Source organism: Myotis daubentonii, chromosome 2 (assembly GCF_963259705.1).
Source record: "Myotis daubentonii chromosome 2, mMyoDau2.1, whole genome shotgun sequence".
Classification (NCBI taxonomy): domain Eukaryota; kingdom Metazoa; phylum Chordata; class Mammalia; order Chiroptera; family Vespertilionidae; genus Myotis; species Myotis daubentonii.
This window is the reverse complement of record NC_081841.1, coordinates 36,787,960-37,255,795: the sequence shown is the minus strand read 5'-3', so window position 1 is coordinate 37,255,795 and position 467,836 is coordinate 36,787,960. Positions and strand designations below refer to the sequence as shown.

Sequence of the window (467,836 nt, the reverse complement as noted above, 5' to 3'; positions counted from 1 at the left end):
AATTAGAAATCACACCCCTAGATTCCTTTATAACCAGGAAGGAGTCATGTGACTGGATCTAGCCAGTCAGGAGTATTCACTTGATGCAAGAATTCAAAAAGAGAGCAACATGAGAGGTGACTGTGCTCAAAGGAAGAAATCTTCTGACAAGTATAGAAGAAGCAACTGGTTCTTCAGTAACAACAGGATCTGAGTTAGGAGTCACCATCTTTCATTGAAACTAAGAAATTATCAACTAAAATGCACCATTATTTCACATACCTCCAAAATAATTTTTAATGCTGCTAATGAAGTTATGATGCATCGTGTTCTTATAACTTAGAATTTTTATTTTATCCTTATTGAAAAACTTGTTAGACATATATACATATGTGTGTTTTTTTCACAAAACATATTGTTAAGTTATTCACATTCACAGCCTGACTTTTCTGAATGACTTCCAAACTCAGAATCAGCCATGTCCATGTTTGGGCACATAATACCATTCTTTGTGCCATCAGGACTGTTAGTGATGCAGCTTTTCTGAAAGAGAACTCCACTATTGTCTCTAGGAATTTCTTCTAAGCCACTAGAGCCAAATCTATGGGTGTTGATGCATGTGAACAGGCAAAGACAACTGATTCATGACTGCCACTTGGCCAAGAGCAAGTGTTAGAGAGGTATATATGTTAGAAAAAAATGCCTTAAAAATGAAATGTGTTATATCTCTCCCAGGGTATGGTTCACTCTCCATTGCTTATTTATCTTATAGTCCATCCAATGGAAAATTGGCAAGTGGTAACTAAAAGACCATAAAATGGAGCAAATACCTCAACCCCTAGCCACCTGTCCTACAGTTTTTACCAGCCTAACACATAAGACTATGACGCATATTCAAAGTACTTTACTGAGGGGTTATAATAAGCAGTCTTAGAAGGGAGAAGCAAAAGATGTAATTTTAGCTTCTTTGGACTTTCACTGTTTCACACTAGGGAAGGCACTTTAAAATAAAATAAATGGATGAACAAAATAGATCTAGAGACAAAGAGGCATGGAACAGACTGTTGAATCTCAGAAGGAAGGCTGGGGAGGGTGGGTGAGTGGGAAGAGATCAACCAAAGAACTTGTATGCATATATGAGTAACCCATGGACACAGACAATAGAGTGATGAAGGCCTAGGTTTTGGGGTGGGAGTGGGCTAGAAGAGGCCAATGGCAGGAGGGGGGGAGAGGGCATATGTAATACTTTCAAAAATAAAGATTTTTTTAAAGACTTTATTGAATAGAATTAGATCACATGTCTATACCTACTCAATCACTGGCAAAGGGATAAGATCTCCATGATTGGTTTGGATCATCCAGGACCCACCTTCAGGGATGAGGGTCAGGGGTGGGACCTGCCTACCCTCACAGAATGTGGTCACACAGAGAAGGGTAGTTGCCTGAACAAAATCTGGATCCTATTTGGAAGGAGAACGAATGTTTGAAAAATGACATTAAGTAACCAACAGTATCTACTAAATAAGTGATTTCTAAAATATGAATTTTTCTTGGAGAGGGTACACTCTAATCATTACTGATGAAAGGATACTCATATCTGCCCTCCTCTTTTGGAATAAGCATTATTGTGCTACAGCAATGGGCTCTTTTCTGCTCCATAAGAAGCCTGATGCCATCAAAGGATGGCATGGTCGAGGCTGTTGGATGTCCTTTCCTTCTTATTGAAGAAATAACATGGCATATGATTTTTATACAGTTCTAATCCCCTCCTCCCCACCTCCAACACACACAGGGAATAGATAGTGTCTTTTTCATATTTATATGTCCTATGGACATAACTTCACAGAATCAATTCAGCAAATAAATAATGACTTGAATTGTTAATCTCACAAATTCTTTCCAGGCCTAACAGAAACCTTTATGACAGAGTTCAGACTCCAAGTTAAGTGTGGTCCATATCCAACCTGTGTGCATCAGCAAAGTTCCTCTGACTTTAGGCTACTTTCCTCTCTGGGACCCCAATCACACATATCACCCAGAAGCAGGAACTTTCAAGCAGAAATTTCAATGCTCTTTAAGGTACAGGCTTAGGTGAGGAAAAATTACAGTCCCTAATTCAGACAAGCAGTATGTGGAGAAATTCAGACTTTGATCGGAACTTATCAATCCATGTCCTTCTAGCTCTTCCCATCAGATGGATCCTTACTGAAAATGAGTGGGCTGAAAACCCCCTTAGGGGGGAATATGAAAATTTCAGCATGTCCAGACACATGTAACACAAATAGTTTAAATGAAATTCTCTGTGTAAATTGAAACTTTCCCCCTTTTCTCTTTAGTACCCTGTTCTCTTCTTTAATCTCCCCAGTTTAAAAGTTTAGGTTTCCCCCTTTTCTTATGGCAGTGTATTTGCTGAATATACTGCTGCGTGCCCTTTGGTGGGTCTTTCTTAATTTTCAATTCTTATCTCTCTATTCTGATGTCAGCCTCAAAGTTTGTTGTTATGTCTGAAAAATTCTTAGACACCATGATTACCCAAAGGGTCAAACTGACTCTCCCTAAAAAAAAGAACATTGCTGATTCATAGGATGCCATGGAGATTGTAATAGCCACAGCTAACATAGCTATCCAGACAAAGATACTTAGGTCATAGCAGCTAGTGAAAATGACCAACCCCTGTTACTAATTCCTTCTTTAAAAGATATTCAGTATGGAATTCATGCTGAGAATCAAGAGGATAGTATTTCCTGAACTGATTTACAGAATTCTAATATTTATCAGAAAAAGAAAGCAAAATATTGAGAGAGTAGAAAGCCGAACAAAAATTCTCAATCTTAAGATCATTTTCATTGTCTAATTGTCCCAACGTGCTATCACATGCTCTCTGAATGCCCAAGGAGGGAATAATTTAGGTTGAGAGCTATGTACTTCTATATAGAATAATGTCAAATGTAATATATGCATTTAATGAAATATCTCAATAAGGCTTTGCAGCTTATAAAGTAACTTCACCTGTATTATTTCATTTGATCCCATGACAGTCCCGTGAAGTATGTGCTAATGCTATCCCCATTTCACAACTAAACAAACTCTGCCTCTGAGAAGCTCTGTACCTTTTTAAAGTTTATAAAATTAGCTGGAAAAAGGAAGAGTCTGGACTGAAATCTAGGTTGTGACTCATTCTTTCCACTATGCACATTGCCACTATATATTCATGACAAAGTATGCATAAGTATAGTCTTCACTACCTAAACAAATGTAGCAAATATTGGAAGCCAACAGATTGCAATTCAGGCATTACATCCTTTATATGGAGCCTAGGGCGTTACCTTCTCTTTGCTTTAATTTAACAATGGTGCTTCTTTGTGGAGCATTTCTGAGAACCTAGTGAATGAGTAATATTCCCAAAGAGACTTGGAAAGTACAATGTGCTGAAGGCTAGCTGAATGACACCAGGGAATGGTCTCCTGTTGAAACTGTTAAAGCACTCAACTTTCCCCTGATTTTCACTATTTATATATTCACTAATGCTCTAATTATTTGAACTTCACCTTTTAAATCAAGAGCATGACACACTGTTAAACACAGGGTGGTCTGATGTCCCTTTAAAAAGCAACTTTTAAGGTCATGCTGCTCCATGATCTCCAGTTTATAACATGAAAGTAGTTTCCACTACCCTTGGCCCTCTGCCAAAAATGTTGCCAACTTTTATTCTTCCAGAAGCTTCTATTAGAGCTTGAGATAGGCCCCATTCAAACACTCTTCCTGCCAAGAACTCTAGGCCAAGATCTATGATGACTAAACAAGACAGCAACTATGACTTTCAAGTCCTATCCAATGATGTGTTTTTAATAGGCAATATAATGTTGCTTGCATTTTAAGTTTTAACCTATTGGGCTCTGCAATAGCCTTTCTTGAAAGAAATGAAAAAGAACTCAATAGATTTCATGCAGTCACGGGTGTCTTGAACTGCAATAAAAGGTAATATATAGGATTATAAGAGAAGGGATTTTTAGATCAGATTTATTTTTGGTTTTTAATATATCTCTGCATTCTTTTGAATTAACATTGCAAATATATTAAGCTCATAACTCCATGGTGAAGTAGAAGACTATTGCTCAGAGCTATTGTAAGGAAAATGTAACACTTAAACCACAGCTACAACAGGTCATTTGAGGGGAAAATGTGGTTTCAAAAAAATAACTGAAAAATGCATTCATAGGCATTATTATACAATTGAATGTGGCAGTCAGGGAAAGGGGTGGGGAACTGACTCAGGTATGATATTATTCTGCCCAACTCATCTGCCATGACAATAAAATGTACTTATTGGAAAAAAAGAGAAATTCAACATACACAAAGCTTTGATTAACAATTTGGCTATAATGGAACCACCTAAAGCATAATAGCCAGCCTTTCCCATTAGCAGGAATTCTTACTGGGGTGTGGTAAAATAACATTCTCTACTTTGGCTGCATGATCTGATAATAGGGCCTATTCAAGTTGTGTTATAGATTGGGAGGTAAAATGAAAGCACACAGGAATGAAAATAGGACCTGCCTTTGATAATAAAAATAATTCATTTCTGGGCAAGTCTAACTTATTATTACATATGATATTTTAAAAGATTATCATGTTTAAACTGACATTATTTCCATTTATCAGTAATCCTTTAGTGTATTGATATAACAGAATAATAAGTGTGTGGCAATCATGAAGAAAATTGCCAACTCGGGGTAGGAATCTGTCTTATCAAAGAAATATGCATATGTGTACATGTACTAGGATGTATATTAAGAGAGAGTGTTTGTACCTTTTAATCTTCCTTAGTTCTTTCATTCTTCAAGATATTTATCTTTCTACCACGTGCCAAGCACTGCTCTAGGTTCTGGAGGTACAACAAAAAAAGACAAAAATCTTGGCCTTTACAGAATTTGCATTCATTCCAGGGGGTGGAGACAGACTAAAATGACATTAGTAAAGTATTTAGTATGTCAAAATTCACTAATTTATAAAAAATGTTAGTCAAATATTTAGTAAACTAGAATTAAGCCACAGTTTTGTTTTGTTTTGGGTTTTTGTTGTTGTTGTTGTTAATCGTCTCCTGAGGATATTTTTTTCATTGATTTTTTTTTTTTAGAGAGAAAGTGGAAGGGAGGGAGGAAAAGAGAAACATCAATGTGAGAGAGACACATCAATTGGTTGGCTCCCTCACATGCCCTGACAGGGCCGGGGATTGAACCTGCAATCCAGGTACACACCCTTGACCAGGAATCAAACCTACAACCCTTCAGTGCACTAGCCCAATGCTCTAACCACTGAGCATGCTGGCCAGAACTTCAGACATGGTTTTGAAGAGAGTGTACATTCTAGCTCATCAGTGTAACCCCAGCACCTAGCAGTTATCTAGCCTAGTACTCATTCAAGAAATATCTGTTGAATAACTGAATGAAAAAAATAAACAGACTGTTCTTTGGAAATAGCTCTGATACTATACCTCAACTGCACACCAGATTTTTTTTTTTCCTGCTCACTTCAAAGAATATTTGAAGTAGCTTACAACAAAAAAGTTAAAAAATGTAACCCAAGCAATAAAGGAAGAAATACAATCATAGTGTATGTCCTTTAAAAAAAAATGCAGGGCTTAGACAAAGTGAGTGATCAATTGCTTAAATGAAAGTATAATCGATAACAATTTCCCTAAATATTTTTAACATGACTTGTTCAGAAGTATGCTGTATCCGTTAACAAAAGCTGAGATGGAGCCCTAGTCAGTCTGGCTAAGTGGATAGAGCATCGGCCTGTGGACCAAAGGGTCTCAGGTTCAATTCTGGTCAAGGGCACATAGCAAGGTTGCAGGTTGCAGGCTCCAGCCCGGCCCAAGCCCTGATCAGGACCCATGCAAGAGGCAACCAATCAATGGGTTTCTCTCACATCAATGTTTCTCTGTCTTTTCCTTTCTTCCATTCTCTCTAAAAATCAATGGAAAAATATCTACAGATGAGGATTAAAATAATTAAAAAGCTGAGATGGATAGGTTCAACTGTACTTCTGAGAGAAAGGGGAAAATACTGTCCTGATGTGGTACTTTTATGGGCATTAGAGCATAATCCAGTGCCTGTGGCTTCCTGTAAAGTTCCAAGAATAGAACTTGGCATAGTGTGGAATCTCAATAAATATTGACATAAGATTATCAGATGAAGTTGATTCTTGGACTATTTCTGTAGTGTGGTAATAAGATCATGCAATCAGCAGAAAAGAGGATGCTCTTCCTTTTATTTTGCTCTGTAGAGTTAGAGCACTCCATGGTTTGTTTTCCAGTGAGGATACTCAGCATTTCAATAATCCTTGATCAAGGAATGATTCTTCTCAACCTCTATAACTAAGTGCATAGCTTTCAGGAACCCACATGGATGGTGAGAGAAGACAGCTGTTATCTAGCCAGTCATGTCAGCCAAATCAACCCTAACATATCAATGGGTGTGAAATGTGGCAGCCAGAGCCTGCAACATACTAGATTGGCAACGTAGTGTCAGACAAAACTGAATTCATATCCCACTTCTAGTTGTGATTTACCGTAGCTGTAAAAAGGAGCGCAATCTGTTGTCAATTAAATAATACTATTCAAAGTCATCACAGTCCTCGATATAGGAGCTCAAGGATATTTGTAATTATTGTTTTGAATGTGGATAGCATCTGGGATATTTTGGAGGCTTGATTTCTGGCATATCAACAGAAAGTAATTTTAGGAATATCATATGGTAAGGTGAAAAAAAATAGTTTTCATGAAACTTTAGAGTATAAACTGGATAGGAATCTAGATAAAACAGGCATTTCAAAAGGGGACAGGTGTTGCATACACAGAGGAGGACAACTGGGAAATTTTAGATGGTAAAAAAAATATATTAGATAAGATGGTTTATAAACTAGAGTTGAACTCTAGAATCCACCCAGGTCCAGATCATCAGGAAGTCGGACTCTATGACATCTTTTTCCTTAAATGTGAGAAGTATGAGAAGTTTAAGAGATTGTTTTCAATCAGCAGCCAGTATAGCTCATCCCCTTCTTCAAAAAAAAAAAAGTTCTGAAAGTTAACATGTTAGAAAGAAAAATAAAAAATACCTTCCTATGTCTTATGGGCAACAGGCAGTATGATGGGGTGGGCATGGAGCTTCTTATTGACGAAGCCCTTCCTTTAATTCCTTCTTTCTTCCATTCTTTCTTCCTTTCTTTCCATCTTCCTTTCCTTTTTCTGTCTTCTATTTTTCTCTCCTACTTCATTTTATAAGCGTCTAGATGAAGTGATTTCCTCATTGTTATTTGCCACTGGATTCTGAAAAAGTCAAGTGATGAAAGATGCTGTTCAGGTTTCAGTTTGCTTGGATTTTTGGATTGGACCTGATGTATTTTTCATTATCCCTTTCCAAATCCCCTAACGTAGAAAAGTACAGCATGCAGATGAAAAATACATGGGTCATCAAGACAAGTTCTCCCATCGGAGAACAGGAAACTAAACCTGTGATGGCTGTGAATGAACTCTCTGAGAACCAAATGAAATCCACAGAAATAGAAACCAGATGTAAGCAATCATGAATTCAGGGCACTGCTCTGCCTCCAGCTTATTTTTAGCAGAAATGTTATTAAAGTCTTTCTGGTACCATAATTAATTTTCAAGAATTGCCATGAGCCTCATAGTGTAAAGTGGGACAAGAAAAATTTGCATATGTGCTTAGTGGAAAATAACAATTTTTTTAAGTAGTTTGATATGTGTTTGGTGGTGAGGGGAGGGTGTTCTATGGTTTTTACTTTCCCTAGTTTGACCCAGGAATAATGAATTTCTCACCAGGATGTAATCCATCTTTAGATAGTGGTGGCTGTTTATATATTTAGGACATGTCAACCTCCTCAAGGCTGGGAAGTATCATAGCCTAATATAATATTTGGATTCCAAGTTCTGGGTGTGCAACAAGAGGACCAACAGTCTTCTTAGCTAAAATCAACCCAAAGTATTAGAATTTGGACATGAACTTGGCCTGCATATGCCAGAGGGAATACAAGTACCTTCTTTCAGGCTCTGAATGAAATCATTAATTATGTCAGCAGTTCCAGTGATAGACCTGGAGACACTTTGCTCTACTTAGCAAACAAGCTACCTTCTCAACTGTTTAGAGGTCTGGGGAAGATCTTTAAGATCTGTACTCACTGTACTTACACAGCCGTTTCCCTGCAAATCCTCAGACTCGCCTTGATCCTGTGTCTCTCTGGTTTTACCACACCAGGGTTGGAAGGAGATGAGGGAAGTGTGTGGTTATGATGCCTAGACTGTGTATTATAGACCTAAAAGTACATCCTGGTGCACCTCTACAATGAAACTCTTTTAAAAGGAGGGTTTTTTGAAGCCATATCAAACACACTTAGGTTGCTGCTCCATTTAAGGCCATCAGAGTTCTTTTAAAGAACAATTTAACTGCTACAGACATGTACAATTTTTGCCTATTAAAAACAGCTTTACAAAGAATGTGACTTGTGTTTATAGGACAAAAAAAATTTTTTTCCACAAAAAGTGGCTTCCTTTTTTTTAACCATTAAAAGTATCTTGGCAGATCTGTGTATAATTAACGGCTTAGTAGGGTGAGAAGTAAAAGAGCAAAGTGTAACAAAATTCAGCTAAGGTCAATTTATATTTTCTCCATATAAATACTCCCACAGAATGATTGATCTCAATATATTATGATGCATCAAGAGTACACATTTCCCCTTTGTCCCCCTGTTTTTGTAATGAAACACAAATAAAATGAAGGGAGAAATATCTTCAGGAGAACATATAGTACCATATAGCAAGCATTAAGGACAGAACAAATTTTGAGGCTAAATGAGACACATATGCCACTCAAGTCCACCACAATTTTTAACATGCTTTATTTTTCTGGTCAATATGGAAGAGTAGGTAAACACTGTGCTTGCCTCCTCCTAAGACCACATAAAAATTACAACTAAATTAAAGAACAATCAACCCAGAGAACCATCTGAAGACTAACTAAATGATAATCCTACAATATAAAGAGGAAGCCATGTCGAGATCAATAGGAAGGGCAGAGCTGTAAAACAGATTGTCCCACACACACTTGTGGGGGTTGAGAATCAGGATGGATTTCTCAGTTGCAGAGGTACCCCTGAGATGTGAGGGGTCCCAACCCCATACTGGGCTCCCCAGGCCAGAGCTCCAGTGCCAGGAAGAGGCGTCCCCATCATAGCTGGCTGTGAGAATCAGTGGGAATACTCTCCCAGTGAAGAGGGCTGCTGGAAACCCAGATGTCCTCTTAAAGAGTCCGAACACAGACTTGATTGATCACAAGCACTCACCCTAAGCTTCAGTGGAAAAAAAAAATAGCAGCTCAAAAGGCATCAGAGACATATGGGTAGATACTGAGTTATGTGACTGCCAAGGAAGTACTAGAGGGACAGCTGCCATTGCCCCTGTATTGAGCCCTCCCCCTGCATAGCCTGTAGGCACAGCCAGATGCCAAATATGAATCTGCAACAATTTGGTAAACACTGCTGGCCTCCTTGAGATCCTGTAATTCCCAACATGTGTACCAACCTTGGCTCTTTCAGCAGCTGCACCTCACATGCAACTGGCCTATGCCAGTGCTGCAAACTTTCTTAAAAACTCTACAATGCCTGAAGGCTCAGGCAAGAAGTGGCTGGACTCACAGTGCCCCATGACTCTCCCCATGACTCTTGCTCAGTAGCCCCAAGCCCAATGCTGGTGACAGCCAGCTTCAGGCCCAAGCTAGACCTCTTCCGTGTGCCTGTATGCCAAGCACAGGCAGCTATCAACCACAGATACTTTGTAACCCCTACCGAGCGGCCCCAGGTCCAGGCAATGGCTGACGTTGGCCTGCAAGAGCCCCTTCTAAGAGGCCCCCAGGCCAACACACCAAGTAGTAGGCTTCAGACCAAAATAAAGCAACACTTGATTAGCTGCACAAATGGCCTATTGAAAGAGTGATCTCAGCAGGCACGAGAGAGCCCCACTGGGGCAAATCCCACTCCCTGGGGCTATGGCTAGTCCTCACAGCCAGTCAGCCTGAGGGTCAACCCTACCCAGAAAAGTGCCAACAGCAATCAAGATTCAACTACAACATAAAGGCACACACAACCTACAGAAGCGACACTCCTGAAGCACCTGATTCAAGTGACCAAGGAGACTACCTTAATGGGCTACATAGGACACCTATGACATAAGGCCCCCCTGCCAAGATCAGGAGATGTAGCAGATCTACCTAACACATAGAAACAAACAGAGAGACAACCAAAATGAGGAGAGAAGAAACATGTCCCAACTGAAAGAGCAGAAGAAAACTCTCTAAGACAAGAACTAAACAAAATAGAGGTAAACAATCTACCAGATGCAAGGTTGGAAACACTGGTTATAAGGATACTCAATGAACACTTAGAGGAAGACTATATCAACTCAGTGAGAAAGTCAACAAAGATAGTAAACATAAAAAATCAGATAGGAATCATAAAAAAGACCCAGAAGAATACAATACCTGAAATGAAGAATCCTATATCATAAAAGGCTAATATGCAAGTCAACCGAATGGCACACCGACCACCAGGGCTCAACACAGAAGCTGGGCTCACAGCTGATGCATGCAGTGGTGGTGGCAGGAGCCTCTCCCACCTCTGCAGCAGCACTAAGGATGTCCAACTGACTGCTTAGGCCATCAGTCAGACATCCCCCGAGGTCTCCTGGACTGCAAGAGGGTGCAGGCTGGGCTGAGGGACCAGCCCCCCCCACCCCCACCCAGTGCACAAACCTTGTGCACCAGGCCTCTAGTACACTATAAGGAATCGACAGTAAATTAGATGAAGCAGAGGATCAAATCAGCAATTTGGAAGACAAGGTAGCAGAAAATACCCTATCAGAATAACAAAAAGAAAAAATTAAATGAAGACAGTTTAAGGTACCTCTGGGACAACGTCAAGCATACCAACTTTAGCATCATAGGCGTACCACTATAAAAAGAGAGAGAGCAAGGGAAAACCTCCATAACCTGGCAAAGAATATAGACATACAAGTATAAGAAGCACAGATAATCCCAAAGAAGATGATCCAAAAGAAGCTCACACCAAGACACATCCTAAATAAAATGCCAAAGGTTATAGACAAAGAGAGAACTTAAAAGCAGCAAAAGAGGGACATGGAAAGTATTATGCCAAGCAAAATAAGCCAGTCAGAGAAAGACAAGTATCACATGATCTCACTCATATGTGAAATCTAATGAACAAAATAGATCCAGAGACATAGAAACATGGAACAGACTGATGAATCTCAGAGGGAAGGAAGGGGTAGGTGGGTGGGTGGGTGGGTGGGAAGAGATTAACCAAAGAACTTCTATGCATAACCTATGGACACAGACAATAATGTGGTGAAGGCTTGGATGGGGCAGGGGGTGGGGGTGAAGGGAGTTAATATGGGGGTAGAAGAGGACATCTGTAATAAAGATACATTTTTTTAAAATCATCAAGAGAAAAGCAGTTAGTTATCTCCAAGTGAGCTCTCATAAGACTGTGAACTGATTTCTTAACAGAAACTTTGCAAGCCAGAAGAGACTGGCACAAAATATTCACAATGATAAAAAGCCAGGACCTACAACCACGACTATTCTATATAGGAAGGCTGTAATTTAGAATCAAAGAAGAGATAAAGAGCTTGCCAGGAAAGAAAAACCTGAAGGAGTTCATCACAACCAAACCAGTATTACAAGAAATGTTAAAGGAACTTTTTTGAGAAGAAGAAAAAAAAAGCACCACACATAAATATGAATAATAAAATGGCAGTAACTATATACCTATCATGTAAGTGGATAAAATACCCCAATAAAAAGACATAGAGTTGCTGAATAGATAAGAAAACAAGACCCACACCCAGCCAGTGTGGCTCAGAGGTTGAATGTTTACCCATAAACCAAGAGGGAGGTTCGATTCCCCGTCAGAGTTACATACCCAGGTAGAAATCTTCAAAAGCAGCAGAACATACGTTGTTTTCAAATGCACATGAAACATTTTCCAGGATAGACCATATGTTATGCCACAATAGAGGTCTCAATAAATTTAAGAAGATTGAAATTATACCAAGCATCTTCTTGAATCACAATGCTATGAAACTATAAATCAATTACAAGAAAAAACACACACAAATATATGGACACTAAATATCATGCAACTAAACAATCAATGGGTTAACAATGAAGTCAAGGAAGAAATCAAAAGATGCTTTGAAACAAATAAAAATAAAAACACAAGAACCCAAAATTTTGGGGACACAGCAAAAGCAGTCCTAAGAGGGAAATTTATCACACTACAGTCCTACCTCAAGAAACAAAGAAAAGCTCAAATCAACAATCTATCCTTACACTTAAATGAACTAAGAAAAGAACAATAAGCAAAGTCCAAAGTTTAAAAAAAAAAATAGGAAGGAAATACTAAAGATCAGAACAGAAATAAATAAAATAGAGTAAAAAGAAAATGCAAAAGATCAATAAAACCAAAAGCTGGTTCTTTGAAAAGATAAACAAAATTAATAAACCTTTCTCCAGAGTCACCAAGAAAAAAAGAGAGAGGGCCCAAATAAGTAATACCAGATATGAATGAGAAGTGTCAACTGACACCACAGAAATACAAAGAATTATAAGAAAATACTACTAACAATTTATGCCAACAAATTGGACAATCTGGAAGAAATGGATAAATCCCCAGAAATAATCTTCCAAGCCTAAATTAAGAAGAAACAGAAAATCTACAACAAGGCTGGGAGAGGAAGCTCCCTAAATTATATAACATCAAATCAGTGATTTAAAAAACTGCCAACAAGCAAAAGCCCTGGGTCAGATGGCTTTACAGTTGAATTTTTTACAAACATTCCAAGAAATAACACCTATTCTTCTCAAACTATTCCAAAAGATTCAAGGAGAGGGAAGGATTCCCAAGCTCATTTTACAAGGCCAGTATTATCCTGATTTCAAAACCAAACAAAGACATTACAGAGAAAAAGTAAATTATAGGTCAATGGTTTTGATGAACATAGATGCAAAATTGTTCAATGAAATATTACCAAATCAAATTCATCAATACCTTAAAAATATCATACGCCATGATCAGTGAGATTATTTCTGAGATGCAAGATTGGTTCAACACCCACAAACCAATTAGCATAAGACAACACATAAAGAAAATATAAAATATTGAATGTCAACTGTAATTAAAAAATAAAGAGAGAAGAAAAAATATATACTTTATGAAACTTTTCCAGATCAAAGAGCTTTACATAAGGATTTTTGAAAACAGATCTAAAATGATTAAAAATATGCTTTCATTTCCTAAAAGTCAGGAGGCAGGTACAAATAACTGCAATTCAGTTTGATTCTACATATATATTCAGAAGATCTACTCTGGGCTCACAGTAGTGTTGAGCACATTGGGAATTTAATAAGCAGAATACAAACAAGGGACAGATGGATTTTTTGTTCATAAATAATTATACCAATTGAATGCTTACCTCTTGAAAAGCAGAAAAATAGTCTAGTAAGGATTAATACCATCCCTAATCAATGTATTGAATTTAATTAATAAAATAATGAAATATTTAAAATCTAATACAGTGGGGCCTTGACTTACAAGTGTCCCAACTAATGAGTTTTTTTGAGATACGAGCCGTCTCTCCGCCAATTTTTTGCTTTGAGTTGCAAGCTCAAAAAAATTCGGGTTATGAGCCAGCTTCAGATACCCCGCCGCTAGTTGGCGCAGCAAACGTCACAGTGATATGACATACGAATAATTTGAGTTATGAGCTCCGTCACGGAACGAATTAAACTCGTAAGTCAAGGCCCCACTGTAAATACACTGTTGGGGGAAACTATTTTTAAAATAAGTGATAGAAAATTAGATTAACTTTGAAGGCAAATTTTTCACTTCATAATCACCAGGGATTGTGGAAAATGCTAAGCTACCAAGCGGGGGGGAGGGGGGGTGGATGGGGAGGGGGGGGGCTTTCTAAATTATATAAGCAGGTAAAAGAATAAAGTCTGTTTCTATCATTTTATTTTTATTCTTTCATAGAAAGGGGAGTAAAGAATTCATACAACAAAACTAAACAACTAAGTTACAAAATATATAAAAACAATAATGAAACATTATTATGCGGGCTTACTTCATACTTTTCAGGGAATTGGGTACACATTCAAGCTTCATTTTATTAATTGTATATAAATAGAGGGAAAGTAAAATGTTTTATATCAATTTTATTGACTTGGGAAAATATTTAAAAGACTATGTAGAAATACTCCATTTTTCCCTATTAATTATTTTTATTTTATAGGCCCAGAAATTGAGAGTGAGAAAAGCTATGAAAAATTATTGAATCATAACACTTTCTATTTTACATCAGGCATTCTCAAAGTTGTCTGTAAGCATGTGTGCTCATGAGCACACACACTTTCTTAAGTACAACACCACTATAAAAAGAAAGGGTGAAAGCATCAAGCACTGATGGATCCCAATTTGATGTCTTCTGCAGAAGTACATAAAAGTTTCTGTTATATACTGGATGCTAATTATATATGCTCCCATAAATAAAGGCACAAACACAAATAAGAGTTGTGTTTACAATGCTTTGTAGCTTGTGTAGTATTTAAGGGAATTCGTTACATGGAGATGAGATCTTTAATAGAGATAAGTAGGTGGAAAATAAAAGACAAAAAGGTAAAATGTGATGATAATTTAAACAGCAACACATTCTTTGCCTTAAACATATAAAAGAGCTTAATTAAATTCATGAAGATTTCTTCATAACGGTATGTCACAGAACTAGAGATTGGACCTATCATGTCACAATATTACATGGCAATTTCTTTGTTTCCTCCTTTACTAAGAGTGGCAATCAGACACTGCTCGGAGCTCTGGTAAATAATGAAGACGTTGCCCTTACGAGCAATAATATTCGTCGAAGATCCCCAACAACTCCTAGGGAAGGAACTGACCAAAATCTCTGAGTCCCTGACAGTCTCCCAGCAGCAGAGTCCCGCTCAATAAGAGTGGGTGCGTGGACATTACCATAGAGATGCCATGGGTCACCATGGGTTCGCTATGATAATTTGCTTTTAACAAATATGAGAAGCATGACAAGATCAACTTGCTTCTCCCTCTTTACAGGATAGAACCTTAGACAGGGAAGGGAGGCAGGCTAGTGGATTGACAGATGTTTCTTTTTTTCCCCCCTTTATTGATTAAGATATTACAAATGTGTCCTTATCCCCTCAATGTCTTCTCATCCTCCCAATCCTGCCCTCACCCTCACCCCCTGTTGTCCACATCTATCGCTTATGCTTATATGCATGGCTGATCTCTCCCCCTCACCCCCACTCTCCCCTACCTTCCCTCTGAGTTTTGAGCATCTGATCTATGCTTCTCAGTCTCTACATCTCTTTTTGATGTTTCTTAATGCATGCGAGATGTGGCTTGACGGGGGAAATAAACACCTTCAGGAAGGACCTAATAGGGAACCCACCATTTGGGCTCAGGAGGTTTTTTTCCCACCTATCTTGAGAATTCTGTCTCTGCAAGAGCGCATCCCGGAGTTGGGCAAACGAACACATCCAGACTGGGCAGAGCGCACACCCGCGGCGGGCGCTGCAGGCTTGGGCTGCAGGGTGTGGCGGCCCCCAGCGTGGAGGTGGGGGGGTGCGCCTTGCCAGGCCGGCGGGAGCACGCACGTCAAGGAGTCTTAACCACCATGGACAGCTCACTAGCTTCCCCCAGCCAACTCCGGCGGTTCGCAAACGCCAAGGAGCCACCAGCGAGGTGGATTCGTGTGCCCTGGAGAAGCGCCATGTGTTCCGCAGTCCATACCTCCCGAGATCGCCAGCTGCAGCCACCGAGCAGCTCTAGAGAGAGCGGTCTTCAGAAATTAATAGGCGTCTCCTTTAAAGTGCCACCGGATTCTCAGAATCAGACGTAGAGAGTTTGTAGCGAGAAATGTGTTTCCTGCTCCTTAATTTCCTTTGCTCGCCCGCGCTGCCCCTCACCCTGCCTTGGCTTCGCCGATCCTGTTAAATGAAATAAAACAGACGGGGCTTCCGCAACACAGTGCTGAGCTGCACGGGCTGCGCGGGAGGCGGGCTGGGGGAGAGGAGCCGCGGGGCTCAGGGAGGAGAGACCATCCTGGCACACAAACCCGCCCCCTTGCTCCCCCCGCCCGCAGGGACCTGGACCGGACCACAACCCGGACTGGGCTGCGGGTGGTGCATCTGCCCCACACTTCTCTCCCCCAGCCCCCACTGGGACTTGATCATCAGTCTGCCAGGGGCTTATGTCACACTGGAGTCACCGATTGACCAAGAGAAAAAAGGGAGGGGGAGAGCCCCCCTGGAGGAAGTCCGCTGGGGCCCTCGGACCCTGTCTCGGGACACACTCACTGTTCCCCGGGCTTCCTTTGCTTGCAGCCTGAGCGGGCCCTCCCGAGACTCTGACTCCACCGGATGCGAAACCACGCACTCAACCTGGGGGGAGGGAATGCAGCGCTAGGTCGACCACGCGGGACAGAGCGGATTCTGGGCGGCAATCGGGGCTCCAGATTCCTAGGGACAGCAGTCTGAGGGGCATAGCCACACCCGCCAAAGGGCCCCCAGGTGCCAAGCCCCAGTCTTGGTTGGGGATCGTATCCCCAAGGGCGAGCCAAGCCTGTAGTGGGAGGTGGAGGGCTAAGATGACCCTGTCGCCCTCAGGCCTCACCAAAAGCCATAGGAGACACTCTCCCCCGCTTCCTGCGACCGCGGGAGGGAGCATGCGGTGGTTTTCACGTTTTCTTTCCCGCGGCCTTATTTCTGACACAAATCCCAGGTTGGACAGGCAGGGCCCGAAGACACCATCATCAGGAGCTCAAAGTGAAATAGGCACAACGCCCTCTCTACAGTGTTTGGATGCCTTTCTGCGTGAGAGGATGGGCATCCCAATCTGCCTTGGAGACAGACTGGATGTGAACTGGCTGCTTCTGCCCGGGGTGAATGGTGTTAGGAAGGTAACAGTTCCCGGGTCCTAGCAACTCTGGGGGCAGTGCCTTCCAGACAGCCAGGGCTCAGATTGTAGGAAAGGCGATCCCCTTCACAGGGAGCTGGGCCTCAGCCAGGAGGGTAGTGTGGCACCGCCAGGGTCAGTTCTAGGCTGACGAGTTGTCCTCTGAGCCAGGTGGGACTTGAAACTCTCTCCCTGTGGTCTCGAACAAGTACAGAGCTGCCTACTCCAGGAAGCCAAGAGCTCGGCCCAGCCAAGGGCATCGGGCAGGCATCAGTCCAGGAAATCAGGACTCATGTGCTACACATCTATTTTCTCTCTCTCTCTCTCTCTCTCTCTCTCTCTCTCTCTCTCTCACACACACACACACACACACACACACACACACACACACACACACACTGGCCAGAAGAGAAGACTATTCTTCAAACGTTTTGATGCTCCTACTCATGGGGTTAGGAGGTGCACAAGTGCTGGGCCTTGGAGAAGTGGTCCCTGGAGACCCCCATTCCCTAAAGACCTTCTCATCTCACGTTGGCTTAGGTCCCTTGGGGAGAACTGCCTCGCTGCCTGGCTTTCTGGTCCTGTTACAGGAAAGCTGAACATTGCCCAGGAAGTAGGGAAGGTTGAGGCTGGTGTGAGACCCACTTTCCCAATGAGACTGATGCATGTCTAGTGCTTCTCTGGAGGCAGTTTCTCCAGATGTCAGCAGGAAGTGCTGCTCCCGGAAAAGGGAGACCCTGTTTTAGTCTTATCCTCATCTAACGACAGAGATTTAACAATGAAACACACCCTTTCCTACCCCTACTTGGGATTTAAAGGTATGACATCTCCTTTTTTTGCTCAACCGTGGTGTCCACCAGCAACAGCCTCCCCTCAAGTCTCAGTCCAGGCAAGTAAGTGATTAGGAACTTATTGTAATGGAATCAAAAGATAACTTTACTTGAGCTAATTATACAAACTTCTCTATGTACACCAAGAAAAAAGTTTGGAGTAGAGAAAGGATGAATTTAGTTGTTTGGTTTCAGAGGATTTAAGACAGATAGCCTGGAGCTACAGATTGGCAAATGTTATATCTGGATTCTTATTGGTAAGAAGATAAGGAAATTTCTGAGCCCAGGTGCACTGTTTTAAGAGCTATAGATACTTTTCTGATTTGCATGTTTGTTTCCTTGTTGTTTGGACTGAGGAAGAAAAAAGGAAGAAAGATGAAAAGCTAACCATAAATGCTTTTTTTTTCTAAATTGCAAGAGGAGATATCCCTGGAGATATACATCAACCAGTTATTTAAACATGAAGTGTAAAAGTGCACTTAAATTTTTAGAAAAAATCTTTCTTAAAATCGGACTCGTCTTACATGTAAGTGCAGTTCTCACAATGTTAAACTGTCTTCACATGGAATACTTCAGATGAAAGACAGGCCTTCATACCCTCCTATTTGCTAAAGTGCATTTATGTGATAGCAAGGCCTGAGCAAACATTCAGCGTCTATTGGCACTTGTTCTATTTCTAAGGGGAGAGAGAGAGGAGAGAGGGCAGGAGAGAGAGAGAGAGCGCGCGCTTCCTGTGTGAAGTCATCTCATTTGCATTCACATGTCCTCAGCATTATCATAGAGGTTACTCAGTAATATTGGAAACTAAATTATGATGTCAGAAAAGACCCTTTCCAAGAAAGCCAGATAGGGTGCTGCTACTAGTATATAATGAGGAGAGTTTCTGCTGAAAGTAATTAACAGGGCACCTTAGAAGAGGTACCTGCTTTCTAGCTTTCTCATCATCGCCTTTGGTCAGAACAGAGGAGACTTCTTAAGAAAGTTTTTAATTATTTAAGATTTAATGTTACTTTTTAAAGAACAAACAAAAATTATTTCTGGAAGAGACTGCTGAGAAGATTCTCCCTTCTTTGGCCAGAAGAACAGAGGAGACTGTAAATCAAGGGAAAGGTGAGGTATTAAATTATGAGGAAACTTTGGTATTTGAGTATATCAAGATTATTTCTTTCTCCTGTGTCTATATTTTCTTGTTTTGTGGGGGAGAGAAAATTCTAAAAATATTTGAGAGATGTTTTGCCATCAACACCAAAAACTTGAATGGGGGGGAAAGAAAGGAGAGAGAGAAGGTCAATTTTGTTTAATTAGTTTTAAAAAGCAACATAAATCAAAGCAGTCTATTGATGTCAGTCTTTATAATGCCCTGAGAGTATAATGAATTTACTTACAGCATAAGTGATTTAATATTTTCAATCTTTGTTTTAACCTTTATTGGGGGAGGGTTGGCTTTCGAAAGCCTGGCTAGTTTGAAACTTGGCTAAGTACCTTTGTGTTGTGTTGTGTTTTTTTCTTTCTCTTTTATTGTGGAAGCAAATATTATCACTTTAATGTTAAACAACTTGCAAGTATTAAATGGCTCATTTGTGATTTACTTTTTTACAGATTTCCCCCTTCAGATCTAAGGATTACATTAAGGCTCCTGTGTCTTTCTGGATAGAATTTAATATAAATCAGAAAGTGTTAGAGGTTCAAAGGTTGACATTTTTTAGTCCTGTTACTTTGTCTTTTCATGCCATGCAAACAGGTCTAACGTTTAGAAATTCTTAAGCTTTCAAGGGAAATTGTGGAAATTCCCAGCGATTTTTTTTAAGTGGGAGGAAGCCAAGTTTTGTGGTGTGTGTGTGTGTGTGTGTGTGTGTGTGTGTGTGTGTGTGTGTGTGTGTTTTAAGTATGAAGTTTAAAGTAATCAAATGAGAGAGCAGCTTCTGAGAAAGAGTCCTCCCCTGCTCCCCAACCCAAACTAAGCAGCAAACGTGAACTGCTGGCTTGCAGTTAGGTAGGGGGAAAGGGCCCGAGGTGAGCGAGGGTGGGTGAGAGGGCGCTATTTCGCCCACCCGTGGCGCATCTGTGGAGCACCAGCCTCAAAGCCAGGCTTGATCAAGGTCAGGCTGCCTTGAGGATCTGAAATCTCAGTCACACTTGCCTTCTGGAGAGTAAGGAAACCTCCCAGTAGGGTTGTCTATCTAGAAGACAAACATGCCCTGAAAACCACCCGCGTTCACTTCTGGAAGATAGAGGCACCCTTGGGAGGGCGTTCGCGACCGCTGCAGTCCTTCCTAGACGGTACTATCCGGTCACTCAGAGCCGCCTGCGTCCCCGCCCCATCGCTTTGGGAAGAGCCCCCTGCTTTCCCTTCGCTTCTCCGAGGCAGCGCGACTGACCACGCCAGCCTCGCCGCATCCGCGGGCTGAAGGGGCCCGGATAGAGTCGCCTTAGAATATGTAACCGGAGACCCGGGGGCATTGGGGGTGACAGAGTCGCTTCTCCAAAACAGCGTGGTTAAGACGCCTGCTTGGTGGGCGAGAGAGCTGTGCGCGCTCCAGGACTGTAGGTTCTCCTCCGGCATTGAAAGGGGGTGTCCCGTGCGCGCGGGTTTCCTTGGACGGGCTCCAGGTGTCCTCAGCTGTTCTGAGCAGCAAAACATGCCATCTCGACCTGAAGCCTGAAACCGTTTTTTCCCTTTCTAAGCGAAGGATCCCCCCTCCCCAGACGACTCTTCCCACTCCACTTGTCCCAGGAAGGGCCAGGAAGTAGGGCTCCCATCGAGCTCCCCGAGCTTTCAAGGGGGGGTTGGGGCTCTTTAAAGCCACAGGCCCACGGCCCGCGACATCCCCGAGGACGATCCCGGGCGCCCGCGCTCTCCGCCCCGGCTGCTTGGCCTCCTCCTCGTCTGTCCGCCCCCGGCGGTCCCGGCAGCCGCGCGTCCAGCCCGCCCCGGGGCTGCGGCGGCGGCGCGCCGAGGTCAGTGGCAGCCCGGGCCCGTCCGCACACCCTCGGGGACCTTGGAGGGTAGAGCCACCGGGCAGTCAGGGGCCGGCGGGACTCCGAGGGGCTGAGCGAATCCGCCCCCGCGCCCGCCCGACTCCGAGACGGCGCGGCGGGGCTGGCGCTCCAGGGTGGGGCTCGGCGGAGCTCGGGGCAGCGTCGGGGGCGGCGGGCGGGAGGCGGGCAGCTCCTCCGCTTGCAGAGCGTTCCCAGCGCCGGGCTCCCCTCCGCTCGCTCCGGCCAGCGGGGCCGCTCCGGCCGCCCGCCCGCCGCCGCCCCCGCCCCCGCCCCCGCGCCCTCGCTCGCCCCGCGCGCGTTCCTCGGGCGCCACCTCTTTGCGACTCGCTCACTGCTCCGCAGGTTGGCCTCCGAGCGAGCGAGCGTGTGAACCTTCCTCCGCTCGGCTCGCCACTCGCCTCCAACCTGCGTCTCTCGGCCAGCGCGCGTCCCCGCCCGGAGAGCGGCCGCCGCCGCCCCTTTGCGCCGCGCTGAGCCCGCCCTCGCTGCCACCTGGCCCTCCTGATCGACGACACACGCACTTGAAACTTGTTCTCAGGGTGTGTGGAATCAACTTTCCGGAAGCAACCAGCCCACCAGAGGAGGCAGACAGACAGCTATGCGTATATATGTGGGTCTCCCTGCAAGTGGCTCTGGAACCAGACGGCCCAGTGCGCGGAGCAGCTGACTGCGGAGGAGGAAACTTGCTTCTCTGGTTAGGAGGGGCTCGCCCTGCTCCTCGAGCCCAGCAGAAGCGCCGGCCAGATTAATTAGCCATTGCTATGGGAGACGTGTAAACACGCTCGCTGCTCATCATTGATGCATATATAAAACGATTTCATTTTGGTTATTATTTCGGAGGAAGCGCTTCTGATTTTTTTTTTTTCCTTTTTGGTCCCTTTTTGCCTGTGTGGTTTGGCAAAAGCACAGTTGGAGTAGCTGGTTCCTAAATAAGTAAGTGTTGAGAAGCTTCAGAGAAAGTTGCTTTGCTTTTCTTTTTCTTTCTTTCTTTTTTTTTTCTTTGCAACTTGGGAGATGCCCTTGATGTTGAAGAGGCTATTTGAGATCCGGCTGAAAGGGGGAGCGGGGTAGTTCGGGAGATGGAGATTCGGGACTGACCCTTCGGGCCCTTTTCGCTCCGTCGCAGGTCCTGCCAGCGAGAGGAAACGATGCTGCGGAGGCTGGTACAGCAGTGGAGCGTCGTCGCGGTGTTCCTGCTGAGCTACTCGGTGCCCTCCTGCGGGCGCTCGGTGGAGGAGCGCGGCCGCCGGCTGTAAGTGCCCCGTCCTCCCCAGGGCGCCAGGAGAGGGCTGGGGAGGCCAGGGGGGGAGGCCGCCAGGCTGGGGCGCTGCCCGGGCTCACGGCGGTCAGGGATGCTCCTCGCCCGCCCGAGTCAGCTAGCGAGCGGGGAGGACCGGCTACCTGCTGGGGGCTGATCCCGGGTCCTCCACCCCAGCGGGAGCCTGGGGAACCTCCAGGAAAGACAGGCAAGAGACACATTTGATGTGAGTTTCCATAAGAGGGAGCGTTCTGGATTTTTTTTTTTTTAACAGAATCTCCTCTAAGCAAAGATTCTCTGCCTCTAGTGACAGAAAAAAGTTGCTTTCGGGGTTTGAAACCCTGAGGCATCCAAGAGGAAGATGAGGGATCCAGGGGAGCGCATATGTCTGTGTGCACGTCAGTACATACTGAATGTGGGTGGCAATTGGTGCGTGAAAAGCAAAAACCTTGCATCCACTTTTATAATGAATGACATAATTTTAAGCATATAAAATGGGACCACATTACATAATGAAGGCATATTATATAAGAAAGTAGTAACAACTTTGCAATGGCGCAATTCCAGCTTTAGGACTGATACAGTTCAGCAACGCTGGCGTGCTTGGTTCCATATGAGTATTAGGTTCGGAGACTTTTTTTCTGGGAATTATTGCTAACAGTTCTTTAATCTGGAGCCACAGGTCTATGGGTGTGCACTGGACACTGAAAACTTGTATTCTGGCCTTCTCATTTGGTGATCCCTTTAAGGATAACTTTGACTTTAAAATAATCATCCATCCGAGTACACCAGATAAATATCACTCTGTTGTCTGACTGCAAAGATGGGAGAGTGGTAGAGTAATACTATCTTCATCATCTATTGGACCTAGCTATTCACTAACGTGTGTAACACTGTCTTTGGGTATCTTTAAACTGCAGACTCAGTGTTCAGGATGAGAAAACCATAAAGTCTGAGAACTGAGAAGAGTTTGCCTCTGGAGAAGGAATTAAGGGGAACTTTTACACTAACAGTAAAAATAGAAGCATCTGATATTTACAATCAAGTTCCTGGTGCTTCCTTGTGAATTCCCAAAGGGGTACAAACAGGCAACAGTTGTATACAGCCCCTTGATCTATTATTATGAGGGCAGAAAATCCTTAAATGAAATTACTGTAGACATGTCTGAACCTTGGCACCAAAATGAAAATCTATTATGAATTTCCTAAGGCAAATTGTGTAGAACATTGTACTGCAGATAAAGCTGCATTGTATTCTTCAAATCGACGTTTTGTAGATGTATTTCTGAAAATTATCTTCAGGATTTTTGCTCATTTTGAGACTTTTATTAAATCCTGTTATTTAAAATCCATATATAAATATAGACGAAGAATGAATTTTTTTGGAAGAGTGAATTTTTTAAAAGCACACTTAAATACTGTATTTATTTGGCGAAGAAATACTGTCTTGGAATCCAGCCAATTTTTCTTTACAGTTGCTTAAGAAATACCTGTTTTCTTTTTTGAGAAACAGTAAATGGACCATGATTAAATCCACAGTTATGGCATTAAAATAGTGCTAACTGTCCTAAAGGCTATTTTTAACTCTTTTTGTTGTTGTTGCACCTTGCAAAATACACATTTTAAAAAACCATTTAGCAGCCAAAGACTCTGTTATAGTTTTGTTTGTGGGTGAAATATAATATTGTAGTCAAACACTCACACTCAACAGATGGTTGTAAAACTACCACAGAACATTCTTATAATTAATGGCTAATAGATCATCACATTACAGCCATGTGTGTTTTTTTTTTCATCTGAAATCAGTAGATGAAGACGCTTCATCAAATTATTATAGCCAAATGGAGTTTAAAAAACAAGTCATTATTTTTGCATTGCTGCCAAGTAACAATAAAACAAAACATTAGTCCTCTATTATGCTAAATAAGCCTAGTTTCTTGAAAGAAATTTTAACAATGGATCAAACCATGTTACTTCCTAGTTACTTTTCACACCAAGTATTAGGGAAATTGCTTTAGATGGTTTTCTAACTAGGGGCTAACTTTTAAAGGAGAGGAAACTACTACTACACCAATAACACTGTCTGTTGGGCCATGCAAAAGAGGCAATACAGGTTTGTGAAACCTTTGGAACTGTGAATCCAAAAGACTTTAATTAATGAAGCTAGAGCTTGAGTAGATTGGAGGTTGAAAGTCAGACCTATAGGTGTTACTGTCCAGATGAATATGGCTTGCAACAGGTGGCAACCTTTGTGTTTAAGTTAGAGGTGGAACCCCAACAGATTCAGAAATCTAAAACATCATTGGCTGTTCTGCTGGGGAACCAGAATGGGTCTCTTCCACTTAATGAAAAGCATAACTTTGGACTGAGTCATTTGGGTTGGAAGGGACTTCTGGTGAGTCATCTTAACTCTAACACCCTAACCCTGAGTCTTCCTTGTACCACAGAACTTTTCTTCTCAAACTCAGACTCCTTCTTCAGGAGCCTAGCATCGGTACAAACTGCTGCTTCCTCTGCTGGGAGAGGAATTCCCATCACTCTGTTTACTCCCCGAGTTCCTTGATAGTTCTTTAGAAATTCAATCTTCCCTGAAAACTCCCTTGAGGGTGATTTTTCTTTAAAACAGCTATATTTTGACTGAATTTAGAGTTATCTATGTTAAGCAGTTCCCCCACATTTTTACAATTTTTTTTTTACAATAAGCAAAGGAGACCATGAATATAATAACATACTTGTTTTTCCATGTTGGAGCTTAGGTATGTAATAAGTTCCGTGTGAACCACTGTGCTATGTAATGTTTACAGGCAGATAGAGTAGCAGACTAGTATTGAGGCCATATTTACAACTTCAACATTTCAGGATCATCTAAATTGAATTCCTCCTGAATTTGAATGCACTACTCATTAACTATGTGTATCTGGTTCGTACAGACTAGTCCTTTATCCTTGTGTCAGTTTCTGTCTTATTTCGAAAAGAAATAGAACATTCTATGGACCTTATTCCTTATTAAGGAATAAAGATACTATTATAATTCTGATCCTCTAATGCAGTTGCCCAGTTAGACATTCATTCTTCACACTTGTTTAAATACAGAAGTCTTTGAACCACTAAGTAAATTCTGTAACAACATTTCAGATTTAGCATTGAAGAAAAGCTGCATTTTTCTAATATATTAGCAATTACCCCTAACCTGCAGAGAGAACTTTTATACCTCACAAGAGATATTCTGTTTTAAACGGGACAGTCGTGCCATATTGTAGGCTTTTTCTGAGAGAGAAGGACAGAATGATCCCTCCTTTTCCCATGAGAACCATCCTGGGAAAGTGCAGGACTTGAATTAGGAGGGCACTGTGACTCACAGTTGACAGGCTGGCCAAGATGACAGGCATATATGCCAGTCACAGGGGGCATGAGCAATGTGGCTTGATTAGATCAGGCCAACCATTAAAAGTTTTGGCTTCAGGTTAAGCTAGAATGGGTTGTATTATACATTTGGAGAGCAATACAGATGGGGTGGATATCTGCCAGGAATCGAGAAAGAAATAAAATGACTAAATACTATAAAGGAACGTTGGTTAAGAACTTTTTAATGTGACATTTTGCTAAAAGATGCTTATTAAACTGCAATACTTATGAAATATACAATTATATCAGTCCTATTCTTTAAGAAATATTAGAGGATATGAATGTATTATACCAAAGCCTCAAATTTATAGGTTATTAAAAGTTTCCAGAATACTAACTATTGCCACAAAGTCAGTGAATTTTAATCTAGTCACATGTGGCACCTTCAAAAAGGAAGAGAGACTCCTTCATGCCTCATTTAAACCGGGCTCCTGTTAAATTCCTTTCCATTAAGTCATGTCTTTTTTTTGAACAAGCTTCATGGCTTAAAGTCAGTCCACGCACTGAAATACTAAAAGGAAGTTGGCATTCTAGCTAGAAGGTCCAGAGAAATAATGAATGTTTTTTCATGGTTTACCCTTCTTTGATTCACAGTATAACTAGACAATCTCTCATTCCCTCAGTGAAAATTCAAACTCTAGGTCTCCCAGTTCTTTATTTTGGTGATGAAAATTAATGTTTTGGGGCAATAAGCTTGGTCTTCAAGGAAATGATAGATTGCTGTCCACTTGCCCATTGTCATGGTTCCCACCACAGGTTTTTCACTCTCTGCCTTTTCTTTCATGTTTTCTCAAAAAAACATCAGCATCAGTAGGAGAAAGGGTTGAGGAAGGTAAAAAGCAATTGGTTGTGAATCAAAAGAACTCATTGGTGGGACCCTGGCTCTGCCTGGTTTCATTGTGTGGGCAAAGGTGGGGCATTTTTCTCTCTCTACACCTCACCTTCCCCATCTGTAAAAAGGAGGATAGTGCTATTTGTTATTGTCATATTTCTTTGAGGAGATAAAGAAGCTTGTACTAGTGAAAGCAATAAGGGACCCAGATGCCACTGTGTCAGGAGAGTAAGGGTACATAGGATGTAGCCCTGTGAAGTACCCTCAGAGACCTTTGAAAATGAACCACTTTGGCCAGAGGTTTATGTCAATGGCAGACATAGGCCCAGTTGACGTTGGCATAATATGACTGACTAATATATGTCATCCTTAAATATGTTTAATACCATATACACAGACTAAGAGAAGAATTCATGGGTGGATGGTTAAGCAAGAGCCAGGGTGTCACCTAAAAGAATTGATGATAGCAAATTAGGTTATTCTTTTTCCACTATATTTTTATGAGATTGTTGTTTAAATAGATTACATCATATATGTTTGAGGAGATACTTTCAAGACAAAGAACAAGTAGAAAAAGTGAATTTCTTAACTAAGTACTAAGGATAACACCCTCTGAAATCCCTATTTTTTTAAAAAAAGATGCACAGAAGAAATAAAATGATCTCACTTAACTTAAACACACAAAGAAGTCCATTTTAAAGAGACCACCCAGTACTTTCCAGAAAATTATGCGTGCTTTCTCTGACAGTTGGCCTTCACATATAGGTTCTTGGTAGCCTGTAGTCTAATATGTTAAAGTTCAGTCTGGTAGGCAGTTTCCTAGACAGGCTTCACTGCTCACTTTATCCTTCAGTCTTTGTTTGCTTTTGCTCTTACAGCTCACTGTTCTTTGAGATTCAGTATGATTATTTTCTTAATGGGGGAGCAGTGTGTGTGTGTGTGCGCGCGTGTGGGTACACACACACACACACACACACACACACACACACCTGGGGCAAGTACTCAGGTAAAATCAGCCTCCTTTCTATTTCCCAGGCTAGGACTTCTGGATTTATTTCCCCACCACGACTCTGGAAAATGTAAACAGCAGTTCAGTGGTTTCTGTCCATTTCTGAGAATAACTGAATCATATTTAAATAGAGAAGGAAGCACAGAAATCACTGCATCTGACCCCTTCCTTTTAAATAGATGGAACCAGGAGGCCCAAGAATGTTTGTGTTCTCACCCAGGTCACAGACCTGGTAAGCGGCAGAGCGGGTACTCTGAGCCACAGCTGTTACCTGCCCTTCCACCCTGGCCCCTTCCCTGCTGCGGGGCTTGCTCCTCTTGCAGCCGGTGTCCTGTATGGGAGCAACTGGAAAACTAAAGGGCATTCCTCCTGTCTAAGTGGTTTCTACCAACAACTAACATTTCATTGTTTCCTTTCTCTCCTGCTATTTTTTTTTTCCTTAAAGCAAAAGAGCCGTGTCTGAACATCAGCTCCTCCATGACAAGGGAAAGTCCATCCAAGACTTACGGCGACGATTCTTCCTTCACAACCTGATCGCAGAAATCCACACAGCTGAAATCAGAACTACCTCGGAGGTTTCCCCCAACTCCAAGCCCGCCCCCAACACGAAGAACCACCCCGTCCGCTTTGGGTCTGACGATGAGGGCAGGTACCTAACTCAGGAAACCAACAAGGTGGAGACGTACAAAGAGCAGCCACTGAAGACACCCGGCAAGAAAAAGAAAGGCAAGCCTGGCAAACGCAAGGAGCAGGAAAAGAAGAAGCGGCGGACTCGATCGGCCTGGCTACATGCTGGCGTGGCTGGGAGTGGGCTAGAAGGGGACAGCCTGTCTGACATCTCCGGGACATCGCTGGAGCTCGCTTTCCGGTAACTGGCTTCCTGGCCCAGAGCCTCTCCTTTGCGCTCTCAGCGGGGGGCGGGGGGGGGCGGGGGGGGAGGGGGCGTGCAGCTTCCCTCTGCCTTGGCCTGGACAAACCTTCCTGCCCTCCTCCAGCCCCCTGCCCCCATCAATCACTCCACAATTTAAACCTTGCAAAACCAAGATGACTCAGAATATTGTCTGACTTCAAGCACTGTCCTCCTGCCCCCATAGCATGGGGCTTTCTAACCCATTTCATCTCACTCTCCAACACCAATATTTTAGTACTCCACTAAATAACTTCATTTCTTATTCAAGCTTCCAAAGCTAAGGCTTACCTTCATTATTTGCTCAAGACATGTATTTTCCCCTCCTCTCACACTTTAACAAACTTTCTTGATCGTTTTTCATTTCTTACTTTTTTTTTTCTCTTCAGGGGAGGACATAAAAGGCTTTGATATGCTCTACAAAAACTATAGATCAGTATCTTACCATAAATAATCCTGAGACATTCACATTTTATTTAATTAAGTTTATGTAATTAAATTTTATATTAAACATACACTTTACATTTATTTAACTTTAACTCTGGTTTCTACCAGTTTATAAGAAAAAAAAAATCATGATTTCTGGAAATTTTTAAGTATTGGCTTGGGAAGGATATGTTCTTCTCATGTATCTATTTGTCCACTGGCAAATTGAGAAAGTTTTCTAGGATATTGCAATAAGAATAATAAAACTTCACGGCTATGTGGCTGGTTTGTCCTTAGCTCATAGTTGGAGGTAGTAATGACATTCACAGACTTTGGAGCCAAATACCTTAGCTTTAAATTTGGGGTCTAAACTTTAAAGTTCAAAACCTTGGACAAGTTAGTTAGTCTTTCTAAGACTCACTCTCCTCTTCTCTGAAATGAAGATAATAATTGTACCAACCTCTTTGGGTTGGATAAAGATGAGATGAGATTGCATGGGTTAAATGCCTGTCGTGGAGTAAGCAATAAGTTGCAACTTGTTGTTTTGGCCCTTTTAGGCATGGCTCTGATTGTTCACTCTACCTATCTGTTTTAGCGTGTGTTTCTGTGAGGCAAAAAAAAAGGGCAAATAGTAATTGCATTTTATAACCTAGAAAACCAAGGCACTCCCGGGTGCAAGGACCTGCGCAGTCCTGGGAACTGGGATAGGTGGTCCTCAGGACTGGATTTATTTCCCCGTTTCCTGGCACTTAGGCCAGTGCTATTAGTGCTGCCCCTTGATCTATGCATTTCCACTGATAGCAGCTGTTTTGTTTTTTTACTTTCCAGTACAGCACTTCTATGGGGTTTGAAAGAAAGAGGAAAACAACACACAAATGCATCCTATGCAGCTAATGATCTCATTATTTAAGGGGTCCCCTGTTCCTTCTCCAGTTCTTTCCTCTCACTAGAGATAGGACCACAGAGTGATGTTTCAAAGGGGAGTTTGAACCTATTTACTATCACGTCTCTCTTTGAGTTAAGTGAATAAAACCCAGAATTAAATAGCGTATAAAAGGATAACTATATTGGATTAGTAGTACAGCTTCAGTAATCAGTGGGCAGTGGCACTAGTGAAATCATTAGCGCAGTGAATGGCCTGTGCTGCCAGTGTCTCATGGATCTGTGAGGGGTAACAGGCCTTATACATGTTGGCTCCATGCAGGTATTCAGTGTACTTTAAGATATGATCCTAACTGTACTTATTTATAACTAATGCAAGGCCTCTATTGCCAGAACCTATTTTTATCCATCCTCTCTCTCTCTCTCTCTCTCTCTCTCTCTCTCTCTCTCTCTCTCTCTCTCTCTCTCAAACAGAAGTATACATACTTTTTATGGATTTTATACGTTTACAATTTGCAATGCTCTTAAGTATCCAGAGAATTAATGAAAATCAGCACTCGTCAATTCTTATTCCAAAGTTATCCTTATGTTAAAGTAGAGCTAGTAAAACTTAGGCAGTGGCCTAATTAAATCCAGACTTAGGACGGAAAGAAATAGAATGTTTCTGCTTCTCCTTTCTACTCCCTGGTTGTGAGGAACGTTCATGGAAAGCACTGTTTGTTTGGCAGCCAGATGTTGGCACTCTCCCAATACAACCCAACAGAGGTGCAGGGAAGAGTGGAGAGATTTAGCAGTGTATTGATGAGAACATCTGGGGCCATGTAAATTTTGTAGTACAAATAGAATCTTTTCAGACTAACTACTTTAAAGTTTTATAAGCAACTAAACGTTTATTATCCTCTCTTTAGTCTTTGCATCATTATATGATTATCTGAGAGGTCTGAAATGGCAAGCGATGAGCTTTACTATAATAACTATCTTAGTTCTTAGTAGAAATTGCTGAGCAAAAACTGTCTGGCTTCTCTTCATGGACCACTCTGTGGGAAATACATAACTTTAAACTTGGGAAATTTTGATGTTGCAAATAAGATGTCCAGATTCAGTAGGACTCATTTCATTGAGAACATATGTTTTGCCTTGGTATATATTGATTTAGAAATAATATAAAAGTTTTCAGTATTCAAAAGAGCTAGGACTCTGAAGCATCACCCATGTATAATAAACATACACATATATTTCTAGGTCATGTTTTATGTTTTTCTTGGCTATTCTAATACATGTCTTTATGAAAGGGAAATCAAAAGGAAGGATAACAAGCAAACTGACGGGGCAGTGTAAAATATATTAAATGATCTTTCCTTTGGTCCGTTAATTTGCTCCTTTTTTTCTTTTCTAAGAAAATAATTGTTCAAAATGCGATTCATTCCATCCTTGCTTGTACTATTTTATACTTTTAAATCAATTGATTCTTATCATCTAATTTAAAATAGGCTTTCCAAATTTTCAATGCAAGATCCATTCAAAAAACCAGCAAAATAATAAACAAATAATTCTATTTTAATTTTGGCTTCAAAAATTAAAATCCAATGACAGTTTCATTCATTAGTGTTTAAGGACAGTTAAGAAAATGATAGATGTCATCAAATCATTAACCAAACATAGTCTGTTTAATTATGCATCCTTCAACATATACCCTAGTCACGAACTTTTGATTACCTTCACAACAGCCCATTATCTTAGCAAGGGATTGGCCAAATGCAAACCTGGAAAAATAAGACACCAGTGGATCACCTACACCAGGTATCACTGCGGAATAAACTTCTAAGCATATGGATTGCACAACCTAGCCTTATTTCCAGATTCCCAAGAGTGTGCCTTCCCTTCCCAAACTTGCCAATTGTTAGCCTTGGAAAATCCCACAGGGTCTCCTTTTTCTGACAGAGAATACTTAGAAATGCAAGCCTTTCTGCATTGTATTGACCATTTGGATGGATTAATGACTGTGGTAGAGGATTTAGAGAGTCAGATGGAACCCCAGTCACCTCTTGTAAGAGATATTTACAAAGGGTCCTTAGATCTATTTCTATGTGATTCTATGTTCCTTAATTTATACCATTTATTTTATGTCTCTTCATTTGTAAGAATAATTAACCTATTTTCTCTTCTTCTTTCCCTTCCTTCTCTTTTCAGGAGGCATTGAAATTTTTGCAAAGACCTTCAGAAGACATATTACAGCATTCTGTAATAGTGAACATATGGAAAGTATTAGAAATATTTATTGTCTGTAAATACTGTAAATGCATTGGAATAAAACTGTCTCCCTCATTGCTCTATGAAACTGCACATTGGTCATTGTGAATATTTTTTCCAAGGCTAATCCAATTATTATTATCACATTTACCATAATTTATTTTGTCAACTGATGTATTTATTTTGTAAATGTATCTTGGTGCTGCTGAATTTCTATATTTTTTGTAACATAATGCACTTTAGATATACATATCAAGTATGTTGATAAATGACACAATAAAGTGTCTCTATTTTGTGGTTGATTTTCATGAATTCCTAAATATAATTATCCAACCTGATTTTCCTCTGTGCATGTAAAAATAGCAGTATTTTAAATTTGTAAAGAATGTCTAATAAAATATAATCTAAATTACATCACGACTCAGAAGGTGAATTATGTCCTGCAAGATTTATAATAGAAGGAACACACTGTAATTTTTACACTGTGTTTGCTATGGCCTTAAGTTTAATATATTTATATTGGTACATAGTCCAACATTTTCACATTAGCTTTAAGTTTAAAATCACTTAAAATGTAGTTCATCCAAAATTTAAGTTCAATTCAATAGAATAGCTCAACTACCTAGACGTCATTTCATGAAATACGTCCAATTTGAAGTGAAGACAGGAGAGAGAAGAGAAAGAGAGAGGGGGGGGGGGGTCAGGAGAAAAGATTAATGACACATAATCCAGAGAGTCAGCCAGAGCTGGAAAAAACGGGGCGGGAGGAGAGACACAGATCAGGAACCTTAAGGACAGGGGTAATTTTAACCAATGTAAAGTTTGATTTATGAGAGCTTGTTCCTATTGGTAACAATTACAAGCGTAAGAGAGCTATTTGAGCATTCTACCTATTAATGTTTCTAACCAGAAAAAGGAGAGAGATTTATGTTTGGGAGATACGTGACAACTCAAAGGGCCTTCGCTGTGAAGACTGCTTTCCTGTTCTACCACGGTTGCAAACCACATGGGCGGAACATCACATGCAATCCCTTTTCCATTTTGAGTATCATCCTGCTTGTTCCTACCTCTATGTTCAATTGAAAACACAAACATCTTTCCTTGTACAGAATATTTTTTTCTGTAACTGTCTACAGCAGGGGTGGAGAACTTCTGGTCCGCAGGCCGTAGAAGGCCCGCAAAATCATTTGGTCTGATCCTGCCAAGGCATTAAGGGTGAGTCAATTCAATGTTTGACCAAATAAGGCAGACTAATTTTTAAGTTGATAAGTTTGTGTGGCCTGCAAATGATGTTGTAAATATCCAAATGGCCCTTGGCAAAAAAAAAGTTTCCCCACCCCTGCTTAGGACACATCAGAAAAACAGAACAAAAAGCCTAGGAATCAAGCAAGCACATATTCAGGAAGCATTCTGTTTATGCCGAATATCCTGGTAGATATTTATAAGATGTTTGGGAGGCACGAGAAGTCAAATACTATAACTGCCCTCAATACTCCCTCATTCCAGTGAGCAGCTTACAGATTCATATACATGAAACAACTAAACACTGTAGTCAGAAACTATTGAAATGATACAAAAATCTATGAATATTTTAAAAAGGAAAAAAGTAATGGGGAGATTAGTCTGAGCTGGATGTGAGAAGGATAATGTTTTGGGAAGGAGTATTCTAGCATTGAACTTATATTTTTATTTGAGTCCCATCGCCTTCAAAACAGGACCCATCTTACTATTTCTTGGTAAGAATTTTGAACCTATGTTAGCAAGAAATACGAGAATTTGTGCTTAGCTTCACTTATGAATTTGTTGGAGATGGTTTCTACACCTAAGGAATACTCAGAAGTTTAAGGCCAATACATCAAACCCATATAAAGCAACTAGTCTGGAGTGTCTTAAAAGCAGATATAACCACATTTTACCAAACCCCACCTGAAATTCTAAATCTTAAGATTGCACCAAATCCTTATAAGTTCATCACATGAAAAATATGTTTTTTTAAACTCTAGTTTAGTAATTACTTAGACATTAAATCAAGGAAGCATCAGATTCAAGTCATCTTCTACGGTTTTTTCTTCACAAATAGCCCATGCCTGAAAAGAAAAGGGGGAAGAGGGAATGTAGGGACTTATAGTTACCAATTCTCACCAAAGCATTACAATGCAATTATTACCTTTAATCACACCCTAGGTCTCTAGCACTAAAATCATAGGATGAGGGATGGAGTGAAAAGATGAAGCAAAAAAAATTTTGAAACAAAAATTGTCATTTTTTTTATAGCCTTGTTCTTTTCTATGAAAGAAAAACTGAAATACATGATTTAAGATAGTGAGTGTTTAAACGTAAATAAACTCCTAACAAATTACAGTCTAAGTGAATTTGGTTCATCCCTTACTTAAGTAATGTTTATGAAACATAAAGGCAAGTTGGGCTAAGTATTATGGAATTAAGAAAATAAGATGTAACCTACTAACTTTCTATTACCTTCTTCAGATTGAATTCAGACAGAAATTTGGTATTTCATTAGGTACCAAATATATATTTAAGGACACTGTGGAGTCTAACTCCCAAAACAAGTGGTGATACTTAAATGTGAAAACCCCATGCCTTTCTTCTGTATGTTCCCAGCCTTTGATGTAAAACAGGTGCAATCTAAAGCACTATGCCTATACTGCAGTTAACATATTCAGAGCTACATGAAGATATGAACCAAGATCAGTGTTGACATTACTGGTGCTGAAAATATTGAAAGTCAATATTGCCACCTCCCTTCCTTGTTACAAAAATTAGTTTGGAATGCAGGCAGCAACAGAGAAATGTGGAGAAACTGAAGCTTTTCTTGGCAGAAAGCATAAACGTATACCTTGATGGTTAAGAACTCAGTTTTAATTTTCCATTAACTATTCTGAGTACCAGTTGAGCAAAGCAGCTATTAAACTTTCTGTATCTGCTATACAAGTACCAAGAGAATCAGTCTTTATCAAATCAAAAAGCTCTTCCTGATACACTATATATTGAACCCCAAAGAGAATGAAGTCAAGTATTACTTCAATTTTACCTTACAGTCAATTCATTAAATAATAAAATATGGTTAAATAGATTGTATGTGCTTAAACATAGTCAATGAGTTTTGTAAGAAATTCTGAAACACATTATCACAAGGTATTAACTTTAGAATAATCTAAAGTTTAATTGAGTATCTTACAGTTTAACTGATATTTTTCCCTATGGCCACAAAGTCCATGGAAAAATAGAACCAGCTGTTGATAGAAACAATATGTTGAATCTCAGAGGGTTTATCTCCTATAAACAGAGTGTACTTTATTTTTTAACATGGTATACTTTTTAAAAAGATTTTTATTGGGGTTTTTTTTAGAGAGAAAAGAAGGGAGAGAGAGAAATATCGATTATGCCCCCTGCACGCCTCCTATTGGGATTGGAGCCTGAAACCTGAGTATGTGCTCTGACCAGGAATTTAACTGGCAACCTTTTGGTGTATGGGATGATGCCCAACCCACTGAACCACATTGGCCAGGACTAACAGGATATACTTTTATTGAGAGTTCTAAGTGTTCCCAGGATGTTCCCAAGATAGTGATCATCCTCAATTAAGGGTCAAAAACATTCAAAGCACTTCCCTTTATTTAACAACCCAGAAGGTGTTAAGAACAAGACTCTTATCAAAGATTCCATTATACAGTTCGCAAAACACTGCCATGTGGTAAGTTACTCCTAAGGACTGTCTATGGAACATTTCAGATAGCTACTAAGATTCCAAAGTCTAAAGGTATTACTTCAATTAATTACATTACCGTGTGTCCTGGGGTTAACTCCTTAAGAATAGTACTATTCCTTTTACGTTGCCAGTGTTATTTCCCTAATTGTTTTGTGAGCTTCTTAAGAGCAGGAACATATTGTCTTATTTAGTATGTACCATCCAGCACTAGATAACAGCATTAGCACATAGCAGGTGCTCACTAAATACTGTTGAACAGAATTTAAAGGCTCTCTCTGCTTCTGATGAATCCACCGAAAAGCAGAGTTGAACAAAAAGTCTGCCATGGGTGTTGAGTATTTCAGACTCCCATGCCAGGCCATTCTCTTCGTCCAGTCACAAGAAGCTTGGAGAATGAGCGCTCCAAGTTATCTAAACAGCTCACCAGAGTGCCCTTTGTGTTTCAGCCCCTGGTTTAATGGGCACGTTTCCAGCCCTATAAGTACAAGAAGCAAGGGTTTGTGCTGAGTATACAGCAGCCTCCCAGAGGAAGGGAGGAGAATTTAAAATATCAGGTTTTCCTCCTCTGAATACACCGCACAGAAGTTACCCACAGGGCCCAGTTGTGCAGAAGAGGTACGCTGCTATTTTGTCAGAAGATCAATATACACAGTTCCCAACCGGAGTTCCCCAACATCGGGATGAGAACATTCACACCTCTCTGTGACTTCCTGATATTCTCATATTTACAAGTGCAACGCACGAGGGGGTGTCTTCAAACTTCTTTTTAATTAAATTTCAAAACACCTCCTAGGGAATTTCTTTACATTTTCCTCCAAACTGGAAGACGTTTACAAATTGGAATAAATACAAAATGTGTCACCCTTGAAAAATGGATTTGTTTTCATGGTGACTCCTAGTCCTTGCCAAATGTGCATTGCTCTGGGGTCTGAAAAGCAAAATCGTGCATCCATCTCCCATTTGAACAAGGCAACTGACGGTCCGAGCTCACTGGGTTGTCATTGAAAAACTGCTGGGAAGTGGCTCTGTTGAGTTTCATGTTCTACAAAATAAATGCAAAACAATAACAAACCATGCCACATTGGGCTTCGTCATTCTATATTCACATTACTCTTACATTCAACGTGAGTTTTAGCAGAACCCTTGAGTCACTGTAGAATACAAACAATAGATTGAAGAGGAGCGCCATGGCTCTCTGTAGGTGAAAGAAACTAGAGAGAGCAGGCGTGTTTTCTCAAGGAGAAATTTTCCTCTTCTGATGACACAGTGAGGGATTCTTAACTGTCCTCTTCCTCGAGAATTGGAAATATTCTTTCTGAACAACATTTTATAACATTATAGCAACTAATATTCAGGAAGAATAAATGAACATAACACCAAGCCAACATAGTATAATAGTGTTAGTACTTATTCTTTCCTATCAGTTTATTAGACACATATTGGTGCTAACCTAATTTGCACCCTATCTCATTTAATTCTTGCAAGCATCCATGAGGTTGATAGGATTTGTCTCCATTTTGTAGATGATACGGTTTTGCCTTAGGCAGATTAGGCAACCTGCCCAAGATCCCACAACTGGTCACCCAGCAGAGAGAGGACCCAAAGTAAGCCTCGTCGGCCCCCTAAGTCTGTACTCTGTGGGCCACAGCAGCAATTTTTGAAGTAAAGTTTGGTTCAGAATAAACGTCTTTGAAACAAAACTAGTTTGCCTTGCGTTCAGTGAGTTCGGTGAAATCGTAGGTCTGAGACAATCCTATTTTACTCCACTCTCTACTCTCCCGTGACATCATTTTACCAGCCTCTGTTCTTCAAGGCATCTTCTAAGGCTGAGTTCAGCCTTCTATTCCACAGAGCTCATAAAGTGTTCTCTCTCTCTGACACACACACACACACACACACACACACACACACACGGCCAAGACTCCCAGGTGTTTGCACAGTGCCATGAATGAGCAGCTGTTGCTTTAAAAGAGGGTGGCAGAGGGGGGTGAGGGAGTGCTGGCTGGCAGGCGGGTGTGTAAACGTATACAGAGAGCCACTTTCTGTAAGAAGGCTAAAACATATTTAAAATGGGACCACCTCAGAGATGAAATCTTTTCCCTCCTGTTACCTCTCAACCTGCTCCAAAACTCCAATATTCAGTTTTTCCAAGTCTCCCTCTCCCTCCCCCCGCTCCCTGGAGAATGCTGATTTTCTGTGTGAACACTTGGCCCACAGCAGAGCAGTTTCACTCCTTCATTTAGCAGTCAGAAATAATTTCAGCAGTTAATTATTTCCCCAGCTCACAGATGTGTGTGCCCACTCTGCGGGCGCCTCTACACGCTGCCCACACAGGCGCGAACAATGAGTGTGCCATCGTCGTTTCTTTTCCACGGTTTTTGCATCTCTGGTTGCTTTTTGGTTGCTTTTTATTTATTTTTAAAGAAAGAAAAGGTTTCCCTTGAGATCCACTTGATTTGGGGAAGAAGAGTGCCCTTCATCACAGGAGGGTGCTGTGGGGAGAATGAGCCAGGACTGATGTCAGTTGCAGCTTCTTTCCATTTAGAAATCAGCCGGGGCGGTGGGGGGGGGGGGGGGTAGGTAAAGAGAACAAACACACCAGCTCCTGAGGCCCCGGAGGTGCTGGCCTAACTTGGTGACCAAATCACCCGCTACGGAGGCCTCTTGAGTTCTGCACCCATGTCCCTTGGAGAGCCTGAAACTCCTGGCTTTTCCAGTCAATTATACATTCTTCCATGTTTATAGCTCCCGATTTCATCAGGAAGAGTCCCGTCCTGCTCAGCGCTGTCCTTCCTTTGACACTAAATATATATATAACTAAATATATATTTTATTGCCCAAAGGAACACATAAGTCTTAGGGTAATGGCTGTACACACTTTACTGACTCACCAAATAAGGGAATAAAAAGATATTTTTACCTTTTACTATGCTAGACCATTAGACCATGTCCCTCCAATTGGCCATAGTTCTCATCACAGTTCTCTTTGTCCCACATTTTCCAGGAATCACATAGATTCATATGTTCAAGCCATGAAGGCTGCCCTGTGGAACTAAAGGCAGATCAAGCTCTCTCCTCTCTCCTGGATAACTATTGTGCTGGTTGTCTGACTGTCCTGATGTCACCTTCTCCTATAGCAGTGGTTCTCAACCTTCCTAATGCCGTGACCCTTTAATACAGTTATTAAAATTATTTTCATTGCTGCTTCATTACTGTAATTTTGCTACTGTTATGATTTGTAAATATCTGATATGCGGGATGTATTTTCATTGTTACAAATTGAACATAATTTAAGCATAGTGATTAATCACAAAAACAATATGTAATTATATATGCATTTTCTGATGGTCTTAGGCGACCCCTGTGAAAGGGTCGTTCGGCCCCCCAAAGGGGTCGCGACCCACAGGTTGAGAACCGCTGTCCTATAGGTTCACATTCAAGAGTCAATTAGCTTCCAAGTAAACAGACTGTGTTAATCTGATTGTATTGGTGGGCCTGCAGTTAGTATACTACTCGGTCTTTCTGGGTCCCAGGCTCAATCTACAGTAGCTTACTTTATCTTTTCTTATTCCCTATATGTTTTAGTCATTATTTCCTATTGAGTTTGTTTTTCTTTGAGGGTTAGCCTAGCAGCAGCCTATTGGCTTGTAAATACGTGTCTTGTTAATTGGAAGTGGCTGGGTCCTTCGTAGGAGTTGAAAGTTGCATTTCCTTCTATTCAACATAGACTGCAGCTTAATGCAAATCCCAGGTAGTTTCTATCCTCTTTTACTGTAGTTATAAATGGCAGCAAAAATAATAATCCCTCCTGCTTGTGTAGTGTTACTGTAGCCAACTACAACAGAAATAATTTCTATGTGGAACCAAATTCAGCCTTGGGTAATCGATAATAAAAATTCAAACTTCTAATGTTTTAAGTACATGCAATATACTTTGTAGTAATAAAATTACAAGGCTTTTCTGCTAGCTGAGAGCTAAGAAACAGCGCTAGGTTACCAAGGATGCTTTTCTATTGTCCTAGAGAAAATCCACAGAGCAGGTGCCCCATTCAGCATTCATTCCACACACTTAATAAACATTTCTCATGTGTTAAGCCCAGAGGACACAGAGACAACTAAGGCATAGTCTATATTTCAAGGAATCAATAGGTTACCTACCGCAATTGAACTTAGGTAAGCTTTCTGCTGGTACCACCTGGAATTAGAAGGAGAAATATTTCTCCTTCAAATACTGCATCCCTTGTTTAGTGAACACATGTTGTTTGTCTGCCCAGTGGAGGGAAAATATTTGTGCTTCCCGTTGAAAACTGCAACTAGATTTTGAGGCAACTCCTCTGGGTTATCAGATTCTGATTCTGTGGGAGTTTGTAATTCTGTGAATTGTAGGCAACTGATAGCAATGCAAAAATAATTCTTACCTATAATTTTGTCCTGTCTGGTAGAGGTTCAATCAACTTCTCTCTCACTCTTTGGAAAAAAATAATGTTGCCTCCATTTGCACATTTATTTCGATATCCCTGATGAGTTTCTTTTTTTAATATATTATAACATTTGTCTGGTTCCCTTCCTGACTAGTGAGTGGAATAAACCTTTAATGTGTTCATTTATATATCTGTACCAGAGTTATAATTTTTTTAAAAATTATCTAGTAACACCAGTATCTTCCACTGGAGGGAGTTACCCTTTCTCCATTCCATGTGTTTTGGGGGGACCGGAGGGTTAATACAACCTTCTAATGACCCAAATTTACTCAAATAGCAAAATCCATTATCCCTGAACATAGTAATTGGTTTAGAAATGGGCACATGAACAAGATGGTCAATCAGATTTCTCCCTGGACTTTTCTGCTAAGCAGCATGGGAATGATATTCTTGCTTCCTTTGCAATCTTGAGTTGTAAGAAAAATGTCTATGCTTTTCCTATGTTTATCATCTCCCCCAGCTGCATGAAGAAAACTATGCAGTCCAGGAGGTAAAGAAGCCAACTTATGGATTCTTACCATTTGCAACAGCATGGATGGAATTGGAGAGCATTATGCTAAGCAACATAAGCCAGTCAGAGAAAGATGAATATCACAGGATCTCACTCATTTGTGGAATATAATGAACAACATAAACTGATGAACAAAAATAGAACCAGAGTCATAGAAGCATTGAACAGATTGTATAACCTATGCGGGAAGGTGGGGGGTGTGGGGATAAGAGATCAATCAAAGGACTTGTATGCATGCCTATGAGCATAACCAATGGACGCAGACAAGTGGGGGTGAGGGCATGTGCTGGGAGCTGGGGGAACTGGGGAGAGGTCAATGGGGGTTAAAGGAGACTTATGTAATACTTTAAACAATAAAGAATTAAAATTAAAATAAATAAATAAATATATATATATATATATTTTTTTTTTTTAAGAAAAGAAGCCAACTACAAAGAACAACAGAGATAAGAGAAGAAAAAAAGATAACCTTGACATCATGCTTTTGGCCTAGATTAACCCATTCCTAAAGTTTTTAGTTATATGAGGGAAAGCAGAAGTAGATGGAAGTAGAAGAAGGAGCAATCTCCTATTTCTTAAACTAGTTTGATTAGGTTTTATCACTGAACAACAAGCCCGACTTTGAGAATCTAATTGATGAGAGAGAGAGTGGGGGAGGGGGGTTGATTTAGTATGTGGAATGGGCTCACATGATTATGGAGGCTAAGTCTAAGATCTACAGTCATCAATCTGCAGATCCAAGAGATATGATTGTACAGGTCCAACTGAGACCAAAGGCCTGAGAACCAGGAGAGCTAATGGTGTAAGTTCCAGTAAAAGTCTGAAAGCAGGAAAAGACCAATATCCAAGCTCCAAGGCAGTCAGGCAGAGGGAAAAAACTCTTTCTTACTCAGACTTTTATTCTATTCAGGCCTTTAACAGATTGAGCGAGGCCCACCCACATTGAGGAGGGCAATCAGCTTTACTCAATCTACCAATTCAAATGTTCATCTCATCCAGAAACACCCTCCCAGACACATTCAGAATAACCTTTAATCAATATAGGGGCACCCTGTATCTCAGTCAAGTTGACACTTCAAATTAACCATCACAGTGCCCTGCTCACATGCTCCTGTAGCCCAACACTGAATGGAATAAAGACCAAGAAAAATGAGCCAACAATGGGGTGCCTCTGTTCAAATCAATAAGTATTTCAAATATCTATAGAGAGGAGAAGCCATAAGCTATGTGGGGGAAGAGTAGAGGGGAAAAAACTACTGAGGTGGCCAGCGATTAGCTTCTCTTTTGTTGCCTATGAACAGTTCCACTGTAGCATCAGATTTGGATTCTCGGTTCAACAAAAGAAAAACTCTGAAGATAACCATCCTCAGCCTACTTACAATGCAATTTACTGATCCATTATTATTGTTAATGCATACCCCTTGGAGTGCTCACCTATGCCACTCTAAGATGCTTATCAAAGCAGTCCTTCAGCCTGGCTGGTGTTGCTCAGTGATTGGTTGAGCATCAAACCAGGAGACAAGAGGTCACAGGTTCAATTCCCAGTCAGGGCACATGCCTGGGTTGTGGGCTCTATCCCCAGTAAAGGGCATGCAGGAGGCAGCAGATCCATGGTCCTCTCTCATCAATGTTTCTATCTCTCTATCTCTCTCCCTTCCTCTCTCTCTAAAATCAATAAAAAATAGTCCTTCAATCACAATCATACTCCCCCAAGTTTTGGAAACACAACTTGCTCCATTCTGTACACATTCGGTGAGGTTTTAACGTAGGGAAAATACAGACACCCAGAGCTAGATATTCTTTTTATGCTGCACTTTAATTGCCCACCTTCCTCTCTATATCCTGAGATAGACTGTCACCTCCATGAGAACTATATCTCTTGTTCCACCACTAACACATGGCACAGCCTGCTCAGTGTGACATGTTCTGTAAGAATTTGTTGAATGAATATAAATGTGTTACCTCTAGATTTTACGTTCCCTAAAGACAAAGATTTTATTTACCTCATCTCTTTTACTGTAGACTTGTCAGAGCTGTGCCTGACACATAAAAGTGTGTATGAATGTGTGTGTGTGTGGTATTATTATTCTTATATTATTTCATTTGACTTTCCCACAGTAAGTTTTTGGCAAACCACCCTCCTTATTAGTAATTACCTTATTACTTGAGTTCTATAAGCTAAATTACCCACCCCTACTGGCATAACCATATATTCACTTATCAATGAACAAATATAGTTTACTAGTTTTTGAATAGATTTTATAATAAAGGGACATAAATTGTGCTTATTGGGCTACAGTTTCTAAAGTCATTATTTTTCTCTTTTCATTTCCCTTGGTCATCATTTTGACCATATCCTCTAATGAACTGTAGCTTTATGTTGATTTCCTATTACACTTTGAGTCAAACACAAATTTCCGAGTATTTCTTTCAAAGGCTTCTCCCAGCTTGACCTGCCTTCTCTGTTTTCATCTCCTATGCTAACCTCGCCTTCACCTTCCGGACCAACTAAATTTATTGTCATGTGGTTCCTTCCACTAGTTCTTCCTCTCTTGGCTGTGAGCCTTCACTCATTTCTTCCCATTTCTATGGAACAACAACCAAACCACAAGTTTCTCCTCTTTAAATCACAGCTCAAGGACCAACAGCTCCAAGAGCATTTTTCCCTCCCATCTTCCAATCCATCAGATCATCACTGACCCCAGCTTCTACCACAACATAACCTTGAAGTGACTGAATGTATAAAGATGGGGTGGCTTTAGTCCAACTTTTGGCTTACGTCAATACAAGTGGCCTAATCTCAGTATTAATCAGTGTTAAATTCGTAAAGAACCAAAAGTAATGTTCAATAGTCATTAAATCAACATTGTAAAATTTAGCATTTGGGGGTGAGGACAATTAGGTATACTTTGAGTTTAATGAATGTATACCATGCCTTGTTCCACGAGGGATTTGAGAGAGATTATAATAACACATGGCATATAATGACAATTAAATATAACAAAATATCAAAATCAGGGGAAATGTGGATAGAATAAAATACCAAGATTATGGAGAAAACTGAAATGTGAATAACCAGGCCATAGAGTCCTCCCTGGTTATTAAAGTTGAGCTGCCCATTTAGCTCTGATCTTGGCACTGAGATTGTTAACCATTAAGCCCTACTTTTTGCTCAGTATTTTAAATGAATCCATCTTCTTTGAGTAATGTGAAAAGGACCAGGCTACTAGTGCTTTTTGGAGTTGATGCTGTAGTATAACATAGATTAGTGTTTTCAAAAATGTTTTTCATGAAACATAGTCCCAAAGCCATGGCATAAAAAGAGGGCCCAGTGTTCAGTTTGGGAGGCTTTGAACAATCCTGCAGAAAACAATTCTTATTTTATTAAAACTCAGTACTTCCCAAACTAATTTGAACCTGATTTCCCAACATTTTCCCACATAACATCCACAGAAGCAGCTTCTAAGTGGCTCACTTGGAAGAAGCTGATATGGGACAATAACAGAGAAATCAGGAACCAAACATCTTAAGATGCTTCAACTGTATTTGTGACATTTTAGTTCTTAAGCTGGGTGGTGGGTATACAGGTATTAATCATATAATTCTGTATACTTTTTAATATGCTTGATATGTTTCCAAACTACACAAAAAAAATCTCCCTCATAGAACAGTAGGTTCCAGCAGCTTCCCCAAATCAGTGAGCTGAGTGAAAGTGGTGCTAACTTGAACTGTAGGACGGCCTCTACTGCATATCCTGATTGTTATTTGGAACAAAATAATATTAACAGTAATAATAACAGCAGCAGGTACTTACTGAGTACTTACTGGGTGCCACCCATTCTTTTCAGGGCTCTCCTCCTATTTATTCATTTAATCCTTATAACAACCTCTGCATCAGGACTATTATTATATACACTAGAGGCCCTGTGCATGAAATCCATGCGCTCACCGGGGTCCCTCAGCCTGGCCTGTGCCTCTCGCAGTTTGGGAGCCCTCAGGGGATGTCCGACTGACAGCTTAGGCCCGCTCCCCATGGGAAGTGGCCCTACGCCGGCAGTCGGACATCATTAGCACTGCTGCGGAAGCGGGAGAGGCTCCAGCTGCCACTGCTACTATGCTCGCCAGCCATGAGCCCAGCTTCTGGCTGAGGGGCACTCCCCCTGTGGGAGCGCACTGACCACCAGAGGGCAGCTCCTGCATTGAGAGTCTTCCGCATCATAGTGACTGGTCATTCTGCTGTTTGGTCAATTTGCATATTAGCCTTTTACTATATAGGATTTTACACATGTGGAAGCTGAAGCATAAAAAGGTTAAGTAACTTGCTGCAGGAAAGGGGCAGAACTAGGATGCCAGTCACAGCATTCTGACTCCTGAATCTGCATATCTTAACCATGTCCTGTGCTCCATAAACCCTATTTTATACAGGGCAATCAATAAAGACCTATCTGACTTGGAGATATTTGAGCAAAGGCCTTAAGGAAGTAAGGGAGAGAGGTGTATGGGTGTCTGAAGAAATAGCATTCCAAGCAGAGGGAACATCCGGTAGTGCCCATGAGGCAGGTGTGCTTGGCAAGTTTGCAGAACTTTATAACATTTATGACCTCACATAATCAAAGCCCTGTTGATCATTCCAGACTCCATATTACATTCATCTATCATTTTTAGTTCCTTCAACATTCGTTTTATCTGCTCACCTCCAGAATTCTTCTCCAGAATTGCCACTTCTCCCCTACTCCCTATGGCCCAACTTTTATCAGGCTAAACTTGTTGGGTCTTGTTTTATGTTGCATCTTCCATCACATCTTCCCCACAACTAGACTGTTTCTCACATATCCCATACCTCTGTGTTTCTTCTTGCAGTAGTTAATATTATTGCTAAGAATTGAACTGGCATGTCACGTAAATCACAAAATAACCTAAATAAAACAGGTTTTGCTATTTTATGGATGAGGAATCTGAGGTTTAGAAAAATAAAAGCAATTTTCCCACAATTACATGGTAAGTACCAGGGTCCAGAAAATGCCAAAACCCTTGATCTCAGCATTCTGCTATATTGCCTATCTAGCACCTATTACACTGTGCCATAGTTTCAAGTTCTTATAGTGATCACCTACTGAGCTCCTTCAGGCAAGGACTACAAGATGTTCTTTAGTGTGTAGAATGGCTTCTGCTACAGAATGAGCTAAATAAACATGTGTCAACTAAATGAGTGAAACACAGCAGCTCTTTCCCAGCAGTGCCCCCCTGACTTCGGGAGCATCGAGTCTAGGTCAGAACACTTGCATTGGCTCTCATGTTTAGCAGAGGCACCACCCAAATCCCCATCCTTTGGCCGACCCACACCAGCTATATTTCAGATTTCGCATTTCTGCCCACTCCATCTCCCCTGCTTGGATGCCTTAACCACCTGACCCGTTTCTCAGGGTCGCACAGAGACACTGTCTTTGCTGCCCATCCAGCCTATTCTGACAAGTCTGACCCTGGGTCAGAGTCTGACTCGGTCCATAGAGTCCTTGACTCTCCAACAATCCAGAAGTTCACCAACATACCACCTTCCAGAACCTTCCAGAGATGACTTCCTCACTCTACTCCTGACTCTGAACTATTCTTCCTGCAATCCTCTGCTTTTTGTACTTAATTTGTACCATATGTATTTGTACTTCTGGTACATCACATCATAAAAGATTCTTCAGCGGTTCTGTTTCCAAGTTCAACAACATGGTGGGCAACAAGCTTTAAGAAACCATACGTGATATTTGCAAGGCTTGTTTGTTGAAAGGATTTTAAAATTTTAACCAAAAAATGCTTACTTCAAGAGCTATTAAAGCTTTCTTTAACAATCACTGATGTGCAAGAAGTGGTTTAAAACATTTTGGAGTAGGAATAAACTTTATGTGATATTTGAATTAAACATATCTTTTTAATTTAGACTTTGTAGAAAGTCTTACTCTGGGTCAAGATCATTTTCTTATTTCAATTCTGAACACTGTAGAGGAGCGATATCTAAGGAAGAACAGACTGATGCCCATAGGTAATCATAATTTCTTCAAAATAACAGCTAAATAAAAGTTTTAGGAGGTAAATGCCAATCATTTAATACACACACATCTATATACACAAACACAAGATTTAAAAAAATCACACCACTGACTTGGTGGACCTATTTCATTAGCATAGATTCTCTTCATTTGTAATAATGTTAGCTATGATTATTTGAGCATTTCTTATGTATCAGGCATTATAATTCCTTGTATACAATATTTCTTTTAATATTTTAAAAGCCCTACAATCTTGTGGGTGTTTTATTCCATTTTGTTAGACTCATTGTTCCAAGAACATGGGCCTAGAAAGGTAATGGGTATAACTGGAAGCAAGCAATATGAGTCCAAAGCCCCCCTCTGTTTTTTGTAAAATATAGATTCATTCATAAATTGAGACATAATTTGGGAACTTAAGAAGCAGAAAATTTTTGCTACATAGTTTTTACAATTAATAGACAGAAAAGAAAGAATTTGGAAAAAAACCACAGATGTAGAAGGTAAGATTTTAAAATATCTAACATTGACTTGATGTGTGTGTTCTATTTTTTCTTCTGAAGAAAGGTTAACAATTTCCATTACTTGTGAAATAGTTTTAAATTATGGCATAAAATCTTTATGTTATGCCATATTTATTTAAAATTTATTAATTAGCAAGCACCACAGATTTTCTTACATTAAAGTATTATATTTTTTAACTCTCAAAATATGCCATTTTGATCCCTGATGATCACCTGGTCATTTACTCTGACAATTTTCCTTATTGCAAAATAACAAATTGGCAACGAAAATATTAAATTTGCCAACTTAAAAAACGTAGCCATGACATCTGTGTCTAAAGTTCATCACTCTTTTATAAAACTTCAAGTGTCTTTTCATCACTATTAAATACTAAAATGTATAAAAACCCAAAACAGAAGAATTTCTTATTGTGAATTATGCCATGTTTATCTAAAATTTCCAGAGTTACAAAAGTTCCCCCCTCAAAAAAAAAAAAAAGTTTCCCCCCAAAAATAACATAAAAGAAAGCTGGAAGAGATTTAAAGAGGTCACAAGGTTCACCCTCCAACCACTGGCAACCAAGACTCATGATGAAGAGGCATATTTTAAGGTTATTTACTAAAATAATTTTAACCATATTCCTAGATTGTGCTATGATTATCTGACATGAAACAAAATAGTGGCGTATCTTAAATTCTGCTGACAGCCTGGGAGTTACCACTAGGTGGCAGCACAGGAGACATCAGCCCAAGAACTGACTTGAATTGGCATGACTTGGAGGGGTAAGCCAGGCCAGAGAAAGGTATAGAAGGGACTTACCAATAAACAAGCTTCTCCTGTTTTAAATTTCAAATTGTGTAACTTCTCTGGCCACTCCATTTATGGGTTAGAAAATACAAGAACAGAAATTTCCTCTTAATGGAGGAAAAAGTCACCTGTAAGCTTATTCCCTTTAGGTTTTTTCCTTCATATGCATGTTTTGGCATGGTTGTAATGAACATACAACTTCTTATTCATCTAGTCCATTTCCCATATTGTAATCAGACCAATATTGTCAAAATGTAAATGAAATCCTTCTATTTCCCTGTTTTTAAAATTTCAATGGCTTCTCCTTGCTCCTTCCAAATGGCCCTGGATGATACATCAGGCCTTTACCTCTCCAAAGTCATGCCCCTCAGACCGCACAACCCAGCCCAGCAAAAAGTACTCCATTCATAGTTATTGAGCTTTTCAATGGTTTTATTCGTATAGCATAAACTTTAGTATCTTAACCATTTTAACGGTACAGTTCAGTAGTGTTAAATATGTTCACACGGTTATGCAACAGATTTCCATAACTTTTTCATCTTATAAAACTGGAATTCTAAACCTTTTAAACAACTCCCTATTTCTCTCTTTCACAAGCCCTGGCAACCACCATTTTACTTTCTGTTTCCATGCATTTGACTACTTTAGATAGCTCATATAAGTAGAATCATTCATTACCTGGCTTTTCGTGATTGATTTATTTCACTTAAAATAATGTGAATTATTCCATGTTTATCTAAAATTTCAAAGTTCATCCGTGTTGTACCATGTGATAGGATTGTATTCCTTTTTAAATCTGAGTAATATTCATATATGTGTATAAATATTTTTATATCTTATCAAGCAAAGCTTTTCTACAATATATTTACCTTGTTAGTCATATTTCTGCAATATGTTCTCTGCTAATCAATTTTCCTTTTTATCAGTTTTTTTTCTATTTATATACTATACTTTTTAATTTTTACATCACATTTACTTTTAATGTGGTCATTTTATGTTGATTATTTTATTGTTTCTAAGCATAAAAATTTATTTTATCTTCATATGTAAATACCTGGTAAATATTTATTTCTACCTTTTTTTTCTATGACTCAATTTTCATATTTAAATCTTTAATCCCTCTGAAATTTATTTTGAAGCACAGTATAGATATAAATGTATTGCTTTTTCAAAATTGTAATTTAGTTAGTCCCAATACTTTTATTGGATATTTCTCTTCCTCGCTGTTCTGAAGTGCCTCAGTAATATGTATATTAAAATCACTTATATGCACTAACTTTTTAATAACAAGCCTATTGAGACGTACTTCATACTGGAGTGTACAGTTCAGTGGTTTTCTTATATTCACAGTGGCGCAGTCATCACCACAACCTAACTCCAGAGCCTTTTCATCACCCCGAAGAGAATCCACTCTCCTGTCAGCAGTCACTTCAATCCTCCCCTTCCCCAGCCTCCAGCAACTACTAATCTACTTTATATCTATAAATTTGGCTATTCTGAACATTTCATATAAATGAGGTTATACGATATGTGGCCTTTTGATGACTGATTTATTTTAATTATTTTCAAGGTTCATCCTTAGTTGTCAGATATATTAATACTTCATTACATTTTATGACTGAATAATACTCCAATGTATGGATGTACCACATTTTGTTTATCCACTTATTAGTTGATGGATATTTGGTTTGTTCCCATTTTGGATGCTTATGAAGAACACAACTATGAACATTTGGGTACAAGTCTATGTTTAAGTTTTCAAAGAACTGCCAAACTGTATGCCAAGGCAACTGCATCATTTCACATTCCTACCAGTAATATATGAGAGTTCCAATTTCTCCACATGTCCATCAACACATATTATTGTCTTTTTTATTGTCACTATGCGTGTGTGTAAAGTATTCCCTTGTGGCTTTGATTTGTATTTCCATAATGATTTGTGCCATTGAACATCTTTTCATGTACTTATTGACCACTTGTATATCCTCCTTGGAGAAATGTCTGTGTAAATCCTCTAATAATTTTGTAACTGCTTTGTCTTTTTGTATTTGAGTTATAAGATTTATTTACATACTCTGGGTACAAGTCCTTATCAAATATATGATTTGCCAATATTTTCTCCCAATCTGTGGATTTTCTTTTCACCTTCTTCATGATGTCTTTTGAAGTACAAAAGTTTTGTTTTGTTTTTTAATGAAGACCAATTTACCTATTTTTTCCTTAATTGCTTGGCTTTGGGCATCATTTCTAAAAGAACTACTGCCTAATTCAAGGTGACAAAGATTATGCCTATGTTTTCTTCTAAGAATTCTGTAATTTTAGTTCTTACATTTCGGTTTAAGTTCCATTTCGAGTTAATGTTTATATATGGTATGAGGTATAGATCCAACTTCATTCTTTTGCATGTTGATATCCAGTTGTCCCAGCACCATTGGCTAAAGAGACTATTTCCACATTGAAATATCTTTGACTAATTTCTGTGCCAATTCTTTGTTCCAACAGTCACCATGCTCTTGAAGGTCCACAGTGTCTTAATTATGTTTGCTTTAAGGTCTGTTTTAAGACATAGAAGGGCTAGTCTTCCCTTATTAAGCACTTTTATCACCTCCACCCCCTCCCCATACCACACACACACTCAGAATATTCCTTTTAATTCTCAACAAATTATCATTCTAGATTAGTAGTTTATAAACTTACTTTTGCAGAGAGTAAATTCAGTGTGTAAGGTTCATTGCTTGTGATTTTCTTCCTCCTTGAATTGCTATTGGTAATAAGTTCTTATTTTTATTTTTCTCAAACTATTGAGGTAATACTGTTCAATTATAGAACAGTATTACCTCCATTTAAAGAGTAAATAAAAATTTAAAAGTAGAAATATAGCATAAGGAAGTTAAATTCTGTGACTTGACCTAGTTCACCCAACTAGATAAACAGGGACAAAGACATTTGAATATCTCAATTATTATGAAGTTGATTTTTTAGTATCTTTCCATTTAAATCTTAATGGTTTCAATCTAGCAATCTGGGTTTTCAAGAAAAATGTCAATAAATCTAACCATATTTTCTTCTCCCTACTGTTTATTTTTGTATATAATCCCAATAGATTTACAATTTGATGCTCTTTGCCTTCTCAATTTAGGGGGGAAAAACAACTTGCTATTGGTTTGGTCCAATTATTGTTTTAGTTTTAATGTAGAAGAAATATTCTGAAGGAATGGACAGTATGATAACTCAAGGTGGTGGGAGAGAGATGTTTAGGAAAAGCAATATTTTTATTGCTCTCCTAATAAAGTCTACATTTAGTAAAGCTCAACAAAATCTTTAGGGGTATGGGAATCTACCAAAGATAGAATGAGAAAACATTGCATTGGGCATATATTTAACCCTCTTTAAAAAAAAAAAAAAGTGAATACACTGTTTTAGAGAATAATGTTGCATCTTTTCCCAACTCTAGGTCTATATAAGACAAAAGAGGTATGGGACAAATTTATGTCATTTGCTGAAGACTGGGCAATACAACCTGTTGCCTTTTACATATACAGCTCTCTCTGCTATCCCCCACTCCCCATAAACTACCTACACAGACAGTCTAGGTTAGCATTTATAATAAAATATTAGGCACATGTAGAAAATTTAAAATTTTCTGGTAGTCACATTTCAAAACAGTAAAAAGAAACAGACAAAATTAATTTGAATATATATCATTTAACCCAATATATCTAACAGATTATTTCAACACATAACCATTATAAAAATTATTAGATTTTTAAATTATTTTTTTTTCATAGTAAATCTTTAAAATCTAGTGTGCAGCTCACACTAACCACTCATCTCAATTTGAACTAGCTATGTGTCCAGGGCTCCATAGCCACGCGGGGCTTGTGGCTTCTGTACTGGAGGGCATAGCATAGTTAAAAGGCCACCGGAACTTCTCCAAGCCAGAGAGCCACCCAGAGGAGGGGAGGCATGGGAGGGAAAGGAGAAAAGATGAAACCTTATGAAAAAAGAAAATTAGAGGAAGAGGAGGAGAAATGAATGAGAAAATTTAAAAAATGATAAAGGAAAGGAGAGGAAGTGGGTGAACATTTTCTGAATGCTCGCAGTGTGCCAGCTGTCGTGTACCATGGAAAGGCTAGAAGCTACTTGGCAATAATGTTTAGCATCCTCAGTGTGGGGAGGTAGGAAAGTCACATTTGAAGTAAACTGTTATTACTGGTGATGACTCAGTATGTTAGAAAAGTCCCTTCAACACCCCGTCATGGGAAGATGTTGTACTGGTTCACATGCTCGTAGTATGGATACTCATCGCCGCTGGTGCGGAAAGTAAACCACAGAGAGGGCTGCGTTTGAGAGAAACTGTTTCCCACACTGCTTCTTCCCTTTCCAACACACACAGGCACAATACCAGACAGCCCCTCAGAGGAGTCCCAGGCTAATCAAACACGCAATGGGATGGGAACACAAAAGGGACATGAAGAAGAAAGAAAAGAGAACTGTATTCGTGATTTGGGGGAGTTAAGAGGATCACTACCCTGAATTTGTAGATAAGGAACAGATAGAAATTGGGCACACAACACTATATAGGATTTTCATATAGACCTTGCATTTTAAGCAGCATGCAATGGTGCGGCCTTTCCCGTGTCTGAGCAGGGCGAAGGACCAAGCTCCTGCTGTAGATTTGGGTCTAAGGAACCTTATCTATACTTGGGAGCGGACAGAGATGACCTTCAACTGCAAGGCACAGAGTAAATGTAAGTGAAATGTTTTCTCTAAGTGACAATGGCCCAGAGAGCAAGAGAAAACCCAGAGCATCAACACCAAGGTGGAGAGCAAGACAAGAATGTAAAACAGAGGTCAGGTTAACAAAGGCAAAGAGGCAGGCAAGAAGGAGCAGGCCGGTCTGATGGACCTGGGGGCAGCTATATACTTGTAGAGAGACCTCTGGCTGAGCCTGTGAGGGGAATGAGCTCATAAAGGGTATAATACCATGTCTCAACTCCAGTTTAGTGGGGAATATGTACATTACTAGGAAAATATTAAGTACTAGTATTTTATAAATAGATTTTATATATTCACCAAAAGCAAAAACACAGTAGTAATCCCAATACATCTGCCAGACATATCCTTTAAATGCCCCACATATGAGTTGCAGTGAAGTGAGCAGACCAAAATTTTCCATCCTAACTTAATTCAGGCCTTGCATCTGGGTAGGGTCTATACGCAGGATTAGCGCATTAGAAACCCATGTTGTTTTTGCTTGTTCTCTCAACTGTAGCCATGATTTTTACACCCCTATCCAACTTTGAAACATGAAGGCCCTTTCCTTTCTCAGACCACCCCAATCCCAATGGAACAAGCTGAAGCACTCCAACCCCATGGAACCACTGCTTAAGAAAACACTCCAGACACTTCATAAGTATTGAGAATTTCCTCGGAGGCACTTTATTGCTTTCTTTCAGAGTTATTCACATTTGCTCTTTTCGCTTTTGCAAATTCACCTCTTTGTTTTCTACTTCACTTAATCAAGTTCAAAATTCTTTTCATGTAAGTCTTCAGGGGGGCAAAAAGGAGCCCTGTCACTTTGGTTCCCATAGACCAGTGACGGCCTGTAATCATCCTACAATGCAGTTCTTGGCAAGGGCAAAGCCTCTAGAAACCAGCCCTCTGATACAGTGCAAGTTCTCTGCCTTGCCTGAAAACTGCTCTGAGTATGTCTGAGAAATGTTATCATCATTTGAACCTGTACTAGGCTTGGTAGAGAAGACTAAGAGAAAAGAGAGGTCCTCTTTCGAGCCATCTTGAAAACATGTTTCCAAATATAGAACAGTAAGAAAAAATATTAATGTTCTCTGAGTTATTCCATTTTACCTTTTTAGGTTTTTGTTCTTAATTAAATGTGACGGTTTGGTTTCGTTAACTCTCTGATGGGATGGAAGGACTGGAAGTAGGGAGTGGCGTGAAAGGAAGAAAGGAAAGAAAGTGAGGTTCCAGGTAAGAGCCTGAAGAGAAAATGTAAAGCAAGGCAGAATGGCTGAGTGATTAAGACATGGGATTAAATCATGATTTTGAATTCTGGCATTGACATACTCCAACTCAGTAAGTTGGACAAGCTACTCAATTCTTTACGCTTGTTCCCTTAATTGTAAAACGGGAATAATACTCAAATCTACCTCATGGGGCTGTTGGAGCAACTAATTAAAATAATTCTGTAAAGCAATGAACAAATGTCTGGCACATAGTGGATATCACAATTAGTAGCAGTAATGCAGATGGGATTGAACAGAATGAAATAAAATCCATGCTATACGTCATTTCATTCATTCCATTCCTACAACTTTCCATGCTGATTTTCTCTCTTTGGTGTCTGTGAGAGTAGAAACAGGATGGGTAGAAAGGTGCTTTCAGAGAGCAAACCTATGAGTCATGTGACAATTACCATGGGGTCACACAACTTCCAGAAATAGAAAGTGGCAAAAGAAAAGCATGATTGTAAGAACATTTCTCTTAAACAATCACTTAGCTAAGATCTTCAATTGTCATTCTCCTTTCTGTAAAAATAAATTACAGGCCTGTTTTCCACCTGACAAATCTCCACCCTTCACACTATCATTTCTCCCATCCTCTATCTCAGTGATGGCGAACCTTTTGAGCTCGGCATGTCAGCATTTTGAAAAACCCTAACTTAACTCTGGTTCCGTGTCACATATAGAAATTTTTTGATATTTGCAACCATAGTAAAACAAAGATGGATATTTTTGATATTTATTTTATATATTTAAATGCCATTTAACAAAGAAAAATCAACCAAAAAAATGAGTTCGCGTGTCACCTCTGACACGTGTGTCATAGGTTCGCCATCACTGCTCTTTCTTGTCCCTCTCAACAGCTGAGACCAATTGGGGACGAGGGTGGCTGTTCTAGCAGTAAACTTCCACTGACCCTGACCTTGGCTAGCCCTACCTCATGGCAAACTATCTGAACAAAGCAGAATAGGAAAAGATGGGGTGCAGAAAGGCTAAAAGGGAATCTTAATCTTTTTCTAGAAACCCTGCAATAACTTTCAAGCAAGAGCAAATTCTAAGTACATTTTACTCAGATAGTCACAATAGCAGCAGTGACTTTTTCATCTTTGAAGAAGGTAACATATTGACCCAGCTAAGAAAATCAGTCTGCATCACCCCACTCCATGAGTCTCAGAGCAGTGAACCTATCCTTGTGCTAATGTTCTGTTCAAACCAACCGAAGCAGTCCATTTCTTCTGTTTGGGACACCCGCAAATGTTCCCACTCTTCTCAAGGTGCTCTTTTTCTGGCAACACCAGTTCTGTGTTGGAAAACCTACGTGAATACAGATAAGCTGGATTCAGCTAATTGGCTGGGAGGTGGTATGCCAACCCTCCACTAATGCTGCTCAATTAAACTTTTAATTCACACATCTACACTCATATATATGTAGTATGTGATCCACAGGTGAGGGTAACATAACTATCTTTACAGAATAAGTAAAATATGTTTTGTATATTATAATACATACTGAATATGTATTATAAACTTATATACTTCAATATATTTAGGGTATACCTAGAGTATTCTACTTCAAAAGAATATAAGCTTCACGAGACAGCAGTTTGTCCATTTTTTCCTAGTAGGTACTTAATAAATCTTGTTAAATGAAAGAATCGATATATAATGAAGCATTTCATTTGATCCTCCAGGCAACCCTATCTATGACTTAGGAATGAAAAGTAATATTACTGTCAGCATGTTGTAGTTGAAAGATTCCAAATAGCTTGGCCAAGTCCCCCAGCTGGGGAGCGGCAGAGTAGGATGGGAGCCTAGGTTGAATGACATTTCATCCATGCTTTGCAGTGAATAAACCTAACCTATTTATGTGAGAAAACAAAAATTGCTTGTTACCTTCTTCACCAAGTAATGTCTCTGGGCTAAATTCATTTCACCATCTATACTTTATTTTCTTGGATCAGGTTTATCTGGAGCTTCGGGCTGAGAGAATTACTGTCCAGTTCCTTTTTTTCTTCTTTTTTTAAAATACATTTTTTATTGATTTCAGAGAGAAAGGGAGAGGGAGGGAGAGATAATCATTGATTGGCTGCCTCCTGCACACCAGCTAATGGGGATGGAGCCTGCAACCAAGCATGTACCTGTGGAGAGCGGCTACAGTGTTTGGACAGGTTCAAGCCTCAGACTGACTTGTGGCAAAGCCACATACAAGTCCCAGCCTGGGGGTCAAAGCCCTCCCAGCGCAATTATAGCCAAAAGGCTATGGTTGTAAGCTTGACCTTATAGTCTGACCCTGCAGTCCTAGGTAGCTAAGGGATGTGGGCTGCGGGAGGTGCAGCAAGTGCTGCCTAAACAAAGCTCAATAGAGTTCAGAGCACGGCAACAAAAGAAAAGCAGCAAACTTGAAACTCGCAAGAACATTGTAAACATCTTGCCCTTGTTTTGCTTTGTGTGATCTGACTATAAAATAAAGACTTGGCTTACAGGCTGTGTCACTGTTTCCTCATCCAGGCACAGTGATCCCCCTGGCCCCAACTGTATTCTTTTGTCTGTTTTCTTTAATCCTTCACCGCCCCTCATCATGTTCACCACTGGCCATGCTGGATGCGATTCATGTACCCTAACTGGGAATTGAACTGTGACCTCCTGGTTCATAGGTCGATGCTCGACCACTGAGCCACACCAGCCGGGTATTACTGCCCAGTTCTCTATGCAGTTTTCATTGTTCTCCCCTCTGAGCTATCCAGAGCCCTCAGGATCCCCTCCACTTTTCCTTTCATCCTTCTACTCTCTCATTCTCCCCCACCTCCTGTTTCCTGATTTTGTTTCTCTATCTTCCCTTCTCCTCCATTGACTCAAGCAGTGACTCAACAGAAGTAGGAAACACACTCTCTTGGTGGGAAAGAACCCATTGGAATCCAGTCTCCTACTTCAAGTTCTTGAGATGTCTTCCTAATAAGCAACAGCGAAAGGTAAAAGCTCCATTTACAGGGTAGGAGGGATTGTTTAGTTAACACACCAGATCTCTATACTGGTACCCGCACACAAGCAAACACCTTCCCCCACACCTCCACACACACACAACCTCCTAAATCTGTAAAAAAAACCACAACCCACTTGATTTTGGAGAGATACGTTTGGTTTTTGAGTGAATCATTAGCCTCCTAATTCTTCTTTCCACTGGACATTAATTTTAAAAAGCCCATGGGGCCCGGCCAGTCTGGCTCAATGGTTGAGCATGGACCTATGAACCAGGAGGTCACTGTTCGATTCCTGGTCAGGTCATATGCCCAGGTTGCGGGCTTGATCCCCAGTAGGAGGCATGCAGGAAGCAGCCAATCAATGATTCTTTCTCATCATTGATGTTTCTATAATTCTCTCACTCTCCCTTCCTCTCTGAAATCAATAAAAGTATTTTTTAAAAACTTTTTTAAAAATACATATATCCACACACCCACTCATGAGATAAAAAGATGATGGACAAGAATTGAGATTTTTCTTTAAAAGATTTCTTATTTTTAGGGCAGTAGGATCAATGTCTATGAAAACCATGGTGTTCATGGGTATGAATGCCCACTTAGTATTTAGCAAGCTCAGTTCCCTGCTTCCAGGCCCTCCTGGCCAAATTTATTGCCCATGGCTGAAGAAAGGATTTTTTCCCCCCATGAAACTTGTTTTGGCTTGAAGCAAAGTTCAAATAATATTTACCAAGATTATTAAAAAACTCTAAAACTTTTTTCTTCTTCAGCATTCAGGGATGGAATGTCAGAAAGTGTTGACATTAATTTTTAAATTAATATTTTTGGAAGAATATTCTTTAATAAAAGATCAAATGATTACCACGATGCTGGACTGCTGCTGATTGGGAACAATGCTTGTCAACAGCAAAGTTCAGAACTTAACACAAGCTCTCCAGTGCATTTGCACACTGGAAACACAAATTACCTTCTTAAAAGAATGTTTTTCATTTTCATTCTAGCTCATCTTCAGCTGTAAGGCTGAAATGCTAACTTCAAAAACATTTTGCTGCCAGCAGGGGAAAGAGAATTTCTTAACTGAACTGTAGAGTCTACATAAATTCTTCATTACCATATGCTAAAGAACTCTAAGTGCCTACTGGGTATTTCAAAAAAGCTACTAAATAAGAGATTGCTTGCATTTCTCAGTCTTACTTTGTTTTAACATGCAGCTAAAGTAGATGGCAATAAAGAGGAGAATGAGCAATAAAGAGTTAAATATTTATGAATTTATTTTATAGAATGATACCAATAACAGATGATTGTGAGGTTTTTTAATGTGTTTTACTCTAAATAAAATTTATCTCCAAAGAAGAAAAGAGGAGGAGGAGGAGGAGGAGGAGGAGGAGGAGGAGGAGGAGGAGGAGGAGGGAGAGGAAGAAGAAGAAGAAGAAGAAGAAGAAGAAGAAGAAGAAGAAGAAGAAGAAGAAGAAGAAGAAGGAGGAGGAGGAGGAGGAGGAGGAGGAGGAGGAGGAGGAGGAGGAGGAGGAGGAGGAGGAGGAGGAACAAGGAGGAGAAGGAGAAGAACAAGGAGGAGGAAAAGGAGAACAAGGAGGAGGAAAAGGAGGAGAAGAGGGGGGAGGAGGAGGAGGAGGAGGAGGATGATGATGAGGAGGAGGAGGAGGAGGAGGAGAAGGGGAAGGAGAAGAACAAGGAGGAGGAGGAGGAGAAGGAGGAGGAGAAGGGGGAAAAGAAGGGGGATGGAATGAGCTCCATTTTAACAGACATGGTTTACAAATGAAGCTCTACTACTCAGCTGTGTGACCTCAAGTAGGGAATCTATATATATAAAAGCCTAATATGCTAAGTGTCTGACCAATAGGTCGACCATTTGGTCAACTGCTCAACCAGTCGCTCTGATGCTCACTGATCACCAGGGGGCAGATGCTTTGACCAGTAGGTTAGCTTGCTGTTGGGGTCCAGCCGATCGTGGCTGGCCAAGTTGGGCCGGACACACCCTGGAGCCCTCCTGCGGTCCCTCCCCAGTTGGCCATCCTCCATCAGCCCAATCAGAACTGGGCGAGATGGCCCCGATCAATCCCAATCGCCATCCAGGACAAGAGACCTCACCCATGCACAAATCTGTGCACTGGGCCTCTAGTCTATATAATAAAAGCCTAAGCGACCGTTAAGGCAGAACGACCAGTTGCTATTATGTGCACTGACCACCAGAGGGCAGATTCTCAATGCAGGAGCTGTCCCCTGGTGGTCAGTGTGCTCCCATAGGGGGAGCGCCGCTCAGCCAGAAGCTGGGCTATGGCTGGCAAGTGCAGCAGTGGTGGCGGGAACCTCACCTGCCTCTGCAGCAGCGCTAAGGAGCAGCGAGCTGAACAGTGAGAAGCAACGAGCAGTCAGGCGGTAAGTAGTGAGGGGTCCCGGACTGCAAGGGGGCGCAGGCCAGGCTGAGGGAACCCCTCCCTACCCCCAGTGCATGACTTTTGTGCACCAGACCTCTAGTATAGTCAATACTCTACACTAATAAAAGACAAACATGCAAATTGATTGTACCTTCGTTATGCCTTAAGCCACGCCCACCAGCCAATCAGAGTGACTATATGCAAATTAACCCAACCAAGATGGCAGCTGGCAGCCAAGGAGCTGGAGCAAGCAGGAGGCTTGGTTGCCCCAATTATGGAGGAAGCCAAGCTTCCTGCCTGCTGCGGCAGCTCTGAGCTCTACTCAAAGCAACAAAGTTTCAATTATAGAAGATAAATAAACCCCAGATACCAGCTTTCAGCTGGCCGTGGCCACGGAGCTGGAGCGAGCAGGAGGCATGGGTTGCCCCTGGTGATGGAGGAAGCCAAGCTTCCCTCCCGCCCGCCCTGGCTGGCTCTAAGCTCCTCTCAAGGCTACAGAGTTTCAATTATAGAAGGTAAATAAATCCCAGAATTAAAAAAAAAAAAACGAAAAAAAGGAGAGGCTGGGAGCTTCCATCACTGGAGGGGCTTAGCAGCCTGAAAACGGCCCTCAGCCCCTCACCCAGACTGGCCACGCACCCCAGTGGGGACCCCCCAACCTAAAGGGGGTGTGGCCAGCCTGAAAACAGCCATCAGCCCCTCACTCAGCCTGGCCAAACCTCCATGAGGTGAGGGTCCCCACTGGGGGAGGCTTGACCAGCCTGCAAACAGCCATCAGCCCCTCACCCAAGATGGCCAGGCACCCCAGCGGGACCCCCACCCATATCCGGGACACCCTTCAGGGCAAACCAGCTGGCCCCCACCCATGCACCAGGCCTCTATCCCATATAATAAAAGGGTAATATTCAAATTGACCCTAACAGCAGAACGACTGGGAATGACTGGTCACTATGACACACACTGACCACCAGGGGGCACACGCTCAATGCAGGAGCTGCCCTCTGGTGGTCAGGGCACTCTCATATGGGAGGAGCTCTGCTCAGCCACAAGTCAGGCTGATGGCTGCCAGTACAGCGGTGGTGGTGGGAGCCCCTTCTGCCTCCTCAGCAGCACTAAAGATGTCCGACTACAGTTTAGGCCTGCTCCCTGCTGGCAAGTGGACATCCCCTGAGGGCTGCCAGGCTGCCAGAGGGATGTCTGACTGCCAGCTTGGGCCCGATACCCCAGGGAGCGGGCCTAAGCCAGCAGGTGGACATCCTCTGAGGGGTCCCAGGCTGCAAGAGGGCATAGGCCGGGCTGAGGGACCCCCCCGACCCAAGTGCATAAATTTTTGTGCACCAGGCCTCTAGTATAGTCCATAATATTGTAATAACTATGTAGGATATCAGATGGGTACCAGTTGTATCAGTGTTCACTTCATAAGTCATATAAATGTTTACTCACTATGTTGTACACCTGAAACCAATATAATACTGTATGACAACTGTAATTGAAGAATTTTTTAAAATTTCAATGAACTTTTATTGGTTTCACTTTCCACACCTGAAAAATCAATTTACCAAGAATTTCTTCTTCTTAGAGTACTTGTGTTAGCTCTCCCAATTCCCATGGTTTTGTTTTTTTGTTTTTTACTTTAGTTTTCTCCATGAAAATTATCTTTTAAAATACTGTTATTTATTTATTTAGTTTGCTTAATTATATGAACATGCCTCTCCATTAGAATATAAGCCCCAGGTGGACAGTGACTTTGATTACTCACTGCGGTATCCTATCCAGCACATGATAAATACTCAATAACTATTTATTGAATGTTGAGTAAATAAAGTTCCCAATCTAGGGCTAGGGTGAAAGACCCTCTTCCTCTGACATAGCAATGAGCCTACTGCTGTCATTGTGAGGGGCATAAAAGGAAATTAGGAGACTTTCCAAAAGTTCTTGTTTGTCTTCCATGCTCCTCACTCTGCTTTCCTTAACAGTCCTATCTCTGGATCTATAGACACATCCTAGACCTAAGATTCTGAATCAGGATTGACCCATCCTGGGACTAGACATGGCCTCATATGACCTGAGTATCCCTCCCTTTACATATTATTTATTTATTTATTTATTTGAGAGGAAGGGAGAAGAAGAGAGAGATAGAAACATCAATTATGGGAGAGAATCATTGATCAGCTGCCTCCTGCATGCCCCCTACTGGGGATTGAGCCCAAAACCCTGGGCATGTGCCTTGACTGGGAATCAAACCAGTGCCCTCTTATTTCATGGACTGAACCACACTGGTTGGGCTCCCTTTACTTTTGGGGTTGATTTTTGTCTAAAAGATGGCATTCTCAGTTCCTTAAAATAAAATGGGGGTTTTCTTTGCCATTCTTAAAGCTCAGGCTCATGTCCAGGTATAGAGATACATTTGCCTGAATTGCACAAATCAGGGACACTGATTCTCTAAAATGACCAAGATCACAGAGCTTAACCCCCAGTAAGGAGACCAGTTAACTCCTGTTTTTACTGGAACACAGCTGAGGTGACTGAGCATGGAAGCAATGCAAACCATCAGAGGAGATATGGATCTCAAAATATTCATTAGTTTTAAAACCATAGTCAAAATCCTCTCTTCATTGCTAAGATTAACCATATTTTAAAAGACTCTAACATCATCTTGTGGTGGACAAAACCATGAACCCTAACTTCCCTCCCTCCTTTCAAGATGAAAAACTCAAGTTTTGCAGGTGGCCAGATCTAGGATGGGATCCTGACCCTATGTATAGACATCTGTACAACCTTGAGAAAATTGCAATTTCCTTGTGTAAAATGGGATAGTGATACCTATCCCCTAGGATTATTATTATTATTCAACAAATTTAATGCTTGTAATGCATCTAGTACAGTTCCCAGTACACAGGGAAAAATTCCATAAATGTTCATTTGTTTCTCCTTTTCTTACTTACCTGGCCTTACAGATCTGTCTTATGAATTATTTGAACCTGAGTTATTTATTTAACTTCCCTAAGTCTTAGAATCCTCAGTTCTAAAGTGGGTATAATTCTTACCTTGTAGATTACAGTAAATGAGAAAGCATTGCTATGCTAGCTACAGTGTCTAATATTTCATAAGTGCTCAGTACATAGCAGCTACTATTATTATCTACCATTGTTTAGCATCTGATTTGTACCACAACCACAGGACTTGTCTTCTAAACACTTTAAATGCATTACCTTGTTAATTTAATCTTCAAAGCAACCCTCACTGTGAAAAATAGGTATTCCTATTTTTATATGAGAGATGAGAAACTAAGACCCAAAAAGTTAAGTAACTTGCTCAGAATTACACAGATAGTGAGTGTCATGGCTGGTATTTAAACTCATGTCTTCTTGACTTCAAAGTCTGTGTTTCCCCTGTGATTATGACACAGTGAATCCCAAATTCTTATTTATAATAATATATTTATCACCATCAGTATCATCTATTCTCTTCATGCATCCTTAGCAAGATCAGACCTACCCTGTCTAACACATCTGTCCCCAGTATCCAACCATGACACCAAATTGGTCTGTGCCCTAATGGCTCACAGGGACTAGAATACCAAGTTTTAGTGTGTGGGGGGTCTAGATAGCAGGCTACAGGCTACCTTGTGACTGTTTGCTTTTTGGGTTTTCATCTTCATTGTGAATGCTCTTACTGTATAGCTTTGGACTATGTAATAGCAGGACATGCAGAAGCCTAACAGTCATCTTCATCTAAATGCCTACACAATAGTTGCAAATTCAGATACCAGCAAAAATATGCAGCTGGTAGGAGTAACATATGTAAAGTTATAGCAACTCCACTCAGAGAGCAAAGTGCCAGGTAAAGGGAAAAGAAAGCTCAACAACAGAGTGAAAATATCCAGGGTTGGCCGGGAGAGTTGGGTTAATGCTGGTAGGGAGCAACACAGGCCTGGCAGACAGCAGGGACTCAATACATATTCACTGGGCAAATGAAGGAATAAACTATATTCATTACATTAATTGATGGGCAGTAATTCTTAAAATCACACATATAGAACTGAGGCCCTCTGTGTGATGGTCAGATCCTGGGTGTGCCCTATCCTGTCCCTCCCCCATTCTGACTTTACCAGCCTTTCCCCCTGAGATAACCATTATGACCCCACACGTGAAAAGACCTCAGAGATCATGCCTCCTCATTTTTGCCTTCCTAGTCTATCTGTCCCAGAATTTCTAGGACAAAAATTGAGTTCAAAGTGACTAGGGTACCATGAGACATGCCACAAAAGAAACAAAAATAGGGCCACCTCTGTTAGGAGACAGAATTCTTAAAATGAATGACTGTCTTAAAAATTCCTAACAAGTCACCACAATGCATACAACTTTCATCCTTCAGTGCTGCCCAAGACTTACAAAGAGGGAAAGGGCAAGGTTGCCTTCTCAGGGAGAGGCTGAATGCCAGAACCTGTAGCTAATGCTGGCCACTGAGCCTCATTGGCCTCCTCACCATGCTCCCAGCTGCAGGCCTGGCCCACCCTTCCAGATACTGCATTTTCCCCTGGCAAGAGGCATATCTGAGATTTCTTGGCAGAGGTAGCTGCCTTGGTTTCAAGACATCCCTGCTGTTGGTTCCTGCTGTCTTGTTCCTAACTCGCTCTGCCCCCCATTTAGCCTTCACCTCATGAACCCAGAGTTTCCTGGATTCTGCCTAACCCCTGGCTCCAAGTTCTATCATGTTTGCCAGATTCAAGGCACTCCCAAGTCCAGCCAACTGCTGTGTCTGGCCCTGAGCTTTCCTCCCAAGCTTCCCCTGGCTGTTCTGGTCTTGAGTCTCAATCTCTGGCCCATTGCCTCTCAATCCTTTTTTAACTCTGGTTGAATACCCACTTTCCCAGCAATGGAGACCTTGCATACACCCCATAGTGACTTTTTAAAGAAACGTAGTGCAAAGAGATCTAGTATGATGACCCTCCTCATTATATCCAGATTGGGATTAATTTAGAGGTGGTGTTAAGAGTTTCCTTTGTGATTAAAAAGTGGGGGGGGGATTTAGGAGAAATATTTTGAGACTTTGAGCTCTTTATAGGAAAGGCCTCCAATCATTCCCCTATTTCTTCCCTATTAAGGAACTTATGCAAATCAACCAGGCATAAACATTTAGGACTACATTCATTAGCACCATCTTTCAGACTTCCCAATTTTCTTACCACCACTCTCCACAAAAACCATCAATAAGTTTAACATTTTAAATAATTCTCCAGTTCTATTGTTACATAGTCATTAATTCCTTTATTTAACATACATTCTCTATATCTAAAATATACAATTTATGGCATAAAATAATTTGTTTAAAAAAGTTTTCATTGATCAATAACAGAAATGTTATTGAACCAAGGCTCAGTTAAGGCTGAGGGATCCTGATGTTGAGGTACAGGGACCCTCCCAGCGGGGGCAGACAGGCACTCCACCTAACAAAGTGAAAAGTGCACAGTATATCTGATTTCACAAGACAAGAGACAGCTTAGTTATTGTGGTGCAATGACCTGGCGCACCTAAAAAGTGGCACTATTGCAAGGAACACTGGGGTGAATGGAGAAGGCTACTTGCAGCAGGATATCATTGTCCGGGTTTTCTACTACCCATATCCTGATCAGCTTCCTCAAAAGCTGAGGGGATCAGTATCTCAGTGCATCTGTAATCCATTGAGGGCACATCAGAGGGCTATGACACATGATCGGTAAGTTCTGACTTACAATAATGACTGTTCATTCACTCAACTATTTTTGAGTTCCTACATATATTCTGAGTGATTGTGCTAGTGACTGTTCTAGGAACTGGGATACACCAGTAAACCAAAAGGAAAAAGACCCCTGTCTCCATGAGCTTCGATTCTAATGGAGAAAAACATAATAAACATGTATTAAGCACAATGAATAAGTGGGTGCTATAGCTGTGAGGAACGATACGTTTTATGGAATAAAGAAGCAGAGTGAATAGATTAGGAGTGAGGGCAGGACAGTTTACGGAGTTGAATAGGACATTCAGGGTGGGCCTTACTGAGAAAGTGAGCAAAGACTCGAAGACAGTGAGGATATTACCCAAAGGGATGCCCTAAGCAAAAGCATTCCAGGTAGTGGGAACAGCTAGAGCAAAGACCCGTAGTGGGTTCTGGAAACAGCAGGGAGGCCAGCCTGGCTGGAGACAAGAAAATGAGGGGAGAGACATAGGATCCAGGTCGGGGAGGCAATAAAAGTCCTCTGCTTTTGCGTGTGTGTGTGTGTGTGTGTGTATTTGTGTGTGTGTGTGAAATATCTTTCCCAGTCTACAGCTTATCTTCCCAATTAGTTTATGTATCTTTGTTTTACAGAAATTTGAAATTTAATATAGTCAAATTCATCAAGTTTTCCATTTTGGTGTGCAGTTTTTTGTGTCCTTTTTAAATAAAGTCTTCTGAACAGAATGCTATATTTTTTCAAAAGCATTGAAGATTTGACTTTTCCCATTAAAATATCAAGTAATCCTGAAATTGAGATTTCAATACGGTAATAAGCAAAGGTCTTATGTTATTTCTTTCCACGAGGATAATCAATAGTTTCAGCATCCTGTATTGATTACTTCATATCTGCCTCCATTAATTTTTAATGCTACTCTCTCACTTGTCTCTAGTTTTTTTCTTTCTTTTTTTTCATTAATCTCTAGTTTTAGATCAAAGGTATTCTTGGTCTTTCCCAGAGGATCACCAGAAGGCAGAGCATTACCTGCCCTTGCAGGGCTGTGTATCAGTTAGGACACTAAAAGAAACAATGAAATGAGTGATTGTTTTTATACTAACGGGGCAATAAATAAAGCATCACAGCACGAAGGTCTTAAACACTGGGATGCTCTGAGCTAACTAAATTCATAGAGTAAAGATGCTTTATGGTGGGCATTGCCTGGCTCAAGACATCAACAAGGTGGCTGATAGCCTTTCCCAACTCTGAATGTTGATCTGTCCCTTTATACCCATATCCCCGTGACTGACTTCCTCTGGTCATTGGGAGGCTCAGTCCACTGACTAAAGAAGGCTCTGACAGGACAGCAGCAGGTGAACAGCTACTCTACACTTGAGAGTAAACAGGAAGTAAGACTGAGGCATCCCAACACACTGGGATGGAATTCCACCCAGCAAACCATTATTTCCAAGCATCTGCTCCCCTTGTCTCACCTCCTCATTCTTAAATAGAATGACATATACTGCTGAGACTATGACTGAAAGTCAACATTCAATTTCGCAAAAGGTGAAGATGAACTTCTACCTCGCATATTCTTTTTTCGCTCACACCAGTGTCCTGTCCCAAGACCCTGCTTAGCGGCAGCCCCTCAACGTTCATGGTTCTCTCAGCCTCAGGAGAGTGGAGGAGTAAAAGAGCCACAGGAGATTTTTGTCCCCAATGTGAAGCCAAGCAGTAGGGTCATGCAATCTGGTCAGGTTTCCCTCGCTCAATTCAGAAAAGCCAAAAGGCTCCCGGCAGAAGAGTGATTACAAGAACGCAACATTCATTTCTGCTCTAGGCCCCGTGTTTGCCCGTCAGCAGCGTCTGGGAAGGAAGCACGATGCTTACAGCATTTATATTTTCCATGCTGTGGTGAAGTTGGAACCTTCACCCAGCTCAAGACAGAATAAATTTACTCCAGCACAAATCTCTTGATCATTTCTCCTTCAAATGTGGGAAAACAGCACTGAGAATGTGGGAAGTGTAGAGCACATCATAAATCCAGGGACACAGGAACTCAGAAAGCTGCAGGAGGCACATAAAGGAAGCACTGTGCTTTAATATTATTTTCTGTTTAAAATCGACATGTGTGGTTTCGGACAAAGGCCTTTTAGTGTGGAGGAGAGAAGGTTCAGTGTTTCTCCTTTTGAAAAGCAGAGGAGTGTCTGGGAGAGACAGTGAAGGGATGTGCTCTGGGGTATAATCTGAAGGAAACTAAAAATAAAACAACCCGTACTTTCGAATAACTGCCTTTAGGAAATAAAACCATGTAGCTAGCTTCCCAGGATATGAGTATGTCTTCACACACCAGCGATTTCTGTCTCGCTGTGTTACATTTGAATGGGAACAGGTGTTTATTGATAAAATCCCCATGTTGTGTCCACATGGGAAGGATCATTAACCATCACTTAAAATGTCTCTGTTCCAGAACAGAGAACCCAGAAATCGACCCAAGCCATTATGCTCAATAAATATTTGACAAAGAAGGCAAGAGCATACAATGGAGTCAAGACAGTCTCTTCAATAAATGATGCTGAGAAATTTGGTCAGATATATGCAAAAAAAATGAAACTAGAACACCAACTTACACCACAGACAAAAACAAGCTCAAAATGGTGAAAGGACTTAAATGTAAGATAGGACACCATAAAAATCCTACAAGACTCCATAGCAGCAAAGTAGCAGACATATGTCGTAGCAATATCTTTACCGACACAGCTCCTAGGGCAATGGAGACTAAGGAAAAAATAAACAAATGGGACTACATCAAAATAAAAAGCTTCTGCACAGCAAGAGAAACCATCAACAAAACAACAAGAAAGCCCACTGCATGTGAGAACATATTTGCCAATGCTATTTCAGATAAGAGTTTAATCCCCAAAATTTAAAGAGAACTCATACAACTTAACAAAAGGAAGATAAACAATCCAATCAGAAAATGGGTAAAGGACCTAAGTTGACACTTTTCGAAAGAGGACACACAGAAGGCCGAGAGACATATGAAAACATGCTCAGTCACTAATCATCTGAGAGATGCAAATCAAAACAGCAATGAGGTACCATCTCACACCTGTCAGAATGGCTATCATCAACAAATCAACAAATGACAAGTGCTGGCGAGGATGTGGAGAAAAAGGAACCCTCATGCACTGCTGGTGGTAATGCAGACTGGTGCAGCCACTGTGGAAAACAGTATGGAGATTCCTCAAAAACTTAAAAATGGAACTCCCATTTGACCCAGTAATCCCACTTCTAGAACTATATCCCAAGAAACCAGAAACACCAATCAGAAAGGATATATGCACCCCTATGTTCATAGCAGCATGATTTAATAGTACAATAGCTAAGATTTGGAAACAACCTAAGTTCCCATCAGCAGATGAGTGGATTAAAAAACTGTGGTACATCTACACAATGGAATCATATGCCACTATAAAAAAGAAGGAACCTTTACCATTTGCAATAACATGGATGGAACTGGAGAGCATTATGCTAAGTGAAATAAGCCAGTTGGAGAAAGATAAATATCACATGATCTCACTCATATGTGGGATATAATGATCAACATAATTTGATGGACAAAAATAGATCCAGAGACAAATGGCAGGGGAGGTGGGGGGTTAGAGAGCAACCAAAGGACTTGTATGCATGCATATTAGCATAACCAATGGACACAGACACTGGGGCAGTGGGTGCTTGCCCGAGGTGGGAATGCCTGGGTGGAAGTGGGGGGGTGTCAATCAGGGGGGAAAGGAGACATATGTAAAACTTTAGACAATAAAAAAAAATGTCTCTGTTCCTGTTGTTCCACTTTCCAACATAGAGACTATCAGAGCTCCCTCCCCCACCCCCACCCCCATTTTCTTTAAATATTTTGTCATACAGATATTTGGAGGTAGATAGCATGCTGGATAAGAGTATGAACTGACCCATACTACCTGGATTTGAAACCTTCCTCTGCTGTGTATAGTCTTAGGTAAGTTACTTAACTTCTCTGGGCCTCAGCTTCCTCCTCTGTAAAATGGGGTTGATCGTAGTACCTACTTCTTTGGGTTGTTGTTGGGCTTGAATTAGTCAATATATGAAAAGCACTTATACTGATTCATAGGATTACATATCATGTTTGCTATTCTTAATCAATCTTCTTGGCAGCCTGAACTTGAACACCAACTCTAGTATCTTGGCTATCTGTGTTTCAAAAAACATGGGGGTGAGGGTGACACTATTCTTAAAAGACTTCAGCAAAATGATTTATTAAAAAAAATTGAATCTACTTGTCCTCATGTGAATTTATTTCTCAAATCTGGTGGCCACTTGGGCCACTCAGCACCCAGTGCCTCTTCTTTTGCCCACTCAGCACCCAGTGCCTCTTCTTTTGATCCTAGCACCATGATCTGGTTTTGGAGAATGTCCCTCTGCTTCTGAATACCTACTGCATGGGCTTCCATCAAGGAGCTAGACACGCCCTTCCAGCCACTCTCCCAATTCTTGCCAGTGGGAGGGTGGGCATGTGACCCATTCTTGGCTCACTATATTGTCTTTCTTTGGCATTTGTATCTTGAGCAGAGTGAACCAAGGATTAGGATAAATGGCTCACTGCCTGCTCAGGCTGCAGTGCCTTAAGGAGCCTGGCTTTGGTTCCTGCTGCCGAGACCCCAGAGTTGCCCTTATTCTTGCTCTTTTCATGACTCCTTTATTTTTATTTCCCTTTGAGCTACTCCAGATCTTTTCAATAAGTTCCTTTCTCCCTATTTTGTATGTGTGTCTCTTTTTTCTCACAACTGAAGACTCTAATTGAGGCATCTCTTGTTCCCTTCCTTAGATTGCTGTGTTCTCTAAGGACCTGCGCTCACATAATTCTACTGTAGGCACACCAGACTGTCCCTGCTGCTGTTGTGGATTTGGAGCTATAAGTTCGCAAACAAGTTACAAGGAAATAAATACTCCTCTTCCTTTTGGTCAGGTGCAAATTTTTAAAAGCTGACGGATATTAAGATCCCATGGAGGTCAAAGAAAGACACTTTCGAGAGGCAATGAACTACCCTACTCTCTAGAAGAGTTGGGGGAAACGGTAACACAAAAATCAGCCAGAAGAAGGGAGAAAAGAAAAGGTAAGAAGGATGGGTAAGAAGAGGAGGGTGAAGTGTAAAAATGGGACAATGGGTCAATTATTTAAATACAAATATCACTGAGCATTGTTATTTATATCTCAGTGTTCCCATGAGTCCAGCAGCAGCCAAGAAGCTGTGATAGGAAGCAGGTGAGAAAAGCATTTCTGACAGTGAGGAGAGGTATGGGATAAAGGAGAAAGAAAGTGGATTCAAGACAAATCTTTTGACTTCACACCCACTTCGGGCAGCCTTGTAGATGAGTGAAGCATGATGGGGAAAAGCACAAGGTGACAAGAGACAGTGGTCAAGGAAGGAAGGTGAAAGAGCGGAGAACTGAAGTAGGAAAAGAAGCATCACAATGGTATGAGCACCACCAAGAACCAAACACGCCTGCTCCCACAGTGCCTCTGGCCCATTTCTGGGCGAGGAGCCTCTTGTGGTAGGATGGAGCCTCTCATATTTGTGCCACAAAGAGAACAAACCTCCCCATTAATGAACGACCCAGGTATTCATAATAATGGCAGTGAAAAATTAGCAATGCTTAGCTCAGTAGAGATTTCTAGAGCATTAGCATTAATATTCTGCTTTCCTCTACTTAGCACTGCCTCAACCTTAATATCTCAGAAAACCCAGGAGACCGCTGGATTTTCTCCTGGCCTACCAATAGGTTCTCTCCACTTACCTTGGCATAACATCTGAGACAAGGGCCCAAAGTGAAGGTTAGAAGAAAAGTAGTCATGCAAAGAGCAAGAAATACAGTAAGATAAATTAGAGGATGCAGGACCCACATCCCATTTTGGTGGGAATCTGGTCCAAACAGAGAGGGCCAAATTAGGCCCCAGGGAGACCCAAGCTGCCAGGGAACAGATGTTCTTTTATCCTTTTAGTGTAAAGACAAGTGCCCCACACAGAATGGCATGAAATATGAGCAATGTGGTGTATTTCCAGATTATTAGTGATGCACATGGTATCCACAAATTCACCTTATCATGCCATTGAAGCAGTTTTGTGTACAATAAGCTTAAGGATTGTTTTCCTCATGCTTTTTAGTGCCTTACACACAGAGAGAGAGAGAGAGAGAGAGAGAGAGAGAGAGAGAGAGAGAGAGAGAGGGGGGCTTCCTCCTGAATCATAATAATAGAATAGAGCTCAAGGTAACATTATCGGCAGCTAGTATGAGTCACTTTTCCTCCTAACAATGAGTACAGGAACTAAAACAGAAATGAGATTGAGCACAGTCTGGAAATATGCTATATGTAAGAATTTTCACTTTAAAAAAATAACATTTGAATGTTAATGCTCTTCTATTTTTAACCTGGCTTTATTTATCATGGGCTCTTAAGCTGGATGTACAAATAATTTCATTACAAGAACAGAAATTACCATTGGTTCATGGCACACATGAAAGCCATTTTTTTCCCTTTGATGAGGAAAAATAATTACCATGTGCTGAAAGGGAGGGGGATCACACAGCTACATTCTACAACTAGAAAGTCAGAGGGCTACGCTCCCCTGCTTGCCTTTAGCCTTCACACGAGGCTTCTCAGAAGGATGCATTTGTTCTATTCTTACGATGCCAACAATACTCTTTTCTGGAAATCTGATATTTAATAACATTTTACTTCCTTGGGCATTTCAGACCTTCACTGTCCTTCATTTGAACCTAAATTCATCCCTGTCTTATTATGTTTTCTTATTATCAGTTCTGTGAAATCAAAACATAATATGATCTCCATCTAATTATTAACATTTTATATAGAAAGGAATTATATTAAGATGAGCATTAATCCTGTTCATAGAAATGTCATAGTTAGCCAAACCGGTTTAGAGCATCGGCCTGTGAACTAAAGGGTCCCGGGTTTGATTCTGGTCAAGGGCATGTACCTTGGTTGCGGGCACATCCCCAGTAGGAGGTGTGCAGGAGGCAGCTGGTCGATGTTTCTCTCTCATCGATGTTTCTAACTTTCTATTCCTCTCCCTTCCTCTCTGTAAAAAATCAATAAAATATATTTTTTTTAAAATAAAGAAAAAAAAGAAATGTCATAGTTATGCCCATATTAACAGACATATTTGTATTATAAATGACTTTTTTAATCTTCATGCAAAGATATGTTTATTGATTTTAGAGAGAGTGAAGAAGGGAGGAAGGGAGGGGGAGAAACATGGATGTGAGAGAGAAACATTGATCAATTGCTTTCTGTATGCTCCCCAACTGGGGACTGAACCTACAACCTAGGTATGCACCCTGACCGGACATTGAACTGGCAACCTTTTTGGTATATGGAACAAAGCTCCAACCAACTGAGTCGACCGACCAGAGCTATACTAGTAAATGATAACATTTTTTATTTTTAAAATTGGTATTTAGAGAGAGAGGAAGGGAGGAGAGAGGGGGAGAGAGAGAGAGATAGAAACATGGATGTTAGAGCATAACATGGATGGGCTGCTTCCTGCATGACCCATACCAGAGATTGAGCCCCAACCAGGCATGTGCCCTGACTGCGAATTGAACCAGCAACCTTTCAGTGCATGGGACAACGGCCAACCAACTGAGCCACACTGGCCAGGGCTAAAAATGACTGTTTAATTATATCATCACTTTTCTACATTTTGTAATTTTGGAAAAAGTCGAAATACACAAAAGTAGAGAGATTAGTATAATGAAGCTCATATATCCATCACCCAACTTCAATGATTATCAATTCATGTTTCATTTATACCCCCACATTCCCTCTCCCCCAATAATTTGAAATAAATTCTACCTGTGATATCATTTCATCAGTAAATATTTCAGCCTCTATTTCTAAAAGATAAGGATCCATCTTTTTAACACAACCATAATTAAATTATCACACATAAAGGCAAATTAAAAGTAATTTTCTAATTTTATCAAACCTCTTGCCCTGGATACTGTGCTGCGCTGCCCAGCTCTCCCTTCAGGATTGAAGGACTTATTGTGTTAGCTGCCCGTTCTCAGCTCTTTAGCCTTTTCCCTCAAGGTTACACACCTTTCCCTGGAGCAACCACATTCAGTGCTTGGTGAATGCAGGGTTAAAGGCCCACATCCCTCACCCCAGATTGGGAGTACTATGGGAGCTCTCCCAGTTCCAGTGCTCCCTGTAGGCTTGGCAGAGGACGCACAGTAACTACTTCTAAGTCTAGCTCCTACTGTCCAATCCCGCTGCTTCCCTTCCCCCACAGGTGTTGCTCTCAGGGGCACTTTCCAGTAAATTTTCTGCACGCTTGTCTCAGAGTCTACTTTCCAGAGAATCAGACCTGCAGTAGCTTTCAAATTTCTGTTTGTCTCATAAAAGCATGAAAGGTACAAATGAACAACCAGACAATGAGAGTAACTGGGGGCGTGGAGGGTCAGTGCTTGTGCAGAGCTTCCATCCTCCCAGCTCAGAAGCTCTGTGGGCTCCTTCTTTCAGTTTTTATTTAGGTTTCATTACATGGGCATGATCGACTAAATCATTGACCATTGATGAATGAACTTAATCTCCAGCCACTTTCCTCACCCGGGAGGTTGGAAGGAGGGGAGGCTGAAAGAAAATTGCTCACTCAGGAAATTGCAAAGGTTTTGGGAGCTCTGTGCCAGGAACTGGGGACAAAGACCAAATGTAATATTTTTAATATACCATAGCTTCCTTCCTTTCTTTCTGATAAGTTCTTTTCTTTTTTTTTCTTTGTACATTACAGGCTTGATTTAGATATTTAGATATTTCTCCAAGGGACCAAGTTTCCTTTTCGTGGTTAACAGTATTTAGGAGAGGTTAGCAGTGGAGTTAGACCTTGCTTCTTGAGTTTGGCTAAGAAAGAACTCAGAGCCAAGAACTCTAACGCAAGAAGTTCATTTAAAAAGTCACAGAGGTGAGCCTGCTGGGCAGCATGGACTCAGGAAACAGCCCATGAGGCAAAGGGCCTTTGGAGCTTAGGAGAAAGAAAGCAAAGAAAATGCACCTGAGGGAAGGAGAGGGGGGAAAGCATGCTCTAGCAGTGGTTCTAAACCTTCTGGCCCTTTAAATACAGTTCCTCATGTTGTGACCCAACCATAAAATTATTTTCGTTGCTACTTCATAACTGTAATGTTGCTACTGTTATGAATCATAATGTAAATATCTGATATGCAGGATGGTCTTAGGCGACCCCTGTGAAAGGATCATTTGACTGCCAAAGGGGTCGCGACCCATAGGTTGAGAACCGCTGCTAGAGAAAAAGAGAGAAAACACTGGGTACCTCTTCTTAAGGGTTTTTATCTGTTTTCTAAAGGCAGGGGGTTTAGGGAAGGCCTCAGGGCAGGGCCTCAATGGAATATTCATCAGCTTTTTCAGGTGTGTCCTTTCGGGGTCTTGGTCTCTACTGATTGCTGGGGACTGTGCTTGGAGTCATTCGTCTTTGCATCTGGTCCTGATGCCAGCCATGGCATCACTTTGTCTGGTTTTGCTATTTTTCTGGGCTTGGAACTGAAACACAACTAAGGCCTAGATGTTATCACAGTTTTATCTTTTCACAGTTTTATGTTTTTTTTTAATCCTCATCCAAGGATATGTTTAACCAAAACTCTGTCTTTGTGGCAAATAGACCCAAGGCTTTGTTCCTAAGATTATTTGACGCAGGTCAAACCTCACTGCCTTAAAGGATTAATGCTGAAGGCAGTGGTCATGCAAGGGCTTGTATGGGAGTCATATGAGGCTATGCTTTGGGCCCCTTGTTCCTACTCTAAGGAGGTCTGAACCACATGACCAGCAATATGAAAGTCAGGGGGGTTAAACCACATGATTAGCGACATGCTAGGCGAGGAAAGGTCACCTGGGGTCAGGTCCTACCCTATAATCGTTATTTCCTCTAGGGTTTCCGATTGCTAGACACCCAGGACTTTCTGCTCTGGTGACATTTTGTACCTGGACTAATTTTCCTGCTCTGCTCATGCCTAACTTCCTACTCTATCAAATCCACAATCTGGGCACTAAGAGTATTCAGGCCTTTAAGTAGACAAAACTAGGAAAGTTTTCAAGATAAAATTCCTCATGAATTCAATAAATACCTCTAATTCAAAACCAGGAGTATTTTTATTTATCCTCTTATATCTCCAAAGCTTAGAATCCTGGAGTTTAATTTAGAATGTCATAGAATTATCCATTTGCTTTTTCTCAGGTGAACAATATGACTTTTGAAAACTATTTATAAAAAGGTTTTTGTTCTCCCTTCTGCTAAGGATATATCCCACTAGGGATGTATTTATCCAATTATTGGGTTGAAACTCACTTAATATACAGTGGGGCCTTGACTTACGAGTTTAATTCGTTCCATGATGGAGCTCGTAACTCAAATTACTCGTATGTCAAATCATAAAGTGAACGAGTGATACACATGATGGACTGATGTGGCGTTCACTGTGACGTCCGCTGCACCAACTAGCGGTGGGGTATCTGAAGCTGGCTCGTAACCCGAATTTTAGCTCGCAACTCAAAGCAAAAAATTGGCCGAGAGACGGCTCGTATCTCGAAAAACTCATTAGTCGGGACACTCGTAAGTCAAGGCCCCACTGTAGTTCCTTTCGGCCAACAACGGAATACACAGTAAGGCTGATTTTGTTTCATTTACTCTTTACTGTTTAGAGACTGTTAAGTTTTAATTTTGTTTTATAATTATGCAAAATATTTTCAATTTTATTTTTTTAATCCTTATACAAGGATATGGTTTTTTAATTGGTTTTAGAGAGAGAAGAAGGAAGACAGAGACAAAGAGAAAGAGAGAGAGAGAAAACATTAAAGTGAGAGAGAAACATCATTCTTCCCATATGTGCCCCAACTGGGGATCAAACTTGCAAGATTTTTGGTATACAGGATGGCACCCCAAGCACCCGAGCCACCTGTCTGGGCTATTTTTAAAGTCAAATAAACAAGGATATATCACTATATCCACTAATTCTCTCCCACTTCTTATAATAAATAAAAAATAATTCATTAATCCTCTCAATGTTTGGTAATGTATGTCTGTGCATACCCATTGTTTTTATTAAAAATTTTACTCATCCTAATTATAAGAATTTCTAAGTTACAGAATTTTATATTCATGTACTGCTGTGTCACCAGAAGGAAGAAAGAGAGAAAGACAATGGTGTTTATGGGACCCTCATCATGTACCAGGCACATTCTTAGTATATTTAATCCTCCCTATAACTCTCAAAGAGAGGTATTATAGTCTCTATTTCATAAATGAAGAAACTGAGGTACAGAGAGGGTTGTCCACTGTTACTTGCCCAGCTAACTGGAGATAGAACTGATATTGGAACTCAAATATTTCTCACTCCAAAGATGTGGCCTGTCACATACACTCTTTCTCACTAATATTCCCCACCTAGATTTCTCCCTTAAAGGCTAAAGAATATGCTTTAGCACTCATTCTCTCTCCTCTTCCATTCAGAGTGTCCTATGAGTTAGTACATGTCATAGTGTATTTCATTCCTCCATTCTCATGGTTTATAGTTTCACATATTTCAAATTTTTCTGTTTATAAATAAAAAAGAGATGTAATACCAAAAAGATTTGAAAATCCCTGTTGGCATGTGGCAGGAGTAACATACACTTAAAAAGGAACTTTCAGACTCAGGATGGGGCAGAAATTATGTTGTTTAAAAATTCTATTTTTAATTTCAATCTTTGAAATCAATATTTCACAAGATTTTATATTTTTCAAGTTACTAATAACACCATGATAACTGCATGAGCAATTTCATTTTAATGTAAAAGAAAAAATTAACCAGGATCCCTCCTTGGAGGAATTCTTGGCAGGAGCAGGAAGGAGAGGGTGTGCAGTGGATATGGGCAGCCCTGCATATGAATTAGATTTGACCTATGTTAGAGGAATACTGCCAAAAATGTTTCCAAATCTATCGATTCTATGTGTTTGTCTTTAGAGGAGCTGTTAACAGGCATTTTTAGATACATAAAGTTTTCCAGAACTGAGGAACAGGGCCCGTGTTAAACATCTCCTCACTGTATAGTAATAGAGACTTGGAGTTTACAGATGGTGCCTCTGGGAGCGGGGATGAGACCCCTGGGGACCACAAAGCAAATAAGGGGGTTGGGGGTATGATCCTGATTAAGGAAGTGTGCATGACTGCGGTGGAGGCAATGAGGCCTAAGGAGAAGCCATCCCACAATTGCTTTGCTGTGATCCCCCTCTTTGTTCCCCAATTGTCAGCAGCTTTTCTGGGCTGTGCTTTAGGGAATGACAGGGAAGGGGTTGGAGGCAAAGCTGTATCTGCAGAGAAAAGCAGTCACAAAGGCAAATCTATGGGCAGGGGTTGAGTGTTCACACAGTGCAGGGGGTGAGGAGCCACCCAATCCCTAAGAGGTGAAAACCTATGCCCCATTCCCCAACCCCCTACCTCAGGCAGCCTCAGGAACCTTAGAAAAGGCACTGGTTTTCCCACAGAACATTGGACGTGCTATTATAGGAAAGGAGCTCCAGCTAAGCCAGAGGGTAGGGACATTATGATTCTAATGAAAATAGGAGGCCTGTAAAAATGACTGCATCATGGTTTTTTTTTTAAAAAATCGAGGATTAAAGCTATAATGTGATTTATACACCATAAAAAGATCCATGTGATTGGTATGAAAATAAAACATAGGGGATGAGCCCTGACTGAAGCTACTATGCAGGACCTCCCATGCTAAATTAAGGCAGTGAGGAGTCATTGAGTGAACTTAAAGTATATAATGGGACCACATTAGCATTTGAAAAACTCACTCTGGCTGCTGTGTGAAGAATGAAATGGAAGGATGAAAGGGTTGAGTAAAACTCATTAGGAGGCTAATACAGTGGTCCAGGGAAGAGATGATTGGACCTTGGACTAAGGTGATGATGGTAAAAATGGAGAAGAGTGAGCCCAGTTAGGAGGTAGTCAGGAGGTAAAACTGACAGGACTTACCAACGGACAGGGTATAACAAGTGGTCATCCAGGGATGCTGTACAAACCCCCAAGAGCGGATCAATCAGTTGTGCATTCCGCTTTCTCTACTCTTTGGCATTGATGTGCCCTGGGGAAATATGCAGAACCATGTGACCATGCACCTATGCAAACAGATGGTCTCTCACCTCTGTAAAGCCTCTGACACCACCTGTTGAATTTTGCACTGTCTTGATTTCTATTTCCTCCAGTGGCCAAACCAAATACTGCCACTCTGCTTAATCCTCCCTGCACCAAAACTTCCTCTCCCCAGGTAACTTTGTCTCCTGACTTACGAAGAAAATTGAAGTCATCGACCATGAACTACCCCACTTACCCTGACCATCATCACACTCATGTACAATTACATCTGCATCTTTCTTAACTCTCTCTTCCTTCTCAGAGAACAATGGGTCCTTTCTCCAGTTCAAAGATAATTCTTCACCTGGGAGGCCAGTGAACAGAGAGTTAAGAGTCAGAATGCCAAGTGAACCTTCACTCTGCCTCATGGATTATGGAACCTAGGGTTAGTTTCTTAGCATCTGTAACCTGGGTTTTCTCATCTGTAAAATGGAAACAGTAATATTACAGAGGGTTGCTGTGGTAATTTAATAAATACTCTATTGTTTTCCATACAATAAATGCTTAATAAGCATTGGCTATTATTAGCTATATCTCCTTCAGGACTATGTTCTGTTAGTAATCCTTCCTCTTTTTTGTATTACCAACCTCTCCCATTTGAAATAAGACACACAATGGTATATTAGAAAGAACATGGGCACTGGGATCATTATTTTGGGGGTCAGTTAGCCCAGGTTCAAATCCTAGGTCCATCATCTCTTCATTGAGTGACATCTGGGTAACATTTTCTTCCCATTGAAAAAGTAAATTAATATATCCACCTTCCTTGGCTGCTGTTTATATGATGTATAGCTTCTAACACAATTCTTGTTACATCAAAGTGTGACTAGCATTAGGAAGGCAATGAATCTTTATCTTCATTAAATGGTGATTTTAGCAGAGGTGGTAGTAGTAGTGGTAACAGTAGTTTTGTTGTTTCCCTTCTCTTATTCTCTCCTAGAAAAAGTCCTTCCTTTACCCTTAGCATCCTTAGAACTACCCCATCTGTCCTTTTATTCCTACCCAGGCCCAAGAATAAAAGCATATTACCTTTCTCTTTAACTCTCAGATCCTATTCACTCCTCTACCACAAAACTACAGTGAAGCTGCTCTTGCCAAGGGGGAAGCTCTTCTAATCTTGTATCCACTGGACATATTGCAGTTCTTACTCCGCTGCACTCAGCCCCATAGATGCCTCCTTCTTACAACAGTTTCTCCCTTGACTCTTTCCCTGTCTCCTCTGACTCCTCTTGCTCCACACTTTTTCTAACTGTTGGTATTGCCCAACATTTATCCCCAGCCACTTTTCTTAGTCTACCAACTATCCCTGGGCAACGCTTCCAATTCTCGTATGCTGATGATATCCAAATATTACCCATAAATCTAGCTCTGATCTCTCCCCAGAGCTCTATCTACTGAAAACATTTCACTATGTCACCTTTTCCTTCCCCAAATCCAAGACACACACACACACACACGTCACAAAATCCTCCTTGATCCTTCCTATATATTATCTGTCTCTGCCTTGGTGAGTGGAACAAATTGCTGTCATTTTATCAGCAAATATCTATTGAGTGCTACCAAGTCCTTGCACTCATCTAGCCAATAATCAAAGCTAGAAATTTTAGGCATCCCAAATCCTCTCTTCTCTCACTCCCCAGATGCAACTAACTGTTCACCAGGTCCTGTGCATTCTCTCCCAGGAACATATGTCTCTGACAACTGACCCCTTTTGTCTCCACCTCCCACAGCTACAGAATTAGTTCAAAGTCTCATTGGATTGCAACCACTTCCTAGGTTGTGTCCTAGTCATCAGTCTCTCCACTCTCGTCCATGTTCCATATGACCACCAGAGTTAGCCTGACGGTGCAATTTAATCACATTATTTCCTTATAGCAAAACCTCCATGGACTCTCAGTTGCTTATCAGAATCCATGGTATGTAATGCTTCAAGAAGTAACTTGAAGTTGGAATCCTTTCTTGTTTTGTTTTACTCCTCTATTCTAGATACGCTGCTCCTCATCATTTTTTAGAATATGCTATGCGTGGTCAATATTCCACACTACTCACATTTTAAAATTTAGCTGCAGATCACCTTCTCTGATCAACTTTCACTGAGTCTTGAGGTAAACAATTCCTTCTTCTCCTCCATTGTCACAGAACTTTTTTCATACTCATGTTCCAGCACTTAACAGGATTCATTACAGTTGTTTATTAGATGTTAGTCTCTCATACTACCCCACGAGGTCCTTGTATACTGAGGCCTTGTTTACGTATCTTTGTACTTTCAATGCCTAGCATAGCCACTGGCATATTGTAGATGGTCAATACACATTTGGTGAATAGATGAACCAATGAGTTAAGTAACCGCAGGTAGAGAGAACAGCATGTCCAAGGCATAGAAAAGGCATGTTGTACTTTGGAAAGTCCATCAGCTCTGTATGACTTGTGCCTAATGACACTTGAGAAAGAATATAAGAAAAAAGTTTAGAAAAGTAGGTGGAGGCCAAATTATGAAAGAACTTGTGTATCAGGCTAAGCTTGAACTTTATCCCATAGGTGTCTGAGAGCCTGTGATGGATCTGCCTCCAATTTTTAGTTTGAAATATGTACAATACGGTTTTTAAGAAGTTATAGTTTGAAATGTTGACTTTATGATTTTTATCCATTAGATTGTGGCAGCTGAAACAGAAACCACTTTAATTTAAGTAGAAGAGAATTTATGCTACAGTGTCAGGTAGTTCACAAAGTCATTGGAAGGGTTGAGGATCCAGGGAAACTCCCAGGTCCAGAATCACAAGACCTCTGCTGTAGTGAGGAATGCTGCCACTGACTATTCAAATAGTCACAAAGTCAGAAAATTTCTACCATGAGCTACCGTGATCTGAATCAACAACAGGGCATTCTTTGCTCAACTCAATTCTAAATTCAAGTATCACACAATTTTATCTGTTTGATGGAACCTAATTAGATTTGAAACCTTAGCTGCAAGAGAATCTGAAAAATGTAACGTATAGCTTGCCCAACCTCTCTAATACTAGAATAAGGTTATAATGGGCGATGAGTAAGACCATCCATGGTCTTTATATTCCTATAGATATATTTTCCTTTGGGGTCAATGAGAGCCCATCACGCACCATATTATAGAAGGTGTGCTAGTAATCTGTTGTCACAAGAATGCCAGGTCACAAACAGCCCCAAATATCTCTGTGGCCGGTAACAAAAGACATCTCTTTTGCTCTTCATAGGTCTGCCAGTCATCTGGGTAGCTCTGATTCAGGTTGTGGTTGTATTCTGGTCTGTTCCATACATCTTCATTTTGAGCTTCAGACTTAAAAGGCAATGGTACAAGGAGCATGCTCTTCCTGTAACAGATCCCAGGAATGTGAGAGGGAAAGCCAAACCTCATAAGGAAAATAAGAAGCTCCCTATCATAAAAGCAGCAAAATATCTAGGAGATTCATTCCCGAATATTAGAGCAATAAAACAGTGCCTCCCACATAGAAGTAAGTGGAGAACTAGGAATGAAACATAAACGGCCTTCAGAATCGGACCAGCCCATCTGAGTCTGGAATGTGACAACGAAGACGAGACACAGACTGGGTCAGAGCCAGAGACTTTTGTGAGAAGAGAAGCTAGGAGAGAATCCAAAACATGCTCCTTGGATAATGCCATGCTTCTTGTATCACCCATGTTTACTTCCCTGTTGTTCTCCCCATTCTTTTAGATAATTAGCAGGTATTGAGCACCCAGCATTTATGAGGCAGTGGGCTGAGTGCCTAGGAATCCACGATAAGGGAGACAGGTGTGGTCCCTCAAGTGTCCCTAGAGTCTGAGACAGGCAAGCTGTGAGGCAATTACAGTCCTGGGGTAAGTGCCAAGGTATGGGGAAGTACAAGTTTATAGGAAGGATACCCCACCCAGACTGGAGGGCTGCGTAGGAATTAACCAGAAAAGGGGAAGAGCGTTCCAGCTGCGGGAAAGTATGTGTGAAAGCAAGGAGCACTAGGAGAGAAGAAGGCAGGATGCTTGAGACACCGCTGAAGTTCCTTGTAGCTGGAGAGAGAACATGAGTGTAAGGCCTGACATGAGGTAAGAACATGAGGTAAGCCAGGGCGAGCTCACCAAAGGCCCAGTAAGGGTTAAAGTTTTTCTTTCCTCCATAGCACTTAAAAAGGTGTTGTTGCAAGAGGAGATTTTGTCTGGTGTGGCTCAGAGCTTTGGTGAATGGACTCGGGGTTCTCTCTCTTTCTGGTGTCTTAGAGCCAATGTTCTCAGAGGGAGTGGGAAGTGAAATGTGTCCTTTCTCTCCTTCCCAGTAGGAGGTGCATCAAAATTGCATGATGGGTTTTTACACACAGCATAGGAGTTTTATTGCACACTTTCTCTCTCTCTCTCTCTCTCTCTCTCTCTCTCTCTCTCTCTCTCTCTCTCTCTCTCTCTTTCTCTTCTCCCCTGGTACAGAGCATGCCACTTCCCTCAGGAGTGTCTCAGTAGAGAAGCAGGTGGAGAAATACTGCAATGGGGGCTCTGTGCACTATCACAATTAGGGGAGCAACCGAAGAACTCAAGATATGTGTATGTGCATGCCAACACGTGGGTGTTCAGGCAGAGTTGGATACACAGCCAGATTTGTACTTTAGAGAAATATTTCAGTTCCTTGGGATAGGAAAAGGTAGGTTGGACAGCCAGGATGCCTGTGTAGTAATTAACCCAAGTGAAAGATGATGAGACCTGTATTAAGGTAATGCTGTAGAGATGAAAGAGGAGATGACATTGAATCTCAGAGTAGGAGAAAAGGGAGGAACTCAGGAAGATCCTAAGGCACTGGCTTGGGTCGGGGGGAACCCGGTGCCATGTTCTCCCTGACTTCTTTTTGATGAATACTGCTGGCCCACCTCTTTGAGCTCATGGGTCCCCACTCCTCCTGGAACACTCAAGCCAAAACATGTCACCAAGTGCTGAATGGCCCTTTCATCCCAATATTTAATAGAGAAAATATTTTTAATTTTTTTCAAAATAGTTCTGAAAGCTTGCCCACATAAATCTATATGGTAATATATACCTGCATGCCCTGGGCTAAATCACCTTATCAATGACTTTGAGGCAAGATAGAGCTCTTCAGCCACATGTGTAGAGAGTTAAATAACCATCTAACACCATGGAAGAGGGATCTACTGTACAATTTAGTACCTAGGGTAGGTCAGTCAAATTATTACTGGCTCTAATTATCACCCCCATAGCTGCTAAATTCTTTACCTGCAGCGGAGTAGAACTCCAGAGGTGAGAAATTCTTTCCTTCCTTTGAAAACGCCAAGGAAAAAACCCAAAGGAGTAACTTCCAATATGAACCTTAGAAATCAAACCTACACTGTACATGAAGACAGGGCAGGCAAAGGGAAAAGCACCAGGGAACGTGGAAAATAACTTACTGGAAAGCCAAAGGTCTAATGTTGATTTTATTTAGAAATTACCTCCTACTGTGACTTGGGTGTGTAAACTTGGGGACTGGAGCACTCCGAAGCACCAAAAAGTAAAAGCAAGGGGGGAAAGGAGAGTAAAAAGAAGTCGAAGATAGCTAGTCCTGTAGTATTTTCTCACCCATTCATGCTCAATTACAGCATGAAGAGGGAAAGCTAAGTTACCAATCAGGCACATGGAGAAATGTATGGATAGAAGTGAAGAGATGTTACAGGGAGAAAATCAGATCCTGGAGAAGAGCTCTTAACCAGAGAGAGAAAGCAGCTTTGATGATTACCATTATCTTTTCAAAAATTTTTAAAACTTTTATTTACAGTTGACATTCAACATTATATTAGTTTCATATCTACTGCTTAGTGGTGAGACATTTATATAACTTACGAAGTGATCCTCCCAATAAATCTAGTGCCCACCTGGTACCACACAAAGTTATTACAACTGGCAATTTGTGCATCTTAATCCTTCCCCTTTTTCATCTGGCAACCATCAACATTTTCTCTGTATCTATAAGTTAGTTTATCATTATCTTTTAAAGAAGAACGATTAAGGTGAACTCTGTAAAGGGAGGAAGAGCTTTTCCCACATTTTCTGTGAATGACCCATCTTACCAAACACTTCTCCTACCAAACTCATTGCCTAAAATTTCCATTGGCATCAATGTCATAGTAGATACCAGCATTTTAACAAAGTTAAGAAAATATGCAGGGTCTACAGATTCCCCAGCTAACCAGAGAGCATTCATTTTCAATGAACATCACCCATAGTCTTATTGGTACAATCAGTTTTTAGTGTCAGAATTCTGATTTCTTTATCCTTTTGCTTCCTATGTCCACATATGCCTGCAGGACAGTTCAAACTGGTGAGCCCAGCCAGTGTTGCTCAGTGGTTGAGTGTCAACCTATGAACCAGGAGGTCATGGTTTGATTCCTGGTCAGGGCACAGGCCTGGGTTGTGGGCTCGATCCCCAGGATAGAGTGTGCAGGAGGCAGCAGATCAATGATTCCTTTTCATCACTGATGTTTCCATCTCTCTTTCCTCCCCCTTCCTCTCTGAAATCAATTTAAAAATAATAAAAAATAAATAAAAAAGATAACTGGTGAATCAAAAAATATGAAAGAGGTTGAAAACCAATTATCTGAGCTCCCACACTCAGACTCCTGAAATATGATGAAGAGATTTCCTGGGAGGCTTCAGCCTTAGAACTGAAGCACAGAAAAGGAGTAAAAGATAAGGAGAAAAAGAAGAAGAAAAAGAGAAAAAACCTTGAATTCACATTCACAAAAGTAAAAATTAGAGGTACAAGTGGTTACAGGAGCCCAAGTCTCTATGAAGATGGAAGGATTTTTTAACTCTGTGAATCCTATATAATAAAAGGGTAATATGCAAGTCGACCAAATGGCAGAACAACCAGTACGCTATGATGTGCACTGAGCATCAAGGGGCAGACACTCGACACAGGAGCTGCCCCCTGGTGGTCAGTGCCAGAAGCCAGAAGCCAGGCTCATGGCTGGCAAACACAGCGGCGGTGGGGAGCCTTTCCCACCTTTGCAGCAGTGCTAAGGATGTCCAACTGCGAGAGGGCACAGGCCAGGCTGAGGAACCCCTAAGAGTGCATGAATTTTGTGCATCAGGCCTCTAGAGTTCTAATAAGAGCTAAACCTTCACCAACTTGTGGCAAATGACCTTTGTTTTCTTTCCTAGTGTTTATTTCTGCAAGGAGATGATTTTGTACAAATATAAGATCACTAGAGGCCCAGTGCACGAAATTTGTGCACTTGGGGGGGGGGTACCCTCAGCATGGCCTGTGCCCTCTCACAGTCCAGGAGCCCGGGGGGGGGGGGGAGGTCTGAGCCATCAGTCGGACATCCTTAGCATTGCCATGGAGACAGGAGAGGCTCCCACCACTGCCAATGTGCTTGCCAGCTGTGAGCCCGGCTTCTGGCTGAGCAGCGCTCCCCCTGTGGGAGCACACTGACCACCAGGGGGCAGCCCTGCGTTGAGTGTCTGCCCCCTGGTGGTCAGTGTACATCATAGTGACTGGTCATTCCACCATTTGGTCATTTGCATATTAGCCTTTTATTATATAGGATATATTATACGTGTATAATGTATAAATAATCTTATGACATTATATATGTATAATGTATATATAATCTTATGACCATTTACAACATCGATCTAGAAATCATATAGAGAATAGTATTGGAGAAGATCAAAGTATAGAAATTGACACCCTAGAGAATTCTCTATTGGGGAAGGTGACAATATCATATGCTTTGGTAGCAGATTGTCCTTGGCTGCTATGCCCAATAGCAAAACAGACACAAAACAGAATCCCCATGTTGATTATCAAAGTCACCTGAGTCTGAAATGCAACTCAATATGTGCCAATTTAATATCTGGATTTATGTTTAGGGTTATAACTAGGTCATTTCTTCTTCTAATTTGCTGATTTTAATGGGGGAAAGGCCTGTTTAGCCAATGATGTAATTAAATGTATCATAATGATGTAAGGTGTCTTCTATAATTGTGTCCCCAGGGCTTAAAAAGCAGAAATTATAGTAATAACAAAAGTAACTGTATGTGCTTGATTTCATATCTCAAGAATGACTAGAATGCAACAAATTTTCTGATGCTGAGATATAATATGGAACATGGGTGATGGGCAGCCTGCTCTGGCTGCATGTGGGTAACAGTGATGGACAGCTGAAACACACAGAATGATATGCAAAACAGAACTAGGACAGTCTTAACATGGACTTGCAATTTAGGGCTGGATTCTGCCTTTTATTCACTACGAGAGGCCTGATGCACAAAATTCGTGCAAGAATAGGCCTTCCTTCCCCTGGCTGCCAGCACCGGCTTCCCTCCTCTGGCACCCGGGACCCAGGCTTCCCTCACAGCCCCAGCTTCATCCGAAAGGTTGTCTGGAAGGATGTCCAGTCTAATTAGCATATTATGCTTTTATTATTATAGATTTAGACCTGGAGAAATTACCTAACCTGTGCAAGATTCAGTTTCTTTATCAAAATTAAGGTAATAGCATTTACCTTATTTGCATCTTGGAAACAATCAAATCAAATATGTAAAAGTCGTACTTCCTGGGCCATGGTATATGCTCAGTATTATTATTATTACTATGTCATTAGTTATCATCATTCTCATCATCCTCATCATCAGATTCTCTCCAGATTCTGGTAGAAAAGAGGGACCATTTGAGGGGAGTCCAATAAAGGTACTTTCTACAAAGACAGTAGGTCAGGGTGTAGGAAAAGCGTGCACTACCTCTGGGCTAGTAGTGGCTGCACTTGTTACCCCAAATCTCTAAGCCAGATGCATTCCACATAGGGAAGTCTGTGTGGAGGGGGCTGAAAACAAGAGTTGGGATGCCTCCCAAGGAGGAAGCTGGGGAAAAAATGCCTCAGCCTCACTTTCCTCCCTCCCTCCAGTGTCCTGTGGTTGCATTTCAGTGGCCAATACAACAGGAAGGCCAGAGAAGGAAAAAGTCCTTCCATGTCATCCATTCAGTTCAGCCTCCCAAGGCTCAGGCATGGAGAAAGAAAGGAGAAGGTGCTCAAGAAATATTTTTAATGGTGTTGGGAAAATTGGACAGATATATGCAATAAAATGAAACTAGACCACCAACTTACACCATACACAAAAATAAACTCAAAATGGATAAAGGACTTAAATGTACAACAGGAAACCATAAAAATTCTAGAAGAATCCAAAGGCAACAAAATCTCAGACATATGCCGAAGCAATTTCTTCACTGATACAGCTCCTAGGGCACTTGAAACCAAAGAAAAAATGAACAAATGGGACTACATCAAAATAAAAAGCTTCTGCACAGCAAAAGAAACCATCAACAAAACAACGAGAAAACCCACTGTGTGGGAAAACATATTTGCCAATGTCATATCTAATAAGGGCCTAATCTCCAAAATTTATAGGGAACTCATACAACTTAACAAAAGATAAACAATCCAATCAAAAAATGGGCAAAGGACCTAAATAGACACCTTTCAAAAGAGGACATTCAGAAAGCCAAGAGACATATGAAAACATGCTCAAAGCCACTAATCATCGGAGAGATGCAAATCAAAACAACAATGAGGTACCATCTCACACCTGTCAGACTGGCTGTCATCAACAAATCAACAAACGACAAGTGCTGGAGAGGATGTGGAGAAAAAGGAACACTTGTGCACTGCTGGTGGGAATGCAGACTGGTGCAGCCACTATGGAAGACAGTATGGAGTTTCCTCAAAAAACTGAAAATGGAACTCCCATTTGACCCTGTGATCCCACTTCTAGGAATATATCCCAAGAAACCAGAAACACCAATCAGAAAGGATATATGCACCCCTATGTTCATAGCAGCACAATTCACCATAGCTAAAATCTGGAAACAGCCTAAGTGCCCATCAGTAGATGAATTGATTAGAAAACAGTGGTACATCTACATGATGGAATACTATGCTGCTCTAAAAAGGAAGGAACTCTTACCATTTGCAACGGCATGGATGGAACTGGAGAGCATTATGCTAAGTGAAATAAGCCAGTCAATGAAGGAAAAATACCACATGATCTCACTCATTCATGGATAATAGAGACCATTATAAACTTTTGAACAATAATAGATACTGAGGCAGAGCTGCCTCAAACAGATTGTCAAACTGCACCGGGAAGGCCGGGGAGGGTTGGGGGGCAGGAGGTAGGGGGGTAAGAGATCAACTAAAGGACTTGTATGCATGCATATAAGCATAACCAATGGACATAAGACACTGGGGGATAGGGGAGGCTAGGGGACTGTCTAGGGCGGGGGGGGGGGGGAATGGACACATATGTAATACCCTTTGTAATACTTTAAGCAATAAAAAAAAGAAATATTTTTAAATGGTTAAATAAATTAGCCTATGGATCAGATCCTGGTTCCTTTAATACATATCCTATCTCTTCCAGAATATGTATGACATGCAAATCACCCTGTAGTTTAAAGCTAAGTTTAAACTTTAGTCTGATATAATTTAAGTAAGGCCCATCCCAGAGGGTCCCCTGAGTCTACAAGTAGGAAGCTAGGTATTTTGGTTCAGAGCTATATAAAGAGGCAGATGAAGAATCCTCAGCACACACACACACACACACACACACACACAGCTGACAATGTTCACAAAGCCTGGGCTGTGTTTTTCAGCCTCTCAAGCCATAACATGCATGAAGGGTCATCATGGCTACAACATGTGAGCAAGCAACTGCAAGTTCAAGCCCACTCAGCTCACATTTTCTTTTGCCAGAGCATAAAGGGGGAAGTCGCTGCTGACTCCAGAGTCAATGTTGACAGCTGATTTCACACGAAAAACAACACCCATAAAAGGCTATACCTTGCTCTGGGGACCAATGGATTAAAAACATCATCCAAGAAACAAGTGGTGCTGCTTGTACTACTTGGCAGAGTGAGGGACTTGAACCAGTTAAAAACAAATAAAGCCTTATGCTTGCTTTGAGATGTATTTGAATTCCACATGTGCATTAATTCATGATTTTAAACATTTTTGAAGCTGTAATATAAAGTAAAACTTTGGAATAGAGGGAAAGGGTGGAGATGAAAATGAAGTGACACAGCTGATCTTAAAAATGGACCATGTCCTGGGAACATTTTAGCACAAACCCCTACAACTCATGGAGGGACAACTGTTCCTGTCACCCTAAACACTTCCTCACATCACTAGAGCCATCTGAAAAATCTCTAACTCTGGGAAGGATTCTCTAAATTTTCAGGGGGGGGGGAGGGGAAACTGAAAAAAGATTAATATATATATATATATATATATATATATATATATATATATATATATCCTATCTAATAAAAGAGAAACATGGTAATTAGCATACATCCGCTACCCTTCCCATTGGCTAATCAGGGCAAATTAACTCCCAGCCAAGATGGCGGCTGGCAGCGAGGCAGCTTGAAGCTAACATGAGGATTGCTTGCTTCAGTGACAGAAGAAACCAAAGTTCCCTGCCTGCCTTGCCGGCCTCTGAGCCTGCAGTTTGAAACATTGTTACAAATATAGAAGCTAAACAAAACCCCAGAAACCTGCTTTCAGCCCGCCGGGATCTCAGAGATGGAGTTGATACAGTGTTTCGATTATAGAACCCAAACAAACCAGATACCTGCTTTCAGCAACAGAGGCCTCAGAGCTGGAGCCAGAGCTAAAGCTGGCACGGAATAAAAAACAAAAAAGAAAAAAAGGAGCAGTTGGGAGCTTCAGTCACCTGCCAGCCTGAAAACAGCCCTCAGCCCCTCACCCAGACTGGCCAGGCACCCCAGTGGGGACCCCCACCCTGAAGGGTGTGTGACCAACTGCAAACAGCCATCATCCCCTCACCCAGGCTGGCCAGGCACCCCAGTGGGGACCCCACCCTGATCCAGTGCCGGGAGCCGGTCCATCCTTGCTATTTCAAGGGCCTGGCATATATGGAATACTGTTCTTAATATGTTTGCTCACCTTCTTGGCGCTGTTTTTTAACCAAGGTCACCTCTCCGAGAAAGGTTGTTTCCCCAGGTAGGGATTTTCCCCTGAAGTTAGGGAGGGAATAAAACCTTTTAACTAAGTGCCAGGCAGGTAGTTAATCAATTTAACTACAAACAATCATGCTTAAGCTACATAATCTTTACTCCCTGGAATGGAGATAAGAAACGCCCTAACCTTTGTAATAGAGATTGACAGGATTAAAATGAACTGGTATAAATACAGATGTAACAAGACAGCAAGAAACAGAACTTATAAGACAGAACTTAGAACACAGGGCTTGGAAGACAGGACCAAGAGAGACAGAGGCTAGGCACAGAACCTACACAGAAGGTTCTCTAGGGACAGAAGAACTTCGCTGGCGAGAGCATGCCGGAGGATCCTGGACAGGGACTGGCCTCGGAGCCTGGAGGCGGAGCCTGGCGAGAGAGCATGGCAGGGGATCCTGGACTGAACCTGACTACAGAAATTGGCAAGAGAACCTGACTAGAACCTGGTGACTGAACCTGGCTGGAGAACCTGGACAGAACCTGGCTGGAGATCCTAAGCAGAACCTCTCTGGAGATCTAGACCAGAACTTGGCTGGAGATCCTGGCTAGGCTGCTGATCAACTGAACGCTGTCTCCGTGTCATTCCTTCTTCGCCGACTCCGTCTACGCCTTTGGGAACCCCTGGACCTGCTGGGGTTGGACCCCGGCATATGGCGCCCGAACAGGGACCCCTAGGTAAGCGCCCCGCACTCGGGACGGATAGGACTCCACCGTAGGAAGAGGGTGGATAGTCTTCGCCGACTCCGTCCACACCTTTGGGAACCCCTGGAACAGGATTCCCCTAGGTAAGCCCCCCCCCCATTGAGAACCCCACACTTGGGACGGATAGGACTCCACCGTAGGAAGAGGGTGGATAGTCTTCGCCGACTCCATCCACACCTTTGGGAATCCCTGGAACAGGATTCCCTTAGGTAAGCGCCCCCCCCTTGAAAACCCCCACACTCGGGACGGATAGGACTCCACCAGGGTGCTACAGACCCCCCTATAGAGGATAAATAGGGTAAGAAGGTGGATAGTACAGAACTTAGATTGAGAAGATGTGCCATACTGAGTCCAAAGAAAGAAGACTCTGTATTGATTCTTAGTTTGAGAAGATGTGCCATACTGAGTCCAAAGAAAGAAGACTCTGTATTGACCTTTAGATTAAGAAGATGTGCCATACTGAGTCTAAAGAAAAAAGACTCCGTATTGATCTTTTAACACATATGCTTGCTAGCAGAGGAGTTAAGGTTACTCCCAGTCAGACGGAACATTTTATACAAGAAATACGTCCATGCTTTTCTGAGGAAGGAAAGGTGCCGGAAAGGTAAATGTAGAGGCATGGGAGAAGGTAGGCCCAAGGAGCCTTATCCTTAACCCCACTGCAGCCTTTCTACCCTGGGAAAGTGCAGGATTGGCAAGCTCTCCCTGGGATGATAGATCAGGACTCAGGTAATAGCGGAAAGCGCCAATCCTACTCTTAAAATGGATACAAGAGAGCATTTCAGGTTTTTCTTTTTAATGCCTGCTTTTAAAAAATGAAAAAGGGGGAATTTGCCGGGAGCCGGTCCATCCTTGCTGTTTCAAGGGACCTGGCATATATAGCATATGGTTCTTAATATGTTTGCTCACCTTCTTGGCGCTGTGTTTTAACCAAGGTCACCTCTCCGAGAAAGGTTGAATCCCCAGGTAGGGATTTTCCCCTGAAGTTAGGGAGGGGATGAAACTCCTTAACTAAGTGCCAGGCGGGTAATTAATCAATTTAACTACAAACAATCATGCTTAAGCTACATAATCTTTACTCCCTGGAATGGAGATAAGAAACGCCCTAACCTTTGTAATAGAGATTGATAGGATTGAATCAACTGGTATAAATACAGATGTAACAAGACAGCAAGACACAGAACTCAGAAGACAGGACCAAGAGAGACAGAGCCTAGGCACAGAACCTACACAGAAAGTTCTCTAGAGACAGAAGAACTTCGCTGGAGAGAACATGGCAAAAGATCCTGGACTGAACCTGACTGCAGAGGTTGGCAAGAGAGCCTGACTAGAACCTGGTGACCGAACCTGGCTGGAGATCTCAGACAGAACCTGGCTGGAGAACCTAGCGAGGGAACATGGCTACAGAACCTGGCTGGAGATCCTAAGCAGAACCTCTCTGGAGATCTAGAACAGAACTTGGCTGGAGATCCTGGCTAGGCTGCTGATCAACTGAACGCTGTCTCCGTGTCCTTCCTTCTTCGCTGACTCCGTCCACACCTTTGGGGACCCCTGGACCTGCTGGGGCTGGACTCCGGCAATCCAGGACACTCTTCAGGGCAAACCAGCAAGACCCCACCTATGCACCAGGCCTCTATCCTATATAGTAAAAGGGTAATATGCCTCCCAGCACCGGGATCAGCGAAGCCGCGAGGCCTCCCGGAACTGGGATCAGTGTGACAGGGGGCAGCGCCCAAACGCCCTGATCATCCTGCGCAGCTCTGTGTGTGACAGGGGGCGGGGCCACAACCTCCCTATCCTCCCTGCTCTGTTCGTGACAGGGGAAGGCACCCCAACCCCCTGGTCACCCTGCGGCTCTGTGTGTGACAGGGTGCAGCGCCCCAACCCTCTGATCGGCCCTGCTCTGTGTGTGACAGGGTGCAGCGCCCCAACCCGCCCCCCCCTGCACGGGCCCTGCCCTGAGTGTGAGAGTGACGGCGCCCCAACCCCCTGATCGGCCCTGCTCTGTGGGTGATAGAGGGCGGCGCCCCAACCCCCTGATCCGCCCTGCTCTGTGTATGACAGGGGGCGGTGCCCCAACTCCCCTATCGGCCCTACTCTGTGACAGGGGGGAGCTCCTCAACCCCCTGATGGGCCCTGCTCTGTGCATGACAGGGGGCGGTGCCCCAACTCCCCAATCAGCCCTGCTCTGAGCCCGACGAGGGGCTGCACCTAGGGATTGGGCCTGCCCTCTGCCACCCGGGAGCAGGCCTATGCCAGCAGGACGTTATCTCCCGAGGGGTCCCAGACTGCAAGAGGGCACAGGCCGGGTTGAGGGACCCCCCTGCCCCCGAGTGCACAAATTTTTGTGCACCGGGCCTCTAGTATATATATAAAAGCTAAGCAACTGGAACGACCAGAATGACCAGCCAACCAGCCCAATCGGGGTCAAGGCTGGCCACCCAACATCCTGCAGCCCTTCCCCCTGGCCGGCCAAATTCTAATCAACCTCAATCAGGGCAGGCCGGCCAGACCCCACCTGTGCACAAATTCACGCACCGGACCTCTAGTCTATAAGTAAAATACCATAATCTACATTAATATGACCTCCTCAAGCAAACAACTATCTCAAAAGGAATCATATCTTTGCATTTCCCCAAGCTCTATAAAAAATGCTCACCATTGTGCTGTTTACAGCACAACGTCTATTCGATTTAGTTTTTAAAGGCTCTCTCTTGCTCTGATATTTCTGACTCATTTCCAGCACTGTTGCCCAGCCCTCATGGGAACACACACCCTTTGAGAGGAGAAGGAAGATGAACACTTCTGCTATTTGCCTTCTTAGCCTCCCTTTACTGGTCCCCTTCACATTCATCTAAAGTACTTCCTTAGAACACTCGGAAAGAAAAAAGTAAAGATTTCACACTAATATTTCAATAAGTACCAAACTTATTTTTAAAATAAACTTTTGATTTTTGAATAGTTTTAGATTTACTGAAATGTTGCAAAGATGGTGCAGGGCATTCCCTTAGGCCCTATGCTCAGTTTCCCTGCTGTTAAGATCTTATATATCAGGGGTCCTCAAACTTTTTAAACAGGGGGCCAGTTCACTGTCCCTCAGACCATTGGAGGGCCGGACTATAGTTTAAAAAAAAACTATGAACAAATTCCTATGCACACTGCACATATCTTATTTTGAAGTGAAAAAAACAAAACGGGAACAAATACAATATTTGTATTTCCATGTGGCCCGCGGGCCTTAGTTTGAGGACCCCTGTATATGATGCGTTTGTTACAACTAATGAACCAATGTTGATATATTACTATCAACTGAAGTCTATGCTTTATTTGGATTTTAAGACTTTTGCTTTTCTTTTTGTAAAAATGTTTGTTAAAAGTATTACATAGGTCCTCCTTCCCCCCCAATTAACCAAGACTTATTTTTAAAAAGAACTTTTTCTATTGGAAATAGGGTATAATAACTCTAGTGGGGAAAAATAAATACTCATTGTGATATGTATGCATTTTACTACTAAGTCAGAGCAAATCAGGGACAGGGGACCAGCAGACAGAACACCTGTCTGAAGAAATGAGTTTACAGGGAAATGTGTTTTTGCCTCAACTCTCCCTTAGGAAAACCATTTAATCTTTCTTTGAATCTAAGTTTTAGTTCTTAGAAAATGAACAAATTGAACTAGATGGTCTCTGAAACTGCTCCCAGCTTGGAAGTCTATGATTCTGGCACACCTAGAAACATTTTCATACCAAAGGGTCAGAATTTAGGGATGGAAGATTGTAATCTGGCTTTATTACCAGCTTTTAAACTAGCTTTTGAATTTCTCAATTTCCAAGTTTGCCCAGAAGCTCATAATATCAACAGGTACATTAAGAAGCATCATGTACATAAACATCTTCTCTTAAAGAATGTGGCTATAATTTATAAAGTTTACAGTATCACCGATAGCACAGAACAGTAGGGACTCTCATTCAGTATTGACTCCAACACTGTCCCTTTCCCTTAAGTCTTCTCTCTTGAAAATATTTTTATGTCATTTCATAACTACCCCAGAAAACAGTCTAATTTTCTTTTTCTTTAACATAAAAAATAGACTGTAAATTTCAATGAACAGGTTAGTTTAAATTATTGAGCACTGATAAAATACTGCTAAAACATTACCCAAGAATTTTACTTACAATATGAAAGTCAACCTTTTAATGCCTGACTGTGGACAAAATATCAAGGTCTCGTTGATTCCAAAGTGAGAACTGTTATAAAGATAAGGTGTATTGAGCATGCACACAATTTTGAAAATTAAAATAAAACATCAGATTAAATCATTTCCTAAACTAGAAAATTCAACGGCAAAAGAGGAAAAATAACGTTTTCACTAATTTGAAGAAAAAGGAAAGATAAATTCTGTTTTCATAAGAAATTGAATGAACGTGGGGGTTATATAGGAAGAACACAATTTCATTGTCAAAATAAAAAGTACTGGTTTGTGACAGTTGAAAGGAAAATATCCAGCTCTTTCAAGGCCTCTTTTATGTCTGTAAGGGAAAGCATGTATTTGTGACTATGTAAGTGGCTTTCGCTGGCCATGGAAATACAAATTCTTTTTCTTTGAGTGTGCTCTTGAAGCATCCCCCTCCTCAAAAAGAAATCATATGCATATACTGTATAACTTTTGCTCATGAATACACGTAAACACATACCTCACTTCACTGCATAGCCTGGCAAGTGTCCAGCCGAGGACGGTGCTCTTGTTTTCATTATTTCTTCCCACTTTTCATATTCATCCTTTAATGTGTAATACAAACACTAACAAAGATTGGGCTGAATAACGTTCAGCCTTCATGGTATGCCTGCTTACCTCTCTTTACTACTGTGTATCTTCAGTTTCATCTACTAGATTTCCACAGAAAGCTTGTAGAGGAAGAACAAAGATTCACACCAATATCTCAATATAGCACCAAAACTCACTTTTTAAAAGTTCTTGTTCTGGACACAAGGCATAACATTGAAACAAATATGAAATATCTTATTTAGCTGTAATTATTATTATTTAACTTGTACCAGAGAAGCTGCAGGTAAACAATTGCAAAGTAAGAAGTTCTATGTTGAATTTAATTTACTAGGAGTTTGAAATACCGTGCACGAAGTAATATCCAGGGTGCAGGTGGAGATAAACAAATCTGGGAAAGTGCATAAATTGGTACAAATAGAAAGAACAGGGGGAAAAAAGACCATAAAAATAAATTAGAACCTAAAAACAAAATACTAATAGTATTTCACTTATCAGAAAAAAAGATGGCCAAACCATAAATGAGAGGTGTGGAAAGCTAAAATAAATAAATAAATAAATAAATAAATAAATAAATAAATAAATAAATAAATAAACAAACAAACAAACAAACAAACAAACAAATAAATAATAAAGAAAAGAAATAAAGAAGCCACCAGGACAAACTGATACCCTGAGGCACCTACAAAAGATATAAACAATGCCCACCTTCTTTCCAGTGTGATTTTTCTGGCCACTCCACCACCCTTCTTGCTGTCATTTAGGGAGAAACCTCTGGAGAAACAATTTTATTTATACCACAAAATTCTAAAAAAAAAAAAAAAAAAAAAAATCAAGAACACCATCACCTGTTTCCCATCTGGAATTGGCCTGAAGGTTAATGATGGAAAGGAAGGAGCAGCAAGGAGGACTGAGCGAAAATTCTTTGAAAACGTTACGTTCTCTTCCACTCTGATCTACTGGATGACTGTCCCATCCCCTTCTCAGAATAAGTCTTGAGCTTTAGTCTCTGCAGAATTTCTCAACTAGGGATCACAGTTGAACAGTGAGGCTACCGTACCTACTAAAAATAGAGAACTAAATAAACTTAATTGAATGCCCAATTCTGAGACTGCTGGCTCCCACCCCAGACCCCACGTGGCTTCCAAAAGGATTTCAGTAGTCCCCTACTTTCCAGGCAGAAGATTAAAAGATTCCTCTCTAACTAGCACAAGATACTGACATGTAGAGTTTCTCAACAAAACCCAAATTACCCTACAACGAAACTCTGAGTCAATAAGCCCCATCTATATGCTCAGAGGTCCCAAACAGATTTTAATCCCCTATTCTAAGTCATGAGTAGAAAACCAACTATTATGAAATATCTGATTTCTAACACTGAAGATAAATAGGAAAAAAAATAGCAACTTGAAAATAAGAAACTAAAGGTTTTTTTATCTTTTAAAAAATCTATCATTATTATCCTCAAGGAGATAAAATATTTTGCATCAAATTTGAAATGTGCCTAGTGTGACCAAGAAATTGAATTTTAAATTTTAATTAATTTAACTTTAAGCAGCCACACACAGATAGTAGCTACTATATTGAACAGTACAGGTTCAACAGCATATATTCCTAACTGAACAGTGGTTATGTCTAGTAAGGTGCGAGGCTGTGTGCCTGTTACTGGCAGACTTTTCTCTTTGCTACATGTATCTTTAATTTTACAATAAGGATGTACTTGTATAATTACTGGCATAATTTTTAAAGCCAATTAAAATACATTAAGAAAAGAAAAATACCTTGTGTCTATAATGAATGAACAGGATAATATTTTTTTAATATTAAAAGGAAAGCAAAATAACTACAGAAAATTTTACAGGTGAGGAGGACATAAGCTTACAGATTGAATACTCATCCAAAGCCCAGAAGAGTGAGTGAAATAGATCTATACCAGGTACATCATAGTAAAATTTCTGAACACTAAGGACAAAGAAGTTTCTAAAAAATTAGAGATTTTTTTTAAAGGACCACCTACAAGGTATCAGCAATCAAAATGGCTTTGAATTCTTAACAACACAGATAACAGAATACATTAGAGCAGTGGTTCTCAACCTTGGCTGCACATTAGAATCACCTGGGAATCTTTTTAAAATCCTGATTTCTGGGCCTCATCCTCCAGAAATTCTGTTTCTTTGTTACTAATGTTGTGGCCCCACCCCATAACAAAGAAACAGAATTTCCAGAGGATGAGGCCCAGAAATCAGGATTTTAAAAAGATTCCCAGGTGATTCTAATGTGCAGCCAAGGCTGAGAACCACTGCATTAGAGGAAGGAAAATTATGGAAAAGCCCAACTTTTATACCCAGCCAAACTATCAATCAAGTAGAAGTGTGAAATGAAATATATTTTTTAGATACAAAAACTCAAAGCTTTTACTTTCTCATAAACTTTCTAAGGGAGGTGTTACAAATTGTGTTCTAATAAAATTAACCAAAAGAGATAAATATGTGGGGCACGGAAATCAGAAGACCCAATATTGGAAAGGCAAGAGGAATCTCTGGAATGGTGATAAAGGTAAATCCCAGAATGAATAATGAATATTGTGTACCAGCGATAGCAAATGATCAGGACACTTCAGAGCAGGTGAAAAATATACGATCAAGAAAGGGCACACAAATATAGCTACTGTTTCTACCAGATAAAAAAAAAAGTAGAGTGCATGGTGATGGCACTCAGAATAACAACCTTACAACTGAGACTAATTGATAAAACAATAAATCTCATCTTTTCCTTTAAACAAATATCTTGGTAAATGCCTTATGGTCTCCATAGACTATAATGTAGAAGCAAGAACAGATCTGCCTAAGTAAGAATTCTACTATATAGATATAGATGATATAGATATAGATATAGACATAGACATAGACATAGACATAGACATAGACATAGACATAGACATAGACATAGACATAGACATAGATATAGATATAGATATAGATATAGATACAGGTATAGATATAGATATATATTTGTAAATGCCTAGTATGTCTCTGGGATGACATGAAAAAAGCTGTCTGTCTCTAACAATGGCTACCTCCAAAAGGAGAACTAGGTGGATGAAGGAAAGAAATACAAGAGGGAGTTACTTTCCACTATTTACTCTTTTGTTTTCTGTGCCATGAGCATGTCTTAACTTTTTTTAATGTTATAATAAAATTATGTTACATATGTGCATATACTTCAAACCAAGAGCCAGAATCATCCTATCTAATAATAGACAAACATGGTAATTAACCATACCTCCGCTACGCTTCCCATCGGCTAATCGGCAGGATATGCAAATTAACTTCCAACAAAGATGGTGGCCGGCAGCCACACAGCTGAAGCGAACATGAGGCTTGCTTGCTCCAGTGATGGAGGAAGCCAAGGTTCCCCGCCTGCTGCGGCCCAGTTCTGAGCTCCGGATGCAACAATGTTTCAATTATAGAAGCTAAACAACCCCAGATACCTGCTTTCAGCCAGCAGCGGGCTCAGAGCTTAGAGTGCCAGTGATGGCAACAGAGTTTCAATTATAGAAACTAAACAAACCCAAATACCAGCTTTCAGCCAGCCACAGCCTCAGAGCTGGAGCCGGCTCTCAGCTCCAGTGACAGCTATAGAAGGTAAATAAATCCCAGAATTTAAAAAAAAAAAAAGAAAAAAAAAAGAGGCTGGGAGCTTCAGTCGCCCGTCAGCCTGAAAACGGCCCTCAGCCCCTCACCCAGGCTGGCCAGGCACCCAAGCGGGACCCCCACCCTGATCTGGGACACCCTTCAGAGCAAACCAGCCGGGCCCCACCCATGCACCAGGCCTCTATCCTATATAGTAAAAGGGTAATATGCAAACTGACCCTAACAACAGAAAGACTGGGAATGACTGGTCACTAAGACACACACTGACCACCAGGGGGCAGACACTCAATGCAGGAGCTGCCCTCTGGTGGTCAGTGTGCTCCCACATGGGGGAGCTCTGCTCAGCCACAAGCCAGGCTGATGGCTGCCAGTACAGCAGTGGTGGTGGGAGCCTCTCTTGCATCCTCAGCAGTGCTAAGAATGTCTGACTGCAGCTTAGGTCTGCTCCCCGCTGGCAAGTGGACATCCCCCAAGGGCTACCAGGCTGCCAGAGGGATGTCTGATTGCCATCTTAGGCCCAATCCCCTGGGGAGCAGGCCTAAGCCAGCAAGTGATCACCCCCAAGGGGTCCCAGACTGCAAAAGGGCACAGGCCAGGCTGAGGGACCCTCTACCCCTGAGTGCACAAATTTTTGTGCACCAGGCCTCTAGTGCTCAAATAAGTATTTACATTAAGTAAAAACTTTGCCTAATATCAAATTATTATTTAGTGTTGTTCACTAAGTATCAATATAATTTTTAAAATAAGAGAAATAGCCCTGGCCAGGTGGCTCAGTCAGTTGGAGCATTGTCCTATACACCAACAAGTTGTTGGTTCAATTCCTGGTCAGGGTACATACCTAGGTTGAGGGTTCAATCCCCAGTTGGGTGAGAATGGGTGACAACTGATCAATGTTTCTCTCTCTCTCTCTCTCTCTCTCTCTCTCTCTCTCTCTCTCTCTCACCTTTCCTCTCTCTCTAAAATCAATAAAAACATATCCTTGGGTGAGGATCAAAATAAATAAATAAATAAATGGAATAAATTATCATTCTTTGCAGGTGACATAACTCCAAATTTAGAAAAACTAAAAGAAGAACCCAAAAGTTAGAAATTATGAGATAATTTAGTAAGAGTAATATGCTAACTCTAAAATTAATATGCAATAATTCATAACTTTATTAACAAATGCATTTTATTATGTCTACTTATTATACAGAAGCAATTAATATAGTCTCCTTAAAAAGTGTTAAAACAAATAAGAATGTACAGGTAAAAAGTTAATGTCCTCCTCCCTACTCCCCCAATCTTATAACCTAGATTCTAGTATAACCTCCTTTTAATAGACATGGATTTACCTATAAATAATAAAACAGAAATGCATTAGATGCAAACATGGCTAAATCAGTTTTTAACCCTGAGTAAAATAAAGTCCTTTCTAAGCATATTATAAATTTCAGAAGCCATAAAAAGTGATTAATTTTATTACCTAAAAATTAAAATGTTCTGTATAAAAATGCTATAAATGCAACCAAAATTTAAATAACTGAGAAAAATATTTGTGACCTTCATGATAAAGATTAATTTTCTTTCTTTATAAACTAGAGGCCTGGTGCACGAAATTCATGCACTAGCGGGGGGGGGGGTGGTGTCCCTCAGCCCAACCTGCACCCTCTCCAATCTGGGACCCCTTGAGGGATGTCCAACTGCCGGTTTAGGCCCGATCCCATTGGGCAGTCGGACATCCCTCTCACAATCCGGGACTGGTGGCTCCCAACCACTCGCCTGCCTGCCTGATTGCCCCTAACCGCTTCTGCCTGCCAGCCTGACCAACCCTAACCACTTCCCTGCCAGCCTGATCGATGCCTAACTGCTCCCCTGCCTGCCCAATTGCCCCCAACTGCCCTCCCCTGCAGGCCTGGCCACCCCCAACTGCCCTCCCCTGCTGGCCTGATCGCCCACAACTGCCCTCCCCTGCTGGCCATCTTGTGGTGGCCATCTTTGACAACATGGGGGCGGCCATCTTGTGCGAAGGCGTGACGGTCAATTTGTATATTGCCTCTTTATTATATAAGATGGCCCTTACAAAAAATTTTTTAAAGAAAAACAACCTAATATAAAAATAGGCAAAGAAAAGGCTAAATAATTCACAGAAGAAATAAAAGGACCGACAAACACAACAAAAAAATCACAACCATAATTATAATTATAGGGTACAATCAAAATAATGAAATACTAATTTTCATCCAACAATTAGCAAAGATTAAATATTTGATGATACCTAATGCTGGCATCAGTTTAAAAAAAACTGACATTCTCATACACTATTGGCTGAGTAAAAATTGATGCAATGTTTTGGAGGGTGGTTTGGCAATATATATAAAAGTTTTATATGCCTATATCCTATAAGTCAGCAATCCTACTTCTGGGAATTTACCCAAAAACAGTTGTCACATATCTATCTTGCAAAGATGTTCATAGAAAAACCTTAAGAACAAAAACTCAACATAAATGTTACCAGTTAAATACAGTACGTTATAGCCATACAATTAAATATTTTATGCCCTTTAAATTTTAAAGTGTATCTATATATATGTCCAAGTTATATTTTAGTTGAATAAAATAATGCATACAATATTATCCCTAATGAGTGAAAAAAACTACACATACACACACACACACACACACAGTTAGCTATCAGGGCTGGCACAGGAAGAGACAGAGGTGAAAGGCTATTTGCTCTATTTTGTGTTGAGATGCTACACTGCCTTGTTATATGTTCCTCTTTGCTCAGTTGCCAGGAAATTTAAAACTAAGCTTAATGCACAAAATAGAGAGACTGTTCCTTCCTTCCTCTTAACTTTTTATTCTTTACCACCTTTTTAATTGCTTGACTTTTATTCCTCTGCTAGTGGCCCAGTGTATGAAATTTGTGCACAGGGAAGGGTGTCCCTCAGCCCGGCCTGCACCCTCTCCAATCTGGGATCCCCCCTCGCAATCTGGGATCACTGGCTCCTAACCACTCACCTGCCGGCCTGCCTGATCACCCCTAACCACTCTGCCTGTCAGCCTGCTCGCCCCCAACTGCCCCCCTGCTGTCCTGCTTGCCATCAACTGCCCACCCCCTGCCAGCCTGATTGCTCCTCCCACCAGCCTGATCATCCCCAACCTCCCCCCCTGCCAGCCTGCTTCCCCCAACTGCCCCCCCTCTGCCAGCCTGCTCGCCTCTACCCATCTCCACCTCGGCCCCACCACCATGGCTTTGTCCGGAAGGACATCTGGTCTCCCGGAAGGTCTCCCGGTCTCATTAGCATCACTAGTACCTTTTCATTGCATTATCCATCAGGAGGTGTTGTGTGCCAAATCGGGATTCTCAGAATTGAATGATTTAATGTCAGTTGTAACAAAAATTGTGAATTTTATAGCTTCTCAACCCCTTCACAAGCGAGAATTTTCTGCACTTTTACAGGAAGTTGATTCAACCTACAGTGGACTACTGATGTTCAATAATGTGAGATGGCTGAGTCGAGGTAAAGTACTTGAGCGATTTGTGGAGTGCTTTGAAGAAAATATGGTATTTATTGAGAAGAAGGATCTGGCAAACTTTCCTCAGATCAATGATCATAAGTGGGTCAGCAATTTGATGTTTTTTACAGATCTTTCTGTTCATTTGAATGAACTGAACTTAAAATTACAAGGTTTTGGCAAAAGTATTGATGTTATGTTTGGATACATCAAATCTTTTGAAAGTAAACTTAAAATTTTCAAGTGAGATATTGAAACTAAAACATAAGTATTTTCCTCAGATAAAAAAGTATTTCGAGAAGGCCAGTACAACGAGTGTAATGGAGTCCATACTTATGTACCAGAATATAGTAAACTCATTATTTGAACAGTTCAGCGAAAGATTCTACCAATTTAGAAGCCTAGAACAGACCATTAAAATAATTTAAGTATCCGGATGTAGTTGTTTACAGTACTTTGGAATTAAAGGATTTCCAATGGATGCAAATTGATGATTTAGAGATGCAACTTGCAGATTTTCAAGGTAGCATTTGGACTCATGTGCTTGTCGACTTAAGGTTGAAACTTGAAAATCTGGAATGAAATCGTTTGAATAATGAAGAAGAGTGCAACTACGAACAAGAAATTTTGAGTGCTTGGAACAGAGAACCTGACACTTTTAGCGACATAATAAATCTAGCGATTTCTTTGCTAACAATTTGTCATCAACATATTTTTGTGAGACTTTGTTCTCAGCATTAAATAATATTAAAACAAACAAAAGAAACCGGCTAACAGATGAAGTTAGTGGCACTTGCTTGGTCTTGAAGTGCACCAAGTATGAACCTGCAATCGAAGAACTAGCAGACAAACTTCAGCACCAAAAAGTCACTAATTTCTAGTTTTCGTACGATTTGATTATCATTGTTTTTATTATTTTTTCCTAAATGTACATTGTTTTTCTGTTTTTGTTCATTTTATACATATTTTTGGTTGACTTTTCTTTGTTAAATGGCATTTAAATATATAAAATAAATATCAAAAATATAAATCTTTTTTTTACTATGGTTGCAAATATCAAAAAAAATTATGAATGTTTCTATATGTGACACGGCACCAGAGTTAAGTTAGGGTTTTTCAAAATTTTGACATGCCAAGCTCAAAAGGTTCACCATCACTGGGATAGAGCATGGCCTGCAGACTGAAGGGTCCCAGGTTTGATTCCAGTCAAGGGCATGTACCTTGGTTGCAGGCACATCCCCAGTAGGGGGTGTGCAGGAGGCAGCTGATTGATGTTTCTCTCTCATCAATGTTTCTAACTCTCTATCCCTCTCCCTTCCTCTCTGTAAAAAAATCACTAAAATATATATTTTTAAATGGACAAAGGACTTGAATAGACATGTATCCAAAGGAGATATATAAATGACAAATTAGCTATGACCTGAATGTATTCATGATTCATTCACAAATACTTACTGAGCAACTACTTTCAGTCAATCACTCTTGCATGGAAATTGCACTTCCTGCGAGAATAACGAAGAGCCCGATCTGCCCTGCGGACTACAGATTTCACTCCCTGTCCACATCAGGAAACGGTAAAAGAGAGTCCAGAATCTAAGGCAAAGCCGTTTCTCATGGGAAACCCCTGGAAGTAGAAGCAAGCTTCAAACAATTCTTCTGGGAACACTAGTTGCCTAGATTTTAAGATCCAATAAATAAAACTGTTCTTTAACTTACTATAAGCTTTCCTTCCCCTAAGAACAGAGTCAGTTTATTGTTTACTTGAAAGTTCCCCTTTTTCCACGACAAACCAGCTGGCATTGCCAACCAGTGTTTCTTATGCATTCATGTGCATTCTAGGCATCCAGGATTCTTCGCCATTTACAACGGGGTGTGGGGCAGGACCTGTTCTGCTTTTCTAACAAGCTCCAAAGGGAGGCCATGCTGCTGGTCCCTGGACCACACTGGAACAGCGAGGTCATGGGTAACAACCGCTAACTAATAATATGCATCCCCTCCCACCCTCCAGTCACAGCTCCACACAGGCCTGCTCTTCGGCGCTGGTTAAAATTGATGTTATCCTGCCCAACACTAAATACAAAATTTAACAGATTTTGTCAAAGTAAAAATGTATCCAGAAAGAAAAAAAAGGAAAAAGGAAAAAGAAAAAAAGAACCTTTTTAAGTTTAGATGAAACCCTATTTCTAATTACAGGGCTTTCATCAAGAAAGCCTAGGGGCAGGATTAGTTTTAAGTTCATCAACTGTTTTCACTCAAGAAAAATTAAGGGTTGCCTGAGTGTGACAGGTACTTAATTGCACCAAAACAGAAAGAAGAAAGATTTTTTTTCCCCCAGCCCCTTATAATTAAATCCGCATATACTCTTCAGCTTGTGAAAGGTCACATGAGGAAGCTGAATTTTTAAATGTTGGAGTTTTTTCTTTTTTCTTTTTTTTTCCCCCAACTTAATTAAGAAAATGAATCAAACTGTTTTGTTTGGAAACACACATAGCAGTCCCACAAGGAGAGAATCAGTGCATGGGTGCAAAAGGGGACTTCTTCATACCTCACATCATCTGTCATAGTGAAAACTCTGCATAATGGGCCATTTTCCCCCCAACTTGTTAAATGAGCAAAAATTATTAAATCTTAATAGACTGATCTAACCTTGTCAAGAGCCACAGTAGGCAGCACAAGGCCTTCCCAGAAAGAGATGGCTCTTTCCTGGAAGGTTACTTAGCAGTTTCCAAAAAAAAAACCAAAGTGATACATTCCAAGATAACAGTAATGCTTCTAGGAATCAAAAACTATCTGGGGTACATACAGTTTTAGCTGCTTTTTCTGATGATAACTTCTTAAATCTTTACATCAAGAACTGCGATGAGAAAAACTGCATTCACAAGTTTGCTCCCACAAGCTGCAAAAAGACGATTAACTATTGTACGTGGTTTTTCCATTCTGAGAGGTGAACCAGAAATGCAGAGGCTAATTCTCTATCATTAAGTTGTACTTTTTCTTCCACTTTTTCATAATATTTTGGTCAAGCTGTCATCAGAAGCACCGTCCAATCCGACATAGGTTTAAACTCAAGCCTGTAGATGTAGCCGAGATCAAGGTATCAAGATTCCGCAAGTGGCATTAATCCAGCCTCACATTTTCCCCTAAAACAAATCTAGCTCCAGAGAAGCCCACAAGATATGTAGCAAATTCCTATGTGACCACAGGATCTTCTCACTAACTCTCCTTGTTAATCCTTGAATACTCTCCGGATGGCCAACCGGCAGAGATAGCACTCTGTCCTGGCCCAGCTGGCAAATAGACGACTTATAATTGTGATAGTCTCTTATTTCTTTCTGTGACTCTAATTGAAGTGGTACTTTTATTGAAGTCTGTCATTTCTTTCTGACCAGCCATGCAAATAATTATATTGTCCAGGATATTAAAGGAAACAGGCCAACCCAAAAGAAAATCAGGCAGAGGCTTGAAGGAATCTGACCAGGATTCTAAACACAGTAACCTCTGCCTCGTCCCTGGCTGCCTCTCTCTCAGGTCTCTGTGAGCATCTGCCTTCCAGGTTTATAATAACCCAAGAGAGAAGCGGAAGAGGCAGGATAAGGGATATAGTGAAAAGAGGATGGAAAAACATTGTCTGATTGAATGGACTATGGCGTGTGACCCTGCTTGGCCCTTGAGGGGATGAAAAATTCCCCATGCAAAATCCCCTTACTACCTCTTCTTCCCACTGGCTCCCTGTAGTCCCAGGAACCAGGTCATGGCACCAGAGCATCACCAAAGGATAATTTTCTAGCATACTTTTGCGTAGGGACACCCTAAGAGCCACTTTCTTCTGGAAGGAAACTTGGCAGCTGACAGACTCTTCTCCAATATCATGTAGCTGACCAGTAGCTACCTAAGAGCCTCAGGGTAGAACGTAGCTGGAGGATCCCACTTCTTATATATGCACAGTCACTAATTATTTCTGAAAAACAGTCGTTGCACCCTAGCCATTTTGGCTCAGTGGATAGAGCATCGGCCTACAGACTGAAGGGTCCTGAGTTTGATTCCAGTCAAGGGCACATACCCAGGTTGCGGACTAGATCTCCAGTAGGAGGCGTGCAGGAGGCAGCCAGTCAATGATTCTCTCTCACCATTGATGCTTCTATCTCTCTCTCCCTCTCCCTTCCTCTCTGAAATCAATAACAATATATTAATTAATAAACAGTTATTGCTTTCTTAATTTGCTCATGAAAACCAGAAAGTACAGCCTCAAGCTCCACGTCCTCAACCTTTACTTCTCAACTTGCCATCCTCCTTCCTGTACAGATAGAAACTCTCAGAAATATTTTCTACCTCTTAGAAGTCCATGTTTTTCAAATGGCAACTAGGATCTAGCTGTACCCACCCTCGCTCTTCCAGTCTAATAGAAGTTCTGATTCAAGAAAGGATCCCTTCCTAGTCGAGCATTAAAAATTCCTTCGTTGCATTCATTATACTAATAAAAGCAATTAACAGTTTTCTTATTTGCAAAGTAGAGCCTAAAAGACAGAAAGCACCCTTTCTAGTACCAAGAAGGATTTTTCCATTTAAAGGTTCTTCTTGAATAGTTTTACGAGGCATTAAACCCAGACCTTCCAGAGCCATGGGCCTCTCCACTCCTCTGTCCAGAGCTCTGCGTCAGTCACTGCGGTCCTTCTGCTGGCACGGGAGACAGACCTCGGCTTTCTCCCAAGCCTGTCAACACTGCTCCCAATGACTGCCAGAGAAACCATATGGTCTCTCCACACCCTCCCCTGGGGCCAAGCTTATTACCTCCCAACCTACCCACAGCCGTGCAGAGCAGGAAAGAAGAGCAAGCGTAAGGCCTGAGCTTAGGCTGTTCCTATATTTCTGCTACTGAGTCACCATCAAGGGAGGTGAGGGGGAGGAGGAGAGAAAGGAAGGAGAGAGAAAAAGAGATATGTAGGTGGAGAGACACAGAGAGAAGTTGTATTGAAGAACACTTGGCAAAAAAACATACAGACTGCTATGAATGAGATTTAACTCATTTGAATTCAGTTACTGTATTAGATCAATTTAATTCCACACTTCGTTTTCAGAAATGCCCAGGAAATATCTTCTAATTCTAATAGTATTTCCCTCAAGATAATTTCCATACTTAGGTGTTAAACAGGCTTTTAAGAGTATTGTGCCTTCTTGGTGGTGATGGTGCCGGGGGAGGGAAGGGGGTAATTAACCAAAGACCTTGTATGCATATATGCATAACCCATGGACACAGACAATAGGGTAGTAAAGGCCTGGCATTGGTGGGTGGGGGGGAAGCGGGAGCGAGCTGTAGGGGGTCAAAGGGGGACATATGTAATACTTTCAACAATAAATAATTATTTTAAAAAGTAAAACTCAGCCCGAACCTGTTTGGCTCAGTGGATAGAGTGTCAGCCTGTGGACTGAGAGATCCCAGGTTTGATTCCGGTCAGGGGCATGTACCTTGGTTGTGGGCACATCCCCAGTGGGGGGTGTGGAGGAGGCAGCAAGTTGATGTTTCTCTCTCATCAATATTTCTGACTCTCTATCCCTCTCCCTTCCTCTCTGTAAAAAAAAAATCAATAAAATATATTTTAAAAACTCAGGGGTTAAATAAAAGAGTATTGTACCTTCTTTATCAATATCTTCATCTCAGAGGAAAAAGACTGAACACAATCTGGAAGTATTTTTAAAAGGTGTTATTTAAAGGTGGTGTGGTAAGGTAACTTTCTAAGTTAAAGAGAAAAAAATGTTATCTAACCAAATGTTGCCATAGTTTTTTAAATTATTATGACTTTCCTATTTCAAAAAAAAAGAATTATGTACAATTGTTTTTAACCAAATCATTTCTGATCTACACATGACATTCAGCTCAGATTCAGAAAGTAGGTTTTCCCAGGAGCCAAATCCCAGCTGAAAAACTATATTGAATATCCATCTCCCCATCTAAGTCTCTTCTATTTTTATTAGAATGCAAACATAGAAAAAAATTCCTTGGCTATCAAAATTTAATTTTGAAAAGAGATATTCACATGTGTACTAAAAGACAAAATCGGAGCTTCAAAATTATTTTGATGAGAGAATAATCACATGAAAGTCCGGATTTGATCTGGACTAATATTTCCACCCCCTACTCCTCATCATCCATCCCACTCAGCACCTCATACACTGAGAAGTCCAATTTTTAAAAAAATGCCGTGTTGAAGGGACTTTTCTAACATGCCAAGAGACCACAGGATCTATCTGGTTGGCTTGTCTGTTCCCCATACTTGCCTGGCTTCATTCTGAAAAGATGCCAGAAATAGCATTCCTACAGGATTTCCAGTGCAGAAACCACAAGAATGCTCTTTCTCATGGTATGGCAACTGTGCAACAATATGGCGTCATCCGGAAAATTACAGTCTTGGAGACAAATATTTTTCCCCTCTCCAATGATTTAAAATAGACAGGGTGTCGCCCAAAAATTATGCTTTCCTTTCTCCAAGATGGAAGACTCTTCTTGGAAAGCCCCCCTCGGGGTAACGACCTTTGCAGCTAGAACCCCTGAAAGACCAACCTTGACACACAGAACTCCTTAGACAGTCCTTCACGGATTTTGGAAACTAATCAAAGCATCTCCACTGAAAATGATGTCATTTTAGAGTAAAATATTAAATAAGAAATTTTTTTGACCAGACATGATAGGAATTTATACTTATCATGAACTTTCCATAGAGCTCAAGTTTGTATATTATGAGACGTATCCACATTATTATGGCTGTTATTTTTTTTTATAACACTTATTTTGGATACACTCTGAACACATGCAAAAATAGTAATTCTCAAAGAACTGGTAATTTTATTAAGAGACATAATATACGGGGCATTTTTAAAAATACATATTTTATTGATTTTTTTACAGAGAGGAAGGGAGAGGGAAAGAGTCAGAAACATCAATGAGAGAGAAGCATCAATCAGCTGCCTCTTGCACACCTCCTATTGTGGATGTGCCCGCAACCCAGGTACATGCCCTTGACCGGAATCGAACCTGGGATCTTTCAGTTCGCAGGCCAACGTTCTATCCACTGAGCCAAACCGGTTAGGGCTACAGGGCATTTTTAAAGATTAAGAACATAAGGAAAAAAATTCCAGAAGTGTACTGGTGAATTCCATAAAGGCATGTCTGCTTGATTCATAGCTGTATTCCCTGTCCGTAGGTTGGACTCATCGTAGATACTCAATAAACATGAAAGAAGAAAGAGGAGACAGTGGAACAGAAGGATGGGCAAAGAAAGAATGAAGGGTACAAGGTGGCTGAGCTCAACATAGCGGCAAATGAAGCTTATTAGAAAAATATCTCAGTCATTTGCCTTCCCATTTGTCCTTCTCACTGAAACGGGAGTTTTCATGGTGATGGGAAATAAGGCTGCGGGCACTCAGGACACCCACCATTCATCCAGGCTCCCACTCTAGGGGCATTTTTGTTTCTGTTTCTTCCTATGTATTATTTGCAATTGCCTCATGACTATATATGATATCCTTGCTCTCGACTTCCAGAGTCCTCTCTGATTTGGGGTTGTATTTATAGGGGTAAGACAAAGTTGTTAATGTTTAAAAGGTCATAAATAAGGAAAAAATAACCAAAATTGGGGGGGGGGGTCTGTTTTGTTTTTGAAGAGAAATTTTTACTTCGAAAAGAGTAAGATTTCATGAGAAAAGGTTTATTTCTAATTTTTAGCCTCTTAGCTACCAATTGCTTCCTGTATTCCTCAGAACCCTCTAATCTCAAACCCTAATGGCTGAGGATTCACTGAGCTCCCACAAGCAAAGATACAGAAGCCAAACTAATTGGAACAAGTGCAACACTAGCTTACCCACAGAAGAGACAAGTGATCATAGAGATAAGGCATTGGAGCCCAGGCCCTCTGCAACGTCACACACACACACACACACACACACACGCACACACACGCACACACACGCACACACACACTCCACAAAAGCCACTTGGGCTTCAGATGGCTCCTTGTGTGGGAACTGCCTCCTTGCCTTCAGAGTCAATATCCCCTCTTGGCAGTTTTCCAGAAGGCCCATCTGAAACCTCTGGGGATGACAAGATGAACAGCTCCAGAATGGCACCATCTCAAGCTTTTACCTTGACATCAACAAGGGGAAAAGGGAAGTTGTTTCATGACTGAGAACCGAAAAAAAAAAAATCAAGTAACCTAAAACATATTTTCTGGCAAAATATACCTTCTGCAAAGCAGTCAAAGGATGATAACAGGGTGTGGAGAGATGGAATCAGCAGTTAAGTGGATATCCGTCTGTCACTTAGCCTTCATTACATAGCATTAGCGACCAGCGTTTGGCCAGCTCCCCACTCTGTCTTCCCACATCACCCCACTGGCAAGATGCTTCCCCCAGGCCCATGGCCTCTGGCCACACCACTTTGGCCTGTGGTTCCATCACATCTTACAAACTGTAAAGGGGCTGGACAGTACTTGGATGAGATCAGGGGTCAATTTGGACTGGATTCAGGCCTGGTTCAACAAGGTTTTGCAAAACTTTTCCCTCCACTCCTTCTCCTCTTATTTCTTTACCTTCCTGGTCTTTGTATTTGGAGCAGCCTTTTTCTTCCCACAGATCCAGATAGCTTCTCTTTTCCTAAATTCTTCTCACCCTTCCCATATCCCAAAGTTGTCCTTCCTCTGTCTTCTCAATGTTTCCTCTCTTGCTGTACTTATATTTCTTTAAAACCAACATGAATTGGCTGCAAGCAAAATAAACAGATGCATCTAACAAAATCATAAATCACCAAGTCGGACAGTGGGATCCTTCCCAACACAGGAAACCATCTCTCAGTTGGTTTCAGAGAAGGAGATAGAGAAACAGAGCTTCAATTTCACTTAAATGTCCTGTTCCCCGAACTAGACCTCTGGGATTAAATAGGAAGTATGCTAGACAGAGCACATATTGAGACCGAGCATATATACAGCGAATCAAAAACCTCTTACCTCTATGTACCTTACTTGATAAGTACGGAAAATACAACTCAGACTTCCTGAAATTATGAAGAAATATTAAAAACGACCTCCATGTGCTTGGGTCCATAAAAATAGTCACACATTAGCGCTCACCAAAGCCATTGTTCAGCCAAAGTGCAACTTTCCTCATAAAGACGAAGCTGCCACACACAAACATATACACACACAGATAGACACACAGACACACCATTCCAGTTCCACAATACCAGCCGCAGAAAGCGGCACTCTCATCCACCCAGCTTGCAAGCCACACCCAACTGATCATCAACTTCTACTGACTATGCCAACTAAATAGTTCTCATTTCTTTTTATTATTATTATCTTAAGTTTTATATATGTCTCCTTTTCCCCTAGTTGACCCACCCCCTAACATTCCCACCCCAGGCAAGCCCCCACAGCCCCAGTGTCTGTGTCCATTGGTTATGGTAATATGCATGCATACAAGTCCTTTGGTTGCTCTCTAACCCCCCACCTCCCTTGCCATTTGTCTCTGGATCTATTTTTGTTCATCAAATTATGTTGATCATTATATCCCACATATGAGTGCTCATTTCTATGGTCTTTCCCCACTGCCACCTTTGGCTAGTCTAGGTGTCAAATTCTTTCTGTAAAGGGTCAGATAGCAAATATTTGAGGCTTTATGGGTCAAACAGTCCTATCACGACTACTCCACTCCACTATTGTAGTGCAAAAGCAACCACGCAACTACGTAAGTAAATGAACTAAATGAACGGGTGCGGGTAGATCCAACCCACAGGCTACAGCTAGCTTGCTGATGACTGGTGTAGGCTACCAGCATCATTCATCTCAATTACTGCAACAATACATGTAACTGGTCTCCTATCAGGATTAGCATCTCTCTAACCCATTCTCTACCCTGCAGTCAAAGATCTTTCACGAACATAAACATGAGTAAGTCACTCCGCTGTTAGAAACGCTTCAATAGCTTCCTATTTTCCTTAAGCTAAAATGAGAATCTGTAACAGCCCATTCAGGCACTCCTGGATAAGGCCCTTACTTCACACTCTATGGTCCAGTCCTATTGAATGCGTGTATTTGGTTGTGTTTCTCATACACACATCAAGCTATTGCTTGCTTCTGAGCCTTCAAGCAGGTGGAACACTCTGTTTCCTATATCCCACTCTCCTCTTAAAAGCTATTTCCTCATAGACGTTCTCTGCCCACCATACTAGACCAGACAGCACTCCTCCTAAATGTCTTCATGGCACCTTGTCCTTTCATCATTTCTCACCATTAGACCTTGTTTAATTGTCTATTTGCTGCTAGACCATAAGCTCTGGGGGGCAGAAAGTACATCTGTTTCTTCAGCAATTAGTATAGTACCTGGCATCGGATGCATGCAAAATAATGTTTGATAATGAATGAATGAGAACCCAAAGTAGCATAGTAAATGATCCAACTGTTCAGTAATATTATACATAGGCCAGTGGTCGGCAAACTCATTAGTCAACAGAGCCAAATATCAACAGTACAACGATTGAAATTTCTTTTGAGAGCCAAATTTTTTAAACTTAAACTATATAGGTAGGTACATTGTTATTAACTTAATTAGGGTACTCCTAAGGCTTAGGAAGAGCCACACTCAAGGGGCCAAAAAGCCGCATGTGGCTCGTGAGCCACAGTTTGGCGACCACGGAATAGGTGATTACTTATAAGAACAGTAAATAGTATTTTTACAAAGTTAATACCCCCTGGTAATGATGAATAATTTACTCTTTAAAGAGATTACTATATAACCCAATGAATAGGTAAAATATTCATAGTAGTTTATTAAAATTATTAATCACTTTAATGTATGTATATCTTTACTAACATTTCTATATATAACACTCTTGCTGATTACTGTCCCCATATGTGAACAACAAGACATGGAGACATTAATTATACCCTCACTAGATCAATGGTGTTACTATCATTGAATCCTTGCTATTTGCGCAGGCAAAATAATGCCACTCCAAGCCTTTTTAACAATCACAGGCATAAGAGTTGCAAAACTCTTCAGGGTACTAGAAGCCACTTGTGAAAGTAAAATTTGATAAGAAAGGAAAAGTGGCCCTGGCTGGTTTGGCTCGGTGGATAGAACGTCGGCCTGCAGACTGAAGGGTCCCAGGTTCGATTCCGGCCAAGGGCACATGCCTGGGTTGCAGGCTCGATCCCCGGTGGGGGGTGTGCAGGAGGCAGCCGAATGATGATTCTCACTCATCATTGATGTTTCTATCTCTCTCTCCCTTTTCTTCTTCTCTGAAATCAATAAAGAAATATATTTTTTAAAAAAAAAAGAAAGGAAAAGTGATCTCTTAGTTGTTCTTGGCTCTCTAGAGCTGAGCATTCTCAGCTTGATGTGCATTTTTAAATACACTCCTAAATGACTCCAATATGAATCCCCAGTTGAAAATCAGTTCTGAACAGTGACTTCTCAAGGACAGAAGCTGTGACCTGTTCTGTTCATTGTTTTATCCTCATAACTTGGCCCAGAGTCTGACCCATAGTAGGTTCTCCATGGATATTTATTGAACTAAACATAACAATTATCATCTTGGGTGACGATAATTAGTGAAAACTTTTAAGTTCATACACATTTGTGTTATTTGGAGTTTTTTTTTAATGAGCATGTATATTTCTTTTCTAACCAGAAATTAATAAAAAGTTCTTAATTTACATGTAAATTAACTTACATAGAATAAATCTAGGTAAACATGCATTAGTAAGGCACAGACTTAGATTCATATGGAAAGTACTTCGAATTATCGTAAGATAATTCAAAATTAATAAACTATATCAGAAAGAATAAAACACTATAAATATAAAAACTTCTAATAAATGCAACCATGAAACAACACATTTCTGGGCCCCACCTGCAAGGCATCCTTGCTCACTGTACGTTAGATCAAGTGGCAGTTAAGTCTATGCCTCATGTGTTCAGTATCTTGAGTACCATTCCCACTTAGTAACTTAGAGGAAAACTCTATAAAAATAAAATAAAAGTTGAAGTCTTTCCCCTCCAGGGCCAATACTGAATAGCTTACATTCAGACTGCTTATACTGCTACTCCTTTCAAGTAACCCAGAGTTATGCCTTACACCTATGCACACTGATAGAAGACTAGAAATTACTCCTACAAAATCACTTGCACACTATGAGATGTTTTTATCCCAGTGGGATGAGCCACCTTCTAACTGTATTCTCTTTCATTTTCCTTGTTCTTTTGATCCTGGTTACTGTTTTCATCTTTCCATAATTCTAAGTTAATTGATTTTCCAATCTGTTTTTCCTAGAAACAAATTTAAGATGTGTTCACACCAAGTCGGGGCATTTAATGGCTCTCTCCGGGGCCACACCCAAAACCACTACCACTTCATAAAAAGTTGCTGCCATTACCTTCTCACCATTCAGGCTGTTTCTCAACTTTGCCACTCATTCTTTGTTTTGGACTTTCACTCCAGCCTGATCTCACTGGTTTTCATCTCATTATCATGTGCAGATTTTTCACTGGCCTCCCAGCCCGTTGAAATGAACAACTCACTTGGAAAGTTGGCCTCGGCTTTGTCTTCTGCCTAAAATGCTGCATCTTGGATTAACCCCCCTAACTCCACACATGCAACCTATGGTCAAAAAAAATGTGCTTGGCTCAGGCCGGAATCCCAGGTAGGAACCCATTCTGGATCACAGGAACAAGGCATCAGGCTCGATTCCCTCTTGTCTAGGAGAAATGAGATCATTTGGAAAAAGTAATCTTCGAAATGTGACTATGTTATTTCATCTGGGTTCAAATTTTTCCTCCTAAGCCATATTTTGTCACTGAATGACTGACCACTGTCCCTCAGAAACATTCTGGACTCTAATTGATAAAAGAGTTTAAATTAGAAAAAAAGATTAATGAACACAAAACAACAGAGAGAATTCAATGCTCCCTAAACCCACTTGAGGCCCACTTTGGGGGTTAGACTTTGATGGTTAGGCCTGTGTGTTTGATCTCTTAGGAAAGATTGGAAGACTTTGAGAAATAATGTGTTCTTTTTCCTTGGGAAGACCCATGCACCTTTGAATCATTTCATGATCCAGTCAGTACTTATTGTCTATTATGTGTGTAGTATAGCCCCAGATTTCTCCATTTTCACCTCTGATAGATACAATATATTAAGACAATGAGCCAGGCTAGGCCAAAACTATATTCCTCATGGATGTAATCTATGAGCTGGTCGGGAAACAGGAGAGACACAAAGATAAAACTTCAACGTGCCCTAGGATAATAAGAACCTGTGAGACGAGCTCTGAGGGTAGCAACCCAGCTCCTCATGAGATGTCATGGTCTAAATTGCCTTTGCCAGTTCCTCAGCCTCAACCCTCCCCATCTGTCCTAGTTGGAGGTGGTCTTGGATTCTGCTCCACAGGAGCCATAGGGCAAATAAAATAGAGATAGTTAACAGCACTTGAATGCTCAACACACAACCCCCTATTAAGACACAGAAGTTTAAAATCGGGGGCCTTCCAGCTGGGCTGAGTACAGCTGTTGTACCCTGAGTCCATGCCATCTCTTTGAAACAAAAAACAAAGCAGCAGTAATAAAAATAAAATGTGTACTTAAAAAAAAAAATGTTGGTCCCTTCCCACTCATGTTTATGTATAAACCAAACACCAGCAAAACAAACTGGTGGTTAAACTGGCATTTTAGTTATGAGCCATTGCATTAACCAAACAAGCTATGGGGCACCCACAGGCATCTCTTATTTTTAAGGTGCTGGATGGCAGGAGGGTCCAGGTAGGTGTTCAGGGATCCTGCCACCTCCACCCTCCCCACAGAAATTAATATTAACAAAAATCATACAAGAGTTTAGAATCTTTAGGAGGAGAAACTCCCCCTAAGCTCAGACATCAAAACTGTTTGGGAGAGAAACAGAAACTCTAAAGCATGACTTTATGGCTGGATTGATGCTATTTTAAATGACGGCTTCCCACGCTGGTCACTTCACCCAGCAAATTCTCATTTCCCCAAACCAAGCCTTTTTGCTTACAGGAGCTACGAATGGGTCCATGCCTCTGTGAAAACCTGTTCTTTCTGAGTCGGCATTTGTTTTTGCAGGCCACTGCATGAGGGGATTTCCTAACTGACTTAGGAAAATGTAGCTCAAGTTGATGAAACCATGTTCTGCTTATTATTAGGCCCAGAGAGCTGGAGAGAAAGTGTGACAACCTTCGGCTGTCCACAGCTGGCCCTTGAAAAACAGCTTCTTGGGATGAAATACAACAGTGGCAGCAGCGCCCGGCCAGAGGCATTCTGGGAAGGCACCTGCGTGGAGGCAGAAAGGAAGAGGGACAAAAGGATGAGTTCTTGGAGGAAGTGAATCTGTGGTTTAGACTGGCGCAACCAGTCCCATTTGGGTTAAGAAGTCAATGGAAAAATGATCCTTCCTCAGTTACTTTTATTTTGTTTTTGTTAAAATTTTCTTTTGGAAAAATTAAACATCTGGACCTCTTTATGGAAATAGCTGTTATGGTCATCGGAAAAAAAAAAAGATATATTTTTTCATAGAGTTTGAATCAATTTGGTCAGGGAAGGCCTGGGGGTGTAGAAAGCCCCAACTTAGGGTGGCTGCTTCGCCAGCCTTTGAACACTTTGCAAATAAGCTTTCTCAGACTCGTAGACACAGAAATCAGATGGATGGTGGCCAGAGGGAAGGGGGTTGGGTTAAAAAGGTGAAGGGGTTAAGAAGTACAAATTGGTAGTCACAAAATAGTCACAGGGATGTAAAGAACAGCAGAGGGAACACAGTCAATAATCCTGTATAATAAAAGCCTAATATGCTAAGTGTCCGACCGTTCATTTGACTGTTCGACCAGTCACTCTGATGCACAGTGACCACCAGGGGCCAGATGCTTCAACTGGTAGGTTAGCTGGCTGCTGGGGGCCAGCTGATCGGGACTGGGCAAGATGGGCCAGACACGCCCCGAAGCCCTCCCGAGGTCCCTCCCCGGCCCTGATCGTGCACCGGTGGGGTCCCTCAGCCTGGTCTGCACCCTCTTGTAATCTGGGACCCCTCAGGGGAAGTTGGAGAGCTGTTTTTGGCCCAATCCCCGCAGGCCAGGCTGAGGGACCCCACTGGTGCACGAATTCGTGCAGGGAGCCTCTAGTATTGTACTAACTATGTACCATGTCAAGTGGCTACTTGAAATATCTGGGGGGAAACTTTGTAAACTATATGATTGTGTGACCACAATGCTGTACCCCAGAAACTAACACAAAATAATATTGAATGTGAACTGTCATTTGAAAAGAAAGAGAAAAGAAGCTTTCTGCTGAGTACATTCTGCAACATTGGAGCACAAAACATTTGTTCCACAGTCTTAGCAGGCAGCCTCTATCAGTGGTCTCTAACGGGACTATACCCAAGAAAGAGAGGGCACTCCTCCCTTAGGGAGGGAAATCCCTTTTGGGTTTTAAGTTGTGTGTCTGTGTTGCTAAGTTGCTGGCATAAAAACATTTCCCCCAAAGTTGATGTTTCATATTTGGGAAGGGGAAAGGAAATGATGTATTTGTGCTATTTTTCAATCAATCTTTCTTTGCTGGAGCACATTTTTTTCAAGGAAGACATATGTCAGAAGAATTTCCTATCTTCTCACCACCATTATTTTGCCCGGCCAGCTTGGCTCAGTGGTTGAGCGCTGACCTATGAATCAGGAGGTCATGGTTCTATACCAGTCAGGGCACATGCTCAGGTTGCTAGCTTCATCCCCAGTAGGGGGTGTGCAGGAGGCAGCCAATCAGTGATTCTCTCTCATCATTGATGTTTCTATCTCCCTCTCCATTCCTCTCTGAAATCAATTAAAATATATTTTTTTAAAAAAAGAAAAGAGGTTGTGGAAGGGAGTGGCTTTTCTACGATCCACAAGTACTATGCTCTTTCTTCCTGAGAGCATGGTTTAAAGAAAAGGAGTTGCCTTTTTAAAACCCTCCTAGTTGGAAGCGCAATGTTTTCTTTAACTCTGGATTCTGATCAAATCAGAGGTCCCCACCCTGCAGACCGATTTTGGAGCCCATTTTAAGAACTGAAGTCTTCACTCTTCAACCCCGAGGTAGAGAGGGTCTCACAAGTAAGCTCCACAAAGACAGGAAGCGTTCGCATTCTCCTCTCTCTGCATCTCCTGAGTGCCCAGCACACAGCAAATACTCCCTAACGCTTAACCTAAACACACACGTTAAACACACACGTCTGGGTAATCAAAGGCACAAAACTTCATACATGGAATCTCATCATTTCATTTTTGTTATTTAACCTTGTCTCTGAAACAGAAATGGTGGGAGTACATGAACCCATGTTTTTCCTCTTGAAAGTTTCCCATTGATTAGTTTGAGATCATATAGATTGCCAAATGGCCTAATATTATCTTTAACCAAAAGCTCTTATTTGCTTGTGATTCTGCTACTTAATTTCATTTCTTCAGATTTTCAGTGTGTAAATGTGTCCTATTAAAATGCAAATGTAGCCCAGCCTGCATGTCTCAGTGGCTGAGCATCGACCCATGAACCAGGAGGTCATGGTTGGATTCTCGGTCAGGGCACATGCCCAGATTGCAGGCTTGATCCCCAGTGAGGGGCATGCAGGATGCAGCCAATCAATGATTCTCTCTCATCATTGATGTTTCTGTCCTTCTCCCTCTCCTTTCCTCTCTGAAATCAATAAAAATAAAAAATATATTAAAAATGCAAATATTCCTGGGGAAAATAACCCCATATTCATAATATCAATAATCATTCCTTAAGCTGAGATAGATTGAAAAACGGTTAAGCGCCAGTCACTACGGGAAGGATTGAGGTTGGGGTGAAAAGAGAAATGGGGCAGTACAAACGGGCCAGGTGTCAGAGTACAAGGGAGCAGAGAAGGCCACTTGAAGGGGAAACAGAATGGTTTCTAAAGCCCAGTTTCATATAATTTACACTTTTCCTAATTGACAGCTGTGCTAAAGCCAGTCCTGCTCTTGCCCACAGGGGATTCATATGAAACACTTTGAACTCCTTGGAAAGAAAGATTTTAGTAAATACAAAATAGGATTATCATTACACCTGTTTCCAAGAATAGATGAGGGACTTTTTATCCAGGTGTCTATTATGTATTTGTGTCTTCTGGGTCAAGAAGTTTCATTTATAATTCCATGTCTGTTTTGAAAGATTATAGCCAGGTAGCATTGAGGGAATATGGCATAGGATAAGACAGAAAGTATAGCAGCAGATGAAAAAGGATAGAAGCAGGTTATACATTTCAAACGATTCGCCTTCAGAAGGCCAGAACAGACAGTTTGCCTTAGCTTGGATCCTGAAACAGGGATTTGAATGCAAGTAGTTTTTCTGGGAGGTGGTCCCAAGAAGGACGAGGGGATAATGGGAGAGGACAGGGAAGTGCCCACAGTCAGTAGCGTGTAATCAAGCAGTTTACCACTGTGGGCCACCGAGGGTCAGCCCTGCTGGGTAACTCTGGATCAGAGGGTGGAATATGCTCAAGTCATTCCAGATGAGGAGTGAGGAATCTGGGGTATTTATCTCCCAATGCTCACCCTTCATGGCTAAGTGCTGCTCGCAGAGACAATGAACACCCTGCCCTCTGGCCTGCCTCACTGAGGACTGGGCCAGAGCCACAGTTGCTCGCAGGTGGCGTGTACTGGGAAGGTAAGTGCTGGTAGAGGTGGTGGGGCAGGAGGGCATCCAGAGGCAACTACAGCCCACAAAAGTCATGATAAGGCCCTGTGGACACTTACAGCATCATACACAAAGCCATAAGCAATCAGTGTGCCATATCAATTTAGGATCTTCAAATTCAGAAAGAAGTTGGTGGTGGGAGGGGGGGGTGTGTGTTCTACTTGAGAAGCTCCTCTCCTTAACTTGGCTTCAACTGACACTGCAGCAATGACTCCCAAATCTGCTTCTGCAGTCTGTAATTCTCTGTGGAATCCTGGTTCCATGACTCTAGCTGCTTAATGGCATCTCCACTTGGAGAAGAAGAGCACCTCAAACTCCCCCTGGTCCTTCAAACCAAAATTGTCAGTGTTGGAACTCTGCCTGATGTTACTATCTCTTTACTTCTAGTCCATACTTCCCAATGGAGTTCTTATCATACTGTGCTGTAGTAATGTATATGTTCATCTTGCCCACCATGCTGGCACTAACGGACAGGTACCATGTCTCAATTCGGTGTCCCCAGAAGCTACACAGTCGGCTTCCAACAAATAAAATATTAAAAAGGTAAATTAACTTAAGGGCTTTCCTATTATTTTTCTAGAAAGAACTGCCCAGGGAAATGAGGAATAAAGGATAGAGGGTGTGGACAGTAATAGAGAGAAGCAAGTCTGCTTGATGGGAAGAGCAGGGAGAAGGAGGAGAAAGGGGGATGGGCTGTGTGCACATGTGTCTGTGTGTAAATATAACTGGGTATGTTACAGAGGCAGAGATAAATGAATTGAAGGTAAGAAACAGCAAAGAGCAAATGAGCACTGCTCCCAAATCCCAAGTAACCTTCAAAAAAAATGTCCCCAAACCTAATAGAAATTATTATATAGGTAATTCATAACAGCCCAAAGCATTGATATACTTTGGGGAACTATTAATGCCCAAATATCCTCAAATTATTTTTCCTAAAGCAATGGTTTCATCATGTCACCTCCCACTCAGAAACTTTCAATGGTTCCCCAATGGCAGAGGTTAATATCCATATTCCTCAGAGTGTTCTTCAAGGCCCTACCTAATCAGTACTCCAAAGAGTCAGCTCTCCAGAAATGTCTTCTTGTTCCTATCTCTGTGATTTTTCTTAAGCTGTTGTCCTTTCCCTGTTTTAAAAAGACCTTCCTTGTCTCTTCAACTATGTAGATTCTAATCATCTTTGAAGACCCCAATTAAGACTTTTCTGCCCTAACCCTTTGGCTCAGTGGATAGAACGTTGGCCCGCTGACTGAAGGGTCCCAGGTTTGATTCCGGTCAAGGGCATGTACCTCGGTTGCAGGCTCGATCCCTGACCCTGGTTGGGGAAAATGCAGGAGGCAACCAATCAATGTATTTCTCTCATCATTGATGTTTTTATCTCTCTCTCCCCCTCTCCCTTCCTCTCAGAAATTAAATTAAAAAAATTAAAAAAGAAAAAGAGGAGAATGGAGGCTGGGTGAGCAACTAAGAATGTCTGCAAATCACCCTCCCACCCCAGAGTGTGATGGATTATTCTGAACACTTAAGTATGAGTTCCCCCTGGATTATAAACCCTAAGATAGACATTATTTCTATGCATAAGTATTCTATGTCTTAAAACACATTCTTGATGTTTCATAAAATGTTTACTAATCTCAAAAATCAGAATTTCGTATAAAACATCCACTCTTCATTTTTAACCAACCGGACTTGGAGTAATAAACTGAGACTCTCAGGTCGCTGCCCAGGCCTAGAGTGCTCCTGTCTTTAATGTGAGTAATGCCCCTGGCGTTGGCATACTGCTTTACAACTTTATATTATCAAATCTGATTCTCTCACAAAATCATACTGATAAAGAAACTGATGCAGAGCTATGGATGGATATGCCTAGCAACCCATGACTAATAACTACTGGGCCCAAAGCTAGAGTCCAGATCTTCTCCTAGGAGAGGGGAAGTAGAAGGAAATGGAGTTTGGAGGCCACCTGACCTGGGTTCGAATCCCACTTTTGCACTTACGCTGTGTAACCCCCGGAAGTGATTCACCTCACCCAACCTCGGTTTTCTCCTTCATAAAAGGGAATAACACAGGGGTCTCCCACACAGTGATGGAATAAAGACAGAGAAAGTATGTGAAAAGTGCCTGGTGCTCAGTGGGCTCTGATTAATAGATTTTTCCCTCCAACCTTTTGTCTCTTTCCAAAGTGACCTGCAGCCCACAGAAGGGTCAGGTAGGGTGGTCACTTGGAGAGGCATTCACTTAGCCTGGTAGCTGCAAAAGCAAGACCCCTGGCCTCTCCATCTGTCCCTTCCGGGCCCCCCCTCCAACAGCACTGAAATCAGAGGGAACTCTCGGTTTGGGCTTCCTGGATGGTTTACTAGGGCCGTAGGAGGACTTTAAGATGATTCTCATAAAAGCTGTTTTCCTTGTGATTAAGTTGTATTTGCCTGTTAACTGTGTGGTAAACAAACCCTCAGCTCCCACCTCATGGCTCTCGCGGAGCCGCGTGTTAATTGGGACTTGGAGGGTAGCGGGTTGGCAAGGCTACTGGGGACAGGAAGCCAAGAAGCCCAATTTGGTTATCAGTTCTGTTGACATGAGCTGAGCCATATGTGGTTGTGTGGCATGTCCAGCAGGTCTAGCAAGGGTTTTCCCAGTATGAAAGGCCTGCTGTTCCAAACGCTTGGCCTGGAGTCAAAGAAGGGCTTCCGATCAGGATTCTCACTGCTTCAGCCCCATCGGCTCCACTAGCTCCGTCTCCCGCTCGGTCGGGGGAAGGGCACACCAAACGTGCCTGGTCCTATACTTGGTTCAGAGCTGAGTGAAGGAAAGGCAAGGAATGAAATGAGCTGCACCTGGAGGTAACCTACCCTTCTTACCACCCCACCACAACCCCAACCCAGGCAGAAAAAATAGCCCTTTTCCTGCAAGAGGCATACGCAGCCCTGAAATCCTCCCTCTCTTTGCCACTTATCAGGACTGAACTCAGACACACTGGATCCCTAAAAGAAGGCTGCCAGGGGATACAATGGGTGGGAGAGGCTTGCTGGGAATTCTTCCCAGCCAGTGGATACATGACTTAAGAAGAAATTGGGGTAGTTTCCAATGTAACTTGCTACCCCTCCCCCAGGGACAATCACTGTCAAAAATGATTTATCTTAAACATTTTGTAGCATTTTGTAATTATTTTAGCCAATGGTGTATGTGCATGCCTCTGTGTGCGTGTGTGTGTGTGTGTGTGTGTGTGTGTGTGTGTGTGTGTGTGTGAGAGAGAGAGAGAGAGAGAGAGAGAGAGAGAGAGAGAGAGAAGTGTGTGTGTTTAATCATTTGCGGTTAAGTCTGCATTCACAAGAGCCTTTGAGTTCAGTTGAGTCCGACCGCCAAACCCACACCCAAATATTTTGTAGATAACAGAAGAGCCATTGCCGGGTTATGTTTGTATGTACACAGACAAGCTCTGTGGTAGTGTGGTGAGGACCCTGAAGTGGGACTTGGGATGTGAGGACTTTGCAATAAGAGCTACAGCAAGTCATTCAGCTGCATCTCAGAGAACCAATGTTTTTAGAAACTTCCACGAAAACATTTATTCTGCTTCTTAGTAAATGAATACAATTAAGCACCTAATGGGTGCTGTTATTGAGTGAAATGCTGTTAAACAGGGTTAACGTTTATTATTAGGTTTAGGGTTGTTCTTATACTCCACCTTAAATGCTTATGCTTATAAGATTAAAAGCAATTATGCCAATATATTAACTCTGGTTAATTCTGGTGGGTAGGGAGGAGCATAAGTGGGAGTTGTTTTTCTCCTTGTACTTCTCAATAGTTTAGACATTTCTACAAATAAGTAAATAAATTTAAGTGCTTACTATATGAATGAATGAATGAATGAATGAATGAATGAATGAATTTACTTGAAAATAGGCCTAGCTCCTGTTTTCAAAATGCTTCAATTCCTAAAGAGATAGGGTAAATAACAATATCCCCAAGTATCTGTTTCTATGGGCTTTTTGTACTTGTTTGCCTTCTACTTACTTTTCTTTTTAAGGCTATTTGAAGAATGAGAAAGAAAAAAAAGAGGCCACGTACACATTTGGCATAGCAGAGAGTGGGGGAAAGAGGTTGGAAAGTGGTAGAGAAGAGAGGAAAACCTGATGATAATTATTTAGTTTTAATAAGTGGCTTCATTTGAGGAACTTGGGAAGTTGCAGATGGGCAACAGAGGCTGCTTGCTGGTCATATTCAAGGGTAAGAAGGGATATACCACATAAGACAACATTCACTAGAATGTAAGCTCCATGAGGCCAGGGACACTATTTGTCCCCTGCTGAATCTCCTGAGCCTAGATAGTGTTTGGTGCATGAAGCATGCTCAACAAATAATATTTAAATTACAGGAGAATCTGCCCAGCCGGTGCAGCTCAGTTGTTGAGCATCAACCTATGAACCAGGAGGTCACGGTTTGATTCCTGGTCAGGGCACATGCCCGAGTTGTGAGCTCGATCCCCAGTGGGGGCATGCAGGAGGCAGCTGATCAATGATTCTCTCTCATCATTCATGTTTCTATCTCTCTCTTTCCTTCTCCCTGCCTCTCTGAGATCAATAAAAATATATTTAAAAATAAACACCAAAGCCCTACATACAAGCCAAAGAGACTTGCATACTCTCCTTCTTGCTTTTATTTTGGTTTAAAAGTGGTTCTAGGGCTATCCTGGCTATTGCCCAGAGACTGGGGAGATGGCTGGTTCATTGCAAATTGGTTCTCCTCTCAACCTACACTTTACAATTGGTTTCAAGTTAAATCTTTATCTTAATGAACTTGACAGATTATTTCAATCTGAACAAGCTAGATAGAGAAACATGTAAGGATTTATAACCTCTTTAGTCCGTAGAATGTGGTCAGTTATAAGTAAATGTAAAACTATACAAGGCTAAGCTATCAGAAATACGATTGAAATATTTAAGATATGGGCACCCCGTCACCTGGTTTCCTAGGCCCTGGGACTCAGGAGAACATTCTGCAGTGGCCCTCTGGTGCGTTTTTTCTTACTTAAAAGGTCTTGCCTGAGCAGTTCGAGTTTGTGGGGCCCTTATACAATGGACATGAGGCCCACTGTTATGCCTTTAATAAGTCCCCAGGACCTCGCTTTGAAGTGATGACTCAGAATATTTTGTCAGGCCAACTAGGCCATAAAAATATTAAGTGTGGTTTTAAGCAGTAAAGGTTTTTATTATCCTTCTCACTTCCTGTCATGAAGCATTGCATTAAATCGTACTTAAAAGGGATTAATGACCTGCCTGCTAGGTTTCACAAGAAATTTATTATTATAAATAGTCTAGAAACATTGATATTAACACTAGGGTTAGTAAAAACGTTGGAGGTACTCAAAAGATAATCACTGAACTGAATCAGGGGATTTTAACATAAAAGCATGATAATGTCGGGGTGAAAATTCACTTGCATTTGTTTTTATCCAGAAGTTGACAGACTTCATCCTGTCGTCATGGAATTGTTAAGGCTACCGTCAGAAAAGGACCGGCATGACTCAGTGGTTGAGCGTCAATCTATGAACTAGGAGATTGGGGCTCAATTCTCAAGTCAGGGCATATTCTGGGTTTCGGGTTGGATCCCCAGTGTGGGGCGTGCAGGAGGCAGCCAATCAATGATTTTCTCTCACCACTGATGTTTCTCTTTCTCTGTTCCTCTCTGAAATCAAGAAAGAAAGAAAGGAAGGAAGGAAGGAAGGAAGGAAGGAAGGAAGGAAGGAAGGAAGGAAGGAAGGAAGGAAGGAAGGAAGGAAGGAAGGAAGGAAGGAAGGGAAAAATTCCTTGCGTAGAACTTTTGATAGCTCAGCAACGCAAGGTATTTTGTTCCAGCTGGTTGTAACTCAAGGTAATTAGGTCACTTTTAGGTCACTTAGCTGACAAAATTGACAAACCCCTTTCCCATGCCACTGTCTGTTTTTTTAACTTTCTTTCATTTATATTAAATATATTGGTGTGGCATTGGTTAATAAGATTATATAGGTTTCAAGTGTACAATTCTATGATACATCATCTGTATATTGCATAGTGTGCCCACCACCTAAAATCAAATCTTTTAAAACTGCAGCAAGGGAAAAAAATCATTTCCTATCTTCGTTATAATTGTGTAAGACTTAAAATTTGCCTACCGAGTAATCTTGCCAACCATCAATCTACTTTTGTTCTTTGTTAAATTCTTTCTACTACTCTGAGGCCACATTACCTTAAGCAATGTCTGTCTTCTTAGAAGTAGGGCTTAGGACACCACTGCTACATCTAGTGGGAACAACAAATTGAAGTCATTGTAGTAGCACTTCCTCTTTTCCTCCTTAGATTCAATGCTTGAATCTCATATTCCCTTGCTGGTTCAGCTTCTTCTTCTGGAAAATGAGGATGATAATATGGATTGTTTAAGCTACAATAAATGACATTTGCAAAAATTGGCTAACAGCCAAGTCTTCTGAAAACAGCTAAACTAGTCAGCATGTATTGCAATTCTCAGACCCTAATTTTGGCAGCAATTTCATTGAGAAATTTCTATTTGTATGGCAACTTCTGGTTGGCTGAAACACGTTCATTTGATTGGCGAGATTTAGAAAAAAGAGCTAGTACCTACATGTCCTTTGTTAAATCCATATTATATTATTACACCCTGCAGAAAAAAATATGTAATAGTACTTCCAGAAGTGGGCAATGTTCCTGAGGTTAACTCTGGTAATAAATTTTCCAAACATCAAAAAATTCACACTAACTCCAGATTATTTATTCAAAAGAACTCTTATGCTGAAGTCTGAGAACTGATGACTTTGGGAAAACATTGGATTTGTAAAGATTTCCCTTATAAATATTACTGTAATTTTCCTTTTCTCAAGAAATCTGAAACTATTCTATCTGTTTGACATGACTCTTCTCTGGGGCCTAAAATTTCTGGGAAATGTCTTTGTGCTATGCCAGAGTCTTGGTTTAATTATGCTGACAATTCGAAAACTTTTCAGACTGGTTTGCCCCTCGAGACTGAAATATTGATGTTATTTTAGATGGGTGCTTGGCTATGGAGATTACCATTTGATCTGCAAGGAGGACTTAGGAAAACACCCTCGGTCGCTCTTCCCTCTCTCAAACGCTTGAGTCATACTGACTCGTGAAGTTACGGGTCATAAATTGCTCTGTTGACTGACCTGAAAATTTGAGACGTATGACCCTGAGTCCTCAGAGGAACCTGGAGCAAAAAACTAAACTTTCTCCCAACTGAAAACTACAATGATTGTAGTGGGGACTCTTCCTAGAAAGAAACTGTTGAAACTTGAGTGAAAAATAAATCAATCAATCACTTTCTCCCTCGAAAGATGTCTTAATTCCACTCCAAGGACTTCTAACCCAAAACATCCTATGGAAACCATTTCAAGAGTCCTATTTAAGAAAATTCAGATGAGGTTTTGGTGGCAAGTGCACTGTCTGTCCTAAGTGTACAGCCTGTACCAGCCAAGGCATATTGTAATAAAATTGCCAGTAGCATTGGCACATCCCAAGGAGAATTTTGCCTGAAAGATCTCAAAAAAGCAAAGGCAGATTCCATTAACCTTTCCAATCCTATAAAATTATCGCCTGGGTAAACATCTATTTATTTATTTGCTTTGTTTTGCCTGCCAACATCCCTTCCCTTTTCTTTTGGCTAAGAATGCTCAAGAAATGGGCATGTGATTTCAGTTTGGACAATCAGATACTCTCTTCTTGGAATGTGGCTCTTGAGTGAAGAGCCAAGAGAAGAGGGATGGTGGGGTACAGTCCTCTCAAAACAGCCCAGTGGAAAGACAGCCCATAATTCCTGATGCTTAGAGCTTCCCTAATCTCTAACCTTTCTGAGACCTGGCTGTTCAGCTTGTCCTTGGATTTTGTGAACTTAAGTTAACCAACTTGGTCTGTTGTTTGCTACCAAAGAGCCTTAACCAAAATATCTTCTGAATATAAAGGAATTCTATGAATTCCTGTGGGTGAAAGACCACTTGGACCAGAAAATAAAAACAAAGGCTTCTATAAAAATCTATAAAGGCATCCAGTTCCAAATTGGAAGAACAAAGATAGCCCTAATCCCTCTCAAAAAACCATCTCAAAACAAGCAAAATAGGAAACAAACAATTCTAATGATGTTTGATGAAACTAAAATCATCCATCGTTCTGAATCAAAACAGCAATGAACAGAAGAACTGTAAATCACTTATTTGAGAGAAGGAAGGCTCAAACACCATACCTGAAATGGTGAGGTGGGAGGGTTATAGGGGATATGTGGCTTTGAGCAGCACCCTAAATAATTCCAGAATTCAAGGCAGCTGGTAGAGATAAGGCCAAGGCATTGACAAGAAAAGATCTGGCAGTGCCCTCAGCGGATCTCCCAAGGACACCTCTTCTTTCAGCCTCTGACCACCCTCCAACCTCTTTTCTAGTCACCACTTTCAGCCATCCTCAGCCTCTAAGACCTGTTTGAAAGTCTATGTATAGGGAACACTTTAGGGCCAAGAATGTCAAATTCGCGGCCTGCAGGCCGCATGAGGCCCAGCCAATATAACCGTATGTAAGAAACGTTTTAATAAAAATTTCGTAACTTAATTTTTACAATATACATAATTATTAATAATAAACTACAACATTCGCTAATGACTGATTACTATAATCGTGTTGCATTCATTTCACTTACGTGCCTTTGCACCATTTCTCTCCACTAATACTAGCAGTGAATATTTTTGCAGCTGATGGCCACATCATTAGTCTTGTGCTGACTTGTTTGGTGTGCACAACAAGAAATATTTCACTTTCAGAAAATAAGAAAGATGGGTTTAGCCTAGCCGGTTTGGCTCAGTGGATAGAGTGTTGACCTGCAGACTCAAGGGTCCCAGGTTCAATTCCGGTCAAGGGCACATGCCCAGGTTGTGGGCTCAATCCCCCGTGGGGAGCATGCAGGAGGTAGCCAATCAATGATTCTCTCTCATGATTGATGTTTCTATCTCTCTCTCCCTCTTCCTTCCTCCCTGAAATTAATAAAAATATATTTTAGAAAATAGGTTTATTTGCATTACACTTATTAATTTGCACAGTTATCCAGTATCTGGTAAGTTAATGTTCAAGAAAAAATATTAATTTTTATTAAAATGTTCTATTATTTTATGTTAATGATAAACTCATTTATTTCAGCCCTTTGTATTCAGCACGTCTCCATTGAAATAAACCTACGTTTCTCTGAAAATCGAAGCTTTTGGTTTTTTTGCAGCCCACATAAACTTAAACCTTGTTCATTTGGCCCATGTTAGCCTTTCAGTTTGACATGCTTGCTTTAGGCCTTGGGTCCTGCTCCCACCCTAAACAGTCAGGTAACTCCCCCTCTCCAACTGCTACATAAAGACAAAGAATTTCTCTCTAGCAATATTTCCTCTGGAGAAAGTGAATCAGAGAGACGAAGCACAGAGAGAGTGGTAGGAGTGATGTTCTGCATAGCAAACGAGTGATGTGTTCAGGTCCTTCCCTTCCCTGAAAGTGGGTGAGATGAATAGAAGAAAGTATCCGACAATTCTAACTCTGCAGGAAAATGTATTGATAAACTTTTTATGAAAGTGTTGGACAGTATGGGAACATCATATGTTCTTAGAAAACTAAAGAGATGAAGAAATTAAGTCATTGTAATAATATTACCTCCAAGTAGAAAAAAGTTGTACAAAAAGAAAAATAATCATAGCATACAAATATTAACATAGTCATAACAACAGAAAGACTGAATATTTGTTTGAGCAGAAATTGAGAACTGTAGTGGAGGAAGTCAGTAAATATAACATATAAAATTGATAAATCAAAAGACCAAAAAGGTTAATGCCAAAAAATACATATAAAAGAATTCAATATTAATGCTTCTAGGGATTAGGATGGGGTAGAGATGAAAACAAGCAACTACTGTGTTCCGTAATAAGCCATTACTTGTCGATAATCCTCTCTCTATATAAAGAGGTGATATGCAAATTATCGGACAGGAGGAGGTTGCCTGCGCAGGTGAGGCCCAGAGCCGAGACGGAGACAGGGGGGCCTGCCTGAGCTGGCATGGTGGCTCAGGCGGCCCCAGAGCAGACACACGCAGGGGGGCCGGGGGACGCTGCGAGTCAGGCATGGGTCCCGCCCCGCAGCGCAGGTCCGGCCTGACTCCCACAGCAGCTGGCACTGTGCAAGTCAGGCGCGGTCCGGCCCCCCATGGGACGCCTCCTCGCACAGCGGGAGGCAGGGTGCCTCCTCGCGTGATTTCAGTCGCATGCTGGGCCTCTAGTATATAATAAAGAGCTAATATGCAAATGGTCATCACAACCTCACGCCGTCACACTGTAACAGCTCAGACACTCAACACTGGGGAGAGAGGAATGGGGACCAGCAGGGTTGCGGCCTGGGAGACGGACAAGCCGCACACCCCACGGTTCCCACGGTCCCAGGCATCAGCGGCTGCGTCTATGGCGTAGGAGAGGGACAAGCCGCCCACCTCGCAGTCCCGGGCACCAGTAGCTTCTTCTGCACCTGCAGCCCAAGAGAGGGACAAGCTGCCCGCCCCACAATCCTAGGCACCAACGGCTGTGCCTGCTCCTGGGAGAGAGACAAGCCACCCACCCCGCAGTCCCAGGTGCCAGTGCCTGCCCCATGGTCCCAGGTGCCTGCGGCTGCAGCCCAGGCAAAGCCACCCGCCCACGGTCCCCTGCTGCTGTGGCTGGCCCAGGCAAAGCCAGCCCAAGTCCTGAGTTCCTGCAGCCAGCCAGAGGGAGGGAAGCCCGGGTCCTGGGTGCCTGTGAATGGCTGGAGGAGAGAATCCTGGGTCCCAGGTGTGGGGCGAGGCAGAGGCAGTTAGGGGTGATCAGGCCAGCAGGGGAGCAGTTAGGGGTGATCAGGCCGGTATGGGAGCAGTTAGGGGCAATCAGGCAGGCAGACAGAGGTGGTTAGGGGCGATCAGGTAGGCAGGCAGAGGGGTTGGGGCGATCAGGCAGGCAGGCAGGTGAGCAGTTAGGAGCCAGCAGTCCTGGATTGTGAGAGGCAGTCGGACATCCCCTGAGGGGTCCCAGATTGCAGAGGGTGCAGGTCAGAGTGAGGGCCCCCCCTCCCCGGTGCACAAATTTCATGTACCAGGCCTCAAGTCCTATATAATAAAAGCCTAATATGCTGTGTCCGGTCATCCAGTCAGCCGTTCAACCAATCAAAGTGTAATATGCTAATGATAAGCTAAGGCCACTCAATTGCTCACTATGATGAGTATTGACCACCAGAGGGCAGACAGTCGACTGGTCAACCAGTTGCTATGACTAACCACCAGGGGGCAGACAGTTGACCGGTCCACCAGTCGCTATGACGTGAACTGACCAAAAGAGGGCAAATGTTCCGACCAGTAAGTTAGCTTGCTGCTGGGGTCCGGCTAATCAGGACTGAGTGAGATGGGTCAGACATGCCCTGGAGCCCTCCCATGGTCCCTCCCTGGCTGGTCAACCTCCTACATCCCTCCCCAGCCCTGATCTTGCACTGTTGGGGTCCCTCAGCCTAGCCTGTGCCCTCTTGCAACCTGGGACCCCTCAGGGGATGTCTGAGAGCCAGTATCAGCCCGACAGTGGAACGACCAGTCGCTATGATGCGCACTGACCACCAGGGGGCAGATGCTCAACACAGGAGCTGCCCCCTGGTGGTCAGTGCGCTCCCACAAGGGGAGTACCGCTCAGCCAGAAGCCGGGCTCACAGCTGGAAAGCACAGTGGCAGTGGCGGGAGCCTCTCCCTCCTCCACAGCAGCACTAAGGATGTCCAACTGATGACTTAGGGAGTGGGCCTAAGCTGGCAGTTGGACATCCCCCAAGGGCTCCTGGACTGCGAGAGGGCACAGGCCAGGCTGAGGGACCCTCCCCCTGGAGTGCACTAATTTCATGCACCAGACCTCTAGTCTATATATATAAAAGCCCAGCAACCAGAATGGTGGAACAACCAAAACAGCCAGAATGACCAATGGCTATGACATGCACTGTGGCAGCTAACCAGCCTGATCCGGGGCCCGATTTGCCCCCCTGCCCCCCAGCTGGCTCCACCCCTGATTAGCCCCCAACACCCCCAATCAGGGGCGGGGCTGACTGGTCAATGGCCCCTCCCCCCCACTAGCCTGACCCGATGGGCCCCCATTGGGGCGGGCCAGCTGGACCCCACCCATGCACTGGGCCTCTAGTACTATAATAAAAACTTAAATTAACTTTTTCAATCCATTAGAATGAGTTAAAAGATTAATAGTCTCATAAGCACTAATCAATTTATATTAAACAGCAGCTGCAAACTGTTAAATTATACCAATAATTACATAAACGTTACTGATGGTATCATAGACTTATCCCACTGCAGTTTTCACGCCGGTAATATGACAATAAAAATGCTTTGAATATATTGTACTGAGAGCTTTCTTTTTAAACTTTAAATATAAATTACTTGGGTAGTAAATGAAGCATGGAATAATTTCAGAATACAAAAACCTTTTAAAAGGTAAAATATGAGCATATTTCTGAGTAGCAACTGACATTAGTTGCAATATGGAACAAAATGACAATGCCATAATTGTACTCATTTCACTTAACACTCGGCATTTTTTGATTGAAATGCTCTCATATAAGATGACAGTGAAACCAAAGATATAATACATTTGAATACATTTACAAACTAAAATCTCCAGTGAAAATTGACTTACATAAATGCAAACAGTAACTATACATTACCATTCTAAAATAAAGCACTCATAAATAATATTAATAAAAATAACTGACGTTCAAAAACAAAGTTATTAACATGAAAGTGAAACTATATAAGAAATAGTAAAAAATTAATAAGGAATAATATTTAATATTTTTAAATGCTATCTTCTAAAAAAAAAGTAAAGTGTGTCATCTTTAAATAACACAAATTTTCATGCAAATTTTTCCAACTGCTGAAGAAGCTTTTTCATCATCCAATAGTCTGAAGACTAGTGAGGAGATAATTATGAACCAATTTCAAACATTTTCCTTTGGTTCTTACATATTCAAATAATACCATTTCTTGTTTCATAATTTCAATATGTTCCTGAACTTTTTTATTTTTTTACAAAAGCTGTATTTTACTGATAGCAATCCATAGTTTTTGTTTCAAAGAATGCATTTATGGCTTGTTTCATCTATGTTAGAGTGCAATACTATTGCGTTCATATTTTACTGGTTTGAAAAAACTTTGAACAAAAATAAAAAATATTCTTGCAATAGCAGGTTACAATACAGTCACTTACAGTATCTTACACAGAGCAGATCTGTCTAGACTTGTAGACTGTATCAGATTGTCTTATTTCAATTGAAAAATTGAGTCATTGCTCTTGATCTTGAAATATAATTGATTCAGATTTCAGATATTTTAATACTACCAAGTAAAATGTGATGATTTAGTACTTTAAAACAGTACAGTATACCAGACTACTGAAGCACTGAAAACTGATAATGCTATCCCTAGTAGACAGAAAAAGTGTTCTATACCCTGGTCTTCAGTTTCTTTTTTAAAATTGAAGCATTGCCCCAGCCGGATTGGCTCAGTGGATAGAGCATCGGCCTGTGGACTGAAGGGATCCAGGTTCACTTCCGGTCAAAGGCACTTGCCCAGGTTGTGGGCTCAATCCCCAGTGGGGGACGTACAGGAGGCAGCCAATCAATGATTCTCTCTCATCATTTATGTTTCTATCTCTCTCCCTCTCTCTTCCTCTCTGAAATCAATAAAAATATATATTTTAAAAAGTGAAAAAAATTGAAGTGTTCACCTTTATCCGTAACTAATTTAAAATATCAGTTTGCATCAGATACAAACATCCTATATAATAAAAGCCTAATATGCAAATTGACCAAACAATGGAATGACCCATCGTTATGACAGGTACTGACCACCAGGGGGCAGGAGCTGCCCCCAGGCCGCAGGTCCCGACCAGTGGCAGCAGGAGGTGGGGCCGGTGAGTGGGTGGCACCAAGGCGGGTACCAGCAGGTGGCCCCCGATCACCCCACTGGTTGCCCCACAGATCAGCCCTGATCTCCAGCCAGGCCTAGGAACCCTACCCATGCACAAATTTTGTGCACTGGGCTTCTAGTCTAATATAATCGGAAATACTCAGAATAAATATGCATTCTGGAGAATTAAATATGTGGTTATTACCTGATCATAATTACTTAGGGAAAGCAGTAATTCAAAATTCTTATAACCAGAGTGGGAGTATAGAGATGTGGTATTTGTTGCCAGTGATCATTCAATATTAATTTGTCAGCATATCACTAAAAGAGAGCCAGTAAATATATCTGGAAATTACCAAGTATATGTTGAGATAGAAAGAGATTAGCTTAAAAACTAGCGATGGTTTCTAGTCTTTCCTCTTGAAGTCTCTTTAAACTTTCTATTCCTCAATCTCTTCCATGCGAAATAGTGGAAGGACTTGTCAGTCTATTCTCCATATTTCTGTCACATGGTGAAATAAGCAGATGAAGATCTTTGTGTAGGCTCGTATATGAGTGAGCCAAGTGGAAAATTCCCTAGTGGATTTTAGGGGCTGCTGTAAAGGTCTGCCCTTCGAATGACCTATGTTAATCAAATACCACAAGAATCAAAGTAGTTAGACATTCACTTCTGGAGTTAAGCACTGTTCTTTGTACTAAAAACTCTTTCTACCTTTGAAGCCCCTGGGGAGGAAGGCACATTCAATCCCTATTATTCAATCACATGTTCCAGGCTATGGCAGGACAGAGAAAGAGCACAGAACTGTACTCAATGTGAGAAACAAGGCAGAAAGGAGGAATGAAGCAACCAAAGACCATCTCTCCTGGCCCCCAGGGTTTTTCCTGGGCCTGACTTTAACTTGCTTAATTCATTGCTGCTCTCTACACTAACCCTATTTGTACTAGGCTAATCGAGTCAACTGCCCACTCCCAACTTTCAACCAATAAAACCTGCAGTTAATGAGGTTTCTTCACAAAGCACAACAGGAAATAGAAACCACTTTGAGCACTGACAACACCGAGTAGAAAGGACTGCAGAATGAATGAATGCACAGAGGGATGCATTAACTGACACACTACACACTTGAAGCTTGGGAGGTTAAAACCACTGCTTATGGATGTGCCTAGTCTGTCGTGGTGCTTCCCCTTTTATACGTTTAGGCTTTGGCACGCAACAGCTGCACTTCTCCTTGAGAAGGTATGGAAAGTGGGAAATATTTTCTTTTAACCCTCTCCAGAATAAACACCCAGTTCAGCCTAATTAGCTACACCACTACATAGAATTCACTTCTGTGGACTGGCCTTAAAGACAAAAAGGAGCCTCACGTACTGGTATCGGTTTTCATAAGGTCAAAAGAGACACAAAAAATTACAAATATAATTAATTTTTGGAAAGGGGATTTTGCACAACAGACAAATTCATCTGTGGTATATTCTATGCAACACTGAGCATAAATTTCTCTTGGGATCCTCCAATTTGTTGCACATTATACATACACCGTCATGTAATTTGAGTGTGATTTGCTTAAACACAATTCATTGAGATAAATTTGGTCTCTGCATATTTCATTATTTTCAATACTACAAGTAAGCTTCAGAGCATTGTACTAGAATCTTCCTAAGGAATATGTGAATAAGAGGGGTAGGAGGGAGACCATGGCAAGGTGAAGTCTCAGAAAAGGCTTTTAACCCAAGGAGTTGGTCAGAAAGTTCTCAGAAGTGCAGACCTCCTGGTGATGTGGCGTAATCTTGTTTACAGCTGGTCAAATTCAGAGTCAAAGAATTTTCCTTATTTCAGTTCTCTGGGAGAAAAAAAGAAGTCCAAACACCACTAGTAGGCAAGTGTTGTTTGGTGAGTAGTGCAATTCTGTCACCATATGCCAAGAGAGTTTCTCTAGACCCCAAAGGGGTGTTGCGGGGACCAGATGCCCTTTCAGAATGAACATCAGAGTGACAGGAGAAGACCTAGAGTCCCACATGTCAGACGAGGGGCATATATCCTTATCTTACATTACAAATAAGCTCCTTGTCAGCAGACCCAGCAGCATGTATAAATCACACAACTGAGCCTCACCTAATGATGAAAAACCAGTTTCCACCAATTCTGATTTTCTCTTGTCTTTGTGTTGTTGTCGTTAATCGGGCTTATTACTTTAAGAATAATCAAAACAAGGCCGCCCGGTGCGGCTCAGTGGCTCCTAGGAACAAGGAGGTCATGGTTCAATTCCTGGTCAGGGCACATGCCAGTAGGGGGTGTGCGTGTGGCAGCCAATCGATCATTCTCTCTCATCATGGATGTTTCTATCTCTCCTCTTCCTTCCTCTCTGAAATCAATAACAATAAAAAGAAGAATCAGAACCAAAGGAAAACTATGTGGTCATGAGACATTTAAACTCCTTGCTCCTAGTTCTCAATCCAGAGGAGGGGGGGGGAGGGGGGAGGGCTTTCTGACAGCTTTCAAGGCTGTGCCCCAAATGTTACATTTCATCCATCTCACGCCTTCCAGACCCGAGCTCTGAATTTACACACCAGGCAGAGAAGCGTTTCTTCGCCTGGGGATTCTCAGGATGCCAGGCCCGGCCAAATGGGAGCAGCTTTCCTTCTAGACCACAGTCCTGTGGCCCACCGTGGAGGCTGAAATAAAGCTACTGTACTCAGCCTCCCAACCTCACCCAGTGCCCACTAATAACATCTGCTTTATAGCTGTCGTTCCTGCAACCTGCTCTCCCCTTGGCTCTCTCGCCCTCTCGGAGAGGATGTGCTCTACTAGGCGGCAGGTCTGGTGGAAAGTTGACAGTCTCCACGCCAAGAGCAAGCCCAGCCAGCACTGGATAAATGACTTGAAGTGCTTTCTCAGGGGACCCTTTCCAGGCACAGGAGCCCTTCTTAACCAGATTGGGCCTGTGCTGGCAGACAGCCTTGTTCAGGAGCACATTAAAAATCAAAATGCAGACACCGTTTGGAAAGCATAGAAAGCTTGACTCTAACATCTTATGTATTAAAACATTGTTACATAAAAATGACCGCAAAGCTCCAAATTCATACTTTCCTACCTTGTGAGACCAGTTGCCACCAGGAATAAACCGGTGAAAGTGTGAGGCCGACTACAGACCCTCCAGAGGCCTGGGGATACGGCCGGAGGCACATGCCAAGTCTTGGGGGCAAGATCAATGCCCTGGCCCTTGAGGGCAGCCCAGTCTGAAGCGAAGTGGGTGAGCTGGTGCCCTCACCTCACCACACGAGTCTGGGGGCAAACACACAAGCCAAGCCAGGTGGAACCGATAGTCTCTTCCGTGGCCCCCTTTCATCTACCTCATAAAGCCCCAGACAAATTGGCACAGCTCACAGTTTTTAATGAAGCGCGGGCTCCTGGCTGGAGCCAAAGGGGCATTACAGACTCAGAATGAGGTTCTTTCATACCCGCTGCGATGGTGATAGAGGAGGCCAGCCTTCTGGAATAGCTTTCGGCTGAGGAGCTCAATGCTGGTCATGTAACTCACTTCATTTTTGCCTTGTCAAATCTCAGTGACATCGGGGATGGATCATTTCCTTCTTTGTTGTGAAGATCTGAAGCGGGGCCTTGAATAGCCGAGGTAACCAGCTAGGGCTGCCAATCTCCTGGGTACTAAGTAAACGTGAGGACAAGCGCAGAAAGCTTACAACAGGCCAAGCACTGCTAAGCTTTACAGGCACTGCCTCATTCCATCATGGCAATACCCCTGTGGGAAACCTACCATTTGCTGTTGTGTAAATGCTGATTCGAATGCTTCTCAACCATGTGTTCCTTAGTTTCATGATTTATAAAATGAGGCCATCTCTAGACTCAGGGCCTCTGCACTGGAAAATACAGAACAATAGAATACAACTTAAATAGGAGATAAGACTGTTATATGAAAGACTAGAATTGTGCTTGACCTGTTGTAAGCTTTCTGTAAATGTCCTCACATTTACTTAGAAGTGTGTGAGTTGATATTTCCATCCAGACTTCAAAATTACAAATTGTTTGTAAATTCTATTTGCCTTTTTTTTCCTTCAGAGCGAGTGTAATTGTGTGTGTGAAGCGGGGAGGGGTGGAGATGCACACGGGAGTTGATTATTCTTATGTTTCAGTCATGGTTCTTTCACCTACTTGCTATATGACCTTGAGCAAGAAACGACCCTGAGTCTTCATTTCCCAATATGGAATTGAGAATAAACATGTTCACTTGGAATAACTATTATAAAGATTTTGTTGCTTGGAAGTGGAGCATCATAACAAAAACCTAAAATTGGGAATAGCTTTGGAACTGAGCAGTGGGTGGAAACTGGAAACGCTGTAAAGATTCTGAAGAGTGTTAGTGAAGAAGTAGTGTCTTGAATACGCTGTTCATATAAGTTTTGGACTTTACAGAAACTCTGTGAGGTCTGAAAAAGGAAGTTGAAGAAAATCTTATGGGAAACTATGTGAAAAGAGATTTTTGTTATGTAGCGGCGAAAGTTCAGCAACACTGTCACCTGCAGCTATAGGGGAAGTAGAAAATGTGCCCATGAACTGGGTGACTTCGCTGGTAATATTACCAGCCCGAATGTTCAAGCAGTACCTGGTTTTTTCCTTGCTGCTTATAGAGATAAGACTGTTATATGAAAGAGTGTGGAATTGTACACAGCAGGAAACCATTGAAAACAATGGTTTTAGATAGTCTAGGCCAGTGGTCGGCAAACTCATTAGTCAACAGAGCCAAATATCAACAGTACAAACGATTGAAATTTCTTTTGAGAGCCAAATTTTTTAAACTTAAACTATATAGGTAGGTACATTGTTATTAACTTAATTAGGGTACTCCTAAGGCTTAGGAAGAGCCACACTCAAGGGGCCAAAGAGCTGCATGTGGCTCGCAAGCCGCAGTTTGCCAACCATGGGTCTAGGCTCTTGCGGGTGGCAAACAATAATTAATTCTAGAAAGGGCTAGTAAGCCAAGATCAAATACAGGACATTCACTTCCAAGAAAACATTGTACCTCAGAGTACTATTCCTTTAGACTAAGAGCCCCCTAAAGATCGTAAGACTTTGACTTAGATTTGTTCAAACAGGATTTTTAAGATGCTTAGGGGCATTGTCCCTCAGAAGAAGCTTAGAGAAGAGCTTCTCTCAAAGAGATTTATGGGTTTTTATCTCATAGAATAAACTCCAACAGAATTCACAAAAGGCCCATAAAAGCTTTTTAAAGAATGACTTCAACTAGTCAGGAACATTGTAATAACTACATAAGGTGCCAGGTGGGCACTGGAAATATTGAGGGGAACGCTTTATAAAGTATATGATTATCTAACCACTATGCTGACACCTGAAACTAATACAAAATAATATGGAATGTAAACTGTAATTGAAAAATAACATTTAAAAAGAAAAGTATAATCACACAAGAAAAAAAAAAAAAAGAATGATTTCAGCTTTGACTGAAAGTCACAGACAAGGGGAAAAAATGAAAAGAGGCCATTGGACCCCCAGAACTCTACTGACAAGAAGCAGGCTGAGAAAAATACTCAGCTGCAAACATATGCTAATTTCCATGAAAGAGGAAGGATGAATCAGAGGACACAAGAGTCTAAAAGGCACAGCCCAGAGTGATGCAGAATAACTCCTCATCAGGGGGATGACTGAGTCCTAGTCAAGGAACTTCCTGGTGTGCCTTCCACTTTCCCCATTTTTTAAATAAATCATTTAATGGATTTCAGAGAGGTAAGGAGAGAGAGATAGAAACATCAATGATGAGAGAGGATCATTGATCAACTGCCTCCTGCATGCCCCACACTGGGGATCAAGCCTGCAACCCAGGCATGTGCTCTGACCAGGAATCAAACCATGACCTCCTGGTTCCTAGGCTGATGTTCAACCACTGAGCCAAGCTGGCCGGGCCACTTTCCCCATTTTTTAGCAGAAATATCTATGATGACTGTCCTCTGTCTATCTGAACATTGCATGTTGAGTTTGGGGGCAGGTCTGTAGCGAGAGAAGAACGGTACCCAAAGAACTATACATACGGAGGAAACTACACCTGCTGAGCCTCATCTGAACCCAGACCTGACTGAGGTGACAATATTCTTCACTTTGAGCCAGTACTATATTGGGATGAGACTTCAGGGGACCTTGAGAAGGGGTGAATGTATTTTGCATGTGGAAAGGATGTGAATCATTAGGACCCATCCTCCAAGAGGGCTCCCCATGATTCACACCCATGGGTAGTCTGCCCTGTACCAGAATTGGTCTGTGTGGCCAATTGAATATGGTAGAAGAGGTGATATATCACTTCTGAGATTAGGTTTAAAAGGATACTGTGGCCTCTGCCTCATTCTCTCTCTCAGATCGCTCACTCTGGGAAAAGCCAACTGCCAAGCTATGAACAGCCCTATGGTGAGGCCCATATACTAAAAAAAATGGAGCCTCCAGCCAACAGCCCCGGGAATGAGCTTGGTCGTGAATTCTTTGACCCAGTCAAGCTTTCTGACACCTGCAGCCCAAGCTGGCGCATGACCGAAACGTCACCAGAGATTCTGAGACAAAATTACTCAGCTAAGTTGTTCCTCCATCCCTGAATCTCAAAAAGTGTGTGAGCAATAATTGTTGTTTTAAGCTTCTAAATCTTGAATAATTTGTTACACAGCAATAGAGAACAAATACAGAGAAATTTCTTTAAAGACCTGCATTAATGCCATTAAAAACAACACATCTCTGTGTGGTTAAAGATGAATTTTAATACAAGACATGATATAATAATTAAGGCTCATTTGCTACATGTCACTCTACGTATGTAAAAGACATGAACATACAGCATGCTTTCTAGAGTCAGGGTGTTGTCTCTAGAACAAGGAAGACAGACCTATATCCTATTAGTCTTCAGGGAGGGAAAAATGTGTTGCTTTTAACAGTGTGCTGAGGACAGCTTCCAAATAAATTCCTACTGGTGTGCATGTGGTGCCGGAACAGCTCTATAATTGGAAAAGAAGAAATGCTGGTGTTTATTATGTTGCATACTCCCCCCACCTGGGGGTAAAGAGGAGACTGGATTTTAATCCACTTGAAAGAGCCCAAGAAGACACAGGAGTGAGGGAAAGCAGGGGGTGGGCATTCTAATAACGCAGGATCCCCAACCTCAGCAAAGGGTTTTGGAAACCAGTGAGACAGACAGTCAGGGTGGAGCCTGGGAGAGAGAGACAGGGGCCTGGAAGAACCTAAAAAGAGTCCGTTCTGTGAACCAAAGTTTCCATCCTATTGAGGATAACTGAGGCATCTCCCCAGCGCCTGCCTACGACCAAACAAGCTGGAACCGGCTGGAACTAAATAAAGCAACAGGAAAGGGAGGACGTTCTTGTCAGCAATCCCCAGTTTCAGCGGGATGTTTTGACGACAGGGTGAGTAGCACTCATCACGGAGAACTGACAAGAACTAATCTGCTTCACAGTCAAAACACACCTCCTCGGGTTCTCTTACTCCAGGAAACTCCGTCCCCTGCCTCGGTCTGACCACATGAGAACCTGGGGTCGTGGGACCAAGTTTGCTTTTGATCCCATCCAGGGAGCACTCAAATGTCTTTCTTTTTCATGAGTGCCAGGGAGAGGAGCCAGACAGAAACTAAAGCTCTCTGTTTATGACTGGACAGGTACACCACAGACAGCGGGGAGACGGTCCCACCCTCGCCTCCCACACGCCCAGACTGCCCAAACCCCACCTGAAAGGGCCAGTTTCTAGCAGGGGGTTCCATTTTTTTGCTGGTTGAGCCTGGTAATATTTGTTTAGGAACAACAGTTGAATAGAGGCCCCTCAGAAACCTCACATTTCCATACTGACTGGGGGATTTTTGTTTATTACAAATGAGGTTAAGAAACCATTCTGTAGACTTGCTAGGTGAACGTAAGCAGGCTACAAAAAAGCATGCTAGCATCATCGTGCGAATGACCATTCATTAGCATTGACAAGGCCTCAGGACCTGTGCTGGGCACAGAAGGTCAGCATAGATGAGGGTCTGTGAGATGGACAAGCTTGTAGAGCCCATTTTACAGGTAAGAGACGGGCACAAAAAGATAACTGATCCATTGACAATTGCCTCTGGGGAGAAGGAAAAAGGTGAGGCAGAAGGCATATTGTACTCTTCTATACTATTAGAGGTTATTTTATTATTTGGCGCATTTATTTGTTTGTTTTGTTTTTATGAATCCTCACCTAAGGATATGTTTCCATTGATTTTGGGAGAGAGTAGAAGGGAGAGGGAGAGAGAAAGAGAAACACTGATGTGAGAGAAACATCGATTGGTTGCCTCTTGCCCATGCCCCAAACAGGGCCGTTAATAGAGCCTGCAATCAAGGTATGTGCCCTTGACCAGAATCAAACCCAGGACCTTTCAGTCTTTGAGCTGATGCTCTATCCACTGAGTCAAACGGGCTAGGGCTATTTGGTGCATTTTAAGTGCTTTAGGAAAAAAACGAAAGCATTTGCTTAAACTCACAGAGCTAATTAAGTGACCTAGCCAAATTCCAGAGCTGTTTTCTCAGGCAGCTGGGCACATAGGCTCTCATCCCTCCTGTTGGAAAAAGAAATCTATAGACATTGACCACACATGCATAGCAGTGACCTCTGGGAGGAAGTCCTCGGAGAGAGTGACCACATAAGCTATCGTCCAAAACAAGCACTTGAGAATGAAAGGAGGTGCTAATTGGATGGGGACTGTCCTGGGTGCACCGGGATGTATGGCCTAATTGTGGGTGACTTTTCATTATGCTATACATAGACCACATGCTCTGCCTGAGCATGTAGCGTTTTAGTAAGTAGAGGGTCAGTGCACAAAAAAAGACACTTTTAGTTATAATTCTTGTGGATATACATTCTTTTCATACAACCCATAAATTAAAATTCACATAATTCAAATTATTCACCACCACAATCCTATCATGCTAACAGCCGTAAATGTGGCAATTATTATTATTGAAATGCTAATGTTCAGTCCAGTGGCATGGCTCGGTGGTCGAGCGTCGACCTATGAACCAGGAGGTCACAGTTCGATTCCCTGGTAGGGGCACATGCCCGGGGTGCTGGCTCGATCCCCAGTGTGAGGCATGCAGGAGGCGGTCCCTCAGTAATTCTCTTTCATCATTGATGTTTCTATCTTTCTCTCTCCCTCTCCCAAATCAATAAAAATGTATATATTTTAAAAAGAAATGCCAATGTTCAGTAAAGGTGCTTGGAAACCACTAAGTCACCCGTCACCAGCAGCAGGGCAGTGACCCTGGGACTGTGGCTTTCACTGAACAGGTGGCAAACCCCGAGGTTCGGGGGCACCTCCCAGGGGTTCCCCTGAAAGTTAGTCACCTTCTGCTCCACCACTGCCAGCTTCCTCCGCTCCTCCAGGCTGAAACATGATTTCCAGTTCTCTGCGGCTACTCATCACTCCCTCCCAAAACACAGAACCCCGCTCTGGAGGACATACGTGTTACCTTGGCCACACGACGCACCCAAACACCACTGGCATGTCGGCAAGACTATCAGTAAATAAGGTAACTTAACTCAAAACAGAGCATGAGCGTTTCTCAGAAGGGGCAGCCTCGTCTGGACCAGTTCAGATGACTAAGGAACCTCAGGAAGCGGAACCATGAATCAGAAGGCAACCTCCTTTCCTCTGACTCAATGTTAGTTCATGAGCCCAGGTGGTGCTGGGGGGATGCTGTGTCCCCGGAGGTGCTCGACTCCTCCCAAACACAAAAACTAAGGACAAAGGTATGACCTGCACTACGGCTCCCTTACCAGGCTCTGTGATCACTCTGTACTAATTGCTTTACAGGAATTACTTTATCTCCTAATAGTACATGTTCCAGATTATTGTCCCATTTTAAAGGTGAAGACACTGAGGCCCAGAGGGCTCGCCAAGGCCCCCAAATAAGTTTGTCCATTACCAGCACTGTTTCAATAATATTACACTGCCTCACAGTAAGAAGCAGTAAGCAAGAATTTAAATTGTAAAAAATATCCTGTGAGCCACCCTCCTACTTACAACTTTTACTATGATTTTTTCACTTCAATTTGATAAGTTGTATCACCGTAGTAATATGTCTTTTTAAATTTTTTAATATGCCTCCATTTATTTATTATTTTTCTTTTTCTTTTTTTAATCCTTACCTGAGGACACGTTCATTGATTTTAGACATAGAAAGTGAGGGAGGGCAGGAGGGAGGAAGAAAAACATCTATCGTTTGACCAGGAATTTGAACCTGCAACCTGGGTATGTGCCTTGACCAGGAATTGAACCCTTGACCTTTTGGTGTATGGATGACACTCCAACCAACTGGGCCACACCAGCCAGGGCTTGTAATATAGCTTTTAAATACCTATTTCATTTCTTCCATTCTATTCACAAACACAATGTTGACTACAGTTATGATCATTAAGTACTATCTATTTTTCTCCCATATACTAGTACAGAGAGGTCTAACCTATGTTAGTGAATTCCTAAGGAAGGAATAAGCAGCAAACTTTCCCAGGAGGTGTGTTAACTCCGGCCTCAAAGGCGGTGGGTCAGCAGCTCATGTTTCTGTGGGTCCTCTGAACCCCATAACAATGATAGAGCCACAGTGGACCACACGTGACCCCTGCGGTTACAAAGGCTGGGATTTGTCAGGTTAACCCCTCAGGCAGCTTGAAGCCTGTCAACATAAGCACAATGCTTGCAATTCACATTTTTATCACTAGGTGGACGGTACAGCTTTGTATATTAACGATTTTGCTGAATAACTGATAAACTTTCCCCAGGAACTGATAAACATTTAAGTTTATAAAGTGAGTTATACCAGCTTTAATTAAAGACTCTGAGCTCCGCTGAAACACAGGCTTTTATATTTTATAGTGGGTGAGAGAATAATAAAACCATGTGGTATAAATATCTCATATGTAATAACAAATCCCACTTAATTATGCTGTTTTGTTTTTTTCAAAAAACCTCTTAAATAAGCATAAGAACTAACTAATCTGATTTGTAACAAAGAGAAATTGCTATAATTTTAAATGGCTATAATTTGATGCCTTTCTCACTAAAACTCAATGACTGCAGATTATTGCTGAATCTCATTTGGTTTTACTTTTTTCTGTTTTTAAGAGGGAAAATTTCCCTCCATTTATATGTGTCTATGCAGTATGGAGTTTCCTTAAAAAACTGAAAATGGAACTCCCATTTGACCCTGTGATCCCACTTCTAGGAATATATCCCAAGAAACCAGAAACACCAATCAGAAAGGATATATGCACCCCTATGTTCATAGCAGCACAATTCACCATAGCTAAGATCTGGAAACAGCCTAAGTGCCCATCAGTAGATGAATGGATTAGAAAACTGTGGTACATCTACACGATGGAATACTATGCTGCTGTAAAAAGGAAGGAACTCTTACCATTTGCAACGTCATGGATGGAACTGGAGAGCATTATGCTAAGTGAAATAAGCCAGTCAATAAAGGAAAAATACCACATGATCTCACTCATTCATGGACAATAGAGACCATTATAAACTTTTGAACAATAATAGATACAGAGGCAGAGCTGCCTCAAACAGATTGTCAAACTGCAGCGGGAAGGCCGGGGAGGGTTGGGGGGCAGGAGGTAGGGGGGTAAGAGATCAACTAAAGGACTTGTATGCATGCATATAAGCATAACCAATGGACATAAGACACTGGGTGATAGGGGAGGCTAGGGGACTGTCTAGGGCGGGGGGATAAAATGGATACATATGTAATACCCTTTGTAATACGTTAAGCAATAAAAAAAATAAATAAATAAATAAATAAAATATATCTGTGTCTATGAAGTTTCGGTTATCAGGAGAGTCTCAGACTGCAAAGGCGACTGCGGTTGGAAGCTATTGCGGCCTCTCATGCTGTAGTTTTGAAGAAGTGTGCAAAATCTCAACAAGATCTTCCTTCCCGGGCCCTCCTCAGACTCACATGGCTTATCAGGCGGCAAAATGCTTCCTTAAGGAAGACACGGTGGTTCTTTGATTTGTTCCTATTCCCATGACTGTCCTTTACCAACCATAACAATGTCTTTCTCTAAAAGACTCCTTTCCATTTCTGTTCCTAGACCTTTGTATCTGAAAACCAGCAGAAAATAATAATAATAATAATAATAATAATCGCTTACATTGTGCTTAAACTATGCCAGTCACATACTAAGCATTTTATATATTTCAATTCACTTTAAGCTGTGGCACATCAAATATTAAAGATTATCAATAAAAATTCCTAAGTAACTTCATACTTCCTTTTCAAAGGTTTTTGCAAAGTATCTATTGACTGGTACCATTTTAAAATGGAGATAGTTTATATATTCATACATATACATTCATATACACAGATACATAACCACATATCACACCTCTTCTCACCTCTTTCTTTTAAAAAAAAATATTTTAATTGATTTCAGAGAGAAAGGGAGCGGGAGAGAGATATAGAAACATTAATGATGAGAGAGCATCATTGATTTGTTGCCTCCTGCCCGCCCTCTACTGGGGATTGAGCCTGCAACCCCAGCATGTCCCCTGACCAGGAATCGAGCTGTGACCTCCTGATTCACAGGTCGACGCTCAACCATTGATCCACGCTGGCTGGGCCTCCCTGTTCGTTGTATCTTACTTTCCCAGGTGGGTTGTGGCTCTCTGAAAGGTCATCTTCCTTTTAGCCACACCTGTCACACTTCTCCACTCTGCCTACTCAAGAGCATGGTTCTCAGACCAGGAGCATCTGCGTTATCTAGGAACTTGTTATAAAAGCAGAACTTTGGGCTCCATCTCAACCCACTGAATCAAAACCTGCACTTTAATAAGATGCCCGTGTGAACTGTTTGTGCATTATTGTGTGAGAAGTGCTGTCCTTCACACAGCATCTGATTAGGAAGATGATCACGTGACTATGAAGTCAGGCATTCTGAATGACTATGGAGGCAAAACCTAAAGAAGCTGGTGACATGGGAGTATCAGGTTAGCAATCTAAAACGGGGCATTCATGAAATGTTGTGACACTAGGAGGAACCACACTTCTTCATAGTGAGGAGTAGGTAGTAAAGGCGGGGCCATTGTTTTTGTTTTTGTTTGTTTTTTTTGGTCTTGGGGGCAAAGTAAATCTCCTTGTCCCAATGCAAAGGAAAGCATAACACTGATATCAGGACACAATAGGTAGTTCCTCAAATAGTGATGTTAGGGACAACATATTACACATCAGCCATGCACCTCTGTTCAAAGATGCCTTTTCAAAGTGATTCAATTCTCTCCCCTTCTTCAGATGAATTCAGAACTAAATGAGACAGGAACTATGCATACATGGTCATGTGTCATGAACAGCATTTGTTCCTGTGAACGCCCCCAGGGCTTTCATTTGAAACCGTGGAAGGTGAGGGTGGGAATTGCAGTTATGTGAGCATCTGAGCTCTGGCTCATCGGCAACCTCAGCAAAATTCTTTAATATTTGAGATAGTTCATTAAAACTGAGGAGTACTAAAATGCATTCTTTAGATGCCAAAAAGCAATGAGTGTTTTCAGTCGCTGTGGAAGTATGTGTTTGTGAAATTAAGACTTGGAGAACGGGGTGATGTGCAAGAGGTTGCAGCTGCTGCCACCCTCTCTCCAGAGCGGCTGCTCAGTTGGGGCTGATGGGTCTGAACTGTAGGAGATGGGAGAGAGTTCACTGGCCATGAGGGAGGGAGAGGGGAGGAGAGGGAAGGGATTGTGCAGCTATTTCCAGCCCCTCTTCTACACTATGGATGGCAACCTGGGGGGCTCCAATACCTTGTTTGAGATAACATTTTTCTGGAATCCCTGTGTGATAACTGTCTGAAATTATTAAACATATATAAGAAAGTTAATGATAAGAATTAGAGTTAGTATGTTTCCTAATGTTCTCAAATCTTGTTAAGGGAAGGAGAAAAGTTAGGATGAGGGACATCTTTAATAAATGCCTTTGCTGCCTTCTTGACTCTGCATATGGGTCAAGGTGGGGTGACATGGATTTTAAACAATAGGCTAGTGTTGTTATTATAATTTTTTAAAAGAATATTTTTTAAACTCAAGTCCACAAGATCTCTCAAAGGCTTTTAAAGTTGTGTGTGTGTGTGTGTGTTTTAATATATTTTTATTGATTTCAGAGAGGAAAGGAGAGGGAGAGAGAGATAGAAACATCAATGATGAGAGAGAATCACTGATTGGCTGCCTCCTACATGCCCTACACTGGGGATAGAGCCCACAACCCAGGCATGTGCCTGGACCAGGAATGGAACTATGACCTCCTGGTTCATAGGTCGATGCTCAACCACTCAGCCATCCCAGCCAGGCCAAAGGCTCTTAAGTTTTGAAGGAGCAACCTACCCTCCAAGTATGACCTTTTGTCTACTCCTCTTGCCCAGGCTGATTCCCAGATCCATCAGCCTCAAAGTTCCCCAGAAATGGGATGGGTCTACACATTAGGGGGAGGTGCAATCTTTTTTCCACCTTTTTACCACCAAAACCACTGACCACTGAGTAGGACCAGATTCTCAACAGAGACTGTACTGCCTCCTAGAGGGCATTTTGGAAACTGGCAAGATATTTTGCTGGTTTTATTTTCTACACATCACTCAGTAGTTCCCTTAAAAAAAAAAAAATCAGAGGGAGACAGTATAATTCCATTCTTTTTAAATAATTTTTTAATTTATTGATTTTAGAGAGCGGGGAGAGGAAGGGAGAGAGACAGACAGACATCTGTTAGTTGTTCCACTTATCTTTGCTTTCATGGGTTGCTCCTTCTATGTGCTCTGACCAGAGATAGAACCCATAACCTTGGCGTATCAGGATGACACTCTAACCAACAGAACTACCAAGGCCAGCACTCAGTCATTCTGATGTTATATTCTGAAATAAACTGAACAGTCTTACTTAATAAATTGTCCAGCATTCCATGAAACTTCAGTGTGGAACGAAGACACTCATGGTGAAAAATTCTGTTTATAATTTTCCTGCCTAGAATCTAGATCCATTTTACATGTAGGCATTAGGCATTTTTTGAATAGTAATTCAGTAGTACACTGAATTTTCCAGGAACACGACTACTGTGTAAATAAAGAGAAGCTTGTCCTTTTTTTCACTCTAATTTTGCCAAAAATTGCTTACTACTGTGGAAATCCACATCACTAATGGCAAGGCCACCCAGGTATTTGAGTCACTGGTCCAACACACCTTTATCAGCCTGCATTTGTAGCTGTCACATGCACAGTGATTCCATGTGGGTACAGTATCTGACTACTTCATGGTCTCTTTTGGTATAATTGTAACCAAACATTTACATATTGATGAATATATTGTGTAATTATAAATTATTTGCCTTGTATTTCTCTTACCATCAGGGCATCATATTGATTTTTAATGAAGTGTATAAGGAGGCCATCCTAATAATAGACAAACATGGTAATTGACTGTACCTTCACTACACCTCCCATTGGCTAATCAGCACAATATGCAAATTAACCACCAACAAAGATGGCAGCTAATTTGCATACTGCAGGCAGGGCAGGACAGCGCAAGCCACCAGTGCAAGCTGCCATCCAGGTCCTGTGTGCGACCCCAGAAGCTGCCTGCCTGCCACCCATGATCGGATCCAATCCGGGGCCACAGGCCAGCCCCAGAAGCCCCAGAAGCCACCTGATATGGCAGTAACTCTATCAGTAAGCACTCTGAAAGTCAGTGGCATAAATGTACCAATTAAAAGACAGATTATGAGGGTGAATCAAAAACAAAACCCACTTTAAATATAAAGACACATATAGATTAAAAGTAAATGAATTAAGCTGCAGCCTATTTTGTTCAGTGGATAGAGCATTAGCCTGTGGACTGAAGGGTCCCAGGTTCGATTCCAGTCAAGGTCATGTACCTCAGTTGCTGGCTTGATCCCCAATCCCTATCAGAGCATGTGCAGAAGGCAACCAATCAATGTGTCTCTCCCTTTCCCTTCACTCTCTCTAAAATTCAATGGAAAAATCCTTGGGTGAAGATTAACAAAAACAAAGTAAATGGATTAAGTAACATTAAAGAGATTATAAGAAAAATATATTCCAAATTTTGTTAGTTGTATAATGGTTATGTTTAAATTATTAACACCTAAAAAATTGGGTGAAGAACATATAATATGCTGTAGTATTTTATAGTTTTTTTTTACATGTATGAGATTATTTCAAATTAAAATATTAAAAATTAATAAAATATTAATTGATATGTATCTGCATTACATGAAAAATCTAATTGCTTCTAGCATAATTTATTAAATTGTGCTAAAATTTACAAGGGTTCAATTAAAAAATATCTTAATTCTAAATGATATAATAGAAAACATATAATAGTGCAGTTATAAGCACTTAGCTGAAAATAAAAATTTAAAGAAGTGAATTTAAAGAAGGGATTAGCCAAAGAAAACTTATGCACAACCCATGGACACAGACAACAGTATGGTGATGGCCAGAGAGAAGTGGGGGGCAAGAGCTGGGTAGAGGGGGCAAAAGGGAGAAAATAGGGACATCCTATATAATAATCATAAAAGGCTAATATGCACATTGACTGAACAGCAGAATGACCGGCTGCTATGATGTGCACTGGGCACCAGGGGGCAGATGCTCAATGCAGGAGCTGCCCCCTGGTGGTCAGTGCACTTCCATATGGGGAGTGCCACTCAGCCAGAAGCTGGCTCATGGCTGGCCAGCACAGTGGTGGTGGCAGGAGCCTCTCCCACCTCCGAGGCAGCACTAAGAATATCCAACTAACAGTTTAGACCCAATCTCTTGGGGGCCTAAGCCTTTAGTTGGACATCCCCTGAGAGCTCCCTGGCTGCCAGAAGGATGTCTGACTGCAAGCTTAGGCCTGATCCCCCGGGGAGTGGGCCTAAGTCGACAGGTGGACATCCCCCAAGGGGTCCTAGACTGCGAATGGGCGCAGGCCAGGCTGAGGGGTCCCCCCCTCCACGAGTGCACAAATTTTTGTGCGCCAGGCCTCTAGTATTATTTATAAACTGCTTCTCAAAGTAGCAAAGGTAACATTCAAAATACAAAAAAAAATAGTGTGGAGCCTAATAATGTTGAGACCACTTGTATAGGCAATTTCTCTGGAACCTAAGATCCAAAAGAAGAGCAAAAGTCCAAGCAAATGTCCAGCAGAAATATTAGAGTTAGAACATGCTTCTGTTCTGTAGAGATCTCTCTTGATTTCTCAGGATCTCCTGCAAGAGCACTCTTCCCCTGCTTGCCCCTTGAATGTGGGTGTCCCTGATGTTCTCTCCGTTGCCCCAGTCTCTCACTCTGATCATCACCTTTGGAAAAATGTATCCAGTTTCACTCATCATCTCTGTATAGTGGATTCCAAATATGCACACTAGGTCTATCATATCTGAGCATTGAATATTGGTTTCAATTTCTTTCTTTTTTTTTCTTTGTTGGATGAGCCACATCCATGTTGTTTGTACTACAAATTCATGTAGCAAATCACATTAATAAACTTTTCCTCAAAATTAAGTCTCCTACTGGTGTTCCCACTATTAGCTGACATCATCCTCATCCTCCAAGTTACCCAGTTACTACCTTAGATAACAAACTTCAGGATCATCTTTAACAACATTGCAACCCCACACCACCCCAAACAATCACCAAGGTCTATCAGTTCTACCCAAATATCTCTCTGAAATTTTTCTCAGTGGTATGCTAGTAAAATGGCTCCCCACCCCCCTACCCCCAAAACAATATTTTTTAAGCCCTAATTTGTAGTATTTGCTGATTTCTGTGGTGTAAATATTCCCACTATGGCCAATTTAAAGCTACCAAAGGTTTAACATCTGGCTCATAAAGTCCCTTAAAAGTTTAACAATATGCTCTTGAGAACCAGCACTCCTTTCTATTTCTACTACTACCGCCCTGATTCAGCCATTTGTTATTTATTTTCTGAAGCATTTGAAGCTTATAAATTAGTTGACCTACCCCTTGCTCCCGTTACATCTGTGCATAAAATACTTTTATATTTCTTTGTTGCATATAAAATAAATGTCAAGAACCATCACCTTGTGTGCAAAACCTTCCACTGTATGGCTCTAGTCTATCTTTTTCATCTTCTCTGCACTATATCCCCACCCACAACTACCTCCTAAACACTCAACATGTATACACACACAGCTCTAACACTCCAGCCCCATAGCAATACTCAGCATTCTCTGAAAAAAATTCAGTCCAGTTCATCAAACTTTTTACTGAATAACCACTATGTACCAAGTACTCCGCTAGGCAAATAGGACATGGTCCCTGCCTTCCAGGAGCATGGAGTTCCATGTACTTCAATTCTCTTGTGGTTATTTACACTGTCACTTTAGTCAGAAACTCCCATCTCTGTCTAGATTCCTTCAATAAGCATTTACTGAGTACCTACTATGTGCCAGACTGTGCTATATTCTGGAAATGCAAAAAGTGAAAGAGACCCAGTGCCTATCCTCTACGTCAGAGAATAGTGGGTGATGCGCAGGTGTCATGGAGGGACATCAACTGTCTCACCCTGTTGGGTTCAAAAAAGCCTCTGCTGAGGAGACAATGATAGAACTGTGGATGAATACAGAAAATGGGGCTCAAGAAAGAGCAAAAGACACAGTGCTGAGGGCACAGTATGCCACGTTTCCTAGTTCTATCAGACTCTACCTTGCTCAAGTAAGGCAGAATTGAACATGAGGATACAGATGTCTTTCATGGAACCCAATGGAAAATTGAACCACCAGGCCTCCAGAGGGCTGGATCTTAGCTCCATGACCTCAACCACAGAAGTCCACAAACCTTTTCTTCAAAGCTCTGGAATTATGTGACTCGACTCTCAAGAGCCTGTTCTTATGTCTCTCCGTTTAAATGCAAAAGAGAATCTGATTGGTCAGTTCCTTGTGGTTGTAAGACTGACATCCTCACTTCCTTGCTGACTGTCAGTGGGGGCCACTCTCAGCGCCAGAGGCTACCTGTCTTCATAGCCACAAGACCCCTTCAATCTTGACGCCAGCAATGGCACATTGAATCCTTCTCACACTTCTAACCTCTAATGTCCTCCATCTCTGACCTCTAGGCCTGGGTTAAAGGGCTTTGGTGATTCGGTCAGGCCTACCCAATCTCCCTATCATCAAGTCGATTGATTTGGGACACAGCATAATCACAGGAGTGTTATCTCATCCTACTTCCAAGTTTCACCCAAACACAAGGGGAAGAGATGACATTGGGGATATCTTAGAGCTCAGTCTACCACCGACCCCTACCTTTCTAACTTAACAGATGGATCCCCAAATGAAGACCACATCACTCAGCCTCCCCTATAGCTAGGTATAGCCATGTATCTAAATAGTAGCCAAAGAAATGCTGTATAGCAGCTTCGAGGAAACTTCTTTAAAATACTGCCCGTGCCCAATGTATGTCCCCTTGTTTTGTTATTCATTCTTGCCACCTGGGATGTTCAATTTAATGGCTGGAACATCTGCAGCAATTTGGGACATGAGTGACCACAAGAATAGAAGCCATATACACGGTGGAGCAGTAAAATAGAAAGAGCCTGGGTCCTAACGTTGTAGAGAACTATCCCCAGGGGCGTGCTGTGAAATGCTAAACAAAGGTTTTCTGGGGGGCAAAACCCTGATTTGTAGCATTTTCCCATTTCTGTGATATAATTCCCCACCATGGTCAATTCTGAGTTAGCAATGTGACATCCTTGGGCAGGGATGGTAACAATCAGTGCTCACAACCATGGACAGGCTGGCCCAGCACCCCACTCTGTACCAAACCTGGGCTGCCTGTCCCAGGCTTCTGTTTCATCAGAGAAACATTCACTTGTATCTGATTTAAGGCACTGTTATTTTAGGGTTTCTGTTGCATGCTGACAAACCTAATCCTATGGTAATATTTTCCAGATTTTTCTCTCAACATTCAATTTTCTTGACTTGGATTTTTCTAGGATGTGTCCAGATCTAAGCAGGACGGTGGGTGTAGGGTACCAGGTTTTGCTTTCTGTAGGGGTCACAGCAGCTGCCATTTCATTCAGCCTCCTCACAGTAAGATCACCCCACTCCCTGGCCAGCAGTGCTTGACTAACTCTGCAAGCTCAGAGGAAATAGAAGGGTGACTGTGCCAACGAAACAACAATCACCACCTTTTACCGAGACCCAGGGGCTGCCGCCATCATGGGAAATATTTGGAAGCAACGCAACATTAAAACCCCACTTTATGCCTGGGCCGGTGTGGGTCAGTGGTTGAGCGTCATGGGTTCAATTCCCGGTCAACGGCACGTACCTGGGTTCTGGGTTCGCTCCACACCCCCTGGTTGGGGCTCATGCGGGAGACAACCAGTCTATGTGTTTCTCTCACATCAATGTTTCTTTCTCTTTCTCTCGCTCTCCCTCCTTCCCTCCCTTCCACTCCCACTGAAAAAGCAATGGAAAAAATATCCTCACGTGAGAATTAACAACAAAAACCCACTTTATAAAGCTGCCTCTGAAGGTTGGTGACATTCAAGACTCACAATAGACCAGGAGACTTCAGAGCAAATAGACATTCCCACCATGGGAACACACCACTCACCTCTCTGAAAACGGAGCAGGGAACACACGCAGCCCAGGCCCTTTTCTGTAGGTTTTGGTGGCACAGAATCACTCTGCGTGAGTCTGCACAGGGGCTGGCCACGTTCCACCCGCTTAGCCCAGAGGCCATAGCCAGCCAGGAAATGGCACCCCCGCTCCATACCAGGAATCTGCACCAGGAACACTGGCTCCTCTGTCACAAACCAGCTTGTTGTGCCTACCTGAGTCTGGAACCCACCGATGGCACCAACGATCCCAGGAGACACAGGACGGCCGCAATGCTGCTTCCGCTCTCTTCATTCCAGCCTCGCTCCCAACAGAACGCGGATGGGACGTCCTCTGCGTCTCTCAGTATGAGCTGGTTTTGAGGAACAGCCTGGACTACATGGGATCCACCTGGACTCCTCATCTAATCCCCTCCTGCAGGTGTGTCAGGTGCTAGACCCGGTCAAGTCATTACATAATGAACTGGATTCCCCCAGGGGCACCTTCTGCAAGTACGTTACAGTCATCACCTAGGAATCGTGGTCACAAGGAATGAGCACAGCCAGCCAGCATGCAACACCTACCACATGTGAGATCCTGTGGGAAGTGTTTGCCTTTTCCCAGGTAATCTTCCTAAGAAACCGATCAGGTGGCCATTATTATTGCCAGCACTTCACAAATGAGGAAACTGAGAGCTGTGGGGTCAACGCCAGGTCACTAGCTGGTGAGAGTGAAATTGGTATTTGCATCCAGGCTGACGCTGGACTTCTGGGAAAGGGGCCCCTGGATGCACCCTGCTCCCAGGTGGGCATGCCTGGGCTGGGCAAGCACAGCAGGCGCAGTGCCATGGTGCTTTTAGAGGCCCAGAAAAATGGTTTCAATCTCTACAAATCAGAAGAAAAACATGAATACATAATAATGAATCCAACCTGAGTTACATTTGTCTTTTTACCAACATAATCATAAAATGTAATTTTTAGTATTTTTTTATTAAAAAAGGGGCTCATGGTCCTAGCCAGTTTGGCTCAGTGGATAGAGGTTCAGCCTGCGGACTGGAGGGTCCCGGGTTTGATTCTGGTCAAGGGCACATGCCGGGGTTGCAGGCTTGATCCCCAGTAGGGGACGTGCAGGAGGCAGCCAATCAATGATTCTCCCTCATCATTGATGTTTCTATCTCTCCCTCTCCCATCCTCTCTGAAGTCAATAAAAATATATTTTTTTAAAAAGGGGGGACTCATGAAGGCAAAAATACAAAGGATCCATGGAAGTTATCATGTGGCCCAGATTAAAGTGATAGACGTAGATGGCATGGCTGTGGGCAACAACCAGCGGGGGGAAGGTCAGAACGCTCTCTCACAACTAGGCACCTTGGGTAGAGAAAGTGTGTTCCAAGTCCGTGCCTCTGAAAGATTATGGGTCGCCAGGAGTTTGGGAGATGGGATATTCAGTGATATTCAGTGATGATAGTGATAAACAGTGTGAATGGATAACCCCCCATCTGTCCTGTCCCCCCTTAAAGGCCATTCAGACAAGAGAAATGAGTAAACGCCCCATCTGTTCTGTCCCCCCTTAAAGGCCATTCAGACAAGAGAAATGAGTAAATCCCCCATCTGTTCTGTCTCCCCTTGAAGGCCATTCAGACAAGAGAAATGAGTAAATCAGCCGCCTTTGCTGATATCTAACACGGTAAAGCACTGACATTGGATCTGTTTTTTTTTTTTTCCTAAAATACAAATGGGATGGGCATCTGGCGACTTCCCCTTTCCCAGGGGCGCCTCCACAGGACAGGGGTTTGCAGAGACTCTGGACTCAGACGTGTCAGATGGTTCTGAGAAGGGGAGCAGCACGGCCTTGACTCCGCTGCTTAACTCCTGGCCTTGCTCCAGAGAATCAACTTCCCACGTGGGCGGACCTTCCATCAGGGCGCCCTGCTCTGTGCTAGGGGCAGGCACAGGACTCCAGCTGGACAGTTAGGATGCTCACTCCTTAACTTTTCACTTTTTAAAAATATATTTGTATTGATTCAGAAAGGAAGGGGGAAGGAGAGAGGGACAGAAACATCAATGATGAAAGAGAATCATTGACCGGCTGCCTCCTGCATGCCTCCCATTGGGAATGAGGCTCAACCACAGAGCAGCACCAGCCGGGCTGAATTTTCATTTTGAGCCAATGACATGAGGCCTACAGTCCATTAGAGTTCATTTATCCCATCGGTGGAGCCCTGAAGAGACTGGTCTTGAATCCCACTCACCAGAGCTGCCACCGATCCTGTTTTTGATTTCCTTTGAAATATTGAGCTAAACCATATATTTTAACTAGTTTTTCCTTCTTTTTTTTTTTTCTTCTAGTTAGTTAGAGTCAGTGTCTGGTGCTTATACAGAATTCTTGCTGATGGGTACCTTCCAGGTGTCCAAGGGTGGCAGAGATCAACCTTGTAGGACACTGAGCAGTGACTGCAGTAAATTCAAAAACATCAATTATTGGCATGTGAGCCTGCTAACTCATGCACTCCACTAAGAAAAATAATTTGCTGTTGTTTAAAAATAGAAATCAAAGCATGATCAACAGAGTAGGACTAATCTATCCTGCCCTTTTAGACTATAATTATTAAAAGACTAGAGGCCCAGTGCACAGAATTCCTACACAGGTAGGGGCCCTAGCGGCTGCCGCTGCCTCCCTTCCCCCAGCCACCTGCCGCTGCTGCCGCTGGCCAGGGCCGCCCTTTCCCCTGGTGCAGTGGTTCTCAACCTTCTGGCCCTTTAAATACAGTTCCTCATGTTGTGACCCAACCATAAAATTATTTTCGTTGCTACTTCATAACTGTAATGTTGCTACTGTTATGAGTCATAATGTAAATATCTGATATGCAGGATGGTCTTAGGCGACCTCTGTGAAAGGGTCATTCGACCGCCAAAGGGGTCGCGACCCACAGGTTGAGAACCGCTGCGTGGCTGTCTGCTGCCAGCTGGGGCCTCCCTTTCCACAGTGGGCTGGCCAGCCCCGCCCCCTGATCAAACTCCCAGTTGAACTCCCGGTCAAGGGGACAATTTGCATATTAGGCTTTTATTCAGAATAAGGAGGTGGAGGTCCTCCTCCCACATCCCTCTTTGGTGATGTTGAACAGCTCTCACAGTCTGTGCTCTGCACCTGCCCTTCCTGCCCCACGGTTACCACCTCTCTACCCATCACGAGTCTTCGGCCGGGCCTTCCCTGGGTGGCAGGTGGCTACCCCTGCATGGCCTGTCTCATGCTTCACCTGTTTCCTCCTGGCTTTGGCTCAGCCCAGAGGACACAGCTGGTATAAGTACCTAACAGACAACAAAAGCTGATTGAGAACTACTTTATTGAAGAGATTTTCTCCTAGAGTTCTAAACACAAAATGAATGCTGTTGGGGCAAGTGCTCTCATAGGCATCATTGCATTTAAATGAACCATATGATAATGTTTACACGGGAAGCCACACTTGAAATTGAAGACTCAATACAACCTTTATAACAAAGTATCAGTCATAACAAAACATAGCTATTCATTCTACAGATTATCATTTTCCCCAACATGACCACCGGATATGAAAACATTGTATAGACATCTAAGGAGCCCCCTAATTTTTTTTATAGAAAAATGACACAATAACACAAATTACATTTTCCATTTCTTTACTAGAAACAAACTATGACATCCATTTTGAGAAAGCACCAGTCAATCCTACCACAGTAATGACTGCACACTTTTGCTCCTCAGAACTGACAATCCTTTACAATTCATCTGTCTCCTGTAGGAATGAATGAAAATGGTTTATCAAGTGCCTGTGTCAGTGGGTGTGTATTTTATATCATGCTCCAAAGTGAACACAAGAAAATGAAAAACACACACTCTTATGTGAATGAAACATACAGATGGAAAATACCCTTAGATAGTTAGCACAAAGGCAAAATCAACTGACTTTTAGTCAGCACTAGTGTCTTAAGGATAGTTTCTTTATTAATACTTGTTATGGAAGTGTTTTAAAGGCATAGGTATAAATGCACATGCAAATAGCTTGCCTCTCTCTATATACCCACTTCCCTAGCTTTGCTCCTCCATTTCAAGGGCTCAAGCTGCTGAGCTCTTAGCTACGTGGGCTGTGGTGCCTAGTAAGCATCCCATTTAATAAAAGGGTTTTATGCAAATCAACCAAACAGCAGAATGACCAGTCACTATGATGCGCACTGACCACCAGGGGGCAGACACTCAATGCAGGAGCTGCCCCCTGGTGGTTAGTGCACTCCCACACTGGGCTGACGGCTGGTCAGTGCAGTGGCAGTGGCAGGAGCCTCTCCCACCTCTGCAGCAGTGCTAAGGATGTCCGACTGACCACTCAGGCCCGCTCCCCACAGGAGCGGGCCTAAGCCGTCAATCAGACATCCCCTGAGGGCTCCCAGACTGCTAAAGGGTGCAGGCCGAGCTGAGGGACTCCCCTCCTTGAGTGCACTGGCCCTCTAGCTTTTAAATAAAGATCACATAACTTTTTCCCCAAAAATAAAGGAAGTACAGAAAAGACTATGGAACGTAGTGAGGAAAAAAAGCATACCATCAAAAACAAAAGCGTGATGATCAAACTTACAGAAAAGCTGTTTCATGACTGTTAGTAACTCACTAATGGACAGATTGGACCAGGACTGAAGAGGCAGCCAAGCCAGAGGCCCTGTGTGTCTGACACAAGTGGGCGTCTTTGAGGGGCACTCTAGCATTATGATTACGGTGGCCATTTTCACAAGGTGGTAGGCTCTTCAAGGTCAGAGATGGTGGCACATTGAAATCTGTACCCCCGGTTCTTAGCATTGTCTTGCACATGACAGACACACTGTACACATTTCTGGGAACTGGGCTCAATTGCCTCCTTGCTTTCAAAGCCATTTTGGGAACTATCTACTCACCTCATTCAGTGAGTCCTCTAAGGCGGGGACGACAAGTAGACTTCATCTCCCTGACGGACGGCATGGATGCCTAGACGTGTTGATGACATGGATTCTACAGCCCAGTCCTGGCACAGAGGGAAGGAGTGCCGCTCGCTCGGAAAGCCACCTTGAAAGAAGGAGGGCACAGATGTGCCCCATCCCCAGCTGGAAGGCATGCCACGCTCACCCGTTACCGTTCTGTGGCTATGCTGCCTCTCGAATGCTCTGCTTTAAGCCACTACTCACTGCACGCTGGCTGACCAGGAAGGCCAAGGCCTTTCCCCTCCAACTACCTGTGCTGCCAAGAAGCAGAGTCACGCTTTTGCCTGGAACCTTGAAAGCACGGCATCCAGTGCTCAGTGAGAGTGTTTACTGAAAGAGAACAAGCATTTTCTTGATCGTTTGCTTGAGATTTGTCTCTCTCAGCATGACTTTAATTGATATCTAAGGCATTTGGAATTACTTGAGATTTGGATTCCAAAATAAATGGCAGAGTTTAACTCTCTTTGGTATTCAGGCGTCATCTTAATCTGCTTGTTAACTCCTAGTATCCATCACCTTCTAAGCACTTCATGGTTATGACTTAACTAATACTGTTGAAATAATCAACTCTTACCCATTCATCCGAAAAACTTTCAAAGAACACGAAAGGGAGAAGCCTCTAAAACTACAAATGTTGAAAAGACAGCCAGAAAGAATGACAGAAAGAACCAGTAATGCCCCTCTGCCAAGCCACGCTCAGGGCTCACTCTCTGCCATTCAGACCATTCTCAGTGAACGAGGGTGCTTCTGGCAGGGTTGCCACCATGGGGATCCCCCCAGGACCCCCCTCCCATAATGGGAGGTGAGCACCCCACAAAAAGCATCTCAGAAAAGAAAACACCTTTAGAGAAAGAAAGAAAACAGAGGGATCATATCAAAAAGCAAAATCCTGGAGGTGAGGGGAGATTTTCAAAGCAACTTCACTTTTCACATAGGTAGTCTTCACTGGAACATGGCACCAACATGGGAACAGAGCTAAATTAAAATGACCCTCAAAATGTCAACACAGCTCATTGTGCACCGCAGGAAGGATGTCCCAAGTCCACTGGTCGGTTCCTATTGGACATTCCACCTTGCCCCACACTGCTGGCAGCCCAGAGCAACAAAACCTTTTTAAAAGTCTGCATATCTCAGAGTTATAATATCCCAGCCTATACATGTGTACACACACACACACACACACACACACAGATATATGCACATGTACACACACAGCAAACCTGATTTATAAAAAGAGCTTTGTGGATCAGGGTATGCCTTCACTTGGGCCAAGAATCTAGTTGTTGGCATTAGGAAAATGGACCCAAAGAATGTAATCAGGAAAAGAACTGGTTGGCAGGATTAACATTGCATTTTATATAATATTTATAAGCTAGTATCCAATTGCTTGTCCAGAACTAATTCAACTGGCCAGAATCTTCTAAATATATAATGTCAAGCCTTAAAAAGTTAAGCTCTGTAGCAACAGAAGTTAACACTATCTAAAATAAATTATATTTTTAAATACATGTAATGAAATTATAGGTCACTAGAAATTCAATTCTATAATGAATATAAAGTAATATGAACCTATTGTTAAAGTACCATTCCCAGGAACATTTCAGCGCAAAGTCTTAAAAAAAAGGGCTAAGTATTTGAGAATAAATGGATAGGACTTAGAAACCCTGAACTAGATTTCTGAGTACTGATAGGATTAGTTGGTGACAAGATCCAAAGGTCTGTCTCCATGGCCACAATAAAGGCTTACCTCATTTTACCTAGCTGTGTTCCTGAAAAGTTGTGCAAATGAAGTTTTTATAGCCAGACCCTCCTTTTAAATATGCCAGGAGGCCACGATTGTAGATACCCTGGAGTGAGCCCTGAAACACATGAACTTTGAAGCAGTAGCGCCTCTAGACCCCGTCTACACAGTGCACGCCCCTGGAGGCACGTGGGAAGCGTCTGCCCTGATGAGCGTGCCATAACCCTGTCTGCTTTGCTGCGGGGCCTCCTGAAGTGAGGCGCACTGTAGCTGGAATGTTAGGATGGAATCCAGCGCACAGCTGACCTGATTCCATTACAAAACATCAGAGAAGTTCAGAAAGTGTTTTTCAATCAAAACAAAATTTCTGTAAATATGTGTGTTTTGTAAGAAATGCTGATCTATGATGGGCAGAAGCTTTTATCCACTGTTAACTGACTTACTGAAAACACGCAAGTGCTTGAACTGGGCTCCGTTGGATTTAACAATCAAGTAGAGCTCCTTACCTAACTTCAGAAACAGCACCAGATGCCACTCCACTTCCATCAGAGCCTCGTCCCCTCTCCAGCGCAAGCCGCTCACAGCTTTCCTCACCCTACCCCACCAAAGCAAAGTGTGAATTAAAAGGCAAAAATTAAGTTAGAAAGAAGCTTGGTCTAAATATAAGGTTATTTTTTCAGTCTTAAAAAAAAAAAAGAACTAATTCAAATACATTCAATAAAAGTAACTCTTAAAAGGTGATTATTTTTCTTATTTGGTGTTTCCTTTTCTTCCCCTCTGAATTTAAGACTCCACTTTAAAATACATATGAATGCATCCTTCTAAACAATATATTCTCTATTAAACAATCAGCAATGCAACTTCTCTGGCCACATCTATCTGCTACCTGCCACATAAATGAAATAAGTAGTTATATCTGCCTATTTACTCAGCATTTGTAATTGCAAAAAAAGACTGGAAAAATCGCTGAGGAAGTTTTTATGCAAGTTTTGGGGAGGACTGGATGCTTGCAAGGCTTCACTGTAGGGTTCCATCATTGTATGTTTCCTAGAAGGTAGTGTGCAAATGATACCTGAACACAGTATATGTGGTTATAACTGGGGGAAAGGTGGAGACAATAGTGTTAATACAAATGTTTGTCAAGTAAATTAATAACCAAAAAAAAAACACTTTCACTTAAAGTATTAGAATATTTCAAGTGACCGAAATAAAACAGATTTTAAAATCATCTCTACCATTCGCGCCAATTACTGACTTTGGCCCTTTACTAAGCAGACACAATGAATCTTCTTTTCAATGATCAGCTTTCGTCATTGGCCCAAGGTTATCATAGCTAGATGAAAACATGATCATGGATTTGCTCCCATAATTTAAAAACCAATAATTAAAAAAATAATAATGTTGGTCTCTTTTCTCCACAAGTTTTCAAGTAATTAGTTCAAGTAAGCTTATTTACAGCTGTTGTATATGTGACCTATGAAGTCAGCCTCCTTGGAAATGGGGCCCTACATTTTATTTTTGTCTTGAACCAGGCTTCTTGTAAATACTAAGTCGATTCAGTCATGTTTCCGTTTTATTGGGCAGATAGAGAGAGGAAACCAGCAAGTTATGTCCAAAGGCCGGAAAACGCCTAAATGCTTCCCAACTATCTGCGAAGATGTTGTACTTGAGGAAAACTCGATGCTCCAAGCTAGTCGACAGGGTCACGTCTCTGCTCATGATGTAGATGCCGTCGTTATGCAGCGCGCAAGTCAAGTTAAGGCCCGACTTGGACGTGTTCTCCTTGAGGTAGAGCCACTGCCGGGTGACAGTGTTGTAGGACTGCACGGTGAGCATGTCCTCACTCTGGCTGTTCCTCCGGTTGGGCCCCAGTTCGTGGAGACACCCCCCCACAATGTAGATGGTCTCCTCCACCGACACCATCTGCTGCTTGCGAATGTGGACGTCACATGTTTCAAAGAGGGTCCAGATGTCGGAGGAGGGGCAGTACTGCAGAATGTTCATGTTCCGGTCTGGAACGAGAAAAGAAGACAAATAATGACATGGCCACGAGTAACACCACCAACTGCCTACCAGTGGTCAGCAAATCGCGGCTCGCGAGCCACACGCGGCTCTTTGGCCCCTTGAGTGTGGCTCTTCCACAAAATACCAACTTCTGCGCATGGGCCACTAAGTTTCAATTGCACTGTACGTGCACACCCGCACGTGGTATTTTGTGGAAGAGCCACACTCAAGGGGCCAAAGAGCTGCATGTGGCTCGCGAGCCACAGTTTGCCCACCACGGGTAGGCTGTATATAACCGCCTACCTCTCCCTGATAACCTGGTACACAGAGGCGCAGCTATTTCAGACAAGTAGAGGCTGGGAACACAGTTTTGCAAATGTCTCGGAGGAGATCCGTTTAGAACCATCCCCACTCACTTCGCATTCACACATGTCCCCTCCCTGGGACGCTCTCAAAATCAGTAAGACCAGTGAGGTGAGCAGTGTGACCTGGGCACGTCCCCTCCTCCCTTGCACCCATTGTTTGTTTGTTTTTAAAGAGACTTTTTTTAATGTCTGTCTTCTAGTTCTTTGACAGCATCTTGTTGGTTTTTTTAAACATATATATTTTTATTGATTTCAGAGAGGAAGGGAGAGGGAGAGATAGAAACATCATTGATGAAAGAGAATCATTGATCGACTGCCTCCTGTACACCCCCTACTGGAGATCGAGCCTGCAACCCAGGCATGTGCCGTGACCTCCTGGTTCAAAGGTCAATCCACTGAACCAAGGCAGCCAGGCCCTTAGATCTTTAAGAACCACCAAGCCAATCAATGTAAAGAAAATCAGAGCCTCAGAAACTTCATCAATACCTATAGGCTACTGACTACTTAATACAGGCAGGCTGAGCCCCCAGGGATCTATTCTTGACAACGGATTCTACAAAACCAGACAAGTGAGCAGGATTCTTATGGGCTGTCAAAAGGAAAGGACAGAAAAAGGCAGGGGAAATGCAAGTCTCACCTCTGGCTGTCAAGCCATAGAATCACTGGCAATTCTACTTCCCAATTGTTAACACCAGAGACACACTGACAAAGGCCCTTCCCTCTCCCTGGCCCATTTCACAGGAGACAGTCATTGTGTGGATAAAAACAGATTGTAGAGGGGAGACTGCTTGCTCTGACATTACTTTGAATGAAGGGGAAGAATTGCCTGCTCTCCTTTTAAAAATGCTTGTGAAATTTAAAATATTTAGTTTTGCCCTGCCAGAGTGGCTCAGATGGTTGAGCATCATCCCATGCATCGAAAAGTTGCTGGCTGGATTCCGAGTCAGGACACAAACCTGGGCTGTGGATTTGATCCTCAGTTGGGGAGCCTACGGAAGGCAACCGATCAATGTTTCGCTCTCACACTGATCTCTCTCTCTTCCTTCCCTTCTCTAAACATGTCCTCAACTGAGGATTAAAATAATAACTATATATATGGTTTCATTTTTCTTTTTTCCCCCCTTTTCTCCTCTAGGAAAGAATAAATAGACTATTTTAGCCTCACGGGGGGCGGAGGGGGGAGAAGTGATGAGTTATCAGAAAGAATGAACTTTCTATGTGTTGTGTTTTATTTTATTTTATTATTTTTTAAATATATTTTTATTGATTTCAGAGAGGAAGGGAGAGGTAGAGAGAGATAGAAACATCAATAATGAGAAAATCATTGTCTGCCTCTTGCACGCCCCTACTGGGGATCAAGCCTGCAACCCGGGCATGTGCCCTTGCCTGGAATTGAACCTGGGAACCTTCAGTCCACAGGCCGACACTCAATCCACTGAGCCAAGCCAGCCAGGGCTGTATGTTGTGTTTTAAAGAAACAACAGTCTATCAGTGTAAGACAGCTCAGCTGGGGAACTGACTGCACGCACAAGTGTACAGCTTTCCCACGGCTGCAGAAGTGGGAGCAGTGGGAGCAGCACTTCTACCTGAGCTGGAAGGACTCGCCACAGAGGGCAACGATTAAAGAGCTCCACCACGATGTCTGGTGCCAAGACAAGTGCCTCCAAAGGGGGCACAGAGGGAACAGAGAGGAGACCAACCCTGTGTGTGCACACGCGCAGACCTGCAGGAATACCAGAACTGCTATAGCTTTAGGGAACTGTCCTCCTGTTTCCCACCCCACCAATACCTCCCTATATTTCTTTTTATTGCAGCTATTGTGACAAAGCTCATTCTAGGAGACGGCCCTGGGGAGTTTGATTGCTAATCTATCAGAAAGTGCTCCTTAGTAACCTGGCTTCCCATGGCATGAATAAAGGACTTATTCTGGTGAAGCGTCAGTGTATTTCTCAGTTCCAGGTCAGAAGGTCTTCCCAGGTCTCCTGTAAATGTTTTCTCTCCTCACCCAACAAAGGCTCAGACCATGAGGAGGTGGCTTGAGTTGAAGAAGTGATCTTTTCTCTTTTACATGTAGGGTTGATTCTGACGTTAAACAAATTACCCTTCTTCCCTTTAGTAGCTACTATTACTTTCGAATGAATTTTCTTTTAAGTCTTCAGTGCCTGCCCAAGAATTATAATAGTCAAATAACTATCAAAAAAATCATGAACTATAACTTTCTGAATTTTAAAAGTCTCACCTAATGAAGTCAACAGGCTGAGAACCCAATTTGAAGTCCTGAGGGTTTTTCTTTTCTTTTTTTTTTTTTTTTTCACAACAATTATGGTTTGTTTTATGTACAAAGAACTATTAGGAAATGCTGGGAAGAGACTAACCAGTGGAGAGGGCAGCTTCAGCGTACAAGGAACTGCCCTGCCCTCTCATCTCAGAAAACTCGTTTTCAACGCTTACACAAACATCCCTCCATCCACCTCACCTAACCAGCCCATCATGGGCATTTGGCTTGCGGAACCTGGGACAGCAATCACAGTGGGTGGCCCGAGTGAAAAAGGTACATTAGCCGTGGCTTTTGAAACTAGAAAACACACAAGCAGGGGTTTTCCAGGTCAAATCTAAAGAACACTGGCTCAGCCAGGGTCACGGAAAATCTGGGCCATCCACCAGCAGGGCACTCCGGGGCAGTGCGGCCTGCCAGGATTCACAGCTCCCGCTCGGGAGGGAGGCCCAGAGATCTGCGTGCGTAGGTCAGCCCAGAGGGCGCACGCTGTGTTACAACGGCCAGAGGGGAATCATAATTTCTTAGAAATGTTCACGAGTGAGTAGCTGTACTTACTGTCTTCAGAGAAAAGACACGAACACAGGGGTACATGTGCACACACAGGAATTCTCTGGAGGCTGTGGTTTGCGTAAGCATATAAAGTTGGCCACTCAACCTGAACACCAATGTTGAAGATAAAAGAATTGAGCCCTAGCCGGTTTGGCTCAGTGGATACAGCACTGGCCCATAGACTGAAGGGTCTCAGGTTCAATTCCGGTCAAGGGCACGTACCTCAGTTGTAGGCTGATCCTTAGCTCTGGTCAGGGAGCGCATGGGGAGGCAACCAATCGATATGTCTCTCTCACATCGATACTGCTCTCTCTCTGTCTCTCCCTCTCCCTTCCACTCTCTCAAAAAATCAAAAGGAAAATATCCTTGGGTGAGGATTAACAAAATAAAAAGAGAAAAGAATTGAGTGCTCTTATACGCCCCCCCTCCCCCCCCCCCCCCGCAATTATTTGTAAAGGAAAAGCTGGTAATTATCTTCAGTGGAGAATCACTAGGGAGGGACACTGGGAGTAGCTCCATGGGTGATGGAAGCCTGAGTGGAGGGGGAAGCTCACTGTTCCCCCTACACTGCTCCTTGTCACTGCCTCTCCTTAAATGCCTAGACAAACACACCACCGGTAGTGAGCTTAATGGTGGCCCCCAAAAAGGTATGTCCACCTCCTAACCCCCAGAACCTTGGAATGGGACCTTGTTTGGAGAATGGGTCTTTGCAGATCATCCTGGATTACTCAGGTGGGCCCTGAATCCAGCGAGAAGCGTGTTCTTGAAGGAGACCGAAGAAAAGACACGGACACACAGAGGAGAAGATGCATGAAGACAAAGGCAGAGATGAGCACTATGCAGCCACTAGCCAAGGTACACTTGAAGCCACCAGAGCTGCAAGTAGCAAGAAAGGATTTTCGCCCTGGCCGGTTGCTCAGTTGGTTGGAGCACCATCCCATGTACCACCAAAAAGTCACTGGTTGGATTCCTGATCAGAGCATATACCCAGGTTGTGAGTTCGACCCCTGGTTGGGGTGCATATGGGAGGCAACCAGTCGATGTTTCTCTCTCACATCCTCTCACATGTTTCTCACATGTTTCACTCCCTCTTTCTTTCTCTCTAAAATCAATCAAAACATATTAAAAAGAAAGAAATGATTCTCCTCTAGAGCCTTCTGAGGGAGCGAGACCCTACCGACACCTTGATTTAAGACTTCTGGTCTCCAGAACTATGTGAGAACACACGTTTCCGCAGTTTTAGGCTACCATGTTCACGGTCAGTGGTTAAATCAGCCACAGGAAACTAACACAGCACCCACCACCCTCCCCACCAGAGCATCTGTTTAGAGTTCGCTCTAAGAAGAATTAATAATAATAAAAAAAGTGAATCAGATGCTCATAAAACACCTTACAGTCAACTTCTTCCTCTAACATAAATCCCCCAAACAGGACACATTTGGTTATGGTGAAAAGAATGTTTGTCACCTGTGCTGTATCAGCACGTGGATTTTTGTCTTATACAATGTTACATGTGGTCGCATACAGCTCAGTGGGCCACCAGCATCACTTCCCCAGGCCTGTCCTGCCCATGTTACACCACAGAGAAGTGACAGGTTATCTCATTATGTCAAACAGAGTGGTCACTGGGACTTCAAGGTGGCCCAAAGTCCTAGGAGTCCAGTTATTCCTTTTCTGAAATTCTGGACATTCTACAGTCAGATAGAGCAAATGAAGAAATAAATTTCCTTGGCCAGCCAGGAGATGACTTGGAAACAGCAGCTTTATCGGTGAGGTGAGAGATCAAAGGAAGGGCACCTCTTTCTGGTGGCCCGCCATTGCCTTTCTTCCCACAGCCAAGCTGTGTTCTGCCAATAACCTGTGAGGGGCTCCTACTATAAAGAGCCGTATAAAACCTGCTGGAGAAACTTTTATCTCCAAATTATCCTATATAATAAAAGCTTAATATGCTAAGTGTCCGGTCATCCAGTTGGCCGTTCAACCAATCAAAGCATAATAAGTTAATGATATGCTAAGGCCACTCAACTGCTCACTATGATGTGCACTAACCACCAGGGGACAGACACTCCCACCGGTAGGTAGCTTGCTGCTGGGGTCTGGCCAATCGGGACAGGGCGAGAGGGCCGGACATGCCCTGGAGCCCTCCTGTGGTCCCTCCCCAGCTGGCCAATCTCCCGTGTCCCTCCCCGGCCCTGATCATGCACCGGTGGGGTCCCTCGGCCTGGCCTGCGCCCTCTCACAATCTGGGCGGAGGGATTCCTTCCCCCACAAGTGCACTAATTTCGTGAACCAGGCCTCTAGTTAACTATAAAAGGCCCACCAAAAATGTGAAAAAATATATGCACAGTTTAATAAATAGCAGAACCACCTCCCACCTACCGGTCAGAAAAGAATCTTCTCATATCATGTTCTCTTGCTCCTCCTATGGTGTGTAAGCAACAGCTGAGAGCTGCGTTTCAGAATCTACAGCTCATCATGTTTGTGCTCAAAACGGGAGCAAATGAAAACAAAACTCTGCAAGGATGTCTGGCACTGAATCCCATAGTGCTGGATGTGGGGGATTCATGTGTGTTGGGGAAAAGGATGGGAATGACCCAGCCAAGTCTTAAGATGACAAACTATAAGGCTAGCTTTCCAGAGCAGAAACACATATTTTCTTCACAGTTCTCCCTACCCTATTCAAAGGCATCAAAGGCCCCTCCTGTCCAAACCACCCTGTCACATAGGACTCGCTTCCTTCCAGATGTGTAAATACACAGTACGTAATGCACAAAATCACACTTGTGTACACTGGAGTGTTTCCTCTGGCAGCTTCTGCCCTTCCCAGGCTGCCTGCAAAGCTGACATATAAGAGGACCACTTACTTGGCCCCTTCACTTACCTTTGGTCGTATATCCTCCAATGACATAAATTTTCCCCTTACACTCACACGCAGAGAACTCAGCCAGAGGATTGGGTAAGGGTGCCACAAAATTCCATGCATCCTGCTCAGGATTGTAACACTCAACATTAGAAACGACCTGCCCACCAATGGCATAGAGTTTTGAATTAACGGCCACAAGTTTGAAGTTAGACCTGAAAGACAGAACACAGGGGTTCACAAAGTCAGTTCTCTTGATCATGAAGAAATAAGACAATGGCAGGAGCTGCCAAAGAAGAGTGTGGAACCTGTTGGACAGAAGAAGAAAATTCGCTCTCCATGTTGGGTGACATTCGGCCTGGGGACCGAGGAATGGCCAAAGCACATCTCAAATTTCACTCTTGTCCCCAAAAGTCCACAAGAATGGTGCATTCTCCAATCTTTAGCAACTGAAGATAAGCAGTTAATATAACAAGAACTGATCTTGCTTAGCCTTACACCAGAACTAAAGTTACTCTGTTTACTAAACTCAATACCTTCTTTTCAGGAGCAAGACCAAGGGTTAAGGGAGAAAAGCACCCACTCCACTCCCTTGTCTCTCTCTACTCAAAATGTTTACCTCATTCTTCCTACTCTGTGGGTAGGCTCTATCCAAGGTAATCACCAGCACTGCTTCCTTACACAGACAGGCATATGCAAAGTGTGGTTGCTAAAGGGTGATTCAGAGACCCCACTACCGAGAGCACCCCAAAGGAGATTGCTGTTCCTCCCTCCTCCATAAGAGGGCATCTTATATGGTGCTTCAAAACAGGTAAGGTGGGCAGGTAAGCACTGAACTGATTAAAACTATTTTGGTCCAGCATTCTTAGGGAACTTATACATGTTAACTCAACAAATACTTATATCAACAAGTGCTCACCTATCATAGCGTTAAATGATTTTTAAAAAGAGAAATACACTGATTTCAAGCCCCATATGCAGTAATAGAATTAAATGCTGCTCATAGGATTCAGCACACGGGGAAGGAGAAACATTTCGAAGTGCTGGGCCAGTCACAATAGTATGAGCAGCAGCATGATGCAACAGAAAGACCTGGGCCAGAAATCAGAACACTGGGTTTGAGTCCCAGCTCTGCTGATAACCAGCTACCTGACCTGGGCCCAACCCTTCACTTCCTCATCTCTAGCACAGGGGTAATAACCAGCACAGGGTGGTCAAAACAATTAGAGCAAACAATTGGTCAGAAAATGCTACACAGAGATAAGCTACTAGCATTATAGTTTCTCCATTTTCTATATCTATATCTATATATATAAAAGCCTAATATGCAAAGTGTCCCCTTGGGAGTTCGACTGACCGGGAGTTTGATCGCTTGCTATGATGTGCGCTGACCACCAGGGGGCAGCGCAAAATGAAGGTAGGCCCCGGCTGGCAGCTGGCAGCTGCTAGGGACCCTACCCATGCATGAATTTCGCGCACTGGGCCTCTAGTATGAAATAAAGAGGCTAGACCAGGTGAATTTAGAGGCCACGTCTAACGCCAAAACAATGATTTCTTCAAAAGTAACAATATCCAAAGAAAGAATGGGGATAGAGGCTACATAGGAGTGAAGTGTGTAAGAGAGTAGATGAAGCAGTGCAGTGGACCAGTGGACCATGCCTGACCTAAAGGCGTTTGATAAACACTGATGCATTAGAATTCAGGACATATGTGAGTGATAGCCACCTATTAGAAAACTAAGAATTTTTTAAGTGCTTGAAATGTTTATACCTAAGTTTTAGTTTAGTTTTCTTTTTCAAATCAGAGAGTGAATAGAGTCCTCTTCATCAAGAAGCCCATATTGTCTATTAAACCCAGCCAGCCATTCCATTTTTCATGCCAACAGACCTCACAGTGGCGGCAACTACTGGGGGGTCCCTGATTCATGTTGCTTACTTTTCCTGCTGCCAATGGTCCTTAAAATCTGACCATGATGCCCTCCCTATGCGTGCAAATTTGGGGAACCAAGGGAAATAAAGCTTGTAAATAAGCACTAAATTTTACCAGCCCACAATTTGTTTTTGCTCCCCGTAGGTACACAGATAGTAAATTTTGTCAGATCAAAACAGTTCTTAGTATTCAACCAGTAGCATCATTTGTCCTGAGCAAACATGCAAGGGGCTTCTTTTTGAGGCTGAATGAATAGGCAGTTAAAAGTAAATGCTATCTCTCCAGACCCCAACATGCTTGAATTCACTCGAAGGAGAACATTTTTCTACACTGAATTTGTATCCAGATGAAACTGCCACCCCAAAACAGACATCTTAACGAAGAGGCCTACTGCTAAGGGGTCTGAGCCCAGGCTTGTACAGGGAAATCTCGGCTCCACTGCTCAACAGCTATGTGACCATGGACACGTCACTGAGCCTCCGTTTCCCACCTGTGAAGTGGGGATAAGAAGAGCACAATATTGCACGTGGTAAGGGTTGAAAAGGGTCACACCTGCAGAAACAGGTCACTTAGAGGAAATGCGTTTCTACTTGTCTTACGCCTGAGTTTCTACACTTCAGGAGGGTCAGTTTCTCATTTGTCAACTACAACTGTTATTGGCCGTGATGCACTCTGGGATTCTGTACAAAGTGCTCTCTCATTCATAAATTCTTGTCATTTACCGCCTCATTTCCAATTTTCTGAAAATAATTCTTCCACTCTTCATTTCCTGAATGGTAAAGGTATGAATTCAAGCTATAAATTATTTTTAAAATTAAGACCGCTGCAGTGTTTTTCTTAATATTGATCCCTGACAATACATTCAGGAGGCAACAAGAAGAATTTGTAAAACCAGAAAATTTGTTGGAGCTACATACTTGACTTACTTATAGTAAACAGAAAGGAAAGTAAGAAAAATTCAATGATTTAATTTCTACTTCACTTAGAAGAAATACAATGCTCTTTAAATCCTTAAAAGCTAGCCCTGGCTAGTGTGGCTCAGTGGATTGAGCACTGTCCCATGCACTGAGAGGTAGCTGGGTCGATTCCAGTCAGGACATATGCCTGGGAGGTGGACTCGATCCCCAGTAGGGGGCATGCAGGAGGCAGTCGATCAATGTTCTCTCTGATCAATGTTTCTATCTCCCTCTTCTTTCCACTCTCTCTAAAATCAAAAAAACACGCAACATATTCTTTTTAAAAAAATCCTTAAAAGCTAAGTTACATAAAATCATGATAAACACCAGTGCACAAATATCAATGATTGATAGCTGTATACAACTGTAGGGAGATAGAGTTGCATAGAGTTCTGGCCCTGTGACTACATGCAAGTTAATTAAACTCAGTTAGCCTCAGTTTCCCCTTTGGGGGAATGGGGCCAATAATAATACCTACCTCACAGAGATGCTGTGGGCATGAAATAAAAATTGACACCTAAAATAGTGACCACAGTAAGCAGTGACCACAAGATGCTGCCCAGAGTACGAGCTCAATTCATTGCTATGAATTGCACAGAAAAGTCTGTTACTGTTACAGTGAAAATTAGAGTGAAATGCCAAGGTCCTTTCTCAACCATTCAGAAGAGGATTGTATAGTCCAGTGATGGAGAACCTATGACACGCATGTCAGAGGTGACACGCAAACTCATTTTTTTGGTTGATTTTTCTTTGTTAAATGGCATTTAAATATATAAAATAAATATGAAAAATAAAAATCTTTGTTTTACTATGGTTGCAAATATCAAAAAATTTCTATATGTGACACGGCACCAGAGTTAAGTTAGGGTTTTTCAAAATGCTGACACACCGAGCTCAATAGGTTCACCATCATTGGATAGTCTGAGGACCCTTCAGGTCCTTCTGCCTCCTCTCTCCCCTTCTGCTGCCTACTTTCTGCCACTTCCTTATGTATTAACCTCCCCCGGGGACCAGGAAAAACAGAGGGGAGAGGTTAGGAAACAGAATCAGTCATGGTTCCTACCTACTACCATCTCTGAGAAACTTCAGTGCACAAAGCAATTTAAACTATTGGCCAAAATTATATTGGCGGCAGCGGGGGGCGGGGTGGGGGGAGAGGGTGAATAGACAAGTAGTTTGCTTGCTTTCCCACTATTCTCAGGTTCCACTGAACATTAACCAGAGTACAAAATCTCTTGATGGCTCCAGGACTCTAGAAATGCTCTAAAATACTAAACTTCGGCGCAGAGGTCAGGGGACAGCTAAGGCCGACAACGCTGATGCCACCTCTGCCAGGAGACTGTTCAGTCTCTCTCCCAGCCTTGCTGTGGTCACACGCAGAACAGGAGGACACACCCAACTCCAACTTTACAGCAAAAGTGCAGGGCAACGGAAGGGACTAGAGCAGGGGTGGGCAAATTTTTTGACTCGAGGGCCACAATGGGTTCTTAAACTGGACCGGAGGGCCGGAACTAAAGCATGGATAGAGTGTTTGTGTGAACTAATATAAATTCAAAGTAAACATCATTACATAAAAGGGTACGGTCATTTTTTTTTTTTTTTTTTTTTTTTTTTTTTAGTTTTATTCATTTCAAACGGGCCGGATCTGGCCCGCGGGCCGTAGTTTGCCCACGGCTGGACTAAAGGCAACTTTAGAAATAGAGAAATTAATGAACTGACGGTGGCCACAATGGCCGGCTTCTGCAAGTTATCGCTAATTTAAGTGAGGAGGGAAAGCAAGCAGTTTTGTGAGCACACAAGCTTTTACACTCAAAGAGCTATGTCCCAACAACGCCCAAGATCAAATCCACATTCGGACCACGGGCAGGGTTGCACGCCTGGACTTCAAAGCATCCTCTCTAAGAGTGATGGGGACTCGCTGCCATTTTCAAGCGTGTGGGCATAGCCCTAACCGTTTATTTTTGTATCTGCTGCTGGCCATTCGGCACTATGTTCTCCAGGGTGCAAAGGGCTTTATAAAGTCTAAGCCGAGGGTTCCTGGCTGTCCTTAATTACGAACCTGGGATTGTGGCACTGTTCAGGGCCTGGGGAAGCAGGCTGCTCTGCATCTGACCCTTGGTCAAAGTAAAACGGTACAGATCCGTCCCACAAGCAGTGAATCGGAGCGAATGGAAATTCTGGGTAAAACCCGCCATTCTTACTCGGGGTTCTAAGTTCCCTGCAGTGTTTCTGAAACTTGTGTTGGATGCATTAGCCAGAAACAAGTGGGTTTCATTTATACTTGTCTCATCAATTATAAATTCCTGCAGCCAAGAACTATGTCCTCCTTGTTGTTTATCCAATGATGACAAGAAAAATACTGGATATAAAGGCTGTGGTGAAGCTGAAGCACACATGATAAACTTCTGAGAAGCAGCACAGTTCCATAAAATATCTATGCTCCATTTCTTGGAAGAAAATACTTTCTTAAAAGGAAAATTTTTAAATCTGAATGAAGATGATCACTGCCAATCTATAAGCCGTAACTTGTAAGCTATCTAAATAGCTATACATATTCAATAGTACTTCCAATAGTACGTATTCAAATGGTACTTCCATTTTTGTTACTATTCCTAGTAGACACTTTGAGCAATCTACTTAACTTCCGGTGCCTCAGTTTCTGCTTCTGTACAGTGGGAACCTGCCTTATATAGCCCTTGTGAAGAATAAGTGAGATTATACATGTAAAGTAGTAGGAACAGTAACTAGCACAAACTAAGTGCTCAATTAAGTGTTACATAGTTTTTCAGCTATTCTAAATAACTATAGTGACTGTTATAAGATTAAACTGTTTACTAAAATGTTACATTTTAAATGACTATAAAATTATACATTGGTTTTTATTACAGTAGCATAAAAATCTATGCCACAATTCAACAAACCATGCATTGCACACATCTATTATTTTTTGGACACCAACTTTACAGTAGGAATACATAAGCGTTGAATAAGTAACTGGACTCAATTGGAAGGGAGAGAGACAAACATAAACAAAAAAATTCAATTCAAAGTGGGATTGTGCTAGAAGAACACAGAGTTTGAACCCAATTGAGGATTCAGGAAGGGACTCCTGGTTGATAGTATGTCAGATCTGAGTCAAAGCTGTGGGAGATAAAGAAGGGTACACACTCCAATGTGGCATCAATACCCAACTAGAAAATATAACTTAAAAAGTATCTTTGTAAGAAAAATAGAGCAGCTACAAAGATAATAAAAGAAACTTTTCATGAAGAACCAAAAGATCTAAATAATTCCTGGATAAAGAAACCATTTTTCAAGCTGTAAAAATATTATAAAGCTGTGAATCCTCCTCCAAATTAATCTAATGCTACATAATCCTAATCAAAATCCCAACAGGACTTGACAAGCTGACTCTAAAGCTTATCTGAAGAAGATATGCAAAAAATAGCCAAGAGAATTAAAACAAAACAGAACAAAGGGGGCTTTGTTTTACTAGACAAAAAATAAGATAAGGGGTAGGTGGACAAAAGTAGGTTCACAGCTATTTGTATGGAAAAAGATATGCTGGTTATGATTATTACAATAGCTTTCTTAAGGCAAAAGAATGTCACTCACAACTGTAAACCTACTTTTGCCCACCTCATAGATTACCAAACTATTATAATTTAAAAAAATGTGTTATTGATGCAGGAATAGCCAATCTGGCAATTTAAAAACAAGAAAATGAGCATATAATAACTGGTTTTGCAAATCATAGTGAGAAGGATTAAGGCCTCTGGGACATTTCAAAAACTTGTTATAACCCCACACTATCTACACTAATAAAAGAGAAACATGGTAATTGGCGTACAACCGCTACCCTTCCCATTGGCTAATCAGGGCGATATGCAAATTAACTGTCAGCCAAAATGGTGGCCGGCAGCCAGGCAGCTTGAAACTAACATGAGGCTTGCTTGCTTCAGTGACGGAGGACTCCAACGTTCCCTGCCTGCCGCTGCAGGCCTCTGAGCCTGCAGTTTCAAACATTGTAACAAATACAGACTAAACAAAACTCCAGAAACCAGCTTTCAGCTAGCCGGGATCTCAGAGATGGAGTTGATACAGAGTTTCGAGAACCGAAAAAAACCAGATACCTGCTTTCAGGAGCAGAGGCCTAAGAGCTGGAGCCTAAGAGCTAAAGCTGGCCCAGAATTTAAAAAAAAGAAAAGAAAAAAAGGAGCAGTTGGGAGCTTCAGTCCCAGCCTGAAAACAGCCCTCAGCCCCTCACCCAGACTGGCCAGGCACCCCAGTGGGGACCCCCACCCTGAAGGGTGTGTGACCAGCTGCAAACAGCCATCATTCCCTCATCCAGGCTGGCCAGGCACCCCAGTGGGGACCCCCACCCTGAAGGGTGTGTGACCAGCTGCAAACAGCCATCATTCCCTCATCCAGGCTGGCCAGGCACCCCAGTGGGGACCCCCATCCTGATCTAGGACACCCTTCAGGGCAAACCAGCCATCCCCCACCCGTGCACCAGGCCTCTATTCTATATAGTAAAAGGGTAATATGCCTCCCAGCACTGGGATCAGTGGAGCCGCGAGGCCTCCCAGCACCGGGATCAGCGTGACAGGGGGCAGCGCTCAAACCTCCCTGATCGCCCTGCAGCTCTGTGTGTGACAGGGGGCGGGGCCACAACCTCCCTATCCGCCCTGCTCTGTTCGTGACAGGGGAAGGCGCCCCAACCCCCTGATCGGCCCTGCTCTGTGGGTGATAGAGGGTGGTGCCCCCCCCACACACACACAGGCCCTGCTCTGTATGTGATGGGGTAGAGCCATAACCTCCCCATCGGCCCTGCCCTGAGTGTGACAGTGGCGGCGCCCCAACCCCCTGATCAGCCCTGCTCTGTGGGTGATAGAGGGCGGCGCCCCAACCCCCTGATCCACCCTGCTCTGTGTGTGACGGGGGGAGCTCCTCAACCCCCTGATGGGCCCTGCTCTGTGCGTGACAGGGGGGAGCTCCCCAACCCCCTAATGGGCCCTGCTCTGTGCGTGACAGGGGGCAGCGCCCCAACACCCTGATTGGCCCTGCTCTGTGCGTGACAGGGGGTGGCACCACAACCTCCCCATCGACCCTGCCTTGAGTGTGACAGGGAGCGGTGCCCCAACCCCCATTGGCCCTACCCTGAGCGTGACTGAGGGTGGCATCGCAACCTCCCAATCCGCCCTGCTCTGTGCATGACAGGGGGCGGCGCCCCAACTTCCCAATTGGCCCTGCTCTGAGCCCAACCAGGGGCTGCACGTAGGAATTGGGCCTGCCCTCTGCCACCCAGGAGCAGGCCTAAGCCAGCAGGTCGTTATCTCCCGAGGGGTCCCAGACTGCAAGAGGGCACAGGCTGGGCTGAGGGACCCCCCACCCCCCGAGTGCACAAATTTTTGTGCACCGGGCCTCTAGTACCTTAAATAAAAATAAATCCCAAAGAGATTCAGATCTAAGTGTAAAAAGGCAAAATTAAAAAATAGGTCATGAGGTAGAATAGATCATGAATATTTTATATATTTTTAGTTTGTAGAATCCTTTCCTGTGTAAGATAGAAAGTTCAAAGAATTCTTAACAAATTTGACTGCAAAACATTTTAAATATCTTCATAAGAATATACTATAGCCCTGGCTGGTTTGGCTCAGTGGATAGAGTGTCGTCCTGTGGACTGAAGGGTCCGAGGTTCAATTCCAGTCAAGGGCACATCCCCGAGTTGTGGGCTTGATCCCCAGTAGGGGTTGTGCAGGAGGCAGCCCATCAATGATTCTCTCCCATCATTGATGTTTCTATCTCTCTCTCTCCTTCTCCTTTCCTCTCTGAAATTAATAAAAATGTATTTAAAAAAAAAAAAGAAAGAAAGAATATGCTATAAACTTTAAGTCCAAAACTAGAGCCTGCACTTTTTGGGTCTTCAGTTTTTCTTGTTTTTGTTGATTTATTTGTTTTTTAAATGGAGTAAGCTGCCAACATTTAAAAAAAATAAGGATATCTACATGTCTGGCACACCATTTCTTTCTTCCATTTGGCAATACCAGAGCCAGCTGTGGCTGAGAGGTGGAGCCCTCTTGTGGTGGGGCAGTAGCTCTCTGGTTCATCATAACTCCCACCTCTACTCATTGACTTTACATCCATGGTAACTTCAGGCATTTGTGAGACTAATATCTACATATGTAAATATAACAAAATAAATATGAAAAAGATAAGCCAATTTTTAAAAAAATTAGCAAAGGCCACTTACAAAAGTATACAAATGGCTGATAATCATATGAAAAGAATAATCTCTCAATCAGAGACATACAAAACATTTATCCAGGGTTTCCAGGAATTTGCCATATAGAACTAACTCACATATGCCTAGATGTTCAACATAGCATCTACACTAAAAGACAAACATGCAAATTGACCGTACCTTCGTTATGCCTCAAGCCACGCCCACCAGCCAATCAGAGCAACTATATGCAAATTAGCCTTACTAAGATGGCTGCTGGCAACCACGGAGCTGGAGCGAGCAGGTGACTTGGGTTGCCCCTGGCGATGGAGGAAGCCAAGCTTCCCTCCCGCCCTGGCTGGCTCTGAGCTCCTCTCAAGGCTACAAAGTTTTAATTACAGAAGGTAAATAAATCCCAGCAAAAAAAAAAAGAAAAAGAAAAAAGGAGAGGCTGGGAGCTTCCGTCACCGGGGGGGGCTTGGCCGCCTGTAAACAGCCCTCAGCCCCTCACCCAGACTGGCCAGGCACCCCAGTGGGGACCCCCCACCATAAAGGGGGTGTGGCCAGCCTGCAAACATCCATCAGCCCCTCACCCCGGCTGGCCAGGCACCCCAGTGGGGACCCCCAGCTTGAAGGGGGTGTGACCAGCCTGCAAACACCATCAGCCCCTCAACCAGGCTGGCCAGGCACCCCAATGGGGACCCCCAGCTTGAAGGGGGTGTGACCAGTCTGCAAACACCCATCAGCCCCTCACCCAGGCTGGCCAGGTACCCCAACGGGAACCCCACCCTGATCCAGGACACCCTTCAGGGCAAACTAGCTGGCCCCCACCCATGCACCAGGCCTCTATCCTATATAATAAAAGGGTAATATGCAAATTGACCCTAAAAGCAGAACGACTGGGAATGACTGGTCACTATGACACACACTGACCACCAGGGGGCACACGCTCAATGCAGGAGCTGCCCTCTGGTGGTCAGTGCGCTCCCACAGGGGGAGCTCTGCTCAGCCATAAGCCAGGCTGATGGCTGCCAGCACAGCGGTGGTGGCGGGAGCCTCTCAGCAGCATTAAGGATGTCTGACTGCAGCTTAGGTCTGCTCCCTGCTGGTAAGTGGACATCCCCTGAGGGCTGCCGGGCTGCCAGAGGGAGGTCTGACTGCCAGCTCAGGCCCGTCCCCTCAGGGAGCGGGCCTAAGCCAGCAGGTGGACATCCTCCGAGGGGTCCCAGACTGCAAGAGGGAATAGGCTGGGCTGAGGGACCCCCCACCCGAGTGCACAAATGTTTGTGCACCGGGCCTCTAGTTGTTTATAATGGCAAATGGCAGTCATCTAAATGTTCATGAATAAGGGAGAAGTTAATTACATTATGGTACATACACGGGCTGAAATACTACATAGCCATTAACAAGGCTGGGGTGGATCTGTTTGTTGATATAGAAAAAACTGTCAGCTACAATAATGTCAAGTGGAAATATCAATTGCTATAATAATCAGCATAACTTAATCAATTTGAGTAAAAATATACATGTATGTTATATATACACACCCCATGTACATCATTTTCCCCTATTAAGCACTATCAACATATTTATATGAATATACATTTATAATTCATAAGTATCTAAACTAATAAAAGAGAAAAATGGTAATTGGCGTACGACGATACCCTTTTCATTGGCTAATCAGGGCTATATGCAAATTAACTGCCAACTATGATTGACAGTTAACTGCCAACAAGATGGCAGTTAATTTGCATATGTAGGCACAATGCAGGGAGGCGAAAGGGAAAGCAGGAAGAAGCCCCCTGACACTGACAGTGATCAGAAACCCAGGGGGGAGCTAAGAGCTGGGGGGCAGGGCAAAGGCGGCCCTGGGGCCATGATCAGAGAATCAGGCGCCTTTGCCGCCCTGGCCAGTGATAGCAGGAAGTAGGGGTGGAGCCAGCGATGGGAGCTGGGCACGGTCGAAGCTGGCAGTCCCGGGGGCTAGGGGTCCCTTGCCTGGGCCTAAAGCGGAGCCCACGGTCGCGGGGCCGCTGCAGCTGTGGGTCCCCGCTGCCCGAGCCGGAGGCCTCAGCCAGAGGCGTTAGGCCTGCTCAGGGGCGGAGCCTGCAACCGCGGGGAGCTGAGGGTCCCCTGCCCAGGCCTGACACCTCTGTCAGAGGTGTCAGGCCTGGGCAAGGGGCCGATCCTGCGATTGGAGGGTGATGGGGGTCAACGCCTGAGGGCTCCCAGTATGTGAGAGGGGGCAGGCTGGGCTGAGGGACACCCCCCCACACACCCAGTGCACGAATTTCGTGCACCGGGCCCCTAGTTAATATATATTTAAATATATGTCTATAGATAGACTTTTTTACTCTATAATAATTTTCATGTCATTTGCAATTTTCTAAGCATGAATTCAGGCATTACTCGAATACTTTTATTTTTTTTCAAAGAGGACGGAAAGGATATTCCTTGGGGTGGGCATGGGGGGAGAGGTACAGAAGACTACCAAAGATTTGTCAAGAAAGAAAAGAGCCGAAACCGGTTTGGCTCAGTGGATAGAGCATCGGCTTGCGGACTGAAGGGTCCCAGGTTCGATTCCGGTCAAGGGCATGTACCTGGGTTGCGGGCATATCCCCAGTAGGAGATGTGCAGGAGGCAGCTGATCGATGTTTCTCTCTCATCGATGTTTCTAACTCTCTCTCTCTCTCCCTTCCTCTCTGTAAAAAATCAATAAAATATATTTTAGAAAGAAAAGAATTATGAGGTTTAGTGAGAGAGTTGTGGAACTATGGGAGGCGTGCTGAGCACCAGTTGATACAGCAGAAGACACGTGTGTAGAGGTGACAGACAACCTGCTGGGTCTTACACCCCTAATCTGAGCATCACTCATAACCACTGAATGTTTCTTTGTTGCTTTAAGTAAAGCTCCTAGAATTTGTTTAAAAATAATATTCTTGTCCAACTGGAGTGGCTCAATGGTTGAGCGCTGACCTATGAACCAGGAGGTGGCAGTTCAATTCCTGGTCAGAGCACATGCCCAGGTTGCTGGCTCTATACCCAGTGGGGGGAGTGCAGGAGATAGCCAATCAATGATTCGCCCTCATCATTGATGTTTCTCTCTCTCTCTTCCTCTCCCTTCCTCTCTGAAACCAATAAAAATGTATTTTAAAAAATAATAGTAATAATATTCCTGACATCAAATTTTAAATATGATGTCATCTTAGCTAAAAAGGGGCTGGAAGAAAATATGCTAACCTGTAGATGGCTACTGCCTCTAGGAAGGAGGGAGTGGCAGTGATAACCTTTCTGCTTCTTTATTCTTTTCCTTTTTCCAATTTTCTAGAATAATTACATATTATTTTTAATCATTAGAAAAAGGAACACTTACACTATAGTTAGAAATAAAGCTAGTGTTCCCCCTGGCCTGGGGTGCCCCTCAAGTGAAGTAAACATGTGTAATGGCTTCCCCATTCCTGTTAAGACTTTCTTTAACAAGTGGTGAGTCCCCTGACTCCTTGTTCCATATTTTAGGGCAGGAAGCATGGGGTGCTGGAGATGGATACAGGTGGACCAGAAGAAAGGGTATTCTTGTATTCTTGTCCTTTCTTGGGTTACATTGATTCTTCTCCGACTTCTGAATGGCTCTGGCTCATCTTGGGCTCTACCATCTCTATTTCCTACCACCTCTTCCTGTATCTGCTTTGCTCCTGTTTTCCTATTCCTTTCCTGACTCCTTTCTCTACCCCCCCCTTTCTCTCCCTTTGTTTAAGTCACCCAAGTTCATATTGGGAGGGTTTTGCAGGATGGGAAGGGAGAAGGTTGAGGTGGGTGGAAATATTCTAATACGGTAGATGACCACTTCCAGACTCAAGCTTTGGGTCAATAATGATGACAATCTGGGGAGGAAGTGAGATGCAAAAGAGAGAATAGAAAAATAAGAAAGACAGCCCTATACAGGTAATATTAACACAATCCCAAATATCATCTCCTGTGGCGCTCCAGTGTGGGAGGCTCGAAAGTCATTAACAACATCAACAATCCCCCAAAGTCAGGGATACAGGTTACTGCCCAATGTGTCATCATTATCAGGATCGGAGCCTAAAAAAATAAAATAAAATAAAGGTAAAAATAAAAGCAAAATTAAAGAACAGTTTTAAGCATCTTAGGAAACCACCACATGTTTTCTCCCACTGGGATAAAGGCCAAGAACGCAGCTGGCCTACAGGCACAATACCTGCAAGGAAACCACTCAGCTTGCAGACTTCCTTGGGGCCTTTTCTTCCTTTAAAGTCCTTAGTGCATTGGGAGCTTGGCCAGCTTCAAGGCCAACCACAGTCCTGGAGGTGCCATTCCCACCTCCGCACAGCCTCCGGCGACTGCCCGGCAAACAGGAGGGCAATGAAGGAGGAGGCAGCAGAATTCTGCTGCGTGCTTACCTCTTCTGGTTCATGGAGGCCACCTGGAGCCACTCGTTGGTGCTGGGGTTGTAGGAATGCGCAGCGGAGATCTCCTGGCTGGTGATCCTGTACCCGCCCACGATGAAGAGGTAGTTGTCCAGGATGGCAGACCCGTACCCCCGGACGTTCACCAGGTCGGGAGGAAGGTTGTTGGCCAGCGGGAACCAACGTTCCGTCATCTCCTCATACCTGAGCATGGACGGAGGCTCCCCCTGGTAGGGGTGAGGGGCCAAGGGTCCCCCCAAGAAGTCCCCCAGGGCCACGAGGACCGGAGTCCCCGTCATCCGGGCCTCCCTCAGCCTCTGCTTCAGGCTGCCATCGCCAGGGGCTGGCGCAGGAGAGCCCAGGAGGTGGAACTGGGGCTGGCACAGCACCTCGTGGAAGTGGACGACCATGAAGCGCAGGCAGGCCTCCTGCAGGTCGGGCAGCCCGTACACCTGCGCCAGGCGGTACAGCTCCAGGCAGTTGGTGAGCCGCACCTGGGACAGCAGCAGCTGCAGCAGGGACGTGACCTGCAGGAAGGAGGCCGCCTCCACCAGCTCGGACAGCAGGCTCGCCTCGTCCAGGTCCTCCTCCTCGGCCGCCGCGCCCCCGCCCTGATCGCCCCGCGGGCCCAGGAGCCAGCCCTCGCGGGCGCCGCCGGCGTTGATGAAGTCCAGCACCAGGCGCAGGCCCGGGGCGCTCAGGCCGCGCAGCTGCTGCACCTCGGGGCCGCCCGCCTCGGCGCGCAGGGCCTCGCGCATGCCGGAGCGGTAGAGGGCGCGGAAGTAGTCGCTCTGCTCGATCAGCTTCCTCTTGCTCACCGGGTAGCAGCGGTCCTCCAGGCGGATCTGCACCATCTCCTCGGCCGACATGGCGGGGGCCGCGGGGGCCGCGGCGGGGCCCGCCAGCTCTGCGCGCTCGCCTCTCCGCCCCGCTCGCCGGGTTCCGGCTGGGCGCGCCGGGGGCTGGCGCCGGAGGAGGAGGAGGAGGAGGAGGAGGCCGGCAGATCTGGGTGGCGGCGGCACCGCTGAGGCAGCCCCTCCTCCCGGGCCCGGCCGCTGGGCTCCGTCGCGCTGCCCCCGAGCGGCGACCCTGTCCTCCCGGGCGCGTTCAACGCCAAACAAGGGCCGGCGGGCGCGCGCCGGGCGTGGGGAGGCGGCGGTCCCCGCGCGGGCCGTCCCGGGCCGCGTCAGCCGGGAGCGGACCCAGCCCCGGCCCGCGCTGCCTCCTCCCACGCCGCGCTCCGCACTTCCGCCCGCAGGACCCCTGCGGCCCGCAGACCCGCGGGCGGGCCCCGGCTTCCCGGGAGGGCTGGCGGCTGCGGGCCTCCGACCGGGCGGCGCGGGGGGCGGGCAGCGCGGCCCCGCAGCCTCCCCCGCGCGCCAGGCGCGGCGGCTCTGCAGCCTGCGGGGTCTGCCGCGGTGCTCGCCCGCCCGGGGACTGGAAGCGAGACGCAGCCAGTCTGCTTTCTCTTCCAGACGCTGCTGTACGAGGGGGCAAGACAAAAAGCCAGGGAGACCGGCGTGGGAGGAAAGGAGTGAGGAAAGTCTGGGGTCCGGGGAGTCAACGAAACATCGCCTCTGGGATCGCCCCTCTGGCCCAGCCCCGCTTGGTGTCCCGGGGGCTGAGGCTCACTGGCCGCCTCGGGTCGCGTAGGTGGCACCTACAGCTGCGTCTCGGACTTGTCATTGTGCAGGAGCCATCTTGCAGAGTCCAGCCAGTTGGCAGCAGGTCCTGCGGGGCTCAGAGCATGGGGTGCAGCCGGTATAAAGGCCTGGGAAGCAGAAGAGCTTGTATTTGCTGCTGCGGCCCGTTATCCGACTTATGCTATTAAAAGAAAGAAGTACAACTCAACTCAAGTTAGATCTCGTGCCCTCTTTTAAAATACTTTCTAACATATAAGAAAGTCGTTGCTTTCCCTGTTCCGGCTTGTTGGACTAGCCATTAGGAAATGTTATCTTTGGGCGGAAAGCCGGGCCACTTTTGCTCATATTGGCCTAGAGAGGCGACTTTTCTTGCCCCCCCCCTCCCCCTCCCCCCTTATCCTTCCTTCCCCTCCCTCTCACACTGAGGACTAACTGCTTCAGGAAGGACCACTTCTTCCTTGACTTCCCTCACATTGCAAATACTAGAAAGCTCACCCCACATAACACGAAGGACCTTGCGTTGCCATGAGACATGAATTAATCCTGGGGAGGGACAGGATTGGGAGGGAGAAGGGGGTGGTTCACTCTTATCTTACAAAACAGCCCTGAAAACTTTCCCACACCAGGATTTGAGAACCAACCATGCTAGTCCTTAACTTGGGGAGAATATGTGTTTTGTTTTGTTTAGTATGTGTTTGGACATTGGTTTTATTATTACAAGCTTCAGCTTTCTTCCTGAATGACAAGTTGTTAAATAACACCTTCTTAACAAGTACGGTTCCCCTGTTTTGAACAGAAGATACTCCAATGCTGATTAACACTTTAACTTGGGATGGCGGAAGTTCAAAACCAGAGAAGACAGTCCTATCTGTAAAACAAGAAATTCTTTCAACACATTGTTTGGTTCCATTTGTGCTTCTCTCAATGCAACTTAGCTGCTTCACAGTAAGGTGATGTCACCCATTATTTTCTTTAAAATCCACCATGAATAAGGAACTAAAATTTTAAAGACATAGAAAAAAAAATCAAGTAGATTCTGGCCTCCCTGGAAAAAGCGAAGGAAATAAAGTTGGAGTTATGACTTGCCTCTTAGATTCCAGGAAAAAAATTTCTAGCTTTTCACCTTACTCCACCTGGCCTTTATCATCAAACGTCATTCTCACCTGGACCTTTTACCTTGTCCTCAATGCGGGTGCAGTTGAGACATTCTAAGGTTCTTGGGGGGTGAGTAACCATGACTTTAGCAACCTCTTTGATTGATAAAGTTCCATGTCCAGGACCAGGCATTTAGCTGGGGAACTTGGGCCTGGGAGGCACCCCGTGCATCGAAGAGACTTGGACCTGCGGTGTATTTGTGCCTCCATCAGCGACAATGCCAGGTTCAGTGGTCAGCCAAGAAGAACAGGCTCTTAGTCTCTCCTCAGCCCTTTAGAATCTTTCACCAATGGCGCTTTTGTTTCCCAACCGTCATAGATACGCCTCAGACTGGTATTTTCTTGCCTTTTAAAAACAGGCCAAAAAAAAAAAAAATCACGCTCAAAGAATGATGTGCTTTAGAAAAGCAAATCTCCCATGGTAATATTATCAGAGCAAGATCAACTCGGACAGGGAATCTGGGGTGTTAGTTTGACAACACTGGGCACTGATCCTGTAAGCTTCTTGGTCCCGACAGGATAACATCATTTAGTACTGGAAGCATCTTAAAAGATTGAGTCTTGTAAATAGCACACAGTAAGCTTTCTGTTAAACTAGAAGAGCAATATAAAGTCTTTGATTTACAAAGGATGTAAAATATTATGTCTAAGCTCATGAAAATATTGCTTATATATACCTGAAGGCATAATTTTATAGATCTGTTATTGACTGATCACTGAATAACAAAGACAGGCCTTTGTGGTAGCTATGATTCACTTCAAGCATTTTACATCACAATCTTTTTTACAGAGGCTAAAATAATGGTCAAACACAGAGTTAGGCTAGTTCTTTAAGAATTTGTGGAAAATATACCTTTTGACCTAGAATGGGGGAAAATGTAAGTACAAGATGTTTATCTTAATTTTGCTTTAACAATAAAAAAATTGGGAAACAATGTATAATAATTGCTGTTACCATTTACTGAATGTTATCATTATACATAATAGTGCCAGGCACTGTTGGGCTTTACCCAGACTGCAGTACTATTTTTATACTCTTTCAGAGCTGAGGAAGGTGCGGTGCAGAGCAAATTTTCACACATACAGAGAATGAAATATCAGAGCGATTACTACTTTCGATGTAGACATCTTCCTTTAGAGCAGTGGTTCTCAACCTTCCTAATGCCGTGACCCTTTAATTCAGTTCCTCATGTTGTGGTGACCCCCAACCATAAAATTATTTTTGTTGCTACTTCATAACTGTAAGTTTGCTACTGTTATGACTTGTAATGTAAATATCTGTTATGCAGGATGTATTTTCATTGTTACAAATTAAACATAATTAAAGCATAGTGATTAATCACAAAAACAATATGTAAGTATATATGTGGTTTCCGATGGTCTTAGGCGACCCCTGTGAAAGGGTCGTTCAACCCCCAAAGGGGTCGCGACCCACAGGTTGAGAACCACTGCTTTAGAGACACTGAAAAATATAAATTTATTTATTTATTTATTTTTAATATATTTTTATTGCTTTTTTACAGAGAGGAAGGGAGAGAGAGAGAGTTAGAAACATCGATGAGAGAGAAACATCGATCAGCTGCCTCCTGCACATCTCCTACTGGGGACATGCCCGCAACCCAGGTACATGCCCTTGACCGGAATCGAACCTGGGACCTTTCAGTCCGCAGGCCGACACTCTATCCACTGAGCCAAACCGGTTTCGGCGAAATTTATAATGGATTAAAATACAAACAAATTCTAGCACTGGCCGGGTGGCTCAGTGGCCATACACCAAAAGGTTGTGGGTTCGAATCCCAGTCAGGGCAGATATCTAGGTTGCAGGTTCAATCCCAGGTTGGGTGAATACAGGAGTCAACCAATAGCTGTTTCTTTCTCACGTCAATGTTTCTCTCTCTCTCTCCTTCTTTAAAAATCAGTAAAAACATAACCCGCGGGGAGATTTAAAAAAAAAAAAAAAAGACTCAGGTTCTAAACCACTATGAATCCATTCACGCAAAATTGTGTACATGCATCTGTTTTTTAGAGATGCCTAGAAGGATTTTCCAAAATGTTAAGATTATAAGATCTTGAATAGTTTTTATTTCTTTTTATATTTTTCTATATGGTCTGGTTCTTTTAAATGAATGTATAGCAATTTAATAAAAGCAAAACACTTTTTAAAAAACGTATGACATTTATATTTCTCAGACCCGATTTCTTTAAAATTTGCATCATTTTTTTCAAGTGATGAAATGAAAATGTTCAGTAAATACACAATTAGCATCTTTAAAATAAGGATGAAATATTGACTGTTTTTCAAACATCTTTTGAATTTAGTAAACCTGTGCTATTACTTCACTACCACTTAAAAATTATCTTTATTTTTCAGTCCCTCCAATATTCCTAGAAAACTTTTTTATCCTCACTCGAGAATATTTTTCCATTGATTTTTAGAGAGAGTGGAAGAGAGAGGGAAAGACAGAGAGAAATATCGATGTGACAGAAACATATCGATTGGTTGCCTCCAGCACTTGCTCTGAACAGGGCCCTGGCCAGGGAGGAGACTGCAACTGAAATATATGCCCTTGACCAGAATCGAACCCAGGACCCTTGGGTCCACAGGCCGGCGTTCTATCCACTAAGCCAAACCAGCTAGGGCTAGGACAACTTTTTTATTTGTTTTAACAAGCAAAGTCAAATTTTCCTTTCTTAAAGCATATGGAGCAATTTAAAGTAGCACAGTTCTTAAAATGGCTCTATATAAACTAGGTTGAACATCTACACAGAGACAAAACTTCCATTGATTTCAATCACCTATATCAGTGCTTTTCAAACATCTTAGGAAAGCATCTGGGGCATTTATTTATAAAAATAAGAATTCTGCTTCCCACACCAGAGCTACAGAACCAGGCTCCTGGGAAAGATGAGTAGCTTTTAAGGCAGGAATCTAATTTTTGAACTTCTCTCAAGAGTACCACTTGGAAATAAGTACAATATATCACCGCATGGCAATAGTGCAAAGATCCTGGGTATTTCAAAGCTCTTTAGCAATGTTTTATTCAGAGTTGTAGTTGCTTTCTGGTTTCTGCAATTTCATCTCACATGGGCACGGTTGAGACTAGATGTGGCTGGGCCCCATCTCTGTGCCCGTTGTGTAATCCTCCCTGTGCCCTGTGGTCCATGTTCCAGCTCTCCTTTTCAAAGTACTTGGCTTTAAGAAGTTACTCATTCCAAGGCTCAATATTTATGCAATCGCCAAAAAAATGTTTACAAAATTTTGAAGCATGCCTTTACATTGGAATTTGTAGATTTAATTTTTTTAAATTTATCTTTATTGTTGAAAGTATTACAGATGTCCTCTCCCCACCCCGCCCTCACTGTCCCCCTCCAAAATGCAACTTTGACCTTCACTTGAACATCATTCGATAGCAAAAGGATTGAACAATTGTGGATTGTTCCATTATCCCTGCAGGGAACATGAGAACGTCAAGGAATTAGATCACACAAAAGAAACTACATTTGATGTGATGAAAGATGTGGAGGTTACGAGGTTAGAAAGTAGTCTTTCTGGTTTATGCTCCCAGGGCATGAACTAACCAGAATAGCGATGCAATCTCATAGAAAAACAGGGGTAATTTTTTGTTCATCTGCTCCTTGCTTTGCCATTAGGGAGCTTGTCTCCCCTCTCCCCATGGAACAGATTGAATAGTCAGATTGTTTGCAGGTGAGCACCTGAAACTTGCTTTCTATGAGTTCATTAGAATAAAATACATATCATTTTCAGTGTATTTTTTGTGGCTTATGCAAGGTTAGGAGTTAACACATAATGTAATTATTGCCTGGAAGAAAGTAAACGTTTTTTGTTGCTCTTAATCCTCACCCAAGGATATTTTTCTATTGGTTTTTAGAGAGAGTGAAAGGGAGGGGGAGAGACAGAGAGAAACATGGACGTAAAAAAGACGCATCAATTGGTTCCCTCCCATATGAGCCCCAACCAGGGCTGGGGATCGAGCATGCAACCTAAGTATGTGCCCTTGACCGGAATGGAAGCTGGGACCCTCTGTCCGCAGGCCAATGCTCTAGCCCAGGGATGGCGAACCTATGACATGCATGTCAGAGGTGACACGTGAACTCATTTTTTTGGTTGATTTTTCTTTGTTAAATGGCATTTAAATATATAAAATAAATATCAAAAATATAAGTCTTTGTTTTACTATGGTTGCAAATATCAAAAATTTTCTATATGTGACACGGCACCAGAGTTAAGTTAGGGTTTTTCAAAACGCTGACACACCGAGCTCAAAAGGTTCACCATCACTGCTCTAGCCAGTAAGCCAAACCAGGTAGGGCAAATGTTTTGTTTTTAAAGTTATTCAGTCTTTTGAATATTTTCCTCTTTATTATTGATTATTAATATTTATGTTTCTAAAACTCAAAAGATGTGATAGTTAGGCTATTATTAGGAAAGAGGTGGTGAAATGAAAGTTCAAAGAATGTTAATTTCTGTCAAGTCAGTGAATGAGTCATTGTGCAAAAAGTAGGGAAGAAATATAGATCCCAGGATAGGAAAAGTTTACTTGAATGAAAAAAAGAGTAGTACTTTATGCCCGAAGCTGATTACCACTGGTGCTCTGTGTAAAATGGAACCCAAAAAAAGCAAGTTTTATGCTTTGAACTAATGTCATCTTGAATATCCTGGGACATAAAACACACAGTCTTCATGAAAGTAAGAGGCTAGTTTCACTGCCTTTAATATATGTTCAATGTTTAGCATTGCCATGGAAGTAATTTTATTAATATTTAGAAATTTAAAAACACTTTACCATTTTCCTAATGCACATTTCTTTGCAACTCCTCTGCTTCAGTCAGAGATACTGTGTCTTTATGAATCGGCTTCACCAAGAAGGTTACTTTATATCTTCCAAACGTGAATATCAGAAAGCAGATCAGACAAATCCCAACTCCCAACTTGAACGTCTTCACAATTTTCATTGCGAATTACACCTTTGATTTTTGATTGGACAACATACACCTTAATGGGTGCTGTATTCCATCTACATTATGGGGCTGTTCTTCTTGCAGAATCTTTGTAGTCTTCTTTTAAGAAAGCTTTTGTCTGGCTTTGGCAAAAAACAAATACCTCGCCCTGAGAAGTGACCAGGATCCATATTCAATGTTTTCAAAATCACAGCAAAATTAAAAACTTTAATTTTATTTTCTGTTTTCATTTACTTTCAAGGTTTCTTTCTTTTTCTTTTTCTTTCTTTCTTTCTTTCTTTTTTTTTTTTTTAAGTGAAAACAAAAATTTTATACCAGGGGAAAAAGAGATTGGCGGGGGGGGGGGGGGGGGGGGGGAGTCTGTAGTCACACAAGTTCCTTACAAAATGATGTCTTGTTTCTGGTGAAATGGATCCCTCCTTTATCTGACGTCAAATGACTAAACTATTGTTGCCCTCAGAAAGACACTTGGCTAGGATTTCCACTTGCCTTTCTATTTACTTAGTAAAAGGTGTTTGTGGTGATTCACTTTCAGAGAAAGAAGAAAGGAGAGGAGAGGACCCACATCTTTAAGAGGCTAAAGGACAAAGTATTGAAATGGCCTGAAAAGTGTTCAGAATTTAACACCAGCAAATCAAATGTTCACCTGGGATTCAACTGGGAAGAAACGAAAGAAAAATCAATATGCAGTCAAAGAACAGCCTCGTTTTTCTAGAACGTGACCCTCCAGGAGAGTTCCAAGGAAGCTGTTCCTTAGCAACAGCCCCGAAGCCCAGAAACTGCCCTGAACCCTGATGGTCAGCTCCAGCTTCTGCCTGGACGTCAGACTTCTTGCCGAATCTCCTTACCAGGGAAATGCATGTGGCGGTGGTGGCAGCAGACGTGATCTTGCTCCTAAGCATGGGGTGGACTTCAGACGCCCTCTGCTCACCCACCGTTTTTTACAGGGATTGCTGGATCCGTCGCTTCCCGGGTCTTCTGGTCGACCTGGAGGAGTCTCAGAAGATGGGAGCTCAGTTCTTGAGGTATTATTCTGAAAGCACTGGCCAGAAATGCAGTAGGAGCTGCTGTCTGAGGAAGGATGGTAAGTGTCAATGATATGCCTGAGCAAAACTAAGAGGAAACTTCCAAAATGAAGACCTAAGTAAGGAGTCCTGGGCAGAGGGTCCAGTAAACAGTTGAAAACAACTAGGAAAGATGCCCTGAGATGAGGGAGAGGAGGGGGGATGGAGAGACATTGAGACTGACTTTGCCGTTTGGGACAGTGTAGGCTTGATCTGCAAACCTAGCCATGACCCCAAATGCTATGGAATCTACAGGAAACAGAGAATCCTCTTTCCTTCACTAAAGTGCGAAATGAAACTATTTCTCCAAGTGTCAACTAACAACATTCCTATAGCCCAAAACAGCATATTTAATTTTACAAATAATTTCCTTTTCAAAGTTCTTTTGGTGATATTGATATCAGTTCAAAACTTTTAAATGTGTTTGCTTGTGTTGACCAAATGTGGGATGTATTAAACAGGAATTTAGGTTGGATTCATATTTTGAAACAAATAGGGAGATATATGTCAAATAGAAAAACAAAAAGATAAGGAAGAAAGGAGAGATTAATTTTCAAAATATCCTAACAGATATGTTTAGTCTGCAATCCAGAATCAGGATTTAATGTCATCCATAGAACATCCACAAAAGCCTGTACTTAGGAAAATATTTCATTGTTACAGAATTTTAACTTGCAATTGTCTAAAGACTTCTTTCATTGATTTTTCATTCTTCCAAGATGTTAAAGCTACTTAAAAAGAAGCAACAAAGCTACACACCACTTTAAATTATTTCTCTTGGTTGTTCCACACTTTCTTTCCGTGGTTGGATTCTGACTTGTTAATTGCCGATGCCTCCTATCCAATATGCATGTAAGATTTTTGGAATGCAAATTAGAGTTACTTGGAGAATCTAAACTAACTGTCAAAAAAATTGAAGAAAAAAAAAAACTGTCAAAAGACCACAGTGTGCGATGCTGTCACAGGCTAAGTCCTCAGAAGTTAATCAGGCACAGAGGAGAGCAATTACTTTATTAAAGGGAAATCTTTTGAAAAGGTAGCCAATCCAGTTTTCAAAAAAAAAATACAGGTATCCCCTCATATGCCATTGGCTTTTTTTTTTTAAATATATTTTTACTTATTTCAGAGAGGAAGGGAGAGATAGAAACATCAATGATGAGAGAGAAGAACTGATTGGCTGCTTCCTGCCTCCTGCACACCCCTATTGGGGATCAAGCCCACAACCCAGGCATGTGCCCTTGACCAGAATCAAACCTGGGGCCCTTCAGTCTGCAGGCCAACGCTCTGTCCACTGAACCAAATTTGCTAGGGCCCAGATTTTCACCTTAGAGATTCTTCTCATTCCCGACACCTTCACTGACAGGCTGTGAGGGAGGGTATACCTTCTCTGCATTTTCTCATGGCATCAATTTACCTCTGAACACGAGGGAAGCCGTGGCCTCTGGACTTTGAGGACAGTACAAGCATCCAGTCGAGTTCCAGGAAGCATCCTGTGGCTTCCAAGTTGTGACTGTCTTTCTCCAGAAGAAAGGGCACAAACACACCTCTCAGTTTCCAGCTCGAAGCCAGATCTTAAAAATGCCACAATCCTGCAATAGCGAACCTGCTCAGAAGGGACCCCAAATGTACACAGAGATGTAAAAACTGTTCCCTACAGCACCAACTTTCTTATCAGAAATTTAATGTCGAAAATTGAGTATTTTTTATTCCTTTCCTTTAGACCAGTGGTTCTCAACCTTCCTAATGCCGTGACCCTTTAGTACAGTTCCTCATGTTGTGGTGACCCCCAACCATAAAATTATTTTCGTTGCTACTTCATAACTGTAATTTTGCTACTGTTATGAATCATAATGTAAATATCTGATATGCAGGATGTATTTTCATTGTTACAAATTGAACATAATTGAAGCATAGTAATTATATATGTGTTTTCCGATGGTCTTAGGCGACCCCTGTGAAAGGGTCGTTCGACCCCCAAAGGGGTCGCGACCCACAGGTTGAGAACCGCTGCTTTAGACTTTACAGGACAGCCTCAGGGAATGTGTTTGTAATCTGTAATGTATTAGCAATGTATTAATGACATTTTAAAAATATATTTTTATTGACTTCAGAGAGGAAGAGAGAGGTAGAGATACAAACATCAATGATGAGAGAGAATCATTGATCGGCTGCCTTCTGCATTTTCCCTACTGGGGATAGAGCCTACAACCCCAGGCATGTGCCCTTGACTGGAATTGAACCCAGGATCCTTCAGTCCACAGGTTGACACTCTATCCATAGAGTCAAACCAGCTAGGGCTGTATTACTGACTTTTGTCCTATTCTTTCTCCTACTGGAAAAGTACACAGTGCAGAAACATGGATGTCCCAGAAGTAATGGGGGACAGGCACTTCCCACAGATCACCTTACACAGGAGTACAGGTTCAGCAACAGCAATTCCACAGCAGCTTTCGGCATCGCTGAGGTCTGGTAATCTTACACCATGGCTCTGTAATCTTATTTTATTAGAGGAGTTGATACCTTTTGGCCAATGGATATTCCCCATCAAGTGGTTCCCACTCCAGGGCAGCAGGGAAATATATGTTGCACGTTAGGGAGGACAGACTGAAGATCTGCATTCAACAAATATGACTTTAGCCCTAACCAGTTTGGCTCAGTGGATAGAGCGTCAGCCTGCGGACTCAAGGGTCCCAGGTTCAATTCCGGTCAAGGGCATGTACCTTGGTTGCGGGCACATCCCCAGTAGAGGGTGTGCAGGAGGCAGCTGAGCGATGTTTCTCTCTCATCGATGTTTCTAACTCTCTATCCCTCTCCCTTCCTCTCTGTAAAAAATCAATAAAATATATTAAAAAACAAAACAAAAAACAAATATGACTTTAGGTTTTCCAGCAATAACACCATATATTTTAAGGAGTAATCTTACTTAGAAAAAGGGAGATAAGATGAGCAAATAATGTACTTCTAAGAGATGCTTCTAATTCCAGACACTTTCACTGAGGGGGCGGGGGGAGTGGGCAGGGAGAGGCAGTACCTTCTCACCATTTTCTCATGGCATCAATCTACTTCTGAACATGAGGGAAATTGCTAAAATCCAAATGCTGACATGCTTCTCTCTCTACTCCTGGGGGACACTGATTGTGCTGTTCATTGGATGTGCTTTTGCACCATAGGGCCAGAGCACACCTGCAGTCAGGGTCAAGGCCAGCTGCCTTCCCACCATCTGGCCCCACCCAGTAATGTAGTCATTGCTATTTTTGCCCTTCCTGTTATTCCCTCTTCTGATTCAGTAGTTGTCACTGCATTTTCCCACTTCTTTCTCTGGTGAACTCCAGTACTTTAGCATTCCGAGAGGGCTACTGCGCCTAGAAATCTGAATATATATACATATCCTCAGAAGTTTTTGTAGCCAATTGAATTTTTCATGGGATTGGGAAATGATTCTAGGTCAGTGATGGCGAACCTATGACACACTGTGTCACCTCTGACACGCGAACTCATTTTTTTGGTTGATTTTTCTTTGTTAAATGGCATTTAAATATATAAAATAAATATAAAAATATAAGTTTTTGTTTTACTATGGTTGCCAATATCAAAAAATTTCTCTATGTGACACAGCACCAGAGTTAAGTTCGGGTTTTTCAAAATGCTGACACACCGAGCTCAAAAGGTTCGCCATCACTGTTCTAGGTGATCCCATATGGGAGGGAATATATGAAAGAGGACTTAGAAGAAATCAGTAGGTGTAATCCGATGTTCTTGAAAGAAATATGTTCTCAGAGCTCATCAAAGGGGCAGAAGTCAGGACCACTGCAGAGGTACTTTGCCTGTTCCCTTCCAGTTGCCTGTAACTTGGCTGTCTTCTACCACGATCCCATGCACGACAATGTCAACTGCCTCCATATCCACTGCCCAACGCTGGAAAGCTGCATATTGGAGCCTGGAACCAGTGCCATTTTATATAACGTAACGGACGGTAATGGTCTCTATTCTGTTTGTATTTTGAGGAATGTTGTTAATATCCTAATAGAGGCACATGACCTAGAAACTAGCTGGCAATAGCCACGAAGGAATCCCTAAATCATTATTTTTCAGTGAACTCTGGGCACTCAGGCAGACAGGTTTTTAGCATCCTGGATAGAAAACTAAAAGGAAATTCCTTTTAGTTTGACATGTTCAGCAATGACAAGTTCAGCAATGACAAGTTCAGCAATGACAAGTTCAGCAATGATGAGTTTATCCCAGGTGATAACAAATCAAGTGATTGAACAAGAGGTTAAGCATCATGTTTCATGATCACATGAGCCCTCATCAGGAGCCAAAGTAGACAGGCATTTCTACTGCTGTGGCTGAGGACACCACTAAGAAATAAAAGAAAGCTAAACGGTAGTTCTGGGGCCTGTAGACACTGCATGCACAGACTCTACCAAGGTGGATGTCAGGGGCAACGACTGCACCAAGGCTTACATATCCTATATAATAAAAAGGTAATATGCAAATTGACCATCACACCCTCGCACAAGATGGCCGGCAGGGGAGGGCAGTTGTGGGCGAACAGGCCAGCAGGGGAGGTTAATTGCGGGGCGGGGGGGGGGGGGAGGGGACAAGGCCGGCAGGGGAGGGCAGTTGGGGGCAACCAAGCCGGCAGGGGAGCAGTTAGGCATCGATCAGGCTGGCAAAGGAGTGGTTAGGGTAGGGGTGGGCAAACTTTTTGACTCGAGGGCCACAATGGGTTCTTAAACTGGACTGGAGGGCCAGAACAAAAGCATGGATGGAGTGTTTGTGTGAACTAATATAAATTCAGAGTAAACATCATTACATAAAAGGGTACGGTCTTTTTTTTTTTTTTTTTAGTTTTATTCATTTCAAACGGGCCGGATCCGGCCCGCGGGCCGTAGTTTGCCCACGGCTGGGTTAGGGGGTGATCAGGCTGGCAGGCAAAAACGGTTAGGGGCAATCAGGCAGGCAGGCAGGCATGCGAGCGGTTGGGAGCCAGCAGTCCTGGATTGTGAAAGGGATGTCCGACTGCTGGCAGTTGGACATCTCCCAAGGGGTGCCAGCTTGGAGAGGTGCAGGCTGGGCTGAGGGACAGCCACACGCACCCCCCCCCCCAGTGCATGAATTTCATGCACTGGACCTCTAGTATTAACATATCATTGGTCCTAAGACAACCATTGTATTTTATTTTAGAAAAAAAATTTCAAGTGTTCTTTTCCCATGTGTATAATCATCTCAGGTGCAAGTTAATAAACATAAAAAAGAATAGGTTTTTATCATCAAAATACGAAGGAGGTAATTTATCAATGTGCAGGCTGTGCTCAACATTGCAGAAGACTGCAGCATGTATCTGCCTTCAATCTCCTTAAAAATCTAGTTGTATATGATCAGGTTGACAAATGTCACCCCATTAAATTTAATTTTTAAAAATCTAGTTGATGTGACAAGTCTTACAAGTACAAAGGCTCAAAAGAAGGGGAGAGTAAAGCAAGCTAGATAATTCAGAGGCTTCAAGGAAGAGCCAGGACAAGGAGTTCTGTGGGGCGGGGGGGTAAGGGGGAAGTAAGAACACTGGTGGGGCTACAACAGGGCATGTTTGGGGCTGCACTGACAATACGGGGGAGGTAGGGTAGGCCAGGTAACAGAAGGGCTGTGGGCGGAGTAGAGTAAAAGGTACCTAATAATAAAATGCCATCGTTCAAGGTGTGTCTGGTGCTCTGAGCTTAGGAAAACTCTATGCAGGATGCAGGTTAGACAACACAGTCAGGAAGGCAGTGGATCCAGACAAGGTCATGGGAGGTGCAAGGATGAGGAGGGATGGCGACCAGCGTATTGGGAAGGAATTGGATGGCATTACTTTTTCAATATAGGAAGAGAGGAATCAAAATCACTTGGCTGGCAGATTCCACCATGAGTGATGATAGAATGTCAATGCTACTGTGTCAGACAGAGGCAGACAAAATGATGCTGGCTTTGGGGACGTGCAGTGATGACAGGACATGTCTGCCTCCAGTAGAACACAGGAGAAATGAGATCAGAACTCAGGAGAGAGGAAGAAACTGGCATGTGGGTTCCAGTGCTACCATTGTAGTCGTGACAGTTGATGAGAATACTCTCTTTGGAGTGGGTATGAGATGAAGAGAAAATACAGTGGAAGACCAAGAACTAAAGGTTGTGAAAATTCCACAACCAGTTGGGACCAAGAAAAGAACCAGCAAAAGGAAGGGGGGTGGGGGTGGGGGGGTGGGAATGAGAGGCAGGCACTCTCCTGAGAGTCATGGAAGAAGTTTTTTTAAAAGCGTGGCCAGCAATATCAAGGACAGGAGGGAAGCCAAAGCAATGAGACACAGGTGATCCAGACACGAGAAACTACAGTGGGGCTTTGACTTACGAGTTTAATTTGTTCCGAGACTGAGTTCGTTAACTCAAATTAATCTGTCAACTCAATGCAAAAATCCACGGAGAGACAGCTGGTATCTCAAAAAACTCATTAGTCGGGACACTCGCAAGTCAAGGCCCCACTGTACTGATAACCTCAGAAGCATAATTTTGCCAGAATAGTTAAGGTGGCAAAAACTAAAGTGAGAAATGAAGGAAATGGATGTACGAATGTTTGGGGAAGGGAAGGGAGAGGGAGGAAGAGAGAGAGAAGAGGGGCACAGGGAGGGAGATTGCTATCAGGGACTATTGGAAAGCTACTCAGAGTTTTTTCTTCCCATTTAAAGTCAAAGTGATATTTACACTGGTCTGAAGTCAGAAGAAAAGGAGTTAGTTTACAAGGTAAGAGAAAACAGTGACGACAAAATCAGGACTCTCAGGCACTGGAAAGGGATGAACTTTAGGGTTTTGCTCATTTGAATACAGTTACACTGCTCAGGGCCTAGTTTTTTAAAATATGTTTTTATTGATTTCAGAGAGAGGGAGAGTTAGAAACATCAACGATAAGAGAGAATCATTGATGGGCTGCCTCCTGCACGCCCCCTATTGGGGATAGAGCTCCCAAATGGGCATGTGCCCTGAATGGGAGTTGAACCGTGACCTCCTGGTTCATGGATCGATACTCAACCACTGAGCCATGTTGGCCAGGCTCAGGACCTACTTTGTTTATTTAAAAGTGCTATATCTCTCAAATGGTTACTGTTTTTGTAGTTCTTGCACTAACACTCACTATTGTTGCCCCAAAGCACTGGCAGACAGGAAGTACTCTCCATGATATAGCTTATCTGTTCATAAAAGGAAATGTCCTGGGAAGTTAAGATAAATTCAAACACGGCCAGTATGTTTCTAAGCCATTCAGAAGTAAGCAGTTATCTTAGTTCAATAACTCATACCAGCAAAACCTGAGACTTCTCCAAACTATATTTTATGGTCCTTTCTTTAAAAAAAAAAGTTTTTATTGATTTTTAGAGAGAGAGGAGGGAGAGGGATAAATAGAAACATAGATGCGAGAGGAACATCATTGATCAGCTGCCTCCTGTACACACCCCTGCTGTGATCGAGCCAGCAACCAGGCATGCGCCCTCACAGGGAATCAAACTGGTCACCTCTTGCTTCCTGGGTTGAAGCTCAACCACTGAGTCACACCAGCCAGGAATAAGGTCCTTTCTTTTAAAATAGAAATAACATGAATGATGCCTTATTTATCTTTCAGGTATAGATCCAGATTTGCTGGTTTTTGGACAATCACCTCCCACATATCTAAATACCCGTTCTTCATCTGATAGATGGGACAGACTAAGAAATCTAAAAACTATGAATTTAGATAAACAACAAACCACCATGATAAACCAAATGCTAACATCAATAGAGGCTCCATCATCAACCACACATCAAGAGTTGGTTAACGCAACCCATACCAGGTATTCCGAGGAATTAGCCACAGATTCTTGGGCAAGATTAATTTCCCTGAATGGTTCCATTGCCACAAAAAAAAATAAGGTGTCACCCAGTGCTGATTTCATCAACAATCCAGATAACAAGACTATTTCTCCTTTCTTTGTGCCCATAGACACAAAACTTTCTCATATGCCCATTCCATCCCGACTCAACAGCAGCAAGCAGTTACTGAACAAAACCAAAGGGTACAACAGCAGAAACCACACATCTGAGAACGAAGACAAAACACCAGATGGGACATCTGTGACTTCAAAGACGTGGTTGATTCCTGTGGCCCTTTGTACCTCTGTCCTCTTTCTTTGCTGCTGTATAGTCATCCTGGCATCTGGATGCTGTCGAAAGAAGCAGGGCCAGTATAAACCAGGACAGAGAAAGTCAGGATCCAGGCAAAGGAAAAAAATGTAACATTCTGAAGGAGAACTCTTAATAGTAAAAGTTGTAAGAGATTGTAAGATTTCAAGAGTATCATTTTTAGTTTTGTGTAAGACAAGGGCAGTTTGTTTCAAAAATAATTGCATGGGATGCCCACCACCACCAATGTCTAAAAAAACACACTAATGCTTGATAAACAGAACTTTTTTTATTATTTACTTTTTTTGAATAGTGTATTCTTTGTCAATTTTCTAAAATTCTGACTTCTGCAGTTATTTAGCATCATGTGAGAGATATGGTTCTAAATGCTATACATTTATTAACTCCCTGAATCCTAATAATTCTGAGTCAGATAAACTAATATTAACCATTATACTTCTACTAGAGGCCCTGTGCACAAAAAATCGTGCACTTGGGGGGGTGCCTGCACCCTCTCACACAGGGAGCTCTTGGGGGATGTCCTACTGACGGCTTAGGCCTGCTCTCTGCTGGCAGTCGGACATCCTTAGTGCTGCCACGGAGGCATGAGAGGCTCCTGCCACCACCGCTGTGCCATGAGCCCAGCTTCTGGCTGAGTGGCGCTCCTCCTGTGGGAGTGCACTGACCACTGGGCGTAGCGCCTGCATTGAGCATCTTCCCCCTGGTTGTCAGTGCGCGTCATAGCGATCGGTCATTCTGCCGTTCGGTCAGTTTGCATACTAGCCTTTTATTATATAGGATTATCCCATTACACAGATGAGGGAACTGAGGAGAAAAGAGACTAAGTATCTTGCCTAAAGTCACACACCTAGTAAATAGTGAAGCCGGGACTTAACAGAAAATCTGTTTCCAAAAAAGTTCATGCTTGAAATCACTGTTAGACTAAAAGCCTCCATTTTCCTAATAATCATGGGATACAAGGAGAAAAAATACTGTAATATCTTATTTGTCTATCATCAAGGTCAAATTATTGTTACAGGTTAATAAAATCTTACAGTGGCTTAAGCAAATGCTTCCTGATTTTTATATAGTTTTCTATGTTCCATGCTTCTCAATCCTAATCCATCTTCATTTTCTAAAGATAACATGCCTTTCAATACTTATGGCATGGAGATCTTTTGAGTTTTATGTTAACTTCTGTTGAATAAAGCTTGGGAATTCTAGTTTACATCCCTTACTTGTATAGTTTACTCATATGTAAAGCTTAGCACTAGGTATTTCAGCTCTGTCCACTTCTTACACCAGATTTATCCTTTAACTCTTAATAAATGTAGATAGAAAGTTGTAATTCAAGTCTCTAATGATCTGAAACTACAGGCCCTTAATCTCATCCCTGAAACTGTTTTTAACATGAGAATAGATATTGACAGCCATAACCACAAAGAATATAGAAGAGAAAAATCTTATAAGATTAATAAAATAGTACTGTTCCCTCATATTAATCATAAATAAGTCTGAATTAAAAAATTTAATCAGTTTGCCTTAACTCACTATTTATAATACTAGAGGCCCAATGCATGAAAGTCGTGTAGGGGCTCGGTCCTTGAAGTCCTGGCCAGCCCTCGCAGCCCTGCACAGTCTCGGCCGGCCCTCGCAGCCCTGGCTTAGTCTGGAAGGTTGTCTGGACGGTCGTTCTGCTATTTGGACTAATTAGAATATTAGCTCTTTATTATATAGGACCATAAATTTGTTCAATTTCCTTCTTAATACATTAGGGGGGAAAAGGCCTTGCTATTTAGGGGATTATCGAGATTTAAATTATCCTAAATTTATATTTAAATAAGTAATTCAGGAAGCTGTCTTTAAAAATTATTTCTATATACATTTTTTGAAGATTGCTTTCCTTTCAAATGTATACAAATTATTTAAGCTTCCCCACAAAGTAGGGCTGCTAGAAAATAAGGTTTTTTTCTTCCTTGGGGTTTCTAAGAATTTTACTCATTCCTTAAAAATTGATAGTTTTAGAGAAATAACCACAACTTGGGGAAAATATATTTTACCTTTGTAAGAAAACAAACTCACACTCTTCTTCTTCAGCCCCTAACTTTAACCATCAGATAGACGGAGTAAACTTAGACTGGAGAAGCAACCAGGCCAGAGGCAGCCAAGAAGCATCAAACACAGCCAGGCCTGGAAGCCACGTCCTAATGAAAGTCAAAGGGACCAAAGAGCGCTCCTAAATAGAACTTAAACCATTAAGAAACAAAGATGTCAGGGCCCTGTCAACAACTACTGTGAAGGTTGTTACACCCATCTGGGAAATAACCACAATACTGAAATCTCTCCAACATTGTAGGTAGTCAGTTTTGGTATGGGTTTAGGTCTGTAATTGTCCATTATTATGAAATACTGACCAATATTGGAAAGAATATACGCCAAGAAAGAAATAAAGCACCCTATCATTAAGAAGACAAGTTTTATTTTTTTGCCTACATGTTTAAGCAACTTCTTAAGAGTTTGAACTCAGAAATGATTGCAGATTAACACCAGCAGCATCCCCTAGAATTCTTCCTCATTATAAGGATGAATACGGTAATGTTCACTGTATATATTGGGCCACTTAATAGTTTAAAGGACAAGGATCTAATTGACAAACAGTGCTGTTTAATTATGGCTAAAATTACAATGATGGCAGCTGTTATCTTTGGAGGCGGTTTTGTATTAATCTTACAGCTCTAAGAGTTTGCGATCCTAGGGTCAAGCCTCAATCCGAGAGCCTTCAGGTCAGTTAGCTAAACTGCAAAGGTTAAAGGTCACAGTCCTGTACAAGACCATCCTCACTTCTGACACCAACTCTAAATTCCGGGTAGGGCAGGAGTTCCCAAACCATCCTCAGATTCAATAACTTACTAGAATTCACAGAACTCAATGAGAGCTGTCATACTCACAGTTGTGGTTTATTATAGGGAAAGTATACAGATTAAAATCAACCAAGGGAGAAGCTCATAGGATGAAGTCCAGAAAGATTCAAAACTCACAGCTTCCCCAGAGATCAACCAAAGCCATTATGCTCAATTAATATTTGACAAGAGGCAAAAGCATACAATGGAATCAAGGACAGTTTCTTCAATAAATGGTGCTGGGAAAATTGGACAGATACATGCAAAAAAATGAAACTAGAACACCAACTTACACCATATACAAAAATAAATTCAAAATGGATAAAGAACTTAAAGACAGGAAACCATAAAAATCTTAGAAGACTCCATAGGCAGCAAAATAGCAGACATATGTCATAGCAATATCTTTACTGATACAGCTCCTAGGACAATGGAAACTAAGGAGAAAATAAACAAATGGGGCTACATCAAAATAAAAAGCTTCTGCACAGCAAAAGAAACCATCAACAAAACAACAAGAAAGCCCACTGCATGGGAGAACATGTTTGCCAATGTTATCTCCAATAAGAGTTTAATCTCCAAAATTTACAGGGAACTCATACAACAAAAGGAAGATAAACAATCCAATCAAAAAATGGGCGAAGGACCTAAGTAGACACTTCTCGAAAGAGGACATACAGAAGGCCAAGAGAAATATGAAGACATGATCAAAGTCACTAATCATCCGAGAGATGCAAATCAAAACAACAATGAGGTACCATCTCACACCTGTCAGGATGGCTATCATCAACAAATCAACAAATCAACAAACTTGACAATTGCTGGTGAGGATGCAGAGAAAACGGAACCCTCTTGCACTGCTGGTGGGAATGCAGACTGGTGTAGTCATTGTGGAGAACAGCATGGTATTTCCTCAAAAAATTAAAAATGGAACTTATATTTGACCCAGTAATCCCACTTCTAGGAATGTATCCCAAGAAAACAGAAACACCAATCAGAAAGGATATATGCACCCCTATGTTCATAGCAGCACAATTTACCATAGCTAAGATCTGGAAACAGCCTAAGTGCCCATCAGCAGATGAGTGGATTAGAAAACTGTGGTACAGCTACACAATGGAATACTACTCTGCTGTAAAAAAGGAGTTCTTACCATTTGCAACAGCATGGATGGAACTAGAGCATGGGTGGGCAACCCCTGGCATGCGTGCCAAACATGGCACGCCAGTAACTTTTGCTGGCACGCGAAACCCTCTCTTATAATCTTCCATTTACAATTTTTTCTTAATATCAACTTTTTTATTTTTCAGATAAATTCAGTGTAGGTGCATCTTAGATAAATAATTTTACATAACAAGTTATCTTAAAGACCACAGACATGGATTGACGAGAGAGGGGAAGAGCAATTTCCTTGCCTCTGCCTTAACTCTCCCTGCCTTCCTAGATCCGACCAGTGTTTTGGTTTCATCCACATATGCTTGTGAATCTTTGTTCTCAGTGATGAATTTTGTTAAGTCTCTTAATAGGAGTAGCCTGACGGATGAAAGTAGTAGCTCGTGCATATCTCTGAAGGTCATGAATTATAAACCTGAGGTAAAATCTCTGTCATCAGTGATGCAGCAGCAAAAGTCCCACTGATAATATCAAACGGAGTCATAAAGTTTTCTGACTATCACAAGTAGGCGTAACATGTTCTCAAAAAATTAGGGTTGGCACGCAGAAGAATTTTGAGCCAGAGATTTTGCTGGTTTTGGCACACACTCATAAAAAGGTTGCCCACCCCTGAACTAGAGAGTATTATGCTAAGTGAAATAAGCCAGTCAGAGAAAGGTAACTATCACATGATTTCACTCATTTGTGGGATATAGTGAATAACATAAACTGATGAACAAAAACAGAACCAGAGACATAGAAGCATCGAACAGACTGTCCAACCTATGAGGGAAAGTGGGGGGTGAGGGGGTAAGAGATCAACCAAAGGACTTGTATGCATGCATATAAGCAAAACCAATGGACACAGACAGTGGGGGGGGGGGGGGAAGGTCTTGTGCTTGGGGGAGGAGGTGGCAGGGAGACTCATGTCATACTTTAAACAATAAAGAATTTAAAAACAAAAAACAAAAAGAACTCACAGCTTCTGGTGTCCTCTACCCCTAGAGGCAGGATGGATTCCTCACCGTTCCAGGGTCTGACATGCCCAGAGTATTGCCAAGTAGGAAAGCTTGCCTGAGCCTCATGTTTAAAGTTTTTATTGAGGCTCCATTACAGAGGTATGACTGACTGATTACCAGTGGTTGATCTTAGTTGCCAGGTGCACTGCTTTACCAGATGACTCAAAAACCCCACCCAAAATAACATGGTTGGTTTTTCTGACATGCCTAAGACTATCAGGTGTGGCCAGCCCCACCCTAAAATTCATGAGGTATGGCATAGATTACCTCCCAGAAGCTACAGGGAGAAGCCAGACCTTTGGGAAAGGTCAAACTCTCTATTACACACTAGAGGCCCAATGCATGAAATTTGTGCAAGAGCAGGCCTTCCTTCCCCTGGCTGCCAGCACCGGCTTCCCTCTAGCACCCAGGACCTGGGCTTGCTTCCCTCTGGCCGAGAGCAGGCAGCCCCAGCTTCATCTGGAACAGCCGTGGGCAAACTACGGCCCGCGGGCCGGATCCGGCCCGTTTGAAATGAATAAAACTAAGAAAAAAAAAAAAAAAAAGACCGTACCCTTTTATGTAATGATGTTTACTTTGAATTTATATTAGTTCACACAAACACTCCATCCATGCTTTTGTTCTGGCCCTCTGGTCCAGTTTAAGAACCCATTGTGGCCCTCGAGTCAAAAAGTTTGCCCACCCCTGATCTGGAAGGATGTGTGTTCTAATTTGCATATTATGCTTTTATTATTATAGATCATTTCTGCCCCTGCTGACACCTGCACTGTACTATTACTATAGGACTGATGATCCTAATCCACCACCTCTTCACATGTTCCTTCCAAATGTTTCCTTCTTCAGTCCTGTTTCTGCAGCTGAGTTTTCCTAACTCTGAGTCTCTAAAAATGTAACATTTCAATGCACTCATGTATGCTTGAAACCTGATCTAAAAATTCAGTTTTATCTACTTTGCTTTTCATTATTTTCATCCAATGAAATACAACATACCTCTCTCCTTTTTGCACTCAAAGCCATATTGTTGTCCTTTCTAACCTACCAACTCTTGGGCTTGCTAATACCAAATCATACCTTCATTTTATATACATCTTTTGGGCAACTGTTTTGAAATTCCTTTTGGCTTTCATTTATGTCCTCTAATTCTGTCCTCTAAAACAAGTCTTAGGTAAAGAAACTCAATAATGCCTTTATTTTTATTTTAAGTTAATCACTTGTGGACAACTTTGGAAGTGTTAAGAAATGACCTCCAGATATACTTAAAAATCCTGAGGTGACAGCTAAATGGAATGGAATGCTTCTTAGGGCATTGCTCAAGTGAGCAAGGCTCTGCAGGAAGGCCCAGACCCTCCCTGTGTGGTGAGCATTGCTTGGTCCTGGCTTCCTGGGGGAAGGAGAGTGGGGGGAGATGGGTGCTCTGTCATTTATTCCACTTACACTCCTTATGCCTCATCTCTTTCCCGAGCTGTGGAAGCTCTCCTGGGGAATCAAGCAATGAATACCAGTTAATCTCCATTTTCAGGTTGGGTTTGGAGAAATGAGGCCCAGGAAATAGAAAGTAAGATACTAAAGAGAAATGAATCAATATAAAGTGACACCAAAATAGAGGGATGGAACCAATTTTTTAGGTTAGAAAATACTCCCAAAGACCTGATTCTAATCAGAACTGACATCTGCAAAAATGCATTGGGTGGACAGCAGTTATGTAAACAAAACACTGACTGCGTGGGGCCTGGTTCTAGACCTCACTTCTGAAATCACAATTACAATTCAGAAGCATCCAATAAATGCTACTGTGTAGGGAAACAATGTAGCAGGTGACAAAATAAATATATTATCTGCATTTAAATTCTAAAGTTGTTATAATAGAAGTAAAATCAAAACATGTTAGAACCAGAAGAAATCAGAGATCTAATAAGTCTAATTGCCCCAGAGTATAGTAAGAAAATTTGTGAATATTAATTGTCTTTTGTGCATTAGTATGAAAGGAATAATTTTAACTCGAAAGTAAAACAATATTTTTTAACATTTTCAACTTTATATCAAATTAGATAATTACATCATATAGGTCATAAAATAAACCAAGCATATTTTTCTACATAATTCATGTCAAATTTAATAGTCTCTTCACTGAGTCTTTGTACTGAGAAAGAGTATTTTCACTGTCCCCTTCGTTCTTAAGACTAACAACGCACTTTTTGTAATCTTCAATCTCTTTAGTGCCAAGGAGCTCTTCTTTAGTTACTTCCAGGTTTTTCTCTGCAGCTTTAATTTGGAGAAGTGTTTCCAGGATATTTTTTTCTGAGGAGCTATTTGTCCATATATACTCTTCCATGTCTGCTTCAGTCTTATTTTTCTCCCAGTCCTCAGTTTTCTGAAAGGAAAGAATGAGTTCTGAATTCTGAGAAATATTATCCAAAGAAAAGACTGGGGTTTTTAGGGGAATAGAAGTTGGCAAAACGTGAATACTCTGTATGTACACTTTGATTTCCCCCTTTATCCAGCACTGCTCTCCACCTGCACCAACAGCTTCAGGACTGCACACGGCTATGTGAACACTCCGTTTCCATTCACTAGTTCTAATTCCACTTATAACGCAATACTGTTTTCCAAAAGATACAGAAAACTCCTTTTTTTGCAGCTTTCTAGTCCCTAAATGCTAACACATCAACAGTTTACATTTCTGTGGTTAAAAATAATGAGAGTGGAGACTGTATTTATCTTTGTAACATGCCTGTGGGGATGACAGGAAAGACCAATTATTATAATAAAATTAAAAATATGAAGTATGTGTGTAATACACAATTTTCAGTCATAATGACTTCATATATTCTGGAATTTTGTTTTGGTATTATCTTCCTTTTCTGTTCCTAATGGAAATAATTTTTGTTACCACTTGTTTTTTTTTCTTACAAAAATTATTACCATGCTATTGAGGGAACACTGGTAGGTTTCATGGTCATACAATTCAGCTTATGACTTAAATGAAGATGTAACATTCTGTGAAAAAGCAAGCAATGCAGCTAGTAAGTAATATGCTCTGCTTCAAAGAAGTGCTGAATACCAACCTCATTCTTTCCAAATTAAAAGGGTAAGATTCTGAGTGATAGGCCATTATAAAATCATCTACTGTTCTTACAACTTTAAGAAGTTATAACATTTTGAAGTATTAGAAGAGAGGTAGATTTATTTATGAAAACTCCTCTTAAAAGAGACCCCCGCCTGAGCAGACAGATCTCCAAGGGTCCTCAGAGCTACATGAGCAGCAAGATGAGGTAAACAGTTCCACCATGCCTTCCGCCCATCCCCACCCCCATAGAAAGAGAAATGCACTGGAGATCTGTCCTTCAGAGGGTAAGAGGGAAGCCCCACCAAACACAAACAGGCCACTGGGGATGTCAATGATCCAGGAAACCCCACTGAACCCTAGGAGAGCGGCTCCCAACCACAGACACCCCCCAAAAGAAATCCTCCATTTATACCTCAAACTGAGTACCCTCTTTCCTCCAAGAGAAACTAATAGGATGGAGAATGTCTCCTCTGATCAACAAATTCCTTAGCCAATACAGGGTATCTGTACTCACAGCTCCCTATACTGTCTGCCCACCTCTCTGCACGGAATCTATGGCTGAAGAAGATGCCTCAACTTATGTTCTAGAAATATCTGGTTAGAATCAACTCTATGCTGCCTTCTTATCTGGTAATGAGCTTTAGGCTTGCCTGAGGGGAACGGAAATAATGTAAAATTTTTCTTAGTGTGCCCTGCCCACACAACACTGTGGCAAATAATTTCTAATAGCAAATTTTGATTTTGTGCATTAAAAAAAAAAAAACCTGAAAAAATTATCCTACCCACCTAAATTTAACTGTAATATTTGAGGAAGAAATAAATGTCAGCCCCTTTTTAAAATGCTCTAAATGGTTTTATCTACCCTTAGAAATACTTTAAATGTTTCAAGACAATGTCATGGTTTCTTCATAATTGTAATTTACAAGTGAAGCATATTTCATTTAAGAAGTCAACAAATACATTTTATAAAGCATTAAGTAAAATAGTTACTCTATCTCATTCTTGACTGCTAGAAGATAAGTCGTTCAGAGACTTTTATTTCTAATCAAGTAATTAATAAGTTGGCATTAACAGATTAATAGATTAATAAGTTAAAAAAGACTACTTAATGGTTTAAAAAATGTTTCACCTAGATTTATCAAGACTTTCTTAACTGCTCTGAAACAGATGCTTAAACAGGGGGTAACCAAAGTAATAATAATTTCCAACATTTTATTTATCTTCTCCTGACATTTGGTATATACAATTCTACACTGGTTTGCCAAGGTGTGTTAGAGATGTGATGTGCCATAATATTGATTCCCTTAGACCTCAGGTGGCTATGTGAGCCTGGAGCAGTCTTCATTTATCTCAAAAATTATACTACGGTGATAATCAGCAAAATTCAAATGATGGAAAACGTACGGCAAAAAACAAACAAACAAGACTTCTTAAACAAATTTTAAGAAAACAGCTCAACAGACAAGACTCCCTTTTGGTTTGTGACTGCTAAGGGACACCTGTTCAAAAAAACATTTACTGAGAACCTACTATATGCTGGGCAGAGCTAGGAGAAGCTCAATGTCGCTAGGCACCCTAGCTAAAAACTAATTCATACCCATACATTTTATGTAAAAGGTACATTTATGTGCTTGTTCATATTGGGCCTCTGCTGGAATTACCCTCCAAATGAAATTAAGAACAGAGCTGGCTAAAACAAAAACCTCATTATTCAAATGTGATAATGCTGAGACTGGTACAAAATTAATTTAATTTATAAGCTAATAATTTATGAGGCTCTTTAACTCTACTAAATACAATTCTGTTTTTGTGATTAAAAACTCTATTCTAGGAAATTTCAAACAAATACAAAAGTAAAGACAACAGACTGTGAACCTCATGCACCTATCATCCAGTTTCAACAATCAACTCATAGCCAATCTTGTTTTAGATCAGTGGTTCTCAACCTGTGGGTCGCGACCCCTTTGGAGGGTCAAACAACTCTTTCGCAGGGGTCGCCTAAGACCATTGGAAAACACATATATAATTACATATTGTTTTTGTGATTAATCACTATGCTTTAATTATGTTCAATTTGTAACAATGAAATTGGGGGGCACCACAAACATGAGGAACTGTATTAAAGGGTCGCGGCATTAGGAAGGTTGAGAACCACTGTTTTAGATGCTTCTCTCTATAAAAGCATATAGAAAAGCACTGTTCCCTTATCATGCTTTCACTAAATTATTTTGAAGGAAGTCTCAGACTCTGTCATTTTATCCATAATATAGTAGTATTTTTCTTTAAAAAAAGGACTATTTAAAAAATCATAACCACAAAAACATTATTGTGGTATTTTGACTCACAAGAGCCTAACCTAGGTCAGCACATTCATTCATTCGATTCATTCACTCTATCAATTAGCACTTCCTAGATGCAGATTATTTGCCCGACGGCTGTTGCCCTGGTATCATCTTGCCCATCTGGCCACAGTTCCTGGACAATGCCTGACTGAAAGCAGAGCCCCCCGCTTGGAGTTTGAATCCAAAGAGAGAATTAAATTTAGCTTAGTTTTGTTTTTAGTTTTGTTCCTTTGCTCCCTTTTTCCTCACCTCAGCCTTCCCCCTCCCGGGGTGACTAGTCCTATAAGATTCTGAAATAGTGAAGGTCACTCTTTCTGACATATAGACTGGAGGAGGAGAGGCAATCAGTCTTCAGACAAAAAAAAAAAAAAAAAAAAAAAAAAAAAAAAAAAGAGGCAGCTGCCTGTAGAGCAAGAGCCCTCAGAATAAAAACAGCCCTTGCATAGTCTTCTTTCTGTTCATGCCCATTCCTGAGATTTTGTGGGATCCTTGCAATTGTATCTTTTCTGCTTAAGCCAGCTTGAGTGAGTTTCCATGGCTCTCAACAGGGGGTCTCAACTAACACGGTGCTCAGGAGAGAGGTCTGACAATAAGAGTTTGGACTTGGCAGTGTATACAAGATAGAGTGCATCACCTGGGAGAGGTAGAGACTGGGAAAAGGAGGAAAAGGACAAAACGTGGGAAACAATGAATGTAACTGATTTAGACTAAAACATAGCAGACAGCCCCAACATGGCTCAATGGTTAAAGCATCGGCTTCCACATGGAAAGGTCTCGGATTTGATTCCTGGTCAAGCGCACGTACCTTGGTTGCAGGTTTGATTCCCGATCCCAGTTAGGGTGAGTGTGGGAGGCAACCAATCGATGTGTCTCCCTCACATTGATGTTTCTTTCTCTCTAACTCCCTCCCCTCTCCCTTCTATCCACTCAATGGAAAATCCAAGAGAGAAACAGAGATGTGAGAGAGACACATTGCGCAGGGATTGGGTCTGCAACTGAGATTTGTACCCTTGACCAGAATCCAAGCCGGGACCCTTCGGTTAGAGGGCCCACACTCTATCCACTGAGACAAACTGGCTAGAGCTCTCCTTTTACTTTTAACGGATAATTTCACTGGATACTGTTAAAATACAAAATTCAACCAAGTAAAAAATAAATAAAATAAAATCAATGGGAAAAAATATCCTAGGGTGAGGATTAGCAAAAAAAACAAGAAAAAACATAGCAGACATTTCTAGAAACATGACACATTCAGTTAAAAATATTAAAGTTAAAATGGCTCAGTTTTAGTTCTAAATAAGCGTTATCTCCAAAATGTCATATTTAATAATAATTTTGAAATAAGATTTTTACATTTATGTGACTTTAAATAGCCTTTCTGGAAGTTTCCTTAAAAAAAACAAAGAAACACATTTTTCTTTAACTTCAATGTCTTTAAGCAAAAGTTCATTGTTATAGTAAGGGCCTCTAATAACAGGGGTTAATGCTAAAGGAATAATTATCCAGAACTGATTTCAGATATAGTATCAGCAGGCTGCAGTTCCATATACAGCTTCCACAGAAAAGATGAAAATTACTGAAAAGGAAAGAAATAACCTGTAATTCTACCACCTCAGGATAACCAATCAGTACTGGTGACACATCGTGCATGTCCTAAATCTGTTTTAAAAACACTGCTATGATTAAACTTTATTTATGATGTATAACTTATAATTCAGTCAAAAATTTTAGCTTCTAAAATAACACCCAAGATTCAAAGTGGGCAGTTGTTTAAGAGTTTCTTTTTTTTAAGTGTAGTTGGAATGTATTAATTTTAAAGTGTAAACAATAGCATAGTCAAATACTGGGGGACAATAAAAATACCATTGTAAGCTCTAGCTGATCACTTAGGCAAAGAATTTGATGCCTATTTTAATACTCCAATCACTGAATATAACTTCACCATTTAATTTATAAGGGTGGATATTATACACATACATGCATATACATATAGTGTATGGTCTCTCTTTTCTTCCCTCTACGGTGAGAGAACCTGCTCTGACTAGAGTCACCCTAGGAAGCACCTTGCATTCCACAGATCCTATTCTCTTTTCCACAGCCAGCTCGATTCTTACACTTTAATTCACTCGGTAAATATTGATTGCACAACTACTGCGCCGGACACTGCGCTGGCCTGGAACTGCCAGTCTAGGAGGAGACTTGGAGTTGAGTAGAGGCCAGTTAGATAAAGATTGTGATTCTAGTGGAGGAAAAAGCCGATAAAGGCCTAGAGGACAGAAGGGCTCAGTACATTCAGGGCACTGAATTCAGGCCCGAAAAGGAAAGTGGCATGGGATGAATCTGAATAGCTATTAGAGTACTTGCTATTCTAAGCACCTTCCATATATTAACTCCTTGGACTTTCCCAGCAATCCTATGAGGTAATACTGTTATGCCATCTGTTTTACAGAGCAGGAAACTGAAGCCCAGGGCAACTAAACAATGTGCCCAAATCACAATGCTTGTTAGTGGCAGAACAACATGTTCCAGGGAACACAGAGACATGGTAAAAAGAATATAAAAAGAACAAAAGAATAATTTAATTTGAACCTATTTATTTCTTCCCCTTGCAAGCATAAATTCAATACAAAGAACAACATATAATAATAGCTAATTCATGCCCTGGTCAGTGTATTCTAACAGAAAGCAAAGAAATATCTGTTCCACTAAAAACACACATTTGTCATCTTCTAACATCTTATTTACAATTCCTTTTGCCTAGGACATGAATCTCAGTAATATTCCACTTCTCATGATTACAAGAAAGACATTGTGCTATATAAGGGAAAACTGTTTGACCATTAAAAATTCCCTAAGTTATTTGAAAATAATAAAAAAAATAGATAAATATGCATAATGAATAAAAAGTTATTGCCAATTCTTTCAGTTACCACAGCTAAATTTTTATTTAATATGTCAAGAAGTTCAATTCAATCCAAATCAGTTTTTTAAAATTTTACTGATTGTTGATATGCCGAACAGTACTAGATGCTAGAAATAGAAAGATGAATAAAATGTACAGTCCTTCATCTCACACCTGTCAGAATGGCTATCATCAACAAATCAACAAACGATAAGTGCTGGAGAGGATGCGGAGAAAAGGGAACACTCATGCACTGCTGGTGGGAATACAGACTGGTGCAGCCACTATGGAAGACAGTATGGAGTTTCCTCAAAAAGTTAAAAATGGAACTCCCATTTGACCCAGTGATCCCACTTCTAGGAATATATCCCAAGAAACCAGAAACACCAATCAGAAAGGATATATGCATCCCTATGTTCATAGCAGCACAATTTACCATAGCGAAGATCTGGAAACAGCCTAAGTGCCCATCAGCAGATGAATGGATTAGAAAACTATGGTACATCTACACAATGGAATACTATGCTGCAGTAAAAAGGAAGGAATTCTTACCATTTGCAACAGCATGGATGGAACTGGAGAGCATTATGCTAAGTAAAATAAGCCAGTCAATGAAAGAAAAATACCACATGATCTCACCCATTTATGGATAATAAGGACCATTATAAAATGATGAACAAAAATAGATACAGAGGCAGAGCAGCCTCGAACAGACTGTCAAACTACAGCCGGAAGGCTGGGGAGGGTTGGAGGGCGGAGCGGGGTAAGAGATCAACCGAAGGACTTTTATGCATGCATATAAGCATAACCAATGGACATAAGACTCTGGGGGGTAGGGGAGGCTCGGGGATTGTCAAGGGATGGGGGGGAAGGAGACATATGTAATACTCTTTATAATACTTTAAGCAATAAAAAATAAATGTACAGTCCTTGTCCTCAATGATGTCAGAGTCTGATGGAGTTAGGCAGCCATGCACACAGACAATTACCATAAAAGTAACTGAATGAGGAAGGAGTGGAAAAAGATGGACAGGAAACATATGAGAGGTAACATCTGAGATGTATTAAAGGATTCATATGAATTTGTAAGGCTGATATTTTGAAAAAAATGAAAGATTATAAGCAAAGAGAACAGCATATGCAATGTTATGAAAGAACACATTATGCTCGTTATGGCTGAGGTATAAGATATATAACCCACATTTCCTGAGTAGCTGATAATGAGGTAGCAATGACTGTGAACAGACAGACAAAGGAGTTTACATTTAGTCCTAGGTAAAGGGGAATCACTGAAGGACATTATAAAGAAATATGACACAACAGACTTGTTTTTTAGAACAATTACTTTAACAGCAACATGGAAGATGGATAAGACAGGAAAATCAATAAGACTATTGCAGTTTTTGGGGTAAAAGATGAAGACCTATACCTGGGTAGTAGCAGTAGAGATGAAGAGGAGAAAATAGTTTAACAGATATTTAAAGGCTAACACTGAGAAGACCTAGTGACTAGATATCAAGGGAGAAGATAAGGGAAGAAAAGAGTATAATAATGCTCACATTCATGACTTCAGCCACGGGGTGGGAAAGAATACAAACTTTCCTAAAAGTCTTTAAGTACATGGTAGGCTCTTAAACATGAGAAGTAAAAGGAAATCTTGCCTGAAGGCAAAGAGACATGGGAAGCATCACCCTCACTGTATCATTTTCCCATTCAGGAATCTAGAACAGTTGCCATAGCCTACTACCACATCGAGTCAAAAATATATTTTCTGTCATATGTCTGTCTCCATTTTCTAGACCTCTCATTCATATTTCCATCTGCACCCTCAGCTCTAATACTAGATACATGTTTAAAAAAATTATCTTACAAGAGATATACCAACCTTCTAATCAGTTTCTTTATTAGCAACACTCAAAAGCTAGGGAACTTATTCACAGTCAGAGCTCAGCATCAGAATCACCCGTGGAGTGTAAAATGAAACAAGCCTGAGCCTCCCTGCTAGAGATTTTGATTCTATAGGGGCCAAGCATCTGTAGTTTTAAAAAGCTTCCTTCATGCCCGCAGACCTAAGACTAATTAGCCGATTTTGGTTCAATTCCAGTCAAGGGTACATGCCCAGGTTGCAGGCTCAATCTCCAGTAGGAGGCGTGCAGGAGGCAGCCAATCAATGATTTTCTCTCATCACTGCTGTTTCTATCTTCTCCATCTTCCTTCCTCTCTGAACTCAATAAAAATATATATTTAAAAAAACCCACACAACTGAGTATTTGTCACACAGACTGTTTTGAAAGGTCAGAACATCACCTAATTTACAGACAAAATGATTAAACATTCACACAATCACTTACCCAAGACTCATGGTATAAAACTGTTAGCAGATACATTGCATAATCATAATTCTGTCTCTTTAAAGGACACCTTCAAGAGAGAGAGAGGGAGGAAGTAAAAATTCTAAAAATTCAATACACAGAATTATTTGCAAAATATATAAATACTAAATATAAAAGAATAACGTGCATTCAGATATTCCTTATCTGCTTTATAAAAATTGTTCTTAGAATAAGAATAATCTGTGTAATTCACTACTTCCACCTCCACACTGCTGTCCTCTCATATGTGCATCAGGCCACTTCCCACCACCAAGCAGGATATAAGACCTAAGTGGTAATGACACTTCCAAATGCTCTGAAACTGACAAGAAGGGGGAGAGGATACCTGCCCAACTGCTTTCTCTAAATGCATGACTTTCATATTTTGACATAATTTATAAACAACCAAAGTATAATTCTAGAAATAAAGTAGCCATTTAGTAAAACAATAATAATCTTTAACTCAAGTGACTTAATTTATACATTTATATAAATTTAATGCTGCTTTTATGAATGCTATGCTAGTATTAAATTCTGCTTATTTACAGAAGTACCTTGATAAATTAAATTTCTAGTTAATTTAATAATTTTAATTGTGAACTATGAGATTTCTATATACTTTGACTCTGTAAACACCTGTTTAAGCATTAATTGCTAGCAAATTATACTTGTCTTCTTCTAACCTCTTCTCTGAGTTTTATATACACAGATATATTAAAATCAAGGTTAAAAATCACAACAACAAATAATTTAACTCATCAGGCAAGCCTCTCCATGTATATAAAGATCCCACAGTAACAGTAGGCCAGTGTGAGGACATTAAAAATATAAACTAGACAACTTCCCTTGACCTAACAAAGCTAATATAAGTTGATATAAAAGACTATCCTTATTTTCAATGTAATTTCTTTAAAAAGGACGGCTAGGGCATGGGAGGACAATAAAGCAACACATGGCCGATAGGCTGAACTTTTCTTTCTTTTACCTATCTGTTTTGATGGTAAGCACATCTGTGGTCTTGCAGTATCGTTCTCCTACAAGTTTAATAAGTTTCTTCTTTGCATGATCATCTAAATTCAAACTGGAAAGTTTAACCTTAAAAATAAAAGAAAAAGTTTATTTGAAAAAGATTACTTCATATACTTTCTTTAATGAAAAAGCAGTATTAATATTAAATTAACATTAAAATGAGCAAAAGGAATCCTTTTCAAACTCCTTTCTATATAGAGTTAGTAACAGCATGCATTATGAAGCCTGATCTTACTCATGGAAGAAAAGGGGGAAGCAAACTGTTTGGTGATCTTTGAAAGTTCTGGGCATTCGTACCTTTCCTAAAAGAATCAATGGCATGTTTCTTAAATAAATAAAATTAGGCAGCTTATGAGTAGCATTAACTAATAGAATTAAACTGAATTACTAATATTAAAGTTGGAATATAGGAATAAATTGATAAAACATAAGGAATTTCTATCATACAATTGTGAGACCCATATCATTCCAACTAGCTTAGGGGCATTTATTTTAAAGGCTACAGATTTCATGGAGGGAGCAAAGGATCAAAACATTTGAAATAACATAGCTCAATATTTCTCAAAATAACAAATCTAGCCCCACAGGCTCCTAAGAATTATTTCTTTAAAAAGACTATCTATTGAATGCATTCAGGAAATGCTGAGTTAAATTGGATTCTCTACAATAGGATTTCTTAGGAGGTAATATGCTAATAAACATTGTGAAATTTCAAGATGCAGGGTTGTTATGTAATGATTCCCACATTTATTTGACCTCAGATTCTACTTTTTAAGGGACAGTTCATGGAATTAATCTTCCTTAAAACATATTTTGGGAAATGATGGACTAAATGAAAACACTCAATTGCAGAGAATTATGGCATGGCTGAAGGTATTATCTAGAGATGAACAGGCTTGACATAGGAAAATAAGTTAGACACTAGAATACAGTTAACCCTTTGAGTGCCAACCAATATCCGAGGAACTACGCTAAAATTGCCAAGGCATTTTTGCTGATTTTACAGCAGTTTAGGAAAAAAATTATGAATCACAAGTAAATGAAGTTACATATTCAAAAACTTAAGGAAACCTTTACTACACTGACATATTTAGCAATATCATCATCACTAATAAAAGCAGACTTAGAACTGGACGCCATTTCAAAGCTTTGATAGCGCTCCCGGCACTTTTGGCGAAAGACAGGAGGAGCGCAATCGCACTTCCCGGCACTATAGGGGTTAAGTAGGGTAAACCACAGATTATTTTTCCATGGAGAACACTAAGAGTAAGGAAGAGTCATAACTGTATGAAGAAGAAAAAAGGCTAAATAATAAATAAGATTTTGAAATGCCATCTATTTCTTTTCTCTAACTTCTATAACGCTGTACTTCCCTCAGGACACCATAGCAGAAGAGCTTATTTATTTCCCATTTTTCCCACTAGCCTGCAAACTCTTCAGGGTGAGAATGATGTCTGTCTTGTTCCTGGCAACGGCTTGCCACTTAAAAAGCATGCAACACACATTTGCTGAATGGATACATAAGTGAAAACAGGAGAGGGTATACTGTTTTTTTAAGCACTGTGAATTTTTATTTGAACTAGAGAAAACAAAAAACAAATAAATAAATGCAAATGCAGTCTTAAAAGAGCACTGATTATTAAATATCAATCCAATAGAATGGTTATATGTTGAAGACAATGTGAACTTCCGTAGTCTCCTGGAAAGAATATGTATCAACAACCAGGTTATCAGCTTGATTGGTAAAATATGCAATTTTATGCTGGTTATTAAAAATATGGAAAATTATTTATAAGAAAACCATGAAATGGACCTACATTATGATCATAATTATGAAAATATATGCACATATGTATAGATACAGTAGAAAGAAATGAATGGTTTTTACATTAGGATAGTGAGAATGTAGACATTTTTCCCTTTTAAAACTCCCTTCAATGAAATCATATTTAATAATAAATTTTAAAATGTAGCATTTACAAAATTTAAGAGTTCTAGCTTTTCATATGAGAAGTAGTCAAAAAAAAATGGCAGCAATGTTGATCATTATTGTAACAACTGCTTTAAAACCTGTCTACATTAACATTTTAATATTCAAAAATTATATAGAGTTTATGCTAGAAACTCATGAACATTTCAGGCACAGCTGTGTGGTGCACTCACGCCACCTGCTAGCACTCAAAGGCACTGCAAAACTGGAGTCTAACCTGGATAATGATCTGATTTTGAAGTTGAGTGGCATCTGTCATTATTCTTTTTTCCAAAATTCAAAAGAATCTATAGGCCTTTCTTTTTTCAAGGTGCTATATTTTAAAGAATCAATATTGTACTATTAACATTATAACCAAAATAATGTTGACATTTAATATAGGAGGTTGTGGTTATTATATATGTATGTTTTTTCAAATGCTCATATTTAAAAGAGCTATATTAATTGAGCAATGTCTAAGTGTGTGAAATAGTTTCTCTATAAGAATAGTGCAGCTAGTTAAAGAACTCTGGTATTTCACAAAAGACAAGAATTGTGTTTGACTTCTAGATTTGCTACTTATTGGCTAACTCACTTTAAACAATTCATCTGATTTTCCTGTTTCCTCATGTATAAAACAGAAAGGATCCAGAATTTTTGTTAGGAATAAACCAGATTAAATAAAGCATTTTTAAAAATATATATTTTTATTGATTTCAGAGGGGAAGGGAGAGGGAGAGAGAGACATCAATGATGAGAGAGAATCATTGATCAGCTGCCTCCTGCACGCCTCTACTGGGGATCGAGCCCACATTTTTTCAACATTCTATCCACTGAGCCAAACCAGCTAGGGCAAAGAAAGCACTTTTAAAGTAAAGTCCTATACAAATATTAAGATAGTTAATTTGGAACTACTTTTAGAATATCAAGAAATATGTACCATCTTTCTCTGAATTTAAAAATTTGAGTATCTCTAAATATTATTTTATAATATTTGATTACCTTCACAATGTTGCTTAAGTCATGCCTTGAACTCCATGACACCATTAAGGACACCACACTGAGCCCCAGCAGTCAGTGGGTACAGTGCAGTAAGTCCAGAACGGCAGACATGAGTCAGGAGGAAAGGACATAAGGGAGCATGATATGATATAAGTGATATCTGGTGGCATACTTCAAATAAAGCAGTGAAGTTATTGTTTTATGAAATAAAATAAGCAAACTTAAAACTAAAAGGGAATTTAGATGTCTATTCTAGTACTGAAGACTAAGGCCCATAGGAAGTAAGGTGAAACTTAGTTTCCTGACTCTTAGTTCAGAGATTCTCCTTTTATCATCTAATACAGAGCTCAACAGCTGTTTATTGTTGTTGGTGTTATCATTATTATTAAGAGAAGTAACGTTTACGAAGTTCTTAAAAATGTATCAGGTATCATCACTCTATAGGCACTTTATATTACCCTGTCAGTCGAAGGAACAATGTCAGCAGAGTAGAATTTTAAGTTTTCTCTTTTCCTTTTGCTTATTAGACTTTCTAAAATTTATACAGTAAATACATATTGTCTTCTGTAATTATAAAATATTTTCAATTTCTCTAAATGCATAAATATATTGCTATGACATTTACATTACTCTGTGGAATAAAAAAAGGCTGAAAAGCTTCATAAATTCTTTTCATAAAGATGCCATGACCCTGATACCAAAACCTAGCAAAAAAAAAGGGAAAATTAGAAATCAATCACAGCTGTATCACTAAAAAAATTAGTCTATTTGTTAGCATATAATGTAAAAATGGTTGCAGAGATTTTTAACAAATTTTTGCTATACTTAGATGCTCTGATTTAAAATACAGAATGAATGAATAAATAAATGGAAAATAGACAAATTTCCCATATAGAAGAATTCCAAATAATTTATGTGATATTTTTCCCTCAAGGTGGAATATCACTCTCAATTCCTTAAGTGTGGGCTGTGAAAAGTGACTTCCTTTGAAAGAGTACAGTATGGAAAGGAAAAAAAATAGTAATTTTACAGTGGAGAAAACTGGCAAATACGATCTCAGCCAAGTGATCTAGGCTAAGACATGGTAGGAGCCTACACCCTTGTTATCATGTGATGAGAATAGCATTTTTTTCTGCGGTTTTCTTCCCTAAAACACATACAAGTCTAACTATGAGAAAAAGACTTAACAAATCTAAATGGAAGTCATTCCAGAAAACTAGTACTTTTCAAAACTGTCCATGTTATTAAAAACAAGAAAATTTTGAGAAATCATTATAGCCAACACAATAACTAAATGTAATGTGGTACCCCAGATAGGATTATTAACAGAAAAAGAACATTAGGATAAAAGTAAAGAAATGAAAATAAAGTATGGAATTAAAGAATAATGTGTCAAAATTGACTAATTAGTTGTAATGAATATACCATAGTAATGTAAGATGTTAACAACAGGAGAAATTTGGTGTGAAATATAGGGGAACTCTGTACTATCCTAGAAACTTTTCTGTAAGTCTAAAGCTATTCTAAAATTAAAAATTTAATTAAAAAAAGTACATCTGTAACTGCCCCATTCGTACTAAGTTAAAAAGATGTGTTGTGAATATCAAGACTCCTTTAACGAAGGAAACTAATGGTGGTTTCAAGGACTAACTTAAAAGTTACTAGAGCAGAGACTTGCAACTGCAATGGCATATGGCATTCCCTTGGTGAATGAGAGCAGGGAGTTGATGTTTCTCCAAAGCCATATAAGATAAGCACAAATGATCCTAAATGTTCCAATGTAAATGGGACTCTAAAAAAGGACACAGGAACCAACTTAAAAGAGTTACCAGAGGCCAAAGTTAGGATATACCCTGAACATCAAAAAGAGTAATGGTTTTACTTGATCAAAACTTACTGAATATATCCACCTAAGGATTACCTGTTCAAGAGAAAAGCAAAAAACAGATAACTTCACAATTGAAAGATCAGGTTGTCAGCCTCTTAGCCAAGAGATCAGTTTTAGCATATTAAGAATGAGGCAACCAAACATTGTGCCCTCTCATGTACTACAATATAAAATACATGGCAACATCTACCAAGTGTCCCCATCAAAATATCTTACTGTACTCAAATCAGTTCTTTACAGCTAACTTCCACTTATCCTACATAATAAAAGGGTAATATGCAAATTGACCCTAACAGCAGAAAGACTGGGAATGACTGGTCACTATGACACCCAGTGACCACCAGGGGGCAGACGCTCAATGCAGAAGCTGCCCCCTGGTGGTCAGTGCGCTCTCACAGGGGGAGCTCTGCTCAGCCACAAGCCAGGCTGATGGCTGCCAGTACAGTGGTGGTAGTGGGAGCCTCTCCCGCCTCCTCAGCAGCGCTAAGGATGTCCGACTGCAGCTTACGTCTGCCCCCCGCTGGCAAGTGGACATCCCCTGAGGGCTCCTGGCCTGCCAGAGGGATGTCTGACTGCCAGCTTAGGCCCAATCCCCCCGGGGAGCGGGCCTAAGCCAGCAGGTGGTCATCCCCCAAGGGGTCCCAGACTGTGAGAGGGCACAGGCCCGGCTTACGGACCCCCTGAGTGCACAAATTTTTGTACACCGGGCCTCTAGTATGAAATATAAGAGACTGAGAAATAAGGTGAATGACATTAGGACACATTCAGACAAACTGAGGTAGGAAATGCTACAGGATAAAATACCTATCTTTTTAACAAGTCTATGCCATGGGGGAATGAGGAGTAAAAAGAGTAGTAGGGAGGTCCTTTGCTGTTGGAGATTTAAAAAGACATATGAAACATTACAAGCAAATGCATTAGTCTTTGACTGGATTCTGATTTAAACAAAAGCTATTTAAAAAACATTTTGGTGAGACTATTTGGGAAATTTGAGTGTGGAGTCGATATTTTAAATAATATTAAGTAATTACTCAAACTTTTGTTAGTTGTACTAATTAATTACATTGGAACTATGTAAGAAAATATTTTTAATATATAGATATAACACTTAAGTATTTTAGCGTAGTAGTAATTTTAAAGAAACACTTAAACCAAAACCACAAAAACATACACATATATTTCAGTACATGAAGCACTCGATATTTTAAATTTGTCAAAAGGTGCCATGTGTGTTTATTATACTAACTCTATGTCTCCAAAAATAAAAATTTTATATAATAAAAGGTTAAAAAGAGAACTTGGCAAAATAGAGAAGTGAAAAGTTAAAAAAATAAACTATGGCCGAAACCGGTTTGGCTCAGAGGATAGAGCGTCGGCCTGCGGACTGAGGGGTCCCGGGTTCGATTCCGGTCAAGGGCATGTACCTGGGTTGCGGGCACATCCCCAGTGGGAAGTGTGCAGGAGGCAGCTGATCGATGTTTCTAACTCTCTATCTCTCTCCCTTCCTCTCTGTAAAAAATCAATAAAATATATTTAAAAAAAAATAAAATAAAAAAAAATAAACTATGCCATTTTTTATAAGGGTGGCAAGATAATTCAATGAGGAAAGGATCATCTTTTCAACGAACAGTGCTGAGACAGATGAATATCCACATGCAAAAAGAAAAACAATACTCAGTGGTTGAGCATCGACTTATAAACCAGCAGGTCAGGGTTCAATCCCCAGTCAGGGGATATGCCCAGGTTGCAAGCTCGATCCCCAGTGTGGAGGCATCTGATCGATGATTCTCTCTCATCACTGATGTTTCTATTTCTCTCCCCCCTTCCCTCCCTCTCTGAAATAAATAAAAATATATTTTAAAAATATTATAACAAAGGAAAAAAATGGACGCCTACCTTACACCATATACAAAAATTAATTTAAAGTAATTCATATACCTAAATGTAAGAGACAAACCTATAAAATTCTTAGAAGAAAACATTGGACTCAATCTTCCTGACTCTGAATTATACAACAGTTTCTTACATATGGCACTAAAAGCACCACACCAAAAACAAACAAACAAACAAAGAAAGCCCACAACAAATACATACACTAGACTTCATAAAAAAATGAAAATTCTGTGCTTAAAAAGACACCATCAAGAATGTGAGATGGCCGAAACCGGTTTGGCTCAGTGGATAGAGCGTCGGCCTGCAGACTGAAAGGTCCCAGGTTCGATTCCAGTCAAGGGCATGTACCTGGGTTGCGGGCACATCCCCAGTAGGAGATGTGCAGGAGGCAGCTGACCGATGTTTCTCTCTCATCGATGTTTCTAACTCTCTATCTCTCTCCCTTCCTCTCTGTAAAAAAATCAATAAAATATATTAAAATTAAAAAAATAAAAAATAAAAAAGAATGTGAGATGACAATCCATGGAATGCGAGAAAATATCTGCAAGATATATATCTGATAAAGAACTGGTATCCAGAATATATAAAAAACACACTGAACAATGGCAACAAAAATTAATTAAAAAATGGGCAAAGGATTTAAATAGATTTCTCCAAAGAAGATATACAAATGGTCAATAAGTATGAAAAAAATGATCAACATCATTAGTTATTAGGGAAATGCAAACCAAAATCATATTGTATGAAATGTCAAGAGTAGGCAAACCACAGGGACAGAAAGTACTTTAGTAGTTAACAGGGTCTTGGGGAGGGGGAAGAAGAGGGATAATGGGGGATGACTGATAATGGAAATGGGGCTTCTTTTCATGGTGATGAAAGTTTCTGTTAGGTGGTGGTGATGGTTGCACAACTCTGTGAATATACTAAAAACCACTGAGTTGTACACTTTAAAAGGGTAATTCCATAGTATGTGAATTATATCTCAAATGAGCTGCTAATAAAAAGAAAAAATTAGTATAAAAAATCAATACACCATCAAAAAGGGCAAATGACCCCCCCCAAAAAATGCTTTCACATAGGAATAATTTCTCACCCTCATTAGAATACAGAGACACAAATTTTAAATAAAAGATCTATTTTTTTTACTATAAAATTAATAGGTAATAATAATACCTAGGTTGGTGAGGGTACAGAAAAACAGGCTTTCTCACAACCTGTTAGTGTTGTATCTGTTACATTTCCTGTTGTATTTGTTACATTGCAGGAGTTTATAATATAAAATCAAAAAAACGTTTATAATATATATCAAAACCATCAGAAAGTCTAAAGGTCCCATAATATGGATAATTTAAACAAATTATGGTAGATCTATGTTGTGGAATTACTTGTTTGTATCTCCCACTTCAGTCTCAGAAAAAGGACCATGTCTGATAGATCAACATTGCACTCCAGCTTCAAACACTCTCTTGGTACACAACAAACCTTCACTTAGATGCTATCTTATGTAGTTATTAAATATAATATAAAAGAATTTTTAATATCTTTGGGAAATTTTAAATTCATATTACTAAATGAGAAATAGTATCATCCCATTAATAAAGGTGGACTGCACATACACTAAATTGAGCTCTCACAGTCAATAGTGGTTATTTATAAGTAGTGGAATTATAGGTAATTTTACTTTATACTTCAAAACACTTATATTGTTTAAATTTTCTATAATAAATATGTATCAGTTTTAACCATTTCTTACCCTTAAGGTTACTACACGTGCTTTGGGGTTTCGAATAGATGGTCCTGCTGAAACATAATCAGCTGTGTCAATTTCAATTGGAAAATGCTTCTCACATTTTTCATCACTGTCTAGTGCAGCTGGCCACTCAGTGCAGAAATCTGAGAATTAAAAAAATTATCTCAATTTTAAGTTTGCAAGTAAATTCTCATTGTAATGCATGCTACCAGACAAAACCAAATTATTGAGCTAGATCACTCTCAGTTTACATGAAATGGAAGAACAGATTCTACTCTGGACTTTATACATGTATCATCAACTCTCATCCCTTTTCTTCTTAGGTGAATCCTATTAGGGAATTTAAGAGAATGATTTGAATAGTTCAGGTTTGGTGGGGAGCAGTTTGTTCAGTTAAAAGGGAACTGTGACTTGATGGAAGCTTATTATAGCTTTGCACATACCTGTTTTAATTCCTCCTCACCAACTAACACCATACAGTTCAGAGGGCCCAGAGCAATACTGTTTTCAAAAAGGCAATAGATAATATTATTCACATCCAAATGAAGATTACTAAGATTACTGAGATATGGTCAACAGTCTTTCAGATATTGAGTTGAATAGGGCCTCAAGATAAAACAGGTCCAAAAGCCTAGGTCATCCTTAAATGGGTTCTTATTATAATTCATGTTTCTTCTATGTGATTTCTGAGCCACTGTGACTAAATGTTAAGAGGTACAGACTCGTCCTCATTTTCAGGCAAGACAGCTAGCCTAGAGAGGAGGTGGAATTGGGTCTGAGACCTGGGTCACAATAAGAAATTCTCAGCAGTGGGAACATGACCCATTATCTCCACAACACAGAGATATAAACTTGGGCCTCAACTGAGGAGGAAAAAAAAACCAAAACAACAACCTTAGAAGGAAAGGAAATAGCTCCCAGCCTCTACACAACTTTCAGTAATGAGGGACTCCACAGATAGGTAGTGGATTTCATTTTGCCCTATTCCTATTGAGTTAGTGTGATAGAGGGAGGGCTCAAGCTTGGGATGAAAACTCCAGGCACTATCAGGAGTTCCCTCAATGGAAATCTCATTCCTTAAACAGCCTCATTCTAAGAACAGCTAAATGTAGTCGGCTCCATAGATCAAACACATTAGACCTCAGAGATCCGTGCTTTCTCCACAAAAGCAGGACTGCAAGAGAGACTGCTCACAATCATAGGCAGACCCGGGAGCTCTTCTAGATGATGGTCTAAGGAACAGTGAAAGGTACTTTGCCAACAACACTTTGCCCAAGCTCACAATTTTCTTATAGTAGGTATTTTATTTAGCTCCCTTTTAGGCTTTAATATCAGAGTCAGAAAAATGTCATTTTGGGTTAGAGAGACTTTACAAGATCTGGGACTAACTATATGCTAGCAAATAAGTGTACACAGCTCAAACCATTCCCTAAACACACTGTTTAAGAGAGATCAATACTCAGACACCTGGAAGGGAAAGAGAATATCTTTGCAATTAAGAACAATTTGAGCCTAACCAGTTTGGCTAAGTGGATAGAGCATTGGCCTCCAGACTGAAAGGTCCCAGGTTCGATTCCGGTCAAGGGCATGTACCTTGGTTGCAGGCACATCCCCAGTAGGAGGTGTGCAGGAGGCAGGTGATCGATGTTTCTCTCTCATCGATGTTTCTAACTCTCTATCACTCACCCTTCCTCTCTGTAAAAAATCAATAAAATATATTTTAAAAAAAAAGAAGAAGAAGAAGAACAATTTGAGCCCTAGCTGGTTTGACTCAGTGGTGAGTGTCAGTCTGCAGACTGAAGGGTACCAGGTTTGATTCCAGTCAAGGGCATGTACCTCGGTTGCAGGCTCCCGGCCCTGGTTGGGGGCATGAGGGAGGCAATCAATCGATGTCTCTCTAACATTGGTGTTTCTCTCTGTCTCTCCCTCTCCCTTCCACTCTATCTAAAAATCAATGAAAAAATAACCTCGGGTGAGGATTAAAAAAAGTAAAGAACAATTTGACATTTAAACAAAATGAATAAGATTACTGAGGTAATTTCATTTCTATCATGGACTAATTCCAACATCCCACACTATAAGAGCAACACTGCCAAGCAAGTACTTAATAAGAGAGACTGTTTGGAGAATTTTATGAGTTTCTGAGTTTGTACTGAATCTTTTTTTTAAAACTCTGAATAAGTCATTTCAATCACCAGATGATAATTACAGCCTTTATATTAAATGACCTGATTACATGTTTAAAAGAATGCAGCCAACTGGAAAGTACCTAATAGGCCTCTATTAGCCTTTATTCATCTGATAGGTAGAGTAATGACTAGACTTCAGAAAACCTTGGTTTTTTACTTAACTTCTGCCACTGATTATTAAAACTTTGGTAAATTACCTAACTTTCCTGTACTTAAGATTTTCCATCTGCAACTTAGATATAAAATCTAAACTGACCTACTTTGAAAGAAAACTGAGAAGAAATATTTGAAAACCCTTTGAGTTATTTAGAAGATACAATCTACATCCAGAAGCTGGCAGAAGTGTAAAGGCAAAATTAAGGAAAGATTAAAACATCCAAAAGCACTGTAAAATATAATGCTACTCTTCCGAATGTGCTGTACGAAAGCCTTATATTTAAAAACTATAAAGCACTTTATAAATATCTCATTACAACGATCAGTCTCCAGATTATAAATGCACACTTAAAAATAGTGTTTAAAAAATGCAATTTATCAGTGTAATGCATTTGTCACCTGGATTTACAAAGGATTAAAAAAGTGATATATGATTTGTTCCAGTGAGCACAAATTTGTAAGTGTCAGTCTAATGCCAGGCACTAATGGATACAGAAACATATAACCTAAAGGGATTGAAAAGCACTCTAATGTCCCAAAACAGAACACTACATAAATGAGAGGAGATAGAAGAGATTTTCTTTCTTCCCTCACTTCAAGAGTAAGATAATTATTCCTACTTTTCAAGACCTCTTTATCTCTTCTTCCTAATACCCTTTTTAAAAAAATATATATTTTTATTGATTTCAGAGAGGAAGGAAGAGGGAGAAAGAGAAACATCTATGATGAGAGAGAATCATTGATCAGCTGCCTCGTGCACACCTCATACTGGGGATCCAGCCCACAACCCAGGCATGTGCTCTTCACTGGAATCGAACCAGGGCCCTTCAATCCTTAGGCTGATGCTCTATCCACTGAGCCAAACCAGCTAGGGCACAAAGGTACTAACTCTTAAATTAAACTACACATTCAATCACTAATAGTCGTGTAAAACAATTCAAATTTGCTTATTCTAGATAGTCCAATGCAAATGAGATCAGAAATTAAATTGGAATATGTACTTATTTTGAGAGCATACATAAAACCATGAGCAAAAAAAAAAAGTTCTTTGTCCCTAGCTCCATGCATGTGGAGGATACGAGTAAAATCTAGATTGATATCTAGGAATCAATAGTTATTGTTCAAAATCAATAAATCCAGAATTGGAAGTATAATCATATTCAGGTAATGCATTATATATACTAGTATATACACTTACTATATAGAGTATACATAATATATACACAGAGAATACATACATATATATATATATGTTGATTTGATATACTTATATATTGTAATATGATTACCACCATAGCTTTGGAAACACCTGTAGTACATCATATAATTACCATTTCTTTTTTGTGGTAAGGACATTTAAGATTTACTCCCTTAGCAAATTTCAGGAATATAATACAGTATTATTAACTATAATCACCATGCGGTATATTAGATTCCCAAAACTTATTCATTTTATAACTGGAAAACTGTACCCTTTGAACAGTATCTGCCTTTCCCCTCTAACCCCTAGGCCCCGCAGCCCATGGAAACCACCATTCTAGAAATTACACATGTGATATTATACAGTATTTGTCTTTTCCTGTCTGACTTATTTCACATAGCATAATGCCCTCAAGGCCCATCCATGTTGTCACTAATGACAGAATGCCCTTCTTTCTCACAGTTGAATAATATTCCAATATATATATTTTATTCTTTAACCATTCATCGAGTGATAGACACTTAGGTTGTTTCTCTATCTTGGCTCTTGTGAATAATGCTACATTACATCTGGGCGTGCAGACATCTCTTTGAGATAGTGATTTCATTTCCTTTGAATAAATCCCAGAAGTGTGGTTGCTGAATCATATGATAGTTCTATTTTTAATTCCTTGAGAAACTTCCATACTGTTTGGCATAGACACTGTACCAAGTTACATTCCCATCACCAGGAGGACAAAATAATTCCCTCACCAACACTAAACTCTCTTTTGTCTTTTCTCATAGTCATTCCAACAGGTATGAGGTGCTAAGTCACAGTATTTTGATTTGCATTTCCCTGATGATTAGTGATGCTAAACACCTTTTCATGTAACTTCAAACATTTGTACCTCCTCTTTGAAAAACGTCTACTTAGTTCCTCTGTCCATTTTTAAATTGAGTTATTTGTTTTTTGCTGAGCTGTATGAGCTCCCTATATATTTTGGGTATATTAATCCCTTATCAGATATATGATTTGCAAATATTTCCTCCCAATTTGTAGGCTGCGTTTTCATTTTGTCGATGGTCTTTGCTTTGCAGGAGCTTTATAATTTGATGTAGTCTCATTTGTTTATTTTTGCTTTTTTTGGCCTTTGCTTTCAGTGTCAAATCCTAAATAACATTGCCAAAAACAGTATCAAGGAGCTTACCCTGCCTCCTCCCCCACAAACCCATTTTCTTCTAGGAGCTTAGTTTCAGGTGTTACATTCAAGTCTTCAATTCATTTTGAGTTGATTTTCTTGTTAGGTGTAAGATAGGGGTCCAGTTTTATTCCTTTATGTAGCTACCCAGTTTTCTTAACATCATTTATTGAAGAGACTATCCTTTTCCCATTGTATATTCTTGGCCTCTTTGTCATAAAAATTAATTGACCATACATGAGTGGGTTTATTTCTGGGCTCTTCATTCTGTTCCAATGATCTGTTTTATACCAGTAACAAACATACTGTTTTAATTATGACAACTTTGTAATACAATTTGAAATCATTGTTCTTCTTAAGGTTGCTTTGGTTATTCAGGTTCTTTTATGGTTCCACACAAATTTTAGTATTGTTTATTTCTATTTCTGTGAAAAATGCCATTGGAATTTTTATAGGAATTACACTGAAGCTATAGAGGCACTATGGGCATTTTAACAATATTAATTCTTCCAATCCATGAGCACAGACTATCTTCCCATTTATTTGTGTCTTCTTCAGTTTCTTTCATCTTGGTGCATAGATCTTTCACTTCCTTGATTAAACTAATTCCTAAGTTTAATCTCTGCCCCTGCCCCCCTGCCATCGCCGGCTCCACCCCTGTCCAGGCCTAATGCCTGTGGCTGAGGCATCAGGCCCGGGCAGGGGACCCCCAGCGCCCTATAATCATCGACTCCGCCCCTGCTCCCCACCATCGCTGGCTCCACCCCTACCCAGGCCTAACTCCTCAAGGTGTTAGGCCTGGGCAGGGGACCCCTCAGCTCAGATTGCAGCTGGGAGCCTACATATGCAAATTAACTGCCATCTTTGTTTGGTTAATTTGCATACTAAGCCGACTGGCTGGTGGGCGTAGCGAAGGTACGATCAATTTGCATGTTTGTGTATTATTAGGTTTTGATTCCTCTCTCTTTTGTTTTTGGTGAGTCTAGCTCAGGGGTGGGCAAACTTTTTGACTCAAGGGCCACAATGGGTTCTTAAACTGGACTTAGAAGAAGGAGCTGCGGCCGTGTTTCCCGACGTTGCCATGTTAACACTGCTGCTGGTGAAGGTGCGGAGGGGAGAGCAAGAGAACCCTCCGCTCTTTCGGCTCCGCGGGCCAGATAGAACAGCTGAATGGGCCAGATCCGGTCTGTGGGCCATAGTTTGCCCACGGCTGGTCTAGCTTATGGCTTGCGTATTTTATCTTTTCAAAAAACCAGCTTTAGTTTCATTTATCTTTTCTATTGTGTTTTTTTTTAGTCTCTATTTCATTTATTTCCACTCTGATCTTTGTTATTTCCTTTCTTCTACTAACTTTGGGCTTAGTTTGTCTTTCTAGTTCCTTAAGGTGTAAAGTTAGGTTATTTGAGACCTTTCTTGTTTCTTAATCTAGGCATTTATTGCTATAAACTTCCCTCTTACAACTAACTGCTTTTGCTAAGTCTCAAAAGGCTTGGTATGTTGTGTTTCCATTTTCATTTATCTCAAGATATTTTTTCGTTTGTCTTTTGATTTCTTCTTTGACCCACTGCTTGTTCAGGGCATGTTGTTTAATCTCCATGTAGTTGTGAATTTTCCAGTTTTCTTCTTGTAATTGATTTCTAGTTTCATACCACTATGGTCAGAGAAGTTGCTTGATATGATTTCAGTCTTCTTAAGTTATTAAGACTTGTTTTGTGACCTAACATGATCTATTCTGGAGAATTTTTCATGTGCATTTGAGGAGAAAGTGTATTTAGCTGCTGTTGAATGGTGTATTCCATAAATGTTAAGTCCCCCTGATCTAATGTGTAGTTTAAGTCCAACATTTCCTTATTTTCTTCTGTCTGGATGACCTATCTATTGTTGAAAGTAGGGTAGTGAAGTCCTCTACTATTATTGTATTGCTATTTCTCCCTTCAGTTCTGTTAATATTGCTTTATATATTTAGGAGCTCCAATGTTGGGTGCATAAATATTTACAAACATTGTATCCTCTTGATGAATCAATCCCTTTATCATTAGAAATCTGATTCTTAATATTGTGTTCAAAGTCAATTATGTTACAAAATCACCACTTACCTTTAAGAGCTTCACAATGCTTTTTAATTGCTACAGGAGTCAAATGCAAAAAATTGGGGATCTAAAGTAGAAAATTTAAAGGATAAATCAGCCAGCTGTCTTAAAAACATGAAAAAAGATAATTTGCTCATACAACTAAATTATAAGCTCAACAAGCCTTATCATAAATAAAATGAGGCAGTTTCTTACAATATTGTCACAGGTGTTGTGAATTCAAGAAATAAATTCCTGCTTAGCCAGTTTTGCTCAGTGGTTAGAGTGTTGGCCTGTGGACTGAAGGATCTTGGATTCAATTCTGGTCAAGGGCACATACCTCCATTGCAGGTTCAATCCCCGGCCCAGGTCAGGGCACATGCAAGAGAACCAACAGAGGTGTCTCACATTGATGTTTCTCTCTATCTCTCCCCCTCCCTTCCACTCTCTAAAAATCAATGGAAAAAACATCCTCAGGTGAAGATTAACCAACAACAAAAAAAAATTCCTTGAAATATAAATTCAGTACCAAGTATTTTAAAATGACAACATTCAAAAAAATTAGCATTATTTGTATAGTACTCTTCCTGTTATGAATCTACAGGTGTACATATTTCCCTTACAGAACTGAAAGGACACAGATTATTATTTAATCACTAGAGGCCCGGTGCACGGGTGGGGTCCCTCTGGGTGGCCTGCAGGGATTGGGCTGAAACCCAGTCCAACATTGCCTGCGGTTCCCACTCATGCTGGTCCCACTGTGCCTGCCATCCCGACCAAAGGGAATGGGAGGGAGGGGGAGAGACAGAGAGAGTAAAACATCAATGTGAGAGAGACACATCCATCGGTTGCCTCCCGTACCCACCCTAACCTGGGGCCAAGTATCCAGTCTGCAGCCTGCAACTGAGGTACGCACCCTTGACCAGGAATGAACCCAGGATCCTTCAGTCTATGGGCTGACACTCTATCTACTGAGCCAAACCAGCTAGGGCAGTTACATCCTTAAATGCCTAGGATTCTTTTGAAGGTTTTTTTTTTACCACAGAAAATCAAAATATAGCATCTATTATTACCTGAGAAAAATTTTTAAATCAAACACAAGCCCAGTTGGTGGGGCTCAGTGGTTGAGAGTTGACCCATGCATCACTGGTTTGATTCCTGGTCAGGGCACATGCCCAGGTGGTAGGCTTGATCCCCAGTGGGAGGCTGAAGTTCCTCTCTCATCAATGCTTCTATCTCTCTCCCTCTCCCTTCCTCTCTCTCTAAAATCAATAAAAACATATTTTTTAAAAATAAAAATACCCATAAGAAGCTGCTATACACTGAACTTTGAAATATAAGAGGTATAAGGGCAGTGGGAGGAGGATCACTATTTATTTGAACAGAGGTCTTAGCTAATGAATCAGTAACTTATCTTACCTTTAAAAGTTCTAAATTTCCCTCCTTTGCCATGGGCACCCCCATTTTTACTGGGTAACCCATTCGAACAGGAAGAGGTACTGCAGAGGGTTTAAATGGTGCTGCAACGGGGTAGACACTAGGCCAATCCTGGTCAACAGCCATTTTCTCTGTCCTAGGAGGTAGTGCCTAAGAAACAAAAAACAGTTTAATATTTTAAATATAAATATGCATTTTAATTTTAAAGCAAAAGAAAACATGCAATTAAGAAAAACACTAGCAGATTTGCAACCTAGGTAAAATCTGACCTCCCACAAAGTTGCTGCTGCTCAAATGAAAAAATAACAAATCTACCTAAATATTTCTGTACTGTTTCCTCAAACCCTCTGGGGCAAGAGGGATGTCCCCTTTAATACAACTTCCATCACTAAAAGCATATCTATCTTATTTATTTACACAGACTTTTAGCAAAGTTTTTACATTTTATTTATGAAGGAGGTGAATAACAATATATTTTGAAATAATTTTTAAAACTCCTTTGATGGAAGTCAGAATGAGGTGACATAGAGAACTTGGAAATAAGTAAATTAAGGTTAAACTAACTGAATAAATACATAAGAAATTATATACCTTCCAGGCCCAGGGAATAACTACATGGTAGCTTAGTCAATCACAATCAATCTCTCTCTCTCTCTCTCTCTCTCTCTCTCTCTCTCTCTCTCTCTCTCTATATATATATATATATATATATATATATATATATATATATGACCTAATATGCAAAGTGTCCCCTCGGGAGTTTGACCGACCGGGAGTTCGATTGTTCGCTATGACGTGCGCTGATCACCAGGGGACAGCATGGAACAAAGGCAGGCCCTGGCTGGCAGCCACTAGGGACCCTACCCGTGTACAAATTTTGTGCACTGAGCCTCTAGTATATAATATACTCAATAGAAGGGGATGACCAGCATATGGTTTAAAGAGGCAAAATTTGGCAACACCTACCTAAGCAATACTAGTGTAGCATGTCCTGAAGCAGGTAATATTCCTATGAAAATGACTACTCTAGACAATTATAATTTGATGCCATTTAATGTCCAACTAATATACCTTTGTTTTGACTCCATGCCAACTGACTTTATAATTTGGATTCTTCCACAGAGATGCCCACAGAACAAACTAATATTCATGCATATATCCCAGGTTACAAGACTGTTACAAGCATCATCAAAAGTAATTCTATATTCTGGTTTAGGTACCTATTTCCTGGGAATACGTGGGTGAGTCCATCTCTCAAAGATGATCCATTCTCAGGATACTGACAAAGACCAGACCAAGACTAGAGTCAAGATTGTGATAGTCACCAAGTGAACACCCTCTTATGGACCTTTCTTGGGATGTACCCTCCTGCCACATTGTGAATACCTTCCTCACTTTAGAACTTCAGAAACCATTAAGATAACATATATTAGAGTATGTTAATTGTTCACCTTTCTTCTTGGTAGCCTTTCAAACCTGGATGTTCTTTCTGTTGTACCTAAAAGACAACACAATAGTTAGAGAATTTTATAACATGGATTTATTCAACTGATCGTGATCCCATGATCTGAATACAATTTAAAGTATTCAGTAACAAACAAAGAAACAATAACCCATTTTCTGTAAGCTGAGACTAAAATCATCTTAATGAAAATGAAATGTCAGAAATAGTTAAGAAAATTCCAGTTATTCAGATATAAAATGAAATCATCATATAAAGAAAAACTTTCAATTAATTCTAAGGTTCATAGTCAAATAAACTCACTTCCCCAAGTTAAAATATCTAGATAGAAATAAGTACTTTGTGCCTTTAAAGATAAATGGTTTGAAAGGTTCTAGTTTTAAGTATACCTGCTCATATTTGGAATTATTCTGGTCTTTCTACCAACAACAACAACAAAAAAAGAAAATTGTTAAATTTTTCCTTTTCTATTACATATTAGAACTGCCAATGCTACAATAACAAAAATCATAGCCATTCCTAATAAATCACATAACTGTAGAAGAGGGCAGATTACTTATATACAATATATACCTTTTAAAATATTATTGTATGCCTCTCTAAATAACTGTCTTGCTATTCTAAAATAATAATAGCTTTATTTATTGAGCACTTGCACATGCTAGATGCTGTGCTAAATGCTTTTCATTACCTCATTTAATGTTATTCTTCACAAGAACTGTGAGTACTATCATTATCCTTATCTAGAAGTCATTTACGGCCAAGAAAACTAAGGACCAAGAGTTGTGAGAGTAGCACAGCTCACAAGACTCTTCAGACTCTGAACCTCACATCACTTTCTTCACATCTCTAGCCTCATTCCCCTTCACAAGGCCCCACAACTACACTGAACTTCCCTTCAGTCTTTCTGAACTTTATGTTCTCTGCCTGGAATATGCTTCCCTCCCATCTGCTTGACTTCTGTCCCCACCTCAATTCATGTAAAATTCTTATTCATCCCTCAGTGGTATATATCCCTTCAAAAGTTTTAGAGTGATATTGGGTACTAGAAATTAAGAAGGCAGCAAAGAACAAGAGAAACAAAGTTCTTACTCCCACAAAATGGAGAGTCTGTCAAAATAAGACAACTATTTCGTAAGTAATTTCAATAAATAAGCAATGATAAATATTAATGGAAACATACAGCAGGGGACCAGACCTAGTCAAATAGTTGGGGAAGAAGTTTCCTGAAGAAGTTGACTTTAAGCTAAACATCAAGGATGAACAGGAGGCAGCCCTGGGAACCGGCAAGTGAGAAAAGGTGTTCTAGAGAAAGAGAAGATGGAAAAATCAAAGTAAACGAATTTAATATGGTGGAAACTTCAGAAAAGAACAGAGAGTGCACTGAGAAAAGAGACTGGAGATATTTGATGGACATCTCAGATATAACACGTCATTGGCAGAGCTCTAGATTTTCTTCTTCAGTCTTCCCAATCCCTGTACATGGTATTGCCATTCATCCAATTATTCAGGACAAAAATCTAACATGCTTCCTGGAGACTGTTCCTCAAGCCCCATTTCAAATCCACCATTAAGTCCCATTAGCTCTACCATCAAAATGTGTCCCAAATTCAACCATAACAGCCTACTCCACAATTACCTCAACCCGAATCACCATCATCTCATTTGTACTACAGCAACTTCCAAACTGGTCTGCTGAGTTCCCCTTTTTCCCTCCTGAAGTTGGCTCTCCACACAGCATCACTGCCCTGCTTAACATCTTCCAGTGTGACCCCAACTTAAAATACAAGCCAAGCCAAATGCCCATAAGCCGTTACAAGATCAGGCCGTCACTCACCTTTCTTACACTAGAACTCTCCTCTTTGCTCACTTAGCTCCAGCCGCGCTGGCCTTTTCTCTGTTCCCTGACCACACCCATAAGCTTATTCTCACCCTGAGCCTCTGCACTAGCCATTCCCAGCGCCAACAATGCTCTTTCCCCACCTCAGCATGGTTCTGCTCAAATGTCACTTCCCCAAGGAGGGGAGGTCTTTCCAGACAGACTATCTATCTTATCCAACCCTATAGTCACTACTCCTCCAATTCATCATTCCCAACATCCTGCTTTATTTTTTTAAATGTATTTTATTGATTTTTACAGAGAGGAAGGGAGAGGAATAGAGAGTTAGAAACATCGATGAGAGAGAAACATCGACCAGCTGCCTCCTGCACACCCCCCACTGGGGATGTGTCCTCAACCAAGGTACATGCCCTTGACCCGAATCGAACCTGGGACCCTTCAGTCTGCAGGAAGACGCTCTATCCACTGAGCCAAACCAGTTAGGGCTTGCTTTATTTTTCTTCAAAGCACTAATCACTACCTTACATGGTGCTGACATTGTTTATCTATTTATAGTCTGACTTCCCTCAATGTATGTAAACTTCAAGAGGTAAAGGACTTTTGCTCTATTCTGGTATCTAGCACACAGTAGGAATCAAGTATTTACAGAATGAATGAAAAATTAAAAAGATGTGTTAAGCCCTAACCAGTCTGGCTTAGTGGATAGAGCGTCGTCCTGCGGACTGAAGGGTCCCAGGTTCGATTCCCATCAAGGGCATGTACCTTGGTTGCGGGCACATCCCCAGTGGGGGGTGTGCAGGAGGCAGCTGACCGATGTTTCTCTCTCACCGATGTTTCTAACTCTCTATCCCTCTCCCTTCCTCTCTGTAAAATATCAGTAACATATATTTTTTAAAAAAGCACGTTAAGACTATTAAGGGCCAATATAATACATTGAGGAATTTATCACTTATCTTAAAGCAATGAGGATTGCTTGTAGATTTTGAATAAGGGAGTGGCAAGATAAGATTTGCTATTTGAACACCTCACTCTGGCCGTTGTGAGAATGCAATGCAGGGAGCAACTGCGGAAATGGTGAAGCAACTGTTGCAGAAGCGAGAGATGGTGGCCTCGGCGGGGCTGTGAGCAGGGTTAAGGTCAGATCTTCCAGGAGGCAGCACGGGTAGCACCTGGTGTAACTGGACAGAGCTGTCCTCCCCTCCCGCGGGCTCCGCCCCGATGCTCCTACAGAACCCCATTCTCGCTTCTTGTTAGGCACCTCACACTGAGCAGTCAGCGTTCACAAATGTCCTCGATTCCTTTTCACTGATTCCTCCAGGGCGGGCGCGGCGCCAGGCACCCCTGCTCTCTCTGAGCGAAGGTCACCTCCAAGGCTGTGAATGAAGGTCATCCCATTTGGCGGCATGGAGAGGCCTGGATTCAGAGCTGCAGTTTGTCCCGGGGCAGCTATGTTTCCCTTAACACTTGAGAAAACCGAGGTTCAGCACCCCTGGAAACGCTGCCGAGCACCGTCACTAGAGACCCGTGCCGGCGACCGCGGGACAGGCACCGAAGCGCGGGTCCCCGGGAGGGCGGGGCAGGCTCGTGGCGCGCAGAGGCCCCAGCGCAGCAATCCGCGGCTAGGAACGGGGCGACACCCGGGCGGCGGGCAGACCACAGGCACGGCTTTCCCGCCAGGCGGCAGGGCCAGCAACACCCCGGCCTCCCCCGGGCGGCGCAGGTTCCACCGCGGCGGCCTCCAGGGGTCCGATATTCCGCCCTCACCTCCCCCAGAGCCCGGAGGCGCGCGGCAGACACTCACGCGGGCGTGGGTTCCCGGGGAGAGTGGTGGGAGACGCTGCGGTGGAGAAGGCACGCAGGGTCCTGGCCCCCGGCTGCAGGCGCCGCCACGCGGGGAGCGACGCGGCCGCCATGGCTGCGGAGACGGCAAGCCGGGCAGGCCACGCGCGATCCCGCTCTTGGGGGGCAGGCCTGAGGCCGCTACCGCGCATGCTCGGGCAGGGCAAGCACGATCCCGTTGGTCAGGGGGCGGGCCTGAGGCCGCTACTGCGCATGCTCGGGCAGGACAAGCGCGATCCCGTTGGTCAGGGGGCAGGCCTGAGGCCGCTACCGCGCATGCTCGCCCGCTTTGCCCCGCCCCTGGGTGCATAAACAGGAAACACGTGGGCCTGGGAAGTCAGCGCCAGAGTCAAAAGTGCACCACAGAAAAGAGAAAAAAAAAGTCATGAAAAGGAAGCAAAACGCTTAAAGGATATATCGAAGCAGGCAGTCCAAAGACAATTGCAAATAATGATCATAAGGTGATGGAGAAATGTCGCTCACAGAGGGCAGGTGTGCTCTGGGTGGGACCCCATATGGCCCGGGTCTACCCTAGAGCCCTGCTCATTTGCAATGGCTGCTTTTCTACAGGTTCTTGCATTAAAGAATGTGTTCAGCTAGTGCAATGGACACATTCCAAGGGGAGAGGCAGTATCTGATAGTTAAAAGGATACTTGACTTTAAAACTTGGTTTCCCCATTTCTAGGCTGTGTGGGCCTAATCTAGTTAATATAGACAAACATCTGGGTACAATATTGGCCTACAATGAGTGTTATGTCCTCACTGGATGTAACTGTTTTCAGTGATTTGGTTAGTTCGTTTGTAGATGAGTTTAGAATTACAAAAATTCAGTATTCATCAGGACTTAGAATATAATGGTCATTCTTTCATTAGTTTTTTTTTTTTTTTTTTACCCTAGGATGAATTAACATACAACCCTTAATAAAAATTATTCCCTATTTTTTTCAGTTGGTATGTATAATATTTAATCAAAGTACAAAATTATAATAACAACATGGAACAAACACAACTGACTCTTGGTAAGCATATAACTGGTGGAGCAGAAGTATGCTGGTGTCCCAGGGTATTCTATCTATGAGCATTCAGTGCGCATGGGCATCAATCAGTATGTGATGGGAGTGGGGTTGAGGTGGGGGTGGGGGGAATAGCATGATAGGGACAAGTATTTGTTAACGTGTGTGTTTTATTAATCCTCACCGGAGGAGGATAGCAACTGGGACCCTTCAGTCCTCTGGCCAATGCTCTATCCAGTGAGCCAAATTAGCTAGGGCAAGGAGAAGTATTTGTAATAATCACCATTCTCATCTCTTTTGGCCTCTTACTATCCATTATTGTTACAAAGCAGAAGTATCAGATGTATTAGTTTTCTAGAGCCGCTGTGACAAATACCACAAACTAGGTGACTTAAAACAACAGAGATTTATACTCTCACAGTTCTAGAGACTAGAACTTCAAAATCCAGGCATAGGCTGGGTTGGTGGTTCCTTCTGGAAGTTCAGAGGGAGAGTCTGTCTATGCCCCTCTCTTAGCTTCTGATGATTGTTGGCAATCCATGGCATTCCTTGGCTTGTAGACACATCACTCCAATCTCTGCCTCTATCTTCACATAGTGTTTTACCTTCTCTCCTATTTTTAAGATGAAAAGTATGGTGTTTTAACAGATGAATATGGAGTTTGAACCCAGGCTCTGCTTTTTTTGTGATCTTGGGCAAGTCCACCTAACATCCCTGAGCTTCAATTTCAAAGAAAATAGAAACAATAATATCTTCCTCAGGACCATTGTGATTGAGTTATATTTCAGAAGGTGTAATATAAATGGTGGCCATTAGAATTAAGCTGAGTCAATATAGCAGCCAGTTTTTCTCTCTTGAGTTTGTATATTTTAGTATAATAAAGTGCAAGGCCTATACCATAGAAATTTAGGGACGAAAAAATATATGAATCATTATAAAATTAATTTTCATTCAGAGAATTCTCAATTTCTGAGTAAGATGTTAAGAGACTTAGGTCCTCAGTCTACCTTCCTATGCTTTCTGTCTTTTGTTTATTCCTTCTCTAAGAGTAAAGTGGATAGATATGATTAAAGTTAGTGGAGCCAGAGAAACACTTATTGTTTTCCCAGGCATCAAGTACAATGAAGTTCATTCTATATTAATAGTTAAAAAAAATCATTTGCAATGCTATCAACAGGCAATAATAATAACTGGTTCATGCAGTGTAAAGAGTAAAGCATACTCTGGCCAGTGTGGCTGAGTTGGCTGGCCATTGTCCCATGCACCAAAGGGTTGTCAGTTCTATTCCTGGTCATGGCACATGCCCCTGTTGTGGGCTTGATTCCCAGCAAGGAGCATGCAGGAGGCAGCCAATCAATGTTTCCCTCGCATCGCATCAATGTTTCTCTCTCTCTCTCCTTCTCCCTTCCCCTCTTTCTAAAAATCATCAATACAAATATTTTTTTAAAAGAGTAAAGCATATACTATTGTGTACAAAGGAGTTACTAAGAATTACATAACTTTTCTGTTAGTGCCTCAGAACAGCAGGAGCAGGGCTGCCAGCAGATGGGACCAGGGGCCACGGCAGGAGGGGCCGGGCTGGGGCACAGAGGATGGGCCAAGACCCGCCCCTGTGCCCACTGCAGCCTCGGGCCCACAGTTCCTTTCAAGGTGCATGAATTTGTGCACTGTGCCCCTAGTAGTTTTTATAATATTTTTTCTTCCAGGTTTAAGATTTTTAGATAACTTTTTTTTAATAAAGCTAATTGATTTTTTAAGTTAAAAGAATTACATAACTTTTTAATTGGAAAAGAACTTAATGTGCAACCACTTACTATGATAAAAATCTTTCCTTCAGCCTTCATGACCAAATATCCCAACATACCTATTGTAGAAACAAAACTGGTTTCATAGGCATGTGACTTGCACTTAGAAGGGCCCTATGCTTGGTGAATGCTCTGCTGTGCATCTTGAAATTTTTAATAATTTTTGAACAAGGACCCCACATTTTCATTTCGCATGGGCATTACAAATTATGTAGCCAGTCCTTGTGTAGAACAATTTTAAGTATTAAGGTGTTTTTAATAATGGGCTTTTAGTATACTTAAAACCTAGTTTAATCCAATGACTTTCCATCTGAGCTATTAATCAAAACTAATTTCTTTAGAAAAAGTAAGTGAATTAAGTATATCTATTCACAAGCATAGTAAATAGACAATATGCAAATATCCAGGTATGTGGATGTACTTCGCAACCTAAATATCCATCAAAACAGTATTGGTTAGCCAGGCCAGTATGGCTCACTGGTTGATCATTGTTTCCTTTGCTCTCTCTCCCTCTCCCTTCCTCTCTCTGAAATCAGTATTGGTTCAATATACTATGGTTTACACAATATAGAATACTATTTAGACATATGGGTCTTAATCCTGTTTGAACATTAGAATTACCTCAGAAGATACTTAAATAATGGTGTAGGGCCCCTCCTTCTGAGATGCTGATCCATTGGTCTAGGTGTGTTTCAAGCATTGGTGTTTTATTGTTTTTAAGTTCCCCAAGTAACTCTCATATGCAGACAGGCCTGAGAAGCATTGATGTCAGCCTTAAAAAGAACCATGTGGATATAAATCTATTAGCGTGGGAAATGGTCCACAATACCTAAGTTTTTAATGTGAAAAGGCATTTATGGATCATGTGCTTCTGTTTGTATAAAATACTTTTAATATACAGTACAGGTTCTGGATGGGTAAAGAGCAAACTAGAGGGAGTGGCTATGGAGGGAGGGCGGGGAGGTGAGACTCTTGAAGACTTAACTTTCCACACTTCTGTACTTTAATTTTTATATCAGAATGCAGATTTTTAAATAAGAGAATACAGTATTATTTATTTATTTATTTATTTTTTTATTATTATTATTTTTAGGATCAATCTATTTTATTGAGGGCCTTCAGGGGAGGGTTGATGTGCTGGGAGGACAATGAGATCTGATGTCCTCGGCCCATCCAGATCTCCCAAGTTTCACAGCCACAAAAAAAAAAGAAAAAAAAAAAGAAAGAAGAAAAAAAGCTATTTTTTAAATCAGCAAAAGCTTCACATTTTTATTATAATTTAAAAAACATGGTGAGTCTTTGGTTTATATCACCCAGCTGATTATAACATGAAGACTTACAATTTGTACTAGACTTCAAAATCTTGGTAAGCTTATACTATAGTATAGAGAATGTCACAAGCATTGTCTTCTTTGAATTAGTTGAAGTCATTCCCATTTTCCAGATTAAAAAAACTCAAAGAGTTAAGCAGGTAGACTTTGCTCTTAAGAGAACTGAGACTCAAACCCACATCTGATTCCAAGTTGAATACTGGTTTTCCTATTCTACACCAACATCTTGATAGCTTATTATACACAGCATTGCTGCAGACAGGGGTCACTATATAACAAGGAAACATTAACTGGGTATTATAACCTTCTAGGAACAAAGTAGGAATAATTGTTTAACAGCTTCAAGAGATGTCTCCTGAGCCTATTCATGTTCACTTACTAAAGGCAGAGAGGGCTTAAATGCTTTCCTTGATCTTTGGGTTTCCTGGAATGAAGAAACATCAAAGGCAAATATAGTTCCACCTTTGCATATATTCATAATATTTAAGAAGTTTGGAAATACAACATTGTAATTGTGATATACTTCATACTCCTCATCCAATCATCAGCCATATGTTTTAACCTTCAACTAGTTCTAAATCTGACCTCTTCACCCCTCCTCCTCCACCACTTTGGTCCAGGCCACCCTTTTCTCTATCAAATGGTTTCCTTTAATAGCTTCCTACCTGTCCTCCTGGGCACTGCTGTCACTCTTTCCTCCCTACAGTCTAGTCCAGTGATGGCGAACCTATGACACGCGTGTCAGAGGTGACACGCGAACTCATTTTTTTGGTTGATTTTTCTTTGTTAAATGGCATTTAAATATATAAAATAAATATCAAAAATATAAGTCTTTGTTTTACTATGGTTGCAAATATCAAAAAATTTCTATATGTGACACGGTACCAGAGTTAAGTTAGGGTTTTTCAAAATGCTGACACGCCGAGCTCAAAAGGTTCACCATCACTGGTTCTAGTCTCCACCCAGCAATCAAATGAGGCATTTAAAGGGTCAGTCAGAGCAAGGCATTTATCTCCCCATATCACTCAGAATAAAATCCAGCCTTACAAGTCCTATCTGCTTGATGTGTTTGCTGGCTACCTCCCTGACCTCATCTCCTATTACTCTTCCCCTGGCTCACTCTGCTCCATCCACACCAGCCTCCTCTGCTATGCCTCAAACATATCAAATACATGCCCTTTTCAGGCCTTTTGCCATTCCCTATGCCTAAAACACTTTTCCAGATATTTGCACTGATGCGCTCTCTCTTAATTCAATCCAGATTTCTACTTGGCCCTTTTCATTGAGGCTTTCCTTAACTACCCCATATAAAATAGCACCTCCTTCACTCTATCCTCTTACCCATGCTTTATTTTTCTTTACAGCACCTGTTATATTTCTTAAATATACATTTTAAACATATGTATATATTTTATTTTCTGTCTTTCACCATTAAGAGGGAAACTAACCCCAAATAGGATATGTTTCTTGTTACTGCTGATTTGTCAGGGCATAGAACACGGCCTTAACATAGGCATTTAGCAATCAAGTGTGAATGAATCTATCTTCCATTTACACTTCTAAGCACTCTTTGCTTCTACCATCTAGAGGAGTAGGGGAAAAACTATTTTTCCTCCCACCCAGGATTTGAAGCAAAGATGGTTTTTATATATTTATACATTATCTTTACTGCAAAGGCTAAATAAATGTTTAGCATTAGTACAAGTGATTGTTAACTGGGTTACTGTGTTTAAATCACAGGACAAGGTAACACTGAAGCAGATCCCAAAGTGAATCCCACCAGGGGTTCAGATTCCAGAGCCAGCAACGCCTCCCTGGACACCCCCACACCATTGCTCTGCTGGGAGGACATCAGCACCCTGAAGCCAGAGACCACACCTGGGGAACTTAGCAGCTTTGGCACAGCTGTTTCTGGCTTCACTGGAGTAGTGGCCCTTGTCCAAGGCCCTGAAGAAATGGAGGCACAATTTTTTAAGAAACAACTGAGGCATCAGACCAACTCTCTCCGCAAATCTTTGGAGCTTTCCTGCCATGTGGATACCATATATTCCAAGACGATCAACCTGCCCCTCTGGAAAGAGGATGACTTCACTGTCTATGCCAACATGTCCCCTTTTTGATCGCCCCAGGAGGGCATCGCCAGACCACGTGGAATACACGTCCATTGTATTCCACTCATGGGAAGCCGATGAGATACTCCAGTGTGGAGTCAGACCTGCGTCCCAGCTGAATCTGGATACAGCTTTTGCTTTAGATGTGTGTGTGTGTGTGTGTGTGTGTGTGTGTGTGTGTGTGTGTTTTAAAAAATGCATAAAACATATTTTAATGAAAAAAGAAAAAACTACCCAGAAGAAGCAGTTTGAGGTGACGTGGGAGCAAGGGCAGGGGTCAGAGGAAGAAAGCAGTTTGAGATTTCACTTGGTAGTCCTGAATTGAGACTGGTGTTGTAAATGTAATTAAACCTGTTCTGTAGTCTTATGCACCACCTCACCCTACCCATCTCTCACCCACAGCAGTCAAGTCACGTTTTACACTTTCCAGAGCTAGACTTGTTATTTCAAACAAAGGCATTTTCTTTTTTTTTTGCAAATCAAACTTTAAGGGTGACTTTATTATTCTCCCCTCCCATTTTTATCATTGAGTAAATAAATGAAAGAGTAAGCTAAATTGTCAGTTTTCCCAACAATATGGAAATCTCCATAATCATGACACTCATATGTTTTGTCCAGGTGATCATTTTCATTCAATGTGGGAGAGGGAGGGGGCATTCCATGCCGGGATGATGCCAAGTGGAAGGGCTTGCTTATTAGAAGAAAATATCTTTTCCTTTTCATCTCACCGGCCAGTCTCATCACACCAATCTAGTTCAGAGGATGCGAATATAAACCTTGCCCACCTCCCGTAGCCCGTCTTTCTTAGTCAGACAGCTTCCAAGCAGCTCTCTAACAGAGACACAGTCTTTAGTTTGCAGGACAAATTGTGCCACTGCCTTCCCTCCGGGCAGACGGCCCCTGGCCATCTCCCTTTTGACACTGTCCAGGACAACTCCCCTGATGTCTTTAGGCTTTCCTGGCACACCAAAGATGAGAAACAGGCCCAGACAATCCTCTCCTATCAAGCTACAGAATTCGTCCAGCTTTTCAAATCTACTCTTCCGGGAAGACTCTGCCCTGGATTCTGGGTTGGAGGACTCACAAGGCTTAGACTCTACAGGAGGAAGAGAAGACATCCGCAGGGTCTGTACCGCCAGCTGGAGTCTTATTTGCTTATCAGATCCCCAAAAGGTCCAAATCCAGTCGGCCCCAAACAGGAAGGCTTGGTGCTTGGTCATCTTGGTGGTGGTGAGCCACTCATCAACGCCCTTTTCTTGGCAGAAAGTAACGAAGTGGATTAAGAAGATCTCATTCAGAGTGTCTGGAGCTGGGCTCAGATTGCTCAGAGGGTCTTCAAATCCAAGGTACTCCTCCAATTTCTGAGCGGCATGCACGATAGCTCCACTGAACACCTCACAGACGCTGACAACCTCTTGGCTGTCCTTGGGAGCCGACTGTTGCGAAGGTTTCTGCCCCATTTCCTCTGCACTCAATCAATACTGCTTCCAAATATCAACCATGTGGCCTTGGATCAGAATGGCTTCTTTTTCAGAGTGAACGTCTTGCAGTGAAGTCGCATCTGTTAATGTGGTCCCAGTTTTCTAACTCCGCAGCTTACTTGGTGTAGCTAAGCATATATACATACAACTAAACAAATAGCTCTCCCTGTTTGCCAACTGGGTGTGTTTTATTCATGCAGATTCCTGCTGGTTTACTAAAGTGAGAGATACTTTCACAAGAAGCATCTGTTGTTCTCTGGGTATAGTCACCCTACTTTTCCTATGTGGTAATCTTTTCTAAGATATGCTGCATCTTTTCAAATTTCAGTTCAGTTAAAAATAGCATTTAATTCCTTAAAGAACCATATACTTTCTACAACTTCTTTTTAAGTGTTCTTTAAAAAAATTTTTTATTGGTTTCAGAGAGGAAAGGAAAGGGAGGGATAGAAACATCAGTGATGAGAATCATTGATTCGCTGCCTCCTGTACGCCCCCCATTGGGGATTAAGCCTGCAACCCCGGCATGTGCCCTGACCGGGAATCTAACCATGACCTCTTGGTTCATAGGTTGATGCTCAACCACTGAGCCATGCCGGCTGGGCTCTACAACTAACTTCTTCAGATCTGCAGGCGAGTCATTTCCCTTTGCTTTTCCAGGATCCTCTCTGCCATGACTCCTCATCCCCCAGCTCAGCGGCCGTGCTTCCTTCCACACAAATGTTTCTCAAACAAACGTCTCATATTCCTACCTGTTGGTACATGCTATGAATCCCACGCAAAATATTTTATGGGAGTTTGTGAATTATCAAGAGTTCGTTATTGTTCTCTATATCAGAAATAAAGCCTACTGGTTATACTGAACAAAGGGAAATAAAGTAACAGACAATAAAAATATGAGGCAATTAACAGTTGACTTTATTTCTTTTCATATGGTGATACCAGCAGTGTATAATATTTTGTAAATAAAATATATCATCAAAAAAAATTTAACCTCATCACATAGAATCAGTTATATTACAATGTCCTGAATAAAGAATATTTGGCCTCTGTAACAGTCTCCTGGTATTTTTAACCAGGTTGGAATATCAAATTTTTTTTTCAAATGGTGACAAATATGCACATAAAAATAAAACACAAGTACATTAAGAGTCCCATACAGTTACCAAATAATGAATGGTAGGGAGCAAAAGATTATTGTTAACATCAAATCATTGTAGTCATGAATAAATAGTAATGTAGTATTATAGGTTCTTTGATGAAAAGCTTGGTAAAGTTGCTGATAACTTGAAAGATCGTATCACTGACATTCAAATATATTTTTTAAGTAAGCCCACCAATGTATACTGAACTGCCCACCCCTATGCCAATTTGTGAAAAACAGTCTTTACCACAGTTGGCTATCATGGTAATGACATAGTACTGAATAAAAAAATAGAATATTATTTCTGATACCCCTAAAAAGAATAATAAACACAGTGACAGTTTTTGCTGCAGCTTTCTATTTTCTTTATAAAGAATATTTGGGCCCTGTGCTATGGAAAAACATGAACTACATTTTATTATCACAAGATAGGCATTCTTTTCCAGCCTCAGAGTTATTAAACTCTGATTGAGACAAAATGTTCAGACAGATATTCGGCTTTTTTAAAAGGATTCCTTCCATTCATGGGTAGTCTGAGAAATGTACATTAATCAGGCTGCTGGTATTTTTGAGACAATGGTCTATTTAGCAAACAGGAAAATAAGAAGCTTAATACTGTAAAGGTTTTTGTTTTGGTTTCTTCAGAAATCATTTCTACAAAATTTGGGGCAGCTTCTGAATGCGTTCAAGTTAATAGAATGTAAATCTCCCTCACGTTCTTCCTTATGAGTTTAAAAGAATCCAAGATTAAAGGCCGAAATTTTTAAAAAACCAACAATTTTGTCATGGGTCATCGAAGAAGAGTTATTTCACATACACTAATTTAGTCCGAGTGCTCAACATCATTAAAATTCGGTTGTGGAGAAAGATTATCCTGACTCGTCCAAGAACCAGCTGGCACATGAAAAATGTGATCACCGTATTTTTTTCAATGTGATCTTTTTTTTTTTTTTTTTTTTACCATCTTCCTTAGGTATGTCACAAAATAAAAGTTCTATGTTCTGTGTACTAAATATATACATATATTTAGAAAAATATATAAAAATAGGACACTAGGGGGCAAGTGGAGGTGTGGCTGGCATTTAGTGGGCACGCTGGATCTTAGAGAGATTCCACATCCTGATTTTAAAAGCACGTGTTCTGCTTCAGTGGCTACACCGACCTGACAATCAGCCTCCTGTGAGTTCCCGCTCTCCCAAGTCCTCCATACCGTGAACATGACCGGAAACACTATGGTAAAGTCCTCTCATAGTAAATGCAACACTTTAAATATAATATATCACAGATTTTTACATTAAATAGAAGAAAAACAATTATACTCTCATTCACCAGTGTCTCACTTTCCGCGGCAGCTTTAAAATAGGCACAGATCCCCGGCTTTCCATTTCCACTTCTAAATGAGCAGAAGTTGGTTGATTAACAATATACAACCCGCTACTTGCTGGATATACTGGGAGTGTAGAAATAAAGTGGAAAGGGACCAAGGGCTCCTCATGCTCGTCCAGGTGCTACGATCAAACGTTTGAGTCTTCGTCAGTAATGCTGGCGCTGGGGGACCGGGCAGCGAAATCTTTAAACATGTCGTCTTCCTTTAGCATGTGCTGGGAAACAAAGAGACGGGAGTCACACACACTGCGCTCTACGTGCAGACCCTTGGGGTGATTTTCAAACGTATTCTTAGAATAAGATTTTAAGCTCGTTTCACAAACCTACCGTGAGGTTGTTGATGCCTTCAGAGAACGCACCTATCTGCCTCACGGTCCCTTCGGAATCCTCCATCTGCAAAGAGCACACCATAACGTGACAAACTCATCTGCACAATTGCAAGGAAAGTGCGGCAAAATGAACAAACATCTGAGAAGAAATAACGCAAGTTGTGTTGAATGGGAGAGGAGCAACGGAATACTTCTGATGATAATCACCTTGCACTCTGTGATTAGATGTGGAAATTCAGAAGAAACACTTCATTGGCACTTCTAGACTAAATGCTCTGATGCTGACAATGGCACCAAAGGATTACTGATTAAAGGGCAATTTTCAGTCCCATGACTTCATATTGAAAAGGCTAAGTAGTATGAGCTGTCCATTCCTGACTTGTTTTCATACTCAGATTTCCTTAATACAGAGCTAGGGTAACGTAGGTAAGGCACAGGGTTGGGAGCCAGCCTGGCAAGTTGGAATCCCAGCGCTTCTATCTTAGGTAAGTTACTTAATCTCTCTGTGCCCCAGTGTCCTGATCTCTATAATTAAGATGAGAATACTCCCTATGCTTTAGGATTACTGTGAACATTAACATATGTTAAGTGCTTAGGAAAGTGCCTGGGATACAGTAAGCAGTCTGCAAGTGTTCACCATCATTTTATTATTACCTTTATTTTTAAGCATTGGAAGAAAACTTCTTTGCTTAGTGGACACAATACGAAAAGTTTCCATTGAGTGTTTCAATGCTGGGAGAACTTGAAAATAGTTAGGTAACGCTGCACTTACCTGCTCTAACCGGTCCAAATCATCCTCGTCATACAGGCGCATCTCCAGGCCAGCTTTAGGTCCTTTCTTAGACACACTTCCTGAGGCCTGTCCCAATTCCATCGGACAAACATATTCTTCCCCATCTTCCTGTTTCTTCTTTCTCAGATTCCCAAAATTGCTGAAGGTGAGCTTCCTTGGCTTTAAAACAAAGAAAACAGTAACCTCCAGGGATTTGATAAAATTCATATAAAAAAGGACTAATAACATGTATAATTTCATTTCCTCATACAGAGAAAAGCAACGGGATGATTAAATTTGTATAACAAAAACTAAGGCATCCTAGGCCTATGACTGATGCATCCAAATATGATCAATGATCCCTTAAAAATCTCAGAAGATTACATTTGTTCTCCTTATTCACTCCAACTAGCTAGGTAGTCACAGTTATAAAAGCAAAATATGTAAAGAGCCTTAGTTTTGCTTCAACAGGACTTAATGCAAATGAGATTCCTCGGGGCTAAATACAATTTTACAAGGTTTTCCAGTCTAAGATCAGCAAAAGAAAATGGCCCTTACTGTATTTTCTTTTTGGGTGAGGCTGTGATTATTTTATATGCCTGTTATGCTTCTATAACAGGGTGGTGACTGCTAAAAGAATCCTTGCTCTTTGGGAGAAAAAACTTCCAGTGAGACTTAGAAGAGAAACTACATCTTAGTCACTGGGTAGTTACAGAAACTGTTAAGTAGATGGTAATTGGCTGATGCAGAGAATTTGTATAGAACAGAATCTCTCAGAGTTTCGAATCTGGCACATCTTCTAAAGGAGAAAGGGAGGTGAAGAGAAAGTGTCAAGCAGGTAGAGGGGGTTAAAAAAAAAGAACTTGAGCTCTAGCTGGTCCGGCTCAGTGGATAAAACATTGGCCTGCGGACTGAAGGGTTCCTAGCTCGATTCCTGTCAAGGGCACATGCCGGGGTTGCTGCTCGATCCGCAGTGGGGGTGTGCAGGAAGCAGCCAATCAATGATTCTCTCTCATCATTGACGTTTCTCTTTCTCCCTCTTCCTTCCGCTCTGAAATCAATAAAAATATATTTTTTAAAAAAGAACTTGATACGTATTTGTGAAGGAGTCAATAAACCCTACATCCACATTAAGCCGGTTAAGATAATACGCAGAAGAATTAGCTCAGGAATCATTTAAAAGAAGAAAAAGGAGTCTGAAATTCGTATACTCTATGAATCCAGGCAAACTAGGAACACCCATTCTCTGCTGGCGTGCCTTTGTCTAACTTGCAAGGTTGGTCAATTACAGGCCAGACAAGCAGAATCTGTATGAGGAGAAAGGCAACTCGTACATTTGATTTATCCACAGCAAAAACAGGACAACTGCAATCAATATTTGGGTCCAAGTCATGGGCTCTCTGCCTTGGCAATGTATCCATTATAGAGACCAACATCATGTTCTTTATTACTGTTAACTCTAATAAAATAAATGATTTTAGCAAAAATTCCCCCAGAAGAAAACCTTTAAAATTGTATTTTATTGATTATTGTTAAAGATGCACATGCCTTCAACCCATCCACAAAACTTAGTAAATCCCAGAAAATGGGATAGCCAGGTAACAGAACTGAGCCTTTGTTCTCGTTTTTTGGTATAACCAATTATCAAATGATGCGAGCTTGAACTAACCTTCACTTTGGCAGTGGCTGTTAAAAGTACATAATCTGGTAACTCCATGGCATCCCGCTTCTGGTGTTGGGCCTCAACACCAATCAGAAGGTTGAAATGAGTGGCCAAATGTCTTCTCAACAGGGTCTTACTCGGCGGGATGTTCAGCAGCTGAGCCATTGTCTCTACATTAAAACGGGGTTCTAGAACCTATAAGAAAAATAAAGGTGTGTAAGGTACGGTATATCACACATGCCTGCACTGTGCTTTATAATTTGCGAAGCTCTTTCATTTAGTTTTCTCCAATGACCTACTCAGTGAGATACACTGCGTATAAACTTTAATCTTTAATTTCTTTTCTTTTCTTTGTTCTGCCCAAGCTAGTGAGAAGAGAGCTGGTCCTGACATCCAGGCTTCTACCTCTCTGAGGTATATATAGCATTTGGGATGTCTTTGAATATAGGCGTTTTGTTTCTTTCTTTCTTTTTTTTTTAAACTGATTTGAGAGAGAGATGGAGAGAGAGAAATATTGACTTGTTGTTCCACTTATTTATGCATTCATTGGTTGATTCTTGTATGTGCCCTGGCCAGGAATTGAACCCGCAACCTTGGCGTATTGGGACGATGCTCTAACCAACTGAGCCTTCCAGCCAGAGCAGTTGGCAGCCAACTTCTTTGCAACATCTGCGTGCAGAAATACAATCTGTATCTTTGCAGAGGTTTTAAAACATGATCATATGAGGGCCAGCAGCCAGATGTTATCCAACAGAAAAGAGGACAATGGAAGAGAGGGGTTTAAATCTGATCTAGTGTAAAAAATAAGGGGGAAAAAACACGCTGAAAGTAAAAATCCACTAGAAATAGTGCAGTAGGGTTGGGTTAGCCATCCTTAGGGTTATAATAAGTACTCTGATACGCTCCCACCCATTAGATTAAAGGAGACAAAATGATAAGAAGTCAATTTCAAATTAAAACAGTTTTTTACCATGAGCCCACCATGGACACCACTGCCTCTGAGATTGGGGGCATATTCTGCCAAGTCCACGGAACGCAGCCACTCCATCACCCGGTGGTTGGTCCACTGCTGCACCTCTGATGGGGTGATGCTATTCTATGGGAACAGAGGACACCAAGAGCTTTAGTCACTGACGATGGGATTCCTAATATCCCACCTGCACAATCCATCCAAAAGTCTGCCCCACAGAACCTCCCACTAAATGTTCACAGGAAGGGTAAAAAAGTGATTGCTAATTTGAATTCTCTTTGAAAGAAAATTGGCACAAAGTTTCAAGCTTTTTTTTACACACCATTAGAGCAGGGCTTTAGGAAAGGAAGTCTTTAGAGTGATATTTAAGCCTCTGGTTTAAGGAGGGAGGAAAATAAAATACACTCAAGAAAAGGAAGAAGGGAAACTAAATCACAACCCTTCGCTTCCATGACACAGGTAGGACGGTCATGGGAGGGAGGGAAGGAATACAGGAAAACAAAGCCAAAAACGTACACGAGGCTGGATGTGAGGCTCTGAGGGAACCAGCAGCCCTCCCCGCAGTTTCCAAGAAGAAATGGGTTTCAGTTTTGCACACACGGACAGTCGTATGCATGGAAGGCACGTGCTGAGTAACCCTCAACTCAGATGCTACCTCATCAGACGGCCGCCTCCGTAGACAGTTGGGTTCAAAGTTGTTGATCCTCAGGACCTGGATGGCCCTTTTGATGCTGAGATGGTGCAGCACACTCACGACCTTCAAAGACAGCAAGTCATCCTGCAGAAAAGAACAAAATGTGGGGCTCCTTGAGCAGGACGACCTCCTCAAGGAAGTCTCAGTGCACATAAAAGTGGAAGAGCCCCTCTCCTAATCGACCCTGAGGGCATGTCATTGTGTTCAAAGCCTTTATTTAATAGCAAGACCCTTTTCCTTATTCCAATCAAAATCTTCTCCAGGACCCCGACATATCAGAAAACCAAAATTAATGTTGTCCTGACTGACACTGACTTCTATCAATTTCCCTCCCAAACATTCTGGGATATGCTTGTGGGACCCCTTCGCTCTGAAACACAGTTTGGAAAGCACTCGCTGGGTCGTGACAAACAGTGACCTGCTTTGATAAAGCAGATAGCTAAGAGCAAGTGATGTTCATCGACTGTCGAGGTTTGCTTTTCTGAGCTAACACACATCAGTTTTGGGAAAAACCAGAAGAGTGGGCACACACTATCCCCCAGCCTCAAGAAATCCCTAGCTCTAGATCTGTATGTGTTATCCAGCAGACACTATGGAAATTTTTAGAAAATCTATGTCAGCCAAAGCAAAGGTCTTGTTCAGAGTTGAGTGTAAAGAAATTAAGAAGTTATATGTAAGTATCTACACATATCACCAATCATTTCCTTCAAGGAATAACTTTGGCCAGTCTGTGGTTACTGGGCACATTTCAAACATACCAAACACACCAAAACAAATTATTTTAGAAGAAGGTGATTTGGGTGGCAGTGTCAACATAAGCACAGGTCCACATCCAAACACACCCAGAAAATAAACAAAGAAAACATCCATGTTAGACACATCTTACTGATAACATTCCTTATGAGGAAAAAAAAATCAATCTATTATAAAAATACTTTCTAAATATTAGGCAATCAGTTTAAATCCTTAAAGGCTACTAACTAAGCAAAAATTCTTTCCTAAATTTTTCTGGATTAACTTCTTAAAGGCAGTGCCTTGTAAATTAGAAAGGACATTTGACAATCTAAGATTGAAACACCCATTTAAAACATTTGCATGTGGGCTGTTTTCAACTTAAAATCTATCAGATTTAAAAAAAATAAATGCATAATGTTCATAACATAAATAAAATTTTACTAGCTTAAGAAATTTTAAAAGTAGGGACCATTTCCTTTTTTAATCAAAACACTTTTTTGGATTTTTAAAAAATCTTTTATTTTTATGTACTATTAGATTTACAGAAGAGTTGCCAATAATAGTACAGAGAGTTCCATATACCCTTCACCCAGCTTCCCTTAGTGTTAACATATAACTATAACATATCCACTAAAACTAAGAAATTAACATAGACAATAATAAAATTAAACAAACTACAGACTTCATTCAGATTTCAACAGTTTTTTCATGAAGGTCCTTTTTCTGTCCCAGGATCCAACCCAGGATACCACATTAAAAACAGATATTTTATGACTTAGAACTTCCAGGATCAAATTTTCTAAGGTCATTTATTCATTACTCAAGGCCCGATGCATGAAATTTGTGTAAGAGTAGGCTTTCCTTCCCCGGTCGAGGGCACCTGGGCTTCCCTTCAGCTGCCAGCACCTGGGACGTGGGCATCCCTCGCAGAGGGAGGTCCTGCCCACTTGCCACAGCCCGCTGGTCGGTGGCCTGGGCCTCCCTCTTTGGGGTGATCATGGGGTGATGGCCGGGTCCCCGACCAATCGCATCGCACCCGCCTTGGCTGGCCTGGCGCCAGTGGGTGTCATAGTGTGGTCATGGATGGTCGTCCGGATGGTCATTCTGCTGTTCGACTGTTCGGTCAATTTGCATATTACACTGTTATTATATAGGGTAGCTATGAGAGTTATAGATATACTTTTTATAAAGATTTTAAGCCTGAATTTGCTCACATTCCTAGGGAAGCGTACTTCGACCTAGCTAGGCAGGCCAATATTTACTGAATTTGCTCCAGGTGGAGCTGTGAACTATCAAGAGCAGGGGTCTGGAGACTGCTTAGGTTCAAATGCCATATGATGTTTCTCCTGCTCTGTAACTGTGGAAGCTCGGTCAAGCTACCTGATTTCTGGGTTCTTTCGCTTCCTCATCTAAAAACTGAGGATAATAAGAATGATAGCTCAAGGACTGCCGAGACCTCAGTATTGATCCCAGTAAAGTGCCTGGCACACAGCAAATGTGCAACATACCACGTTAGTGTAGCAAGATGTGCCCACCAAGATATAGACTTGGTTCAATGATTGAGAAGAAAGCAAATCCCATGAGCTGATCTCCAAGTTTCTTAATATTGGATAATTCTCATTTAAGTTAGCTGTTTGAAACTTTCAACTTATTTAAAGGAGATACTTATGGTAGTTGAATCCATAGCCCAGCTCACAAAAAAATAAAATAAAATAAAATAAAATAAAATAAAATAAAATAAAATAAAATAAATTTTGTTTCAGTAAGAGTATGTCAGGTAGAACCCAGGTAGTACTGTGGCATCTAGAACACGTTCTCCTGGAATCTATCTCTCCCCATTTTTGTAAAGCAGGGGAAAGTCCTTCTATCCCTGGGGCAAAAGGCTAGACATATGAAACCATAATGAAGGAATCAGAGTGAAAGTCAACCTTTCCCCTACTTCTTTACCCCAGGGTGACTCCCGCTCTAGCAGAACTGGGCAGAAGTGAGAAGGTTCCAGGTAACAGTTCTCAAATGTGAGAGGGAAGGGAGAAGACAAGTCCCTCTGGATTTCAGGCCAGAAGGGTAGCCTTTCCTGAGTGGTCACTGCATATAGGAATATAAAATTTAGAAACTGCCAGGGATTAAAAACTCCACACTCTATTTTTTAAAAAACATAAGATATAATTCACTCACCATACAATTCACCCATTCAAAGTATGCACTTCAATGTCTACAATATTGATCATACATGAAATCAATTTTCTGGATAGTTTGACTTAAATTAGGTTTTAAATCCTCCAACGCTGTTGCAACCACCAAATCCTACAATTTAAACCTAATGGGAAATATTCCTGCCCCTATCTTCAAGTTAAAGCAACGTATTCAAACTTGGTGGATCCTTGTGAAAACCCCCACACCCCAGCAGGGAATCACTTACGATAGTCATGTAATGGAGCATTCGACCATCCACCCGGCCTTCATCAAACTGGGTCTTGTACTGGGGGAGGCCAATGTCATCCAACCATCCTAAAGGAGAGAAATCCGCGTTGTTAACGTGCCACAGAATACCTGTCCTTGTGATTAAAAAGGAAGAGTGGTATTATTTATTTGCTTGCTTCCTTATTTAGGAGTTCAAGAATTTAAAACCTCTTACTAGTGACCCAGTTGAAATCCAGCTTTCCGTGATTGGTTTCCTCTTCAGATCCCAGAGCTTGCAATGCCAGCTGGAGTTTCTTTCGATGAAGTGAATGCTTGATTCCAAGTTCCTGAAATAATAAACAGAAACACTGGCTTTACAATCCTGTCAGTACGGGCTGGGTGCCACTGGCAATGGATGCAAATTCCTCCAAAATGAAGCGAACATCCGAGAGCCAACAATGACATTAAATCAGAATGCTAACTCTGGCTAGTAAAGAGTTGCTGAACAAAAGGCCCCTAGAAGGCCAAGGCCACTGGAGTTAGTTCAGTGGGGAGTGTGAGACAGTCACTAGCAGGCTCCTTTCTGGGCAAGACTGGAACTGTAGGATGCAGAACAGGAATTCTACTCTTATTAAATAATTGGGAAATAATTGGGAAATGTTAAATAATGGAACATAAAATGTAGAGCTCTTTTTTTGTTGTTGCCTTTTGCAAAGTGAAGTTGAATTGCATATATTACATTGGGGAGACGGGTTAATAACGATAAAGCCACAGAATGATTTTGAGAAATATGAGCTTAAGGTTTATTATTATGGCCATACAATTATTTTTCATTAAAATGCCCAGTGGCTTAAGTGTTCCATAAGGAATCATTACAACCAGACCCTTTGTTTTTAGTCCATGAAATAAAATAAGCACGAAGCAGGAAAGCCAGACTTTTCCAAGAGCACTTACTGGTTCCCCCCATTCCCATTTAAGGCGTAGAAAACAATCCTACATTCACATTCTCTATCTCTCTCTCAGAATTCATTATGTAAACAAAAACAAAGAAGCAGTCACCTTCTCTAGATCTTGTTGAGAAGCCTGCAAAAGTGTTTGGCCAGATGCAATCCAGTGCTTGCCAGAATTCAGGTAGGACCCCAAGCCCTGTTCCACAAGCCAATTGCAAACCTGCTCCTTGGTCCATTTGGCAAATGGCATATCCAAGTCACTACAGGAAAATGAACAATTGTATGAAAAACAATTCAAAGCCAATCCTATGGCTTATCATCAAAGTTGAACAATTGTATGTACAACAGATATGGGTATTTACTGGTGATACACATTGGACTGTGCAAAGCTTAATATCAGTACATATTTGGAAGAGGAAGTGGCACTGGAGTTGAAAGTGACTTTGTGAGACCAATCTTTATTTCAAATGAAACCACAAAAGATGCAATGTGGGTTAGCAAAAGCATGTTCTGTAGAAGACCGAGTTGAACCAACAAGTCAAGTCATTGTACTAGTTTCAACCAATGTTGTTTGAAGATTGAATTCACAAACAGAAAACACTAGGTCAGATGAAAAGAAACTCAAGTAAAACTTGAATTAATTTTAGCAGAATGATGGTTTCTTTCCAGGTGGTAATCAACGAGATGGGGGCAATATGTCATCACTGATTATAAGAAAGTATAATCAAAGCAAATTTCTGTTTTCTTTTACTTTGACACACAAATAGTATTCCTGTTTGAAAAAAAAAAAAGTGGTGATAAGACTTTTGTTTGTTTTAGCAGCACAAGGAGGTTCTCTACTGTGTACCAAGAGAACATATGGCAAATGAGACTGCTCAGTATTTAGAGAAGGCTAAACAGAGTTAAAAGACTTAGTATCAATGACTGGTGCTATATGTTTGCCAACCCCACCCTTTTTATGCTCAGTAGGTCAGTATAGTACAGGTAGTTCCAAACCAGCCCTGAACTGTGGGAAAGGTATAGGAAAAGTTCTTAGACTCATAATAACTAAAACATTACATAGTCCTAGTAAGTTTAAGATTTCTAATAGAATCTATATCTTTAGGTTCTTTCACAGGTTCCATTGTTTATTAAACAGTGATTTGTCAGATACTTAGCACATATAAACTAATTTAATCTTCAAAACCATTTTTCGGGAAAGATACTAATACATACCACAAGAAACAGAGACACAACGCATGAAAGTAGCTGTTCAACGTTATCCAGCTTATAGGAAGTGGTAAGACCAGAAATCGGACCCAAGCAATCTGCCCCTAGAACAGTGGTTCTCAACCTTCTGGTCCTTTAAATACAGTTCCTCATGTTGTGACCCAACCATAAAATTATTTTTGTTGCTACTTCATAACTGTAATGTTGCTACGGTTATAAATCATAATGTAAATATATGATATGCAGGATGGTCTTAGGCGACCCCTATGAAAGGGTCGTTCGACCGCCAAAGGGTCGTGACCCACAGGTTGAGAACTGCTGCTCTAGAACCTACTCGTAAACACTATACTGTCCTATCTTTGCAAGGCTATGCTTTAGAGTACTTATAATTATTTTCTTTGAAAACTAAGTCTGATATTCATTCTAATACAGATGTTGCGGGCACTTCAGCTGTGGTTCCTCACCTAGCTCAGATAGCCCACATCTGCTGCACAGTTGTTCACCAACCATTGCCAAATTACACTGCTCTAACGATGGCGGACCCTTCCAGTAGGCATGGCAGTAAGCAATGGATCTGACTGTGCAGCCCAGGGACAAAACTAGCATTGCTGGTGCTCATGAGACTCCCCCCTGATGCTTGGGTAGAGATGCGGAAGTCCATTAGTTTGGATGTTCTTACCTATTAGATTGTCCCAAATCTCGAGACCAACCCAATCGGGGCCCAGCAGTTGCCCTCGTCCCTCCTCGTTTGAATTCAGTTTCAGACATGTCATCTGGGTTGAATGTAGTTGACTGACTTCTCCTAAGTCTGAAGAAAAGATACAACACACATTGCCTTATATTCGACCTGAGGAGGCCTTAGACTAAGAGGAACATTTGTAATCGGTGTATACATTTGAGTTACTCCTCTTTGTCTGTCATTAGAGTAGACATTTGGATTTAAAGTTTGAGACCCAATGAGTTAATGAATCCCAAATCACAATCTTCCTTCCAGAAGAGGAACACAGAAGCTTTACAATTTCATATCCATTTTCAGCCAATTTTCCATTTCTTCCTACATTTGAACAACATATAAGACAAAGTCCATTCCACTTGTTCACCCTGTTACTTACTTTCCAAAGAGTTTCATGATGCCTCGGGACTTCTTTTTGGAATCTGGAGATGATGGGGACATCTGGAAGGGGCTGCTCCCCTGTGAACCTTTTGGCCGAGGAGATACACCAGCCAGGTCTAGGTGCTCGGCTGTCTCCTTTTCTGTTTCAGCTATTCCAAGAAGAGAAAACAAACTCAATGAATTTTAATGTAGAAAATGAGCATGATTAGAGGTTAGGTTCTTGGCTTTAACAACTGGTAAGAATTCTTCTGTTGGCCTATAAACCAAAAAGCACCCTGTTCTACTCTACATCAGTTGTGTGTAAGGTCAATTAACTTAAGAAATACACCTTTGAGATCCAAAGGTGTGATAGGATTGCCATATTCTTTCCCTAAGTAATTTAATTCATAATGGAATTATTCTCAATACTACATCCTTCAGAGTCATCATCTTCCTTAGCTTCTTGGCATGACTCCCTCCTAGATCTGCTAACTGATAGTTCCTTCTTTGCTATAGCACCCTGTTTTCCCTTCCTCCTCCACTCCACTCCAAGATTCTTTTCTAAGTTCCCTCTGCAGGATCTCTTGACAAGCCCACCCACTCTATGCTCAGCACTAAATGATGGCTTCACTCATTGATAAGCAGCTGGCATCAAAATCTATGGGCCTCATCTTTCTCTCCAGTCTCAGTATCTGCTGTGTATAGTCCCAGTTCAGTGTGCCAGGGGTACCTTGGACTCAGCAAAATTCCCATACAATTTTTTTCTGAGTCTTCTCTTGATGTCCTTATTTAATATTTCATTGATATTAATTAATAGGTTCCTTGCACTCCAGTTCAAACTCTTTGTCATTTTCTTTTCATTCCTTCCTTACCTTTCGCATTTATTTCAAATTGGTTACCAAGTTCTGGCAATTCTTTATTCAAGAAATGTATTTTTGTTCATAACCTATTACATCCTAGGCACTGAGAGAAGAATGAACTGAATATGAAATTTTTTTGTTTGATATAAAATTAGTGTCTGTTGATTCTGCCTTACAAAAATAACATCCAAATTTACTACTCTTGGATCTCCAAGCATTAACTATTTTAGTTCTTTTAACTGTTCCTTAACGGGTGATCCCACACTAGCAAACACAAGGGCTACTGTTTCTTCAATGTGAGTTTTTACACTTTTATGGAGGAAAGTAAAAGTTGTACAAAAATCACCGGAGCAGTGTCTTAGAGAGTGGTAAAGGTTGCAGAGGTTGACTTTTCTATGAAGCAGAGCTGTGGTTATAGGTTACAGTAAGCAGCATTTTCCTCTTAGCATTGACAATACCTTTCTAAGAAAGGTAACAAAACATTTGAAAATAGTTATCTGGATGAATCAGTTTATTTTATTCATCCAGTGTTCATTTTAGACATTTAAGACTACAAAGAGAGAGGAGTCACCTTTGACGACCCATGTGAATAGATATGTGGATATCTATACAAGGTAACAGAGCCTGTTGGGAAAACCCAAAGGAACTTTCCATTCAAATCCTTACAGCCATGATGAGTATTGATGTTCCTGGAAAGTTGCCTACCCCACCCTCATTTCAAAAGCATCTCATTTTTATGTTTAGACTTTTTTTTTTCTTCCCCCTCCGGGAAGCCTGCCCTTTAAAGAGGAAAACTGAACTTCCTCCTCGGAAAATCACTTTGGGGGCAACTCCTCAAAGAACACATTTAGTTACCTGTGTCATCATGAAATGCTCCCTCTACCTTCAAAGCAATAACATGTCAGGAGAATGTTCCCGTAAGAGAATTAAGTCTAAAAAACCATTTTCAAACTCTTCCACAGATCTCTCTATTTGGCTAAAAATGTATCTTTTTGGAGGCTGGGGAAGATGGAAACATGGGGCAGGAAGAGCAAGGACCTGGGCGTTAGCGTGAGAGGAACTGTGCTTCAAGGGTGAAAGCTGTTTAAATGCCAGGACACGCCTGCCCTGCACTCAGAGGGATGCTGTGCGCGCTGGATCCCCCCAGTGCTGCTCGCAAGGTGTCATTAGCATTGCTTACAACAGCATTTCCGCTTGAAAGCAAAGGTTCTACAGAGAGTCCTTCTTAGCAGAAGGTGGAAAGAACCCTCCGGAGTAGAGAACTACATTTTTTGGTTGCTGCCAGCGCGCTTTCTAGAGATCACAGATGCCAAGAGCAGGGATTAGCCCGGTTTGGAGCGCAGCGCTAGCCGAGGCTGGCATGCAGGGGTACGATACCTAAGGTGGGTGCACTGGCACTTCGTTTACGATCTTCAGATATCCCAACAACGCACACAATCACACGCAGCCCAATGGAGAGAACACAGGGGAATGACAAAATGAAACACAGATCAGACTCCTACTCCCAAAGTACACACGGTGGAGGGATGGCGAGTTCCACACGACTCCACGAGCAGTGTCAACATGGGGTTAATTTGTCCACGTGAAAAACAGATGGGAAGCTGGTTACAATGAAGTCAGAGGGAATCGTGGTTTTAGGTCTTCCTTCTGTGTACACCCCAGAAGAGATAGCCAGGGAGTCTACACAGAGCTACCTTCAGCAGACCACTGAATTAAATCCACGGAAGCATTTTTTTTTGCTAATTTCCTCCCTACGTCATTCACCTTCATTTCTGAGAAAGAGAAATGCATAAATAGATGAGTGGGGGAAGGGAAGAGACTGTTCTCTTCCTGGTTCTGATGGAATTCGGGCAAAGGTGTTTTGGCCAGACCTACCCAAGTTCGGCGCACTTGCTGTCCTCTTATTACTTTTTATTTTAAAGAAGCCACGACCAAAGGAAGATCTGCCTTTTCGGGTGCCAAAGGGGTTGTCATCCAAGCAGGCATCGTGCCCTGGGGCTTTGGGCGGGAGGGTCCCAAACGGGCTGCTTTCTACCGAAGCTTTATCCTGAGAGAGAAGTAAAAATAAATGAAGCAACACCAATGCACATAATTATGAGCACCTGCCAGGCACATACTGAATATGTCACATATGTGACTGCACTTAAAGGAATAACTAAACTAGTACACTGATTATGAATACCAAGTGCCACATGAGAAGTTTAAAAAGTCAATTCTGAAAGCTACTTAAGAAACAACAAAACATGCTTGTCACTAACTTATAATTCATATTTAAATATTAGGGACTTTAAAAATTAGGATAGAGAAATTCTCAAGTGTTCTTTGCCTTATCCCGCCCCCCCCCCACAAAAAAAAACATAGAGATAAAAAACCAGAATAGCAATAGACTTCTTTTCCAATAATTATGACACAGATCTGGCTATGAGACAGTTCATAGTCTTTATAATATAACTGCATCTATAGAAGCCCAATACAGCATAATATACTTACTCCAGAAAGTGGGCATTATCCGCAAGCTTCTACACAGGCAGTATAAGGAGATTGTACTTCAATTATTTTAAATATTCTCCTCAAACAATTAATAAAATGAAGGGATAATCAGCAACTGTTTAAACTATTTTTGGAATGAGATCCTGGGATATATTCATATCCTGCCTGGAAGTTGCTAAATTTGGATTAACAATTTTCAAAAACTGTGATATATTCAGATACACTTACCTAAAACTAAACTGACTATAATTAAATTGTTCTTGGTTGATTCAGAAGCTACTTCAGATTTCTACAGTATTTCAGAACTTCCATTGTGATTAAGTTATGCTTTTTAATGCTGCTTATTATTTTTAGCTTTCTGGTTATTTGAACTGGCAATTATAGTAACATGGTCTTTTATATGGTTTCAGTATTATGCAACAATGCTTTTGTTTGGATGCTCTCATTTCTCTAACATCTCCTGCCCTCTGTTTCTTCCGAAGTGGAGAAAAGGGCAAGGGGATGGATATAGGCTCTTAAGGTGGTTGGTTCTTTTACTCTACATATTTACTGCTCATAGTAACTAAAAGTTTACAGATGCCACAGATTAGTGGCACTAATATTCATGTCTTAGCACTAATGTCAAAAGCACTCCGCTATTGAGTTGGCAGGGTGAAAAGAACAGAGGATGGCTTTAATTACAGCTGTGCCCACTGTCTGTGCTTCCTCAGTTCTACCTACACTATGACTCAAGGCACCGAGAGCCAATAGCCAAGAAATTGCATCTGGAAGTAGCCTGTCTACCAGACGGTAACCTCTACGAGGCTAATGATCGAAAATCAGAGGAAAGAAGAACCAGAGCACATCTCAACGATGCCTCTAAAATAGCAAACTGTTTGCTGTAGGTGGACAGTGGTTGCATAAAATAAATCCCTGGTGATCGAAGAAGGGCCTTCTGTGAGGTCAAAGGAAGCCCAGTGACAATCGCTAAGAACGTTAAACTGCGTGACTGAGAGTTTGGCATTTTCTTTTTGTTTTTCCAATAACCTATTGAGGTGAAATTCATGTAACATAAAAGTAACTATTCTAAAGTAATGCAGTGGCATTTAGTACATTCACAATGTGTTGCAAACAACCGCCTCTATCTAGTTCCAAAGGCCTCCATGTTCTAAAGGAAAACCCCTTAGCATTAAGCGGCTTCTCGCCATTCCACTCTCCTCCGCCCCTGGCAACCACCAACCTCCGAGCTGTCTCTATGAATTTACCTAGCCTGTATATTTCACATACATGGAATCATATAATACGCGATCATTTGTGTCTGGCTTCTTTCATTTAGTATGTTTCTGAGAGTTTTGTCTACTAGAGGCATTTAAGCAATCTTATGCATTAGAAGTCTAAAACATTTTTACATTGCAACCTGGACATGAAAATTACCTCTGGAGGCTTCTGAATAGACTCCTTTTCCTGTTCAAAACAACAACAGTTAAGATTGTTATAGGAATCCCTTATATATTCATAGTTTGTAACATACAATTCCATAAATTAAAATAAATTTACATATATATCCCAGCTACAAAATCTGTTTCATTTATTTCCAACAACGTTTTATTATTAAAGTCTCTATTTTTGTTTTTATGCACTACTTTCAATCCTTCCTACCATATTTCTTGATATTTATCCTTAACCCAATCATTTCCTATTATCTAATAATTTTCCGTCAAGAAACCACAAGCTCTTCTTAAGAGTTTTACTTGCAACATGGGAAAAGATGAAGATCCCTAAATATTTTCTTCTCAGGGTAACGGACAGGAAAAAAAAACACAGAACCAACCCCATCTGATGACTCTTTCTTCAGATTGCCCAGGCTGCTAGACTTCTGCAGACTTGAAGTTCTAAAAATAAAAATAATAATAATTAGGATTAATAATAAGTGGCTCTGGTGCCACTGTTTTTAAGTAGGGTATCTTGGAAAGAAATGAGAATTGTGTGTGGGTTGAATCCTGGTAATAAAAGAACATCTGGATTCCGGCAGTCACTTATGTGCTTAAGAAAATTATAACATTTAGTTCTTTTAAAAGCAGGGGTGGTTAACTGTCCTGCCAATAACTGTAAACGTCCTGCACATGTTTGACTAGCTGGAAAAACACTTAGGACTATTCTTGTGATGTCAATATTCGAAAATTTAAACCAGTTTTCCGAGGCCTAATGTTATATCCTTTGCAAATATACCTTTATACACTGGGAACTTTTTAAGTATTCATGTACTGTCCTATCTAATAACAGACAAACATGGTAATTGACCGTACCTTCGCTACACCTCCCATTGGCTAATCAGCACGATATGCAAATTAACCCAACCAAGATGACGGCCGGCAGCCACGCACTGAAGCAAGCAGGAGGCTTGCTTGCTCCAGTGATGGAGGAAGCCAAGGTTCCCCACCTGCTGCGGCCCAGCTCTGAGCTCCGAAAGCAACAAAGTTTCAATTATAGAAGCTAAACAAACCCCAGCTACCTGCTTTCAGCAGGCCGTGGCCTCAGAGCTGGAGCGAGCAGGAGCCAGCTCTCAGCTCCAGTGACAGCAACAAAGTTTCAATTATAGAAGGTAAATAAATCCCAGAATAAAAGAAAAAAAAATGGAGAGGCTGGGAGCTTCAGTTGCTGGCCAGCCTGAAAACGGCCCTCAGCCCCTCACCCAGACTGGCCAGGCACCCCAGCAGGACCCCCACCCTGATCCGGGACACCATTCACGGCAAACCAGCTGGCCCCCACCCGTGCACCAGGCCTCTATCCTATATAGTAAAAGGGTAATATGCAAACTGACCCTAACAGCAGAAAGACTGGGAATGACTGGTCACTATGACACATACTGACCACCAGGGGGCAGACGTTCAATGCAGGAGCTGCCCTCTGGTGGTCAGTGTGCTCCCACATGGGGGAACTCTGCTCAGCCACAAGCCAGGCTGATGGCTGCCAGTACAGCGGTGGTGGTGGGAGCCTTTCCTGCCTCCTCAACAGCGCTAAGGATGTCTGACTGCAGCTTAGGCCTGCTCCCCACTGGCAAGTGGACATCCCCCGAGGGCTGCTGGGCTGCCAGAGGGGTGTCTGATTGCCAGCTTAGGCCCAATCCCCCGGGGAGCAGGCCTAAGCCAGCAAGTGGTCATCCCTCGAGGGGTCCCAGACTGCGAGAAGGCACAGGCTGGGCGGAGGGAAGCCCCCCCCCCCGCCCGAGCGCACAAATTTTTGTGCACCGGGCCTCTAGTTTACATATAATCCTCTAATTAAAATAAAGGATGAAGCCCTGGCCAATGTGGCTCGGTTGGTTGGGTGTCATCCTGTGCACCGAAAGGTTACTGGTTCCACTCCCGGTCAGGGCACATGCCTGGGTTGTGGAATAGGTCTCCAGTAGGGGGAGTGCAGGAGGCAGCCAATCGATGTTTTGCTCTCACACCAGTCGATGTTTCTCTCTCCCTCTCCTTTCCTCTCTCTCTAAAAGTCAATTTAAAAAATCTCTTACAAAAATAAATAAAGCATGAAAATTTTACTTTTCAATTCTCAAAGAAATCGATTTTCTGAGTCTGACAGAGCACTTCATTTGTAATTCTGATCAAAGCATAGTAGAGGAATTCCTCTTACTGTCCGTATAAATTCATTTGCTATCCTCGTCACAGCAAAGTGACACTGTAAACATTCGAAGGCACTCTCTTTCACAGGATTAGCATTCAGTTTTATAGAGCTGGTCTTATTTAAAACTGAAGGCAGGAATATGTTACTAGTTTCAAAAGAGAGAGGAAAAAAGTAATACTTTTGCTCAAAGAAACAGAATAATATAAATACCAGGTGTACCGGTTAATAATGTGGATTTTGCAATCAAAGAAAACGTGATCATTTCAAGAGAAACATCAAAAGTGCTTTATTCAAAGTAATGTCTATCACTAGCTATACATTTCCCCCATCCTTCAGGTAATTTGTGGATACTGTCTCAATAGAACGTTTTTTGTTTTGAGGCAAACCATTCAGAGACCCAATTTTCCACTTCTTCGTATGTTTTGAAATGCTGCTCAGAGAGTGCGTGTGCCATCAATCAGAACAAGTGGTAATCTGAAGGAGCAAGGTCTGGTGAATACAGTGAGTGGGTTAATACTTTCCAGGCAATATCTTTTACCATGTCTTTAACTGGTTTAAATGTGTGATGGTGCATCATCATGAAGCAAAATTACTTTGCTGTCTTCTGGCCCATTCTGGTCGTTTCACAATCAAATCGCGGTTTCAAATTGATTATTTGTTGTCGGTAGCGATCAGTATTAACGGTTTCACCTGGTTTTAGAAGCTCATAATACACCACACCTTCCTGATCCTGCCAAACACAGAGCATTGTCTTCTTTCCGAAGCGATTTGGCCTTGCAGTCGATGTTGATGGTTGACCTGGATCAACACATGATTTTGTGCGTTTGGGATTCTCAAAATAAATCCACTTTTCATCGCCAGTCACAATTCGATGCAAAAATGAATTTCTTTCGTGTCGTTGAAGCAACATTTTACTGATGACTTTTCGGTTTTCTATTTGTCTTTCGTTCAGTTGATGTGGCACCCATTTTCCTTCCTTTAAAATCTTTCCCATGGCTTGTAAACGATCAGAAATTGTTTGCTGAGCAACGTTTAATCTTTCTGCAAGTTGTTTTTGAGTTTGACACGCATCTTAATCCAATAATGCTTGTAATTGTTGGTCTTCAAACTTTTTCGGTTGACCTGGATGTTCTTTGTCTTTCACATCGAAATCATAACTTTTAAAGCATTTAAACCAGCGTTCACAAGTATCTTGAGATGGAGCATGCTCACCATAAGCTTCCTGAAGTATACGATAACTTTCAGCAGCACTTTTCTTCAAAATAAAGTTATGAATTAAAACTTCCCGCAAATGCTCTTTTTTTGGCACAAAATTTGACATTTTTAAGCATAAAAAATATCTATGAGGTTAATCCCTTCAGCAAATTTGACATATGAAGTTTTGAAGCTTGCTGTCAATACAACAAAACAGCATACATATCAAATCGCATATATATCAACATATGTGTAACTCCACCTGTTAAAAAAAAATCCGCACTAGTAACTGGTACACCTGGTATACAAACAGATGTTTAAAAGGCATTTGTATGTATTTTTGTGTAAATACGTTGCCTGAAGTGTCTGCCACCATCTACACTAATAAAAGAGAAAAATGGTAATTGGCATACGACGATACCCTTTTCATTGGCTAATCAGGGCTATATGCAAATTAACTGCCAACTATGATTGGCAGTTAACTGCCAACTAAGATTGGCAGTTAACTGCCAACAAGATGGCGGCTAATTTGCATATGTAGGCACAATGCAGGGAGGCGAAAGGGAAAGCAGGAAGAAGCCCCCTGCCACTGACAGTGATCGGAAACCCAGGGGGGAGCTAAGAGCTGGGGGGCAGGGCAAAGGCGGCCCTGGGGCCGCCTTTGCCCTGCCCCCCAGCCATGATCGGAGAATCAGGCACCTTTGCCGCCCTGGCCAGTGATAGCAGGAAGTAGGGGTGGAGCCAGCGATGGGAGCGGGGCACGGTCGAAGCTGGCAGTCCCGGGAGCTAGGGGTCCCTTGCCTGGGCCTAAAGCGGAGCCCACGATCGCGGGGCCGCTGCAGCTGCGGGTCCCCGCTGCCCGGGCCGGACGCCTCAGCCAGAGGCCTCAGGCCTGGTCAAGGGGCCGATCCGGTGATTGGTGATCGGAGGGTGATGAGGGTCAACTCCTCTGGCCGAGGCATCAGGCCTGGGTGGGGGGTGGAGCCGGGGATTGGGGGGATATGATGGTCCCCTTGCCCAGGCCTGAAGCCTGGGTCAGAGGCGTCAGGCTTGGGCGGGGGGTGGAGCAAGCGATCAGAGGGAGATGGGGGTCCCCTGCCCAGGCATGATTAATGGGCCAGAGGCCTCAGGCCTGGGCGGGGGCCAGAGCCAGTGATCCGGGGGAGATGGGGGTCCCCTGTCCAAGCCTGACACCTCTGGCGGAGGCGTCAGGCCTGGGCAAGGAGCTGATCAGGCGATCGGAGGGTGATGGGGGTCTACGCCTCTGGCCGAGGCATCAGGCCTGGGCAAGGGGCAGAGCCAGCAATCGGAGGGGTCTGGGGGTCCCCTGCCCAGGCCTAATGCCTGGGCCAGAGGCATCAGGCCTGGGCTGGGGGCAGAACGAGTGATGGGGGGGAAATGAGGGTCCCCTGCCCAGGCCTGACACCTCTGTCAGAGGCGTCAGGCCTGGGCAAGGGGCCGATCCTGCGATTGGAGGGTGATGGGGGTCAACGCCTGAGGGCTCCCAGTATGTGAGAGGGGGCAGGCTGAGCTGAGGGACACTCCCCCTCCCCACACACCCAGTGCACGAATTTCGTGCACCGGGCCCCTAGTATAAAGTATAATGGTGAAAAAGATCTTATCTTTGAGTACTTTTTGAGGAATACATTTTCCTAATTTAATCCAGACTTGAATTTGGATCAACATAGATATTAGGTCAGTTTATCAATTTGAAAGTGCAGAAAACCAATGCAGACTTTCCAGCCACCACCACACTACTCTGTGGTTCTGTTCTGCAAGATTTAATATATCAGCACAAAAGTGAAATTATAAGCACTGAACTTCAGGGGAAAACTGGTAAAGAAGGCTAAAGATCTACAGAAACTTGGCATGAGACAATGATAAGTGAGCAAGCATTTCTTTGTCAACTTACACCCCCCACCCTCACCTCACCTCCACTTTATCATTACAGTTTCATTCATTAATCCAGGCCTCATAGTCACTCACTTTCAATACTGGTTATTGTTAGTGTAAGGGAAGCTTCCTCTGCGAGAAGTACCAACCACATTTTTCACATTCAATCACTTATAACTTACGAAAGACTGTCAGACATTTGGGTTTCAACAGCAGCGCCAAGGGTTCTTTTTCCATCACTAAAATTTAAAAAAAAGAAAGTATTTGTAAACTTCATGAAGAAAAGACCATATATATTCAAAGTGAACAGAACTGTCAAAAACAAACACTTGGGCAAGGAAAGTTATTTCTCTTTTTTTTGGTATTGTGTTTTATTTTATTTTGTTTAACTGTAAGATTAGGCAATTAATTTGGGACTATGTTCCCCCAAAATCCTATTTGCCTATGCAAAAACTATTGTATCCCTGTCCTATCTCCTTCATAGCCATTGTCCAGTCTCAGGCACAGGACTGCTGTTATTCTGCTCGCAGCCCTTTGAGGGGCACCCAGGACCTAGGACATAGACCCCCCCCCCCCCAACCTGACCCAAAGCACATCCTCAGCCTCCTCTCCAGTTACTTCTGGCTTCACACCTGTTATTTCAATAACACAAAACTGATAAGGTTTCCTGGCGCATGTCTTACTGTTTCTTGCTTCTCTGGGTAAGAAATCGTGTCTGTCAATAAATGCAAAGCACCCTTGTTTTTGGTTCACCTACTTTTCCAAACATTTATATTTGCAACGTTAGGACATTAATGACATACTTCTCAAATGAAGTCTCGGAGTTAGGAGGCAATTTTGCTTTCTCAGGCGTTTCCAAGCCTTTAGATGCTGGTAATAAAGAAGGGGTTGACACCTGCAAGATGCTGGTGTGGAACTGTAATATAATAATAAAAAGTCAAAAGTGAGTCACATCAAACAAAACACAAGCCACAGAGCAACCAAAATTCAGGATCTAAACACCTAGAAATGCTAATCAGAGAAAACATTCTGGAGGAAGGTAATTTTTGAACCTGGTTCTGTATAAGATACTGAATATTGTAAGACACAATAAATACCATTAATTAATAGTAAAATCTTAACACTTGCCTAACACAAGTCACTTCACTGGGCATCAATTTTCTCTGTAAAATGAACACTACTTTCACTTTAGTTTCTACTGCTAGTCTAAAATAAAATGTTGGTCACTCCAGTTAATTATTATTCTGTGTGTGAGCAAGCTAATTTCAATGAACAGAATTAATGAAAAATAGAATTAAAACAATTTATAATATACTTTGTGATTATACTATTTAAAACACTTTGCTTAATAGTAACAATATTACAACAACAACAAAAATACACTTTCCCACACAAATGCCTTGTGTATCCTGAGGATAGACTCTGTGAAAAAAAATTATATACCCTGGTTTTCAATAATTTCTGACAACCAGAGAGCAGTTAGATGGTTGGACACATCATGATCAAATAAATGAAACACTTGTAGCAAATATTTCAGTAAAAAAGTGAACAAAACTCGCCTCAGTGAGTTGACTCACTTCTGCAGGTCAACCAACCATGACTCACTGCTGTAAGTCAGCCACCAAGGTAGGGACTCACACCAGCAAACACACCTCTAAATGCTACCCAGTCAACAAGTCTCACCTTCATAACCACATCCGGCTGCTGTCAACTCACTCCTGCTTCCTCTGAAGGTCCACCAGTCCCTGAGCTCCAAGCATCCTAAAACCCTCTATATCAGTGGTTCTCAACCTTCCTAATGCTGCGACCCTTTAATACAGTTCCTCATGTTGTGGTGACCCCCAACCATAACATTATTTTCGTTGCTACTTCATAACTGTAATTTTGCTACTCTTATGAATCGTAATGTAAATATCTGATATGCAGGATGTATTTTCATTGTTACAAATTAAACATAATTAAAGCATAGTGATTAGTCACAAAAACAATATGTAATTATATATGTGTTTTCCAATGGTCTTAGGCGACCCCTGTGAAAGGGTCATTCGACCCCCAAAGGGGTCGCGACCCACAGGTTGAGAACCACTGCTCTATATGATCAGCTTGGAGAGGGTGTCCCTGACCAACCAAGTCCACTCTCTTAAATAAGCAATAAATTCAGCTTTGTGAGTTTTGTTTCAGTTACTGAGCGGTGGTCTCATCCCTGGATACTATCAAAGGTTATAAAATGTGAAATCTGTTAAAGTAACCGGATTGGGCCCAAGATGGTGTGGGTCATGCTAAGCCCGGCATCAGCAAACCTGAACTGAATGAAATGTCTGTGCTCAGCTCTCCCAGAAAAGGGGGGCCTAGGTCAGCCCAGCAGTACTGCTTGCTCCCACAAGTTACCTGACGGGGCTCCAAGACTTCCCTTTGCTCCATGTAAGGAAAGTAACCCTGTTTTAACCAATCAGCAAGTGCCTCACATAACTTCCCTGCTCCTGCTCACGTCTACAAAAAGCCTTTCATCTTGTACAGCTCCTTGGGCCTTTCTATCTCATCTCCTAGATTGGCTGCTGCTGGATTCATGAATTGATGCATCAAGCCAACAAGACTTTTTAAATTTACTCAGTTGAATTTTGTTCTTTAATAAGTCATCTTATTATAAAAGAGATTATTTCACTATCTTTTTTTTCCCCCAGTTTGAATCTTTATGATTTATCCTGGACAACTTATTTAACGATCATCCCTGCTTCCTGAAGTTCTTATCTCCTTGGGTTCCTATTCATGAAAAAAGGAATGAATGAACTTCCACTAGCAGACTGATTTTCTTTATTTCCTTTCAAACTTTAGGGCTTTAAATCCAACTTCAAGTCTCCCTCCTGGCATTTAGTTTAAAACTAGTGACCCCGTGCACGAATTTGTGCACATTGAAAGGAAATTAATTAGAAGGCGGGACTGGGTTCAGACTCGCCCTGGAGCCAACCTCCTGCAGTCTGGTGCCTGCAGAGTGAGTGGGGTCCCTCTGGCAGGTGGGGTCCCTCGGCCTGGCCTGGGGTGATCGGGCCAAAACTGGGGATTGGGCCAAAACCGGCTCTCCAACATCCCCCGAGGGGTCCCAGAGTACGAGAGGGCACTCTACAAAGTACAGGGTGTGAAACGCAAATGCAAGTGTGCAATAAATCAGATTTGGGGCCAACAGTGCCCCAGTGTGACCCCATGAGGAATCGGGCTCTCTCCTCTCTGGTTTTGGGGTGCGTCACTAGAGAACCACCGCTGCCAAGTCACTGCTGCTTGGCCGCTCCAGCGTTGAGCGTCTGCCCCCTGGTGGTTAGTGCACATTATAGCGACTAGTCGGATGGTTGAACACTTAGCATATTAGCCGTATATGTATATGTATATGTATATGTATATGTATATGTATATGTATATCTCTATATCTATATCTATATCTATATTTATATCTATATCTAATCTAGATAGATGTGGCTGAACACCTTCAATCCTCATCAAATCATTCTTGCTCCAAACTCAAAATCTCTCATTAAAACTAAAATGCTTGGCCCTGGCCAGTGTGGCTCATTTGGTTGAGCGCCATCCCATGCACCAAAAGGTTGTCGGTTAGATTCCTGGTAAGGGCACATTCCCCGGGTTTCAAGCTCCATCCCTGATAGGGGGCGTGCAGGAAGCAGTTGATCAAAGTTACACTTTTGCCTGGATGTTTCTCTTTTCTCCTTTCCTCTCTCTCTAAAAATAAATAAACTATTGTTTAACACCCCCCCCCCAAAAAAAAAACCCAAACAAAAGAAAAAAATTGCAATGCACCCAGCAAAGATTTTTTTAAGGATATGAGATTATCTGGGTGCATCCAACATATAGCAGCATCCTGTCTCTATAAATATAGCTCACTCAATGGCTGTTGAGTGTAACTTTCCCTTAACCCCTAGAGTGCCGGGGAGCGTGATCGTGCTCCTCCTGTCTTTCGCCAAAAGTGCCGGGAGCACTATCAAAGCTTCGAAATGGCATCCAGTTCTAAGTCCGCTTTTATTAGTGATGATGATATTGCTAAATATATCAATGTAGTGAAGGTTTCCTTAAGTTTTTGAATATGTAACTTCATTTACTTGCGATTCATAATTTTTTTCCTAAACTGCTGTAAAATCAGCAAAAATACCTTGGCAATTTTAGCATAGTTCCTAGGATATTGGTTGGCACTCAAAGGGTTAAGCTGTAAATATATATTTAACAATTAGGGACCTTTTCCCTCTAAAACATTTCTTATTCCTTAGCGAGTCCCTTTTTCCCCCAATTTTATTGACATATAATTGACATACAGCACTGTATAAGTTTCAGGTTTACAGCATGATGACTTGACTGATTTATATTCTGAAATGATTACCACAATAAGTTTAGTTAATGCCCATCACCTCCGAGACTAAAAAAGGGAAGAAAATGTTTTTGTTTTCCCTTGTCATTAAAACTTTTAGGATGTACTCTCTTAGTAACTTTCAAATATACCACACATCAGTGTTAATTATAGTCATATGATTGTACATTACATTCCCAGTAGTTATATTTATCTTATAGCTGGAAATGTGTACCTTTTACCACCAATCCACCCACTACTAATTCCTTGCTAATGACATATTTTAGCCCTCTCTTATATTTAAGAGAAATGCTAATTGTTGTCTCCCTGAATTCATTTTCATTCAATTCAAATTTCATCTTCTCATTATGTAATTATCAGCAACAGATGTAAAAAGTAAAGAAGCCATTTGGTGTCTTCTAATTACTTACTAAGATGAGCAAAGAAGGAACTGTTAAATATAAGGGACCTAAGGTTGTTTTGTTAAAAATAAAACTTGTTCCCATTCCCAGTCTCTCCAGACAGCATATTATATTAAAACTAGAGGCCCGGTGCATGGATTCGTGCACTGGGGGGGGGGGGTATCCCTCCCACCGGTGCACAATTAGGACCAGGGAGGGACCGCAGCAGGGCTCCAAGGCATGTCCAGCCCATCTCGCTCAGTCCCACAGCCAGACCCCAGCAGCAAGCTAACCTACCAGATGAAGCATCTGCCTCCTAGTGGTCAGTGCGCATCATAGCTACTGGTCAAACAGTTGCTTAGGCTTTTATATCTATAGATTAAGAAATGGTTTCAGGGGGCTGTCAGGAAAACAGTCTTAAAATGAAGGCATGTGTGTGTCTTTGTTAAGACCTTAGGAAGATTTAAGGGGGTGCTGTCTCACTGACCCTTAAAAACAGATCTTAAACTCTAAAAATAAAGGGATATCCCACAGTAGCCTTACAGGGAACCTAAGGTAGAGAAGGATTATTGTGAAGGTATCTCATTAATCAGATAATGCTTTCATCTAATGGAGTGGATAACAAATTGACTCATAAGAAATTCTGAATTTTTAAAATACTGTACCAAAGGGACTAAAAGGGACAAAGATAGGAAAAAATTAAAGGCGGCTTTGGACCTATATGGACACTTTTACAGAAAACTACTACCTGCAAGTACATCCCCTTCTTGTAGGAAAGGAAGGATGACTCAGAAGGAAAAACCAAGAGCCCAGAGGACTGAGTCCTAACAAAGGAACTGGCACCACACGCCTGGCTAGATTTTGGAATTGCTATGAACTAGTGATGCCTGTGTCCCTTCTGTTGTCCCTCTTTTAAATGAGAGTGCCTGGAGCAGTTATGTTATACCTATCCCACAATTGTATGTCAGGTGTGTGGGGGACAGAGAGCTTGTCCCTTAAGTTCCCGGTTCTTAAACTGAATGGAGTGTACCCAAGAAGCTGTTCCCAAGAAGATGCACCTGAGGAGCTTCGTGTACATCATGACCTGGTCTGGATGACAAGTTCCTGGGGTGCTGGTGCCTAATTGGAATGAAACTAAGGGGTCTTAGGAGAGGGGTTGGGTACACTGTGCATGGGAGAGGGATATAAACTGTTGTAGCCAGAGAGTGAGGGACAGATTTATTTCCCAAATGTGGTTGCACCAAGAGATCCCATCTCACATGTTCTTACAATGTGACATTGCCACTTGTCCATCAAGAGGTAACTGATAACTTGCCGAAACCGGTTTGGCTCAGTGGATAGAGCGTCGGCCTGTGGACTGAAAGGTCCCAGGTTCGATTCCGGTCAAGGGCATGTACCTGGGTTGTGGACACATCCCCAGTGGGAGATGTGCAGGAGGCAGCTGATCGATGTTTCTCTCTCATTGATGTTTCTAACTCTCTATCCCTCTCCCTTCCTCTCTGTAAAAAATCAATAAAATATATTTTAAAAAAAGAGGTAACTGATAACTCCTTCTCCATGAATCTGGGTGGGCCTATGACTAAGGAGAAGAGATGCTACATGACTTCTGAGAAACATCATAAAAGGTGATACGAATTTGCCTAGTCCTCTTCTTGGGATGCTCATCTTCAGGACCAGCCGTTGTATTGTGAGGAGGCCAAGCAGTCACATGCAGTGGGTCCAGCCAGGGCCTCAGCTGAAGTCCCAGCCAACGGCCAGCCTCAACCACCAGATAGAGGAAAGGGCGGCCTTCAGGTGACTCAAGCCCCAGCCTTTGCGCCACTCCTGCTGCTGCCAAGTGGAGCAGAGGCCAGATGTTCCTGCTGAGCCTGGTCCAAAGGGCAGATTCGTCAGCAAAATAAATGTTGTCATTCAAGACACAAAGTTTTGGGGTGGGGCGCAATAGATAATGGAGAAAGGTACCAGTGGCAATTTGATATGAAAGTAAAATAAGTGAGTTTAAGACTTTATTCCCCTCCAGTTGCTTCTTCCAAATCTAAAGAAATCAGAGGAAAATTTCAATCCTTCATCTTACAGCGTCTCCATCAAAGGTGACTCAAATCCATTTCTCTATATAATCTCACTTTATCCCCCCTTTATTTATTCCCTACTTATTATTTAATATGTAGATTAGAATCCTGTATTTAAGGTGACATCTATTCCCCAAGGGATTCTTATATTTTTCCTGAATTACATAAGCAATTTTGACATTGCCCAGGGCATTTATTTATTAAAGCGAAGGGGAAAAAAACCTATACACATTTCAAATAAAAACCTATAGGACACAAAAACTTTCAGGGCAAACCAAGTCATCAGTATCAAACTGAGAAAAAATTCCATGTCCACAGCACTTTAACTTTCAATGACACACTCTCTCCAGCAGGAAGAGACTATTGGGAGTCTATACATACCTCTTCCGGAACACTTGTGTTCAGTGGGTCACGACTGGGAGACCCCATCACTGGCGTGGATGACAGACCTTTCTCCAGTTCCCCCAAACCCTGTACTTCCAGCAAAGTGGAGATGGAACTGGAAGTGGGCAGGTCGTCATAGTCACCCTCTTGGCCTAGGAAAAGACAAAGAAAACAGAGGGCCAGCAGCAAATTTTCATTTATAGTTCACTTTTGGAAGAAGAATCCCAAATATATTAAATGTAAAAATTTTTCTGATCCTCAAAAAAAAAAAAAAAAAAATCAAAGGGTCAGCTTCTGGAATCACTTGAAAAAACACAGGACCTAGGAAACAACACCTTCAACTGGTAGCATCTGAGGCCCCAGGGCTTTGGGCCATGTGATACCCAGCAGTGGTATTAATAGAGGTATTAACTGATAGTGGTGTCAACAGGGGCAATGATAGACTCACAAGATTAAAATTAAAAAGTGAATTTAGCCTGGCTGGCGTGGCTCAGTGGTTGAGCATCTGCCTATGAACCACGATGTCACGGTTCGGTTCCCGGTCAGGGCATATGCCTGGGTTGCGGGCTTGATCCCCAATATGGGGCGTGTAGGAGGCAGCCAATCAATGAATCTCTCTCCTCATTGATGTTTCTCTCCCTCTCTCCCTCTCCCTTCCTCTCTGAAATCAATAAAAATATCTTTTTTTTTTAAAAAGTGAATTCAGTTCAACAACTCTCCTGTACTTTCGTTTCAAAATTTGGAGGCTTTACACAAATTTCAGTTCAGAAATAACCAAGCTGAGAAATACCAGTGGTACCAAGAGAGTCACCATTTAAACAACGTTTTCATCACTACCAAGCTCCTAAAGAAAAAAGAAAAACATAGAAAGAGAAGAAAAAGAGATAACGCCCTTTTGATCCCCCAAAAGGATCCTTTTATTCCACACATTTTAAAGCAGAAAGAACAGCATAATGGGACAAAGCAACCACGAGTGTCTTCCAAAAGACTTGCTAATCTCCAGTGCTTATTTTTAGAGCAAATAACCCCATCTATGCATTGATAATAAACAAGAGACCTTTTAAAGTCCTTAACATTTTTGTTTGTTTTGAATGACTCCAAAAGTTTTCCACATTTGAGGACAACGGATAAAGTAATAATAAATACAACAAACTGCATAGCTATCTTTACTTAGATGTCTTACAGGGTGTGTGTGTGTGTTTTCTTTTAATTTAACATTTTCAAAATCGAACATGATGCCCCTTAACTATGCTAATGTTTCTTCTCCAGGTTTCTCTATCTTGGAAAATGGAACTATCATCCAGCCGGTTGCATTAATCAGAGGTCTTTCTTAATTCTATCTCTTCTTCATGCTCCTTCACTCATTTAATACATCAACACCAAAATATATTTCCAGTCAGTACCATCAGATCTTTCCACTTGGAATACTGCTACGGTCTCTTAAATAGCTTACTTTCCTTCCAACACTGCTCCCTCCCACTACGGTCTATTTGATACAAAGATCTTATCATTGACTTGTTAAGACCCTTCAGTGGATCCCTAGGGGACAAGTAAGAGGGAAAACTCATCACCTGTATGATCTGGTTGGTACTCACCTCTAATAATCCTATCCCACTCTTTCTCCTAATCACTACCTTCCAGTTATACTGGTTTTTTACTTCTTAAACACACCAACTCCTCCCTAACCATCCCCCCATCCCCACTCAAAAAGTTCTTGCATGTGCTGTTGTATTCTCTTTCTGGAACGCTATCTAATGGATTCCTTAGAGAGGCTCTCCCTGGCCAACCAATCTACAGTATGCTCTTTAGCCTATATGCTTTCAGGCAGAGAACAGATGCTGAACAATATCACTGAATGGATGAATGAGCTATCTGATTAGAGATAATGGGTATGTTTCATAAAAGAAATTGAGGCCAAATATAAAAGATTATGGCCACTTAAAAATCAAGTTAAGTAGAAAACATTTAGAGCTACAGTACCTTTTTTACCTTGGGCCAGTAACACCATATCTTGCATTTTCTTGTACCTGTTCAGGCATTGTCGAAGATCTTCTATTTTCCGATCCTATTAATAAAATAAATTATCTTCTAATGCTATGATTTTAAAATGGTAAAAGTAATTGCAACACAAAGATAAGTAGACATGAGTTATTTACAGTATTTAAAGAATATTTCTAAACTTTAGTAAAACTAGTAATATCTAGAACATCTTTCCTACATATATCAGAGATATAGAAAAAGTACCTCTAAATTTAGAGATCCTATCACTCAGCTGCCATCTTTAAAAAACAAAAACAAAACAAGGTAGTAAGATACAAAAAAAAAAAAGAAAGAAAAAGAAAACAAGAAAAAAAAGTCAACTTTAATTACTTTCCTCTCTAACTTATATGCCAAGTCTTGAAAAAGAGATCTACACCTGCTGTGTTTATCAGCTGTCATTCATGGCCACCTGGCTTTTCCCTTCTCAAAACATGCCTTTCAATTAGTCATCAGAGAGCTATTTACTAAAAACAATGAACACTTTTATATTTTCTCTAATTTGACCTCTAGTTGGCACTTGATTGACTCCACTCTTTCCTTCCTCTTTTACTTTTCTTTCCACTCTTTCTTTTCTTCCATGTTGATTTCTTAATCCCTTGATGAGATAGATATTCCACTTCTATAACCCCACTATTACCCAACCCAGCCAATAAAATATAGAGCCTTACGGTTTTGTCCTTTACCCTCTTCTCTTTTCCCCATGTCCTTAATTGTGGTGGGTTATAAAAGTGAGCTCTCTAGCTCCTCCCACACTGAGTGTGGGCTTGGCCATGTGACCCACTTTGGCAAATAAGATATCAATAAATGTGGTTTAAGCAAAAGCTTGAAAAGTATTTTAACTTTGAGGCTTGCCTTCTCCTGCTGCTCTAAGGCCACTATATGTTGAAGCATAGGCACTATCTAGTCTCCTGGAAGAAGTGAGACCATTTAGAGAAGAGATATCTCAGCTGGGCCAACCTAGACCAAGACTGGTCAATCAACAGACACGTGAGTCACACCACTCTACACCATCCAGCCCTCTCCCAGACACTGGCTAACCAGAGATCAGCTAAGCCAGACCAGGCCAGAAGAACCACCTACCTAACCCACAGAAGTATCAGAAAAATAATAAAAGTGATTTGTCACAGAGCCAAAGCGAACTAATACATTAACCATAGTTTAGTTCCCACCAACCCACAACTAATTATATATTTCTCCTAACATTGATGAGATTCACTCCCTACTAATCTATAATTCTATACAAATCCTAAAATTTAGATTTATTTTCAACTTTCTATGAGAAATCTCCTTTTAGATGTCCCATGAACACATCAAATAGAATGTATCCAAAATGAATCTCATTATCTGCCTCTAGTACTTCAGCTTCGCTTGGATGTCCTTAACTTGTGGAGGGCACCATCATTTACCCCATTGATCAAACCAGAAACTCTAAAAACCAAAGATTTTTAAATTTTTTCAACCTGCAAATTTCTCTAAAATATCTTCCCCTCCTTACCACTTCACTGTCATTGCCTTACTTCAGCCTCTCCATTTCTCATCTAGCTTAATTGTTCAATCTTTACTCGCCCTCCCTTATTCCTGCCTCTGTTCTGATACCAGAGTTAGCCTCCAAATGGCAATTTAATTATGTCACTGCCCAACACCTACAACCTAAGGTCCCAGATCATTAGCCTAGCATACAAGGTTGCCCATTATTCACTGTAGCTCTTTTGTTAGTCTTATACACCCTTCACCTATATCTCATGTTCCAGAACTTTCCCAGCATGCACTGGGCTGTTTCAAGCCTTGATTTTGAAACATGGTTTCACTCATGGATGCTTTGCCTAGAAGCCTTCATTTTCCTGATGAGCAACTCTTGCTATTCTTCAGAATTTGCTCAAATATGTCCTCTTTGAAGCCTTCTGAAACTACCAAGAAGTTATGTCACTCTTGGTGCAGCTATAGCAGTTTGAGCATCCTGTGGGCCCTCATTCAACATTGGGAGTTTTGTTATTGTTTCATTTTGAGGGAGATAAAATAAAACAAAATGAATTTTAGTGATTTTCTTAAAAAAAAAAAAAAAAAAAAAAGCTCTGCGTGCAGCTTGCTAAGGACTTCTATTTTTATTCAATAGTAGGAAAGACTAGCCAAAAGAATATATATATATATATATATCTGGTTGGGTGGGTAAGACAATGAGTTTATTTCCAAGGAGTAAAGAACAAATGAAGAGAATGAAAGGCAAAGATAAATCAACAAGTAAAACAGAGTAGGCATGAATTAGAAAAAGAAACTTATGATTAATTAGAAAAAGTCCAAGAGAAAGTTTTTTGGCATGGCTTGATTTTCACTTTCTTGAAATTACTCTTTTCTTAGGAAAATGCCTCCTTGTTCTATTTATTTAGGGCAGCAGTTCTCAACCTGTGGGTCGCGACCCCTTTGGCGGTCGAACGACCCTTTCACAGGGGTCGCCTAAGACCATCCTGCATATCAGATATTTACATTACGATTCATAACAGTAGCAACATTATAGTTATGAAGTAGCAATGAAAATAATTTTATGGTTGGGTCACAACATGAGGAACTGTATTTAAAGGGCCAGAAATTTGAGAACCACTGATTTAGGGACACGAGAAGGGAGCAATTCTGATGATAGGAGCTGGACCCAACTGCTGCTGCCTGCTGGCTGGAGGGTCAGGAAAGCCGTGAAGAAACGCATTTCTTTAGTAGAGTAACCGCATCCCTTCTCTTAGCAGGATGAAGTGGGGAGGAACAACCAGAAGAAACAAGCTTCTGGAGACATGGCATTGGGCCACCACAGCTAAAACAGAGCCTAGGGCCATATTGATTTCATGGTGCCTGGGCCTCTCTACTCTGGTATCTCACTACTCAGGAGAACAGAGACAATCCCCGATGTGAAAGAGGTGAGCAGTATGAAGGAGAAAAAAAGGGACATGACCATGAAGCTAAAGTTGTTTGGAGTTCAAACATGAGCCCAGATTTGATAGCTCAAACATTTTCTGAATTCATGCAGGGAGGAGAGAGAGAATTCTCAGTGGAGCCAGTGCTGCGGGTCTCCATTCCTATGCTCAGCCACAGTAACAAGTGTGACCCCCTGACAGTGGACACACTTGGGCAGGAAGGGAGAAGGCTTGCCCCTCAATGTCAGTAGTGCACAGGGTGTGTTCTTTCAAACTGCAACATCTCAAGAGAATACGCAGAATGATCAAAATGGTGCTATTACACATCTAAATAAATATTTAAATTTCATCTAGATACCTTTTCTTCATTTGCTGCCATCAAAGACTCCACAGCCTTTTTCATTTTCTGTACTTCAATATCTGAAAATATCACAACATCAAATCAGAAGTCAGTTTAGTTAATGTGTGTGACAGTAATGAGAAGCTACCGACTCTTCAGATTGAAGTGTTTTAAGGTAAAGATGTTACTGATTTGTTTTATTTGTTTGTTTTTAAAAGGGCACATTTACCATACATATTGTCTTTTAGAGAAAATCTGAAAAATGAACACCTTCTATCTCGCCTGAATAGTCACAGGGTGAGTGAGAGCTAACTACCCTCTCTCAAAGCAACAACAAAATCTTCAAGAGAACAATGAAATGTCAGTGCTAACAATAAAAACACAGAGTTTTCAAAAAAAGCAGTGGGCAAAAGCAATGAACAAAGTGCACATGACAAAAGCAGACAAAATGATACTCAGTTATAACCAAGATGGAGACACAAATGATAAGAGCCTGGTGGAATGCGATATTTACACGAGTAGTCATGCTAAGCTGTAGGTTCCATACAGAAGGATATTAAGTACTTTGCTTCATCTATAAACCTCATTTCCAAATGCTATTTGAAAACATAAAGGCCAGAGTGAGACGAATGTAATTTCACTTAAAATTTGATATTCAAATACAAAAGCATGTTACTTTAATACTAAAAAGCAAATAGTCTAAAGATCAAAGGTCAACCTAGAATGAAATCACAAATTTAAAAATTTGAAACAGAGAAAAAAATATTCAGCTAAAATTTCCACCTTTTGTGGAAAAAAAACAAACAAACAAAAAACCCGACTAAAGGTACTTTTTAAACAGTGATAGATTGTTCAGTACTGATATAACTATTTTCGATTAAGGTATATTTTATAAGAATTGCCTTTCTTTTCTTTGCTTTTTTTTTTTTTAAAGGAAAATTCCCTTGACTTAAGAATTCAATGTCTGGAGGAGAGAGCCCTTTAAGATTTATCTTTATGCTGCCTTAAATAATCCAGGCTCCATGAAACATCCTGGGTTATTTAATGCAATTAAATAATGACACTCTCTTTCAAAACACTAAGAGGGTGTGTTTAAAAAACCTCCTAAAGTAGATCTCAGTGAAAAAGTGGGCTACAAAACATTGAAAAGCAAAGTTCAAAACGATCTTTCAACTATGACAAACCTCAAAAACAGGTTTTCATAGGAGGGTAAACATTATTTCCTTCTCTGACCCTGCATCTCCCGGACCCCAGAGAAAATGCTTTCTCACCTCCACCACTCTGGGTGCCCTGCTGTGTCCTATGAAGCAGAAGAGCTGAATCAGATGAAATCTGCTAAGGGACCTTTTACTCCTCGTTTTTATTTTTTGTTTACCCTCTATTTTGTATGCTTCAAAGAAATGGAGAGCTTATCGATGAAGCAACTTCACATTTTTGGTGAGAGAAATGTTTTAAAAACACATGCAAAGAACAGTCCAAGTATTACTTTCGATGAATGTTAAGGCTGATGGAAATACACCAAAAACCTTACTTTTGTCTTTGAGCTTCTTTTTAAAATTTTCATCTGTGCAGGAAAACCCATTGAATTGGAAGTTAGCATACATTACAACGGTAAATAATATTTTAAAAGCACTATTATTGTCTCCTTTTACCTAAAATAAAGAGACTCTAAACTCATAAAGACTGAATATTAAGCACTATTTTGTGACGTCAGGGCTGGTATTATACTACATAACGCTCTGTGTGCAGTTAAAAAGAGAATCTAATGTAATTAATCCAGAAGACCTAACGTTGAGTTACTACCTCTGTTACGTTAACTTTCTGAACCTTGACTTTCTCACCCTGAAACTGGGTCGATGGAGTACAGCGCTCCTGACACAGTGTGTGGTGAACAGCTGGTTCATGTTGCCTTGGTCGTTTTTCACATTTCCATTACCGCCCGATATTGGACCTCCTGAACACGACCAGTACAGTGCTTCTGTCACATTCAACTCACCACTCAAGTTCAATAACACTGAAGTGGCGTAGCTCCTGCTCCATGTGAGTCCACTGAGCATGCAGTTAGATGTTATGTCAACACCATATTGCTGTGAAGTTTCTAACCACTTACTCTCAGTCCCTATATGTCCTTGGTGGTGCACTGGTAGCAAGCAGTTCACAGACTGGCACCAGTCTGGACTGGACTTTGGGTAACACTATTCTAACATACCCTCTAGACTACAAGTCCTAGGATTCCATTGTTATCTTAAAATCCTAAAAGCGTGAGCTGTTTGTGAATGTCCTTTCCGAACATACAATTCCATTTTTCTGAATGTTTGATGAATTAAGTTTCCTGATGGATAGAGAACTGTGATACCTGTGGGTATATAAAGCCAGGATATTCCAGAGTCAAGAAGACTTTACAGGTCATCTAATTCAAGCTCCTCATTGAATAGACAATAACGATACCAGTGTTCACAAGTAAAAATGTACCAAAGCTATACTAAATGAAATTTGTCCTGTTTCCAACAAATCAGAAGTTGCTTTGCCACAGTCATCATTTGTAATAACAAAGAGAGGTTAAATTTGATCTAGTGTTGTCAGATGTTACATGCATTTATGTTTCCAAATATAATTCAGAAAAACACATTGCATTCACAGTATTTTCTACCAAGTAGAAGCTACAGTATTAAAAATTACAGTCCACACAATAACTAGGACAAACCTCCTCAATTATGAAAACCGTTTTTGGATAAATTCATGCACTTTTCCAAAAAGAAATGAGCCTATTTTTTGCTTTCTTGAAGGTTAAGAAATTTTCATTGAGCTTTCCAAAGACAGAGCCTTTTCTTCTCTTCTCTCAACAGGGCAGACAAGGTTTCTCAATGTCTTTCTGTTGTCTCTAGTTCAGTTTAGAGGGAAATAGTCTTGGGGCATCGTAATGGTTCCTTTTCATTCTTTTGACACTTGCTTATTTTGCAATGTGGACAAAAACCCTCTCCTGATGGTAATTTACAATTTAGTCATCTCAACGAAACACCCAGAGGGTCCAGAGCTGCCCTTCTCCAGCTGCGGGCGAGGAAGCTCGGGCTCCCTGAGCGCAGGAAAGAGCCCGGAGCATTCCCTGTGGCCCTCGGCTACAGGCTCCTGCTATTCTTTTCTTTGACGCTAAAATTACACATCAAATAACATCAGATTTTTTTTTTCAGATCTTAGAGGTTTTTAACAAAAGAAGGTAACCAATATTAAATACATATTCCTACCTCGGTCAAAAATTTCTAAACCTTCTCCTTTCATCTTGCAAAACAATTTTTCTTGTAGCAGTTTCACTTCAGATTCTTTCTCTTCCAGTTGTTCTTTTAAAGATGCCAGTTCATCCTACAAATGATCATTCATTTAAAAAGAGTAGCTTATGAATAAAAGAGAATATTCAGAGAGTATGTTCTTAAGTCAATAATTAGTGATTTAGATGCAAAGATGCAAACTTCAGAAATCAGACAGTGGTGATGATAAACAAAAAGCAAGGCAATTATTAAAATCCAATTTATAATAATTACGGTATACTTATTTCAAGTTTATTTGTGAACAAATTAAAAAAGAAATCTTTTAAAGTATAAGTAGGACTAATGTAGCCCTAAGGTGGTATATGTTATGTTAAATAAAAAATCTGACCAAGCTAATAAAAAAAAAATAGATGCTTAGTATCGTAAAAGCAAAGTAAAATGCAAATTGGAAAATAGATATTAAGACTTGCTTGACATTTATTCAGCATTTCAAGATGGCACTTAGGTTCCCTGGACAAGGTAGACCCTAATTAGTGGGTAAAGTAGCAGGTGATGTACAACTTTAGTCAAATCTTGGGACTGAATATTTATCCTCATTACTAAGATAACAGAACAGAATCTCCTACAATAATGCAAAAAAAAAAAAAAGAAGAAGAAAGAAAGAAAAAAAGATTTAGAAAACGGATTTTAATTCTTCTTTTGTAAAACTACATGACTGTTAAGGATGCCATGTTCAATGTTCTACCTATTTACTAATGTCTTAACTTTCAGTTTCCTTTTGGTAAAGAGCTTTAGCAAATTCAGTTCTGCTGGCTGTATGTAACACTGAAAAAAATCCTAGGTGGTGCTTATAAATGCACCTTTATTTTTAATTTTATATTCATAAAATAATTTCATTTTCAAACATTTTATTTTCAGTCTTTTCTAAAGATATGGATTACATTTAGTACTATGAGAAGGTGTAACTCTCCAATGAAGCTAAGATGTTTTTACTTATGGAAGGAGTGAATATCAAGCACAAGAAATTTTCAGAAGCACTGGCAAGAAGTGCCACTGGTCGTACTGTGCTTATTGTCAGCAGTAATTTCCACTCGCTGCCATGATAGTTAACTGCCGAATACCTTTACCTTCCAGAAAATCCAAAGGAAAAAAGCAATGTCTACTATTGGTACATAACAGAATTCTTTCACAGGTGAACTTGTTACAATTATTTTGCCAAGCCTGGATCTCAGATAGCCTAACAGAGTGAGATTTCGCTTACAAACAAACACTTTCATTTATCTGTTTATTATTTTTTACTAATTATTTCATAGGTTTCTAAAAACAAATTAAGGATCACACTGTCCCTTTAATTAGCTTTAAACATATTTTTTTAAAAAAATAGGTGGCACACGGACAAAATAAATGCACACACCACTAAAAACACCATCACAGCAAAGCAACAACACAAGCCAGAAAGCAACAAGCCATGGACCCACATTCCCCAATGTCTACCGCACCTTCAGCGACTCCCATTTTTGTTCCATCCGCTGCTTTTCATACTGCATCTGACCCACCTTGATTTTCATGCTAGAAACTTTGGCCATTAAGGACTGGTAGAGAGACAGAGGAGTAAAAGAAAACTACAGATAGAAAGAGATAAGCTAAATAACCAAGAAAACAGTATCAGTTTACACAGGAGGTTAGAGAATTAAGAGAAATGACAGGTAATATGTTCTATCAGATTAGTTAAGCCCTGGTTTTTATTCAGAATAGTGCTTAAATCAAGAAGGTCTCCAGCTCGGAGAAAAAGTTCACTTGTAAAATACCTCCTTTGTCATATACTGAGTAGAAAACATATTGCTTCTATATTCATGATCATAGATAAGCAGTGGAGCCATTTGTTTAAAAATTGTTGTCATTGAGAAAACTTACTTTGGTTGATTTCAGCTTTTTTTCATACTGAAGCCTTTCACTGTCCATTTCACTGATTCTTAACCTCAAGTCATTGATCTCCTGCATCAGCCCCTGTCCAGAAAGAAATAGGGAAGTACATTAGGAAAGTGGTAATACACTTCAACATACCGAAATGGCAGCTTGGGAATCTTAAATCCACAGTCCCTTACACCAGACAAATAAAAACAGTGTTCCTCCTTGAGAACTATCTTTCCATTTAAAATCCTGTTTTAAATTTCTAATTCTTCGGTCTTACAATGATGAGATCATGAAAATAAAGATTACTAATGTTTATTAAGAGGCAGCTAATACCTTACTATCATTGATCAGGTATTTCTAGACTAAAAATTCACTATATAAACTTTCACTTTTAAAATAAACCAGAGAAATTTTCTTTAGTAAAACCAATTGCTTTTTAGGGTATTTCCAGGGATATGCTGGATGCTTATAAAAATATTTTTTATCATTTCTTCATTAGTCTATAAAGTACAGACCGTTCATCAACCCATTTGGGAGTATGGAGTGAAATTTAAAACCTTTAAACCAAAGATTCTCAACCTGAGGATGGATGAGGGCCCTGTCATTTAAAAATATATTCAGTGTCATAATGGATTTTTATATTTGGAAAATAAAAAAGATAGCAATCCTAATGTTTTCATAATACAAATACAGTATATCAGATACCTTTTCTACTGCCACCTTTATAAAAAACTTATATGCTTGTCAAATTTGGATAAATATTGTGAGAAATACTGATATACTTTTTTGTTCAGAGCCCAGAGAGTAGGACAATTAAATGAGAATGCTAAATAGCAACTCTTCCTTCCCCCCCAAAAAAGGGCTCAAATACTCTGTGAAGGAGATTATTATTTTTTTATATATATATTTTATTGATTTTTTACAGAGAGGAAGGGAGAGAGATAGAGAGTTAGAAACATCGATGGGAGAGAAACATCGATCAGCCGCCTCCTGCACATCTCCCACTGGGGATGTGCCCACAACCCAGGTACATGCCCTTGACTGGAATCGAACCTGGGACCCTTCAGTCCACAGGCCGACGCTCTATCCACTGAACCAAACCGGTTATGGCATGTTCCTCTCTTTTACGAGACATTTATTCCTGAGCCACAAATTCATGGATGACAGAACAGAATTATACAAGAATGCCATACAAAAAAATAGCCCAGCCTTTGTGGCTCAGTTGGTTGAGCATCGTTCCATACACCAGGAGGCCACAGGTTTGATTCCTGGTCAGGGCACAGGCCCGGGTTGTGGGCTTGATCCCCAGTGGGGGTGTGCAGGAGGCAGCTGATTGGTGTTTCTCTCTCACAGATGTTTCCATCTCTCTCTCCCTCTCCCTCCTCTTTCTGACAGCAATAAAAACAAATTTTTTAAAAAAATAGGACAATGCTATCAGAAGGAAAACTTAGTTAATGAGGAATTACTCTAAACTTTTAAGTATAACCTCACAAAGGCTAGGAAAAAGGATGCTACAATCAAATACACTTTCCAGAAAACTCACAGGCTTTTAAATTGTTCCTGTTTTAAAGCATTTCTTGTAAAATGGGGAAAAGTATTACCCAGCATTATCATATAATAATTACTTATTAATATTATTAATACAATGTTTCAATAAAAGGGTGTCTATTTTCTCCTTTTGTGAATGAGGTCAAGAACTATTTGACATCATTTAATAACATTTTAGTTTGTGATTCCTAATCTATAAACTCAGAATTCAAGTTCAGAAAAAAGTCAGTTTCTCCCATTTATTATCTCCCATTTATCAATCATCCTTGCATATTATGAGTTCTCAGTGATATTCCCTCATCGATCTGGTCTGTTTAATATATATATTTACCCACTTTTCTCATTCTGAAGAAACAGCTTTGAATTCTTGTTAGGTATTGTATGTATGCATTTACCACTTCATTTAGAAATATCAGCAATTTGAAAAGAAGAAGAAACAATGGAAGAAAATAGGATTATAAACTGAGACCATTTTTCTATTGAAAACAAACAAACACAAAACTACCCAATTATCCTTTGTGGCAACATTGGCCATATATCTTCCCATGATAACTCAAGCTGGAAAAATCTGAAATTAGCTCCTTAATATGAAACTTTAGAACGTGATATACAAATGATTTCCAACTAATATCTTATCAGAAGTTCAGTCCTTTTTAAGAAGAAAATCCCTGTTACCTTCCCCTTTTCCCTTCTAAAGAACTCCTTTGGACTTCCACAAAAATTCAGTTTCTGACATCTGTGCTGTTGCCAGAAGGGGGCACTGTGGAACGATGTTAGCCATCTGTCAGCAATTCCTGCGACAGGCACATCCTCAATCTTCAAGGTTTTAAGACTTTTACCCCCAGTCTGTGGAAGTACCTGTACTTCTTTCCCACTCCAATATATTCTTAGAACTTCATCTCCAAGTAATCCAAACTTCTAAGACAAAGTTAAAGAATTTTGGATTCCTGAAACAGCCAGGGAAACATTTTATTTTTATCAAGGGAACAGTAATAGGGAAACGAGCATACTCAATTCAGTTTTAATTTTGACGACTACTTTAATTATGTTCATATATAACAAAGTTTATCAAACATCCCATAATCTCTGGGAATGTTCACCCTATATTTTATCAATAGTGTTAAATATTTATTGAAAATGTTCAGGGATCGAGTTTCCTGGAAGTTGATGACAGGACCACTTCGCACAGGATTGAGAATGCAGCACCGGGGAAAAGTTTTATAAAAATGCAGACGCACTCAAGAGATGTAAGTACTGCTCTGGGGTCTTATCAAAAAATCATACAACATCTACTTCAAGTTAGTCCTGATGTTTCGTTAACATTTCGTATCCAAATGACCCAGTCACACAGGTTAAGACATCCCCTAAACGCTGTGTCTGTAACACAGGAGGCCATCTCTCGATCCCCAAACAGTGTCACTTCTTCCCCTGCATCAGGGTTAGCTCCGTGCCATGCCACCTGCGGACTGAATTCTACTATTGTTTTAGGAATGGCAGAAGGAAAACTGTTTCTTTTTTTTAAAAAAAAAGCACAAGAGCAACGTTACAGAAATTGGGTAACTTCCTAAGTTCTAAGAGCCCCAGTCTCAATCAAATGAGAAACATGGTCATACAGGTGGTTGACAAAAAGCTCTACAGATAAGACATGCACCAAGTTAGGGATTTCCTTTTGTTCCTGGGGAAGTAATACGTGTGACAAGACTTCCCGTCATCGTGAGACCTGTGGCAGACATTTTGCTTTTGAAAAAGGCAATGAAGCAAACCTCATTCAATTCAAATCTATGAAGGGCTTTCATATAGGGATTAATATATGTATAAGGTAGTACCTCATAGCATGATGGCATTTAGTTGGCATGAAATAAATGTTTAAAATGAAGATGGGGGAGGGGGAAGAAGTAAATGATTTCTACTCCTCTCTCCTCCTTGGTACCCTTTTAAATAATCCAATATGACATCTCTCCATACCCCAACGGAGGAAACAAAATAGAGGACAAAGAAGAGCTGGCCCTAGCAGAGAAGGACTTTCCACAGCCTTTAATATTTTTCAAATTAATAAATTTCAAATGGATATGCCTTCCTCCCCCACAAAGCAATAAGCAAATAAATAAATTAGAAGAGCTGGATTAACAATAAAATGGCACAAATGAGTATGTGTGGCCACAAAAATGGGTACTTCAAGTAGTAAAGTCTACCCTGAATTTCACAAAAGAATAGTGAACTTTACTTCATTGGAATGATTTATGTGTGGAATAGACCAAAAGTAGAAGTCCAAATTAAATGACCTCTAAAGAGCTGTTATTTTTATGATTATATGATGAAAGCATGTCTTCTATATATACTTAAAAATCTTATTATATAATAATCAGTGTGCCTAAATAATAGCTATATAAACAGTAAAATCATTCACTTAAACCCATAATTTCCACAATGAAGGAAACCAGTACAAATGGACAGAGAATGGACAAACAGAAAGATACAAGCCCCAAAAGCCTACAGTCACAAGTACTTCTAAAGGCTAATGAAAGGATTACTATTTCATATCAAAAGTCTAAAACCAGCCCGGCCAGCGTGGTTCAGTGGCTGAGTGTTGACCTATGAACCAGGAGGTCATAGTTCCATTCCCAGTCAGGGCACATGCCTGGGTTGCAGGCTCGATCTCCAGTGTGGGGCGTGCAGGAGGCAGCCGACCAATGATTCTCTCTCTCTCTCATCATTGATGTTTCTCTGTCTCTTTCCCTCTCCCTTCCTCTCTGAAATCAGTAACAATATGTTTTTTAAAATGTCTGAAAATAAAAACTGCCATTAGCATTTAATGATAAAAAGTCAACTTAATTAAGGATTATTCTTAAAAAGAAGCATAGAAGGATCCACCAATGAACTCACATACATATATGCATAACCCAAGGACACACAGGCAGTGGGTGGTGAAGGTTTGTGGGGGGGGGGAGGGGAGGGGGGGAAGGGGGGGAGAGGACAATGAGAGGAAAAAGGGACATATGTAATACCTTCAACAATTAAGATTAAAAAACGAAAAGAAACATAGATGAATGGGGGCACATGTAATTAACTGCCTCTCCCTCACACCTCCAAGGAATTTCAACTTGCTCTAGGAATATGTGTGTGTGATATATACATATATACACATATGTATGTATATGTACGTAAAATGTACGTAAAGAGAGAGAGGGTGCCGCTTACCTCTGTGTCTCTGAACCTATCTTCATAATCCAATCTGTCTTTCTCGACAGCCGTCAGTTTTAACTTCAAGTTAGATATCTCAGCCATCAGATCCAACTTCTGAGTTTCCAAGGATGTCCTACTCAGAAGCTCCTATTAGAATTTAAGAGATACATTCAAAAGTTGTTTCATTACAAACAGCCACATGTAGACATGTCTCACTTATGCCTGCAAAGCAGTCACTGTCAAATAGAGGATTTGATGATTAATTACTAAATAGATACATTGAGCAGCACTAAACACGTCTGCTTATTGGGGAGATATATTACGTAGACACACACATATATAAACCTTATATATAGTATAAAGCCTGATAACACTGATGATGATGATGATGTTATGTGTGCCATGTGCTAAGCACTGTTCTGACATGTACTTAGTGGTCTGAGCCTCAAAACAACCTTATGAGGTAGAAAGTCATAAGGATAATGCATGATGAGGAACTCAACAGATGAGCAAGCTGAGGAACAGAGAGGTTAAAAATTTTCCAAAAGTCACACAGCATGGAAATGGCAGAGCAGGGACTCAAAACTAAGCAGCCTTGCTCCAGTGTGTATTCTATCCATGATATTATAGGTCCTCTCATAGATGAGCATCATGTATGTCTGTGTACAAATTTTTTCTAATAAAGGTCATATGTGGTATTTATCTTTTTTCTTAATCACATAAATATGCTCTTGGTTGGGAGTTAGGAAACCATATGAAAGCATAAAGAAGATAATTAAATGGGACACCTCAAACAATTCAGCAGGAAAATCCGCTGGGGGCCAGCTTCGTACGCACCTGCTGCAGCATTTCCTCCGTGGCGTTCAGCTTCTCTCTGTGCTCTTCCAGACAAAACTCCAAATCCCGAATCTTCTCTCCCTGCGCCTCCACCTGGTCTGTCAACACACTTACCTGTATTTAGAGCAAAACGTCTCAATGGGTTAGGAAGAATTTGGGTCCCACTGCAAACTTTATTTCTCTAAATAGAACAAAAACTGGAATGCTGTCACCACTCATTTGGATGCAAAGCAGGGGTGGGGGGGCGGCCCGAGAATTAATGACAGCAGCCCTTCACACTCCTCTATATGTGGTGCTTGTTGACCTGAGCACTCCCATTCAATACGTAAGAGAGGTCGGGCTCACTGGGGGTGTACACTGCTTTATAGGTTCAAACCATTTCAACCATTTACAAGAGGGAGCACACACACAGATTAGCATTGAGGGGTGTTGGGGTGAGCTGAGGGTAGGAGGTAGTATTAGAGATTAAGTGAGAAAATGGAGTTAACTTTTAGAGGAGAGTTATCAAGGACTATTCAAGTTTGATACTTCAGGAGGAATAAAGAAAATAAACCAGAGAATTCAAATTCCATGAGATCTTTCATGATCACATTATCCACACATGTCTTCAAAGCCAGGATGAACTCTCAGGCCCCTGAGGAGCCACCGGGTTAGTCCTTCATCCTCAGTGCTTACTGCAAACTCACCGTTTCCCCCCAATGAGCACCAACCTAGTAAACACACTAGGCTCGTAAAAGTATTTGTCAGCTATTTAAAACAACATGGATGGACTTAGAGGGTATTATACCAAGCGAGGTAAGTCAGAGAAAGACAAAATACAATTTGATTTCACTTATATGTAGAATCTATAAAAACAAAACAGGAACAAGCTCATAGGTACAGAGAACAAACTCATAGTTGCCAGAGGGGAGAAAGGTTAAGGGGATGAGTGAAAAGGTGAAGGGGATTACAATTTTTCGTTATAAAACAGATAAATCACGGACTGCAAATGTACAGCATAGGGAATATAGTCAGTAATAAATACAGTAATAACTGTATGGTAACAGATGGTTACTAGACATCGTAGTGATCACTTCATAAGTGTATAAATATCAAATCATCACGTTGTACACCTGACACTAATATAATATTGTATGTCAACTATACTTTAATTATATATATATATATATATATATATATATATATGGAAAAAATAACATTCTGAACAAGAAAACTCAAATTTAGCCTACAAATGGGACTTCACCACTCACTTTGTTTGGCCCATGGTATCATTTTTTTAAACTGAAATATTAAATATATATTTAATTAAATATTAAATATATATATATATAAATATTAAATATATACTCAGAGGTACTTACTCAGATTCATGAGTCTATGTTATGTATCTACAGTATATGTGTGTGTGTGTGTGTGTGTGTGTGTGTGTATGTATATATATATATAGCACCAAACCAGAATTTCTGGTATATATTAAAAAATCAGATCAGATGACTGTGCTGGTCATCAGACTGGCCCTGGAAGGGTGTGTCGGATTAAGGGCTGCTCATGCTAGACAGGGTATGCACACAGTCCTCACCGCTCCCTACTGAGCACAGATGGCCTGCAGCATTTACCGGCAGGTCTCTTAGCAATCTGGCTCCTGTAAGCGCCTGAATTTGCCATCCCAGTTTTAAATGTCTTTGTAAATATGTCATGAGGAGCGAACAGCATTTAAAAAATCACTTGCCTGAAGGACGAGGGATTCTTTATCATTTTCCAACCGCGCTAGCCTTTCTTGGTACACATCTCCGTTCCCGGGTAGGTGTCCATTTGTCTGAAAAGGAAGTAACTAGGGTGAGTCTGGCCCTCTTTACGTCTGAACCGCTGTGGGTAAATAAAAAATTTGCATCTGTCTTTAATTCAAGGCACCTGAACTGAGTTTAGCACAGCTGTGATTGACGGCCATGAACAGAAAATACAAGAATAAAACTTGGTTCATTTACCTCAATCGAACTCTTTGGAAGAGAAGTTACTGAGATAATAATACCTTATAAAAGAGAACAATTAGACACACTATTACAATTTGAAGAAGAGTGGCAAATAGCTATAGGTAACTTCCCAGGACAAATTTTACATCATTTGCCAAGATCACCTATATTGCAATTTCTCTCCCTACATCTGTTTATATTTCCTATTAAATGTTCAAAAGAGCCATTATCACCTCCTGCCTCCTTAGTATTCACAGATGGCTCCTCTACTGGTAGGGCAGTAACAATCATTGACTCAATAACCCATGTTCAACAAACTCTAGAGACGTCAGCTCAGAGAACAGAGCTTTTGGCAGTTATTTATGCTTTTGAACAATTGCAACAGGTTCCCTTTAACTTGTACACTGACTCTCAATATATAGTTAAATTAATTCCTCATATTGAGACCGCCTCTCTCCCACAAGGAAGAACAGCCATTTTCTCTTTGTTAACTCAGCTACAAACTTACATTCATAAACGAGAAAAGGCTTTCTATATTGGACATATTAGAGCTCATTCCTGCCTACCAGGACCCTTAAGCGAAGGAAATTATCAGGCGGATTTACTAACTCGCCCAGTAGTTTGTACAGCTCTAGAAGAAGCCCGGCGGTCTCATGCCATTCACCATCAAAATGCTTCTGCTCTCCGTCTATATTATCGCATATCTAGAGAAGCTGCTCGAAGTATTGTGCGTGACTGCGGTCATTGTCCTACTCATTTTCCTAGCCCTGCTACTGGAGTTAATCCAAGAGGACTTAGACCCTGTGACTTATGGCAGATGGATATTACTCATGTCCCATCTTTTGGCAAACTTTGCTATGTGCATGTTTGTATTGATACCTTTTCTCATGTTATCCTTGCTTCTGCACGTACAGGAGAAGCCTTTAAAGATGTAAGTCAACATCTATTCCAATGCTTTTCCTACCTAGGAATACCAAGGGCACTTAAAACAGACAATGGGCCTGCCTATACCTCTAGAGCTTTTAAAAACGTATGCTCTACATTCGGCATCGCACATACTACAGGAATACCCTACAATCCTCAAGGCCAAGCTATAGTAGAAAGGGCTCACCAAACTTTAAAAACACAAATTAAAAAATTACAAGAAAATGAGTTTAAATATTCCTCTCCTCATCATGTTCTACAACATACTCTATTTGTAATTAATATACTAAATGTAGATTCTGAGGGAAATTCCCCAATGTACAGGCATTGGAACCCTGATTTAACTAAACCTAAAGCCCTCGTCAAATGGAGAGACTTGCTTACAGGAGCCTGGAAGGGACCTGATGTACTTTTAACCTGGGGGAGAGGATATGCTTGTATATTTCCACAGGACGCAGACTCACCTGTGTGGATTCCAGACCGTCTAGTCCGACCTTATGTCTCACCGCCCGCCATCTCTGCCTCATCATAGCACACTTGACCAGTGCCCATCTGCAGCAGATGTGCAGCCCTGAGCTGGAACAATCTGTCCATTGGGAGGATCACATGTGCCTCCTTTTTGTCTTTCCACGTGTCCCAGCTTTGCCCCACATCTCCTTTCCTTTTTCCTTTTTTTAAAATCTAACTACTTGTTTGCTGGTTCTTTGGCCTTTCTCCTTCTTTCCTGAACACAGCGTTTTCTAGAATCTCTCTACCCTACTGTTCCAGGAAGGGCACCTCCCTTTTATGCCGTGACTAGGGATGCTTGGTATATGCCCCATACATGGAGTTGTCTTGTGCCAAAAGCCTGACATCCTGGGCTGAGAAAGCCCTGTTCCGGGACTCTCCTTTGTCCTGTATTGGCCCCTCTTACCCTTGTGCCAAGAGGGACCCTCTTCTTACAATCCAATTGCCCAAAGCTATTGCCTCAGCTCTCTGTTCATGCTGAGGTTGAAGCCTCATGGTGGCTGGTACCATAGATCTGTCTCTCACCCAATAGCGTGAGCTGGGCCCTCCCTGGAGAAGAAACCTGGGTTCCCCAAGATATGTGATCAATGCTGGGGCCCCGCCAGCAGGCAAGGGGATCCCAAGGCAGTTGCTAGGCATGGAGGCCAGAGGGACATAGGCTACCAAGGAGACAGAACTGAACCTCACATCACACTACTTGGCCCAGAGATGGCTGGTAGTCAAAGACGGGTAAGACCCCACAGGGTGGGGAAACCTAAGACAGGCACAGTCGGGGGCCAGTAGGAGAGAACTTGGGGTTCAACAGAGGTGGGGCACAGATCCTCACCGCCCCCCCAATGGTTCAGGGGCTTGAACACTCGCCCCTTCTGAGGAAGGTCTCCTGTCCCCATGGCTGCTTCCCGCTTCCCACTCCCAGCTCAGATTGGGACCCAGGTAAAGGCAGAGACTGGCTGACAGCAGCTGCCCTCTCACTGCAACAGGACTTGTTTCCCTTTTCTACCTTGGACCACGGGGAAAGGGTCAGCTGAAGGAAAGGGCTGTGTCAGGATGCTGCCTTCTTCCCTTTCTTCTCCCTCTTTTTTCTAAACACTTCCATGCCTTGTAGTTCTTTTGCTTTCTCTTCTTTTTCTCTCTACTACCCTCCATCTTCCATATCAGCTGACCCAGAGGGCACAGCTTACTCCTCCTCGGACACCGACACCACCATCAACCACGGCCCTGATGGACCCTTTGATGCAGCCCTTCAACTCGCTGATGCTTCGGGAAGCCCGTCGCAGTGATGCCGCCCGCTAGCCAGACCAACAAAGACAATCAAACCAACAACTTGAGGACAGCTGTAATCCCTTGACTGAAGAGGCTGGCAACCTTCTACAGGAATGGGGCTCCTTGTGCACTCCATCCACTATGTTTATAGTTATGCTCACTGTCATTGCTTGCCAGTCTTCTTCCGAGTTTTAAACGGCCCAATCTGAGAGGTGGCCACTGATTTGCATGCGCTATCATTTAAAAAATAAAAAAGGGGAATTTGCCGGAAGCCGGTCCATCCTTGCTGCTTGACACAGTCGCTGCAGGATAGAAACATCTGCACAGCATATGTTTCAAGGGACCTGGCGTATATAGCATACTATTCTTAATATGTTTGCTCCCCTTAGCGCTGTGTGTTTTAACCAAGGTCACCTCTCCGAGAAAGGTTGTTTCCCCAGGTAGGGATTTTTCCCTGAAGTTAGGGAGGGGATGAAACTCCTTAACTAAGTGCCAGGCGGGTAGTTAATCACTTTAACTACAAACAATCATGCTTAAGCTACATAATCTTTACTCCCTGGAATGGAGATAAGAAACGCCCTAACCTTTGTAATAGAAATCAACTGGTATAAATACGGATGTAACAAGACAATAAACAGCAGAACCTCTCTGGAGATCCAGACCAGAACTTGGCTGGAGATCCTGGCTGGAGATCCTGGCTAGGCTGCTGATCAACTGAACACTGTCTCCGTGTCCTTCCTTCTTCTCCGACTCCATCTACGCCTTTGGGAACCCCTGGACCTGCTGGGGTTGGACCCCGGCATCAAAATAGGTAAGGTAGGCACGTTAGGCATGTTTTTACCAAACCACACAACTTCTCATCAAGCAGAAAATAATGATCTAAAAGGAACAGTGGCTAAAAGGAACATTCACTGTCAAGTGGGGCACACCTGGGGCACACGAAGCTTTGCAAGTGTGTGGTCGGGCATCAAACTTCTATTTCCCCCAAATGCTCAATGACATAATTCTGAGTGGAGATAGTGGGAGTGGCCTGGGACTCCCCCCAAAGTCCCAAATGCAGGACTGCACATGCCTCCCCTTAAATGGGAGACAACAGGGGTAACTTACAGGCTTCTTCCTGCTACTCAAGTCTCCAAATCACAGGGAAAACCTCTCCTTCCTCTTTGAAGCCTTTCTCTCTCCCCCAAAACTTAAACTCTCAGTATGCAAGACACCGCCACACCCTCTCCCCCTACCCCACCTCCCCGCCCCCGTCCCCAGCAGCCCTGACCAGCCAAGCTCACTGGAGATTTAGCATTTTCCTTCCTGAATTCCCTAACTTCTCGTGAGCTTGCTTGTTCATATAACGCTATGCAAGCTCCAGGGCAGAGCCTATACAAGGCATCATGTTGTAACCTCCATAGCACCTGGCCCAAGGCCAGCGGTTCTCAACCTGTGGGTCGCGACCCTTTTGGCGGTCGCCTAAGACCATCCTGCATATCAGACATTTACGTTATGATTCATAACAGTAGCAACATTACAGTTATGATGTAGCAACGAAAATAATTTTATGGTTGGGTCACAACATGAGGAACTGTATTTAAAGGGCCAGAAGGTGGAGAACCACTGGCTTAGACCACTGCTCACTCTTTTTTCTCCCTGCAAACCCCTCCCCGCCACTTTTTTAAAAAATATATTTTTATTGATTTCAGAGAGGAAGAGAGAGGGAGAGAGAGATAGAAACTGATTGGCTGCCTCCTGCATGCCCCACACCGGGGACAGAGCCCACAACCCAGGCATGTGCCCTTGGCCGGAATCAAACCTGGGACCCTTCAGTCCGTAGGCTGACACTCTATCCACGGAGCCAAACAGGCTAGGGCCCTCCCCGCCACCCTTTATCAGACTTGGGCATATTCCTGCATGGTGTACATGCTGAAGTATGGATTGGGAGAGCAAGTGAGGCTTTTTTTCTGTCATCTTACAGATGCAAGGCTTTATGGAAACACATGAAAAGGCTGACAGAGAGCAGACAACATAAAAATGTCATTTTGAAACATAGTCGTGTATGTGCTATGTCCCCTGTTATCTCACTTACACAGTTCACAGCCATATAATATGTAATCCCAATAGAATGTCCTGGTTCCTCTCAAATAAAACAGAAATAAAAGCAGTGGAGTCCAAAATGGTTAGATGAAGCCATCCAGAGTTCAATCAAAACAGCAAATAACAACTTCCAAGTTACAACCAGAGTAGATATAAACTGTACCTCCTTACCACCCAGCTCCTATCTGATGTGACATCCATTATTTTTCCAGAATTGACTGGTAGTCATGCAGTTTCCAGTATAAGTTCTGGGAATAACCCAAGTTATAGGTTGAAAAAAACACACAACACAAAAAGGCGCTTTAACAAAAAAGAAGATTTTAGGATATTTCTTCTAAAAACTATGCACACTGGATATACTTCCCCTGAGGCCACACACAAACAATCAGAAACAAATTTAGTAAGTGTGCGATGTATATTTAGAATGAATAAAATGTTTAATTTAACATCAGCAGCTTGGTCACATACCTGCACCATCACCTCAGCATAATTCTGTTCATGTGGCAAACTGAAGTGCCCAGAATTAAGTGACAACTATTACGAGGAGCTGATGGAGTGGCCTGGACGACTTCCATCCCTGGGGACTACCATGAAGTGAAATTTATGGAGCTTCCTGAAGACAGCTTTTTGGAAAAAAGCCAGGATGCATAATGCATGTTCTCCATCTAAGCAAGTGCTGAGATGGGCCTGCCACAGCTTTAAATCCCTCGTTTTAATTAAAGATATTAGCATGCACCTGCTTTTCGATTCCCACACAGGCAACGTTTTATCAATAAATACATTTAATTAAGGAGGGAAAAAAGCTTTCTGCTCAGGGAGGGTACAAAGCAAAGGTCGTCTTTCTTCTGCCTGAAGAAAATTACAGCAAGATTACAAGTATTTCATAGCAAGTTCTAGAAGTGTTTTATGAAGCTACTGCATATGATATGGAAATAGAAAATGTTCCAAAACCAGTCCTACAGAATTATCCTAAGAGAACAACAAATACTAAAAATTGGCTCACAATGAGAATGCTCACGTTTCTCAACACTGTATTAATATTTACAAGCGCTCATAATGCCCAGGAGGATATTAGTTTTAAAAAAAAACATGAAAAGTTAGCCTGGCTGGTGTTGCTCAGTGGTTGAGTGTCGACCTATGAACCAGGAGGTCAGGGCCCATATCCCAGTTGCAGACTCAATCCCTGGTAGGAAGCGTGCAGGAGGCAGCTGGTTAGCTGATCAATGGTTCTCTTTCATCACTGATGTTTCTATCTTTCTCTCCCTTTCCCTTCCTCTCTGAAATCAATAAAAATATATTTTAAAAAAACAAAAAACACAAACACACGAAAAGTCACTATAGGAACATTAAGCCAAAGTTAAGAGCTACCACTGGACTAGTTACATACTTTTAAAACACTGTGTTGACTTACTCAAGTAGGTCAAGGTCTCTCCTAGTCACACCCTTATTTATATTTCTCCCAATTTTGTTACCTTTGCCTTAAAAATGTTAGAGAGAGATAAGTTCCAATAGGCCAATACCCTGCTGCCTCTGTTCTTTTTCCAACTCCTGTGCTCCACCTACCAGACCACTCAAAACCTCCGCGAACACAGAATGCTCTCTCATACACTGATTGTCTCCCTTCTGCATGGACCGTATTTCCTACCCTTTCTTCCTCTTTCCTCCTCCCTTATGGTCCACCTCCGCTGGGGCTTGCTGTGTGACGTCTTCCTCACATTACGTGCTCACTCACGTGCCAGTTACAGCATCTGGATGCATCTCCATTTCAGCAGGCGTCACACGGAATGGACTAGGCTAGAGCTGGCTACATGTGTGTCTCTCTGCCAGCACACTTTTTTTTTTTTTAAGTGCTTAAGAGTTTAATAACCCAGGCCAATGTTCTAAATGGTTTACATAGATTATCTCCTCTCATCCTCATAACCCTATTAGGTACACAGATTTCACAATGTAGTGGTCTGACTCCAAATCCTACACTCTGAACTATGCAGTACTGTAAGATAGAGGTTTTATCTAGTTTTTACGTCAACACTGTGTAGTTTTATTATGAATATATTCTTTCATTCCATATGCTATCTTTTAAAGTTTTTATTTTTTTATTTTTCAATTACAGTTTACGTTCAGTATTATTCTGTATTAATTGCAGATGTACAGCATACTTGTTAGAAAGCCATGTACTTGACACCAATACACTCTTGATTTCATGATTCTAGTTTTTAAAATTCAGTATCAAGAGAGGAAAAGGAAGGCTCAGTCCACTAAAGCTTCTTTAATTAAACATTATCTCTAGCTACCAAAAGGAGTATCTAACACCAGGGTCTCTCGTGTCCTAATCAGTATTAGATCTCCACCACTGCATGCAATCATTTATTGCCTGCTCTCCACTAAACACTGTACTAGGAGGGGAGACTGAGATACGATTTGAATCCCTCAACCATGAATATTGCCGTCACATTTCATTTGTGACCAACCCAATAAAGCATCGCATGCTCTGCTGTCCAGAGTCAGAGAACAGGACACCAACGGTGGAAATCAAGCCCCAGGCAGAGACCCTACTCTGCCCCCGTCCTCTCCCGGAGAGCAGTGAGGCTCTACCCTGGTGCTGTAAATCATCGCCTCAGGGCAACAACGCTGCCTTTCGGGCCAGGGGAGCATCCCTTCCAAGTGCGAGGGTCCCTGTGTACTGCAGCACCTCTGACTGGGTCAGTCTTGCATACAGCCCGCTTATTTTCCCCTCCTACATTTCTCATGCAGTTCAAAAGAGGAGATAACATGGCAGGGCAATAAGGACTCTTCATTTCCCCCACTTATACTCTACGTATCTCACAGGTTATGATGCCTGGTCTGACGTTCTTACCATCAGCATTTTCACTCGCTCTGTTGAAAACTGTATTTTTGCAGTTTCTGCAGATGTTGAGATTGCCTCATAACTAAAACTGCCAAATACCCAGACACACTTTGGGGATTTCTTGACCTGATCCAGGTCAGGAAACTCTCAGCTTCATTTATTGAAAAAAAGGCACTAGGGCAACTCATCATGTTAGACCTAAAGTAAGCAAAAACCACTTGCTTGGCTCAAACAAACATGTTCTCCTATTTGCCCTCTTGGACTTGGAGTTTGCTAAAGCATTGTTAAATATCTGTGTTAAACTTTTAAATCATAAAATATACCTATTCATTCCTAGAAGGCTAAAGCTATAGGCACCCTATTAACACAAAATCATTCTTGTACATTTACAATCCCTTCACTATAACAGGCAGCTAGTATTACTATTTTCTTTTTTCTTATCCAGCTTCTGATCCTAAAAACCATTAAATGGGCCTGCATCCTACAGTAAACCAGAGGATCTCTCTGGCCCAGGCAAAATAATAAGAAGAACTATAAATACCCAGTTGCATTAATGAGAACATTATAGTATCAGCCTTAAGTAATGGACTGTCAAGTTGGTCATCATTAAATCTTAATTATGTAACGAGTGTTAGTAATTTTTTCTAAATTATTATGGAAACTTCTTCACAATCTGACAAATGCCTGTACTCTTTTGTCAAAAAAGTGAATTATGGCTCAGCCAGCGTGGCTCAAAGGTTGAGCATTGACCTATGAACCAGGAGGTCACGGCTGGATCCCCAGGCGGGGGTATGCAGGAGGCAGCCGATCAGTGAATCTCTGTTATCATTGATGTTTCTATCTCTCTCTCCCTCTCCCTTCCTCTCTGAAATCAATAAAAATATATACTTTTTTTAAAAAGTGAACTATGTATGAGTAATTTGTAACCTAGCTCCAAGGCAAAATTCTCAGATTCTTGGTATTTACATTCCAGTTGGATAGACCGAAAATAAATGATATAAACATGGCAAATCCATAGTATGTAAGAAAGTGGTAAGTGCTAAGAAAATAAAAAGCAGAGAGATGTAATAACAGGAATGAATATGTAAAATTTTAGATAGGCTGTCCAGGGAAGGCCTCACCAAGAACACAACTTTCAATATCAGAGACTATGAGGAAACTAACCATACAGATACCTGGGGAAAGAGCTCTCCCGGCAGAGTGAACAGCTAGTGCAAAGGCCCTGAGGCCAGTGTGCCCAGTGCGTCTCAGAACCAGTGAGACTGTTTGAGAACCAGTGAAGGAGCCAGTGTGCCCAGAGTGAAGTGAAAGAGAAGTGTAATGATACATAAGGTCAAAGAATAATGAGGAGCAATGCCTAGAAGGCCTTGCAATCCAGAGTTAGCATCTGGCTTTTCCTCTGAGTGCGAAGTGACCACCACTGGGAAGTTTCTGAGAAAGAAGTGAAGGACACGATCTGATTTATATTCAGATGTCATCGTTATCCTTTCTACTCTTTTCCAGAAAGACTTTAACAGAACAGAGGGAGCATGTGTGAATGGAAATGTTTTGGGGCTTACAATTTTGGTTTTAGACAACACTTGTTTTTGAACACAAGTTAAAAATTCAATCGCAGGTACCCTTGAGCTATGGCTGCCATCGGCAGCCTCTGGATGTGAGCCAGGAATAGGTTCTGCTGCCAATAGTAAATTCCTTTCCCATTAGGTGATGAATTGTCAGAAAAATGTGGAGTAAAAAGGGGGTGAGAGAGGAAGAAGAAATAGCCTAGGGAACAGCTAAAACACATCTAAGTTTAGAGCATGAAGCAATTCCCCAACGAAATCAGAAAACCTGGATACTTCAATCTATAGAGAAGAAACTTGCAGAGCAAATAATAAAGTATAATAATAAGGCTCGAGCTGGTTTGGCTCAGTGGATAGAGTGTCGGCCTGAGGACTAAAGAGTCCCAGGTTTGAGTCCGGTCAAGGGCACATACCTTGGTTGCAGGCTTTTCCCCGGCCTGGGCCCTGGTCGGGATGCGTGCAGGAGGCAACCAATCAATGTGTTTCTCTCACATCGATGTCTCTCTCTGTCTTTCCCTCTCTCTTCCACACTTTCTAAAAAAGCTCAATGGAAAAATATCCTTGGGTGAGGATTAACCAAAAAGAAAAAAGTATAATAATAAGGTATCATGTATTATAAAAAAAAATAAAATATCTCCAACTGTCAAGTTTGTGTAGCTGCACCACCACTTAAAAACTGTCAGAAATGGGAGGCATGTTGGCTGGGAACATGAGCACACTCGGCATGGGACTGGCTGGGGACACGAGTATTTGTGTCACATCATGTGAACATGTTTTAGCTGCAGGATGTAGTATTAAGGTAACAGCAAACAGAACCAAAAATATATCTCAATTCTTTCATACAATGATCATTAGCTTTTATACTAACACAATTAACCCATAAGCATATTAATGCAAATTCCTGAAAACTGAGTGTTCTTTAAATACTTACAAAATAACACCCTTCCTATCTTTTCCCTTGAATCTGTGTTTGTGATATCCTTTAGATTTTATGTGTTTGACGCATATTAAAACCATGGTATCTACCATTGTGTTCAGGGAAAGAGCAAGTGGGCCATGTCATCAATTTTTTGAGAAGGATGTCTAGAAAGAGTCCTCACTGTTCAGTGAATACGAGTATCATTTAAAAGCCCAACAACGCAGCTTACTAGTAACTTGTACACTGGAATTGAAATGACCACCACAAGCCACTAGATGGCACTTCATATCAAAGACTTCTACAAACCTCTTGCTCTTTGAGAGTCTGCCTATTTAGAATTGCCACTGAGTCCTTTTACAGTGAACCGCCCAATAGTACTGCTAAGCATCTATGATGTGCAAGGTTTCTTGTCTTATAGGACTATTTGCTTGAAGCCACAGTAGGTCATTCGTTCACAATCTAAAGGCTAGTCCACTTTTATGAGAACCATCAGGTGACTTGCTGGGCCCCCAAGAAATGTACATAAAGAGCCCTTTGTAAAAATAATCCTTAGAGTCAAAAGGGAACTGGGAGCTTTTTAGGGAAAACTTGTGTTGCCCTATATATTTGTGTGTTGCTCTATATATTTTTTCTTCTTGCTCTAATTGGCTATTCTATGTTCTAAATTTCGGAACAAGCAACAAAAGATTCAGAGCATGGGAGGTGCAACATGAAGGAATCTACCATTTGACTCTGAAGCCATTCGATGAGCGTTTCTGCGGTTGAATCTGGGATCTGACATCTCAGGCCTTCCTTCTCATCTGTTTCCATCATCTCTAACAGTCCACGCAGGTCTTCCACCAGGTGCAGGGCTCGCAAGCTTCCCATGAACGGGGAGGTGGGGGACTGGCAATCAAAAATCCCATTGGAATATTCCAGGGCCTTAGAACCTAGGTTTAAAAAAATCAAAGAAAGCCACAGGATTTATATTAGATAAGACACCAAAGCTGAAGGTGGCAAGCAAATCCAGCAGTCCAGTCACCGGGGGTGGGGGGACGTATGGAGGGATTGAGCAAAAAGAAAAGAAAAGAAATAAACCTCATGGATACAAACAACAGTGTGGTGATTGCCAGGGGAGGTGAGAAGTGGAGGGGGAGTATTGGGGTGATAAATGGCGATGGACAGAAAATTGACTTGGGGTGGTGAACACACAGCACGGTGTACAGATAATGTGTTGTAGAATTGTGCACCTGCCACCTGTATAATTTTGTTAACCAGTGTCACCCCAATAAATTCAGTAAAAAGGAAAAAAGAAGAAGGAAGAGATCATTTGATCATGTAAATCTCTCAAAGGCATAGTTATTTGGTGCAAAAATCAAAACCATATAACTGATGGTGAATATCAATGGTCAAATATCTAACAGGTGGGCCACCAACTGTGTGGTAGAGAAAGAGTATGGTGGGCTTCGGTGTAAGAGGTGCTAACCTCACAGACACAGGGGTTAAGAAGGTAGCAGATCAGTTCGCGTGGAGCCGTGTATTACAAAAAACACGAATAAATTTTAGGGACCATAAAGGATTTCATTTCCTCTAAATAAGCTATACGCTGAGGTGGAAATTGCGTAGCATAATTTCAAAGGCAAGAGGGCCAGCTCCCAGGTAACTTGCCAGAACTTAATCTCTGAAAAAGTGCAATGAATTACATGTATATATTCGTATGTGGATGTGTGAGCAAGTGTGTAGCAACAATTCCACCATGATTTTGTTTGCAGCCTCACATCAAATGCTCTTGCTAAAATTAGCTTTAAAAAATAATTTTACAGCCATTGTTGTTTTCAATTACTTACAAGAGAAAAATATTCTGCTATTTAAACCCACACATCTGACCCACAGCCCATTCTGAAAGCACTCGTATAGACCTCTTCATCTCTTTGGTTTTTATGTTCTAGTCTGTTAAATAAACATACTGTCAAATATAAATACAAACTTCACACTTAAATATCAATAATTACAATATTTAGGCTATCACCTCATAAATCTGGAAATCTTACAACTGGATGATACTTGAGAACCAACATGTTAGCTGTTTCTCCAGTTGGCTGTCTGGCTTGATCAATTCTAACAACGGGGGAGAGTCTCTACTAGTCCATTCCACTGGGCCTCCTAATACTGGACAGATGATCTGAACTCAAATCTGCCAAACTATAACAATGGCTGCCATCAATATGCTAAGCACAGTGCTAAATGCTTCACATAACCCTCTCTATCAATTTCCACAGGAACCCTGTAAAGCTGAGATGAAGGGCTATGGAATTAGCCAAAGACTGCTAGAGAGGTTTCTGAGGAAATACAATGGCTCATTTTTTAAAAAAATAATGACATTGATGTATCTATGGGCTATTTCAGGGGAAATACCTTACTGGCAGTAAGAGAGAGAGATATGAAGCATAACAAAAGAATTGGGAAAGTAAGTAGATGTGAGTCACTGGTGAAAAGTGAATGTTAAATTCAAGAAAACAGATCAGAACACTCATGGATACTGGGAAGAGCAGTATCCTTCAAAGTGTTGTCCACAGACTACCAGGAACCTTGATCAGAATCCCAAGATGCTATCGGAATTTTTGACATCTTAAAGTAAAATTTAAGAATACTTCTGGCCCTGACTGGTTTGGCTCAGTGGATAGAGCGTCGGCCTGCAGACTCAAGGGTCCCAGGTTTGATTCTGGTCAAGGGCATGTACCTTGGTTGCAGGCACATACCCAGGAGGGAGTGTGCAGGAGGCAACTGATCGATGTTTCTCTCTCATCGATGTTTCTAACTCTCTATCCCTCTCCCTTACTCTCTGTAAAAAAGTCAATAAAATATATTTTTTTAAAAAAGAATACTTCTGGAAAGGGGGTTTGGTCAAGATGGCAGAGTAGGTATCTGCTGTACTTATCTCCTCACATGTGGCAATTAAGAATCTGGAGGGATATCTCAGCTGCCGAGGTCCCCCCACACCTAACATAAATCCTCCCCCTAACCATAATACTGAAATAAACACAAACATTTTACCTTAACCCTAACCCTAATTCTAAACTAAACTGTAATCCTAATCCTACCTTTAAACCTAAGCCTAACCCTAATCCTAACATCAACCCAACCCATGACCCAAAATTTAAAGCTAACCCTAAACCTAATACTGAACTACCACGAATACTAAAACTAACCCTTATCTTAAATCTAACTCTAAACCTAACCTCAAACCTAAGCTAAACCCTGAACCAAATTCTAACCTAAACATAATACTAACCCAGGAGGAGTTCCAATCAACAGGATGGTAGGTAGGTGGACAGTGCACTCACCTCCTCCCATGACCACATAAAATGACAACAAAATTATAGAACAACCAACCTGGACAACCACCTGAAAACTGGCTGAACAGAAGCCCTATCCCTAAAGGCTATAAAGAAGCAACCACATTGAGACTGATAGGAGGGGCGGAGATGTGGAACAGGCTGGCTGGACACCCACAGGTGGCGGTTGAAAATCCAGAATGATATTTCAGCTGCAGAGGTACTCCCTGAGGAGTGAGGGGTCTCAGCTCCACACCAGGCTTCCCAGCATGAAACACCAGTGCTGGGAAGAGGAGCCCACTTAACAACTGGGTGAGACGGAAGGGGGTCAGAAACACAGGCATCTTCTTAAAGGGCCCACCCACACAAAAAAAATTCTTGCTGGCAGGCACTCACCTTGGGCTCTGGTGGAGAGACAGCAGCTTGAGGGGCTCCAAAGACATACAGGGAGAAACTGTGTGGCACTGCCACCACTGTCCCTGTGTTGAGTCCTCCTCCCATGAGGCCAAATCTGTATCTGCATTAACCTGGTGAAGTCCACTCATTCCACCCTGACAACTCCCTGAGACCTTGCCCTGCCCAACTTGCACAAGCCCTGAGGCTCTTTCAACAGCAGCCACCCTGAGTCTGCATGGCAGTCTTTCTTTAAAAACGCTCGAGGAATTCTTATCACGCTCCAGGGGTGCCAGAGACATACAGAGAGAAAGTGAGTTGTGTGGTTTTAGGGAAAGGGCTGAAGGACAGCTACCATTGTCCCTGTGTTGAGTCCTCTCCTCACTTGGCCAAATCTGAATCTGTATTAGACTGGTGAACTCCACCAGCTCCACCCTGGTGACTTCCCGAGAGCCACCCCCACCCCCACCCCCACCACTCACAAAGGTCCACAGGCCTCAGGCAGATGGTGGCTAGCCCCATTGAGACTTTTGCTGAGTGTCCTCATGGTCAGCACTGGTGCCAAATATGAATCTGTATTAACTTGGAGAACACACCACTCACCCCACCCTGGTGACTCCCTGAGACCCTACCTCACCAAACTTACATATCACTGAGAGTTCTTTTAGCAGCTGAGCCTTAAAGGTAGCTGGCAGGCAGCTGCAGGTCTCAGGGTGCCTTGGACCTTTTGCTGACCTGCCCTAGACCCAATACTGGTGGCAGCTGGTCTTGGTTCACAGTGTGACATCTTGCATGTGCACCCAGATCCAATATAGACAGCCACCAACCACAGGTGGCCCCAGACCAATTACAGGAAGTGTCTAACATTGACCTGCACTGGAGACCCTCATAAGAAGCCTTGGAACAAACACAGAGCATACCCAGTGGCTAGCTTCAGACCATAATGGCGCACTACCAGACTAGCTGCACAGGTGGCATGCCCAAAGAGCAGTCAGCATTAGATGCCACTAGGGCAAATCCTTCTCCCTGGGTTCAACACTGCACAGCAGCATGTACACTGTGGTCGTGGCCACTCTTCCTGCCAGTAAACCTGAGAGTCAATTGCACCTACTGAAGGCTCAATGGCAATCAAGTCTCAACTACAACAGGAAGGCACATACAACCCACACAAGGGATATTCCTGGAACACCTGGCTCAGGTAATAAGGGAGACTGTGCAATTTGGCCCCACAGAACACATACTACATAAGGCCACCCCTCAAAGACTGGAAGATGTAGCAGATGTATATAGTACATAGAAACAAACACAAAGAGATAGCCAAATGGGGAGACTAAGAAACATGTCACAAATAAAAGAACAAGGGAAATCTTCAGAAAAAGAACTAAATGAAATAGATGCAAGCAATCTACCACATACAGAGTTTAAAACACTGGTTTTAAGGATGCTCAAAGAACTTAGTGAGAACTTCTACAAAGAGAGTAAGCATAAAAAAGAACATAGAAACCATAAAAAAGAACCAGTCAGAAATGAAGAATTCACTAGAAGGAATCAACAGCAGATTAGGTGGAGCAGAGGATCAAATAAGTGATCTGAAAGTGAAGGTAGCAAAAAACACCCACCCAAATGAAGATATTTGAGGTACCTCTGGGACAATGTCAAGCATAAAAACATTTGCATCATAAGGGTACCAGAAGGCAGAGAGAAAGAGCAAAAAATTGAGACCCTAATTGAAAAAATTACTAAAAACATCCCTAATCTAAAGAAGAAAATAGACATACAAGTTGAGGAAGTAGAGTCCCAAACAAGATAAAATGCAAAGAGGCACATACCAAGACTCATCATAATTAAAATGGCAAATATTAAAGACAAGATAGAATTTTAAAAGCAGCAAAGTAAAGAAAGTTACCTACAAGGGAGCTCCCAGAAATTGACTGTCAGACAATTTCTCAACAAAAGCATGGCATGCCAAAGGAGTTGGCTCAAAATATTCAAAGTGGTGAAAAGTAAGAACCTACAACCAGACTACTTTACACAGAAAGATTATCATTTAAAATTGAAAGCATGATAAAGAGATTCCCAGACAAGAAAAAGCTAACAGAGTTCATCACCACCAAATCAGTATTATATGAAATGTTAAAGGTCTTCTTTAGGAAATTAAAAATTAAAAAAAAGATAAAAAATATGAACAATAAAATGGCAATAAATACATATCTATCAATAAATTGACTCTAAAAAGCACACAAAATGAACAGACCAACAGAACAGAAACAGATTCACAGATATAGAGAACGTTTTGATGGCTGCCAGATGGGAAGGGGGTTGGGGAATGGGTGAAAAAAGTGAAGGGATTAAGCAGTACAAATTGGTTGTTACAGAATAGCCATGGGGATGTAAAGTACAGCATAGGGAATACAGTCAGTAATATTCTAACAACTATGCACAGTGTCAGATGGGTGCAAGATTTATCAGGATGATCACTTAGTAAGTTATGTAATATCTAATCACTGGGGTGTACACCTGAAACTAATATTAAAATCTATGTCAACTGTAATTGATAAGTAAAAAATGATTTAAAATTTTAAAAATGAATACTTTTGTAGTATTAAGTAATCCTATACAATACTGGGAACAAATATACTAACAAATTATTTGTTGTTTTTCTGAGATTCAAATTTAAAAAAAACACACACACAAAGAAACAAGACAAATCACATATAAACAACCTAACCTTACACCTAAAGGAACTAGAAAAACAGTAACAAACAGAACCCAAAGTGAATAGAAGGAAGGAAATAGTAAAAATCGGAGTGGAAATAAACAAAATAGAGCCTAAAAAAAAAATACAAAAGATTAATGAAACCAAGAGCTGGTTCTTTGAAAACCTTTAACAATGCTCATTAAGAAAAAAGAGAGGACCCAAATAAATAAAACCAGAAAAGTTAGGCAGTGAACTCTCTGACATTGTTCTTAGTAATATTTTTTTTCTGATATATCTCCTTGGAAAACAAAAGAAAAAAAATAAACAAATGGAACTTACAGCAAAAGAAACAAAACAAATAACAAATGAAAATAAAAAAATAAAAAATAAAGATGTTTTGTAACTTGAAAAAAAAAAAAAAGAAAAGAAAATCTACTGAATGGAAAAAGATATTTGCCAATGATTAATCCGATAAGGGGTTTATATCCAAAACTCATACGCCTTAACACCAAAAAAAACAGGCTATCCAATTTAAAAAATGGGCAGAGGGTATGATAGACATTTCTCCAAAGAGGACACACAGATGACCAATAGTCATATAAAACAATGCTCAATGTCACTAACCAGAGAAATTAAATTAAAACCACAATAAAATATCACCTCACACCTGTCAGAATTTGCTATCATCTATAAATCAACAATGAGCAAATGCTGGTGAGGATGTGAAGGAAAGGAAACCCTCCTGCACTGTTGGTGGGATTGCAAATTGGTGCAGCCACTATGGAAAACAGCATGGAGGTTCCTTAAAAATAGAATTACCTTATGACCCATCAATTACACTTACTTGATATATATATCTGAAAAAAATCCAAAACGCTAATTAAATTCAACACTAATACCCCTATGTTCATTGAAGCAGTATTTACAATAGCCAAGATATGGAAGCAATCCAAGTGCCCATCAATAGATATTGGATAAAGAAGATATGATACATCCATACAATAGAATATTACTCAGCCATAAAAAAAAAAATGAAGTTTCACCATTTGTGACAATATGGATTGACCTAGAGCAGTGATGGCGAACCTATGACACGCATGTCAGAGGTGACACACGAACTCATTTTTTTGGTTGATTTTTCTTTGTTAAATGGCACTTAAATATATAAAATAAATATCAAAAATATAAGTCTTTGTTTTACTATGGTTGCAAATATCAAAAAATTTCTATATGTGACAGGGCACCGGAGTTAAGTTAGGGTTTTTCAAAATGCTGACACGCCGAGCTCAAAAGGTTCGCCATTACTGACCTAGAGGGTATTAAGCTAAGTAAAATAAATCAGTAAGAGAAAAACAATACCATATGACTCCACTTATATGCGGACTCTAAAGAACATAATAAATCAACAAACAAAACAGAAACAGACTCATAGATACAGAGAACAGACTGCTGGTTACCAGAGGAGAGGGGATTAGGGGGATTGGGTGAAAAAGGTGAAGAGATTAAGTACAGATTGGTAGTTACTAAATAGTCATGGAGATGTAAAGTACAGTACAGGGAATATAGTCAATAATATTGTAATAACTAGGTATGGTGCCAAGTGACTACTAGAATTACTGACAGATCACTTCATAAATCACATAATCATCTGACCACTATGCTATACACCTGAAACTAATATAAAATAATATTGAATGTCAACTCTAACTGAAAATTCTTTGAAAAAATAAAAATTCTGGAAGAAAATGGGAAGGAGGGTCAAGGATGAAACCACGGGGAACCTAAAGGCATTGGGGAGAGCCAATAAGTGAAAACAAGAAAGTGGAAAGGTAATAAAACAGCTGTAATGAAAAAGCCAAGAGAGCAGAATAAATGGCATGATTCCATATTTTAGAGGATGCACATTACCTGCTATAATACCATCCATCTGCTCCAACGCCGCAGCCAACATGTCACTTGCATCACTCATCATTTTGCTATTTGTGAAGGGCAAATTCCAACCTAGATCTGAAAAAATAACGATGTTATCATTACATCCTTTAAATGACTCATGCTTCCTGGCAGGTTTGATAATTCAACTTCAAATGATAACTCCACCTGGCAGGCAAATCGAGGGAATTTCTGAAGTAGTAGACCTGAATTAATTGAACCATTTAACGAGCTGCGGTTAACCGTCACTTACTATACTGAGAGACCACATGCTATACCTGTATCAGTTAATGAAACAAGATTCAGTTCTTGCACTCAAGGTGTTTAAAGTCCAGAAGAATGCTTTCCATGCCGCCCTCTATATACAGAGCTCTAGGTCTCCATGAGGGCTATCAGGCATGGCTATGGAGCCTTGCTCGGGGCCTTGAGGAATGCTGGGTAGACCAGAACTTCCTCCCTCCCTATTCCAGCCCAAACCAATCTCTACTCTCTTAATTTTGCCCCCCTTTTTTCTGTATAAGGATTACAAGACTTGTGTAAGAAAATGGTTCTCATTGTGTGCATATATAGTAAACACACACAAATCGACTGCTATTTTTTAATGCAGCCATAGCTACCATGCATTAAGTGTCTACAGTGGTCCCTATACATTTACATACATTATCCACAATCCTAAATCATAACAGCGACCCTATAAAATGGATACATTCACCTTCGTTTTACAAATGAAATCAAAGATGTTTGTTGATTTTTGCAAGGAAACATGCCAAGTAAATATAGCAAAGACCAGTTTTTAGCCTAGGTCTGATTTCCAGCAATATTATATTTGCTTATCTGACGCTCTATCTGAAAGATAGGTTTATACTGAAATTGTCACAGTCTACTCACTCTTTTACCTATTCAAAAAATTGACTGAACTTAGCCCTGCAAGAAATTTGGTCAAAGCAGGAAAAAGTCAAATTATGTGGTTTTCAATATTAATTAACGCATTTCAGGTGCCAGACTAAGTAGCATACAAATTTTCCCAATAGGCCTAAATAAGGCTTCTGCGACTTTGCAGATACTGTGGTGTAACAAATACCTGGGAAATGAAGGGTATGCTGTTTAATAGAAACCTTTGCCCTTTGTTTCCAGGCAGCCAGGTCTCACCACTTTATTTTTACAAACACATTCACAGTTCTGATAAAAAGCTTGTTGGATCAGTTCTTATGTACATTCATTTTAATAATATGCCATTTAATCATTGTGAAATATTACTTCGTTTTTATAGTTTTTATAGATTTCATCTAAGAGTTTCCCAGAACTTTACTTACCTCAGAAGGTATAAAATATCTCTACCATGTGATGTGGAAATACTACAGCACGAAAATACCTAAGGCGTGCATTCACAGTGACCAGAATTCAGGTGGTTAACAAGCCAGGTTATGAGCCTAAGTAGCTCTCAAAAACTCGCTCGCACATTTAGCCAGTCCAGCGAGGTGGGGCACAGATTTAATAATCACACTTCAGGCTGGAAAACTTAAAACGTGAAAACTGAGAACATAAAGGATTAAGCTGAACGGCCTTCGTCCTTTACTTTCATATAATTAAGTGGCTTGCATTACTTTCATTTTAAAAGTTGCACTTCAAAGCACTCTAGATATCACGAGATATATAGAAAGGGACACACGTCAGCTCAGCAATAAACATGGGAAATGCTAATAAAACAAAGTCATGCTCACAATGAAAAAGCTCTCACTGCCCCACCAATTTATAAAAGCAAGGATTGCTTTTCTTTGCTAGCAACTATGATTTGTGTAGGGCACGAAACACTTCCAAGTATGACAGGTAATTATCTACTTCTCTGTTCTGTCCGGAACTTTTCAAATACTACGACATGGAGGTATAAGAATCTAGGCCATAATTTTCAAAGCAGTAAAGGACCAATTTTTTAAAACATTTCCAATTCTTTAGGGACCAATCCTTTAATAACATAAAATATTTCACTGTTAAAAAAACTTATAAATGTTTACTCTTGATCTCTATATTTATCACATAATTCGCTACATTTAACAGTAAGGAGAGGACAGACAGTAAACATAATAAATATGTATGTAATATGGAAAAGGTGGGTGATAGCTAAAGCATACAGAATTACTTTTGTTGTTGTTGTTAAACCTCACCTGACGATATTTTCCATTGATTTTTAGAGAGAGTGAAGGGGTGGGGGAGGGAGGGAGAGAGAGAGAGAGAGAGAGAGAGAGAGAGAGAGAGAGAGAGAGAGAGAGAAACATTGATGTGAGAGAGACACATCCATTGGCTGCCTCCTGCATATGCCCCGACGGGGATCTAGCCTGCAACCAAGGTATGTGCCCTTGACTGGAATCGAACCTGGGACCCTTCAGTCTGTGGACCAACACTCTATCCACTAAACCAAAGCTGTTAGGGCAGGATTACTTTTTAGGGTGGTGAAAATGTAACCATCTTGACCTAATTCAATTTATAGAACAAAACACTTCAATGCAGAATATACATTTCAAGTCCAAGTTATGTTCACCATGATGGGCCATGTACACAAGGCCACAAAATAAGTCTCAATAAATTCCAAATGGGCTTTAAAGGATTACAGAGAAGAATAAGACAGAAGCCTGAAGTGGTGAAGCACTAACACTAAGAATAGAATTTCCATATATATTAAAACTCAGACTTGCCAATGGCCTGAGGTATTTTAGAGTAAGCCTAACTGAGTGAGCATCTGTGTTGATAAAACTATGCCAATCGTCATGAATGGGTATTTTCAAAAATTGAAAGGCTAAATAAAAGGGCGTCAGAAAATACTATGCTCTTAAAGAGATTGTCCTATATCCTCAAAAACACGTCTGAAAGGAAGATTTCCCCTGTGCGTTCTCACATACTTAATGCAATGGAATGTTATTCCAATACAATGAAATATTACTCCACAATAAAAAAGACTGAACTCTTGATACATGCAACAGTATGTTGAGCAAAAGAAGCCAGACATAAATGACTATGTACTGTATGATTCCTTTTATATGAAATTCAAGAATGGGCAATCTATGGTGATAGAAAGTAGAACAATAGTTATCTGCAGGAAGTGGCAAATGATTAAAGGAGGTACTGGGGAACTTCCTGTTTAATATGTTGATTGAAGTGTTGGTTACAAAAGTTTATACATTTGTCAAATTCATCAAACTATACATTTAAGATGTGTGCATTTCAATATATGGAAATTTCACCTCAAATTTTTAAAACTAGGAATGAAGATGCTTGTTAGAAATTAAAAATAAAATTGTATTTTAAAAAATTAAATAAGTAAATGAATTGATATAATGGAGGAAATGCATGGACTTATAGTGACATTACATCACAAATCAAGGATAATGAATAATCCAAGTTCAGATCTGAGGTCCGAAGATAAAAGACAGAATATCCAGGTCCCTTTGTTCTAATTCTTTGTTTACCCAGAGACATGCTGATTATAATTTGGTCTTTTGGATGGAGAAAACCATTTAGAAAATTAAAACTTCGATATCCAATGATTCCCAGATAATAGAAAATTGACTTCTGGATTCTAAATAACTAATATATACTTCTTTGAATGACTTGCTGAAGGAAAAGTTACCAGAAAATACAACCACCACAACAAAGGAATTCCGTTTGGGTTAAAGGTCGGAGTTCAAACCTGAGAAAACCCTTACTTGTGTGATGTGAACAGAGAAGACCAGCTCTGTTTGTAGGAGTCCTCAATCTAGTGGTTTCCTATTCTCATGACTTAATTAAAAATAAATTTAGAATAGTCTTAGAAAAATAAGAACCTAGGAATAATATTCACTTACTATTCATATAGAGTAAGGGACAAAAAGAGAATCAACAGAAGCAAGTTTGGGGTATATTTCAAGCTTGGTTAGGACCCGTTTAGAGCATATTTGAAGGGGGTAAAATATCAGGGAAAGTTCCAGCAATGGGTGTGGTGGCTAAAGGTTTGGCAGAAAAAACACAATTTTTTGCAGAGTTGCTGACTAACTGATGTTTTAGGTCAGGCTAGCCGCCCAGTCTCTCTGTGAAGAAAGAAAGAAAGACAGGCTGTGAGAAAATTACAAAGTCTGTTTTAAACTTTGGTGAGAATGACATTTGTCCTAGCTTTCTTCCCAGCTTTCCTTAGGTAGAATGTTTAGGTTTGAAAGAGAACTTCTAATTTTGTGCCGTGAGATGGATACAATTCACTGAGATTAAGACACTTAAGAGGAAAAAAAAAATCCTTCATTGAAAGAATGTTCCATGCAGTGGGAGGTGGAGCGGGGGATAGGGGACACTGTCAACGATAAAAAACAAACTTAAAAAAATAAACTAAAGTAATCCTTAACTACATCAATAAGCTGATGGCATTTTGAAAAAAAGAAAAATGAAAGAGCATGTTTACATCCATTCCACTAGGCTGGTGAAGCGCCATATTATCATATGATCATTTTAAAAACAATATATTTTCATATAAATCACCCACAGGTTTTTCACCAATTTTTCCCCAATGATGCTCACTAGGGATGTTAAATCAATTACACAATGGGTTCCAATGTATGCAGCAATAGGAAAGATAAAATGTCTTAAAAATGGAAAGACCAACAGGGAGTAGGAAGGACTATCAGTGGTTATCAAGCTGTGGTTCCTGGGCCAGCAGCAGCAGCACCTGGGAGTTAGTTAGAATGTACATCCTTGGGCCCCACCAACCTGGGCTTTTACAATCCGTTCATGTGATTCTACAGCACACTCCATCCCAGGACTAAAGAGGCCATTTTTCCTCCTGGGACACACGCCCCATCCAGATGAGGTTGGAACTGGCTACCAAGGTAAACAAGGGCAGAGCTCCTCCCCCCAGTCCCCGCTTCTTACTTTTGATCCAAGAATCACAGCTCTGAAGAAGCAATTATGTTTTAACCTGAAAAATCCTCCCTTGAAACTTCCACTAAGTCCTGATGTCTGCAAGATGTTTAGATTCTTAAGCAATCCTCCTTGCTTTCTGGTTGTCTGCTATGTATCTGTCATCACATACTTTCTCCTCCCCACTGTGTTAGTCTAAATCCTTTCACTTTCAATCTGCTCTAACATCCCAGTAAAATTAATTCAGAGTCATGTGAAGAAAAAAAAAACATGTTAAGAAGTGGGGATCAAGGGACAGACCAAGTGCTGAAATAAAAAAGGATGGGGACATTAGCAGCAGGGGTGATATCTAATATTACAGCACATTAAAAAAATTTGTCAAACTGTAATATCTATACTAATAAAAGGGTAATATGCTAATTAGACCAGATAGACCGGACGTCTTCTAGACTTCCTTCCAGACAAAGCCATGGTGGCGGGGGCCGAGACAGAGGCGGTTGGGGCAATCAGGCCAGCAGGGGAGAGCAGTTAGAGGCTATCAGGCCAGCAGGGGAGAGCAGTTAGGGGAGATCAGGCCAGTGGGGTGAGCAGTTAGGATCAATCAGGCTGGCAGGGGGGAGCAGTTAGGGGCAATCAGGCAGGCAGGCAGAGTGGTTGGGGTGATCAAGCAGGCAAGCAGGTGAGCAGTTAGGAGCCAGCGGTCCCGAATTGCGAGAGGGATGTCCGACCGAGGGGTACTGGATTGGAGAGGGTGCAGGCCGGGCTGAGGGGCCCCCTCCCCTGTGCACAAATTTCATGCACCAGGCCTCTATTAAGTAAAATATTGATGATATAACTGGGAATTTGAACACTGACTGTATTTGGTGATATTAAGGAATTATTTTAATTTTGAAGTTTTAATAGTTCTTTTTGTAAGAGCTCTTATTTTTGGAGATGATTAGTAAAATATTTCTGAATGAAATAATACAATATGTGGAATTTGCTTTAAAATAACAAAGGAGAATAGAATAGGGTAAAGATATAGATGAAATAAGATTAGCCATGATTTGATCATTGTTGAAGGTGAGGGATAAGTATATGGGGTAACATTAGCTTATTCTACCTACATTTTCATATATTTGAGATTTTCCATAATAAAATATTTCATTTTTCCATTCATATCTTTAGACAACAGGATTTTCAAACACCCTACATCATGACATGCTGTCTTAAATATTTTTATTTTTTTCTATCATAACTTCAAGCATACCAAAGGCTCAGCAAATATTTACAAACCAAATAAGAAAATACTTGTTATATTAATCACCTGCATAAACACAAACATACTCAGAAAATAGAGCAGCCTCTCACAGAGAATTGTAAGGCAGGCCATAAAAAGGGGAGTATAAATGGCCGTGTATTAGTAAAAGTTACTTCTCTTGCTCACTAACATAAAGAGCAACAAAAATGATGGGGCAAAGCTGGGAAGTACTAAAATAAATGGAGCGGCATGGGAAAATGGGGGAAGATGAAAGGAAATGAGCTTTTCATCTGCATGCCATTAATAGTTAGGAATGACAACCCGAAAGGAGTTGATACAAAAGTTCATACAATAAGCCAAGATCCTTCACTTTTTGAATAAGAGGATGTTGCTGCTATTTGAAAAACTGATATGTATTAAATATCAGTAAGTCTGAAGATACTGTGATACATCGAAAGATACTGTGATACGTCTCCCAATCTAGTGTTGTTGGTACTATGGCTGCACAAAGTTTTAAATTTGTCCAAGGTAACTCAGGAAGTAAGATTTGAGACCAAAACTCATGTTGTTCCCAAGCGTGCTTCTCACTGAAGTCAGTAGGTATTAATCACACAGCTCCTTTGCCCTGACTAGGATGACCAACCTCCAAGAAGAGCCTTAATTTAACAGTATCTGTCTCCTTGATTAAGCTGTGAGCTCCGTGAAAACAGAGGCTGTGTGTGATCTCTGAGCCCTGGACCTCATGTGGAGGACATCAAAGGCTTGCAGCGCGGTGCTCCGCTCCAGGAGCTACACACACACACAGACACACACACACACACACACACACACACACACACACACTTTTATGTCATAACTATTCCAGCCCCCACAGTCCCTGTTTTGGCCCACAGTGTGACCTCCCTCTTAACTGCACAAGCCAGAAACCTATCTCCTCATCTTAACTTTTAAGATAAATGTGGATAAATTTGATCGTTGCTCTTACCCTTTCTATCTATAATCTCACAGGACGAATTTTTATACTGCTCAAGACTTGGGTGAACCCAATTCACTGCGCTCCTTCGGACGATGTCATTCCTAAGGGTTTGCAAACTGAGCTCCCAATATGATGGAGGAGCATCAGGGGGCCTGAGCAGGTTTTAACTTCTAATTTTTCAAACCACTCTACCCCTAAGCCCCACCCATCTCTTCTTTGTTCTTAAAAAAATCCGTAGACTCCATCTGGCTCCTAGTAACCTACCCAAGTCTACTAACCCAGGCTTAGCTGGCTAAGAGGTAAGCAGTTCTGGGCTGTGGGGACCCAGACTGAAGTCAGGGGTATGGAGGGCAGGGGTACGGGAGAGCTACTCCAGGCTCTGGAAAGGAGGGGAAGGACAAGTTGCCTACATATAAGCAGCCTCTACTGGAGTGTTTTATAAGTCATGGGTCATGACCCTAAGATTAGAAGGAAGTGAAATAAATTGAGTAGACTGCAATCTACATTTATTTAGCAAAACAGACAACATAAGAGTGTCTTACAGGAAGGAAAGGTTAAGTACTGTTCTGAGAAACTTTTGATTCTGTTACATATACACATCTGCATGCAGTAAGTATGAAAGGCCTACCCTGTGCCAGGCACTAGAGATAGAACAGTGAAGACAACAAGCAAAAAAACAAAACCGCTTCTGCCTTTAGGTAGCTGACATCCCAGTGTTTTCAGAATGTGTGCGTTCATGTGGACATGGATATATATGTATCGCAGCATCATACAAGAAAGTATATCTTACACTGGGCCAAAAGCATTTGAGAAAGGCTGCTCTAAAGTCATGCTATTTAAAATGCGGTCTGTGCCCTAACCAAGTTGGCTCAGTGGATAGAGCATCAGCCTGCGGACTGAAGGGTCCCGGATTTGATTCCAGTCAAGGGCATGTACCTTGGTTGTGGGCACATCCCCTGTGGGGGGTGTGCAGGAGGCAGCTGATGGATGTTTCTCTCTCATCGATGTTTCTAACTCTCTATCCCTCTCCCTTCCTCTCTGTAAAATATCAATAAAAATATATTTAAAATGTGGTCTGTGAGCTGGTGTTCGTCCACCCTCTGGTACTGGTCCACTATGTGGTAAGTCCAGAAATTGATAAGAAGTATTTAGAATATTTTATAGCAACCTGACCTTCCTGTGATATCCAATTATATGACAAATTTTTCTGGCCTAGCCATTTTTTTAAAAAAATTGGGTTTTACAGAAAGAATCAATCCATGATAGATTGAAAAACAAAACAAGCCTGGCTGGCGCGGCGCAGTGGTTGAGTGTCGACCTATGATCCAGGAGGTCATGGTTCGATTCCTGGTCAGGTCACCTGCCTGTGTTGTGGGCTAAATCCCCAGTGTGGGCCCAATCCCCAGTGTGGGACGTGCAGGAGGCAGCTGATCCATGATTCTCTCTCATCATCTCTCCCTCCTTCCCACCTTCCCTCCCTCCCTCTCTCTCCCCCTCTCCCTTCCTCTCTGAAATCAATAAAAAAGAAATAAAAGAAAAGAAAAAAGAAAAACGAAAGAAAAAACTGGTCCTTCAGCAGAGATGGCTGGAGGAGCACGGCTCTGGAGACCCCCGCATGTGTGTGTTGGGAGCAAGTGTGTGCACAAGCACTGGGATTGGACGCTGCAGCCACGGACCCTGGGTGGAGAGAGAAGGGGCAACGCAGGGAGCAAGAGAGCCCCAAGAACTGGGGAGTGTGGTTCAGATTTGTTCTCTCGGCACACATGTCAAATGATAAAAATAATGAAATGGCCAGTAGAAAACTGTTAGCGCCGACACGATGACATACGGTTAAATTCAGAAGTGAAACAAAGATTTTTGGTTGTATAAAATTAACAGCAATGGCAGCCATACACTTGAACTACTATACGTCTAATTACAAGGCAGCACAGCACCCGCACAGTGCCAATTTCTGATCCACTCTGTTTCCATTACAGCAATAAAGGCTACGTATTTTGTGCTAAGTTTTCATCATTTGTCATTCATACAACATAGGCCAAAACATGCGATGTTTGAAAATGGAAGAATCTTGCCAGCATACCAAATTGACTGGGAAGAGTGAGAAAAACTGTGGGCGAGCGGACAGTTTTGTGGAGGAATAAGACTTGATAATGATTTTAAAAAAAGAAACTGTCTGTCTAGTGGGTAATTTCTGTTGCTTTCTCTTTCCACTGGGTGTTAGTTACACTTGTGGCTGTGCAGCAAGTGGAATGTCAACGTTTTTTGCTTTTATAGCATACATGTTTTTGGCCACCATCAGCAGTAGAGATATGTTTTCAGCTGTTGGGGGGGGGGGGGGGCGGTGAGGCACAAAATAAAAGCCAGAGCCCTGAAATTTTCCAGTTGAAAGTACAAAATACATCCCTGACATTGTTATTCACTATTAAAGTCTTAAAAGCCATGGAAATTCTGTACAATTAATGAGTACAGACCCAGGTAATAATGGGTAACGATGCTTTTCAAGTCATTTATATTTCAGTTCTGAATGGCTGGCCTTGGCTGCAGGAGATGTGCTTAAGGGAGGGGTGATGAGAACCAGGAAAGCAAGGCCAAAAATTATTTCCCAACCCAGGCGGTGGCAGACTGCAGCCCACAGGCCAAATCTGGCTCACTGCCCGTTCTTGGAAATAAAGTTTCATTAGAAGAGAGTCACAGTCATTCATTATTATCATCAGTGGCCGCTTTCACACTATTTGCAGATTTGAGTAGTTAAAACCCTCAAAGCCCAAAATATTTACTATCTGGCCCTTGGCAGCAAAAGTTTGCCAACTCCTGTCCCAACCCATCCCATTGCCTCTCGAAGTGCACAGACCCCTCTCCTATTCGCTATTCACCCCCTGACTAAACATTTCTTGAGTATCTATTACTAGTATACACCAGGCACTATTCCAAGCGATGAGGATATAACAGGAAAGAAAAAGAAGAGAAAGAAAATTAAAAGTTGTTGCTCTAGAGTCAAGAAACCATAAACAAGTAAATATATATATTTAAATATACAGTAGGTGACCCGGTGACACATAATATGGTAAACAAAGCACGGCAGAAGGATAAACATTAGCTTACTATGTACCAGGCTCTGTTTTTAAGTGCTTTTCATGTATTGATTCAGTGAATCCTCACAATAACCCCATTGACACAATATTTACTCCTATTTTATAGGTGATAAATCAGAGGCACAGACAGGGCACCCAAGACATACAGCAGCTGGAAAATGGATTTGAAGCCAGACAGGCGGACTCCAGGGCCCATGATCTTAATTTTACGCTGTGCTGGCTCTTTGTGCAGAAAGAAAACGGCAGGAGTTACAATTTTACTGTGATAGCCAGGGAAGGCCTCACTGATAAAGTGACATTGAGCAAAGCCCTGGAAGAGGTGAGGGAGAAAGTCACGTGGAAAACAACAGCCAATACAAAGGCTCAGTGGGAGGGAGGGCTTTATGTACTTAGTACTGAGAGAAGAAGGGAGGGAGGGAGGGAGAGAGGGAAGGGAGGAGGGAGGGAGAGAGGGAAGGAAGGAGGGAGGGAGAGAGGGAAGGAAGGAGGGAGGGAGGGAGGGAGGGAGGGAGAGAGGGAGGGGGAGAGGAAAGGAGGGAGGGAGGGAGGGAAGGAGGGAGGGAGGGAGGGAAGGAGGGAGGGAGGGAGGGAGGGAAGGAGGGAGGAAGGGGAAGGGAAGAATTTACATAGAGTGAAATGCACAGGTCTTAACTGTACAATGTGATGAGTTCTGATGAATGCACACGCCTATGTAACACATATCAACATTCGTATCACCTTGTATATGTTTTGGTGGAAAAGCTAACGGAATTTGATATAGTGCTTGGGAACAAGAAATGACTCAAGGGCTGTGGCCTACTCCACAGAAGGATGGAGTGGCCATTTACTAAGGCAACTGACTACCCAGCCCCAGCCCCAGGCATAACAAGTACTGCCTCCATCCACGGAAGAAAGGAAGCAAGGAGAATTATAAAATTATCACCCACGGAGAGTCATCGCCTGCCATCCTGTACAGTAAGGCATAATGAAATAGCTGGATCTTGTCCGTGAAAGCTGTATGTCATGGCAGAATACTCAAGCCAAACCCACTACCACAAACAGCATTACGAACTCTCATAACGCTTTAAAAACAAAACAAAACTCTATTATCAGGTACCATGTGGAAGCATGGCTTATCTCTACCAAATTACTATACCTGGTGAGGGAAAAGGTGTGTCTCTGGAAGGTGGGTTCCCTTAGCTTGGGTCCATGGGATGCTGTCTCTATCACACTGAGCTTTTAAAGAATGAAGGCCCCACTTTTAATCGCTTCTATGCCAAGCTTAGCTCAGGACATGGTGCTCGGCAAAGGACTGAAGAATAAATGAATAACCACCAACAAAATTATTCATTAATCGCCACCAAACATGCTAGGTAGTGCTGCATATGAAACAACAGTGCATTAATGGACTTGTTTGGCTCTTTTAGGTCTTAGATTATCAACCTAGATTTTGTTTTCACTTGAATAAAAGTCCCGGTATCCCATAGCTTTTAGGAGAGGGATTGGGGGCGGGGGGATGGAGGGGGCTGAAGAAAAGCAGAGCCAGTAAATATGTTGCATTGTTTTGACATGAATTTGAAAGCTGGCTTTTATTCTACTGACATGCTGAATGACTGGGGCAAGACTACCAAATAGGCAATGTAACCAGCACTTTCCATATTTTACCATATCTGGTAGGACTAGTGCTTCAAAATGACATGGATAAATTTATTCATATGTATATATTCAATATCTACCATTTGCCCACCAGGTGCCAGAAACTATTCCAGGCACTGAGGAGTTTCCATTCCAGCGAGCATCCGCCAATTTCTGCATTTGTTCTCCAATAAAGTCCATCTCACGGACCTGATTACGTGAGACCACCTGCAGGAGATATAACTTTCCTAGCCAAGGATAGCATCTGTCTTATTTTCAAGTGGCACCCCCAAAGTTAGATATTCTAAGTGGCGGGGGCACAAATTCTACTTAACATGGTGCTTGAGTTTAGAAACACGCCAGGGAATGATATACTTGGCTTTTACATTTTTGCTGCTTACACCATATGCATTGAATGTCTGTGAATTATCTTAAGCTCAGGATGCCTCAAGTCCTTCCTTCTGTTAAGAAGTTATTTAGTATTAAAAGTGTATTTTTCCTTATGAAACTTCTTGCTATGTCTTGATTCAGCTGTACCAAGCACTGCAAGAGAAAGTGGGGTTGGCTCCACTTCAAATGCCTGATATCTAACTTCAACCTTGACTGAGCACTTCATGTTACTCAACAATCCTTTTATTCATCATTAGTTCCCTCCCTATCACATTCCTCATAATGGCTGTCTCTAAAAATTCCTACAAAATTCTCCCCTAATCTATTCCTACTCGTGCAGACCCTTAATCTCAGTAGATTACTTCTTAGCCTACCATACAGAGAATCCTGAGAGCTCTCCTCTAGCTAAAATTTCTACGTACACTTACTTGCCTATTCCAGGATCACAGTCTTCTGCCAAAACTTTTCATCCTTATTCTTGATTTCATCCCAGTCTTTTAAACAATGATTCCCTCATTCTTTTATATCTTCAATCACAAAGTAATCCTCAGTTTCCTTCTGTTCCATGAATAATATGTTGAAAATCTTTTGGCCCTAAAATTCCCAGCCAAAAACAAAAAAACAACTCCCAAATCCTTCTCTTCACCCTTTATAAGTTACAGATCTAGCTCTGACTCTTCACAATTACACCTTAAAACGAGTGATCCCCACATACTATTTCTCCTGATCCCTACTGCAATTTGGGATATCCTAGCACCAAAAAAAATGTCATCAAAGATCATCACTTGAAGAGGTCGCATGGCTGCAAAGTGGCAGAGAAGAGATTCAAACTAAAACAGAACTGATGCACCCTAAATGTGCATCAGTGGGGTTTTCAATATGTACTTGTAGAATTGAATCCATAATATTTTGTAAATAAGGCCAAAAAATTGAATTGAAACAATTCCTCTAGGCAACAAAACAAACAAGTCGGACTACACTAACAAAAAAAAAACAAAAAACAAAAGGTTTTGCAAAGCAAAAGAAACCATCAATAAAATGAAAAAGCAACCGATACAATGGAAGAAAATATTTGCAAATCATATATCTGATAAAGGGTTAGTATCCAAAATATATTTTAAAAATATTCATACACCTCAATAGCAAATAAACAACTTGATCAAAAAATGGGCAGAGGATCTGAATAGGCATTATTTTAAAGAAAATATATAGGTGACCAACTCATACATGAAAGGATGCCCAATATCACTAATCATCCGGGAAATGCAAATCAAAACCACAATGAGCTATCATCTCATACCTGTGAAAATGACTTACCAAAAGACAAAAAATAACATGTTGTGCTCTGTTGGTGGGAATGTAAATGATACAGCCACTATGAAAAACAGAATAGAGTTTCCTCAAAAAATTAAAAATAGAATTATATATGATCCAGCAATTCCACTTCTGGATATTTATGTGAAAACAACAAAAACACTAAATCCAAAGATATATGCACCCCTGTGTTCACTGCAGCACTACTTACAATAGCTAATAAAGGAGAACAACCTGCAATGGCATATTATTTTGCCATAAACAGAATGAAATTTTGTCATTTATAACAACATCAGTGGACACTGAGGGCACTATGCTAAGTGAAATAAGACAAAGACAAATACCATATGTTCTCACTTATATGTGGAATCTGAACAAACAAACAAACAAATAAAAACTGGCTCATAGACATAGAGAATAGACTGGTGGTTGCCAGAGGTGGGGGGCAGGGGAAGGAGAGGAATGATGATGGCAAAATGGGTAAAGAGGGTCAAAAGCTACTTCCAGTTATAAAAGAAAGAAGTCCTGGAGATGTAATATACATCATGTGACTATAGTTAAGAACAATGTATTGCATATTTGAAAGTCATTAACAGAGTAAAACTTTGTTTTTTTCTTTTTTAAAAAAATCTTTATTGTTTAAAGTATCACTAAAGTTTTTATCACAAGAAAAAATAGTTTTGTAACTCTGTATGGTGATAAATGTTAACTTCACTTATTGTGGTGATCAATTCATAATATATACAAATATCAAATCATTATGTTGTACACTTGAAACTAATAAAATGTTGTATGTCAATTTTAGCTTAAAAAAGGGAGGGGGTGAAAAACAAACAAATGGTTCTGAAAACAAAGACAGAGAGATAGCCATGGATCAGAGTATAAGAAAAATTCCATAGAATATTAGTCAACACAAAAGTGACAGAAATCCTTTATGTCCTCCCTCAATTTCTACCCTATAAGTCAGAGCACAGAGTTGTAATCTTTTCTTTGTAATTAATTTACTTATTTAAAAATTATAGATGACATACAATATTAAATTAGTTTCAAGTGCACAACGTAAAGTGATTTGACATTTTTATACCTTACAAGTGATTCCACGATAAGTCTAGAAACTTTCACTGTACAAAGTTGTATTACAATATTATTAACTATATTCCTATGCTATATATTACAGCCCCACGGTTTATTTTAGAGCTACAATCTTTTCAATGTAAGGGAGCAGCTCTTTTGAGTTTGCAGAGTTCAGAAAATGGTTTGAGAAAATGTGTGTGAGGTGCCTTGCATATGCCTGGTCCATTTTAAGGGCTCCATAAATATCGGCTCCAAGCAACTACATTTTCTGTCTCTGCCAGATACCAGCTGAGAACATTGTGTGTGGGCCTTTTACGCTTACCTTCTGCTCTATATGAAGTCCAGAGCTCAGCACCCTTCATTGGTTCCATAAATACTTTCTCATGATAGACCTCTCCTACCCTACAAATTATGCTAAAAACAACAATGATGATAAGGACATAAAAAGGAAAGAAAGAAAAAAAGGAGGGAGGAGGCGGAGAAACAGGGAAGAAAAAAAAGTAAGAAAAGCAAATACCGTTTATTAAGTGCTCACCCCACTGAGAGAGCTGGGGCATTAGTGCCCTAGGGCTGTGACAGTAAAAAGAGACAAGCCCTCCAAAAGCTATGCAGAACCCTTTTTTAAATACTCACCCAAGGATATGTTTATTGATTTTAGGAAAAGAAGGAAGAAGACAGAGGGAGGGAGGGAATGAGGGAGGAAAGGAGAGAGAGAGAGAAAGAGAGAAACATTGATTGGTTGCCTCCCTTATGCTCCCGGAACAGGGATGGAATCTGCAACCTAGGTATGTGCCCTGACTTGGAATCAAACCTGCAACCTTTTGGTGTATGGAATGACATTCCAACCAACTGAGCTACCCAGCGAGGTACTCAGACTGGGGGGAGGACAGAAAGAAAGGAGAGTTGGCTTTTTAATGAAGAAAGAGAGAACTGGCCTTTTGTCTTAGGGAAATCCTATATAATAAAACCCTAATATGCAAATCGACTGAATGGCAGAACGACTGGTCATATGATGTGCACTGACCACCAGGGGGCAGACACTCAATGCAGGAGCTGCCACCTGGTGGTCAGTGGGCTGCCATGGCAGAGCACCACTCAGCAAGAAGCCGGGCTCACGGCTAGCTGGCAAGCAAGCAGGCAGCGCTAAGGACCCCTCGGGGGATGTCCAACTGCCGGGTTAGGCTCACTAAGCCAGCAGGCAGACATCCCCAGAGGGGTCCCGGACTGCAAGAGGGCGCAGGCCAAGTTGAGGGACTCCGCTCCCTAGTGCACCGGGCCTCTAGTATATATAACTATAGTATATAGTTACTTTATCTTAATAGTAACTATTACGGGGGCCTTTCCCACAGAGTCAGAAAGCACCTCAACCTTGTCTCCTTCCCTACTGTTACAGGCTCACAGAGGCACAATGAAGCTGTCATGTGGTATCTAACCAGCCCTAAATTCTGTTTCCACAGTGATGGTAGTTTTGTTAACAGATTGCTGACACTTTAGGATATACTTGATGGGAGACAAAAGTTGACTTATTTAGTAGAGACAGGAGAGAAGATCCCATTCATCCCTGTCTCTGAGGCTAAGAGAAACAAAATTAGAGTCGTGCCTCAACACCCAGGAGCCTAAGAAGATCCATACCCGCCACATTAACACATGGCACACTGGGGAACAGGGCGTGAGGTCAGCTTAAAACACAGAGAGGGGCAGACAAGTATGACAGGACCCCGCGTGCTTCAGAGGAAGAGGTTTGGAAGATGCCTGATCTCCCAGGAACTTGGAAAGGCCCCGAGGAGAAAAGGAAGACATCCTTCAGCTCAAGGATCTGCAGCTCTGAAGGGGTCACCGGACAGCATCACAAGCTGCCAGCACTTGGCATAAACCGTCAGCCCAAAGCATTGGAACTGTGGCTGTCAAAACCACTCAGCTACACAAGGCTTATGTGGAAAATGAAGGATACGCAAGAACAGTGTGACTAAAACATGTGTCAAGTAAAAACACATCACGGGTCACCGTGTTATTATATTTTAAATCCTTGAAACTTGGAACAGGTTAGACATTTTTCAGGTCATGGACTTGGATAGGAAGGGAGTGACTGAAGTCCCCTTATTAAAGGTGCTGCTCTCATGTTTGTTTTCATTTCACTTAACACTTTTTGATCTCGTGACTCATGAAATGAGTGAGGGAGAGAGCCCTGCTATCTGCAGAACCAACACCACCAACATGAGGTGCTCTGCTGGGTCAGGAAAAGAGGTGAAAATTCAGCTAATTTACAGATTTATTTTGGTGACTTATAGAAGATCCCCAAATGAATATTGCTAGATTTCTGAGGTTAATTTGTATCGAAGCTCTACTATACGTGTTCTACTGGGCTGAACTGTGTCTCCCCCAAAATTCATATGTTACCATCCCAACCCCCAGTACCCCAGAATGTGACCTTATTTGGAGATAGGGTCTTTTCAGAGATAATAAAGTTAAAATGGGATCACTAGGGTGAGTCGTATTCCAATACGACCAGTGTCCCTATAAAAAGGGGAAATTTGGACCCAGAAATGTGCACAGAAGGAAGATGATCTGAAAAAGAAGACAGCCATCTGCAAGCCAAGGAGAGGAGCCTGGAACAGGTCCATCCCTTGAAGTCCTCAGTAGGTTCCAACCCTGCCGACACTCTGATTATGGAGTTCCAGTCTCTTGGAAAGACACCCAGTTTGTGGTGCTTTGTTATGGCAGCCCTGGCAAACTAATACAAGTGGCGAGATGCTGAGTCGGGCATGACTACAAAGGTACAGGGCATCCCATGAGGCAGAGTTTAGAGTGCAACTGGCCTGAGAAACCCAGCCACTGCTCTATATAGACGAATGTATTTTATAGGCAACGATCTGCTGGACATGTTATATTCTTTTCAGTGACAACACTCAACAGCTGCCTTTTATAACCTGGCAATGAGCATAACACACTAATCCTATTAGATGCAACACATTCAGTGATTTCCATTTCAAAACAAACATTTACAGAGCGATTACTTGCTCCCAGATTCAAATCCGATTCCTACTGAGAGACCCAAAAATGACCTCCAGAGAATGTCCATTAGTTTTAAGATCACAAAGTATTGCATATGCTTGGTTGTATTTCATATTTTCTTATACTACCCCTGCCACATATAATGTGTTGGCACATCCATAAAGCTGAAAAAAAAATTTAAAAAGACAAAAACAATATTCAACACTGAGTTGAAAAACAAGAAACAAAACTGCCCCCAAATCAAAGGCAAAATTATCATAATGGTATTTACTCAGTGTTTGCTCAGGGAGAGATTTATGCTAGGATCCTGGCAGAGGATATGTGGATATAGAATATGTACATCAAAGCAATCTAGGACTGATGAATAGTTTTGTACCAACAATGAAAGTGCTTAATAAAATGCTCGATTTAAATTTTTATAAGATGACTCATACCTACCAAGAATGAGGTCTCCTCCCATTTCTTCTCCTGCCAGGTCTCACATACTTCAAGTCATTTTCACAAGAGCAAACATGTCAGATGAAAGAATATCATGCCACTCCAACAAGATGGAGGCCCTCCTCCACATACTAAAACCATGGTAGCCTGTTGGCTTTAGGTATTCCGTTCCAAACTTACATGCTAGCATTTAAACACATTCTAGGTTGTAAATTACTCCTAATCTTCAACTGTGAGACAGGGCTAGTATGTTAAGCAGCACAGATATGTTTTAAAGCAACATGCTGGCTTGGAAAGACACATCCAGGATATCCTAGTCACGCAAAAACCAATTTGTACAGCTTCATAGTAGGAGCCTTTTTATATTTACAGTGATTACTACATCAGCAGGCTACCGGGGATTTCAAAACCTTGTCCAGGACTCTGCTTCGAAATAGGACAAACAGACCTATTTTCATTTGGAGGCAAACCAAGTGACACGTCGAGTGAGGGTCACCATTCTGGCTAAGCAGGTTGTGTCCCACACAGGGTGCCCTGCCCTGGCAAGTGGAGGCTGAGATCCAGCCTGTCCCAGCACAAGGGCCACATCTGCCTGCAGGGCCGCCGTCTTCTAATCCCACTAACGCTTCCTAAGGACCACACCACTCTCCCCTGCTTCTCCGTGGATACCCTTGGAACAGAGGTCTAGCATCACCTCAGCAAAGAGCATGGTTTTACATGTGTTTAGTTCAAGCAGTGAAACAGTGACTGGGACAGGAGGTTAACGAACAGAGAGGGAGATGTTGGCAGGGACCATGTCATGCAGGGCCCATGAGGGCCATTTTAAGAATCTAAAGATTATTCAGGGCTGTCACTGAAGGGTCTTAAGCATAGGAGTGACTTGATATGGAGTTTGTGTTTCTTAAAAAAAAACTTTCTGGCTCCTACATAGGTGAGGAATCAGAAGGAAGCCAGAGACTATGGAGGAAGGTCAAGGTGAGAACTGGTGGGCAAAATGATGAGGACAAAGTAGACAGGTTGTATTAGAAGATGGAACTGACTGAGCTTTGTGGCTGACCAGGTGCGGGGAGAAAGTGTGAGAGAGAAGGAATGATGTCCAGGAAGACACCCAGCCTGTGCCACGAAAAAGTGGGCCAATGATGCAAGTTTGAGGGGTTAAGGTCATGAGTTCTATGGAGTTGAAACTTCCATAGAGCAGTGGGCTAATACGCCTTAGAGTAAAAATTAGTACTAAAATATGAAATACCTTTCTTACATTTTTCTTTACAAAATCTGAGAAATACAATTATGACCAGATTTTTAAAAGCACTGTGGCTCCATGCTGAATATAAGACTTGTAGTTCTCAAATTATTCTCGATGACCACATTCCTGTCCCCACCCCCAGAACACTCTTGGTTGGACCAGCTGCCCTAAAAGTAAACAAATCTCAAAAGAAAAGGGGGAAAAGATAAGTCCATGTGATAGGAGTTGTAGGTCACATAACACCCGGATGACCACCCCCTGCTCCATCTTGCTCCCACAATCGGTTCCTATCCTCACCTATAGATTGTTCATACATTCAATAAGAGCCGTGAGTCCCACAGCGTGATCCCCAGACCAAGCAGCATCAGCAGAACTTGAGAACTTGTTAGACATGGAAATTCTCAGGCCCCATCCCAGACCTACTGAATGGGAAACTCTGAGGGTGGGACTCAGCAGTCTGTGCTTGAACAAGTCCTGCAGGTGATTCTAGGGCACGCTCAAGTTCAAGAACCACTGACAATGAGATTTCCTTCATGTCTTCTTGCTAATTTCCGTAATTCTTTTTGCCTGTTAACAGTTCCTCGGTGTCCAAAACTGCAGCCGATATCAAAACAAAGCTCCTCCCCCGGGTGATGCCATCCTCCCTCTTGGTTCTCACACTACCTCCCTCCTCAAAGTGCCCAGACACCCAGTTTCGTCTCCACTAAACTGAATCCACCCCATACCCTTGTGTCACTTGGTGGCATGGCTCTTGGGCTCTGAGTTCCTTCACTTCATCCCAACTGTCCCACTAAAGAAGCCTGCCTTGTGCTGTAAGCTGCGTGAGCATGTTCACAACAGGAGCCCTGCCTTTTATTTGAATTCATCATAGTGTCAGATAATAGAGAAAACCTAATAAAAGTCTAACTGGTTGTTCTAAATCAGTGTTTCCCAAGGAGGAGTCTACCGGCATGTTGAGGGTGCAGATTCTAGGCCCCATTTCTATCTATTAAACTAGAAATTTCTGGGGACAGGGACCTACATTTTCAATGCACAATGAAATTTGATCACCTCTGAGGTAGACAAAATTCATCTTGAAAGGGGCAGACTTAGATTAACTGCTTCTAGAGCGCAGGATACTGAACTAAGAAGAAGAAACAAAAGGCGAAGAGCTTACCTCCTTCTTAACCTGGGGCCTACTTCTTTAATGTATTCCGCAGCTTGTCAGGTTCAAAACCAGGACACCACTCGGTCCTCTCGAATGTTGTGGAATAATCTATCAGTGTGTCTTCCCAGCCTACACTTATGGGATTGGTTTTCCGACCCTAATGAATTTTATCTTTTTAACATTCAGTCCAGGAATTTGGGCTTTAAGACTATTTAGAAGTTATTCTTTCCACCTATTTCTCCTAGACCTATTCATTTGTATGGTCAGTATTGACAAAATGTAAACATGGATTTTTTTTTTAGGTGTAAAAAGAAAACACCAAAATAGCTGCCAAACGGCAAATGTCATTATTTATAACCCGTGACACATTGTTCCACAACCAAAAATACCTCCTGGCTTTAGTTCTGAAAGTTAAACTTACTCTCCCACAACCAACTGCTCCACAACCTCCTCCTATCAAGAGGTATGTGCTCCATCCCCCCCATACACACCCCCAAAATGCCTACAGCTAGACAGATTGACTGTCAATGTAGTTACTACAAAGCATGCTATGTAACAGAAGCAGAAGGAAGTCCGAGACAAGTGACTTTTAATGCTATTGCAAGAGAAGTGGTTATGAAACAGAAATGACAAGTTCTTTCCTAGAATTAGCATTGATTGGGTCCTTTCTCAAAACAATTTGTGCTCATCTTTATCTTGTCAAACACATGCAAATCCTTTTTTTAAAACATCACTAATTAAATTTTCACCAGTCCTTTCTAAACTAAGCTGTGTAGGAAACACACACACACACACACACACACACACACACACCTAAAGTCTCTAAAAATTATTAGCTCTTACTTTTTACTTTTTTAAATTGCCAAATTCTATTTCTGGGTTTCATTTTAAGGGGATAATTTTAATAAATGTTCATGGGAAGAACCTATATTGGCTCATTCTGGCTAGCAGAAATCTGTGTTTGTTTGTTTGTTTTTTATATTGAGTATACTTAACATGGTAAAAGTCACTCTTTTTAGGTGTACAAGTCAATGAGTTCTGGTAAAGGTACACAGTCGGGTAACCACCACCAAAATCAGAAAATTAAAAGGTACTGGCTTGCATTTGTAGCCCAATTATTGGACAGTGCTGGGAGAGATTATGGCTGTTCCCTCAGTCCCTCTGCAGCAGTGACCACGTCCCCACCACTAGCTCCTGACAACCTGTCGTCTGATTTCTACACTTAAAGTTTTGTCTTTGTTTAAAATATTTCTTCTTTTGTCTTGTATCTTCTAATTTTCCATAATACCTAGTATTGTTTTTTTGTAATTTAAGCAAAGTCATTTTTATCTTCAAAATATTTGAAAAAGCTGTGAACATTTCCTATAGTTTTCATTAGCCAATGTCATTTTCATTAACCAATGTCATTTCATTAACCAGTTCCTAAATTAGGAGGCCACCACACATGCATTCTGGGTAACAAGCTATCTTCCAAAAGACGACGTGCACAAAGTGGTTCATAATTGAATAGAGACCATTGTGCAGGCGCACAAGAGCATCTATTCACAGATGCTGGGGGAGATCTGAGCCAGAGGTGGGGAACTTCCTGTAGCTTAATTTTATTTAGCCTCAGGCCTGTGGAGAGAAAGCTTTATCTGTGCGAAGGAAAGGTTGGAGAGAAATGTAAAGCACTGAATTGGTAAATAATTTACGAGTGGGAGGGGGAGCAGGGATGGGAGGTTTTGGTCCACAGAGAGTGTCTACTGGAGGAAACTCTATAATGGCTAAGGATAAATGGCCATGGAGATGCAGAAAACACCCATTCTAGACTCACCTGTTCCCATTCTGCTTTTCTTCTAGTTCCCTTCTAATAATACTGAATTACTATTTATAATAGGCATTCACATTTCCTGCTCCTATTCACACTCATTCTTCATTTGTACTTCAGATATCATCTTTCCGATTTTCTAGAATATAAGAAAAACACTGTAGGCTACCTCTTATCCTTATGTTCTCCCACTGGGTTAGCTGTTTTAAGATGCTTTGGATGGAATATTGTCACCTGGTCCCGATAAGTAAGTTAGCTAAGTCTTGATGCTAGAATTTCGTCCCATCGGCCTCTAATGAAACTTCCTTTTGTTGAGAGTGTTACCCAAATTCACAAAAGGACAGAGCATAGGGAACTCCAGGGCAACAGAACCTCTGCGATGGTGAAAATATTTTGTTTGCCTTATGCAATAAGGTAGCCGCTAGTTACAGGTGGTCATTGAGCACTCGGAAAAAAATAAACTTTTAATTTCATTTTAAATATAACTGCTACATGTGGCTAGTGGCTACCCTGCAAGATAGCACAGTTCTGGAGCCTACAAAACAAGGCTGTTCAATGTTTTTAGGCCTGCTTGCCATTAAATGCTTGTATGTGCAGCAGAATGTGCTCTGTGAATTGCTTTCATGGCCATACTGGGAGGTGAAGATGTGTAAAAGGAGACGATAGTTCCATCTACTGTCATTGTTGGCTAATCATATCAAGCCTTGAGGTATAACCAGCTGAGGCCAGTTCTCAGCGGCGGCTCGGGCCTCTAGCTCTGGAGGCAGATCTGAACTGCACAAGTAAGCCTGGGGTGAAATACACCACTCAGAGGCTTGTCATGAAGATGAAATGATCCACCATGTGAAAGCAGCTAGCAGGGGCCCGGTAACATTGAACTTTGCATACACCACAACACTACTTTCACCATCCTCCTCCTCTAATGAAGTCCATGAGCTTCGATAAGGTCTTGTCTGTTTGGGAATGGACATATAAATAGAGCATAGGAAACTGCACCCATCCTCTCCCCACCCCCCAAAATAAACACTGTAAATACTTCAGCTAGGAATCTGGGTGGGGAAAATGATGGCCTTGTCACAACAATTCTTATAAAACAAAACAAGCTATGAGAATAAGGCACTTCCTCTTTTCTAAAGAGTACCCCTTATAGTCTGTTTACATTACCCCCCCCCAAGTTATTTTTATTGTGGTAAAATAAACATAACAAAAGTTACCATCTTAACCATTTTAAGTGTCCAGTGCAGTGGTATGGAGACTAAATTTACATTGGTTTTTGTCTTCAAAGGTAAAACAATATTGTATTTATTTGTAAATCTTGATGCTAGAATATCATCCCATCTGCCTCTAATGAACTAAAATGCTATTAAAGCCTGCAGGCGATAAATAGCATTTTCAGAATAGTGTCCATGGCAGAAGTGGGGAAGGAAGGGAACCAGGGAAGGCACACAAGGGGGCATAAATCATGATGTGGAAGGATGTATTTCTTTTCAAAGAAGTAATGGATCAGCTATGGCAAACCTGACCAAAATGAGCTATAAGTATATAGGTTTTTGTTGCATCATTTACTCTACTTACATATTTAATTTTTTTTTTTCAGTTTTGACTTAATTTTAGACATACAGAGAAGTTGCAAACACAAACCCTTCACCTTAATGTTAGCATCTTAACACAAAAATAATCAGGCCAGGAAATTAACTTTAGTATAATATTATTAACTAAAAGGAACATATTGCGATCTCCCCAGGTTTTACACCCATGTCCTTTAGCTACTCTATGATCCCATCTAGAATCCCCAGGCATTAGGTGGTTGTTTTTCCTTAGCCTCCTGCAGCCTGTGACACTTTCTCAGTCTTTCCTTGTCTCTTATGACCTTGACACTTGAAGGTTACTTTGTTAAAGGTCTCACAATTGGGGTTTGTCTCGTTACTAGGGTAAGAGTATGCATTTTTGGCAAGACTACCACAGAAATGATGTTGTGTCCTCAATGCATCACATCAAAGGGCCCAGGATGTCTCTTTTTGTCTGGTTAAAAATATTTCATTATTTCCAAAAATGAAGAATAAGTAGCTATTTTAGTCTGGGTTCTCCAGAGAAACAGAACCAATAGTACAAATATGTATATTTATATGCACACATATGTATATGTATATACACACATATAAAAAAATACAGACACACACACTAACTTTAAAAAATAGATTTACTGTAAGAAACTGGCTCACACGGTCATGGAAGCTGAAGAGTCTCCAGAGCTGCTCTCGGTGAGCTGGAGACCTGGGAGGGCCAATGCTACTTCTCTAGTCAGAATCCAAAGGCCTGAGAAGCAGGAAAACTGACAATGTAAGTTCCAGCCCAAGTTCAGAGTGCCAAGAACCAGGAGAGCTGAGGACGTCACATCCAGTCTGAGTACAAAAATAAGAGCAGACCAATGTCCCAATAGTCAGAGGGAGAGCGAATTCTTACTTCGTTTTTTGTTCCCTTCAGGTCTTCAAAGGATTGGATGAGCCCCCCTCCCACACACACACACACACACACACACTGGGGAGGGCCATCTGCTTTACTCAGCCTAACGATGCAAATGTCCCTCTCATCCAGAAACACCCTCCCAGACACCCCCAGAATAAGGTTTAACCAAATAAATACCTGGGTAGCCTGTGGCCCGGTCAGATTAATACATAAAATTAACCAAAACGGCAGCTTCTAAATTATAAGCTTCCTACTCTATGTATTTAAGTTCCAAATGCCATCAAGTCAGATGGATTTTAGGAAGTGGTCCAAATTTTAAAGTTACCATTATTACTGGCTTTGGGCCTAAAACATTGTAAATTCATGACATACTGTCATTGTAAAACCTGGAGAGGCTTTATTATGGATGATTTTGCTTCGAGAGAAAAGGTAATGATGAGCCAGCTTATCCTATTTAGGTAATATGACTGTGATCCAAGAGAAGCTAGGCCAGCAAGTCAAATTAAGGCCTTAAAGAAATGAACACAAGTGGTAATGTTAATGAAAACCCCAACCCCCGGATCTGTTATTAGAGGTGAAAGCTAAGCTGTGTTTCAGAACTGACTACACTCTCTGCAGCATGACATCCTAAGGGTGATGCGTGTCACTGTTTCTTCCAGAAAAAATACCCGAGTGAATCAATCTATATAAAACTATTAATAGCAATTATCTGTTGAGGGCCGCTGGCAAAACACTCGGGCATCTTTAAATATGTTGGCTGAAACTCAGAGCGAAGGCAGAGCCATGCCCTGGGGGTGGACCTGGTCAACAGACCAGGACACCACTCAGTTTGACCTTCTCACCCAGTGTTAAGAGGTGGATCTCATGATGTCGCCAGGAACTCAAGGCCCACCAGATGTGATGGAACTTCCTGTTATTCGAGTATTTAATAAATCTGCTTGTGGTGCTGACACGCTCTGTGTCTGTCCCTCCATCAGAGGGCAGACGCCACACCCAGGCCCACCTTTCACTCTATTTCTGTCTCAGTCTTGTGTTTTTTTCATTTTTCCTTCAACCTCGTCGCATTCTAATCAAGATTCATCAACCCCCTTGTTCTCTCTCTCTGTGCCGGTCGCGGGAAGAGAGAAACCCCCCTCCTATAATTATCCTTTTTATTCTGGAGAAAAATGGACGTTTCAGGGACTTTAACATTATATATATATATAGACACACACACACACACACACACACACACACACACACACGAGACCCAGTGCACGAAAATTCGTGCACTCGGCAGGCGGGGGGCGGGGGGGTCCTTCAGCCTGGCCTGCACCCTTTCACAGTCTGGGAGTCAGTCCTCAGGGGATGTCCTACTGATGTGGGGAGCAGGCCTAAGCTGCAGTCTGGCCTCCCTGTGCGGGAGGCAACCAGGCTGGCTGATCAGGAGACAGCGCCACCCCCATTACCCCGCCCAGCCTCCCACTGTGGAAGGCGAATGGATGGGCAGATCAGGGGACAGTAACATGCCCCCCACCTCATCACCCTCCCACCGCCGCTGCTGATCACCACCCCCCCATCACAGTTCCCTCCTTCTGCCCACTGGCATAGGCCTTGGCTGGCCTGGCACTGCCTGCTCACTGGCCCTGCTCCCCTCCCCGCCCCCTGCCACCATTCGGTCAATTTGCATATTATGCTTTTATTATATAGGATGGAGAGAGAGAGAGAGAGAGAGAGAGAGAGAGAGAGAGAGAGAGGAGAAGAAAGGGAGATAAATGATATAAATAAAATTTTAAAATACCAAGTTTTCTCGGAGGCTGCCCCCATTTGAAACTCTTTTATCTTACAGATGACTCTAATCTTTAGTAGTTTAGGTAGGAAATATGTTTTCCTACTTAAATGTTTATATTTATTTCAAAGTGTTCTATTTCAATGGGTACCAGAACCACATACACCTTCACCCCAGCTGCAGGGAAAGAGAGCTACTTCTGAGTTCTTCCCTAGGCTCCCAGTGTTCTGGAAGGCAGGCACAGTTTCTATGGAAAGCCACAGCAGTGGGATCCAGATCTCATTGGGCCAAAGAGGAAGCTGAATACTTATTTTAAATCTCATTCGAGTCTGCCCCAAATGTGGACACAATTGTTTCGGGCCAGTCCTGTGTACCACCTCGTACAGGTATTTTAGAACATGCTGCTTTACTCAAAGGAGTTTCTTTCAAGAAACCAGAATGCAGGTTTGCTTTTGGACTGGGTCAACCCGCCCAAGAATCTTTCAGAGAGGAGGAACAGTCAGACTCCTAAAAGACAAGACTGTGTAAAGGATAAGAATAGGTTCTCTGGAGACAGACTGCCTACATTTGAATCCAGGCTGTAGAGTTTATGATCTGGGATGGTGGGCAGGTTATACTTTGGTTCCTTCTTCATTAAAACAGAGCAAATAATGATAATTGACTGGGTTGCTGTAACATATAAACAAACACATGTAAAGTGCTTAGGACAGGATCTGGCATGTAGTAAGTGCACCACAAATGCCAGGGAATGTGTTGCTCCTGACTTACAACCCCAGGGATTAGTCTAGGTCCCCAACCACTCAAGAGGGTGGTGAGCAGTCTGTGGCTACGTGCCAAGCAGCCTCTGTTGGGTAGTAGAGATGATGTCTCCCCAGCTCCGACTCTATTTCTTACATTATGCCATCATAACTCCCGAAACAGAGTCACCGAAAATACTCTTAGTTAAGCCCTGATCGGTTTGGCTCAGTGAATACTCTTAGTTAACACAATCTACGAATTTAAACCCGTACAACAGTGACAAACCTGACAGTCATACCCAAGTTCTTGTTTAATGGAAATAAAGACAGAGAAAAATATTTGGAAAAGATCTTAAGCAACCGATAGATTCCAATGAATTGAGGTTCTTTTAAGTCAGACCAGTGTTTCTTGGTGTGTGTGTGTGTGTGTGTGTGTGTGTGTGTGTGTGTGTGTGTGTGTGTGTGTGTGTGTGTGTGTTTAAAGCCATGACTCTTTTTGATAAATATAAAAACCTTATGGTTTCTTTTAATGCTATTTGAAACTTGAAAATTTAAAAAACCAAAAGCAAATCTAAGCAATGTTAAGAATATGCTTTTCCAAATTACACATGCACTCCATCCCTAGGAAACTCTGAGTCGATGCCCCACTCCCTTCCTGAAAATAAGTGAATTGACTACAAACAATCTCCCATAGCCTCACAGCTTAGACTGGACTGGAGGTTGCTATAACGACATTGGCCATGGTCACTGCTCATAGAAAAGGTTCTTTGGTTTAGTCTATGCAACTGAGAGCCTTCAGTCCTACAGAAGAACCCACATTTGTCTTCAGAATCACATATTTGGAAACAGAGAATGAAAGATTTACTATCTCCGCCATGAAGTACCCACTGAGAACACCATAGCAGTGAATGCAAAGTGGACAGACTGGATCACTGGGGAGCCATGATCTGACCAGCCCCCAAATAATGTCATGATGCCATTGGAAGGGAAGGGCAGCCTTGGGGGGGGGGGGGGGAGGCTTGGTGAGCAGCAGGAATGCCCGGAGCAAGAAGAAGACAAGGAAAAGCAATTCTAGAAGAACCAAGACACTTCATGTTTCTGAAGAGGCTGAGGCTGTCAAGATAATGTTGGGAACAAGGAGAATAAGAACAGAGATCCAGTTAACAGAATTAATTAAAAAAAAAAAAAGAAGCAGATTTAACCTCAGAAATAAGGAAGAAGCCTAGCTGAAAAACTCAAATAAAATGTGGTACTTAACAATGCATCCCTCCAAATTTTTCCATATCCATCTTCATTTTTTCCTTCCAATATTATGGAACAACATATTCCTTTTATTACAACTAACCCGTCAGCTCATGGCATGGATCCCACCCTTAGTTTCTCCAAACAAAGCAGCCAAGTTTTATATTTTGAACTCTTTCCTGTATTGATTCCTTACCTCTTTTTTATTTGGAGGGTAGCTGCGGAACTGAACCTCAACTCTGCACCCTCACTTTCTCAGACACCCCTAAAGGATAGTCTATATGCACTGTTCCTACTTCCTCTCCTCCCATTCCCCTCAACCCAGTGCAAACTTATTGATTCCCTTCGCATTAAAGCCAAGCAATAACATTCATGCTGCCAAGTCCACTGGAAGTTTTGTTTGTTTTAACCATGTCAAGTATTTCAATATACTCTGAATTGCCTGGAAGAGGGCCTGATAAATGAACACTACCATCCACGTATAGGCTTCAGGATAAAATCCAGGTTCCCTAATGGAAGGGAGGGGGCCTTCCATGATCTCACCGGCCCCTGCTTGATCTCTCCACACCACTGGCTGCTTCTCACCTCAGTGTCCCTGCTCATGCCCTCTCCCCTGCCTGAAAGGCCCTCCCCACCCCCCTGCTTTACACCTAACTTCTTCCCTCCTACATATATGAGAAGCAATGTCCTCCACTGGCCTTTTCCTGACCCCTCAATCTCCACCATGGCTGCACGAGGTGCCTCCTTTTGTTCTTCCACACCCTTATTTTTAAGTTCTGTTGCTGCACTCACCTCTCTGTGCGATAATAGGGTGTTTATGTCCATCTCACCAATAGGCTCTAAATTACCTTAAATTAGGAACCATCTTAGATATGCACATGGCAAGAGGGAAGCAACCGCCATCGCAGAAGTAACCATCCTCCTGCCCTCGAGAGGGATCCTCTTCAGCCCAGGATGGTATTGTTAGAGAATATTTTGGAAGCAAGGGCTTGCTCCTGTGGCTTTCCATCCCTTCTTGCTCTTGCCACTTCTCTGACTTGGGCTCTTGTGTTGCCGTGGTAACCAACGGTCCCAGAACACAGACTTCGGGCAGTTGAGCTTCCAGCTACTGAGACTCAGGATCTGAAGGGTTTTGAACATCCTCAGTTTAGGGCTAAGTTGGTAGCACCTCTTTCACATGGGCGGCCACCACAGCAGAAAATGGGAGTCTGCAATGTGGGTGTGTGTGTGCATGTGTGTTGTGTGCCTCCTCTCTCGCTACCCCCACTTACTTATTGGGACATCATAGAAAAAGCTGGACAAAAAAGTGCCATCAGATGGTGGGAGGATGGGCGTACAAATGGCTATAACCTTTCTGGAAAGCAATTTGGTATCAACTCTCAGAAGCCTTTAATATGTTTGTGATCTTTGATCCATTAAACCCACATATAGGAATATAAAGAGAGATAAAAATTTACTGACAAGAGGGTTTAATGCAAATTTATTTATTATAACAATAATTACCAGCTAATGGTCATTAATGAGAAAGTGGTTAAAAGTGACAGAATAGAAAAAAAACATACGTTTATTGCAGGTTATGCCATAAAATAATTTGTTTGAACTGATGTGACGTTATGTCGACACATGTATGTGAATGGGAGTATGTATATGTATAAATATGTGCACATATGGAAAGAAAAAGATTATAAGGAAATCCACCAAAATGTTTTTATAATGATCACCATTATTTCTGGATCAAGGAATCATAGGCATATTTATTTTCATCTTATATATATTTTTATATTTTTCAAATTTTATACAATGGTCATTTTTCTTTCAACTGTAGTAAGATGATGTGGGGCAACAGGTGAAAATGCTTAGTAGAAGGAATTGTGATAAAACGAAAGAGATTTTTAAAGGGAGAGGGCTGCCTCTTTTGCCTTTCATTGGAGATTGCAAAATAGGATGAACTACTTCTACCGGAGACAAATAGTTCCAAATAGAAAAAGGAATAGATAACATTACTGCTTACCAGTCTCATCTATTTTTCTTTATTTTGAAGATTCCTGAGATGAGGGAGACCTAATATTTGATTGAACTCCATGGCAGACTCATTCTCTTACAGCAACTGTGCTGACACTGGGGACTGTAGCTCTGAATCAAACCTGAGCCTCTCTGTGGGCTACTACCCCAATGAAGACACCTTCTCCAATGAGAATACAACCCCCTGTGAAGACACATCTTTCAACAACCCCTCAATCCATTTTGTCCCTCCGTTCCAAGGGTCATGGCGGACTGAAAGTAAAGGGGCACTCCTGGAGAGACAAGACCAAATTCAGGACAGCACAGAGCAGTTTGGCAAACTCAACATCACCCTGGCCTGGGATGGCTGCAACCATTCAGACTCCATCATGAATTGGGACCTACATGGAGACAACCAGTGGACAGACAAATATCCTGAAGAGAAGACAAAACTGACTCTCAGCAAACTGAATGGGCTGGTACAAAGGCTTGAGCAATTTCTAGAAAATCAGAAAGATGACGAAGATGATGAGTCTGTATTCCCTGAATCTGCTCAAAAGGAGGATCTCCAGCCGTCCAGCAGCACCCCTCCAGATGTGGCTCAGGTCAGTCATCAAGGACATGATGCTTGTCTTCAAGATTTGCCCACGTTCAGCCCACCAGAAAATGATGCCATCCAGTGTCCACAGACTCCTCCAAAGCTTCAGGAACATGAGCTTGCTGAGGTGAGCACAGTGATGCCTCATAGGCAAGCAGCAGGCAGGCCTGGTGGAGGGGCCTGGGTGGAATTCAGGGAACATTGCTACCTGCTATGAAGCAGGGCGGGCCCTCTGGGTGTCTGACATGGCTGGGAGTGGAAGAAGGATAACATCAAGGAAAAGGGTCAGGGTGGAGTTGAAGGAAAAATACCAAGGACCACGGAGGGAGAGAAGAGGATAGGAAAGTAAAGAAAAGGCTAACAATTAGGCCCCCCCCAAAAGTGTGTCTGTATTAATGAGTATGGGAACTTTGCATTTACAGATGGGTTATTTTTGGTAAAAGGACTCGAGTCCCAAGAATGGGTAATTATGGACCCCGTGTTGTCCAGGTTGCACATAACTCACTCATCATTCATTTCCTTGGCAGACAAAAGGACAGGCAACTGGCAGACAAAGAACAAGCACTACAGAGACCTGCTCAATCTCATCAGATAAGCCGAAGGAGGAGGACACTCATTCTAGTACACAACCCCTCTCCTTTCTCAACTTCAGGTGGGTCTTCCGCTGGCTAAGGCAGCGAATCCTCTCCTCATTTTGGGGAAGAGAACATCCCAAGAAGGCCCCCAAGAACCCCCGTAAGCTGACACAAAGGAAAAGATTCTCTCACAGAAGCAAAATCCAACCTCAAGAACCCATTGAAGGAGAATACTCTATATTGCCAGATTTTAAAACTTTTTGATTGCCCCTATTCTACAATTCCCATGAATCATCTCCCCTCACCTCCAATAAACAAAACACATATTCTTATAATCCATGTCTTCCTCTTCCAGCTCACCATCCTGACTTGACTCAGGCTAACAGTATATATGCTATCTAGAAGACTGAAATATATTCTCTGGGAATTTTAAGCAGTATCATTCTTCCTAACAAGAAAGTGTCCTTTTTATCTCCTTCTTATTGTATTTTTACCCTATCTCATCATTAACCCAGATCTCTGTTCTCAGAAGGTAGCAGTATATCCCATCAGATTCCCAACCTGGCAGTACAGTTTTGGTTGAACTTCTGGGGCTCAAGCAAGTGGCAGTGGGTACTTGATCACTCAGGAAGGGCTTCAACTGGCAGTGTCTCAAGAGTTCAGACAGTCCTTCTGAACTCCTAGGGGACCTCACTGGTTCTAGCATGCATCGCCTTGGCTATAAACTAAGTAGGTCCATTTAGGAGGAATGTGAGGATGGGGAATGCTACTTAGTCACTCTAAGCCAAACTTTCCTCATTCATGAAATGGGAAAGATGATAATACATATCTCATAGGGCTGTTGAGAGAATAAATGAGATAATATAAGCACTTCATAAATATTTTTATTGTTGTTGCTATTATCCATTCTCCCCAGATGTCTTCATCCAAGAGACATCCAAGAGTAAGAATTTAAACGTCAATTCTCATTGTAATATTTCCCACACAGAAGCAGTATTTACTCAAATTTATGGATTTGGGCAGATCTTGACTCAATCAAGTCCTCTCCCAACCCATTCTCCACTGTGGCCTCTGATAATTCCTTTATATGTCATTAAACTTTCCTCTAAATGTCAACGTCTTTGAAGAAGGCTGTCCATACTCCCCCTCCTTGCACTGACCTCTCCCCATTATTACTCTTAACGCACCTCCCTAATACCACTACCATCCTCCTCATTCACCCACAGCTACTCAAAACTCTCCTTCTTCAGCTTTTGCTACTTCCTACATAATCTTCAGAGTTCACGTAGTAAAGTGTATAATTCTTTAGTCTCAAATTCCTTCGTCTCTCAATTTCAATTTCCTTATCCAATTCCTTCCTCTTTTCTTTTCTCCCTTCAACAAATACTTAGCACACAGGACTGTCAGACACTTTTCTGGCTTACCCAAAACAAAATAAAAACAAACTGTGGATTCAAGTGGCTTATCATTTAAGAGATAAAGCCATGTAAACACATAACTATAAAGAGATATAGATGAGAATAGTCTTATGAGTTACACACTGGGTACCAAAGAATAATCAATTCAATATGGGAAGGTTGATTTAAAAGGTTTTATGTCAGAGTTTCCTTGAGTTACAAATATGGTTAGTTTAAGCCACTGGATAAAATGGTGTGGAAGTAAGGCACGCAATCTGGGCTGGTTATATGTGAGAGACAGTGGAGATGATATTCCCCAAGGAAAGACAGTCCCATGAGAGGTAAAGGATCAAAGTATAGGGCCTTCTTAGCAATATGCTCCTGGTCACACCTTGAGTCTCTTCAAAGCCAGACTCCTCATTTTATCCACCTCTCTGAGAACATTTTTCTATTCGACAAGCTCCTCCACCTTCACTTGCTCTTTGACTTCACCAAGACTTTGAGTCCCTTTACCATACCTGTTCCAAGATGTTCATTCACTTCCTTCCAGGTCCGACCTATGCACCTCCTTCCCAAACTGCAGCATATCCACCACATCTAGCAGCATTCAGAATGCCTTGCTCTCTTCTTTTCCTAGATATATTTTTTTTAAATTTACATTCCTCAAATTCCCCAACAGGATACTCTTGCTTCTCATAAGGGCCAATGTACAAAACATAGGGACTACTTTCTCCATTCCCTGGAGAATTTCCCCCATTCCCTTCCCAAGTCCCCCACTGCCAGGGGCATCTGTTCTTAAAGACTCTACTCTAGGGTTACTGTGAAGCCAAGACTCATCCTTCTAAATAAAACTGACCATGCCTTTCCTTAAACTGCCCCCTGGTCCCCACTCTGCCACCCCCACACCATGACTTATACTTTTCAGACTTCTCTACATGATTAATTCCCCTAAGTCTAGACTCTAACCTCTTGAGGGTAAGCACCAGGACTTAGTTTGTTTTTACTACAAGATCCTAACACAGTATCTGGTACAGAGAGGTCTTTCTGCCTCTATATGACCAGCCATGTTAAAAGCAGGGACCAGATTGGGGTGAGGGAAGGGTGGTGGCAGAAAGAAGAGAAAATGACAGCCTATGAAAGCTCAAGTGAGGTGGGAACTACAGACTGAGAAACCTAAGACTAGAAGAATTTAGCAACTAATTTGAAAATTTAACTCAACAAATATACATGGAGCCTTAATGTTGCTTTAGACACTACAATATGCCTAAAGATGGATGACATCTACCATCACAGCACATGTAACCAGAGTTTTGTTATCATTTTAAGTAAAGCTGTAAGAAAAACTCAACTAAAATGAACTGGTTTTATTTATTTATTTTAATTGTTTTATTGCTTAAAGTATTACAAAGAGTATTATATATGTCTCCTTTTTTTTTTCTCCCCTTGACCTTCCCCTAGCCTCCCATGCCCCCCAGTGTCTTGTGTCCATTGGTTATGCTTATATGCATGCATACAAGTCCTTTGGTTGATCTCTTACCCCCCTACCTCCTGCACCCACCCTCCCCGGCCTTCCCGCTGCAGTTTGACAATCTGTTTGAGGAGGCTCTGCCTCTGTATCTATTATTGTTCAAAAGTTTATAATGGTCTTTATTATCCATGAATGAGTGAGATCATGTGGCATTTTTCCTTCATGGACTGGCTTATTTCACTTAGCATAATGCTCTCCAGTTCCATCCATGCCGTTGCAAATGGTAAGAGTTCCTTCCTTTTTAGAGCAGCATAGTATTCCATCGTGTAGATGTACCACAGTTTTCTAATCCATTCATCTGCTGATGGGCACTTAGGCTGTTTCCAGATCTTAGCTATGGTGTGAACTGGTTTTAAAAGATTGCCCACACTAAATAAGTAAGCCCTGTTCATTTTTCAGTGTTCCATAAACCTGCTTGACAAGTAGGAACGTACCTCTGTGATTCAAGCAATGTACTCTACAAGTCCTTATACTAAATATTCTTTGCAAAGAATCAGAATTCTAAATATTCTTTGGAGTTGCCATGCTACCTCTCAGAAAGCAAGTCAAAGTGTTTAAAAACAGGAAATATTCCAGTACCTCCTCAGTCATTACGGTGTCAAATATGCTATGAAGCTATTAGCTGCAAGTCAACTGTGACTAATGATTCACTGCTTTGTGTCACATACATGGGGCTGGAGCTGGGGCTGAGGCTGGAGGAGGCCCACTACACATCAAGAGCATGGGAAGTAGTCACAGAAAGACACTATCTTTGGTGTAACCTCAAGCTGCTTGTAGAACTATTGTACTTGCCAGGCACATGCTAATCTAATTAACCAATAAGTTTTGGGATTCATTGTCTCAAGCCTCAAAGCTAAAATCATTCCTTTAAGACAGTGGTCGGCAAACTATGGCTCGCGAGCCACATGCGGCTCTTTGGCCCCTTGAGTGTGGCCACAAAGTTTCAATCGCATTGTACATGCGCGCCCATACGTGGTATTTTGTGGAAGAGCCACACTCAAGGGGCCGCAGTTTGCCAACCACTGCTTTAAGTGAACTGCTCAACCCTGTAACCCATAAAGGTCAGCTGCTTGAATTAGCAAGATACTGCCTTAAATATTCATATTCTAGAATCTATAACAACACCATAAGATGAATCAGAAACACAGTGTGAGAACTTACCAACACAGTGTCAGCTCTCACCAAACACAGAGTTGGAATAAGCTAATGTAAATTTTATAGACCACCCCATACCAAGCCAATTTCTTATTCAGCAAGATCCCACTGACACACACAAAAAGTGTGTGATCATACCATACCCGCAAAACAGAGGCAAACCACTCTTCCAGACTTAAAGGATACAATATGAAAATTCATGGCTCAAGAGGATGCACAGGTCCAGGTCTACCTATCACAAAAACAGGGTCCAGACCAGCTGGTGTTGCTCAGTGACTGAGCATCAACCCATGCACCAAGAAATTACCCGTTCCATTCCAGGTTACAGGCTCAACCCCTGGTGAGGGGCGTGTAGGAGACAACCAACTGATGTTCTCACTCATCGAAGTTTCTATCTCTCTCTCTCTCCCTTTCCCTTCCTCTCTCTAAAAAAGTCAATAAAACATTTTTTAAAAAACCAGTGTCCCACCTGGCCAGTGTGGCAAGTGGTTAAGCCTATGAACTAGGAGGTCATGGTCCGATTCCCTATCAGGGCACATACCCAGGTTTTCGGCTCAATCCCCAGTTGGGGGGCATGCAGGAGACAGCCAATCAATCACTCTCTCTCTCATCATTGACGTTTCTATCTCTCTCCTCCCTTCTTCTGTAAAATCAGTAAAAAATATATGTTTTTAAAAAACAGTGTCCAATGTCCTCTTACAAAACACTGAAAAGAAAAATAAAGCAAATTGTAAATTAATTCATAGAGAGGCCCTTGTAAGGTCCTTACCCCAAAATTTAAACAGTTTTGCTTAAGTAGCATGGGTAGTTAAGTGAACATCTTTTCTTTATGAATTGCAAGTGGGAGAACTTATATTGCATGCAGTGTACTCTGTAATGTTGAGATGGATGGAACTTATATTGCATTGCCTAAAGTCAACCTTTTCCTAATACTGCAACAAAGAGAACAACACTGCTTTCAAAAGTGAAATAATATCCTCATCAGATAACAGAGTCACTGAGTGAGCCAGTCAGCAGCAGGGTAGATATGAAAGCCTTAGGACAAATTCCCAAAAGGATTATAAGCCTACATCAAGAAATCCCCCTACTAAAAAATTTCTGTTTACTATCCCATCTTTCAAAAGAATCCCATGGTGCTGGTACTCATTTGATTTCAATCTAATAAACCTCATAAAGAACTACTTCTGAGGCATTTTCAAATGAAAGGGCAAACATCAAATAGCTTTTCAGATTGTAACTGTTGAATGAGAATTCATTTCATTCTTAGTGAACTACCTTAGTGTAGAAGGAAATAAGAATGGCCGTTTGTTTTTCCTCATCTGCATCAATAAAGATTTATTATTTTAAGTGCATCCCCAAACTAAGCATTCTCTCTCTCTCTCTCTCTCTCTCTCTCTCTCTCTCTCTCTCTCTCTCTCCTCTCTCTCTCTTTCTCTTTCTGTCTCAGAAATCTCCTGTACACAAAGTAAAAGAAGACACTTTGCACATTTTAAATTTAACATATGTTTGCATAGTTGTCTTCAAGTTTCATTTTTATCAACTTCTCTGCCACCTTTTTGGGGCCTACGTTTTTCCCCCCAAACAGGGATAAGGATGAAAAGGAGACTTTTCCCCCAGTAAAGTGACTTCAAAAATTCAATAAGCACCATATTGCAGCCACCAACATAACTGATTCACATAAGTATCAAAAGTGAATGCTAAAGCCACTGGGCGAATGACTGACTGTTGGGGAACAAGCTACGCATATGGTCTCCAAGAATTACCCCACAGGTTGTTTATTCGTTACCAAGGAGATTAGGTACCTTTAAAAGGGAGAGGTCCAATGAACACCAACTTCATCAAGTAATTGAAATTAGCCTGCCTAAAATAGACCCAGAGGCAGAAAAGCATCAAACAGACCGTCAAACCTCAGAGAGAAGGCAAGGGGCAGGTGGTAGGAGATCAACCAAAGGACTTGTATGCATGCATATAAGCATGACCAATGGACACAGACACTAGGGGGGTGAGGGCATGTGATGGGGGAGGGAGTGGCTGGGGAGGGGTCAATGGGGGGAAAAGAAGACATATGTAATACTTTAAACAATAAAGAATAAAATTTTTTAAAAAAGACTAAAAATAAATAAATACAATTAGCCTGCCTAACCCCATATCATGTACCTTTGGAAGAGAAGCAGTGTATTCCTGCTAGCAATGTTTAACCAGAATGTAATCATCAGGAAACCAAGTCAGATGAACCCAGGGTGAAAGGCATGCTTCCAGACAACTGTCTCAGACTTTTCAAACATGTTAATGTCATGAAATACCAAATAAGAAAAAAAAAGGCAGGGAGATAATACTGTTCATAAAGGAGATGAAAGAGACATGACAATCAATGGCTGTATATAATCCTTGATTGAATCCTTGATCAAATCTACAAAACTGTGATAAAATATATTTTGTAGTTGGAAACATCTGAATATGGATTGTATATGAGACACTTTCAAATGGTCCATGAAAAAATATAATCTAGAAAGTGAGAAAGCAAAGATGAGAAAAATATTAAGGAAAACTCCATTAAGTAGGAAATCCAGATTCCTACTATTAAAGAATCACATTTGCTATGCTTGTGTGACAGAAATATATTAAAAATGCTCATATTAGCCAAAACCAGTTTGGCTCAGTGGATAGAGCGTCGGCTTGTGGACTGAAACGTCCCAGGTTCGATTCCGGTCAAGGGCGTGTACCTGGGTTGTGGGCACATCCCCAGTAGGAGATGTGCAGGAGGCAGCTGATCGATGTTTCTCTCTCATCGATGTTTCTAACTCTCTATCTCTCTCCCTTCCTCTCTGTAAAAAAATCAATAAAATATATTTTTAAAATAAATAAATAAATAAAAATGCTCATATTTAAAGCACGAAAATTTTAACTAAAAAAATCTTAGGTATTAATTTGATTTCTCCAGTGATATTAGCTGAACAATTCTTTAATCTGCATTCATTCATTTATTCTGGCACCTGCCTTTGGATTCACCATTGGCTGCAATGAATTTTCAGTCTCATGGACTAATACATATTCATCCCGTAAGTCCCTCTAACCCAGTGGTTCTCAACCTTCTGGCCCTTTAAATACAGTTCCTCATGTTGTGACCCAACCATAAAATTATTTTCGTTGCTACTTCATAACTGTAATGTTGCTACTGTTATGAATCGTAATGTAAATATCTGATATGCAGGATGGCCTTAGGCGACCCCCATGAAAGGGTCATTCGGCCGACAAAGGGGTCACAACCCACAGGTTGAGAACTGCTGCATCTAACCATAAAAGGACAACTTGGTCCAGTTGAAAGCAGGTGAGTGTCTGGGCATTTTTCAAAAACATTTCAGATTTCAGGAGTTTATGTAGCTTTTGTTGGAATTTAAAAGAATAATTTTTGCCCAGTGGGAGGCTAGGCTCTCTGCCCTCAAATAACCACACATTTCAAGGCCTGGATAGCTCATGTTTACCTTCAAAAGAACTTCTTGGACATTTTCTCTGGTTCTCACAATCAGGAACAGCCTGCCACTTATAATACCAATTCCTGCAAGTTATTTTGACATTTCCTTTGATTTTGAACAGTGCCAGATTGTTCTATTTCTTCCAACCTAAGAAGCAGCATAAGCATAAAGTTGCCATCATATGCACTGAATACACTGGAGGACTCTTGAGAGCAAAAGAGAGTGATGCTATAGTCTTTATTTACCTTTTTTTGTTGCGTTCCTCTTGTGTGATTAAAGTTACAGATTTTTTTTTTCTTAAACAAATGCACACATTCATATATATGAAACACTTTCCAAACAATTCAGAAAGTCCAGAGTCTTCCTGAATCCTCTAATCAATCCTAGGTTTGAAACCCAAATTCTTATAGAAGACTTCCTGGCTTCAAATCCCAGGTCCTCACTGATTCGCTGTGGATCCTTGGCAAGTTACTCAACCTCTCTGGACTTTCCATTATATCTATAAAATGTTATAAGACCATTATACTAATAGTCTTAAACTCATAGTGTTGTGAGGATTTAGTAAAAGTGCTTGGCATGTTGTAAATGCTTACAAATTTCAGCTGATGCTAGTTGCTGTCATGTATTCCTTTGTTTTTTAAAGATCTGCCACGGCTCTGGCTGATGTGGCTCAGTTGATTGAACGTCATCCCATGCACCGAAAGGTCGCAGGTTTGATTCCTGTCAGGGCACAGGCCTGGGTTGCAGGTTCACTCCCCAGTATGGGGCATGCAAAAGGCAGTCAGTCAATATTTCTCTCTTTGATGATTTTTTCTCTCTCTTTCCTTTCCCTTCTCTCTAAAATCAAGAAAAAAATCTTTGTACAATCTGCCATGACCCTAATCACTACAGAATTAAGTCCAAATAAATTGTCATTAAATTTCTATAACAGGATCCTGACATACTTTTCCAGTCTTATTTTAACAATGCTCCCCCTCAACTCTGACACTCCTTGCAGTACTTGTCTCCTGTTGTTGCTCCCTGTACTTTCCTGCCTCCGTGCCTTTGCTTATATGGTTCTCTCTCCTTGGCACTGCCCTAATGTTACTCTTTCCTTTTGCCCTGCTACCTACTAAACTGCCCCAAATGACCCTTCAAGGCACAGGTTAAATTCAAGCTCTTCTATGGAGCTGAGCAGGCTGGAAACAATCACGCCTTCCTTTATGCTACCATAGCACTGCCTGTAGTAAGTGCATATTTTATCCTGTTTTAAAGAAATGTGCTTCCATATCTTTCTCTCTCATTAGACAAAAGCCCTTGTGTTCTGCTTATCTTTTCATGCTCCATAGCCTTTGGCCCAGATCCTTGTACACAGAAACTCCACGATAAACATTTGGTGAAACAAATGGTTAATCTGCAGGAAATAATTAAATAGATAATATCTGAAATTGAATGTCATTTCCTCTCACATAAAATTTAACTAGATTCTACTTTAATTAAATCTAGTCCCTGGATGTTGATATCGGGGGCCAGGGAGCATGGCATAGTATAGATGTTTCCTGAGTGGAAAAGCTCAGTTTTGTACAACAAACAAAGCCAATTAACAAAAGAATGGCCACATCTTTCTACTTGTCTACTTGTCTGAACTCAGAAATTGATATTCTAGCCTCTTTTTTATTTAAAAGGGTTTTTTTTTAAAAAAAGCCTTCACATTTCCAAATTTTCCAGATAATGTTTAGATTCATTCACTTTTTAAAATACATTTACGGAATATTAACATGCTAGAGCAGCGGTTCTCAACCTGTGGGTTGCGACCCTTTTGGTGGTCCAATGACCCTATCACAGGGGTCGCCTAAGACCATCCTGCATATCAGATATTTACATTACGATTCATAACAGTAGCAACATTACAGTTATGAAGTAGCAACGAAAATAATTTTATGGTTGGGTCACAACATGAGGGACTGTATTTAAAGGGCCAGAAGGTTGAGAACCACTGTGCTAGAGGCTGTGCACAAAGATGAGAATAATAGAGCCCTGCCCTGAACAGCTCATACCTGTGGGCGAGATGGGCATCTCACCAGAGACAGCACAGAAGCTATAATCTGAACTAGAGCTGAGAATGAGGGAACAGCCTGCGGGAAGGCCAGAAGTCTTAAAAGGCATGCTTGGGAAACAGTGGAAAGCCCAGTTCCGCTTGAGCAGTGGATGAACTTCAGTGCAATGGTAAGAGACAGAAGTCTCAAGTGTAGGGATGGAACCAGATCACTATGGTGTTTTGACTGTATCTTATGGGACGAGTGCAGTTTTTGAAGCAAGAGATGGAGATGACCAAATCCGTGTTCTAGACTGACATTTCTAGTAACAGCAGTGTAGGAGTGGGACTAAAGTGGAGAGAAGCTGGTGGCAGAAATACCAGAGAAAAAACTTCAAACCAGGCTCCATGACAAGATGGAAGAAAGAGTCAAATACTTATTCTAGCCCTTAAGTAGTTTTCTCAATATGGTTGGTGGTACTCCTGTTCCTATCTCAGGCCCAGCTACGATACACTTCATGCTACACCAGCTCTAAGGCACTACAGTTTCTGGCAATTAGTAACCATTGACTTGAGAAGCAGACAGAAAATTATCTAAGCTGAAAAGAGGCACCAGACTCCTAAAGTGCCCTGAAGTGGACGGTAAGGCATCACAAGCAGGTTTCTCCTTGCTCTTTCATTCGTTCACTCATTCATTCATTCATTCATTTAGTGTTCATTCACTTGCTGAGGTCATTATCACCCTTCACGCCAAGGACATGGCGATACACAAGACATTGTTCCTACTCTCTATATGGTCAAAGCCTGGCAGAGTGTTAACTGTCATCTGTTCCAAAACAGGATTTAATAATTGGGCAAGTTGTCCTTGAGAGTCTTCACCTTACATGAGGCTTTTTAAAATTGTGTCTGGATATCGGTCATGATACCAACTTGTAACTCATTTTTACCTTAAATGATTAGTTTGCTACATGAACTGTGGAGCTGGCACCAGACAGGGGGCTCCTGCCACAATAATTGGGATTATTTCATATTATACAGCAGACATATTCTCACTCAAGAATTTATTCATAACCTCAAAATCAATGCTGGTGGTGCTTTCGTGGTCATCCATGGACACATACAGGCAGCAAAGCATTTGAGGTGCCCGTGAGCACAGTCCCAGCTGAGGAGATGCTCTACCTTCTTGTTGCAGCTCAGCTTTCATACTATAAACAAGTGTCCTTGTTGTTCCACTTGTTGTCGTTTTTGTTGGTGATTTTGAAGTTTAAAGTGGCCCCAAGCATACGGCTGAAGTGCTGTCTAGCGTTCCTAAGTGCGAGAAAGCTGTGATGGGCCGTGCGGAGAAAATGCATGTGTTAGATAAGCCTTGCTGAGGCATGAATTACAGTATCATGAGTTCAATGTTAATGAAAATCAATAATAAAGTAAGGTGCCTTTAAACAGAAACAAGGTTATATATTGATCAGTTGAGAAAATGTCATGGCAGAGGCTCACAAGAACCTAAGCCTTTTGCATCTCCTACAAGCAATGACTCAGTATAGAAATGATAGCAAGCATCGCCTGTTTTATATTGGGTATTGGGTAAAGAGCGCAAAGAACCAGCCATAACACACTGCCTTTTTTCAGCTTCACCGGAAACAGAAGTCACTTTCTGGATCCTGCAACACTCCAGTAGAATTAGTATTTTCTGTCCCTCTAGAATCACTCATACAGTTTCACAGAGAAGTGCTTGCTGCTCTGCTGGTTAACTAGGGGAAGAAAGAGAAGGAGTCAACAGGCCAGGAGGTGCTATGGGTCAATGTAAATCTGTTGCTGTTTTCTCCTGGGAGAGGTCTTATACTTGAAGTTCTGCTACTTTTTTTTCGTTTTAAATATTTTTATTGATTTTTAGTGAGAAGGGAAGGGAGAGGGAGAGAAAGAGAAACATCACTGATGAGAGAGAATCATTGATTGGCTGCCTCCTGCCTGCCCCCTACTGAGGATCGAGGCCGCAACCTGGGCATGTGCCCTGACTTGGAATCAAACCCGCAACCTTTCGGTGCCTGGGATGCTGCCCAACCAACAGCCACACTGGCCAGGGCAGTTCTGCTACTGCTTGGGGGCCACTTATTTCCTGCTCGATATTCAGTTTTTATCTCCCCCCAACAACACACGAAGCCCAAGCTGGTGCAGGCCTCGGAAAGGTGTGTTCTGTGCCAAACCTCAGGCAAGACCAATTTAGACTGTGACGCCAAAAAGTCAACTTTTCTCAGCAAATAATCCATTCTTCAGTTTCTAAAGATGTCTAAGCAGGACCATTTAATCCCACTAATCACCCAGGGCTTCTGAGAATGCCTCCGGAAACATGCTGCCCTGTGGAAAAGCTAACCTCCTCAAGCAGGAAACACCTTCGACGGCGGCAGTGTATTGGAAGCCGGCTTCCTGCTCCAGGAATCCCACGCGCTAGAACCAGAAGCATTCATGGCACGTTCCGCCCGTCTTCTCGACTCCCTCCCAAAGCTGAGGCTGTGTATTTGCTGCACGAAGCAGTCGTCCAATTACTACTGAAAAGCTTCCAAGCACGACGAGAGGCCAAGGCAAGGGGCAAGAACAGCTCATCAAAGGCAAGGAAAGCTGGATCCAAAATAAATCCAGTACAAAATGCCCAGAATAGCCCAGAAAGACAGCTGATGACCTTTTCTTCTAAAATCTCTTAATATCACAGTGTCAAATGGCCTATGCAACTAAAGCCAAGCACATAATTACTACCATGAGGGTAAAGGAATAAAGTAAAAACGAACATACAAATAAGAAAAGCTGATCATACGATGACAACTTGTGTTTTGAAATACAAATTGAAACACAGAAGACAAATACAATTACTGGAGTCAGCTTAGGAGTCAGCCATTGGCGAGGGAAGACCTCTCAGTTCAAGGTAATAGTCACAGGAAACTGTCAAGGCTATTTCAAGCTCTGAAAGCTACCACATTTTCTAAAGAGATAGCATATATTATTTTTTTTTCCTAAAGACTAAATGAATCCTGCTACAATGGCTTAAACCACCACACCCTTAATTGAAGTCTCCTCTTGGTTGAACCAGCTCTGGGCTGTGATTTGAGGAGAGGACAGCATTATGGTATGCAAGGAACACATCCTGGAAACCCCCGATTCAAGCCTCGAGCTGCTGCTAAATGAAGATTTAAGTATATTGAAATCCTTCTTCCACTTCTTCATTCCTGAAGCAATGGAGAGCCTTGGCTAATTGACATCCTGGTTTCCCAAGAATACCATAATATTAAACCACTGATCCACCGAGAGTCAAAATTCCCTTGAACTTTCTCCCTCCTTCTTAAAAAACTGCTGAGACTACATAACTAAGTGCCATCAGAGATGCTAAGCCCTCCTAATTAAATGCATAAATGCATTTTGAAAGAAAAACACACCACTGATTCAATTATAGAGTTACCGTGTGCTCACACCCACATACAAACACCTCCCCACACATTTTGCTAAACGTGTAAACATTCCCTTTCTGTCTGCAGCTATATGCTTGCATGTCTGTATTAAGAAGAAAAGAAAAAAAATCAAAGCCACTGACTGACATTTCCAAAGAAGTGAGGAGAAAACAAAGCAACCAAGAATAAAGACTGCTAGCTTCACCCTGGATGGTGTGGCTTCATTGGCTGGAGCGTCGTCCTGTACACCAAAAGATGGTGGGTTCCATTCCCAGTAAGGACAACATACCCAGGTTTCAGGTTCAGTCTCAGGTTGGGGTTCATGAGGAAAGCAGCTGATTATGTTTCTCTTTCACATGGATATCTGTCTGTCTCTCTCTCTCTAATACCAATTCTTTTTAAAGTTGAAGCAAATAAAAAATTTTAAAAAAGAAAAGACTTCTAGCTTCAGCAGCCCTCAAACTCCATCCACACCCTCATGCACAAAAGAAATGTATGTTTGAGGGAATGGCTCTAAAAGCAAAACTACACCTCCATTCAATAGTAAAGATGATCTTAGATATTTGGTTGGAGAGGGAGAGATTTCTAAAGGAGAAAAAAATGGAAGGGAAAATCTTGTGTAAGTTTCATGATGAAAAGAAATTCATTTATTCATTGTCTCAAGTTATAATGAACCAAGGATACCACCTAAGTGACACACACGTTCAAGTAAGATTGTTACCCCCAAGTTTTTTTCAGAATTTTTAGTATGAATTGCCTAGAATAAAGACTATTTGAGCCCTGGCTGGTGTGGCTCAGTTGGTTGAGTGCCATCCCATTCCGGTCAGAGCACATGCCTGGGTTTCTGGCTGGATCCCCAGTAGGGGGCCTGCAGAAGGCAGCCAATAGATCAGCCATGGGCAAACTACGGCCCGCGGGCCGGATCTGGCCCGTTTGAAATGAATAAAACTAAAAAAAAAAAAAAAAAAAAAAAAAAAAAGACCGAACCCTTTTATGTAATGATGTTTACTTTGAATTTATATTAGTTCACACAAACACTCCATCCATGCTTTTGTTCCGGCCCTCCGGTCCAGTTTAAGAACCCATTGTGGCCCTCGAGTCAAAAAGTTTGCCCACCCCTGCAATAGGTGCTTCTCTCTTCCTAACTTGCATGCATAGAACATCCTGTTGAAACAGACAAATCACCTGGCCACCTAAAATCAACCTGTCTGCTTTCACAGGCGTCTACTTCAGCATCACTCCACAGAGACGCAGAATCTAAATGACTGAGTGGTCCCTGAACACACAAAACACAATCATCATCGAAATATATGCACAAAAATATTCAATGGAGCACTATTTGTAATACATCCAAATTGGAAAACTACCTAAATATCCACCAATTGTAAAAGAGATGGATAATTGAGTAGCATAATAGCAAGGAAAATGAAAAATGTAATATCATAGATGAATTCCACAACCATAATAAGGAAATTAAGCCAGACACAAAGGAAGATATACTGTATGATGCTATTTACATAAACTTTAAAAACAGGCAAACTAATCAATGAATGGCATTAGAAATCAGGAAGTAGATTATTCCTGGGAGCATTAGGAAAGAGGGTGCTGGCATGCTGTTACCCAGGTGTGTCCACTGTGTCATAATTATCCCAGCAAGCCATCCACTTCTGATCTGTGCTCTTTCCTCTACGCAAAAGATACGTCGATAAAAAGCTGATTGAAAAAGAACCTGGGGAACATCTGGTCTGCTCTCCTTGGTTGGCATAAAAGTAATTGTTTCCCCAGTGGTTAAATGTCTCAAGGACACAGGAAATCCAAGGCAAGGCTGGGACTGAACATTAGGTCTCTTAACTCCCCATCCAGGTGCCAAAACTACCTCTCGAAGGTGGGAGGATGTTTCTCCAACTCCAGTCCTTGCTGTGTCTACAGCCACAGTTTAGAAGGATTAGGGTCACATTCGTATTAAGAATACAACCCAGACAGTTCCAGTCTCCTACAGACAGATGCGCCATAAAAAGCTTTAAACACTATTTAGGATGTGGCGAATCAGAAAGTCAGACAGCGCTGTGCTCTCACCCCAGGTTCTGCCACTTACTAGCTGTGTGACCATCTGCATGCCCCTTACCACTCTCTGAATCTCAATATCCTCATCTAGATCACTAAAATATTAACTCCTACTCTGCAAGGTTGGCAGGAGGATGATCTAAGACAATAGTGTCAGAGCGGTACCTGGTATGTGGCAAGCACTCAGAAAAAGTAGTCATTGAATGAAAATTGAACTGAATTAGTCAAGTGCTTGTCACTTAGCACAACCTCAATAAATAATTGTTGTTATTATTACTGAGCAAGAGAAACAGGGAGGAAAGGAGTAAGTAAGCTTATATGAAAACACTTGGTTTTTCTAAGCCTATAGGGTCCTTAATGGGTTGACCGATTCTCACTGACTTTGATGGGGGCACTGAAATGGTCTGAGATAAAGAACAGTAAAGGATTTGAAGAGAAGGCGGTGCTTTTTATGTGCTACCAGGTCTGTGTTTTCCTTCTCAGTAACAAAAAATGATTTGCTCAGTGACAGTCACAACAAGCCTAAATTCACAGCCATCTATGTAAGTCGTATTATTTTTAGAATTAAAAAATTTTAAACGGGGTGGGTCACAAATTATTATAGGCATAATGAGTAGACCAACATAGTCAAGTAACTTTACTAGTGGGGAAAAATTTACACACTGAGTATCCAGAAAGGTAATTGCAGGCTTTAAAGATGTGAGAAACAAACAATGGTGATGAGTGAGTTTACTTACATTAAAACGGAAGGTTTAGCACTGATTTCTCCTTCAACTCTTCAAATCTTGCTTGCAGGCTGATCCATAAAGTTCTTTAATGCTGAAAAGATATGGAAAAGATAAATTAACACTAATTTCCAATTATAGCAGACCAGAGGAAAAATAAAATCCATTGATGGGTAAGTTGTTGTATAAGCAAAGAAGATAACACACGTGTTAAGAAAATGTGTTAAGGACCAAGAGATTTAACTGATAATCCTTCCCTTTATCTTTCTACCGTTTCCTCCTCCATGTCCCCTCCTCTTCCTTCCTTCCTTCCTCCTCCCCATCTAGCACCGCCTCCCTCTCTTCTTCCTTATTTCCTGTTACTGGACAACCTCAAATATCCCTCGAAGCCTGAGTTTCTGCTACCACCCAGCATTAAATGTTATAGTCCAAAGTGCCTGACACATGTTAGGTCCTCTATGAGTGTTTGTTGAGTAAATAAATAAAACCCACAGTTTTCCAATATCTCTTTACAATTTAAAAAGTGAAGAGATTTATTATTTTCTTGTCCAACAAGAATAATATGTAGACAATATTGTAGAAGCATATACACTGTTTTTTAGACTTGTTTTTCTGATTGATTCCCTTTTAAATAATATATACTTAGAAAAAAAATTCCCATTAGTATTCCTATGGACATGTAGATTCACACCATTATAGTTATAAAATATAGTAAAGGTAATAAAAGAATGTCTAGGAGATGGGAGTTCCTTTTGAGGTGCTCACTCTTCAGACACCCCAGGATTCCCTCCATCTACATGAGAAAGCAAAGTAGCTCCAAGTTAAACATGACCTCACATGTGATCTCAAATGTATATATAGTTGGGGCCAGGCCCAGACAAAACTGTGAGGTAGGAGTGGAGCAGCTTCCTTCTTCTATCTGTGCCTTTGAGGAGTCAGTGACTCCAGATGTTTCATTAAGTAGGAAAAATAGGATCGGCTCCCAAGTTCCAACAACTTGATGGATATCCTTCCTGAGGACATTTTCATTAAAAAAAAAAGAGAGAGAGCTTCAGAAGGCAGATGCTTGACACCGAAATAAAATGCATTACTGACAATGGAATTTCAAGCACGAATGAGGGATACATTGAAGGAATTTCTTGACTCAGGTTCACATCTGTCCTTTGGCCTCCCCTAAAGCTGGCTTCATGTATGACCAATATTCAGGGGTGGGCAAATGTAGGTTTACAGTTGTTATACAAATAAATAAGAAATCTAATCTAATAAAAGAGAAACATGCAAATTGACCGCACCTCCACTATGCCCAAGCCACACCCACCAGCCAATCAGAGCAACTATATGCAAATTAACCCAAACAAGATGGCGGCCGGCAGCCATGGAGCTGGAGCAAGCAGGAGGCTTGGTTGCCCCCACGATGGAGGAAGCCAAGCTTCCTGCCTGCCCTGGCCAGCTGTGGCCTCTGCTCAAGGCAACAAAGTTTCAATTATAGAAGATAAATAAATCCCAGATACCTGCTTCCAGCCAGCATCCACTGGGAGCTTGGGTGGGTGGGGGCCATGGCCAGCCTGCAAACAGCCATCAGCCCCTCACCCAGGCTGGCCAGGCACCCCAGCGGGACTCCCACCCTGATCTGGGACACCCTTCAGGGCAAACTAGCCAGCCCCCACACATGCACCAGGCCTCTATCCTATATAATAAAAAGGCAATATGCAAATTGACCCTAACAGCAGAAGGACTGGGAATGACTGGTCACTATGACACACACTGACCACCAGGGGGCATATGCTCAATGCAAGAGCTGCCCCTGGTGGTCAGTGCGCTCCCACAGGGGGAGCTCTGCTCAGCCACAAGCCAGACTGATGGCTGCCAATATAGCAGTGGTGGTGGGAGCTTCTCCCGCCTGCTCAGCAGCACTAAGGATGTCCGACTGCAGCTTAGGCCTGCTCCCCGCTGGCAAGTGGACATCCCCTGAGGGCTGCCAGGCTACCAGAGGGATGTCTGACTGCCAGCTTAGGCCCAATCCCCCCAGGGAGCAGGCCTAAGCCAGCAGGTGGTCATCCCCCGAGGGGTCCCAGACTGCGAGAGGGCACAGGCCGGGCTGAGGGACCCCCCCCCCAGTGCACAAATTTTTGTGCACCGGGCCTCTAGCAATAAATAATACAAGAGCTGTTTCACATACTCACAATCTAGGTAAATTTTAAGCACTTAGTGATGCATACATAGGCAAGCCCGACTTTAAGATTAGTGTGTGCTCCAAAAGCAAAGTTATATTAATCAGCAGTTTTCAAAATGCATGCCTAGGAACTCTCTCCTATGAGTGCTTCTGAGAATGGAGGCAGGAGAGTGAGTGTATGTGTAGTAGTGGGCTGAGCACATTATTATTTCTCTTATAATTTGATCCAAAACTTACTCGGAGAAGAGGTTCCTTGAGCTGCTTATAAAAGGGTTGAAACTAAATGATGATTAAAGCTAGTGCAGAAAATTCCCAGTGAGTTCATAGCACAACACAGCTGATCGAGCACAGTAATCATACCAAAATCCAACCACCCTCCCTAACAGAGTCTTTTTGGAAAAATGTGAATTCTAAGTTGGGTCCCAGAACATAGGTCATCCTGGGTCCAAGCAGGCAGGAGCCAGGCCTTCTCTTCCTTCTTACCCAATGCCTTTGTCCTCTGCCCTGGAACATACACTTATACTTCCATGAGGACTAAACCAACAGTAAGAGGGTGAGAAGAAGGTAGAGAGGGCCTGTGGATATTCCAGAGTGGGGGAGATGGGGGCTCCAGCAGGGAGTAAGGCACAGTGGGTTTCTGTGAGTCAATCACTACCCCAGACCCTGCCCCACACCTCACCAGCCTCCTTGCTAGAAATTACATGTGCAAAGCTTACAAACTTCTCATATGTCCAGGCCTTTTAGGAATGAGGAAGAGAAAGTCAGTGGAACCGTTTAAAGAGAAGAAAAAGGTATACCTATGTTCTGTAAGACCAAATTTAAAAACAACATATAAAATTAGAAAACAATTTTTTAAAAGAAAATTCTAAGAAAGCATTGCCTGAACTTGCCCCAGAAGAATTCTCTGAATTAAGAGGCACTGAGTATATTCATCCCTCCCTCCACACAGAGCTTCGATTATTCGATTCAACCAGGACTGAATACATAAAAACATTTATAAACATAAACCACTGGATTTTTTGAGTTTCCATCATGAACCTTGTGTAAGTCTGTCAAAGATTCCCTTTGTTATACAGTTTTGACCAAATGCAAGAGACTTTAGTCATTTCCTCAGAAACAGACGTGAGCTATAAATATGAACAAACCAACACAGCCAGTCACTCACAAAAAGGCTCACTGAAAAGTTTAATTTAAAAACAAGAGCATATTATTAAACTAAAAAAATAAGCCAAAAAAAATCCAAACCCATGCAAACAACATTCTTAGCAGAAAAACTCAGTGTAATGACAAAGATAATTACAAATAGCTTTTTATTTGACTCCTAAACTTTTCCTATAGAGAATTTTCAAAAACAAAAATAAAAAAAGTCTGTATTTGTGTTCACTTAATAAAGCAAACCATTGACATCCTGCCCAAATCTCAGAACATACATTCCAAGAAAATCCTCCAAACCATTAAATAAATGGCTTCTGTATATCCCTTTGTGATAGAAAACACTACTATTGCTTATTTTCAAAATCCCTTTAATATTCTAATCTAATTCATGACCTTTATAACTGAGAGTAACATGTTAAGACATAATAATTAGGAAGTGAAGTTACTATTTATTATAATAATATCATATTTCTTAATTTGAAACTAAACCAAAATCCAAAGTCTCTATTCAGGTATGACATAGGCATCTAAAGCAGGCATCTGAACACAGGGCAAATATGGCCTGCCACCTATTTTTGTAAATAAAGTTTTATTGAAACATAGCCATGCCCATTTACTTACATATTATCTATAGCTGCTTTTTAATAATTATTATTACTAGTGCCCTGGTGCACAAAATTCGTGCACATTAAAAGGGAATTAATTAGAGGAAATATTTTAATATTGCTATTTGCCCTTTCTTTATAATATAAGTATCAGAGATGAAAGAAAATTAGTAAAATGTGTATGAAAATCTCCCTCCTGTCAGAGTCTGGGGCGCACCACGGGAACCAGAGTCAAGTCCCCGCCCATCCGCGTGCGCTTCGAAATCACACAAAACCCAGACTTGGCCAGCCCCACCCATCAAGCCCCGCAGGGCAGGGGGCACTGGCCTCAGGTCCCCCATCAAGCCCTGCCAGGCAGAGGGGGCACAGCTTCAGGTCCCCCGGCCCAAGCATCGGGGCGGGGGACGTGTCCTCAGGTCCCCCGGCCCCGGCGCCTAGGCAGGAGGTGTGGTCTCAGGTCCTCTGGGCCCAGCCTCAGGTCCCCCGGCCCCAGCGCTGGGGTGGGGGACGCGAGGGCACAAGGGCATGGTGACCATTTGCATATTAGCTCTTTATTATATAGGATTATTATTATTACTAGAGGCCCAATGCATGAAGATTCGTGCAAGAATAGGCCTTCCTTCCCCTGGCTGCTGGCACCGCCTTCTGCCTTCACGTGCTGCCTAGAGGCCTGGAGCAGCGGGGCAGGATGGAATGCCTGCGTCATCGCCATGGTGACAATGCAAGCGTCCCAGCCCGGCTGCCGCCATCTTTGTCACATCAATTTGCATATTCTCTCCTTATTGGCTGTGGGTGCCACCATCTTTGTTACAAAGTGATGGTCAATTTGCATATTCTGTCTTTATTAGATAGAATTTTTTCTTTTAGAGAGAGAAACTTTCATTGATTGCCTCCGACAGAGGATTGAACCTGCAAACTGGGTATGTGACCTGACTGGGAATTGAATCCACAGGCTTTTGGTGTATAGGAAAATGCTCCAACCGAGTCAACTCGCTAGGGCTAGAGCTACTTTTGCAATGATTGAGTGAAGTAGTTACACCAGAGCCTGTAGGACTCTTAAAGTATAAAATATTTATTAACTGATTTGACCCTCTAAGAAAAAGCTTGCTGACTTCTGATCTAGGAAACAGCTACCTCAGTGCACTAAATCTTGAAATGAGAAACATGAATCCTGGTTTAATCATCTTGCTGGATACTACCTAAGTCATTTAACCTTTAGCTACTTTAATGTTCTCATTTACAATACAATAACAGACAATATTTATTGGGAATTTATGTATCAGGCACTATTCTAAGGGCTTTACTTTTAGTAAATTAACAATGAATTCACTCATTTAATTCTGACTAAAACCCTGTGAGGAGAGTAAATGATTAGCCCCATCTTACAGATGAGGAAACTGAGGCAGAGGGGTTAAATAACTTGCCCAAAGCCACATTACTGTTAAATGGAAAAGTCAGGGTCAGAACCCAGGCAATCCAGGTTCAGAGCTGGTATTATATATCTCTCTGCTAGATTGATGATCATTTTAATTTTATGAAAGTTACAGATAATAAAAGGAAATCTTAAAAAGGCCTACTAGTAAGCAATGTTAGTTAAAGACAGTAAAGTACACCTCTGCAGTTTAGGATAAGATACCTAAAATAAGACTATAAATGGACTTCCACAGACTTTTAAGACCCTTCTGATTTCTAAGATTAGGGCTAACCTTGGGATACTGGGAATATAAAAGCCCACAATATCCTTTTTTGTTTTTTCACCACAAGTAATAAAAACAAAAAATCAAACTAACTGACCAATGTCTGTCTTCCTCTTGGTGAGTGAGGCCTCTCCAGGCAGTTCAGCCCTTCAGAAAGGATTTGGGACACAAGCTTACTGGAGGGACCTTAAATCTCCCACATTAGTTCCCATCTAGTCTTATCCTCTGCCTAGCTTCCATCTGGGAAAAGGCTGAGCAAACAGAAGTTATGGAAAAATTTTAATAGCTTGGCAAGAAGAGCTCTATCCAGATAGTAACTGTCACATGAAGATGTCCCCGTGCTGAACTAACCCCACTTCCCGATGTGCCCCAGGATGTTTGCAGCAAATGCGTCCCCTGTATATGAACCTGTGCTCTTTTGTACTAAAAGATAGGTTTATATGATCCAAATAAAATAAGGGGAGCCCTAACCAGTTTGGCTCAATGGATAGAGCGTCGGTCTGTGGACTGAAAGGTCCCAGGTTCAACCTTGGTCGCGGGCACATCTCCAGTAGGAGGTGTGCAGGAGATGGCTGATCGATGTTTCTCTCTCATCGATGTTTCTAACTCTCTTTCCCTCTCCCTTCCTCTCTGTAAAAAATCAATAAAATATATTTTAAAAAAATAAGGGGAAAATATACTGCTAGATTAGTCATCACCAATTTCACATTTAGATAGAGGTGGTCTTAACCATCTTTTTTAGCCAGTCTTTAACTGGCTTTCAGTGTCTGTAAAGTCAAATCCTTGGGTTTGACATTTCAGCTTACCCCTTGCCTACTTTTCCAGTCTTACCTCCTTCTGTTTTTGGTCTTTCATGTAACCGGGATGGACTGTTTTTTTTTCTTCTGAGAACATACATATTCTGTACTCCACTATTTTCTCTTTCACTACCAACATCACATCCAGTGAAGCGGTCACATCTCTGTGCTAAATATTGTGGGATACAATCTGCATTTCCTGGGAGGACTGATTCTCACCATCCAGGAGAGAAAAAGGTATACAAAGGACTACACTAAAGCTTCATATTCAAGGTTCAAAGTGCTGTAGGACTCTGATTAGGGGATCCAAAAAGACTTTAGACAGAAGCCACCAATGAGTTGGACCTTAAAGGAAGGGGAAACAGAGTGTACTGAAGTTTATAAAGTTGGAGGGTAACCAGATAGGATAAAAATTTATTATCAGAAACTTCAGAACCCAACAGGGTCCAAAATCCTGGCTCCCTTTGACTAGTAACAGGGATTGTCGGAGTTACAATCAAATAAAGCAGGTTGATGCTAACCATGCTGAAAACCAGATTTGTAGCCAGTTTCATGTCTTGGTCAAATAACAAAGCCTTTTAATTCTGTCCGTACATAGTCTTCCCTTCTCTCATTGCCAACAGCATTGAATATTTCAACCCATTCATTCATGTGGGCATGTAATCACATGTGGACTTTCACTGTTTAAATATTCTAGAAGGTTGTTTTCCCTCCTCAATAAGACTTTGTTATCAAAGAATAGGTTCTTTCAAATAGACCCTTGGCATTGTTGAATTTTAGGTTCAAGGTCCCTGACAAGTAATGCTAGTTTAGCTGAGAAGCAAATTTAAATTATGAGGTCGGGCTGTTTGGCTAGTAACACAATGCCCAGCCAACCATAAACATCTGTATTCCAACATGGCTTTGCTTTCTGCCTATCCATTAACTCATATGAACTGATCTAAAACGTCTTTCTTTGTGCAATGGTCAGGAAAAAAGCTAACAACTAGGGTTAGTGATGGAAGGAAAGATCAAGTTAAAGCAGCACAAGAAAGCAGTGGCTCATAGCCAAAATATAGACATTAAAGTGTTTAATAAATTACACATTACAGTATATCTGAAAATCTGAGGATGAACAAAGAGCTTGAACTTTATCCCTTATGTTTTAAAAACGGTCAGTGTATAGTTTTTTGTGTGTTCCCACAATACCAAGCACTGTGCTATAAATACTAACTAATGAATAATGTGATGATCTCTGATGTCCCATAGTCCTTAGTGAACCTATTTGTCATGCCACAATCCAATTGATTATAGTCAAATTTCCCTCAAGACTCCAGAATTGTAGCATTTGCAATGTCTACTGACATACTACATTAAATAAGGCCCACATATTTTTAAGTTAGCATATTGCTTCACAATCATATTTGCAGTGTTTAGTAATGGTTGCCTTTGTCTTTAATGCATAGCTTTGCCAATACTGGCAAATTATTTTTTTATTTCCCTCCCAAAAAATTATAATTCAAAGATGCTAAGCAATTTTGGAATTCAAAAGTTACGATTTGAAAGTTTTGACTGAATTGAATGGAATTATTAAAGCCTGCCATAAAGTTACATATACTAGTAAAAATAAACATATGCCTGGCTACATGTGGTGTGGGACAGTATTCTGGGGCTGGGTGTGAGGGAATCCACAGGGCTCAGCTTCCTAGCACACCAATTTTCCTTTGTGGCAAACATTAAACTTTATTTTTTATGACCAATATCATGACCTATAGTCAAAGTATTATATAACAATGTATAAAAATGTTTATATGGAAAATATTATGGACTATAATATAAAATTTTCCTAACAATATGTTTATACAATGGGTTTCAAACACATTTCGGGCAAGAACTTTAGAATAGATGTTCCCATTAGTTGCACAGATCTTGAAGCACAGGGTAGTTTGGTAGAAATCAGAGGTTGTTGACCACATAGTCATTTCCTCAGAGAGAAAATTTCTACAAATGTTCTGAAATATGTCCTATCCCTTTGAAAGCGGAGGAGAAACAAGTGCCCTGCCTTTAAAATTCTAGCTGTGATAGCCAAGAAATTCTATAGGTTCAAGTCCTTCCACCTTTATCATTAACTAACATATTACAAATATCTTTCAAAAAATATGAAGACAAGCCACTTCAACCCCACTAGCATTCTGAAAGAGCATTCTGAACTAATGTGGAATTTATAACAGTGATTGTTTTAATAAAACAGTGACTTCATCCCACTGGTACATAACACTATCAATACACTGGTATATAACACTATCACGCCAGAACTGCGAGAACAAACAGACCTCAGTGAGGTCGTCTTGCTGTGAGAGGGGCTGGCCCATTATGAACGCGATCATCGCTGACCCAGCAGGAACAGTAAGGACTCTTCCCCTTAAATTTCCCCACATGAAATAGATGTATTTTCATTGTTAGACTAGGACCATGGTTTCTGCAACATATGTGTTTTAAAAAGAGGTTTTTCTGCCTAAAATAGGTCTTACCCAGCGACCATCTATTAGAAATCCTGTCAATCAACATAAGACCCTGAAGTTTTTTTTGTTTGTTTGTTTTGTTTTTTATTGCTTAAAGTATTACAAAGGGTATTACATATGTGTCCATTTTTCCCCCCACCCTTGACAGTCCCCTAGCCTCCCCTACCCCCCAGTGTCTTATGTCCATTGGTTATGCTTATATGCATGCATACAAGTCCTTTGGTTGATCTCTTACGCCCCTCCCTTCTGCCCCCCAACCCTCCCCGGCCTTCCTGCTGCAGTCTGACAATCTGTTTGAGGCAGCTCTGCCTCTGTATCTATTATTGTTCAAAAGTTTATAATGGTCTCTATTATCCATGAATGAGTGAGATCATGTGGTATTTTTCCTTCATTGATTGGCTTATTTCACTTAGCATAATGCTCTCCAGTTCCATCCATGTCATTGCAAATGGTAAGAGTTCCTTCCTTTTTACAGCAGCATAGTATTCCATCATGTAGATGTACCAGTTTTCTAATCCATTCATCTACTGATGGGCACTTAGGCTGTTTCCAGATTTTAGCTATGGTGAATTGTGCTGCTTTTATAGACACATTTAAACTAGAATAGGATAGAAATACTGCAGGTAAAATATCTGACTATTTGATTTTCAGCTTCCATATTCAGAGACACATTGACCTATAAATTCTCTAAATCTCACGAGAGAACTCACTGCAATTCTAAAAAAAAAAAAAAAAAAAGATATAGGATGAACTATTTAATGCTTTGCTACCCACATACCCATCACCACTGATAAGAAGAAGAAAAAATACAAGGGACATAAGGCAGCTCACTTCTATCATGAAAGATTTTGTGTGTGTGTGTTTTTTTAAAAAAAAAAAACCTCACCTGAGGATATGTTTATTGATTTTAGGGAGAGAAAGGGGTGGGAAGAGAAAGGAGGGATGGAGGGAGGAAAGACAGAGAGAAACATCCATTGATATTATCTTCTATGCAACCTTAGTGCATACTAATTTTAGGCAAATTATTTCCTAAGATAAATGCATTGGAATGGAATTCCTCTTACTGCAATAGAGCACTGCAGTACAAAAGTATTAAATACAGTGCCACTAGCAATTCACTACCAGACTGAAACCATGTTAGGATTTTTTATTTCATTTGGTATTGAAATGGTAACTGAGGGCTGCTTAATATATGTTTCTGGTTACCATTGTGAATGAAAATTTCCCCATGATTTTATTTATATACTAGGGGCCCAGCGTGCGAAATCGCGTGAGACCCAGACCCGGCACGCTGTGGGATGCAGCGTAAAGTGCACCCATCAATGTTCCTCCTGATGACCAGTCTTTGGTCGTTATGGCGTTACAACCACTGGGGTTTTATTATATAGATTTTCTCTTTTGAGACTGGAAGGGAGAGAGGGACAGGGAGAGAGAACCTGCAAGTCCCAGAACGTATATCATTTCTTCCATGAGTATTTCAGTATCTCTCTCTAAAACAGTGGTTCTCAACCTTCTGGCCCTTTAAATACAGTTCCTTATGTGACCCAACCATACAATTATTTTCGTTGCTGTTTCATAACTGTAATGTTGCTACTGTTATGAATTGTAATGTAAATATCTGATATGCAGTATGGTCTTAGGCGACCCCTGTGAAAGGGTCGTTCGACCACCGAAGGGGTCGCAACCCACAGGTTGAGAACCACTGCTCTAAAAGATCGTTTAACTGTAAGACTATCATCACACACCTCAAAATTAGTAATAATTCTTATTGTTAGGAAGAGGTATTTCTATTTCAATACCATCACATTTCTCGTCAATGAGCACATTTCCAATTGCCTTATAAAAGCCATATTTTCAAAAACCATTTGTTTGTTCTCATTAGAGTCCACAATTGTGGTCAATTGATAGATCTGTTAAGAATATTTTAATCTATAGGTTCCGCCCTACATCTCTTTTCTTTCTCCTTGAAAGTTATTTATTGAAGAAACTTGCTTGTTTGTCCTGTAGAGTATCCCATAGCTGATTATGTTCCTAAGTGCAATTTAACATGCATCAGCTCACCTTCAAAATTCAGGTTGGTTAATTTTTTTCCTGTCCCTTGTGTAAAGGTAGATATGCAGATGTAGATAGCTCATGGACTACTGAACAAAAACCATGTGCTCTTCTATTCCACTGACATTGAGTAATAAGGAAAAGAAATAGGGACAATTTTCAAGGATCCTATAAAAACTATCTTTGAGGCAAGAACAGAAGTTGAACCCTGGGCTTATAAAGTTTTACAGGGTGGGGTAAAAGTAGGTTTACAATTGTGAGTACCCAAAACACAGTTTACTCTTGTATTATTATTTATGAATTATTGTATTATTTTCTATACGAAGAACTATAAATCTATTGCCCCACCCTGTACTTAAATCAAAGGAATGAGAACAGGAAACAAATGTTGCAGACCGATCCTTTCCTCCCCTTCCCAACTCCTTCTGCCATTACCAACAGGGTAGGGAAAGCTCTAGCAAGCAGTTTGGGTTGACTCCCAGCTCCACCTCTCCAGCTGTGTGGCCTGCAATAATCTTACTTAACTTCTCTGTACTTCAGGGTCCTTATCCATAAAATGAAGACAATACACGGCACACCTATTGTGTGAGAGTTCAGTGAGATAATTCAGAAAAAGAGCTTGGCACACAGTAAGCTCTCAAAAAAAAGGCTGTTAATTATTATCCTCTTTTAATCATTATTATCCCCTAATAAAAATCTCCTCCTTAAAACTTTGGGGTGCCACCTCTTCCCCTAAGTGACTCAAGTGAGTTTCACCCTAAAGGCTTTTGCCTTGAGTTCTTGCCAATGTCTGTCTATAATTGTACTTCTGAACAAAAACTACTCCTGCTATGCGATAATACATCTTCCAAATTTTGCAAACAGCAGGCAGAATCAGTTGTCCTCGAACACTCATGAAACTAATCTTCTTGGCTGTTCACGAAACATTCAAGTGAGGAACAGAGAATTTTTTTCCCCTTGACTAAGAGCCTGCCATGTGCCAAGCATGGCACTTAGCACTAGAAACGTCATGAATTCTAGTTAGCTGGGGTTGGGGAGGCATTCGATGTTCTTATGTTTTAATTATTAATAACCCAAAAGTTCTCATTTAAAATATGTATTCAGGACCTACCACTGGGCTATGTACTACAGGGGGTAAAAAATTAATAAATAATAAAGCGTAGTCTCTGGGGGGAAAAATTTACAGTCCATTAGAAGAGAAGTATGCTAATGATCCATAATCTATAATAATAAAAGCATAATATGCTAATTAGACCGGATGTCCTTCTAGACAACCTTCCGGACGAAGCCAGGGCTGCAAAGGAAGCCCAGTCTCAGGTGCCTGCTGGCGGCAGGAGGGAAGCCTGGGTCCCGGGTGCCAGAGGGAAGCTGGTGTGGGCAACTGGAGGAAAGGAAGGCCTACTCTTGCACGAATTTTGTGCATCGGGCCTCTAGTGTAACATAATAGATCATGAGAGGGGCAAATGAAATGATAGAAAAAAAATCCGGGGGGAAAAATAATTTACAGTGAAGGGTAGTTTGGGGGGACTATTTTAAAAAAAAAGAGAGAGAGATAATGGGTAAGATGAAAGTTTGAGCAATGACTAAGATTTTGAAAGAGCAGAGGAAGAGTTGGAAGAAGCAGGGAGAAAGAATTTCAGAGAGAGGAAACAGAAGCATGGGGGCTGAAATGCAGGGGTTGTTCAGGGAACAGCAGTAGTTGTGGTTGGATGGAGTGCCAAATGTGTGAAGGGACAGTAACAGGGGTGGCTGGATCCTACAAGTCCTGGATGAGTAAGGAAGTTGGACTAGATTTGGTAAGTAACTAAGAGGTTTTGAGGCTTTCTGAGCCAGAGTGGGATGGTCAGAGTTGTGTTTTACATAAATTAATATGGATGTATTAATATGAATCACCTGTTTCCTAATTCAGGCATCAAGGGCCTTTGAATCAAGATGAGGAAGGAGAACCAAAGACACAAATACCAGCTATAATTGGAATGTAGAAAATATGACTTGGTGATTGAAATGACAGAAGTAAAGAAGAACTCAAAGATGGCTTCCAAGTTTTGAACCTAAACACCTGCAAAAAACAGTGGTGTCATCAACAAAAATACGAGTCAGTTCAAAGAGCTGGGTTTGGGAGAGAGGTAAGATAGTTAACCCCATTTGAAGATGTTGAATCTGATGGACCAGCAGAATACACACAGCGGGCACCAGAACCAACAGGAAAGGTGAAGTGAGCGGGCCAGTGAGAAAACCTTAGAGAAATAATATGTTTAGGATATAGCAAGGTGAACTAGTGAAAGCAGAGTAGCGTCCAGAGAAGAACATTCAGTTTAGTACAAATCATAGGATCTGAAAAATGAAAGAGCCTTAGAAGAGTCAGGAAGACAAAAGGCAGCGGTCAAAGGAATAAATGAAGAAGTAAAGGCAATGAATGAAGACCGCCTATTTAATAAATTCAATATAAAAGAGTAAAGAAAAGATGGGATATTAGGAACATGGGCAAGAGCACTAAAGAAAGTAAAGAAAAAAAGAGGAAAGGGGATACCCTAGATGTTTTATGTAGACAAAAGGTGGCAGAGAGGAAACAACTGGCTGCCTGAGACAGGAAGGAAAACAAATGATCAAAGAACTGGAGGCAAATGCAAATACAGAAGAATGTTAGAGGGAACGATGAAAATGAAGCTGGAGAACCAAGATGACTAACTGCCAGATCTGTTTTCTTGGCCTACAAAGAGTTTCAAAAAATGTGATTTAAACTTGAAGAGATTTCACATAGAAAACAGAAAACTGGACACCACTGGGCCAAGGCTTCTACAGGACAACACCCTGCTGTCCCCACCGTAGACACAGCAGGTACCCTGCAGTTTACCACAGTCCCTACCTATCCCCTCTTTCATTTTAGTAATTTTGATAGCCCCTGTTGGCAGTTGAGTTTGTGACTCCTTTTCAATAAAAGAAGGGAGGATGAGATCCTTAGAGAGTGATGGCTATAGACTGAAACCTGAAAAAAACAGTGATCAAAGGAAACAGGTTAGGAAGTCAATAAGAGAGGATTGTGGTCTGTTAGCCTGCTGAGACCAGTGACTCATCATTCTGCCTGGCAGTGCCCTGGAAGCAGGGGTCACAGGGCAGTCATGGCATCAGACAGGGAGACAAGGGGTTCTAGGGTGCTAGTGGGGACCTCAGTGAGGAGCCTGGACAACACCTGCCCTTGATGGGGACTGTGAAGGGGCTCTCCTGGGAGAATGGAAAAGAGACATCATGGGAACAAAGAGCAGATGCGGGGGAGAGAGGGTGGTGGGAGAGACCTAAAAGGCAAGATAAAAAGGATTCTCCTGGGCTTTTTCTGGCAAGAACTTGAAAGTGTCATCTGTGTAAAATATTAGAGGACAGACACACATCAAAGGCTAAGGGGAGAGTTAGGAAGCTTTGGGAGGAAAGTAAAAGCAAGTATAATTAGTACAAAAGGGGAAAATCAGTCCTGTAGAAATTTACCATTAGTGAGCCCTAGCTGGTTGGCTCAGTGGCAAGAGCATCAGCCTGCAAACTGAAAGGTCCCGGGTTCGATTCCAGTCAAGGGCACATGCCTAGGTTGTGGGCTTGATCCCCATTAGGGGGCATGCAGGAGGCAGCCAATCAATGATTCTCTCTCATCATTGATGTTTCTCTCTCTCTCTCTCTTGCTCTCTCTCTCTCTCTCCTTTCCTCTCTGAAATCAATAAAAATATATATGTTTTAAAAATTTACCATTAGTGTATCTTCATCTCCCTGCTCTTCAACTCCCAGAAAAAATAACCCAGAACAGATTTTCTTTTTCTTTTAAAATGAAAACATGACCAGACTTGGCAAATCATAATGAAATAGCTCAGAGAATTGTATTTTTGTGAAATGAGCCATGTGAATGTTAAAGAAGATTATTTTTAAACTACACACTTGAATTCCTTTCAAATATCCTTAAATACGATTGTAGAGATAAAAAATGTACACTCATTCTTTGTTCTTATATGCAGAGGGTTGTATACATTATCTAAAGTTTTAAAGTAGGAATGAGATCAAAAGTTCGATGTTTAGTAAGTCTTCAATGTCTCACACAGCAAATGCATATAAACAGAAAAGAAACCCACCGCTCATGACCAGCTAGCCCAGTGCCTGAACCTTTGGGGCCTGCATATTTCCTAAGTCCCTTTATGTTTAAGAGAAACACACACACACACACACACACACACAAACCAAAACAACATATTAAATGCCGAGAATAATTCTACAAGGTTACACCCAGACAGGCAGCTCTGGAGGGAGCAACGCAATGGGTGGTAGAGCCATGAGGAAGCAGAGATGGGGGAACTTCGACTTTATCTTTGGTACTTGAGTTATTTGTTTTTACAATGAGAATGTATTTGTAAATTTTTAAAAAAATAAATTAAATTGTAGTAAGATGAAGCTAAAGCAACCTTTCACGTGATCAAAGAAATGTAAATCAGAGTGAGACCCATTGTTTGGTGGACTAAAAGACCAGGTAGACACACTATTTGTGAAGCTGTGGGAAAACAGGAAGTCTAACAGAGTGTTGTTGCTGGTGGTGTGTTTCATGGCACAGAGGTTAAAATGTACAAAAGGACCTGTTCTAAAAAGTAAGTCTCCTTCCCTCTCCTATGCCTGATACACAGTTCTTCTTCTTGGAATCGGCTACTCTTGAGAGTTTCTTGGGTGTCCTTCAAGAAGTCTACTAAAGTATGGGAGGGACTGTAAACTGATTCACTTTATTGAATGACGGTTTAGCAGCATCTGTCATCATTTCCAATACACAGACCTTGTTACCTGGTAACTCCACTTATAAGAGTCTACAAAAAACAACTATGGACCCAAATGCTCATGACAACATTTTAGAGTTAATGAATAATTGGAAACTATCTAAGTGTAAATAAATACAGTTCATCCGTCCGATGAAACACTATGTAGTCATAAGACATGGAGAGCTGTATACACAGATACAAAAAGATGTTTCGTGACACATTAGGAAAGGAAAAAAAGGAGGCTGTTAAACAATATAATAGTATGACAGTGTTTTGTGAACAAACAAAAATTTCTGAATATGCGCGTGTGTGTATTAATGTTGTATATGCCTGGGATGATAACCCAACAATTTTTCATTTCTGTGAATTACAGAGGATCAGAAATAGGAAAGAAGTGTGGGAAAAGAGGAAGGGAAGATTTCCATTTTTAATCCTATATTGTTTGAAATTTACAATAAGCACATAGTTAGTGCTTTGGTAACAAGAGTTTAAGAATAAATTTAAATAATAAAGCTAATAGAAATCAGTACTACATGGGAAAAAATAGCCATCTGTAAAATATTTTGCATGTACATTATTAAAAAGAGGGTAGGTGCAGGCTTACCATTCAAGAGCTGCCGCAAAGGCCCAGGCATGAACCAATTCACGATTGTACTGAAGGATAAACAGGAACCATGCATGCTGAGGGTTGCTGGTGAAGGAAAGGAGAGCGGCCCAGCCATCCACAAAACACAAGTTTCTTTCTCGTCTTATAGGCCCAAACTCGTTCACGTTTCTGAATTGAATATATTGGGGATGAACAAAGGTGATGGACATGGAAAGGAGATCTAATAAAAATATTCCTGAATATAGGAATTCTAGAAGATCTCCAGGAATATTCCTAAGGTCCACTTTCTAAATTTTGGCCAGAAGCCAAACTTCTTTCCTGAAAAGCCATAAACTGTAAAAGATAAACTGTAATCCAAGAACATTTGTGATAAGGAAGTGCTATGATGGGAATAGTTGCTTAAAAAAAGGAGAGTTAGCCCGGCCTATATGGCTCAGTGGTTGAGTGTCAACCTATGAACCAGGAATCACGGTAAGATTCCCGGTCAGGGCACATGCCTGGGTTGTGGGCTCGATCCCCAGTAGGGGGTATGCAGGAGGCAGCCAATCAATGATTCTCACTCATCATTGATGTTTCTATCTCTCTCTCCATCTTCCTTCCTCTCTAAAATCAATAAATATATATTAAAAACATAAGTAAGAGTCAGACTATTAGAATGCATTGGTATCCCCCTATCCCCAGCACTGATCAAGAGGAAGGGGGCATTCCTATTCCATGGAAGTTTCCCAGTCTTTCCAGCAGATAAACGTCTGGAAAGGAGAATGCTCCATGAGGCAACGTTCATTCCGAAATGTGATGGCTGAAGACCAGCAAATGTCTTTGACAACAGCTACGCCCAAACATCCTGCCCATGTTGGTCTTATTGCTCAAACTCGAACTCACTGTATTCGTTTTCTATTGTTACCACAACAAACAACCACAGATGGAGCAGCCTAACACAGCTCCTCTTTGTTATCTCACAGTTTTTGTGCATCGGAAGTCTGGGCACAGCATGGCTGGTTGTCTGCTCCAGGTTTCACAGGCAGAAATCATGGTGGCGGCAGGACTGTGTTCCTTTCTGGAGTCTTCGGGGATGAGCTCATTCAGATTGTTGGCAAAAGTATAATTCCCAGTGGCTGTAGGACTGAGGCTCCCACTTCCTTGCTCGCTGTGAATGGGGGCTGTTCTGAATGTATAGAGACCACTTGGCTTGTGTATCCTTCAAAATCAGCCATGGCGCCCAGCCAGTATGGCTCAGTGGTTGAGGGTCAACACATGAATCAAGAGGCTACCGGTTTGATTCCTGATCAGGGAACATACCCAGGTTGTGGGCTCGATCCCCAGTAGGGGGCGTGCAGGAGGCAGCCGATTAATGTCTCTCTCATCAATGTTTCTATCTCTCTATCATTCTTCCTTCCTCTCTCTAAGTCAACAAAAACATTTTTTAAATTTAATCAGCAATGGTGGATCAAGTTCCTCTCACTCTTCAATCTGCCTGACTTCCCTCTCTGCCTCATCTCTCAGCCGCCTCCCTCTCCTGCGCCACCTCTCTGATTGAGCCATAACTTTTCATGGCATATGTAATTACTTACATTGGATTCCTCTGGATAATTGAGGCTACCCTCCCTATCTTAAGATCAGCTAATCACTCACCTTAATTCCATCTGCTAAGTTTCATCACAGTAGTACCCAGACTAGTGTTTGCTTGAACAACCAGAAGACAGGGATTCTAGGGAAGGGGGGTGGGGGAGGGGGCATCTTTAGAATTATGCCCACCACATTCATTTATATTCTCAGGTGGAAAAAAAATTAGCTGAAGGATTCCCATCTGCCAAAATTTTTCAGAGTATAATAACAAAGTAGCATTGCTCTCGCATGAGTTATTCTGATTAAACCTGCAAATGACTCTGCTAAGTCAACATTATCACACTATCTCTATAATCAACAAAACTATGGCTCAGAAATTAACTTGCCTGAGAACACAAGAAGAGAGGGAATCAGTATGAAACCCAGATCTAGCAGTCTAAAAAGCCCATTTCCTTTAATATATCTGAAAACATGACACAATTATGACTTTAGGAAAGGAATGGCTTAGTACTAATGAGAATAAGGAATATCAATGTTTAAAGCGCAGGGAGAGGAAACCCAACAGGAGTTAGCAACTAATTAGTTCTGTAAATTAAAGGTGAAAGAATAATAAAATCAAAGCCAACTACCAAGGAAGGATAATCTGAGGGTAACAAATCATGTAGGTCCATTGAAACCTCAATAATGTAATGGAAAAATAGCCCTATCATAGTATGGGACACCAGTCCTAATTCTAAGCAGGCTACAAAACACCATGTATAAGACAAGTGCATGGCGTATGTGCACATGCATTGGTGCATCTTCACATGCACATTTTCATTTATTTTGTTTATTAAACAAATGTTTATGGAGCTTCTCTTAGGTTCCAGACACTTGCCTAGTTGCCGAGGATATGGCAATAAACAAAATAAAGTCCCTGCCTAGAAACAACAAATAAATAAGTAAACAAGTGAAAACGTAAGAGATAGTGATAACACCGTGGAGAGAATAAAGCGGAGTAAGGAGACAGCTCAAAGAGGAGAACTGTTCTTTTATCTAAGCTGGTCAGGGAAGGCTGCACTGATGTGGTGACATCAGAACATGGTGCTGAAGGAACTGAGTGACTGCCATTCAGTTTCTGGGGGAAGCATTCCCAGCAGCAGGAACAGCAAGTGCAAATGTCCTGAGGCAGGAGTGTGCTTGGAGAATGGGAGGAACAAAAAGTAAAGAAGGTGAGGAGGAGCAGGAGGAAAGATCACAGAAGTTGGGGGTGGAAGATGACACAGGACTTGTGTGTCATCTTAAAGACTTTGGATGTGATTTCCTTCTGAGGAAGATAAGAAGCCATCGGAAGATTCTGTGTACGAGAAAAATGGCATGGAGGGGTGGGGTAAGATTGATAATAAGGGTACAAACTGCAACAAGTAGTAAATAAGCCATAGAGATCTAATGCCCAGTATAATGAAGACAGACAATGCTGTACTACAATCGTCAAACTTGCTAAGAGACTAAAACTCAATTCTCTCAACCACTAAAAGAAAGATTATGTAATGTGATAGAGGTGCTAAAGATCACTATAATGGCAATCATATTACAATATATAAACGTATCAAATTAACACACTGTACAACTTAAATTTGCACTATGTTCTATGTCAAATATATTCAATAAAAAAGAAAAATGGCATAGTCTATCCATAAGTAAAGAATCAAAGTTCAAAATACCATATCTAGTAATAATTACTTGATGAGGAGATCATTTACGAACTTTTGTTTTGCAGTTTTACTTATTTATTACTTAAAAGGTTCAGTACACAGGCTATCAAGTTAGTTTCCAAGTGCAGAGAAGTGACCCTGACGGTGGTTCTAGGGCAGTGGTTCTCAACCTTCCTAATGCTGCGACCCTTTAATACAGTTCCTCATGTTGTGGTGACCCCCAATTTCATTGTTACAAGTTGAACATAATTAAAGCATAGTGATTAATCACAAAAACAATATGTAATTACATATGTGCTTTCCGATGGTCTTAGGCGACCCCTTTGAAAGGGTCGTTCGATCCCCAAAGGGGTCGCGACCCACGAGTTGAGAACCGCTGTTCTAGGGAGACGGAATGGTTAGGTTTATGGGCTCTGGATCTGGAAGGCTGGACTTGGCTGCTGGTTTTGTGCCCATTCAAGCTGCCCAATGCCTGTCAACCTCAGTAGACTTAGCTTGAAGTGGAAGTAGTAATACCCACCTCATCTGGCTGTTTTGATGTAAGTAAAGCATTCATACAGTACTAGGCTCATAATAAGAGCCCAAAAAGTGGTATCTGTTAGTATCACCTCCAAGCTTTCAGGAACAGTTAAAATACCCTAGGAATCTGTAGCTTGTATTGGATTCAGATCACGTGCTAACCTAGACTTCTCCCTTCGTGTACCCTCAGCAAGTTTCTCTCAAAGATAAGTCCAATCTACTTAATTGCCATAACCCAAACTGATAGGATCCATGAGGTTTTGCAGCAAAGGACACCAAATCCAAACCAACAAAACAAGTAGATTTATTTAGCATTTAATTCATTCCTGTGGGTTTGTGAACTCATCTCTCCTCAGGAAAATTGTAATCCGTTATCCCTTTCAAATTTTTCAGTCCAAGTCTAAACCAGCCAATGATTTGAGTTTAAAATGCTGTTTCAGAACAAAGAGAAAACCTTAGATTTCCAAAGGTTCAAAAAGCAATGATATATTTTAACAAGGACAAATTTCCTTGTGCAAATTTTGAAAACATTCAAATGTGTCAAGTTTTCCCTGTGAAATATTTACCTGTCAAATTCTCTCCACAGATGAAGAACACTGCATAGACTTTATTTATCACTCAGAAACGCCTCAGCCACATTCTAGCTTAAATGACAATCACAGTGTTTTGTTTTCTGAGGGGGAGGAATGAACAACTTTAGCATCTCCCAGTCTATGTGTCCTCTCTAGAATGTCAACTTGGCCCAATTACATTTACTTTTCATGTAGGAAAATAGTAGGGTTTGTTCCACATCGGTGCTGTGTGTGTGCATAGAAATTTCACCATTTAATTTTGTGTCTGGAAGAAGAGGAGTTTATAATTATTCCTTGAGGTATAACTATAATTAGGTTTTCAAGTATCATAGGTACCCCAGTGATCCAATTGTAAAATAACAGAGTTCTGGTACTGTTATTGGGTTGGCTTTCTTTCCCCCTTGAACCATCACATTCCTCAAACCTCAGGAAGCATGAGGAAATCTTATCTTTAAAAAAGATTTTTTTAAATAAAGAAAGTAAGCTAATAGAAACTGTTATTGGTATTCAGCACTGATGAGAATTTCATACATACTTGGTGTTTACAATTATTGTTAGGACTATGAGTTATATCCAGCAAATTAGGTAACTGGCAAGTTTAGGTTAATTAAGTTTAACCTTATTACCTCTGGTGATGCCAATAAGACTTTATAATAACACAACTTCCTGATTAAGGCCATACAGGGCACTTTACACATGCTCCTTATGCTTCCATTTTGCGGATGGTGAAACACACATACAATGTAAAGGTCTTACTAAGCAGCAAGTCTGTGTCTGTGTGTGTACATTTGTGTGAGGAGGTGGCAGGCAGGGGAGGAATATGCCTACACTGACCCTCATTTCCCCAACCACCCTCAAAAAAGGAGTCAGATATTTCTTGACCTGTGTAGGATGGTGTATGTGATAGGTAATATGTAATATCCTATATAATTACATATTCCCACTTTTCTGTGCTGCTCCCATTCTGGGAAGAGGGAGATGAAATGAAAATAAGCACTCTCAATTCCTGGTTGTCCAGTATGATCTAATTCCTGGAAGTAGCCCTGCTCATTTAAAATCAGTTATAGGTTCAAAACACCAAATAATCTTACAAAACCCTGGAAGGGTTTTTAGGAAAAAGGCAAAGGTATGAGAAAGAGAATATAGGAACACTCTAATAAACTATTTATAAACTATAAAGTGCCTAATAATTTTATTCCAAAATATTTCAAGAGTCGACTTCCACTCAAACATATCCCCTACATTACTAAAACACTATGGAGTAAGATAAGGCCATGTTTTAAACAAGAACAGACTCCAGGAAATAAAAGAATAGAGCATCAAATAAAATGGGATCCCTTGCCCTTCCACTGTGGCTCAGTGGTTGAGTGTCAACCTATGAACCAGGAGGTCAGGGTACATGCCCGGGTTTTAGGCTCAATCCCCAGTGAGGGGCATGCAGGAGGCATCCAATCAATGATTCTTTCTCATCATTGGTGTTTCTATCTCTCTCTCCCTTTCCCTTCTTCTTTGAAATAAATTTAAAAAAAAAATATATATATATATATATATACATATATATATATATATATATATATATATATATATATATATATATATATTTATTATTAGTTAAGGTATTACAAATGTGTCCTCATCCCTCCCATTAACCCCAACCTCCCCCCCCCGCCCCGCCCCGCACACTCATGCTCCCATCCCCCTGTTGTCCATGTCCATTGGTTTGGCTTATATACATGTATTTTTAAATGAGATCCCTTCAACAACTGAGTGGTTCTCAGCTCCCAGGATTATCAGAAAACAAACTATATTAGAGACTCTATTTAGGATCTGTAAGAGAAAGAGAACTCTTTTGAGGACTTGGAAACGTAGGGAGGCAGTTCACATTCCAGTAATTCAGGTTTGTCCCCAATAAAAGCTGCATCACTCATCCTATCTATTAAAAGCCCAGCAACCAAAATGGCAGAACGACAAGAACAACCAGAGACCAGAATGACCACAGCCCCTCACCCAGGCTGGCCCCACACCCCAGCGGGGACTCCCACCCGGATCAGGGGTGTGACCAGCCTGCAAACCATCTGCGGCCCCTCGCCTAGGCCAGTCCTGCCCGCAGCAGGGACCTCAACCCCGATCAAGGGTGTGGCCAGCCTGCAAACTGCCCGTGGCCTCTTGCCCAGCCGACCCCACCCCTAGCAGGGACCCCCCACCCTGATCCGGGGCCCCCATCAGGGCAAGCCAGCTGGCCCACACCCGTGCACCAAGCCTCTATCCTATATAATAAAAGGGTAATATGTAAATTGACCCTAATGGCGGAACAACCAGAATGACTGCTGGACCAGTCACTATGAGGTGCACTGACCACCTCTTGGTCCCTTTCCCAAGCCAACAGGCTCCAATCGCCTGATGGCGAATGGGGAACAGAGGATGGGTGGCACGGGACGGGGGTGGGTGGCAGGGGACACGGGCGGTGCCAGGCCAAGGCCCCCACCTCACCGGTTGTCCCACACACAGAGGGCAACCAGTGGTGGGGGTGGGGCCGGCGAGTATGAACAGCCGACCTCTCGGTCCCTTCCCCCAACCAGCAGGCACCGGTCACCCAATGATGAATGGGGAACTGGGGGTAGGTGGCGGCAGGGGTTGGGGCCTACTGCGGGCAGCTGGGGAAAATGGCCCTGATTGCAGGCCAGGCCTAGGGACCCTACCAGCGCACGAATTTCATGTGCTGGGCCTCTAGTTTCTCATATAAAACTTATAAGGGGACAAAATGTAATAGGTCTACCGAGCTGGAAACTTACAATCTGAACTAACAGTAAAAAAACACAAGTGAAGAAAGTGATATTAAAAAGACAGGGCTCTTGTAAGTAGTAAATCTCCCCATGTAAACCTCTCCATTAAGTATTTTAGGTACTTGGTAAATACCTTCCCATTTTCAATTTTTCAGATTATTCTTTTTCCTTGTGTAAAAGTATTGCTACCATGATGTTACTTCTAAAAATAAAGTAATAAAATACAAAACAGCTTAGCAGGAAAGAAAAATTTTCTCTTCATTAATTTAAAAATAACTCAAGCTGTAAGAGATTTCTAAAGCAGACTCCCTCTCCTTTTCCCTAAAATACATATGAAGCCAGTCATGGAGGGTTATCAAATAAAAGGACCTAATGCAATGCCAGATTTTTAATTCAACAAACAAAAGTCAAGCCATTTAAATAATTCAGTAAGCCATGCCTCAAAGTTGTTTTTAGGGGAGGGGGCAGCCTCAGGGCAGACCTAAAAGGTGCCTTTATTGAGATTTTAAGACACTTAATCCCTTTCCCTCCTTCTCCCCCTCCTTATACATATGCTGGAGCAAATGTAAAATAATCACTCTTCTTAGAAATGCAGGCCTACAACGATTAATTTATTAGCCTGCAACAACCCAACAATTTCAAGAAGGAACGTGTTGGAAATCTGAAGCAGAGAGGTTAGATGATTTATTAGTAATTCTGTGAGTCATGCTTCCAACTTGTTCTCTCCTGGTCAGTGCTGGATGCTAGGGCTGTGTTTGCCCAAAGTAGCCTACAAGAAGAAAACTCTAAAACAAGACAAATCCAGACCGCCGACAGCAAAGCACAATGGAAGTTTCCTGTCCCTTCAGTAAAGGACAACAATGCAAATGTAGAAGGCATTCGATTCTTGGGAGACAGAAACAATAAACATGAAACTCCAGTTTTAGTTCCTAACTACTGGAAACGTAGCCCATCAAATCTTTCACAAAATCTGTATAACTAGTAATGCAAACTAAGCCCACAACAGCGAGTCTTTTATCAGTTTTCTTCTGGTGACATCCCAAAGTGTTTCACTTTATAACAACAAATGTTATCAGTGGCAAAGAATGGAAACATGGTTAAAGATTAAGTCTCACCCTGGCCAGTGGTTAGAGCATCAGTCCACACACAGAAGGGTCCCAGGTTCAATTCCTGGTCAAGGGCACAGACCTGGGTTGCAGGTTCCATCCCTGGCCCTTGTCAGGGTGCATGCGGGAGACAACCAATCCAGGTGTTTCTGTCATTGATGTTTCTTTCTCTCTCCCACTCTTTCCTTTCCACTCTCTAACAATCAAGGGGGAAAAAATCTTCAGGTGAGGATTAACAAAAACAAGATTAAGTCTCATAGAATTTTTTATGTCTTTCAACGTTTATGTGTTTCATTAAAATCCAGAAATGAAGGTTAATGCTCTTGGTTACTCCCAGGTGGCAATGGAAATGGCCATGTTAGCCATGTATACGTCAGAAACCTTATTAGGCATGTCGGAAATCAGAAGCCTACGCTGACCTTTGATTTTTCCAGAAGATCTTGGAACTGGCTTATCAACCACAACAAAATGACTCAAAACCAACCTGTTATTATGCCAAAAAATACTTGACTCCAAAAGCAACAGATGTATTCAGGAAACAGTTTTATTCAGTGGGCTAATTGCTAATTTCAAAATATTCTGTATTCATTACTCATAATTCAATTTAAATTTCACAATTGAATTTCTAAACATTGAATGGTTCTCTCCATCCCCACCTTCCACAGCGTCTTTAACCATAAAGCTATGATTTAAGAAGCTATTCATAATTTTATGTAAAATGGTGGCCAACATGCTTGAAAGAATAAATATACTTGCCAATAGGACCGGGACCATTAACATAAAACAGGGACATCGCCTCCCCTCCCCCCTCCCCCACCCCCCCCGCCCGCCAGCAATACAATTTCTGAAAAGGCTCTGACTTGATGAAAATACAAGCCTGCTAACAGGTAAACGGCTTTGATGCTTTAATTCTGTCTTACGGTGCTACGGCGTTGCCAAGTGATTGTTGCTCTGTAGAGAAAGGGGGAAGAGTTGGGTTAAAATATCTTTTTCCCTTCAATCCTGATTTATGATTTCCTCCAAAGAAAAGCACAATTTCTGCCAAGAAGAAGAAAACAAGGCTTAGCTTTCACATCAGGGAAAAAAATAGTAGCAATCCCTTTTGCATATAATAATGACTATTATTCAGCCCACTCAAGTAAAACACAAAACCAAAGAGAGGAATAAGGAATCTATAGTCCTGACAGGCTCTGCAGTAAAGAAGAAACAAGAAAAGTCACGTTTCGAGAAGTTTCCAGAGCTTTTCCAACTCTCAGCAGAAACAAGCAGTGATTGTATTCCTATGACCTGTCTCCCAGGAAAGAGGTGCCTTTCTTCCACCATGCTGTCTCTCTGAATAACATACATTTTGAAAAGAACAAGAGGAGCTGGCTCTTTTACAAAATCAGAGAACTTTATTGTTGAAAGGACCTAAGCCAACCCAAGATTCAAGCGCTCTCTCGGAGCCTGGATATGTTCTGATGCCTCGCGAGGAATTCTGCCACCTCCGCTATCGGGCTAGCTAGACGCACTTGGTTCTTGGAAGGGCCTGTCCCACCCCCGTCTCAGCACCAGCTGAGGGCTGTCCTCAGGGACCAAACAATACAAGCCTATTCCCTCTCCCGCTTGGAAACCGGACCAGGGTTTTCTAATAGCAGCCCTGTCTCCCTTAACTTCATGGGACATCAAGCTCCAGTTCTTCAAGCTACTCCTAACAGGACACAATTTCCTGACCTCTGGTCACACTACTTCCACACCCCACCCTGGACACCTTCCAGATCGGCCGCATCAAATGCAGCGTATGGAGTCCAGTACAAGACTCTCCCACACAGAGCACAAAGGGGCTGTTATCTCCAGGAAATGGGACACTAACGTGCATTACATCTGCTCAACGTGGCTTAGGTTAACTTTCCTTAACTTTCCATGATCAGAGCATCACATCTGGGAAGCTTTTGTCAAACCGACTCATCTCCATTTTTAGTTGACTTTTAAAAATGTAAATTCACAACCTGACAAAGAGCCCTGTTAGTTAAAATATTACCAGTGTCACCTTACCACCTCATTTTGTATGGATTTGTTCCTGAATGTAGACTGTCATCAGGTATCGCCCCCAGCTTTGTCTCAACCACAACCCCCAGTCACAGATAAAAATGCTGAATTAGAACGTAGTGGCAAGTGCTTCTAAATCCCAAATCATTTCCTCCTGGTGCATATCATTTTTAACCCAAGAAAATAAAATTTTCCTAAAGCAATCATTTTAAATAGGATGAACAGCTTCCCTGGACTAAGAAATCTGGTGAACAGCAACATATAAGGAAGGAATAGTTGGTTAAAAACAGTTCTTCTGTTAAGCCCTAGCTGGTTTTGCTCAGTGGATAGAGCATCGGCCTGCGGACTAAAGGGTCCCGTGTTCGATTCCGGTCAAGGGCACATGCCCAGGTTGTGGGCTTGATTCCCAATAGGGGGCATGCATGAGGCAGCCAATCAATGATTCTCTCTCAGCATTATTGTTTGTATCTCTCCCTCTCCCTTCCTCTCTGAAATCAATAAAAATATATTTTTAAAAAACAACAGTTCTGTTGGAATGAGTGTGATAACTATCTCTACCAGCATTGGTGTCTGCTGTTACCTTAATTACACCCAGATATGTGCATTATCTCTAAGATTTAAAAGGAATCTTAACAGGAATGCCAGCTAATGTCCACAAGTGACCAGTTTTAATTCACTTGCCGTAATATACACTTAAGCACTCAATGCTAACCACATAGGTATTGTTAAGCAACCCTTGGTATCAAGTTACATTTTGTTAAAACACTGCCATTCCCAAATGACACTGCTCAATTTTGTGACAGAAGGTTGATCCAAGGCACTTAGCAAGAGTTGCTTGTAATGGAGAGCATATATACAATGGAATACTGCTAAGCAAAAGATAAGATGAAGTACCACCATTTGCGATAACATGGATGAATCTTGAGAATATGCTAAGCAAAGTAAGTCAGACAGAAAAAGTAAAGAACCGTGATTTCACTCATTTGTGGATATAAAACTGAAAGCAACAAATAAACAAGACAAACCAAAAAACCCAGACAACAGTATGGCAGTTACCAGAGGATAGGGGGTAGGGAGAGGTAGAAAAGGGTAAAGGGAGTCAAATACATGGTGATGGAAGACTTGACTTTGGGTGGTGAACACACAATTCAAGATAGATAGATAGATAGATAGATTATAGAATTGTACACCTGAAACCCATATAATTTTTTTAATATATTTTTTTTATTGATTTCAGGTTGAAGCTCAACCACTGAGCAACACCGGCTCGGTGAAACCCATATAGTTGTATTAACCAATGCAACCCAAATAAGTTTAATAAAAAATTTTTTAAAAGAGTTGCTTATAAATTGTCTCTTTAATTAATTATTTAAGGAACACATATAATTCAGAATGTATTCTAGTTAATCAATTTGGAAGACATTGAGGAGGGAAGAAAAGCCGGAACCATTTGATCATTGTCTGCAGCCAGCTCCATCACCCTGTTCCAATAGAGGACACCAGAAAATGTTCTCAGAGGTATGGAGATTATTAAGGAAATCAAATGTAGGCTAGCGATATAAATGATGTGAATGGCATGCCCTAGAGCTGTGCATGCTGAGTCCCTGAGTATAAGGCTCAAAATGATCAGTGAAGCCCAGCTAGTGTGGCTCAGTGGCTGAGCGTCCACCTATGAACCAGAGGTCATGGTTCAATTACCAGTCAGGGCACATGCCTGGTTGCAGGCTCTATCTTCAGTAGGGGGTATGCAGGAGGCAGCCAATCAATGATTCTCTCTCATCAGTGTTTCTACCTCTCTCCCCCTCTCCCTTCCTATCTGAAATAACAAAAAACAACAAAATTTTTTTTTAAATGATCAGTGAATTTCTTAGGGACCTTTTCCTTATCATCCCAGATAAACTTCGTGAAGAAGAATTGTTTTCTATTCAATTCATAAGTCACCAATTCGAGGGAAATCAATTTCCTCTAGAGAGTTAGCCACCGAATGTGAAAAATGCTTACTGAGAGCTGATCAAGTACCAGGGACTTTCCCAGCATGTGCCATGCAGCATATCAGTCCCATAATACATTGGGCACTCTTTGCTCTGCACTCTTACTTTGCTCTGCAGGGTCATTCATACACGGTCGACAGGCTATGCAGCAGGGAAGCCAAAGTTCTTCAGCCTCCGGACAGTTGAGAGAGCGGTGGGGGCAACCCATCTGTGAGCCAGAAAGGGCTGCAGAAGAACGCAGTATAGCAGGGCACAAAACCGCATTCACTCGCAGCCCTGATGAGCACACTCCCCAGCCCAGCTGGCCTGCGTGATGACAGAGGCAGCATTGTTGAAGGCCCGCGGGAGAGATCAGACTTGTCAGTCACCACATTAAAGAAATTTCACTCTCTTCATACCAGTGTAAACCCGAGTTCATCTTTATTTCCCATTACCCTCTATCCCCCACCCAGGGCAGTAACCAGGGTCATGCACAATATATTTAGTTCAGTGTTACCAAATAGCCTTGAAGCAAGGGAAAGGAGAACCTTTTCTCCCAGTGGGACTCGGACTTGGAATCACCCCTTTACAATCCCACCTGGGGCATAGAGGGCTGAATATGAAGCATTTCTTTACCCTCCCACCCTGAGCCCTGTCCGACCCTCAGTCCGAACCATGAGGTTCCATTGCACAGCTGGGCCTCTCTCAAGCAACCCAAACAACTGTCCTCTGCTCCAGACATCCCTTCAATAAACCTACACACAGTGCCGGTTCCTCACCGCAGTCCAGGACAGCTCAGCTAGACGCTGGCTGTGGGGCTGACTGTCAGGGATTATTGCAGCCAAAGGGCATTTTGACCCTCCCCTCAAAACCTACCCCAGCTCAATTCTCGGTGTTAACAATAAGGCTCTCTATTCACAAGATGTGTTTGTGGGGGGGGGGGGGGGGCGGGGGGGGGGGGGAGTGGATGTCCAAAATACTTTCCCTTTGAAATGCAATCTGCAGGTGAACAAAATATAAAATATAGTATCTATTTCAATTCACTGACAACAGAAGTCAGAAACCAAAAGAACTCAACATTTGGGATGAGGCAGACCACCACCACCACCACCACCACCTCCTCCGCCCCCCCCCCCCCGCCCCGTGAATTAGAACAAAAGCTGTATTAGAATTGATCAGAAATGTTTTGAGTCAAAAGAATTTTGAATTTTATTATATAGGATTGGATTACCTTTAATACCAGCTATGTAACCTTGGGAACTTTTCTGTGTGTCAGTTTTTCATTTGAAAATGGGAGAGTATCTACCTATAAGTTTTCTTATTTATAAAAAAAAAAAAAGAGAGAGAGAGAGAATGTAACAGTATCCACCTCAGATTTAAACAATCTTATGAACCAGCATCCATATTACTGCTCTTTCAAGTCCCAATACATTAGTTGTCCTCTTATCTATGCCTGTTTTATCTTCACCAGCTAGACAGATAAGCCCGTGTGTGTGTGTGTGTGTGTGTGTGCACACGCGCGTGCGTGCGTGCGTGTGTGTGTGTGTGTGTGTGTGTGTTGCGGGTTAACAAAAACAAAAAAAACACAAGCTTTGAAATCAGACAGAAATGGGGTAGCCTACAGGCTCTGTTATTTACTACATTTCATTAAGTAAAAATATTTTTTTTCACACTTTAATATTGCTGAAATTAGAATAGGTCTTATAATTAATGGCATCTTACATTCCATTGGGTATTATCTCTGAACCTGAGCAAGTTACGAAATCTGTATAAAACTGGTGATAGTACCTTCCTCTCCTAAAGGTGCCGTAAGGCACAAATAACATAACCGTGCAAACCCCTAACGTACAACAGGCAGCACTGATACCCTATTGCATTTTGCACCCTTATGTGGCCAGTGTCGTGTGTATGAGGGATGCCTAGGAAGTGCATAAATATTTATGTGTATTTAATGGAGCAACCATTGTCCATGGAAATTTAAAAAGAGTGCCTGGATGCACTTCAAGCTTATGTGTCTGATGTCCCTGCCGGAGCAGCCTACAGGACAGATGGGGGACGGTAAGTCCAGGGATGTTCAGGAGGGGCAATGTACAGACACTCAGGGCCCTTTACAAGGACCTGCAGCTGCTTTAAGCCACACACCCAGAGCCTTGGGTCACTGTCCAGCCCCCACATGGGGCCATTTATAGTCTCACACCCTCCGAGACTGCATTCAGGCTCCAAGTTTATATGGTGGGGCCAGTAGTGGAGGGTGCTTCTTACAAACCCAGTTACAGCTCTTGTTATGTTAACAGTTAGCTAGCGTTGAGCACGTCATTATCCTCCACTAAACCCTTCACAATACCCCTATGACATATAACCAACCTCAGGAAGCACCCCTGTTTTCTGAGGCCCAGCATTTAAGTCAGATCCTGATAAGTGGCGGACGTCCACCTGCTTCCCAAGCTGTGTCCTTCACCACTGTGTCCTTCCTCAGGGAGGTTATGCAACATCAGCCACAGAAGTGCAGCTTTCCCACACTTCCAGGTCTCACCTTCAAAACCGCCAAACAGCATCCTCCCCAGAAGTGTGTCAGAGCATCCTGCCCCAGGCGCATGGAGGCCAAAGCGGGTGGAGGGCAAGTAGATAGGGCAGTTGTGTGGGGACTGAGTTTCAAGTGGGTTTCCAAGCCCCGTAGGTGCTGTGTCCTCAAGCTCCGGCCAGCCCTACCAGGCAATGCTTTCGACCCTTTTCCATTTCTCTTGCTCCGGATTTATTTCCCATAGCTCCGGCACCACCCTGCAGATTTACTTCCAGTTAGTTCTCCCTTTTCGTGATAGGCTTCCTCCATCTTTTTATTTTATTTTAGTTTTTTAAATTCTGGTTCTTCTTTGCCGGTAGGTGTGGCTTGGTGGTTGAGCGTCAACCTATGAACCAGGAGGTCACAGCTCGATTCCCGGTCAGGGCACATGCCCGGGGTTGCAGGCTCAAGCCCTAGTGGGGGATGTGCAGGAGGCAGCTGATCAATGATTCTCTCACATCATTGATGTTTCTCTCTCGCCCTCTCCCTTCTGCTCTGAAATCAATTTAAAAAAACATTTTAAAAAATATATAAATAAAATAAACAAAAATTTTTGTTTCTTCAAAATTTTCTCTCCTAATAAGTTATTTCTCTTGACACAGCCCTGCACTTCCTGAAAACTCTTCTTTATTCACCCTTGGCAGACGTGAGTCACAATGAAAAGGCAAAGCTGAAGAGTCCTCATCTGAACTTTCCAGAACCCCAGTGAGAAACACCCCTGTGCAGGCATGTCAGAAAGTCGGAGAAGCCAGGGGAAGACGTGCTCAAGGTTATGACTTCCCTGCCCCCAAGGAGGGTCTGCTCCTGGTACTATAGGGTCACCTGAGACTGCAGGGCCGCTCAGAAAAGAGGGGAGAGTTCCAGACAACAAAGCACGGCTGTTGGACAGCCTCACCGTGGGCCGTTCCTCTACAGCAGCCGCTAGGCTGCATTCCCTTCCCTCTCCTCCGAGGAAACCCTGGGAGCTTTGATTGTCTGCCGCCTCCCATTTCCAGACAATCCGATAAACCAGCGGGCAGACGGTCTACTTCACATGCAATCTCCAGTCGTCACATCTCTCCAGGAGGTTCAGAGATGTGTGTTTTTAACATGGAACCTCTCACCACGGCAGCTGGCGTTTTCCAGTTTCTGCATAAGGACCCGTGACCCCACAATGGAAACAGGTTGGTAACATGGTTTATGACTTGGCATTACAGAGCTCGTGGGTAGCAACGCAGGTGGAGGCAAAGGCCACGGGGCTATAGAGGAGGTCAGGGGGACTTCCTGGGAAGCGAAGACCATTCATCGGTCAGAACACACACGCACTCTGTCACCTTTGCTGTGCAGCGAGCCCATATCATCGGACTTCCTTACTTCCAGTCCCCCCAACCCACTCACACTACTGAGATGATGGGTCAGCAGGACACATCGCCTCCTTCACTTACTAGAAGACAGGAAATGAAAGAGGACCATAGATAGGACTGAATCTGCAGTTGGGAAAGACATTAAGTACGACTTTCGGGCTTGTTTACTCATCCCTCAAACCATGCCAGACAGTTTCAGACATTTGCTGAATACACTGGCTTTTGTAAATGCCAGAACACTGATTCATTTCTTCACAGCATATTAACTTGTCCTCTGGCAGTAGAACTCCTAAATCATTATCCTTAACCACGGCTGCAATACCACACCAGGTGATTGGAATTTTGATACAAGCTATACTCTCCCCTATTTGCCCTCCATCCCTAGGGTTCCCTGGAAAATCTGGGTTTGATGGTCTGTGCACCTTTTGTGGTGACAAACCACCAATTCTATAAACTCAACATTAATTAAATATCTCAGAAACAACTGCTTTTATGTCCACATGTAATTAATATTCTAAACAGGCAGTAGTAATTCACACTCGGAAAATTATGGGTCAACCGTTTCACAAACATAGAAAGAAGCTGGCCCCTGCTACACCATAAGCAGGTGGAAGTGTTATCCAAGTATCTCATACAGTTTTGAGAGGCTAGAGATCCGATTTACCATTCACAAAGGGGTATGGTCTCTTCCTTCAGCTTTGCTAAGGGATCCAACTTTCTAACTTCGCAGATACAGAGTCTGACCATGCACTGGGATTTTGGTGCTGCCCATGGCTGTCTGGTTCTTTTTTAAGGAGTTAGGTTTTGGGGAACAGGACAGCAGATACTGGTGTACTCCACACAGACCCCATTTTTAGGACCAGCACACCCATCCCTGGCTGCTCATGGCCCACAGGGAAGGTCCCAGCCAGCTGCAGGACACTGCTTCACCCAAAGGGTCACACCTCAGAAGGGGTTGCTAAGCTGCCAACAACTGGCTGACTCGGGGATACACAGGTCCAGCCCCTTGCCTCAACTGGGGACAACTCAGAAAGTCATCCCAGCTTGAGCTCCCCATGAGGGCAGCTGGGACCTCAGCTGCAGCTGCATTGCTGGTCAGCTTCTCATCTGTCCAACCTTGCCACCCTCCTTTCCTCGCCTATAAAATCCTTAAGCACCCAACTCCAGGTTTCACTGGGCTCCCATCGAACCCAGTCTAAGACCAGCAGTTTTCTAAATATCAAGCTATCTTTTCACTGTTCTGAGAAAGTTACAGGTCCCACAGGGATATGCTCTAACAGAAGTACTATGAAGACGAAAACAATCTTTGAAAAAATACTTGTGATTCAGTTTAAAAATGACAAATTTTTGGCCCAGCCAGGGTAGCTCAGTGGTTGAGTGTCGACCCATGAGCCAAGAGGTCACCGGTTCGATTCCAGGTCAGGGCCCATTTCCAGGTTTCGGGTTCAACCCTCTGTGGGGGGCATGAAGGAGGCAACCGATCAATGTTTCTCCCTCATCAGTGTTTCTATCTCTCTAACCGTATCCTTTCCCCTCTCTCTAAAAATAAAAAAAAAATATTAAAGAAATTACAAATTTTTGATAATCAGTTCAGATCACTTTCTGAACACCACCCCAACAGGGTCAACAGAGACAGGAGTTAAATAATGCCCAGGAGTTTCACAGGCTCACAAGCAAGGGAGGTGAGACATCACCAGGCTAGGAATTTGCACCTCACAACATCATGTGGCATTCAACACCGACACCAAAGGGACAGGGTGCTGGCTCTGGAGTTCTCAGCCTTAACCATTAGAGTCTGCCCCTCCCCCAGCCCCAAGACATACATGCTTTATAACCTCCAATCCCAGCAAATCTTCATGCTAACGCTATAGAAAAGAACAGTTCTACATAGAGGTATGAAAATGCATTCTGAATACTTTACTGCCAACATTTCAAACTTCTGATCACAGAGAACCATTCCTGGAGCTGATAGATTATTGATGACTCTGTAGTATTGACTGCAGCCCCGAGAAAGCAGATGGCAGGCAGGTCTGAGCAGGAATCCAGAGCAGCTGCTACCATGTTGCCCAGGAGGCAGTACCATCTCCCAGAAAATTTCAAGGAGCTGCCTAGTAGTCATTCAGGTTCTGGTCCAATTGAGGGACCAGGGACAGAGTTAGAGATGTCACAGGAGTGCAAGTCAAAGGAAACGCAGGTACTTGCCTAGTGTCTGTACCTTATTATCAGAGGTTTCGGTGCAGGATGTTAAAAATGTAGAAAATGTACTTCAGATGAAAATCTCAACCTAAAATCATACTATTGCCTAACATTTTACAGCTTTTTACACATCGTCTCATTTGACCCTCTGAGCTCTCCCTGTGAGGACCAGGCTGATATAATTATCTCAACTGCATGACTGATTAAGAGACTTGCCCAGGGTCATACAACTGATCAATGTTGGGACAAGATTACCAGATTATTGGTTCAGGGTTCTTTCCTATAAAATTATAACAATTTGTATGAGTGGCTCAGTTTGTTGGAGTGTTGCCCCATACGCCAAATGGTTGCTGGATCGATTCCCAGTCAGGGCACATACCTGGGTTGCAGGTTCAATACCCCCTGGTTCAGGCACGTATAAAAGGCAACTGATCAATATTTCTTTCACACATCAATGTTTCTCTCTCTCTCTCTCTTTCTCTCTCTCTCTCAGCATGTTCTCAATAAGGATTAAAAAATAAAATAAGCCGAAACCGGTTTGGCTCAATGGATAGAGCGTCGGCCTGCGGACTGAAAGGTCCCAGGTTCGATTCCGGTCAAGGATATGTACCTTGGTTACGGGCACATCCCCAGTAGGAGATGTGCAGGAGGCAGCCGATCGATGTTTCTCTCTCATCGACATTTCTAACTCTCTATCTCTCTCCCTTCCTCTCTGTAAAAAATCAATAAAATATATTTTAAAAAATAAAAATTAAAATAAAATAAAATAGAAATTATGCCAATTTAAAATTTTTCTATATATTTCTCCAGGCTTGTGTGCAAAACATTGTCTCCCTCCTTCTCCTTTTCTGTATTTCATAGGAACAAGGACTATTGATAGCAAGTGGTCCTAAAAAGGGTCATAAACCACCATCAAAGGTCGGTCTCTCTCTGTCTGTCTCTCTCACAAGGACTTAAAACAATCCAGACCCTGTTGATGCAGACCACAGCTTCTGAAGTACAACTGACAAGCTAAAGGGATCAAGTTATATGACTACCAGTATTCAATGTCTGTGACTAACCTGGTTCATGGAAGTCATATACACAAGAAGGGGCAAAAAAAAAAAAAAGAATAAAAAGCTTCAAACAGCTCACTGTTTTCTTAGACACAGTCATTGTTCTCAGGAAAGCCTTTCCACCCCGGTCAGTAAGTTCTGCTATTTGAAGCACTTGTTGGATTTCACTCTTGCCAAGTTGGCATTCTGTTTCTGCAATGTGAAAATCCTGGACTGAAGAGATCAGATGAGGGTTTCCATGGTCTCAGTAACAGAAGCAATGAGCATCTCTGCCTCAGGTGGATGTATTACAGCTTGTGGGAGTGCTAATGAGAGCTAATTACTCTATTTACTCCATTAGCCAACCAGCCAGCAACAAGAAATACTCAGTAAAACTTGCTGGGTTCTTAGGCTTTGTTTCAAAGGGCTGTTGCCAACATGATTTGGCTGAAGTGATCAGCACAGGGCTGCTCAACTGGGCTGTTATCTCAGGATCACAAGGCATAGTCTTTAGTCCTTTGTATCCTGTAAATCAATAGTCAAGTCAGCACCAACTCTATTCTTCCACACTCTCTTTACCATTATCACCACTACCACCTCTGCCTTTAGTGGAGACTTTGGCTGCAAATTAAGAAATTAAATGATAGGCCTGGAATTTTAGGAAAACAAGTGTTCACTGACCATTAAAACTGGGTGTGGCATTTTATAATGCCCGATACTCAATTTGCAATAGTCACAAGATTTGGCCAACAGTTCACTCACTTTGATCCTTGAACTCTAGACCTAAGAGGTAACTTAAAAACCATGCAAATGTCACTTAATCACTGATACTTAACTGTATCCATGTTTTATGCAAAGTATATCCACATATGGCATGCGTTATATAAAAACCCAACTAATTCATGAATTTATATAAATTATATTTAAAAAGGCTTTCCCATTCTTACCTTTTTATTCCTACCAGGTGGGGGAGTGGGGTGCGGAGGGTGGAAAAACCATAGGACGACAGATCTAAATTTCCCAGAATAGGGGATAGAAGTTTAGTTATTAACCCTACACGTACACCTTTCCCATATTCCAATATAAGATGATGTACAGTTGAAAATGCAACTTTGGCTTAAGGGACAAAAAAAAAAGAAAGAAGTTCCAAGACATATTACAAAGAAGATTCTCAAAGCGTTTTATCTGTAACTCCATAGAAAAAAAGACTGCATTTGGATTACATTATCATTCAAAGAAAACGACACTTATAATTACTTGGCTCAATTTATTAAAATGAAAAAGTCTAAGCAAACATACAGTTCTCTTTATGTGGTTATCAAGATCTAGCATAAAGCCAATAAAATCTAACCCAACTCATATGTGGCATAAAAAATGAAGATTTACTCAACACCTTTTCTCCTGAGTTTTTTAACACTTGTCTTCTCTCATGATTTTCTACAGCCTTTTTTTCTTTCTTTTAAAGACTGCTCTATTGCCTGAATTCTTATTATACATGGACAAGTAACAGCTCCATGAATGATGCCAAAATCTTGCCTACAGTAAGCAGGGGTGGGGAAGTCCGGCCTGCGGGCTGTATAAGGCGTGAGAAACCATTTGGTCTGGCTCTGCCAAGGCATTAGGGGTGAGTTAATTGAGTGTTTGACCAAATATACTAGTAGCAGGCTGGTTTTGACGTTGATAATTTTATATGGCCCATCAATGATGTTATAAATATCCAAATGGCCCTTGGCAGAAGAAGGGTTCCCCACCCCTAGTGTAAAAGGATGACTGAGTTGCTGCCATTCCAAAAAGCTGTCTCTGCTTTTTACACAAACACATAGACAATTCATGTTTTATTTTGGCTGTGAAGAAGAGTCCTAAGCTGAGGATTCATCATGAAATTTCCCTAGCAGAAGGATTTCAGAAAATCAGGTGACATCCTTAACAGGAAAACAAAACAAAAACTACTGAACAGAAAAATAAGGAGGTCAGATTAAAAAAAAAAAAGTTTCTTGCACTTAAATACCCATAATGTTTACTAAAAGTTTACAAGACTGAACAGGTTTACCAGTTATACTAAAATTTTTAAACAAAAAACAACAGCAGCATTTTTAACTTTGAGATGGGAAACAATCGTTATTGAGCTCCTGCACTGAATGAGCCAGGTACTGTGCTCAGCATCTTGAATGGATTATCTTTTTTAAAAAATATATCTATATTGATTTCAGAGAGGACGGGTGAGGGAGAGAGAAATAGAATCATCAATGATGAGAGAGAATCATTGATTGGCTGCCTCCTGCACGCCCTACACTGGGGATCGAGCCCACAACTAAGTCATGTGCCCTGACTGGGAATCTAACCATGACCTCCTGGTTCAAAGGTCTATGCTCAATCACTGAGCCACGCTGGTCAGGCTTGACTATATTATCTTAATTTAATCTTTCTAGTATTCCTACAAGGTAGACATTGTTCCCCTCTTACAGGTGAGAAAACTGAGGCTCAGGTTGGGTGAGTAATAAAGTTGCAATGTTAAGACATGACTGTGCTTGGATTCCACCAAGATATGTCTGACTCTAAAACTTAAAATAGTTGCTACTACCCTCTGCCCCAACAGCACCACCAAGAAATTACAATGATAGAATTGTTTCATAAGTAGAGAGGATCAGGTCTTGAGTCAGATGCTCTCCATGTTAATTATGTTTCTACTGTGTGGTAGTTTCCTCCAAATGAATGGAGAGGAAAATACTAGTAGAATTTAATCTCATAAGATTGAGTTGAGAAGCATATAAAAAGGCCCCAGTGAATGGGCTTTGCAAAATAGATCAACACTAGTTGTTATTGTTACCTCCCTATTCTTGGCTAATGCAGCTGGAGGACTGTAACAGGGCTATGGGTTGCTGTTCCGAGTCTGCCCACAGAACAGGGAGTTGCCTTGAGGAGGCTGAGCAAGGCAGAGCCTGGAGCCCAAGAGAACAAAACTAGGGAGCGAGGAGTGAAGGGGACTTTGTCTTCCCATGCACTAAACAAAAAACTGCTGTGGGCCAACTCTGCCAGGCACAGCCACAGAGTCTATGGAGGCTCCCTGCCTTCAGAAAACTCATTTCCACCCGGAGCGAAAGTAAATTCAAACCAAACCAAAGGAGCCTTGGTCCACATCAATTTCTCGTTCTCTCTCTCTCTCTCTCTCTGTTTCTGTTTCTCTCTCTCTCTCTCACGGTTTTCCATGGGATATCATGGGTGGCCATATTAGAATAAGCACTTGAGGTCCATTTATCCTCATTAGGAAACTCTATAGTGGTCATTTGGGGATTGGGTTTTAAACACAGATGGCACAGTATAGTGACTTCCAGAGCAGAAAGGATTCATTTCAGTACAGGCAAAGTTGAAGACCCCAGGTGGAAAAGGAAACCAATAGATTTGACTACCTACAATTTTTAAACTTTTATATGACTAAAAACAAAATTAAAAGGCAAACAAAAAATCAGGGGGAAAAAACTAGGTGAAAATGTTTGCAGTAACTATGAAGGTTAATTAAGTGAAATGTGATAAACTAGAGTTTATGACAAGAAAACTACTAATATCCAATAGATAAAATGGACAAAGTACATGAACAGTTTGTTAAGAACAGGAAATATAGTCAGTAGTCATATAAACATTTTTGATCTCATTAATATGAAATAAAAAAGAAAAACAAAATACTCCTAGAAAATTATCAAATATTATTAAAATGAAAATATCACTCTGCTAAAGGCAGCAAAAGTTAATAGAAATGTTTGGCAACTAACAGCAGTATCGACTGAGATATCCATACATGTCCACATCCTTTGGTTCTACTTCTGATCATGCATTGTAAAGATCAGAACATTCTGAAATACAGAAAATGCTGACTGCATAAAGATACTCATCAACGATTCCAAACAGGCTGTATGCCCTACAATGGTGAGGCGGGATAACAAGCTAGAAAAATTGCTTGGCAAGTGGAATGGAGAAAATGAGACCCATAGCTGAACAAACTGGCTGAGCAATTTACAGCCACGTACAAAAGGTCACCAGGGCGGAAGGCCCCAGGTGCCTAGCCATGAGCAAATCTGGCACTGGGCCTCACCCCTAGGTTGCTGTTCTTGCCCTGGCATTTCCCTGGGTCATGTGGTTTAGACCCCCCGACCTTCCCCTCCTTGGAGATAACATCTAGGCCTCAGTTGTATTTCAGCTCCAGACCCAGAAAATCAGCAAAACCAGGTAAGTGGGAGAAGAGATGACAGGACCAGCTCCCATGACAAATGATCCCTCGCCATGGAAAACTGATTAATCTTCTGCTGAAACCTCCCGTAAATGCAAAGTTTTTAAAAACCCTCAAAAGAGCCCTAACCAGTTTGACTCAGTAAATAGTGTCGGCCTACAGACTCAAGGGTCTCAGGTTCGATTCTGGTCAAGGGCCTGTACCTTGGTTATTGGCACATCCCCAGTAGGGAATGTGCAGGAGGCAGTTTCTCTCTCATTGATGTTTCTAACTCTCTATCCCTCTCCTTTCCTCTCTGCAAAAAAAATCAATAAAATATATTTTTAAAAAAATAAAAATAAAAACCCTCAAAATAAAGGAGTATATCCTCCCCTTTCCCCTCACACATGCATCTCCTAAACTCTACGCATCCTTGAGACTTACAACCTGGAGAGCAATGGGCAGCGGCAGCTCATCCTGGGCTAACCCCCTGAACCTGTCTCTAAGGCCCCCTTTTCTCTGACCCTCCACTGAGCCCCGCCTAGGCTCTCCTGTTGCTTCTTCTATCCTAGGCCCTTCCTTGTTTCAGTGTCCTCAGCTTTAATCAACATCCTCTCAAAATCACCTGGACTCATGTTACGACATCTTTCCTGCGTGAAGTCCAAGAACCCAAACACGACAGGCCAGCCCTGGGCAGACCTGCTCAGGACCAGGTCTCTGTCTGGTAACAATGGGATTGAAAAAATCATGAAGCAAATATAAATGGAATATTTTACAATTCTTAGAAACAATATTTACAAACATTTTAACAGTGTGGGGAAAGGCAAATAAAATATATTAACTAAAAAAGTAGAACACAAAAATCATATGCTCAGAATATTTCAAATGGGGGGAAAAGCCCAGGTGGGTATGGCTCAGTTGGTCCCATGTACCCAGGAGTTGCTGGTTAGATTCCTGGTCAGAGCACATGCCTGGGTTTCAGGCTCCATCCCAGTAGGGGGCGTGCAGGAGACAGCTGATCCATGTCCGCTCTCTCCCTTCCTTTCTCTCTAAAAAATCAATTAAAATATTTTTTAAAATATGGAAAAAATATCTGAATGAAAGAAATGAAAGGAAGCACACCCACAGTAGTTGTACCTTTGTGTGGTAGGGTTACTGATGACTTTTTTTTTAACTGTATCTTTATGTTTTTTTCTCTACTGCTCAAATCTTCCAAGTGGTACATATATTACTTTTATAATTACAAAAAAATTTACGTAACAATCTCAACTGCAAATCTACAATAAACAATAGATGGAAATCCAACAGCTCTCCACACCACTCCCACAAACACCAAAACACTGTGCAAGAGGCAGGCGTGGCAGTAAACAAGGGGAAAGGTACCTTTGTCTTAAACCCAGGGCTAGAAAAACATTAGGTTTCTTGATGTGAAAACAAACACTTTTCACGCCCCACTTACCAAAACACAACTTGGAAATTCACTGACTAAAACATCCTCCATCAGAAGAGGATTTAAAGGCACGCAACAAAATGATCTCCACCGAACAAACTAGTTAAGCAAGCAGGAAGTTTACCAGAAACACCCTAAAAATTAATGATTGTTTTTACAGCTCTGATAAACCCACGCCAGCTCATGTTAGTACATAGTGTAACACTCTAACAATCTTCAGTGAGTCTTGTCACCACTTCTAAACAGGAGAGCATGAAATCCTGAACACAGGGCTCTTCCCTGGCAAGTATCACACACGCTGCTGAAATTAAGCCTTTTGGCGTCCCCCTTCTTGAAAGCTGATTTTGCAATCTTTGAGATGGTTTTCGCAGAGTAACAGTTAACTAGGCCAAACTCGCTGCGTTCATTATCTTGCTTCATCTTCACAACCCTACCAGGCAGGGCTTCTCAACTTTGGCACCACTGACATTTGGGGCTGGGTAAGGCTTTGCTACAGGGGCTGTCCACGCGTTATACGGTATTCAGCAGCATCCCTGGGTCCTACACACTAAATGTCAGTACTCCCTCACCCTAGTTATGACACGCACAAAATTTCCTGACACTGCCAAATGACTCCTCCAGGTAAAGTCACCCTGATCAAAAACATGATATCAAATACCTACTATTATTGGCCCCACTTTACAAAAGAAGAAACTGAGGCATAGCTATAGGCCCATCTAACTCCAAACCGGCAAGATCCAGAACTCTAGATTGTAATTGTGCACAGGTGGAAGCACATCTTATCGTATAACTGATACACACCCATCTTTTCAACTTGTATCCCCACGGGACCTCATCTAGGCCTCAATACATATTGGTCGAGTGAACCATTATTCTCAGCACATAAACATTATTGAGTCCCCGCTGGGTAACAGGGCCTAGCAACAGAGGCGCAGTCATGGCTTTCAACAAGTATATGATCTATTTGGAGAAATAAGACACAACCACGGATAATCCATTTGGAGTGTCAGTTTTGGAGAAAACTCCACTTCCTCATCTGTAAAATGGACATAATGCTAGCGCTGCCCTCATAATTAACCGAGACAGTGCAAGCATAGTTCCTTTCACAAAGTACAACTTCAAAAACCAACTAAATACCAAGGGTGTGGCAATAAATAGGCACAGGCATTGGAAGAACCACAGCAGCTCAGAATCACTGGGCTGGAAGGAACCTTAGAACACAGCCTGGGCTCAGCACCCTCTTGGTCCTTGAGCATTTAAAAACCTAAAAGTTTCATCACCTACTTCCAGCAGAGTTCACGGGCTGGGCTCTGACGGAGGCTCTTAGCAAAGGTTTCCTGGGCTGCTTTCAGTGGGCCTGGGGAGAAGAGGGTTTGAGCAAAGAGAAGAGCAACAGGAAAGGCAGAAAGGTTGGGAGGGCCGAAAGCGCTCTAGGGGTGCAGCGCCTGGTCTGAGCATGAGGGACAGGGGAAGACAAGCTTGGAGAAAGCGGTCAAGATCAGAAGAGGTCAAAAAGTGACCTCAAGGTGACCAATGGTGACACCGGCTAGAAATATTTCTCCTAAGAAAGCAACCCAGGGCTGCAACAAAGCATCTATCAACTTATATGATGAAGGTGGAGAACCTCATTTCTCAGATAACAGATCAGCATTCCCAATTGCTTCACGGCACTCCCTCAGAAACTTGCTTTATATTTACATAAGTGAAAGTGATGATTTTGCCAGAACACAGTCTGCCCTAAAAGCAAACCCAAATTATCTTCCTCCCCAAATCCATGGGTTCTCTAGGGCACCAGCCCAGCAAAACAAGAGCCCAGAGTAGCCATGTCTTCTCTTTGTAAAATCTGAATTTCAATAGGTGAAATCTCCCAAACTTTAAGTATTGGCTTTAATTTCTTAAAATACATACTGGTATTGTGTAGGTCAAACCAAACTGGTGTCCATGCAGTCTCTATACCAGGACCATCAATATGAGAAGTCTGCTGTACGCTATGGCCTATAGAAGATCAAAACTCATACCAGAGGAAAGATTTGTCAGGCTATGAGGTGTAGAAACAAGTCTGCAGGGGTCCAGGGTGAAGACAGCTACAGGGTGTATGTCAGAGATGACAGGGATGTGAACCGGAGAATGGTAGAGGCAATGGAGAGTTATTAATAATATATCTGAAAGGCAAAAATGACAGTGCTGATGGCCAAGGATCCCAGACAGAAACCTGCCCATCAAAAACTTGATAATGAAGGTGAGTCTTTAAGACAGGAGGGAAACTCAGGCTTAAAGTGACCTCTTTGACTTCTGAGAACAGGGCTGCCTTCGTGGATTTGTGACCTTTGAGGTCACACAGAACCCTATGTTCAGAAAGGCTCCACGGTTGGTTTAATGCTCTGCAGTCAACGTCTTGAGACTCTTAATAACTGTAACTTTGAACTTGTGTTTGTGAATGAGGTCTGACGGACCAAGGGAGCGTGCGTGTGAGCAGAGGAGAACCCATTCGATGTGTGTGGCCACACCATGCCATGCCGCCCCATTCATACACAGTGTTGGCAATGCCCCATGAGCACGGGATTTCTGTGGATTCAGGATGCATGGAAGTTCAGCAAGACTAGTTCAAAGTGTGTCACAAACACTGAGTGAGCAGGTGGGTGGGTGCTGACAGCTCCAAGAAGCCATAGTTTCCATTCAAAGCAATGTCTTTCTAAGAAACACAACCAAGGATTCCTATCACATCCTCTCTTACTCCCATCACCTCCCTGTATTAGCCACCCACTTATGCTGACAATGATGGCATAGAAGGAAACTGAAAGATAGAAAAATCTATAGTCCTTTTCCCTTCCAGTCCTTTCTTACTCTTCTTTCTGTAAACCAAAGGTTGATAAATGCACAAATCAAGAAGTAAAATAAAAGTAGTGAGTGATTTTTGTGCAGTGTTTCCACTGTTTTGGTAAGAACAATATACATATGCAACAAAAAAGAAAGTGTGTGATCTCAGTAATTCTGCATACACATTAAACACTCTTATTTTGAATTTATAACTGGCATTGCACAATATAAAGACGAACAGTAAAATTCATGCTAATAATTTTACTTTTTCTTCACTTACAATGACATTAAGTAGCAAGTAAATACCAGGATGAGTCAAGAGGGAGACTATAGACAAAAAGGGAAAGCTTTTTATGTTAGTACCTTTAACAGCACTTTTTAAAAATGTGTTTATGGATTTGAGAGAGAGAGAGAGAGAGAGAGAGAGAGAGAGAGAGAGAAACATCCACCCATTTATGCATTCACTGGTTGCCTCTTATATGTGCCCTGACCGGGGATAAAACCCACAACCGTGGGTACATCGGGACAACACTCCAACCAACTGAGCACCCAGCCAAAGCTTTTTAAAGAAGATGCCATACATTTTCATTTCATACTGGGCTCCACAATTCCGATGATGGCCCCACAGAGAATCATTTAACTCAAGAATATGATGCCTATCTAAATATGCTACACACACTTAGATAAGTTTTCACTGAAGTCTTTCTAAGCAACCCCAAGGGGCGCGCCAATGGATTGATGGAGAGGAACTGATTTTTAGTACCATGCTGTTAATTACTGAATCGCTTCAGTCCTTTCCCCCCATCCCTCTAATGTCATTACAACAGCAAATCTGCTGAAACACTGCAACCCAATGATCTCTCTTGAAATAATTAGTTAAACTGAAGACCAAAGGAGCAGCACCTAATGCTACGGCCTCTCCACTGACAACTCCCTTCCTTAAAATGTCCCCGGTGCTTTGGTGGTTCGGTTTTAACCAAAGCCAGGCTGTGGTTCCAGAACCAGGCTGCTTCTCAGCACTCAGAGCGCTCAGGTTCTCCCTGGGCAGTGGTTCTGCAAACCATTAAGTCTGGTTGGCTAAAAATTCCTCCTTTAAACAGTCAGGTTTTCCTTTGTCTCATTTCATTCTCCTCTTCTTTTCTGTACCACTGCTTTCCACTTGAACACATTAATTTCCCGCCGGGAGACACATCCTGGCAATTCATGCACAGTAATGAATTTCAAAGAGGTCAGTTTGTGTTGTTTTGATGAGACACTGTCATTCTTTCGAATTCTTCCTCCCTACCAATAACCCGGAGGGCCAGCCTCTCAGGAGCCCGCGCTACTTGTCTACACACTTCATTTCACGGCCTCCCATTAGACTGAAAAAAAGTGAAGATTGCCTGGGGTGAACTTTCTCAACTTATCTCTTCCAATCACATTTTTTTCGTATTTTCTCCTATCCTTTCTTCTATCCCATCTGAAGCCGGTTCTTGTGGATTTCAAGGCGAATCTGCCATTCTACACTTGATTTTGAATCTATCCCTTTATGCCCATTCTCACCTCTTTTTTGCTTCTTTGATATCACCCTGTCTACCTGTACCCTCCTCAAACCCAGGCTATCATAGCCTGCCTCTCCTTGTTCAATTCCTTGAAAGGCTGGGCTAACGGGGCCACCTGCAACTCATCGCCTCCCATGTATTTCTCAAATGTTTGCACTTTGCCCCTAGCCGGTTTGGCTCAGTGGATAAAGCATCAGCCTGCGGACGGAAGGGTCCCAGGTTCGACTCTGGTCAAGGACACTTGCCCAGGTTGCAGGTTTGATTCCCAGTGTGGGGAGTGCAGGAGGCAGCCAATCAATGATTCTCTCTCTCATTGATGTTTCTATCTCTCTCTCTCCCTCTCCCTTCCTCTCTGAAATCAATAAAAATATATTTAAAAAAAATTTTTTTGCACTCTGGATTTCATCTCTATGGTGCTAGTGAAACTGCTCTCCAAGTTCACAAATGGTCTGGCAGCTGGACGGGGCCAGTTTCTCAGAGCCGACCTCGAAATGGGTCAGCAGGGGATGGCGCGGACCACTCACCTCGGCTGGGTGTGCTTCCCTTTGCCACCACCATCCTCTGCTCCTCTGGCGTGCCTGCTCTATCTAACTTCTCTTGGCCTGACCATGTCTAAATGCCAAGAGTCCCCTGAAGGCTATGCACAGAGTCCTCACTTACCATCCTCAACGGGTAGTTGGAAACTGCAACTTTAGGCAGCATGAAATATAAGGAAATAGTTTTATCGTAGACGAATCGATATAAATAGAGTTAAGTTCCTATAGCTTATTTCTGGTCACAAAAACTAAATAAGACCCAAAACAATTGTAATACTACATGTTGAAATAAATGAGCTATACATACATTTTTAAAAGATTAACAAAAATTAAGATGATGCTTCCACTTATTCCAGTTCAGGGTTGCTGTTGGTTGTAGCCTATCCTGGCCCCTCAGGGCACCAGGCGGGCACCCACCCTGGACAGCACGCCCTTCCATTGCAGGGTGCACTCACCCCCACACCCACACTCGCTGAGAATGGGGCATCTTTGGGATGAGGGAGGAAACCGGAGGACTGGAGAAAACCCACACAGACATGGGGACAACAGGCAAACTCTACACAGAGCGTGGTTCCCACCAGAAACCATTTGTTTTTCCTCATCAAAGTTATAACAAAACAATGTTATTTGAAAACCTGCTATACTTCCTTCTCTTTTAGTCTATACACCCTCTTCTTCGGCAAGTTCATCTACTCTCAGTCTTTATGTAACAGCCCTATGGAGATGATCCATCAATCCAGGGTTTTGCCTAAACTCCAAACCTAAATTTCTAAATTCCTGCTTAATGTCTTCATGTGGGTAAGATCAACTAGCAGTTCTTAATAGCTTTTAACACATCAAGTACAAAGCTAAGCCAGAGGCAGAAATATAAAGAGGTTGAGGATACTGACCCTAAAGGCTGAACCTGCACTTAAATCCTGAGTCCAGCACACACAGTGGGAAACTCAATGAGCCTGCCTGTGCCTCAGAGTCCTCATCTGTATTCGTTGTTGTTGTTGTTGTTGTTGTTGTTAGTCCTCACCCGAGGATATTTTTCCATTGATCTTTAGAGAGCGTGGAAGGGACGAGGAGGGACAGAGACAGAGAAACGTTGATGTGAGAGAGACACATCAATTGGTTGCCTCCCGCACATGCCCGCCCAGGGCCTCTTTTTCTTAAAATATATATCACAGACATCTGTATAAATCAGTATATTTTCTCAACTTTTTAACAGCTACATAGTATTTTAAACCTGTTTTATCTTACAGTTATGTATAAAGAGGGCCATCCCCTTCCTACGCCCATCTCCTGCATATGAATATTCTTAAGGGTAAAGAGCATCTTTTATTTGTCCTTACATACCCAAGAGGACCTCATACCAAGGCCAAGAATTGCTTAACAAGTGTTTAATGAAATAACATCTGCCATCAATCCAGTGCTCATTCTGTGCCAGGAAGACAGCTGTTAAGAGCTTCGTATACTGGTATGTTAGCATATTTATTAATAACCACCCAATTATTCCCATTTCACAGAAGACAGAATCACACAGCTAGTAAGGACCAGGGACTCTAATCTACATTTGTCTGACTCTGGAGCCCTCTCCCTTCATGCCTATGCTACAGTTAATACATTTTTCATAGGATATCCTTTGTTTTTTCAACCAAAGTTGGAGAACAGAAGAGCTCCAAGTATTTTGGTCCAGGCAGGTAGGACTGAGGGTAAGAGATGGGCGTTAAAATAAATGGCGAGTAGATGGGGGCGAATAGAGTCATTGCAGCTCTAAAGCTAATCTACCATTCAGCCATTCAATCTGTTTACTGAGAACCTACTAGAAGTTGAATTACTTGCTTCCCCTTCTTCAGGCTCCCCACTACACTCCCCTTCAGTAATAATTGCCACCATGTGTTGAAAATCTATATGACAAATGTGCCATTATTGTTTTTATTAAAAAATTCTATTTACTTTTAATACTGACAAAAATTCTATGAGATAAATATCAGTACCACCATTTCACAGATGGGAAAACGGAGACCCAAAGAAGTTGAATTACTTGCCAATATTAGACTGTAATGAATAGCAAAGCAGGATTCAAGTGTAGAGAGTCTGTAAAGCAAAATCCAACCCCCCCCTTTTTTAAAAAATATATTTTTATTGATTTCAGAGAGGAGGGAGAGGAAGAGATAGAAACATCAATGATGAGAGAGAATCACTGATCAGCTGCCTCTTGCATGCCCCCTACTGGGAATCGATCCCGCAGCCCAGGCATGTGCCCTTAACCGGAATTGAACCTGGCACCCTTCAGTCCACAGGCTGACGCTCTATCCACTGAGCCAAACCAGCCAATCCTCTTTTTTTTTTTTTTTTTTTTTTTTTTGTCACACAGAGAATGCTGCCTTTTAATTTTTAGAGAAAAGATAAATTATGACTAACATTTAAACTTGGTTAAAATCACATTTGGCTGCAAGTAACAGATCTAACTTTGGTGGATTAACCAAATTTTCTTTTCCTCACAAAAAGTCAAGAGATGGCAGAAGAGATCTGGTGCAGCAGTTCCAGAATGCCATCAGCTTCCCACCCTGCTCACCCCTCAAGGTTCTTGCCTTTGGTCACAAGAAGGTTCTCCACTTAGAAAATAGCATCCATGTTCCAGGGAGAAAGAAGGACAAAGAGCAAAAGGCCTAACCTGTAAGCACATACTGTCCACCCCATTATAAGAGCTTTGTGGGGGAGTCCCACCCAATTACTTACATCGCATTGGCCAGGGCTATGTCCTAGACAACCTCCAACTGCAAGGGATTCTGGGAAATCAAGTTTGTTTCTTTTTCTAACTAGCCATGGTGCCAAATTAAACAAAATGGGTTCAGCTATAGGGAAGAAGTGGGTGACATGGACATTGGTTGGGCATCTAGCTGTGTGTGTCCCACAGTGATGTAGAGCACAAGTCGTCCTAGGACAGTGGTTCTCAACCTTCTGGCCCTTTAAATACAGTTCCTCATGTTGTGACCCAACCATAAAATTATTTTCGTTGCTACTTCATAACTGTAATGTTGCTACCGTTATGAATCGTAATGTAAATATCTGATATGCAGGATGGTCTTAGGCGACCCCTGTGAAAGGGTCGTTCGACTGCGAAAGGGGTCGCGACCCACAGGTCGAGAACCACTGTCCTAGAGCATCAAGGTACCCTGCAAAGAGAAAAGCAATAAAAGAACCTTAAGTCTGTGTTTGAAAGCCCGCTTGGGCACCCACTGATGGGAGTGGAGGCCGGAAGAATGTGGAAGTGTTACAGAAGCATCCAAGCAGCTGATCCTGAGGAAAAACACGGAGTCCCAGGTGACTTCACACAAATCATCCTGGCAGACTCAGAGGCTCGACCCGCGTGTTTCCTCCGAGTTGTCCCTGTTTTCCTTCCTCCCACTACTCAGTTCCCATGGCTCCTTTAGATGAGGACCTACACGCTCATTCCACTCTTCAAATTCCACTTCAAGCAAACAAAATTCTCTACTATGTGTTGTTTTGAGAAGCAGCATCTTTAGAAAAAGATAATGATGGCAGGGATGTTATTTATGCAACTGCAGTCACACCGTCAAGTTATATTAAGAAAGTAGGCCACAGAGTTTTAGCCCTGTTTTCACTTTCTCCCAACTACAGTAAGTTCAGTAAACTTTCCTCATAAAAACCTCATACAACTCTGTGGTGGCAAGATGGCATTGTGCAAAATATTACAGATGAAGAGAAGGATGACAAAAAGCCAGCAAAGGGACCTCTGTGAGCCAGATCCTGGGCACAGACATATGAGATAACACAGGCATATTTAGTGATATGGTATAGTATTACATTCATAGCAAGGGAAGAGTTCATATCCTTCCCAACGGGCCTATCTACTTCTTGCTTGCCTAAAGAATTTAGCCACTTATTTATGAATGGACTTGCCACTGAAAACAGCATCTTTAGCCTCCCCTTCACCAGGTAAAATTAGATTTTCCCTTGTTAGCAAGGCACACACACTAGAAATCAGTATGCCTGCTCCCTTGAACGTGCGTCTGTTTTTATGGCAAATGTTTGATGGCCCTAAACTAGAAGTGAAAATACTTAGCCTTACTCTGGAGTTCATAGGAAGTCCATAAAAGCTAAGGCCAGGCCCAAACATTATAGTACTTGATCTTCCTCCACAATCCGTATTTCAGACATGAGCCTTTACCAGGATGACTGCAACTCAGTGCAATTAGAGTTTGTACACTTCCTTCGAGTCGTGAGCATTTTTAGGTGCACCACTGGAACAGAAACCACTAAATGATCCTTCTATTCTGAACTCATTCCATTTGCCAACCAAAACAAGGATGTGCGTGTGAACCAATCAAAATGTGAGTCACGCTGCCCTGGCTGGTGTGGCTCAGTTGGCTGGAGCATGGTTCCACGCACCAGAGGGTGGCAGGTTCGACTCCCGGTCTGGGGCATATGCCCAGATTGCGGGTTTGATTCCAAGTAGGGGCTTGTGCTGGAGACAGCAGATTGATGTTTCTCTCTTTTTCTCCCTTCCTCTCTCTCTCAAATCAATTTTTTTAAAAAATGTGAGTCACGCCAAGCTCCAGGGAAACATATAACCAAAGTTTAGTCATAAACTGTGACAACACACCCACATGGACCACTGACTCCAAACCCACATTTCAGAAATAGCTCTTCAATGGATACAGACTGACTCACATTTCATTGGGACCTTCCTCTCCCCTCAAAACTGCCCAGCCCATGTGCAAACTTAAAACTCCCGGAAGGGCCCGATTTTTCAATCTAAAATCCAGCTTGTTGTTCTAGGTCCTTCAACTTGGAAAAAAAATATTGAAGTAAAAGAATCTCACCACTTGGCTTTTTGAAACATTATCAACTAACGCCAAACAGGCGTCAATAATGACTATACTGAAAATGAAGAGTGTAAAAGAAACACTAAGAGTTTGTATTTTGTATGTTTAGTTCAGTTTAGTTTTTTAAGCATTAGCTGCATATAATACAGCATCAATCTTTGTGGTGGTGATTATGTGACAAAAGCTGCAGGCTTTTCGACTAGGGAAAATGTTCTGACAGGCACAGCAATGAATTTCAGAAACTAATGACATAATATACTACAGATGCACGGAACTGCACCAGCCCAGAGCCGTTTTTGGATAGTGTCAACTTTTGGATAATTTGATGACTGATTTAATTGCGAAATGATCAATCTTTAGTAGAAAGAAAATGCTGGCTGAAGGGCAGACACTGTGTTCCCTTCATCCCCAAACAACACTCAGCGTCACTAAACTTAACAGCTTTGAATCTGGTGCTTAAATGCATCTGTTCGACCATGGTGACATTAATAATCATAATCATGGCTCCCTGAAAGATTTCACGATTGGCTGCTCAGCTGTGACATTTTTTCTCCTCTCAATTTCAGAGCTAACATGGCTTTCTAGGGAAGTCTCTGGGAAGCAAAAACCATCATTGTGCAGTATCTCTTGCCTATGTTTTCACCATGAAGCAACATTTCTTTAATAAAGAATCAAGACACAGACCCAACGGTGAATGCACATTCATTCATTAATTCACTCATTCATGCGTTGTTTGGGAAAGGTGATTCAAATCAGGTCAGAAACATGTAATATCTTTGAAAGGACAGAATGATGAATAAGGTCTTTTAGTGAACAGTTTGGGAGATGTGTTATTTGGGATATAAGTACTTTTAAAAATGGGGCGACGGGTGAGGGTTGGAGGGAGACAATGAGGAAATAAAGGGGACATATATAATACTTTCAACAATAAAGATAAATTTAACAAAATAAATGAAAATGGGAGGTGGAAAGCTAAAAAAGGTATTTTTAATGTAACAAATTACCAACATAATCTAAATTAATTACAAAATGAACTATTTCAGGAATATAAAAGCAGGTTTTAGAAAGAAATCAGCTAGTGAGTAACTGAGGCGGAAGGTGAAGGGGGAAGGAATGAACTTGTTCTGATATATCTCATGCTGGTACAGAGAGTGACAAAAAGACTACAGAAACAGTAAATGAACTCTCCTTCACTGAATTTGTTTCCAAAAAAATGTCTATGGTGGCCTTGAAATTAGGCACTATTGATCTGGAACTACAGTGTGCCCTAGATTTCAAGTCAACATTTGTCCACAAAGGCCAGATTACCCAATTTTTTTAAAAATAGCTACCAGAACTATTGACAGTTGCTGGTCAAAGATAATGAAATAGAAACCTGAGCCTAGCCCTAGCCGGTTGCTCAATGGTTAGAACGTCATCGGCCTACGGACTGAAGAGTCCTGGGTTTAATTCTAGTCAAGGGTACATGCCCGGGTTGCAGGCTCGAGCCCCAGTAGGTAGCCAATCAATGATTCTCTCTCATCATTAATGTTTCTATCTCTCTCTTCCTCTCCCTCTCTGAAATCAATAAAAACACACTGAGTGGCCAGATTATTATGACCGGCCAGATTATTGACCACCCCATCAGTACTTCATTGACACTTCCAAAAATACTGAATATTGAAAACTTCCTAAGCAAATACTCTCAAGGTTTTATTATTATTATTGTTATTTGCATACTAATTCACTTCATTGTACTGATGGGGTGGTCATAATAATCTGGCCGGTCATAATAATCTGGCCACTCAGATTATTAAAAAACACACACCTGAGCCTACCTTTCTCAATAACAAACATATCTCAAGTTTTGTCTTTTGAAAGTACCGTGTTTTACTATACCACATCCGCCTCATAAACTAGGACCACGAAAGAGAAATATTGGTTAAAACTAAGTATGTAAAATTACTGCTAGTACTCAAAAAACTGTTAATAAGATTTAAAGCTTTGGGATATTCAAGTCCCTAAGCCAGGACTAGTTTCTTGGGGCGGGGGTGGGGGGGTGTTAAGGGGGAGCCTAAATCTGAATTTGGCACATCAGGATAACATCCCAAAGGCATTTTTTTACTTGACTGGTTTTTGCAGCTCCGTCCCTGGCATTACACACTCCAGTTTGAACACTCCATCAGCCAGGGCTCCAGTGAGCTCACATCAGCCCACAGGAATTCCACCTCACCTCCTTCTCTTTCCCACTGAAAAATACTATGTTTTACGTGCTTCCTACAGAACATAAATAGAAAGGACTTGTCCCCCAGGATTTCAGAGCCATCAGGAAATTTCTGCATCTAAAACACAAACCAAAGTGAACATAGTCTGGCCTTTCCAGTAAAGCACACCTTCCCTTTGCAAAAATCCTGCTCTTCCTCCACCCTGTGCTAATTAATTTTTTCAGAAACGGAGAACAATACAGAGCCAGGTGTTTTTAAAAACAGCCAACAAATTCTTCTTTCTAGCTCTGAACTTTAATTGTCATCTGGCTAGAAAGATAGAGAGCCCCGTCTATGAAGTCCTGTAACTCCACACTTCCTGACTTGGTTTTATGAGACGTAATGTGGTGGCTTCTTTCCCTCCTCACCTCCTGGACATGCCCTTCGGTTCAGGCACCGGGATGCAGCTTTAGACTCACAATGAAGTCCACACCCGTTTCCTCCCAGACCAGGCAACAGAAGGATCCTCACTGTGAGGAACAGTGGTGAGCGAAAAGGGAAACTTGACTCAGGCATCTCTCAGCCCATACATTTTTTTCCTGCTCCAGAAGAAAGAGCCTAAGCACTGTTAAGTGAGAGTTCTGAATCAGTTTGTGGAGTTAAGTTTTTCCCCCAGAAAATCAATCACACCCAGTTAGTGACCTGGGCACACAAATCTCCAGGGGGGGCGGGGGGGGGGGGGAGGTTTGAAACAGGAAATAAAATATTAGAATTCTATACTTCCAGTTCTCAAACTATCTTTTCCTCCCCTCCCGGTAGGCAATTGCTTTCCCTAATTACCAAACTTGGACACTAAATCAAACCCTCGTTCTATTGCTCTCTGCACTTCTTAGTGAAAGGAAGGATTTGTTTCGGTCCCACATGTTGAAAAATACATGTTCCTATAATTAAGAGTCTGCATGCCACGCCTTCTGCCACATTTCCCTGTTAAAAGTCCCTTTTCTAAAAATGATCCCTGAAAACACAACTGCCAGCCCTCATCCTTTTCTCAGCCACGGAACACAGATCTGAAGACCTTCAGCAGCCCTCCTAACCCCGCCAGATCAGAGTGGGCAATGACACGGATTCTCGGTTAAAATGTAAGAGTGCAAAGAGCTGGAGTTTTTACAAGTGTGGTCCCAAGAGACTCGTTTTCCCACAAGCTCATAATGAATTCACCCCAAGTGAATTTCTCACATCCTGACTGGACTATATAAAAAGATTTCATATGCTGCTATATAACAATACATAAGAATAACCATTCCATTCTTTCAGTTAAATCCCACTATGTAATAGGCCACACGGGATCTAAAAAGATACAACACTTTTGTTCTCTCGCAAAAAGCCCCATTTTTTAGTCAATATTTCATAAACTTTTTGTGACATTTTAAAATACTGCCCCACCCCCACCCCCAATCATCCCAATCCTCATACTCCCGAGTATTATTGGGAGACCAGGGTATATGGGGAAGGGGGTGGTCTAAGGATACAGACAAGTCCTTACACGTCCAGTCCTGGAGGTATTTTCCACACATAGGCTCATCGGGAGCCCGAGGAGTAAACCTTACACACACACACACACACACACACACACACACACACACACACCCCAAAAGTGCCCGATCCCATTGGGAAACAGGAGTTCAGGAAAGGAAATCGACCCGGGGAGCAGGAGGCGCAGCTGCTACACCCAGCTGCAGCCACACAACGGTGCCGCTGCTCTCGGGTCTCCGAGAGGCGTCCAGCGCCCTTACCTGGGGGTGGGCGCCGCCGGCACTAGTTCCAAAAGTTCTGGATCACCTTCTCCCGGAGTTCAAAGCCCCAGCACTCTGGCCCCGCCACGGGCCAGCAAACCCGAGTCCGGTCCCGTCCCGCTCCCGCCGTCCCCACCCTCCGGGCCCTACACCATGTCAGGAATCCGGGCAGACACCGAGCTGGGAGCTGACATCACTCCCGGGCCCAGGTACCTCCCCCTCCCTCCGCCGCCTCTCTCCTCCCTCCCGGCAGGGATTTAGCCAAAGAGCGTTCGCAGGGGGGCGGGGTCGGCAGCGCCCCGGCTCCCGCTGATTGGGCCGGGGCGCAGTCACTCAGAGGAGCCAACTAATTTTATACATTCCTCGCTGAGCCAGACTAGGGCTGGAAGTGGGTGTTGATGGAAAAAAAAAAAATGCTGCCTTTCCTGCTATCTCTCAGGGAAGGAGATGTGTGGGGAAGCACCTCGCGGGTCGGGGTTTTAAACTTTTCTTTGGCGTATTCACTGCATCCCAGATCAGAAATGAAACTAACCCACCCCAACCGCCTTTTTAAGGAAAAACCATTGCCTCTGTGTCACGGGCAAGTCCGAGTCCGGCGGTGCGCGGAGCAGAAAATGGCTAGCTGTAAAAAGCATGCAAATAAAGGAACACGCCAGCTCCCTCTGCTCCCCTTTTACCTGGGGACTGCTGGGTGTTCCCCTAGACGGGAGATTTAGAACTTCAAAGGCACTTGGGGGAAAATTTGGAAGCCAATGCTAGGAAAGGCGACCAGCTGTGAATTGTTAACTTGCAGCGTTATCCGACCATGTGACTGCTTTTGCTGTTCGCGATGAAAATCAATCACACCACGCGAGCTTCCAGGCAAATAAAAGCGAAATAAGAAAAATTATTATTTACCTGTTTCCCAGCCTTAATGCTGCTGTTTCCATGCACAACTGAAAAGGAGGGGAACGCACAACTGAGCTGAACAAGCCACAGGAGAATAATTACTGTTGAATGGAACCAATTGCAGAGGCTGAGCAATCAATTAAGAATTAACTAACATTTACCCTCGACGGATATCGCGCTGTATAATCCCCCTGCCTAACAGAACAGAAAGATTCTCAGGAGATGGTTCTTTCGATGTGTCTCTCTGTTCCCGGGCAGAACTGCAGGGTGAGAAGTGGCTCTATTTATATGAGACATATAGGTAGCTTATTATCCATCATATTCTGGAAGGACAATGAATTAGTGACTTTCCGTTGGATTAGATTTTCTATGATGGGTGACAATGTTGTACATTTCACCATCCTGCCATATTTGTAGAGGGATGCAGAGTCCAACACTGCCTCATTTAATCCTTACCACCATCCTGTAAAGTGGGCATCACTGGCCTCATTTTTTTTATCTAACAGTTTTATTTTTTAATAACTTTATTTTTATTGTTGATACTATTACAGATGTCCCCCACCTCCTGCCGCCATTAGCCCCTTTTTAACCTAAGAATCAAAGGCTCCGCCAGGTTACCTAAGTAAATTTCTCCAGAACACTCAGAACTGGGGTTGAAACCAAGATCCATTAGACTCCAAAGCCATTTTTTCTCTTTACTTGAAAGAAATGACTGCCCACAATCTACACTCATTCGAACAGTATAATGCTAATAAATAAATAAATAAAAATCCACAGACCTACTTTGTTATTGCCATTGTTAGACCTACACCATTCCAAGCTCCTATCTTACACTTCTGACTCTGTTTTCCCCCAGCTCTGTGCACCCCTACCAGATGAGTTTTCTAAAACACTGTTTGGTTTTGCCATCAAGATCTTCCCCTATAAATTCTGGCCCCCTTTCTCTGCAGTTGTTGGCTAGCCATTTAACACTCTCCCTAACCTGGTCTATTTACCTCTCCCACCTTATCTCCCACTTCAGTCCTGGGAAACACTGCTATAGACTAACTGGTCTTCTCACAGATCTCGGCTTGATTCTCTTCTTCTGGCCTAACTGGAAACCCCACTCTTCTGTGTGTGTGTGGGGGGGGGGGGGGGGGGGAGAACAGGGGAAGGTTGTTGTTTTTGTTTTTTTGAAAAAGAACTTTTAAGAGCTATTCTCTTAGCAACTTTCAAATATGTAATACAGTATTAACTATAGTCACCATGCTACACATTACATCCCCATGACTATTTTATAACCGGAAGTTGGTACCTTCTGACCCTCTTCTGCATTTTAAGTCCTACCTTTCTCTCAAAGCTTAATTAATCAAAGTCCTGTCCTTGCTGTGCACTATGTGGACAGAAAAGGGGCTTGGAGTCCATTGCCCAGTTCGGCTACTTACTTGCTGTGTAACTTGGCCAAGTCACTAAAACATCCATCAGTTACCTCTTCTATGAAATGGGGCTGGTGATGCATCCAAGGTTATTGTAAGCTTTATTGCGATTGTACAGATGTGTAAACATATGGTAATATATGTCTACCTATATACATTTTCTATCTTCCCAAACCCCCCTCCATTCCTTAAATAAACCATACCCGGAAATATCCCCAAATAATCTTGAAGCCAAGATTAAGCCAAGAATAACCTTGAACCCATCTCTCTCCCCCTCCCCCACCCCTTTGGCCAGAGTCCTTCCCTCTTCCCACTCTGCCACCATTCATGCAACAGTCCTTCAGGCTGTCAGATATTTTATGCACCAAACACTTAACCTGCCTCTTAGCCACTCATCCTTCGCTCCCAGAGTCAGGGACACACTTGTCTGTCGTGCCTGTTGCCTGCCTTGCCTTCCCAAATGCCTTCTAACAGTGGCTGAGTGGCTAGCAGTCATTCTTCTAGCCCTAGTCATAGGATGGCTACACTCAGGCTCACATTCTACAACCAGCAGCAGAAAATGAGGGAGGGAATGTCCCACCCCCATAGGGATGGCAGGATAGAATAACAGGAAGTTGCCTCCCATCCCCTCCACAGCTGGAGTGATAACAGCTGCCATCAGAGTCCGGAAAACAAAAGACTCAAAGGAAAGCTGAAAACTGGCCCTGGCTGAAGCAGCAGTGTTCAAGCCAGGGGTTCCAGAGTGGGTGAGAAAGGAATTGATGGGCCAGATTTCAGGCTCCTTCTCCCCAGCCTCTCCCCTCCCCCTTAATCAGAGTTACAGCTGTTCTCTGTCCTACATTTAGGCTTCACCATAATGCTTCATTTTTAAAAGAGACTCTAACACTTAAAGAAATATACTGAAACCACTGGCCTCTGTGTATCTTAGGGAAGCCCCAAAGAATAAAGACATCTCAGCAGAAGTGAACTAGGGTGTCCAGGGAGCAGTGACCCCGAGTTTACCCACTCCTCTGAATCTTAGCTGACTTAATAGGAAAGTCTGTTTATGATTCTGTGGTTTCAACACGAATCAGCTCTGAAAATCAGATATCTATTATCTGCCCAATTATTCCGATGATCAGCCTTACCTTTAGTACCTATGAATTTTGCCAGATACTGTCACTATGGGGTGAAGTGTGGAGGAGGACACTTTGAAAGCAAGAGAAAACATACAGAAAATAACAAAATTAGAACGTGGAATGGATCCCATAGGTCATCTGATGCAACTACCTATTGGAGGCAAGAATCCTTTCCATAGCATTCCTGACAAGTAGCCCTCTAGCACCCACTTGAATTTATCTGGCAGCAATGAGCACTTGAGCTAGAAGAGCAGCCCACCACTAAAGATCTTTCTCCTAGGGGGCCAGGTCCTGCTTTTCTGACTATTCCCCCAAAGATCTCTGTCTTGTGTCTCGTTTAATCCTCACAACCATCCTATAAGGTGAGTGTTATTAGCCCTATTATGACATAAGAATCAAAGGCTCAGCAATCTATAATAATAAAAGTGTAATATGCTAATTAGACCGGACATCCTTCAGGACAACCTTCTGGACGAAGCCAGGGCTGAGAGGGAAGCCCAGGTCCCGGGTGCCAGAGGGAAGCTGGTGCCAGCAGCCGGGGGAAAGAAGGCCTACTCTTGCACGAATTTCATGCATCGGGCCTCTAGTCTAGTGTTACATAAGTAACTTGCTCCGGAACACCCAGAACTGGGATTGAAACCAAGGTCTCTGACTGCAAGCCATTTTTCTTTATATGCATCTAAAGCATTGATTGCCCACAATCTACTCGCTTTCAGTGCTGCCCACTGGAGTCACAGATTGAAGATTGACTCTTTTTATTACCTCCAGCCCCAAGCCTGTGCATGCATGAGGATGCTTTCCGTACTTAGTTTGTTTATATGCAGATACAGGGAAAGCTCACCCAACTCATCAGGGTCATGTCATCTGCCTGTCTGGTCTTTACAGGCTTCCAGCTGCAGGTCTCTATAGCATAGTCCTGATTACTCTAGATGCCTATCAAAGCGCTTGAATGTCTCCCTCTACCTCTCTGACTTATCGCCGTGCTTCATACATTTGGACTGTGCAAACTGAGTCACGCTGCACCCACATCCCCATTTTTGCCCATTTCTTCTAAAACCCATCTCACAGGATTGTTGCAAGGATCTGATGAGTTGTCATATGCATGATGACTGAGCATGTTGCCTGACACATGGTAAATCATCAGTACACATATTTTTATGTTTCTAATGACATAAAACAAGTATAGTATTATTTTTACATATGGCTTATGTCCTGCCCTAACTGTAAGTTTCTTACAGTCCTTGAGGGCAGGATGCCAATTTTTTTTTTCAATCTTTATGTCCTTTATGGGGTTTAGAACTATGTGTTGTCCCATGAAAAGTCAACAAAATTTACTGAGTGAGCCCTGGTTGAGTGACTCAGTTGGTCGGAGTGTCATCCCACACACCAAAAAGACTGTGGCTTGGGTGACAAATTGGGCAAATGTGGGAGGCAGACCACTAAAGTTCCTCTCCAACATCAATGTTTCTCTCCCTCTCTTCACCCTTCCTTTCTCTCTAAAATCAGTAAAAACACATTCTCAGATGAGAATTAAAAAAAAAAATTACTGAATGAATGAATGCCATCCTTTGCTTAAAACTTCTAACCTTCTGTTTAGAAATTCATGAGGAACTTGACCAGAGTGGTCTTAAAGTGAGGTGGGCTAGTAAGAAGCTCGGAAAATTCCTTGACAAGGGGAATGAGAAAACTGAGACAGATAGCTGAACAAACCGGCAGAGCAATTTATAGTCAGATACAGAAGGCCACCAGGGCAGAAATCCCCGGGTACCTAGCCATAAGCAAAACTGGTGCCAGACCTCACCCCTGGGTGGCCTTTCTTCCCCTGGCATGTCGCTGGTCATGTGGTTCAGACCTTTCAGATCACCGGTCATGCAGTTTAGACCCCTTGTGACCTTTCCTCCCTAGAGATAATATCTAGGCCTCGGTTGTATTTCAGCTTCAGGCCCAGAAGAGCAGCAAAACCATGTGGTTGACACCAGGACCGGCTATGGTGACTAATGACCCACTGCCCTGTTGCTGACTAATCAGTGGAGACCAGACCCTGAATGATACACCTGGAAAAGCTGATAAATGCTCTATTGAGATGCTTCCCTGAGACCTCCCCTTTACTCCCAGCCTTTAAAACCCTCAAGCTGAAGGACCCAGGACACACTCTTCCTCCTGGGAACACACCCATGCCTTTCCCTCCCCTCCCTTCTCCCCACTAAGGTTGCATCTCCTAAACTGTAAGGACCCCATGAGACTTGCAACCAGGGGAGCAATGGGCAGTAGCAGCTAGTCCCAAGCTAACCCTGAACCTGTTTCCAAGGTCCCCTTTTCTCTGAATTTCCACTGAGCTGACAGCAGCCCCACCTTGGCTCACTTCTTTCCTGTGGCATTTCTAGAGAGCCAGGCAGAGCAGCACCTAGGTCTCTCCTGTTGCTTTTTCTATCCTAGGCCCTTCCTTGTTTCACTGTCCCCAGCTTTAATAAACGTCCTCTCAGAGTCACCTGGACTCGTGTTGTGAAATCTTTCCTGCACTAAGTCAAGAACCCACACACTACAGGCCAGCCTGAGGCAGACCCACATTAGCCCACTCTGGCCCTGTCCCTTTCTGATAAAAGGATCTGGGAGCCTCAGATTGTTCTCATTCCAGTCACATTGATGAAGACAGAGGAGGGTGAACACATGGTATACATCATGAACCCACATTCAAATGAAGCCAGCTTAGCTTTCGAATTCCTTCTAAAGGAAGTTGCTGCATATTCTGTCTGATACTAAGTATGGCATTGCTGATAACCCAGACACCGTTTTAATATCCTTTCACTGGAGACTGTCACTACTCGGCTACCACCACTGATATCGATTCTGAATCCAACCCTCCTCCTTATTCCCTTTCTGCCCATGGGGACAGGTTAGAAGTCCACCCAGTGGCTCCCTCCAAGCAAAGCTTTATTTTAATCACTCTTTCCTTATAACCAAGATTGTGCTGGTTATTCTCTAGTCTGGATAAATCCAAAAACCTAGTTACAGTCAGTCAACTCCCCCAATCTATCATTCTCTTTAAAATGGAAAACCATTTTAATTAAAAATAGAAACTAGATCTTTTTCATGGTCTTTGATTAATGTTCAATTAATGACTAAAGGAAACAAATTAAGTTCTCTCAAGCAATTAACCCCATTTACAAACATGGTAAATTGAATTTACCAAAAGTATGTGTCTGATTCCTATACTCTGAAAGAGGCCAACCAGAAGGAGAATCAGCCTTTTCAATACATAGCAGCAATTCCTATTTTCCATCCCATGTGGATGCTCTGCATAGCATTCTTCCCCGGGCTGTCAGTCCTTTTCAGGATTGACAAGTCACTGCCATTTCTTCCTACCAACATGCACTGTGCACAGACAGACCTCTTTAGAGGTCCTGGGAACGTGCTCAATCAGCAATAAAGCATTACCCATAACCAGTGACTCCCACCTTGATTTTCACCTGCCACAATATTAAGTAAAGTTCATTTCTCAAAAAAAAATATCATGGCTCATTATTAATCACAATTTTCCCAGTGTGACGTTGTGGGGCACCCCCTTCTCTGGACCAGTGCCATGTATGATGCCCAGGCCTCTAACTAATTCATTCATTCCTGTCCCACTCACCTGTTCAGCTAGACAATCATTAATTTACTGTGGCTTTATTCAGTCTCTCCTAATCCTTAACTAGAATTCTCCCACTTAACTAGAATTTACATTTAAAAATGGCATGTTAGACTTCAATCCCAGAAACTTCTAAGAGGACTAAAACGAATGAGTGTTAGCTATAAACAGATGTAAGATAAGCATGGGACAACTGGTTTACATAAATACTTTCATTAAAGGAACTTGGCAAGTTGAAACAAGTTGCTGATTAACAAATCTTCGAGCTAGAGCCTCCTACCTCCCAAAGCCTGCAGAAAGAAACCCTGAGTTCTCTGCTGCTTTCCCTTGCTCCTCCCGATCCTATCTCCAGCCTATCTCCAGCAAAGCCTTTCCACTGAAGCATGCTGACTGTGTAGCATCTGAATTGCCAGGTAATTAGTACTGCGGTTTGTTAAACTGCCCAGGGTATTAAGGGAGCAAAGAGAAAGTTACAAGCATCCCTTTAGCATGTCTGTCTTTTTAAATGCTTTAAACCTCTTTCCTCTTATTTCATCTTAGATAATTTCCATTTGATTCTATATTGCTTGAGTTCCGAAGTAGATATCATGTAGTAGCCACAGAACTACCTTTTATATTGCAAGATGCCATTTCTGAAAAAGATCATCACCCATTCCCGAGTAAAAGGAAGTGTAAGAAATGGCACCTTTTCTTTGGGAAAATTAAATAAAGGTCTCGGGTCACTTCACATTGTTGAGCTTCAGTTTCTCCATCTGTGAATGGGCTGGTGGCAATGCGAAAGGAAGAGTGTACTAGAGTGAAGTCATGAAACCCTAGATCAGTGGTTCTCAACCTTCCTAATGCCGCGACCCTTTAATACAGTTCCTCGTGTTGTGGTGACCCCCAACCATCACATTATTTTTATTGCTACTTCATAACTGTAATTTTGCTACTCTTATGAATCGCAATGTAAATATCTGATATGCAGGATGTATTTTTGTTACAAATTGAACATAAAGCATAGTGATTATCACAAAAACAATATGTAATTTTATATGTGTTTTCCGATGGTCTTAGGCGACCCCCGTGAAAGGGTCATTTGACCCCCAAAGGGGTTGCAACCCACAGGTTGAGAACCGCTGCCCTAGATGCTGTATCCCTGACAGGTTCCTTCTGACAGAGTCCAAAATTGTTCTCTACACACAGGATTCTCAGTTAACATCCTGAGACGCTTGCTATCTTGAACAGTACTGGTTGGACCATGGACTCTCACCTGAATCAAAGTATAGTACAGTCAAGTCTAAACTTGCCAGCAGCCTGAAGCAAATAAACATGGAACTCCTCAGCAGAGCTCCATACTGAATGGTCACTAAGTGGACCTATCAAATCCTCTCTCAAGACAGTGAATGTAAGACACATAGAAAACCAGAAAATAGAGTAGAAAAGAAGGAAGCAAAGAAGCAAGTAGATTGAAGGCAATAAAACAGAATAAAGAGTCTATGGAAGCATGGATTATGGAAAATTAGATAAGGAGAAAGTCACTAACTTAGGTAAAATAGAAAGCAGAAAAAGCTCAATGCTGAGAGTCACACTTAGAAAAGGTAGTGTTTGGAACCATGAGACAGTAGACATCATGAGGGTAGTGGAGAGTAGCCACAGAATTAATGGAAAATAGAACAACGGTAATAAAAAAGAAAAGAATAATAGGAAACACCAATGTCTGTGTGTCTGGTACTATTTTAAAGGTTTTAAATATGTTCAACCCTGTGAGTCTGTTTCCATTTCACTGACTAGGAAACTAAGCCACAGAGAGCTTCAGTCACTTGCCCAGGGTCACACGCTGGGAAGAAGCATAACTGAACCCAGTTTGGCACTGGAATCTGTGCAGAGGGAGAAGCTGAGTTACAGGAATGATAGACCAGCAGAGTTAATGTTAAATTCTTAACCAGGTTCCAGTTCTCCTGAGGCTCAATGGTTCAGTGGTTTCCTGCACTTCCTTCATTCCCCAGGTGGTCCCACACTAACTCCTCATCCCCTGAAGTAACCTGAACACTCTTTAATGCGTCTTGACAGAGCCTAACACTTACATCAGGACTTCAAGTGAAATAATAAATGTGACACAGTGAAGTTTTTTTATTCTGAAATGAGGTGAAAGTTCTGAAGCTATGGCCTAGTGACCAAGATAGAGTTTGTCTCTAAATCATGTTCCTTTGTGACATTCTCTGGGCCAGCCTCAGTCTGTCTTGGCAGTATATTGTGCCACACACTGTGGGAATTCTAGAAAGTATTAGTTTTCAACATGTAATTATCATTACTTATTAATTAAATATAATTATATTAATTACATGGCCCTGTTCTACCTCATTTCTTCCCTAAGCAACTAGAATGAAGAGGCTATGATTACAGAGGCACTGAACAAAGGCCAAAAGAAAGGGAGCTTGAATATAGTTTTATCTCCCTACCACCTCTCACCACGGCAGTCAGATCACTTAGGCTCTTGACAGAGTTTATATTTATTCTAATTATAATGAGAACAAAGTCAGGGAATACCTTACTACCATTTTCTTGTTTCAGTAAAAAACAAAAACCTTCCCTCAATCAGCCTCGTTTTGCTTTAACTGAGCACATTTGTGAGCGAAACCATGGGTATGAGGACAGGTGCTGCTTTCTTGCAGGACTCCTTGGCAAGGGTCTGAGCTTTGCTATCAGAAGGGAAATCAATGGAGGCCTGGCCGGCGTGGCTCAGTGGTTGAGCGTCGACCTATGAATCAGAGGTCAGGGTTCGATGCCCGGGTTGCGGGCTCAATCCCCAGTAGTCAGCATGCAGGAGGCAGCTGATCATTGATTCTCTCTCATCATTGATGTTTCTATCTCCCTCTCCCTTCCTCTCTGAAATCAATAAAAATATATCTTTTTTTAAAAAGGGAAGTCAATGGGTATTGTGAATCAGTGATTCCATCATCATGTGAAGAAAGAAAAGAAATGGAGCCTAGGTGCAATCCTGCCTTAGGAGAGGTTAAATTAAAAACAAAACAACAACAAAAAAACCCCGAAATCTGCTGAAAACCAGTAGAAGATTTAGAACTTTTTCTTGCACTAAAAATTCTTTCCGTAGGATATTATTGTTTGAAAGATTACTCGTGTTGGGCATCTTATTCTAATCCTTTTAACCCACTGGCTTCTAAATTCTTTTAGAAGATAATACATAGGTCAAAGAAAATAATCACCCTCTTCCAAAATGCCACTCACACTCCCCTGACTTTCCCTCCGAGTGAGGAGTGCTCTTATAAGGATCAGCTTGATTTGTCCTGCCCTATTTCAGACCTCAGGGTTGGGTTCTGTTGCCTGCTACAGCTTTATTTGTTTATTTATAGAACAAAAGAGTCATATGTGTGGAAATAATAACACTTTTGTCAGAAAGTCAAGCAGCAGCATGGAAGCTCTGGGGTCCAAATGCCACTTTCAGCGGATTTCCTCAGGAACGAGCCAGGAGAGAGAGGAGGAGAAAGAAATGGCACGCCCTGCAGCACAGACCCTAAAACTATAAATACCAAGTTATCAAACAGCCTGCACTGCTCATCCCAGCAGAGTGGCTCAGCTCTGAGACATGTCTGTCCCACCCACTGCATCCCCAAGTGCACATTCTCCCCGCCCACTGATGGCTCATTGAATGTAAATTGAGGAAAAGAAAAAAAATGGATTCTTTCTAGTGATCCTGGGACTCAACCTGGGCTGGACATTTAATGTTCAAAATTGAACACCTTTCTCGGCCTCTTTTCATGCTCTCTGAGAGCCTAGTCCTAGAATCTGATTTAATCTCCCCAACAAACCTAATGGCAAGTGCAATTATTCTCACCACTTTCCAGAGAAGAACATTGAAGGCTGGAAGCAAAGCCGGCTTCCTGAGCAGGAGATGCACGCAGTCGCACAGGGCCCATGTTCCGAGGGGCCCCATCCTTGGCTTAATCCTCTGCTGTCCTCTTGAAATTCTTAATGATTTTTTCACAAGGGGCCCCACATTTTTATTTTGCACTAGGCCCCACAGATTATGTGGTTTATCCTTCCTAGAAGGGTTAACCTACTTTCCCAAGCTCTCTGTTATTTTGCTAAGGCTGCCATCACAAAGTACCACAGCCTGGGTGTCTTGGGCAACAGAAATATATTTTCTCACAACTCCGGAGACTAGAATTCCAAAGTCAATGTGTCGACAGGATTGGTTCCTTCTGAAGTCTCTCTCTTTGGCTTGCCGGCTGCCTTCTCTCTGTCTCCACTGGGTCTTCTGGATTAGGGTCCAACCCTAATGACCTCATTTGAACTTACCTCCTTAAAGACCCTACTCCAGTTTCAGTCACATTCTGAGGTCAGGGGTTAGGACCAGGGGTCCTCAAACTTTTTAAACGGGGGGCCAGTTCACTGTCGCTCAGACCGTTGGAGGGCCGGACTATAGTTTAAAAAAAAAACTATGAACAAATTCCTATGCACACTGCACATATCTTATTTTGAAGTAAAAAAACAAAACGGGAACAAATACAATATTTGTATTTGCATGTGTCCCGCGGGCCGTAGTTTGAGGACCCCTGGTTAGGACTTTAATGTATGAGTTTAGTGGTGGGGTGACACATAGTTCAGCCCATACAGTCCCATATCAGCCAGGAAGTGGGAGAGCCACCAGATCTGTTCATTTTACTGTCCCCCCGCAAGAGCACAACGGCAGCTCCTGTTGTCACCAGTGGGAGAAGTGGAGGCACACGAAGTTCAGTACTGGCTAGTGTGAAGCAAAATGGCAATACAGGAAATATATTCGTATATTGATAGCACTGCGTCCACACCTCCTCTCTCCTGGCACTAAATCTACTGCTGGACTTGTACCGCCTTTGACAACCTACACGCACAGACACTGCTGCCAGAGAAGACCGTCCCCCTCTACAATTATAGGTTCTTGGGCTGTCTGTCTTCGGTAATTTTCAAAATAGCACAGTTGACTCTATGTCTATCCAAGGCGGGGAAATCATTGCTCTTCTACTCACAAGTTTTACAAAGGCACCTCTGTGGAATGCACCCAACATATGCTTGGTATAGCCTCTTTATCTCATTCTTTTGCTGGCTCCAGGCTGTGGGAGGTGAGCAGTGAGAAGTGGGTTTAGGGGAGATAACTGGGGAGTAAGGTAACTCATTTACATGATAAAACAGGAAACCCATTTCCAGTTTGGACATGGATAGTGTTTTAATGCGAACAGATCTGGAATCTGGACTGAAGACCTGGGGGTATTATAATACGAACTGGCAAGGGGGGTGGGGTGGGGGAGGGTGCACCAGATTTCTTCTTTCGAAGAAAAGAGCTCTTTGGTGACAGCTGGGCCAGGGAAAGCATTTGTTGTGCTTTGGCTCACAGGTCTAGCGGAGCAGGAAGGGAGGCAGGTCAGGCACAGGGTACTCTGGTCTATGTCCTGGCTCTGATACTAACGTCGGGCAGGTTACCTTACCTCTCCAGACCTTAGTTTATTCTCTGCAACTTGATGCTTTAAAGTCCCATTCTATCTTTCAAATTCAGTACCTTTGATGGGGTGGAATAAGTGTTCTTTGCACAAATGAGAGAGCATGATAATACCAGTTTTCATTACATTCACTCTCTGGTTATTGCAATGTGATCTTTTACAATTTGTTTTTGTCCAAATGTATTTTTTAAAATACATTTCCTTCATGATTATAAAAAAAAAAAAATAGCCCTAGCTGGTTTGGCTCAGTGGATAGAGCATTGGCCTGCGAACTGAAGGGTCCAGGGTTCATTTCCGGTCAGGGGCACATGCCTGGGTTTCGGGCTTGATCCCCAGTGTGGGGCGTGCAGGAGACAGCCAATTGATGATTCTCTCTCATCATTGATGTTTCTATCTCTCTCTCCCTCTCCCTTCCACTCTGAAGTCAATAAAAAAATAAAAAAAAAAATCATATACCACGGAGAAAACTAGACAACACCTTGCTCAGGTGATTAAAATTAACATCCCCAACGAAGGACTGATGAACTTTGCATGCCTCCAGATATGACACTCTGAGAAGGACACAATGCCACTCAGGCAATATTCTGGCCCAAATGCATAGTCTGAATCTAATCACAAGGAAACAGTAAACAAGCCCAAATTGAGGACATTCTGTAAAATGTATGCCTTACTCTTAAAAAATGTCAGTGATATGAAAGACAAAGAGGGGGTGAGGGACTTGTTCACTTGAAAGGAGACTAAAAAGACAAATATAGCAAGCAAGACATGATCTTGGACTAGATCTTATATGGAAAAATATTTCTATAAAGGATAGTATTGGTACAATAGACAAAATTAGGATATGGGTTTTTAATTAATGTATCAAAGTTAAATTTCCTAAATTTTTCAACCATACTGTTGTTCTATAAGTAAATTTTCTTATTATTAGGATATATACATTCAAATATTGTGGAGTAAAGGGAATGATATATGCAGACTTTCAAATCATTAGAAAGAAGAGAAATTGATGACAAATGGTGGCAAAATGTTAAATATTGGTAAATTGGGGTACAGGATATATAAGAGTACCTCATATATGTAAAATAATATGAAATTAATTTAAAATAATTTGAAATTAAATAATTTTAAATTGGAGAAACCAAGATGGCGGCATAGGTTAACGCCGGAGATTGCTGCCTCGAACAACCAATCAAAAATACAGCTAAAAGACAGAACAGACATCATCCAGAACCACAGGAAGGCTGGCTGAGTAGAAATTCTACAACTAGAAGGAAAGAGAATATCATACCCAGACTCAGAGGAGGCGCAGTGCTGAAGTGAAATACTCAGGTGCAGAGTGTGCGTGGAGCAGGCTGGCGGCGGAGGGCGCGGTTGTTGTTTTCAATGGGGAGGGAGTTTCAGACTCTAAGCTCCAGATCCGGGCGAGTCTCTAGGGACCCAGACTCAAACGGGAGAAGCGGGACTGTCTGGCTTTGGTCAGAACTCGAAGGCAGCTTTCTCTCCGAGGTTTGCAGCCGTTGCTGGGACTCTGTGAGGCAGAGCCCTTAGGGACAGAACTGAGCAGCCATAACTGCTTGCTCCGGCCCGCCCTGTAGATCCCCGGGGACCTGCCCCGCCCAAGCCCTGCGCAGAGCCATTTGCCGGATAGCCTCAGGCAAATGCTAGATTAGCACCGCCTTAGAGATCCAGCACAGAAACTCACCCACTGCAGACACAGCTGACTCTTATAGCCAGTTAGCCTAGAGGTCAAATCACCCCCGGTATTGCCGACAACAATCAAGGCTTAACTACAACAAGACTGCACACAAAGACCACTAGGGGGTGCACCAAGAAAAGATAAAAAAATGCGGAGACAAAGAAACAGGATGCAAATGTCAGAAATGGAAGATATAGAGCTCAAAACCACACTTTTAAGGTCTCTCAAGAACTGTCTAGAAGGTGCCAATAAACTTAGTAAGGCCCTCAAAAAGACTGGTGAGACCGCCGATAAATGTAGTGAGATCCTCAAGAAATCTAATGAGACCCTCGATGTTGTGATAAAGAACCAACTAGAAATTAAGCATACACTGACTGAAATAAAGAATATTATACAGACACCCAACAGCAGACCAGAGGAGTGCAAGAATCAAGTCAAAGATTTGAAATGCAAAGAAGCAAAAAACACCCAACTGGAAAAGCAAAATGAAAAAAGATTCCGAAAATACAAAGATAGTGTAAGGAGCCTCTGGGACAGCTTCAAGCGTACCAACATCAGAATTATAGGGGTGCCAGAAGATGAGAGAGAGCAAGATTTTGAAAACCTATTTGAAGAAATAATGACAGAAAACTTCCCCCACAGAGAAATAGACTTACAGGTCCAGGAAGCACAGAGAACCCCAAACAAAAGGAATCCAAAGAGGACCACACCAAGACACATCATAATTAAAATGCCAAGAGCAAAAGACAAAGAGAGCATCTTAAAAGCAGCAAGAGAAAGAAACTCAGTTACCTACAAGGGAATACCCATACGACTGTCAGCTGATTTCTCAACAGAAACTTTGCAGGCCAGAAGGGAATGGCAAGAAATATTCAAAGTGATGAATACCAAGAACCTACACCCAAGATTACTTTACCCAGCAAAGCTATCATTCAGAATTGAAGGTCAGATAAAGAGCTTCACAGATAAGGAAAAGCTAAAGGAGTTCATCACACCAAACCAGTATTATATGAAATGCTGAAAGGTATCCTTTAAGAAGAGGAAGAAGAAGAAAAAGGTAAAGATACAAATTATGAACAACAAACATGCATCTATCAACAAGTGAATCTAAGAATCAAGTGAACAAATAATCTGGTGATCATAATAGAACCAGGGACATAGAAAGGGAATGGACTGACTATTCTTGTGGGAGATGCGGGAAGAGACTGGACAAAAATCGTGCACCTATGGATGAGGACAGTGGGTGGGGAGTGAGGGCGGAGGGTGGGGCGGGAACTGGAAGGAGGGGAGTTATGGGGGAAAAAAGAGGAACAAATGTAATAATCTGAACAATAAAGATTTAATTTTATTTATTTATTTATTTATTTATTTTTTATTGCTTAAAGTATTACAAAGGGTATTACATATGTATCCATTTTATCCCCCCGCCCTAGACAGTCCCCTAGCCTCCCCTATCCCCCAGTGTCTTATGTCCATTGGTTATGCTTATATGCATGCATACAAGTCCTTTAGTTGACCTCTTACCCCCCTACCTCCTGCCCCCCAACCCTCCCCGGCCTTCCCGCTGCAGTTTGACAGTCTGTTTGAGGCAGCTCTGCCTCTGTATCTATTATTGTTCAAAAGTTTATAATGGTCTCTATTGTCCATGAATGAGTGAGATCATGTGGTATTTTTCCTTTATTGACTGGCTTATTTCACTTAGCATAATGCTCTCCAGTTCCATCCATGACGTTGCAAATGGTAAGAGTTCCTTCCTTTTTACAGCAGCATAGTATTCCATCCTGTAGATGTACCACAGTTTTCTAATCCATTCATCTACTGATGGACACTTAGGCTGTTTCCAGATCTTAGCTATGGTGAATTGTGCTGCTATGAACATAGGGGTGCATATATCCTTTCTGATTGGTGTTTCTGGTTTCTTGGGATATATTCCTAGAAGTGGGATCACAGGGTCAAATGGGAGTTCCATTTTCAGTTTTTTAAGGAAACTCCATACTGTCTTCCATAGTGGCTGCACCAGTCTGCATTCCCACCAGCAGTGCACAAGTGTTCCTTTTTCTCCACATCCTCTCCAGCACTTGTTGTTTGTGGATTTGTTGATGGTAGCCAGTCTGACAGGTGTGAGATGGTACCTCATTGTTGTTTTGATTTGCATCTCTCTGATGATTAGTGACTTTGAGCATGTTTTCATATGTCTCTTGGCTTTCTGAATGTCTTCTTTTGAAAGGTGTCTATTTAGGTCCTTTGCCCATTTTTCGATAGGATTGTTTATCTTCCTTTTGTTAAGTTGTATGAGTTCCCTATAAATTTTGGAGATTAGGCCCTTATCAGATATGTCATTGGCAAATATGTTTTCCCACACAGTGGGTTTTCTCGTTGTTTTGTTGATGGTTTCTTTTGCTGTGCAGAAGCTTTTTATTTTGATGTAGTCCCATTTGTTCATTTTTTCTTTAGTTTCAAGTGCCCTAGGAGCTGTATCAGTGAAGAAATTGCTTCGGCATATGTCTGAGATTTTGTTGCCTTTGGATTCTTCTAGAATTTTTATGGTTTCCTGTCATACATTTAAGTCCTTTATCCATTTTGAGTTTATTTTTGTGTATGGTGTAAGTTGGTGGTCTAGTTTCATTTTCTTGCATATATCTGTCCAATTTTCCCAACACCATTTATTTTTATTTTTTTATTTTTATTTTTTTGAAAACTTCACAGTCATTTAATCTGCACAAGTTCCAGGGAGCTCCCTCGGCCCTCCCACCCCCAGGGTCCTTGGGTCCCAAATCAGCGCGAGGAGGGACTAGGGACTAGAGGTGGCGGGGTCTTCAGGCCGAACCCTAGGCCGGGCCCAGGGGTGCGGCCCCGCCCTGCCCAGGGCCAAGGCAGCGACAGCAGCCGGCAGACCCGGAGGAGCCCACGGTCAGTGGGGGCTGAGAGCCAGCGGCCCCGGAAGGTGGCTCGGAGCCATGGAGGTCACCGAGAGGGGCCTCCACCTGCCGCTGGGGTGCTCCGCGGCGCAGGGCTGGGCTCCAGGGTGGCGGGAAGAGACAGGCCAGAGAGCGGGCCCGGGCAGACAGCAGCCCCGCCGGCGTGGTGCGGGCCGAGGTCCCGCGGGGCCAGCCAGGCGGCCGGGAGCCCGCGGAGGCACTACGGGCGGTACATGGCAAAGGCCAGGAAGCTGAGCAGCAGCGTGAAGCCGGCCAGCCCCAGGGTGGCGGTCAGCGGGAAGAAGGGCCGGTACTGGATCTGGCAGTACCAGAGCAGCAGCAGCAGCAGGAGCAGCAGGGGGAGCAGCAGGCTGCCGATCTCCAGCCCGGAGGGGCCTGGCTCTGACCCCGGTGGGCAGGGCGGGTGTGGGGGGCCGGCCCGTGCGGACACGTGGCAGTGGAGGACGCAGTTGGCAGGCAGGTGAAGGCTGCCCAGGGTCTGGGTGTCGTCTCCCAGCAGCTGTCCTTGGTAGATGAGTCGAACCTGCTGCTCCCGGCCAGGGAACTGGGTCCTTTTCAGGGAGCCGATGGTGTCGTGGGGCCAGGCCCTGGCCACCTGCTCTGAATCGTTGAGGAATTTCAGCCGAAGCACGAGAGGCTCCTGGGGGGAGTCTGGCGGTGGTGTGGTTGCTGGGAGTCCTGTGCCAGGCTCCGGGTGTGCAGCCTGACCTCTGTGTCTCAGGCTGGGGGTCTCCGCTGCCGGGGCCTCCCCTCTGGCACTGTCGGTGACCACCATGGCTTCGCTGGGCTGCGCTGGTGTTGGGGTCCCTGATGGCTGGGCCAGTGGGTCACCGCTCTCCGATGTGTGTGTTGAGACCCAGGCGAGAGCCAGCACCAGCAGGCAGGCAAGCACCGCGAAAAGGACAGTCACCTCATCACCCACCCCTTCAATCAGGGCCATGGCACCCGCCTTGCCCGCCGCGCTACTGAGCTGGAGAGGCACAAAGAACCCATAAGGGGTTGAGGGGCTGGCCCACCGGGTCCAACAGCTCTCCGAACGTCAACAGGCTCCTGACCCCCCCCCCGCACCCCACTTTCCCACCGGCCTCACTCTGTCCCCTCACCCCAGCCCCAGCCCAGGGCATAGACTGTCTGGACTCCAAGTTGCCCCAAACTTGCTTCACGTGCCCCTTCCCATCACCACATTCCAAGTCCTAACTTTTGTAACCTGAGTTCTCGGTGTTTAACCAGCTCCCAAATTCACTATCCAGAGACAAGGTGCCTGGACCTTCGGGGCAACCTCTCCCCTACCTTCATCCCCCACCAACTTCGCCCTAATCTTACCTAGTCTTCCATCTGTTTCATCTCAACATTTATTCCTTCACCAGTTTCACCCAAAGCTGCTTATCTACCCCAAAGCTTAGCTCCTGCTCCGTGGCTAAAGTTTGTTCAAAGGGTAAGAAAAAGGGCCTCTATGCCCCCGCCCTCTTACCATTGACCCAAACCCCACCCACCCACGCGGACGGCTTCCCCAGGTCTCCCAACACCAAAAGTCAGACTCCGCCCTTCGGCACCGGGAGCCTCCCCAGGGTGCCACCCCCCACCCAACCCGGCCCCACCCTGGCCGCACGACTCCGCGCCTCCACGGGAAGCCTCTCCAAGCCCGGCCCCCGGGGGGACCCCAGGTCCAGCTCGGGGTCCGGGGCTTCGCCCTCCCCGTCCCCAGCTATGCCATCGTCCCCCGCCCCCAGCCCCCGGGCGCGGGAGGGCGCGGGCGACTCTGGGGCGGGGAGCGCGGGTGACTGCGAGCTCGGAGAGGCGGGGTGGGCGCGGGCGCGGCTCGGGGACTCACCGCCCGGCTCCACCGGCTCCATAGCGGACCCTAGGCCACTTCCGGGCGGGAGGCGCCGAGGCCGCCGACACCTCCCAACACCATTTATTGAAGAGACTATCTTGGCTCCATTGTATGTTCTTGCCTCCTTTGTCAAATATTAATAGAGCATATTGGTTCGGGCCGATTTCTGGGCTCTCTATTCTATTCCATTGATCTATATGCCTATTCTTGTGCCAGTACCAGGCAGTTTTGAGAACAGTGGCTTTGTAATACAACTTGATATCTGGTATTGAGATCCCACCTACTTTGTTCTTTTTCAGGATTGCTGCAGCTATTCGGGGTCTTTTTTTATTCCAGATGAATTTTTGGAAAGTTCGTTCTAGATCTCTGAAGTATGCCGTTGGTATTTTAATGGGAAGTGCGTTGAATTTATAGATTGCTTTGGGTAGTATGGACATTTTAATGATGTTGATTCTACCAATCCATGAACACGGTATGTTCTTCCATCTGTTTATGTCTTCCTCTATGTCTTTTTTCAACGTCCTGTAGTTTTCTGAGTAGAGGTCTTTTACCTCTTTAGTTAAGTTTATTCCTAGGTAGCTTAATTTTTTGGTGCAATGGTAAACGGGATTGTTTTTATAATCTCTCTTTCTGAAAGTTCACTATTGGTGTATAGAAATGCCTCAGATTTCTTGGGGTTAATTTTGTATCCTGCTACATTGCCAAATTCATGTATTAAGTCTAATAGCTTTTTGATGGAATCTCTAGGGTTTTGTATGTATAATATCATGTCGTCTGCAAATAAGGACAGTTTTACTTCCTCTTTTCCAATTTGGATGCCTTTTATTTCTTCTTCTTGCCGAATTGCAATGGCTAACACTTCCAGTACTATGTTGAACAGGAGTGGTGAGAGGGGGCATCCCTGTCTTGTTCCTGTTCTTAGGGGAAATGGTGTTAGTTTTTGTCCGTTGAGTATGATGTTGGCTGTGGGCCTGTCATATATGGCTTTTATTATGTTGAGGTATGATCCTTCTACTCCCACCTTGGTGAGGGTTTTTATCAAAAATGGGTGTTGAATTTTGTTAAATGCTTTTTCTGCATCAATTGATATGACCATGTGGTTTTTTTCTTTCAATTTGTTTATGTGATGTATCACGTTTATTGATTTGCGGATATTGTACCATCCTTGCATCCCTGGGATAAATCCTACTTGGTCATGGTGTATGATCTTTCTGATGTACTGCTGGATCCGATTTGCTAAGATTTTGTTGAGGATTTTGGCATCTATGTTCATGAGGGATATTGGCCTGTAATTCTCTTTCATTGTGTTGTCTTTACCTGGTTTTGGTATTAGGGTGATGCTGGCTTCATAGAATGAGCTTGGAAGTGTTCCTTCCTCTTGAATTTTTTGTAGTAGTCTGAGGAGGATAGGTTTTAGTTCTTCCTTGAATGTTTGGTAAAACTCCCCTGTGAAGCCGTCTGGTCCAGGGCTTTTATTTGCTGGAAGCTTTTTGATGACTGCTTCAATTTCTTCCATAGTTATTGGCCTGTTGAGATTTTTAGATTCTTCCTGATTGAGTTTTGGAATGTTGTATTTTTCTAGGAATTTGTCCATTTCCTCCATGTTGTCTAGTTTGTTGGAGTAGAGCTGTCCATAGTATTTTTTAACAATCATTTGTATTTCTGTGGGGTCTGTTGTTATTTCGCCTCTATCGTTTCTGATTTTATTTATTTGGGTCCTCTCTCTCTGCTTCTTGGTGAGTCTGGCTAGAGGTTTGTCAATCTTGTTTATCCTTTCAAAGAACCAGCTCTTGGTTTCATTGATTTTCTGTATTGTTTTTTTTGGTCTCTATGTCATTTATTTCTGCTCTAATCTTTATTATCTCCTTCCTTCTGCTCACTCTGGGGTTTTCTTGTTGCTTTCTTTCTAATTCTTTGAGTTGTAGAGTTAGATGATTTACTACCATTTTTTCTTGTTTTTTGAGATAGGCCTGTAGAGCTATAAACTTCCCTCTCAGGACTGCTTTCATTGTGTCCCATACGTTTTGGATTGTTGTGTTTTCATTGTCATTAGTTTCCAGGATGTTTTTAATTTCTTCTTTGATCTCATTGGTAACCCAATCAATATTTAATAGCATGCTATTCAGCTTCCAGGTGTTTGAGTATTTTGGGTTGTTTTTATTGTAGTTTATTTCTAATATTATGCCATCGTGGTCTGCGAAGACGCTTTTTATGATTTCAATCTTCTTGAATTTGGGGATACTTTGCTTGTGACCCAATATATGGTCTATTTTTGAGTATGTCTTATGAGCATTTGAGTAGAATGTGTATTCCCTGGCTTTGGGGTGAAGTGTTCTGAAGATGTCTATTAAGTCCATCTGATCTAGTGAGTCATTTAGGATTGCTGTATCTTTGCTGATTGTTTGTTTAGAGGGCTTATCCAGTGCTGTCAGCGGTGTATTAAAGTCTCCTACTATGATTGTATTGTTGTCGATCTCTCCTTTGATATCTTCCAGGAGTTTTTTTATGAATTTGGGTGCTCCTACATTGGGTGCATACATGTTTACCAGGGTTATATCTTCTTGTTGTATTGATCCCTTTAGTATTATGAAGTGGCCTTCCTTATCTCTTGTTATGGCCTTCACTTTGAGGTCTATTTTGTCCGATATAAGTATTGCTACCCCAGCTTTCTTTTCCTTTCCATTTGCCTGAAAGATATTTTTCCATCCTTTCACTTTCAGTCTGTGTGAGTCCCTTCTAATGAGGTGGGTTTCTTGTAGACAGCAGATGTATGGGTCATGTTTTTTTATCCATTCAGCCACTCGATGTCTTTTGTTTGGAGCATTTAGTCCGTTTACATTTAAAGTTATTATTGAAAGGTACTTGTTTGTAGCCATTTCTTTTTTTGTGTGGCTGTTTTCTTTCTGAGCTTTTTATTTCTTATTTTTATACCAGTCCCTTTAGCATTCCTTGCATTGCTGGCTTGGTGGTGACAAACTCCCTTAGCCTTTTTTTGTCTGTGAAGCTTCTTATTTCCCCTTCAAGTTTGAATGATAGCCTTGCTGGATAGAGTATTCTTGGATTCAGTCCTTTGCTTTGCATCACTTTGTAAATTTCAGTCCATTCTTTTCTGGCCTGATGTGTTTCTGTTGAGAAATCATTTGACAGTCTAATGGGAGATCCCTTGTATGTAACTTTCCGTCTCTCTCTTGCAGCCTGTAAGATTCTCTCTTTGTCCTGAACATTTGCCATGGTGATTATGATGTGTCTTGGTGTGGGTCTTTTCGGGTTCACCTTGTTTGGGACTCTCTGGGCTTGTGTGACTTTTTTCTTCCCCACCTCAGGAAAGTTTTCTGATATTATTTCTTCGAGTAGGTTTTCTAATCCTTGTTCATCCTTCTGTTGTTCTGGTACCCCTATTATTCGTATGTTGTTTCGTTTCATGTTGTCCCAAAGCTCCCTTAGGCTCTCCTCCTGTCTTTTAATTTTTTTCTCCAATTGCAGTACATTTTGGGTGTGTTTTGCTTCCTTGTCTTCTAATTCACTAATTCGGTCCTCCGCTTCTCCTAGTCTACTGTTGATACTTTCAATGGAGTTTTTCATTGCAGCTATATCACTCTTCATTTCTTCTTGGGTCTTACTTAAGTTGTTGATTTTTTCATCTGTTTCTTCTAGCTTCTTCCATATGTTATCGATTTTTTCATCTGTTTCTTCTAGCTTCTTCCATATGTTATCGATTTTTTCATCTGTTTCTTCTTGCTTCTTGCAGAGGTTGTCGATTTTTTCCTCCATCCGGTTTATGCACTCTAGGACCCTTATTCTGAATTCTTTATCTGTCATGTTGCATGCCTCTGTATTACTTAGCTGCTTTTCTGGAGAGTCCTCCTTCTCTTTCCTTTGGGGGTTTCTTTGTCTACCCATGTTTGATCTCACTGACATATCTAGACGTTGAGTCGTTCAGTGGTTGCTCCCTTGGTGGCAGTGACTCCTTGGTCTGTGGTTGCTCTTCGGGCGGTTGCAGTAGCAGCTGCTCTTCAGTTGTCAGCAGCTCCTCTGGTGGGTGCTGTTCACAGCTGTGGTGGCTCTTCTGGCTGGTGGGGCGAGGTTTCACGTACAGCTGCTGTTCCTCAGCAGAGGATGTGGTGTTCAGGAGATTGCTGTTGCTTGGATCTGCTGCGTTGATTTAAAGGCACAAAATACAACACAACAAGGCACCACGTACCAGGCACTATACACAAATATATTCACGATATTAATAACCCCTAATAAAGGTGACCACCTGAATTAAGAGAATTAGGGGATAAGGAAGAAGGAAGAGAAAAAGAGAAAAAAGAAAAGAAAAGTAGGGACCAAAAAAAGGAGTGCAAAAATGAAATTGGGAACAAGGAGGGGGGAAAATAAAAGCGAGAAAAGAAAAGAAGAAAAAAAAAAAAGAGCGAAAAGAGAGAATGAAGTGGAAGAGGGGAAGAGACTTTTTATATGAGGAGAATACTCCTATAGAACAGCCATTAATCCCAACAAATTCCAGCAACAGCTCCCTGGATATGAATGCAAACTAGAAACAACCAATAATATAACAATGAAAATAGAATGGAGAACACTAATCCCAAAATAAAATAAAGAGAAAATAAAATGGCACTTTAAAAAATGGTAAAATGGTAGCAGTAATAATACTGGTTAAAAATAAGAAGGTAGTAATTAAAAGGGTAAAATCAGGTGATGGAAAAAGAAGAAAAGAAAAAAAAAAGAACAGAAAAAAAAAAGAAAAAAAATTGGTTTCTTAGTTAAAAAGTGAAAAAAGAAAAAAAAATTGCAGTAGTGAAGGTCCTTCATTTCTTCTATTCTTCAGTGTGGCTCGCCTTAGACCTGCCAGGTATTCAGGAGAGTGTTGAGTTTCCCTGCGATATACTGTTCCTCTGTGTTGTAAACCACAGTCCTTATTTTAAAGCATGCCGCATTTATTTCCCAGACTGCCTTATTTTGTGTTTAGCAAAGAGTCAGTTTGTGGGTCAGCCTCTGGGTGGCAGTGTTCTGGGGTTGGCCTCTGAGGCTATAGGGCCTCTCTATCCAGTGGAAGTTCACTGCCCAGAGCTGACTGCGTAATAGTTAGTTACCGGCGCTATGTTGTTGCTGGGATTGAAAATCCCTCTATAGGCCAGACCCTGTTAACTCCCAGGGACTGATCAGGTTATCTTAATCCTTGATCTCGTACAGGGTGGAATCTGGGTGTGGCTGTGCTCCTTGCCTGGGGGCTGGGGGGAGGAGTCTCACTCTCTGGAGAGGATGGCTGCCCCAGTCCTGGGCTCAGGGGTGTCTCAGCACTCAATTCACTGCCACCTCTCCTGGCTCCCCCTCTTTCCCTAGTCTCTCCCCAGATTCCGCTCCTCCGCACACTCTCCCTCTCTTCAGCACAGGTGAGTGTCTGTATCCGAAATGTCCCATGAACAGGATTCAGTGAAAACAAACAAACAAACGCCGGCCGCGGAAACGGGGAAGGCTTGGTTTCTGTAAGCTTCTTCTCTTACCGGGACTGCATGGTCAGGTCAGCTCTTCAGGCTGCCCCCTTTAGGCTCAGTCCTCGGTGATCACAGAACCCAGCTCTCAATTCCCCCGGCAGGGCAGGGCCAGGAATCCCGCGGTTCTCCTTTCCCCCGTCAGGGGCTGTGCCTGTCCCAAGGGACGCGGCTGTCTGCCACGCGGTCTCCCTCTGACTCTCTGGGCTCAGAGGTCTGGCAAACTTTCCTGCCCAAATCCCTGGTTTTTTTACCTTTCCAGGGGAGTTCTGCTCTTCCCGGCTGCAAACCCTCTCACCAGCTGAGCAATTTCGCCAATTCGGTGTGAGTGTTACTAGTTTCAGCTGCTCACTCCATTTGCTCCGGGACACGACCTGGGACGCGTCTGCCTATATCGCCACCATCTTCCGTCTCCTCAAGTGCTGGGGTCCAACCCCAGCAGGTCCAGGGGTCCCCAAAGGTGTGGACGGAGTTGGCGAAGAAGGAATGACACGGAGACAGCGTTCAGTTGATCAGCAGCCTATCCAGGATTTCTAGCCAGGATCTCCAGCCAAGTTCTGGTCTGGATCTCCAGCGAAGTTCTGGTTAGGATCTCTAGAGAGGTTCTGCTCAAGATTTAATTTTAAAAAAAATAAATAAAAAGCTAAAAATAAATAAATAAATAAATAATTTTAAATTAATTTAAAATAATTTGAAATTATTTTTAAATAATTTCAAATTATTTTAAAATAAAGGGTGTTTTTTTAAAAAAATAATACATGTCCATTGCATGAAATTTTCTGAAGAAGAAAAGCCATATGCAATCCCTCCACCTTTTGTATATACAGGCACCCCTCAGAGATAGGGTGGGTTCAGTTCTAGACCACCGCAATGAAGCCAAAATCTATTTTTGGAGGGTCTTGCCTTCAATTTGTGAAAAAGACCTGTGAAGCAAAATAAAGTGAAGGACAATAAAATTAGGTAGGCTTGGTACCCAATTTCTTTTGAAGAGGAGAGTTCATTGGTAACAGTTGGGTGTTTGTTGTCCTTTGGCTCTAAAGTACTGGGTAGAGGGAAGGGCGGCAGATCATGGCCAGTCATTGATTTGTTGGACCCTATAATCTAGTCTGGCCAATGGTTCTCAAGAGGAAACCTGCTGGGACCTTCTGGAAAATACCAAGTTGTGTCATGTGAAGACATTTGGAGCAAAATTAGCCATCGTGGGATCATAAAGGGAAAGCCAAGAGAATGGAAGTGAAGGTGTTTCAAGATCCTGACATCATTGAGCTGCTTAATTAACCAACACTGGAACCACCCTAGTTGCAGAACATGAGGTAATAAATGCCCTTATTCTTTAAGCCAATACTATTTTGATATTCTGCTACAGACAAAAGTATCCTAACTGTTAAACCTCTACTTTTAAACATGATAATGCAACTATTTGCTTTGCTTGTTTATCAATCACATATAATAAAAGCTCTTCCAAATGAAACAAAAGATCATGGGACCAAATCTGGTTTTGAGCATGTGGTTAGTGAGTTCACCAGCCAGAAGCTAAAGGGAACACAAGTTTCCAGATTGGAACAGGCAACGTGGGCTTCATGCCCAGAAAGTCAGAAAGGGAGAGCCAACCTCACTGAGTACCAGAAAAAGTAACTGGACTTTAGAATGGCTTTGCCTTCCAGAGGGGATTCAATTTGGGGAGTAGACAAAGTGGAGGAGGCAGAAAACATTGCAACCCCCGGAGTAGCCTGGTACCTGTGCCTCACATACAGGCTGGGTGAAGAGTGGGCCATTGGCCATTCCAAGCCTACATCAATGACCTGTGCATCCATATGGCTCCTGGGAGCAGGAGCAGTGATCAATGGCAGAGATGATGCCAGAGAGAGGCATGTGGCAGGTGGTATCTGAAGGCTTTAGCACCAATGGAGGCTGCACTCGACACTTAATAATGCTAGTTAGTTGATTAATTAATAAATATTTATTGAGCACTTGCTATCTTCTAAGTGATGTACTACATGCTAAATATGCAAGGCTTAATATGGCATTTTTTCTTGCTCTCACAGAGCTTGTAATGCAATTTGGGGAGGCTGTGTGCCACTCAGCAATTGCAGCCAGACAGATCTAGATTCAAATCCTGACTCTATCATTTACAATGGACCCATGAACAAATTACTTATCCTCTTTGTGCCTCAATCACATGTATAAAAATGGGGATAACAGCAATAACTGGCTTATAAAGTAATTGTGAGGATTAAATAATAAAATATATATGAAGTGCTTAACATATCTATTATTAGTGAACTAGAGACCCAATGCACGAAATTCGTGCAAGGGGCTCGGCCCTCACAGCCCCGGCTTCGTCCAGAAGGTCATCCAGAAGGTTGTCCAGAAGATTGTTCTGCTGTTCAGCCATCCGGTCTAATTAGCATATCATGCTTTTATTATTTTAGATAGCAATAATTATTACTGTTATTATTAATATTATTATTTACATTTGTGCTCCTATTGTGCTAAAGAGAATGGAATTTTGCTGAACATAATCTGCCCTGAAGCTGATCTGCAAAGCCACTGAAGGAGATTGGGTTGGGTTGATGTGTTCAATGTCTTGAAATCAGAAAACATTCATTCCTCTCTGTTCCTCAACACCTTTCACATAAGCAGATGAGAGCTGGAGTGTCAGAGGCTGTGAAAGTCTCAGAAACTCCAGAACAATTCTCCCCTCAAACCAGCCATACTCTCCCACCTGGAGAGATAATGTCAATCTGAAAGGTAAGAAAGCACCTTTCCCAACTGCAAAGAAAGCATCATTCACTTTTCAAAGGGATTGGTATCATTTAAAAAATCCCCCGAAGCCAGGGGCTTATCAGTTGCTTGATAGGCTATGAAAGATTCTCCTTTTCCCCCTTTGTGCCTCTCTGATCATATCTTGAGGAGGAAAATGTGAAAAAGAGAAACAAATGATGCCTGTATCCACACATAGGAGCGTTAACTGTGGGCAGAATGTCACATTGGTGTTGCTTTGAAAAGGCCAGGCCTGGACCTCATCAAGTACAATCAGGAGGCCATTTGGCCAGGCATGAGGCTGCTTGTTAGTCAAGTGCTTTTCCTTAGGTAAACACCAGTGTCGCAATAGACACTACTGCTTGTTATTATTTTGGAAAGCAAAATAGCCACACAAACACCGGCATTTGGTAAAGCAGTAGTTAAATCACCAAAAGAACTCCCTTCATTCAAACACACAAAACTTCATCCTCCTCCTAGGCTCATATTTCACTCAAGTACACTTAATTATGTACTTAGTGACAGACCCAGTAAAACCTTTATTTGCTGCCATTTATTTTCAAGATGGCAGTGACCCATTAATTCTCTGGATTCACTTAATTAAGGAAAATAAAAATCACTCAATTTATATATCATATATATAATTTTTTTTAAAAGAAAAATAAACTTTGAAAAGTAATCATCTCATTCACCTCTGCCCTCTCCTCCTCAGGTTCCCTTCTCAGATCTGAATCTGAGAGTCTTGCACATTGAGAAAAGTATATGCAATAGGACTGTGCAGATTGGATTAATTGGATACCATTGAGCACCCAGGCTATTTCTATCTCTCTGTGGTATCTATCAGCCTTCTCCTAATGGTTGCAAGCCCAAACTAGATTGTACAGTCCCTCCATGGTTGCAAGATGGCCTAAGGAATTTCAAGCGTCAAATCTGTGACATCCAAAAGTAAAAAAAGGGATATTTCTCCCTACTGTCTCTTTTTAATATAAAGGAAACTTTTCCCCAGAAACCATCCTTGCCCCAGGAGATATAGCTCCAGGTCTCATTGGTCAGAATTGAATCACATGTTTACATCTGAGCCAATCACTGGCAAGGGATTCTGGGCCACTCTAATAGCTTTAGAACAATTAGGATCTGATCCAGAGTCACACAGGACAGGTGTAGACACCTGCATGGTAATAAGGGGAAGTGAGGAATGACAGCTGGATAAACACTGCTACATTATTATGCACTTTGTATTATTTGTTAAGCAAAATTATTTGGAGATTGGTCTATATTAGTAAAATCAGTTTCCCAAATTGAGGAGAAATAGAATAAAAGCAATTATCCTAAGCAGTCAAGTTCAAACAAAAACCATGTGTTACTTGGTTAGTAACTATTCTGAGATGTTGAATATGAATGAATCTCATAAAATCCATATAGAAGAGATTCCAAAATTAAAACCAAAATGGTTTCACATTTCACAAAATTATGCCAAAATTGAAGCTAATCTCCTCCGTTACTAACAGGCCCTCTAATGACATAGGGCAGTGATGGCGAACCTATGACACGCATGTCAAAGGTGACACGTGAACTCATTTTTTTGGTTGATTTTTCTTTGTTAAATGGCATTTAAGTATATAAAATAAATATCAAAAATGTAAGTCTTTGTTTTACTATGGCTGCAAATATCAAAAAATTTCTATATGTGACATGGCACCAGAGTTAAGTTAAGGTTTTTCAAAACGCTGACACGCTGAGCTCAAAAGGTTCGCCATCACTGACATAGGGGATATCCTTCCTCGCACCTGCCCACTATTACACACACCATACCCATTGCAAATGTCCTGTGGGCAGTTTCCACCTTTCCCTGGTTAGGATTGGCCATAGGCCTGGGGCTCTTAATTTAAAGATACTATCTCATCCAGTCTCAAGCTGAGCTGTGTAACCCTAGGCTCCATTCTACCAGCCAGTGAATTTAGTTTTGCTTCCTTGGGACCCAGTAAGTCCTGTACATTGTCCCCACCTCTGTAGCCTGGGGTCGTTACACAGTCTATATGAATGAATTTAGTCAGAACTTGGAAACCCCCTGCCACACATGGAACACATTTTTCTTCTCTTCCTTGAATCCTTTTTTAGGTACAAACCTCTCACAAATCCACTCCTTTTCCTCCTTTGTAATCACCCACCCCTTTTCTTCACTCTGGATATAGCTTTTTCCTCTTTAGTCTTTAGCATTCAGAGCAAAATAATATCAGAAAAATTTTCTAGTAATTATAATGTCAATATCCCCACTTTCAAATGGACATATTTTCTGACTGTATATACATATATATAATGTACTCTGTGTGTAGTCCTGGTTTTTAGTGTTTACTCTTGTGGAGCTTGCATTTTAATGGAAAGAGACAGATAAACAATAAACAAAATATGGGTAAATTATCTATACTAATAATAGACAAATATGTAAATTGACCATCCCTCTGTGATGCCCACAGCCAATCAGGCATGAGTATGCAAATTAACCCAACAAAGATGGCAGGCCTGTGGGCAGCGTGCATGCTCACAGGCGCCAAGTGGCCGGGGGCAGGGCGGGAGAGCAGGCGAGAGTGGGCAGCTTGGGGGGCTTGGCAGAGTGGGAGAGAGGACAGAGAGCGGGTAGCTTGGGGGGCTTGGCTCCCTCGGTTGCCCCAGCTTCCTCATCTCTGCTGTGGAGACTGACAGAATCAGCTGTTGGTGAGACAGCTCTCTGTGGCCAGCAGAGTGTCTGGTCCTGTCAGCCCAGCATGGAGGCGCCTGAAGTTCCCAGTCCTTTTGGTTTCTGCAGCTCCTGGACCAGAAGTGAAAACCAAGAGTGCGGGGAGCACCACGGATTCTGGGAATCATAGTTCTGGTGGCAGACACATTGCTGGATCTCCTAGACCAGGGGTCCTCAAACTACAGCCCGTGGGCCACATGCAAATATAAATATTGTATTTGTTCCCGTTTTGTTTTTTTACTTCAAAATAAGATATGTGCAGTGTGCATAGGAATTTGTTCATAGTTTTTTTTTAAACTATAGTCTGGCCCTCCAACAGTGTGAGGGACAGTGAACTGGCCCCCTGTTTAAAAAGTTTGAGGACCCCTGTCCTAGACACTAGAGAAAAGTGAGCCTGGAGCAAGTTACTGTTGCGGGTGGCGGGTAGAGGGAAAGCAAAGGTGAGAGACATAAGTAAAGTCAGAATGTCGAGGAAAAATTAAAAGGAAGATATCCTGCAATTTCTAGGAAATCTCCACCAATGGAGCAAAGAAAAAAAAAAAAAAAGACCTGTATTATTCTGTGAGCACCACACCAAACTGGGTTGGGGTCTCAGACAATTTGCTCATATGATTACAAAGACAGACAGCAACTCCAAGATTGGAGAGGGTGCAGGTCAGGTTAAGGGACACACCCCCTACCCCGTGCATGAATTTCATGCACTGGGCCCCTAGTCTAATCTAATAAAAGACAAATAGGGTAATTAACCGTACCTCTGACACGCTTCCCATTGGCTAATCAGGGCGATATGCAAATTAACTGCCAACCAAGATGGAGGCTGGCAGCCACACAGCTGAAGTGAACAGGAGGCTTGGTTGCCCCAGTGATGGAGGAAGCCAAGATTCCCTGCCTGCCACACTGGGCTCTGAGCTGCACTCTAAGCAACTATGTTGCAATTATAGAAGCTAAACAAACTCCAGATACCTGCTTTCAGCCAGCTGGGCCTCAGAGCTGGAGCTGCAACAGTGTTTCAATTATAGAAGCAAAACCAACCCAGATACCTGCTTTCAGCAGCCGAGGTCTCAGAGCTGGAGCTGAGCCTGAGAGCTAAAGCCGGCTCTCGGCTCCAGTGACAGCCATAGAAGGTAAATAAATCCCAGAATAAAAAAATAAAAGAAAAAAAGGAGAGGTTGGGAGCTTCAGTCACCCACCAGCCTAAAAACGGCCCTCAGACCCTCATCCAGGCTGGCCAGGCACCCAAGCAGGACCCCCACCCTGATCTGGGACACCCTTCAGGGCAAACCAGCCGGCCCCCACCCGTACACCAGGCCTCTATCCTATATAGTAAAAGGGTAATATGCAAACTGACCCTAACAGCAGAAAGACTGGGAATGACTGGTCACTATGACACACACTGACCACCAGGGGGCAGACGCTCAATGCAGGAACTGCCCTCTGGTGGTCAGTGCTCTCCCACATGGGGGAGCTCTGCTCAGCCAAAAGCCAGGCTGATGGCTGCCAGTACAGCGGTGGTGGTGGGAGCCTCTCCTGCATCCTCAGCAGCGCTAAGGATGTCCGACTGCAGTTTAGGCCTGCTCCCCACTGGCAAGTGGACATCCCCCGAGGGCTGCCGGGCTGCCAGAGGGATATCTGATTGCCATCTTATGGCCCAATCCCCTGGCGAGCAGGCCTAAGCTAGCAAGTGGTCATCCCCTGAGGGGTCCCAGACTGCGAGAGGGCACAGACCGGGCTGAGGGACCTCCCCTTCCCCCCCCCACCCCAGTGCACAAATTTTTGTGCACCGGGCCTCTAGTATATTATATTACAAATCATTGCAAAATATAGAACGGAGAGAGCAATTAGTAAGGTTGGGATGGGGATGGGTTGGGGGGATTGCAATTTTATATATGATATTCAGATGGCTCTCATTATGATGGTGACATTAAAAAATTGAGATATAATTCACATACCACAACATTTACCATTTTAAAGTGTGCAATTCAGTGATTTTTAGTATATTCACAAAGTTGTGCTACCATCACCACTGTGAAATTCCGGAATATAGTACACATTTTATCTTGTCTCTATGGATTTGCCTATTCTGGACATTTCATATTAATGGACTCATATAATATGTGCCCATTTGTGTCTGGCTTCTTTAATTTAGCATAATATTTTCAAGGCTCATTTACATTGTAGATGCATCAGTATTTCATTATATGGATATACCATATTTTGTGTATCCATCATTTGATGGATATTTGAATTATTTCTGCTTTTAGCTATTATGATATGCTACTATGAACATTCATGTACAGGTTTTTGTGTGGACATATGTTTGAAGTTCCTTTGGAGATATACCTACCAGTGGAATTACTGGGTCATATGGCTATATCATTTCACATTACCATCAGCACTATATTAAGGTTCCAATTTCTTCACATCCTCACCAACACTTGTTATTATCTGTTTTTCTTATTATAGCCAAGAAGATGACATTTATGCTAAGATTTGCAGGCACTGTGGGAGTGAGCCATGTGGATATGCAGGGGAAGAGACTGCCAGGCAGAGGGGCCAGCCAGGGCAAAACCCTTGAGGTAAGAGTGTGCCTGATGTGCTCCAGGAATAGCAAGGTGGACAGTGTAGCACAGTGATATGATCAAAGGAAGTGAGGGCCAAACACATAGTTGAAAGCCATTGTAAGAACTTTGGCTTTTACTCTACAAGAAATGAGAAACCATTGAAGGGTTTTAGAGTAGAAGGGTGATGTGATTTGACAATATAGCACTATCACTCTGATTGCTGAATTATACGTGGGCAAGGATGGAATAGGGAGAATCAAAGAGAGAATTGGTAGACTTTTGTAATAATGGTGTCCTGTAGAGTAGTTGGTATCAGGGAGTGGTGAGAAGTAGTTGGATTCTGTATATGTTTTAAGGTAGAACCCACAGGGTTTTCTACCAGAGTGGAACATGAGAAAGAAGGGAATCAAAATTTATGGTTCACTGATTTTTACTTTAAAGATATAGTATATCAGGAAATACATTCAAATTTATTTCTTTCCTATCAGACCAGATCCAAAGTTCTTAGTTGGGTGATTTCACATGTTAGAAATATTGTCTGTAGTAATTAATAATAATGATAATAATAATAATATCCAACTATCTCTTGAGGCACATTTCCCTCAATTTATACATGTAAACAAAAATGTGATTAATAACTGACAGCTTCCCTAATTTTTGTCCCCCTTCCAAGCTAGGACCAACCAGAAAAAGTCAAATATGCCCACACCCCCCCCCCCTAACTATTATATAGAATTTCCTGCTTCTAGTTAGTCCACCTATATTTTCCCTATGCCAACAGCCTCCAATCAGGGCATACTGGAAGCCTTTCTCCTTTTCTGCTATAAAACTTTCCCACTTCTCTGCCTTCCTTGAATATGTGTTAAGTCACCAGTGATGGTGGCTGATTCCCTTGCTACAGCGAATTCAGAATAAATAGCCTTTGCTTGTTCTCATTTGGTTAGTTTTCATTTATTTCCACAGGGATGGTAGGTCAAGTTTCCCAGGAAATGGACATTGAATTGAAGGCTTGAGTGTAAGTTTATTGGGAAAACTCTTGAGATCATCCCCTGTGAAGAGGATGTTGGGAACAGGACTAGGCAGAGGGAGAAGCTGAATTGGGACACAGTTGCACTAGCGGCTTTAACCAATCCTATGAGGAGCTCTGAGTCTGGGATGGCCCTTTAGATATGTACCCTGGCCTGGATCTGTCATTGAATGCAGGTTACCATTGAGAAAGGAGAGGAACCTTAGGTGAAGCAGGTCTCCTTAACCAAAGCAGGTCCAAGGGAAGATCTAGCTGTGAACTCTCAGCAGTCAGCACTATTGGCAGCTGGGGAAGGAGAGCGTGGCTCCCTGTTGGGAGTGCACAGTTGGCAGCAGATCAACTCACCTTTGAATCCAAGTTTAAAGCTCTTTTCACTACATCATAGCTGTCTTCACTCAAAAAAAAAAAAAATGACAAATGGAGATTTTTGTGACCACTCATTTTCTTTCCTCCTAGTCCAAAACCAAGACCACATTTGTAAAGTGATTCTGACATTTTTAGTAAGTGATATTGAATATAGCCATTGTCTCAATTTAATATGGCATTTAAGAGATATGAAATAAGACCTGACCAACCAAAGTAGTTAGCTGAATTACCACATGTGGACACGTATATCAACTTAATATTAAATGTTTCCCTCTCGGAATAGAGCAGGACATTGTGATATCCAGCTTTTCAGCCCAAGAAACTACAAATTGAAAATAAATTGATACGAAATAGTATCACTCCCACTTTAAGGATATTGATTCTCCAGGGGAAATTATTGTCTTAACTAAAATCCTAATAAAATATGTCTTGAAATTTACTAAACAAGTAATGTATTCTTTCAAAGAATCAGGTTCTCTACCTTACTTCCTAGTGTTATATGATTATTGCAATACTTTGAGCTTTATTTGACCTATTTAAACTCAATAGCTCTTTTTTGGTTTTACAAATAAATCAGCCAATACTGTATCCAGCAATACCTGAAGATGATTTTAAAAAATACACCAAGCTCTGCCTAAAAATTGGTCTGAATTGTCCCTTTACCTGTAAACAAGTCTGGCTGTGACTTTTAAAAAATCTGTCTGTCAGCATATCCTTTCACTGCCAGTAGACCTTTTGAATATATTACTCATTGTTGCCAGAACTCTGGCTTTTCCCTTTGTGTATGTCCTGGAAATCCCCTCACTCATCCCCCAGCCTCCTCCTCCCCTCCAAAGTGAGTCACTTCTTGGTAGCCTTGTATGGGATCTCAGCCAAATTGTAATCTCAGGTAGTTTTTGCACATTACATTGCATAGCGGTTCTTAAACTTTGAGTCCTAAACATTGTCAGGGGAAACTATTAAAACAGAAGATATTAGAGACTCATCCTTGATCTAGAGAGTCCAAATTCCTGGAGGAGATGTGCAGACAAATGTATAATTATAATTAAATGTCTCTTTGTGGAATTCTGTTAAACATCCCAGCTTAAGAACCACTCACAAGGAAACTTCACATTTCTAGCAACGGATATAGATTCCTGGCTGTAGATGATCAGGCTATAAGTGGCATTTGGCACTGATTCTTTTCTACAATTGTATATATAACTAGAGGCCCGGTGAACAAAATTCATGAACTGGGAGAGGGGTCCCTCAGCCCGGCCTGTGCCCTCTAGCAGTCTGGGACCCCTCGCAGGTGCCCCGGGGATCAGGCCTAAGCAGGCAGTCAGACATCCCTCTCACAGTCTGGGGCTCTCACAGTCTGGGACCCCTGGCACCTTACCTCCCGCCTGCAGTGGAGGCAGGAGAGGCTCCCGCCACCACAGCTGCACTCGCCAGTGTGAGCCTGGCTTTTGGCTGAGCAGCACTACCCATGTGGGAGCACACTGACCACCAGGGGCAGCTCTTGCATTGAGCGTCTGCCCCCTGGTGGTCAGTGTACATCATAGCAACCAGTCGTTCCTCTGTTCAGTCAATTTGCATATTACACTTTTATTATATAGGATAGAAGTCTAGGAAAGTTGAAACAATAGGGTGGCTTTCCCAAGCAGTAAGACATTTGTATGATAAGGCCTATCAGAATGGAAAGATTATAAATACAAAGAATAATGGCTGATATGGGAATAATTGCTGTGGAAGAATTGGAAGACCTGATTATTTCTGGAAGGTTAAAATAAAAAGATCATAAAGGAATTGAAGATTACTTCAAGGGAGTGAGAAGATGGCACTGGAAAAATGGCTATCATGGAAATTATTGAACAAATATTGAATGAGCACTGGATGAAGTGATGGGAAGCTCACAAAGATAAGAACACATAATTTAATTTACTTCAACAGGTATTTCTTGAGTACCTGTTATGTGCATTGCGTTGTCCTAAAATGTACTAAGACGTGGTGCCAAAATTTGCATTTGTATTAGATTCAGATGGGGAGACTTTTTTAAAAATAAAATTCATGGACCTCATACTAGCGCTGTTGGATCTAAATATCTGGGATTGGAGTCAGAAATCCCTAATGTATAAAGCTCCCCAAGTGATTCTGATGCATGTAATCAAAGGACCACTATTTGGGAATCCCTTATACCAGAGACCAAAAAATGAATGGGGCACAGTGTTTGCTTTTAAGGGATGTACAAAGTGGTATATTGAGCAATATGCTCCACCAACTTTCTTGACTGCCTTATATTCATGGCTTCTGTTTTATTCATGATGTGTCTTTTCTCTGAAATGCCTTTTCCTCCTCTCTGCCATGAAATTATTATCCATCCTTCAAGATCTATTCAAATGTGAGAATTGGAATGGTGTTCCATAATTTCCCTGTCACCACTCATCCAACCTCACATCCATTACACAACCAAATAGAAAATCTACCCTTAGATATTCTTCACCCATCATCTCCTTTTCATCCCCATTCCCACCCCATTAGCTCATCTGGACCACTGAATGGCCATTTAACTGATCTTTCATCTCCATCTGCCCTCCTACCACAATTTATTTTTTATGGTTCTATTAATCTTGCACAGTTCAATTGTAAACAGGAAACAATTTACTGTTTTCAGTAAACAATTTAGCATTTTTATATTGAAAATAAAGGTTACTATGTCCTCATTACCTACAGAGTTAGGGCTAAAAATGCTCCAGTCTTACATTTAAAACTACTGCATCAATTAGACTTCCTTCGATTATAAGCAACAAAACCAGCTCTGGCTAGCTTAAGCAGGAAAAGATATGGACTAGTTCACCAAATTTAAGTTCCAATCATTTCCCTTCTTTGTATAATTCTCAAGATTCTCATTCTTAGAGATTTTATGATTCAACATATTTCCAACTCTTCTTAATAGGGCAACGGGGGACACTGACTGAAAGACCACCTAGAATTATGTTCACTAAGGAAAGATACTTCTTTCAAAGTAAAATGAGAGTGCTGTTACCAAAACCATAAATGAATGTTAGGGAGCAAAACTAAATAATGTCCATACACCCAAAGTATGGCTCCAACCCAATTTAAGTAAAATGGGAAACAATGGAGAGGAATTCTGCGCTTTCTTTTCTGAGACATCAGAGGTCAAATGGGTGAAATAACCGAGGAAGCTAATACTGGATAGTCTCAGTGTCCTCACTGTTGGAGGATGAAAGAGGTTAGTGGTTTGGTAAATGTTTTAATCAATGTGTGGAATGATTTGAGGAATCATTGTGTGTTTAAGGGTAGAGATAAACTGCTTTCGGGTTTTTTTCTGTCTGTGATCAACCAATTGCTACATGACTACCATGTCCTTTGCCAAACACCCTATAGCAGCGGTTCTCAACCTGTGGGTCGCGACCCCTTTGGCGGTCAAACGACCCTTTCACAGGGGTCGCCTAAGACCATCCTGCATATCAGATACTTACATTATGATTCATAACAGTAGCAACATTACAGTTATGAAGTAGCAACGAAAATAATTTTATGGTTGAATAATTACATGAGGAACTGTATTTAAAGGGCCAGAAGGTTGAGAACCACTGCTATAGTATTTTTTAAAAAATAGGTTAACCACCATAACACAAGAACAGCCAGAATTTTATTGGGGAGAAAGTCAGTAGTGTAACAGCAATTTCTGTATCTTTAGGAGGGTAACAAGTCTTCCACTTCCAAATTTAAGAAAGGCACAATAATCTCCCGTAGTTCCCATGTTCTGCGGCGCCCAAGCATTGTAGGGAGCACGCTTTCAAAGATAAACGTGACATCAAAAAATAATATGTAACATGAAAGTACAGTGAAGGTGAGGGCATAAAATATGATGAAAATCCTCAGTGCACGTTTCCTACAAGGAAAGAAAACGTGTTAAGAACATTCTGAAGAAAACCACACTGATGTGACTCCTGTCTCCTCCACCCAGGTAGCTCTATAGCTTCACGTAAGTAACTGAAATTCTCTTGATTTCAGTTGACATCTGCAAAATAGTTGAGCACTTAAGTTCATTTTAGGACTGATACTGGAATCCTAACATTCCATAGTCATGAAACAATGAAACCCTCAATAATGTGAGATTCTTTCCTCTAAAATGGTCTTCTCACAGATGATTGCCATCTTTACCTCATTTATGAGGTTGATATGATGCCTATTTGGGAGAAACTAAAGGCATGGGGCAGTTAGATTTTCCTTAGGACACAAAATACAATGTGGCAAATGGAACTCAGGCCTCTCTGTCGCCATTTTTGTCCTGGCATCAGAATTACCCTTGTAAAGTAATAGAAGCTTTTCCAAGTCTGAGACTCCTCCTCCTGGGCTGTAACTATGATGTAGTTTATTTATTTGCTTTTCACTCCTTGCATTATTATTTACTAATTATAAATACAATACATGAGTAGGGTAGAAGATCTGGGAAAGCCAGAAAAACACCAAGAAGACAAGAAATGTCACAGATTAGCCAGTTACCTGAAGGTAATCACCATCTGTAATACATTTCAGAAGAGAAACTCTAGCGCGCAGTTCAAGCTAACTATGGGTCTATTTTGTGACCTCACTCAGTGGATTCTGTAAATCTGAGTCAAGTTTCTCGGCATTATCACCACTGGCTATCTCTTGGTAGTTCTACAAATAATTGCTTCACACATTTATTAAAGAGAACAATTCCATGGCTTTTAGTTTATTCATAAGCTTGTTCAACCATCACTACTATGTAATTTCAGGGTGTTTTTATCACCCCAGAAAGAAAACCTGTACCCATGAACAGTTGCTTTCTATTTCCCATTACCCCCAGGCCTGCCAACCACTAATCTATGTTCTATTTATATGGATTTTCCTATTTTGAACATTTCATATGAATAGAATCATATAGTGTGTGTCCTTTTGTGTCTGACTTCTTTCACTTAGCATAACATTTTCAAGGGTCATCTATGTTATAGCATATATCGTAGTTTATTCTCTTTTGTGGCTGAAAAATCCCACATTTTATTTACCTATTCATTGATTAGCGAATATTGGTATTGTTTCTACTTGTTAACTATTATGAAAACGCTGCTGTGAGCATTCATGTACAGATGTTTTGTGAGCATATATATTCAGTTCTTTTGGGTGCATACCTAGGAGTGGGTCATATGGTAGCTCCGTTCACATTTTTAGGAACTGCAAGTTGTTTCCAAAGTGACTGCACCATTTTACAATCCCACTAGTAATACCTAAGGGTTTTAAATTCTCCACATGCTTGTTATTGTCTGTCTTTTTAACTTTACTTAACTTAGTGGTGTAGTAAAGAGGTGTCTTGTGATTTTTGTTTGCATTTCCCAAATGACCAATGATGCTGAACATCTTTTTATGTGCTTGTTGGCCATTTGTGTATCTTCTTTGAAGAAATGCCCATTCAACTCCTTTGTTCATTTAGAAAATCGTGTTGTTTGTCTTTTTGCTTTTGGATTGTAAGAGTTCTTTGTATATTCTGGATACTGGGATCCTTAATTTACAGGTTTCTGAAAAAAACTGTTCTGACCATTTTTTTCCAGCTCTCTTGTTGACTTTATAGAGGAGGAAATGTGGGGGGTCTTTATTCCACCATTTTCATTGACATGACTCCTCACTTAACTAATTTTTGTTGAACATGATGAGCATCTTTTTAAAAAATGTTTTTATTGATTTCAGAGAGGAAGGGAGAGACACAGAGAGATAGGAACATCAATGATGAGAGAGAATCACCAATCAGCTGCCTCCTGCACGCCCCACACTGAAGATCAAGCCCACAACCTGGGCATGTGCCCTGACTGGGAATTGAGCCATGACCTCTTGGTTCTTAGGTCAATGCTCAACCACTGAGCCACACTGGTCAGGTTCTACGTCTGATTCTTTATCCCCAACCACCAAACCAGAAGAATCTTCAGCTCCCTCTTTTGTGTGCACTGTACCTTGCATGTAATCCTGACATAGGGCCCACAGCATATTATTGCAATTAAATTATTTTAAATCTTTCTCCTAATACTCCATGGGCTACTAAAGGCAGAAATCTTGATCATTTGGGGACTTGAAATATAAAAGACGTTCATCATATATATTTTTTAAAAAGTATATATGCTCAAGGTATATGTGGTGGTGTGGCATCTCTAGAAAGAAGTTCAAAGAGTCAGAATGTGCCATTATGTATGTCTTCAGTACTGTACACGGGAGAGGTATCCTGTTCAGCATGCAGAGGTTTTCAAATCTGCTTAGCAGGCATGCTTCTCTGGTGGAGGTGGCTGCATCACACTCTGCAGACACCGTCCTTTAAGACTTTTATACATATAGTTATCTAAAGCAATAAGAAATACACGTGTGTGTGTGTATCTAATGCAATTGATCTATATCTAAAAATCAAAATACTGTGACTTTTAAAGAACAGAAATAATTTATAAAAGGAGATGAAACAACAATTAACACTTGAAGCTTAATCTTACTATTGTTCATACACACGAGGGCCTGTCCAGCCCCCACAGCTCCTTTCTCTGACTCACCACAAGGTACTGCGAGGAGGGGAGTTCTGCACTGAAGGGGTCGGGGGAGCCTGAAGAAGCAGATGCTCCATTTCTTCCCTACCCGTGTCTTCAGGACTCCAAGAGTTTGTGTGCTCTTCTCTCACTGGGTACATCCCCAGTCTTTTACTCATCACAGTCATGTCCTTGCAGAAGTTCTGGAAAGAAGAACAATCAACTATCATTTTTTTAAAAATGATTCCAGCCTGGCCAGTGTGGCTCAATGGTTGAGCATCAACCTATGAACCAGGAAGTCACTGTTTGATTCCGGTCTGGGCACATGCCCGGGTTGCGGGTTGATCTTCAGTGTGGGCCAATAAATGATTCTCTCTCATCATTGATGTTTCTATCTCTCTTTCCCTCTCCCGTCCTCTCTGAAATCAATAAAAATATATTTTAAAAAATGATTCTAGGTATCTGCCAGTCTTATTCTAGATGATGCAGAGTGCTTTTCCCCCAGAACACCTCAGGGGCCCACACTGAATCACTTGAGGAGGTCGTTGGCAGACATTCTCACCTGTTAGAGAGAGACACTATCATAGAGTAAGTTAGCACCGTGGGTATAAAATTAAACAAAACCCACATGTTGATCTTTGCTGGACTATTCATGTAGAAAGATAATTATCCTTGTACTGAACTTATCTATCCAATTTGTTCATCTATGTAGGACACATTTTTTTGGTGATTCCTACCAGGCACTGTTCTAGGATGCAGTGGCTAACAAAATAGACAAGGAATGTGCATTGTATTGCATGGAGGCTTTTTAAAGCAAATTAGACAAAGAATTACATGCTACACACATATACACATTAGACGTTATAGATTAAGATACATGCCAAAGACAAAATAAACTAGGTGATGGGACAGAGTAGTTAAGTCTTGGTGGTGGGCACCTACTCTAGAAAGTGGGGTCATCAGGTACCTCTGAGCAGGTGACAGGTTGGTTCATTTATTCATTGTTTCATTCACCCATTCATTCACACTTACCTCACTGTATAAGATCTTGTGGGAGGAGTTCAATATTGAGTCATTTTTCTGGGTAGGGAAGATTAGGGAGGGTCTAAAAGAGATGACATGTGAGCTGAGCCTTGAAGAATGGGTAATATGTATACATAGAGGGTAAGCTCCAGATGGAGGAGACGTGGAAGCAGCCCAGGGGTTCGAGATGTTCTGTTGGCCCAAAGCAGAAGGCTAGGAGGGGAAGAGGACAGCAATAAGGGTAGAGAGAGATCAGTATGCGGTACATTCTCCACTTCTAGGGAAAGGATTGCCTCTGTACTTATATTTGATTCATTTTATCTTACCATTACTTGAACTTATGTAACAGTAAAATCTTACCTCTATTTTTGCAACGAGTTTCTCCTTTAATTCATGAGCTTCATTACAAGAATCAACCTGAAAAGACACCCATAATTTGGGGTAAAATAGAAATTATATTTATTCTACAATAAAGTCTGACTCATTTTCATGCCACTTAATTATAAAGTAGCTTTAACAAAAATTATTTTTACTCAGTAAAATCCTTGGTCCCTGGAGTAAATTCATAGTGTAATCATGATAAATTGCAGGAGGAATAACCAAAAGGTTAATACAATTATTTTTAATGTTTTAGAAGTGTAAATTTATATTAACAACTGCTTAAAATAAATTGTCTTTTTCTCTTATTGCTCTTCCCTTGCTCCTTAAAAACCATCCACCAGGACACTAGTTAGAGAAACATAGTGTAATTATGAGGAAAAAAAGAAAATTATATGAATTTTAAATATTTAAAAATTTATACTATATACATGTTAAGTCCTCATTATGTTAGTTTGAATATTTGGGCCTTATGGTTTAGCAAAAGAACCATAAAAGCTGTGTTTCCTCTTTCCCTTCCATGTCTCCTAGAGGTTGCCAGGTAGAGGTAACAGACGGCTCTGGTTGGCTTCTATCGTAAGATCAAGACACAAGCCGAAAGCAAACCATCACCCTCTAAGACATAAATGCCAATTGCACATACGTCAGGAGTAAAACATTTTAAAGGTTTTAAATAATCATCCCATAATAGATTTGCAGCATGACTTGAAGAGCAGAGCTATAGCAGGAAGAACAGTATTTTGGGATTCAAGGAAGATGGGTTCTAGATAGAGGTGCCATTTCTAGAAATTTATTGACTTGGAGTGGTAAACACACCATACAATATGCAGATGATATATTGTAGAATTGTACACTTGAAACCTGTATAATTTTATTAACCAATGTCACCCCAATAAATTCTATTTATTTATTTATTTATTTATTTATTTATTTATCTATTTATTTATTTAAAAATAGAAATTGGTTATTAAAAAGCCCTTGCCAAGACAAGCAAAGAACATGTCCTTGGATGAGAATTAAAAAAATAATGTTCACCATGTTTATTGTTGAGTGAGTAGGATTTTTTTTCATATGTAATATCAAAAATTTCTATAATGTTTTACTTATTAAAGTAAACATGTATTAGTTTTGTTAAGAGAAAAATATATACATTTAAATATAAATATTTTGGTATATTTAGATATATAAATACATGTACATATTAAAATAAATACATATATTCATATATATTCAAAATATATACATATACATCAACATATACATATATTCAAAGTATATACATGTATTTAAAACATATACATACATATGAATATATACATATATTCATTTATGGGAGAGCAAGAACAAGACTGATTCTTTTCATCTGGAAATATGGGCAGATCACTTCATATTTCTAAGTCATGCTTTTCTCTTCTGAAAATGAGGGCATAGATTATAAGACCCTAAGTTCCCTTCTAGGTTTAAAATTCTATCTTTCATCAAATTTTAGATTCCATCACTAATATTCTCTAAATCTGAGATTTCTTTGAAGAACTGTTTTTCTTCCTCAATTATAAAGCCATTTTTATTATTACCTGGACAAATTTGTTATCCATTTCTCCTAGTTGCTTTTTAATTTCCACAATCTTCTCCTTTAAAACAAAGGGTATAAAACAAAAGTTATAAAGAATGATTTATGAAATTGAGACAAAACAAATTATGACTTTCAGAAGAAAGCTAATTCATGATCAAAAGTTTGAGATTTAATAGAAGCCATTTTTTCCTTATTATTCTGGGGGCTGATATCCAAAATCAATATTAAATTAAATCAACATATTATTGGCCATATCCTATGTAAGAGACTACTGAGCTAGGCACTGTGCTGATTGGATATCAGTAAGTATTTGCCCTCAAACAGCTATAGAAAATGTATAGTCTACAGTCCAGGGGTGGGCAAACTTTTTGACTCGAGGGCCACAATGGGTTCTTAAACTGGACCGGAGGGCCGGAACAAAAGCATGGATGGAGTGTTTGTGTGAACTAATATAAATTCAAAGTAAACATCATTACATAAAAGGGTACGGTCTTTTTTTTTTAGTTTTATTCATTTCAAACGGGCCGGATCCGGCCCGCGGGCCGTAGTTTGCCCACGGCTGGACCCTTCTTTACCAAGTTTGTTCATTACCTACCCCTGAACTGTGGCATTTAATTATTTAGAAAATAGCTGTGATATAATCATCATATTTTACTTGGTGCCCTGGTTTGTTTAATATCAAAGATAACTGAGATCGGAGTAAGTCTCAGAATGAAAGTCTAGATATTCTTATGGAGATTTCAGAAAATGTGTGGACTTGGGGACTCAACAGGGGACAACACCCCAAATCTGCCTCAAAGGTAGATTTAAACTACTCTTAGTGTAAAGGTCTTTTACATTTGGTGTGTGTGTGTGTGTGTGTGTGTGTGTGTGTGTGTGTGTGTGTGTGTTTAAATGCTTTTACCAAATCTCCCTTCTCTTTTATGGCTTGCTGAGTTATACCATTTCTTCATGAGAAATAAATAAGCCAATTCATGTGACATTTAAGACTTCATTAACTTATTTCTCCTTTAATTTTCCCAAACTTTGTTTGCTGTTCCCATGTCTGTTTCTAACAATGCTCACTTTTCCCTTCATTAGAGTAAACCTAGAACCATTCCTACTGACTTTGCATCTGTAACAATTATTTTTAAAGTTTCTTACTCATTAAACCACTGCATTTGTTTTTACGCAGGCTTTCCCATCAACCATTAGACTTATTGAGGACAGAACCTGTGTCCATTTTTTAAAAGTCATGTTTATTGAGGTAATAATTTATGTACAGTAAAACTCACCTTTTTAAAAAGTGTGCAATTCTATGAATTTTGACCAATGCACAGTGTCATATAATCACCACCACAACAAGGTCTGGAATATGTCCATCACACCCCAAATTTCCTGTGCCCTTTTGTCCATCTCCTACTCCTCTTACCCACTTGACTCTAGCAATCACTAATCTATTTTTTGTTTCTATTTTTGCCCTTTTCAGTGTTACACAAATGGAATCATGAATTATGGAATCTTCTGAGTCTGGCTTTTTTCACTTAGCATAATGCACTTGAGATCCATTCATGTGGTTGGATGAATAGGAAGGCCATTCCTTTTTATTGCTTAGTAGTTTTCCATTTTACAACATGTGTTACAATTTATCCACACATCACTTGGTGGATATTTGTGCTGTTTTTAATTTTTAAGTTTGAGACTATATTTTTTAAGTGCATACACAGCTATGTAACTCCAGAGAGAATCTTCATACATATCTGTGATGTCTTTCCCTTTCAAAGTATCCACAAGCTCTTATTTGTTTTTTTTTAAATCTCACTTTCATTTATTTTTGTGCTTGTTTATCTTCCTCCTCATTCCTTTGATATTCATCCCTCCCTAGCCCTAACTCCTGCTGAAATCCACATTCCTGTAGTACAGCTGACTTTTGAAGGAATTTTCTAAGGCAAAATAGTTCTTGACCTTTGTCCTCTTCCCTCTTTTCACAGTTTGCAATTTCCAAAACCCAAGGACTGTGAAAAAAATTCTTGACTTTTCAACTAGCACAAAATGAGGTTGCTACCTTAAAACGTTGGACCGAGTCACGGTTAAAAGTAATTTTTTCCTTGGTAATAAATCTGTGCTAATCTGTAGATGGCTTTTCATATGTGAGGGTTTAAATTACACTACCTTCTTACAATAAAAGAGCTATTTCTCCTTTACTTCTTCCAAAATCCACTTAATTTAAACTCTTTGGCTTAAGCTAAAGCTGGGGCTGGCAATGTCAGTAAAAAAAAAAAAAAAAAAAAAAAAGGTGGGTGGCGGGGGAAGCTAGACACAGACTTTTTCTTTTTTTAGAGACTTTTCTTCAAAGGCCTGAAGTTTAGTAGAGCAGAAAAAGTTATCAGTCGGGGCTCTAAAGTCTAATTATTTTCCAGAGTTGATCACTACCTTTCTTGCAATATTTTATGAATCATTATAAAAGGGAAAATCAAACCTTTCTCTAAGAAACGTAAGGAGACAAAAACAACAGGAAAACTTAGGGGAGTGAAAAGCAACAGAGAACTCTTCATGAAGGAAGCAAAGACAGATGCAACTATATCTCGTACACTCTAAGAATGCAGTTCTTCACAAATACTTATTTCGTGTCTTCTCTGTACTGTTAGGTGGTGGGATACAAGGATGAAGAAGAGTTTTCCCATAAGGTACTCATCATTATCTTAAGATGGCATCAAGATATAAACCCATCTTATTTGTCTGACTGATTTTCTAGATAGAATTTTTAAAATCTGGCCTTTTTCTTTCATCAGAGAACAGACGTGTACCCAGGCGAAAGGGGCTCAGAACTGACCACCAGATCGCATTCCTTCCTTCTCGCGACAGTAGATGGGTTTTAATTCTTGCTATGACCCTGTTAAATAATACAAGCGATGGCAGGGTCCCCACAGCCTCCCTGTTGTCCTTCCTAAGCCTCCAGCTTACCTTGATGTTTTCCCCCTTGTCAGGGTCACGGCCCTGGTGTAACTCCAGCTTTTCAATTTGGCCCTCCAAAGACATCACCTCACTTAACAAGCTGCGAACAGACCAGGAGATGGGCTAAGTCTGTGGATTAAGGAAGATCTCATAATCTTTTTTTGATCTTTTTAGAAGGATCAATTTTAATCTTTAAAAGAAAACTAAATCCAATTCCTATAACAGAAGACTCTTGGATAGTGCTTGTGTTGGAACGGGGAGACATAAATGCAATTCAAAAGAAGTAAAAAACAACAACACTCTAAATAATTTAGATAATAGCAAAGAAATGGAAGCCCTGCCCAGCCAGTGTGGCTCAGTCAGTGGCTGAGTGTTGACCTATAAACCAAGAGATCGTGGTTGATTCCCGGTTGCGGGCTTGATCCCCAGTAGGGGGTGTGCAGGAGGCAGCCAATCAATGATTCTCTCTCATCATTGATGTTTCTATCTCCCTCTCCCTTCCTCTCTGAAATCAATAAAAATATATATTTTTTAAAAACTCTCCAATTAGAAAATGAACAAAAGACACGCACAGAAATTTCACCAAAAAAAATGTATAGATGGCAAAAAACACATGAAAGGATTTTTAACACCATTAGTCATGAAAGATTTGCAAATTTAAAACTACAGTGAGATATCACTACACGTGTAACTTATCAGATAGCTAAGATGGAAAATAGTAATATCACCAAATGAATGTGGAGAATTTGGATCACTCATACATTGGTGGTGGGAGGGAATGTAAAATGGTATGGACAATCTGGAAAAGAGTTTGGCAGTTTCTGTCAAAATTAAACTAAAAACAGACTTACCCTATGACCCAGTGATTTTACTCTGGGACAACTGAGAAATTAAGATTTATTTTCATAAAGGAAGTTGTACATGAATGTTTAAAGTAGCTTTTTTCATAATAACCCAAAACTAGAAATTGTGCAATTGACTTTTGGTGGGTGAATGATTAAACAAACACTCTCTCTCTCTCTCTCTCTCTGTCTCTCTCTCTCTGTCTCTCTGTCTCTCTCTCTCTCTCTCTCTCTCTCTCTCTCTATATATATATATATATATATATATATATATATATATATATATATGTATATATATATATCCATACCACAGACTACTATTCAGTAATGGAAAGGAAGGAACTGTTGATATATGCAACAACTTGAGTGAACCTCAAAGAAATTGTGCCAAGTGAAAAAACTAATCTCAAAGGGATACATATTGCATGATTTGATTTATGTAATGTTCATGAAACAATATAATTATAGAAAACAGATTTGTTGTTGCCAGGAATTGGGAGAATGAATGGCTGTGGCTATGAAGAGGTAGCATAAAGGAGTTAAAAATCTTACCACAATGAAATATCCAGGAAATATGACTTCCTGGTGAATTCAACTAAACATATAAGGAATAAACTATGCAAGTTCCACACAAACAGGTAGGAAAACATCCAAGTTTTTCCTATGAGACAAGTATTCTTCTACTAACACTACACATTACAAGAAAATAAAAGCATGGACCAATATCTCCCATTAACATACTTCTAAAAATTTCACTTTAGTGAAGTGAATCCAACAATATATAAAAAGGATAACATATTATGACCAAATGAGCTTTATTCTGTGAATTCAAGGCTGATTCAGCATTCAAAAATTAGTCATTATAACACACCATGTCAAGAGACTATAAACAAATACAAAATGATCATTCATAGAATTGAAAAAAATCAGATTATTTTGATGTTAAAAAAAATCTCAGTAAATTAGAAATATAAGAAATTTTCTCAATTTGAGAAAGGGCATCTTTAAAAAAAGCATCTAGCCCTGACTGGTTGGGCTCAGTGGATAAAGCATCGGCCTGTGGACTGAAAGGTCCCAGGTTCGATTCCGGTCAGGGGCATGTACCTTGGTTGCAGGCACATCCCCAGTGGGGAGTGTGTGGGAGGCAGCTGATTGATGTTTCTCTCTCATCGATGTTTCTAACTGTCTATCCCTCTCCCTTACTCTCTGTAAAAAATCAATAAAATATATTTTTTTAAAAAGCATCTAACATAAACAAAACAAATTAAGTATGTCCACTAGCTGCTATCTCTCCACTTATTCAACATTGTACTAGAGAGGTTCTAGCCAATACAACTAGGCAACAAAAAGAAATAAAAGGCATATAGATTGGAAAGGAAGATATAAAGCTGTCTCTATTTGCTCATGATATGGTTATCTATGTGGAAAATCCCAAATAACCTACAAAAACTACTGGAGATAATAAATGAGTTCATTAAAGCCACAGGACAGGTTAATGCACAAAAGTCAACTCTATATAACAACAATTAACTATTAGGAGTTGAAAATTTTAAAGTACCATTTATAGTAGTACCAAAAGCATGAATACATAGGCATAAACCTAAAGAAATAAAATATATTTCGTATTTCTATAATGAACACTATGCAACACTGTTAGAAGGAATCAAAGGCCTAAAAAATATAGTAATATACTCTATTCATTAAGTGAAGGAGTCAATATGATAAAATGTTAATTCTTCCAAAATTTATTAATGGTAGTTTTTTAAAAAATCACAACAGAGTTGACAAGCTGATTCTAAAATCTACATGGAAAAGCAAATATATATATATATATATATATATTTTAAAACTGAATAGCCCAAAATCTGTGTGTCTTTATTGCCAAAAATACACTAAATGTGCTTCAATTAGTGAATGGATAAACTGTGATATATTTGCATAATGGAATACTATCCAGCAACAAAAAGAAACAAACTGCTGATACATGCAACAAAATAGGTGACTCTCAAATGTATTAGACTAAGTGAAAGAAGATAAACTCAAAAGGTTGCATACAGTACAATTTCATTTATGTGACAGGCTGGGAAAGGCAAAACTGTAGGGATTGAGAGCAGATCAGTGTTGACCAGCAGCTTAGCCAGGGGAGAGTGGTTAACCCAAAAGGCATGAGATTTGATGAGTGGTGAAAGTGTTCTATGTCACTGTGGTGGCTGTATAACTGTATACATTTTTCAAAACTTGCAATAAAAACATAATTTTGCTCTGGCCAGTGTGGCTCGGTTGGTTGGGCGTTGTCCCATGCACCAAAAGATTACCAGTTCCATGCCCAGGTCAGGTCACATGACCAGGTTTCAGGCTTGATCGCTGGTAGGGGGTATGCAGGAGGCAGCCGAGAGGTGTTTCTCTCTTTCTCTATATATATAAAATTAAAATATTTTTTTAAAAACATAATTTTACTTTATATAAATTATGCTTTAATTTTTAAAGTAATTAAAACTAATGTATAGGATTTGAATAAAAACCACAAAATCTTTTAAAAAGCAAATATTAGTGTTTTGGAAAAAAAAGAGCTATTTGGGGTAGGATTGTCAGAAGAAGGCTGCTAGGAAGGGATATTTAAGTGAAAGGCACAGTAATGCCTAACTCCTTGGGAAGATATTTAACTGAAAGGTGAGGGAGTGCCTACAGGAAGAGTAGCCCTGCAGTAGGAAAGCATTTAGAATGTGGTAGGATGGTTCAGAAGGCCAGAGGAATTTATTTCTAAGAATAACTTGCATTTATTGTTTATTGTGTATCAGACACTGTGTTAAATTCTTTGCCTACAGTAGTTTATTTAATTCCCACAAGAAACCAATGAAATGGCTGTCATCAGTCCCTTTTTTATAGACAATAAAAGTAAAGAGTCAGAAAAGGCTGATTAACTTATCCAAGAAATGCCAATGTCAGGATTCAAACCTGGGTCCTTCTAACTCCAAAGTCCAGTCTCTTTATACCAGTGATTAGATAGATACCAATTTTATTTTTCCTGTTTCATCTTAAAACTTTGCACTTAAATTCATATATGCATTAAACAAATACAATTTAATATTTTTTCATGCTGAACTGGTGGGATTCTTTTAGATAGTACTGGATAAAACTCAAGGATCGTTGGGGACCTGTAAACCCCCCTTTGATACCTATTAGCATGACTTCTGGAATACACTGATGGGTCTACAATTGAAAGAACCCAGAAGTGGAATCGCTGGGTCATATGGCAGTTTAATTTTTAATTTTTTGAGGTAACTCCATACTGCTTTCCCCAGTAGCTGCGCCAGTCTGCATTCCCACCAATTGTACATGAGGGTTCATTTTTCTCCACATCCTCCCCAACTGTTGTTGTTTGTTGATTTATTGATGATAGCCATTCTGACAGGTGTGACATTAACTTCTAACATAAGACTTTATACTTCTCATCCTAGAGACTTTCCTAAGAACTTTACCACCTTAAGCCCCAAGTTTCTAAAATTTCTGAAGCTATGAAAATTTTAATCATTTTCTGACCAACCTCAGCACTTTACAATTACCTCTTCACTGTGCTTTCTGATAGGGTTACTTTTTGTATAATACTGTTAATTTTCTTCATCCAGCCCATGTGATCATCTCCGAGTTCTTTCACTTGTAGACCCATCTGTGTATTCCAGTGGTTTAGCTGGAAAAATATGTTCTGACTCCTGCAAAAATATGATTATAATCAGTTTTAAGGTAAAAACAATGGGAAACATCTCACATGGTCCAAACCCTCTTCTTTTAAAGGGTAAGTTGGTTTGCTGATTCATTTTCTGTCACCAAAATAGGCCCCAGAGGCAGTTAGGCCTCAAGAAAGAAGTTTGGGAATGTATTTGATACCCATTATAACAGATCTTTTCAAGAATGGAGAAAATAAAGCCTATTTTTATATTTAGTGAAAACAATAGATATATTTTTAATTTCCCTGTATAGAGTGAATGTTAAGTATTGATTTCAGGATAGTGGTGGCAGCTCAGCGGGATGGAGAGGTATACAATAGGGAAAGGGTCTACAAAGGCCTAACAATATATTTGAATGATAATTAGAA

At 41.5% G+C, this 467,836-nt stretch overlaps 9 protein-coding genes across 21 annotated transcripts in view; 3 read left to right on the top strand and 6 right to left on the bottom strand.

Annotated features, from left to right (window-relative positions):
• The first annotated feature begins 21,678 nt into the window (after nt 1–21,678).
• Nucleotides 21,679–32,257, top strand: PTHLH (parathyroid hormone like hormone). Its single transcript, XM_059682458.1, has 4 exons — nt 21,679–21,818; nt 22,012–22,137; nt 27,834–28,256; nt 31,794–32,257. The coding sequence occupies exons 2-4, from the start codon at nt 22,034–22,036 to the stop codon at nt 31,801–31,803; spliced, it is 537 nt and encodes a 178-aa protein (XP_059538441.1). The 5' UTR covers nt 21,679–21,818; nt 22,012–22,033; the 3' UTR covers nt 31,804–32,257.
• A 126,353-nt stretch (nt 32,258–158,610) lies between these two features.
• Nucleotides 158,611–184,473, bottom strand: KLHL42 (kelch like family member 42). Its single transcript, XM_059682457.1, has 3 exons — nt 183,599–184,473; nt 170,088–170,281; nt 158,611–164,022 (listed from the first exon to the last, which is right to left on the bottom strand). The coding sequence occupies exons 1-3, from the start codon at nt 184,471–184,473 to the stop codon at nt 163,571–163,573; spliced, it is 1,521 nt and encodes a 506-aa protein (XP_059538440.1). The 3' UTR covers nt 158,611–163,570.
• A 7,763-nt stretch (nt 184,474–192,236) lies between these two features.
• Nucleotides 192,237–201,101, top strand: MANSC4 (MANSC domain containing 4). Its single transcript, XM_059682455.1, has 3 exons — nt 192,237–192,465; nt 196,284–196,418; nt 200,091–201,101. The coding sequence occupies exons 1-3, from the start codon at nt 192,237–192,239 to the stop codon at nt 200,738–200,740; spliced, it is 1,014 nt and encodes a 337-aa protein (XP_059538438.1). The 3' UTR covers nt 200,741–201,101.
• A 5,757-nt stretch (nt 201,102–206,858) lies between these two features.
• MRPS35 (mitochondrial ribosomal protein S35) lies at nt 206,859–239,420 on the bottom strand. 5 transcript variants are annotated; one of them, XM_059682464.1, is made up of 9 exons: nt 239,247–239,417; nt 236,789–236,910; nt 235,595–235,641; nt 234,126–234,293; nt 232,734–232,794; nt 225,915–226,054; nt 217,366–217,475; nt 216,360–216,429; nt 206,859–208,068 (listed from the first exon to the last, which is right to left on the bottom strand). In XM_059682464.1, the coding sequence occupies exons 4-9, from the start codon at nt 234,267–234,269 to the stop codon at nt 207,799–207,801; spliced, it is 795 nt and encodes a 264-aa protein (XP_059538447.1). In that variant the 5' UTR covers nt 234,270–234,293; nt 235,595–235,641; nt 236,789–236,910; nt 239,247–239,417; the 3' UTR covers nt 206,859–207,798. The 5 variants fall into 5 exon arrangements, with proteins under 5 accessions (XP_059538447.1, XP_059538446.1, XP_059538444.1 ...); XM_059682463.1 differs by having other exon boundaries at nt 236,804–236,910; XM_059682461.1 differs by lacking the exon at nt 236,789–236,910 and having other exon boundaries at nt 239,247–239,418.
• A 6,605-nt stretch (nt 239,421–246,025) lies between these two features.
• REP15 (RAB15 effector protein) lies at nt 246,026–247,153 on the bottom strand. Its single transcript, XM_059682454.1, has one exon. It carries the CDS (start codon nt 247,002–247,004, stop codon nt 246,300–246,302), a length of 705 nt encoding a protein of 234 aa, XP_059538437.1. The 5' UTR covers nt 247,005–247,153; the 3' UTR covers nt 246,026–246,299.
• A 764-nt stretch (nt 247,154–247,917) lies between these two features.
• PPFIBP1 (PPFIA binding protein 1) lies at nt 247,918–416,741 on the bottom strand. 8 transcript variants are annotated; one of them, XM_059682451.1, is made up of 31 exons: nt 416,532–416,741; nt 361,449–361,530; nt 314,017–314,115; nt 306,427–306,632; nt 295,361–295,447; nt 293,632–293,745; nt 292,810–292,941; nt 288,064–288,156; nt 287,649–287,741; nt 286,129–286,243; nt 284,418–284,450; nt 282,905–282,966; nt 279,587–279,671; nt 277,604–277,758; nt 271,211–271,323; nt 270,590–270,646; nt 265,528–265,588; nt 265,131–265,160; nt 263,103–263,274; nt 262,605–262,637; nt 260,387–260,537; nt 259,954–260,082; nt 258,175–258,325; nt 257,351–257,462; nt 257,135–257,223; nt 253,942–254,064; nt 253,287–253,412; nt 252,323–252,511; nt 250,654–250,833; nt 249,880–249,945; nt 247,918–249,767 (listed from the first exon to the last, which is right to left on the bottom strand). In XM_059682451.1, the coding sequence occupies exons 3-31, from the start codon at nt 314,078–314,080 to the stop codon at nt 249,681–249,683; spliced, it is 3,108 nt and encodes a 1,035-aa protein (XP_059538434.1). In that variant the 5' UTR covers nt 314,081–314,115; nt 361,449–361,530; nt 416,532–416,741; the 3' UTR covers nt 247,918–249,680. The 8 variants fall into 8 exon arrangements, with proteins under 8 accessions (XP_059538434.1, XP_059538429.1, XP_059538430.1 ...); XM_059682446.1 differs by lacking the exons at nt 361,449–361,530; nt 416,532–416,741 and having other exon boundaries at nt 279,596–279,671; XM_059682447.1 differs by lacking the exons at nt 262,605–262,637; nt 361,449–361,530; nt 416,532–416,741.
• C2H12orf71 (chromosome 2 C12orf71 homolog) lies at nt 344,554–345,941 on the top strand. Its single transcript, XM_059681134.1, has 2 exons — nt 344,554–345,198; nt 345,599–345,941. Exons 1-2 carry the CDS (start codon nt 344,554–344,556, stop codon nt 345,908–345,910), a joined length of 957 nt encoding a protein of 318 aa, XP_059537117.1. The 3' UTR covers nt 345,911–345,941.
• Nucleotides 416,742–433,445: 16,704 nt separating the features above from the next.
• On the bottom strand, nt 433,446–435,594 carry LOC132227402 (transmembrane and ubiquitin-like domain-containing protein 1). 2 transcript variants are annotated; one of them, XM_059682438.1, is made up of 3 exons: nt 435,521–435,539; nt 435,013–435,106; nt 433,446–434,659 (listed from the first exon to the last, which is right to left on the bottom strand). In XM_059682438.1, the coding sequence occupies exon 3, from the start codon at nt 434,627–434,629 to the stop codon at nt 433,889–433,891; it is 741 nt and encodes a 246-aa protein (XP_059538421.1). In that variant the 5' UTR covers nt 434,630–434,659; nt 435,013–435,106; nt 435,521–435,539; the 3' UTR covers nt 433,446–433,888. The 2 variants fall into 2 exon arrangements, with proteins under 2 accessions (XP_059538421.1, XP_059538420.1); XM_059682437.1 differs by lacking the exon at nt 435,013–435,106 and having other exon boundaries at nt 435,521–435,594.
• An 18,507-nt stretch (nt 435,595–454,101) lies between these two features.
• The window catches only part of SMCO2 (single-pass membrane protein with coiled-coil domains 2), a 25,454-nt gene continuing 11,719 nt past the window's right edge, over nt 454,102–467,836 (bottom strand). Inside the window, exons 2-7 of the mRNA XM_059680701.1 lie at nt 467,307–467,453; nt 462,911–463,001; nt 459,969–460,025; nt 458,377–458,433; nt 457,021–457,196; nt 454,102–454,364 (exon numbers count right to left, since the gene is read on the bottom strand). Coding sequence (XP_059536684.1) covers nt 454,166–454,364; nt 457,021–457,196; nt 458,377–458,433; nt 459,969–460,025; nt 462,911–463,001; nt 467,307–467,453 — 727 coding nt within the window. The 3' untranslated portion in view covers nt 454,102–454,165. The remainder of the gene's footprint in view (nt 454,365–457,020; nt 457,197–458,376; nt 458,434–459,968; nt 460,026–462,910; nt 463,002–467,306; nt 467,454–467,836) is intronic.

Coding starts and splice junctions, on each gene's coding strand:
- PTHLH (XM_059682458.1), top strand. CDS start 22,034: ATGCTGCGGAGGCTGGTACAGCAGTGGAGCGTCGTCGCGGTGTTCCTG. Junction 22,138..27,833: donor GAGGAGCGCGGCCGCCGGCT/GTAAGTGCCCCG, acceptor TTTTCCTTAAAG/CAAAAGAGCCGTGTCTGAAC.
- KLHL42 (XM_059682457.1), bottom strand. CDS start 184,473: ATGTCGGCCGAGGAGATGGTGCAGATCCGCCTGGAGGACCGCTGCTAC. Junction 170,282..183,598: donor GCCTCCATGAACCAGAAGAG/GTAAGCACGCAG, acceptor TCTGTCTTTCAG/GTCTAACTTCAAACTTGTGG. Junction 164,023..170,087: donor TGGAGGATATACGACCAAAG/GTAAGTGAAGGG, acceptor TTCTCGTTCCAG/ACCGGAACATGAACATTCTG.
- MANSC4 (XM_059682455.1), top strand. CDS start 192,237: ATGCATGTGGCGGTGGTGGCAGCAGACGTGATCTTGCTCCTAAGCATG. Junction 192,466..196,283: donor CTGCTGTCTGAGGAAGGATG/GTAAGTGTCAAT, acceptor GTTCCCTTCCAG/TTGCCTGTAACTTGGCTGTC. Junction 196,419..200,090: donor TTTATATAACGTAACGGACG/GTAATGGTCTCT, acceptor TTTATCTTTCAG/GTATAGATCCAGATTTGCTG.
- MRPS35 (XM_059682461.1), bottom strand. CDS start 239,358: ATGGCGGCCGCGTCGCTCCCCGCGTGGCGGCGCCTGCAGCCGGGGGCC. Junction 234,294..235,594: donor AAAGGCTACCAAGAAGAAAG/GTGAACAATTAA, acceptor TTTGTTTCTTAG/GCACTACCTCCTAGGACAGA. Junction 232,795..234,125: donor GAAATTTAGAACTTTTAAAG/GTAAGATAAGTT, acceptor TTTCTACTTTAG/ATCCCCAATTTTTTGCATTT.
- REP15 (XM_059682454.1), bottom strand. CDS start 247,004: ATGGGGCAGAAACCTTCGCAACAGTCGGCTCCCAAGGACAGCCAAGAG.
- PPFIBP1 (XM_059682451.1), bottom strand. CDS start 314,080: ATGATGAGTGATGCAAGTGACATGTTGGCTGCGGCGTTGGAGCAGATG. Junction 288,157..292,809: donor ATAGGTTCAGAGACACAGAG/GTAAGCGGCACC, acceptor CTTTCTGGACAG/GGGCTGATGCAGGAGATCAA. Junction 262,638..263,102: donor AGCAAGTGCGCCGAACTTGG/GTAGGTCTGGCC, acceptor GGATATCTGAAG/ATCGTAAACGAAGTGCCAGT.
- C2H12orf71 (XM_059681134.1), top strand. CDS start 344,554: ATGGCAGACTCATTCTCTTACAGCAACTGTGCTGACACTGGGGACTGT. Junction 345,199..345,598: donor AGGAACATGAGCTTGCTGAG/GTGAGCACAGTG, acceptor TTTCCTTGGCAG/ACAAAAGGACAGGCAACTGG.
- LOC132227402 (XM_059682437.1), bottom strand. CDS start 434,629: ATGGCCCTGATTGAAGGGGTGGGTGATGAGGTGACTGTCCTTTTCGCG.